Source organism: Saimiri boliviensis, chromosome 3, assembly GCF_048565385.1.
Source record: "Saimiri boliviensis isolate mSaiBol1 chromosome 3, mSaiBol1.pri, whole genome shotgun sequence".
Taxonomy (NCBI): Eukaryota; Metazoa; Chordata; class Mammalia; order Primates; family Cebidae; genus Saimiri; species Saimiri boliviensis.
In genome coordinates, this window is record NC_133451.1 from 77,780,263 (window position 1) to 78,356,978 (window position 576,716).

Below are 576,716 nucleotides of genomic sequence, written 5' to 3' on the forward strand. Positions count from 1 at the left end.
GCTGTACCATTTAGCACAGGCGTCCCCAAACTTTTTACACAGGGGGCCAGTTCACTGTCCCTCAGCCCATTGGAGGGCCGCCACATACTGTGCGCCTCTCACTGACCACCAATGAAAGAGGTGCCCCTTCCTGAAGTGCGGCGGGGGGCCAGATAAATGGCCTCAGGGGGCCGCATGCGGCCCCTGGGCCGTAGTTTGGGGACGCCTGATTTAGCATCTGCAAGAGAGCAAGCAAATCCCTCAACTTAATGCCTCGGTTTTCTTGTTTGTAAAATGGGGAAAATAATAGTGTCTACTTCAAAGAGTTCTGATGATTACAGGATCACAAGTAAAGAACCTGGCAAGGTGCCTGGCCTATAATAAGTTCATATATTAATACTAAATCATCTATCATTTAAAAGTATTTGAGGAGTAAATTTGTCTGTAGGAGATGTGACAAAGTGCTGAAGTATAGACTTGTTTTGGTGGATAGCGGACTTTTTATTTTAATGGAAGGTTCATTTGGGTAAGAATGATGTCAAGTTATACACATTTTAAAAGAGAAGAGAATGGCTCAGCAAATTTCACACCTAGGTATATATGCAAGAAAAATGAGTACAAGTCTACCAGAAGACATGTCTACCAATGCTTACAGTAGCTTTTTAAATAATATCCCCAAACTGGAAACAACGCCAATGTTCATTTACACCAGGATGAATAAGTAAACTTTGGTTTATTTACACAATGGAATACTATATATCATTGAAAAGTAAAAAATGTGTGCATCGCATGGATGAAACTCATAGATAAGATGATTAAAAGAAATCAGATGTAAATGAGCACATACTTCGTAATTTTGTTTATATAAAGTTCAAGAAGTAAAGAAATCTTTGGTGAAAGAAGTTAGGATAGTGGCTACCTCTGCAGAAAGAGGGGAACCAGTATAGACTGGCAAAGGCACTGGGGGAGTTTTCCTCAGCAATGGAAATATTTTAGAGCTTGATCTGGGATGCTGGTTTCATGGGTATATGCAAATGTAAAAATTCAAGTTCGCCCTTAAGATATGTGACCTTTACTATGTGTATATAATGCCAGAGTTGAAATTATAAAAGGGGAGGCTCAGAATCCATATATTCCTTGGAAGTTTTCTAGAAGTATATGAGCATATTATTCTTTGTAGGGCCCATTGCAGCTGCTGTGGATACTGAGGTGTCTCCTGCCTCTCCAAGCCCATGTGAGGAGCTCAGAGATTTCACAGCCAGACCCTACTTTCTAGATATGAAGACTTAGTTTCATAATCTATACTTCTTAACAATCGCATGCTCACAGGTGGACTCGTGGTTAAGACCACAAAAACTTCCCACTGGTCCTATAGTCTTCTCCATCTCTCTAAGAGACATCCCATCCTTCCAGTTTTCAGACCACAAATCTCTGTCACATCCTGCCTTCAAGCCAAAAGAAAATTCTGTTGGCTCTAACTTCAAACCAAAAAGAATTTGACGCTTTCTTATTACATCTTTAATTAACAAGCTGGTACAAGCCACCATCATCTCAGAAGCCTCCCAACTGGTTTTCTGATTCTATCTTTACTCCTACAGTCCATGCTCAGTATGGCACCAGGACGATCCTTTTACAACTTAGGTGATCATGACATCCCTTTTCTTAAAATCTTCCAATGGGATAGACACAGTGGCTCACACCTGCAATCCCAGCACTTTGGGAGGCCAAGGTGGATCACTTGAGGCTGGGAGTTTGAGACCAGGTTGGGCAACATAGTGAGACCTTTTCTCTACAAAAAATAAAACAAACCAAAACCTTCTGATGACTTCCTATCTCTGGGTGCTTATCTCATTCAGAGTGTAAGTCCTTAATCAATTCTACAAGGGCGTACTTGATCCAGCGACACACACTCCAACTCAGGCTGGCCCCGATCATCTTCTTTTCACTCATTCAGCTCTGGCTACACTGACCTCCTTGTTGATTTTAGAATATGTTTAGTAAACTCATGCCTCAGAGCCTTTGAACTTGTTCTCTCTCCCTTGATTGTTCTTTACCTGGATTATTTGACTGATTCACTGCTTCACTTCCTTGAGTCTGGAGCTCAAATTGCACCTGAGAAGTGAAGTCTCCTCTAACCACTCTAAATAAAATAGAATATCCCTGAACTCCCCTGTTTCACCCTTCCACACCATCAGAATCCCCTACCATCCCATCTAGCAGCTTTATATTTCTCCATAGAACTTATTATCTAACATTCTATGTATTCATTTGTTTATTGTCTGTCTTTCCTCTCCCCACATTTCCAAGAATATAAGCTCCAAGAGGTAAGTGATTTTGTCTGTCAGATTAACTGTCACAGATCAACACCTAGAATAGTATGTGGCACAGAACAGAAATTAATGAATAATTGTGAAATGAATAAATATCCCAGCTTCCACGTTAGGATACCTGGTTATTCAAATATGATGCATTTTAACAATATACATGAAATACTTCCTAAAATGTGAAAGAGATGAAAGTATTAAAAATTATTTATAAAAATAAATATTTAATAATAATTATATGTGAGTTGCAAACATAAATATTGAAATACCTATCTTTACATCGCTGAAAAAGTGAAACTACGGTGTTCAGAAAGTTGGGAATTCACAGGTAATCCCACATTTCTGGTTACTTTTTATAAAACACCCAATGCAGTCATCTGGTAGGAAACTATCTATTAGCTCATTGCCCAGATTCAAATGGCTTTTTTTAAAAAAACTGATCAAAGTGCTTCACAGAATGCAGAAAACATCCTGATCCTTCTGACATAAGATAGGGTATGATTGAGGCCCTTACATTTTAGTTTATTGTGATAAATTATCTTACTTTCTTATTATGACCCCTTCTTCTATAATTACAGTCTTTATGCTAATGGTTTCCAAGTAAGTATCTCCAGCTCTTAAAATACCAAGTCCGGCTTTTTGATGCCACCTGCCCCAGATGTGTCACAGGCTCCTCGAAGTATCCATGTGTGAGCATGTACTTATAGCTAGCCAGTGGGCAGAGCAGAGAAGGCAGGGTTTGGGCTGCAGGTGTAACTTCCCTACTGATTCTTGTTTGAACTTGGACAAGTGACTCTCTCGTTGTTCTCATCCTAATGATCAGTAGATTAACTTCACATGTTTGCAGATTAAGCATATCATATGTAAAATGACCAATAAAGGCACCTCATTTTTTTTCTTCCATCTTCCTTCAATCCTATTTCTCCTCTGTAGTCCCAGTCTCCAGGAAGGACACCACCAGCCACCTGGCCACCCAAGTCAAAAACGTGCCTGTGGTTCTTAATTCCTCACCCTCCCTTTCCCATGTGCAGCTCCTCAGCAATATATGTTGACTCCACTTCTTGTAGCCTCTTAAATATTCTGTTTTGTAATGAGAAGTCATTGTAGTTACATGTGGTCATAAGGATAAGGCCATGATCTGATAGGATTAGTGTCCTTGTAAGAAAAGGCACTGGAGAGCTCTCCTATTCTCTCCACCGTGTGAGGACATAGCAAGAAGACAACCATCTGTCAGCCAGGGAGAGGGCCCTCACCAGAAACCTGTCACGCAGTCATGCTGGCACTGCGATCTTGACTTCCAGCCTTCAGAACTGTGAGAAAGTAAGTTTCTATTGTTTATGCCATCAGTCTATGGTATTTGGGGGAGGCAGCCCAAGCTAATTAACACAGATTTTGGTACATAGAATGGGGTATGTTGCAAACAATACTTTAAAATGTGGAAGAGGCTTTAAAACTGGGGACCAAGTAGAGGTCAGAAGAGTTTTGAGGTGCATGCCAGAAAAGATCCTAGACAGTCATGAAGGGACTGTTGGCAGAAATACAGGTGTTCAAGGCCAATCTGAGATCTCAGATGGAAATAAGGAACATGAATTATTGGAGACTGGAGGAAAAGTGATTCTTGTCATAAAATGATAAAGATTTGTGTTCTAGTATTTTGTGAAAGGTAGAACTTGCAAGTGATGAAGCTGGATATTTAGCTATGCAGATTTCTAAGCCAGATGCTAGAGGAGTATCTTGGTTCCCCTTGCTTAGTAAAATGCAAAAAGTGAGAAATAAAATGAAGAAGAAATTGCTATGCAAAAAGGAACCAGAGCTTAAAGATTTGGAACATTTTCAGCCTGCCCATATTGCAAAATACGTGAAGGCACATTTGGAAAAGGACGCCAAGAGCGTGGCTAGACTATCATATGCTAAAAAAAAAAGGTTATATAATTATATTAACAGAAACACTGCCAGTTGAAACTGAAGGTGATGGAGACAGAACAAAATGAAGGAAGGCTGTCAAACTTAGATTCCATAGGACAGTTATAATAGAGCCATTTGACTGCAAACAGGTGCTATTCTCCAAGAAAAGGGAAGAATGATTTCAAAAATGATTCATCAGGGCTGCACCCTTGGTTTCAAAGTGTGTGGCCACAACTACTGACCACTCTTTCTCCACATCAGCAGGGTTATGTACTGTCAGACTAATGTCTGGAGAAAAATTTCTAAAACAAAGTGCTATGGACTAAATGTGTCACTTCCAAATTCACATCTTGAAACCCTAAAATTCTCAGTGTGATGGTATTTGGAGATGGGGGTGCTGTCATTTGGAGATTTGGGAGGAAATTAGTTTATTAGACTGGAGCTCTTATGATAGGATTAGTGCTCTTAGAAGGACAGACATGAGAGTGCTCTGTTTCTCATTCGCTCTGTCTCTCTCTCTTGCTCTCTGTTCACTATCCTACGAGGTTACAAAGAGAAGGCAGCTATTTGCAAACCAGGGAGAGGGCCCTCACCAGACACTAGATCTGCCAGAACATTGATTTTAGATTTCCCAGCCTCCAGACCTGTGAGAAATAAGCGTACGTTGTTTAAGCCACCCAGCTTATGGTATTTTGTTATAGCACCCTGAATGGATGAAGACACAAAAGAAAACCCAGCCTGCCTGAGATGTCTTCAGGTAAGTACTGGAGCTGGGAGAAGAGACGGTCTGATGGAACATTGATCTCCATGTGATAGCAGAGCAGGCGGGTGAGGGGAAAGGAAACAAAACTGCAAAACTGCAGTTTCCTGCATTTGGTCTTAGCTTTCTCAAATGGAAATTCTAAAATAAGCCATTCTCACAGTTGGTACTAGAATTTAAAAAAGGAAAAGTCCACACACTCATTAGACAAGTTAGTGGCACACCCTGCCTGGTCATATTTCTATCTCCACCCCCACATCATTCTCAGAGGTATTATAATAGGAATCTGAGTTAATCAACATGTAACACCTAGTACAGCCATCTGGGAGGGAAATCTTGGTATAATTATCAAAGTACTGAATGCACATATTCTTTGATCTATTTATTGCTCCATGTCTAGGTATCTACAGACTTGCACATGTTTGAACTTGGACAAATGACTCTCTTGTTGTTCTCATTCTAACGATCAGTAGATTAACCTTACATGCTCATGATAGGGATTAAGCATATTAATCATATGTTCAATGACGTTTATTGCAGTGTTATTTCAATAATTACAAAATCAGGAAATTTCTAAATGTTGTACAAATGGCTAAATAAAATATGATACATTTACATCATGCATATATATATATAATGATTTAAAAGAATAAAGAATGTACTTATAAACTAACACAAAAAGTGCTGACACAGAACATTATGTAGACATATGCAAGTGTGTATGTACTGATATAAGAAAAACATCTGCAAGAAATACTGGCAAACAGTTAACAACAGTGGTTATTTCTAGGGAGAGAAGTGTTTCCAGAAAGGATGGAAAATCAACTTCATATTGTTATGTGCTCTAGATAATACTGTATTGTTTAACTTTTTAACTCTAGTGTGTATTTATGTATTATTTATGTATATATACATATACATACATGTCTGCTACGTAGGGCCTGGCACTGTGTTCTGATATTGTAGATACTCAATAAATATTTGTTACATAGGTAGATGAATATTTATTGAATAAAAATAAACATGCATTATTACTGTAGCTAAAGTATCATTTCCAAAAGAGCAAAAATCACAAATCTTATACAAATATAATATGAACACATATCAAAGATTTTATTTAATGCATTTACAAATGAGGGAACTAGAGAGATATTAAAATTAATTCAAATGGGTTTTCAACTTAAAATGATTTATATTTCCTATCAAACAAAATTCACTTACATTGCTATGAACAAGAACCATTCGCATGATTATCAGTTTTCCACAAATCACCTTTTTTATTCCAACAGAGTTACAAAATAACCTATTTGATCAATGACAATCAAAGGTGCATCCCCAGTTGGGCATGGTGGTGCATACCTGTGGTCCAGCTACTCCATAAGCTGAGATGGGAAGATCACTTGAGTCCCAGAGGAGTTCAAAGCTGTAGTACACTATGATTGAAGCCTGTGAATACTCACTGCACCACAGTTTGAACAACAACATAGTGAAACCCTATCTTAAAAAAAGAAACAAACAAAAAACAAAACAACAACAAAAAAAGGGCATCCCCCTATGAAATAGAATAGTGCCTAGCAGGCCCACTATAAGAATAGCCAGAAATTTATTTTGCTCATTTCCAAATCAATTTTTCCCAACACTGCTATGTTAACAATCATATGTGTTCTTGGTGCTCTGGAATATTTACAAATCAATTTTCGAGTATTTGTCAGAGCCAGGTGAGATGGCTTAAGCTTGTAAGCCTGGTGCTTTGGGAGGGCAAGGCAGTAAGATCACTTGAGATCAGGAGTTTGAGAACAGCCTGAGCAACATAGCAATACCCTGTCAACAACAACAACAAAAATAAATAAGTTAGCCTGGCATGGTGGTATATGCCTGTAGTCCGAGCTATTAGGGAGGCTTGGGAAGAAGGATCCATTGATCCCAGGAGTTTGAGGTTGCACTGAGTTATGACTGGACCACTGCACTCCAGCCTGAGTGACAGAGTGAGACTATGTCTCTAAAAAAATAAAAATAAATATTTGTCAAGGATTCAATAGTTTCGAAAATTTTGTTTAATCTACAAATATACAGATTGATACCGTTCACTCATTCTCTTAACAAGATCACCAAATTCGTCTAAATTTGCTTTGCAAGTAAGGTAATGCGAAGCTTTGCCTTACGAAATCTCAAAGTGTCCTTGCATAAGATGTTTTCATTGCACCATTAATCTCTTTTTCAAACATGCTTGAAATAACTTAGCAAAACCTAATAGAAGTAAATCATTGTGGCATTTGTTCTTTAAATCAATAGTACAGAACTTACATTCACAGGGTATGTTGCTGAAGCCAGGCATGTTAACAAAAACACAAAATAAAAGAAGATCACTGCTGTATTAAATCTTTCTTAAGCATCTTAGGTTAACCAGTCCCGGTCCACCCAAAGACACTCCTATTTCCAAAATGAGGATTGTAGTATTTTCCTCCTAGGATTCTTGCGAAGACTCAATTGGTTAATATAGGTAAAATACTTAGAATAGTGTCGGGCCATCATGAAGCACTAACCAAGTGTTGTCTATTATTATTATTCATATTATTGAAAGCTACATTTCTTGAGGAGAACAATATTTGACCTGTAAACTCACTAAACTGCAAAATCCCAGAGGACTGTGAAGAAAAAAAGCATATGCTAATATTGGAATATCATAAGATATAGTAATCTAATAGGTTCTCTATTCTAGGATTTTCCTAACTGTCTGGAGACAGCATTCTTGACCACTCCCATTCATCTACTCCTCCTAGTTAACTGTATAAAAATGCATCAAATGCTAAATGATCAAATGCATAAATTATTGTTGTTAAGGGGAAATTGATTTAATCTCCATAATAATTTGGAATATTAGTATAATTTGGGGGGTGAATCAATGACATTTCTGAAAATATGACAAAAAATATCTTTTAGTAAATCAAACTATGAGAAAAGAGACAATTCCAACAAACAATAGGTATTACCAGAAATATGTAAACTTTAAAAGTCTTTTGTAATTTGCAGAAATACAATAGATTTACTAGTGAAATAATTTTAAAAACATATCACCGACTATATTTTTCAAACCAAAAATCCAAAAATGCAGCCTCATATAGTCTAGGAAAACTTTTTTTTTTTTTTTTGGCTATCATACTACATGGATGTGAAAAAGTTTTCAAAATGAAAAAAATCATCTATAGTTACATATTTAATAAATACTCTTCACTGAAAGAAAAAAGTACACATAATTGGGACTATCTGGAAAAATCTAAGATATGTGATCTTCTTAACTAACCATAATCTTTAAAGTGTTATACTTCATAGACTCAATTAAGTCATCATTTTTTTTAAATGCACCATTATTTTACATATCATGAAGAAAAATAAAATGGCCAGTAAAACTATGACCCAGTGTTTTCTTATTATATCAATTGTAAGACACACTGCAATTTTAGAGAAGTTAAGACATAAGTAGAATGTCTTAGAAGAAAAGTATAGTGTTTATATCTTGCAAAAGACATGAACTGCAGCTTTTATTTCTCTGATTAGTAAGGCTCTTTTTTCACAGAGATCTTGGGGTATTATTGCATTTTACAAGAATATGATCCCCCTATTAAACTATTATTAATAATAAAAAAAGACTTTGTGAAGAAAAAAAACTAAATAAGAAAGGATTAACAATTGCAACTGTGGCACCTAGTGACTGGTGGCACCTACCTCAGTGACAGAGCAAGCTGTCATGTCCTGTACCAGGGGTCTAGCAATGGTGGCCTCAATTGGGGTTGTAGGAATAATTTTAACTACAATCCTGGCTGTTGCTTGAAATTCTTTGTTTCTCCTGGTTTTCTATGATGGGTTCTTCAGTTTATCCAAGAGTTTTGTGAACCTTTTAACATCCTTTCAGTAAGTTCCTTGTCTGCCCAACTCAATCAGAGTCAGTGTTTTTTGCTGCATACTTTAACTGATACGGCTGGATTTCTGCAATTTGTTGAACAGGGATAATTGACATAGTTTGAAGCAAATCAGTGATCCAGCTCTTCTAAAGACAGTTACCAATATCTTCCCCTTCTCCAAATGATCTCCTCTAAAAATATATATATATGGACATATTCAACAATAACAAAATACTTGAACCATGCAGTATAAAAAGTTCACAAATACCTATTTTTAAAAGTACACTTTATAAAATCAAACAATATGTTGCCTACTTTACAAAGAAATTAAATCAACAAAATTTAATTTCCTTAGTGCTACTAGGAATTAATGAAGAACTTAGAAATGGAAGGAATTCCATAGTCATCATGATATATACAAGGTAGATGAGTAGTAATTGAGTTTAGTTAATAATAGGGAATGCCAAATCGTACTACCTCAGAAGGGTAAGGCACAAATTAATTATTTTGGTAGGCTGATAATTTCTTTGTATTCGTTTGCAAAGTTGCCCTACCCCATTTCATAATGTCTACCTTCCTTACCAAAGCAATATCAGCATATGCTTTTTTTCTTCAGTCCTCTGAGGTGTTGCAGTTTAGTAAGTTTACAGGTCAAATATTGTTCTCCTCAAGAAATGTAGCTTTCATTAATATGAATAATAATAATAGGCAATACTTGGTTAGTGCTTCATTATGGCCCGACACTATTCTAAGTATTTTACATATTTTAACCAATTGAGTCTTCGTAAGAATTCTAGGAGGAAAATACTACAATCCTCATGTTGCACAGGACACTGAAGCTAAATTGACTTATGCCACTAGGTGGCAGAGCTGGGATTTGAACTCAGGCTAGTGTCAGAATTTATGTGCTTGTAACAAACTATCCCCCATTCTTTAGAAGTTGCTTTTTTCTGCTGCTATATATTTGTACCACATCATGGACCAGGCAGAATTTGAAGTATTAAAAACTTAGCTTTCAATCCCAAATTTCCTTTCTAACCCTTTACATCTGAGCGTCAGATTTTTTTTTTCTTGTAAAACAGGAATAATAATATTTGTCATGCCTACCTTATAGATTGTTGAGTAGAACAAGTGAAATAATGTAATGTATGTGAAAGTGCTTTGTAAAGTGTTATGTAAAGAAGTATCACTTAAGCTTTGAATTGACATGTCAGTTAGGATATAGCTTCAGCTGTGTATGATGAAAACGTTGCTTAACGCAAGTTAGGTCACAGCTAGACATAGTTCAAGCTACGATTAGAACCCAAGGTTCTTGGTATATAAACCCCATACTTCCAACAACACCACAGCACTCTTTCCTCTGATACGCTTTCACTACAATACTTGATAGTACACCAACGTCTTCCCATGCAGTTCCATGAAAAATAAGAATGTAAATATAAGTTGTCCTTCAAGATTTTCCCACAAAGTGTTTCTCTGGTAGGCCTAAATCAGAAATTCCTACTTCCAACTTATAAACAAAGCTGTCAGACGGCAATAGACAAAGATAAATCAAGCAACAAAAGCTGTAACTTGGGTATCTAAGCAACTGGAAATGCTTGGCTGAGGAAGATTTTTTTCCTTCCAGGGCAAGCTGAGACATTCCAGCCATGTACCTTTGAGCCTCTGATGTGAAAAGCAGCTCAGATTCAGATTCCCACCCAAAAGGGGCATGTTTATCAGTATGGGAACATTCCGAGGGTACTCAGGGAAGAGTGGTATCAAATCGCTTCATCTCCTACTCTCACCACTTCAGGCGACGTCTCTGCATCTTATACTCTTATTACTCCCAGCAAAAGAGAAGATAAACAATAATCAAAAATAAAAACCATATAAATAATAATGTTAGCACTCTCTCTTATCTCTCTAGTAAATTCCTCATTAGGAGTCAGAAGATGGAATTTTCTTTTTTGAGACAGGGTCTCACTCTGTTATCCAGGCTAGCGTGCAGTGGAGCAAACAGGGTTAATAGCAGCCTCAACCTCCCAGGCCCAAACAATCCTCCCGTCTCAGCCTCCCAAGTAGCTAGGACTACAGGCACACACCACCATGCCCAGTTAATTTTTACATTTTTGTGTAGAGATGGGGTCTCCCTATGTTGCCCAGGCTGGTCTTGAACTTCTCTGGGCTCAAGAGATACATGCCTTGGCCTCTCAAAGTACTGGGATTACAGATGTGAGCCACCACCACACCCATCTGGAAAATCTTAAAATCAACCCAAGAAGTACTGGTTGGGTTGTACTATGGGATTAGGCCCATGCATATGCTCAGGGTTTCCATGAAGCCCTTCAGCAGATTAAATTCAAGTAAAATTAACAGGTAAAGCCTTAGAAACCATGACACACCAGATTTTGTGTCACCAAACACAAATACAATAAATTTAGAGAGCATAAGTTCCCCAAATGAAAATGAAAGATAAAAATTTTTTATTTTTAGAAAGAAAAAGAAAAAATAAGAAAAAAGACATTGGAAAAGTCTGAGAACACAGAGTTCAGTAAGCCAGTTGCAGTTAAGTGTATTGTACTATATCGCTAGGCTGATACACCCAGGCTATACAAACTTCAAGATTGGGCTATTAGAAGTTCAAGACTAGGCCGGGTGTGGTGGCTCACGCCTGTAATCCAAGCACTTTGGAGGCCAAGGCGGGAGAATCACCTGAGGTAGGCAGTTCAAGACCAGTCTGACCAACACGGTGAAACCCCGTCTATAAAAAAATTAAAATAGGGCTGGGCACGGTGGCTCAAGCCTGTAATCCCAGCACTTTGGGAGGCCGAGGCGGGTGGATCACGAGGTCAAGGGATTGAGACCATCCTGGTCAACATGGTGAAACCCTGTCTCTACTAAAAATACAAAAAATTAGCTGGGCATGGTGGTGTGTGCCTGTAATCCCAGCTACTCAGGAGGCTGAGGCAGGAGAATTGCCTGAACCCAGGAGGTGGAGGTTGTGGTGAGTCGAGATCGAACCATGGCACTCCAGTCTGGGTAACAAGAGCGAAACTCTGTCTCAAAAAAAAAATTAAAATAAAAAAATAAAAAGAAGTTCAAGACCAGCTTGGGCAATATAGGAAGACCACGTCTCCACACAAAAATTTAAAAATTAGCTGGGCATGGTGGTGTGTGTGTAGTCCTAGCTACCTGGGAGGCTGAGGCAGGAGGGTTGCTTGGGCCTGGGAGGTCCAGGTTGCTGTTACCCCTGTTTGCTGTACTGCACTCTGTGCCATCTAGGTTTACGTATACCTGTGATGTTGCACAATGGCACATTTCTAAGAATATATACCCACTGTTAAACAGCACATGACTGTATATATTTCCCTTGTTATGCTGTACCTTTGCAATCCCATCATTTCTTCATTTACTTCTTCAGCAAACATTGTTATCTATAGAAGGGTGGAGGTTTGGCACCTTGGAAAGAGCTAGAACTGAAAGATGAATAAGCTGGTTCCTGCTGTCCGGGCTTAGTCTATTCACTCAACTAGTGATGATAACTATAATTAAGAAGATTGAAAGAAATTGCTGTCTTAGCTAAACTACAGGAAGGAGCAGAGCTTAAGGAAAGTGAGGTAAGTAGTACCTCACATTCCATTTTGGCCGTCTTTGGATTAGTCCCGCTTTTCCTAGGTTGGGGAATAGTTTCTTTTGCCATGCACTATTGTCCTCTGTTGTTTCCTCCCGTCACTCCTCTCCCTCTCTTCTCCTACTGCAGCAAAGGGAGAAAGTCAAATGCATCATGAGGGGACTGGGGAAAGGGGAAAGAGGAAGTTGTTGAGGCAGCTGTGTGCTAGGTCTCCTTTTCGTGGGCTATGGGGAGAACCAAAGGCTGGATTCTGATCACAAGAGCTAAAAGGGGCCACAGAGGCCATCCTTCTTACTGTCCATTTACAGCTGAAGACACTGAGGTTTAATGACTTACCAAGGCCATGCAATTAGTGGAATTGGCAGCACTAGAACTCAGGTTTCTTGACTTCCAGGAGAGTTAGAACGGAACACTTCGAATCCTTTTTGCAGGGTAGGGTGGCAGCTAGAGATGGAAATCCTACTACTGGCTTCACTAGCTTCTTCAGCCATTATTTTGATTATCTTCCTCCTTATCAAGCAGTCCTTCATTTCTCATCCTCCAAATAATTGGACAATTTATTAATGTAGTCACCCCATAGTCCTCTGTTCATTAGGGACTTATTTTCATATCTTTTGTCATTTCTGCTATCCTCCCCATAAGGAACAAATTATTGTTTCTCAACATCCTTTTGAAAATTTGGCAACCCAAACTAACCACACAGCTTCAAAGATCTGTTTGGTGAGGTAAATTGATGTCTTTGTGTTCTGCTTTTGAATGCCTACTACTTGGCTTTTGGTTTTGCTCATTTGTTAGTAAATTTTCAACACCTTACTTACTTTTACCATGCCAGTAATGACCTTGAGGAATTTATATAGTTGATCTATTTCTATAGGGTGCTCTCCTGAACCTAGTCCTATCTGTGTGAAGGCCTGCCTTTTTTCTTTTTTTTCTCTCCTCCCCTCCTCTCCTCTCCTTTCCTTCCTTCCTTTCTTTGATTTGTTACCTTGTCAGTAATGTTCTATTTCTGTAAGGGTGCGCTCCTGAATACTGTCCTGTGTGGAGGCCTGCCTTTTGACGTTTCTTCCTCCCTCCTTCCCTCCCTCCTTTCCTTCTTTCCTTCCTTCCCTCCCTCCCGCCCTCCGTCCCTCACTCTCTCCGTCCCTCTCTCTGTCTGTCTTTCTCTCTTTTTCTCTTAGCTTGTCAGTAATGACCAGGTGAGGATACATGTCAAGAAAATTAATCACCTTCTAACAGGATTAGGACTAGAATTAATGCAGATCCTGTGCCCTTCCTGTTCAGGCTTTGGCAGCCCGAGGTCCACCACTGCTCAGAGACTAGCTGGATAGCAACTGCACCCCACAGCATCCCACACTGTCCTGGGATCCTAGGGGGTGACCTTGTGAGATTCAGTACCGAGTTTCTGGGAGACGGCGCTACGGTTGTGATTGGAACTGTTGGCCGACCCATCCCTGGACGCCCAGTGAGGCAAACGCATCTCCTGTTTTCAAGGTGATGACACCGGGCTGGAATGTCGCGGGGCCAACCAGTCCGTCCTGCCAGACAAGTTTCTGGTCCTGTGAGCTGCGACCCACCGCGTGCTTCAAGCTGATCTGGCCGGGGAGGCGTCTGAAGAAGCAGTGCTGAGCGCTGCCCACATTTAGCGGGCGTCTTCGAGCAGCTCCTCCAGCCCTCGCAGCCGCCCTGGGACGTGCGGGCACGAGCTACCCGGTCACTTCCAGCCCGCGCGGGCCCCGCCTTCGCCTCCCGCCTCCTCCCGCCCCGCCGCTCCCACCTTTTCTCAGGCCCCCACCTGCCGGCACGCAGAGGCGGGGGCGGGGCCGCGGGCCGGGCCCGTGACGTCACCGCGGGAGGCGGGGCTGTGGGAGCCGCAGTGCAGCGCAGAGGGGCGGGGCCTGCGGCGCGAGAGCCGGAGCGCGGGGCCGGGGCCGGGAGAGGTGCGCGGGGCCGGGACCCGCCGACTCCGAGTCCGGCTCTGGGAGGCGGGGCGGGAGGGGCCGGCCCGGGGGCTGGAGCTCCGCGCGGCGATAAAGCGGGTCGAGCGTCCTCCTTTTCTCCCCGCCTCTCCTCCTCCTCCCACCTGGGCCTCTGCGTGGAGACGCGCACCTGGCAACCGGAGGCCGCGTCCCCGCCTTCTCCGCTCGCGCCGGGCGCCGGGAGCCTGCCCGGGACCTCGAGACGGCCCCCGGGGCCCGCCCCTCCGCCGGAGCCGCGCTCGCTGCAGGCGGCCTCGAGCGCTCTCTCGTTGATGCCGTTTTGGAGGTGACCGGCGCGGCGGCCGCTCGGTGCTGGGGCGGCGTTATTGGCCGCTGCTCCGTGGGACTCCAGGGCGCGGCTGCGAGGTGGCGGGGCGCCCCGCCTGCAGGACCCCGCGCGCAGCTTTCGGGCGCTGGAGGAGGCCGCCACGGCGGCGCGGGAGCGGAAGATGTTGGAGCTGAGGCACCGGGGAGGCTGCCCCAGCCCGGGGGACGCGGTGGCTCCGCCACCCCGCGAGGGAGAGGCGGCCGGCGGCGACCATGAAACCGAGAGCACCAGCGACAAAGTAAGTGGAGCCGCGAGGGGGGGCCGCCGCGCCCTCCTGGGTCCTCGTTGGAAGCGGGGCACCTGAGAGCAAGGGTGGGGCCCGCGGAGCGTCAGGTGAGGCTGCAGGCTGCCCGCGCACCTTCCTCGCTGCCTGGCACGGCCTCCTGCTTCCCCAGAGGGGGTCTGGATCCCCGATCCCAGTGGCGGTGCGGTTCCCAGGGTGACCGCGGCCGCCGCCCGGGATACATGGGTCACTCTGCCAGGCTGCAGTTTAGCTTCATCCCTTTCCGGTCCCCTCTTGAGGATCTGGGGCCGACGCTTGAATCAGGATGCAGACCTGCGCTCCTAGGGGCTACAAGTTTGTAGCTGCCACCTCACTCCTCTCCTCGGTAGAGGGAACAAAGTTAGTAAGGACTGGAGACGTGCACCTTGGGCTCTAGCATTTCATTGGATCCTGACGCAAGAGGCTTGGCCTCTCGCGCTACCCCATTTGCACTTTTATTTCCTCCGTCCTTTTTCAGCATGATAGATTTTGGAGGTTTGAAAGTATCATGCACGTGACAGTAGTAACCTTCCAGCTTCTTTTGAGTACACCTCAGACAGTGCAATTCTTCTGTCTACCAGTAGATTTCATTTAACTCTACACGTTAATTCATGAAGACTTTTCACTCCCTTTTCTATAGATTACTCTTCTTTCACATTTAAGAATAAGTAGATGTAATATTACTATTTAAAGCTAGAAAAGAAATTCAGGTGTGTTTGGTAATACAGTGGTACAAGAAAGAACTTGTGAAGAAATGCAGCTTTATGACCTAATGGACTGGGTGGTTTGGGAAATTGGGCCAGAGAATAGATTGTTTTATAAAACCGTTTAGAAAATTCCATTTTATTTGGGAAACCTGAAATACGTAAACTTTTTCTAGAAGCATACCTTGGAAGCAGGCGTTGCAGTTTGAATTACAGAAGTGAGGTGGATTGCCCAAGGTCAAGTTCATGCCTTTTGAAACTAGAACTTACGTTTCCTGATTCCTTTTCTTCTGGTTTATGTGATTACTGAGAATTTCTGGCAGTTCTGATTTGCGGAGGATTCCACGTCAAAGTTGATGTTAATGAATTTCATGTAACCCAAATTACAAAGCCCTAATAGGAACATATCACATGATAGCACGAAATAAACATGATTCTTAGGACTAAAACTTTAGAATCAATTGGGTAACGCTTTTTTCCTCTTGCCCTTGATGGCAATAAGTAGAATAAAATGAATCTGTAATAGAACATATGTGTCAAAAATTACCCAAATTATAACAATTTCCAGCTACTGAAGGTTGAAGTTACAAAACTAGAAACAGTGGGCTGAGAATAGTCTTTGTGAAAACTGCCTTGGAAACTAAACCCAAAATAGAATTAATTAGGCTGGGATTTGTTTTGTTTTGTTTTTAGCACTGGTATAGTTTAGCAACAAGGAAATGCCAGCTTCTCCATGTTGACTTCCTTAACTCAATAAAGCTAACAAGCTTTTAGTAAGAGAAAAAATGTTCAGGAAGCCATGCATAAAGTATCTTTGGAGTTAAGTTTTTTTTTGTTTTTGTTTTTGTTTTTTGTTTTGTTTTTCTGTTAACGCCATAATGTATTTAAAATGGAAACTACTCTGTGGTGTGATTTGACTCATTCGAACTGCTGTCTCTAGCTGTCTGTGACTGAGTTACCTCACTGCATATTTATTTATCAATGCAGTACTGTTGGCTTTGTTTAATACATGTCCAGCTGGATTTTGTTTTCTGAAAGTAGACATTGTTATATGTAACCTGCTTTGTCACGATTTCTTAGGATAAACATATACAAACCATATCTAAAATACTACTCTCCTTTTAGAGTTTATCACAAGGAACTTTTGACTTAGCAAGCTTATAGATGTTGAACTCTATCCCTGTCCGTCCTTTCTTATCAGGGTGTGTCTTTGAATACACGTATATTTCCAGGTCAAGGGCTATTTTAAAATCAGCTTGCACATTGGAGGCTGGTTAATATTTGGTCAGTTCAGACCCTGAGGGGCTTCTTGTTCTGTTGCAGTAAAGGCAAAACTCTTGGGGAATTAGTGAGAGAAGTGAAGGAGGTATATTATATTCTACTATTATAATACACTCCCGTGCATTGCCATTTTGTAGTCTTTTGATAATAGTGTTATTAACATATCTGGACTAGTGACTTATGCTGAGCAAAGGCTCAGTGATCCAGAGAATTAACATGTGAAAAAAGTACTTCTTAACTGCAGGAGAATGTTCCCAAGTGTTAAATGTTGGAGTGGTACTTGAAAAATGACAAGGGACCCCCTCAAGGAGTCCTGGAGGAGACATGTATGAGTTAGAGTTATTAGAAGTCTGTACAAGGCTCATTGTTAGCATAGAGGCATGCTTGGCCTCTACCTGGAGACTACAGGAAAAGCTCTAATCAGTGGGCAAGGGTTGAGCTGGGAAAGAAAAGATTCCTGGGACTCGCCAGTTTTGCAAAGGTTTGGGTAGGGTGTTCTAGGCAAAGGACGTGTGGGGTTTTTTCTTGAGTCAGCATTCTAGGCACAGGGTTGGAGATACAGAGGAAGAGATAATGAAGGTCCTGAGAGCAAAAGGAGGAGGCATTGCTTAGAGCAGTGGTCCCCAACCTTTTTGGCACCAGAGATCAGTTTTGTGGAATTTTTTTTTTTTCCACAGTTTTTCCACGGTTGGGGTCAGGAGAATGGTTTCAGGATGATTTAAGTACATTACATTTATTGCACTTTATTTCTATTATTACATTGTAATGTATAATGAAATAATTATACAATTCCCCAATAATGTAGAATCAGTGGGAGCCCTGAGCTTATTATCCTGCAAGTAGAGAGTCCCATCTGGGGGTGATGGGAGACAGTGACAGATCATCAGGCATTAGTTTCTCATAAGGAGCATGCAGCCTAGATCCCTCGAATGTGCAGTTCACAACAGGGTTTATGCTCCTATGAGGATCTAATGCTGCTGTTGATCTGAGAGGAGGTGGAGTTCAGGCAGTAATGCAAGTAATGGGGAGCTGCTGTAAATGCAGAGGAAGCTTCACTCACTGGCCACTCACCTCCTGCTCTGTGGCCGGGTTCCCAGCAAGCCCACTTCCTAGCAGGTCGGTACTGGTCTATGGCCTGGGAGTTGGGACCCCTGGCTTAGAGGATATCATCAGTGGTACTTAGGAATAAGGACTGAAAAAGAAAATGGAATTTAGCAAAAGCTCTAAGTAGAAACAGGTTTAGGTTGAGGAACCCGAGAGGTAAAATGTTGGTAGTTATTGTTATAAAGTGGCAGTGCAAGGAATACAGGATGGCAGCTAGAAAGGACAGGAGGATTAACAAAGATTTTTCTTTTTAGGGGAGGGGAAATATATATTTCTGTGAAAGCCAAGCGAGTAAAGATGTTGAAGACAATGGGTAGGCCCTAGGAAAAAGAAAGCAAACATAGGGTAGAGGATTGTTGGGATATCCAAGGAAAAAAAAGAGGGATGTATGTCCCTTCCTTAAGAAAGAAGGAATGAAAGGAGGATACAGGAACATTTTGAAAAGCAGAAAGGAGAAGATCAAATGTTCAGTGCTTTCAGTTTTCTTAGTAAAGTAGGAACTCAGAACCAATAAGCTTCAATGGATCTTAGAAACAACTTTGTTTAACCCAATTCATATATATTTATATTTGTATATATTTATATATAATTTGGTACACAATAAATTTGTGTTCAGTTGAATCTTCCTGCATAGTTCTATAATAGTTACCTTTTGGTCATTTTGTATTACACTCTCCAAAAATGACAGTTCAAATGTGTTCCAGTCATATTTGATGTTATGTGACTGTATGCGTTAGGAATATCCCCATTTAATAGCTGAGAAGAAGAAAAGCAAGGGGAGTGATTTAGGCCTGGGGAATGCCAGAGGTCTAGGACGTAGAGAATTAGAGAATCAGCGAAGCCAGGATTGAAGTGGATGGCCACAGATTCGGGTCAGCAGGGAAGTGGGCTGGTGAGGATCTGATGGGTTGACTGGGAATGAGCATTGTAAGGGAAAGAGCTAAGATCTGACTTATGTAGAGACCAAGGGAAAATTTTCCTTCTGCCCTCTGAAGACTTGCGAGAAAAAAACTTACAAGAGATTAACAGGAGATTAATGGCAGATTAATAGGAGAAATGGAATACAAATTTATTAACTTGTGGGATGGGAGGCGGGAGACAGAGTGATTACCTGAACCCCAGAAGGGGGTGCAGAAACTTGTATATACCATCTTGAGGCAAAGATGGTACTATCATGTAGATGAAACCTCCTAGGGAGCTACCCTCAGAGAGAATAGCTGGTGAATGTTTCTTTCACAGCTTTAAAGGTGTCAGACTCTCAGTAACTGTTTCTTAGATCCAGATAAGAGAGGACCTCAGAGAAAGCCTGGTTGTATCAATGCATATTTTCTCTGCAGATGCAAATCTCTCTCACAAAAGACAGCTTTGCAGGGCTGTTTGTTTGCACGCTCTCTGAATAGCCATCTCAAAATAAGTCGAAGTATAATTTGGGGTGAAATATTCTGATTTCCTTTACTTGCTACACCCTGAAGTGGGAGAAAAGAGGGTGCATATTGAAGCTGCGGCCCCTCAAGGGGAGCACACGTGGAATAGTGTGCTTTCAGGTAAGGTCTGTGTGTGCTTAGGCATGGGACTGCTACTTAGAGATTTTGGTTTGTGAAGTTGAGAGGAAAACAATCCAGAGATGAGTTAACTTCTCAACTCCGTTTGAGATGTGTGCAGCTTCCTTTATAAATACATTATTATTTTCAAATAAACTTTTAATTTTGGAATGACTTTGATTTATGTAACCACCCCACAGGTTTTTGTTGCTGCCCAGATAGAACTGATTTATCAACACCGGAGAATTGCAATAAAGAAAAGAGTTTAATGCACACAGATCCAGCTAAACAGGAGGCCATAGTTTTTATTAGTACTCAAATCAGCCTCCCCCCAAATTTGGAGGCTAGACTTTTTTTTAAAGATAGTTTGGTGGGCAGGGGATTAGGGAATGGGTGCTGCTGATTGGTTGGGGAGGCAATCATAGGGGTACGGAAAGTGGTCCTTGTATGCTGAATCTACTTCTGGGTGGGGGCCACAGGAGTTGTTGGTCTGGGGAGAGTTATCCAGTCATCAGAAATGTAAGAATCAGAAAGGGGTCTATCTTCGCTTCTTTATTAGTGGCCAATCTTCGCTTCTTTATTAGTGATACTATGTATAGGAGTAATTGGAGAAGTTGTAGATCTTGTGATCTCTAGAGCAGTGGCTGGTAGTTGTTTACATGTAATCTCAGCAAAATTCAGTTCCTTCTCATAATCCTAAACTTGTGACCTTTTGTTAGTTTTATAAAGGCAGTTTCGTTTAGGAAAGGGCTATTATCATTTAACCTATAAACTAAATTTCTACCAAAGTTAGCTTGTTTCTTACTTGGGAATGACTGTGGGCAGCTTGAAGGTTAAAGGCAAGATAGTGTTGGTTAGGACAGATTTTTTTCACTGTCATGATTTTCTCACCTTTATAATTTTTGTAAAGGTGGTTGGTTTCATTTATAGAAGGATTACAAAGATTTCTGTGTACTTTTCACTGACTTTCCCCTAAGGTTTGTATCTTACATAACCATGGTACATTTGTCAAAACTTAAGAAATTAACATAGCTGTAATATCATCTAGACTGTAGATTTTATTTGGAAATTTACTGGTTATCCCACTGTCCATTTACTGCCCTGGGATACAGTCTGCAATTTTGTCTACTTTATTTTATTTATTTATTCTTTTGAGATGGAATCTCACTCTATCAACCAGGCTGGAGTGCAGTGGTGGGATCTCAGCTCACTACAGCCTCCAACTCCCAGGTTCAAGCAATTCTCCTGCCTCAGCCTCCCAGGTAGCTAGGATTACAGGCAAACACCACCATGCACAGCTAATTTTTGTATTTTTAGTATAGGTGGGGTTTCACCATTTTGGTCAGGCTGGTCTGGAACTACTGACCTTTTGATCCACCTGCCTCAGCCTCCCAAAGTGCTGGGGTTACAGACGTGAGCTACCATGCCCAGCCTTTATTTTGTTTTTATAAACAAAAAGCCATATTTTGTTATTGTAAATTACTTCTTCATTTCGGTAGACTTCACTGTAGGTTATGCTGATGTCACCTATTAAGTGTAATGAACATTTTTTATAGTTTTTCATCTGTATCTAGGCCATTAATAAATTTTTTTTTTTTTTTTTTTAGCCGGAGTTTCGCTCTTGTTACCCAGGCTGGAGTGCAATGGCGCGATCTCGGCTCACCGCAACCTCTGCCTCCTGGGCTCCGGCAATTCTCCTGCCTCAGCCTCCTGAGTAGCTGGGATTACAGGCATGTGCCACCATGCCCAGCTAATTTTTTGTGTTTTTAGTAGAGACGGGGTTTCACCGTGTTGACCAGGATGGTCTCGATCTCTCGACCTCGTGATCCACCCGCCTCGGCCTCCCAAAGTGCTGGGATTACAGGCTTGAGCCACCGCGCCCGGCCCATTAATAAAAATATTAATGTTCAGATCTACATTTCTGGACTACCATTTGGGCCAATACTCCCTAATTGTTGGTCAATTATCAGTCAGTATTGCCACCTAAAGAATGTTCCATGCTTCAGCTTTTATCATGCACAGCATATTCATTTCATTTAATAACATTTTTCAAAAATGCTAGCTGGTCCCTAATATCGGCAACCAAACCAAGTGATAAGACAGAGCTGGATTTTTAGCTTACTGCAGTGAAGGAGAACACTTACACAGAGCATTGGTAGTATTTTAGAGGGGGAAAGGCAAGGTGTAAATTAGCACTGGTAGTATTTCAGAGGGGGAAAGGCAAGGTGTAACTTATTTGAGAGTTGGAAATTTGGTTTAAGGCAGATCTTTAATGTGGGGAATTGATTAGGATTGGGTAAGGGTCACAATATAACAGTTTGGGTTTGATGGATACACCAGATAAGGATTTTGAGGCAAAAGTTTTCAAAGAGTCTGAGGACTAAACTGTTCATTCATGCTTCCTTTCAAAGAGTTGATGTGTCTTTTAGAAATTTCTGTAAATAACCTGAACTCCTAGCAAGAGTTTCTAGGAATACTAAAGTTATACTAATGAAAGAGTGAATCATAAAGGCATGGTAATGTAATAGTAAGCTATGTAGGGGTGAGGAATGGTAGTTAACTTGAGATTTCTAAAGAATATCTGAGGGTTACAATGTGAATTTTTACTTACTGTTTATGATCTTTAAACAATTCCTTTTCTGGCTGGGCGCAATGGCTCAAGCCTGTAATCCCAGCACTTTGGGAGGCCGAGGCGGGTGGATCACGAGGTCAAGAGATCGAGACCATCCTGGTCAACATGGTGAAACCCCGTCTCTACTAAAAATACAAAAAATTAGCTGGGCATGGTGGCGCATGCCTGTAATCCCAGCTACTCAGGAGGCTGAGGCAGAAGAATTGCCTGAACCCAGGAGATGGAGGTTGCGCTGAGCCGAGATCGCGCCATTGCACTCCAGCCTGGGTAACAAGAGCAAAACTCAGTCTCAAAAAAAAAAAAAAACCCAATTCATTGTCTTATTATTTTGAGAGATATTACCATAGAATGTCATCAACTACATCAAGCTTTGAATGTGTGTGTACCACATTGGGTTTTTTGAGTCTGTCATCCTAAGGAAGAAGCTGAGACACAACATAGAATTTAAAGACACTACTTGAGCCAAATTTAAAGACCTTGCTTGAGCCAAAGTGAGAACAGCTGCCTGGGACATACTTCCAAGTTGCCTGGGGGAGTTCCTTGGTTGGCCTTTGTTATAAGCAAGTTTTTAAAGGCAAAAAGGAACAAGGAATGGGCCGATACAAAGTTGTTTGACAGGAATTCTCATTGCCTTACAGAGATAATATTGATGAGTGATTGGCTATTCATTTTAAAAATGTAAGGTATGAGTTACAGTGTCTAGTGTATGACATTTTATAGCTACTTGGTATCAGCCCAGAGCCAACATAGCAAGTGGCTTGAAGAAGTAATTGTTTAGCTCAACCGACTGAGAGATATGACTGCTGTCACATTTTAAATGCCTCTCTGGGCCTAATAATTTAATGAGACTCATATTCTTCAAAATAAAATTTTCTTTTCTTTTTTAATGCAAACAGTATTTTGTTTGTCAAAATACACTGGGGGAAAAGTGAGACAACTTAATATCTTCTGGAAAATTATGAAGAAAAATTAAGATATATACACATGTTATATGAGTACTCTTTATGTGTTTATGAATGTCATTTTTGTAAAATAGACTCTCACATTTCTTCCCAGATAAGACAGATAAATACTAGGTTTGGTGTGTTTGTTTTCCTTTAACTATTCTATGTTTGGGGATGTCTTTTCCAAGAATACAGATTTTAATTCAGTAAAGAACATAGGTAATTACCTGAAGAACATAGGTAATTTAGGAAATTATAAACGTATTTCTTGAGGCTTGGCTTGGCTCTGTGCATTCAGTAAATGCTTGTTGAGTGCCTATTATAAGCAAAACACTGCTTGAATGTTATTTTTTGTGGCTTTTTTATACTCTTTGAGAAAAGAAGTGGTGTCGGGATTTGTTGCTGAACAACTAACTAGAATATACCAATCTCTTGATTTATGAACTTTCACGGCATGGAATAATGATATAAACTAATTTACTAGTGCAAAATAATTCATAATTTATAAAATATTTGCCTATACTTAATATCAATTTGAGTGTGTTAACAATTATATAGACAAGGGAGATAGCTTTAGTTTACGTGTGAGAAATTGGAATTTGACAGCCTAAATGCCCTGCTCAGGATCACGGTATTTAGAGCTAGGATTTACCTGAAAATTTCTAATTAAAAAAATGTAAAGGAGAAATCAGGTGTGTGGTCCTAAATGTATAAAATCAATTAAAACATTTTTAAAAATTTTACTTTGTTAATACCTTGTGTGATTTTGGACTAATTTTCTTTTTGAATCTATGAAATGTTCACATTGGATTAGAAATTTTTAGCTGAAAGCCTGTGATTGGGTGATTTCTGGCACCTAGATTTAAAACAGCACTTCAAGTATTTCCTTGCTTACTTATGATCAATTACAAGAAATCATTAGCTTTTATTTCATTTTATAACTGTTTACACTTTATTTGGTTGAGAAATGTTTCAGAACTTATTTAATGAGAATGACATCACATTTTGCAATGGCTCTAGAAATGTAGATGAACAAATTTCATTAATGACCAATTGTGGTATGTATGTATATGTATGTATGTATTTAGGTAGAGTTTCTGTCACCCAGGCTGGAGTGCAGTGGCATGATCTTGGCTCACTACAAGCTTCAACCCTCGGGTTCAAGCAATTCTCCCACCTCAGTCTCCTGAGTAGCTGGGATTACAGGCATGCGCCACAATGCCTGGCTAATTTTTGTATTTTTAGCAGAGACAGGGTTTTACCATGTTGGCCTGGCTGGTCTCGAACCCTTGCCCTCAAGTGATCCGCCCACATTGGCCTCCCAAAGTGCTGGGATTACGGGCATGAGCCAGCATGCCCGGCCAACCAATTGGTTTTTGATCATCCCTGAGATACCCCAAGTTTATTATTTCTCTAAGTATTTACTTATTTTCTTATCAGAAAGAGGTGAAAGATATTTTTCAGGTTATGTCATTAAATGTTTGCTTAAGATTTTCTCAGAACTATCAAGATTTTAAACTTTTGAAACATGAAATTGAAAGGCACAAGATGGGAGAAGAGAGTCTAGTTCAGAGTGAGGAGCTCACACCTATGGAAATTTATAGCTGCTTTTTGCAAACTTCATGGCTAAGAAAGCAGTGTTGCTTTTCTACTTTCTGGCTATGGTTGCAGTTCCCTTTATTTGCCAGAACCCATGTCCAGCTATTTAAAAGCTTTCTGCAAGGCTGATGTAGCCAATCTGACTTCATCACCTGGCTGGCCCAGGTGGGATCTGACACCTTGGCAGTTAAGGTTTGGCTCTCTGCTACCTTCCAGTCCAAGCAGGTCATTTCACAATGTGGGGCTATATGTGGGTAAGTGAATATTTATTAAGCCCATCTGGAACGTTACATTTATCTCAATATCTAAAAATCCCAATTTGGGAAACCAAGTTAGACTTGTCTTTCAAGATTGTGCTTTTTATTTTTTCACCCACTTATTATGCTTGTATTTGAACTGTCTCAGAGTTGAGGCTTTGAACAATTCTGTGGCACACTATTCATGTAGAGTTCAATGCAGATAGTGCTCTGGAATTCTGCATGTAGTAGTCCTATCTATAATAATGCATACTGCTTTTAATAAATATGAGATTGATACAAAAAGGTATACACAATGTAAGGATACAAGAAGATAAAGATACCAGCTAGGGACCTAGGTGACTTATCCTCTCAGAGGTATTCCTTCCTTATCTTGGTAGGTTTACAGCATATGTTTGCATCCTCTGTCAACCTTAAATAATGAGTTTCGAATATATGATTATTTGAGCCCAAAGCTTGAGGATGGCCACTTTGGAGCTTAGGGTCAAGTTGCCCTGAATGTACACTCATGAGCAGCAGTTGCAAGGTTGTTGTTTTTTTTTTTTTTTTGCCCCCGTAGATGGAGCTTGCTCTGTCATCCAGGCTAGATGGAGTGCAGTGGCACAGTCTTGGCTAACTGCAACCTCTGGCTCCCAGATTCAAGCGATTTTCCTGCCTCAGCCTCTTAAGTAGCTGGTATTACAGGTGCACTCTGCTACGCCTAGCTGATTTTTTGTATTTTTTGTATTTTTTTTTTTTTTTTGAGATGGAGTTTCACTCTTGTTACCCAGGCTGGAGTGCAATGGCGCGATCTCGGCTCACCACAACCTCCGCCTCCTGGGTTCAGGCAATTCTCCTGCCTCAGCCTCCTGAGTAGGTGGGATTACAGGCACGCACCACCATGCCCAGCTAACTTTTTTTGTATTTTTAGTAGAGACGGGGTTTCACCATGTTGGCCAGGATGGTCTCGATCTCTTGACCTCGTGATCCACCCGCCTCAGCCTCCCAAAGTGCTGGGATTACAGGCTTGAGCCACTGTGCCCGGCGATTTTTTGTATTTTTAGTAGAGATGGGGGATTCACCATGTTGGCTGGGCCAGTCTCGAACTTCTGACCTCAAGCGATCCACCCGCCTCAGCCTCCCAAAGTGCTGAGATTATAGGATTGAGCTAACAAGCCGGCCTACAAGTGAGTTTTTAAGGAAAAAAGAAAAGGCAGTTCCTAAGTTGTTTAACAAGAATTTACATAAAAATAAACTGTTGATTGACTATAGGTAATTCTTTGTATCACAGATTCTAGGAAGGTAAGGAGTGAGGCAGTGAGTCTGGAACAAAATGCCTTTAAGTAATTTCTCCCAGGCTTGCATGGTGTGACGGAAGTCCCATACTCTGGGGCCTGATAAATTTTACATACCTCACATAGTTCGGTCAGCTCTGAGCTATTTTTCTTTTCTTGCTTCAATCAATATATTTTGATGAAGTTATAATTATCATTTTTTTTTTTTGTGGATAATACTTTTGTTATACTAAGAATCTTTGCCCAACCAAAGTCCCAGAGAGTTTATGGAAGATTTATAGCTTTATGTAAATGTCTGTGATCTGTTTTGATTTAATTTTTATATATGGTATGAGGTATGGATCAAGGTTCTTTTTAAAAATTGTTCCAGTACTGTCTGTTGAATTACCTTTGCAACTTTGTTGTTAATCTGTTGACTATATGTGTGTGGGTTTATTTCTGGACTGTTCTTTTCCATCGATCATTTTGTCTTTTATGCCAATACCACATTGTCTTGATTACAGTAGCTTCATAAGAACTCTTGAAAACAGGTAACATAAGTCCTTCAACTTTATTCTTTTTTCAAACTTGTTTTTGCTCGTCCTTTGTGTTTTCATAGAAATTTTGGAAAAAATTCTCCAAAAAAGCCTGTGACATGTTGACAGAAGAAAGCGATGCTCAGCAAGGCTTCTGCAGTGAATGAAAATGGAAATATGGGAGGCCAGACATGGTGGCTCATGCCTGTAATCCCAGCACTTTGGGAGGCCCAGGCAGGCAGATTGCTTGAGCCCAGGAGTTCAAGACCAGCCTGGGAAACATGGTGATACACCATTTCTATGAAAAATGCCAAAACAATTAGCCAGGTGTGGTGGTGCATGCCTGTAGTCCCAGCTACTCAGAAGGCTGGAATGGGAGGATGGCTTGAGCCCAGGAGTCTGAAGGTTGCCGTAAGCCAAAATCACTCCACTGCACTTCAGCCTGGGTGACAGAGTAAGACCCTCTCTCAAAAGAAGAAAAAGAAAAAAGAAAAAGAAATGGAGGGAAAGACAAATGACAGATTTGGTGCCAACTGAATGTGTTGCTTAAAGGAAGCAGATGTGAAGCGTTAAGTTGATGCCCAGGTTTCTGACCTGAGTAATTGGTTAACTGGATTGATGATTCTCCAAAGTAAGAATTACAGGAGGAGGCAGCATTTTGATGTGGAAGAGAGAGAAGTCCATTTGCTTATGTTGACTTACAGATGATGCCAGTGGAAAACCACCTAGAGATGGTATGTTGGAAGCTAGATACGTAAATTTACCAGGAGTCATCTGTGGTCCACGAGATCACGTGGTGGTGGGAGAACACAGGTCCAAGATAGAAAGTTGAGGATCATTATCTTTAAGTTATGAGCTTGGGAAAAAGAAGCTATGAATTTTTAGGTTCTTGTAAACATCTTAAATACCTTCAGCCAGTGGCTTACCCCTGTAATCCCAGCACTTTGGGAGGTCGAGGCGGGCAGATCACCTGAGGTCAGGAGTTCGAGACTAGTCTGGCCAACGTGATGAAACTCCATCTACGAAAAACACGAAAATTAGCTGGGTGTTGTGGGGCACACCTGTAATCCCAGCTACACGGGAGGCTGAGGCAGGAGAGTCTCTGGAACCTGGGAGGCAGAGGCTGCAGTTAGCTCAGATCACACCACTGCCTTCAAACCTGGATGATAGAGTGAGACACCATCTCAAAGAAAGAAATAAATGAGTAAATACCTTCATTCAACGTGCACAATGCTGCATGGCTCTATTTGATCATTAAAAGTATTACAGTACTTCTTTCCTTCCCCTGTTCTCCATTCACACTCTTGTTTTCCTTTTCAAGTCTAGCATCTTTGTAACAGATTGTATACCTTAAATAGAGTTAAACAAGGGGCTCTGCTACTTATTCTCATAGATGAGTAACATTGCTCCAAAATGCCACTATTTAGAAATTATCTTGCATTTTAAAATTACTAGAATGAAATAGGAGAGTCCTAGTTCAATTTAAGTTTTTATTTTGTTTTTCTCTAAAAGGTATAAAATAGAAATCAGGAGCTTAAATGATGTAAATAAAAGCAGGACAGCCTTGTTGAGGGTGTGGAGAGGAGGGTTGCAGCACATCACCATTATTGCCAAGTGGACTTGGAAGTGGCTTGCAGGGAACTTCAGTATTTTTCAGAGCACAATTTGAATGCAAGTCTGATGCTTTTCATATTTTATAAGCAAACCAATGCCTGAGCTCCCTCGAGAGGAAGTGATTTGCCCTTTGTCTCACTGCTAGTTAGAGTTGAAGTGGAGTTAGGGCTGGTGATTCCTGATTGTAGTCACAGGCTCTTTTTGGAGAATGGTGATATTGCCCTAGAGACCTGCGCCATTAGTCACCGTCCCCACTACCTCTCACACCACCACTCTTAATACTCTGGGTTATTAAAGGTGAAAAGAAAATGGGAGGGAAAAGAAAAAAAAAACCTGATGTGTTCCCTTGTTCCAGATGTCAAAGCTCTGTGGCTTATCAGACTGACAGCAGGTGCCCTGCCATTTTCTGAGGGGATTTTCTGTCTGGTTGTTTATTAGTTACCATCTCTTGCTATTTAAGCAGCTTCAGGGGCAACAGATTCTCTGTCACAGTGGGAATTTGACATTTCTATTTCATTTGTCATTTCTGGTACATTGACACATTTAATTTTGTAATTGTATATTTAAAAAGTTAGTAAACTAAACTAAAAACTAAAGTTTATTAGTGCTTTATCAAAACTGAAAATACTCCAAAAGGCTAAAATTATGTTTGGTGAGCCTCCTAATAAGGAATTAGAAGACTTGATTGAATCATAATATTAGCTTACGGCTTATTTGAATTTACTAAGTCCTTGACAGTATACTAAATGCTTCATTTTAGGGATGAGAAAACAGTTCAAAGGGGTGGTGATGTTTGCTGACGTTTTGGCGCTAATAAGGGCTGAGGTTGGATTAAGAATCTTCAACATTCTGAATTGTTGGGCGCTTTTATTCCTAGGATTATCTCAGGCTCCATATCCTGCTCAATATCTATTTGTATTTGCCTTGAGGGAATATTCTCTTTTCTCTAGCCCAGTTCAGCACCCTCACTCCAGTTTCCTCCTCTGTAAGCCCATCTCCCAAGGTGTCTGTGTGTTTACCACTCATACCTGAAGGTTGCCAGGGTAGGATGGAGAGGATAGGGCTAGAGAAGGGAGAGGTTGTAGGAGAGGGAAGAACGTGGCAGTGGAGATTTATAGCTTAAAACTGAGCATTACATGATATTCCTGTTTTGAAAACCCTATCCCTGGAAATTCTGCAGTGACCACCTTTGTCTAAAGGCCTAGAGCTCCCTGCCATCTTCAGCATACACAGTCAGCTCCTGTACATGCACTCAGAAGTCAGTTTGTGTTTTAAATAACTTCTTTAAAAATCTCATCACCAAATGCTGTTGATCGTAGTTTGCCTATCAATAAAATAGAAATGAGGTCTATATGACCTGCTTCAATTGGGATTCTCTCTCGAGGATCTAAAGTTGAAATGTTTAAAAATATATGTAAAATGCTACACTGAGGTAAGATACTACTCTTATTGTTGATGCTTTAATTGTAATCAAATTTATAAAGGGACTCTTAACAGCTGATCAGAATCTACATGGAACTAACTCCAGGAACTCCTGGTTAAGTGGCAAAGCAATACTTATCTGATTGTAGGGGTAAATTTCTGATTTAGAAAACATGGAAGCTTCTTTTGTGGCCTTCGTTTAAAATTATCCTTTGTATTATTAACAGTAGATTTTAGCAAAGGCAATCAAACTTTCCTAACAAAGAAGTATAGTAGTGCTAAGATGTTCAAGATAAGTTAATGGTTGTTTCTTTGTTTCAGATTTTGTAACAGATTTGACACACTGAGCAATAAATGAGTGTATTGGCAAGCGTGTGCTTTTTTAAACATGATTTTGCAAAGTAATTTGTTTTTCTAATTTTAGGAAACAGATATTGATGACCGATATGGAGATTTGGATTCCAGAATAGATTCTGATATTCCAGAAATTCCACCATCCTCAGACAGAACCCCTGAGATTCTCAAGAAAGCTCTATCTGGTTTATCTTCAAGGTATGATTGGATAAAGAGTATATCTTAGTGTACAAGATAGGCTTTGAGGTTATCCCTGTCCATGTAATCAGTCTGACTTTTTGTAAGTTTTCCAGCTCTGGTATTAGGTGGTCAAAAAGGCCACCTAATACCTGAGGGATAGTTCTATCTACTTAATGTATATCCACCCTTAAAACCTTGTGAAGTACAAGAAAACCAAGACTGAGAGGTAATTATTGAAGGTTACTGAGCTAGTAGATACAGACCTGAGATCCTTGCCTTGGGCTGTCAGATTCTGAAGTCTGTGATCTATTTACCACATCAGGTTGCTTTTTCTGGTATCAGAACATCTAATAAAACTCCATAGTCTTTGCTCCCTATTTTTCAAATGCCAGACAGAAATAGAAATTTTTTTTTCTTTTTTCTTTTCTTTCTTCCTTTTTAAAATAAAATGGGGTTTTCACCATGTTGCTGAGGCTGGTCTTGAACTCCTGGGCTCAAGCAACTGCCCGCCTTGGCTCCTCAAAGTTCTGGGATTACAGGTGTGAGCCATGGCACCAGGCCAGTATTTTTTTTTTTTCTTTTAATCAAGTTTAAGATTATTGTCTAAAACTCCACAACCCATTACCATTTTATATTTGTGCAACATATAAAAATGTTTGACTATAAAATTTCAGTTAATTATGTATTACCCTTCATTGTATGCTTTAGTAATGTGAATTATAAAATTTATAAAAGCAAAATAAACCTAAGCTTTTGTCCAGATTAATGTGTGAAGTGTTACATATTGGAATGAAACAATAGTGTTTCCCCAACTTTTTGACACTATGACACAGTAAGAAATACATTATACACCAAATTCCAAGATACACATAAATATATATTTTAACTGCTGCAAAAATGTTATGAATTCTTCCCATTACTGTATGTGATACCTTCTGATTTCTTTTCTATTTGATGCTATTGTATGTTATTGAACAAAAAATGCTACACGTAGCTTACTCAATTGATTTTTTATCCTTGGGTCATAGCCTGCAGTCTGAAAACCAATAGTTTAGTCATATCTAGTAAATGTAATATGAATTTTTCTTTTTTTTACTTTGTAGGGAATAACCATTTTAGGATACGTTGGTTAAATGCAACATTTTCATATTTTTAAACTGATAGAACACATCTTTGGTCTACTATTAAAAGCATGATTATTTTAATAATTCCTGTTCCCAGTTGTTTTCATGACCTAGTTTATAGATGTAACTTTGTTTTAAAATCTCAAGTCTATCTCAGACATGAAATTTTGTATAGTTGATATTCTGTGAGAATAATGCCGGATTCATGTGTGTCATTCATAGTAAGATCTTCCTTAATCACCATTTTTTTTTTCTGATGTAAAGTAACAATAACAAATACTAGCAGCTAATATTTATTTAACATTTACTATGTGCTAGCATTGCCTCAGGCACTTTATATGTATTGACTAATATTCTCATGGCAACCTCATAACACAAGTATTTAAATGTGGAAACGTAGGCAGATATTATATATCAAGGATCATGTAGCTAGTAAGTTATGGAACCACATTCTGAACTAGTTACTGTGGCTTCAATACATGTATTCTTATCTATGATATTTATAAGTGAATTGGTTTTAGAAAATGAACAATGGATAGTATAATGGTTTCAAATTTCTTAAAAAACTTCTCTACAAAGATTGCATGAATGTTACAAAATCTGTTTTATACATTTTTATCCTGTTTTTAGCCTAATATTGAAAATAGACTGTCTTACAAAGACTTACAATTTGTAGATACATAGAACTGAAAATAGTAATTACATAAGAAATGTACATTACCTACAGGAAAAAAAAAATCCTGCAGTCCTCCTGCTAAGACATTAATATTTACAATACTTTGGTGTTTACTCTTTGAAGCTTTTTTCTTGTGGTGTGTGTGTGTGTGTGTGTGTGTGTGTATGTGTATAAAGCAAAAATATATTGTGCTGTTTTCTACCGTACCGTTTTGATTTTCATTAGATGATATTATTAGGAACAACATTTCATGCTCCTAAATATATTTCAGGAACGTTTTTAATGTCTATATGCTATACTTTGTTACATGGCTATAGTCTAGTTTATCCAACTCACCACCTATTGCTGGGCGTTTTGTTTATCACTAAATTTTCACAATTAAAAATACCTCTACATTAGACATTTTCTTTGTAGCAAACTTTGTTTTAATATCCATAAGATAAAGTCCTAAAAGGGACATTGCTTGGTCAAGTTTATGCCCTCCCCTTCCTTTTTTTTTTTTAAACAGGGTTTTGCTCTGTTGCCTAGACTGGAGTGCAGTGGCTCAGTCTTGGCTCGCGGTAACCTCTGCCTCTCAGGCTCAAGCAGTCCTCCCACCTTAACCACCCGAGTAACTGGGACTACAGGCATGAGCCACCATGCCTGGCTAATTTTTGTGTATTTTGTAGAGGCAGGATTTTGCCTTGGCTTAGGGTCCTTTATTTACCTCTGACTAGATTAGTGACCTAGCCCAGTTTCCTAATCCATCCGTTAATCCACAGTTAGTTATATCTATGCAACTACACAGAGCCTTTCAGCCATAGCATTCTTGACTCTACACTCACTTTTAGTTCTGCCCCATACTCATGCTCTCTTGAGAAGTTTATGTCTATGTAGTTTGTTAAACGTGGAAGGAAATAAAGTTGAATGAGTGCAATTTGACTACCTAATGAAGAAACTTGGAAGCTAGAAAAAAAATGTATGTTGTTCGTATTTTAGATCCTGTGTGCAGAAATGACATGATAAAAGGGGTATTTGAAAATGGTGTTTAGTTGGTAGTTTTTAAGCTACATCTGAGAGTTGTTGAAAGCAAGGAATGCTATCTTTTTTCTTTAGAGACGGTATCTCACTGTTTCACCCAGACTGGAGTGCAGTGGCACAATCATGGCTCACTGCAGCCTTGACCTCCTAGGGTCAAATGTTCCTTCCACTTCAGCTCCCTGACACCCTCTCCTCCCCCAACTAGCTGGGATCACAGGTGAACAGCACCACGCCCAGCTAATTTTTGCATTTTTTGTAGAGTTGGGTTTTTACTGTGTTACCCAGGCTGGCCTCAAACTCCTGGGGTCAAGCAATTCCATATCTTATGAAGGCGGCTAATATTTCTTGGAATGAGGGAATGAGGGCTGGGATCGTTCACACCTGAAATCCCAGTACTTTGTGCGGCAAGACAGGAGGATCACTTGAGCCCAGGAGACCAGCCTGGGCAAGATAGTGAGACTCTGTCTTTATTTTTTTAAAAAAAGAGGAGTGAGGACCCATGCTTAGAATACGGTGCATATATGTTACTAGACTTTAAGTTGAATCAAAATCTCTTGTAACATAATTTAAATGCTACCAGTTCAGTTAATAAAAATCAGAAAAGTCCTAAAGAAAAACAACAATTTCAGATGTAGAAGTTGTCATTTGTATATAGGAGCATTCAGAAATCAACATCCATGTATTTGAGTTATTCTGGATTTTTCATACAGGAGTGCCAACATTTTTTATGACATGATCACACAAGGAGTGATATTTGTATGGCACACTGGAGGTGCAGTGTGAGGCTCATGGCAGTGGTGGGGTGTGGTCAGGCATCCCTGGTCCTTACAGTGAGGGATGGGAGATATCAAATCTCAGCATGGCGGGGACCAGCTACTCTACCAGCAGGAAGGTTCTGCTCTGAGGCACAAAGAAAGTCCCAAGGATAAGAAAATACTTTTACTAAAGGCTTTGCCCCTAATCAAATAAAGCAGGCAGTACACTAAACAATAGAAGTGGCCTTCCATCTGTCTTTATCCTCAGTGGCTGACTTCTTAGGTAACTGGTACCTCACACCTTCCTTTCACTGAAATCACTGTTGTTTCAGCTCAGTATTATCTTTCATTACTTTTTCTCATTGGCAGTCCATGCTGTCTCTACCATCTTCTTCAAATCATTCCTGTATTCATCTACCATCCTAACTGAGCATCATCTCTTTTGAGGGCTTTTGTACCTGGCCTGTTCTTCCCTTCCATGTGATCCCTGGTGGGATATGTGACTTTCACATTCACCGTGACCACCTAACTCCTAACCTCACGATTTATTCCCCACTCACATCTAACATAAATTATTTTCTTTCTTGGCTAATATAACTTTAAAAGTTAATTTATCTCCCAGTGTGTGAATGAATGCTGTTTGGTTTTGTTTTTTGTTGTTTGTTGTTATTAAATAAAGTGAAGTAGTGGAATCTTAACGTATAGTTAAGGAAAATATCTAAATCTGGCAAATCAATACTGAAACCACACAGAAAACCTTAAGAACACATTAAATCCTAACTTTACATTTTCTTTGTAGGTGGAAAAACTGGTGGATACGTGGAATCCTCACTCTAACTATGATCTCATTGTTTTTCCTGATCATCTATATGGGATCCTTCATGTTGATGCTTCTTGTAAGTGTTTGGCATTTTCCTAAGCGTCTCTTGCTTTGTTTTTCAACATTTATATATGATTGAAGTAATTTTAGCATATCATAAAAAAGAAGTTAATTCAACACTCAGTCCTAGCGTATTTAATTCCTTTAAGTGTCTTTTGGTTCATGGTATGATCTGACCTAATCTTTTCTGTTTGTAAAATGACTACTCAATGTGTTCATCCAGCAGAGACCAAGATTGTGTAACAGGTACATGTCTGTGTGTCTGACATTGTGCCAAGCATATTTTATAAAAAATATAACATGAGCCTGGGGAACATAGGATGACCTCATCTCTACAAAAAAAATTTAAAAAATAAGCTGGGGGTGGTGGTTCACGCCTGTAAACTCCAGCTACTTGGGAGGCTTAGGTGGGAAGATCACTTGAGCCCAGGAGGTAGAGGCTACTGTGAGCTGTGATTGTGCCACTGCACTCCAGCCTGGGCAGCAGAGTGAGACCATCTCAAAAAAAAAAAGGCAGAAATATACACATATAACATCAACATATGACTATTAGCTGGATCCCTGATTAACTCAGTGTAATGGCAGAAACATACAAGTAACCATATGAATAAATAGTATGATAAATAAACAAGGTAAGTTCTATGACAGAACACGTCAGGAGTGTATGGTAGAAAAGCACCTACTCCAGTCTGAGGGAGAGATGAGGAGGGGCTTCCAGAAGAGACAGTACTGAAGCTGAGTCCTGAAGACTAGGCAGGGAAAGGAATTTCAAAGTGAGGACATCACAGGAGGGGTATGGAGGTAATGAGAGGATGTGATACATTGCAAGATCTGCAGGTTGCATATGTAGATGGTGTCTATGTAGGGGACTGGAGAGGCAAGGAAAAGCCATTCTGGGAGTTTTGGATTTTGGTGTACGTGGGAAGCTCACCTAGTCATGAAGCCAAACTAATATTTAAACCCTTCATTCATTCATGTAACAAATGCTTCAGAGATGCCTGCTATGTGCCAGGCATTTTGTTAGTTCTAGGGATGATGCAGTCGTACTGAGAAAAATGTACCCATCTCTGCCCTCATGGAGCATACTGTCTGCACTTTAAAGAACTGATTGTATATTTACAGTCAGTTGCCACCTGGTGACATTTTGGTCAGTGATGGACAACTATATGATAGAAGTCCCGTAAGATTATAATGGAGCCAAAAAATTCCTATTTTCTAGTGATTTTATTCTAGTTGCCAACAGTGTTCAGTAAAGTAACATGTTGTACAAATTCATAGCCTAGGACCAATAGGCTGTACCACCATATAGACTAGGTGTATAAGAGGCCATACCATCTGGGTTTGTCTAAGTATACACTGTGATGTTTGCACAACAAAATTGCCTCAGGATGCATCTCTCAGAACATATCCCTGTGGTTAAGCAACGCATGACTATATATAATCACAAACTACAATAAGCACTTGAAAAAAAAAAATGACATTCAGAGAGCAAAAAGGGAACTGGGAGACTTTCCAGAGGAACAGTGCCAAGCATGTGAGCTGCAATCTGAAGGTTGAGTGGGAGTCAGCAAGGTGAAGGACGGAGCCTGGGAGAGGACTGTCACAGGCAGAGGATATCTGTGTACAAAAGCCCAGGTACCTAAAGCATGAAACATTTGAAGCCCACAAATGTTGGAACCAAGGAGAAATGCACTTGTTCAATGCATTCGTCAAGTATTTAGGCAGTGCTGAGCATGGTTTGATGATGCACAGTGACAGCCTGCTCTCAGGGGTGCCCTGTGGCCTTCTTTGTTAATATTATCATCATTGTTACTTCTTTTGATTCCTTCTCAGTTAATCCAGGCTCTTATGTACTCACTTCCTTCATCTCTGGTTGCTCTTGCCCTCTTAGAAATGTGTTTATCTGGCCAGGTACAGTGGCTCATACCTGTAATCCCAGCACTTTGGGAGGCCAAGGTGGGCAGATCACGAGGTCAAGAGATCAAGACCATCCTGGCCAACATGGTGAAAATCTGTCTCTAAAAAAAAAAAAAAAGGTGTTTATGCATTTTGCCAGTCTCCCTCCATGTTCAATTCTATTAATAGCTCATAAGGTTATGAGCTATATGATATGGTTTTCCTTTCATAAATAAGTTTTGATGTGAAATTAGACATGACGAAAAACAAATTCCATCAGCTCTTGAAGCCACTTAAAGTGGCTAAGCACCTCAAAGCCTCTTTCACTTCTCTTTTTGTCGTCTCATTAATTTTGCACTTCCTTGGGGAAATCAAGTATAATGAAAATGAATAAGAAGTTAATTTCTTTTTCTGTTAATTTGCCAAGATCTTAAAGTGCTTTTTCTCACAAAGGAAACATGAATAATAAATAGGATAGACCAAATGTGGGGACGGAGGAAGACAAGGTTGAAAGCTAGGTGGGCAGGTGTCTGGGTTTGATTCCAGGTAGAGGCTCACAGCTCCTATTCTTCTGTTGCTGAATATGCCAAGGGCTAAAATGATCACCATTGGCCCCGGGACTTGGGCATTTAAGAAGCGAGTGTGTGTAGAGCACTTTTCAGTGCCAGGTGGTGAGTGGGCAGGCTTGAGGAAGAAAGAACCAAGTGAGAGCAAGGGGCTCAGCAAGGCTTTGTGGGTGAAGGGACCTTTAGTATGATCTTGAGCAATCTATCGGGGTGGAGGGAGCACTGTGAGCAAAGGTCCTAGTGGCTGGAAGTGTGCCACTTGGACCTTTGCTCATGGCACTCCCTCGGTGGCAGAAAAAGGTGGGGTTTTTGTGTGGTATTTTTTTAGCACAGGGCTGAAAAATAATTAGAGATCAGATTCTGGAGGGCCTTGCAATACTGTGTGAAGAAGTTTGGGTTTTGTTTGGGAAGCCGTAAGGAGCCATTGAAACTAAGGGAGATCATTTGAGGTATTACTCTCTTTTAGAAGAAAATTTTGACCTAAGGTATCAGATTTGATACCTTAGATACAGTCACCAGTATCCTAGATACACGGACTTAGGCAGGTTTGGTGGGTTCCCCTGTGATCACCTTACATTTTTCTCCAAACTGAACTGTTGAGTATAATAACTAGGACAAGAATTTGATTTGTGGATAAAAACTGTTTTCTTTTTTCTTTTTTTTTTTTTTTTTTTTTGAGACGGAGTTTCACTCTTGTTACCCAGGCTGGAGTGCAATGGTGCGATATCGGCTCACTGCAACCTCCGCCTCCTGGGTTCAAGCGATTCTCCTGCCTCAGCCTCCCGAGTGGCTGGGATTACAGGCAGGCGCCACCATGCCCAGTTAATTTTTTTGTATTTTTAGTAGAGACAGGGTTTCACCATGTTGGCCAGGATGGTCTCGATCTCTTGACATTGTGATCCACCCGCCTCGGCCTCCTGAAGGGCTGGGATTACAGGCGTGAGCCACCGCGCCCGGCCCCTGGATAAAAACTGTTTTCTAACCACTCTTTGTGACAAAATTGAAGACCGTTTTAAAAACATGCATGTATACATTTGGATTTGGATTTTTTAAGAGAACTGTAAGTGTGTCTACAGTACTTTAGGTTTTTTATATATTTTTTTTCTACTACAAAAGGAAAATATGATTTTATTGCAAGTTATTTGCTTCAATTGGTGAGTTTAATTAAGAAAATAAGAATATTAAAGATCCGGCCAGGCGCAGTGGCTCACGCTTTTAATCCCAACACTTTGGGAGGCCGAGGCAGGTGGATTATTTGAGGTCAGGAGTTCACGAACAGCCTGTCCAACATGGTGAAATCCCATCTATACTAAAAATACAAAAATTAGCCAGGTGTGGTGGCATGCATCTGTAATCTTGGCTACTCGGGAGGCTGAGTCAGGAGAATTGCTTGATCCTGGGAGGCGGAGGTTGTAGTGAGCCAGGATCATGCCACTGCACTCCAGCCTGGGTGAGAGAGTGAGACTCTGTCTCAAAAAAAAAAAAAAAAAAAAATTAAAGATCTAAGTAAAGTAGGTTTGAACTGCTATTGGTTATTTAAGTTTATTATATACACATACACACACACACACACACGCACACACATATATTATGTTTACATAATATTTATGTTAAGAGAATATGGATGGTACACACACATATAGTTGGTAGTCAGTTGATATTTATGTGTTTTAAAACCATTTCTATTCATATTCTTAACTAGATCATTTATATTTTGAGAAGTACACATTGTATCTAGCTTGGAGTTGCCATATAATGTCAGCACTCAAAAATGACTAATTCAAGAAAGTTTTATTAAAAATTTCTAGGAGGCCAGGTGCAGTGGCTCATGCCTGTAATCCCAGCACCTTGGGAGGCCGAAGTGGGTGGATTGCTTGAAATCAGGAGCTCAAGACCAGCATGGCCAACATGGTGAAACCCGTCTCTACTACAAATACAAAAAATTAGCCAGATGTGCTGGTGCATAGCTACATAGTCCTAGCTACTCTGGAGGCTGACGCAGGAGATTCACTTGAACTCAGGAGGTAGAGGTTGCAGGAGCCGAGATCGTGCCACTGCATTCCAGCCTGGGCGACTCAGTGAGAGTGAGGCTCAGTGTCAAAACAAACAAACAAAAACTTCTATGAAATTATAGCTATTTTAATATGGACACTTTTTTTTCCTTCAGCCTATTTGTAGTTTTAAATTATTGTATTCACAGCTTGGAATCACTCTAAGTGATGGATTTACTAAGGCATGTTTTGGTTTAAAGGCAGATATGAACATACAGAAGATAATGAGAGGTTTTTTTCCCCCCTTGCCTTCTAGGAAACTGCTGTTATTAAGTTTTAATCCATGCCATATAATTTAAATAGTGTATTTACTTTTGGCCAGCTGCAGTGGCTCAAGCCTGTTATCCCAGCACTTTGGGAGGCTGAGGCAGGCGGATCACGGGGTCAGGAGTTCAGGACCATCCTGGCCAACCATCCTGTCTCTACTAAGAATACAAAAATTAGCTGGGTATGGTAGCATGTGCCGGAAATCCCAGCTACATGGGAGGCTGAGGCAGGAGAATCACTTGAACTCTGGAAGCAGAGGTTGCAGTAAGCCAAGATTGTGCCATTGCACTCCAACCTGGGTGGCAGAGCGAGACTCCGTCTCAAAAAAAGTTTTACTTTTTCCCATTGTGAGAGTTGTGTAAGTGTATTCAAATTACTTTGGAAAATAGATAATTAAAAATAATCAACCCCAACACCATCGCCCTATTGTTAACTACCAAAATGCAATTAGTAGTGCTACTTGATATATTTTACTTCATAGTTTTTACTTAATTTATATTTGTAAAACCCATGGTTATAATAATAATGTGACTAACACTGTATATCCTGCTTTTTAAGCTAAATATCATATCAAAAGTTTCGTGGCCAGGTGCAGTGGCACACACCTCAGCTATTTGAGAGGCTAAGGCAGGAGGATTGCTTGAACCCTGAACTTCCAATTTGAGTCTAGCTTGGATAACATGGCACAATGTTGTCTCTGAAAAAACCAAAATTAAAAAAAAAAAAAGTTTTGTGGTCTTTATAATCATTAGCTTTACCAGATTGTCTGTTTGATGGAATGTAATCCATCATGCAGTTATTTACTTAAAGTGAATGAATAACAGAATTCATTCAATGCATTATTTAAAGTTATTCAAATCATTGTGTTATTTTTAGACATTCAGGTTATGTTTAGGTTTTTTTCTATTGTTGTTGTTTTCTTATTGTGAATAACACTATCCTGAACATATATATAAATATATGAATAAAATATGTCAAGTAGCACATTTATGCTCTAACTTTATATGTGGAGTACTTTCTTAGAAAAGGTTTGCAAAGTGAAAATAGATACTTATTTGGGCAATTCATAGATACCATAGTTCATACTCACAATGTCCAGATCTGAACTTCTAGTCCATACCTCAGCCATCCTGAGTAAATCTGTTGTCAAAGTTAAATAGCAATACAGAGACAAGTCTCTATGCAAAGCATTTTATTTGGGAATGTATGTATATTTTTAAAAAAATAGAATTGTACTTCAGAGCATACACCCAGACCAGGGTGGTCTTTGGTATATCTAGAGAACAAAGAGAAAGTTGGGAGTTTTGTTAAACAGAGAAATGCTACATACTGTTTTGAAATAAAGTCCATTGGCACTGTGAAGTTATTGGGAGTTGGCAGACTCTGATTGGTGAGTGATAGTGGCAGGTAAAACTAGTCTTAGAGTTCTTGCAGATTGTTGTTTCAGCAGCCACTAAGTAAAACTGGTTTGAGAGTATGGCCAGCTGTGTCAGCAGCTGCGCTTTGGGTAATTTGTGGAGCAGGTGCTGTGCACCCCGAAGGCATTTTCTGCTTGGCCTCTCAACTCTGATTTTAGTTGTGTATGACAAGAATGACCCAATTCACATAATTCATACTGTCTACTTTCCCAGGCCTTCCGTGGTCTTGCCTGCCTGACTGCCTTTACTCTTGTCACCTCCGCAGTCCATTCTTTCCACCTTATTCTCTTAAACACTCATGTCCAGTCGTGTCCTTTCAACTCCTCGGTGCAGTCCTTCCTGCTGTTTCCTAGGATTCCAGGACCAGGCTTCTCTATCTCTCCTCCTTTGTCTTCCAGCAACTCCACCCTCCTAGTAGTTCCCTTAACACGCCTCATGCCCTCTACAGACGTGACTCTGCAGATCTACCTCCTCTGGCTCTGCTGCTGCCCACCCCCTGCCCCTGCCGCAGATGTGTCTGCCTCTACACATATCCACTTGCCTATTTCACATGGGGTTGTAGTCATGTTTCCTCCCTGAGAGATTGTGAACAGGAGGAAACTCTCTGTGAACAGATGCCCTATATAATTTCTGTAAGCTCTTAGTAACTAGTAAAGAGTAGACAATTAAAAACTGGCTGTTGTTAAGGTTCTGGAAACATTAATTGGGCCAACAGAGTCCTACAAGTGTACATTGCTACCAGTGATCATGGTGTGGAGTATCAATTTCTGTATAATCATCCAGTCCTAGAAGACACACATATACTTTCAGGATTTTGAACTAGTATTTGAACCTTTTGTTTTCTGTTTTCATAGCAGTTCCATATTGTCTATGCAAGCTATAGTTTATGATCATATAAATATAATGTGTGCTATTAAAAATACTTTTGTTATTCCCTCTCAGTAAAATACAAAAACTAGCAGAAGACAAGAAATAACTAAGAGCAAAACTGAATGAGATAGAGACACAAAAAATCACTGAATCCAGGAGCTGGTTTTTTGAAAAGTTCAACAAAATAGATAGACTGCTAGCCAGACTAATAAAGAAGAAAAGAGAGAAGAATCAAATAGACACAACAAAAAATTGTAAAGGGGTTATCACCTCTGATCCCACAGAAATACGAACTACCATTGCGAATACTATAAACACCTCTATGCAAGTAAACTAGAAAATCTAGAAAAAAGTGATAAATTTCTGAACACATACACCCTCTCTGTGTCCATGTGTAGAGGTGTTGTGTCTATTTGATTCTTCTCTCTTTTCTTCTTTATTAGTCTGGCTAGCAGTCTATCTATTTTATTGAACTTTTCAAAAAACCAGATCCTGGATTCATGGATATTTTTTTTTTTTTGAAGGATTTTTCGTGTCTCTATCTCCTTCAATTCTGCTCTGATCTTAGTTATTTCTTGTCTTCTGCTAGCTTTTGAATTTTTTTTTTTTTTTTTTTTTTTTTTTTTTTTTTTTGAGACAGAATTTCACTTTTGTTACCCAGGCTGGAGCACAATGGCGCGATCTCCGCTCACCGCAACCTCTGCCTCCTGGGTTCAGGCAATTCTCCTGCCTCTGCCTCCTGAGTAGCTGGGATTACAGGCACACACCACCATGCCCAGCTAATGTTTTGTATTTTTAGTAGAGATGGGGTTTCACCATGTTGACCAGGATGGTCTCGATCTCTTGACCTCGTGATCCACCCACCTCGGCCTCCCAAAGTGCTGGGATTACAGGCTTGAGCCACCGCACCCGGCCTAGCTTTTGAATTTGATCTTGCTTCTCTATTTCTTTTAATTGTGATGTTACAGTGTCAATTTTAGAACTTTCCTACTTTCTCTAGAAAACTAGATTTTCCAGTTTATTTGTGTAGAGGTGTTTATAATGTTCTCTGTCAGTTGTTTGTGTTTCTGTAGAATCAGTGGTGATCTCCTCTTTATCATTTTTCATTGTGTCTATTTGATTCTTCTCTCTTTTCTTCTTTGTCTGGCTAGCAGTCTATTTTGTTGAACTTTTCAAAAAAACAGTTCCTAAATTCATTGATTTTTTTCAAGGGTTTTTCGTGTCTCAATCTCCTTCAGTTCTTCTCTGATCTTAGTTATTTCTTGTGTTCTACTAGCTTTCAAATTTGTTTGCTCTTGGTTCTCTAGTTCGTTTAATTGTGATGTTAGGGTGTTGATTTTAGATCTTTTCCTCCTTCTGATGTGGACACTTAGTGCTATAGATTTCCCTCTAAACACTGCTTTACTATCCCAGAGATTCTAGTACCTTGTGTCTTTATTCTCACTGGTTTCAAAGAACTTATTTCTTAATTTTGTTATTTACCCAGTAGTCATTCAGGAGCAGGTTGTTCAGTTTCCATATAGTTGTGTAGATTTGAGTGAGTTTCTTAATCCTGAGTTCTAATTTGGTTGCACTGCGGTCTGAGAGACTGTTATGATTTCTGTTCTTTTACATTTGCTGTGGAATATTTTACTGCCAATTATATGGTCAATTTTATAAGTACGATGTGGTGCTGAGAAGAATGTACATTCTGTTGATTTGGGGTGGAGACTTCTGTAGATATCTATTAGGTCTGCTTGGTCCAGAGCTGAGTTCAACTCCTGAATATCCTTGTTAATTTTCTGTCTTGTTGATCTGTCTAATACTGACAGTCGGGTGTTAAAGTCTCCCACTATTATTGTGTGGGAATCTAAGTCTCTTCGTAGGTCTCTAAGGACTTGCTTTATGAATCTGGGTGCTCCTGTTTTAGGTGCATATATATTTATGATAGTTAGCTCTTGTTGCATTGATGCCTTTTATGTAATGCCCTTCTTTGTCTTGTTTGATCTTTGATGGTTTAAAGTCTGTTTTATCAGAGACTAGTATTGTAACCCCTGCTTTTTTTTTTGCTTTCCATTTGCTTGGTAAATGTCCTCCATCCCTTTATTTTGAGTCTATGTATGTCTTTGCATGTGAATTGGGTCTCCTGAATACAGTACACTGATGGGTCTTGACTTCATGCAATTTGTCAGTCTGTGTCTTTTAATTGGGACATTTGATGCATTTACCTTTAAGGTTAGTATTATTATGTGTGAATTTGATTCTGCCATTATGATGATGGCTGGTTATTTTGCCTGTTAATCGATGCAGTTTCTTCACAGTGTCAATGGTTTTTATGACTTGGTATGTTTTGCAGTGGCTGGTCCTGATATTTCCTTTCCATATTTAGTCCTTCCTTCAGGATCTCTTATAAGGGAAGCCTGGTAGTGACAGAATCTGTCAGGATTTGCCTGTCTGTAAAGGATTTTATTTTTCCTTCACTTATAAAGCTTAGTTTGGCTGGATATGAAATTCTGGGTTGAAAATTATTTAAGAACTTTAAGAGAGTTGAACATTGGCCCCCCACTCTTTTCTGACTTGTGGGGCTTCTGCAGAGAGATCCGCTGTTAGTCTAATGGGCTTCCCTTTGTGGGTAACCTGACCTTTCTCTCTTGACTGTCCTTAACATTTTTTCCTTCATTTCAACATTGTTGAATCTGAGGATTATATGTCTTGGCATTGCTCTTCTCAAGGAGTGTCTTTGTGTTGTTCTTTGTATTTCCTGAAGTTGAATGTTGGCCTGTCTTACTAGGTTGGGTAAGTTCATATGCTTATGAAGTAAGTACTCATGCTGTGTTTTTCAGCTCCATCAGGTCATTTATGTCCTTCTCTAAACTGGTTATTCTAGTTAGCAATTCCTCTAACCTTTTTTCAAGGTTCCTTGCATTGGGACCTTCTTAGCTTCCTTGCATTGGGTTAGAACATGCCCATTTAGCTCAGAGGAGTTTGTTATTACCCACGTTCTGAAGCCTACTTCTGCCACTTCATCAAACTCATTGTCTATCCAGTTTTGTTCCCTTGTTGGTGAGAAGTTGTGATCCTTTGGAGGAGAAGAGGTGTTCTGGTTTTTGGCATTTTCAGCTTTTTTGTGCTGGTTTTTCCTCATCTTTTTGGACTTACATACCTTTGGGCTTTGATGTTGGTGACCTTTGGATGAGGTTTCTGTGTGGACTTTTTTTGTTTTTGATTTTGATGCTATTCCTTCCTGTTTGTTAGTTTTCTTTCTTACAGTCATGCCCCTCTGCTGCGGATCTGATGGAGTTTGCTGGAGGTCCACTCCAGACCCTGTTTGCCTTGGTATCAGCAGTGGAGGCTGCTGAACAGCAAAGATTGCTGCCTGTTCCTTTCTCTCAAAGCTTTGTCCCAGAGGGGCGCCCGCCAGATGCCCATGGAGCTTTCCTGCTGGGAGGTTTCTCCCAGTCAGGAGGCACAGGGGTCAGGGACCCACTTAAGGAGGCAATCTGTCCCTTAGCAGAGTTCAAGCACTATGCTGGGAGATCTGCTGCTCTCTTCGGAGCCAGCAGGCAGGAACGTTTAAGTGTACTGAAGTTGACCCCACAGCTACTCCTTCCCCCAGGTGCTCTGTCCCAGGGAGATGGGAGTTTTATCTATAAGCCCCTGACTACGGCTGCTACCTTTCTTTCAGAGATGCCCTGCCCAGAGAGGAGGAATCTAGAGAGGCAGTCTGGCTACAATGGCTTTGCAGAGCTGTGGTGGACTCCACCCAGTAGGAACTTTCCAGCAACTTTGTTTACACCGTGATGGGAAAACTGTCTACTCAAGCCTCAGTAATGGCGGATGCCCCTCCCCGCACCAAGCTTGAGTGTCCCAGGTTGACTTCAGACTGCTATAATGTCAGCAAGAATTTCAAGCCAGTGGATCTTAGCTTGCTGGGCTCCATGGGGGTGGCATTTGCTGAGCTAGACAACTTGGCTCCCTCACTTCAGCCCCTTTCCAGGGAGTGAACAGTTCTGTCTCACTGGCGTTGCAGACGCCACTGGGGTATGAAAAAAGACTCCTGCAGCTAGGTTGGTGTCTGCCCTAACTGCTGCCTGGTTTTGTCCTTGAAACCCAGGACCCTGTTGACATAGGCACCCAAGGGAATCTCCTAGTCTGAGGGTTTTGAAGACCATGGGAAAAGTGTAGTAACTGGGCAGGAATGGACTGTTCCTCATGGCACAGTTCCTCATGGCTTCCTTTGGCTAGAGGAAGGAGTTCCTGGACTCCTTGCACTTCTCAGGTAAGGCAACACCCCACCCTGCTTCAGCTTGCCCTCCATGGGCTGCACTCACTGTCTAACCAGTCCTAGTGAGACGAGCCAGGTACCTCAATTGGAAATGCAAAAATTTCCCACCTTCTGTGTTGATCTTGTGGGAACTGCAGAGCAGAGCTGTCCTATTCAGCTATCTTGCCAGCCCTCTCAGTATCGTATTTTAAAAGCCCTTTGGATCTGACTAACTTTAACACTTTATCTTAATATTAAACATTGTCTTTGTTCTCTACTTTTGTTATAAATGACCTGATATTATATACAAAGTTTATTTGAAAAATGACACTTAGAGTTCCTCCTGTCTTTAAAACACATTTATGACCTTTCCCTAAAAGTACTATTTATGGTAATTTGACATATGTTTCTTTATTATGTGGCTGCGAAGACACATTTACTTTTTTTTTTTTTTTTTTGAGACAGAGTTTCGCTCTTGTTACCCAGGCTAGAGTGCAATGGCGCGATCTCGGCTCACCACAACCTCCACCTCCTGGGTTCAGGCAATTCTCCTGCCTCAGCCTCCTGAGTAGCTGGGATTACAGGCATGTGCCACCATGCCCAGCTAATTTTTTGTATTTTTAGTAGAGACGGGGTTTCACCATGTTGACCAGGGTGGTCTCGATCTCTTGACCTCGTGATCCACCCACCTCGGCCTCCCAAAGTGCTGGGTTTATAGGTTTGAGCCACTGCGCCCGGCCACATTTACTTTTTAAAGTATGTGATTGGACATGTAATCACTATAATGGGGAAAAGTAGCTTTAGAGTACCCTGGATGGTAGCTTTCGGAAAGATAATTTGTGAAAATCTTAAAAAGAAATCCCAAAATGTAACCTCTGACAGAGTTTGGTAAGCTTTTTCTGTTAAATGACCAGTTAGTAATATTGTAGGCTTTAAGAAGCTGCTTATGTTTAAGTCACATAATCTTTGATTTTTAAAAACTCTTCAAAAAATATAAAAAATCCATTCTTAGCTTAAGGACAGTATAAAAAGCTCCTGAGCTATGCCGTCTAGAGGCTGAAAAAGCTAGTCTGCCATATTCACAAAGATTTAGCCTCTCAGTTCATGTAATAAGTGTTCGACATGCCATTTGCTCTTTGAGTCTTGCAATTGACAGGTCTAGGACTAGGTATGATGCTCCATCTTGAAAAATTACCTTCACCCAGGTTGCTGAATGCAGCAGTTTGAAAGACTACAAAATAGAACATTAAAAAGGGATTTATAAATCTAAACCCATTTAATAGGTGTGCAATCAGGACACTGTAAACAGAAATGCATAAACTCAGCTGACTGGCCGAAGTGTCTGCAAGTGTAGAAGCTTGCTTATACTTTGCTAAGGTAGTCCAGCTTAGATTCACCAGCGTGTAGCTGGCTATGGGAGAGCTGACATAGCTGGGAGAGAGGATGAAAAGGCCATTCCAGGGTAACTAGGTAGAAAGTGTTTTAACTATTTGCCCTGGCAATATCTTTATCATTTGCAGGTATTGTTATACATGGTTACAAATAAATATATACAAGCAAACTTTCATATATGATCATTTTCTTAGGGTATCTCAAGAAACATAATGGGCAAATTGGACAAAGAGATTCTCCAGCTTGAGAAGGAAAATCTCAAGAATGAAATAGTAACGAGGAATAAATCCTAGTCAACTGTGGTCAACTAGACTATATCCCTCAAACTTTAAACTCCAGTGCCATTACCCACCCTGGGAAGGATCTTCCAAATCTTTTTGAATAAAACATTATTTTGCCTATCTCTTTGAGGCATCACTTGATTTTAGAGACATAGAATATTGCACCTTTTACTGACATTTAGAATAATTAAAAATTGGTAGATTTTTAAAATACATATGACAGACTGCTTTATTGAATGATTAAGCAAAAATGTAAACATTGAGAAATCTATGTTATTGTTTTCTCTTGGTTTCAGGTTCTGGGCATCCAAGTGAAATGCTTCCATGAAATTATCACTATAGGTTATAGAGTCTATCATTCTTATGATCTACCATGGTTTAGAACACTAAGTTGGTAAGTAAGCTTGAAACTATTTCAGATATGAAAAGTTGATTTCTGAAGTTTGTAAAGGAAGCATCTTGATCTGTCAGTAGCCATTCAATTTACGCAACAGATTGATTCTGGAGAAAGATAAATAAAAATAATATAATTGAAATTTGAAAAGAAGATCACCTTTTTCTTTCCCATTCCAATAGGACCTTTTTCAGATCTTGTATTTTAGTCTTTTTAGAGATATCGTTTAATATATACACCATTCTTGTCCTTTAAAATAAAAAACTAAACATTGTATTGGACACATTTTTATATTCTTTACAATAATAACTTTAGCAAAATATTTACATAGGATCTTTTCCTTCATTTCCCCGCAGTTGACATGAGAACATACAAAATATTGTATATATACAAATTCATGTGAAGTTAGTAACAAAATCACCAAAGAATTTTAACATTTAAAATTTTACATCTTTTAAAACTTTTCATTATAAATCATTGCTATCAAAACCTTGACTAGGAAACGTGATAATGTTATAGTTCATATTTAACCCAAGTTGCCGTGCTTTTTAATATAGTTGATTAATATCAACCAGGGAGTCAGTGTCTTATTAAATAGATGAGGTTTAGAATAGTCAAAGGAAGTGTCTTGATTTTGGTGTTAGCTGACTTTTCCTTCTAGCAGGTTTTTTCATCAGTGGCAAAGTATATAGGAAATGTTAGATAGGTAAAGTGATTGGAGAATAATTAAATGCAAAACCATGCAGTATTAATTCTAATTATTTAAAAAAGGAGAAGATAAATCAGGATGGGCTCCAGTGACTATAGAAGGTGTCAGAAGAGGTAAAAGATAAACTGGTATTTGAAATGAAGACAAATTTTAGATGAAGAGTTTTCTGGTTGGGGAGATAGTACCCATCAGTTTCTAGATGTGAAACAGATGCACTGTATACTCCAGTTGAGGAGACATTCCTGGCCCTCCTGAGCCAAGGGCATTGATCAGCAGACAGTGGGTAAATAGTTGGATTGGTGAACCAGGTTAGGCCTTAATTTCCTTACAGAGGAAGAATCCCTGCTCATCTGGGGTCCATGGGGAGCGTTAGAAAAGGCAAAAAGATGCCAGTGTGTGCAGGGCAGTGGGAAGAGAGGTTGAATTACCTCTTCTTTCTTTCCCTTTTAATCTTTCTGAGAGCAGGTGGGGATTTGTCTTAGGACTTCTACTATTAAAAAGCATTAGAACTGTGAGTAGTTAGGAGTTAATTTTCCTTTTTTTTTTTTTTTTTTGTCTTTCTTTTTTTGAGACAGTTTTGCTCTTGTTGCCCAGGCTGGAGTGCAATGGTACAATCTCGGCTCACTGCAACCTCCGCTTCTCAGGTTCAGGAGATTCTTCTGCCTCAGCCTCCGAAGTAGCTGGGATTACAGGCTTGCGCCACCACGCCCGGCTAATTTTGTATTTTTAGTGGAGATGGGGTTTCTCCATGTTGATCAGGCTGGTCTCGAACTCCCGACCTCAGGTGATCTGCCCGCCTTTGTCTCCCAAAGTGCTGGGATTACAGGCGTGAGCCACCACAACCAGTGGAGTTAATTTTCATTATGAGCTTAATACCTCAGTATATACACACACAGATTATACATACATACAAAGTATTAAAATCCTGTATACACACACATACACACATTATACCTACACACAAAGTATTAAATTTACACACACACTCACACACACACACACACACACACCCCACCCCACCTCCCAAGGGTGAGGGATTGTGTGTGCGTAGTATTTTCTACATTGTCTAATTATCTCTGACATTAGATTTTCAGCTAAATAAAGGTATGAACTATATTTGGTAAATTTTTGCTAATCAATACATTTGAAATTAAGTTTGAAACAGGAGAATAGCATTTTGGTAAAATATTTCTTGAATTGGTCTTCTGAACTGGGTTTTGATCATTATGTGATCAGAATGTAGAAAGTAATTCTGTTGAGTTTGAGGGGAAGGAAAGCTTCAAATATAGAAAAGCTAATTGTTTTTTAAATTATAGGTACTTTCTATTGTGTGTAAACTACTTTTTCTATGGAGAGACTGTAGCTGATTATTTTGCTACATTTGTTCAAAGAGAAGAACAACTTCAGTTCCTCATTCGCTACCATAGATTCATATCATTTGCCCTCTATCTGGCAGGTAAGTTAAGGAATATTCTGTATTGAAACGTAGCTAACACATTTTCCATGTTTATTTTTATTTGTGTTATTTTAATTCATAACTTTTTTGCTGAATTTTATTCTAGCATGTCTTTTTCATTGTTTCTCAAGTATAAAGGTGTTTCTTTCATCATGTTCTTAAATAGCAATTATCGCTTATACTGGGTTTAAAAAGTGCTTATTAAGAATCACTCTATATGTTTGAACATTTTCTTTGCAAATTGTAGTAAAAAAAAACCTTTTAAGTAAATAAAAGCTATTAACCAAATACAATTTACGAAGAAACTTTCACATATATATGGCTTTATTTGTCCCGAGGAAATAGAGCTTTTTCATGTAGAATTAATCAGACTGATTAGTTTTTTAGACATGGTTTATTATATATGCAACTTTGTTTATAGTAGGCTATGCCACGTGTTTTTATAATTTTTACATTAAAAATTACATTCTTAAGATAAAGTTAGAATTTACAGATATCTTTTCCATAAAATTTTACAGATTGTAAAAAAAAAATCTCTAAGAAATTGATTTTTTTTAATGTGCTTTTTAAAAACCACATTGCTCATATGAATTCTGGACCTACCAATTACTGAATGAGTAAACAATGAGAAATTTAATTAATTTGTCTGTGCTTCAATTTCTTTGTAAAGCACTTAGAATAGTACCTGGCACTATTTAAATTATTTTTATTTCCACTTTAAAAGAAGAAAATGAAATTTATTTGTGAGTTTTCACAATAGCTGTTAATAGTTATTTTTTAAACTTCTAGGAGTTTCCCAGTAAATAAATTTTTCTCCTGGTACAGTTTTGGAAACTGAGTGATTCTTTTCCATTTCTCTTAAAAAATACACAAAGTATATGGGAAAGCATGTCCAGTCCTTTAGAAGTATGCTATTTCATTAAATAGTTATGATGTCTTCATGGTGCTCCTAAGCACCTTCAGTTCCTGGGCCTTCTAAGTCTAAAAAGCCAGAAAGTGAAATACAATCTGAAATGGTAATGGGAATTTTAAGATATTTTTGTTTTTATATCATGAGGAGGAATACATTTTTGAAGAATTTTCTGCCTTTTACATTCATGTTATTTGTTACTGTTTTTAATTTTTAATTTTATTTTATTTTTGTAGATATTGGGTCTCCCCATGTGGTCCAGGCTGGTCTTGAACTCCTAGGCTCAAGGGATCCTTCTGCCTTGGCTTCCCAAAGTGCTGGGGTTACAGGCACGAGCCACTGCACCCAGCCTTAACGTTCAGGTTTATTTTTCAGTTCAGCTTTCCAAATCTGTTCCTTCATTTTAAAAAAAACTTTTTACTGCTTTATCTATAAAAAGTACATTTATAGAAATAGGTATTGAAAAATTTCTACTCTTTTAAGGGTATTCATTTGATGGTAGTTGGTCTATTTTAAATTCTGACCAATTTGAAGGATTATGATCTTGGAGAGATTGATTGTTACCAGTTAAGAAGATCATACTAAAATTTTGGAAAGTAAAACATTTGCCTCTGATTGTGTGTTTATCAGAGGACATTTGTGCAACTTTTTTCTTGGTAGAAAATGTGAGAATTTTCTCTCGTTTACCAAACCAATAAGCTTGATTTATTTTGTTAAAGGTAAGGCGGATTCTGGAATGGATGCTTTTGTATTACAGGAGAGAAGAATGTAGTATCTTCTCAGTTTATGTTTAAAATAACAAGACTTCTGGCATTTTGAGTTTTGATAATAATAGTCAAAGTGTCTATGGTATCTTCTGTTATTGAACCCAACATTTTGTTTTATGTGATTATTCTTATAATTATTTAAAAACAATTGTGGGCTGATCTTGATGGCTCACACCTGTAATCCCAGCACTTTGGGAGGCTGAGGCAGGTGGATTGCTTGAGTTCAAGAGTTCAAGACCAGCCTGGCCAACATGGTGAAACCCCATCTCTACTGAAAATGCAAAAAAAAAAAAAAAAAAATTAGCCTGGCATGGTGGCAGGTGCTGGTAATCCCAGCTAGTTGGGAGGCTGAGGCAGGAGAATCACTTTAATTGGGGAGGCAGAGGTTTCAGTGAGCTGAAGTCATGCCATTGCACTCCAGCCTGGGTGACAGAGTCAGACTCTATCTCAAAATATAATAATAATAATAATAATAATAATAATAATTGTGGTTAATTAAAACATTATTTCTATCATATATGTACATTAGTTTTCAAACTTAATTTCAAAAGAATTATAATGTAAACAGCGACCCTGCACCCCACCGCTTTCAGATTTTTTCCTTTCCTCTCAGTAATATGTCTATTTCTTAATTTACTTTAGGCATTATCTGTTGACTTCCTGTTATAACCCACCTCACTTCTTCATACTCAGTTATTTATAGTCGTAGTTTGCATTATTAAGTAGGTACCTGTAGAACCAAATAGTATCTATGATTACATTTTCTCCTTGTACAACTTTTTGTTTTTCCCAAACTGAGTAACTACTTCACCTTCTCTTTCTTATATTCGCTAATTTCAGTGTAGAGATCCTTAATTTTTCCTTCAGGTTGTCCCATGTCTACTGGTAGTATTTTCAAATATTTACGTAAGTCAGGTAGTGTATCAATTGCCCTTTTTCCTGGAAACTTCTGTGCCAGAGACCTCTGCATTCCTGTTCCTGTGCGAACTGGCTGCATATGGCCCCACTGCTGAGCTGTCCTGATTTGAGCCCCTGTTTCTTCCATCCCAGGTCTTCCATCTCTTGTTTAACACTCTCACTTTGCTGAAACATGGCCTGCTGTAGTTTCTTATGAAATGATGTGTAGAAGGTAGACGTCTTATGATTGTGCATTTCTAAAGATGTCTTTAGTCTGTTCTCACAACTGATTGCTTTGGCTAGGGCTCACACTTACTGTCAGAGTTTCACCCACTACTCCAGGTCAGAAGCCTAGGCCCCAGTTGCCTCCCACTGGGCCTTTTCTCCTTCATTTCTCTAGAAAATACATTTAGACACCTGTAATTTCTCAGGTCTACTAACAGTTACCTATCTGCTTTCTAGCTTCCGAATTTTATAGACATGTTTCTTCTTTTCTTGTTGACATTTCTTCAGTTTTCTCTGTTCTTGTGGGGCTTCCCCTTAATTTCTTTTAATATTATTTTGCAGGGATACCAGGATGGAATACAAACTGTCATTTTAAAACAAAAAGCCTTAACTAGTTTTACTTTGCCCTTGGCATAGAACAATTTGTTATTTTCACTCACAGTCCTGCGGATTGGCGGCCTTAACTGAGCAGTTCTAACCCCAGGCCTCTCATGTGGTTGTCGTGAGACAGAGGCCAGTGCTCATGTCTTGAGTGGGCTGGACATCAAAGATGGCTACTTTGCATGACTGCAGTTTATGCCACTTGATGACTTGGGCACTGACATTTGGCCCCTCCATGTAGCTTGGAAGGGACAGGCATCCAGGATCTCAATGGCGAGCACATGCCAGGAGCCAGGGGTTTCAAGAGGCCTAGTCTTTTTGTTTGTTTCTTTAACTAGTTGTTTTTTTTTTTTTTTTAAATGAAAACATTTGGCCATGATAAAAATTTAGACTAGAAAGGAGTATTCGGTGAAATCTTCCTCCACCTGAGAGCCTTGAGAGCCTTACTCACGATATCTGGAGGCTTACTACTGTTATTCCAGAAATTGAGTATTCAAGCTTGTATGTTTATATTCCCCCTCCCTTTTTCTTACACGAGTAAGAGTATCTCTTCTGTACCATTTTTTTCTACTTCATATATTAATAGCTTATAGATGGACTTATATTGGTACATCTACATCTGTCATTATTTCCCTGTCTGCAGTTACATCTGTGTTGATGTACAGCAATAGCTGAGAGGTAGAATGTCAACATATGAGGTAATTATTGTTTTCCCCTTTGAGTTTGCTATAATTTATGCTTGAGAACAACATCTCAATTGAATGTGGACAGATAGTGTAATTTATTTTCTTTGTTGTTTTCTTTGTATACATTTTGTATATGATAGCCTCCCATCCAGCCCCTTTTTAGTAATTCTTTTTTCATGTATTACTTTTGAACTCTACTTCTATGAAATATAAGCAGTATTTCTGTGGACAACACCCGCCATGGGCACCGAGGAAGGAGAACTATCCAGACCCCAGGCACAATTAGTGGCTGAAGAATATCTTAGTTTATGGTGTTATTACTCAGCTATTTCCTTTATATAATCCTTTATATATAATCATATATTAGTTTATAGAATTTGTGACTGATGTATAACTTACTGCTTACATATATCTGGCTGATATAATCATACTTAATACTTACATTTAGCATACTTAGTTCTATATAATCTTTCTATGTAATCATGTAGGTATTGTAGTAGGAGCTGTACTGACACAGTGCTGATTTATAGAATCCTTCTATATAACGATATAGTATTTTGTAGTAGGAGGAATGCCTAGAGCAGTCATAGAACAGAAGCAGTACATGGGAAAATAGCCAGACCAGGACAAGAACCAAAGACCCAGGCAGTGGCGCCTCTGCCTGAAAGGGCATGCACTGTATGGCAGGCTTGGAACAAGAGCCTCTCCTCCTTATAAAGGAGTTGTAATACCTTGCCTCCAGTTTCTATGGAAAGTAGGCCTCAGGCCTAAGATCCTGGAAATAACCAAGAGAGAAGAACCCCTCTGGTGTGACCAGTCACGGCGGCTGTACAAGTATGTGAGCTCCCACTGCATTGGCTTATAGTATCCTTCTATTAGAAATCCTTTGAAGTCTCCAGCCCCCAGATTAAGTGTTGCACACAACACCTGTTGCACACAGCCCACCTCCTTACCTCGGTGACCTAATGGGGTTGGACTCCTTCTCTGTACACGACCCTCTACTATTGCGCAAGGCATGGCCCCCTACTATGCATGGCCCACCTCTCTGCCCAGGTAACATAATGGGGTGGCCCCCTTGCTTGTGACTCACATGATTATGTGTGCCCTATTACTAATCCTATAGATGATAACCTCACTCCTCACAACCCTACCCCCGGCTTGTACCTAATAAATACAGATGCTTCTGGACATTTGGGGCTCTCACTACTCTCTGCTCACAGGTGAGTCCAGGTGCTCTTCACCAGTTCTTCAGTGTCCTGTCTCTTTACTTCTCGGATCTTGCACCTCAGCACAGCATAAGGGACACCCCACGACCCTGTGGGGCCCCACAGCCCTACATATTTGTTTTTTGTTTTTTTGTTGTTTTTTTTTAAAACAGAAGCTCACTTCGTCACCCATGCTAGAGTGGAGTGGCATGATCTTCTCTTACTGTAACCTCTGCCTCCTGGGTTCAGGTGGTTCTCATGCCTCAGCCTCCCAAGTAGCTGGGACTATAGGCACTAATTTTTATATTTTTGACCCTGACTAATTTTTGTATTTTTAGTAGAGACAGCATTTTACTGTATTTCCCAGGCTGGTCTCGAACTCCTGAGCTCAAGTGATCCTCCTGCCTTGGTCTCCCAAAATGCTGGGGTTACAGGCATGAGCCACCATGTCTGGCCTGGTATTTCTTGATTTTTCTGATAATATACTGATTTCTGCCATAGGCATATTTTAACATTTCTTATTTTAGACTCATAGAGTCACAGAAACTTAATGAAGATCATCAAAGTCATTTTTTTTTTTTTTTAAGATGGAGTCTTGCTCTGTCACCCAGGATGGAGTGCAATGGGTTGATCTCAGCTTACTGCAACCTCCACCTCCCAGGTTCATGTGATTCTCCTGCCTCAGCCTCCCAAGTAGCTGGGACTACAGGCACACACCACGACACCCAGCTAACTTTTGTATTTTTAATAGAGATGGGGTTTTACCATGTTGGCCAGGATGGTCTTGACCTCTTGACCTTGTGATCCACCTACCTTGGCCTCCCAGTGCTGGGATTAAAGGCATGAGCCACTGTGCTCAGGTCAGGGTCATTCTTTGAGCAAACATTTGAGTGCTTTCCAAATGCTAAGTACTGTGAATGATGTTGAGGATATAAACAGAAATGAAGCTGCTTATGTGCCTTCCAGGGTCTTGAAGCTGGTGAGATATGAGTCTTCTAGTTCATTGCTGAAATGTCAACAAGTCCTGGCAGGAGCATGAAGAGGAAGGCAGGCCATGGAGGGCCTTTGACAAGAGATGATATATTTTAGGAGAAATAAAGTGCAAGCAGGCAGTTGCCAAGTATCCAATAGTAGAAAAGTGCATTCCAGGTGGAGGAACAGCTGTGCAGACATAAGAATGAAAAAGGATTGCATGTTCTGGATTCATGGCAGGCATTAAAAATAGGGAAGGTAGGCATGAGCCACATCTTGAGAAAATTTGTATGTCATGGGAAAGGTCTGGACTTTGTATCTGGGAAACCAATGGAGGATTTTAAGCTAAAAAATGATAAGATTTGTAATTAAATGAAGTAGATTGGGAGACATTATCGGGAAGACTAGATAAGAAGCTGTTGCTGAAATCTACACTGAATGCAGTGAGGGCCTAAACTCTTACAGTTTGTAGTTAATACTAAATGAGTAATAAATTATAAAATAAAAATACCACAGGCTGATTGTAGAACTCACTTGCTATTTTATGACAGTCTATGTAAAGTTGTTTATGTATCACAGATTATTGGTTTAAAATGCACTTCTTTATTGAGATAATAGCATATTCAAATGCAGTTGTAAGAAATAATACACTTTGCTCAGTTTTCACCAATGATAGTATTTTGCAAAACTATAGTACATCACACCAGGATATTGACATCATTACAGTCACACAAATGTACTTTTTGTGATTTTGTGGTAGGATCTCACTATTTTGCCCAGGCTGGTCTTGATTTCCTGGACTCAAGTTAGCATTCTACCACAGCCTCCTTGGTAGTTGGGATTACAGGTGTGTATTACCATGCTCAGCTCTATAGATAGCTCATGGAATTATATGTATACATATATATGTATGGAACTATATAGATATACTTTAAAAATGCGACCTCGGCCGGGCACAGTGGCTCCCCTGTTATCTCAGCACTTTGGGAGGCTGAGGTGCCAGGTCACATGATGTCAGGAGTTCGAGATCAGCCTAACCAACATGCAGAAACCCTGTCTCTGCTAAAAGTACAATAATTAGCTGGGTGTGGTGGTGCACACCTGTAATCCCAGCTACTCAGGAGGCTGAGGCAGGAGAATCCCTTGAACCTGGGAAGTGGAGGTTGCAGTGAGCCAAGATCACACCATTGCACTCTAACCTGGACAACAAGAGGGAAACTCTATTCTCAAAAAAAAAAAAAAAAAAAAAAAAAAAAAAGCAACCTCATAGTACGCTAGGAGCTGCTTAGTTAAATGATGTGACTTCCAGTATAAAACATGCATACAATTCTGTCTATTATCATTTTAAGGGTGGCCTAAAAATGGCTCGGTTAGACCAAAAGCACCCACGGTGTACCTCTCTTGTTTATTTAATTTCCAGACACAGTACAGGTCCAGCATTTAGAGTCCCAATATGTATTTGTTGAATAAATGATTAAAAGGCTGAGAACATGCACATCCACACACAGTGCTTCTTAGTGATACTTCCTTAACATCAGTGTTTTGTTTGCTGAGTCTTGAGGCCTTAGTGGCTACTCTTGAAGTGGTTAGCAACGTTCGTGAGCTTAGTCCAGCTAATGGAGTTAGACTTTGAAACAGGACTATGGAAATAGAAAGTGTGCTAACGTTGAGATATTTGTACCTTTCTTTCAAATTATGCTGTGGAAATCTTCGCAAGTCTTTTTAGCTAAACAGTATTCCAAGGGCCCTGTCAAAATGTTAGTTCTATTATAGTGGTTAAATGACTTCACAAAATATATGTCTTACTAGATTTAAAAAGCAGAGACAGTTCAAGCTTCTTCATTGACATTTAATTTTATTTAAATGAAATGTAGGTATCTCCAGTTCTGACCCCCTCATCGAGTTCCATGAAATTAAATGACTTGTTTAATATTATACAAAGTGTCTCACTGACTCCGACTTGGTAGTCATCTTGACATTTAGATAATTTTGTTGCAAAATGAGTGACTGATAGCAGAGAAAATCAGGGAGACAAAAATAGTAAGACAAACATTTTCTCTAGAGTCTAGATTTATATTAGAAAGAACTCATCAACTTGGTGATTTGGAATCGGGCCTCTTTAGAAACCAGAGCAGTCATGCGATTACATGGTTAGCAGTGATGGGTAAACAAACTTAAGGTCTTTGACCCTTAATATCATTATCTTACATTTCTTTATCCAACTAGAGTGATGTGCATATTATGTTTAATAAATTATTTTTTGCTTGTATATGTGCATGCATAGCCATTTTGGTTTCTTTAAAGTTCTTATGGAGATAATATGACTTGAATGTTATGCTTTCAGTTCAAGAAAATTGATGGACATATAAAACTAAGTTATAGCTAAAATTAATGCATAATTAAGATGTTTTCCCCAAACATCCTATCTTTTATATCAGAGGATACTAATGAAATATTTTAAAAAGTGTCACAAATAATTTCACAAAAGACTGTATCTCCAAACTACTTAAAGTTTCTGAATTAAAGACTACTAAACTCTATATGCATGCTAGTATTGGTTCTATACCTTAGACTAACCATTCAGATTAATAGAAAACTTCTTAAAATCTTAACTAGTATGATGATTGGTTTGTATGACAATCTCTACAATGCATATTCATTTAAAACTTTTTCAGAACAACTCAGTTGAACTTAGTCTGGTGTCTGAATAAAGGCACACAATGCAGTGTGTTTTTGAATTTATTTAATTTGATGCTAGACAGTTTTGATGGTTTCGGCAAGTGTAATGAAAAATATAACCAAGTGAAAGAATGAGAGATGAGTCAGAAGCCAATCCTAGGCCCATCCTACTGTCTGTTTTTTTGAATTAAAGAGTACATGTGTTTACTAAATTTTGACTGATCATCAATGGTAAATTTAAAAAACAGCTTTATTTTTTTTTCTTTGTTTTTGGTGTCTTCAGCAAGAGTATGAGCTCCTGAATGACAGTGCCTATCTTAATTCATTTTTTGCTTCTTGTTTCTGTCATATCATAGGTGCTTGAAAAATATTTTTTATCTATTTTTCTGAAATTCCCTCTCTCTCATCTATTGGGCTTTTCAGTATCTTGTGTTTTTTCCTTTACTTTTCCTGACCCCCTTAAAAATCTTCATCCTCTTTTTTTTTTTTTTTTTTTTTTTTAAAAAAAAAAAAAAGAGAGAGAGAGAGAGAGAGAGATGGTGACTTGCTCTGTGGCCCAGGCTGGAGTATAATAGCTTGATCATAGCTTACAGCAGCCTCAAACTCCTGGGCTCAAATGATCCTCCAGCCTCAGCCTCCCAAGTAGCTGGAACTGCAGATGTGTGCCACCCTGCCCAGCTAATTTTTACTTTATTTCTTAGAGACAGGATCCTGCTGTGTTGCTCAGGCTGGTCTTGAATTCATATCCTCCGGAGCTATCCTCCTGCCTTGGCCACCCAAGGTGTTGGGATTACAGGCACAGGACACTGCACTTGCATTCTCTTGTTCTTTTTAAATATATCTCTCTTTAGTTTATTGGGTAACTGCTCAATCACAGGAGAACTCTGATGCTGGGCAACATAATATATGTATCTTTGTATTGAGAACATCAGACACAGTATTATACAGATAAAGGATAAGTATAACTTTTATAAAAAGAACTATATATTAGGATGCTTTTCAGTGCTTTTATTTATAGTTCTACAACACATTCTGTGATTTTAATTTAGAAATAGTCATACAGCCATTCTTTGTTAATCAGGAACAAATAACTATGGATCCAAGTATACAAAAAGTTACCCTTTCCATAGATTTATTAAAACATAATATAAATATATTTTTAAGTTAGACAATTAATTATCTGACTCCTAGATACATTCTCTGACTTGGAGGAAGTCAGAGGCTATTAACTGTGTCTAGGAGTCAAGACAATTATTATCCCATAGGTGAAATTGGATCAGGTAAATGTGAGTTGCCAAGGCTGTCCTGGATAAAATGTTCATTAGGAAAATGTTAAATGAATCTACTGGTAATTTTGTTTGAAGAAATGTGAAGGTGAATGGTGTTATAATTTTATTAAAAAGAAAATCATGGCCGGGCGCGGTGGCTCAAGCCTGTAATCCCAGCACTTTGGGGAGCCGAGGCGGGTGGATCACGAGGTCAAGAGATCGAGACCATCCTGGTCAACATGGTGAAACCCCGTCTCTACTAAAAATACAAAAAATTAGCTGGGCATGGTGGTGCGTGCCTGTAATCCCAGCTACTTAGGAGGCTGAGGCAGGAGAATTGCCTGAACCCAGGAGGCGGAGGTTGTGGTGAGCCGAGATTGCGCCATCACACTCCAGCCTGGGTAACGAGCGAAACTTCGCCTCAAAAAAAAAAAAAAAAAAAAAAAAAAGAAAACCATATATTTTGGGGTAGTACTTGTGAGTAGATAATTCATAGTTAATGACATTGAGAAGTTCCGAAGGCTGTGCTGGGAGAGTCAAGGGGTCTGTTTGGACAGATTTTCTGTCTTGTGTCTCTGCTTTGCTCTTACCCATTGGCCTTTGAACCAAGTCCAGTCTGTGTTCATCCTTAATCATGGATCAGTGGCACCAAACAGCATAGAAATTACATTATGACTTGAGCTTCAAGAGAAGTCTACCTGCTATAGAAGAAAAACTCAGAAGCAGGATTTTTAAAAGGAATCTTTTATACAACTGGCCATTTTAATGCTGTTAATCTCATTTTTTAGTATCTCTCTCGTCTTTCTCTCAATAAAACGACATAATGGCTTTCAGTTGTGCCTCCACTCAGAAAATGTGTCTAAATTGCTTGTGCAGGCCAGTTAGTTGGATTACCTCATAGATAACAAATAGGAGGTGAGATAGGATTGGGGTCAGTATACATTCTCTTCATTTTGTCTTGGTCTTTTATGCTTTGAAATTTCAAATTGATCATCAAAAGTAGTGAAAGGCAGCTGCTGTTTGTTTCTTTGTTTAGTTTGTTGCTTTGTTTAGTGTTTGTTAGTTTGTTTCTTTGTTTACTCTACTGGTAGAATTGCCTTGGTAAGTATAACTTGGATATACAAAGTCTAGTATTTATTTTATATAGAATTGATTAACTGAAAATTCAATTTCTATCTTGGAGGACTCACTCTTTAAAGATACTGCAGAGGCTGGGTACAGTGACTCATACGTGTAATCTCAGTACTTTGGAAGGCCAAGGTGGGAGGATTGCTTGAGGCCAGGAGTTCAAGGCTGCAGTGAGCTGTGATTGTGTCACTGCACTCCAGGCTGGGCCACAGAGTGAGAAACAGAGAGAAAAAAAGAAAAGATGTTGCAGAATAGAATGCATACATAGCCGTTTATCTGAAATTAAACTTGGTTTATGTATTTTCAATATCCACCTCTGTAAAGTAAACCTATCTTTAGTAGTGTACTGGTATTTTGGGCAAGAGGTGCTTCATATTGCCTCCCATTATTTTAGTATATGATTATTGGATTTCACTTAATTGGTTAGAATTTAATAACTTATTGTAATTTGTAAAATATATACTTAGACACAAATACTGTTGTGTTTACATTATTAAGAGTATTACATTTTACTATAATTGTTGTGTGGTTTTGAGAAATTGCAAATTGCTCTTAACCTGAATTTTGCTGATCTCAGTTTACGGAACCACATGACTCTGAAGGGTCAATAGGATTCGAATGTTTCTTTTCTAGCCCTGTGATCCACAGTAAATTAATAAAGCCCCTTGTGCATTTTTCCTCATCTGTAAAATGGAGCTAATAATGAGTATCTATATTATGGAGATTTTGAAAGGATAAATGAGTTGTTAATAAAGGCTTATGATTATTAACGATAAAATGCTTAGATAAGAGCCTAGAAATAGTAAGCATTCAATAGACTTTAGCTGCTATAATAGTTATTAATTTTTCTATTATGTAGAGATTGAAAACATTCTATACATACTTTTGATGTATTATTATAACAAATTCTGTTTAAATTTAAGATCTATTTTCCATGCTCATATATTAGCAAGGGACTAATTAATTGAATTAATGCAGAGGCTATTTATTGAATTTGTGCCATGAAATGTATTAGGCACTTTGGAGAGTACAAGATTCTTTCCCTCAAAAAACTTACTTAATATCCTTAATATAAGATAGTAGGAGAGATGGCATTTGAGTAAATGGCTAAAATATACCTAGCTGTGATATAGGAAATTGGTTTATTTGGACTCAGGGAATCTTAACTCTGTACCACATTGTACAATGAGCACATGTTTTTTGTTGTTGAACAGGTTTCTGCATGTTTGTACTGAGTTTGGTGAAGAAACATTGTCGTCTGCAGTTTTATATGGTGTGTATTAACCATTATTCCTTAGTCATTATCTGTGATAAAAACTCTTAACTTTTTTTTTCTTTTCTTTTTTTTTTTTTTTTGTAGTGAGAAGATATAGTCGAATCTGCTAGCTGTTGTTTTGTGTAAATGTGAGGGATATTTGGATTTCAGATAACTATTAAATATAAACTAGTAAAGTTGAGAAGTTTGTGAGAATTTTAAAATTTAAACTGTTTTCAAAGTTTACCAAAAACTTTTTCTTTGAATATTTTCAAAGGCTGTAAATTTGAAGTATTTGAGTTCCTTAAATTTGTAGAAATTTGAAGAATTTTCTTAGTTTCCTGAACAGTTACTAATCTGGGAAGCATCTACCATATTGTTCTGTGAAGGTAGCTGTTTACTTGCACTTGGCAGGAGCATAAAGGAACAGAACATGTATTGTCTTGGTAGTTATGGTTGGTCATAGAATTGTGTAATTCTTTTCGGCGTAAGGTATTTTGCTCAATGTACCAAAGCCTATCTTAAGAAATGTAACACTTTACATAGGAACTTTTCTTATTTTATTAAACTGCAGCTAGTAACACTATGCAATGCAAAGTAGTATTCAGATATGTAAATTTAAGTAATAGGCTTATTTTGGACTTGGAATATATTTTCTGTTTTTTATGCTTAGCTTTTCTCCATTAAGACAATCTGCAGAACATATTGCTGGGAAATTGTTGTGTTTCTTATATTTCTAATTTCAGGGAATCTGAACATGAAGAGTAAAATTCTTAGTGAGTTTCATGTACAAGCAATCAAGACAATTAAAAATAGTAGAATATCCAATGAAAATATAAATGGTATCTATTGGGAAAAAATTTAGTTATGCATTTTTAAGCAATCAGGGTAAAAGAGAATTGTATCTTCTAAGGAGATAAAAATAGAACAAAATAAGGCAACCAATATAATATGGTTGCTTAACCAGAAACAGATTTATTAAGAATAAATCGAAAAGGCCAGTTGTCAATGGCTCATGCCCATAATCCCAACACTTTGGGAGGTGAAGGCAGGCAGATACCTTGAGCCCAGATGTTTGAGACCAGTCTGGGCAACATGACAAAACCCCATTTCTACAAAAAATACAAAAATTAGCTGGGCATGGTGGTGTGCACTTGCAGTCTCCGCTACTGGGGAGGCTGAGACAGGAGGATCACTTGAGCCTGGGAAGTCAAAGCTACAGAGAGCTGTGATCACACCACTGCACTCTAGCCTGGGTGATAGAGTGAGACCCTGTCTCAAGAGTGGGGGTCCAGGGAGAATAAATCAAAATCTTCAGAATTTTTAAAAGTAATTTTATGAATTTCAATCAAAATTATAAGACTAGTACATGGAAACCTTAGCTTCTTTTTCTTTACATTCTACCCTTATTACTTACATTGAAAGTGGCCATCTCTAAGGCTAGATAGAATTGGTGAAACACAAAAATCTTTAAAAATTTGAAATTGAATACTGTCATTGAAGAGACCGTTCACAATCACCTTTCAAGTATGAAAGTATTGCATTTAAGAGCAGTTGAACCCTGCTGGTTTGAATCATTTGAAGTTAGAAATTACTCTTTATGGGAAAAAGTTACCATAATAAACTCTGAAAGAAAAGTGATTTTCAGCATTTTTTTTATAACCGCAGAATGCAGCCAGAGTAAGATATTCCTCTTTAAATGCTAAAACATCAACGGAGATTTCTCATTATCACTTTCTCATTCAGAAATCTAATGATTCAAGATAATGATTTATTTTTTATATGTTTTAAAATTTAGTACTATATCTATTATGGGCATTCTATTTGTATATAAATTAAGGTTACTTTGTTAAATAAATGTTTTCATTATTTGAAGGTTCCAGTAGGCAACAAAAGAAACATAACTTACTAACAGTGTTTATTTTATATGACTTTTACCTTCCACATTTTGACCCAAAGTCATGGTAGAAATTTGTGTTTCAGTATTGCTGTTGCTTCTTCAGCTGCACTGATCAGTTGTGTTCACTAATTTTTGTATTGTTGGGCTATTAACAGTTCGCATGGACTCATGTCACTTTACTGATTATTGTTACTCAGTCACACCTTGTCATCCAAAGTCTGTTTGAAGGCATGATATGGTAAGGCAACGGTATTATGCTGCTTTATAGTTATGTCATAGCACTTTTATAGCTCTTTAACATTGGACAGCATCTTACAGGTTTCTACTAAAATGGACTGTTTGTTGTTCCTGTATTCCATTAAACTATCTTACTGAGTTTTGCTTACTATTTGACAACTGAAGACAAAATGCTTCATTAACAACTGGATACCATTCTTATTCAGGTTCCAAATAAAATGTAGGAAGTTCCCACAAAAGCCCCAAACAATTAATTACATTTTCAGGTGTTAATAAATCCTAATGTGACTTTTCACAAAAATAGACTTTAAAGATAATGTTTACTAAGATATTATTTACATAGAATGCAACACACACACACACACACACACACACACACACACACACACACACACACACCAGAAAACTTTGCTTGTTAGTAACTGCTATGAGGAAATGTATGTTTTTTCAGGTGAAAGTTGGGTAGGTTTTCAGCTTTGCTCTTATGTAGGCATGTGTTTCCAGATTGTAGAAATTCATCACTCTATGGCAGTGGCTTGCATATTCAGAAAGCATTTTTGTTAGGTAAAAATTATAACTTAAAAATTAGTTGGAGTGGAGAAAAAGTTAAGATTTTAAAAAGTAGCCATACTTTCCTCACGTTCATTTTAAACTCATTAATTAAAATCTTTAACCATTGGTGGGTTTTATCAAGATACATCGTATTCCTTTGACAGCTTCATGTCTTTTTACTAAGAGTGTGGGTGTGTGTCTCTGTGTGTGTGCGTCTGTGTAAGTGTATGTGTATGTGTAAGTAACCAAAATCATTTTAAGATTGTCTTTCATGTATTGTACAGACTTTTCATTGATAGGGGCAGTTACTGAAGTAAGTAGGTCTGTACATTAATAGAGTTTACTGAAATCACAAGCTAAGATAGAATTAAAATTAATAATTGAGAATATGTAATAAGAGCTCGATATAAACTTATCAGATTTTGCTATGTCTAAAGAAATGACTCATTTTCATAGTAAAAGGCTGTTTTTTTTTTAAGACCAGTTTTCAATCTGCCTTTCTTTTCTTTTTTATTATAACATGTTCCTCATAAAACTAAAATGTAAACATCGATAACTGTAGAAATCAGTAAGTTAATATTTTCCTTAGCAATATTTTCCTAGCGTGTTTATTTCCTTCCCAGTTTATTTTTAGATTTTTAACTGTTTAAATTGCGAGTGGGCAGATTTTGTTGATATTTATCATTTCTACTGTTTTGGCAAGGGTTATGTTCTGGGCTAGGCTGAAGTGTAGTCCAAAGGGTTATTTTGTTGGTTTATCATGAATCATAACCTGTGTGAATATTTGCCACTTACATGAACTTTTTCTGCTGACTTTTTGTTTGTTTTTAACAGGTTCCTTCTTCCAATATCAAGTGTTATCTGCAATGACATAACTGCTTACCTTTTCGGATTTTTTTTTGGGAGAACTCCATTAATTAAGGTAATGGAAAAATATTATAAGCAAGCCACTATATAACCTTCAAGATTAGACACTGGAGAACATTTCCAACAACCTGTGCTGTTGTGCATTTTTTATTTTTGATATGCTTTGATTTTCCTTAGTTGCACAGTGCAGGAGCAGCAAGCCATTATTTCCCAGTATATCCATCCGGATTCTTCATCAGCTCTTCTGTTGGCTGCTCAGTAAGGGCATGACTTCATCAGTTGTCCTTTCTTTGGTGAAGGCTCATTTCATTGTCATTTTATCTTTTTTCTTTTCTTTTCTTTTTTCTTTTCTTCTGTCTTTCTTTCTCTTTCTTCTTTCTTTCTTTTTTCTTTCTTCTCTTTTTTCTTTCTTTCTCTTTTTTTCTTTTTTCCTTTCCTCTTCTTTCTTTGTCTTGGGTCTCACTCTGTCACCTGGCTAGAGTGCAGTGGCGTGATCATGGCTCACTGCAGCTTCCACCTCCCAGGCTCAAGCAGTCCTCCCACCTCAGCCTCCCAAGTAGCTGGGACTTCAGGTGCATGCCACACACCTGGCTAATTTTTGTATTTTTTTGTAGAGATGGAGTCTTGCCATGTTGTTCAGGCTTGTCTCAAATTCCTGGGCTCAAGCAGTCTTCCTGTTTCAGCCTCCCAAAGTACTGGGATTAAAGGTGTGAACCACTGCCCCTGAGCTCTATGCTTTCTTTCTCTCAGCCATTGGTACAGATTTTCTTTATCCTTCTTCCCAGTGCCTATACACAAGCCTTTTCTTTGACTCTCCTCTCCCTTCAATCTGTCACCTCACCTGTCCTCTTCTTTATCAAACTTTCTAAAAGAGTGCAGATTATGTAATATTACCTTCACATCTTCATATCCATTTGTGTGACTTTTACATCCAAACTCAGATCAAGAGAAGATTTTGGAGTCCTACAATAAAATACTAATAAAATACAAGTAACAGTGAAAGGGAAATGAAAATACGTATAAGTAGACCATGTTTTTTTTTTGGCCATAGAATTGGTTCTGTCTCTGGACAATAGAGGTAAAGAAGGACATGAACTAAAAATTATATAGTTCTCATTTGGGAGAAGAAGTAAACCAATTTTTCATGGAAAGCAAATCATTTTCTAGAATTGCTTTCTTTTAAAAGAGTTTTTCTTTATTTTTATTTTTATTTTTATTTTTTGGAGACAGAGTCTTGCCCTGTCACCCAGGTTGGAGTGCAGTAGAGCAATCTGACTCACTGCAACGTCCACTTCCTGGGTTCAAGCGATTCTCTTGCCTCAGCCTCCTGAGTAACTGGGAGTACAGGCATCTGCCACCATGCCTGGCTTATTTTTTATTTAGTAGAGACAGGATCTCAGCATGTTGGCCATGCTGGTCTAGACCTCCTGATCTCAAGTGATCTGCTCGCCTCAGCCTCCCAAAATGCTGGAATTATAGACGAGCCACTGCACGCAGCCTAAAAGAGCTTTTCGTGTTGGAGTTTCAGATAAAATTCACACATTTCACATTGTTGGGCAAAGTTTTTAATATTCTCACAGACATATTATTACTTGGCTGTTTTGATTTGTTATATGAAGACAGTTTGGAGGGACTGAGACAATTATTCAGCTATAAAGCCTTCTGTTTGTTCAGAGTGGTATGAGGGTAGTTTTGCATTACTAGAGGAATTTGTGGACTGCCTGTTCTTCCAGAAACCTTTGTAAACTCTTCCCCTCTTGGGAAGGAGCTCACAGAAAGCATCTGCTGAGAGTATCAGCACTCAAAGGGCATTGGGCTGAGCTGGATAAGGATACTGGCAAGCAGGCTATGTATTTTTAAAATATTTCTAAAGCTGCTCCAGAGCACATGATTTATGTATTCAAGAGTTCTACCTTGACTGAAAAGTTTTCTGCTTGGGAAGCTGTATTAGTTTATTCTCACACTGCTATAAAGAAATGCCTGAGTTTTAATTGGCTCATGGTTCTGCTGGCTGTACAGGAAGCATAGCTGGGGAGGCCTCGGGAAACTTACTATCTTGGCAAAAGGGGAAGCAGGCACATCTTACGTGGTCAGAGCCAAAGGAAGAGGGAGAGTGGGGAGCTGCCACACACTTTTAAACAACCAGATACCATGAGAACTCATGGGACATCAGTAGAGGGTATGGTGCTTAACCATTAGAAACTGCCTCCATGACCCAGTCACCTCCCACCAGGCCCCCACCTCCAACACTGAGGATTACAAGTTGATGTGACATTTGGGTGGAGACACAGATCCAAACCATATCAGAAGCCTTCAAAAAGGCTGTTACAGCTGTGGAAGAATCTTAGAGACTGATTTTGAACACAGCCTTCTAGTGAATTTATCAGGCTGGATTAGTTGTATAATATACTTAAATAATTGAACAATTAACCCCTAAATTGATATGATATGCATTGATTTAATTTGGTAAGCTATCTTTAAAATAATCAACAGGCACCTTTGAATTTGAGTCTGCTCCTACTTTATGGCATTGATACTGAATTGCCCTAAGAGAAGGTGTGCCTATCTCTTCTCCATGGCATAATTATTATCAGATTTGTCACGAAACCATTTCTGGCATATGTTTTGCTTTGAGGCTTTATGAGTATCAGGACAAGAGGTCTGTGAAGAGCTCTTATCGGTTAGCCCATAGCCCATTTTAGTTTTCAGAGACTTCATTCTGCTATTTGGTTTCTGCCCCTCATTAATGACCAGATGACTAAATCCCCACACATCACAGTCATTACCTCCTCTGGCAACAACTTGCACCTTCTACTTCTAAATCTTTTCCTCCTGCTGCCCTGACACCACTAACATCTAGATTTTTTTCCATATTTCTCTCCATGGTTGTCTCATTGACTGGGCAGAAATAGCTGAATCCACCACAACATGTTCCTTTCTTAGAAGCACAACATGTTCCTTTCTTCTTGGAGGTGGACATGGATTGTGAAGAAAGAAGGATATGTGAATACCTGAGCTAATACAGTATCTGGGGCTCTGGAGTATTTTGCCATATCGGAAGGAAGTATGTGTATATATAGCATATTAGGAATATATGAAAATTATATGTGCTAAAATGTCCATGTTTTGTTGTACTCATTCTATTTTCGGCTGATAGACCTGTGTGTAGTTGGAATTAATGTATTTCATTCTTACTCCAAGAATTTATACCAGCTATTATCAGGGTTCATATTAGCATGAAAGTCATGGGACAGTTACTTTATTAAAGAGTTTATAGTCTTTTGAGAGACAAAACAAATAAATTTAGGCCATTTAACATGAACAAACACATATTAACGGCGTGTCAAGTATTTGAGGGCCTACTATGTGTTTAAATATTATTAGAGAGATTTTCACTAGTAAATCAAAATGAGAGAATGAAGGAAAAAGGATTTTAAACTATTCCAATAAGAGAAAAAGTAAGGAGAGATGTACAAGGTATTGAGGAAACTCATTGAATAGAGTTTGTATATATATTGTGAGCTTTGTTGAGTGCAGTAATGCTTTTCAATTTTATTTGCCTTTTTTTAGTTATCTCCTAAAAAGACTTGGGAAGGATTCATTGGTGGTTTCTTTTCCACAGTTGTGTTTGGATTCATTGTGAGTATTACTAAGATTTTTATTTTATATACACTTTGAAAAATGATTTGAATTACCCTAGGAGAAACTGTGTCTGGCCCTTCCCTATGGCATAATTGTTATCAGATTTGTCAAGAAACCAAGCTTGTTAGTCTATTTTAAACCTAGAAAAATTAAACCACAAAATGCTAATAATGCATTTATCAAAATCTACTAAAAAGTAGCAGTAGCCCTTATCCTGGCTGCAAGTAGAATCCCCTGAGAAGCTTAAACAAAATCTGTCTCTCAGCCTTATCCCAGGCCAATTAACTCCCCCAGGTAATTCTAATGAACATCAAGCTGTCTTGCTGACTTACTGACTTGCTGTTTTGCTGTTGTGTTTGGTAGTTTCTAACAGCTATTCTGCCTTAGATGGCGCATTTAACCTGTTAGTTAAATACTAACAGCTATTCTGCCTTAGGTGGGGCACAAGTACTAGGACAGGTGGTGGCTTTGAGTAATAGCAGAGGAGGCAAATTCTATTAAAAGCTCTGCGTTCTTAAACACATGGTGGCCACTTGGCTCAGTGGGTGGTTAAGGTTGTGGGCCCAATTTGCAGAAACAGTCTGTTAACTGTAAATTATTATTGTTTGCTTTTAGCTTGTTAAATAGGTATTGTTCATGTTTTACAAGTTAGTTTACAGTTATACGATTTAGATTTTTATTAAAAGGTGTCTAGGGAGAATGAGAGTATAGTACCATTGCTGGATATAAGATAAATATGCAAAAATAGTACATGAGGAAGCTTAATTTTTCCTAGTTTCTGACAGTTGTAGTTACATTCCGTATCCAAATCTAGAGTACCTAGAAACAACATGAAGCTTTGAGAAAGTGAATATACAAATAAATGGAAATATGCTATGACCCTAGATGGGAAAACCCCCAGAATTCCTCCATTTAATTTATAAATATAGTTCATTTGCAATGAAAATTTTAATAAAATGTGATAAAATTATTCTAACAAATTTGTCGTAGAATATTGATGGGATAATAATTGACAAAAGAATGCAAAAGAATCCAATCTCATCCAATGTTTTTACATTACAAAGCAAGCACAGTTAAACATTATGAAGTTAAATGTTATAAGAATTTGTTATTAAAGACTAACTTGAAAATACTACAGGAATAGCCATATCATTGGAAGAAAATTAAGAGCTACCCCATAAGTATGTAATGCATGACAAAATAATGAGGAAGGAAATTTCACATCTATATGAAATTACATATATAACATAAACTGGTGGTTTGGAAGCAAAATCAGTTTATATTCATTCCTAGTGTCTTGAATTTCTGTTGATAATTCTTGAGCAGAATAATAGGGTGAATGGCTGCAAGAAAAAGAGAATAAATTGTTGTCTAGCAATTTACATTTATAACAGCACATTTTATGTACCTTACTTCCAAGGCTGAGGACAGCTAGTTTTAAAAATTGCAGTGATATGGCCAGGGAAAGAATACTTTAATCAAAGTTTTCTGGGTTGGTTAAGAACAATGGTGTTCTTAAACTTCATATGGAACCAAAAGAGAGCCCGCATAGCCAAGTCAATTCTAAGCAAAAAGAACAAAGCAGGAGGCATCACACTACCGGACTTCAAACTATACTACAAGGCTACAGTAATCAAAACAGCATGGTACTGGTACCAAAACAGAGATATAGACCAATGGAACAGAACAGAGGCCTCACAGGAAATACAACATACCCACAATCATCTGACCTTTGACAAACCTGACAAAAACAAGCAATGGGGAAAGGCCTCCCTGTTTAATAAATGGTGTTGGGAAAACTGGCTAGCCATGTGCAGAAAGCAGAAACAGGACCCCTTCCTGACACCTTACACCAAAATTAACTCCAGATGGATTAAAGACTTAAACATCAGACCTAATACCATAAAAACCTTAGAAGAAAATCTAGGCAAAACCATTCAGGACATAGGTGTAGGCAAGGACTTCGTGACCAAAATGCCAAAAGCAATGGCAACAAAAGCCAAAATAGACAAATGGGACCTAATCAAACTCCACAGCTTCTGCACGGCAAAAGAAACAGTCAGTAGAGTGAATCGGCAACCAACAGAATGGGAAAAAAATTTTGCAGCCTACCCATCTGACAAGGGGCTGATATCCAGAATTTACAAAGAACTAAAGCAGATCTACAAGAAAAAACAAACAAGCCCATTCAAAAATGGGCGAAGGATATGAACAGATACTTTACAAAAGAAGACATACAGGAGGCCAACAAACATATGCAAAAATGCTCATCATCACTGGTCATCAGAGAAATGCAAATCAAAACCACATTGAGATACCATCTCACACCAGTTAGAATGGCGATCATTAAAAAATCGGGAAACAACAGATGCTGGAGAGGATGTGGAGAAATAGGAACACTTTTACACTGTTGGTAGGAATGTAAATTAATTCAACCATTGTGGAAGACAGTGTGGCGATTCCTCAAGGACCTAAAAATAGAAATCCCATTTGACCCAGCAATCCCATTACTGGGTATATATCCAAAGGATTATAAATCATTCTACTACAAGGACACGTGCACACGAATGTTCATTGCAGCAATGTTTACAATAGCAAAGACCTGGAACCAACCCAAATGCCCAATGATGATAGACTGGATAGGGAAAATGTGGTACACATACACCATGGAATATTACGCAGCCATCAAAAACGATGAGTTCACGTCCTTTGTAGGGACATGGATGAACCTGGAAACCATCATTCTCAGCAAACTGACACAAGAGCAGAAAATCAAACACCGTATATTCTCACTCATAGGCGGGTGTTGAACAATGAGAACATATGGACACAGGGAGGGGAGCACTGCACACTGGGATCCGTTGGGGGGAAATGGGGGAGGGGCAGGGGGGTGGGGAGGTGGGAAGAGATAGCATGGGGAGAAATGACAGATACAGGTGAGGGGACGGAGGGCAGCAAACCACAGTGCTATGTGTGTACCTATGCAACAATCTTGCATGTTCATCACATGTACCCCAAAACCTAAAATGCAATTAAAAAAAAATGGTGTTTTTCCCGCATGTTCTCACTCATAGACGGGTGTTGAACAAAGAGAACAAATGGACACAGGGAGGGGAGCATCACACACTGGAGTCTGTTGGCAGGGGCTAGGGGAAGGACAGCAGGGAGTGGGGAGGTTGGGGAGGGATAACATGGGGAGAAATACCAGATATAAGTGACAGGGGATGGAGGCAGCAAACCACATTGCCATGTGTGTACCTATGCAACAATCCTGCATGATCTGCATGTGTACCCCAGAACCTAAAGTACAATTTACAAAGAAAAAAGAACAATGTGTTTTTCACCTTACTATTTTGTACTATTTTCATTGTAATTTTGATTTACTGGTTAATTATTAACTGATGAAATTAATAAAAGCTTGTGTGCAGTATACTTCAGTTCTTTGTTCTCCTGTACCATTGTAATTGTGATCATGTAGAGATTACAATCTCAGTGATTCCAAAAGCTTTCCTTTTCTAAAGGTCTTTTAAGTTTTTTATTAGGATAATTATGACTATCTAACTTTGAAAATATGTAGCATTTTCAAAGTTAGCAGAATATTAAGGAAATTCTGGCATTCTATCTCTGGCCTTTCTGATGTATAACTTTTATATTTAGTCAATGTGCCATGAACTTTTGCTTTGTTTATTTTTTTCTTTTTGACACTAGGCTGCCTATGTGTTATCCAAATACCAGTACTTTGTCTGCCCAGTGGAATACCGAAGTGATGTAAACTCCTTTGTGACGGAATGTGAGCCCTCAGAACTTTTCCAGCTTCAAAATTATTCACTTCCACCCTTTCTAAAAGCAGTGTTGAGACAGGTAGGGTAAAAGTTCAAGATAAACATGGTTAGAGTTCTTCCATTCTGAAGATTAAGCTTCCTTTATTTTTTATTTACTTACTTACTTACTGAGACAGAGTTTCCCTCTGTTGCCCAGGCTGGAGTGCAGTGCCATGATCTCAGCTTACTGCAACTTTTGCCTACCAGGCCCATGCAATTCTTATGCCTCAGTCTCCCGAGTAACTGAGATTAGAGGCACACACCGCCACATCTGGCTAATTTTTGTATTTTTAGCAGAGACAGGTGTCGCCATGTTGGCCAGTCTGTATGTAGTGATAGGCCTGCCTTGTTCTCCCAAAGTGCCAGGATTACAGGCATGAGCTATTGTGCGTGGCCTAAAGATTAAGCTTTCTTTAAAAGTGGGATTCACGTTTGTAAAAGAAACTGATTTCTGTAGAATTTTTGACTCTTTGATATAGGAGTGGTTTTAGTGTTAGCTTAAATGGATGAGAACATGTTACAAATCAAATGAATCAAATGGTTTAGAATGGGTGTCTTATATTATGACATCAATTGACTCAATTTAAAACTTAACTAAAAATTCACAAGTTTACCGAGTCCTTGATTTTTAGAGGACATTTACTAGTGCAGAAAGTTGTTGCTTCTAAAAATCAGTTTTCCTTCCAAATGCACAGTGCCTTCATTTAAAGGTATATTGGAGGTCTTACCCTGGAGGACGTTGACATGCTCTCCTAGAACCCTCCTGATCTGTGTCGTCAGGTCTGGTGAGGGGCTGGTTAAAGTGAGTGTGTGTCTGTGTCTTTGCACACACACATTTGTATCTGAAACATTTTATTTTTAAGTAAAATTCTTAATTTTTGAGAAGCAGATTAACTAATTATTTCCCTTTGAGTGCTTAGCACATAGTTTTCAAGAACTTTTTCAATGTCCAAGACATCTGTTACCTGCTATAAAACTTTTTATACTGCCAGTCTTTGATTAGGAGCAAGGCTATTGCTTTGAGAACTGGTCAAAAAATTGGTGTCTTGGCTGGGCACAGAGGCTCATGCCTATAATCCCAGCACTTTGGGAGGTTGAGGCAGGTGGATCATCTGAGGTCAGGAATTCCAGACCAGCCTGACCAAAAGGTGAAACCCTGTATCTACTAAATACAAAAAATTATCGCCGGGCACGGTGGCTCAAGCCTGTAATCCCAGCACTTTGGGAGGCCGAGGCGGGTGGATCACGAGGTTGAGAGATCGAGACCATCCTGGTCAACACGGTGAAACCCTGTCTCTACTAAAAATACAAAAAATTAGCTGGGCATGGTGGCATGTGCCTATAATCCCAGCTACTCAGGAGGCTGAGGCAGGAGAATTGCTTGAACCCAGGAGGTGGAGGTTGCGGTGAGCCGAAATCGCGCCATTGCACTCTAGCCTGGGTAACAAGAGCAAAACTGTCTCAAAAAAAAAAAAAATTATCTAGGCCTGGTGGCATACACGTACAATCTCAGCGACTTGAGAGGTAAGACAGGAGAATCACTTGAACCTGGGAGCCGGAGGTTGCAGTGAGCTGAGATTGCGCCATTGCACTCCAGCCTGGGCAACAAGAGTGAAAGTCCATCTCAAAAAAAAAAAAAAGAAATAATTGGTGTCTCAAACATCTTTCTTCAACCACACCCATTTTGCACTGTCTATAAGTTGCAGTTTTAGATTATTTAAAAAGGAGCAAGAACTACAAATTTGCAAAATACTTTGAGTATAGAATTCTTCTCAATTTTTACGATTGTCTCCCCAGATCTTTAGTTATTGTCTCACTGATACTCATTTTGACAATCTTCTTTAAGCAACTTATTTTTGTGTTTTTCCACAGCATTCATCTTAGTTTTAGAGAAAAGTCCAACTTTTCCCTTATTTCATCATAAAAAATTAAAGCGAAATAAAATACAATATTAAATTATATAATTACAAAATCAAAGTATTACTAGTTAATTAAAAAAAAAACAAATTTGGAAAATAACTCAGCTGATTCTTGGTGAGAAGTCAGGTTCCTAGACAACCTGGGAGGTAGTCTCCCAAGGTGCAGGATTTCAGTGTGCCAGTTTCCTGTCCTTATGCTTACAGAGAGAAGGAAAGTGCTGGCCAAGTACAGAGGTTTACAATAGACTTTTCATTCATGATCCGTAAAGTTTGAAAAATTAATGTGGTGTGTGCTTTGACTTACTGTTTATATCATGGTTCTTGGATCAGGTGCATTCTCAAATACAATTTCAATGAAATTAGCCCCTCTCGTTCCCTTCTTTTTCTTCTTTAGGAAAGAGTGAGCTTGTACCCTTTCCAGATCCACAGCATTGCTCTGTCAACCTTTGCATCTTTAATTGGCCCATTCGGAGGCTTCTTTGCCAGTGGATTCAAAAGGGCCTTCAAAATCAAGGTGTGTGTTTAGATTCTTTGATATATTATTAGAGAATATAATTAGAGAATGTAACCTAGTTGGAATTTGGTTCACTCATGATCTACATTAAGCCCTTAGGCAACAACTTTTATATCCTGTTTGTTTCGGCCTCACAGAAATGCTGCCATGCTGATCTGAATGTATTCTTTCTTGTTAGGTTTGTCATACCATGTTAATACATTTTAAGTGTCATGTCAGTTTCCTTTATAGAAATGGCAGGTGTCCTTTTAGTATTGGATTAGACCCAGAATCTTGTTTTTTTTTTAAATTTTTATTTATTTATTTATTTTGAGACAGAGTTTCACTCTTGTTACCCAGGCTGGAGTGCAATGGCGCGATCTCGGCTCACCGCAACCTCCGCCTCCTGGGTTCAGGCAGTTCTCCTGCCTCAGCCTCCCGAGTAGCTGGGACTACAGGCACGTGCCACCATGCCCAGCTAATTTTTGTATTTTTAGTAGAGACGGGGTTTCACCATGTTGACCAGGATGATCTCGATCTCTTGACCTCGTGATCCACACGACTCGGCCTCCCAAAGTGCTGGGATTATAGGCATGAGCCACCGCGCCTGGCCAAATCTTGGTCTTTTAAGTGCTCACCCAAGAATCCAGCCATGAATCATCTGAAGTTTAGTGTTTTGCCACAGTCTCACTTGAAGGGACACACAGAAGAACCTCTGGCTATGTAACTGTCCGTTCCGCTAAGTCAGGTCTCGTCACACTCTTTCTGTAAAGGACAAACAGGAAGTTCATCAGGATGTGCAGACCATATATTCTATCATGGCTTCCCAACCCTGAGCCCTGCTGTGGCAGTGTGAAGCCCTCCCCACTGTGGACAATATGGCAGTGAGTGGGCGTGGCTAGATTTAATACAACTTTACTTATAAAAATAGGTCATGGCCTGGATTTGATTTGTGGGACATACCTCTCTGACCCCTGTTCCAGAGACTTAAAATTATCCCTGTGTATTAGGTTAGATCATCATAAAGTGACATGTTATCTCAGCAATTTTATCGCGGTCTCCCTCATATGGCTGAGGCACCATCTGGAGTTAGAGAGTGGCTATTGAAGGTTGGGTGATCAGGGAGGACCTCTCTGAGGAGGTGGCACTTAAGCAGAGATTTGAGAAAAGAAGTCTTGCAGAGAAAACTGAGAGTTCCAGGGCATACAGAGGAGTGGAGGAGCCTAGCCTGTTGGAAGGTGAGCAAGAACAGTGTGGCTGTGGTCCAGAGTAGGAGATGAGACTGCAGAGTTTGGTGGGGCCAGATCACACGCAGCCTATAGGGCAGGGAATAAATGAACTCAGCAAGCATTTGCCAGCGGGAAGCTACTATGTAAGGTGCAATGCAGTATACGCAAATATACAAGATGATGCTCACCGCCTACTAGGGAAGATTATACACGTCCCCAGAGAACTACAGCAACAGTGGTCCAGAAGAGTATCCTGTAGAGGCTGCAACAGCAGAGTGGCCTTGCGTTAGTGTGACTTTCTTATGCTTTGATTAGTAAGGAAGAGAAGGAAGGAAATGGGTTGGCAATAATTAACGAAAGATATTTTCAGTAATTGTTGATTGTTTTGAAAAGAAAAATGTTATATTTTAATAGTATTTTCTTTAATGGTCTCCAAGGTTTTTTGTTAAATGATGAGAATTTTTTGCATGTTGGAAATGAAGCAGCTATTGCTGTTGTATTTCAGACATTTTTAGGGTGCCTGAGTAAACTAGAAGAGCAATCATTCATGTCCATTTCCTGGGCACTCAGACATGTGAATCTACCTGTACAGGATCAGTTTGCAGAGGCTTACTACCCATTCCCTCGGTGTGGCCATTTAATGGACTAATGTGTCCCAGATGAGCTAACTGTAATTTTATTTTTTACTCTAACACTTAAAAAAAGAAGAAGAAATATTTATCATAATAGTAAAATGTTTATTTCAGAGTAAGAACTATTAGTATAAACAAGTTAGAACCAGTTGTACGTCTTTTAACAGCACTAAAACAGCTTCCCAAACAGCTTATGGTTGAGAAAGCTATAACAAAATTAGATTAGTAATAGCTAATATAATATAATTTTTATTTAGAAAAAGTTTCATTAATGAGAAAGGTAAGTGCTGGATTTAATGTTTAATGAATGTTTGAATGCTGTGGGTCAATTCAGAAATAATTCTAAAAGAAGCACATATTTGGAAGATGGAAGTTTTAATCTGCTGGATGTGTTCTAATAAGTTTTTATTTAGAAAAAAATAAAATCCATTGGTAATATATTTTCTTCAGAATGAATCCATGACACCAAAGAGACACAGGCAGGAATTTTGTAGCAGGTGATTTTTTGAAAATTTGCTAATATATTTGTTTGTTTCTAAAGGATTTTGCAAATACCATTCCTGGACATGGTGGGATAATGGACAGATTTGATTGTCAGTATTTGATGGCAACTTTTGTACATGTGTACATCGCAAGTTTTATAAGGTACTTTTCCATTTAAGACATTTTTTAGATGATTTCTTTGATTTCTCATTTCCATCACCATTAGTTTGAGTAAGTTACCTTTTTTCATCAATGGTAATCTACAATCTGAAAGCGAATGGTGGCAATTGGAATTAGAGCCTTAAGCAGGGTGGTTAAATTGTGATTGTTTTACCTACAGTTGAACAACTTTAAAAAGCTGTAGTATCTGTCATGGTCCTGGACCAAGTAGAAGACCCTTTTAATGTGGATGGTATCAGATTTGATACTTGAGGAGATTTAATTTCTCAGTGGTGGGCATGGCAATGATCATGAATACTTCATGAATACTAAGAGTTAAAAAGGAAGATAACGAAATGCATCCAGTCAACCAATTATCACTTGAGTGCCTGCCATGTTGTAGAATGTTCTAGGGACAAAAACAAACCAAATCTCTGGCTTCATATTTTCCCATTTGGAAGTTGAAGGAAGAATGAGAAAAGGACAACAAACAAGTAAAGTTTGTTAGATGGTTGTAAGTGTCACAGAGCAAAATAAAGCAGGCCAAAGGGATCACTCCGTGTGTATAGAGGCTGGCTGGAGGGTGAATATTGCCGTTTAAAGGGTTGTTTATTCTTGTTATTTAACCTTAATGTAATGTTTTGGATCTGCCTTGAAATACCAGTTTGGGTGTGAAGGCTATCCGCATCAACTGCATGTTAACTTTATTTTCTGTGTTCTCTACTGGGGGCCCAGAAGCAGAACACTTATTGGTAGTGCCTGAGCCATAGGAAACAAGAATTTTCTTCATAGTACTTGGAAGGAAATTCCTATTTAGAGATTCCTAGATACACATTTTAAATATGTACCACAGCAGTGTGAGAATTTTTATATTAACTATTTTTGAGACAGCCTTGATAGGAGTTTATGAATTTCATAAATCTTTTCAAAAGCATCAACTTCTGTCTTTGTTAAATTTCTCTACTATATGTTTTTGCCTAATTTATTTCTCCTCTCATCTTTCATTCTTTTTAATGATCAATTTGCTGTTCTTTTTTAGTTCTGGAGATACAACCTAGTTTATTGATTTTTAGCCTTCTTATTTAATCTGTCCATTAAAGACTATTAAATATCACTGTATTCCCTTCAAGTGGTGACATTTGTATTTTCCTTATTCGGTTACATATATTTTCTGACTTCCAGTATTACATCTTCATTAACACATGGGTTATTTAGACGTGTATTGATTAGTTTTCAAACAAATGGAGGTTTTCTCACTTTTCTTCCTTAATTCCACTGTGGTCAAAAAACATACTCTATGATTTCAGTATTTTACAATTTTGAGATCTGCTTTCTGGCACAGCATGTTTTCTGTTCTGGTACTGTAGTTTTTGGTTGTAGTTTTGTGTGTGTTAGGTGAGTTTTAGTTAAATCTTGTGTACTGATTTTTGTTTTTGTGATTGGTCTGCTTGTCCTATCAGTTACTAAGAGAGCTTTGTTACAGCCTCTCATTGTGATTGTAAATGTATCTATTTTTATTTGTAGTTTCATCAATTTTTGCTTTATATATTTTGAGGTTGTATTAGGTGTATACAAATTTCGGATTGTCATCTCTCTGTTGAATTGATCCTTTTGTCCTGATATAATACCTGTCTTTACTGCTTGCCTTAAAGCCTACTTTGTTGAAAATTAGAATAGCAACATCAGTTTTCTTTTGGTCAATGTTTGTGTGGTATTTCTTTGTCTCTCTTTTTAACGTCTCTTTTTCCTTATATTTAATGTGTACTTCTTTTTTCTAGCAAGCATATAGCTGATTTTTTCCCGTTTTATTTATAATACAGTTGACAGCCTTTATTCTTTTAGTGGGAGTATTTAACTCATTTGCATATTATTTATTGATCTATTTGGGCATTAGTAATTAGTGGTTAAATCCTTAGAACTTTGTTTTCAGAATATGGTAGCTTTTTAGGGCATTAACTCATACACATCCTTTTTTTTTAAAACAATGCTCTTCTCTTAGTAGGAAGATGTCATGCTGAGCCATGTTGTCCACCATTTGAAAGCAGATACTTAGACTGTTAGAAGACAGTGAGAGTATTAGGATGCACCTAGCTGGGAGCACCTGCTGACACATTTTGCATTTCGCTGAACTTGCTAAAGCAGCCTTCCTTTTCTCCGTGGGTCCCTACTCTGGGTTTATGCTGTGAAGTTGCTGACTATTTTAAAGAAATGAAATAAGATGAACAGTGTCCTGACCTGAGTGTGAAAGGCATATGGCCACAGTTTTTTGGCAGATGAGTTGAGCCACATGCATGAAGAGGACCCATGGAATGGCTTATGTGGGCTCTTTGCAATTTGTTAAGTCAGAGATTTTCAGAGCAAGTAGTTCCTCTACTCACCTTCATTGTGGTATCACTAAGTAGCAGACATTTTTTGTTGCTGGGATTTTTACTTCCTATAATTCTATTTGAACAGTCTTTATTGTAAGTCATACATTTATTTACTGACATAAATGCCTTTCTTAGAATTCTGTGCTGTCCCTATACATTACTTGTATGTTGCTTTTTCCCATTGGATTTTAAAGCAGATGTGCTTTGATTTTGTTTTTTATGTTGGAGTTTACCTAAGATTTTTTTTGAAGAAAATCCATGGCACCTACCTATATCACTTGTAGGGGCTTCAGTGCTAGACTCAGTACTTTTGTGTTCTGACTCTGAATATCCATAGCTCCCTGTAGATATTTTTCAACAAAGTACCTTTCATCATCTGAAGTTTCTTTGAAGTTAAAAATTTAAGTTATGCCGGGCGCGGTGGCTCAAGCCTGTAATCCCAGCACTTTGGGAGGCCGAGGCGGGTGGATCACGAGGTCGGGAGATCGAGACCATCCTGGTCAACATGGTGAAACCCCGTCTCTACTAAAAGTGCAAAAAATTAGCTGGGCATGGTGGCACGTGCCTGTAATCCCAGCTACTCAGGAGGCGGAGGCAGGAGAATTGCCTGAGCCCAGGAGACGGAGGGTTGCGGTGAGCCGAGATCGCGCCGTTGCACTCCAGCCTGGGTAACAAGAGTGAAACTCCGTCTCAAAAAAAAAAAAAAAAAAAAAAAATTAAGTTATATTTTCATGCCCTCTTTTTGGTTTGTCCTATGTTCACCAGGCTCCTTTTCTTACAGAATAGTTCCTGTGTCTCATTCAATCTCAGGATTTGCCATTTATCCCTACCTTTAACTTAGGTTGCCCTTTCGAGAACTTTTGTAGAGCTTAGATCTGCACCCCTTCGTTTGCCTTTGTTTGCTCCTGTGTTTTGTGTTTGTGCATGTTTGTGCATTCTTTCTACCTCTTTGCTGTATGCTTCTCAAAGCAGAATTGTTCTGGCTGTTTATCCCCTTGACAATAACTACATGTTAAGTGAGCTGTTATCAAGAACTGTTTTAATTTTGTAAAGATTGCTACTCTGCACTTAAAGGAATGGTTTGTTTTAAATTGGGATGTATATGCTTCCCTTGTCTTTATTAAAATAGCATGAACTCGTCTTCTTTGCCTTCTCATCAGGGGCCCAAATCCCAGCAAAGTGCTACAGCAGTTGTTGGTGCTTCAACCAGAACATCAGTTAAATATATATAAAACCCTGAAGATTCATCTCATTGAGAAAGGAATCCTACAACCCGCCTTGAAGGTGTAACTGGATCCAGAGAGGGAAGGACTGTCAAGAAGGAATTCTGCAGAAAAACACTGACAGGTGTTTTGTAATTATACAGAAAAATAGTTAGAAATGCAATAGATTGAAGTTTTGGAGACATGTTTCTCTCTGAAATTGCTGTGAATATTTAACAAACACTTACTTGATCTATGTTATGAAATAAGTAGCAAATTGCCAGCAAAATATCTTGTACCTTTTCTAAAGTGTATTTTCTGATGTGAACTTCCTTCCCCTTACTTGCTAGTTTTCGTAATTTAAAAGACTGGTATTTTAAAGAGTCAAACACTATAAAATGAGTAAGTTGAGGATGTTTTAAGACTGCACCTGGCAGTGTGCCTTTTTGCACAAATATTTACTTTTGCACTTGGAGCTGCTCTTAATTTTAGCAAAACGTTTTATGTAAGGCACAATAGGAAGTCAGTTCTTTCCTGCACTTCCTCTTCATGTAGTCTGGAGTACTTCCTAAAGGGCTTAGTTGGATTTAAAAAAAAAAAAAAAAAAAAGATGGTCTACTTTTCAAAGAAGTAATCATTTGCCAGGGGAAAATATTCTGCCTCTAGGTAGTTTTAAAATTCAGGGGAGGGAGCCTGAAATTTTTGCCATGATTGGTTTGTTGGAAAGAACGGGCATCAAACTACTTCTGATAAAATTGTTTGGAAAATCACAGCCTCGCAAAAACTTTTCGAGAGCAACAAAGAATTCTGCTATGAAGAACACAGTGTACAGATCCTCTGCAGATTATCTCAACAGAGGACACTAGCTCAGGAGGCCGCGTAAAACAATGACCTGTGGCCTGGGCCTTCTCTAGTAATGCGCTTCTCTTTTCCTTGTTTCCCTGTGAACTGGCTTCCATGGTTCTGTAGGGTAGAGAGTCGGGGTTGTGGCTGCAGCGGAGCAGGAGATACTCGCTCGAGTGGGAGTGACCCACCCCCATATCCCTGATGCCTCACTGCTGGCTTCTAGTGCAGCTTTTTGTAGACTCGCCTCACAAGAATGAAGATCTGCCTGGAGACCCGATCCCAGTCCAGCTTTTTGGTCATAGGTCACCTTTGTCCCATTGCTCTTTTGCATCATGTTATAAAATCTGAGGATATCAGCTGAGTATTTTTTGTTCCAAGAATGAAAATCAAGCAGGATTGATTCCTACCAAGAACAAAAAGCACACGAATGCCAAGCCTTTCCTTTGGTGGACTGGACGCTAACCAGATGAGAGTAAATTTCTTATCGGTGAATGTATGTAAGCTACTGCTGCTGTGTGCTCTCCCAGCTATATTTATTGTATTAAACAGTCAGCACTAAACCTTCAAAAATTGCCCAATGCTCCTAGTTAAATGTTCAGAGGGGAGAAATAGATATATTTTAAATAATGTTTTGCTAATGAAAAGAGTAAATATTTTTGTTTAAATCAGCAAAAACTTTCCATTATTTTATATTTCCGTCTGACTTCTATACCTAAAATAAAAGATTGCAGCTGTACCTGGGTTCCACTGATGCAGTCAGCCAGCAGCCTTGTCACATGTACACGTGATTAGACATAGATTCACCCAGTACCAAGAGTCCATTTTACAGGCGTACATTCATCATCAAGGCATGTGTTCAGCCAGTGTATTTCACACTATCCATACAAATCTAAAATTGGTATTGGAAATGTTATAGAAGGGAATGATCACTTTTAAAATTAGGCCACCTACAAGTTTAATTTTTAACATCTTGTGTTTTTATTTGTCTCATTACAGCTTCAAATGTTGGTCATAAAAAATTTAGGCTATCAAAGTTTAAATAAAATGAATATTTTGTGGTAAGAACTTACATTAAAAACTTAGTAGTTTGCATGAGTAAGAACTCTTGAGATTCGCAGATCCTCCCCCCTCCCCCGTTTTTATTTAAAATAATTGGTAAGTCATTGAGATACAGAATTATAAGAAAGCATTACTGAATATGTGTGTTATAAAATCAATATTATTAAAACCAAATATGAAGCTAGAAATATTTGGGATTACAGTAATAGCTTTTCTCAAATGTACTTTTAGAGTTGAATTTACATTATTCTACATGTTAAAGCAAATTCTTGATTTTAACAGAGCTCTCAAGATCGACCTTTTAGGCATACTTTGATAGCATGTATATTAAAATAGGATATATTTTAGCAAAAGATTGCCATAAAACCCTGACTTGGATCATTTTGATGTTCGCACTGTGAAGATGGCTTAAATTCCAGTGTAGCCATGCGGTGGTAGAAAAATGAAAAACTAGGAATCACAGGAATGCCTAATTGGTCCAAATTTGCTGTTTTTGGAGGTACTCTGTTGGTACCTCCTGCTGGACTCTCTGACCCGAGGGGTGCCCATTCTTCCTGGGTGCTTTCCCCTTGTGGTGGTGATGCACATTCACTCTCTGAGACTAAAAGACCACACACCCCTCTTTTTAAAATTATAGTATCTCTTCATTTTCACTTTGGTTTAAACGAAGGTAGTGTCACCTATTCCATAAAAAAGAAAAAGCATAAACAGTGTATATTTAGGGTATAAATATATGGGTGATAGCCTATGATATGTGTCAATCAGTTCTCTGAATCTTTTACTGAAACAGATAGGAAAATAAAACTGAAATCATATTTCGACTTTGTTGTGCCATTTTCTCATTGGAGAAGAAATATCCAACCAGTGTTTACAACATAATGACAGATCTATGTAAGTATTGTGCCATGTCCATCCCATCACCAGCACCTACAGGGTCATCTTCAGGGCTGGGAATGAAATAAGTTCTAGTGATTACCAAACATCTGTATTTGTTGAGAGGCAGTGTCCTCTTAATACAAAGAGTACTGAACTTTTATGGTATCAGCACATTTTGTAATTACACATGTATTTTTGTGAGTCTCTTGAATAATGTGTGCCCCTCCTTAGCGCTTTAAGCTCTACACAGGCCAGATGATGTCTGGTTGGATTGGCCACTGTGTACCCACTGTCTGGCATGATGCCTGCTCTCTGTAGGCTCTCCACCTTCTGAACAAATACCCAAAGCTTGGAGCTTGGTCTCAAGACCCAGCTGTACACATTCCCTCTTGCATCTTGGACATCTCCTATCCCCTTCCCTAGAGCTTTTATTTTGCAGAGTTCTAAGGTGGGCCTCATGATTCCTAGCTAATAAGGTTTTAAGGATTCATTGAAAACTCATATTGTCCAGCATTGAGTAGCTGATTAGTAATTCTTAGTTTACTTCCATCCTTCCTACCTGCTCCTCTTCCATTGCCTGTCTGCAATGGGAAACGACAGGTTATAGGACTGAGCAGAAAAGTAACCACCGCTTTGGCCATGTCTGCTTCAGGTGGTGGGTAACGGAAGTGTTCCTTGAATGATGGACAAAACATTGATCCACTGCAGCAAACCTGAAATGTCTCCTGACCCAGCACGGCTTTGTCGTCGCATGAAGCAAAATCTTAGAACTAGTAGTTTTCTGCCTAGTCACAGAGTCAGGTACAGAAGTGAATGTCATATGAAGTGGATGTTGATCAAAGTGATGACAGATATATAAACCAGGTGCGTGGGAACACAGGTGACCACCATCTGACCTCCATAAGACCTGTCTTTCCTGACCCTAGTCCGTAGCCAGATCTTTCTGCCCCCTTCTTGAAACAGAGTTTAAAATTCACTCATTGAGGAGGGTAAAGATTTGAGAATCTATGTAGCAGCTATAAATAAAAATCAGGTCTAGATAATTTAACCAAAATCAGAAGCCATTCCTACCTTAATCCAATCGTTTTTCTGTACAGAAATGGAGAACCTTCTTAAATCATCAGATAAGCATCAATAATCATTTAGTAAAACGTGATGAATGGAACACTTCCTGATGATGGCAAAGTGAGTTTCCAGAAAGAATGGAGAGAATCCAGTCTGGTTCTCTGCTGTGTGCAAAAGGAATAGGCTGGTGAAGTAAGAGCCTTGTCACTAAAGAGAGTGAAAGAATTACTGAGGTAGAGTGCATCCTAAGGATCGCATTGTCACCTAATGAAAGTGAAATGACAAAAAAAAATTTTTTTTTTTTGAGATGGAGTCTTGCTCTGTCACCAATGGTGGAGTGCAATGACGTGATCTCAGCTCACTGCAACCTCCACATCCTGGGTTTAAGTGATTCTGCTGCCTCAGCCTCCTGAGTATCTGGTATTACAGGTTCATGCCACCATGCCTGGCTAATTTTTGTATTTTTAGTAGAGACGAGGTTTCACCATGTTGTTCAGGCTGGTCTTGAACTCCTGACCTCGTGATCCGTCTGCCTCGGCCTCCCAAAGTGCTGGGATTGTAGGTGTGAGCCACAGTTCCTGGGCAAAAGTGAAATTTCAAACTGCGCTCTCTCAGCTTGTAATATGAACAGGGTATATAGGGCTTGGGGTTTCACTCTCAGACTTTCTGCTGTGCATCCAACTTGAGTTTAATGTGTCCAGATGATTTTCTTTTTTTCTTTTGTTTTCGTTTTTTTGTTGTTGTTTCCTTTTTCTTTCTCTTTCTTTTCTTTCTTTCTGAAAACAGGGTCTTGGTCTGTTGCCCCAGATGGTGTGCAGTGGCATGATCATGGCTCATTGCAGCCTCGGCCTTCCAGGATCAAGTGATCCTCCCACCTTTTAGCCTCCTGAGTAGCTGTGACTACAGGCACATGCCACCATTTTTGGCTAATTTTTGTAAAATTTTTTTGTATTTTTTTTTTTATTTTGGTGGAGATGGGGTTTCACCATATTGCCCAAGCTAGTCTCCATTTTTCTACCTCCAGTGAGCCGCCTCCTCTGCCTCCCAAAGTGCTGGGATTACAAGCATAAGCCACCACACCTGGCTTGAATGGTTTTCTGTTCATTTAAGCTTCAGATGAGGCCTGGGCAAGTAAGGAGTTTGGTGAACATTCTTGAATAACCTATTAAATGTATTTTTTCATTGGTTTTAGTAAATCTCAAAAAGTTGTGAAGAAAAGGAAGCAGAGGCTTCAGCTAGTCCAGGTAAGACAAACACATTTGAATTGTCAGATATTGTATTTATTGTTTTTTCCCCAGCAGCTTACAATTTATATAATGTAATGTTGTGCCACCACCACCAAATCCAGTTTGAGAGCACTTCCATGATCTTCTGAAAAGTTTCCTCGTGCCCATCTGCAGTTAATCCCAACTCCAACCCTCAGCTTTTGGCAACCACTGATCTGCTTCCTGTCTGTGTGAGTTTGCCTTTTGTGAATATTTCACATAAATTGAATTATACAGTATGTTTTACACATGGCATGTTTTTGCATATATTAATACTCTCCTAACTCATCAGTTGAACATTTGGGTTCTTTTCAGTTTGGGGCTCTTATGAAGAATGTTACTGTGATTGTGTATAGATCTACATGTCTTTGTATGGACAGTTCTTCATTTGTCTTGTGTAGATGGCTAGGGGAAGAATTGCTGGATTGTATGGTAAGTTTCTTTTAAAGAAATAGCTGGCCAGGCATGTTGGCTCATGCCTGTAATCCCAGCACTCTGGGAGGTCAAAGCAGGCAGATCACCTGAGGTCAGGAGTTCGAGATCAGGCTGGCCGACATGGCAAAACCCTGTCTCTACTAAAAATGCAAAAGTTATCTGGGTGTGGTGGCACACACCTGTTAACCCAGCTACTCAGGAGGCTGAGGCAGGAGAATCGCTGGAACCTGGGAGGCAGAAGTTGCAGTGAGCCAAGATTGTCCCACTGCCCTCCAGCCTCCGCAACAGAGCAAATGCTGGCTAAAAAAACAAAACAACCACCAATAAACTGTTTTCTAAGGTGGCTGTACAATCTTGCATTCTTTCTGTGATATGCAAGGGTTGTAGTTTCTCTGCATCTTCACCCAAACCTGCCATCATCTGTCTTTTAAATTATAGATATTCTAGCTGATGCATAGAGGTATTTTATTGTGATTTTCATTAGCATTTCTCTAATAGCTAGTGGTGGTGTGTCTTTTCGTGTGCTTCATTTCCCTTCTGTGTATCTTCTTTGATAAAACCTCTATTCATATCTTTTTGCCTATTTTTAATTAATTTGAGACTGGGTCTTGCCCTGTCATCCAAGCTGGAGTGCAGTGGTGTGATCTGGGCTCGCTGCAACTTCTGTCTCCCAGGTTCAAGAGATCCTCTTACTTCAGCCTCCTGAGTAGCTGGGATTACAGGCACCTGCCACCATGCCCAGCTAATTTTTGTATTTTTAGTAGAGATGGGATTTTGCCATGTTGGCCAGGCTGGTTTCAAACTCCTGGGCTCAGGTGGTCTGCCTGCTTTGACCTCCCAGAGTGCTGGGATTACAGGCATGAGCCACTACATCCAGCCTCTTTTGCCCATTTTTAAATGGCATTATTTTCCTTTTTAGTGAGTTGTAAGAAATCTTTATTTATTCTGAATAGCAGCACCTTATCGGATATATGATTTGCAAGTATTTTCTCTCAGGCTTTGGCTTTTCTGTTTATTTTCTTAGCGGTGTCTTTTGAAGTTTAACATCTTTTAATTTTGATGATGTCCAGTTAATCAACTGTGTCTCTTCAGGTTCCCGTGTCCAGCCTTAGGGGCAGCCGGATGTGTTGTCGAGACCCTCTCCAGGTCTCCTCCACGTCGTATGCAGCCTCATCTAGGAAGGCACTTGGCCCAGCCACACAATTTCCAGCTTGTGGTTCCATTAGCTCTCCCCGCTTATCCTCTGAGATTGCCACCTCCACTGACTTCTCTGGGTATGGGCATTGTCCACTGTTGCAAATTAAGCGAGTCCCATTGGACCGTCAGAGTCATCAGAGTCTGTCCTGCCCTGGCCAAAGCTCTAACCCAGCTGAGCTGGTGGGGGCATGCGTGCAGCCCTAGGAAAGGACTCCACAAACACACACACTGTGCCCCAGATTTTCAAACATAAACCCTTTCCATAATGTATACCTTTGTTCAATTTCTAGAGTACGGAAATATCAATTTTGTCCAGCTTTTAATAGATACTTTTTGGGGAAACGATTTGACACCCCGTGCTCAGACAAAGCTGGAAGTCCCACCCTGACAATTGTACTTTATAGCAGGAAGAGAAGGAACAGATCTTAATCCAAATCCAAACGTGATGATATCACTACTCCTGTGCTGAGGAGTAGTGACCGAGTGTATATACTAACATTAAAAAATAAAAGTGAGGCCAAAAGAACTTCATGGAGGTTCTAAGTGAGAGCCCTCACTGAAGGAGGGGCGGCTTGCTCCTTGGCCCATTGAGCTCTGGCTCCCAGGAAGGCAAAGGCAGGAAGAGGACTTCCTGCTGATCGCGGCCCCTGTCTTTTTCACAATACGTAGCACTTGTTGGCACCCCAAATGGATAACTCAGTTCTAAGACACAGCTTTCAAGAATTTCAAGAGGGTACTTTTTTTTTTTAGTGTTAGATATCCTGCTAAGAGTATATCACCACTCCCCCCTCCAAGAACCTCAGTCATTCACTTAATCATGGATATCATATGTCCACTAAACATGGATATAGAACCATGTTTGAATAAGACATCATTTTCATATTTGAAATAACTAAATACATCCTGTTCCCTCAAAAGAATGTGTGGATTAACTGGAGAGACATTATGGAAGGTGCTGTGATTGTGGTCACCTCAGGGAAAGCCTCTAACCGGGCAGGAGCTAGCAGAGAGTGAGGCAAGGTGATAGGAAACATCCAGGTGGGATCAGAGACCCTGGTGCATTTTGAGGCTGCTAGAAGAGGCTGTCACTGTCATTCCTTTCTTACCAGATACCCTCTTGAAAGTATATTGGAAAGTGACATGCTGCCAATCAGAGTGGCTTACATTTTAATGAGCACTTGAAGGTGGCACAGAGGGAGTATAGGTTGGTCTATGCTGTTCTTGAGAATAAAAGCTGATTGGATACATTGCTGGTGTGAATGTAAAATGGTGCAGTGGCTTTGGAAAAGTGAGAGCTGCTTGAAATGTGAAACATGGAGTTACCATATGACCTAGCAATTCCATTTCTCAGTATATACCCAAGAGAAATGTAAACATTCATCCATAGAAAAACCCGTACATGAATGTTTACAGCAGCATGATTCACAATAGTGAAAGAGTGGAAATAACCTAAACACTATGTGCTGAATGGATGAACAAGATGTAGTCTATCCGTACAATGGGCTGCTACTTGGAAATCAAGAGGCATGAAACATTGATACATGCTATGATGTAGATGAAGTTCAAACATGTTAAATGAAACAAACCATTCACAAAAGACCACATATTGCTGATTCCATTAGATGAAATGTTCATAATGGGCAAATCTATCGACAAAGTAGATTGGTGGTTGCCAGGGGCTGAGGGCAGGAGGAGGAGAATAGGAAGTAACTGTGAATGGTAAGGGGTTTCCTTTTGGGTGATGAAAATGTTCTGAAATTAGATTGTCACAATGGTGGTGTATTAGTCTGTTTTCATGCTGCTGATAAAGCTGTACCTGAGACTGGGAAGAAAAAGAGGTTTAATTGGACTTATGGTTCCACATGGCTAGGGGAGCCTCAGAATCATGGTGAGAGGTGAAAGGCACTTCTTACATGGTGGTGGCAAGAGAAAATGAGAGAAAAGCAAAAGTGGAAACTGCTGATAAACCCATCAGATCTCATGAGACTTATTCACTATCGTGAGAATACCATGGGAAAGACCAGCCCCCGTGATTCAATTATCTCCCCCTGGGTCCCTCCCAAAACAAATGAGAATTCTGGGAGATAAAAATCAAGTTGAGATTTGGGTGAGGACCCAGCCAAACCATACTATTCCACCCCGGCCCCTACAAATCACATGTCCTCACATTTCAAAACCAGTCATGCCTTCCCAACGGTCCCCAAAGTCTTAGCTCATTTCAGCATTAACCCAAAAGTTGACAGTCCAAAGTCTCATGTGAGACAAGGCAAATTTCTTCTACCTATGAGCCTGTAAAATCAAAAGCAAGCTAGTTACTTCCTAGATACAATGGAGGTACAGGCATTGGGTAAACACAGCTGATCCAAATGAAATAAATTGGCCAAAACAAAGGGGTTACAGGGCCCATGTAAGTCAGAAATCTAGCAGGTCAGTCAAGTTTTTTTGTTTGTTTTGTTTTTAAGACAGAGTTTTGCTTTTGTTGCCCAGGCTGGAGTACAATGGTGTGATCTTGGCTCACTGCAACCTCTGCCTCCCAGACCCAAGTGATTCTCCTGCCTCAACCTCCCAAGTAGCTGGGATTACAGGTGCCTGCCACCATGTCTGGCTAAATTTTTTTTTTTTGAGATACAGTCTCACTCTGTTGCCCAGGCTGTAGTGCAGTGGCACAATCTCAGCTCACTCACAATCTCATCTCAACGTCTGCCTCCCAGGTTCAGATGATTCTCCTGTCTCAGCCTCCTGTGTAGTGGAATTATGCCACTATGCCTGCTAATTTTTTGTATTTTTAGTAGAGATGAGGTTTTACCATGTTGACCAGGCTTGTCTCAAACTCCTGACCTCAGGTGACCCACCTGCCTCCACCTCCCACAGTGCTGGATTTACAGGCGTAAGCCACTGTGCCCCACAGGCAGTCAAGTTTTAAATGATCTCCAAAATCGTCTCCTTTGACTCCACATCTCACATCATGGTCATGCTGATTCAGGAGGTGTGTTCCCATAGTCTTGGGCAGCCCCACCTTTGTGGCTTTGCAGGGTACAGCCTCCCTCCCAGTTGTTTTCATGAGCTGGTGTTGAGTGTCTGTCGTTTTTCCAGGTGCTTGGTGCAAGCTGTTGGTGGATCTACCATTTTGGGGTCTGAAAGACTGTGGCCTTCTTCTCACAGCTCCACTAGGCAGTGCTCCAATGCTATATGGGGGCTCTGATCCCACATTTTCCTTCTGTCCAAGCAGGGGTTCTCCATGAGGGCCCCACCTCTGCAACCAACTTTTGCCTGGTCATCCAGGTGTTTGCATAAATCTTCTGAAATCTGGACAGAGGTTCCCAAACTCAGTTCTTGACTTCTGTGCACCTGCAGGCTCAGTACCACACGGAAGCTGCCAAGGCTTGGGGCTTCCACCCTCTGAAGTCACAACCTGAGCTGGAGCAGCTGGGACACAGGGCTTCAAGTCCCTGGGCTGCACACAGCACAGGGACCTTGGGCCTGGCTCATGAAACCACTTTTTCCTTCTAGGCCTCCAGGCCTGTGATGGGAGGGGCTGCTGTGAAGGTCTTTGACGTGCTCTGCAGAGATTTTTCCCATGGTTTTGGGGATTAAAATTACGACTTCTTGGTACTTATGCAGATTTCCACAGCCAGCTTGAATTTCACCCCAGAAAGTGAGTTTTTCTTTTCTATCACATAGGCTGTAAATTTTCCAAACTTTAATGCTCTACTTCCCTTCAAAAACTGAATGCCTTTAATAGTACCCAAGTCATGACTTGAATGCTTTACTGCTTAGAAATATCTGTCAGATACCCTAAATCATCTTTCTCAAATTCAAAGTTCCACAAATCTCTAGGACGGGGCACAATGCTGCCAGTCTCTTTGTTAAAATGTTTACAAAAGCCATCTTTTCTCCAGTTCCCAAGAAGTTCCTCATCTCTTTCTGAGACCACCTCAGCCTGGACTTTTTTGTCCATATTGCAATCAGCATTTTGGGCGAAGTCATTCAACAAGTCTTTAGGAAGTTCCAAACTGTCCCACATTTTCCTGTCTTCTTTTGAGCCCTCCAAACTGCTCCAGCCTCTGTTTGTTACTCAGTTCCAAAGTGGCTTCCACATCTTTGGGTATCTTTTCGGCAACGTCCCCCTCTGCTGGTAACAATTTACTGTACTCGTCTGTTTTCATACTGCTGATAAAGACATACCAGAGACTGAAAAGAAAAAGAGGTTTAATTGGACTTACTATTCCATATGGCTGGGGAGGCCTCAGAATCATGGTGGGAGATGGAAGGCACTTCTTATATGGCGGTGGCAAAAGAAATGAGAGAGAAGCAAAAGTGAGAATCCCCTATAAACATCTCAGATCTCGTGAGACATATTCACTCCTGAGAATAGCGTGGGAAAGACCAGCCCCCATGAATCAGTTACCACCCCCCTGGGTTCCTCCCACAATATGTGGGAATTTTGGGAGATACAATTCAAGTTGAGATTTGGGTGGGAACACAGCCAAACTATATCAGATAGCACAACTCTGCATATACCAAAACATGCTGAATTGTAGACTTGATGATTTTTATAGTATGTTAATTATGTGTTAAAGTTGTTAACGTATTTGATTGGAGAATCTGTAATGATGGGATATGGTGAGCAGGCAGGGGTGGGATGGGGGAGTATTGTAGGACTGGGTATGAGACTGGGAAGGGCTGCCAGCTAACCCCAAATGGGAACCTCAGAATGGGTCCAGTAGCCCCTCCTGGATCCGTCTGCTAGGCAGGGTTGAGAAGTGGGGGCTGCCCCGTAATATTTCAACCTCCCCAGCTAGGCTGGACTAGGAAAAGGACGGGAAGAGGCTTTCTTCTCTGGCATTGTTCAAAGACCCTGTGGCTTCTATCCTGGGCTGGTGGGTGGGTGATTCTCATAGGCAGAGGGTGCTTTGTTCATGGTGCTTTCAAGAAATGAGGAACTTTCAATGGTTAAGACCAAACCCTAGGCTGGGTGTGGTGGTGCATACCAGTAATTCCAGCACTTTGGTAGGCCAGGTGAAAGGATTGCTTAAGCCCAGGAGTTTGAGACCAGCCTCAATAGGATGAGACCTCGTTTCTTGAAAAAATAAATAAAAAATAAAAATAAATATCTATCTATCTATCTATATCTATATCTATATTAGCTGGGCATGGTGATCTGAACCTGTGGTTCCAGGTATTCAGAAGGATGGCTTAAGCCTGGGAGGTCAAGGCAGTGAGCTGTGATAGCGCCACTGCACTCCAGCCTGGCCTGGGTGACACACCCTGTCTTGAAAAAATAAAGAATAATGAAAACCAAACCCCAGTGAGCATTTCAAACATATGTGTTCAGGCATACAGTATATGAAAGCTCAAATTCAGCACAGGAAAGATGATATAAGATGTTTACAAAAACAGATTGCATTACAGTTGAGGACAAGTCAAGGGGTGCCTCTAATTCCTTCATTCAGCACATTTATTGAGCAGCCACTCTGTCAAGTTGAGAGTTGGGTTGGAACACAGTTTTAGAACTCCATGCAATAGTGAGTGAAACAGACAAAAGTCTCCACGATCATGTAGCTTACACTTTGCCTGGGAGACACAAGGAAATAGTAGTATAGCACATTGTGTAAGGTTTCAGAGAAGGGAACTATGAAGAAGTTAGAGGTAGGCAAATTGTAATTGTAAATACTGTAGGTTGGTCAGGGGAGGCCTCACTTAGAAGATGACATTTGAGGAAAGACTTGGAGAAGGTGAGGGAGGAAGAGGAGCACACCTGGAGTAGAATCCTTGCAGGCAGAGGGCATAGCCAGGGCATGGCCCTGCGGTGGAGGAGGCCCTAGCCCAGGATGGAGCAGAGGGTGTGAGGGGTAGGAAGGTGAGGAGCCCTGCAGGGCGTGGCACGGGATGGGTAGGATCTGCAGTGGCAGCACGTGCATGGTGACTGCTGTATTAAGCATGGACTGCGGGAGGCAAAGGCAGGTGGACAAAAATCCCAACACCCAATCCTCAAACTAAATGGGGAATGGTGTTAACAAGAATTCACTCACAGTATATCACAGCAAACTGGGCAGCAGTCCACATTTAAAAGAGGAAGTGGAAAATCAGTGGCAGGACCCCTATGCAAAAGGCAGGCAGGCAAGAAGGCAGGACAAAAGTTTGCAAAAGACCAAGAATGCAGTGGCGGGTCAGGGGGTGGGGGCATGGAGTAAACAAGGGGGAATAGGAGAGCACTTCCTGGGAAGGCCTGGTATCACATAACAATGAAAATTCAATAAAGGACAAAGATGAGATGATCACAATGATATGGAAATGTGGAGCGCAGAGTGAAGAAAACATTGTGGAAGAGAGCATGACTTACTGAATCAGAAACAGTAAGGAATGGAATACACTTGCTGGAAATTTAATCACAGATGCCTGCATGAAGGCAAGCCTCTCCTTTATAGGCTGGAAACTTCTTGGCCAGGGTACTTACATCATTTTTAAAAATCATCTTCAAGGCCCAGCTAAGTATTAGCACAAACACAGATTGCTACCTTAGAAGGAAAAAGAAATGTCCATTTGCAGATTTGAACTTGAACCACGGCACGCTTGATAACATTGCTTTAGGAGAACTTGTTTCTTTTTTCCTCTTCGCAGATTCAGCCAGCAGCAGACTCAAAGGATCCTCAAGTTTGTAACCAAAGACCGCTAACTTGAACTTTGCTCCATGGTGAATTTCTTGAGAATCGGTTTGCAAAGGAGTGGCTTCCTTTTATGAAGGGAAATCACGTTTTTAAGATACAGCTTTTTTTTGAAGTTTATAGTAGAACCTGAGGGCAAGATCCTAAACAAGTTGTTTTTCTTTCACTCTGTCCCCTGCACTGGAATGCAGGTTGCAACACTTCTTTGCCTTTGTTGAGCAGGAAGCTTGATAGCTGAAGGCCAAGGTTGAAGTTGTGATGCTTTATCTTCTTGATAAAGAAGGGCATAATTAGGAACAGATAATATTGAAGGAACATCCTAAACACACTCGCATGGCAGTCACCTAAAAGAAAATTGGGAACTAATTGGGAGCTGGTTTGTAAAGAGCCTCGGCCTGGGTGTCAGAGGCTTGGGAGCAGAGCTGGGAATTCTACTTAGCAAGCAGCCTGACTTTGGGAACACTAACACCTGTGGGAACCTCTTCCCTCTTGTGTTAAATGAGGGTTTGAACTTGACTTTGAAGAGCCCTTCCCAGTCTAGCATTCTGCCTCCTCTGTATCGGACTGAAGGTGAACTCGCTGTCATTGACGTTCATTTGGCATTCAGAAGGTGTTTCCTTACGTCATGCCTTTTATGTTCATATTTCCAAGTTAACACAAGAATGTACTGACAACACACTTGTCAGGCACTACCCTTCCTATATTACCACATCTAATCCTTATAACAATTCTCTGGGGGCAGGTATCTTAATACAAATTTTCCATATAAAGAAACTCAGACCTAGAGTGGTTAAGTCACTCACCCAAGATCACACAGGAAGTGGTAAATGGGAGCTTAGCCCCCAGGCTGACTTTCCTGGTAGTTTTTTATACTAGTTAGAACTGTATGTAATATTAAAAGATTAGCATTAGCAGTTTCTTTTACATTATCAACATTTTAGAGTCTTGAATAGAATAATGTGATTTTAGAAGTCCTTATTTGAACCCCCAACCTGCTTTTGAGGTGTAGAGGTGGTATCCCAGTAGCTGGGTGTAGCCGCCAAAACTCACTTCAGTGTGATAGGGCCTGGTCTTGCTCTCGACAGGTTTCAATGGGAGCCCAGTGGAAAGCACTGGGTTAGTGATTACGAGTATCATGACTGAATGAGACTGCATGTATGCTACTTTACAATTTAGGTAGCATCATTTCATGTCTTCTTCTTGGACCAGTGGATCTCAGGGGTTTCCAGGCCCCCAGGAGCCCTGAGACCCTTTCAGTAGGTCTGCAAGGTTTTCATGGTACTATTAAAACATTATTTACCATTTTCGCTGCATTGATATTTATACTGAGAAAAGCAGTGGTGGGTAGAACTGCTGGAACCTTAATACGCTGGCACCAAAACAAACTACACGTAGTAGTGATCATATTCTTCATCACTAAGCACTCACAGTAAAAACACAAGTCCTTCTTTGACTTGAGGATGACCTTGGAGGAGCAATAAAAATGGTTAAATAAAAATTATTAAACCTTGGCCCTTGAGTGACACAAAATGAAAAGTACCCGTAAAGTACCTGCATACCGAAGTACAACATGTATCTCAAAGAGAAGCACTTGTGTGACTAAATTGTGAGTGGAACTCTCTGCCTTTCTCGTGGAATACTATTTTTGTTGAACGAACAACTGACAAGCTGTGGTTCTATGGCTGATATGTTCTCAAATATTAAGAAAGTGAGCCTGTCACTTCAAAGAAAACAGCAGACAGTATTTATTGCCAATGATAACATTTTAGGTTTTAAGAAAAAATAAGAATTTTTTGGATAATTTGTGTGTCACTATGACTTATAATTTCCTGATGCTGCTGGTATTCTAATATAGATAATAATGTGATTTTCTGATATACAATGAAATATGTCAACATTTAGAAGTTCTACATACACTGTAATACTAGTAATACTGCTACATAAGTGCATCTTTTTTTTGTCTCTGGTTCTTGAATCAGAACTTAAAAATTATTTTCTAAATGATCAATGCATTATGCCATAAAATTATGGATGGGTAAAAAAATAAATTCAAAGTGCAAAACAGCCCCATGGATTTTAATGTCATTAGAATATGGAAAGTTGATTGGCATCATTTTGAAGTCCACATAGTAATCAATCTTTAAGAAACGTAAACTATTAAAAAACTTAAAACTATTAAGAAGCAATGATCTGAAAAAGCAATTATAATATTCTAGCTTGAAAAACTGAAAGCCTTTCCTTTAAGATCTAGAACAAGACAAGGATGCTCACTTTTACTGTTACTCAACATAGCACTGGAAGTCCTAGCTCAAGAAATCAGAAAAGAGAAAGAAATAAAAGGCATCTAAATCGGAACAGAAGTAGTCAAGTTATTCCTGTTTGCACTTGGAAAAACCTAGACTCCATTAAAAAAATTAGAACTGAGAAATTCAGTAAAATTGCAAGATACAAAAATTAACATACAAAAATCAGTAACATTTTCATATGCCAACAGTGAACAAGCTGAAAAAGAAATCAAGTAATCCCATTTACAATAGCTATAAATAAAGTAATATACATTGGAATAAACTTAACCAAAGGCATGAAAGATCTATACAATGAAAACTGTAAAACACTGATAAAAGAAACTGAAAAAGACATACAAAAAAAATGGAAATATATTCCATGTTCATGGATTGGAAGAATTGGTGTTATTAAAATGTCCTTACTACCCAAAGCAATCTACAGATCCAATGCAATTCCTATAAAAATACCAATGACATTCTTCACAGAAATAGAAAAATAATCGTAAAATTTTAGTGGAATCACAAAATACCCAGAATAGCCAAAGCCATTGTGAACAAAAAGAACAAAACTGGAGGAATCACATTACCTGACTTTAAATTATACTACAGTTATAGTAACCAAAACAGCCTGGGACTGGCATAAAAACAGACACAAAGACCAATGGGACAGAATAAAAAATCCGGAAATAAAACCATAAATCTACAGTAAACTCATTTTTGACAAAGGTGCCAAGAGCATACATTGGGGAAAGGACAGTCCATTCAATAAATCCTGTTGCAAAAACTAGATATCCATATGTGGAAGAATGAAACTAGACTCCCTATCCCTCACCATATACAAACATCAAATCAAAATTGATTAAAGATTTAACTCTAAGACCTAAAACTATGAAGCTGCGAGAAGAAAACATTGGGGAAACTTGAGGACTTTGGGCAAATATTTTTTGGCGAAGACCTCAACAGCACAGGTAACCAAAGCAAAAATGGACAAATAGGATCACATCAAGTTAAAAAGCTTCTGTACAGCAAAGGAAATGATCAACAAGTGAAGAGGTGACCCACAGAATAGAAGAAAATATTTGCAAACCACCCACCTGACAATGGTGGTTAATAACCAGAATACATAAGGAGCTCAAACAACTCAGTAGGAAAAAAAAATCTAATAATCTTACTAAAAATGGGCAGATGATCTGAATAGACATTTCTCAAAAGAAGACATACAAATGTCAAACAGGTATATGGAAAAAATGCTCAACGTCACTAATCATCACAGAAATGCAAACCAAAACCACAAGGAGATATCCTCTTACCCCAGTTAGAATGGCTGTTATCCAAGAGACAGGAAAGGGGAGCACTCCTACACTGTTGTTGGGAATTAGTACGACCACTATGGAGAACAGTATGGAGGTTCCTAAAAAAACTAAAACTGCCATGTAGTCCAGCAATCTTACTGCTAGGCATATTTACAAAAGAGGAAGTCAGTACATCAAAGAGATGTCTGCCCTCCCATGTTTACTGCAGTACTAGTCGCAATAGCCAAGATTTCAACTCAACCTGAGTCTATAGATACAGAAAATGTGGCACATATACACAGTAGAATACTATTCAGCCATAAACAATGAAATACTGTCATCTGTAACAACATGGATGGAATTAGAGGACATTATGTTAAGTGAAATAAGCCAGACCCTTCCCTCGCCAAAAAAAAAAAAAAAAAAAAAAGACATTTTGCATTTGCTCACTCATTCGTGGGAGCTAAAGACTAAAACAAGCGAACTCATGGAGACAGAGATAAGAATGATGGGTTATGAGAGGCTAGGAAGAGCAGCAGGGAGGAGGGTGGAAAGTGGAGATGTTTAGTGGGTACAAAAATATAGTCAGAATGAGTAAGATCTAGTATTTGATAGCACAACAGAGTGACTCTAGTCAATAATTTCCTGCATATTTGAAAATATCCAAGAGGGGAATTGGAATGCTACTAATAGAAAGGGATGATAAATGCTTGAGGTGATAATCTATTTAGTTTGATGTGACTATACATTGTATGACTGTATCAAAACATAACATGTAACTCACAATATATATACTTACTATGAGCCCATAAAAATAAAAAATATTCACCACCTTTTCAGACAATTTATGTATGAGGTTGGATTTTCTTCATGCTTCAACCAAAACAGTGTATTCCTGATGTGACTATAGTAGGGGTGTGACAGACACACTTTTCACAATATGACAGCTAGAGAATAAAGCTCAGGAAATGAGCCAAAACCATGCAGACATGTCTTTTTCCATAAATCGAGTCAAAACAAAGTATCACAACAGATGGAATGCAGAAGCAGACCTGAGAATCCACCTGTCTTTTATTAAGCCAGACATTAAAGAAATTTGCAAAAAATGAATTTGCAAAAAAACAAAACTTTTTATGGTTTGGAAAATATTATTATTTTTGGAGACACAGTCTCACTCTGTTTCCCAAGCTGGAGTGCAGTGGTGCAATCTTGGCTCACTGCAACCTCCACCTCCTGGATTCAAGTGATTCTCCTGCCTCAGCCTCCCAAGTAGCTGGGATTACAGGTGTGTACCACCATGCCTGGTTAATTTTAATGAATTTAGTAGAGACGGAGTTTTGCCACATTGGCCCGGCTGGTCTTAAACTCCTGACCTCAAGTGATCCGCCTGCCTCAGCCTCCCAAAGTGCTGGGATTATGGGTGTTAGCCACCACACCCAGCTGGAAAATATTTTTTACAGAAATATGTAATTTATATTAATACATCATGGTTTTATCATTGCTATTTTTAAATGAGATGACATATATATTTTAAATCTCAGTTTTAATTTCTAATATGACTACTGATAGATATAAACCAAATAAGCAAGAGCTATTGTGTGTGTGGGTTGGTCCTTGAAGATTTTTAAGGATCAAAGAGTTCTCAGACCAAAAAGTTTAAAGCAGCCCTATCTTAGACCCTTCCCATCCTCACAGGCAGCTGCTGATATAGGAAAACCCTATGGAGAGAGCAAGCGCTAAACAAGAGGCTTTCTAAATTCCCAAGCTCTTTAGAACTGAAGCCTTGGCGGTAATTCCTATTGAGGGATCTCCAAAACACCATGCTCTCATGGTAGCTTGGCTTGGTGCTATCTCTAGCAAAAGTAAAAGAAAAAAAAAAAAAAAGAGCTTTTTAATAGGTGGGAGCAAATGAGAATATTCGTAAAGCAAAAAGACTAACCCAGTGGTGGGCCAATTCCATCAAATGGTCAAAAGTGAGGCATTGAGGGAAAATTTTGTTGAAGATGAGAAGCAAATGGCAGACAAGGGACTCACTGAATCACTGAAGATCATTTGCATGTTTGTTCTTTCAAACTCTGAATTTCTGTATCCGAGAAGTCTGCAGTGCCCATACATGACTGCAACCCATCACTAGAACATTAATAATATGGGAATAATACAGCATTAATAATATGGGAACTGCTCTGAGCTTTCCCCTTTACCACTTTTTTATTTTTGAAGAAATTGCTATTGTTTTCTATTGTTTTAGTAATTCTTGGCATTCCTTTATCTTCTGCTACTAAACTGGAGCTGCACTGAGGTAAAATTTGTAATAAGCAAAATATCCTCAAATCTTGGGCTCTGCTCTTCAAGCTTAAAATGAATTTAGTATCTTTAGAAAGAGGAAAAGTAACATCATTGAAACAGCCTAAATAAACTTAAAAAGTGTGTTCTACACTCTTCTTTACAGAAAGGCTATTTTAAGACCAAACAAGCTGTTAACAAGAACAATGGATTGTGAGTTCTAACACTCTCAGACTGAAGGCTGAACTGGAAAAGGCCAGCTGATAACAGTGACTGCTGTACTTGAGGTGAGGGGCAGGACACTGGAATATGCCTGATGTGACTACAGTAGGAGTGCAAGAGAAACACATTATATGTATATATGTGTGTGTATATATATATATACACACACACACACACACACACTGTTGCTTACTTTTCACAATATTTTGGCTAGAGAATAAAGCTCAGGAAAAAAGAGCCAAAACCATGCAGACATGTCTTTCTCTACAGGTCCAGTCAAATTTGAGGAGACATCTCCAGAAGGGGCTTGCTTTTCCCTGCTGCCATCCACATACACTCATCAGCCCTGGGAATCCAGCACAATTAAGAATCTCAGACTGTAGCAAGCCTGATTTTTAAGGAGGGATCAAACTGAACTGAAACGGGAACCCTAACTGTCAACACTTCTGCAATCTTATGCAGGTGCTTCTGAAAGTGTTTACAACTAGAAAAGAACTACATAAAGTTTAGGAAGTTATTAGACCTATTTTTTCCTTCCCTGAATAACTGACTTAACAACTTTTCTTTTTCTTTCTTTTGGTGATAAATAATAGGTATTTATTTGAAATAAAAAAATTACTTAAGTACCTGGACTATTGCATTTAATCATGTATTGTAATTGTGTTACTCTACCTTTTTGCATCAGAGACAAATACACAATGAACATTCAGATATCACAGATTGCACACTGGATAGTAATTCTTCAGGTGTTTTACATAACCGCCAAGAAACAGATATTGGAGTCTGCAATATAGTACAAAAGTCCACAATCAATCCAGTCTTAGCCAGTATCTTCAATTTACTTCTTTTGCTGTACAAATAATTGGCCATTACTAGGGCTTACAAGTTAATAACAGGACAAAAAATATACATTGCACTGACACAAAAAGTCAGCTGTGTTAATAGTCATGCAACAAGTAACCAAACTTGCTGAAATTAAAAATACTTTCTAAAAACAGTTTTAACGGCATAAATATTTTATACACAGTTCATTTACCAAAACAAAATGTATTTAAATGATACAAAGCAAAAATAAGTTTCTACCAACTTTATACATAAGAAAGTGCAAAATAACTTATCTAGAGTGTTTTGCTATTATCCAGACAGATGGCTGCTATGGGCAGCTATTCTCTTCTTCAAAAGCATGACATTACAGTTGCACACTACACACAAATGTTAGAATACATGGATGAACAAATGAACAGGTGGATGGATGAATGAACAAGCTACGAAGATCAGGCAGGAGCTCTGTGAGGTACTCTCAGAAAAAGAATGCAGACCACACATAGGGAGATGCACATGTTGACAACAGATGCTGGTAAATGAATTTACATGGAACACAGAAAGATATCCAGAGAAATAATTAGTTCATGTATGTGAGTGTACTTGTATGTGTGAGTGATTCTGCTGATTTCTGCATTAGAAGCAAAAAGAAAAGAAACCTGATTGAACGAAACAGTTGCCCACAGCACCAGCGGCCAGAGGAAATACGACCTTGAGGGTTTTGGTTTCCACCTTCTAGTCATGGAAGTTGTGTCAGAAAGTTTAAAAGTGTTCATCCCATATAGTTTCCTATTACAAAGAGGAATAACCTTTAAGTTACTACATACACACATTCATACAGTCAAGTCTTTAAAGAACACCTCTGTCACTGGGTATGGGATAACATGGTTCATGGACAAAAGAAGACGCTTCTTTTTAAAAAGTGTAGAATAACACCGCTACAACTCATCTAGAGGGCCAGACAGGGGCAAGGCCCACAGTTACGTGATAGCACAGTTTCTGCAACCGCTGAACATCCGCATTATTTATTAGAACTGAAGATGGTGATGGGGGAGGGAGGGTGTGGGGGGAGTAAGACACAGAAAGGAAAACAGAACACAACTTTTCTTTAAGTTGAAGTATTAATGCCGATAATCCTTTTATTAACAAGTATATCTGAACTTTTAGAAATGGAAGTGTTTTAATCAATTTTGATATGTAATCATAAATAGACTGTAGGCTCAAACCCAGGTAAATAAAGATTTAAATTTAGTAAGCGTAAGGCACTAAAGCAGCCTTTGTATTTTCTCTTGGAGACCTAGTTATCGTTATCAGGAAGAACAAATTTGTTCTTAAGCTGGTTTCAGCCCATGAGGTACAAGATCACCATTGTACCAAATGCCTATTTTTGAATGCATGTGCATATATGTGCATTTTAGTGCATAAGTGTGCCTCTCACCAGGGCCTAAAGACGGAAAGTTGGAAAAGCCAAAGCCGCTGTCCTTTGCATGATGCCTCTGTGAGGGTGTGAAGGCCTTTCCTTTCACACCTGTGAGGGTGTGAAGGCCTATCTTGGGCCATTAATGATTCTACATTTTTCAAATCACAGGGCTTTTAGAATTGTTCATAATATTATCACTAAGTTTCTGAAAATGTTAAAATCTAGATTGTTTCATTTTTTAATATATATTATATATATATATGTACATAACACACATTTAAAAAAATCCCACCACCAAGCCTTTTCTCTGTAAACTAATCTCTTAGCCCCTTCCAGCTTTAATCCCCCTGGATTTGTGTGTTCTGTATCCAACTAGTAGAACAAATTAAATAACTAAATATTAAAATACTGTAATTATATTCATAGCAAAAACAAAAAAATAGACATTGATACAGTATAAATCTCACTGTTTTCAGGTAGATGACATTAAATGGTAAAGGTTAATTTTAAGCCGTTGTGACATGATTCAGTTTTACAACAAAGTTTATATGTTAATTCTGTACACTTTTTTCTTTTCGTTTTTTACCCTTTTTTTTGAAAATAAGCTATAGTAGAACAGTGTCACCAAAGACACATACTTACTATGTTCTATGCAAGATAAGCTAATTTTGGGTTACATGCAAATATATTTCCATTAGTTGAGACAGGGCTGTTTCCTGCACTACATCAGTCATCTGGCCACCTTTCTGCAATGCTAAGGTATTCTTTGACCAAACAGCAGTCCACATACAAGTTTAAAAGGGGCCCTGTTCATGTAGGAACAGCACTGAGGTGGTACGTAGCCAGGTACAAGACGCCCAAATAATCCTAGTTTATCTTACAGCTGGACTCCTATTCCCCCACACAGTTTCCTAAAGAAGGTCCACATTATTTTGGTTACTAGCCTAGTTTAAGTGGAGATACTGTGGGCAACTTGAAAGAAATGACATCAGGCACACAGGCTGAGTTGGAAAGGAAAAAAAGACCACTGATAATGTCTTTGGGAATTTAAAAAAACATATTTATAATTAATTGGTAAGTGAGGGATCTCAGACAAACCATAAGTAGTTCATTGAGTTAGTGGTTTAGTTTGAAGTTTCATGTTACAGGCAGTTAAGTCCTTATTTAGAAAAAAGGCCTTTTATATCTATTTACAATATACATAGTTACTTGCAAAGAAGTAGGATTTACAACCATTTTCTAAAAGCCTTTTTTTGTTGTTGGTTTTTCCAAATAAGGATGAGTAGCTCTATAAAAATGAGATGCAAGAAAAGACAGTTAATAAGTAGCCTGGAGACAGCTACTGCCATCACGGAGAACTGGATATCGAAAATGTTGCTCCTAGGAAACACCTCATATTCTTCTTGTGCTGTTCACCTGAATCGTGTCTGCCCCATTCCTGTACTCTACACCCGTTTTATTCAGTGATCCCTTTGAATTTTAACACTTCAAACACGTGGTATGAAGAGATGTGTAAACGGAGACTGTTTTCAATGCCTTCCAAGCTGGGACAGGAGAATCGGGATGGGGTCTACAGACCGTGGTCTCCACTCAGCTTGTTGAATCTTCAACAATTTCGAGGTCCATCTTCTGAACCTCTCTCATGCTGTAAGTTATAATAACAGTTCTGACAAACACGCACCGGGGATGAGATTTTCAAGCGTTTGATTTCAGATTGAAATCGACTGCACCTAAAGGAAAGGAAAAGTCAATGAATTACAGGTCTTTTCCATTCTTGATCACTGGCACCAGAAACATTAGTAATTCAATGGAAAGCTTGCAGTAAAATATCAAAGGCCATACTGGTTTGTGTCACGTGGCTGAATAAGGACTAAAAGGAATGCTGTATTGTTTCAGTCTATGAAGAAAAGTAGTATTAAATCAGGGAAGCTATTTCTTTGAAGAAAATTGAAAAAATGAAAACAAAAAAACAAAGTTAAGATTTTCCTACACAATAAGGCCAAGGTGTCTGAACAGCGGTGTGAGGCCATTCTACCTGTACAGACTAATTCTCATGGCCTATAAGCTTGGGAGGTATGTCAGTGTCTTTTCTTGGAGCTTGACATATTTCTCTTGGAAATTAGAAAAACTCATTAGTGGAAATTTGAAGACTCACTAGTGAGCTAATGAGTATCTAATTTCAAGAGTATTACTAATGACTCATTAGTGAGTCTTCTAATTTCCAAGAGAAATACGACAGTTTGATCACTATCAAGTTCCACTGTGGTTTTAAACATTTTGATTTATCCACTCCTCAATCATTTCTTAAACAGGTAGACTGGCTTTCCTTTTCCAGTCCCAATACCCACATTTCCTATTTATCTTGTTAGAACTATTTGAAGGAAACTATTCTTAAGAGATATTCAAATTATTTAAGACGTATTCAGAGTTCCTATTCCTGGAATAAAGCTGGGTGTGATTCAGGATGTGGTATTAAATCACTCAAGAAATTAAAAAAAAAACATTTTTTAGAGATGGGGTCTCATTACATTGTCCAGGCTGTCCTCAAACTCCTGGCCTCAAGTGATCTTCCTGCCTTAACCTCCCAAAGTACTAAGACTACAGATGGGGCCACTGTGCCTGGCCCTGAAATGGAGATTTATGTTTAGTCCATTAATCTACCAGTAAAAGTGTCCAGAGAGTAAATTAAGTAATATAAGCTTATGGACATAAAGAATTGCCACTGGGCCTTATAGAACCCTCAAAAGTATCAACAGCTCTCTGCCATAGAGACCACAGGCTGTGTGTTCTGGACAGTACTTCCTTCTGTGCCTGCTTCATTAGAACTTATCACTGTTTGGTCAGTTTCCAATAACGCTTCTGTCCAACATTTAAGAGCAATGGATAATTTCAAAGAATTATCTATATTTAAACAATATTTTGAAAAGTAAACACTACAAAGAACAGATGTATGCCAGCTTACATACAAGAATGCTATTAGAAATTACTAGATTAATAGGGTGGGTGTCAAGGCTGACACTTGTAATTCCAGCACTTTGGGAGGCTGAGGCGGGTACTGCTTGAGCTCACGGATTTGAGACTACCCTGGGCAACATAGTGAGACTTTGTCTCTATGAAAAACATAAAAATTAGTCAGGTGTGGTGGCTCTCAACTATAGTCTCAGCTACTTGGAAGGCTGAGGTTGGAGGACTGCTTGAGCCTAGGAGACCAAAGCTACAATGAGCTGTGATTGTGCCACACTGCACTCTAGCCTGGGTGACAGAGGAAGACCCTGTCTCAAGAAATATATATATATGCCTAGTGGCTCTGTGTTTTGAAAAGCCTGCTCTATAAAACCCATTATAGGCTTTTAAATTTAGTTTATTGAGTTGGAATCTCGCTCTGTCGCCCAGGCTGGAGTACAGTGGCGTGGTCTCCACTCACTGCAACCTCCGCCTCCTGGGTTCAAGTGATTCTCCTGTGTCAGCCTCCTGAGTAGCTGGGACTACAGGCACACACCAGCATGCCTGGCTAATTTTTGTATTTTTAGTAGAGATAGGGTTTTGGCATGTTGGCCAGGCTGGTCTTGAACTCCGACCTCAGGTGATCAGCCCACCTCAGCCTCCCAAAGTGCTGGCATTACAGGCATGAGCTACCATGTCTGGTTTATAAAACCACTACAGGTTTTATAGAGCAGGCCTTTCAAAGCACAGAGCCACTAGAAAGAATCCTCTGCCAGCCTCACAGAAATTCCCATAGGAAATAGCTGGCAGCAACACTCTGGCTGCCTCATCTTGAACCAGACTGCTCAGCAGAAAAGGTTTAAGAAATCAAATTATGGAACACCTGTTTTGCAGACTCTGAACTTGGCACTTTACAACACTCATATATGTGATCTCATTTAATTCTCTCAATAGCTCTAAGAGGACTGGTCTTCTTACCCACATTTACAGATGAAGAAACCGAAGCTCAGAGATGCTCGGTAACTTGCTGGCATTATGGTGACAGAAAGTAGCACAGTGAACATTTGGTCAGTGTAAACCCAAAAACCATGCCCATACCAACAAGCCAACACTGCCTAAAAACCCCAGGAACTGCCTCACAATTACACAATTTGAGAATAATATGATTTCTGTGAAAGCATCTCCAGAGCAAGGCAATATAAGCTTTAAAGTGTATTGTCCAAGGAATCCTTTCTGTTGTCTGGCAGGGAAAGTAAAGACTGTGGATGTGCATCTGGATCCTGGTGTAGGACAGAGGTAACAGTCAAATCTATAGCCCTGGGACCACTAACCTTTCATATGGGGGAGAAATAGATCTTTGGCTCATGTCATATCCAAAAATAAATTACAAATGAATTAAAGACTTAAATGTGAATAAAACTTTGAAACTTTTAAAAGAAAATAAGTAAGATCTTTGTGATCTCAGGAGAGGAAAAGAATTCTTAAGGCACAAAAAAGCAAAATTCATGGAGAGTAGTAACTGTGACTGCAACCAATTAAAAAACTTGCCTGACTATACACACAAACACACACAAGTTAAAATGCAAGCCACAGACTGGCAGAACATATATGCAAGATATATAATAAAACACAAAATAGCTTCTCAAAAAAAAAAAGCAAAGTACCTAAGAGGAAACCCAAATAGCCAACAAACATAAAAAGATGTCTCGCCCAGGCGTGGCGGCTCACGCCTGTTAATTCCAGCACTTTGGGAGGCTGAGGTTGGCGGATCATGAGGTCAGGAGTTCAAGACCAGCCTGGCCAACATAGTGAAACCCTGTCTCTCATAAAAACACAAAAAATTAGCTGTGGATGATGGTGGACACCTGTAATCCCAGCTATTCAGCGGCGCCTGTAATCCTAGCTACTTGGGAGGCTGAAGCAGGAGGAGGAGGTTGCAGTAAGCCAAGATTGCGCCGTTGCACTCTAGCCTGGACAACAGTGCGAGACTGTCTCAAAAAAAAAAAAAAAGATGTTATCTCACTAGCTAGTAGTGGAAGTTAAAACAACAAAGCACTACTTTTTAGCTATCAGATTGGCAAAAGTGGAAAAAGTTTGGCAGTAACACTTAAGAATTTGGAGAACTTCCATGTCCTGTTGGAAGTAATATTAACTAGCACTATTGTTTTGGAGAGTAATTTGTCAATACCTAATTAATATCAAGAATAAAGCTGTATTTTATCAATTTCATTCCATCTCTAGAGGAATTTCAGCTTGTGTATTAGAAGGGCATTTACAGGGATGTACACTGTAGCATTATTTATAGTATTGATAAAAATTCCAGCTTGTGTGTAAAAAACCCTGAGAGGGCATCAAAAGGGAAATAAATGCTGATTAATTCATATGATAAAATAACTGACCGTAGTTAAAATGAGTATATTAGAATAAGTTATCTATATAAGTGGATTTCAAAAACAATGTTGAGTAAGAAAGTGACAGAAGGGTAAAAACAGTATACTATATAAAGCTGAAAAGTGAAGTTGAAAACAAAACAGTATTATGTAATGTTTACAGAAGCAACACATGCTCCTGAAAGCATAAAATCATGGAGAAGGGGTGTGATATTGGTGAAGGGTACAAAGAGGATACTTAACATGTATCTATAGTATTTATAAAGACATTTCACATACAGGCCTCTAAATTAAATATAATGAATTATTAGCATATGTGCATTCTGTATCATGGATGACAAGGTATTTGTGACTTTTATCATAGAAAAATTTCCTAATTGTAGTAATAAAGAAGAACAGAGAAGGTGAAGACTGGTTCATCCTAACACGGCATACTGTAGTGGGGACTCCAGGGCAAATTAGAACCTGTGTGCAGAGAATAATTAATATCCTTAGAGCTTAATCAAAGCAAATTCAAAAAGCACGTATCTTGTCTTACTTCTGGCAGAAGAGCTGACCACAGTTCCTGCAATGGTGTCGTCTTTCTGTGAGTGAAAACCTCACCGCGCAGCCCGAGCAGCTGTCACCACCTTCATCCTTCACCCAGTGATCAGCAGCAGAACGGCCTGGCTGGTCACTCACAGACCAGCTGAAAACTCGGCCTCGACTGTCACCAACGAGGATCCTACTGTGATCCCTACAGGAGACACGACAAAGAAGGTCACTGCATGGAAGGCCTCTGTTGTCTGTGATCTCCTTGATGCTCTCTGGTTTTGGTGGATGTGTGTTTTGGGGTTGGGGCTGATGAGGGTGCTGGAGAGACCGCTTGATTCACCCAGGGAAGTAGACAAAAACCAAACTGAACCCAAATTTATACTTTCATTACAACTTTCTTTGGCTCACCCTTGCTGTATCTCTGAAGAACGAAAAAGGTAGTTTTTTCACTTAAAAAAAAAATTCAGAATTAAAATCCAGTGTATAGGCACAGTGGCTCACACCTGTAATCCCAGCACTCTGGGAGGCCAAGGTGGGTGGATCAATTGAGCTCAGGAGGTTGAGACCAGCCTGGCCAATATGGTGAAACATTGACTCTATGAAAAATACAAAAATTAGCCGGGTGTGATGGTACGTCCCTATAGTCCCAGTTATTTGAGGGGCTGAGGTGGGAGGAATGCTTGAGCCTGGGAGGTTGATGCTGCAGTGAGCTGTGGTCGTGGCCCTGCACTCTAGCCTACGTGACGGACCAAGACCCTGTCTCAAAAAAAAAAAAAAAAAAAAAGAAAGAAAAGAAAAGAAAAATATCCACACACTGACAGGTTCTTCTTCAAATTTATCTCTTTGAGCTATGTATGATAATACAGATGAAATCTGTTTTCCCCAAAGACTGGGCTGGAGTATATGGCCCTTGGCTAAGCAAATGACTCAGAAGGGATGAAGAGCTGGAAAAAGCCTGACACTTACTTGGAGACGCCCAAGGCAGTGACCTCAGCTGGGTGTGCGTTGTCCTTTCGATCAAAGGCTGTGTGCATAGTCAGCTTACTCCTGAACACCAGCTGCCGTTCCCACCGGTACCCTGGAGTGGAGAAGTGGAGGACATGACCTACTCAATTGAGGGAAGCCAGCCCTGGGGAGATGTGCTCTAAGACGGTGGACTTAAACCTAGGGTACCTCAACATGCAGTTACAACAGCTTTTCCAGCTCTCGGCAGCTGCTGCCTTGGTTGAAAGTAAAGCTATCGAGCTTAACATTAACATGGGCCAGGCTGGGGAAACCTCTCACTGAAGGAGACTGATGAGAAGGGGAAATTTTCAATGCAAGAAGATGCATCCAATTTCTCCAACTGAGGACCTTGCCTCTAACTCTATTCTGGGCAAAGTTACCTAGAAATGCACTTTTATTTATTCATTTTAAATTAGATTTCATGAGTTGTGAATAAATGCAGTTTTTGGTTTGAGGTTTTTTTTCTTTGAAAGATGCCCAGCATATTGCAAATATCATTGTAGGACAGAAACTTTAAGTCCACTTTACACTAGAAGAAACTGTAGGTCACAGAGCACAGCCACGGTGGGGCCCAGGGAGAGCTAGACCCCACTGCCTTAATTCACCAACCCTCAGACCACATACAAGGAGAAATAGATACCAGACTTCAAGTTACCAGGTTTCAATCTGCTGTAATTCCGCACCTCAATGGGATTGGGGTGGGGGTGGCTAAGGGGGCCCTGCAGATGGGCTCTGGTCTGGCCCTCTGAATAGTTCACAAATATGAAGCCGTCTTTCTCATCTAGGCTGAGCTGGTCAGACCAGCGTCTGGAGTCATCGGAGCCACTGTCAGTACACCAGGCGGCTGTTGCACGGCAGGAGGCTGCCCGGGGCCTGTGGCTGGTGCTGCTGGGCTGGCTTGGAGTGTCCTTAGGGTCCTGGCTGACGCTCTGCTCATCTGCTTCTGAATCGCTGCTGTCCTCATCTTGCGCTTCCTGCCCTGGGTGAAGCATTGAGAGAGTTGGAATACACAGAACCATCAAAGTTACACCCAGCTTTGTTCTACTAGTTTTTTTGCTTCCAGTTATAAGCCTCTATAAACATAATATTTTAAGCTAAGTGTAACAAAAAAGAAAGTGTGTGCCAGGATTTTTGGCTAGAGTACAGAAAGCAAAGAAAAAAAAAGGTAGAATTTCTGAAAGAGTTTATAAAAAATTTTGGCCAAAATCCTCGGCTTGGCATTCAGCCTCTCACAATCTGGCCAGAACCTGCCTTTGCCTCACACTGCCTGCCGTGGTGCAGCTAGACAGTGTCACTCTAGCTCTGTCCCTGCAGACCTGCTCCTCCAAGGGTGAGCTTCCTCACATGCCGCTGGTGCCACCCAGATCCATCTTCCCAATCTCTGTGTGTTCTGACATCACGTAGCTTGAATTCAAGGCACAGCTTAAACGTTCCTATTTCTAAATCATCCAATTCCATCAGGTCAAAGTATTCTCCCCCTTTTCAGGACTCCTTTAATAGTTCTGTGCCTCCTGAGTTCTTCAAATTTTCATCTTAAACTATTACTTTTGGATATTCTTTCTACAAGATGGTAGAGAGAAGGGCCATTGTATATAGAAGTCAATGACTCACAGATTGGTGAGTTATCTTATTTTCAAATTTTATTTATGTATTTATTTTTACAGACATAAATCTTGCTCTGTCCCCCAGGCTTCAGTGCAGTGGAGTGACCATAGATCACTGCAGCCTCAACCTCCTGAGTTCAGGGAATCTGCCCACCTCAGCCTTCTGAATAGCTGGGACCACAGACGCATGCCACAACATTTAGCCAGATTCACTAATCTGGCTAAAGATTAGTGAATTATTGATGACAACTTTAATTTTGAATTTTGTTCTTCTTCCTATTTTCACTGTTATTTTGCATTTCCTCATATCAACTCTCTACTCCCTTGCAATAAAGTCTACTGGAGGGAAAATGTATGAGAAACAAGTATACCTGGCCCTCCATTTCTGTGGGTTCCACATCCATGGATTCAACTAATCTCAGATGGAATATATTTGGGGAAAGAAAACTGTATCTGTTATTGAACACGTGCACATTTTTTTTCACTGTCATTAGTCCCTAAACAATACAACATCACAACTATTTACACAGCATTTATATTGTATTACTAGTAATCTGGAGATGATTTAAGGCAGGCGTCCCCAAACTACGGGCCCGCAGGCTGCATGCGGCCCCCTGAGGCCATTTATCCAGTCCCCTGCCACACTTCAGGAAGGGGCACCTCTTTCATTGGTGGTCAGTGAGAGGAGCACAGTATGTGGCAGCCCTCCAACGGTATGAGGGACAGTGAACTGGCCCCCTGTGTAAAAAGTTTGGGGATGCCTGATTTAAGGTATACAGGAGGGTATTAGTAGGTTTTATGAAAATAGTACATACACCATTTTGTATCAGGGTCTTGAGCATTCTCGGATTTTGGTATCTAAGAGAGGTCTTAGAACCAACTCCCGAGGACACAGAGGGAAACTGAGCCCACCACACAGTTATTTTTTTTTTAATAAGACAAGTATTTTGTCTGTTTCCTACTAAGTAGGGGTCTATAGGACTAACATGAATGAAGTTTTCACCCCAGCGGCTTATGATGAGTTCTGAGGTCCACAAACAAACAGCTTTGGAAGCGGCTTTAATTTCCAGTGAACCCCTAGCTTGTTTACCTTTCACCCCAGCAAATGCCCACAAGTCTCACCACTTCTACATTGTGCAGAGTCAGTCCTTCTTGTGGACTCTCTCCCTCTCTGCCACTTCTGCCAGACTGCCCACAATCAAGACATACATATATCTCTCCACCCTGATTTTGACCCCTTCTGTCTCACTCATTCATCTCATCTTCCACTGTTATTTACTTAAAAGCTGCTTAAGGGAAGGGAAAATGACCCACTTCTCACTGGACCCCTTAATTCAATATCTGACATATAACAGGTAATCCCCAAACACTTACTGAATTAAACTGAATTTTTATGTCCCCAAACACCCAGATGACCTTTTTGGTGGGGCTGTAATTAGAAATTTACATGTACTAATATATTACCAGCATTAAAAATGTCCTGCCCAAGGGATCTTTTCTCTTCTCTGGCACGGAAAGTAAAAGCTACTTTCAGCTTATATCAAGAAGTGACTTCTGCTAAATTTTCTTTATTAACTTCCTCATATCATCAAAGTCACACTGAATTCTCAGTGTACACAGCCAATCATGGAGAAACAATCTGAAGGTTAAACTTATAACTCTGTTCCTTTCCAGAACTCTGTCCCTTGTACCCACTGTTCTACATCACAGGGGTAGCTTCTCCAGTGACTGCCACACAAAGCAGATCTCACCCTGACATTATGGCATTGCTTTCAGTTATTCTGGATGGAAATCAATTATCTCTATATTTCACTGGAAAATTTTAAATTGCTTCACAAACAATAGATAATGGACTAGATAGGTAACCAGTGTTAGGCTTCAGTGTGACTTATAGGTTTCAGTATGAATTAATGCCCTAATGTGAGCAAGTCTGACTGTGGACTCTGGTCTGCCTCTGTTAATTGTTTACAAACATGAATGTACCTGTCATTCACACTGAGCCAGCCCCATGGTGGGCAGAACAAATGTGGGACTAGGGCGTAGCAGAGCTTGTCTGACTTACACAGCAGCCCGTCCTCTAGGTTTGTTCTGTGTTTTCAGAAGTGAAAGCCCAAGCCTTTGGTACTCCAGAAACTGAGTGCTACATTTAGTATGGAATGTGGAAGTTAAGCACAAGACAGCACGACACCAAATGTTGCCCAGTGAAGTAGAGAAAAGCTTGCATGTCTGCTCAAGGGAATCACATAACAGGCAGCAACCATGCTTCTCCAAGCAGTGCCCAGCCCCGGGCTCCTCCTTTTGTTGTTCAGTGTTAAGTTTATCCACAGTGACTTAAAAGAAATGTGAAAACGATTGAGTCATTTTTACCTATTTGTGCTTCTGGACAGTCTTCCTGCATTTCTAGGACTTCAGCAGGCTCAGGAGCTGGTGTTTCAGGAACTTGCAAAAATTCCATTCTCCAAAACTAAATTTAAATAAGTACAAAAATAAAAAAGTTAAGAAACAGATTATGGAGCCAATTTACATTTTACTCAATGAAGATAAACTCTCAGGGTTAACAGATAACTTCCATTATGTTATACAGTTAGATTTCTCTGTATCTTGGAAGATGTGGCAGGGGGCTGCCTATAAACAATGGCTCTTTCAAAGCAGAGGGAAAAGATTACAGTCAAATAAGTTTAAAAACATGGTTCAGGCCAGGCACAGTGGCTCATGCCTATAATCTTGCAGCACTTTGGGAGACCAAGGTGGGTGGATCACTCGAGGTCAGGAGTTTGAGACCAGCCAGGCTAACATCATGAAACTTTGTCTCTACTACAAGTACAAAAATTAGCCAAGCATAGCAGGGCATGCTTGTAATTCCAGCTACTTGGGAGCTGAGGCAGGAGAATCGCTTGAACCCAGAAGGCGAAGGTGGAGGTTTCAGTGAGCCTAAGATTTTGCCCCTACGCTCCAGGCTGGGTGACAGAGAGAGACTCACTCTGTCTCAAAAACAAAACAAAAACATGATTTAACTAAGTAAACTTTTTTGTTTCCTACAAAAACCTCTCAGAATCTTACACGTGGTAATATACATTGTTGACCTCCTAGAAGGCACAGTAAGCAGAATCCCCAGGTGCCTAGCTAGGGAGCTGTTTTATGCTCCTTCATAGATTGAGCAGTGTGAAAATGCCACTCTTGAGGAAGCGGACTCCAGGGTGTGTGTGTGTGTGTGTGTGTGTGTGTGTTTGTGTGTGTGCATAGATGTGTATCCTGTGAGGCACAGGGTGTGGTATGGGAGTGGCCTGATGGCCTCCTTGTCTATTCGCATGTGACTCTGACAAAAGAGGGTGGTAATCATCTGCTCTCTGCTTTTACAAAGAGAACAATTAAAGAAAAGCATGCACAGACTACAAAGGTGAATACTCCATTACCTCTATTTTCTGTAGAGGCCCAGCATAAAGCAACTAAGAATAGGATAAACCCCATCTAGGCTTCAGGTGCAATCATCTGGGATCCCAGTTTTCCAGCACTGTGAGTCTCTGTAGGGAAGAGACTTACTCCTGCTCACTAGTTTCCCTATGAAGCCGTTTGACAGGCTGAAAACCCAGTACTTCTGCAGTTAGCATTTTTAGCAATCCCAGTGTGACATGGGAATCATGTTTAAGTGACCTCATTGTGTCAAGCTGTCAAATGGCCAGTAGCATTACTAGAAAGAGGCCAAGACACCGGTGTTCCTCATGTCTGATAATGCAGAGGTCAAGGCTTGTCTGAACTGGAGCGAGAGTTCACTAAACATTACTGCCTGTTATGTGTTCTTAACCTGTAAATAGCAACAAGTTTCAGGTAAACTAGGACAACAAATATCTGAATGAGTTTTTCTCTCAGTTCACTTACCCGAACCACTCCATCTGAGTGTCCTGTCACTATGACGTTCTGTGTGTCCCATTCGTTCATCTCTGACACGCAGCAGCAGATGATCTGCTGGCTCCTACCTGTGAATGTGTTGACACTCACGATAGGGTTCCCATTGATGCTCCACACATGGATGTATGTGCCAGCACAGGACACAATGTCCCCCTGGGAAGAGAGAGAAAAACATCATTGTCTTCGCTCCCTTCCTATTACATTCTGGTTTCTGAAGCAAATTGAATGCCTGGCCTAGCTCTCAAAAAGCCTTTCAGTCCTAAGATTAGCAGCTAATTTCTTAGGTAACCTGAAATTCAGTGCTTGCTGACTTAAAAAAATACCTTGAACAGAGGCTTCTTTAAGAATTCACAGTTAAGTGGATGCAGTGGCCAAAGGGACCACAGATGGAGACAAAGGGCAGGTTCATGTCCCTGGCACACTGCTGAGCAAGGTCTGGTGACACAACAAAGCTCCCTGTCATCTGAGGAGATGATGAACTGCTCTTCTTCCTCCCATTGTTAACAAAATCTATTATACCTTTCATCTAGAGGCAGGAATCCACCTCTACTTTTACAAAATGAGTCCAACCACCAAAACCACAAGGTAAAAGAGGCATTTTTCAATCCAGATACAGCTGTGTTTCTCTCTTCAATAAGTCAAAAAGTACAATCTTAGCAATGCTGTAATAGCCTATTTTAAAATCCGTATTCAAAATAGGGGTGGGGAAATGTGGGGGGAGAAAGGGACACTGGTTCATGGGTCACGTGTTGGCAAACTTAGTATACCCCAAGATTCCCTGAGCTGACAACTTATGTTTTTATAAGTCCCAAAGATAGAAGAACAGCCTATTTTCTCAAATTCCACCAGGCTGGGCTCTACCCAACCTGGCAAGAACACAACCCACTAAAGCTAAAGAAAGAAGGATGCTTTCTGAAGCATCTCCTGTGTGCCAGTCACCGGGGTGGAGACACTAGATGTTCTAGTTAACCCTTAGAGCAACATTATGAGATTATCACTAGCCCTGATCACTACCCCTGCTTTAAAGGATGAAACTGAGGGGCAGAGAGCTTAAGTAACTTTTTTATCATCAGAGATCTGAAGCCAGCTTTCTATAGCCCCAAAGCTTATATATCATACTGTGCTGCCTCTCTCATTCCTAAGATAGCCTGGTTGTCATGATGCTGAGTATTAGCTTTAGATAAGACCTGGTCAAGTTCAGTACTCTCAGGAGATACATAAGAACCTACCTAAGTCTGAAGATGGTCAGCAAAAACAGTGGAGAACTAGAAGATGCAAGCAGCACCAGCGTAAGAAAGAAGGTAAGGTGGAGGAGGCTGGGGTAGGGTGAGAAGGACTGGGCCTGTTCCATCCACTGTGCTGGTCTTGTCACGGCTCCTCCTTATTCCTCCTGTCCCCCAGCTCTTCTAACAAAATGGTAAGAAATAAACCAAAACCCAAACCAAAATAATACTTAGCAAAGCACTGCTATGTCTACTTCTGCATCAGTCACTGAACCATTTCTGACTATGAATGTCAGTAGTTGAGTTTTAATTAGTGGCTTCAATCTCTGCAAGAGACAACTGCTCCATTCTGCACTGGGCAATACCTTCTTCAGTTACTCTGGGGCCTTAATTAGAGTTTATTAGAGTAAATCCTGTCATTATGAGGGCTGAGACATAAGAAGAATAATGAAAGACAAAGTGGCTTTGGCCTAAAATGTAAACTGAAGTAAAGCAGACTTGATATTGGTTGGAGAAACATAACAGAAATAGAAATCTTTTCATGAATTTTTTTTTTTTTTTGAGACAGGGTTTTGCTCTTATTGCCCAAGCTGGAGTGCAGTGGTTCAATCTTGGCCCCGACCTTAGGTGATCCTCCTGCCTCAGCCTCCCAAAGTGCTGGGATTACAGGCGTGAGCCACTGCACCTGGCCCTATGAGTTATTAAGAGATTACGAAAGCATCTTAAAAAGAAAAGACTGCTTTTGTAGTATTTGCAGCAAGTATTTCAATCCAGTAGGTGTATACTGGCTGAAATAACAACTGGCTATAATAAAATTATCAGTAGTTAAGAACAACCCCAAAATGAAGTGCCCCAAATAATGGATTAAGCATCTGACTCAGCAACACTGCTGCATTAGGGCAGTTCTGCAGCACCCACATTTTCATAAAAGGTTCAAATGTTTGCAGGACCAGCCCAAGGTATTGTTCTGAAAACCTCTTAAACCTTTCAGACACAAAAAAACAATCTGACTCTTTTACCCTTGCATGTCCCCCACTTATTCTCAACCTGATTATACCTGCTATTATTAATCAGACACTCTAAGTGATTGACAATTACAACTGAATTCCTTTCTTTCTCCTGTTATAATAAGTGACTACAAGATAGCTGACTAAAAGCATAATACTGAATAACTTTTGGTAGAAATTAAAGATGCAGCATCCTTCAAGAGTAAAGCTGTCTGTGTAGGTGACGGTGTAAACATCACTCAATGACATGGAACTGTTCTGTGTCATGAAGGATGGCCCTACGGTAGGGGTGAGGGTAAGGTGGCAATGAATATGTATAGCTAAGAAGTGATGAGGCTTGAGTGAGTTCTTGTCGACTCGCAGGATGGATTTCCATACGGGGCATTGCCTACATGCTGACATACATCATCTACATACTAATGTGATAAGCTCGTGGGGCCTCAGTCTCTGTAAACCTGCCCTCAAACTTCCCCTGTTTACAGACCATCTTAGCAATGAATCCCCTCTTGTCTACTTCCTTGGTTTGTGTAGAAAGCTCCTAGATGAGGATATTTATTTTATTTGAATTATTTCATTTATTTGTATATGAAATACTTATTTCTGAAAAGAGAAAGTATCTTTTTGATAATTTTCGGATCTGTTTTGAAAATAGCTCTATAAGAATTTTTCACTTGCTTGGGTACCCAACTGTCACCCTTTTTACTTTCCATACTCTGATTATATTTTATTAAAATTTTCAAGAAATTTCTAACATTCATTTTTTTTTTTTTTTAAACTCAGTCACACTGTATTGCCTAGGCTGGAGTACAGTGGAACAATCTCAACTCACTGCAATCTCCTCCTCCTGGGTTCAAGCAATTCTCCTGTCTCAGCCTCCCTAGTAGCTGGGATTACTGGCATCCACCAGCACACCTGGCTAATTTTTGTATTTTTAGTAGAGACAGGGTTTTACCATGTTGGCCAGGCTGGTCTTGAACTCCTGACCTCAAATGATCCACCAGCCCTGGCCTCCCAAAGTGCTGGGATTACAGGCATGAGCCACCACGTCTGGTCAATTTCTAACATTCTTTTTTTCTTTTTTGAGACACAGTCTCACTCTGTTGCCCAGGCTGCAGTGCAGTGGCGTGATCTCAAACTCCTGACCTTGTGATCCGCCCGCCTTGGTCTCCCAAAGTGCTGGGATTACAGGTGTGAGCCACAGTGCCCAGCCAATTTCTAACATTCTTAACAAATCCTACAAATTTCTTATATTTTAAAAAACATATGCTAAAAAGCTTTGTTTTAACTGAATCTTGTTCTCTCTAATGTATGCAGCAGTAAATGGATTTTAAGACAAAACTGCTCTCTGGATTACAAACTTTTTTGCTTTCCAAACCACACTAAATCAAAGAAAATGTAGTAACTTTTATAAAATGAATGTCTATCAACTTCAAAAACAATTAACCATCTCTCAGAAAAAAAAAAAAAAATTCTTTTTTTTTTTTCTTAAAGAGACGGTGTTTTGCTATGTTTCCCAGGCTGGAGTGCAATGGCTATCATACGTACAGCCCACTACTGATCAGCACGGGAATTTTCACCTGTTCCATTTCCATCCTGAGCTGGTTCACTCCTCCTTAGGCAACCTGGTCGTCTCTGGCTTTCAGGTCACCGTATTGATGCTGACCTTAGTGTAGACACCTGATGGGTATAGTGCCCTACAGCACAGAAGTCCCGGGCTGAAGCAGTCCTCTTGCCTTAGCCTCCCAAGTAGCTACAACTACAGACATGTTCCCCTGAGCCCCACCATTTTTAATTTGGTTTGGCCAAGACTACTTGTTTACCTAAACATAAATGAAGTGGGCAATTTATTACTTACTGTGGGCAATTTACTACTTACTGTTAATTCATTGATACAAAGAGCAGAAACTGGAGCTCGATGCCCTCGAAGCTGGGTTAGAAATGACAGTTTGTTCAAATCCCAAATGATACAGGTTCGATCACGGGACCCACTGACAATTATGTGATAGGCTAATGATGCCGTGGCACAGGTGACGGTATCAGTGTGGCCCAGTAAGGCCTACAAATGAGAACAAACAAACAAAATCAGACTGATCACAGGGACAGGGTTCCACAGTGACTCCAGAAGCTCCTGGATCCATCAGGAAACAGTGGCATGCATGCTGGGCAGTGAGTGACTCGAGCAGTGGTGTCTGGAGAGTGTGGAAGGCAGACCTCTTCTCTCCTCCTGCTGACTGCCCTTGTCTCAGCCCACGGCGGGAGAGAGAAGCCTGGAGCATTTTGGAGGCTCTTCTCTCTGTTTTCACATTACTTCCTTCTTGGAGTTGGGCTAGGATCTTAGATGGAAGGGGGAATGACAACTCATACCCAGCTTGAATTTCTTGATAACATTTTTATGTAGAGATGTATTGATTATGGGCACCAAAAATACAGAATTTAAAATCTACATCTATGCTTTCATGCCACAAACTTCTGTTCAGTCCATTCTAAGAAATTACAATAGAATGAATTTTTTACAAAAATGCATAAACTGTGAGAACCACATGGTTGTAGCACGTGGTCTACAACAGACAAAGGGAGAATGTGGTCCTGAGGCGTCAGCATGCTGAAGTCCTGCTGCCAATGGGAGATGTCTGAATATCTATGTCTGAGAGGAATTCCTTCTTCAAACTAGAATAAGAACGTCCCTCTTTTGCTGGAATCTGAAAAGAAACAGGACCCACGGAAACGGCAATGTGTGAAAATAAGCAAATATTAGGAAGAAAAAGATTTAGATTACTGTTAGTAGTTCCTGAGCATTTAGAATGGGCCATCTGTCCTGACAGAAAAATATGTCTGCTTAATAATGAGTTGGCTTCATCCGCTGCCTTCCACACATTGGGTTGTAAGAGGTTGCCTCCTAGTGTACATTTGGGGAAAGCCTTGGTTTAAATCAGTGTAAAGTTGGAGGAGAAATTTTTCTATCACATAGAGTAGGTATTTTGTATAGACTGAAGGTTGATCAATTTTTAAATACTTTCAAGAGAGAACTATCTGTGTATATACATAATATATATTATATATTATATATATATTATATATTTTATATATATATACATACACACACACATCTATATATATGTATGTATAATACAAAAAAAATGAGTTGGCTTAAATTTCAGTCATATTGACAACTTTACTACATGCTTAGCAAACCTAGGAGACTACTTTAAGTAGGAAGTCCTTTTTTACTGGCACACTACTTTCAAAGTGCATTTTCTGAATGGAAAATATTTGTAAGCTGAATTTGGATCAGCAAAATGTACTATTAACTTTGTATTCTGTTCAAGACTTTCTCTCTCTCTATATGGCTTGCCTTAGGACCCAGCAACTCTGTGAAGTTTCTGGCCTATATAGATGATTCAGTTTTATACTGAACAGGGGTTCAATTTTTCCCACAGGTATTTATGACACTACTGTTTGAGTCTGGCTTTCAAATAGCTTTGAAGTCAGACAGAACTTAATTTAAATTATACCTTTACTGCTAGGTGTGACTTTAGACTTGTGTCTTGACCTCTCTAACCTGTGTCTTTTTCAGGGGTAAAATGGGGCTAATAACTAACTTGTAGAATTTTGTGGACTGGACTTTTCTATTTGTAGAATACTCAACACAATCCCCTGAAATAGCAGGTGCTCAATAAATGATTAGTGGTATTGTTACATTATTTTTCAAATTTGTATCATTAAAAATACTTAGATATGTGCTCCTTATATAAAAAATACCTTACGGTAAGTTCCCTCACAAATCAAATGTTAAGAAATGGCTTTATTATAAAAGGACTCTTGCTTTAAGTAAAAATTAATAATAGAATCATGTATGTAACAGGCAATCAAAAAATACTTGTTAATTAAAATATCAAGGGCTCTACTGACTACATTCATGGGTTTGGCATGTCCTTAAGGATATGACAAGTGAGAAAAGAGAAAAACAAAGAATAACAAATTTAGTGGCAGATAAATGGAAATTACCCTGGAAGGAAACTGATACGAGTCAATAGCAAACATAATTCAGTTTGCAAAAATTCAACTTAGATTTTTGCATTTATATTACTTAAATACACTGAAATATATGTACCTAAAGATAACTTTCTTCAGATTTTAACAAAGCAACTGGCTTAGATCATTGTTAGAAACAGCCTATACTGACTTCCTTTTCTTTTTAAAAAGTATTTCTAGCAACAGAACGTAACTTTGGTTTTGTCCATTATATCTGAAGTACCTCATAATGAAGGAAGCTTTTTAGTTCCTACAGGGTGCAGGCACGGGAGATGGAATATGTCCCTCTTGGCATTTGCTACATTCTCTGTTACCTGTTTGAGGGTGAGGGTCTTGGCCTTTTCTTTGGAGGTGCCCATCTCCCACACACACACAACGGTGCTTGTTCCACCTGTGATGACCAGCTTGGGGTTGGGGCAGATTGCACAGAGAATCTGGCCCCACTCAGACAAGCATTCATAAACAGTCACGGCCTGTAAAGTAAAACGGATGTGAGACACACATGCCATTAAGTACTACAAATTTCTGAAATTCAAGGAGCAGAAGCTGAGTGAAGGTGCCGGCATCCCACTGGCAAATAGCAGCTCACGTTCTGAGCTAGCTTTAGTTCAGCAGCATATCCATTGAATCTCTACCCTAAACGACCCCACCACCTTCTAACTATTGTTGCTGCTGAAAGCCATAATCAAAAAGGACTTTTTCACAATAGGGGTCTCTGGTTTCTCCAGATTGGGAAAATGATGCTCAAACTGTGTGACCTATGGAAGGTGTGGCAAAAGGATGCATTTGCTGTAGACAGAATGTAAAAAGAGAGTGTGACTACTGCTGTTTACGGAGAAAATCAACAGAATGAAATTGTGTTACAAAGCAACATAACAGACTGTGCAGATTCTTTTTGTCTTACGTTTGGGAGGGGACTGTTGGAAGGCAAACACGGGGTACCAAAGGATCACTACAGATTGTCTCTCCAAGAGGAACTGATGGGACCTAAAACAGTTGCTGTTGCTTCTTGTGGGATGGGGCAACAGGTTTTCTGCCAGCTTGTTTGGAGCACTAAAATGAAAAGTGGGGCAGATGGTGACTCATCAAAAGGAGGCTATTCTGGTTGACAGAAATGCTGAGCACCTTACTGGCTAGGATCTCTCGGAGGAATTCTTTGAGCAAGAAGGAAACTGCTAGCCCCTATTACACAACTTTCCAAAAGAGGCTTGTTCTGCAGAAAACATGACGTCTCTGTGAGCTCTTTTATCCTGCTCTCATTCAGTGAAGCTCTCCTTTCGCCAAAGGGGAAAGCTCACCCTTCTTTGGGGTTTGGAGGAACAACTGACAAGCTCTTGGATTGGGTTCTCCCCAACCCTATTAGTCAGATAGGATATTCATACTACGAAAGAGCAAGATTAAATGGATAGGCAGGGAATAATGCAAACCTTGTCTGACTCATAGGTTCCCAGTCTGCAACTGAGGTCTGCATAGCCCCAAGCAAAAGTTTTATTCCAGGTTGGTGGGATAAGAACCTTATTCTGTTCCACAGCAAGAATACCTTTATCTGTACATACAATTTGTCCCACAGGTTCTTTGAGTTCTAGATAAAAGAAATCATGACATTAGGACAGGAACAGGAAAAAGTAGTATCATTATCTCATAGGGGATGATAAGGTAATTTCAAATATTCATACAAATCAAGTATCATGACACCTACATTGAAACAAAAATAAACTCAGAAACAGAGCTGAGCTTTTGAATCTCCTATAAGACCTGCTGGGTGGAATGTTGATCTTAACAGGTCCTCTGCAGGACTTCCCTCCAGCTTTCCTATTTCCGGGCACTCTCTTGTTTGGTTACTACCAATTAGGTCTGCTTCCATAGGGTTGTACAGAGTAATCTGGGATGCTCCCCAGAATGTCATAGGGACACAGATCATCAACAAATCTATGTCTTTAATCCCTCCCAAGTTATAGCCAGCCCTTAGACTTTCCTTAAGGAAGGTCATGTCATTCCCCAAGAGGCATGGACTCATTGTTCCACACCAGCACTCTGCTGAACACATTACTACTCCAGAAGAATCGCCAGCAGTGACTGATGCTGGCACAGGACAGAGTATGTGTAATGAGGCCAAATGGCACTGAATGGCACACAAGTTAAGCAGACTTTGTTTTAAGCCACAACTTCAAGATTTTGCAAAACTCTTATTTTTTTCATTCTCAGGGGAAAAACCTATTTGAAAAAATATTTTTAGATATCCGATTATATCATTAAATAAAAGATAGATGTTGTTTCACTGGCAGATTAAAAATATGTTCTTTTACTAATATTTTGGATAGGCAGAATATACTTCAATGAGAATGAAATTATGAAGACAAACTTTTTTCTACCTATAAAGTTGAAGGGTATTTTAGAGTTTTGACTATCTTAAAGAGGAGAGAGAAGCCTGTTTAATTCTTTCTGATATAAAGTCCAACAAGCCAAAAAAAAGAAAACAGAGAAAAAAGAAGGAAAAAGAGAAAATATAAATACTAGTAGGTATTTAGTAATTTAACACAAAATGTATGGCATTTATTAAACAAATTATGCTATTGTCAAAAAGCAAATTTGTTATTGTTAAACTGGGATTATGAAACAGTCCCATTAAATCATAAATCAAAACTTTATTTCTCATTATCTTACCTTTTACAGGTGTTAGAGAAGGCCTCAAATTGTCTAGATGATGAAAAAAGATCTTGTCACTCGTAGATCCTGGTAGGACAGAGATTCCTGCATTGTCTCCATTGAGTCGACTTCTCACTCTCTTTGGTGGATGAGGTTTTTTAAATAACTGGTATGAAAGAAGATGATACACTTTATAATGAAAGACAACACTTATAAGCCCTTTTATATGCCAGGCATTGTGTTCTTACTTCACATAAGGTTCACAAGAACCATTAGGTGCTATATTATCCCCATTTTATATCTGAGAAAAGAAATTCAAAGAGGCTGTGAAGGTGGCCAGGAACTCACCTGAATAAGCAGGGACAGAACTATGATACTAAGGTGTGGGTGTTCTGTTCTATGGTAAGCTGAATTCACAATAACTTTACAAAAGAAAGTTAATCTACAGTTGATTGACAATTATTTTCCAACGACATTCAAAAGCTGACTCTTTGTAGCCCAATATAACATTCTGTGCCATTGAAGGCAGGCAGACATTCTATCTAATTGGATTATTTTTGGTTTCAATGTGGCCTTTATGTGATTTAGAAATGCCATTTTGGTGTCCTAAAAAGGTGCTACTGATTTGCTGAAATTGTGAACATTACCAGTTTCTTTGTACTTTGCTATGTTGTAAAGGAAAAAAAGAAAAAAAAAAGTGTTACATCATCATTCAGTATTTCTATAGGATTAAAAATATTAATGGCCAGGCGCGGTGGCTCATGCCTGTAATCCCAGCACTTTGGGAGGCCAAGGCAGATGGATCACGAGGTCAGGAGTTTGAGACTAGCCTGGACAATATGGTGAAACTCTGTCTCTATTAAAAATAAAAATACAGCTGGGTGTGGTGGCGCGCGCTGGTAGTCCCAGCTACTTGGGAGGCTGAGGCAGGAGAATCGCTTGAACCCAGGAGGTAGAGGTTGCAGTGAGCCGAGACTGTGCCACTGCACTCCAGCCTGGAGTGACAGAGAAACACTCTGTCTCAAAAAAAAAAAATTTAATGTTCATTTAAGATGACTATTTTTCAATTATTATAAATCTTTGAGACAGACATAGAGTAGTTTCGTTGGAAAACTAGTATTTGAGGAGGAGATCTGAAAAGCTTTAAATGAAATGAGATTTAATATGAATATAACACCATCACACTTTGTGAATTAGACATTTTGGGTTTCCAGGAGAAAAAAACAGAAAAAATTCTTTGTTCAGAGGAATATACACATTCCAGGCTCTCAAACCTTTAAACGTCTTGTTCCTATTTTATCTACATACAGGACCATGAGATCAGGCTTCTGTAAAGATACATACTTTGAAAGCACATTCATGAATGTGCATTTCCTGAAGCACTTTTATGTGAGGACCTAAGGATAGAGCACTATGCCAGGCTGAGGGTATATTAATGATATATGGAGATGATAACCATAAAGCCTACATTTTTGAGGATGGTTTTACTTGAAAGTACTCTCTATTACTCAATGTATGTCCCAGAAATATGTTGGCATCCAAATGATACTTCCCGGACTTCTGGCCTCTTCTACTTCAAAGTAACACAAAAATCCTGCAACAGTGCAAGTATCTTTGATTTTTATGTTCACAGTATATATTTCCCCTAGGGTATGAAAGATGGCTCCAGTCCTTCTAACTCTCAGGAAAAAGATATTAACTAAATATAGGTATAGCTAATATCCTTCAACTGTAAATAGAATTTATCAGCAAACATTTTGCTTTAAAAGTAAACATGGTCAGGTGCTGTATTATGCCTGTAACCTCAGCACTTTGGTAGCTAAGGTGGGAGGACTGCTTGAGTTTAGGAGTTCACGACCATCCTGGGCATAATGAGACCCTATCTCTATAAAATAAAAGTAAACATGCTTCTTTTATTAGGGGCTCAGACTGCACTGTAAATGATACAGTTACAGCATGTCCTGCTATCAACCATGGCTTTTCTACATACAGAGATGTGCCATTGTTTCGTGTGTTCTCAAGTGTCAGTCCTGGATACCTCAAAAACTTTAACCTACAAAAAGGGGGTCCATAGAGACATCTAACGCAGGAACAGAGAAGGTAGCCAGGATCAAAGTATGAGCCACTGGTCCTTAGTAAAGGTGGGTGGTCTGACCAGCTTGTCAAAGTGTGCCTTCTCCACAGTCACTCCTGCTGCAGTTACTCCTGGTGCACGCAGCCCTCTGGCCATACCTCGGACAATGGGGATGAGAAAAGGGATGAGGTTTCTTCATGGAGGTTTGCTCATCGCTGAACATGAAACAGACCTACAGTATCTAGGTGCTGAGAGGTTTAGATCTTGGTCTTCCTCTCCAAATTCCAGAAGGTGGTGAGGGCAGCTATTGCACGTCCTCGGCATTCCTATGGCATGTGCTCTCACAGAGAAGCACTTATTATGTCTATGTCCATAATTTAACCCAATCCATTGTCATTTATTCCCTGAACTAGTACAATAGCTTTCCAAGTGGTTTTCTGCTCCCCGTTTGGCTCCCCAGCAGAGAGAGAGAGACAGAATGTGTGTGCTGTGTCTGTGTGACAGAAACAGAAAGAGAGAGAGAGAGAGAGAGAGAGAGAGAGAGAGAGGCATAGAGTAGTTTATTCTGATGGAGTCCAGAATGAACTTCTGAAGTTTAAATGTGAACATGTCATTTCTCTGCCTAAAATCAGCACTGGTTTCCCACTGGCCTCCAGACAAAACCCCCTCTGTATGTGGCCTATAAGGCCCCTCCTGTTACATCTTATGCAGGCTTAAGAAAGCTCATTCTGCATTAGTCTGTAAGGGATAATTCACTCTCTTTAAACAAAATGTTTGTTTAATTAGACTATGAAAGTGAGAAAAAAGCAACAATCTAGGAATCTATTGAAATACTATGTAATATTTATGGCTCTTTATTAAGTTAATCTAAACTTGATTATTTTGTGGTCATCTATAATCTACAGAAATGTTACAAAATTTACAAAGTGAAACACAGTACTTCAATTCTAAGAAAAGAACATCTATACCTGTTTAGGGATCTGACCAAAGTTATTAATGAACCCAATTGTGGCTGTCTCCTTGAGTGGGTCATTGATGTTGTAGATATCCACTTGACCCTCATAAAAAAGATGATGGAAGACATTTACAGCTTCTACTGCAGCAGGGCCTTGCTGTTTATAGCCGAAGATTAAGTCAATCCACTCATGGAGATGGGCACTCACGTAATCACACTCCAAAGCCTGTAATTTCAAACACAGGTTCAGTCACTGGCTGACTTTTATTACTTGCTCAGAGACTAGAAAAAACTTGGTAAGTTGTCAATAGGAACTAAAATAACTAAAAATCATAAAAACAACACAGCAGTCCCCTCTCATTTGAGGTTTCACTTTCTGAGATTTCAGTTACCTGAAGTAAATCATGGTGTGAAAATATTATTGTGTTTATGACAGAGAGAGAGATCAGTCATATTCACATAGCTCTTAGTATATCATTATCCCTGATCTATTGTTAGTTATTATTCTTTATTTCTTATTGTGCCTAATATATAAATTAATCAGGCCTATATATGTATAGGAAAATAAATAGTTTATATATATATGTAGGGTTTGGTACTATTCCTGGTTTTGGGCACCTACTGGGGTTCTTGGGATGTGTCCCCTGTAGATAAGGGGGCCTGGTTGTATTAGTAACAAATGAGTGATACTCTGTTAGAGGTCCTCTTTTTGTATTATGTTCAGTGACCAAATGAAATTCAACTTCAACTGCAAAGTGTACTTTCGTTACCTCTCGGTGGACTCTGATGAATTCTCGTGGATCCCCTTTTGCCCAGGGTGGAAGGATAACATCTCCAAGCTTGGTGCCATTTTGTTTACAGCCTGTGCAATTGGAGACATTAAAAAAAAAAAAAAAAAAAGGGATAAACGGTAACTTTACATTAATCTGAAAGAGAAATGGTGGGTTAGATTCATTACCAGAACTCTAAAAGTACCTCAGAGATCACTGACTTCTAGCATCCCCCAAAACTGCTCCTCAGAGCACTCTAGCAGAAAGAGTTACTAAGTCAGCAATGTCTTCAGGAAATGCTGAATTATACAAAGTGAGACATGCTTCTTTCTGCAGCCTTCTGAGCAGGACTCCTCAGAGGTTTAATATGCTAACATGCACTGCCCTTCTCTAAGAGGGACATCAAACAAAATGTCTAAAATTTTAATTGACCACAGGACTCCTTTTCAGCAAAACATTTTGTGGGGGTACTGTTTTGAATTTCCTGGAAACAGTCTCCTGGAGATGTCTGTAACACAAGAGGTTTCTCATATCGCTGACTCCTAGGTTCTCAAAAGAGCTCTGTAGAACTGGCATGTATTTTGCAGTAAGCATTCTTATTTAAAAAGTGAAATCTGAAATAACATAACTTTTTGCTGTTATTGCATCATTCAGCAGAAAAAAATATTTGGAAAAACTACAGGGCTACCTGTCAACAACAAAAAATATGGTGTGATAGGCACATAAATAATATTTATTCCACATAAACTTAATTTTAAGTAATAGCTAATTTCTAAAATATAAAAGAAACCATTCACTATGAAATCTATCCACAACAAAATATACAAAATTTGGCTGCATCTAAGGAAAAAGGTTGTTTTTCATTTTTTGAAATATACCAAAAATATCCCTTTAGCTTACAGAGTTTTCGTAGGTTCAAATCAGATTATCACTGTAAAAAAAATGAGTCTATAAACAACAATGTTGACTCACTAGTTTAACAGCAGTTGGTTAGATAAATACCTGTATTGGAAATTTTCGTAAAGAGTGCAATTGTTCAAATTTTAGAACACAAAGCCAATTCCAAGTGAAAGCAAGTAAAATATTTCCCTTAGAAACAATCTTGCCTTTATCATTGCTAGTTGATGGTTTATTTACAATGTGATATTGAGTGGTATAAATCAGTTTATTGTTTAAAGGATTGTCTTGACTTGGCTGGAAAAGTTACCATATGATTTAAGACAAAAATAAATTATTACAACCCTTCCTCCTAAACCATACACACTTCACACTCGGTGTTGAATCCCCATGAAATGCCCCCAGGCCTAACTTTTTGGTAATAATAAACAGGTAAAAGGCTACTTGAGATAGAAATTACTTTTCAAAATTTTGCTGTAATTCTTGAATATTTATGTTACAGAACTTTATTTTATGAGCACTATATGCAATTTTAAAATGACATATAAAGGTAACATAGTATACAGAAAAGCCTTTGTCTAATTCTGCTTTTTTTTGTTTTTTGTTTTTTGAGATAGGGTCTTGCTCTGCTGCCCAGGCTGGAGTACAGTGGTATAATCATGGCTCACTTCAGCCTTGAGCTCCTGGCCTCAAGCGATCCTCCCAGGCAGCCTCCCAAGTAGCTAGGACTACAGTTACATGCCAACATGCCTGGCTAATTATTTTATTTTGAAGAGACGAGGTTTTGCTCTGTTGCTCAAGCTAATCTTGAACTCCTGGTCTCAAGTGATTCTCCCACCTTGGCCTCCCAAAGGGCTTGAATTATAGGCAAGAGCCGTAACGTCTGGCCCTTATTTTTGCTCTTCTGAAGCTCTCCTCCATGTGTATTCAAGAATGTAAGAACAACACGACTCCAAGGTGAATATTATTTATCTCACAGCGAAGGAAAAAAGGTCCAAGTGCCTTTTCTTTCTTTTTGTCTTTTGAGACAGAGTCTTGCTCTGTTGACTAGGGTGGAGTGCAGTGGCGTGATCTTGGCTCACTGCAACCTCTGTCTCCCGGGTGATTCTTGTGCCTCAGCCTTCTGAGTAGCTGGAATTACAGGCACACACGACAATGCCTGGCTAATTTTTGTGTTTTTAGTAGAGATGAGTTTTTAACATGTTAGCCAGGCTGGTCTCGAACACTTGGTCTCAAGCAATCTGCCCACCACAGCTTCCCAAAGTGCTGGGATTGCAGGAGTGAGCCACTGTGACCAGCCCCAAGTGCGTTTTCTTTTTTATCATTTACTATCTTTTCTGTGTGAAGAGACAAACTTTTTTTTTTTTTTTCCCTATTCGGGTGAAATTCACATAAGGTCAACCATTTAAAGTGAACAATTCAGTGGCATTTAGTTCAGATACAATGTTATGCAACCATGATTTCTATTTTGTCCCAAAGCATTTTTATCACCCCAAAAGTAATCTTGTATTTGTTAATCAGTAGCTGCCCATATTACTATCACCACAGGCCCCAGAACACCAAAATCTGTGTCCTGTCTCTGTGGACTTAGCTGAGTATTTCCTATAAATGGAAATGTACAATATGTGACCTTTATTGTCTGGCTTCTTTCACTTTGCATGTTTTTGAGGTTCAGCCACACTGTAGTATTTAATGTCTCATTGACTTTCATGGATGAATAATATTTCATCGTATGTATATACTACAACTGGTTTATCCACCCATCACTTGATAGACATCTGGGCTGTTTCTACCTTTTGGTTATTACGAATAATGCTACTATGAACATGCTCATACACATACTACTTGAGTTGCATTTTCAATTCTATATACCAAGGAGTGGAACTGCTTGGTCATATGGTAATTCTGTTTAAAACTCTTTGAGGAACTGCCAAACTGCTTCCCACAGTGGCTAAACCATTTTATGCTCCCACTAGCAATGCATAAGGGTTCTAATTTTTTTTATTTTTTATTTCTTGAGACAGAGTCTTGCTCTGTTGCCCAGGCTGGAGTGCAGTGGTGGGATCTTGGTTCACTGCAACCTCCCACCGCCCAGGTTCGAGCAATTCTCCTGTCTCAGCCTCCCGAGTAGGTGGGACTACAGGCACACCCTACCACATCCAGCTAATTTTTATATTTTAGTAGGGACAGGGTTTCACCATTTTGGTCAGGCTGGTCTCGAATTCCTGACCTCAGGTGATCCACCCACCTCGGCCTCCCAAAGTGCTAGGATTACAGGCGTGAGCCACTGTGCACAGCCTGAAGGTTCTAATTTTTCTACATCTTTGCCAGCCCTTGTTATTTTTCAGTTCACCCCACCCAATTATGGCCATCCTAGTAAATATGAAGTAGTATCTCATTGTGGTTTTGATTTGCATTCCCCTAATAACTAATGACATTGAGTACCTTTTCATGAGTTTACTGGCCATTTGTGTAACTTATTTGGAAAATTGTCTATTCAAGTCTTTTGCCCATTTTCCAACTGGGTTGTTGGTCTTTTTGTTGTTGAAATATAAGAGTTGTTTATACTCTGCATACTAGATCCTTATTAGATACATTATTTGCAAATGTTATCTTCCATTCTATAGGCATCGATCATATTTAAGAATCCATGGCCAAATTCAAGATCATGAAGATTTACCCCTATGTTTTCTTATAAGAATCTTATGATACTAGGTTTTATATGCAAACAGTGTTTTGTCTTGTTTTGTTTTTGAGACAGGGTGTCACTTTATCACTCAGGCTGGAGTGTAGTGGCATGAACAAACTCACCGCAGCCTCAGCCTCCTGGGCTAAAGTGATTCTCCTAACTGAGCCTCCTGAGTAGCTGGGACTACAGGTGCACATCACCATGCTGGCTAATTTTTGTATTTTTTGTAGAGATGAGGTTTTGCCATATTGCACAGGTTGGTCTTGAACTCCTGAGCTCAAGTGATCCACCCACGTTGGCCTCCCAAAGTGCGAGGATCACAGGCATGAGCTACCATGTCCAGCCCAACCACTGTTTTTTAAAGTATGTTACTTCAAAGAGAGAAGATAATTTGTTATGAAGGTGAACGTGACAAAGCTACAACCTCCTTTTTTATTTAGTTATTTTAAAAGTAGATTGGTTGGTTGGGTTTATAAGTGGTCTGTCTGGAACACCTTTGTAACATGGATTATCGTAACTGATAAGACATTTCTGGAAGATTATAAGCTATCTCTTTGTTTCTGCACCTCTCCCATATTTGTCTCTTTGACAGTGGTTTGCCCAGGGAAGGCAGCAAGATTCTCCAAAGGTGAATTATAATGGACATAAGAAAACACTAATGTGGCCATGCATGGTGACTCACACCTGTAAACCCAGCACTTTGGGAAGTCAAGGCAGGTGGATCACTTGAGGTCAGGAGTTCGAAACCATCCTAGCCAACATGGAGAAACCCCATCTCTACTAAAAATACAAAAAGAATTAGCCAGGCATGGTGGTACATGTAATCCCAGCTACTTGGGAGGCTCAGTAGGAGAATCACTTGAACCTGTAAGGTGGGGGTTGCAGTGAGCAGAGATCATACCACTGCATTCCAGCTTGGGCAAGAGAGCAAGGCTTTGTCTTAAAAAAAAAAAAAGAAAATGCTAACACGCATTCATAGTCAAAGGCTATAGCATGTGTTTGTTGACCTTGTTGACTATCTACTCTATTCTTTTGGGAAAACCTATCACTTTCTCTAACTCTTAAGTTCTAAAGTTGTGTCTTTAGCTGCTCAAGGGTGAGCTCTAGGCATAATCGGAGGTAATGAAACTCAATTTCAGGAATTTTGCTAGGGTCGTGGAGAGTCTTGTTATCTTTCCTATTAGATCCCATTTCATAAAGGTAGAGTTGCTGATGGACAATTAAACACATAAAAATCATCTTTAGAAAACTTCAAATAGAAATACCTTTCATATGTATAGGACACAAATAATTCTCTGTATTTTCTGTTCATGAAAATTTAGAGGTAGTACAGTTATAATTTATGTGAACTCTTATAAGACAGTGGAAAATACAGGAAGTGAAAAAAATATAAAATGACAAATACCTGGCAGGAATATTCTAATACAGAAACAATGGAATTTTGATATGCTTTAAAAGAAATACTCAGAAGCATAGATCAGCAAGCTGTGTTCCAAGAAACTGTAACCAAAGTCAATTCCACTTACTCTAACTGCCAGATAATATAAAAACAGTACTGATAAAGTTTTTCTCCTTTTTGTAATTGCTGATTTGGTCCTGTTTTTCTAGAAAATAGAGCCCTTACAGGATAAAGAAAAGGGATTTACCTAAATTTATTCTGAAATTCTAATTTTAAAACACATTAGCATATAAACCGAGAATGTCTTAGGTAATACACGGGATTAAAACAATATGTGAAAAATTTGGGTGCACCGCTCTTAGCTATCAATGGGTTTCAATAGCAATACTTTTCAAATAAATTTTCACTTCATCTTTGTTTTCATCAAAACAATAAAATTCTAAATGTTGGAAGTAATCTGTGTCAGTATTTATTTATTTAAACATGGAGTCTCACTCTGTTACCCAGGCTGACTGCGGTTCACAATCTCAGCTCACTGCAACCTCCACCACCCAGTTTCAAGCAATTTTCCTGCCTCAGCCTCCCAACTAGCTGGAATTACAGGTGCCCATCACCATGCCTGGCTAATTTTTGTATTTTTAATAGAGATGGGGTTTTGCCATGCTGGCCAGGCTGGTCTAGAACTCCTGAACTCAAGTGATCTGCCTACCTCGGCCTCCCAAAGAGCTGGGATTATAGTTGTGGGCCACTGAACCCAGCATATGTCAATTTTTAAATGTCTCCCAGACTCTACATTTGAAACAGCTCTTTTGGGACATAAATATGCTTTTCTTTCACATGTAACCACACCCAATTATAGCATGTGACTGCAAGAAACTATAACAAAATTATACTTGTTCATGTGTGCTGCAGACAATCTTCAGAGAAATGATTTATTTCTGTTGGGCTTTTCCTGGCTAACATTCCTAAGACAGTACCATAGCTATACGTACCTAGATCAAAGTTGTTGGAATTGAACAGGAATTCTGGTAAGTAAAAGAACTCTGGGATAAGTTCTTTTACATCTGCCATGTTGTGTTTTGATGCTGAATACCAGGCCTCGCGCACACTGTGAAACATCCGGTCAGCCAGGTCAAAGTGGCCACCCTGTGGGCAGAATGAGAAGGCACCTCTCTATTAGAGAACCATTCTCACCTGACAGCTTCTGTCAAGTTCAAGAGCTTCGAAACTCAAACTATATTTAGTGTCATTTCAATTTCCCATTATCCTACATTAAATACACAAAATTTTTTTAATAATCATAAAAAATCTAATTTTTTTTGGGTAATCCTTACAGAGGGTTCTGTATGCATGTTTTATAATCAAATTGAAATCCAAATGTAAAGATTTTAAAAAGTCATTCAAAGAATAGATTTTAAAGAGAGGACAAGGCTGTAAGAAATACGAATTCTTCCACAGTCTGATGATAAAAGATTCTAATGTAAATCATCTACAGTTGGAAACATTCAAATTATGTTTGGCTAATTTTACAAATTAACATGATATGCAAGTTCTCACACCAATGAGAATTAAATGGGAAATCAGAAAAGGTGATCAGTTACAGACTGATAAAGCAAATTCAAATAGAAATGGTATTTTTGCCTATGCAGTCTCATAGCTACACTACCCATCTTCTTCAGTGAAACCCCTCATGCTGTGTTTTAAGTGAACATGGTGTACCTGTCTTACGATGCTCACTGTGGAAAATGCCAAAGGCCACGCCACGGCTGCTAAGGCCTGCCATACAAACTGGCCCCTGTTTCCTTTTAGACCTCTTCCCCTACAACTTTCCTTCTTTCTTACTCTATTCTGGACACTCTGGCCCTGGGCTGCTCCTCAAACACATCAGGTACAGGCCTGCCTTAGAGCCTTGAAGAAGATCTTCCCTCTGCCTGCAGCATGTATCTCCAGATGTCTGCAGAAGCAATACCCTTACCTCCTTTCGACTTTTGTTTACAGGAGACCTACTCTGACTGCTCTTACAAAACTGCATCCCACCCTGCCCAACCTCCTGTTCTCCCCACCTTCCATCCCCCTTTCCGGACCTATATTTTTCTGATAGCTTTTATCACATTCTAAAATACTTTACAATTTTCTTGTTTTTGATATTTGGCTGTCTCCTTCAACTGAAATACATAAACTGCACAGGTCAGGCTTTTGTCTTTATTAATTGATGTCCTCCCAAGTACCTGGAACAGTGCCTGGCACACAGTAGGCATTTATTAAATATTTGCTGAACAAATGAATGTACAGAAAAGCAATTGTAATAGAGAAAACAGGGAAAGAGCTGGAATATATCACGTTTTTGTAAAAAAAAAAAAAATGTTTAATTCAATCAGTTAGGGCTGCTTGGTAAGTGTATGCTACTTACGTATTTGACTAAAGGAGGCTGGCACTTGTTTGCTCTAAGAGAATTCTAGTTCACTAATCAATTTTGGTCCAACAAAATTCTACTTTAGTTAAGTAACTACTTTGTCATGAAAAATTCACAGAGCTCCTTGTAATGCAAGATAATGATATTTTAAAAAGGTGACATTTTACATGGAAGTAGGCTTGTATAAAATAGAAAACCTTAAATTTAAAGTTTTACCTGTAGCCTTAAGAATATCTGTGTGAAAGGCTCCATCCTTACAAGATAAGAAGCCACGATCATTGCAGATGAATAGTGGGTCCCATAGTGGTATGCAGGAGTTTCTCCTGTTTAGGAAAATTAAAGCAGAATTAAAACCAAAAGAAATACAAAAAATAAAATTAGTATTAACTTATATTTGAAAATGCTAGCATATGTGGTAACTGTGATACTAAATGCAGTCAGTACTGGCATTTGTAGCAGGAAAACTTCATGATGACACCACAATCCCTCTCTTCTATATTTGACAGTAATCCAAATTAAGTATAGCTCAATGGCCTATTCCCACAAATTTAGTATGTCTACCAATTTCATGTTTTGAGGCTGACTATAATAGTTAACCCTAAATGGTAGACCACCTTCCACTAAAGCAGGAAATTAACTTATAATTACTTTTTATTAGGTTCTGGTTTTGCATTTATGTATATCTCTAAATTGTTGTTTATAAATATTAAGCAATTTTATGTATTTTTACTACATGTTCTCCTTGGCAGAGAGAGAATAAAAGAGTTCACACAGGACTACAAGCTGAGGCTTTCTTTCTCCTTTGTTTTGCCTTTTTGAGGGAGAAACACAATAAACATTAAACATAATAAATAACAAGTAAATCATATGGTTTTAGAATATAGCCATTTTTTTAAACGCAAAAAGGGTCCAAAAATTGCCTCAATAAAATTAAAAGAGAGCCAATAAATGAAAGTGTGGTTCCTGGACTAAATATGATTAGAGACAGAAGCAGATTATGATGGAAAATTTCTGCCCTATGCAAAGCAGGCATACTGAGTTTTCCACTAGTACTCTGATAAGCTATATAAAATGCCTTCTAAACATGGTCATAAGTTGGCATGCAAACCTGATTCTTCTACTATAATAACCTGCATATATCTGTGGACATATAATACCTATAGATATGATATATAAACAATTTGAAGGAAAAAGTTAAGGATGTCAACTGCTACATAATGGCTTACTTTTGAAACCTGGGTACAAAGTCCAATGACAGAAAAAGTTGCTTACCATTAGGATCCTCCCAGTCTTTATACCGCTTCTTATACTGAGCTAATCGTTCATCTGTTTGTGCTCCCATTGGCTTAGCCAGGTTTCTAAACGTCTTGGGATTAGTAAGATCCACCTCCTAAAATACAAAATGTAACTCAATTCCAAGTCACTATACACTCTCTAGCCTCACTAATGTAGATATAGTGGCTGTAGTGGACAATGATGATTTATAAATGCACTAGTATCTGTGAGGTCAAACTGTCATACCCAGACTCCAAAATAATGCTATGTCCGTACTATTTATCCACACTTTACAGACCGGCTTGTGGTAGTTTGCTAACTGATTCAGTTGGAAGACAACTGCTTTGGAAATTATGTGTTTCACAGAGGAAGCCACTTAGGATCTAGGTTTAGGGGATGAGGAATAAGAGGGAAAATGCCTCCAAGTCCTGGCAAGGACCCCAGCAGGAGACTGTGGACACAATAGCTCCAATTCATCGTTAACCTCATCACTCACATAATTGAAAGATGAGACCTCCCTCCGCCCCGACCCTGTCTCCCTCCAACTTTACTTCTGAGCGTTTTCTTCTCAGAGGTGATCTGGAAGTGATATAAATTAGAACACCGTAATTCAATCACCTCTAAAAGATAACATTACACCAGATCAAGTAACTTCTCAATGAGATGGATTCTTCCAGTTTACAAGAGATTATTTTAAAAGCTGATGAGCTGACCAAATTCATATATTTAAAAGGAAACGGAAATTTACTCCCTGAGGGTTTTAAAAGTAGAAATTTGAAACATGTGCCTGTGGCATATTTGTGTCCTTTTTATAGGGCATTATGAATAACCAATTTTGCCAAACTTGTATTTTTAAAAGGATAAACTGATCTACATTTATGAAAGTCAAGTCGGTATATCTATTTTCTTTTTTTTTTTTTTTTGAGACGGAGTTTCGCTCTTGTTACCCAGGCTGGAGTGCAATGGCGCGATCTCGGCTCACCGCAACCTCCGCCTCCTGGGCTAAGGCAATTCTCCTGCCTCAGCCTCCTGAGTAGCTGGGATTACAGGCACACGCCACCATGCCCAGCTAATGTTTTGTATTTTTAGTAGAGACGGGGTTTCACCATGTTGACCAGGATGGTCTCGATCTCTTGACCTCGTGATCCACCCGCCTCGGCCTCCCAAAGTGCTGGGATTACAGGCTTGAGCCACCGCGCCCGGCATATCTATTTTCTTAAAGTTTATATGCAAAGTACCTCATTTGTATTTTCTGGTTAATTCAACAACGTTAAACTAGTACAAAGTACCAGGCATCGTTCTAAGGGATGGGAGTTGAGAGAGACATAAAATGATCTATGTGCTTAAGGACCTTGACCCTACAATTGAGTAGGGTTAAACAAATAGCAGGACTATGCTGTAAAAGAAAATTTTATGACTACAATGGTGAAAAAAAAATAGGTATTATGTTACACAGCTACCGGGTAGTATGGGAACAGAAGACAGAGAACAGAAAGACAGAAGACTCCCCATCACAGGGCTGGTACGTGAGTGTTTCCTGAAGGATGAAGTGGAGCTGATCAGTTGAGTTAGTTGGTGGAAAGAAGAAAGGCATTATGGGTACCGGGCAGGTCAGGCTGTGTGTGAAAAGCCACTAAGTTACAACAGAGGGAACCAGGGTGCTCACGATAGCAGTTCTGGGAATACATGAGGAATATGTATGCAGGAGCTACACGGAAAAGGTTGCCACAGTGAGGTTTTCCAATGCTCCCAAATTATGATGATGATGATTCACTTAATAATTTTATTATTTATTTATTTTTACTTCATTTTTTTTTTTGAGACAGCTTCTTGCTCTGTCGCCCAGGCTGGAGTGCAGTGGCATGCTCTCGGCTCACAGCAACCTCACCTCACTGACTCAAGTGATCCTCCCATTTTCAGCCTCCTGAGTAGTTGGGACTACAGATGCATGCCACCATGCTTGGCTCATTTTTTGTAGAGATGGGATTTCATCATGTTGCCCAGGCCGGTCTTGAACTTCTGGACTCAAGCAATCTACCCCCATCGGCCTCCCAAAGTTCTGGGATTATAGGTGTGAGCCACGTCACCTGGTCACTGAATGATTTTAAACAGGAGGATGACTCAATTAGATATGTGTTCCTGAAACTGGCTGCAGTGTAGAGGGCACAGCGAAGGAAGGAGAGACTATAGCATTAAGTCCAGTTAGGAGGCTGCTGCAATGGTCCAATAAAAGACGTGGAGGACCAGAAATGAGACACTAGGTACACTGATGGAGATAAAGGCAGACATGTGTTGGCCACTGAGCAGACATGGACAGTAGCAAAAGTATAATATCCAGCCTGTAAGACAGCATGGATGATGGTGCTGTTTCCTGATGTGGGGAATACACAGTGAAGGTCAGAACTGCACTGGGAGAAACAGGTAGAGAATTGAAGGTTCAGTAATGGGACCTGTCATGCTCCCATGAGATACATATTCAATTATGGGTTGACAAGGTACTCCACTTCCTTCTCAGAAAACCGCATTTCTTTTGGTCTTCCTGTCTCTTTAAAAATCTACATTTTCTTTCTAACTTTCCTTAATTAACTGAAATAAAAGATAATTTCATTTTATTAATCTTTACTCCTGATCTCCTCTTTTCCTTCTATTACATTTATTTATTGTATATTGGCATGCATATTAACCAACAAGCAAATATATAGATTCACACATCAAATACACTAACATACACCCATGCACATAGGGTGGATTTCCTTTCATTCTTTCGTTAGACCAAAATTTTCTGAGGATAGAAGGTATATCCTTCTCATTAATATGTTGATGTATAAAATTTCTGAAAGAATAAGCAGACATGATTCTAGTGAATGAGAATGTCCAATGAATTTCTGAATTTTAAAAACAAATTTTTGCTTGTTTACCTAGGGCTAAGTGTCTTTTCTTCTGCCTGTTATGTTCATTTCTGAACTAATCAGACCTATGTCAGACAGGAGGAAAAGGAAGAGAGGAATGATAACATTCATATGCATCTATCTGCTCTTGATTTTGAGTCTAAAGTCATTTACCTGTTGACTTGTTGGAAATCTCTCAAGGCTTCTTGGAATAGTATAACAAATTTCTTTTATGTGGTAGGAATATTTTGTAGAAGAGTTACTTTTTGTTTTTCTAACAAACCCTTCAAACTACACAAATGGATTCTGACATCCACCAATAGATGCAAATTAATCAGCACTTAAAGAAACTGAATAGACATAATGAATTATGTCCAGTACTCAGTAAATAGGTCAATTATCCAAACTTTTTATATGTCTGTGCTAAATGCTTTTCATCTATTTGAATTAAGTGCCTGTGCCTATTCAGAACGCTAAACTACAAAGCAAATCAAATATTTAGGCAACTGTAGTTTTTTTTCTTTTCTTTTCGGAGACAAGAGTCTTGCTTGGTCACCCAGTCTGGAGTGCAGTGGTGCAATCTTGGCTCACTGGAGCCTCCCCTTCCCCGACTAAAGCAATCTTCCCACCTCAGCCTCCAGAACAGCTGGGACAACTGGGGTCCACCAACACACCTGGCTCATTTCTGTATTTTAAGTGGAGACAGGGTTTTGCCATGCTGCCCTGGCTGGTCTCGAAATCCTGGGATCAAGTGATTCGCCTGCCTTGGCCTCCCAAGGTGCTGGGATTATAAGCATGAGCTACTGCACCCCGCTTCAATTGTAGTATTTAAAATTATTTTTGAAAACGTGTTCTACGTAGGCAAAAAAACTTAAGATATACCTCTGAGTCATAATCTGCAAGGATCCAGGGAAAGACAGGATACTGCATGAGATCATTATATGATCTGCCAGCCAAAGTGTTCAAATGCATCAAATATTGGAAGTTGCTGATTTCACCTCTCTGGGGAAAGATCAATATTCATTTTTGAGCAATCAATTATTTCCACTACGTTCAGCTTTTAAAATTTTATATGCAAAATTATATAAAGGACAGTTTCTTTTTAACAGATTTCGGAACAATGAAATACTTTGTTTTCCTAAAAAGAATGAAAATAAAACATTTCTCTGTGGTATACCTTTTATGGATAATTAAAATGCTTTTAACTGTATGACTTCTACTCTAACTACAAACTTCTGAGAAAGCTTATATATTCATTAAACTTACCTCCCATCTCTGAGTCACAGACTTCTCTCCAACCAAAGTGCTAAGCAACCCAGATCTAAAAGCGATAGATAAGACAATAAATTCCAGGCAATAAAATTTTAAATCTGAGAGATACACAGTTGAAAAATGTAAGTCACCTGGTCCAGGAATTTTTCAAACTATGAAAGATCTATTAGTGGGTCATAAAATCAGTTTAGTGGGTTGTGATCAGCACTTTGAAATATGAAGTAACGTTGAACTGAACTGAAGAAAACAGAGGAAGGACATCAGAAGGCATCACATATAATAATGGAAAGGATTTTTTTGTGTGTGAATTTTGTTTGTTGAGTGTTTATAATTCCATTTATATGTCTTGGGATGTAATATAATACATATTTTTTGCTCTAGGTCATATTCAAAAAAGTTGGAAGAACGCTGATCTAGTTAAACTTTTGTTTTCTTTTTGGCTCACTGCAGCCTCTGCCTCCTGGGTTCCAGCCACTCTCCTACTTCAGCCTCCCGACTAGCTGGGATTACAGGCACTCACCACCACGTCAGCAAATTTTTCTATTTTCAGTAGAGGCAGGGTTTCACCATGTTGGCCAGGCTTGAACTCCTGACTTCAGGTGATCTGCCTGCCTCAGCCTTAGTCCCAAAGTGCTAGGATTACAGGTGTGAGCCACAGTACCTGGCCTTTTCTTTTTAAAAAATATTTTATAATTTACTTTTGTAGATACGAGGTCTTGCTATGTTGCCCAGGGAGGTCTGAAGATCCTGGCCTCAAGCAATCCTCCTAAATCAGCCTCCCAAAATATTGGGACTATAGGCATGAGCCATACTCTAACCATAGTCTTTTTTATTTTTACTATAATTACTAAGTAAACAAATCCAAGGATACTTAATTAGAATAAATGAAATATTATATAATATTCTATACATAGCAGGTACATAGTACATTAAATAAGTTAATAAAAATATGATTACTGTATAACAGGAAAGTCATTGCTGTCCAGGTCATTCAAAATTTATACATTACTTTTTTGAGGATAAAATACTTCCTTAGAATGTTATAAAATCCTATTTAAGTTTTAACAGCTTTATAATATCAATAATTAATAACTGGTCATGGAACCAGGAGAAAGTATTTAACTATATATTTTCTTTTCTGAAAGTAAGTTAATACATTTGTAAATCTTAGGTCCTAAACACATTCAGCATGACAATACTATTTTCCACGTCTAGATAGTCTTTCCATCAGGCAAACTGAATGCACAAGATATTCTTTGGAAAAATATCCATGATCATTCTTCAACATTGTAAGAAAGGGAACACATGAAATGGAAGATTAAAGTTGGAAACGAATTTCTGTTTCTTGCCTCTGAACTCTTAAAAGTTCTTTAAGAATAGCTAACTCAGCACAGACAGTAGCAAGTTTAAGATTATTTAGGGAGGTAAAAGTAGTAGCAATTTGCTTACAAGTAGAAAAAAGGCTTATGTTTTGAAGGAAATCTTTCACTTCCTGTATTTATGTTAACAACAACACAATTATTAGGAGCAGAATATGTTTCTGGGTTTAACAAAAGCATATATTTAGCATTGTATTTGCTAAGGATTGGCATAGAAAAATAAAAACAAAACTTAAAAGAGAAATATACAATATATTTAGATGCACACAGACTGGAATAGAATTTCATTTACAAATTACAGAATCTCTAGTACTTTTAAAAGTCATTTTCTGGCATGCTCTAATAATTAATTCACAGTCCCAAAGCACTGCTTCTTTCTAGTGGATTATAAAGGGCTATCAGCTATTGAGTGATATAAATGGAGCTGGGTCTATGGATTCTTGAAATGGCTATGTCATCTACAAGGCCTTGCTAAGATGAAACACAACTGTAAAGAGCATAAAGGAAGCACTGATAGGTCAGAATACATAAAAACAGAAGTTTAAATGTAAATGTCAAAAAGCAAAGTTTAGAGGAAAACTGGGAAATTTGCAACAAATATGACAAGCAAAGGAGTAATACCTTATAGTAGAAAAATCCTATACAAGTTGATAAGATCTCAAAGGAAAATGTGCAAAAAAATTTGCAACCACTTGGGGAAAAACACTTATTAAAAATGTTAAATAATACTGTCCAGATATGAATCATCCCAATTTCACTATTAAAGTATAGTATGCAAGGAACAAACCACCTACCCCTGCTCCACACTCGTGTTTGGTCGTTGCCCAGATACAGATTCTGAACTGTCTGTTAGAGATGGCACTACAGCCAAAAACCTGAAAAATTTAAAATAGCATAAAATTGCAAATGAAGTTTCAGTCGGGATCTAATGGGAAGCCTAAGAAAGGATGATTTGTTTAGATGTTCATAGTTGCATCTACCCTCCCATAACCCACTAAATGGCAGGCAAAAAGAGTATATAGTAATTAGAATACCCTTTTGGTTATAAAAAAAAAAAATAGGATGACGATGTCCAAAGCCAAATATAAAGGCCCATAACAAAATCTATTATTTTGGACTTATCTCAATAGCCAAACACTGTTTTCTTAGCACTGAAAACAATAGCACCTTTAGAAATTAAAAAAATTAGGTAAGTAAAAGTGAATTTCAATCACTTTACTTAGCTCTTCCCATATGTGAAAGGAGTTTTGGGTTACCAATCAACATCCACAGGCGCATTATTTGAAGAACCACCCTCATTTCCCAGGTGCTCACAGGTAATATTACCGTACTGCAATGAGAAGCAATGTTGCATGGTTTAGTTATTCCTCATGGAAATAATTTGAAACATAAAATTGTCTGTAATAGAGGGATTGCCAGGATCTATACCACCCTTCAAAGAAAAAGAGAATGCCTCTCATCTCTAAGGTTAGTTCAGAATAGTCTTATTATCCACATATTCAAGAGAAATATCTTTAAGTACCAGAGATGAGTGTTGTTTTAAAAAATTTTTGATATTACTTTGGGAAACAGCATCTTGCTCTGTCACCCAGGCTAGAATGCAGTGGTGCAATCATGGCTTACTGTAACCTTGACCTCCTGGGCTTAAGCAATCTTCCCACCTCAACCTCTCATTACAGGCATGCGCCACCATGCCTGGCTAATTATTTTAAGTTTTATAGAGACAGGGTCTCACTATGTTGCCCAGGCTGGTCTTGAACTTCTACACTCAAGTGATTCTCCCTCTTTGGCCTCCCAAAGTGCTGAGAACATGAGTGTGAGCCATTGCATGACTTGGTCTGTTTTTCACTTAAAAGGTAAATTTTAAATATAGTTTATTGAAGATAAAAATAGGCTTAGATTAGATTATCTGATTTGTCTACACTACTTTTTCAAGGATGAAGGTATACAACATCCCTTCCACAGCCAGAGAAAAGCCCCATGTAAATTAAATTTTTAAGAGAATTCAGTCCTTGTATTCAATAGCAAGAAACTGCATTGGCTTCAATTTAGTAAACATAAAGAAAGCCTATTCTGAAAGTAAAGTTTTATTTTTAAAGCTACAGTTTCATTATCCTTTATATTTAGACACCGGACTTAGTGACAGAAGTAGTTTTGGATGATCTCCACTATAAGTTATGAGGAGGAAAAATGATATGTCACAATAGAATTGCATCATTTTAAAAGTTAGAAGAATTGTTTCAAGAGGTTGGCAAAAAAAAAATACAAATTATTTTCTTCAAAGATGTTGACTTGTTGATCTAAATTCTACATTTTAAAAACTAGCTAAACTTTACTTGGTATATTCTCAGGCAAGAAAAATTAAAAATTAAAAGAGAAGAAAAAACTAGCTAAACTGAGAAAAGATTTCCCCTTCCATCTCTTCCCATGATAGTATACAAAGTGTTCCTGATAAACAAGACCTTTGATAGACTTTGTTTCTAATTCCTTTCTGAAAGGCAAGGAGGTAATTCCGTCCATCTCCAGAGAAAACTTCCACAGCAATAGGCTGAAATGATCAGAGAGAAAAACATTAAGAAAAAAACAGAAGTTCACAAATAAAATCATGTATTAACTTTTCCACTAAAAATGTCTACAATGTTCAAGAAGTTAATTTGCTAACACTTTTAGAGTCATGAATTCCCTGAAGATTAAGTTACACAATAAACAGATATTTCTTACTCTGCTCAATTTAAAGTCTTTAATAACAGAATAATAATAATTATTATAAAATTATAATTTTATAAAATTATAGTAAGGATGTAATTTTTATATTATAAGAAAACTAAAATGTTGATTTGGATAGCTACAGGGAAAGATGGATAACAAATACAATCACTTAAATTCTTGGCGGTGTTTAAACAAGACAAATGCTTTATACAAAATTTTGCATCCATGTGACCTAAGTCTGTCTATAATCAAATCTAAGGATTACTCTAAAGAGTAATGAGAGGAGGCTGAGGCAGGAGAATTGCCTGAACCCAGGTGGCAGAGGTTGCGGTGAGCCAAGATCGCGCCATTGCACTCCAGCCTGGGTAACAAGGGCAAAACTCCATCTCCAAAGAAAAAAAAAAGAGTAATGAGAATCCTATAGAGGGATTTCATGGCACATATCAATTTTCAAATAATACATTTTCAGAATAAAGAAACATGATAAAACAGTACTACTGAAATGACTCACCTGCAGGAGATATCTCCTTTTATGAACTTCCTTGATATCTTCATATGCAAAAATGCTGCATGTTCTCTTGAGTTGACTAGGGCCTTGCCTGGCTCCTCTAGGGATAATCGGCTCATGCATACTACAGGCAGCCAAGAGAAAAGGCAAGTAACGAAAACACAGTAAGAGATAAATTTACTGTTTCACAAAGGGTGTGCTAATTTTAAACACATGAACAGGATGGAGGAATAATATGTATCAGAATTTTCAGTTAAAAATTACATTTAAAAGAAGAATTTGCTAGCTACCTGAGATACAAAGGAACTCCCTTTGATGAATATAATTTTTAAAATCCCCTTATTACTATCAGGACCAAGTCATCTACAAGACATGGTTAGCATAGTGCTTCAGCTCACATACTTTGATACCCAATAAAATGTCTTAATTTATTTTAAAATCAGAAAAAAAAATCAACTTTTAGGTAGAAGAAAATGTTTTAATACGTATATGATTATATTTATACCATTAGTCACAACATCTATGTTAAAATATTTTTGTATGGAAAAAGGACCCATGAAAGTCTTCACGAGACCTGACTGCTGAAAGTATTTATTTGAAATACCTTGCAGGAATGAACTACAGAAACAATGTCTTTATTCAAGGGTGCTAGGAAAACGTTAAAATAAGAGAAGCAGTCTTGATCTTCTAAGCCTTAAGCTTCTTATCTTTCTTCTAGCTTTCTCTGTCTCCTGAGTTTTCCACTACCACTACCACTTCCATTACAGGACTGGCAGAAGAAAAGGAAGATGCCTACAACTCAGTCAGTGAATCTCTGCTGATGCTTCAGTCACGCTGTTTCTAGGGTACTCAGAGTACCTGGTGATGTTCTTTCATTTTTAAGAGTATTGTGCAGTAATCTGCATTTTCTTTATGATTCTCTATCTGCTGATATATTTTTTAAAAGGACAATTTATAAATTCAGAATAAATTTTGTAATATATAGATTATAATATAAATAACTTGGTGTCTGATGCTATTAATGCACAGAAATATATTTTATTTAGCTTTCATCTTGATGAGCCAAACATTTTCATTACTACCTTAAAATAACTGAATACCATCTTTGTGAATATGTAATGGTGAATACACACAAATTGAAAGATAACATTGCCTATATCACAATTTTTTGAATAAAAAAGAAAATTATGCAAATATATTTTCTGTCTTCTAAAGATAGCCATACACTGTGTCTCTTCATTCCTTTACTTACTTTGGAGGTAAGGTTTCAATATCTCTTATTTCCCTGGTTGCTGTCATGGTAAATCCATCAATCACATAAAAATGCTCTTTACCAAAAAGAAGGAGCCCCTCACTAGTATCCAGGCCCTGGACTCGAGCACAACGGTACATGTGTTGGATCTATAAAGAAGCCCATAAACATTCATTACTATAGCTTTTTTGTAATGATCAATTTTTGTTACACTAGTATGGTATCCCTGGAGCTAAGCATATTATATCAGAGATTAAGCATGTTGAGAAGAATTAGCTTAGATTACAGTCTGATTTCAAACTGACCCGAGTAAAACTAAACAATTCACTCCTACCCATCTACTCATCCACTGGTTCCATCTCTCTCAACATTCTGGGTATACTTTATGTAGGCCAGGCACATATGTGCTAGCTTCTAAAAGTAAAGAACATTAGATAAGGCTCTGCTCTCATAAAGAGAAACAGACACAGAAAGATTGGCAGGAAAGGCAATTGAGGCATACATGTAAAGAGATTTGAATAGGATTGTGTTGTATGTGAGGCAAGGTGATACAGAGTGAAAATTGCAGGGCCTGCTAATGTAGGGTAAATTTCCAGTTCTGCCAACTTTGAAGATTGGGTTGTTTCTTAATTTCTCTGAGCCTCTGTATCTTCTTGTAAATTTCTAATTGGCTTGTTAGAATTCAGTGAGATAATGTACATAATCAGGCGTTCTCTTCCATACAGTTTATCTTCTTTTTCCATAATACCCCCTGGAAATGGAACTGTAGAATCTGTTTCTATTCATTCTCCACCTGGATTCTGCTCCCTGGAGACTACTGTGCTATTGCAAAAAACCAAGCTTGGCAGAAGTTATATTTTCCTCATAGGAGGGAGGGTTGCTAAATATCTCAATGTAAGTATTGTTTTCTCTCCAAAGGGTAGTATCTAATTCTTTGTAAAAACTCTTCATCACTTAAACATAGTTCAACATGAGTCAAGACAAAAATCAGCTATTAAATCAGAGTCCAACAAATGTCAGTTTGAATACACTTCCTGCACTATTAAAACTTAAAGCAACTAGAGCAAAAAATGTCCTCATGAGATTAAAAATTTTAAAAATGAAAGCATTATAATAGGTTTTCTGAAATATCTAAACCTAAGTTAATTTTCATTGCTACAGTTGATCAATCTTGAAGTACTTTATTTACTTTTTTTTTTTTGAGACCTCAGAGTCTCGCTCATTGCCTAGGCTAGAGCGCAGTTGTGTGATCTTGGCTCAATGAAACCTCCGCCTCCTGGGTTCAAGTGATTCTCTTACCGCAGCCTCCTGAGTAGCTGGGATTAAAGGGGCCCGCCACCATGCTGGGCTAATTTTTGCATTTTTAGTAGAGACGGGGTTTCACCATGTTGGCCAGGCTGGTCTTGAACTCCTGCCCTCAGGTGATCCACATGCCTTGCCTTCCAAAGTGCTGGCCTCCATGAGCCACTGCATCTGGCCTAATCCTAATGTACTTAATGTACTTTAAAAGTATTTCTATTGCAGTATATATGTCTATATGCAATACACATATTAATACATATATATACAAACATATACATATACACACACATAGAAAAAGTTTTGTTTCCTAAGTGTATGGCTGGATGAATTTTTCAAATGCTAAAAATTTGGTGTGACCAGCATCTAGACCAAGAAACAGAATGCTCCCCAGTCTCTAGAAGCCTCTCCTGTGCTCCTTTCATATCTGGTGTACTTTTATAGTTACATGATCTTTTCTTTATGTATTGTCATTCAATATGAATTAGGGCATACATTTGAAAAGAACTGTTTTGATTATACTCTAATTTCTAGTGACTACTTCTTAGTGGGTAAGATCTCAAAGGTTATACCAAGATCTAATATGATAGGCAAAAGAACATCCTTTAAAATGGTGATATTCATGACACATTCAAATCATTCTTTCCCTTGTTTATTCAAGGAATCATTTCTTCATTCAAAGGCTTACTGGGTATCTATTATGCAACTGGAACTCTGTAAGACAATGAGATAGGAATAAGACAGTTTGCCTATAAGGAGCTCAACATCTAGGACAAGAGAAAGACACTGGAACGAGTAATTGTGACATGACAGTACAGAGTGATACATATAAGACATCATGAAAGCATAGAGGAAGGGTATCTAACCAAGCTTGAGCTAGCAAAAGTCAAAGAAAGCTTCCTATGTTTGATTATTACAAACATCCAGATAAATGTGATTATAATACACAGGATTTAATAGGATAAAGGTTATGCAAGTAAAAGAAAGAGGAGCAGTTTGGCAAGAAAAAAACAGTATGAGTGACAGGTTTGCATGCGTGTCCCTTCCTCATCTTATGTTGAAATGTGATCCCCAATGTGGGAGATGTGGCTTTATGGGAGGTGTCTGTGTCATGGGGGTGGGACCCTCACAAATGGCTTGGTGTTGTCATGGGGGTAATGAGTGAGTCCTCACACTATCCATTCACACAAGAGCTCCCCCTCTCACCATGTGACAAGCCTGCTCCTCCTTCATCTTTTGCCATAAGTTAAAGCTTTCTAAGGCCTCACCAGAAGCTGAGCAGATGCTGGTGCCATGCTTGTACAGCTTGCAGAAGCGTTGAGTCAAATAAATCTGTTTTCTTTATAAAATAGCACAAGTATTCCTTAATAGCAATGCAACATGGACAACCATGATGAGTAAAGTGCAGAGTGAAAAAAAATAACTCCAAGGTGTACCAGGCTGCAGGGGCTCAGGCTACAAGACAGAGTCAGTGGAATGTGACTGGAGAGGTTGGCAGGTATTGGAGACTGAGTGAGAAATAGGAAGGTGGTATTTTCTGTAAGGGAAGGAGAGCAGGGGCTAAATAATCCAAGGCTGGAGGTGACAGTCCAGATTGGCTGAAGCCGCCGTAGGTGATACTGGAATTATGGAGATGTAGAAAAATACAAGGCCAGATTAATGAATGGGCTGTCTACATGGATTTGAAATAGAGAATTATGGCAACATCCGTGGTATAGAGGAAGACAGAGAATTAGGTGTCAGTTGTTAATACTGTATTTGATAAAACCTTATGCTACTTAAGGTTTCAAGGAAGTGAGAGATGAGAGAAGTAACATATTGAACCCAAAGGGCAGGCTTAAAGCTGTATTTTATTACAGAGACTAAAGCATTTACTTTCCACAACTAACCTATCAACTCATCTTGTCTTAATAATATGTTCTGAAATATTTACAATCCTTACTTTTCAGAAGCACAATACCTTTTCTCCTTCCTCTAACAGGCGCAGTAAGGTAGCATTATCTGTTTTCTCCTCCTCTTCTATGGAGCTGCCCTCGGCAATCTGGTCTTGTAGCTGTTCCTGGTTCTCCTCATCTCCTCCATCAGGTGCAGATCGGGAGCGTTTTAGAGGAGGCTTCACCAAACCTACAGTATAATAACCAAGAGGGCCATGTGGCATTGTAAGAACCATGCAGGGAAGCAGTTTAGTCTCATGTAGTTCCTTCTACAGATTTCCAATTTGGGACAATTCTGTAAGGTACAGGGAAGTAGCACATTCAGTGGTTAAGAACACAGTCCTCTGGAGTTAATGACCTTAGAAAATTATTCACCTTTCTGAACCTCAGTTTCTTTACAAAACTGGGACAAGAGCCAGGTGTGAGCAACATAGCAAGACTCTGTGTCCTAAACAACAACAACAACAACAACAACAACAACAAAAATCTCGTACAAGGACACTTCTTAGATGATTGTTGGAGGACTAAATTAGGTAATTCATGTAAAGTGCTTAGCATTATGCTTAATATAGAATACATTTTCAGCAAGTGCCAGGTGATGATGATAACAGAAAGCTATAATAGTAAGAATGATGTGGCTTAGGTAGGTGTCATTAAGGGGACACCATGAATAAATAATCAATTATTGTCATAAAAATAAAAATAGCAAATTATAAACATGATTATGGCTGGGTGCAGTGGTTCATGCCTGTAATCCCAGCACTTTGGGAGGCCGAGGCAGGCAGATCACCTGAGGTCAGGAGTTCGAGACCAGCCTAGGCAACATGGCGAAATCCCATTGCTACTAAAAATACAAAAATAAGTGTAGTGGTGCACGCCTGAAGTCCCAGCTACTCAGGAGGCTGAGGTAGGAGAATGACCTGAATCTGGGAGGCAGAGGTGGCAGTGAGCCAAGATCATGCCACTGCACTCCAGCCTGGGTGACACAGCAAGATTCTGTCTCAAAAAAAGTAAAAAATAAACATGATTATAAGATATGCCACATACTTGGAGGGCTCTTGAAGACTATTTCACAAGTGGCAGTATGGTTTTTCATACATGAATTAATTTAATCAAAATACAGGTCAGAAAGAACAGAATTCTTTATAATACCGGGACATATAATTTAATTTGCAGATTAAGAAAACATTTCACTACCTACATTTTGACAACTTTTTAATAATCACAGTAGGATAAATTAAAATCAGTTGATAGTAACCAGTGAGGACCCAAAGTAAGAGAAGTACTCAAAACACACTCTGAATCACATATTTTGATTAAATTGATATTCTTTGTGCCATCCAAAGTAACATCATACCTGCCTGTTGTAGTTGCTCTAAGCACTCTGGAAAAGTACAAGTCAGCCCGAGTCTTATCCTTTCAATATTACTTATCAGAGGTTCTGCTTTGGCTTGAGAAGAACATTGTTTTCATATATGAACAAGTATAATAAATAAGCAAGAGAGATCAAATCCTGCAGAGAACATCCACAAAGGGGGAAGCTTACAGCTGCATTATTATTATTATTATTGTTTTTAGCTGCATTATTTTTAGTTTAATGAATCAAAACCTCCATTTCTATGTCTAGCATAACACCTTGTGTATTTGTGCTTTTAGCTCAATTAGAGATTAGGAAATCAGACCAGAGAAGTTAAGAGCCAATGACTCAAACACAAGTCTTCTATCAACTCTGTGGATCTTAGCTTATATCCAGCAACGGCTTTGGACCAAATTCAATAACTCTGCTGGTGCAATGTCAACAAAATTAGAAGGCTTTAACTTCTGTTCAACTCCTAAAAGTTTCAATGCTTTTATGAAAATGTTGGATCAATTATGAAATGTTGAGTAAGTCATAGTCATCACATGAGAAAACAGGTATGTTATAAAAACAGGAGAAACTGATCACAATTTAAACAGTGTTTTTTTGTTGACACAGTCATATGCTATCAGTTTCTAAAACAATCTAAAATTAATTTTTAATTTTTTAAATCACTAAAACTGATTTTTAATTTATCATGTTTAAATTTTAAAACTAACTTTTAATTAAAATCTTAATTTATGCTCTGGGGCTTTATAGAATATGCAAAGACTTAAATTTGTGTGAATCAGAGGCTTAAAAAGATTAAAACAATGGACTGATTTACTCTGTTAAACTGATTGAATCCTCATTCTGTGCTAGTCATGTATCAAAATTTATAAGGTTAGAAAAACAATCTCTCTGAGAAAAACTCAGAAATTAGAGAAAACATACAGCAGTGAAAAAATCACTGAAACATCCATAAAAGACAGCAAAGTACTATCAGTGAACAGAGGAATTGCAGAAGACTTTAGAGAAGGATGATTTTACATATGAGCAATGGGTTTAAGACTGAATAGGATGTGTTAAGACAGGGATAATGGAGAAGCTGTAGAAAAGACGAAAGCATTTCAGGCTGAGGGCGCCATGTGTAAAAATGCAAAATCTGAAAGTCTATGGACACTGTAGTACAATTCATCAACTACTCGGCTCTTAAAAGTTTTGATTTGGGATAATCCCTCTCAACTCATAGAAAAAAAAAACATTATTCCTTACTACTGGCTAATATGCACTAATGACACGTTCAGTAGTTATTTTAATTTTATAAATATTTATTTAGTTATTAAGCCATTAACCTAAAATATCAAATGCTGAGACACATGTTCTCAAGACCTCCTGAGGCTGTGTCATGAAAAAATACATATGGATATTAAAAAAAACTATCAAGTCCCATTGAGGATTCTGCAAAATACAGTAAAAAAAACCATTAAGCCAATGGGCACGTGACATTCATTTGTAGGCAATAAACAAGAGCAACAACAAGAGCAAGTCTCTTTAGTCCTGATAAAGAAATCAATCTTTAAGATGGGTGGGATTGTAAAATATGTATGGATATTTTTAAAGTTGGTCCTACTGTTTACAGTTGCTCAAATTTTTCTATGAATTCAAATATAAGAATCTTCCAAAATCACTTTTAATCAAAATCAAAAAGGTAGGCTGACCTTTGACTTTAGCAATAGTGTCTTCCCCATGCTCTGGTTCTTGCTGAGCAGCTTCGCCTTCTGAACTCTCCACAATGGTGTCTTGGACAATGGCGGGATTGCCAGAGGCCAGTCGCATGTAGTACTCTTTACTGTCATAACTTATGGCTCTTCTGTATCGAGCAGGTTTCTAAGAAATGACAAAAGAAAATGACTCAGATAACTATCACCAAGAATTAAAACATAATATTCTTGAGGAGAGGTATGGTGTCAAGGTGTGTTACCTTTGTAAAGGGGCTTTTCATAGACTATGTATATACAGTAAATCCACACTTTTGGGTTAAGTTTCTCTATTTTAAAATACCATAGGTTTTTAAAAGACACATATAAAACAACAGTATTAGCAGTTTTCTTCTTCCTGAAATAATCTCTAGACAAAAAATGTTTACGTGTTAGTGCAGTGTGCCTTCTTTGGTGTATGAGGAAACCTCCCCTCCCATTAAAGAGAATATTCACTGTTGAGGAGCATCAAGCTGCAAGGAGCCTATTTAGTCTGTAAGCAGCCTGGAACTTTGCTTCCACCCCCAAGTGAAGTAATTACATTAGGCCTCAAGGTCTATACATTCAGAATAACTGGTGTGAGTGTATAGTTCAGATACTTGGAGTTGGAGACTCAACTGCCCTATTCTTTCCTATATCCCCTGGTTTCACTGAGAATGGCCAAAACCTTCTTCAGGTATGTCTGAGAGTCCTGACCGAAAAAGGAATCAAAAAGTTTTATGCCAGGAGACAGTCTGGTTAGCTTGCAATTGCAAGCTGCTATCTTCAATTTGCTCATTCTCATTGTCTGTTGTGTAAAGGAATACGATCCATAACTAACTCAACTAAATGAGTAGAGTAAGACCATACAGCAGTCCATTTTGAAGAAGAAATTAATTACCTAGAAACACAGGATTTGATGTTTTAGAACATGATACATGAACGTTGCTTTTTCTGATTAACCTTCATTCCCAAACATGTTCTCCAACTGACTTAAATTGTTTTCCCCCTAAAATCACAGAAGATGAGAAACTAACATCTAAAATAGCCTATAAAATTTCAGAGTGAAAAGTTTGTATGTATATAGGTTCCTCAGATCAGAATTAGACCTAGACTATGGATTAATAATTTTAAAAAGATGAAATCTGAAACATGCTTTAAAACCTTCCCCCTTCTAAATATGACTTTACTTTTCTATAAACAAGAATATGTAATTTTAAAAATTCTACTGTCCACTCTTGAAACTCAGTCAATGTGCATCATTTACAACAATGCCCTTTTCAAGCTATATATGTATATTAAAGTGATTTCCAACTCAAGTGGTAAACAAGTGTCTTTTGGATGGGACATGTAGAATGAGATATTGAGCCGAATTTTAGATAAAAAGATAACTAAGTGAAGCCACATTAAATCTTCTTTAACTTCAGGTACAGAGCAAGGAAATAAAGGGAGTTGCCAGTGAACTGAGGAATGACATATAGCAAATAGAGACTGAAAATACTACTTGACATAGGAAAGTATTAAAATGATGTAAAATAATATTACAATTTGGAGGATCAATCTGATGGGTAAACAAACAAAACACTGCACTATTTTTAAAAATGAAAGGAAGGTAGTAAACTTTGTACCATAAATATTCTTCTATATGAGGTATGACAAGTATTTTCAACTCAAAATTGCTAATATTTAAAAAGATAAAAGCATAGTTAGTGATGGGCAAGACAATGAATTAATAAATGTGGGACAGCATCTACTTAATTACTGACTTCATGTACAGATTAAAACTTGACCTACGAGAACTTTTCTCTAAATATTTTGAGGCACATTTCTGTGTTCTAAAGAACTACATTTTTTTAAACTGAATTATGTACTTTCATCTTTCTGGAATATAAGAACGATGATTAATTTTTCTATTAATTAAAATAAAATTTTATTTTAAAAAGTGATCAGACACTTTTAGTTTCCATGAGTTCTTTCTGATTGAAAAAAATAATTTTAAAAGAGGAGACATTGTTGAATTCTCAAAATACACTCTTCAGTATTTAGAAAAATTAAAAGAGTAACAAAAAAGTTGAAGATGCCAGGCTGCCCATTACTAACATGCCTCATAATTTGTTAGTTTACGTGTGAAGCAATACACGTTTTTTTAGTGAGAGCAGTGAATACTCAGCCTGTTAGTGAGCGGCATACAAACCCTAAAAAGAGATAATCAGAAAAAGCTGAGAAAGAGTAGAACATTTCTCAGCCCGAATGAAACCAACTGTTCAACTCTAATAAACTTACAGGAAGAACAAATTGAAAGCCAATCTTTTAAGTTAGTCTAGTCTACCATGCACTTAAAAAATCAGAAAACAAAAACAAAACTATAAGTAGTTTATATTCTTTTACTGTAATTTGTGTTTTACCTTTTGAGGAATATCATCAGGTGTCTCAGGCTGTTTACTTGGGATCTCAGACTGAAAACAGGGTATTAAGTATAGACATATCAGAAAAAAAAACATAAAGAGGAACACAAAAATAAAATTTTCTTGAGGATTGTATGAAATATGAAAGATGTAGTTACTGAAAGAAAATTAATATGATAGCCTAAGCAACTTAAATAATCACTTAGCATCTTGTGATTACTTTCTCACAGATCAAAAGCAGTTTGAAGTAAAACTTAAAAACACCAAATGTCTCAGTGGTATTGAACAGGACAAACTCTTACAGATCATACAGACAAAACTTCAGCACAGACTGCATTGACTTGGATGATTTACAGGCAACTCTTCACACCATTTTACAAAAACCAAGAAAACAAACTTAAAATTAGGATAATAGAACCTAATGCTAGCTAGTATCTTCCATCTTCCTTTCCCTGGGGTTATCTCCAAATCTGTGTTGTAACAGGAGCAAATGGCTAATTTAAACTATCATTTACAATACTCCATACCACAGACATCACTAAGGGCATAATTAGTGAAAAGAAAATCCTCCCTTAAAAACACAAGGACTTGCTTACTTCTTTTACTACCTTCGCCATCTCAGAAAGGCTGAAAGCAGAAGGTAGACTGCATCACCAGCCCCCAGGTTATAAGTTTTTCTAAAGAGTACTTTTAAAAGAACTAGGTAGTGGCTTTATATTTTATTTTCAGAATAAAATCCTGATTAGTAAGAAGGCAATTCTGTTGAGCTGTAGCGTATGGCTTCATGTAAGCACACAGATAGCTACAGACAATAATGCAACCAAGAACTGCTTCCAAATTTCCTTCCTGTTCATGGTTTATATATGGTGATGATTTCTGGTACCTTTCCCTATAGTAAACGTGAGGAGGCAAAATGTTTTCACACATGTGCTTCCCAAGGCAAAACAAACAATGGACCACTAGGTATACTTTCGGATACTTCACAAGGTTTTGGTGAATCTTTCTTTTTAAAAGCAAACTTGTAAAGGTGTATTTTATATTAAAAAATAATCTTTAATTTCTAATCAAAGTTCTTTATCTTGGTACGGATTTAGATGGTAAAAGTGTAATGTATATATTTGTTAAAACTCACTGACTAGACCATAATAAAAGAATTTTAATGACAAAAACATATCAGGAAATCGAATATTAAAAAAAGAAAAAAAAATCACTGAATGGTACACTTAAGATTTGTATATTTCAATCTACATAAAATTTCCTTCAGTAAAAAAAGAATTGTAAACAAATATTAAACTCACAATGTGCACATGAAAGTGAAGAAAACTGATCCTTCAACTCACCCTGAAGTTGAAAAAAATATATATATTTATATATTTTTTCAACTTCATATATATATATGACCAGGTGTGGTGGCTCACACCTGTAATTCCAGTACTTTGGGAGGCTGAGGCAGATGGATTGCTTGAGCTCAGGAGTTCAAGACCAGCCTGGGCAACATGGTGAAACCCCCGTCTCTACAAAAAAATTAAAAAGTAGCCTGGCATGATAGTGCATTCTGGTAATCCCAGCTACTTGAGAGGCTCAGGTAAGAGGACTGCTTGAGTCCAGGAGGTCAAGGCTGCAATGAGCCAAGACAATCATTGCACTCCAGCCTGGGCAACAGAGCGAGATCTTGTCTTAAACAAACAAAAAACCAAGATAGACTATTGCATAAATATGCAACAAATCAATACAACAAAACAGACCAATTACTAATGTCACAGCTAACTGTGACATTCACTATATACACTCCCAGCCAGGATGCAGGCAGCGTCTACTAAGTATACCCTATATTTTTCCTGGCAGCACATGGTACAGTGCTGATTTAATACATATTTGCTCACTGATTGATTAACTGGTTTTTATTTTACTAAAAAGCCCAGCACTCAATAGTAAATATGTTATACCAGTAATTTTAGCAATATTTTGGTTTTCTTTTATTTAAAAAAGCATTAAATTATTACTATAATTGTTTACATAGAAACTTATAATTTTCAAAGTCATAATTTGTAGAAAATAATTTTATAGTTCTTTTACTTCAAATTTTCCTATAATGCTGGCAATGAAATTTCCTAAATGAGTTGCTTAGCTTCTATGAGTCTTGTGACATATATACATTATATAAAAATATATGTTGAGGCAGCCACAAGAAACTTCCCTAGTTAGAAAAGGAACTGAAAAGTTGATTAGCTTCCTGCCCCTGAGTAACTCCAAATTAATAGGTAGACAAGGTCTTCACCCTAATGAACTTTGCAGAGAATAGTAAATGTGTTTGAGATTAGTATTCTGTAAAAATAAGGGAATTACAAAATTAAAGCCTAATATTTAAATATTTTTTTAAATGGCAAAATATGCATTATTTTCCTCCCTTAGAATTCAGAGGAAGAATCTGATTTTGAATTTGCAGTATATCCCAGACTTACATCTTATACAATCTATAATATTTCTGTTTAAAATACAGAATTATAGTATAATTCATTATAACTGTTTTAATTATGAAAATTACTCACTGAGGAATCCTCTACACTGTGTGTAGAGGATAAATCATTTTTATTTGAGAATACAGAATTTTCCACATGTACTTAATTTTTCTCAGGATATTGGTAATTATTATTACTATTTTTATTACAATAATTTTAGTTGATAAACTTTGAATGCTTTAAAGTCTGAGGATGTTCCATATTCTATACACAAACATTCAATTTAAAATCAAGAAATAAAATTCAAAACTTAGACTAAGTAAGCTATTTGCTATACAGTATGTAAGATTATCAAAGTTTAAGAAATACAACTTTAATGAGAAAAACAAAAAAAACACCTGATTTATTTCTAACAAATCAAATACTTTTAAGTAAGAAATTAACTTTTAAATAATCACTGTATTCTTCAGCTTAAGTGACATGACAAAAAACGGAAATGTTACTGAGAAACAATAATTATTTTAATCAATAAACAAAAGATCAAATCATTTGCCCTTGCGCCAGGTAAAGTCTTTTAACCATCAAGAGGCTTCAAAAGCAACTTTTAGGTTGGCACAAACCTATTATGTCACAAAAAGTACTTACTATATGAAACATGCATGCAAGGAAGACAACAAATTTATGGAAGTTTAAAGGAAAGAACTGATTGATCTCTAACTCTAGGAGCCAATATTTTTTAATATACATCAGGGCAGAGGTGGCTTTACTATGAAGTTAAGGTAGCTTAAACTTTAGTGGCCTTCAGTTCCATGAGCCACTTTCAAAACCTTGGAAACAAAGCCCTATTACTTTTATATTCGTAATTTTGTACTTTTTTTCTTATAGAGGCCTCTCCTAAACTGTGTAAACTACGTGGCCCGTAAAATTTTATTTGAGGCCATTATAGTGAAGAAGTTTTAGAGTTAGGAAAATTCTATATAATGCGAAAGAGAAAGCAATAGAAAAAAGTCTGTAACAGAGTGCTGCCAGTTTATTCACTCAACATTCATTAAGTATTAGGTACTTTGTTAGCCCTAGAGAGACAAAACCTAATATGGAATACATTTACTGTCAATGGATAATGTCACAAAATGGGCAAACATTAGAATCTTTTATTTTTCAAAGTGATTCAACTACTAAGAGACTGTTGAATTGTATTCCTACCTTACTACACTACTTAGTACTTAGTAGCTGCAGCCAAAAAGGGGGTTTCTTAACTACTCTAGGTTTCATCTGTAAAACTGGGATAACAATATTAACTGTACTTCAGAGGGCTGTTACGAGACTGAAGCAAAACACAAGCAAACTGCTCTGTAAAGAATCTAGCTCCAGAGTGTCCAATCTTTTAGCTTCCTTGGCCATATTGGAAGAACGGTCTTGGGCGACACATAAAACACACTAAGACTAACAATAGCTGATGAGCTTAAAAAAAAAAAAAAGGTTAAAAAAAGTCTCATTATGTTTTTAAAAAGTTGACGAATTCGTGTTGGGTCGCATTCAAAGCCATCCTGGGCCGTACGTGACCCATGGGCCTAGGACTGGACAAGCTTGATCTGGCTTACTGTGTTTTGTAAATATCAGCTCCTCTTTTTTGATTTGATGGTAGAATTCAGTGGGATGACAGATACTACTACTTTTTGAAAATTTGTTTTTAACATTGCCAGAATGCATATTCTAAAAGATACAAGTGGACATTTAATGGCATTCCAAATTTACAAACGATGTAAACTACTAAAAGCAAAATAAAAATTATTTCAGCAAATTTCATCATAGCAGACTGACCTTGACCTGTGCATGAACTATGCAGCATGAATTCTACATTCTGTAACTGTCTCTCCTTCCTGACTGCTTTTTCCTTTTATGTGAAAGTATCTCCAACATTTCTTAACTGCCTTGTATTTTCCAATATGTAACCCATCTGTTAAAAAAACAAGTTCCATCTGGTGTATACTTATTTATGAGAGCGTCTGTTTTGATTTCACAGGCTGGTGAATTCCTTTGCCTAGGTAAAATGCTGATGATACCACAGTCGTAGGTGTGAACTCTTAATAGGGTACTTTGCTTTTATCTGATACAGAAGTTTAAATATACTTTTGTAAACAAATGACATTATTACAAGGAAGGAAAGGAGTAAAGATAAAAAATATCATGATTATTGTAAAAATAATTCAAAAATATATGCCTCAATTAAATTCAAACAGTGAGTTGGTCATGTGTTAGGGAGAGCATATTTATATTTTAGTATTCTTGAATGGATTCAGTTTAAGCATTAACTCGATAAGAAATATTTTATCAAATTGCTAATGGCTTACATTCTCAATAGAATGTTAGGGAAAAAAGATTAAGAATTAAAAGACCATACTGTTAATTTGCTCTTATAAAAGTAAGTGCTAGTAACAGGCTGCAAAAATATGGGTAGATTACCTTTTTTACACAGTGCTCCAGGATTAGAAATTACAGTGCTTTAAGGCACTGCTGCATCAAATATGGCATTCTTGACAGAACTGAATAGCTTTGAGAAAAGGAGACTTTAGAGAGTTATCTTCCAAAATCTTAATAATTATTAGCAGGAGCTAAGACTCACCTATATTATTATTTTTAAAACTCTACTGTTAATTAACAAATTAATTAACATATTCAACACCTCAAATAGTTAAAAATTTTTGTGTCAAGAACATTTAAAATTTACTCTCTTACCAATTTTGAAATGTACTATATACAATACTATAAATCATAGTCACTATGGAATACAATAGATCTCAAAAAATGTATTCCTCACATTTATCTGAAACTGTACCCTTTGACCAACATCTCTCTATTCTCCTCACTTCTCGGCCTCTGGTAACCATCATTCTACACTTGGTTTCTGAGTCTGATTGTTTTAGGTGCCACATGCAAGTGAGATAGGTCAAGTAGTATTTGTCATTCTGCACCTGGCTTATTTCATGTAACATAATGTCCTCCAGGTTTATGCATGTTGCCACAAAGACAGGTTTTCCTTCTTTTTTTTTTTTTAAGGCTGAATACTATTCCATTATGTATACACAACACATTTTCTTCATCTATTACTCTGTTGATGGATGCTTAGGTTGATGCTAGATATGTGTTAGCATCAGGACTGAGGTTAAGCTAACAGTACAAGATAAATGGAGCCAGGGTGTTTGGCAGAGAAACAAGAGGCACTGGAACAATTCAAGCTGCCTCACCTTATACGATCAGAGCTACTTAGAAAGTTCACATGTTCATAAGGCTTATTCTGGACCAGACACTATTCTAAGTACTTAACTAATTTTAATGAACTTAATCCTCCTAACAGTCCTATGAGGTGGAACTATTATTTGCTCCAATTCAGGTATAACAAAATGAAAACCCGGAGAGGTTTAATACGCTGTAACCCAGCTACAATAGCGAAGTGGCACAGCCAGGTTTTAAATTTGGGTAGTTGGGCTTTGGTGTCTGTGATCTTAACCACTTCATTATGATGTCTCCTTGTTACACTGTTGCATCTTTTCATTCCACCACCACTCTGAAGTTATCAATTTAAAAAAGTTTGAATTTTTAAAATTAGCTATTTGAGGTAATCGACTTAACAGAGAAAAAAATGCTTACAAAAGAAAATAAAAACTTGAAAGAGCCACTGTGATCACTGAATACTGCATACTCACCGCCACATTTGTCTCTTGCTCAGTTTCTGGCATGTAAGGGTAATGGTTATAAAACATATCGTTTCGCACCATCTTTTTCCTCATCCTGCAGGGCCCTTCTGTCATCTCCAGCATCCACTTGTCGAGGTGGGAGCCGATGGGAGGGCCCCACAGCCCCCGCTCCCGCAGCAGCTCACACTCGATCTGGCACCACTCTTCTGTCACGTACTTCAGGGCATTCTGCTGACGCTGACAGGAAAGAGTCCAGGTCGGTTTTCAAGCAAAAACAGGAGTAACAGTAACAAGTCTACAAGTCACTGAAAATCAAGTTATTATTTGGAAACAAACACAATCCACACCATTTCAGTTAACATTATAAAAGTCAAATTACACTTGTTTACAGTTAAAGTAAGCAGCTTTGTTGCAGAAGGTGGACTTCTTAAGGCACCAAGTAAATGACAGACATGTATAGGTTAGAGTATGCAATATGGTGGAACAGAGTTGAAAAAAAGTTTGTTTTTCTGGCACAGAAAAGATGGTAATATTACTATGAAAATATAAGGAAATGGTTAGCTCTATGTGAGTTAATAAATACATACAGTAATTTAAGGATACACCAAACTGGAAAATAGCTACCACAACATGAATAGGGGGTATTTTAGGAAATCAGATAAAGAAACAGTGCCAACAGATTTGATTACTGGTGGGCAAGGTAAACATTTCCCAAGATTTTGCACTAACAGGGAACTTGATGTTCATATAAAAGTCAAAGAGAAAACATTTTATTCTGGCCTCTGAGATAGATCCAAACCATTTTACTTAAGTGAAAATTATGACACAGTACAATTCTTCTTATCTATCAAATGACAAATATGAAACATTTCAATAGTAGACAATGATAACTAACTTGCCCAATGATTCATGGAACATAAGTATACACAATTTAAATATAAAAATAAAGACTTCTAAAATACAACTGACAGTAAAGATCACTGAGTGAATAATTATAAAATTACCTATCACAGTAGTACTTACATGTTCTTTGGTTGGGAAACTAAGGATCTAGTGTCATATCCATAAAATACTAGCAGTTTAGTACTTATATGTCTTTGGTTGGGAAACTAAGGATCTAGTGTCATATCCATAAAATACTAGCAGTTTATCATTCAGAAACCTTTAATAGATCCAAAATAGCTACTCTGGGAATAAAATATTTAAGATAAGCTTTTGAGTAATTAAGAATTCACCAAGAGAATTTCAATGAATTTATTTTTCACTGACATAATCGCCAAGCACTTGTAGTGCAGTAAAAAATAATTTCATTTAATCTTGTAATTTTTTACAATTTTAAGAGACTTCTCAGAGACTTTGATGTATATTTTTGCAATCTCCTTGTTAAAAGTCTGAAAAAGAAGGCTCACTCTTACATTTTTATTTTTATTAGGAACAAAGACACATAACATGTCAGTAGTGAATGTTAAGAGAATTCAGCTGTGCTCATTTTCAGTTTGTTGACAAAAGATTAAAATTTTCTATCCTAAAGTCAGTAGCCAAAGTAGCTGATAGCAGGGATAATTAAAACCATCATCTGATGATGAATGCACTCCAGCCAGTACCTTAAAATGGGCAGAAAGATACCAGGACAAACAGAGACTTTCACATATAAAAAATGTAAAACAAACCATTATGATGATTACATATCCTTACCTCCTGATATTCCTTATATTGTGTATCTACTAAGTCACGAACAACAGCAATGTGAGTAAACATCCACTGTGAAATCTCCTAACAATGGGTGGAAAAAGAGTCTTAATATTTCACGGATTTCTGAAAAAAAAAGTTACTCTTGAAATGAATGCTAAACAGCTGGTTAAAATTCTGCCAAAAGCACAGAAAATAACACCCCAACATTTGGAATTACATGATGAATCTAATGGAGGCCTACGTGATGGACACAGATCTGCAAGCTCTTCAACTCCTCAAACCCCCTCACAGAAGAGCTTGCTGCCCACATTTCTAGGCTGCTGTCAACACCCTCAGGGATTGCCTTTGCTGCAGAGGGCTGACAGGGTTCTCCACATCCAACCACTACCCGATCTAGGGGTAACAAGACTCACACATTTCAGCTTAATGCAGGTCAACTCTAAGAGGATATTCTGTCCTCAAAGCTCCACTTAGTTGGGCTGAGGCTGTCACTAGACCAGCACGGCAGCCTGACTTTTCCCTATATCCAATCCTGCTCTTTTCCCTTCCACAAGTATTGATCCCAAGGACACCCCCAATATACATTATGCACACTCAACTCCATCTCAGAGTTGGCTTCATAGGAAACCTAACCTGATGCATGAGATGGCTGACAAACACTATTTCTCTCAGACCCTTTTCATAGCTGCCACTTCGATTCTGGGGGTGGTGAAGGAAGTAGGATGATGAAGAAGTTAACGCTGGAGGCAGATGAGCTTTTTAAAAACCATCAATCCCAGGCATACACAACAAGTTTGTAAAAATTTAAAAAGGTGTGTTTGGCTATTGTCTTAAAATTTATATAATTATCAGTAACAACAATATTGAAAGCTGGAAAAATTGAGAGAAAATTATCAATAGTCTGATCATATATCAATCTCTAAATCTCATCGTGTATCCAGTTATAAGATAGGTATAATGACATGGTACTCACACATAATTTTATCATCATAAAATGAGGGAAATTCCCATAGTCTGGATTACTTCTATCTCTATTTTAAAGCAAAAATACAGAAAAGTTTCATTTCTAATCAATTGCTTGTACATGTTAAGTATATTATAACAAATACTACAACTAAACCTTGGAATATAAATTTCTAATAGTACCATCTATAAAACTAAAAAAGTACCTGGGTGGAAAGACTGTGTTTATTAAGACCACTTTCTTTTCGATTCCTTCTTGATCCTGTTAACTTGGAAAGACCAAAGCCACTGCTGACACGGGATAATTTGGACTGTGTGGTGGGCACTAAAGCTTCTCCCCGACTTATGCATTTCTTTTCATGGGCTATGAAAAATTTAAATTAGATTATTTTATAATTTCTCCATGTATTTATGAGTCCTACTTTTAAAACGTTCATATCTGGTTATAAACTACAATCCTGAAGTGAACAGAAGCAGCACATACTACAGATGCAGATATTACGTTTAGATATCACAGATTAATTTATCAGTAGTCTTGTTTAAGGATGATTGCTCGCAAACTACTGTATTAGCTGAACTTATAGTTGGTTAAAACCTCACAGCTCTGTAATAGTATCCAATTTTATTTTAACTATAATGAGTTTCTGAATTAATAACAATTCATAATCACCTAATTAAAATCTTTGGTGTTGGGTATACTTCAAAACTTATAATGTTTTGGATTTTTAAAAGGCTATACAGCTTATACACTGTAGATTATATAATGACACCAGAGAATCTACAGTAATAAGCTGTACTTTTAATACATTAATATAACTGCAGCAAAATATATGAATATTCCCATACCAAGCAGGACAAAGAAAGATAAGTTAGGTTCTTCTATGAAGTCAGTTTTGACACCAAATTAATGAAAAACATTGGGTTTTCACAGCATTTTGAACGTCAAAATTATAGTTAAGGGACTGTGGATCTGTTGCCATGACAGTGACTATACTAGAGCTCTTTGCAATGTATGATATTCTGAATGCATAAATGCCTGATGTATAACATACCTCAAATATAAAAAAAATAAATCCAAGAAAAGTAAGATCTCAGTACAATCATTCTAGAATGGTTACATTATATTGATTTTCATTTCTATTGACTTTATAGTATCTTTTTGGCAATGCTGTAATTACATATTTAAAGTACACCCATATATAATAGCCACATGTAAGTCTCGTGGTCACATGATCTCTGTAGGCCTTACCCAGATGGTTCTGCCAGCACTTCAAGCCAGCTTCTTCAATGAGTGGCCTGGCTATAGCTATGTCCACGTGGCCCCTTTCATTCACAGGCAGAGTTACTTTGAAAAGCTCCTCCAAGACTTGTTTCTTACTATGTATCAGTTCAGTCCAAACTCTGTTGACAGCTTTTATGAGAAGCTGACGCCCTAGTAAACAAACAAAAAAGCAAGCAAATGATCAAAACACAGTATAAGGTTAGTTTTTATTTTTATTTTTTTTCATGCTTACAGGTAGGAATTTTGACTACAGTATTTAATTGTAAAAAACAATGCTCATATTGTAACTAGCCCAGTGAAAAGGTTATTCAGATAACTAAAACTGTGGTTGCCTATTTAGAAGATACTTAAAAAAAATCTTTATATGCACACAAAATAACACTTTTATTTATAAAATTGGAAATTATATATATGTAATTATCTAACTTTTTCTAGATAAAAACTTATCCCCCATTTAAAAGTAATTTTTAGATCTGAATGTTTAAGGTGAATTCAAAACTAAGTTAGTATTTTACACAAAGAAAGAAATATTTTGAAAAGACTTTTACTATGAAATTCATTCTTGTTTTGGACTCCTTATTTGTGTGCCTGACTACTCCTCTAGACCTGTCAGTCCTCAACAATCACCTGAGGACCTGTGATAACAAGCTACTAGTCCCTAACCCCAGAGTTTCTGATTCAGTAGATCAGAGTAGGGCAACAGAATCTGCTTTTCTACCAAGTTCCCAAAATGACATTGATGTTGCTATTCTGAGGACCTTGCTATGAGAACCATAGCAAGGTGAAAATAATCACTACATCCTTGGTGTTTAGTGTTGAAAACATTTTGGTGAAACAGCAGAGTTAATAAATTCATGTTTAAATGAAGGAATGAAATTAAAATGAGTGCTGGGCTTCCAAACAATGAAACCATATGTAAAACTATCACACAGTTATTTCTGGGGAGACAAACACTATGAAGAGTGACTTTTATTTATCACTGAGCATGTGGAAATAAATCAATCCATACAAGACTTCAATGTGCAATGCTTATAGGATCAGTAGGACAACCAGATTAAAACAAGAGAGAGGGGCCAGGCGTGGTGGCTCACAGCTATAATCCCAGCACTTTGGGAGGCCGAGGCAGGCGGATCACTTGAGGTTGGGAGTTTGAGACCAGCCTGGCCAACATGGTGAAACCCTGTCTCACTAAAAATACAAAAAATTAGCCAGGCGTTGTGATGCCTGCCTGTAGTCATAGTTACTCAAGAGGCTGAGAGGCTGAGGCATGAGAATTGCAGAACATAACCCGAAAGGTGGAGGTTGTAGTTAGCTGAGATTGTGCCATTGTACTCCAGCCTGGGTGACAGAGCAAGATTCTGTCTCCAAAAAAAAAAAAAAAAAAAAAAAAAAGGTGAGTATAAAGAAGAATAAAAATGGCAATACTGATAATCTGTCTCAAGCAATATTTGCTTACTCTAATGTGATATGCCTGACATTACCATTGGGCAGTTAGTTAATGCCAATTTAATACTTGTACTTCTACTTAAGTCAATGTAAATATTAATACCACCACCGAGTCTCACAGTATTACTAAGAAATGATGAGCTTAGCAATATTACAGGTAGCTTTACTCTTAATGGCATGAGGAGACTCTTTGTCTATGTATAGGTTGCCCTACTGGGAGAGCTGCTATCAATGCTGGCAGTTTCTGAAGCTGATTTTTTGGTTATGTCTTAAAAACTGGAGTTAAAATAACCACAACAACAATTTAAAACATCCCAGGTTGAAGCAATTACCTTCACTAATATCTTGGCTGTAACTACCATCTGGTTCAATGTCAGAGGGGATCATAATATGCCATGTAGTCATGCGAGCTTCTGCTTCCAGTCCAAATCCATCCACATTGCTGAAAAATTCCAGTCAGATTAAACTCTATGAAGGAAATGATTAGCTAAAGACTACAATAACTAAGAATTACTCTATTTCCATTACCAACAGATATTACTGAATGTCTACTCAGCAGATGCACAGAATTCTAGTTTACCAGAAAAATGCCATTTTTAAGAAGTGATCAAATAAGTCCACTTGACTAAATGTACTTAGACTAATCTATAGCATCAAGATTATTACCTTAATATTTAACATGCCTTTAATTATTGTGAACATTTTTACCTAAAAATTACAAAACGTTCATTCGACTAGGAACATTTTTCTAATATGCCTGTATCCTCTCTCCAGTCTTATATCTCACTACTCTGACTCTGCTCCTGTAGCAGTGAAATAGCTGCAGTTCCCCTCAGGTGTAACACTCTTTCTTCCCTCTGGGCATTCACACAGACTGCTCTTTCTAGTAGCAGTAGACTCCATTCTCTTGTCCTCCCTAACCAGGTCTCAAGTTGCAGCTCAGCAGGCATCTCTTTCAGGTTAGGGGCCCCTCTTATGTGCCTCCAAAGCACTGGGTTTTTCCTAACAGATCACTCAATACAGTTGACTGGTCTTGCTTAGCTGTTTCCCCTAAAGAAGGCTGCCACAGGGTCTATCTTACTCACATTTTGTCCCAGCCCCTAATTCAATGCTTGACCCCTGGCAGACACTAATGAAATTTATCTGTCAAAGCAATCAACTGAAAAATACTAATTTTACTCATTTAACATATGACATTGCATTGAGTTTTACTTTCTTCTTCTCTTAGACTTCAATGGTATGTACTTCATTTGCTTTAAAAGTAAGCTTCCTTATATAAGTGACATATGTGATAACAGAAAATTTTAAAGGTATAGAAAACTAAGTTAAAGAAAAAAAGTACCCATTATTTCTCTGCAAAAATGCAACACTCGCCCTTCATCTTTTTGCATAAAGGCTTAAATAAAATAGAATAAAGGGTAAAAGAAATATTACTATAAAAAAAAAGAATTTTTTTGGAATAATATCAAAGCCAAATTTAACATGGCAAACTGAACCTAAAGGATTTACCTTCCAACATGTAGATTTATCAAACAGTGGGCCAGACAGCTAATGAATTCTTGGTCATGGTTCCCAGGTCCCAGGATCAAGTTTCTGTTTACAGTGAGGACCCTGAGTGAATCAAGCAGAGCTACTTGCTGAGGAACGGTTTTGTGTGCCCGTGAGAACTGATACAAGATGGTCCTATTGAGGCAGTGATAGACTGCATCCAGTGACAATCCCTGTGATCTTCTCTTTGACTAAAGACATGAAAGATACGTTTTCAGTACAACAGACAAAAGTAAAACACCTGTTAATCATTCACACATGAACTTTTATTATATACCAAATGCCATGCTAAGTATGAGAGTGCTAAAAGACACAAAGCTCTTGCTATTATGGATTGCAGAACCCATGAGACACATCAATGCAATTTAATGATGATATGAGGGCTACATAAAAAAAAGAAGAGCTCCCAGGGAGGAGAGCCACTAATGCTGCTAACGGGCAGAGCAGTCCCCCTGAGAACACAAGGACGTGACATCTAGGGGAGTCTCCTCACAAATACATTGTGTTAGGATAAATGGTCTCTACTCAAAAGTACTGAAAAAAATTTGCTTAAGATGTTATTAAAGTCATTTTTTTTATTTTAACATTCTAGTTTCATCCCCTTATTGGAGAATTTTTCTCTTTGGCTTAAATACAAGTATATCCTTTTAGAAAGTCTTAGGTGACATGAGAGAGCCTATGTCTGGGTACCATATGCTAATAAAATATGTAACAATTATTTCCTACTTTCTACATTAAGTATTGAATAAGATTAATTAATTGTGACAAACCAAGCCAAACCCTTAACTAAAAGTACTGTAAACATATACAAAAAGTAACAACTTCAAGAGAATATAAACTATAAGGAACTTTGTAAAGATTTACTTGGTAAGAGAATATTCTTTTACTATCAACTCTTCATACTCTGCAAGCCTCTACACATGGATGTAGCACACATTACAAACATATCAAACTCTATTAACTTAGGGCATTTAAATCTATCTGGGTAGCAAATAATAATACCAGTTGGGAGATCAGTGAGAGATCACAGCTTGAGAACTAGGCAACTTTACAAAAGACACATTGGCACCAGACAATTGGTAATAGCGGAGGGGTTCAAAGTCTGTATTCACTTTTTTTTGAGACGGAGTCTCGCTCTGTCACCCAGGCTGGTGTGCAGTAGTGTGATCTTGGCTCACTGCAACCTCCGCCTCCCAGGTTCAAGTGATTCTCCTGCCTCTGCCTCCCAAGTAGCTGGGATTACAGGCACGCACCACCATGCCTGGCTAATTTTTGTATTTTCAGTAGAGACAGAATTGTAAACATGTTGGCCAGGCTGGTCTCCAACTCCTGACCTCAAGCGATCCACCCACCTCGGCTTCCCAAAGTGCTGATATGATATGGTGGCATGAGCCACCATGCCCAGTCTATCTCTATTCACTTTTAATAAGCTTAGCTTTATATTAAATGTTGACATTCATTATCTTATTAGTTACATTTAATTTCAACAATTTTGATAAAGTTTTCAATAGGAAAACATGTGCTCTACAACTAATAGTGACAATGAATTACCTGTGCAATTAGTTGAATTATAAAATCTATAAGAAGTTTAGATTCTTTGTTGAACATGCCTTGCCAAAGCTTGTCCACCACACGCTGTGTGAAATAAAACACATTGTTCACCAATACCTGGTAGCTTCCTCCACTGGTAATAGGCAGAGATGCGTCTTCCCCTAAATTCCAGTAGGAAAAAAATGTCTAAGAAAATTGATATCTACCAACACAAGACCAGATCCTCAAATAAACCAGGCTAAGGAAAAATAATTATATCTTCAACATGTAGAAATATGACCACTAGCTCTTATGCACTACTTGAAGAAAATGATGTTCTATGGCCATAAATCAGGATAAATATGGGAAGAAATAATTTCAGCAGGATAAAGTATTATGAAATGAAACTACCTGTGGAGTCTCCTATTGCCTAAAGACAGTCTGTGATAAACAAGGAGTTCCTCAGCATAAACGGCCAGTCACAGGTGTTCTCCATTTGAGAGAAAAAAGGTCAGTTTATTAGCTCTTAATTAATTTTGTATAAGTTAATAAAGGGTAAAATTGTGAAACAAAACTATTTTAGAGTATACCTCTAATAGCAATTAAGTAACATAGATAGAAGAGAGCGTCAAGAAAATTGTGAAAAATAAAGTATAATCAATGTTGAGGGGTGCTATTTAGCCCCTCCATCATTACCATTGGCTCTCACTCTTTCTAAAGCTATCTGAGCATTTTTGGTGTGCTTGCCATATACATATTGCTTTCAGAGTAATCCTCTTAGGTCCTCCTCCTAACAGAAATGTTTCCCCTAAGCCAGGGGTCCCCACCTCCCAGGCCATGGACCAGGCCACACAGAAGGAAGTGTGCGGTGGGTGTGCAACATTACCACCTGAGCTCCTCCTGTCAGATCAGCAGTAGCATTAGATTCTAATGGGAGTGCAAACCCGATTTTGAACTGTACATGCAAGGGATCTAGGGTTGTACAATCCTTCTGAGAATCAAATGTAATGCTTATAAATGTAATGCTTGAATCATTTCAAACCCCTAAGCCCCCCACTTGGTCTGTGGAAAAGTTGTCTTCCATGAAACTGGTCCCTTGCGCCAAAAAAGGTTGAGGACCACTGCTTTAAGCTCCTTCTCCATAGAAATTCTGGAGGCACCATTGAATCTGATTTTTATTATTCTCACCTAATGCTAAATTGCTCCATTAAGCAAAATTATTCATGTTATGTCTTTGTGTAGTATGACTGCTCTAAACTGATAGGAGTAAGTACAAAAGTGTGACTTGACTTTGAGAATGCACAGTTACATGTTAAGACAATACTAAAGATTTCCTGGCAAGTTTACTTCTGGAAAAAAATGGTAATTTAATAGCACAGAGGTTATATGATTAGTATTATCACTAGAAACTCAAAAGTAGCAGATATAGTATACTAAGCCATTATGTTTCCTTCTAATTCTACTTTGTTTTATACATAAATGTTGGATTCACTGTAAATGTATTAAGTTTTATATTTTTATTGTAATTAGATATAGACATATTAAAAAAAACACATTTCAATGTGTTTTGACTCTATGTCCTAGAAGCCATCCTAAAAAGACAACACATATATACCTATAATCCAATATTCCATTCATAGGTATATACTCAACAGATATGTATAAGTATTCTACATATATGTAGTCCATATGAATATGTGTATAGCAGCTTTTAAAATAATTATCTCATGCTGAAAACTTTCATATGTCTATCAAGAGTAAAGTAATAAATTTATATATTCACATGAAATACTATACAGAAATGAAAATAGTGGACTCCTGCTACATGCAACAAAATAGACAAATTTCACAAATATAATATTGAGTATGAGAAGCTAGACAAAAAAGGAAAGTGAAAAGCTGATGTTGAAAAGTAGTTTTACTTGGGGCTTAGAGAGGAAAGTGACTTATTTTCATAAAATAAAAACACAGAATTACCTAATAACACATCAGCTGCAAGCAAATGGTCCATCACACTATCTAAAATGTAAGTTTGAAATTCTTTTTGCTGAGTTCTTGTAGACCTTTCAGGGGAAGCCTAATAAAGAAAATTTAGAATTAAAAACAGAACCAACTAAAACAAAAATATGAGCTCAACTATATTTACATTACCTAATGTATTTAAAAGATTAAAAAATCCTACTGATAAATTTTTTAAAATGACATGAGAGATAGGATACATGCTTATAGTCTTTCACATATTTTCTGACTATGGAATTAAAAAAATTAAAGCAAAAGTGAAACATCATCTTCTTTTGAATCCATTCCTTAAAACATAGTATTCTAAACATTCTAAGTATTTAATAAATATTTGACTATTATCACACCTCACTTCCAAAAGAGATATGGCAGTTTATAATGAAATACAGATAAAATAAATAATAAATGAATTTTAAAGCCATTAAAACAAATACAAAAACCCAAGAATCTAGTAATTGAGAGGGCATGCCAATGAAGAGGGAAAATATATTTATAACAAAAAACTAAGCACACAATTTAGCTGTGGGCTTCATAGGTGTCAAGAAAAAAAAAGGTTTACAAAGCTTTTTATTGTCTATAAAAAGAAACATACAGTGGCAAGTACCTGTAGTCTTAGCTACAGGGGAGGCTGAGGTGGGAGGATTGCTTGAGTTTGAGTCCAGCCTGTGCAATATAGCAAGACCCTTCTATTAAGAAAAGAAATAAAAAAAAGAAAAAGAAACACACTAGATTGTCAGCAAAGACATGTTTTCCTAAAATTGTTCTGAGAGGAATGTTCTCTGTGGGTTTTTGTAAGAATAGTGAACAACCCTATAGCTGGCATCTTTGTTAAGTTTTGCAATGCACAAAAATGATTTTGAAAATTTTCTTAAGATAAAGTGTAGGGCACAAAGTTAAACTGTAGACTATTGACAACAATTCTACTTGTAATTAGGATAAGAAAATCCAGGTGCATAACTTTCCAGCAGATGATCTAGTGAGCAGAGAAGTGAGGGCTTTTAACTGATTAACAGCAGACTGACAGTTCTAGGAGGTTCTTCTTGTAATTAGATCAGAGACCATTTTATTTAATAGTTTGAGTCATCATAATTTGCTAAGGAATAAAGCTCTCCAGTCACAGAAGGACATAAACATTCCTGGCTGGGCACAGTGGCTCATGCCTGTAATCCCAGTACTTTGGGAGGCTAACGCAGGTGGATCACTTGAGCGCAGGAGTTCAAGATCAGCCTGAACGAAATGATGAAAACCTGTCTCTAACTCCCACAACAAAAGAAAAGCTGGCGTGGTGGTGTGTGCTCGAAGTTCCAGCTACTCAGGAGGCTTAGAAGGGAAGAAAGATCCAGCCCGGCAGGTCAAGGATGTGCCGCTGCATTCCAGACGATGCAACACACCAAGACCCTGTCTTAAAAAAAGAAAGCTATTCTTTTAGGTTCATAATCAACACAAAGTGGTTAATGAGATAAGCAGTAATTGGAAGGGTTTATCAAATCCTAACTAGAAAAATTCTGAAGTCTGCAAAATCAAGAGAAGTGCTTGGTGAATGATATTTATTTTTATTAAAATAATATTCTTTCTTATTCCAGAAGGATTTAATAAGACTGGCTTAGTCATCAACAAACATTTAATTTTCTGATTTGTCTCAATAAAACTGTTACATGAATGATGAGGACCCAGAATTTACACTTGTTACTGGTCTTAATGGCCTAGCTCTGATGTTCTTGCTGAGATGTATAGCAGTGTAACTTTTAAAGGACTTAACATTTTATGAAAGCATACGTTGTTGTCTCTGAGGTGTTCTTTCTCTTTTTAAACAATTCACTAGACTCTGTGTTGCAGCAGACACAGGGTTTATATCCATACATTATCTCATTTAATCAGCAAAATACCCTTGAAGTAGATACTAACATCCTCATTTTCAAAATAATTGAGGCTTAGAGAGTAAGCCACTCAATCAAGTCACAACTAGGACTCAAATCTCAGTTTCTGTGAAGCCAAAGCCCATGGCTTCACCAGTCATATCATATACTCTCCCCACTCTACTAAAATTTCCTTATCAAAGTTTGCACCAGAGCAAATCTGTGGGCTACAATCTTTTCATCACTCTTTTAGATAAGAACAGTTGGCCCACAAGACAACCAGAATGAAGGCAGGACAGGCACGGTGATCTGCTCTGGACTCTGGCGGTGAGATCTGTTCTCCTGGTGAAAACAGCAAAGCCAGTGTCAACATATGCATCTTCAAACCCTCTCAGTTTCGTTATCCTTTTTGAGGTCTTGGGGACACTACCTAGAATCTTTGTGTCGTCCCACACGCAGTCCAGACAGCCCATAGGTGTCTACTGCCCATAGTAGACAGCACTGTGGCTCCGGAAGGCCTCTGGAATTCTGTCCTGTTTCTGTAATGAGCTGGAAGCCTGTAATGGAGAGGATTTTGAATCTTCTGATTCTGACTGTAGTCTTCTTACTGACTGATTTTTTCTCTCTGAGTTATTCTGTGGTACTCTCTTTGTCCACTTTGCCACTGTTTTCTGTTTGTTTCCCTGCAGTCACTCAGGGTGGTTTCTGCTTTGATGTATGACAATGGTGAGCTCTTGTAGAAGATGGCTGGAATAGAGTCCAGTGAATTCCTCAGACAACAGCGAGGTGCTTATGGTGTCAGAAAAGCACGCACTCTGATATGGTTTGGCTGTGTCCCTGCCCAAATCTCACCTTGAAATGTAGCTCTCATAATCCCCCCAAGTCATAGGAGGGACCCAGTGGAAGGTAACTGAATCATGGGGGTGGTTACTCTCATGTTGTTCTTGTGATAGTGAGTTCTCATGAAATCTGATCGTTTTATAAGGGGTTTTCCCCTCACTTCACTCTGTACTTCTCCTTGCTGCCACCATATGAAGAAGGATGTGTTTGCTTTCCCTTCTGCCATGATTGTAAGTTTCCTGAGGCCTCCCCAGCCATGCTGAACAATGAGTCGATTAAATCTCTTTCCTTTATAAATTACCCAGTCTCGGGTATGTCTTCATTAGCAGTGTGAGACTGGATTAGTGAACACCCTCTCAGTTTCATTATCTTTACCTCCAGGTATACACAAATCTGTTTGATCTGTTCTCATGCAATTTCTTTGCACTGCCACAGTATTTATTTGCAGCAAATTCATTTGGCTCTCCATGAGAAGTCTGGTGGTGACAGGAGAGGGCACAAGAGCTAGAAGAGTTTCTAAACACCCTTATAGAAGCCAACGCAGGTCACTTAAGTCAATTTTTTTAGTTTAAGTGTCAGGTACTGTGTTATGAATATTAAATGGTATCTTATTTAGTTTTCACAATAATTCTCAGACAGGTTCCACCTTCATATGATTTCACAGATGTGTAAATTGTATAGATGTAAAGAAAATTGGACTTGGTCAAGGTCTCACAGCTATATCCAGCACACATGTAACTCCTCAAAATACTTTTTGCGGGGCGATATACATATATTTAACCCTTATAATAATCTCAGAAGAGAGATAGTAAATAATATCATTCTCTAGAGAATGAATTTAGCTTGGGAAGATGAAACTGCTTATATAATAAACAACAGGGCCAAAATTTAAAGCCAGGTACTTCTTCTCAAACTCATGCTCTAGCTTTCTGCCACATCATACCACCTCCCTTGTATTTGGTCTTAGTCACACTAAAGCCAGTCTATATCAATGTGAATCTCTTAATTTTATGCTAATGAATTTTACTGCTAATGAAGATAATTTTACATGTTCTTTTGTAGATACAAACAAGTAAGCAGATACTTTTATGATGAAATTCTAACACTCATAAGACTGAATGCTCTGGTTCACATATACTAGACTCAGATGGTTCAAGCCCCTTCCTTCACAAAGGTAAATGATAAATATATAAGATAATTCTCTCTCTCTCTCTCTCTCTCTCTCTCTCTCTCTCTTTCTCTCTTTTGAGACAGGATCTCACTCTGCAACCCGGGCTGGAATGCACTGGTGCAATCATGGTTTACTGTAACTTTGAACTCCTGGGCTCAAGTGATCCTTCCACCTTAGCCTCCTGAGTAGGTAGGATACAGGTACACACCATAACACTGGCTATGGTTAATTTTTTTGTAAAAACAAGATTTCACTATGTTGCCCAGATTGATCTTGAACTTCTGGCCTTAAGCAGTCCTCCCGCCGTAACCTCCAAAGAAAGTGTTGGGATTATAGGCATAAGCCACCACGCTCAATCTAATTCTCTTTTTAAATCTCTTCATGGATAAGGACTTCATAATAATAATTTTCAAAATCAACTGTTTATAATTTATTCTAGTACACCATAGGAAGACATGGAATATCAATATTTCGTTAATGTAAATTTTTTGGTATATGAATTCTGCATGTGTATACTAAACTTAAAGATCTTCAAAATATTTAAAAGCAAATTTCTATTCTTTTCAATAGATGGTATCCTAATCTTTCTGTTTGGGAATTTCCAGGGATGAAGTTAATAGTTAAATGATTCAAAAATACAGTAAGCCTCACTTAATGTAACTGATAGGCTCTTGGCAACTGCAACTTTAAGTGAAACGACGTACAGTAGGTCCTCAAATGACATGATTTCCTTCAAGGTAGTTTTATTATAAGGTTAGTGAAGAAAAAAAATTAGAGTTGTTATACATCATTCTGCTTAAAGTTGCAGCTACCAGGAACTTACCAATGACATTAAGTGAGGACTTACTGTACTGATAGAATACACCTAGGCACTGTGCTAACTGTTGTGAGAGATGAAGGAACACATGAAAGTTGGTCTCTAAACAGTTTATAATCTATCTGGGAGTTTCAATCCTGATACTCCCCGCTTCTCCCTGAACTATAGTCCTGCTCCCTAGTATAATGAAGCACAATTCCATGGCAGGGTAAATTCATGCCCACAACAAAGAGAACCTTACTTCAAGGTTAATACATGTTACTATATATCAAATCTTCCTACTAAAAAATATAGAAAAACAAAGTAAAGGGCAATTATATGATTCATATATGGTTAATTAATTAGCTATTCGGGTTCCCATAAGTTTGAAAATGCTATCACTGGATATTTCCAGTCATTCCATATCTTTCATGTGTGTATTTTCCTTTTCTGATCAGTTATGCTTTCTTGCACACATCTCTTCTGGACTTTATTCTATTATTTTCTGATAAACTATTTCATTTTTTCACAAAATGCTTCAAATTTTTACTCTATACAGTCAGATACTGGCCATCTCTTCTTACAGCTTTTTAAAGTTTCCAAAAGGGACAAGTTCTACTGGATCTGCTTTTTAATTCTACCACATGCATTAGTGAGGAAACCAATTATTCTCCTGCCATTATTAAACATTGTGATCCTGGTTAAATGCTTAGCATAACTGGTACCCAAATTACATTAGTGATTTTTTAAAAATTGACCAAATTGAAGTATTTTCACATGAATAAGATAAACCTGTGGTTTTCAGAGTGCTATTTGAAAGTTAACTGTACTAGCCACTAGAGGGAGCACAAAAAAAGTCAGGTTCAGCTGTCAAACTGCTGAGAGACAGAAGTTACTCAGAGAGAAGAGCAGTCTTCTCCACAGATCTACTCTTTCCCAACACATGTTATTTTCAGAGCCCCTAGCATGTACTGTTTGACCTTATTTATATTAATTGGTCAAAGGAACATGAATGTATATGCAACTAATTATACTGTATTAAATTTTCTCTTAGTGGTATCTTCAGACTTTTCTAGCTAAACATTTTTTAATCCTTTCTGGGATAGCTAATTTCTAGAGCCAGCAATGAAGCCACTTAAAGGCTTAGAGCCACTTTTATTTTCTGATACATCAGTTGATTGATATCAATTGTCAGGAGAATGGGGAGGCAGGAAACCTATAAGTTTGCTGCCTTGGGGAATTTAATTAGAGCCACTTTTATTTTCTGATACATCAGTTGATTGTTATCAATTGTCAGGAGAATGGGGAGGCAGGAAACCTATAAGTTTGCTGCCTTGGGGAATTTAACAAGTGCATAGTAGGCACCTATTCTGTACAATGCATCATGTCTTAAGCTGCACACGACACTGACAACAGTAACACCTGGCAATGATAGGTAGGAGAAATAGATGTAGGAAGTTATGAGGTAAGAAGACAATGCCACTGGGCACTGTTAATGTCCAGAGAAGGGGTTGGCACACTATGGCCTGTGGGCCAAATCTAGCCTGTGCTTGTTTTTGTAGACAAAGTTTTATTAGAACACTGCCATGCTCAGTCTCTTATGCACTGTCCATGGCGGCTTTCTAGCTACAACAATGTAGTTGAGCAGTTGTGGTAGAGAATGTATGGCCCACAAGCTTAAAATATTTACTATTTGGCTTTTTACAGAAGAAGTTTGCCAGCTGCTAGGGAAAGGATGATAAAGAACTAAAGTAGAGACATCCTTGAGGGAAGAGAAAGAAGAAAAAAATTGATAGGGTCTAAAGCATATATGGGATTAAGAACTTTCCATAGCTCATGACATGTTCTGCCTACATATAACTAAGAGGAATTAGAAATCTTTGGCACAGAACTTGCTTGGTTACTAATGTTCTAATTTAAAAAGTAATGCAAATGAGATACCCATTTCTTTGTCTTTACCTCCAACAAAAGATCAATTAATGGAGTTTGCTTGCTGGCAGGGGTAAGACAGAGGTTGTCTATGATTAAGACCCGCATGAAGTCAAAAACAAACTTTTTAGCCGGGTGATTGGTCAGATATGTCTTGGTGCCCACATTGCAGTACTCTGATTGGCTCCTGTTCATCCCTGTGTCTGCTGCAAATGCTTTAAACTCTTCTGCTGGAGATCCAACTTCATCATCAAGGTCAGTCACCTAGTAAAATCAAATGGAAAGATATGGTAATAACATTAGACTCTGACATTTTTACTTCTGTGTTTCCTAAAAATAAAACTGTAGCAGCAGCATTTTCCACCTATTAAGCTATTCAGCACATTATTTCGCTCTGTTTTACCTGACTCTTGCTTTCAAGGTAGTAATCTAGCACCATATGTCATGGTTGCACAACATACAGTGTTTCTGACTGACTACTAACAATATATCACCTTTATGTAGAATTATATGTCTATTGTGGTCAACTGCACTTAAAAAATATGAAATAATAAAATGAGGATAACTATATTTCCATATTTAAACTCTACCCCCATTGTGAAGTCAAATGTCACAGAATTTCACATAAAAATCTGGTATAATGGTAGCATGTAAGGGCTGATCCATTTTTTATAGGTTAAAAAAAAAATTTTTTAAAACAACATTAGTGCCAATTTTGAACCAAGTGACACAGAGAGAGAGAGAGAGAGAGAGAGAGAGAGAGAGAGACACTAGTAAACAGATTATAAGATGCTGACAGCTGAGCACGATGACTCATGCCTATAATCCCAGCACTTTGGGAGGCCGAGGCAGATGGATCACCTGAGGTCATGAGTTGGAGACCAGCTTGGTCAACATGGCCAGACCCCATCTATACTAAAAATATAAAAAAAAATTAACTGGGCATGGTGGTACATGTCTGTAATCCTAGCTATCTGGGAGGCTGAGGCAAGAGAGTTGCTTGAACTTGGGAGGCGGAGGTTGCAGTGAGACGAGATTATGCCACCACTGCATTCCAGCCTGGATGACAAGAGTGAAACTCCGTCTCAAAAAACAAAGATAAAGATCTCTTTTTTTTAAACGAAAATAAGGATTCTAAAATTATAAACAAGCCAGGGTATTAAGGCCATGTGTTATATTTGTCTTTCTCCTAAAAATCCTCACAATTTTAGAATAAGTATTGCATTGTTTTACATGGAGAAACATGAGTACAACGAAGGTCATTTATCCCAGGTCCTAAAGTACATGGCGGAAATCAGAAGAAACATCATGAAATTTTGAAGTACTATGAAGCAATAACTATCTTTTGGGTGCATTTTATCTATTTATTTTTAAACCTGTTTTATGTTTACAGTTTCTTAGCTAATCAACATCAACACATAAAAGTAAGTGATAAGTACAAGCCCCTACAATATGGTTTTGTGTAAACTACAGTGGTTCATTTGTTTTGAAAAGTCATCAGTTTTTACACAACTGAACTATCAGTTTCTGTAATGAATACTATTTAGACTCTAAAGTTATGAAACCATCCTGCAAGGCCTCTGCAAAAATGTGGTTCAGTGAATTTCTATATAAATACATTTTCAAAGCAGAAAACAAGGCGGCATATGAAAGAGAAGATATTATACATGCTAACACAATTTTTGGGCTTATTTTAAAGGATAAATAAATATCTATGCTATATATGATTATAATCTAATAGTTTTATTAAGTTAGTACAAAATAAGAAAAATAAGAAAAGCTGGGTGGAAGAATGGACCAACATATACTTTCAAACCTATAATTTATTTGTAAAAGTTAAATCCAGCTAATTCCTACTTCCTAAAATAAAAAATAAATAAATTTGGTTGGACTAGAGTTCTCTTAGCGGAAAAGGAAATTTTACAAGTACACAGCTAGCGTCACGTAAAATAAGAAATGAATCAACTACTTGAAAAGGGAAATTACTAACAAGAGACTTAATATGGTGAATGAGAAAAGGAAATTGAGTTCACTGTGATTTTAGGGGAAAGCAGAAGGAAAATGTGGGGAGCTGGGGACACCAGACAATGATGCAACAGGTGATGTAAAAAGTTATGAAACTGTAACTTGGTCAGAAGCTTAAAAGATTGTCAAAAAAAAAAATCTGCTAACCATTAGAACAGACTAATTCCAGTTCTGACATTTTCCTCCCCCTTTCCTACCATCTCTGAGTAAGGGCGAATATTGAAGGGGAAGACCGTGGCTGCTAATGCACACAGGAAGTCAGGGCTCATCCACATGGAGGCAAGGTCTGGAACGTTGTGATACAAATATCTGAAGAACTGCATCAGGGTCACAGGATATTCTCGGAGCCAAGATCCCTCTTCTTCTGATTGCCAAGGCTGTCATGGGGACACAAGAGGAAACACTGTTAAGAGTAATTGACATTGCTATAAATTATTTTAAAAGTCCATTACTCAGTATTCTTATGAAACTGGATATGCTGATGGTCTAGAACTCCTTTGTAAACCACACATATGAGCAAACACACATGTACACACACATGCAAAGAAATTTAGAAACTAGCTAAAACAAAAATAATCCCCTTAGAAACTGATGGGATCGTTGTCTAATCGTTGGATCACTCACAGTTCTGCTAACTAGAATCAGTGGTTTTGATTATTCATTATTATTACCATGAGTCTTGGTGGTACCAAAGTAGTTGTATTACCATCAATGTTGCCTCATCGTGCATTATGCCAGGGAGTTAGGAGTAAGATAAAAGCTGGGAAATTACTTCACCTTTCTGAGCCTCACTCTTAAGCATTATGTAATACAACAACAATAATGACAATAATTAAAAAAATAACATGAATACTGTACACTTAAACAATGTGTATCTTCTGATACCTGCCCAGAGAGTGGGTTTTTAAAAACTTTTCTTAGATTTTATAAATAGGCACCAAAACAAGACTCCTAAAACATTCTAAATTAATACATTTAATGGTAATGTTCTGTTCTTAGATGACACAACAATAGTTTTGACCTAAATTAGATTTGTCAGGTACATGTAAGTCAAGGAGTCAAGTTAATATTTCCTGTTACAACACAATCCTAAATTCTATAAATAAATCTGGTCATCATTCACAGTATTCCTGTCAGATCGATGGGAATATCAATTTTGTCTTTTATGCTTTCAATTCTTCATCTCTCAGTTAGACATAAAGCAGAAAAAAAGCAAAAACAAAATCAAATGAAATTTGTATTGTTAACATTTCTGACCTCTAAATGAAAGTGATTTTAAAAGTTCAAATTATACATTATTGTAATAACATACACTATAAATTATATGCTCATCATATATGTACTCATTTTAATATATTTTTATTACATTAATAAGTTAATACTTTTGAGACGTTATGTATCATGCATGTTTCTAAGTGCTTTATGTGTATATGGTATCTTATTAATTCCTCACAAAAACCCAAAGAGATACATTCTATTATTACTGGCATTTTAAACACCAGGAAACTAAGGCACATAACTGAGGATAATAGATCTTAAGTACCAGAGGAGGGATTTTAACCCAGGCAGGGCTCCAGAGTCCATGGTCTTAACAACTACACAGTCTGTTCTTACATCAGACATAACTTTGTCTAACAAATGTGTCTGAAGTTCCAGAGATCATACAGTAAATAAATAGCTGTATTAACAAAAAATTCCTTTATTTACAAAAAAGTATCACAGGCAGTAGGAACTCTCAATAGGTCTGAGTATCAGAGTGAACTTACTGAATTCAGCATGCTGCGGAGCATTCCCAATAATAAAAAAACAGCTTCTGTGCATACGTTATGGATAGAAGAGACCACAGTTCCGCTGGAGGCAGGAACTCCAAAGATAAATGTCCAAATGGAATCCAAATCAAACTGCAGAGCCAAAATTGACCAAATATTAGCTACCACTAATGTTTTTCAGTAGAGACCTTCGTAAGTTCGAATACACTAAAACTTCTTTGAAACTGGTTTGTGATTTTTTTTTAAAGTAACGATATAGACATAAAGAACTGGTACCCTTCTATCCTACATTTTAAAACTCATTTTTTAGTTATAAGATAATTGGATACTGTACAATGTATCATTCTGCATCCTGCCTTAGGTACCTATGTTAAAAATATTGTTTTCTACTTTTTCCTAAAGAAAATAAAAATAAAATACATGTTAGTCAGCCAAGAGATAAAATTATAGAACCAACACATTTAAGCAAAATCTTTTAAATAAAGTGTATTAAGCTCACTTCTTTCCCATTCTCAGAAATATTTTAATTCCATTTTAGATACTTACAGATAAGATCTGATAAAATAAAAATTAATTTGAGACTTATTCATAGCTGTTTTATATATAAACTTTATGACTATGGTGCCGTGTATATTGAAAAATTGCATAACCAACACAACTGTGCTAAGCATGAGTCTGTATCTTGATTTAATATAAGGGCACAGACTCAAGTGTTTACATTTAAAAGATTTTGTCAACTACTAGAATTGATTTAAATAGCATTTGGCATTAGGACAGAAGCACAGTTGAGTTTAAAAGCTAAATTCCTAAGTCTTTGCAGTGCCACAAACATAAACTATATATAGGTATCTTTACTAGTCTTCAATTAGAAGTAAAGGCTTACTGTTTCCCTAATGTGGATGGTATCTATTATCAAGTACATTTTTTTTTTTCCTGATCAGAATTTGCTCCGAGAATCCTGTCACACTCACTTGAGGAGTGGTATTTAATTTATTGTATATAAGCTACTCCTTTCATTTTTAATTCTGCAGAAATAAATCACATAGCAGGCCAGGCACTATGGCTCATGCCTACAATCCCAGCACTTTGGGAGGCTGAGGCAGGAGGATCACCTGAGGTCAGGAGTTCAAGACCAGCTTGGCCAACATGGTGAGATCTTGTTTTTACTAAAAATACAAAAATTAGCCTGGTGTGGTGGTGCATGCCTTAGTCCCAGCTACTCAGGAGGCTGAGGTAGGAGAATCACTTCAACCCAGAAGGCAGAATTTTCAGTTGGCTGAAATCAGGCCACTGCAATCCAGGTGACAGAGTGAGACTCTATCTCAAAAACAAAATAAAAACAAATCACATTAACAAAAGAGTTATTTAGATCACCACTAAATATCATCCAAAGTCTTTATGCATATATAATATGTAGAGTAATCATATAGGAAAAAAATGTAAACAAGGATGAAGGATTTCTTTTTGGGAAAATTTTCTGTGGTATTTTCAGATTTTTCTGTTCCAAATCAAACCTTAAATGTGGGGAAAGTGATGGAATTGACAGTTGGTTTTACAGTGATTATCCATTATCCTACGGTGATTCTTTGGAATACACAATTTCACGCACCCCTTACTAGGTAATTCCTACCTGGCAACCCTGCTTACTCCGGCAGCTGATGACAGGCACACTGACCTGCAGGTTCTCAGGCAGCTCACTAACTGGCTGCTGCAGAAACAATGCCATGAGGAGAAAATAGAGGGCAGGGACATTAGTGTGTTTAGGAAGGAATGACTGAAGGACTGGAAAACCAGGAAAATGACAAGCATCTCGGTTAATCTCCCTGACTGTCGATCTTCCACCAGCACTTCTGCCCACGTTGAATCCTAAGAGGAAAAATAACAGTGTGCAAAATTAGCAATGGATAAACATGCTCTATTAACAAAGGAAGTAATTCAGCATGTGTAATATTTCTATCCAGAACATTTATATTACTATAGGCAATTAAGTATTCGATTGATAAATTAATCTTCAGTCAAGTTTCACTTTACCATTTGTTTGATTTTAGCAAGCCTGCCTATTAGGATATTGGTTTTGAAACACAGTTGAGACAATCAGATACAAGAGTTTGAAAATACTTCTTAAGAGGATATAAGTTCTTATTAAAGAAAGATCTCAGACAAACTCTATAGTGTTGCTGGCTTGTATTTCCCTAAGAAAAAACTGAAATGCAAAATACAGACAAAATTTAGAATGCTACACAAAATATAACTTAAAAATGTCCTTGCTGTATTTTTATTTTTTTGAGACACAGCCTTGCTCTGTTGCTCAGGCTGGAGTGACCTTGGCTCACTGTAATTTCCACTTCCTGGGCTCAAAGCAATCCTTCCACCTCAGCCTCCTGAGGGACTACTGGTATGAGCTACCATGCCCAGCTAAGTTTTGTAACTTGTTATAGAATAGTTTACATATTTCATTTGTCCTGAAAATCATGATAAACTAGTGAACCTTAAATTATCTATGAATTTAGAGACAAAACTAAATGAATAAGTGAAACAATCTTTACTCAACATGATCTGTAATCTGTTGGAAAGCTGCTGGGCAGTGGGATGGCAAATCCAAGCCCGTTGTGGCTGCAGCTGTCCACTGGCTGAGCTGAACATCCAGAATTCCGTCTAGAAACCCAGCCTTTTCTTTTTAGGAGCTGGTCAGTTCTTATTAATATAGCTTATGGCAGGCGTCCCCAAACTACGGCCCACGGGCCGCATGCAGCCCCATGAGGCCATTTATCCGGCCCCCCACCGCACTTCAGGAAGGGGCACCTCTTTCATTGGTGGTGAGTGAGAGGAGCACAGTATGTGGCAGCCTTCCAATGGTCTCAGGGACAGTGAACTGGCCCCCTGTGTAAAAAGTCTGAGGACACCTGGTTTATGGCATCAATGTTTCTATCAATCTTGTTTCCTCTGTTTTATAAAGAAATTCAGGATACACCCTAAACATTTGGTTCACCCCATACCTAGGGAAGTACTCAGTACACAGTGAATGTTGGTCAAATTTTCAATGGAAACTTCTGTGAATAGTAAGCAATAGATAAAGAACTGATTTTGGTCTGAAGCAATTTGTATTTCAAATAGATATTCACATTTGTTATTTATTATTCTAAGAGATGAGGGTTCACTCTGTTGCCCAGGCTGGAGTACACTGATGTGATCATGGCCCACTTGACCTCAAACTCGTGGACTCAAAGGATCCTCCTGCCTCACCCTCCCCAGTAGCTAGGACTACAGGCACATGCAACCATGCCTGGCTAATTAAAAAAAAATTTTTTATAGAAACAGGGTCTTGCTACGTTGCTCAAGCTGGTCTCAAACTCCTAGCCTCAAGTGATCCCCCAGACTTGGCATCCTAAAGCACTAAGATTACAGGTATAAGTGACTGCACTCAGCATAGATATCCATATTTTTTTCAACTTACTTTTTTCTGAAATGCAGTCAAGTACATATTACAACTGTTATTTTACTTAATAAAGGAAAAATTTACGTCTAGGTGGCTTTTAAAATATTTTATCCTAATCAATTGCTCAGTGTCATGTGAATTAACTTCCAAAGTATGTTATTCTAGTAAAAAATTACATAGCAATTTACAAGCTCTTTCCCATATAATTTCTTAATCACAATGAATATGTCAGGTAAAAAAGTAGTAGTATCATTTTTACAACATAGAAAACATGATTTGTTCCATGTAACAATGTGGCATAAGTAGAGGCACTAGGATTTGAAAACTCATTTCTCTATTTTAGAGTCTGTAAAATTATTGTTTTCTTTGCCCTTATTAATGAAACTATGAATAAGCATTAATTTAGATACAAGTAGTTACACTACATGAAATATATTTTTAGGGCTGCCATATAAAAGAATGAGTTCATGTCCTTTGCAGGGACATGGATGAAGCCAGAAACCATCATCCTCAGCAAACTAACACAGGAACAGAAAACCAAACACCACATGTTCTCACTCATAAGTGGGAGTTGAACAATGAGAACACATGGATACACAAAGGGGAACATCACACATCAGGGCCTGTGGAGGGTGGAGGTCAAGGAGAAGGCGCACATTAGGACAAATAAATTCCTGATGAATGTGGGGCTTAAAACCTAGATGACTTGTTGATGGGTGCAGCAAACCACCATGGCACATGTATACCTATGTAACAAATCTGCATATTCTGCACATGTATCCCAGAACTTAAAGTAAAATGTTTTTAAAAAGATATTTTTATGAAGAAAAATTTGACAAAAACTAATAAATGTAAATTAAAAAGTTAAAAAAAATTAGGTTGCTATTCAGATCAAGAAGAAATAGAATCAAATGAACTGATATGCATACCTGTTTATACACACAAATATGTATGTGTCAGACATATTCAAGAAAAATTAAATTAAGTGGGGCGAAATTGAAATTAAATTTAAATTGAATACCTAGATTTCTTCTTTGAAATCAAAACAGCATATGCATATGCATGCAAGTACCAATGAATGACAAAAAGATTCTAAGGTATGAAATCAGGTAGGTCAGATACAGTGAAAGCAATTTATCTCTTTCTAATATTACTGAGGTGACATAGGACAGAGAAAGCACAGGACTAACAGAAGAGATTCTTAGACAGTATTATTACTGCCTAGCCAACTAACCTTATGTAGTTAATAGTCTTAATTTCCTAATTAGAGAAAATAATCCTTACTTTATATTCATTGGGCTTATTTTCTAGAAAATAAAACTTATATGCTATAAAATATATACCTGTTTCCAGAATCATGAAGGACAAATGAAATGACATATGTGAAAGAATTTTGCAAATAACAATGTATTATTATAAATCTCAGGTGTTATTACTACTGCTGCTGCTTGTCTTCAAAATAAGCATTGCTGTCAATTAGCATTTAAACCTAGCATATTCAAAAGAACTCACATTCAATTGTGCCTTTCACTGTTTATTCTCCAGTAGATATTAAAGCCAGTAAACTGAACTTACTAACAAACTGTTCAAAACAATTACATCTGTAGATTAACTCTTTCCCCAGAGTTCATGCAAAATAGTGATCTATTTTTAAGCACAAAACTACCTATGATGATCACTTACAATGTGTATTATAAAGCATATAATTTTCCTTAGAAATCATTTCACAGTGAAATGGAAATGACACTTTTCCTTTATCATATACAAAGTTTCTGCAGACCTTCTTCACATATGAAATAACAATACGACAGTACTATGTTGGAAGATCTGTCTTCCTAACATTTGCTTTGATGTTTGAAGTAGTAGAGGCAGTGCCTAGACATTGATACTTACCGTTTTTTCTATAATTAAATTACATACTAAATTCTAATCTCTAATTTTCCCATTGGACTAAGGTAAATAAATATACTGAATACAAGCTTCTTAAGATCAAACATCTGACAATTAGCTATGATTTACAAGGTAATGTTACATAACAAATATATTTTTAAAATTATTTAAGAACTAAATGACTTTGCCTTTAAATAAAAATGCTACCTTCAAATACATATTTTCCAAAGTAGTATTACTAATATGAATGGAAATATAGGAGTTCAAATAAATCTAGCATAGGAAATTGCAATTTTCTAACATTAGGTAAATGCTCAGTTATATGTTGAAAATAGCCATGATACCAGTGAGCTAACATCCTTGTGTGGCAATATAACACAATGTTAAAAGCACAGGCTTTGGAACTGGGTGAAATGAATTTGGTTTTCCAATCTGTAAAATAGGTATGATAATATTTGCACCTCACAGAGTTATTGTGATGAAATGTTATTACCTGGCAAGTGTTTAAGAACTGGCACATGGTAAGTACCCCAAATAAATATTTATTATTATTATTATTAATTTAGTTCTACTTATAATTTAGTAGTTATCTACTTACAGATCAGTAAGGCCTATAATACAAAAAGATCCTGAGGAATTCCCTGAGTTTTCAAACTTTAGTATCTTATCTCTGTCTTCAGTTTGATTTGCCATTTAAAAAGCCCAATTTGAAATCTTCTAAGTTTTTTTATTCTATCATTAATTAAAATTAGTATCTTTTTAATGGTGATTAAACTGGAGAGGATAAGTTTCCATAAATTTAAAAATAAAACACAACACACCAGCTCATTTTCAAGCAGTGGACTAGAAAAGTCCCATACCTAATACAGTTCCAATCTTATTAGTTAAGACAGAATCTGTCTGTTCAAGCCATCCTCCACCACTGAGTCCTTCTTTAAACTTGATGAGAATAGACTGATTACTTAGTAGGACAACAAGAATCCTCATGGCTGCTGTAACTGTGGTGGAATGTAAGTGTTCCTCCATAAACATCATGATCCAGTCAAAACCCAGTGTCTTCACCAGTTCTTCACAAGCTCTATTGAAAGACAGATGGATTTAAAAAGCAAGAAACAAAATTAACTTCAGAAATTAGACTTCAAATCAAAAAGGACAAAGAAGACTGAGTTTCATTCTTCAGACATTATAAATTTCAGGGTTAAAAAAACATATTTAAAGTCAGTGACAATCCCTTCTTTCGCCTAATATGAATTAACTAGTAGTAGCAAGTGGTAGAATCACTTTTAAACAGATTACTTACTGCAAATTAATGCTTGTCTTTTCTTTAGATGTATAAATTAGTTTTAGCAAGATATCCAGAAGTCTATTCCTCAAAAGTATAAGATTAGCAGATACAAGACCTCCAAACTCCTCTTCAGTTCCTAAAATAAAAATAAATACATTAAACCTCTCTAGCGGATAAGCTAAAATAAAATGTCCAACGTAGTTCTTTGAAATCTTACTGAAAAATTTCTTTTAGAAAACATTTTCTCCAGAACTGCTTTCCACCAACATGGACAAGAAAATGGATCAGTTAAATATTTTTCTTTAGAACTCTGAAAATTGTTCATTTACATTTGACACTTCCTAAACTAGTGATACTAAGGCTCTGAGACCATTTTTACATTAATATGCCCCTGGCCCTCCCAATAGGGTGAAAGTCAACAAATGAGGACCATGCAAATAATAATAATAACCACTGACTTTTCAACCTCTCAAATCCTTTTTAGTTTTTTATTTTATTTTATTTTATTTTATTTTATTTTATTGAAAGAGAGAGAGAGACATATCTTTTAGAAAACATTTTCTCCAGGACTGCTTTGAGAGATATAGTTAAATCTACCAAATTTAAAAACTGAAAATAGGAGCACAGATTTACTCAATAAATGTAATACATAAAGGAAAGTTAGAATTAAATAGCACAAAAGAAAGGCAAAGTTGCATAAATGCATAAAAGAGAAATTAGAAAAGAAAGGAAGAAACAGAGCTCAGAGGTTCTCAGTGCTGGAAGTACACAGAACCGGGCATCGACAACCCAGATTTCCAAACCCAGCTCTAGTCCAACAGAGCAATAAGTTAACCGAGTCACAGACCTTACAGAGGCACACCTTCTTTTAATGCACTTTGCAGATAATGTGTTTCTTACAAATTAAAGGGTTGTGGCAACCGTACATACAGCAAGTCTAATCAGGCCATTTTTTTTTTTTTCCCCCAAAAGCATGTGCTCACTTCATGACTCTGTCTTATCTGGTAACTCTTATAATGTTTCAGACTTCTTCATTATTATAATATCTGTTATGGTGCTCTTTGATGTTACTATAGCAATTGTTTACGAGTGCCACAAACTGTACTCTTATAAGACAGTGAACTTAATCAAAAAATGTGTGTTTTGACAGCTCTACCAACTGGCCATTTCCCTATCTCACTCTTCTCAGGCCTCACTATTCCCTGAGACATAATAATATTGAAATTAGACTAATTAATAATCCTAAAATGGCGCCTAGATGTTCAAGTGAAAGGAAGAGTCATGTATTTCTCACTTTAAATCAAAAATAAGAAATAATTAAGTTCAGTGAAGAAGGCATGTTGAAAGATGAAACAAGCCCAAAGCTGGCCTCTTATGCTAAAAAGTTAGCTAAGCTGTGAATACAAAGAAAAAATTCTTAAAGAAAACTGGAAGTGCTACTCCAGTGAACACACAAATTATTAAACAATAAATAAATAAAACAGCCTTATTGCTGATAGAAAGTTTTACAGGTCTAGATAGAAGACTAAGTCATCTACAACATTCCCTTAAGGTAAAACATAATCCTGAGCAAAGCCTGAACTCTCTTCAACTCTATGAAGGCTGAGAGAGGTGAGAAAGCTGCAGAAGAAAAGTTGGGGGCCAGATGCACTGGCTCATTACTGTAACAAAACATTAGGGAGACTGAGGTGGGAGAATCTCTTGAGCCCAGGAGTTTGAGACCAACCTGGGCAACACAGTGAGACCTGGTCTCTAAAAACTTAACAAAATGAACACATCTATGGTCCCGGCTACTCAGGAGGCTGACATGTGAGGATCTCTGGAGCCCAGGAGGTTGAGGGTGCAGTGAGCCACGATCCTGCCACTGCACTCCAGCATGGGTGACAAAGTCAGACCCTGTCTTGAAAACAAACCAACAAACAAACAAAAAGAAAAAACAAAGAAAGGCTGGAAGCTAGCAGAGAATGGTTCAGAAGGTTTAAGGAAAGAAGCCATCTCCATAACCAAAGTGCAAGATGAAGCAGCAAGTGCTGTTGTAGAAGCTGCAGCAAGTTATCAGAGGATCTAGTAAGATTATTAATAAACATGGCGACACTAAACAACAAATTTCTCCAACAGACTTCTGAACAGATTTTTCCAACAGCTTCCTATTGGAAGAAGATGCCATCTAAGACTTTCATGGCTAGAGGGGAGAAGTCAATGCCTGGCTTTAAAGTTCCAAAGAACAGGGCTGACTCTCTTGTTAGAGGTTAATGTAGTTTGTGACGTTAAGTGGAAGCCAATGCTCATGCATCATCTTGAAAATCCTAGGGCCCTAAGAATAAAGCTCAATGTACTTTGCCTGTGCTCTCTAAATGAAATAACAAGAGTCTGGATGACAGCAAACCTGCTTGCAGCATGGTTTACTAAATATTTTAAGCCCATTGTTCAGACCTACTGCTCAGAAAAAAAAGGTTCCTTTCAAGATACTACCAGCACATTGACAATGCACCTAGTCATCCAAGAGCTCTGATGGAGATGCACAAAAAAATTAATGTTGTTTTCTTGCCTGCTAATACAACATCCATTCTGCAGCCCATGGATCGAGGAGTAATTCTAACTTTAAAGTTTTATAATTTAAGAAATACATTTCATAAGGCTATAGCTGCCACAGACTGATTTATCTGATCTGGGCAAAGTAAATTAACAATCTTTTGGATAAAATTCACCATTTTAGATGCCATTAAGAATAATAATGATTCATGGGACGAGGTCAAAATATAAACATGAACAGGAGTCTGGAAGAAGTTGATTCCAACCCTCATGGATGACTTCGAGAGGTTCAAGACTTCAGTGAAAGAAGTAACTGCAGGTGTGGCAGAAATAGCAAGAGAACTAGAATTAGAAGTGAAGCCTGAAGATGTGACTGAATTACTGCCATTTCATGACATAACTTTAACAGATGAGAAGCTGCTTTTTATGGATGAGCAAAGAAAGTTGTTTCTTGAGATGGAATCTACTCCTGGTTAAAATTATTTGAACATTGTACAAATAATAACAAAAAATTTAGAATATTAAATAAACTTAACTGATATAGCAGTGACAGTTTTTGAAAGGATCAAGTCCAATTTTTAAAGAAGTTTTACCATAGATAAAATTTCATCAAACAATATCGCATTCTACACAGAACATTTTTGTGAAAGGAAGAGTTCACTGTTATAGCAAACTACATTCTCCTATCTTTGCTTTTATTATTACTTTTAATTGACATATAATTGAATACATTTATGGGGAACAGTATATTTCAATACATGTGTAATGACCAAATCAGAATAATTAGACCTGAAACCACTCTTGTCTTATTTTAAGAAGTTGCCACAGCCACCTCAATCTTCAGCAACCACCATCCTGGTCAATCAGCAGCCAACAATATCCGGACAACACCCACCATCCGCAAAAATTACGATTTGCTGAAGGCTCAGATGAGCATTAGGGTTTTTTAGCAATTAAAAAAAAAAAACAACTTTTAAATTGAGTTATATACATTTTTTTAAAGACATAATGCTACTGCACACATAGTAGACTACAGTATAGTGTAAATATAACTTTTACAACACTGGGAAACCAAAAAGTTTATGTGACTCACTTTATTGTGATGTTAGCTTCACTGCAGTGCTGTAGAACGAAACCTGCAATATTTCCAAAGTATTCCTAACACTTTCCTTCATTCTAGAACTAAGGCTCAGGCTAAACGTTCATGGTTATATACTTTTACTTGTTTAGGGGCAATGTACCTTTGAACTGTCCTTTAAAATGCTGACTTAGCATCTTAACCATTATGGATACTTCAAGCTACCAAGAAGAACTCAAGATCTCCACCTCTTTAAGGGACAGAGACTAGTAATTTGCAAATTGCCTTATTGAAGGAATATCATAAAACTTATTACTCTAAGAGCTACTTCCTTTTAATTTTTCTATAACAAAGTAATACTCTACACAGAAATTTAAAAATTTATTTAACCTTTATGTCTCCTTTTCTCACTGTCATGGTTTTCATTTTTTGGAACATTATATTATACTCAATAAAGTCTTCAGAGCATATCAAACAAATAATAAATGTCATATACTAATAAGACTAGCAATTTGCTTCTGACTTTATTATTTCAAATGGCCATAAAGTGATGATGGCCATAACAGTCTAATCAACTTGGCACATTAATAGAAAAATTTACTAATTTATACATCCTTACTTCAGTTCCTATATGAAAGTAAAATTTACAATACTACTATGGTTATTGAATTCAATAGACAGCTAATAAATATGGAAACCAGAGAAATTTTTTTCCCACTTTTTTTTTTTTTTTGAAAGAGAGACTTACTCTGTCACTCAGGTTGAAGTGCAATGGCACAATCACAGTTCACTACAGCCTCAATCACCTCAGGCTCAAGTGATTCTTTCACCTCTGAGTAGCTAGGTCTATAGGTGCACACCACCACATCTAGTTACTTTTTGTAGAGATGTAGCTTTGCCATGTTGCCCAGGTTGGTCTTGAATTCCTGGGCTCAAGTGATTTACTTGCTTCAGCCTCCTAAAATGTTGGGATTACAGGCATGTGCTACCACGCTCAGCTCACATTATTTTTTATACTTGAAACAAATACATTATATATTTCAGCAATCTTTAAAGTACTTTTCCTACCTAATTATAATGAGTCAGCCTATATTAATTTAGAACTTAGAAATAATCTTTGCATTTGGTTGGATAATGTAGTAGTTAAAAGCTTGGAATGCTGGTTTGGACTTCCTGGGTTCCCATATAGTCAATGGTATGATCTTGGATAAGTTTCTCTTACTTACTATCTTTCTGGGCTGCAGTTTCCTCCCTAGGATAATAATTGTAATAGTTTCCTCCTATAATAATAATTATATTACTAGTATAATTGGAATAATAGTACCTATTTCATATGGTTATTACAAAATTATATAGAGCATTTAGTAAGTATTCAGTAAGAGTTATTCATTGATCTGATCTTTATACGTCTCATCCACTGCTAATTTGCTTCACCAGAGAAATATCAGGGTCATTCTAAATGAACTGGCAGTAGGTAACTGTCAGGGTCCCGAATCTGTCACTAACATACTGTGCAATTTGCAGCAAGTCACTTAGTTTTTCAAATCTCTCCATCTTTCCTTTGAAAATTGTGATCACATCACTTTCTCTTACTCATGAAGCACAGGAGAGGTTGTGCTCGGGAAGGACAGACAACATGGAAAACCCCTTTGAGAGGAAGTGATATTACAACAAGTAGTTCTTCTCCACGCTCTAGGTGGATGGAGTTGTATGGATTTAAGTGAAACAATCTATATGATATGATTTGGGAATAATGTTATAGGGTGATAATATAAAAGGGTGATGATATAAATAGGCTGAACAAATGTAAGATTCTGTGAATTTAATTCCAGAGGTCAATCTAAACAAAGGTCCTTTCAATGTTTTCCAAGCAACTCTCCTGTCCTAGCATATACAACAGGAAAAACATATGGGAACAGAGGGGGAAAAAATATGTACTAAACGAGGAAAGGTTACCAGAAACAGTGCTTGTCATGGATCCAGGAACTTACAACACATGAAATTATTTTTATATTATACCTATATACACTTTTTCCCAGTGAATACTACAGATTTAACAGGGAAGTGAAAATAATAATGATACAGATAGATATACTGATATAATTTAATTTAGCAATATCATGTTTCTGAAGAGAAATACATACATTAAAAAATCAAATCATGTTCAAATTACATTGGAAGAGTTTACTATTTAAACCAACATTGCTATGAATAGTCTAAAAATAGGAAAGATTTTATTTTTAAAGTAAAATTCATACCCTATTAAATTTTGTAGGCAATACTGTAATTTTGCATATTGTATAGACTTGATACAAGAAAAGTACATTAGAAAAAGGACAAAAAATGTAATGTAAGGAGAAAAGTTATACATATATTATATATAATCACATATAATTCAGGTCTAATTTGGGCCACAAGAAAAAAGAGGCATAGTATTTATAGTTCACCACTATTTTCTCCAAGCTCCAGAATCAACTTACCGGTGTCAAGCTTCTCTTCATTATTTATTTCCATTACTACAAATTTCTCACAAACTGCAAAGGTTGGCAAAGTAGAAGAAATAAACTGGCCAAATCTTTAAACAAAAAAAAAAAACAAGGTAATGGATTTTCTTTTTCTTCTTCCCAAAACAAACAACAAAGTACAAAGAAACAAAATACAAAGAAATAAAAACCAAATAGTACTTATCTTAACTAGCCTTTTAAGGACCATTAGGTGATAATATGTCGTTTGCTTCCTCTTGTACCATCCCAAGTAATATTATATAAAATAATGCTTTCAAAATATGGGGAAAATACAGTTCTTCAGAAATACAAATTCTTTAATACACTAACATGCAACTGGTTTCAAAAACCAAACAACATCCACATTTGAGTGTCCTAACATTATCTGGATGGATCCATTGTACCCTAAAGGTTAAGAAACTTGGGTTTAGGTATATGATTAAAATCCTGGAGTCAGGGGAACAGGTGGAGAAAAAACATTCTGACTCTATCACTTTCTAACTATGTGACCTGGGGCTCTGTTTATTTATAAAGTAGGAAAAAAAGCAAAAAATTTTTACAGGTTTAAGTAATAATTTCAGCAAAGTGACCATTACAATGCTAGGAATTGCTTTAAATATACATTCTTAACATAATAATAATTCTCCAAAATAATTCTTAAGCGCCAGTTTTGAACTTGTCACCAGGTTTAAAAACATGTTTTGAAGGCAAATGAATAAAAAAGTGAGTGATTTACAAACTATATAGATTAGAGATTAGTCTATGAAAATAACTGAATACAGTAAATAGGTATGATTTCACACCTAAGATACTTGGTAGATCACATGAACAATTCTCTACTTGAAAAATACTCAATTGTGTAGTTTGTTTTTCTTGTATTCCTTCTATAATCCCCAAATTTTCCAAAATGGGCATTCCCATGTGAATATAAGAACATTTCTACAGACATGCCATCAATGTCTTAAAACACATTGTCTGCAAAATAATACTTACAACATATAAAAATTGTGAATATGCAACAGTAAAATACTGCAATCTGTTTGAGTAACAGAGAATAAAAAATAGAAGTGGGATACTCATCAGTTAGGAGTGTGTGTGTGCATGCTTGTGCATATACACTTAAAAATTAGCAAGGCTTAGGAAATAGGATTAGGAACCAAGAATTCCTAAACTGAACACTTTATACCCAGGCCAATTTCATTGAGCTAATTCCTACAGCTTTTCTCACCAAGATTCTATTATTCAAAAGTGGCAACAATTAGCTTTGTTCCATCAAGGCACGATACTGTCTCGCTGATGTTTTCCATGCCCCAGAAATATTTTGAATAGTGTTAACATTACAGGTGTTATTACACAGCCACAAAAACCAATTACATTCATCTCATCCATCTTAACCTCATTGGTACTTTCAGTTAATAAAAAGACAAAGACAAAGACAGAAGTTTTTCCTACCTGAGCAGATCATTGCTGTTGGGAAAACCTTGCAATAAGAAGCTCAGCACATTACTAATAGCAGCAATAGTAGGCTGGGATAAAGACATATCTCGAAGAGTCAGGAGCAGCTTTGGGATTAACTGGAATTCTCTCATTAATTTGGCATTCTTCGAAGCTTCACTATAAGAGAAAGAAGGTTTTATACACTGTACTATCACCTTTTCTATAGCTGAATAACTAACTGCATGGATATTAACTAATACCTGGACTCTGTGAGTAGTTCAATAAAGTGTTCAAATAAGGAAAGATGAAGTTCATATGGTGCATGGAGCCAGACCTATAAAAAATAAAAACAGTAGTGTATTTAAGGTTAAAAAAAAATACCCCAAATGCCAAACCAACAAACACCAATATAGTACATGGAACTTATTTCATTTACGTAATTATTATTTTGTAAAGCTCTATAAAACCATTTACATGCAGGAAAAATCATTATAAATTGGCCAAAAAAATGACCAAAATGATGGAATTATCACACTTCAAAAAGCTATTACAAATATCCTCCATATGCTAAAGAATGTAATGAAAATCATGAAATGATGAGGAGCCAAATGAAAGTGAACCAAAGTCCCAAAACAAACCTCTAGACATGACAAATAAAATATTTAAAATGAAAAATATACTGTATGACATTAATAGCAGACGAGATACTTCAGAAAAACAATTCAATAAACTTGAAGACATAACAACAGAAATTATTCAGAATGAAGCATAAGAAAAAACACTAAAAGGGAATGACCAGATTTAAGTGTATTAATAATTTGAGACAGTATCAAGCAATCTAAGATATGCATAATTGGCGTCCAGAAAAGGGAAGGGGATGCCAGGAAAAATCACTGAAGAAATAATGGCTAAAAATTTCAAATGTGATGAAAATGACAAATTCACAGATCAATAAACCCAAGCAGAAGAAACATAAAGTAGACAAAGGGGACAATGAAATGACTGACATCTTTAATGTGTGAAAAGAATAAAAACAGTCCGTTAGAATTCTATTCCAAGCAAAAAAATCCTTCAAAATAGAAGAAAAAAACAGAAGCCTTTTTCAGATGAGAAAATTTACTGTCAAAATTTCTGTAATATAGAAATGTTAAAAGAATATCTCTAGGCAGAAAAATAATCCAAGATAGAAACATAGATTATGCAAAGGAATAAATAATATATATATGGGGTCAAATAGAAAATAATTATATATAAAATGTCTTTTGAAAATAACTGATAATTTAAAGCAAAAATAATCTAAACTGCTGTAGGGATTATAAACACATAGAAGTAAATGTACACAACAATAGCATAAGGATGGAAAGGGAGAAATGAAAGTCTCTTACTGCTAAGTATTTATAAGGTATAATATTCTTCAAAGATAGAATTGTTTTAGATGCATATAATAAATTCTAAAAAATCACTAAAAAGTCTGTATGTTATTGCAATTATTTTATTTATATTTGTCAAATACTATTCTAAAAATTTGGTAAATTCGGTATTTATAGACTACTTGTGGTTTGGGGTAATTAGGGATGCTATATTAGGCCGTAAAGTGAGCAATGTACTATAAAATAAACCAAACATGTATTAAGCAACTAAATTTCTGATGTTTCTGTATTGAGTCTTAATCAGAAATCTGAAACTGAAAATAATCCTTGATTTAAATGTTTCAGTTAACAGATAAAAACAGGTCAGGCTGGTTTAGGGAGGTTCTTAGTGTTCCCATAATTCTTTCTGTCTCCCTTTATCTCTGGGCTTTCACAAGTTAAATTATCTATTTCTTTGTCTTTTTCTTCTAATGGACTAAATGCCTTCAGGTGTGGACTCTTTGCCTTTTCTTTTCATATCCTTAGTAACTAATATACTACTTGCCTCAAAAATACTCAGCAAGTGCTTTCTAAAAGAATAGGAGGCATGGGGAGAAATGCCACATATAGGTGATGGGGAGGAAGGCAGCAAATCACACTGCTATGTGTGTACCTATGCAACAATCTTGTATGTTCTTCACATGTACCCCAAAACCTAAAATGCAATTAAAAAAAAAAACGAAAAAAAAAAAAAGAATAGGAGGTTTAGGTATTAGAACTTTGAATACTAGACTGAGAAATGTGAATGTGTACTTTATTAGTGTAGAAAAGGAAAATCATTGGAAGTCCTTGAGTAAATGATATGACTATGCCTTTGAAAGAATGAGGTCCCAAGGGTATATATGTAGGCCAGGCTGAGCAAAGAAGAAAAATAAGTGATAGTTATCCTAGTATGAATAGAAGGAGAAGAACTGATTAGGGTTTGAATTAGAATATAGCCGTAGAAGCAGAAAAGGCAGACTATGAAATCAGAAAGTAGAACCTGTATGACAATATCAGACTGTTTATAGATAGGGAAGAAGGAAGCTGATGTTTTCAATTTCAAGCCTTGGTGACCAGGGGAATAATGGTGTTATTAACAGAAACAGAGAAGTTAGCTGGAAGAACTAATTTGGGGAGGGATGCTAAGTTCAGTTAAAGTGTTGCTGGGACATAAAAATGGAAATGTTGAGCAAGAATTAGAAATAAGTCTGGAATTCAGATGTCAATGTTAGAGATTTAGATTTGAAGATCAACTCCATGGAGATGAGGCAGTCAGCCTTGGTGAAGAGTTTAAAGGAAGGAAAATAACAAATAAAGGAAAATATAAAAAAGTAAAGATGGACATCTTTATATCAAATAATGAAAACATCACAGCAAGAAAATAATAGAAAAAATAGTAGAAAGACATAAGAAACAGGATATTAACACCTGAGCCAGAAAAAGAAGTACAACTTGAAAGAATATGAGAAAAACAGACTATAGCCAACACTACTGAGAGCTGGGGATACTGAAAACCAAGTACAGGCCATAGATTTTTATTTAGAGGGAAACTTCTAGTAAGATCTCTGAAAATACAGTATCGAGGCACATTGTTTGTGAAGGATTCAATAAGTCACAAAACAGAGCTTACAATAGTTGTGAGGAAGAAGAGTTAGGGCCTAGACATAAGAGTTAGCAAACATTAAGTGCTAGGCATTATTCTGGGTGATAGTAACACAAAGACAAAGAAGATAAACATGATCTCCGCAATCATAAAGCCCATAGATCCTAGAGTTTCATAAGGATATATTACGTAAGTTTAGTATATAGTGACTAACATGCGAAGTGCTATAAACAAGAAATTAAATGAAAAAAGGATATGAGTGATTAAGTGTTGTCTTGAGAGGACAGAGCGTAAGCTGTTATGGTAATAAGTAGAAATGAAAATGCCTTTGAAAGAATGAGGTTCCAAGAGTATGTAGGATAGCCTGAGCAAAGGAGATAAAGAAGTGATAGTTATCCTAGTATGATTAAGAGAAGACATGATTAAGGCTTGAATTAGGAGATAGCAGTAGAAGCAGAAAAGGTAGACTATGAAATGTCACCATAAAATGAATGATATTTTACAATGCAGCTGTAACCAAAATTACAGGTCTAGGTCCTATTTATCAAGGAAAAGTTTCTATCAGAATCGTCTGAAAACTGTTTGACTCATGCAACGCCACTGGTAGCAGCAAATTAGCTAGGTAGGTATATGCACTGCACCATTTCACTTCTAAAATGTTTGCAAAATGGAGTATCCTTGGAGAAAAGGAACCCTAGCATTATTCTACGTTTTATATTTTACTAAATTATTTTTATATTAAACATAAACATCATAAAATTATAGGACTTTAAACACATTTTAGAGATTAAAAACAGTTTATAATCATATGAAGAAATACATTCATTGATTATATATTGCCAATTATGCTTATATACATACTTCAAAATCACAAAGGAGGTCCTGGAAAGCAGTTGAATTTGGAATGATAGAGGTCTCATGTCCACTATCAACAGTTCCCACCAAAGAAAAAGTTAGATGGAGGATGTGGCTATTAAGAAGGGAACGTTTCTTCTTAAGAAGCATTGCCAACAACTACAAGAAAGTAATAACAAATGCTGGTTGATAAATCATCATATATATTCATTACACACACACACACACACACACACACACACACACACACACCACTCAAGAATCCTATGCAGATGAATTCCTGAGATTTCTAAGTTACCTTCTAAATTTTTATTATGACAATATAACATTAGGTAAAATCTGAAAGACAAAGGAATCCTAACACTCTGTAATTAAAATATTCACTTTTATATTTACCCTTTTGATTCCAATATAAATATTTAAATAGTTATCATCATGTGCATAAAACTGTATGCATAAAATTGTATGCACATGATAGTAACTACTTAAATACACACTTTTTCTCTACATAAAGTATGTTTTTTCTTTTGCAATATAGTCTTCATAATTACAATTTTTAAAAGGCTAAATGATGATAGTCTATGGAATGCTTAGAGTATAGTCATTCTCTTATTACTGGTATATTTAGATTGTTCTATTTTTTCATGATAAACAGTACTTCAATAATCATTTTGAAAGTTTTGCAAAAGAAAACACTTATCAAAATAGTGTAATTAAATCTATACAACACAGTAAACAGTTTATTCATTATCAATAAACTAATGGCTAAACTTGTAGAAGGCATTTGTACTTCATCTATGATAGAAGGTTTTAATCTTGCTTCAAACATTTGTTCCTCTTGTTACAAGTGACTTTTTGTCAATTCTGGTATAGACTGTGGATACATGAATATTTCATATTTTTCTTTTTTTGAGACAGAGTCTTGCTCTGTCACTCAGGCTGGAGTGTAGTGGGCAGTCTTGGCTTACTACAGCCTCCGCCTCCCAGGTTCAAGCGATTCTCCTGCCTCAGCTTCCGATGAGCTGGGATTCTGTGTACATGCCACCACGCCTGGCCACTTTTTGCATTTTTAGTTTTCAGGAATAGCAATGGTACACTTATTATGTAGGGGCTTTCACATCTCCTACATAACAGAGATAAAAGGGTGTGAGGTAGAGGTGAGAGACAACACAAGAGGAAAAGCCTTGGATCTACCATGGATTTGGCAATCTTTTGAGGAAGGGGGAATAAAACCCCATTTCATTTCATTCCTATTTCCACAGAGAAAAACAACATTCAAACCAGCCAACCTTTGTTCTGAAAATATATTCAATGTATTAAAGCCATATTGAAATAATGTAGCCTAACTAAAGTGTTTAGTAAGATAAGATAGGAGAAAAAGGATAAAGCAAAATAAAGAAACAATACATACTTTCATTTGACATATATTAGTTTTCATAAAACGACTGGCTTAAGTTTACTTGGACAACATAATTCTTCCAGAGTTTAAACAACATGAATGATAATGAAAAGCAGAGTATTTTCGGTGCCAGGTCAGGTGAAGGCAAAGTTTTACAGTTACAAACCTGGTAGCCCTTGATTCTTTCCATTTCTTTGCTGGCTAGTGGGTTACTCTTGACCACACAAACCAGGGCCTTGACTGCTGCATATAACCCTTCCACATCAGAGGCCATGGCCACCAGGCCCAGGATGGCTGCAGCTCCACCAATGTACTGCAAAGTAGTGGCAACAGGCTTAGGGACAAATGTTCTTACTCCTGATTAAAAGACAGTGAAAAATAATTAAGATAAATTCCCCATGTGAACAAGAGATGTATATATCATCTTGACAAGTTTTTAATTAGTATTGTTTTATTTAAAAAATATCTTCTGTCTAAAATGCAAATTCTAGGGAAAGCACTACAGGTAGAATTTGAAAAAAGGCAATAAAAACTGCTAATCTACATTCTGTCACTGAAGATTGAGAGTAGAGGAGTGGGCAGAGAAGAACTGGGCTTTACAGCAAGCACAAATGTTTCTACTGTGTAGCTTTGGGCTGTACTCAAAGGTCTTGAGAATGCATTCCTAAGTGAGAGTGCCTTACTAGCTTCTGTTGGGGAATAAACTTGGGGAGAATAAAAATCACTTTAACTCTTTGAACTGGGGAAAGGCTTGGAGAAGTCAGCATGGCAGGGATGATACCTCTCCTATAGATGAGCCAAGCAAAGCACATTACTGACCATTACCCAAAGCTTCCCTTGGTTAAGTAATCTGAGTAACAGTATATCAGTGACTTTAGTAGAGCATAAGTTTATAGAAACACAGTTCTGGAACTGTGTGCCAATTAACAAAAAAATCTCACCTACAATCCTAACATTTTAAAGAGGCATTATTTGAATGTCACTTACCTACTGATCAAGATTGAGTTTTAAAAAATAAAACTAACATGCATACTATATTTCTACGTGCTCTGTATTCACAATACTTTCATTCCTTCTTTCCTTTTTGTTTTTTGAGACAGGGTCTTGTTGTCACCTCAGCTGGAGTGCAGTGGCTCAGTTACATTCATTGAAGCCTTGAACTCCTGGGCTCAAACAATCTTCCTGTCTCGGCCTCCCAAAGTGCTGGGATTACATGGTGTGAGCCCCCATACCCAGCCCACAATACTTTCATATATTATGGTGCTGGCTCCTAAGGTAATTAGGGCCAGTATACCTAGTTTATAGATAAGAAAACTGAAGTTCATAGAGCTTAACTGTATAGCATAATGTCACACAGTGAGACAAGAGGGGCTAGAACCTAAGTCTCTGAACTCTTTATTCACTGCTCCTGCTCTTTCCATTGTACCACAGGGCTGCTATACTTTAGAAAAGGACATATCACAGTTCTCAGTAAGTAGTTTTTGAATTAAAGAACACTACATCATGTGCTTTAGAGTAAAAAAAACTTTTATCAATGCGATATTATTAAAAAAAAGATTTATGCAATTCACTGGGACAATAAATATTGCCAATGACTGATAAAGACATTGAATTCTGACCAGCACACTAACTTTTTATTAATCTAAAAAGGGACCAGTATTATATACTGGTTTACACATTACAAGGCACAATCAATGGTTCTGAATTTTGGATGGCCTGACTGGTTTATGTCTCAAGATCCTATCTAACAACAACAAAAGTTTTAAGCAGACATGTACAAGGCTCTGTAGAATGTCTACTCTCTAAACTTTTATTATCGTTTGAGTCATAGTGTTTATACTCAGAAGCTCTTTTTTCTAGCTCATTTCTAAATTAACAGAAAAACTCATGAGCTATACCAAACCATGAAACAATCAATAATAGTTCTGAATTTTGATACCTGTCACTAAATGTAGTTTGAAATTTACCTAAAAATTACATGAAATTATATAGTCAGTGCTCATCATTACTGACAACAGGAAAAAAGTGAGTGAGATTTTTTATTTTATTTTACTTCCTGGGATACATGCACAGAACGTGCAGGTTTGTTACATAGGTAAACATGTGTCATGGTGTTTGCTCCACCTATCAACCCATCACTTAGGTATTAAGCCCCATATGCTTTAGTTATTTGTCCTGATGCTCTCCCTCCCTTGGGCCACCTTCCTTGACAGGCCCTGGTGTGTGTTGTTCCCCTCCCTGTGTCCATGTGTTCTCATTGATCAGGCCCTACCTATGGGTGAGAATATGTGATGTTTGGTTTTCTGTTCTTGTGTTAGTTTGCTGAGGATGATGATTTCCAGCTTCATCCATGTCCCTGCAAAGGACATGACCTCATTTCTTTTTATGGCTGCATAGTATTCCATGGTATATATGTATAAGTTAATGGGATTTTACGAAAGGTTATTATTTTAAGTTGACTGGAATTTGAGATTATTACATTTAATCCCTAAATATTGCATGTACACTATTGGTCAGTGCTATAAAATATGAACTTAAATACTGTCCCTCAAGTGAGGAAAGTGAATGCAAACTTGAAGGCAAATAAAGAAGTCTGAAATAACAAAGTCCACTTACCCAAATATCCAATTAAAGCAGCCCCAATTGTCCGTGCAGATCCATTAAGATGTCCTGCTGAATTGTGTATCAACTTCACAGGAGTGGCATTCTCATGTGAGGAAATGCCTAACTGAAAAATAGGAAAGGAAAATAATGTAATTATATAAGAACAATTTCAATGTTTTGATTGGAAAAGAAATCAAGCACATGAATGATAACGTATCTTTCTTTCCTCCCTTATCAGAACAATGAAAAATGAACATTTATGTTCAGCCTAGTGGCTCATACCTATAATCCCAACACTTTGCAAGATAGAGGCGAGGGGATTACTTGAGCCCAGGAGTTTGAGACCAGCCTGGGCAACATGGCGAGACCTCATTTCTACTAAAATGCAAAAAATTAGTCAGGCATGGTGGTACATTACTCAGGAGGCAGAAGTGCGTGGAGATCATGCCACTGGCACTCTACACTCCAGCCTGGTTGCATTTACTTTTTGGAAATGTACAAACACCTCCAAGTATGGAAACTCATAGTAGTTAAATACAATTTACTAAGATAAAGATGGCAAGAAGGTCTTGAGACACAGCTTCAGGGGTCTTTCTGACTAAAGTTCTATGGTAGTGGGAAGGTTGTCATCACCAATTGCCTAACAGTATGTCAGATCAGTGAACATATTAGCTTTATTCCATATCCAACTAAACTCTATATAAGTTTTTCAAGAGTTTATAGATAAAACACGCCTACATAAAGGAATCTTACATTTTGTACATTCACACATATACAAGATCTATTTTCAAGGAAAATATAACTTCAATTTTGTTGTTCACTATAGACTAACGTATAGTTTATGTTCCTTAGAAGGTATATATATCTATCATATATATATATGTATACACACACACACACACACACACACACACACACACACACACACACATATACACACAATAAGAGCGGTCAATACTTACAAGTTCCTGGTCTCTTGATTTCCTTTCCCTTGGACTTTGACTTTGATAATCAGTCAAAATGGCTTATCAAATTCACTGATGAGATCACCTTGCTAAACCCCATAGTCAGTCCTCACTTCTCATCTTACTATGACCACTTAACACGTTTCCAAAGTGAATCCTTGATCTTACAACATTAGGCCCTCCTGCTTTTTCTCCCTTCTCACTGACTGCTACTTCTCAGTCTTTTCTGGTTCTTCTTGATCTCCCCAACTCCAAAACACTGGAATGTCCCAGGGTTCAGTCTTTAAACCTTTCCAGTTCCCTATCTACATCTAGGCTTTGGTGAATACATGTAGACTCATAGCTTTAAACACTACCTGTATAAATGAAATTCAGATTCACATTTCCAACGGCCATGAAATCTCTGCTGTGATATCTAATACACTTCTCAAACTTCCAAAACAGAATTCTCAGTATTTCCCCCAACCGTACTTTTTGTAGTTTTCTCAAATCAGAAAATGTGACTCCATTTTCCCAGCTGTTCAAGAAAAAACCCTGGACTCCTTAACTCTCTCACCTTCCACACCCATTTCACATTCTATCACCAAAAACTGTTAGGTCTACCTTTAAAATATTCCTTGTGGCAAGTGGTGTGGCTCACACTTGTAATCTTAGCACTTTGGGAAGCTGAGGTGGGTGGATCACCTGAGGTCAAGAGTTTGAGACCAGCCTGGCCGACATGGTGAAACTACATCTCTACTAAAAATACAAAAATTATTGATCACAACCAGTTACAGATTTCTTTCTTCCTTCTCTACTCCCACTGCTTCAGTTGACTAGCCTTAAAAAAAAAAAGTATAAAAATGAGCTGGGTGTGGTGGTGCTACTCAGGAGGCTGAGACAGGAGAATCGCTTGAACCCAGGAGGTGGAGGTTGCAGTGAGCCAAGATTGCACCACCGCACTTCAGCCTGGACAATAAGAGCGAAACTCCATCTCAAAGAAAAAAAAGGGAGCCGTGGTGGCTCAGGCCAGTTGTCCCAGCGCTTGAGGAAAGGCTATGCATTTGAGGCCAACCTGGGCAATGTAACCTCTCATTCATTAAAAAAAATAAAAATAAATATAAATAAATGTACGTATATGTGTATATATATGTATGTATATGTGTGTGTGTATATATATATATATGTATGTAGATGTGTGTGTATATATATATGTATGTATGTGTGTGTGTGTATATATATATATATATATACATACACAGACATCTTGAATCTGATCACTTCTTATCAACACCACTGCTATTGCCCAAGTTAAAATCACCATAATCTCTCATAGGAATTATTTACCGTTTTGGCCTTATAACTTGTCTCCCGACTACTACCTTTGTGGTGATAAAATGTAAGTTACAGCATTTCCCTTCTATGTCTGGAACCTCATAATGCCTCCTATCTTATTTCATCAAAGCCAGGGGCTTTACAATTGCCCCCAGAATCCTAAACAACCTAGGGCCCATCATCTCTCTGGGCTCCTCTCCTACTGCCCAGGACTTCTCTAATTTTACTCCAGCCACATTTGTCTCCAATGTGGCACTTACAGTACTTTTCTCCGGGCCTTTGCACCTGTACTCCTGGAATACAAAACACTCCCACACTCATATGTATATCCCAAGCTCCTATTCTGTGGCTTGTTACCTCATCCCTGTCAAGTCTTTGCTCAAAATTCACCTTCTCAGTAATGACTCCTTGGACCACCATATTTAAAACTTGAAGCTTCTTTTTTCCCCTTCCCTGCTTTATTTAACTGCATAGCACTCATCACCATCCAACATACTTCATGATTACGTTATTTCTTCAGGTATTATCATCTGTCTCTTCTACTAGAATGTAGAAAACATAAAAGCAGAAATTTTCTTTTTATCTGCTGCTATGTTGTGAACTAAATGTTACCTGGCATATAATAGGCCGTTCATTAAAAAGTTGAGTTGTAGCCCTAAAAACAGTAATTGTTTTCATTAGTTTTTCTAAAGTTAAATCTCTTAATTGCCAATATAAACAAAAAGTTAACATGAATTATGTACTCATAACAGAATCTGTCACTTTTCCAAATTAAGTTACATATCTGCATGTGTTTTGGCCTACATTTGAAGTCAAATTAACCAAACATAAGCAGTACATGAAAGGTATGATATTTAGCAATCACTCATAATTGGGTAGTATCCATATGAGGTTGTGAGGTATGTTCCCAGTGAGAATCAACCACAGTTCACCAAAAAATCATTCTGCTTACCTGCTTAGCAATGGCTTTGCTATCCAATTTGTTATATACTTTCCGGATTCTTGCCACTGTTAGGGAAGACACAGAGAGTGCATAGAGGCCAAATGACACCTTCTCCTCTGGTACTAAGGACACAGGGGATGGAACTACCCCTTCGGATTTTGCATCTTTACCTTCAAAAGAAGAATAATTCTTTTCAAAATCATCAGTGATTCTCATCTTAAAACAAGTTTCTTATCACATCGTTTTTAAATGAAGAGGCTTGAAAATCTTAAAGCAGAATAAGAGAGGTAAATTTTAAAAATATTTTACTTAATTCTCAGCTCTTCATTTCTTTAATTAAAAAATGGAAAAGGATATCTAGTCATAGAGTTCTACATTCTAAGTGCTACTCTTAAAGCATGTTTAACATATAGCACAATGCAAAGGAAGAGGGAAAGTTTTAACTGTCGTCAGACAAATTATAAAACATGTCCCCCTAAATTCAAAGGAAAAAGGAATGGAAATGAGTAAAGTCCCTATCAGCTGTGTCGCACTATGTCCCCTCCCTAAAAACAGCACTCAGATATGCCTGCCTGTATTATTCTAGACAACACAGCAGAGCAGTTATTAATAAAGGCATGTGTTTTAAAGCCACATAGCCTGAATTTGAATCTTGCTTTATCACTTAAAAGCTGTGTGACCTATATCTCTTTGTGCTTCAGTTTACTCTTCTGTGAAATGGGAATGATAATGACAGTATCAAATTGACAGTGTTTTAAGATGAATAAATACATGTGAAGGACTCAGAACAGCTATCTCCTTCATGTGTATCGACTTATTTAGCACACAAGTTCCCAAGAAGTGTTAGTTTTTATTAGATAACATCTAAATTAAGATAAAGTGAAAAGATAAATTACTAAATCATAGGATTATTACCACTTAAAATATACTTATCCTAACGCTTCTGAGATTCTTAGTAGAATCAGAACAAGGGAGTGGAAGCCATCATTTGCAAGGAGTACTACCAAGGAACTGCCAGCTTAAACAGTTCCTTTGAGTCTAAATTTCTTTGAGAGAAAGGATAACAAAAAAGTAGACTTGGAGTAAAGAGATGAAGAAAAATAATGTTAACTCTTCTAATCTAGAGAATATATGTGTGTGTTTTTTGAACCCATCTGTTCTTTCTTTAACAGGAGTGGCTGTACATTAAACTGCTTCATGTAATAGGAGAAATCACAGAAAAAGAAGATGGTCACAGTTAGACTCCTAGAGGGTATAGGCCTACATCTTGGAGCCAATAAGAGATACCAGATAATGAGTGATCAGGCATAAAGACAAAGAATCCAGAAAGTGCAGTATGATCAGTGTAGGAAAATATTTTAAATAGGAGTGAGTATCCTGTTGAAGAAGATTAGAGAAGGAGAAGGCTCTTTTCCTAGATAAACAATATGTTTAACTTCGTACACACACATGTATACATACGGCAGCAGTTAAGTTTCATAAAACTTCAAGAACTAAAAATAAGTTACTTACATGGCATACATACGGCCTGAAAGCTTCCAACATAATTTGGTCCAAGTTCATAAATGGTAGTAACATTCGAAGAAGGTAAAACTTCTTCTAGAAAATGTGTGGGTCCCAGGCGCCAAACCAATGAAGCAATTTGGCGTTGGGCAGGTGGAGTACCAATGTAGGCATAGACTGTGCTCACCACTGGTGGATTTGCAGAACCTGAACCCCCCGGAGTACTGTGAACATAATGAAGCTGTAAGGAAGACAAAAGCAAATGTGTGAGATGTGAACACTTTCCCCAAGAAAATAGCTACTTCAGCATATGTATTTTCATTAACCCAAGGTCACACAACTTTACAAATGCACAAAACCATTCGGGGTTGAGAAACAGGAAGGGCAAAGGATGATACTGGGATCCCTAACTGAGGACCAGATACAGCAGCTAAAACTTTTATCCAACTCTCTAACACAGATAAACTCTTTAATGCTAGCAATGACAATAACCAAATATAGGGATACTGTCACTGGCCGGTTTGCATATCAAGTTTTAATGATGCTTCTCTGAAATTTTTGTGCTGAAATAGAGAGCTTTCCACTACGTAATTAAAGTAGTCTTGAAATTAGGTATGCTACCTTCAGTGCAAGTCTGCTAACTAAAATTACTGATAAAAAGTGTTTTATAGGGATAAAATACTATAATAAATATACAATTAAGTACCGTGTAAGAGATAAGGAAATTAAGTTGCTTTTTCCTGCTGAAGCAACTTGATGAGATGAAGGAAATTTCCATTAATTGTTTTGTCACAGTAACATCTTAGCTTCAGATCCTATTCATTATTCTGTGTATCAAACAAAAGTTCTTGGTGATGTTAACAGCAAAACTGTGAAGACCAACATGTGAGCTTAGAGCTGATTTCACAGTCTGTGACTACTGACAGGGACAGTGATGATGATGATGTAAATAAATTGACAATAAAGTTCCTACTGCTCAACTCTAGCAGCTGAGGGCATTTTTAATATCACTAAAATTAACAAAGGAGAAATATACTAGAGAATCTACAAGCCCATTTCAAATGCAATCATGTATACAAAGAAATCAATGACTATTCTACAAGGTGCATTTTAGGGTTTATCATGTTGAAACATGATATTATTATCATCAAGGAAGAAAATATTATCATCAAGGAAGGAAATCCAATCAAAGAACCTGCTGGTTTCAGTGCTTTTTAAACTTTAATTCACACACAATTACAAACTTTGTCTTTGTTACTTCTTTCAAGTGATATTGCTCTAAAATGGATACCTGCTTGTAATCCTAGCACTTTGGGAGGCCAAGGCAGGCGGATCACCTGAGGTCGACTTCGAGACCAGCCCGACCAACAAAGAGAAACCCCATCTCTACTAAAAATACAAAAATTAGCCAAGCGTGGTGGCACACACCTATAGTCCCAGCTACTTGGGAGGCTAAGGCATGAGAATCGCTCAAACCCAGGAAGTGGAAGTTGCAGTGAGTTGAGATTGCGCCACTGCACTCCAGCCTGGGTGACAGAGCAAGACTCTGTTTTAAAAAAAGAAGAAAAACCAAAACCAAAAACAAAAAAAGCAAAGCAAAATAAAACAGAATAAAATCAAATAAAATGGATACTGTGTTTTAGAAGTTAAAGAATTTTCAGAGCTTGTGAACTGAGATCTATAGAAAGTAACTAGCAAGATTTATTCTCATTCAGAAAAAGGAAGTTTCACCTGTTTTTTTACTTGCTGCATCAACTCTTTTTTCTCTTCTAAATACTACAGCAATCTAGAGTAATGTTTATGTACTTATTCATTCAAGAAACAATAAACCGAATACTGTTATCATTATCAGGGACTAATCTGGGTGATCTGAAAACAAAGAAAAAAAAACAATTCTAGCTCTAAAGTAAGTCTTCTGGACTAAAATACAACAACAGCAATGAAGTAATAAAAAAGTGTGCTCACTGTTATTTAGGAATCGTTCAACTGGTTCCTCTTTTATGAAAAAGCAACTAGCCATCTTGCTTAAGCTCTTGCATATTCAGAAACTTCTTTAGTACCTATAAGCCCTCATTTCTATTCTTCTCTAATAAAATGATAAAAATTAGCCTCTTGAGTCTAATCTATTTTTCAAGTGGGCACTGAATATCAACTTAAAATTAAGATAGTAACCTTAAAAATATCCCTGTAAAACACACACATACACAGATCCTTTCCCACCCCCGCAAACGACTACCTTTAAAGCAGGCAGATTTACAAGTGCAGGCATGCTTACCTTTACGGTATTAACGAGCTGTCCATCAATATAGAGGGCTGCAGTACTGTTTTTCAACATGCCTTTGCTCATTACCAGGACCAGATGATGCCACTGTCCCTCAATGATAAGCTCTCCACATCGAAAGCGAGCACAGCATGGGAGAATCTCATAGAATGAGGACTCCTCACTAAAATCATCAACTGAAATAAAGGGGGGAAGCCATAAAAAACCTTTCCCAATATCATTCCTATTGAAACAATTATTCATATCTAGATCAGCATGTTTTGACTTTGTGTTAAAATAAAATGATGACGCAGACTGATTTGAGTAATAATAAAACTCCAGAAAAAAAAAAACGGTAATGTTGTCTGGGTGCGGTGGCCCACGCCTGTAATCTCAGTACTTTGGGAGGCAGAGGAGGGCGAATCACCTGAGGTCAGGAGCTCGAGACCAGCCTGGCCAACATGGGGAAACCCCCATCTCCACTAAAAATACAAAAATTAGCCAGGGATGGTGGTGTGCGCCTATAGTCCCAGTTACTTGAGAGTCTGAGACAGGAGAATTGCTTGAACCTGAATGGTAGAGGTTGCAGTGAGCTGAGACTGCGCCACTGTACTCCAGCCTGGGTGACAGAGCAAAACTCCATTTCAAAAAGAAATAAAATAAAAATAAAAAGATAATGCAAACTGAAGATACCCTATTCATGCAAATACCCTTACCTGCAGTAAGAAGTGAAACCTAGAATATATTTTTGCTCTCGTCTGCTCAAGAAATATAAGTATAATCAAATAAAGTTATAATGAACAAAAGTTAGCTAATGAAGCAAGAAAAAGAAAAATTAAGAGACAATAAAGTTATGATAAACAATAAAAAAGAGACTAGTTGACACCCAAAACAAAAATAAGCAGGTGGAACTACTGCAAACTGAAAAGCTTTTGAATAGCAAAGGAAACAACAGAGTGAAAAGACAATCTATGGAATGGGGGAAAAATATTTGCTAACTATGTATTTTATATGGGATCAATGTCAAAAATACATAAAGAACTACTAGAACTCAATAGTAAAGAAACTATTAATCAATTAAAAATGAGCTAAGAACTTGAATAGACATTTCTCCAAAGAAGGCACATAAATGGCAGACAGGTATATAAAAAATACTCAGTGTTGCTAATCATCAGGGAAATGCAAACTAAAAGCTCAATGACATATCACACCTCACACCTGTCAGAATGGCTATTATCAAAAAACAAAATACAAACTTTGGCAAGAATGTGGAGAAACTGAAACCTTGTACACTGTTGGTGGGAATGCAAAGTGCCGCAGCTGCTATGGAAAACAGTATGGAGGTTCCTCAAAACACTGAAAATAGAACTAACATATAATCCAGCAATACCATTTCTAGGCACTTACCTAAAATCACCGAAATCAGGACTTCAAAGAGGCAATAGTACTTCCCTGGACAGATGAGTAGGTAAAGAAAATGCAGTATATACATACAATGAAATAGTATTTCATCTTAAAGAAGGAAATTCTGCAATATCTAACAACATAGGAAGCTTAAGGACATTATGCTAAATGAAATAGCCAGTTATAGAAAGACAAATACTGCATGACTCCACTTACTTGAGGTATTTAAAATAGTCAAATTCGTTGAATGCCAAGGTCTCGAGGGAGGGGCAAATGGGGAGTTTCTAAACAAATGGCATGAAGTTTCAGTGAAGCAAGAGACAAAAAGCTTGAGATCTGCTCTACAACACTGCACCTATAGTCAACAATAATGTGTTGTAACTTTTTGACATTGATTTGGTTACGGTATGGGTTAGAAAAAGAACCAAGAAAAATGTGAAGTTTATTCTTGCTATATGCTATACTCAATGATACAAGGGAACAACTATCTATTATTAGTTAGTGGCCGTACTGTCCACAATAACAGCTAGTAAAAAGGAGATGATTTACAGTATAGAATAGGTATTTGTTGATCCATTTCCTGCTTCATCAGACAACTGTGTCCCATGTACATAAATATATTCTGACTTGCTACCATTCTACAATTACTTCTTGACTCTAATCTGGCTCCTCTTTGCTACCCTATTTGTTACCAAACCATGCTAAGAAATAATGGTTTCATATTAATTTAATTTTAATGTTAAGCTAAATAAAAATAAATTTACCTTTCATCAGTACTTAATAAGTGACAAGACAGCAGTGAAAAGCCAGATTTTAAATACTCATTTTTCTAATTAAGAAAAAAGCTAATCTGTAACCACGCAATTTAAAGCAGATCTAGTATTTCCACTGCATGTACAAACAAGTAAATATATGAAAGTAAAACTTACGATATATGAAATAGAAAATGCAAATAAAATATTAATTTCTAATTTTGGAATCTTAAAATATCTGCATATACTTAAACACCAAGACATTTTAGAATGGCAATTCAGAATATATGTCTGTTGATAAGACTATTACACAGGCAAAAATCTTATCTATGAGGTGACTTGATATAGGAACTGACTAAACTAGGCAGAAAGCGGGATCCTAAAGCCTTGATAGGTCTCATGTTATGGACCAATGGAGGTGGAACTAAAGATGAACATATGGGTGAAACAAGAAACTTGTCCCTCTTCCTTCCCTGGTTCATAGACTATAAGTCTTCTCAAGTACTGAAGAAGATATTCCTTACAAAAATTTGTGAACGTTTCATTTTCTGTCTTAGGTTTGAACTAAGACATTTCTAGCACTGAGTGGTGTGTCAGGATATCTCAGTAAGCCAACTGGCTTATGACAACTCTTAATTTCCTAGGCATCTTAATGGGTTACAGCTGTTGGGAGAACATATCCTGGCAATACTAATTTATGTTACCATCATTTCTAATCATGTATGGACTGTAGCAGCCTGGCAAATTACATTTAGTAATAAAAATGAAATAGAGTTAGAAAATATTTTCCTAGTTTATAGATTTGTCTCCAGATCCACTCCTTAACTTTTCCATTAAATTCTTGGGTGTTTTCAAATTCCCCATTATTATTCACTTTTCTCATTGTTTCCTCCTCAGGCCATTCATTTCCTCTATTCATGCATTTATATGTTTACATAATATCTGCATGCCTAATACATTCTAGGTACTATGTCAGACAACAGGGCTGCCTAGATTACAAAGATTAATAATCTTGTTTGTGGGAGGTTCTAATGGAATAAGCAGACAAAAAGAAAATTAAAAATTAAAATCTATGAAGTCTAGATAAGAGATGAAGATTATTAAACAAGTGTTATGGAAGTGAGCATAGGGAGGAAGGGAAGATTTTAGAAATATTAGGGAGGCATATTACAGTAAGACTTAGTGAAGGGGTGGTATTTTCAAGTTGACTCAACATTTCTAGCTGGGCCAACTGGTAGTGGTAGTGTCATTTACCAACACAGGAAAGCAGAAGGAGACGTAGGATTTTTGTTTTTATTTGAAATTGGGTCTCTCTAGGCTGGAGCTCTGTGGCCCCTTCATAGTTCACTGCAACCTCAAACTCATGTGCTTCAGCAAACCTGCAACCTTGGTCTCTTCTAAAGGAGATGTAGGTTTTATAAAGAAGAAATACTAGAATCTGAGATGTTTATTGGAATACTGTTCATATAGAGATGTCTAATATGCAGCTGGAAATATAAGGACATAGCTTCGGATACAGACAAATGAAAAATATTTTTGACTTCACAGTCCTTGAAGTAAAAAAGACTTAAAGCAATACTAATTCATGCTTTTTTCCCCCAAGAAGAGTTGGTCAAGTACAAAGATCAAAAGTGAAACCCTGGAGAATACTAATTTTGAGGAGAAGATAGAAGAGAAAGCGACTGAAGGAAATTGCAAAACAAAGATCAGAGAAATAGTGAGCATTCTAGAATGCAAGACTGAAGATAGTTTTAATTAAGAGAAATTAGTCAACAGGACCAAATGCTACTAAGGGGTAAATAAAGCATCACAACAATAATTTTGAAGTATTAACTACATTGATAGTTCTGTGCTAGGTACCATGAAAAATACTAAGTCAAGAAACCTTACAATCTAATTAAAAGACTAACAATTATATTAAATTAATATTTACTGAATACCAACCACATGTCAATTAATATGGTATTATTTTACTTATTTAGTTAAAAGAACAAAATTAGATGACAAAAATCACATTTATATAAAAATGGTGATATTCTTCTGCAAGAAAATTGAGTAAATGAGATTTACATTTTAAGTTATTTACATCATTTAGCATGATCTTCATGAATGCCTTGAGTTTGGAGTTCCATTGTATAGCACTGTAAAGTCATGGCATATTGGAGAAAACTAGGGAATTGGAATTATAAATTCATATGTATTACATCTTAAAGGTAAGTCATGGATAAGGTAATTGAAATGTTATTGTGTCTAGCACAGTGTGGCACATATGGCGGGCAGGTGCTCAATGAATATTAATTAGTTAAGCAGAATTCACAGCCAATGATAATCCTTACCAAAATACTCAAACAAGCAACCTGCTTTCCTAGCAAAAGCTATGATTTCTTGGCAAGCAGAGATAAGTTCTTTTAGGTACTCACTCTCTCCACTGTTTTGTAAGTCTCTTTTGAAAGTGCCTTAAAATGCACTGGTAAGCAATATTCAATATTTCATATAACTTGTTCTATGCTATAATAATTTAAGCTGAAAAGTTATCAGTTGGACTTTTAAAATAAATATAAAAATGAAGTTTTAATACTTCTAGAATTAAAAGAAAAAACAGAAAATGCAAATACTGACCGTAATTTTGGAGGAGTTCCTCTTTAGTGGAAACAATCAGAGATCGGTCTTTTGCTGACAGAATTATGGCAAGGCACACGTAATGTTGCTCAGAAGAATTTGCTCGGCGCACAACGGTAAGAAGTCTGACAGGGTGGCTATTTGGAGGAGAACTAAAATGTTCAATACAAAACCAGCTAGAGTAGCTTAAGCCAGATGGAGGAGGGAAGAATCTTTCCCCTATGATAACAAAAAAAGTTGGTGTTGATTAATATTTATATTTTTAAAGATGCCCACAAAAGCATATAAACTCTAAATTAAATATAATGTACTGGAAATATCATAAGCAGAAAGAAAACATTACTTACCAAAACCAATACCACTGACGACAGCCCCATCATTAAGACCTGTTGTGACGGCATTATTTGTAGGTGCATTATGAGGGGCCAAACTAGGCAGAAACAGACAGCTATTAAAGAAAAGACAACATACATATTAGAGATCAAGACTTTATCCCTTAACACTATGCACTTACAACAGTGAAATAACTGCCAGTATTTAACGGTAACTAGACACAAGATCATGGAATAAATCTGGAAGCCCTGACTTCTTTCAGTTATGTAATGATTTCAAGAGATACAACTGTAAAATCTCCTAAAATAACATTTTTAATTTAAATTTTTAAAAAATTAAGGTGTAATATGCACATGGTAACATACGCTAATGTATAAACCCAATCAAGACATTAGATCAATTTCATCACTGCAGGAAAATTCCCCTGTGCCCCTTTCTAGTCACTCTGTTGTTATCAGTGATCGTTTTTGACTATTCCCAATCATGTTTTAATTGTTTGATAATGACCCATGATAATATTCTTTTTTTTTTTTGAGAAGGAGTTTCACTCTTGTTACCCAGGCTGGAGTGCAATGGCGCGATCCCGGCTCACCGCAACCTCCGCCTCCTGGGTTCAGGCAATTCTCCTGCCTCAGCCTCCCGAGTAGCTGGGACTACAGGCACGCGCCACCATGCCCAGCTAATGTTTTTGTATTTTTAATAGAGACAGGGTTTCACCATGTTGGCCAGGATGGTCTCGATCTCTTGACCTCGTGATCCACCCGCCTCGGCCTCCCAAGGTGCTGGGATTACAGGCGTGAGCCACCGTGCCCGGCCCAATATTCTTAAAACACAAAGGTTTCCATCAATATAAGAACACCACAAACAACTAGTATAGACAAAAATTATGAATTAACATTCTAAGGCTGGGCGCAGTGGCTCATGCCTGTAATCTCAGCACATTGGAAAGCTGAGGTGGGTAGATCACCTGAGGTCAGGAGTTTGAGAGCAGCCTGGCCAACATGGCACAACCACATCTCTACTAAAAACACAAAAATTAGTCAGGTGTGGTGGCATATGCCTGTAATCCCAGCTACTTGGGAGGATGAGACACGAGAATCACTTGGAACCCAGGAAGCGGAGGTTACAGTGAGCTAAGATAGTGCCACTGCACTCCAGCCTGGGTGACAGCAAGACTGTCTCAAAAGAAAAGAAAAAAAAAAACAATAACAACAACAACAAAAAAAACCTCTAATAGCTAACAGATCTAGCTATTAGATCTATTAACATTTGTGTCTATTTTAAGGCTGCTAAACTTCATGAACTCTTTTAAATTGTTTATAGATTCATTACTGGCATTTCTACTACCATAATCTTTTCTGCTAATTGAAATAATTCACTCATTTGAAGTGACAGTCATTGAATATAGTATAAATTATGATGCTAGGTAATTTGAAGGACAGATGATAAAACCCAAAGAATTTTCAATCTAATTTTAATTTATATATTATCTACACTTTTATATGTATTACATCAGAAGTTGGCAGACTTTTCTGGGAAGGGCCAAGTCATAAATATTTTATTATTTGTAAACCAGGCAGTCTCCATCCTGACTACTCAACTCTGACACTCCAGCACAAGAATGACCATAGGAAATATATATATAAATGAGTGTGGCTGTGTTCCAATAAAACTTCATTTACAAAAAAAAATTAATAAATAAAGACAGTTTGCAAAAGCTTTACTGACAAAACAGATTTGGTCCGTGGGCCTAAGATTTTCGATTCCTATGTCATGTCAATTTATTTAGTATAATAAACATAAATAATTAAATGTAGCAATCTTAAGATAGCATGCCCAAAAAATTCAATCATTAAAAAATATTAAGTATGGTAAAATATATTTTAATCAAGTATATTTAAAACCAAAGATTTATTTGTAAAGGCAAGTATGAGGCATAAAATAATAAAGCTTGGCTTCCTTGCAAATTCCTTACCCAAACCCTTCAAGTGATGTGTCAAATTCAACAAAAGCTGGAGTAACTGATGACCCATGAAGTCTGATGTCATGTGGGGTTGTCATGGAGACCAGACATTTCACCCTGGTTAGGGGTACAGTACTTCCTTCCGCAGATTTTACCAGGCTCTTGCTTATCCGGTAATGGTTATCTTCATGTAAGCTAAAAACATTATCGGTACCCAGACCTTCCAGAGATGTGATCATACTACCTGTAAGTCAAAGAAATCTCTCGTGAAAATGTCATATGGGATTTTAAAATAAGTTTACAAGGCGAATTTATTTTTAAATACCACTTCAGTTTCAATATACAGTAATTTTCTTTTTAAGCACCAAGATCATTATCCAGTTTTAATGTACTTTATTTTTAAACTTAACAGCATGTGTTTCCCTAAAGCAACATGCACCATTGCAGGAATGTTGGAAACTAGAGTATAAATAAAAATAAAAATCTCAAATAACTGTCATGTACATGATACAATGTAATTTAATTATAAATCTCAGTTAATAGTTTACAAATCACATAATACATTTATTTCATAAAACTATGTTTTATTAATTATCTTTGAGGAAAAAGTAAACAATTTTAGAAGCATTAAAATGAAAGGAAATAAGTCATCTTTATTAAAAAATTACAGATAAACGGCAGAAACTTGATTCTTCCATTTTCTCCCCATTATTCATTCTTTCCTTACAATTATTAGAACTAAATACATGATCATAAAGTACTTTAATTTAAAGACTTCCATTTTTATAGAAAGGGTAACAATTTCAAGAATGAAAAGACAAATTCTAAACAAATTGTCATTATCTTTCAAGGGACACTTTACAAATGTAATGAAAAAAATATTCTCTCTCAAGATAAACTACGTAAGCATAGGTAACTGTTTTCCGCCTAAATGTGCCAGATATTCAGGCAACTATAAAAATATTTCAATATTCTCTTAGGGAGAGGAACTATTTTTGTTTCTACTCTTAGCAAAGAAAAATCACAACTCAATTCTAAGAAACTGTGTAAAGTACAAAAATAATAAAAAAATGGCAATAACAAAAAATACATCCGGAAGCTGTATATTAGTTAATATGAAAAACTGCAATCCTTTATATTCTTGAATGTAACGGTGTTGGAAGTCAGAATATCTTAAGGTTTCCAAAACACAAGTACAGTATTTGCTAGTCACTGACAATCATCTGTATGAGGAAAAAATAAGACTGAAATAATGCGTGAAGTTTGTTTAATCTGACTTCAGAACTGTCGCCTGAAAAACGAAAGAGCTGAACTATATGATCACTACTTCCTTCCAAAGTGGTCATCTAACCCTTCTTTTCTCTCAGACTATCACTCGCTACTTGGCTTCACTTATTTCCTTATCCAGCCCATATGCTAGATTAATGTATCAGTTCAACTACTTTTATCAATATTTTAAATTTCCTATCCTCCATGTGTTCCTGCAGTAGTTGTCCTGCAAATCCAGAGCCTGTCAACAATAATCTGATCAACGACTCTTCAGTACAGGCGGCAAAGGCTACTCAAGGAACACAGAGAAATTACAAATCCTCTGAGAAAGAGGTATCTCCCTTCCAAGCCAAGGGTTGTTCTACCCATAATTCCTATCTCTTCTGGATCCTTAAAATACTAATGATTCCTTCTTCTCTCCAGCTGTCCCCTTTGTCAATCAACCCAATCTTTTGTTTCCTACTTAAATAATAAGCCCTTCTCTCTTTGCTTTCACAAACTTCTTGAAATAATGTTCAGCCCCTACATGATTTTCATTCATAAAATAAATCAAAAAGGGGAATTTTCAGTCAGCTTACTTCTCATCTCTGGTTCATAACTCAGTGAACTTGGTTTGTGGACCCTATATTGTTTCAGCAGTTTTTTGTCCCAGGCACCACAATTTAAAGGACTTGCCAAACGTAAAAACTCCCTAAGAAAGAGACAAAGCAAAGTTATTCCTTGACCGAGAATATTATATAATTCATAAACCAAATATTCAGAAAAGGAATTTAATAAATTCCTTCAGACTAATTACAATACAAAAAATGCAAAATATAATAAAACAATATATAGTGTTAGTTTTACATTTAATCACCGTATATGTATCTGCTACATTTTTTTGAATTTATTTTTTAGACAGCTACTTCTTGCTTGAGAATATTATAATTCATACATCAAACATTCAAAAAAGGAATTTAATAAGTTATAACAGACTAATTACAATACAAAAAATGTAAAGTATAATAAAACATATAGTGTTAGTTTTACATTTAATCACCATATAACTATATATCTGCTACACATTTTTTTAAACTCATTTTTTAGAAGTTAATAATATTTAAGAACCCCAATTCAAGTACTTCTAAAACCAAACTCATCACCTTATACCCAAACCTAGGGTTCTTCTTATGTTCTGCACCTCACTGAAATGTGTTTTTGTTCCTTCTCCTTTAACTTTCCACATTCAGAAAATCAGAAAATCCTGTTATTTCTACTCTCTAAAAATATGGAATATGCTCTCTTCTCTCATTCTTGCTTCTACCACCCAGACCACATTATTTTACTATTCCTAAAACCAAGTCTTAATTATCTCCTGTGACAATAATGTTGACCCAACTCAATCCATTCTTCACCACAGTCAGAATCTCTCAGAACTGAAATCTACAGTGTCACTCTAATGCTTAAGACGCTGCGCTGGCTGTCCATTTCTGGTAGGTGAAAACCCAAAACAGCTAGCATTCAGTACCGTATATGAGATGATTTCTAGTGTAAACTCCAGCTTCATTGCTCTCATTTTTCCCCAATCATAAATTCCACTAAAGACATACCTAAAAATTATGACTGCTTAAGAATGCTGTACTCCTTCCCCACCCTGGATCACCATATTTGCTTTCTTGTTGGGGAAAAAAATTCTTTGCCTTACTTTTTCTACCTGATTAACTCTCTTCCATACTTTAACTTTTTTATTTAATTTTTTTTTTTTTTTGGTTGAGCCAGGCTCTTGCCCTGTCACCCAGACTGGAGTGCAGTGGTGTGATCACAGCTCAGTGATCAAACTTTTGGGCCCAAGAGATTCTTTGGCCTCAATCTCCCAAGTAACATGGACTAGAGGAATGCACCACCATGCTAGCTTAAAAAAAAAATTGTAGAAACGGGGTCTCACTATGGTACTCAGGCTTATTTCAAATTCCTGACCTGCCTTGACCTCCCAAAGTGTTGGGATTATAGGTGTGAACCACACTGCCCAGCCTCATACTTTATTTCATTAACTGTCATTTCCTCCAGGAAACCTTTTTTGAGCCACCCTTCCAAAAGTGTAGGCTGTCCCTAAATAAACTCTGTAACACTGCTATTACAGAACTTACCAATGCAAATTTCCTACTTATATGCACATATTCCTTATTAAACTGTTACTAAACTATACATTTTTTAAGAGAATGAACAATCCATATCCTGTTATTTATAACATCATGTAAAAAAAAAAAAAGTAGAATACCTTTCTAAATTTTCAATTCCCTAAAGCAGGAAAAAAATGGCTTAAAAGTTAGGTTTGCCGGTTTTTCATGTAGAATGTCATACACAATTAGTTTACAATCTACGGCTTTTAAGTAGCAAAGTACTTGTACCATCATTTGACATTTTTTTTACGAGAATACACTCACTGTGAAAACTGAACATATCCAGTGACTGATTTTCATTTCCTATTCTATTTAACTATGCAATGTAAGTTATCTAGTAAAATAGTAGCATTAGGTATGGGACAGTGTGTGTCTCTCTCTCTCTCCTCTCTTCTTTCTCTCTCTCTCTCTCCCTGTGTTCCCCTCTCCTCTCTTCTCTCTCTCTCTGTATCTCTCTCTGTCTCTCTGTCTCTCTCTCTCTCTCTCTCTGTGTGTGTGTGTGTATGTGTGTGTTTCTCTACTTTTAATGTAGCAGATTACCAAAAAGGATCAGGGGAAAATCTCAATGCTATTTTCAAAACTTTAGGACTGTGCACACATCCATAAGATGATGGATGAAGTGAGTAGGTCCATCTCACTCATCTTGGCATTATAACGGCTGTGAACTGCCTGATTCAACACCATTTAAAAAATGTTTACTGCATAAAAGTTTCTTAATCAACAATCAGTTTGGAGTCAGTTTTAAAACTTACAGATAAATTTCAACAATTTTTAAGAAAGCTCCTAAAAGTTTTATAAAAGAGGAGTACTCTAACAGTAGAAAAAAATAATAATAACTGAATACAGAGATCTGCTTATACTCCCAGAGTAACAAGATACACAAGTGTATTTTTGTAAGGAGGAACAAGATGATTTATATATTAAACCTGTCTTATTAGGTAATATAAAGAAAAACACAGAAAAAAAGTTTGAAAATAGGCACACAGCAGGCTGGCACAGTGGCTCATGGCTGTAACCCCAGCACTTTGGGAAGCTGAGGCGGGTGGATCACGATGTCAGGAGTTTGAGATCAGCCTGGCCAACATAGTGAAACCCCATCTCTACTAAAAAAAAAAAAAATACGAAAAATTAGCTGGGTGTGGTGGGGGGCACTGTAATCCAGCTACTTGGGAGGCTGAGGCAGGAGAGTCACTTGAACCCAGGAGGTAGAGGTTGCAGTGAGCTGAGATCTTGCCACTGCACTCCAGTGGTGACAGTGCGAGACACCATCTCAAAATAAAAAAAAATAAAATAAAATAAGCATGGCAAATTTCACTCCTAAAATATACAGCATTGTTTTTCTTGCATTTAAAACAGATTATACATGTGTGTACACATAAATATATAAAACAAGTTCTGTAGTAGCAGTGTTATAGTTTATATAGGGGCAGTCTACCCAGACTTTTGGAAGGGTGGCTCAAAGCAGGCTTCCTGGAGGAAATGACAGATATATATATGAATTATTCAAGAAAAATACATATATAAGTACATATTTCATTTTTCTTTTCTTTTTTTTTTTTTTTTTTTGAGACAGAGTTTCGCTCTTGTTACACAGGCTGGACTGCAGTGGTGCAATCTCGGCTCACTGCAACCTCCGCCTCCTGGGTTCAAGCAATTCTCCTGCCTCAGCCTCCCGAGTAGCTGGGACTACAGGCACGTGCCACTAGGCCCAGCTAATTTTTTGTATTTTTAGTAGAGACGGGGTTTCACCATGTTGACCAGGATGGTCTCCATCTCTTGACCTCGTGATCCACCCACCTCAGCCTCCCAAGGTGCTGGGATTACAGGCATGAGCCACCGCGCTTGGCCATATTTTTTTAATGATTCACAAACTGTTATAGCTCCATACTATGGAGTAATATTCGGTAATAAAAAGGAAAAACTATTGATACATGTAACAACTTCTATGCAGCCCAAGAGCATTATGATTAGTGAAGAGACAATCTCAAAAAAATCACATACTGTATAACTTCATTTATATAACATTCTCAAAATCAGTGGTTCCCAATCTTTTTTATCATCAGGAACAGGTTTTGTGAAAGACAATTTTTTTCACAGATGGGTTGTTGGGGTTAGTTTTGGGATAAAACTGTTCCACCTCAGATCAGCAGATTCTCATATGGAGTGCCCAACCAAGATCCTTTGCATGCACAGTTCATGATAGGGTGCACGCTCCCATGAGAATCTAATGCCACCACTGATTTGACAGGAGGTGGAGCAGAGGCGGTAATGCTGGCTCAATCGCAGCTCACCTACTGCTGTGTGGCCCAGTCCCTAACAGGACATGAACCAGTACTAGACCATGGCTCAGAGGTTGGGGACCCCCGATCATAATGACAAAACTATGAAGATGGAGAACAGATCAGTGGTTTCCATGGACTAAGGATGTTGGGATTAGGGGAGTAGGTAAGACAATAAAGATAGCACTAGAGAAATCTTTGTGACATTGTAATTGTGTGGTGATTACATGAATCTACATATGTCATACAATAACAGATAACTGTATGTGCACATGAATACATCATACCAATATCAATTCCTTGGTTTAGATACTATAATATAGTTATGCAAGGTGTAACTACTGGAGAAAATGAGCAAAGGACACAGGAAAACTCTTGATGTATAGGCACAGCTTATGGTGAATCTATTATTATTTCAAAATTAAAAAGTTAAAAAAGTATTTCTTTAAAAAGTTCTTACATATGAAAAGCTATTAAATATGAAGTAAATGCATGACTTTACTCTTAAAGGAAAGTGAGAGCTTGCTAGATTCAAATGAAAGAAATAACTGGACAGAAATATCAAATGATAATTAATAACTAGATTTGTTTCTAATTGCTGTATTTTGAGTTTTTTGTCCATTTTTGTTACATTTTGCCCATAGACAACTGAATTATTATCCATTAAAGCGGGAACTCTGGACTCATAAGGACTCTAGAAACTGACATTACTAATTGTGGACTGTTTGAATATGAAAGAGAACTTACCTCAACACCATGGGCTCCAGGGCCTGAGAGGCTAATCGTTCAAACATCCGCTGCAGAGGTGGGTGCAGTGAGTGGTCCTCATCAGCCAAAGCAGCACTGCACCTCTGCAGCAGTCGCGCATGAAGACCAGCTTCACACATGACTTGCTGGTTCCTTTCTGTGTGAACCAGAGATTGTAAAATATTTGCCACAGCAAGTTGAAGATCCAAAGCATGCTAAAATCAAGAAAGAAATCCACAAAGTTATCCTTAGTGAGACAGGTGACAATTCTTTTCACATTAAGCATCCCTTTTTCTTTTCTTTTCTTTTTTGAGATGGAGTTTTGCTCCTGTTGCCTAGGCTGGAGTGTAATGGCATGGTCTTGGCTCATTGCAACCTCTGCCTCCTGGGTTCAAGTGATTCTCCTGTCTCAGCCTTTCAAGTAACTGGGATTACAGGTGTCCACGACCACTCCCAGCTAACTTTTGTATTTTCAGTAGAAACGGGGTTTCACCATGTCAGCCAGTCTGCTCTCAAACTCCTGACCTCAGGCGACCTACCCACCTTGGTTTTCCAAGGTGCTGGTGTTACAGGCATGAGCCACCGCGTCTGGCTAAAGCAGGCGTCCCCAAACTACAGCCCACAGGCCGCATGCGGCCCCCCTGAGGCCATTTATCCGGCCCCCCGCCGCACTTCAGGAAGGGGCACCTCTTTCATTGGTGGTCAGTGAAAGGAGCACAGTATGTAGTGGCCCTCCAATGGTCTGAGGGACAGTGAACTGGCTCCCTGTGTAAAAAGTTTGGGGACGCCTGGGCTAAAGTATACCTTTTGCTTCCAAATACACTCAGATAAAATAAGTAACTGGCTTAGAGCAGTATGGCAATATCAAAACAAGTTAGGCAAACATGTCCTATTTAAGTTTGCTAGAAGCACACGCAGTTGGACTCTATTCTCTTCCAAGACTTTTGTATTACGTGATTATATGACTAAAAGTAGTTCTATTTTTATAGAAATAGTGGGGATTAGGTCTTCTTAATCATCACCCAAACTCCAGTTCATCCACACTCTTGAGTGCCACAAGTCAAAACAGACAAATAGCTTCAATGTAGTATCTTCAGTCATTCTTCCTTCTGTATTATTCATTAGCAATGTCCAGTGCTGAGTAGGATTTACAAGGAGGCAGAGTTATTCTAGCACCAGAAGTAATCATTTTGGTTGTCTTTGTAACAAATGAACTGGATTCTAAAACATATCTATCTAGCATTCATTATGCAACGTAAGACTCAAATAGAAAAATCCTATTTTTTTTCCTTCACCTACTTTAGTATGCAATATTAACTTTTTCTTCCTCAACCCCCTAGCACATATAATCACACCCACATCCTTTGATTCATTTCATTAAAGACGGAAGGAAACTAACATATCCAAGCTTACTTCTGGCTGTGTCACTGATCCAACAGAGGCTAGCAGGTCTAGCATAGCAAGCATGGCTCCAGGATGAATGATGACTGCATCAGAACTCTGGAGAGATGAAGTTGTCACATGTAGTTTCAGGTCAGCAACATTTTTAGGAGGGTAAACAGGGGGAGTTGAAACAGAATGATATGCATGCCTATAAAAAAAGAAAGAAGGGCAAATTTGCTATTGAATTCCAATCACATTCTCTTTTCATTTTCTTCTTCTTCGGTTACATTCATCCACTGATAACCAAAAAGACTTGTTACAAAACACCTTAAGGTTGGGACAGAAAAAAAGCAATATATTATCAACTCGAGTTCATGTGTGTGTGTCTGTGTGTGTGTGTCTGCAGAACATGTAACTAACAATTATTCAGAGCCTTTATATGATTTTTACCTTTACTGATTTACTACTTGGATTGTTTGATTAAAAAATAACACCTCTATTAGAAGATATAAACAAGTAAAATCACAGTGATTCAAAGCTCTAGGAAGAAGACAGTTCCAATAATATATGCTGAGAGATCACATTAAATTAATTCCCTCAAAGAGATTTCATCTTTTGAAATTACCTATATGTGTTTTAACCTTTCCTTAGTACATGGATAGGGTAACACAATCAAGAACTAACTGGGTCGACTGAGTCAGGATTGGCTCAGAGTCTAGGCTATCCAAGAATAAATATATTAGGCATTATGGGAGTTTTACTTCAGATTATTTGGAATACCTACACCTTTGGCATCTATCGTCACTACTACTGAAAATATTCACTGCAACTTTTTAAAACTTAAAGGCAATTTACAGAACAAGTTTCTATGAATTAAAAAGCCTAGCCATGTCCTGAATGTACACATTTCTTCTCATCCATGATGTCTACTTTCTATTTCATACTACTCATCTACAATTCATGAATTTTGCACATTTTGCATCTTGGCACTAAGAAACAGATGCTTGTGGCTTCAGCCTATGGGAACTCTTTGTTCCAATGAGTTGGTCTCAGCATAATTTGCCTAATGCTGAGCTCTGTCACAGAGAGCAATGCAGTTTCAGCTCTCTGGGACAAGAGCAGCTTGGGAAACAGATGCTTTACATCAGTGATTTAGTAGCAAAGAACTGGCACTGCCATGGTTTTAAAAAAATACCATTCTCTTTTTAACAGAGATTCTAGGAAAGTGTTCAGCTTTACTTATAAAAAGGCACATGGGATCTCCTAGTTTATTTAAAAGTCAGCATGTCCTCTACCCATTCATGTTTTCGCTCCCTATCATCTGCCATTTTTCATTCAGAAAGATTTAATCTCTAAACTTACTAAGAAAAATATTTCAAAATGTGTATTACCAACAGTCATCCTCCTCCTATACTGCTCCCTTCTTTTAAATATTTTGATCCATCTAGAAAAAAGATTCATAATTTATCTAGTATGTATCAGAAATAACCACTAAATTCCAAAATTTCATTAAAAATGTTTTCACTGCATACACATATATGCATAGATTCTAACTGTATATTTTAGTTTGGGCCTTACAAAATAATTTCTAAATTGACCGATTTAATGAGACTTGGATTTAAATTACTGATACACTCAGGGAGAAATCTTTACATCTTTGGACATTGAACAACCTGTAAAGAGTTTACTAAAACAGGCTGAGTATCACTAATCCAAAAATCTGAAATCGAAAGGCTCCCAAATACAAAACTTTTTAAGCACCCACATGGCACCACAAGTAGAAAATCTCACATCTGACCTCATATGACGGATCATAGTCAAAACATAGTCACAACTTTGTTTCATGTACAAAATTAGTAAAAAATATTACATAAAATTATCTTCTGGCCACTTGTATAAGATGCATATGAAACATAAATTAATTCTGTGTCCAGACTGGGTCCCATATTTAAGATATCTCATTATATATATTGTAAATATTACAAAATCCAAAGAACCTGAAATCAAAACACTTCAGGTCCCATGTATTTTGAATAAGAAATACTCAAGCTGCATATAACTATTACAGTAGTAAAATTTTTAAATCTTATATAGGAAAACAATATTCTCAAAAAAGAAATTACATTCATTGTTTTCAAACCAGAAAAATATTGCAAACATTGCTGATATCTAACACATGGTATTTATTAACTAAAATTAGGTGTATTACAATAGGTATTAAACAAAATTTATTCTGACTAAATCACCTAGGTATCACCACAAGTATCACTTTTTAAATTTTAGAGTTATGGTAAGCTCATTAAATGGTTAGTTCTCAAGTAAGAACTAACCATTTGCAAATATAGGATAAAATTACATTTCATAATTTGGTTGCTATTTAATATTTTGACCTAAATTCTCATGTATATTTAAGACTCTTCTACCTCTTTTGGGAATACATAATTAAATATTTAAATTCTCAATCTGCTTTGCTTAAATTATCATCAGGTGTGTAGAAGCACTGAGTGTAATAGATCCCACGTTTGAAAGATAACAAGTATTTGCCGCCTTTTGCTCCACTGCAATTATATTCTGTGTAATTCTAATTATTATTTTGTATTCACTTCTAACTCTGACTGAACACTGTTCAGCTATAATTCTGTTTTATTATTCTTTCTGAACAATGAAAAAGGTTATGAGTTTTACTTTTTCAGATATAAGGTTGGCTAGTTCATTTTCCACGAATTCTTGAAATAATTAGAGAAGAATTTCCTGGATACTACGTGTCAGACAAGTATCACAAGCTCAAAACATCCTTAGCATCTGAGTGTTCCACAAGCCATAAAAACAGTAAATTCTGGTTTCTCCTTTTGCCAACAAAACCAGTATGTTTTGCTACAAGAAAAAGATGTCTATAAGCTGATGTCATTTGTTGAGAGGATCTAGAAATAGGGTGACTTAAATTCTAATTTCAAGTTACTAAACTTGAATTTGTAAAGTAAAAACACTATATTCTTCACTAGCTTATGATTCTTACCACTGAGCAAAATGCATGCAGGCTGAATAGAATGGCAACCTGAAAATGTCAACAATGACCTCAGCATTAGCATGAACAGTATCGAGGCTTTCTGTCCTTGAGGTAATGTCAACTTGTAAGACTCGTGGAGAATTCACATGGATTAGGACTCAATCAACTAGATTTACTGATTTAGTGACAGTTTTTCTTTAAGTCAAAGACTTGGTATCTCTACATGTAGCTGCACTGTAAATGATGACAAAATGTTTTTGATTTAAGGCCATAAGTAACTCTTCAAGAATAGAAAGAAAATGCTGTTTTTGCTTTGTCAAATTACTATTTCAGTAAACAGAAAGTTCTGATGTATTTTTGGAGACGGAGTCTCACTCTGTCCCCCAGGCTGGAATGCAGTGGTGTGATCTCAGCTCACTGCAACCTCTGCCTCCTGGATTCATACAATTCTCCTGCCTCAGCCTCCTGAGTAGCTGGCATTACAGGCACATGACTTGGCCTCCCAAAGCGCTAGGATTACAGATGTGAGCCACTATGCCTGACCCTGATGCATTTTTTTAAGTATCATTTTAATCTGTGTATTTCTATTTTGTGGCATTTGGTTAATACTTAAAAAGGACTAAATGTTCATAACAGCAAATTTTAAGGCTTTACTCATTCATAATATAATCATCATATTTTTAAATTGTGATTTTGTAGTAATTTAAGCTATTTACTAACTGAAATTATTTCTCGTTAGAAATAATTTCAATTAGTAAATAGTTTAGTAAATTTCAATTAGTAAATAATTCAGTAATGCCTTGGGATCATGAGCACACACAAATTTTGAAACACACATATTTTTTACCTCCTTGATTTCTGCAACAGAAAAATACATTATATCAAATCAAATTTATCTAGCTTATCATTCCTTGAATTAGGAACAGCTCTTGTTTAAAAAAGAAATTGCAGTTTTTAAGCACGAATATTCTGAACAATCCTATATTCATTTAAGACTATTCTGAACCATGTCATGGTTTGCTATGCAAAGTAAGCTATAAGTGTAAATTTAAGAGAAGGAAATTATGTCTTTTCCTATACCTAATATTACTATGCAAATATGCTGAAATACAAAATCTGTAACAAATACTTTTGATGTACTAACTCCAACTATCTTCAAGTTTCAAAATCTGAACAACAGTAGTAAGATTAAAACAACAATATAGCAGAACTATATTGGGATTCATGTTTTAAAACCAGCAATGAAAGAATATTAATGTAAGAGTTAAGGACTTATTTTTGGTTATGAGGAAAACAGGAGAAGGAATGAAGTGTTTGGGGCCAACTGCAGACTGTGATCATTTTATGGCAGGTTGCAAATGTAATCTTAAATGGATCCTAATTATACTTCTGTCAATCAACTGCAGTTTTTAAAAATTTGAGAATTTTTTTAAAGGTAATTTAAATAAGATCAACTAGATCAGCTTAGAGATTTACAGAGAACTAATCAAAAGTAAGTACTGGGAGTGGGTTCTGTATTTAGTTTTCCTAAGTTTAGCTGTGAGCATTTTTCATAACAGCAACATATTTCAACTGGTTGAACCTGACGGAGAAAATATACACTTCCTTCATACACAGTGCTATGATAGTTATTTTGGAATAACAGTAAAAACCAATGAATGATCCCAAGAATGTTTAAAGTAAAAAATAAAAATAAAAAAAGTGAAAAGTATTCTATTTAAAGAGACATTAGGTCCACATTTCTAACTTATTTTTAGTAAGACATGCTTTTTCTATAACCAAAATGTGTCGTCAAAAATAAATGGATGACAAAATTATACATGTCCTTTACAGCTTCAACACATTTTACTCTCATGTATATAAGAAAAATTGATATTTTTAAAACCTACCCCCAAACCCCAAAAATATATTAAAAAAAAAAAAAAGAAGAAAGAAAAAAACTGAAATCACAAAACACAATCACCATGTTAACATAAATAAGCACAGAAAAAAAGAAACCCCACAAACAGAGATGGATTTCTCTTATATGATCAGTACCTTTTCCTGGACAAAGCTGGTGTACCCCAAGGAGAGGGGAGAGAAGACTCACTTGTCAGGCAAGGAGGGATCTGTTCTGCACGACTACAGACAACAAAACAGACAGTGTGGTTTAGAGAGGTTAGAAGAAGAGAACACCAGGTTGGCAGTTGGTTAGTTTCACAAGAAATGCCAGCAAAAGTTTAATAAGGAACATCTTCCATATTCAGCAGGAACAAGGAACACGACTACAACACATGCACTGAATGAAACAAGAAAAGCATGCTCACGGCAGATGCTTATTCCATTCATGTTAACATTTAACACATCTGTTAAACAGGGTGCTATAAGCCCTATTTTTAACAAAATGACTAAAAATGACATATTCTAACTAGGATAAGTAGAAATCAAGAAAAAAGAGATTGAATTTGAATACACAAATTTATATAGCTCATTCCTAGAACTACACTTTCCTTTTTTTTCCTATAAGTTAGCAATATATAGTATTTTATTTCAAGATAGGGAAAAACAGAACTTAATTTTTTTGTTGTTGTTGTTGCAGTTGTTTGGATTTTTAATTGTAAATACTGAGGACTAAGAAATCTTTTTAAGAAGCAGGAAACATCTCAGTTGATACTTCAAAGCAGATGCTCCACAGAAAAGGACAAAAATCTATTATAAGTTCTATTCAATGGAGTTACTTGATTTATGAGGAAAGTTCGTTTACTTTATGAAGTAAAACTATGGTAACTGTTAAAAGCAATAATGCTTGGGATATAAATTAGCGGTGTTATTTTCAAAGTGACATCTTCATTGAAAACATCTGAAGCACTGAAAATAAGTAATCTCGATGAAGTGGCTCTCCTACAATCTCCCTTAGAACCCTGGATTTCCCCATCACAGAATCTGTTACAATATAAGTAATTGTTTATTTACGTGTCTATATTTTAGCTAAAGGATAGCAAGGACCAAGACTGCCTTGTACAGAGCTGAATCCTCAATGCCTAGCACAGTGACTTGTCATGCAGCAGGTTTTCATGAAGTACTTAACGAAGGAATGAGTAAATACTGAGTCTGATGGCCTCTTGAACCTGATGGTTCAAGACACTGACATCTCTCTTTGGGAGCTATATCATTTTTTGAGGAGTACGAAATGTGGAGAATGATGGAGTACGTGTCTGGAAATAAGAATAATCATAACGACGTTCTGTTGATAACATATATCAGTAAGTCCAGATGCACCTAAGGTTTTTGAGGCTAAAAAGAAAAAACACAATAGTAAACACTATAATTAAAGGAAAGTTCATAAAAATTGTTCCAATAACTGCAATGAGAACTAATTGAACCTGAATTTACAAATAATACATAGGCTTCCATGCTAAAAAAAACAATACCAGAGTAAGAGTAATGTTCAAAATAAAGTGACACACATCAAGCAAAGAGCAGAGAAGAGTCATCTATTTTCATTTTCTTTTGGATTAACTCATAATGCCAAGTCTTAATGTTGAAGTCATGCTTAGTATACACCCTTTAATTCAGAGGACAGAGCAGAGCCATACCTGTCAAAAGAATCTGTGGCAACTTTGTACAGATAAATAAAAAGTTTACTGCAGTGCCGTAACGTGGGTGACACTGATTCCATTGAGACTACATCTTCCTCTAAAAGTCTTTGAAATGGCTGTGTATTTGAGGGGAAGACATTCATGGCGCTTATTTTTCTTAGGTCTGAGAAGCAGCCAAGAAATCTAACAGCATCTGCCAACTTCTCATACTGAATCTCTGTTTTGAAGAAATGAGAATTGGCTGGCTCGTAGCGCATAGCTGCAGTCAACGTGCAGAACACAGTGTGAAGAAGTTCAAACACTTGATTCTGGTTCACTTTCTCCCAGCCATTCTTGGGTGGACAGCTCAAAGATCTTTCCATAGCAACGAGCAAGGACGTAATGTACACAAATCCTCCAACTTTCCTAAAAACGGTTCTTGATCGATGGCTTTCTCGAAGGACCGCCAGGAGGGCCTGCAGGAAACAACAAAAAAAAGCAAATGAAAAGATACATAATTTAAAAAAAAAACAAAAAAACAAAAAAACAAAAAAACACTAGGCTTGTATATGAAAGCTGTACTGTCTGTGAATATTTGACATGTTTTTGTCATTTACCCCATAAACAGTTTTGCTAATTAAAAAATGCCACAGTAAAGGCTGAAGGTAGTTTTAGGAAACACTGGCACATACTTCTTTGATAGAATAAAGCTACATCCAAACATTGGCTGAAAATCTTTTCCAGGGTCTTTAATTAATTATGACATCAATTAATTCAGTGACTTTACAAAGTAAGTAAAATACATCTTATAATCTAGTTTTGGCCGGGCGCGGTGGCTCAAGCCTGTAATCTCAGCACTTTGGGAGGCCGAGGCGGGTGGATCACGAGGTCGAGAGATCGAGACCATCCTGGTCAACATGGTGAAACCCAGTCTCTACTAAAAATACAAAAAATTAGCTGAGCACGGTAGCGCATGCCTGTAATTCCAGCTACTCAGGAGGCTGAGGCAAGAGAATTGCCTGAACCCAGGAGGCGGAGGTTGCGGTGAGCCGAGATTGCGCCATTGCACTCCAGCCTGGGTAACAAGAGCGAAACTGCGTCTCAAAAGAAAAAAAAAATAATAATAATAATCTAGTTTTACACAATCATGAAAACTTATGACTGTGTATATACAAACTGATTAATTCCAGAAGGGATCAGAGAGAAGGTCAGGGCAGCCAAGATCTGACGTCTTTTGTCTCGTATAAAGTGACCATATTTCTCAAGCTTTAGAAAGTGTATTCACTTTAGAAGACTTATTAAACATTCTATTTTTCAAAATGAACTGAAGCCTTACGGCTAAAAGTATGCTCTTTGCCAAAACAGCTATAAGCTTTAAAAAAGAAAACCTGGTAGTAAATAAGCAAATCAAACATTTACTTTCTGAACTGTCATACTTTTAACTTATGATTTTTTTTAAGAGGAAAAAAAAAAAAAACACAGAGGCATGCTCTGTCACCCAGGCTGGAATGCTGTGGCACAATCTCAGCTCACTGCAACCTCCACCTCCTGGGTTCAAGTGATTCTCCTGCCTCAGCCTCCTGAGTAGCTAGGATTACAGACACACACCACCATGCTCGGTTACTTTTTTGTAATTTTAGTAGAGATGAAGTTTCGCCATATTGGCCAGGCTGGTCTCGAACTCCTGGCCTCAAATGATCCACCCACCTTGGCCTCCCAAAGTGCTGGGATTTTAGGCATGAGCCACTACCCCTGGCTAGCTTATGATTTAAAAAAAAACACACTATAAAATCACACCTAATATTTTATCCGGCACTTACCATGTACTAGGCATTCTAGATGCTTTTATGCACTAATTTATTTAATCCTTTCAACAATGCTATGTGCAAGAAATTATTATTTCCACTTTATAGATAAGGAATTGAGGCCCAATGTGGTAAAATAACTCTCCAAAGACTATAGAACTTACACAACAGCAAAGGTAGAATTTAAACCCAGGCAGTCTAATTACCCTATTCTTACACTTAATCATGACATTATGCCCCAAACAACAATCTGAAATCTTTTTTATGAATACAGTGGACTCCTTTGCCCTGTTTCATTTATTGTAGCACAAACAGTATCTACTATTACTTAAGATATAGTTTCTAATCTGTCCAATCATCGCATTTGAAAAAGTCATTTTATTAAAAAAAACTCACATTTCTAATAGTATCTGAACAACGAAAAGGCTACATACAGGTTGAGAACCCATTATTTAAAGTATTCAGGACAAGAAAAGTTTCAGATTTTGGAATATTTGCATATATACAATAAGTTATCTTGGGGATAGAACCCATATCTGAACACAAAATTCACATATGTCTGTTTTATATATACCTTATACATACAGCCTGAAGGTAATTTTATGCAATACTTTAAATTGTTTTGCTCATGCAACTTTACCATCACATGAGGTCAGGTGTGGAATTTTCTACTTGTCAGCACACAAAAAGATTGCAAGATTTTGAATTTCAGGGTTTTGGATAAGAGAAGCTCAACCTGTATTAATATATTAATCACCTTTTGAAATATACATAAAAAATTATGAAGATTTCATTGTTTATACCTATGCCTTAATATTTTAAAAGTCAGAAAATATACAATCTGTATGCAAATAAAACATAAAAACAATGTACTCCTTCCAACAGTCTTCAATCAGTAAATTTCCATTTTAGTATTTGGTAACAATATAGTTTCCATATCTTGTCAAATTTAATAAACTGTATTACTACTTATAATATCTCATATTAACAAAAGACTTAACACACACACACATATGTGCATACGTGCGCATGCACACACACACGTGCGCACGCACGCACACGCACACACACACACAAACACACACACTCCTTATAACATAGCCTAAAGATGGCTGGAGTAGAATGCCTGGGGTCATATTCTGACTCCAACATTAAAAAGTATTTACCCCAGTTATTTAACCTTTCTGTGTCACAGTTTCCTCTTACGTAAAATGGAAACAACAGTAACTTACCTCAAAGGAAATACAGTAAAAACCTTAGAGAAGTGCTAGACATATAAGCCAAAATATCAATTTTCAAAACATACTGGGAGAAAAATATGACAAGTATTATTTTATAGATGAGGAGGGGTGAGTTCAAAGCTGAAGTAACATGTACAAAATGCTATTACTGGTTAGAATTACGACTGAGGTTAGAAAAAGTGCTGCTTATAAATCTTTAGTCCAATAATTTATACTATGTACTTCTGGAGAGGCTAACCTCCTACATCCTCAAAACTGTTATCTGTTGGCACTCTGAGATTATCCCAGCACTATTTCAGTATTTGAAAAATTTCAAATACCATGAATAATGTAACTTCCCACTTATATCAATAAATGATGATGAGTAGCAAATCCTAAAGTTTCAATGAGGTCTGGAGGCTGCTTGGTTAATCAGATAAAATCAGCTATATACTACTTATATTTGCATAAATATAATTTATACAATTCAAATTTATGCATCGGCAGAATTTCCATGACATGTCATGGAATGTCAGGTTTGTGTATAAATGATTACAAGTTAAATTACATAGGTTTGTGGTATATGTTAGTTGAATGGAGGCACTAAGAGGCAATTCTGATGAAGCAAACATGGAAACTGAAACTGAGAACCCAAATTTTCCCTAATGGCTCTTAACGCTTCTTTAGGCCTTCAAAGCAGAATGCCAGGGCTAGCTCATACCAGCCCTCAAGAGTTCAAGTGCCATATTTTTAGAAATTTTGTAAGTCAGTTGTTAAACATACAATCACAATTAAAAATTAATAAATTTACATCTAAATAAATTTTAAAAACAAAATAATACTGAAAACCCATCAGTTTCTAATTATTTTCTGAATTTTACTATTATCTACACTTTTGCATATCTACATGAGAACATGCTATATAATGGTGTACTACTGTGGATCTCTTCTTAATCCACATTCAGTGCACATTAGTTGATTGAATAGGCCACAATGGGAATATTTATACCCTGGAAATCAATAGATGCAAAATATCATGACCGTCTCCTGCCCTCTTCCAGCCTGAGAACCAATTACTAACATTAACCAGAACACTGCCTCAATATTACGGAGTCAGCCAATTACTTCTTGCTGGCTTTACCTACCAAAATCTTAAAAATCCAATTAATAAGGTACCCAAAGAAGAGAAAATTGTGGTTAAAAAAAGTTGGCAACCTTAGCATGTTTCAAAACCACCTATATTCTCCCAATAATTTCTTCAAATATAAAATGTTCTTCAAAAATTGACATTCGCGTGGATATCCTTTTGGTCTAAAACATATATTGTGGTGAGATTAATTTTGCTTTTAAAATGCATATTCAAAATTGTCATTATACACTATCAAAACATGATGAAATACATAACATAAAGAAATGCTAATTTTTCATTATCAATGAAAAATTTAATTGAATAAAAGTAAAAGAAAATAGAAATAATAATTCCTGTAATGTCTGTAGCTGGAATGGGGTTAAGTAGCAAACTAGAATATGCCACCCCAAAATATGCCACTATGGTATAAGGATTATTTTCAGTTGAAGGCAACTGGGAAGAAGTAGATATATTTGATGAAGAAAGACCCCAGCCTGGAGACAGCAAAGGAATGCACATAACAAACTACTAACTCTTATCTACAATTTATTTGGCTTCCCACAATTTGATGTCCCTAGAGTCCTTTCCCTTTATGTCTTCATTTCTCTAAAAATTTACTGTTGTCTATTGAAGATGCTATGCAGTGATCCCCATTCTCTGGAGTTTTGCTTTCCTTCGATCTAGTTACCTGTGCTCAAACTTGGTCTGGAAATAGTGAATGAAAAATACCAGAAACAAACAATTCAAAAGTCTTAAACTCTGTATTGTTCAGAGTAACACAATGAAATCTCACACTGCCCCACACCACTGTGACTCATCCCTGTGTCCAGTGTACACATGGTACAAAGCTACCTACCCATGAGTCACTCAGCACAGTCTCGGTTATCAGAGCAACTGTGGGGGTTTCACAGTGCTTGTATTCAAGTAACCCTTATTTTACTTAATAGTGGTCCCAAAGCACAAGAGTAGTGACACTGGCACATTGTTACAATTATTCCATCTTATTATTGGTTATCGTTGTTAATCTCTTACTGTACCTAATTTATAAATTAAATATTATCACAGGTATATATATACATAGGAAAAAACATAGTATATATAGGGTTCCATACTATCTGCAGTTTCAGACCTTTCTGGGAGTCTTGGAATGTATTCCCCCAAAGATATGGGGGGACTACTGTATAAAGTGGAGTTCTAAGCCACCTCTTTGAGAATTAGTCATCTTTCCCTGGTTGCCTCCCATGCACATATGAGGTACACATGTTAATAAACTCAAGTTTGTTTTTCTCCTGTTAATCTGTCTTTTGTAACACCGGTGTGTCCTAGCTAAGAACTCGGCAGGTAGAGGAAAAACTATGTTTTTCTCATCCACATGTCAAGGAATAATAGTAGAGGAGGTAGAAGGAGAGGGAGATTGAGTCACAAGGGCCTTAGAAGCAAGATTAAACACAGTTTTTTTTTGTCTGTTATTATTTTAATGTCATTTTAGACTTGAAGAAAAACCGCACAAACAGTTCAAAGAATTCACAGATATCCTTCATAGAGATTCTTCGAAAAATACCGATTTACTTAATTTCTCTCACTTCCCTTTTCCCCTAAAAGCTTCAGTGTATTTTTCAAAAAAAAAAGGAATTCTCTTAATACTCACAGTAGAATGCTCAAAATGAGAAAATTAATGTTGAAACAATACAATTATTTTATCTACAGACCTTGTGTTTTTTCCAAATCCCAATAATATCCTCTATAGCAAAGAAAAATTCAAATTCATGTACTACATTCAGTAGTCACTTCAACCTCTTTATTTCAGAACAGTTCTTAAGTCATCTTTCATTTCATTTAATTTTTTTAATGAGTTTAGGCCAGTTAGTCAATAGAAAGTCTTCCAATTAGGATTTATCCAATGTTTTCTAATAATTAGATTCAGATTATATACTTTTGGGAGAAAAAACTATAAAAATGAGCTGAATTTTTCTGAGTGCTTCATATCAGTAGGTATATCCTGCTCATCTGTCCATCAGTGGCAAAATTAACGCTGATCATTTAGCTAACATAGGGTCCACTGTAAAGCTAGTATTTTACCACTCAAAATTAAAATGTATCTTTTGAGTATACAATTTAAAACTATGCAAAAAATCCCATCAGTTCTAAAACTTTCATCCACTATCTTTTGTAGCCAGTGATGAATTTTACCTGAATCGATTATTATTATGATAGTTTATAAATGGTGATTTTCTTTGACTTTTGACTGTAAATAAGAGCTTTTCCTCTTCTCTCATTTATTTGTTTGGTTGTATTTACTTAATTTCCTATTTTCTTTGATCACTTCTTTACTTTTTAAAGGGTAACTGAAATGTTTTAAGTTCATTTTCTTTCTCTGCCCTAGTACTAGAATCAAGCATTTCACCAAGGAGGCCTGAATTCTTATGACGGAAAACTGTATTCAGAAACCTTGCACCAATCAATAAATTAAAGAACATAAATTTTAATGGACTTCTTTCACTTTATTCATATTAATTAAATATAAGAGCAGGTTTTTAGCCACAAAAAGAGAAGGCTATGTTTCTTCTGATTAAAACAACTATTACTCACAACACTTAAGTTAAAGCGGTCAATAAATGTTAGTTACTGTCATAATATATCTGTAACTTGGAAATTTTTAAAATATGTTATTTAATATTTAATAGTCTTTACTTTTCCATTTTCCATTACATCTTACTTATATTACTAAATGCACTTATAAATGAAACTGAAACATTTGATAATATTCTGATTCTAGAATTTCTTACATATCATTTCTTATAATATCAGTGACTTCAGTAATATGAGAGAATGTGTGTGTATAAATCTGTATAAAACATATGGTACTATGGAAACTATATGGGTACTGAAATCTGGGGTCAGTTTTATGAATTAAAAGTCATGTATGTAAACAATATCCAAGTTATATGATTTCTCTAAACCTAAGCTTTCTCATTTGCAAAACAGGGTGCTACCTACTTTATAGTATTGCTAAGGCGTAAATGATAAAAGCATATGTAAAACTTCTGGTATATTGTTTGATATCTACCAGAATATCCATTACTTACATGCAGGCATGTGTATATAATGCCAAATCTAACATTTCATTTCACAGATGCATAACACTATGAGTGAATTTAATTGAACAGAAAATATATATATTTATTATTTATTAAGATCCTATACTTCTTAAGAGATAATTCCGAGATAAGTCAAGATAATTACTGCAAAGGTTTATCAGCAGTAAGTTAAATATATACTAAAAGACATAAATGACTTGAGTTTTTCCAAATCCCTAATGTGTACAAAGTTGTGAGGGTTTTTTGGTAATTTGGATTTTTTAAATTTCCCTGTCTCTAACTTAAATACAGATCATTTAAAAATAACCACAGATTTTAGTAGTAAAAGAAGAGAAACACATTTATCAAACTTACCCTTAAAATATCAGTCTTCAACTGCAATTCCGTCGGTGGGGCTGAATGCATTAGCCCCAGGAGAGTGCCCATGTCATCGTCCCCATTTGGAGAGAGCACCAGCTGCTGGATAGTCATCAGGGCATGCTGCCGGCATTGAGGGTACTTTACTATGTTATGTGCACATCTTGCACCTCCAAATTCTCGAAAAATTCCTTGAAAAAAGGAGAAAAAGTCCAACAATGGCTACTTTAAAATATCCTGAGACAGGTCAGATGAATTAATATTAAATTATTTTTTGTAGGTACAGTAACTCAAAATAGTGTAAATAAGACTGACCCAACTATTTCACCTTTTAAATTACAATACAAATTTCCACTGCGGGTTGCCAGCAAAGTAATATGCAAATTTTTTCTACATTTCCTTAATGCAAGATTAATGCTGTGATATGTTCACCATGTCCAAGCTCTCAAAATCTGCAACATTCAGAAGTCTCTTAGGTAGACCCCAGGAGACCCAATATTGTAATCAACGTATGTAAAAGGCTTTCAGAAGAACAATACCCTAAATGAGGTTTAAGTGAACACAGCTTCCAAAATAGTAGCAAGAAGGGAATGGAATAAATTATTCCACCATGGGAAAAATTACGAGGAACCAACATTTTTTGTTACATAGGTAGAGAATAAGAACAAAAAAGTGACAAATTCTATAATAGAAACCATGTGTCATTGTTACTGCTCCAAAGTCTTTACACAGATTGACTTACTTAATACTCATCCCCTACCACACAGAAGTTAAGTAATGGGGTAAAGGTCATACAGCTAGTAAGCAACAGAGCAGGATTATGCCTACATAGCCCAGCTCTGTAAGCCTGTGCTCCTACTTGCAAGTGATACTGTTCGTGCATCAAACATTAATACCAACCTCTAGTATTTAAAAAAATGAGCCCAGTGATTCAAATCAGGAATTAGTATTTCCTCTAAGTAACTCTTCCACCCCTTATGCTTTTAGAACATCTTGTTTACATCTTTATTATGGTTTATAACAAACAGTCTTACTATTATTGCTTATGTTTGGTCTCCCATGACTATTGAATTTTCTCCTGATTTGTGTTTCAATAAACATTTATTAAAAACAGTTTATTCTGCTATAGCAGCCACTGGCCTCTCTGTTTAGTGGCTTTCTATTTGCTAACTTTATAATAATTATATGACCATGAAGTCAGTCTAAGTTGTGTGCTTGAGATTCAGCACATGAAATTTGTGACATCCTTTCAATCCCTGAGGCCTGTTTAGTTATCCTCTGGTTTTCAGTTAGGACCCACTGGATAATCATAATGGCTAATATTATTTAAATACTTAAACTGTGAGCAAAGCACTGTTTTAAATGCCTAACATCACACAGCTAGTAACATCTCTCATACTAGGAAAAGAAAGACTGAAAAGAATGGTATGAAATTGTTTGGCACGTTGGGAGATGTAGTAAGTGACTTTTAGTTATACAGAGTAAGCTCTCCAATTGACTAATCTCTTTCTGTGCAACTTCTAGGTCATCTCACCCAAAGCTAATTTGCTAAGCAAATTCCTGTTAGTATATCTTTATTATGTTTCTGAGTATCTCAGTTAACTAAACCTTAGTGGAAATAAGATTATGCATTATGCGATAGACAAAATGTTACTAAAGCATCCATTAAATGCCATCACACTCATTGTTTCAGTTACCTGTTAAACTCATTCAACTCTATCTTAGCATTTGCCAAAGTTGTATTTAACTAATGACTTCTATAATTATGTATCTACATTTTTCTTCATTAGATTCTAATTCCTGGGGAGCAAGAATGATCTTACCTTGGCTTCTAGGTGTTATTCTAACACCTAGCTAGCATGGTACCTGCAATACACAATATATTTTAAATATGATGAATGCTGAGTTTCTCTGCATTCAGGCAAACAGTCACGCATTTGTGCATGGGGTTCATTCACCCATGGCTTCCCCTAACACTTAAAATATAATTCAAGCTCCTTACCATGGCCTAAAAAGCTCTCTATGATTTGGGCCCAGTCTACTAATCTGAACTCACTTTCCCCTCATTATTCCTCTCAAGTTGTATTGACCTTGTTGTCTGAGAGTTTTTTAATGTTCATTAAATTTCAAGTAATCTTTTCTAAAAAGCAAGAGTGGTATTTTATAAATACACTTAGACTATCTCATAATGACAGAAGGGCTAAAAGAGAAATTGAGACCAAAATTAAATAAAATATTTAGTAAAGTTAATTACCTGAAAGAGGTTAAGTTTTATTAGAGAATCATTTTTCAGTATTTCCTGAAGGTTATAACATTATAATACTCTAATTTGCAGTACTAAAAATGTTTTCTAAAATCAATGTGTAAAGAAATATTTCAGAAAGAATTTAAACAGCAACTTATTTGAATAAGAGTGTATCGGTCAAAAATTAGAAGAATACCTTAAGACACTATAAAAAGGAATTAAAACATCATTTTGAAATAGAAACAATGCTATATGTTTTTCATCAAGTTACTCCTGATGGTAAAAGCACTGCATTTTTAGGGACATGATTGTACCATCACTGCATCAATAGTTTTTCTTTTAAGCGACAGGAAGATTTCAGAAGCAAGAATCACCACCGAAGATGTAACCAGTGGTAACCTCCCAAAGTACTTACTTGCTTGTGGGTTTTTTAATTACCTGCATTTGTGTTTGATCCTTGAAGAAGCACTGTCAAGGTCTCCATAACCAACAAAGCCAGGTGTTTTTGGTCTTCAGTAGAACTATTATTTCTTGAGTCCCCTAAAAAAAGGTTCAAAGGTCCAAATTGCAAAAGATAAGCTTATTTTTTCTTGATTCAGTTTTACTGTAATAATTTATTTCTTCAGCATTCACTTTTACCACTAATACAACAGAGATAATATGTCTTTAAAACGATGCATATGTTAAACATTTGGCGAAAGCAGGCTAAAAATCAGTATCAACAGATTTTATTTTGGTATGCTTGCAAGTTGCAGTTATCTAATAAATATTAACAATGAAAATGCAGAAGTAAAATATATCCTTTTCACAGAGGGTTTTCGTAATAAAGGAGGTCAATAGGAGAATGCTACATTCTGATACACAAAAAAGAAAGAAAAGTTCATGAATAAAGCTACCTATTCAACCTGTATTAATTCACATTTAATACTTACTAATTGCCAGATACTACTGTACTTTTATCAGATTTATCAGAAACGTACCCCATGATAATACATTTGTGTACATAACATCATTAAATATGCTTATTTGCTCTGTACAATAAAAACACACTGAAGTAACTGTACATTTAACTCTAATAATTACAATTAATAATAAATCTAATTATTTTTGGAAGATTTTAAAACTCCCTTTTGGAAGCAGAAGGTAGTAGATACCAGTCATATAGATCATACATGTTTTTCCTTAGTTTTTGTCTTCCTTTAAGCTCTCTCCAACACACTGACGTAATTCTAGCTTCCTCCTCCCCAATTCCCCAACAGAGGTTAAATGAACCTGTTAACTTTGGGAAATACAGTTAACTAATATGTCATAATAATACACATTGTTGCCTAAGAGCTTTTTGATGTTAACTAAAATTTCAAGTAATCTTTTTTAAAGAGCAAGAGTGATATTTTATAAATATAGTTGGACTATCTGTTAATGACAGAAAAGGATATAAGAGAAATTGAGACCAAAATTAAACAAAATATTTAGTAAAGTTAGGTTTCATTAGGAAATCACTGAAATCAATAACCAAACAATGGGAACGAGAACAAAAAACCCTTTTCAAATAAAAATAAAATTACAGATAATACTTCACCTTGTTCATTTAGTGCCTGAGTTGGATCCTTCAAGAGGGCAGCATATTTATGCAAAAGGTTGACCATGACCTCCAAAAGGCCAACCTCCCTGAACACATCTTTAAATATGTAGTCATGTCTTGTAAACTTAAGAAGCGTTTTCATTGCAATAATGCTACAGTGATAAGAAGAGCTAGATTTTAAGAGGATACTGACACTAATAAGTTCTTTACAAGGAATATAATTTAAGCTAAAAACGACAAACTCCAACATCTCAAAGTACTTGTTTTGTACTTCTGGGAGTTTAGAAATCTTCTCTGCAAACTGTGACAATGTGTGCTGTGACTCTAGGATGAAATAATTGGCATTGTCAGCCATGTAAATATTTGTGATAGCATCAAGGATGATTTGGGCAAGAAAGCTGGATTTTGCTTTTAAAAATGCATTCTGAAGAACTGCAAAGGCCTGGATGTTTCTCACACTGTGACCTAAAACAGAAAAGAAAAATATAAAAGTAGGTACCATATGATATTTTAATAACGGTAGACTAATCTGCTTAAACACATCATGAATTATCATATTTATTAATTATTTACTAAGAACATAACCCTGTTTTCACAAAAGGTCTTATTTTTCTTCATCAGGTTCAAATTATTTAATAAAAATAAACAACGCTGATTAAAATTTTAATGTATTATGACTATTTCAATGCAAAAACAGTGTATGTCGAAAAGTTAGATTGTTTTAGAGAGAATAAAAGCATATTATAAACAACCATGCTTCAGAGTTTGGAAATGTGTGGTAGTATAGCATTTTATTATCTATGAGATTGACCCTGACTATAAGGACAGTTGTCTTTCAATTTAAAAAGACTTTCAGGCTAAAGATGTTACAGGACTGAGAGCAGCAAGAATGAAGCAGGAGAACAGAAGGGAAAAAATTCTCTAAATTCCAGTTTTTCTTTATAATTATACCACTATGATTTTTATAAATTTTAAGCTGAAAGTTTGTTTTCTAGCTAAAAGTACAATTTCTTCATATAGACATTTATTAAAGCAATTTATAGCCAGCTATTCAAACATATCAAATGAAAAAAAAAAACTTTATACATAGCTCTGGTGAAGTAAATTAGTGATATTAATCACAAAGAAATTAAGACAGAAAGTTATACTTGAGGTACATGAAAATAAGCAGCTTGCCTCTAAAAGTAGTCCCCAGAACAACAGCTATTAGGAGTATACAGCATTTGCAAGTGTGACCAAAAATTAACGTAGTGTCCCACAGAATAAGATGGATTTTAGAAAGAGGATAAACCAGAGAACTACAAAAATTATTAAATGCAGGAGAAATAATGCTCAGGGCTGGGGGCAGTAGCTCATGCCAGTAGTCCTGGCACTTTGGGAAGACTGCCTGAGGCCAGCAGCTCTAGACCAGCCTGGGTAACATAGCAAGACCACCTCCATTTCTACAGGAAATTTAAAAAAAAAAAATTTAGCTGAGGATGGTGGCATGTGCCTGTAGGTCTAACTACTTAGGAGGCTGAGGCAGGAGGACTGCTTGAGCCCAGGAGTTTGAGGTTGTAGTGACTTATGATCATACCACTGAACTGCAGCCTGGGTGACAGAAAGCAAAACTGTCTGTAAAACAATAAAGAAAAAAGAAATCCTTACTTGGACATTTCTTTAAAATACACAGAATTTAAAAAATCTCCAGCCAATTGATTTCCATTTTCTGGCTTCTTGTTTATAACATACACATTTATTACATGTACGGCAAATACCAAAAACTTATCTTTGTATCCTGTGTCTATCAGTCTACCTAAGTTTGTTTTCTGGTTACCTACAGAATGTAAAAAGTAAAGATGTCTGCGAAAGAATAATCAACATCTCAGCAGCTTTCAAAAAAATTATTCTCATGATTATTAATTTATACGGAAAGTCAAAAGACTTAGAATAGCCAATATGATGCTGAGAAGAAAGAACGAAACAAGTGACCTGATTTTAAGGTACATTATAAAGCTACAGCAATCAGGACAGTGTGGTATTGGCTTAAGGATAGACATATGGATAAAACAAAATTCAAAAAGTGTCTCAAATATATGCAGTCATATATGATCTTTTCAACAAAGTGTTCTGGCACATTCAGATATCTACATTAAAAAAGAAACTCTTACTTTCTATCCTATATAATAATAACTTAAAATGTATCATGGACCTTAATTTAAGGGTTAAAATATGAAACACTGGATAAAGAAAAAATTAGAAGGAAACATTAGAGATCTCTGTAAATGTGAAGTAAAGATTTCTTCAACAGGAGTAAAATAACCAAAAAATATTCTTAAAATAAAAAACTGGGTTTCATCAAAATTAAAAATTTCCATTTCTCATTAGATGCATTAAAAAAAAAAAAAAAACCAGCAAGACAAGACTAAGAGAACACACTTCCAAAATACATATTAAGAGATAAAGAGCTTATATAGAATATCTAAAGAACTCCTCTAACTTCAATAAAATCACCCTATCAAACAATAGACACAGAGATCTGAACCAAAGTAGAGAAACAAATAGTGAAAAGCATTTAAAAAATGTGAACTAGTCAATTAGATAAACGAAATGTGAAGATAAAACGTGAATTTTAAAGATAAAATGTGAATTAGTCAATTAAACAAAAATTAAAATAACAATGAGATATTATTACATACTTAGTAGAATGTCTAAAATTAAAAGGACTAAAAATACCAAGTCCTTGTATTGACAACGTGAAGTAACTGGAACTTTCATACGTTACATTACTGATATGAATGCAAAACTGGACAGCCACTTTAGAAAATACTCTGGCAGGTTCTTATAAAGTTAAACATGTATTTACCATACGATCTAGCAATTTCACTGCTCTGTATTAGCTAAAAGAAATGAAAACGTATATCCACAGAAAGATTTGTTTTATGTAACTGTCCACTGTAGCTTTATTCCTGATAGTCAAATAATGTCCATCATCTGGTGAAGAGATATACAGAGTTGTGAACTACTCAAACAATGAAATAATACCCAGCATTAAAAAGAAGCAAACTTCTGATACATGCAATAACATGGGTGATTTTCCAAAGTATTACAATAGTCCTCCCATATTCATGGTTTTATTTTCCATGGTATCAGTTACCCACGGTTAACTACAGTCTGAAAATATTACATACAATAAGATATTTTGTGTGTGTGAGAGAGAGCACTCATCCTCCTAAGAGACAGCACACCTTTACATAACTTTTATCACTGTATATTGCTATAATTGTTCATTTTATTATTGTTGTTAATCTCTTACTGTGACAAATTTATAAATTCGACTTTATCATATGTATGTATGTGGAGGAAAAACAGAGATGTACTATCTATGGTTTCAGGTATCCATTGGGGACCCTGGAACACATTCCCCCTGGTTAAGAGGGGACTACTATACTTTAAGTGATAGAATTCAGGTACAAAAAAAAAAAAAAAACTATATACTGTATGATTGCAGTGTATTAAGTCCTAGAAAGGGCAAAACTAAAGCAGATTAGTGGTTGCCAGGACAAGGGTTAAGGCAGGGAGGACTGACTTCGAGGAGAACAAGGAAACTTTCTAGAAGGATGAGAATATTCCACATAATGATAACAGTGGTGATTACTCAACCATATCCACTTGTCAAAATTCATCAAATTCAACTCAAATGAATACATTTAATGTACACAAATTACATCTCAATACTGCTAGAAATATAAAAGAACCTCTTCCACATTCTTTCTATATTGAATACAGCTATCGCCTTTGATTCTTGCAATAATACTAAAAGTAGGACATGAGAAACAGAAAATTTTGAGTTATACAGGAAACTCAGAATGATGTAGCTTGACCCATTCACTTTACAGAATATTACATCAATTTTTCTGAAGAAGAAAATGATGTTTAGAAAAGTTAGGTCATTTATGATTACATAAATTCTGACTCTTTGGGCAACATACTTTCTAGATAACCTTACTTTCATAGACATTATGTCACTGGATTCTTACAATAACCCTGTGAGGTGCTAGGTTATATAATTATTATCCCTGTTATGAATGAGACAAAACCAGACAATGATATATGCAAAAGATTAATTTTGCTACAAAATTATACTGTTGTAATTAGCTATTAAGCCAATATCAACATCACATTGATTAATCAAATGAAACAACAAGAAAGTATAAAATAAGAAGTACATTGCTGTGATATTTTTATATTAATTCATAGCAAGAGTTAACTGTAGAATGGTCAAGCTGGAATCTATAAATTAGAAGTTTTCTGAGAAGCCCTTATTTTTTTCTTTTGCTTTTAAGAGAAAGTGGGTCTTGCTCTGTCACCCAGGCTGGAGTACAGTGGTGTGATCATAGCTCACTGCAGCTTTGAACTCCTGGGCTCAAGAGATCCTCCTGTGTAAATGGAATTATAGGTGTGAATTGCTACTCCATGATTTTCTTAATAGTAAATAAAATGAAACCTTAAATCGTTTAGGGAAATGTGGATTTCTCCCTACTTATTGCAGAGACTCATTTAAAATGTTATAAACAACTTACGCACTAAGGCTACATCATATCATACTGTTTGATGACACCATTTTCATTGATTTACAGATTGTTGACTTCTATGTCATAAAATGCATAGATACATAGTATATATTTAAATAACCAGACATGTTGGTATTTTTTGGCTAAATTTTATATGGAAATATCACGATCCTATTGATTACTTAGTGACAGTTATGTGAATAAAAACTATTAGAGGCCTCCGGGCTCAGGTTACTTTGAAATGATTACTATACATTTTTTAAAAAACCAAATATATAATAAAACTACCTTGCATAATTATGTAATAAAATATTCTTAGTATCCAAATGTTTGGAAATCTAGACGATAAAAATTTATAAAAATTTATCCTCTGACCTGAATGAAATAATATAACATCTGTACTTAAATTGGCTTAGTTTTAAATAAAATACAAGCAGTTATGCTTCATGCTGTCCAGAGTCAGCCCCTGTATCCATGGGTTCTGCATCTGTGGATTCAACCAACCACAGATGAAAAATATTAAAGAAAAACAAAGGTGTGGTTGCAACGGTACTGAACATGTACAGACTTTTTTCCCTGTCATTATTTCCTAAATAACATCAGTAAAATAACTACACAGCATTTATATTATATTTGGTATTATAACTAATCTGGAGACTATTTATTTAAAGTATATGGGAAGACACGTTTAAGGTATATGCAAATTGTAGATTATATGTAAATACTATGCCATTTGATATCAGGGACTTGAGTATCTGTAAATTCTGGTATCTGTGGGGGGTCCCAGAATCAATCCCCTACAGATACTAACAGATGATTATATATAGGTACAGAAACTGGACTGAAAATTGAGCTCTCTCCATGTAAAGTAGAAATGCATGAAGTGCCAACATTCAAAAGAAGGATGTTTTGATTATTAAATTGTTTGAATGTTAGAAATACTATAATACAAATCTCTCTGTTTGATTTTATGATAATTTTACAACATTAAAGTATTTAATCTGTCAGATTAAAGATTATTACTTAAGAAACACAAGGACTTAAACCATAAAAAAACAAGCTTTAAGGTAAACAATATATAACATAAACAAGAAGTAATATATCAAAGTAAGACAAATCATTCTTTCCCTATTTCTCTCAGTATCACAGAATTAAAAAAACAAAGACTCACCTTTGCCTGCAGGCTGAGGTACTGCAAATCCAGGCAATAAAAAGGGTGCCCCTGTGGTAATACCAGCTGGTTTTAGTTCATTGACACCATATGTTGTTAGGGAAGTTATCAGATTAACCAGATCTTTCAAGGCATCTTTGGATTCTGCCTCTTTTGCTTGTTCCAATCTAGAAAAGTATGATTTAGAAAGTATTTTTTCTCTTTGGATGTGTTCTCAGATTTAACACAGAAAGTGTTTTTCAATTTTACATGCAGTAAATAAATGCATAAAGTACTCTGAGAAGTGCTGAAAGAACACTGGGGTCATTAGAGAATTATCATTTAACCATGGCTTTACTGAGAACACAAAATGGGTTGCAACAAATATCTTAAAAAAAAAAAAAAAAACTTACTGTGTACTTCCGCTTAAAAGAAGTAATCATTCTCATTAAAATAAACTTGGAGAGTCGGGCACAGTGGCTCATGCCTGTAATCCCAGCACTTTTGGAGGCTGAGGCGGGCAGATCACGAGGTCAAAAGATCGAGACCATCCTGGCCAACATGGTGAAACCCTATCTCTACTAAAAACACAAAAATTTGCCAGGTATGATAGCACACACCTGTAGTCCTAGCTACTCAGGAGGCTGAGGCAGGAGAATCACTTGAATCCGGGTGGTGGAGGCTGCGGTAAGCTGAGATCTTGCCACTGCACTCCAGCCTGGCTAAAGAGCAAGACTCCGTCTCAAAAAATAAATAAATAAATAATAAACTTGGATAATACAAAAAAGTAGGAAAGAAGAAAAAGCACGATTAGCCTCACAAACATATTTAACATTCTGATATATTTCTTAAGCTTATCTTTCAATATGAAAAGATTAGTGTTTACAGTATTTATTCTCATATTATATACAGAATTTTGTAACCTATTTTTATCCTTTACCAGTGCTGTATGTGTACTTCCACATGATAGTATAAGCTCTCAGAGCAGAGCTTTCAGTGGCCATGCAGAGCCAGCCACACATTTGGGGAGGGAGAGGGGCAACAGCTGGCAGATACAAAAGCACTAACAAATACAATTTTGTCTACATGTAGAACTATATCTTTAGGATCAGTAAACATAAATGAAATTATTGTATCAGATTACCAACATTTTTGAGGCTCTTAACATCTTGTCAGCCTATGTTCTCAAAGGATGAATCAATTAATACTCCACTAGAAATGTGAAGTGGTTATTTCATCAACTTTCACACATCCTCTTTTATAAATTTGCAAATATATCCAAAATGATATTCCTAGGGGTTATCTCATGTTAACTAGCAGGAACTAGGTTAAATTGGTGTTAGAAAAAACAAGTTCTGGCCAGGCATGGTGGCTCATGCCTATAGTCCTGGTGCTTCAGGAGGCTAAGGCAGGAGGAATGCTTGAGGCTGGGAGTTTGGCTCCAGTCTGGGCAACACAGGTTCTACCAAATAGATTTATAGATCAGATAGGTAGAGAGAGAGAGAGAGAGAGAGAGAGAGAGAGAGAGCGAGCGAGCGAGCGCTGGGTGTAGCTACTTAGAAAACTAAGGTAGAAGGACGTCTTGAGTTTGAAAGTACGTGAGCTATGATTAGCCACTGCACTCCAGCCTGGGAACACAGTGAGAGCAGGGAGGGGAGGGAAAGGAAGGGGGAAAGGCGAGGCGGGGAGCAGGGGAAAGAAGAGAGGGAAAGGGAGGAAGGAAGAGGGAGGGGAGAAAGGAAACAGTGGTGTCTTACAATAGATCAAATGATTTAAAAATAACCAATGGCCCAGGAATAGCTACTGAAAACTAATGAGTATCTTCTTCTTAATAAAATCTGTAACCAACCACTTTCAAAGTATATGCACGAACCACTTGAAATGGAAAAGGGGATTAGTAACATATTTTGAAATTACTAATTTGTTTCATATACACAATTGTAAGGTTTCATTCCATCTACATAATTATTCTTGTTATTAACTACATTAGTAAAAAGATTAGAAGTACTATAAAATAAAGATAACCAAAAATATAATTAAGAAGAGTTTATACTTTAAGAAGATGTTAATTCGTTCATCTAAATTCTTCTCCCTCAGCTACCAAAGAGTAGATTTATGCTTCATATCTAACCTCTCCCTTCACCATGTTTTTGGCCTGCATTTGGCAATTTAACTCTAAATTCACTTTTCCACTCTGTTGGCAGAAGAGGAGTAAAGAGAAGGGAGAAGGCTCATGCCCATAATCTCAGAACTTTGGAAGGCTGGAGGATCGCTTGAGGCCAAGAGTTTGAGACCAGCCTAGGCAACATAGCGAGATGGTGTCTCTACAAAAAATGTTTACAAATTAGCTGGGTATGGCGGCACATGCCTGTAGTCTTAGCTACTTGGGAGGCTGAGGTGGGAGGACCATTTGAGCTCAGGAATATGAAGTTACAGTGAGCTGAGATCACACCAGAAAAAGAAGGGAATAAAGCCAGGTATACATTAAATAAGTGTTTCATTAATTTGCTTTTTTTTATAACCCCCAAATCACTTGTTGTCTTTGATAAAAAAAGACTGAGTAGACATTTAAAACATATTATTAAATTGTGCAGTCTTACCTAAGCAAGAGATCACAAAGAAAATTATATCCTTGCCATATCCGAAAATCATCCAGAAGTGTTTGGGAAACATCACTGGAATCTTTGAGGAAACAAGAAAGCCCAGCAAACATTTCAACAATTTCTAGGGGAGACAGGTCATCTGATTGCTGCATATTCTGAACACATGTAGATAAACATTCTTTCTCTGTAAGAATAGATAATTAAATAAATATGTATTACTTCTGACAATTGCTTAAAACCTTTTAATTGTTAACTGTTGTTTAATGAAACATTAAATTTTAACATATCTGTAAAATACTATGAGATAAACATTACACATTCTAAAAGTCAATATCAGTCAGATGCACCGGGAAAGCACTGCCTGTAGGTAGTAAACAAAAGATAATACAATGTATTTACACATAATTTTTTCACATCATTACAAAATAGCCACTGCCAAATGATATTTTTGATCTTTTATACTGATACAGTAAAAGATGAAAAAAGCAAACATCTGTCTTCTTCTAAGTTTAAGAAGAAAAATCTAGCAATCAGTTAAAACTTTAAGTTAGAGAGAATATATCGCCTGGCCAACATGGTGAAACCCTGTTTCTACTAAAAAATACAAAAATTAGCCTAGCGCCTATAGCCCCAGCTACTTGGGAGGCTGAGGCAGGAGAATCGCTTGAACCCAGAGGTCACAGATTGCAGTGAGCCGAGATCACATCCCTGTACTGCACCCCGGCCTGGGTGACAGAGCGAGACCATCTCAAAATAAATAAAATAAAACAAAATAAAAATTAGAGAGAATATAGACCAATGAGATACAGAAATACTTCAGGAAATCAAATTTTTAAAATTTTATTTGTATATTACTAGTTTGAAACACAGTTATATCTTATCCCTGACTCTTGATGATTTGTGGCATTTCAAGGAAGACTTTCACTTTCTTATCTTTAGAGAAATTTATTTGTATAAAGAAACTTACCATTACATAAGAAAAGCTAAGATGTAATAGAGGAATGGGAGGAAATACGTATTTAATAACTGACTCATATATTAGGTACCAGCTTTCACATGTATCAGTTAATACGTGTGATTTAACAAATTTGTGCATTAATTATTTTTAAAGAGTTTCAGGACAATAATATCAGGTAGTTCTCAACTTAATGATGGTTTGATTCAACGTATTTCTACTTTATGATGGTGTGAAAACAACATGCATTCAGTAGAAACTATACTTCATGTACCCATGTAATCAGTTTTCCACTTTCAGAATAGTATTCAAGAAATTACATGAGATATTTAATACTTTATAATCAAGTTGATTATGTGGTTAGATAATCTTACCCAACTATAGGGTAACATAAGTGTTCTAGCTACTTTCAGGGTAGGCTAGGCTAACTTACGATGTTTGGTAGGTTAGGTGTATTAAATGTGTTTCGACTTATGCTATTTTCAAATTACCATGCATTTACTGGGACATGACCCCATCGTAAATCAAGGAGTGTCTGCATGTATAACAAATAAGTAGATTGCTTGAGATGCTAAGGCAACTGTCTCCAAACAGACATTTTAAAAGACAGTTGAATATTACATATACATTAAACTGACAGTGTCTTCTTATTGCTGATAAAGAATCCACCTAAATCCATGTATGCCACATCAGACAGAATACTACCTAGCGACTTATGCAATATCTTCAGAAAGACGGGTTACAGGAAATCAAAAAAACTTCTCTTATTTGGTAAAAGAGGAGAGAAGATTAGGCTGTGACACAGAACTCTCATTATATTATGACTAAATTTACACAACAAAGAAATTTTTTTAACTCTTAGAAATATCCATTGTTGGCCAGGCGCAATGGCTCACGCCTGGAATCCTAGCACGTTGGGAGGCCAAGGAGGGTGGATCACGAGGCCAGGAGTTCAAGACCAGCCCGGCCAAGATGGTGAAACCCCATCTCTATTAAAAATACAAAAATCAGCCGGGTGTGGTGGCGGGTGCCTATAATCTCAACTACTTGAGAGGCTGATGCAGAGAAGTGATTGAACCCGGAAGGTGGGGGTTGCAGTAAGACGAGATTGCACCGCTGCACTCCAGCCTGGGTGACAGAGTAAGACTCTGTCTCAAAAAAAAAAAAAAGTCTTTTTTCTCTTTGCAAATTTATTTTTTATTTTAAAGAACAAGTTTTAGAAAACTGCAAGATAAAAATAAATCTATCATTAAATGAAGAAAATTGGAAGAAATTTAGAACACTTAAGTATACAAAGAGATATTCACCATGAATATACTTCACTACATTGACACTAAGACCATGACGAGATATGGTCATGAGGACTTCTCCAGCACTCTTTCTCCAAGGCAGGTTATAGGGAGGGCACCAAGAGGTTATTGCACTGAATAGAAGCTGGAGATCATCTTTCTGGGCCAGCTCCTCCGCAGGGGAAACAAAACTGCACAGTTTTACTAAGATCTAAAAAACAAAACAAAACAAGAGTGTATAAGCAAAAATCAAATAATCTGATTTAAAAATGGGCAAATGAGCTGAATGGACTTCTCTCAAAAGAAGACATAGAAATGGCCAACATGTATATGAAAAAATGCTCAACATCACTAATCATCAGGGAAATGAAAATTAAAACCACAATAAGGTATCACCTCAAGCCAGTTAGAATGGCTATTCTCAAAAAAGAACAGATGCTGGTGAGGATGTAGGGAAAGGGACTCCTATATACCGGTGGTAAGAATATAATTAGTACAGCCATTATGAAAAACAGTATGGAGCATCCTCAGAAAAGTAAAAGAGAGCTACCATATGGTCTAGCAATCCCACTACAGGGTATGTATAGAAAGGAAATGATATGACTACGTCAAGGAGATAACCGCACTTCCGTATTTAATGCAGTGCTATTCCAAATAGCCAAAATACGGAATCAACCTAAGTATCCAACAGATCAATGGATAAAGAAAACACGGAATATAAACACAATCTAATACTATTCAGCCATAAAAAGGAATGAAATTTTGTCATTCAAGGCAACATGGACAAGCTTGGAGGACATTATGTTAAAAAAAATAATTTAGGCACAGAAAGATGAGTATTGAATGCTTTCATTCATATGTAGAAGCTTAAAACGTTGATCTCATAATAGTAAAGAGGACAATTTTGGTTACCAAATTCTACTCTTTGGTGGATAAGGAAAGGGGAAAGGGAAAGGGAGGGGGGCTAGCCAAAGGCTGGTTAAGGGAGACTAAAGTACAGTTAGACAGGAGTAAGTTCCAGTGTTCTATAGCACTATAGGGTGATATTATTTAAAAAAGCAATTTATTGTATATTTTTAAATAGTTAGAAGGATGAATTTTTGAATATTCCCAATGTGAAGAAATGATAAATGTTCAAGGTGACAGATATATTATGCTAGTTACCCTGATTTAATCATTACACATTGTATGCATAAAAATCATTACCCTGTGAGCTATAAATATGTGCAATTATTATTTGTCAATTAAAATAATGAAAGTTAAAAACAAAATCTAAGAGTGTATGTAAGTAAATAAATGGGAAATTATGTTACGACAGTAAACTAGTCTTACTTATTTTTAAGAAAATAATCAGCTTATTTTTAAGAAAATATTTACTATCCTATCTTCACCCTAGTATTTTTGCATACCTTGGCTTGAAATACAATAAAATAACATTGCCTTTCCAAGTCAACATTTTATTTTCCTAACTTAGTTCTTTAATTTTTAGTTTGCCACAGGTGAAATGTAATTTTCGTCTCCAAAAAGTAGAGTTTTAGGAAAAAAAGAAAATAAAAATAGATCTTTAAAAGTAAACATATTTTGAAATTGTTTCACTTTTCTATGCAAGTAATAGGAGATATTAGAATGATACAAATAATCTTCATTTCAAAGTATTTTAAAATTACATCTAAAACCTAAAGTCTGGCGTTCAAAGAAGACTCAAGACTTCTTAAATTCCGGAATGAGAACTTATTTTTTAACTGTGATTTGCAGAATACACACTACACAAGGGCACACAGCATTAAGAGCCTGCCACTTGGGGAATTCAGCAATGGTTTCTGCCTTCAATGGACTCTTCTAATACGAGGTCAAGTTAGGAAAAATTAACTTTTCTTCTCTTTGCTAAATTTTCTCTTCTAAATATTTTTTAAAATATGTAATATGAATAAAATAACTAATTAATGACATCATTTTATTTTCTTGAAAAAGAATGCTTCATGAAATTTTGGTATTTCAGCATCAGCGGGAAAATCGCAGCCAGGAGTGGTGGCTCATGCTTTTAATCCCAATACTTTGGGAGGCCCAAGATAGACAGATTGCTTGAGTCCAGGATTTTGAGACCCACCTGGGCAACATGGTAAAAGTCCATCTCTACAAAAAATTAGCTAGGCATAGTGGCATGTGCCTGTATTCCCACCTACTTAGGAGGCTGAAATAGAAGGAACACCTGAGCTCAGGAGGCTGAGGCTGCAGTGAGCTGTGATCGTGCCACTGCACTTGAGTCTGGGTGACAGAGTGAGGCCCTGTCTCAAAAAAGAAAAAAGGAAAAAAACATGCTCAATAGAAATAGGTATTTGAAATATCACATTTTATCTGAGAAAACTAGGTCTTCCTTTTCCTATTTCCTTCAAATGCAAAAATTTGCTTAGATATAAAAGCTTTCTAATCCATAGCTGCCAAGTATCAGAAAGGAAAAAAGATTTAAGAATTCATAAAAACAATAAAATATTTTTAAAAATCACTAAATATGGCACCATTCTCACCAAATGCCTGGAGAAACTGCTGGATACCAAATGCCCATTAATATGTATAATGTCACCATCTTTTACCATATGTGAATACAGATAGTTAAATGCAACAAAAAGGTATATTCTCAGAGGGGTGTATTACTGATTATACTTTTTGTTGGTTTTGACACTGCCTGATGTGATTAGAGGGACAGATGTCAGTTTTCTAATTTGGAACATAGAAAACAAACCCAAAAATAACAAAATACTTTTTACAAATCAAATCACTGTTCTCAACATGGATGCAAGGATTCCTTTAATTTATTGACTCCTAAGATAATTGGTTCATCTTCATAGGCAGAAGGATTCTTACAAATAATCTCACAATCCTTTCATTTTACAGAACAGAAAACTGTAAGGTAAATTTCTCATTCCTGGCCAGGCATGGTAGTTCACGCCTGCAACCCCAAAAATAATCCCAGCACTTTGAGAGGCTGAGGCAGGAAGAACACTTAAGCCCAGGAGTTTAAGACCAACCTGGCCAATATGGAGAAACGCTATATCTACTAAAAACAAAAAAATTAGCCAGGCATTGTAGTGCAGCTTGTAATCCCAGCTACTCGGATGGCTAAGGCATGAGAATCGCATGAACCCAAGAGGCGGAGGTTGCTGTGAACCAAGACTGTGCTACTACATTCCAGCCTGGGAGACAGAGCAAGACTCTCCCTAAAAAAAATTTCTTATTCCTCTCTACCTCTACAATAACCACTTATATTTGTAAGAACTCTGTTACAAAGGTCCAACCAAGTGTGGCAGAGCAATAATTGGCCACATCAATAACAACAACAACAAAAAACTGAACGCCTGCATGAAGCATTACCAAATGCTAAAGTCCCAGGAAACCATCTGTCACAAAATACAAACGTAAGGATTTCATCTATTTTAAAACATTTAATAAGCTTGTCTCAATTGGTTTCCTAGACACAATGATGAAAACATTAACTAGCCTGTGATGAGTAACTAAAACAAAGAAAGTGATACACTGAAAGGAGCACTGAACTAGGAGTTGGAAGAACCAGGTTTTTATCACTGTCACTCGCCTACTGTGGATCATAAACCGGAATATTAGTTTCCATAACTGTAAATGAGGAGTTTGATTTAACTTATCTTTTGAGTCCATTTTGGCCTTAATATGCAATGACTTCAGTATGCTGAAGTGACTCCCACATGACAAAGTTAGCACCTGGTTTTCAAACAGAAATAATTTGAAAAAAAAAAAAAAAAAAAAAAAAAAAACCTGCTACGCTTACTTATGTATTAATAGCATAAAATGCAGATTCCATTTATTACCTAAGGAAATAGGCAGTTCTTTAAAAGGGGTTTATTGAAATGAGGCTGCTATTCTAACTCGAAAAGATTAACCCACTGTATTTATAGGGAGTATATTCAAGCAGTTTTAATTCCTATGCGATGTCATCCTTCATTTATTCCCATTGCTTTTCTCACCCAATCTATTTCAGGAGTTAGACAGATCTTATTATTTTAATCCCACTTCTGCCATTTGCTCATGTAATCATTTTGGGGGAAAACAAAAGCTCTGAAGTTGTGGGGTTATCTTGCAAATTGAGATGTGAGATGAGAGATGTTAACCACAAGCACAACAATATCCAATAGGTCAAGTGTTCAATAAACGTTGATTTAGTATTTTACTTGATAATCTCATTCTTTTACTTTCTAAAACTATCTTTGTCTCACTCCTGTCTTTTCATAACTACCAGCTCTACAAAGCAGTCATTCTTACAGTAGAGCCCAGTAACATGAGGTGCAACCATTACTCTACACAGCTCTATCTTTTCTACTCCAATCCACTGTTCTGTTCTCTTCTACTCTCAATTGTGGTGATGGAGGCGGCAGCAGTAATCACAGTTACTTCTCCTTCAGATTTACTGTGTGCTAAGCTGAAAACAGCCTTTACATATTATTTCATTTAAGCCTCAAAAAACCTTTTACGTAGATATCATTTTCATTTTACTGGTGCAAAATCTGTATCACAGACGAACTAGCTATAGAGAACTAAATCCAAACATGTTATTGTTTTTAACTGTTGATTAGGTTAAAAAACATGTAAAATATACCATCTTAACCGTTTTAAGTATGTCGTACAGTAGTGTTAACTATATGTACACTGTGGTGCAAAACTGAAACTACATGTACACTGTTCTGCAAAACTGTTCTTCATCTTGCAAAACTGAAACTCTATTCCTACAGAAAAATAATTAACTTTTCTTCTTTCCCTTAGTTCCTAGCCACCAGTATTCCACTTTGTTCTACCTATATAACTACTTTAGATACATCATATAAGTGGAATCATGCAGAATTTGTCTTTTTGTGTCAAATGTTGTTTTTTTAAATACTATATTAGACCAATGGACAGTTATATTCTAGATGTTTGTCAGTTGCTTCTTTTGACAATTTTCTCCCAAGAAAGGATATCATACATGATGACTATATTCCAGGCTAGCTAATAAGGGCCTATCACACATTTATTAACCCACAATGCTATTAAAAGAGCAGTGTTAATGGTGGAAAAGAAGAACTTTACTGGCAGGGCAGAGAAGGAGGCAGCTATCTTTACAAGTGAAATATTTACAGGCTAGGGACTTCCTGTATATAAACAGCAACTAGATAGAATTTCCAGACATAAGAAATATTACCCAAATCTTTATATCATTTTTAAGAGTTTTCCTTGCTTAGTTCATTTTAGAGACATTGCTTATATATCAAATGTAATCTTAATAGCTGCATCTGTTCAGAGAAACAAAGTTGTTAATGCCTCACTCAAATATTCCTGCAGATTCAAAAAAAGTAACAATTATATGAGATAAAGTCGTACTAGCATAAATAAAATAAAATACGATCTAAAAAAATGGGATATGTAGAACATCTATTTAGGAAGTACACCCACTTCACTTTAAATAGGGTGGATGTCCAGGCGAACAGCACCTTCCATACCTGTACAAAGACTTTCTGGAGTAGTCCTCGACGTTCTGCTAGAGGTAGCTCATTCTGTGCACCTCCAACTGCCTCAGGCACATGTGGAAGGTCAAAAAACAGATATAAACATTTAACCAGGGTGGAAGGCACTGACATTGTTGTCATGCAGTCCACGGTTTTCTGGAAAACAAACCAATAAATAAGTCAATAGACAGACAGACACAACTATAATTGGTACAGCCAAATAATTCATAAATGTTAACCCAGAAAATTATGTATTAACGTAACTTTTTAAATGCATGTTAAGAATTTAAAAATGACTAGAAGTGAAGAAATACACAACTTTGCATTTGGACAATTTTGCTTTAACCAAATAGTGAGAATAAGTTTGTTACATAGTAAATTATCAACTAAATTTAATATTTATTTAATAAAAAGCATCATGTTTTAAGAAGCATAAGCTTTAGGATTTAGAAAACCAGGTTCTTAATAACTATGAACTTCAGCAAACTACTTAATTCTGCTGAGATCACTTTCCTTTCTTTCTTTCTTTTCTTTTCTTTTTTTTTTTTTTGAGACAGAGTCTTGCTCTGTTGCCAGGCTTGAGTGCAGTGGTGTGATCTAGGTTCACTGCAACCTCTGCCTCCTGGGTTCAAGCGATTCTCCTGCCTCAGCCTACCGAATATCTGGGATTACAGGCATACACCAGCAAGTTTGGCTAATTTTTGTATTTTTGGTAGAGACGGGGTTTTACCATGATGGCCAGTATTGTCTCAATCTCTTGACCTTGTGATCCGCCTGCCTTGGCCTTCCAAAGTGCTGGGATTATAGGCATGAGCCACTGTGCCTGGCCTCACTTTCCGTTTTAATAAAAACACAAAGAATTATACACCATGGGCCAGGCACGGTGGCTCATGCCTGTAATACCAGCACTTGGGAGGCCGAGGTGGGCAGATCACCTGAGGTCAGGAGTTCAAGATGAGCCTGGTCAACACCGTGAAACTCCATCTCTACTAAAAATACAAAAATTGGCCAGGTGTGGTGGCGGGCACAAAATCCCAGCTACCTGGGAAGCTAAGGCAGGAGGACTGCTTGAACCCGGGAGGTGGAGGCTGCAGTGAGTTGAGACTGCACCACTGCACTCCAGCCTGGGAACAAGAGCAAAACTCCATCTCAAAAAAGAAAAAAAAAAAAAAAAAAAAAGAATTATATATGCTTCTGAGGGTTAACATGAGAATTACGTAAGTTAACAAATACAAAGATAACTTAAGCACTAAACTGTATATTAATTGTTGCTTTACTATTATTTTTATCTTTATTCTCATTGTAGATTTTTGAGGCTGGAAAGACACTTAAGAGATAAAGCATCACTGACACATATTCATCTCCATATTATTTTCAAAGATATCCAGATAAGAAATTCTAGACCTTCTTACAGTAAACATTTCAACATTATTACATATGATACAATATTTATCAAAATTTTCCACTGTGCAGTTTGGAACAAAAAGTTTAACTGAATTAGAGATCAATAGACTGGCATAGTCTGTTGATTAGTTTATTTACTTTCTCATAGAACATTTATGGAGTGTCCAGGGAATGTCAAGCTGTGTGCTGTGAGCTGGGCATGCAAAGACAAAGCACCTCTGTCCTTCAAAAGATCACAGTTGACTGGAATTTGTAGAGTCCTAAGTAACTATGACTTAATCTCTTTAAGATTTCAGTCTAACCATGGTAGTACATATAGACTAACATAAAAAGGATTGACCAACACAGCCAGGAATGGTATTAAAAAATATGAAGAATTAAAATAAAAAGGGAAAGATCACCTGGAAGAGACATAGGAGGTCACGCCACACGGTACAGTATTTTTGAGGAACCACAGAGTCCAAAAATGCTGACTCCTAAAGAGCCACAATAATGACTAACCTTGAATTAGTGTTTACTATATAACAGGCATAAGACTAATAAGCACTTTACATACATCGTCTGATCTATTCCTTAAGTCAACTCATGAGGCAGACACTTCATTTCTAAAATAAGGATCATTTTTGAACTGAGGTTTGTTACTTACACACCCTGCTTGAGGTTGGAGGGCTGGTTAAGTGGCCTACAAAGTGTGTATGCTAAGACTTACAGAAACAGTCATGGTAGGGGGCGGTGGCTCACGCCTGTAATCCCAGCACTTAGGGAGGTCAAGGGTGGGCGGATCACGAGGTTAGGAGATCGAGACCATCTTGGCTAACACAGTGCAATCTCTTCTCTACTAAAAACATAAAAAATCAGCCAGGCATTGTGGCATGTGCCTGTAGTCCCAGCTACTTGGGAGGCTGAGGCAGGAGAATAGCTTAAACCAGGAGATGGAGGTTGCAGTGAGCCGAGATCGCACCACTGCACTCCAGTCTGCCTGACAGAGCAAGACTCCGTCTCAAAAAAAAAAAAAAAAAAAAAAGAACAGAAAAGAAAATAGTTTCACATTTTATTTTGTTGGCAATGATGGCCCAATGAAGTGCTCCAAACAAAAAAGTAAAAGAACTAGATTTCAGAAAATTAGCTGGTGGTAATACAGATCATAAATTAAATATAGAGACCGAGAAGGCAAGTGTAATTAGGAAACCAACCCTCCAAAGAGAGATGGGGCCAAAACTAACGCAGTAGCAGGTGATGAAGAAGAGAGAGCTTCAAGTCTACCCCTTGAAGGTGTGGCCCCCTTTTTATACACTCAACATACCATTTCTTGTCTCAAATACTCTAAACCCTTCTTTCTATTCACCTGCGACTTATTATCTCTTAACTCACTTATGTTACTATACGTTTAATGTTCAGTTTAAACACCTGCTATGTCTCAAAGTTTACTGAACTCCTCATCTTTCCTCCTACCTTCACCTTCAAAATGTTTAACTCTCGCATTTCTATTTTCAATACTACTATATATGTCCCATTATGAAATATTATGGTATTAGCTTTCTCTGTGTCATCTCTGTCATCTACACAATGAGTTGGGACCATGTTTTGGTCAACTCTGTATATTGCTGCTACCAGCAGAAAATAGCACTCAAATAAAAAAGGCAACTCCAAACATAACACTGCATTTGCTTTTCAAACGTATCTATTTCCAGATAGATTATTACTAGCATTAGCTTGCTGCTAAGCAAAGTGGTATGATGTTTCATTTTCATTTTTATTGTAGATAGACTGAACATATAACTTGGCATCTAAACTTGTAAGTTTTTAAATGATCAGGTTTTTATAGAAAATATGAATAAATGTAGAAAACTATATTAAAATTTAATATTACTTATATTAAATATCAATAGTAAATATTTAAATTATATAAAGTTTTAATAGCAAATAAAGATATGCTATTCTAAACCAAATTTTGGTGTAGGAACATACGGACATTTATAGCTACCATCAACAGTAAACAAAATTGAGATTTTGTTATTTATCCAGTGTAGTCAGATACATGAAAACTATGAATGGTCTACTCTGGGACCATTTGAAGATTCTTAGAGTAACCAACCATCTCCATTTGCCTGAGACTGTGCAGTCTCCTGAGAGGCAGGCCTTCCTTTCCTAAAACCTGGAAAATCCCAAGAACTCCAGGACAGATTGGTCACAATATTCCCTGACTTAAAAAAAAAAAAGAGGCCCGGGTACAGTGGCTCATGCCTGTAATCCCAGCGCTTTGGGAGGCCAAGGCTAGCAGATCAGCTGAAGTCAGGAGTTTGAGATCAGCTTGGCCAACATGGTGAAACCCCTTCTCTACTAAAAATACAAAAATTAGCTGGGCATGGTGCCACATGCCTGTAATCCCAGCTACTTGGGATGCTAAGGCAGGACAATCACCTTAACTTGGGAGGCACAGTGAACCAAGAGGTTCAGTTAACCAAGATTGCGCCATCGCACACCACTCCAGCCTGGGTGACAGAGCAAGACTCTGTTTCCAAAAAAACGGAAAAGTAAAAAGAAAAAACAGAGCAAAGACGTAAGAAGAAAACAGATCATTCCAAGGAGAAAATAAGAGATAATGCCTTTCGGTTACTGACAGGTTTCAGGATAGTTACTAAGACGTATGCACTGTATCTGCTGTGGCCAGTCACATGGTACAATGATGTTACAGTTACCTAGGTCCATTATTAAATGATGGGAAGTGCTTGAAAGTCCACTGTAACTTAGACAACAGACATTCCCAAGACTGGTACTGACTTTGGTAGGTAATTATACTCTGGATTTTAGAAGGCTGAATAAACCTCCTTTATCCCCAAAATATCAAAGGCCAAAAATCAGGTATCAAAATAGCTCATTAATGAGTACATGCAACATATTTCATGACAGGTACTTAGAGCTGATTTAGAGGAAATAAAAAGCAATCTGCAGAATAAATCAAATGAGAAGAAAATACATATTATCTTAAAAATGTCAGTTTCCTTATTTCCATAAAAATTTAAAACTATTTTCCATGTCATTTATTCTTTATTTGCTGAGTGACCTTAGATAAAGAGTGATTTCTTTATTTTTCCTGAGCCAGAGTTTCCCTAAAATGAGTGACAAAAGTGTTAAGCTGGGTCTGATAGACCCAGAGCTCCTGGGCTACTTGCCTCCAGCCAGTAATCGTCTATCCCTTTGCCCAGAAAGCTCTACAAGTGGTATCATTTTAAAAAGTTCAGTTTAGAGACAGGGTCTCACTCTGTCACCAAGGCTGGGGTGCAGTGGTGTGATTACGGCTCACTGTAGCCCCGACCTCTCGGGTTCAAGCAATCTTCTTGCCTCAGCCTTGGAACAGCTGGGACTTCAGGTACAGGCCACTATGCTCCGCTAATTTGTTTTTAAAAAAGAGATAGGGGTCTATGTTGCCCAGACTGGTCTCAAACTTCTGGGCTCAAGCAATTCCCAGGCTGGCCTCTCAAAGTGCTGCAATTACAGGTGTGAGCCATTGAGCCCAGTCACAAATGGTTATGTTCTATGTGTGTTACAACATATCAAGATGGAAAAGACTGCTCTAAGCCATTCCTTTCCTTATGAGTAAGATGCATAAAACATCAAGATCCTCACAGAGATGTTGTGAGAAGCATAATATCATGTTTTAAAAGAGTTAGAAGAATACAAATGATTATCATAATATCTCATTTATGATACATTTAATAACAAAATCACGAGAGAGCTATAAAAAAAGACTGAGTTATCAAACGTGAAAACTAAGAACTTACCTGACCAGAGGAAGCTAACAAATTAATTGTCGTCAGAAGCATCCAGCCTCTACTGGCTTCTTCACTCTGATTGATCTCTAGGAACTGGACGATGGCCCGACTTGCAGCCTCTATAAAACAAAAGGGAAAGCCATTAAGTGGGGGAAAAGTCATATATAAAGAGGTTCTTTTTTAAAACCTAACAAGGAAATGAAAAATTACTTAGCACATAATTATATCAGCACTATTATATATAGGAAAACTTTAAAAATAGCAGTGTTTTAATGGTATTCATAAATGTTTATATCACTAATACAGAAATATAAACACTAACCTATATATTTCAGGGAAAGTTATGACAGCAGTAATCAATAAGTCATGGAAGAGGTGAAATTTGAGCTAAACCTGCCTAGAAAACAAGTACATGTTTATACAGGAAGTAAGAGCGATTAAGGATTCAGAGAGAATCGGAGCACAGCAAGAAAACAAAAGAGTGGCTAGAGGAATGAGTCTGAGACATACAGATCAGGACAGACTTGTGTAATAACACTTGCTTAACATTATAGAAGAGCACTGTTGAGAAGTGGAGTCTAATACCAACAACAGTGATTTAAAAAATAAAGATGCCTAATTACAAAGGAGGGTAAGCTACTGGTTGTATTTAATTTTTTGGGCAAGAGGGAGCAAACAGTTTCTTGAGTAAAGGAGATGATGAAAGGATTATAACTAAGACTATTAATAGTATAGTAGTAATGCGTATGACAGACTGGAAGGCTAAGGAGACTGGTGAGAGGGAAATAAAATTAAGAGGCTGCCTAAGTAATACACACAGAAGTAACTTAAGCAGCTGATAGAAGGTAGAGAGAAATCATGAAATACGTTAAGACAGCCAATCATAGAACTGCAGACTTGGAAGAATCTTCAAAAGTAAATTTAGTTGATTTTTTTTATTATAGAGATGGGTAAACAGAGAAATCTCTAAATATGTACCTAATTTCATCAGCATGGTTTGCCAATTTTTATAGTAATATATGACAGAAGTTAAAATTGTCAGAAAGTAAGTCCAATTTGGCCAGTGCAGTGGCTCACACCTATTAATCCCAGCACTTTGGGAGGTTGAGATGGGCAGATCACTGGAGGTCAGGAGTTTGAGACCAGCCTGGCCAACATGGTAAAACCCCATTTCTACTAAAATACAAAAATTAGGTGGGCGTGGTATCATGAACAGGTAATCCCAGCTACTTGGGAGGCTGAGGCAGGAGAATAGTTTGTACCCAGGAGCCGGAGGTTGCAGTAAGCTGAGATTACGCCACTGCACTCCAGCCTGGGTGACAGAGTGAGACTCCAGGAACTAACTGAGTAAAAACTAATGTATACCTAACACATTTCATAAAGAAGTACAAAGTAGAAAATAAGATTTAGGTTACCTTAGATGTATTTTTTCTTCAATTTAACATAAAATCAAAGTGTCTTAATAGATAACTGACTACAAGACTTACATGATTCTGTGCTAAGCATATTTCATCTTTGTAAACTTCCAGTTTAGGGAACATTTTAACAGGAAAATTTTTAAAATAGCTTCTTTTTACTAAGTCTTAACTATATACCAAGCATTGTGTTAAGTACTTGTGAATTTAACTTATTTAATATTTACAAGAACACTGTGAGTTATTTTCTACTAATATATCTCTTATAATAGTATAAATTAAGAAATGCAGAGGATAAGTAATTTGCCTACAATCACATAGCTAGTCAGTGAACTCACATTTTAATACACGCTGTCCAGCCTGTAAATGATAAAAATAGTGAATAAAAAATTTTACTGGAGCTACATGTGGTGGCATGTGCTTGTAGTCCCAGTTACTTGGGAGGCTGAGCTGGGAGGATCACTTAAGCTCAGGAGTTCAAGGCCAGCCTGGGCAACATGTTATACACCATGTATAATTTTTTAAAAATTTACTGAAAAAGAAGGAAACAAACAGAAAGAAGCCCACCTATCAGTATCTCCTAAATGTTGAAATTACTGTTTGACCACGTTTACTGATTTATAGTCCCTTTAAAAAATAAACACCACAGAAGCAGACACTTTGTAAACTTTATTCACTGCTGATCTGCAGTATCCAGCACATTACTTGGCACTAAACAGGCACACAATAAATACATAAGTAAATCAACCTTACCAAAAATGATAATAACAAAAAAATTGAGCTCAAGTTCTTGTGAGCATCAAGTGGTTTGAACTTACTACAGTAAGAGGGATTCCTAAAAGTTTTAAAAAGGAAAGTTACACAAAGAAAGCAATGTTTAAGGCTGACTACATTGTGAAAATATCATTAGAGAAACAAGAAAATAAATGAAAGAATATACTGAGAAACCTACTTTCGAAACATTGGACCGGGTGCAGTGGCTCTCGCCTACTATCCCAGTACTTTCAGAGGTTGAGGCAGGAGGATCACATGAGGTAGGGAGCCTGACCCACATGGAGAAACCCCGTCTCTACTAAAAAATACAAAATTAGCCAGGAGTAGTGGTGCATGCCTGTAATCCCAGCTACCTGGGAGGCTGACACAGGAGAATCCCTTGAACCCGGGAGGCAGTGCTTGCAGTGAGCCAAAATCACATCATTGCACTCCAGCCTGGGGCAATGAGAGTGAAACTCTGTCTCAAAAAAAAAAAAAAAAAAAAAAAAAAGGAAGAAAGAAGAAGAAAGAAGAAGAAGAAGAAGAAGGAGAAGGAGAAGGAGAAGGAGAAGGAGAAGGAGAAAGAAGAAGGAGGAGGAGGAGGAGGAGGAGGAGGAGGAGGAGAAGCAGAAGTAGAAGCAGAAGAAAGAGGAGAGGGGAGGAGAGAGGAAAGGGGAGAGGGGAGGAGGAAGGAGAAGGGAGAAGAGAGAGGGGAAGAAAGAAAGGGAGGGAGGGAGGGAGGGAGGAAGGAAGGAAGGGAAAGGAAAGAAAGGAGAGAAAAAGAAAAGAGAGAGAGAAAGAAAGGAAGGAAGAAAGGAAAGAAAGAGGAAGGGAGGGAAGGAGGGAAGGAGGAAGGGAGGGGGGAGGGAAGTAGGGAAGAAGGAAGGAAGGAAGGAAGGGAGGGAGGGAGGGAAGGAGGGAGGGAGGAAGGATCATTGGTTTTAGGTCATTGGTAAAAATTGACTTACAAGTATTTCATGCAGCCTACAAAGGAGCCAACAATTTGCAATGGGCTATATAACATGAACCCGTTTGTTTGATAGTAATTAAATACCCAGGTATGGAAGATAATCACTTCCTAGTTGATTAAAACTCTCAAACAAAAGCTGACATACAATGATTTCTTTGTCTAGGCCTCTTCATGATTTATGACTTTTACTTTAAATTGTGCAGTCCTACTTTAAGAGACAAGGCAAAACCAAGTTATCTTCCTGATACAGAAGCTAGAAACCCAAGGTGAGTGGAGAGGAGGGAATAGCAGAGCGGGTAGCACATTTCAAATGAACCTGGATTCCATCCATATTACTTAACACCATTAACTTTAAAAGAAAATGGGAAAGTACGTATTTTCACTATTCAAAAAGTTGTCAGATATAGACAATGAACGTTAATGCTTGTTTTGAAAAGCAAAACTCCAAAAATCTACTCTTGGTTTGAAACAGTTCTTGTTATCAGATCAATGCTGGACCTTTATAATTCAAGTGTGGGATTTCTTATGTTTTGGTTAACAATAACATCAAGGGATTCTTCAAGATAAGAAAAGACAAACAATGGGGCAAAAGCCAATGTTATATTTGTTATTAAACATTACACTATGTTCAATGGATTGTTGGGCTAATTAAATAAGATAATGCACATAAAAACAAATTTAAAAAAAAAAAGACAGTATAATCATTAATATGTGTGCCTTTAACTTCTTTACCAACTTAATAATAACAATTACTCTTTTTAAGGAGAGGGTAGAGAAGACTTGAAGTTACATCAGCAATAATGTAAAATTATGTTATCTGGCTTTGAGCTACAGACTCCTACAGATAAAGAGATCTGGATAGGGTTGAGGTTGAATGATATGGGGAGATTTCAAACTCCATTGACAAAACAAACTGTCTTTATATAACAAATGTATTTTGCTATTTTGTAAAGAATAGTATATTGTATCACTGTAAAGAAAGAAGTATTTTATTTTCGCCTATCAATTTCAATGTGTCAGTCAGAATATTTCAAAGGCATTTCCAACTTTTTTATTGCATTGTATTATTATTTTTTATTTTTTTGAGACAAGGTCTCACTCTATTGTTCAGGCTGGAGTGCATGATTACGGCTTACTGCAGCCTCAACTTCCTCAACTCAATGAATCCTCCCACCTCAGTCCCCCATGTAGCTGGAACTAACAGTATGCACCATCAAGCTTGGCTAATTTAAATTTTTTTTTTTTTTTTTAAAGAGACAAGGTCTTGCTATCTTGCCCAGGCTGGTCTCAGCCTCCTGGATTCAAGTGATCCTCCTGCCTTGGCCTCCCTAAGAATGGGGATTACAGGTGTGAGATACCATGCCCAGCCTCACTTTTCATTTTAAAGGAGGTAAGCAGCTCATTTTAAAAGTATATAGCATTCAGTGCTATCTTAAAAAAATTATGTATACTACCAAGCAATTTTAAATAAATGCTCCATAAATCAAATGGTTTCTTAAAACTTTTGGGAAAAAATGCCCACTACTAGTCAGAAACATACTGGATCTTTTAATTTCAATAATATTTAACAAATACAAATATAAGTGATGATTTAACTTAATTTTTTAAGAGTTAATGAATGAATATATTAATATTGATCCATCTTTAGAGTTGTCAATCATTTGATTCAGGCTTTATCTTTTATACTGCATTTCAATACATATAGTTAGAATGAAAAACACCGAAATAGAGTTAGTAAAGTCCAGGATTAGATTAAACAAGTAAAGAATGCAGACAATCTTAAATGCAATTTCTGAACCTACACTGAAATAAAACAAATTCAATTAGCATTAACAACAATCAGAATGTAAAACATGTTAATAATAAGTGAAATACAACGTTTCCTTTGCAAAGCCCATGTAAAGCATATGTCATTTTCAAATTTATGCTTCACGATGATGTGAGTCACATTAATAGTAACATTATACTTATTTCATTAATGAAGACACAAAGCCCTGAACAGCCTTGCCCCCTCCAAAAAAAAGTTCCACAAGTTAGTCAGAAAAACATTATTAGAACTCACAGCTCCCATGCTTCTTTTCATTTGACAATACATAACCACATCTTGGGAATGAAATTACCTGAAGGTGTTGTGGCTTTGAAATCCTTGGGGGACAGCAGGGCACACTGTTTTTCTGTTTAAGAAAAAGGCTGGATTGTCTAAGTGGGGACTCACTAAATTTCACTAACCCCGCCACAGAGTACTGGGGTCAACAACATCTAAGCTCTCCGTTGCTGGATTGCTGCCCACTGGGGACTGCACCACTAGGTTTAACAGTGCTACCTAGCATGTAGCAAAAACATTAATAATAAACTAAGATACTATTTTTTTATGCAGGTAACAGTTTTCTGCTTTGCTGATATAAACTGACCAAGTGCCCTTAAACTTAAGCAGAATGAGACCTGGCTGAGCTAACTAGAAGAGATGGGGAAAAATCTTAAGATACACCCTCTATACAATCTAGCAATAACATTATGTTAATTTGACATTACATCAAATTAATTGAGTCACTACTTACTTCTAGCAAAAGCCACATGGAGGCAAAGGACAAAGAAAGAATTAAAGGAGAGAGACAGACTGTGAATTGACCTAAATGTGTAACTAATCATCCATATGTCCATTTTGCAACTTGATAGTCCCAAAAAGGTTTCCATTTTCAGTAATTTCAGATAGATGTAAACACAGACCTGCACATAGGATTGTTTCCTACTGAGAGATCTACAGCCCATATCTCAAGTATATCTGATAAAAAGACTGTTATCTGTGTGTGGGGATTAGGCAACACCCAAAATAACAAGTCTTCCATAGCAAATTCAGAGGGGTACTGGAAGAATAATCTTGTTCTAGTGAACAACAAACAAAGCCAATCTTCAAAGGAATTACAGAAGGCTCACTTCACCTGTTTTTTTCTAGGAAAAGTATGTGAATGTAAATTAAGACAAAATTCTTTTCAATGATAAAGTAGTCCACTCACAAAAGGAGAAAGCACAATGGCTTGGTGGCCAGAGGCTGAGGAGAGGGGGAAATGGGGAGTTGCTGTGTAATGGGTATAAAGTTCTAGTCAGGTAAGATAATAGTTCCGTTCTGTACACTTAAAAATTGGTTAAGAGGGTAGATCCCATATTAAGTGTTTTTTTAATCATAACAAAAGTAAATAAGAAAATAAAGATGAAATACGTAAGAGTTGGATGTTAGGATATCGTTAGCTCCTAAAAAATCTAGAAAATTTTTTACTAGAAAATCAATAGGTCAAAAAATCTCCATGGAAGTATTTTTGATAACAACACTTATCAAAAGAATCTTCCAATGTTCTGAACTAAAAATGAAAGAAAAAACAAAACAAAACAAAACAAAACAAACAAGGATTCCCATAGTCAGGGCAAGGCTGACTGAGGAAACACGCAGAATTGTGTTCTTCTCTCCTAAAAATCAGGAAGGCTGGCTCTTCTAACTGGACTCCAATTTTCAAAGCATTAAAAAAAAGTCAGGGAGGGTGGCGGGCAGAGAAATCCTATATCCAAAATCAGTAAAAATTTATTGAAAACCTAATTATGTGAGAAGCATTATTCTAGGTGCTAGTAATACAGGGTGAACACAACAAACAATAAAATTAAATAAGTAAATAAACAAAATACTTTCAGATGATAGCAGAGCTATGAAAGAAACACACAATGTGACTAAACAGATACTAATGGGTGAGACAGAGGACAGATGACCTATTTGAGATAGGGTACTCGGAAGGATCTTTCATGAGGAAGTAAACAAACAAACTAAATTGAATATCACAGTATTCAAAGGTTAATAAATTTTAGGAGTTTAAAACTAAAAATTATGTGAAAATATACAACATAAAAAAAATGTATCTTAAAAATCCCTAAGTAATAAGATGTCACCAATGAGGAAAAGTGGATGAAAGGCATATGATCCTATAAACTATTTTTGTAACTTCCTATGAGTCTATGATTATTTTAAACTTAAAAGTTGAAAAAAAAAAAATCTTGTGTAACTCTTACTGTAATTAACAGTGAGACATCTTCTACTCAATTTAAGACATCTTTCATTATATCAAAAAAATTGCCCTGTGGATATAAAATCATAAAGGGAGTTGGAAAACAAATCTCTAGCATAGCAAAATGTCTTTCTACAAACATGCAGATTAGGTATTTATAAAGATAGTAACAGAGGCAAGTATAAATAAGTTTTTAGGAATTTTTTCCTAATTTAGTATGTCCTTCAAGAAAGAAAATGCAATGACGGTCAGCATGTGACAGAAATTTACCTTCACTAAAAAGGCAAAAACTACCTAAATCTTATACTGTATGTCAACTTTTTCCTTCAACAGGAGTAACTAAACTCAGAAAAGATAAAAAAGAGCCAGGTGGCTCAGGTCTATAATCCCAACACTTTGGGAGGCTGAGACCGGGCAGATCACTTGAGGCCAGGAGTTTGAAGCAAGCCTGGCAAACGTGGTGAAATCCTGTCTCTACTAAAAATACAAAAATTATCCAGGTGTGGTGGTGGATGCCTGTAATCCTAGCTACATGGGAGGCTGAGGGTGGAGAATCACTTGAACCTAGGAGGTGGAGGTTGCAGTGAGCTGAGATGGAGCTGCTGCACTCCAGCATAGTCAACAGAGTGAGACTTTGTATCATTAAAAAAAAAAAAAAGAAAGATTAAAAAAAGATACAACACCATTTTGAATAGAGAAGGGAGAAGGCAGAGACAGAGATACCCTAAATTATCTTAGCACCTTTCACTGGACTTGTTTCAAGGACTGCCGATATAATTTAAAACATCTCACTTTAAAATCCATACATCAGTCTCTGGAATATACTGCTTCTGTGTAAGGGATTTAGTCCTCAATCTCAATGTTGATGGTTCTTACAAAGATTGCCTAATAGAGTTAAGATGGAAGATTGAGAATATGCATTTATCTCTGCTCTGTTTGGAAATGTCACTGATATAAGCAGAAATGTGTTCCTTCAAAATTCATATTTTGAAGCCCTAACCTCCAATGTGAATATATTTGAAGATGATGCTTATGAGAGGTAGCAGGTTATGAGGTCATGGGGGTGGGGACCTCATGACAGGATTAGTGCCCTTAACAGAAGAGATACCAGAGAGCTGACTCTCTTTTCCCCTCCCCAACCTGATCACCCAGCAAGAAAGCAGCAGTCTGCATGCCAGGACAAAAGCTCTTATCAGAACCTATCACCCTGTTCTCACACTTTCAGCCTCCAAAGTTGTAAGAAAATCAATTTCTGCAGTTTAAATCTTCCAGTCTATGGCATTTTGTGATAGCAACCTAAGCAGACTAATATATCCACTGATATGGTTTGGCTCTGTGTGTTTACCCAAATCTCATCTCAAATTGTAATCGTCATGCATCCAGGGAGAGACTTGGAGGGAGGTGACTGGATCATGGGGGTAGTTTCCCCAATGCTGTTCTCACAATGGCGAGTGAGTATTCATGAAATCTGATAGTTTTATAAGTATTTGACAGTTCCTTCACATGCTCTCTTCTCTCTCCTGCTGCCTTGTCAAGAAAGTGCTTGCTTCCCCTTTGTCTTCTGCCATGTTTATAAGTTTCCTGAGGCCTCCCCAGCCATGTGAAACTGTGAGTCAATTAAACTGCTTTTCTTTATCCCAGTCTTGGGTATTTCCTTATAGCGCTATGAAAATGGATGAATACATCCATTAAAATGCTTGTAAAAGGATTTTTAAAAGTATAAATTCTTCAGAACAAGAAGAACAGAATAAATGAAAGCAATGCAATTTTGGATACTAAAATAGCATAGACATTCATGGTTACTTACTGATTTAGCAAACCCTAGAATCTTGAAGTAATTCAGGAAAAGTGGAAAAGCAACCAAACTAACAAAGAACCCCTGAGAGGCTCAGAAATTGGTGGCACTAGGCACCTTTGGAAGCTGAAGTAAATATGGAACTATAGAGAGAAGGATTGGTGGAAAATATGTTCAAGAGCAGTTAGACCCAAGGTCCCCGCTACTATGTGGGCACCAGACCAGAGGTTGGTTTGTTCACTAAAAAGAATAAGAGAAGCAGTATGGACTGGTGGACACCAGGCACCATGTGGACACACAAAGGTAAAATAAAAGCTTATATACTAAACCTTCAGGGTCCCCAAATCTTTCCTGTACTTTGCTTCCAAAATGCATATATTTCCCAAGAAGAGACTGGACAATTCTCTGAGTACTGCTTTGTTTAGGAAAAAGATCACCAAAAAAATAGCCCAGCAAGATCACCTTATGTTGAAGCCCACAGTTGCAAGCTTCACACACAATTAAAAAGCTTTTTAATGCTCCATTCTTATGTAATGGCAGATGGTCAAGGGTGAGACATGTAAGGACATTCTTTAACATAAAAGGCAAAGACAAAAACAAATTGATAAAAAAACAACTGTTGTATTAAACGTGAAAGAAAAAGATTGTTTAAGGAGATAAAAATCTGAAAGAAAGAAACCTCAGAAAGAGAATGCATCACCAAAATAATAGAAACAAGTAAGAAAAGACACTTAGAAATAAAAAATATTTTTTAAAATGAGAAAAATATAATATCACAAATTAAAAAAAAAACCTCCATAGAAGAGATAGATGATAAAACTGAGTTCTCTTAGCAAGTAGTCAAAAAATAGAAATAGAAAATGAGAGGAAGGATAAGAAAATGAGAGGAATAGTCTAAGAGGGTCATCTGACCAGAAGGAGAAAACAGAGGGGAGGATATTATTAAACAATTCATGAAACTTTCCCCAAATTAAAGGATATGAATAACCAGACTGGAAGAGTCCAATGAGTACCCAGCACATGTATAAAAATAGGTCTACCACAAGGCATCTTATGATAAAATTTTAGAAAAGCAGGGACAAAGAGAAGATCCCAAAAACTTCTAGAAAAAAAAATAGGTCACAGAGGAAAAAAAACATCAAGAATCTAGATAGATTTCCATTTCTCGATAACAATGTAAGAACCTAAATTATAACAGAAAAAATTTAAAATTCTGAGACAAAATTATTTCCAACATAGAACCTGATACTTACTTAAGGAGGACTGTTAATAATGCAAGCGGCAAGATTTTCCAAAATGACCCTGAGTGCTCACCCTGGGCTGCATGGAAAGACAGCGCTAAGACACCCACCACTGTCCATCTCAACCCATGGTCAACTTTCCCAGGCAATTAGTAGCTTCTAATCTCTGCTAAAAGGGCCTCCTGTATTACACAGCTAGCATTCTCAAACAACTCCTATAAATATCTAACAAGTATTCAAATGGCCTAAATCATAGGTAGTTTAAATGTCTCTTCACTAACGAGATTACTCTCCAGCTTGCCTTTTAGGAATGGAGAGCCATGGAGGATGGAGAGAAGGTGAGGGAAGTATCTCTCCATTTAAATGTAAACCACAGCTGCATATTCAGCACATCTCCCCAGCACAAGTATCTGTGAGATCATGAGAGTGGTAGGACTGTGTCTTCTTTTCTCTTATTGATCCCTGGTTTTATATTAAGCTTCCTTTTCTGTAATAATCATGCTGTATGATGTAGTGGAATTTGTTCTAGGTCCTGGCAGCTGAAAGGTTTTTCAGGCTAAAGGTAGCACTTTAGTTACTGAAGAGAAAGAAACCCATTTTTCACATCAATAGTCAAAAAATGTTTAGCTTGTGGTATGTCTAAAACAAACAAAACCCTCACAATTCCCTTGTATCCTTTTTTATGAAGCTGCTGGAAAAGATGCTGTATCAAAATCAGGAATTTAAAGGATTCAGGAAACAGAATACATCCAAAAGAAATGAAAAGGCATCCCTGGACAATGTGAATAGAGATGTTAAAATGGCAGCTGTGCAGCTGGCCTAGAGAGCAACTACTACAGATGACACAGACCCCTAAGTGGCTTATGGTCTAATGGGAAGATCAAGACGCACGCCCAGTGACCACCTAGGAGGTTGAGAAGAAAAACAGTAGTTCAGAAGAGAAAAAATTTTTCTTTGCCTAAAGAAATCAAAAAACATTTCATCAAGGAAGCATGACTTAATCATGCTGACATTTAGACACATTGAAATGAGGAAAAGAGTCTCCTTCCTCAGTGAAGCATTCTAAGTAAATGATTAAAATAAGAGTATAGACATGTTTGAGGACTACAGACAGCTGGATTTGGTTGAGATACAGAAAAGAAAACAAGCAATAGAATCAGAGTATGCTTAAAAAAAAAAAAAAAAAAAAAAAAAAAAAAAGACCAGATGATAGCTTTGCCATAAATGTCACGCTGAGAAATTTGTATTTTGTTCAAAGGGAAAAAGATACTATTTTATAAGGTTAAAGTGGAAGTGGTAGTGGTCCAGGCAGAACAGCCTTGAGCAGAATTACTCAAGAGTTGAAGATGCTGAAACCAGGAGAAGAGTGTGACTCTAAGAATGGGAATGGGGATAGGTATGTGCTGAGAATAAGGTCTGTTTTCCATTTAATTTTAATGGGACTTTTACAGAACTGCCTGTTCATTGAAACAAATCAGTTTTTGCTGGCTACTATAAAAATACCTGTGGATTTGTTTGATGCTCTCCTTCGAATTTCTGTCACCATTAGTCGTGAGACTTGCGTTGTGAACTGCAGAAGATCAGAAAATTTTTCTGTCATTGTATTTGGTGGAGCATTTCCAAAAACCTGTAGATAAGGAAAGACACTGTTAATGAAGCAATGACAAATTTTTCTTTTTATTCTGTGAATTTTAAATTTTCAGATGACTAGAAAATCAAGTCCAGCAAAGTCTACCTACATAGTTACTTTGGATCTTAATATATTGAAAATACAACTCTTTCAATAAATCACATATCTAGCCACATTTCCTTATACATATTAATTTGTCAAAGAAATAATTAAAATCTAAGACCCAAAGATATTATTGATAAAAAAATTATAATCAATCTCATTAAAAACCTTAGAAAATGTAACATTTTTCTTTTCTTTTCTTTTCTTTTCTTTTTTTTTTTTTGTGAGATGGAGTCTCACTCTATTGCCCAGGCTAGAGTGCTGCAGTGGCACAATCTTGGCTCACTGCAACCTCTGCCTCCTAGGTTCAAACTATTCCCCTCCCTCAGCCTCACGGGTAGCTGGGACTACAGGTGCATGCCACCACACCTGGCTAATTTTTAGTAGAGATGGGGTTTCACCATGTTGGCCAGGCTGGTCTTGAACTCCTATCCTCAGGTGATCCACCTCCCTTGGCCTCCCAAAACGCTAAGATTACAGGCGTGAGCGACTCTGCCTAGCCAACATTTTTCTGAGGAAAGCTAATTTGAGAATTTAGAGAAAAGTTATAAAGGATCTTTGATGGAGTACAGGCACACTGGATAATGAAAAGCAGTTCTACTGCTAAATCCCTGTCTGACTTTAGAATTCACTAAACTCATCTTGTACTGAGAATTTCTACATACTAATCACAGTTATTTTCAAAATAAGGCTGTTATGAAAAAGACTAGAATAAAGAAAGTAAATGGAAGGGTCATGAAATAAACTTGTTTTTATACAATTTTTTAAATAAATGAACTTTAGAATAAATAATTCTTATTCTTAATTTTATTTATTATTGTTTTTTTTTTTTTTTTTTGAGAACACGTTCTTGCAATATTGCCCAGACAGGTCTTGAATTCCTGGGCTCAAGCTATCCTCCTGCCTCTGCCTCCCTAAGTGCTGGGATTACAGGCATGAGCCACTACACCCTGCCTACAATAAACATTTTTTAAAAATAAATGGGTATGGGTTCAGCAAAGAGAATTTTAAAAAAATGAAACCTGGACAGACGACCATAAGAAATGGTATTTTAATGGGTATATAACTAGATGTATCCTAACTATTATTTTTAAAAATATTCTTTATAGCTGAAAGGAAATTCTCTATATTCTAAGGCTATCTCTCCCTTATAACCCTCATTACACAGTATTTTATATTATTATTACCTGTTCAAATGTCACTACAATAGGACAAAACATAATTTACTCATCTTCATATGCTCCCAAGCTAGCCTTCTGCCTTTTATAGTGATATTCCCTAAACATGGTTGTTTATATGTTGACTGCCCTCACAACCAAATTCTAGAGAACATTCAGGGAGCACTGAAGGAGAACATGAGAACATAGACTAAAAGTAAGAAGGAAAACAAAACAAACAAGCAAATAAAAGACCAAGCTAGGGAGATGGACTGGAAAAGAAAACCAAATAAAAATCTAAGACCAAAAAAACCTCTACGATATATTTTCCAGGCATTGTTTACAAATTTTGGCCCAAAGATACAGAAGAGAAAACCTGATCTATCACATCATTCACAGTGTCCTTAGCATAAGAAAAATATGTATTTAAGGAAGTGCTTCTATTCCTCTTATTATACTAGTCCTCCCATCTGTGAGAAGTAAGTTCTAAGACCTTAGTGGATGCCTGAAACCACAGATAGTACCAAACCCTGTAAACACTGTATTTTTTACTATAACACGTATCTGTGGTAAAGTTTAATTAATAAATTAAGCACAGTAAAAGACTGGCAACAGTAATAATAAAGCAGAACAATTGTAACAATATACTGTTTACTCTTTGACAAATACAAGATTCCTTGTTACTGTAGATCTCAGAAACCTCAGCATACAGTGTTAAGAACTTTCACCTTTTCACTTAAAGGAAGTACTTCTCTCTGGCATACCCAAATTGCCAGTGGCTTACCTTTTGCACTTTGGGGCCATTATTAAGTAAAATAGAGTTTCTTGAAAACAAGTAGTTTGATACCAGGACAGTGGGTCTGATAACTGAGGCTGCTACTAAGTGACTGTTGGGCTGATGGCCCATACAGTGGACAAAGGAATATTTCATGTCCCAGAAGGGATGGAGCTGAATGATGTGAGATTTCAAACTTATAAATTGTTTCTGTAATTTTCCACTTAGTATTTTCAGACTACAGATGACTGAAATCACGAAAAGCAAAACCATGAATAAGGAGGGATTACTGCATAATATAAACAACTCCTTCCAAAGATCCCAATAAAAGGATATATATAATATCCTTCTAACAGAAAATGTGTTTCTTACATGTTTCTTATAACCTCCCTCAAATTAAGTTGAAAACACTAAAACAATAAATCAATTCTACAAGGGTATCCTTTTATCCAGATACTTAGTGTGTTCAACAATTTGACAAATGAGTAATTTGTAATAATATCAAAATAACAAACTGTACTTTTCAATACTTCCTCAGCAAATATGTATTTTTTTTCTGCTAAGATTTTGATAAATGTTGGAATGCTGTATGATTAGAATTAATCTGTTACTTGTTAAATAATCTATGTTACCTGTTAAACAAAACCCATATTCTTTTTCTTTCTTTCTTTTTTTTTTTTTTTTCTTTTGAGACAGGGTCTTACTCTGTCACTCAGGCTGGAGTGCAGTGGCACAATCACAGTTCACTTCTATCTTGAACTCCGGAGCTCAGGTGGTCCTCCCACCTCAGCCTCCTTAGTAGCTAGGACTACAAGTGCCTGCCCAGCTAATTTTTGTATTTTTTGTAGAGATGGGGGTTTCTCCATGTTGTTCAGGCTGGTCTTGAACTCTTGGGCTGAAGTGATCTGCTTACATTGGCCTCCCAGAGTGCTGGGAATACAAGCATGAGCCACTGCGCCTGGTCGGAAACCTCTATTCTTTAACAAAGTGGAGATTGATAAAAATTGAGACGCCTAATAAACACACATTTGAATATATACTCCACCTGTGCTCAGAGATGAGTACATAGCTTTTTGTTGCTGTTGTTGAGACAGAGTTTTGCTCTTGCTGCCCAGGCTGGAGTGCAATGGCACGATCTCTGCTCACTGCAAGTTTGGCCTCCTAGGTTCAAGCAATTCTCCTGCCTCAGTCTCCTGAGTAGATGGGATTACAGGTGCCCACCACCATGCCCAGCTAATTTTTTTGTATTTTTAGCAGAAACGGGGTTTCACCATGTTGGCCAGGCTGGTTTTGAACTCCTGGCCTCAGGCAGTCTGCCCATCTTGACCTCCCAAACTGCTGGGATTATGGCAGGCATAAGTCACTGCTCCTGGTCGAGTATATAGCTTTTTAATGGAAGTGTCTACAAATATTTCTATAACTCAGAGTGTATCAATGTGTATTTTGCTCCTAAGAAAATATACATTTTCTAAATACACATTTAGTAGGAGGTATGTTATTCCCAAGAGTTATTAGGACAACTGAACAGAATCAATAGCTTATTCCTTGAGCAGTTATAAAGATGTGATTATTCAACCAGTCTTCACTCTGGGTAAATAATACACTGTTGAAAATGCTACTAACTTTTTACAAAAATCCTGATGTTTATTGCTTTATTTCCTCAGAGAAATTTTCCCACAAGATAAATAAAACTGACTTGAATTTACCAACCCCAAATCAGCACTACGGAAAAAGACTATGTCATAATTGCTAATCTGGAATGAACAAGCATTGCTTCCTGAATAAGGTTTATTCACTCACAAATATTTATTGACTTCCTACTATATATGCCAGGCAATGTTCAAAGAGTAGTGATTATAAAGGTAAATAAATATAGTTCCTGTGCTCATGAAACACAGGACATTTTAGCACAGAAGACCAGTGGTAAATGAGTTGATTTTTAAATTAAAATTATTTAAAGATAGTGTTATGTTATGAAGAAAGTAAAACAGGGTAGCTGAAAGAGAATGCCTGGGGTGGGAAGAAGGTTGTCAGGAAAGGTCTCTGAAGAAGAAACCCCAGTGCCAAAGGATGACACTGACTAATGAGGAAAAGTTACAATTCAAAGAGACAAGGAAAGAGGGCTGCAAGCAGTGAGAACCCAGTTGTGCAAAGAACTCAAAGTGAGATTGAGTTTGGGGTGCTGAGAAATCGAAAGGAGGCTGATAAAGCTGGGGTATTTTATATAAGAGGAAAATGGTACAAGATAAGTTTGGAGGGATACAGGGACTAAAGCATGAATCTTACATTGTAGATAATACTGAATGAATAAGGTAGCAAAGAAAAGAGTGTAGATTTTGTGACTGACTTCAACAATTAAATCTAAAAATATTAGGTATATTTTCACTACTTTGAACAAGTAGTGGTATTTCTTGAAAATATACAAGCTTCCAACGCTTCCATCACTTATATAAATGTTTGCCAAAGAGGATGCAGCATGAAGCTGGGAGTAAGAAGTTGTGGATTCTACTTCTCACTCTCAGGGAGTACTGACTACTTGTCAAATTTTTCTGGTTCTAGGTCAGGTACCGTGGCTCACGACTATAATCCCAGTACTTTGGAAGGCCGAGTCAGGTAGATCACCTGAGGTCAGGAGGTGACATCAGCCTGGCCAACATGGTGAAACCCCATGTCTACTAAAAATATAAAAATTAGCTGGGTGTGTGGCACATTCCTACAGTCCCAGCCACATGGGAGGCTGAGGCCTGAGAACTGCCTGAACCCGGGAGGCGGATGCTGTAGTCAGCCAAGATCGCCTCGCTACACTCCAGCCAGGGAACAGACCAGACTGGGTCTCAAACAAACAAGGACAAAAGATTTCTGGTTCTGCAGAGCAATAAAGTTGGGCAAGAGAAGTGGTAAGATATTCAACTCAAAAGGGCTGATTCTAGAATACATATGTGAAATTCGTAACAGATTTAAAAAACAAAAACAGTAGTACTGAGGAACAAAAATGCCTTCTAGCAAATTCACTAGAAATAACAATTACTATATAATACCAACATAAAATCTGCCTAGCACTATTCAAGTACTTGGTGTCATTTAAGCCTTATAAAATCCGACAGAAGAGGTTCTGTTAGTATCCTCATTTTACGGATAAGAAAATTAAGAGTTAGAGAAGTTAACTTAAAACAGGAGAAAATACAGACAGAATTTAAACTACATCTGTTTGATTCCAAGCCAGGCTCTTAAGCACTCAGTCCTATATTTTTCTCAAACTGTGCATGAACCCTATCACTGCAACTTTGCATAGTGTACACCTTTAGAGAGAAATAGCAAAGTTTAACTTATTTTTAAAAGAGTCATTTTTAATATCCACCTAAATAGATTTCAGAAGATTTCCTGGCACCTCTTCAACCAAATATTTTTGGCACTCAGGGAAAACAAATTAATGGTGTTATCCAATGGCATTTATAAAGGCTCAATATACATATATTTCAATATATACTTGCTACTGAATGGTGCAATTCAATAAAAATGTATTAAATATGACTAATAAAAGAAATGTTGGAATGTTTACAAACTGTTTAAAAATGGAGGCTTTCGTTTCCTAAATATATATAATATCGAAAATTAAGTCAGACTATTGACCATTATCAGTCCTCAAATAATTTGCTATAAATAACAATGTTAAAAAATTAACAATGAAGATGTAATTGCATTATTTCATATGGTAAGTCAGTTAAGATTTCTTATCAGTTAATATAAATGTTTAGGGAAACATTTATCTTATGCTCTTTCTGTTTTCTAAGAAGGAACATCAGATGTGAGTTTGAAAACAGAATGCCCAACTCAGCCCCGTCCCCTCCTTTTGGGTTCTGCCTGTCTCATGAGAATATGCATTCTCATCTGTTCTGGCTGTGGCTTGCAACTGTTCAGTTCTGCCAGTGACTGGGTAAGTAAACATGACTATTTCAGGGCTGAATTCAGCAAGTCCTTTGTTGCACAGACCCAAGTCACATTCTCCAGTATCAATTCTATTGGTATTACATAATAAGTAATAAAGCTGCAACAAAATAATTCATCTGTCTGCCTTATGATTTCTCTCTCATTTGGTTCTAAGTTTGCGTGACCTCTCTTAAGCTTACAAATTAAAAAGTGATGGTAATTTGTAAGGGATTTAAAAAGGACACTATTACATTTACATGCTTCTCAAATATAAATTGGAAATAAGCACAAAAATAAGGGTGTTTCTTAAAGAAGATCTAATTGGTAAACACTACATTTTATAATATACTACAAAATATAACAAGTAGTATAGTAATTAACAGTGGCAGCTATGAATTTTTTGACAAGTAAAATGCTACTCATTTTGAATAAGTTTAAACCAAATTTTTTTGTCAACTTGTTCTTGGAACTAAAGATTAATTCTTTTTAAGAATGCTGAATAAATATTATTCAGCTATTTTCAGACTTCACTATCATCTTTCAGTTTGAGCAAATCAGCAAGAGGGAAGACAACAGCAGCCTCCTTGTAGGACAGTAATGAAGACAACAGGAGGCATTTCAAGAACCAGCATGAGACATGGCCCGGAACAAAGACTTTACGTGTTATTTCCCAACCCATGTCTCTCAAAGGCAAAAATCATGCACTGAAATAACACTATTAAGCATACTTTAAAAACTAGGCTGTAGATAGTTGTCCATGTCTAACAGTATTATAGCTTGTTCACTATTTAGCTCTAATCAAGTAAAGTCTCAAAAATCAACACTGCAATTCCTTTTTAGCAATCATGGTAAGAATTGGTTGGCTCTAGAGACATACGAAGCTATTCTACTCACCATAGGTATTTCTCACTAATAGAGAATGTTCAAGCACAAGCGGCCAAATGTTAAACAGATATAGCTATATATTTCTAAATTTAATGAAAATTGTATCTAAGGACAATTTTGGTTTATAGTTATAATTACATCCACTGAATAAGAATTATTTTTAAAATAATACATTTTTCATATTGGTCAAAATGGTACAGATACAACTCTCTATCTTTTCTTAAGAGTTACTGAACCTTTGTGATACTCAAATCACTGTGATATTCAAATTATAATATAGGTTTAAGGCATTGCATACATATGTGCTTTGAATCAATCAAATAAAAACTTTTGAGAAAATTTAATAATGAGACAATAACATAGGACATAAGATAACTAAGTCCAACATTAGATAGAGAATAATTACTAAAGTATCTCATATCTACTATTAAAACAACAAATATTCATAAGATTCTTTTAGTCTAGTAGACTGTGAAACCCTAACTGATGAAATACATGGGATATATACATACATATGTAGGCTATTATTTAGTAATTCATGTTAATAGCCAAGAACAATTCCACTAACTGCTCTAAACATTCTCATTACCTTGTAAACATTCCTAAGTCAGAGAGAAGGAAATTACCTCAAACTACTTACTAGTCAACAGCACATCATGACACTAAAGTAAAACAAAAATAAAATTAAAAAACAAAACTTCTGGGTAACAACAATTAACTTCCTACAATAAAAATTATTAACTTCCCTGAATAGTGCTTAAAACAATGGTTTGTCATAGTTCTCTCTCCCATTTTTAAAAGAGCTATTTTAAACCTTTCCCCAGTTCTTCTCACATTCCTACTCTAGCATCTCCTCCCTCCATCATTCTCATAATCAACAGCAGTAAAAGTATGTTATTCAAAAGTGTTTCATGGCAGCAGCAATTAGTGGTGAAGAGTGGTAGGGCACCTACAAGCCTATGAAACTATTTGACTTTTAAAATGATGTATTTGTGAACTTTTGATAAATATATAGAAGTTATTATTATTATTATTATTATTATCATTTGCTTTTTGAGACAGAGTTTTGCTCTTGTCACCCAGGCTGGAGTTCGATGGCACGATCTTGGCTCACCACAACCTCCGTCTCCCAGGTTCAAGCGTTTCTCCTGCCTCAGCCTTCCAAGTAGCTGGGATTAGAGTCAGCTGCCAGCACACCCAGCTAATTTTTGTATTTTTAGTAGAGATGGAATTTCACCATGTTGGCCAGGCTGGTCTCAAACTCCTGACCTCAGGTGATCCGCCTGCCTTGGCCTCCCAAAGTGCTAAGATTACAGGCATAAGCCACCACAGTATCCAGCCTAAAGTTATTTTAAAGATACCCAACAAGATTGGTACATGTAATTCACAAAATATATTAAAACATTAACTCTATTTGGATTCTCTATAGCCTATAACTATCCTCTTACACTAACTCTTAAACAACAGCAAATTTTAATGACTTTTTAAAGTGTACAAAGGGTTTGGGCAACTGTATCATTTGGTGTAATAAAACCATCACTTTAAAAGGTAACAGAAATAATACAATTGGTAATTTACAATCTATTCCTCTTCCAAAACTCAACCCCATTACAGGGACATTTTAGACAATGCTCACAGCTTGCCCTTTATCTATTAAAAATCAAAGAAGTCCCACTAACTGTAGTTTATTCTGACCAGATTTCACATCAAATCACATTGCTTTACAGCAAAGTGAAAAGATGATATGATAACACCAAGCTTCTTAAAAGCTTACTCATCCTATCATTTTTTTCCACCTATGGCATACCAGTAACTTTCAGATTCTTGTAGCGCCACCCAGTCCTGGAAGGTCTGTGTCTGGTAACCTGGACTTACCCTGTTAAACACTGGCAGCATCATATACAGTTTCTCTTCTTGTTCCTTCTGAGTCATGTGCCGGGGAGGATGGCACAACTCCGTGAAGAGCCGGCGGAGGTGCATCAGTCCCAAGGCGTTGTCTTGTGGGCTGCACTCCTCCTGCCTCGGCCGCCCCATGATCCTCTTCACCATGTTCATCTTGGCTGGTTGGTGAGACACACTTCTAATTCTGTAGAAAAATGTCAGTACGTGAACAGTTGAAACATCATCTTGACTAGGTCAAGCATGAATGTAAGAGCTTATAAGAAATTTACAAAACAAAATTATGTCTAAAATATATCATTTTACTTCTTTAAACAGAAAAGACAGAGAAGCAATATTCTGATAAATTCCCCCTGAAGGTCAAATTATGAATCATAGCACTGGAAGTTCCTATTCACTTTGTCACAATTTGTGTAAAATGTAAAACATTAATCAGACAAGTAACAAATGTTTCCAATTAATTTCATCACATCAAATTCAAAAATAAAGAGGCCGGGCACAGTGGTGCACGCCTGTAATCCCAGCACTTTTGGAGGCTGAGGTGGCTGAATGGCTTGAGCTCAGGAGTTCGAGACCAGCCCGGGCAATATGACAAAATCTCGCCTCTACTAAAAATACAAAAATTAGTTAGGTGTGGTAGTGTGTGCCTATAGTCCCAGCTACTCAGGAGGCGGAAGTGGGAGGATCACTTGAGCCTGAGAGGTTGAAGTTGCAGTGAGCCAAGATCACGCCACTGCATTCTGCCCTGGGCAACTGAGACCCTGTCTTTAAATAAATAAAAAAAAAATAGAAACATAAAGGGATCACAAAACTTACTATTGACAGATTTCGTAATGGTTAATGTAAAAATACTAAAAAAACAAATTTAACCCTAATCTTAACACATCTAACACAATAAAAAACCCTAAAACCTCACAAATTTTTCTATTTTGGTTAATTTATAATTAATTTTTCCCTAGAAAACTCAATTACACCTTGAGTACCTGAAGAATAGTGTATATTATAAATTAAAATATGAAAATTAAATATAATAATATCCTAATTTATCATGTAAGTCATAAAATGACAGTGAAAATGATCATGTAATGGTAGACTACTTTCTAAAACTATGGTTTGGTAAATCACGTTAAATCATTTAGTAGACAATGATAAGCATTTTTAAAAGAAGTGAAATAGAATAGAAAAAAATAGAAGATATATGAAAATAACTTGTTTCATGAAGCTTATTTCAGATAAGTGTGGATGAATGGGTACTGAATCATAATGCAAAATGTATCCCTTGCTGGAGCTGCAGTTAAAAAAATACACAAACTAATCATTGAGTTAAAGTATATACAGAATCCGTAACAGCAAGCTTTCAGAAAGCATCATTACCCCTTTTTAACCACTACTAACGATGCCAGCAATTAGCTAAGTCTAGACACAAAAACAGGATATCTTACAAAAGGAATCAGGAAGGCTGGGAGGACATTCTGGGTATGCAGAATTTGGATGAAAGACAATTTGCTTTTTAATCCATAGAAAAGCAGGCATCTCTTGAGATTAATTTTTAATTTTGCTACAGAATCACATAAGCCAGTAGGCCATTTAAAAAATGAAGGACTACAGCAAGGTTAGAGTTTTATTTACTAAACATTTGCCTATTGATTTTTAAGACTATAAGAACAAGAATTTCAAACACACTTGCCCTTGTGAATTTTGAGTGAATTCCATATTTGACTACAGGTATATGCTGAGGCACTGTAGCTAAGAGGAGGATATGATGTGACTCATCACAAGTGAGGAGGAGACAGACAAATTCTGCCTAGAACTCTGCCAATGGCTTGTTTGCACTGAATGACTACTGTGCAGAGAGCACTTGGCACAGTTTCAAGGGCCCAACTGCAGGAAACAGCATTAACACATAGGCACAGGGCTGGGAGAGCATTTCATCTGCGAAATAACAAAAGTTAGTCCAGTTCAAAGATGTCCAATGTATCTTATTCTTGAAAAACATATCCTCCAAATATAAATATCTCAACAAATATGTTCAAATAAACTACTATGTGCTGCAGTCCTATAAATCCCTTGAGCAAAACTTAAATTTGAAGTGAACTATAAACATTTTGTGAATTAACTAACACTTCAGATTATTTATAGCTCTGCTCCATGTCCTTACCCTGTAGCTAGAGTTCGTAATCTAGAGACTGTGGCTAGGACTTAGGGGATTCATGATCCTCCAACACTTCAAAAATGTTTTTCCTAACAGATTCTCAGCTTTCAGAGGGTTCTACATCATTTTTTAAAAGGTCAAGAATCATTCTATCTTTTTACAATGAGTTTCAAAGAACTTAACAGAACATCTCATTTGCTCCTGATTCAAACTTACAAAAATGGTGTGAAGAGAGAATTCTCGTTTTTCCCCTAGGTTTTATTGAGGTATAAATGAGAAATAAAAATTGCATACACTTTAGGTACAACAATGTTCTGATACACACACACACTGTGAAATAATCAGCACAGTCAAATTAATTAATGTATTCATCACCTGAAATAGTTATAATTCAAAAAAATCTGTGGTGAAATCATGTAATATTTACCTTTGAAGAAAATTAAGTACACAATACACAATCAGCTATCAATAATGTCACATTGCTGTACATTAGATCTCCAGCACTTTCCATCCTTTGAACAATATCTCCCCATTTCCCACTCTACCCAGCCCGTCACTCACTATTCTACTCTACTTCTGAGTCTGACTACTTTATACTCCACATGTAAGTGATATACAGTATTTGTCTTTGCATAACTGGTTTATTTCACATTTAGTATTTTCACATTAGTATAATCTTATCAAGTTTCATCTGTGTTGTTGTAAACAACAGCATTTCCTTCTTTTATAAGGCCGAATAATATTCCATTGTGTGTGCTACAAACGCACATATACATATCTCATTTTCTTTATCCATTCATCTGTCAAGGGACATTGAGATTATTTACATATCTTGGCTTTTGTGGATAGTGCTGCAACGAACATGAGAGTGCAGGCATCTCTTCAAGATACTGATTCCATTTCCTTTGGAAATATACCCAGAAGTGAGATTGCTGTATCATAAAGATAGTTCTGTTTTTAAATTTCTTGAGGAACTTCTAAACTGTTTTCCAAGGTAGCTATACCAATTGATATTCCCACCAATGGTGTACATGAGTCGCCTTTTTTCCACATTCTGGGCAACAGGTATCTTTTGTCTTTCTGATAATCACCATCCTAACAGGTATGAGGTAGTATCTTATTATTGTGGTTTTGATCTGCATTTCCCTGATGATTATTAATATTGAGCATCATTTCACATGTCTATCAGCTATTTGTATATCTTTTCTGGAGAAACATCTATTAGGGGGGCGCTCTGCTCACTTTTTAATCAGGTTATTTGAGTTTTGTTATGAGTTGCATGAGTCACTTATGTACTTAAATCATTACCTATACCAGTATCACGAGGCTCCCCCACTGGTTTCACCTAGTAGTTTCAGGTATTATATTTAAGTCTTTAGTCAATTTTGAGTTAGTTGTTGTATATGGTGTAAAAGGTCTAATTTTATTCTTCTGCATGTGGATATCCAATTTTCCCAACACTACTTATTACATAGAATATCTTTCACCATTCCACATTCTCAGCACCCTTGTTGAAGATCAGCTGACTGCAAATGCAAAGATTTATATCTGGTGTCTCTTATGTCTGTTTTTATGCCGGTATCATACTGTTAAGATTATTGTACCTCTGTAATATATTTTGATATCAGGAAATATGATAGTCCCAGGTTTTTTTCTTCTTGTTCAAGACTTCTATGGCTATTTGGGTTCTTTTGTGGTTCCATATGGATTTTAAGATTTTTTTTTTCTATTTCTGTAAAGAATGCTGTTGGAGGCTGGATGCAGTGGCTCACGCCTATAGTCCCAGCACTTTGGGAGGCCAAGGTAGGCAGATCACCTGAGGTCAGGAGTTCAAGACCAGCTTGGCCAACAGGGTGAAATCCCTTCTCTACTAAAAATACAAAAAGTTAGTCGGACATGGTGGTACACACCAGTAGTCCCAGCTAATTGGGAGGCTGGGGCAGGGGAATCATTTGAGCCTGGGAGGTAGAGGTTGCAGTGAGCCGAGACGGTGCCACTGCACTCCAGCCTGGGTGACAGAGCAAGACTCCATCGCAAAAAAAAAAAAAAAAAAAAAAAAAAGAATGCTATTGGAATTTTTTATAAGGATTATGCTTAATCTACAGATTACTTTGGGTAGTATGAACATTGTAACAACATTAACTCTACCAATTCATGAACACAAGAAATCTTTGCATGTATCAATGTCTTATTTAATGTCCATCATCAATGTTTTATTATTTTCAGTGTACAAGTCTTTCAATTCTTTAAGTTTGTTTCTTTGAATTGCATTCTTTCTGTTGCTATTGCAAATGGGATTGCTTCCTAACTTTAAAAGAGGACCCCAAGATAAGAATTCACTCAAAGTATGATAGTGAAAAAGAACTTGGATGAGAATCCAGGCCTTCCAAGCCCAGTGAAGTAGCCTTCACCAGCCTTACTTATATTGATGTATCAATTTTAAATTATAAAATCCTTGGAAACTGTGGCTCTAGTTACCATGTTTATTTATTTAGCATTAGGTAACAATCAGAATGTGAAAATAATCTTTTTTGAGTTTTCTGAAGTACATCAATTTTTTTTTTCTTTTGAAACTGCGTCTTGCTCTAACACACAGGCTAGAATGCAGTGGCGCAATCACAGTGCTCACTGCAGCCTTGAACTCCTGGGCTCAAGTGATTCTCCCACCTCAGCCTCCCTAGTAGCTGGGATGGTAGGCGTGCACCACCATACCTGTCTCATTTTTGCATTTTTTGTAGAGATGGGTTTTCTTCATGTTTCCCAGGGTGGTCTCAAACTCCTGGGCTGAAGCAATCCACCTGTCTCGGCCTCCCAAAGTGCTGGGATTACAGGCATGAGCCACTGGACCTGGCCTCAACTTTCATTTTAAAAATACACACCATCATATTATGACAAATATTATGTCACTATATATAACCAAGCTATTCCAATATGGTTATTTAATATTTTATTGGAAACAAAAGGATACATACCAAACAGCCAAAAGTGACAAAGATTCTCTCCTTGACCAAACTCTAGTTAGGCTCTTTTGAACTCTCTTCTCAACTAGGCGTGGCTTTTGGCTTTCAGTGTTTGTCTCTGCATTGTCCAATTTTAGCAAGAAACCTGCTACCTCAGTTTATCCAGAATTCCCATCCTACTAATCTGATCACCATTAGTATCTGATTGGGTAGCCGTATCTCTCACTATCCTCCAGGTGATGGATGTCTGATTACCCTGGCTTGCCTTCAACAAGTATCTTGTTAGGTCAGTTTAGCAAGAAGCCCTAATGTTTCCTCTTAGAAATTTTCTACCTAATAACTGCCTCCCACCCCAGCCCTACTACCTAGCTATAATATGCCCACTTTTCCTCATTCTTTTCCAAGTTGAGCGCAATCTCTGCCTTTCATTGCAAAACCCACTGGAATGATCCCTACACCTATCATGATGGTATTGAATAAAGTCTGACTTTTCGTTCTTTTATAAATGCCAGAGACCAGGCACAGTAGCTCACACCTGTAATTCCAACTCTTCGAGAGGCCCAGGCGGGCAGATCCTTTAAGTCCAGGAGTTTGAGACCAGTTTGGGAAATACCGCAAAACCCCGACTCTATAAAAAATATAAAAACTGGCCAGGCATGGGGCTGCATGCCTGTAGTCCCAGCTACTAGGGAGGCTGAGGTGAGATGATCGCTTGAGTCTGGGGACGTAAAGTCTGCAGTGAGCCGTGAGTGTGTCATTGTACTCCAGCCTGGGTTATGGAGTGAGATTCTATCTCAGAAACTAGTACCAGAATGAGTAATTTTTTAAACAGATAAGTGGGTTTACTGGTACACCTCAATTACGCAGATAATCTCAATGATGGGGGAAAACTCAGATTCTTCCTTTGCTTCCAATATACCAATTAACACTTAAGTGTATCAGTTTTCTGAACCATGGTGGGGCAGGGGAATAGGGTCTGGAGGCAGGGAATATAAGGCCAGCTGGTGCTGACTTCCTAAAGCTGAATCAAGGTTAAACACCAAGGTCTGGGGGCAGGAGATCTAAGGCCAATTTATGCTGACTTCCCAAAGCTGGATCAAAAGGAAAACACCTGGGTCTGGAACTTCCAAGAACTAAACCAAAAGGAAATACCACAGCTCCCCAGGCCAGAGTAGCAAAGGATCAAAGGCTATCCTACTTAGCCCTCCCCCTTCCACCATGTCTTAGATGGAAGGGAAAAGTGCCCTGGATTGGCTGTGGACCAAGGTCAGGCCATCCCTTCATCTGCATAGGACACCAATTCACCTTAGCCTTTATTTAGCCACATACCAAATCCTTCATCCAGATAAGGGGTAGCTGATAGGGACCTCAAAAGGAATACTTAAAACCCAGAAAACTTTGTAACCAGGCTCCTGAGCTGCTTTCTTGGGCCCACTCCCACCCTGTGGCGTGCTTTCGCCTTTTAATAAATCCCTGCTTTTGCTGCTTCATTCCTTCGTTACTTGTGCCTCATTGCTTGTGCATTTTGTCCAGTTCTTTGTGAAAAATGCCAAGGACCTGGACATCTCACACTTAAGGCCTGCTTTCCGGTAACGATGGCTTTGTGTACATTTAAATATTTACATTTAAAACATAATTCAGACCAAGAAGTAACATGTCTAAAATACTCTTCAGCAGCAAATGAGTAGAATAGGGACTTATCAAACCTTTCCAAATATACCCATATAATAAATCAGATAACTTCAGGTGAAAGGCTCTAAATACACTGGAATCTTGAGCTTCTTTCATCTATAAAATCCTTCCTCATCAACTTTTTGTAAAACTTAACATCATTTCTGTTACATGCCAAGCACACTAGTTACATTCAGTAAATGTTATCTTTTCTTCCTTTACCTTGATCATGAAGCATTTTTTATATGCGTGTTTTTAGTTATTCAAGCAAGCAAAGCAAAGGAAATACTATAAGCCCTTACAGTAGTGTTTTAGAGACTTGCAAAATGACACAATAAATTAAGGAGAATGTATTTCTCAGTTGGATGTAGAATAAGAAGTTTACAAAGCAATAGAGAAAGATATGCAAAATAAGGAGGACAAACCACAGAAGAATGTATTTGCTTAATTTTAATGTTGGTAGGGGTTTTCAAAATATTTATAAAGATTACTGTGAATAAGAACTAGCTAATATAAACCCTACTTGGTTTCATAAGTAAAAAAAAAATGTTAGGACTGCCAGCAGGGGGTTATTTAAATAGCAATGAGATAATTACAGCAATAAACCCAGATAGTAATTTCTTAACCTAATCTCTTATGTCAATAAGAGAAAACCACTTTAAACTTGCTTACCCAAAGTCTTTTAAACAGTTTTCTATTACTTAAATCATAGATGGATACAGATCAAGTAAATAGGCCAAATTTTTAAAATATATTTGTCAAGTAACTAGCTGTGTTAGAGTAGCTCTGCTGAAAACTTAAAATAACTTTCCTAAGTTCTTAATTATATAAGCAAAGAAAAAAACACACTAGCTACATTTCTTCTTAATCTTTCTGCAAAGTATTTTTCCTTACACTTTGAAAAGTACAGGCAAACCTCTTACACTTTTGAAGAATAAAGGCAAACTCTGAGATGCCCCAACAAACTGGGTATATAAACCAGCAATCTAATATGTACAGTGAAAAACAAACAAAAACAAGGTCTGGAGACAGTCTGGAATTAGAACTTAAAATTTCTACCTTCTGAAGCAATGAGTTTTTTGTCTTTCACAGATAGTTATTATTGTATTTTAGCCCAGACTATAAGAAATTACAACATTAGCCCAGTCTATGGACCCATCATACTATATATACACTGAGCTGCACAATTTTTCAGATTTCTTTAAACACTTTTTTGGTGTGCTTAATTTCTTTCATAACAAAAAAAAAAAAGTTCCAAAGCCGAAAGCAACTCACCTCCATTTAAGAATATTTCACTTATACATAACTTACAACAGCAACTGTTGAAATCTCCCTGCTGCCCTTCTGGAACCCTTCCTACTACATCTCCCACTGCTATCCTGGGAGCAAGAATTGCAACCACTAACAGAAGCCCTAAAGGTAGATTAATCTTAACAGTTAAAAGGCTGTTAGATTACTTGGTATGATTAATATAATTCAATTATATTGTGGAATAAATAAACTTTTGAAGGCTGACCTGAGATCCCCAGCATTCTCTGAGTTTTTATACATTATGATGTTAAAATTTTGTATAAAAGACTTGCAAAAGGATTCTTGTAACACAGTACTTCTGTAAAATGTGACTGCATCATACTGAAAAGTTGTATATTCTACATACTTTTGTAAAGGATATTTGCCATGTTTCTCAGGCTAGCCTCAAACTCCTGGCTCAAGTGATCTGCCCACCTCAGCCTCCCAAAGTGTGAAGTTTACAGGCATGATTACATTATGCCTGGCTTTTAATTATTCCTAATTGATTTAAAAGATAACTGATTGTTTAAAAATAGCAATAACGTGTTTTATGATTATAGTTTATGAATAAATAAGATAAATGAGAGCAATATCACAAGGGAGAGGAGGGAAGAGCTCAGAATACTGTTACAAGATACCTGCAGTATACCTCAGTATAAAAAATGTCATATGGAGGAAGATGAAGATAAGTAAAAGGTGAATGTTAGCACCTAGGGCAACCATTAAGTTTAATATGCTGCCAGGTGTGGTGGCTCACACCTGTAATCTTAGCACTTTGGGAGGCCGAGGTGAGCCGATCACCTAAGGTCAGGAGTTCAAGACCAGCCTGGCCAACATGGTGAAACCCCATCTCTATTAAAAATACAAAAATTAGCCAGGCATGATCGTGTGTACCTGTAATCCCTGCTACTCAGGAGGCTGAGACAAGAGAATTGCTTGAACCAGGAGGCAGAGGTTGCAGTGAGCCGAGATTACGTCACTGCATTCCAGCCCGGGCAAGAGCAAGGCTCCATCTCAAAAAAAAAAAAAAAAAAAGTTTAATATGCCAAGATTGGAGATTTAAAAAAAAACATATAGAATGCTCAGTTAAAACCTGAGAAGGCAAGAAAAGAGGGGAGGAAGGAAAAAAGAACAAATGCAACGAATAGAACAGTTACAAACGTGACAGATATTTATCCTACTAAATCTATAATCACTATAAATATGAGTGGTCTAAATGTACCAATTAAAGGATAGTGAATGGCAGAGGAGATTAAAAAATCAAATCCCATAGATAATATAGTATCTATATGAAAATAATTTTAAATGTAAATATTCAGATAGGTTAAAAGTAAACAGATGGAGAGACATATACCATGCTAACTCTAAACAAAAGAAAGCTGGATTCTATTGATTAATCCTTAAAAGAAAACAACTTTTTTTTAAAAGCAAGCTGGAGTAGCTATATTAATTTACACAATGTAGTCTTTCAAATAGGAAAAAATATCGGGGATAAAGAGAGGCATTATAGACCGACAAAGGGGTCAGTTCTCCAAGAAGACGTAACAATCCTTAATGTGATTAAGTCTAAAAAGAATGTAAAAATATGTAGGGCAAAAACTGTGAACTGAAGGGAGAAAGCGATAAATGGATTAGAGTTTAAGACAGCACTCAGACATTGATAGATCAAGCACGCAGGAAATCATTACATACGTAGTCTACCAGAACAGCACTATGATTAAACTAGATCTACAGTTGACATTTATAGGATACTTGATCCAACAATAGCAGAATACACATTCCTCTCAAGTTCATATGAAACCTTCACCAAGATAGACCATATTCTGTGCAATAAACACACCTTCACCTTCACAAATTTAAAAGAACAGAAATCATACAAAGTATTCTCCTAGGCCACAAATGGAATTAAATGAGAAATTTGTAAATTAAACAACACACTTCTAAATAACACATGGTCCAAAGAATTGTCAGGAAAAACTGTAACACATTTTGAACTAAATGAAAATACAACTTATCAACATGCATAAAATGCAGTAAAACCTGTTCTTTGAGAAAAAAAATTTCCTCAAAGCACTAAATGTATATATTACAAAAGAAGAAAAATCTAAGAATTAATAAACTACACTTCTACCTTAGGAAACTAGAAAAAGAAAAGTAGTTTAAGCTTAAAGAAAGCAGAAAAAAAATCAAAATTAGGACAGAAATCATTGACACTGAAAACAGGATAACAACAGAGAAAATCAATAAAACCAAATGCTTGCTCTTTGAAATGATCAGTAAACTGAGTCTAAATCACACTAAACAACAAATGACTGGTGGTGTACTGTTCTTTTTTTTTTTTTTTTTTTTTTTGGAGACAGGGTCTCAATTTGTAACCCATGCTGGAGAGCAGTGGCATGATCAGGGCTCAGTGTAGCCTCAACCTCCTGTGCTTGGGTAATCCTCCTGCCTCAGCCTCCCTAGACCTGGGGGCTGCAGGCGTGCACCACCCTCCCTGGTTAATTTTTGTATTTTTTGTAGAGATGGAGTTTCGCTATGTTGCCCAGGCTGTTCTAGAACTGCTGGTCTCAAGAAATCCACCCCCCAAGGCCCCACAAAGTGCTGGGATTACAGATGTGGGCCACCACCCCAGGCCTGGTGTCTTGTTCTTACTGCTCCTAAATTATCTTCTGAAAAAAACAAAGCAGGTATCATACCACTTTTCTGATTTAAAACCTCTGTTGATTCCCCATTGTCTAAGAATAAATTAAAAACAATTTTCAACATCATTTACCAGTAAGCCACCTCTTTTACTCTAAATTCTGCCACACTGAAAGTATCTCCCAGGCTGTTAGGCCCTTTGAGTCCTCTATGCATTATGTATATTGTTTTCTCTGCCAAGGATCCCCCTCCTCTGCTTTTCCAAGCAGCGTAAAACTCAGCTCTAAGGTAACCTTCTCAGAGAAGTCTTCCCCAAATCTCCAGGCAGAGTCTGTTGTTCAGCTTTTAGCCTGCCATGAAACTTCAGTTATACAGCCATGCATTGCTTAATGACAGGAATATGCTCTGCAAAGTGCAATGTGAGGCGATTTTGTCCTTATGCAAACATCAGAGTGTACATACACAATCCTAGATGGCATAGCCTATTGCTCCTAGGTACAAACCTGTGCAACATGTTGCTATACTGAATACTATAGGCAACTATAACACAATGGTAAATATTTGTACATCCAAACACAGAAAATGGCCTGTAATCCCAACAGTTTGGGAGGCTGAGGCAGGTGGATCATGAGGTCACGAGTTTGTGATCAGCCTGGCCAGCATGGTGAAACCCCGTCTGTACTAAAAATACAAAAATTAGCTGGGGATGGTGGCATGTGCCTGTAGTCCTGGCTACTCGGGAGGCTGAGGTAGGATAATCGCTTGAACCTGGAATGTGGAGGCTGCAGTGAGATGAGATTGTGCCACTGCACTCCAGCCTGGAAAACAGAGCAAGACTGTCTCAAACACACACACACACACACACACACACACACACACACACAGAGAGAGAGAGAGAGAGAGAGAGAGAGAGAGAGAGAGAGAGAAAGAGAGAGATAATACAGTAAAAACACTGCAGAAAGGTATACCATAAAAAATGGTATACCTGCATAGGGCACTTGTTACAAATGAAGCTTGCAAAACTGCAGTTGCTCTGAGTGCATCAGTGGTTATGAATGTGAAGGCCTAGGTCATCTGAATATATTGTAGACTTTATAGACACTGTACACTTAAGACTACATTAAATTTATAACAAAACATTTTTCTTCACTAATTAGCTTACTGAAACTTTTATAAACTTTCAAACTTAAATTTTTATAAAGCCTTTGGACTCTTTTATAATACCACATAGCTTAAAACACAAACCCATTGTACAGTGGCACAAAAATATTTTCTGTATATCACTATTCTGTAAGCATTCTTCTATTTTAATTTTCTTTTAATACATTTTTGTTAAAAACGACACAAACGCACACATTATCCAAGGTTTGCACAGGGCCAAGACCATCAATATCAATGTTCCTCCTCCACATCTTGTCCCAATGGCAGGTGTTCAGGGCCAATAACCCATACAGAACTGTTATCTCCTATGATAATGCCTTCTGCCTACCTCCTGAAGGACCTGCCCAAAGCTGTCTTACAGTTAATTTTCTTTTATAAGTGAGAGTACACTCTAAAATAAAGATTAAAAATATAGTATAGTATAGTAACTACATAAACCAGTAACATAGTAATTTATTATCATGTATTACATGATTTATATACATGTGTTACGTATTGTATGTAATTATATGTGCTATACTTTCATACATCTGGCAGTACAGTAGGCTTGTTTATACCAGCATCACCACGAGCAAGTACTTTGTGCTATGGCATTACAACACTTATGACATCACTAGGCGAAAGGAATTTTCCAGTTTCATTATAGTCTACCGGACCACCATCATATATGCAGTCTGTTACAGAATATTCATCATTAAGAGAGACAGTAATAGCATAATAGTTACACAGGCTTTGCAATTAACTGTATCACTTATTAACTGTTTAATCCCAAGTCAGATATGTTCTGTGTTTAAGATTCCTCATCTGGAAAAATGAATAATTTTCAGAACCTACCTTATAGTGTTATTTGTAGAAATTAGGTAACTTATTACACAGAAAGCACTTAGATTAGTATTTGGCACAAGTGCTCATTAAAAGACAGCTATTATTACTGTTACTCTACTGTAATGTATATTTACCAGCCAATGGTTATTTATTCCCATCAGAAATAATTTTCTCAAATCCTATTTAAGTTTGTATCCTTAGTTCATAGTAAGTGGTTGGTGAATAATAATTTTTTTTTTTAAAGTACATAGAGTTATACACCTGGTAAATGACAACATCAGATTTTCTGTTCAGATATTCTGAGTTCTGGGTGTGCATTTTACTATTTGTTCCCCCCCTCCAAAATTATATATTACAACATTTTAAAAAGTTCAAAATTACAATTTACGTATCCTAGTTCTCATCCTAAAGACAGCTTTTACAGGACACCTTACACATTTCCTGACAGAAATTACATTAATCATGTTCTTAATTGAAAAGTCACTCACTTGCTTAAATAAAGACAATTTCATGTGGTTAAATTATCAATATCTTGCATCAAACTATAAATTCCTTGAAAGAAGTCTGTGCTCTCCAAATCCTTTAACATATAGCTAAGTATCTGGTACATAGCAGAATTGAAGGAATATATGTATGAGTGATTCCCATAACTTTAAGGAAAAGTAGAAATTTCAAGGCTTTTCATTATCTAGCCCCCACAGGCCTGACCTTCTTCATGACCCACTATTCTAGTTTAACCACACCAATCCACTGCAGGCCTTCTTGCTCTGTCTGCACACTCCCTGAGCCCTCTCCTGGGGCTCTCCCACTCTGGCTCTTCTACATCCAGCTGATTATGAATCATCCTTTAAATCTCAGCGAACTGTTCCTCTTCTAAGAAGCTTTACAGCTTTCCTTTGTTGTTGTTTCTCTCATTCTGTTGCCCAGGCTGGAGTGCAGTTACATGATCAGGGCTCACTGAAGCCTCTACCTCCTGGCCTCAAACCATCCTCCCACCTTAGACTCCCAGCTAATTGTTTTATTTTTTGTAGAGATGGAGTCTCACTATGTTGCCCAGGCTGGTCTGAAACTCCAGGCCTCAAGTGATCCTCCCACCTTGGCTTCCCAAAGAGTTGGAACTACAGGTGTGAGCCAACATGCCTGACTGAAAGCATTCCCAAATCTCCCAGTTTAATAGATGCCTCCCTTTCTTGGTTCCCAAAGCATATTGTGCACATCTTTATCATAGCATTTATCACATCATGTAACTGTTGTTTTGATTGTCTTTTTCCAACACCAGACAATGTCAGACTATGGAAGGCAAAGGTCATACCTTATTCAACTTTTTTCCCCGAATACCTAACATGGTACCTGACAAATAAGAAACAAACAATAAAAATGATTGATAAATCAGTAAACGGTGCTGAATAAGAGTTTAGAAGATGATTTAGAGGAGGCTCAAGGATAAGTTAAGGTAATTTAAAATAGACCAAAGAGAGGCAAATTTTTTTCTTCAAATTTCTTACCTGTTTATTTTAAAACAAGAAAACTTAGAAGACAACTGTGTTTTTTATGGTTTGTTTAGAATCAATTATGTAACTAAAGAAATGACTATTTTTGTTAAGATCACTGGGTACCCCAGAATGCACTTTTAAAAACATGTTCAGTTAAAACTAGTATAAATTCAGAAAATAAGAACTATTTATGAGAGGGCAGGTGCAGAAGAAAAAAAAATTACTAACAGAGCGTTAGGTTTGGGTGGTAAACAGATGATGACAAAAAAAAAGGCAGTAAGCCAGAATCCTCCACTGGAAATTTATGAATCAACAACAGACTGAAGACAAGGAACACCTCGAAAATGAAAACAGCTCACTGGTATCATAACAAATCATGACTGAACAGGTCTGGAATATATGTTATGACCTGACAGTGATGAAACAAAATGACAAATGCAAAAGACTGTGTAGAATTACATTGGTAAACCTCCCAAATGAAAAATATATAAATAAAGTAATGACATCAACAAAAACAATAATGGTAAGACAGATGTTGGCTTCTTCACAGATTAATTATACATTGATTAATTAGAATAAGGAGTTTTGAGTTATTTTATGTTTATTTTTCATAAAATATCAAAATCTATACATCCAAATGAATTTGGCTCTTCCAATTAGTTATGTTGGAAAGCTATGTATACATAATGATGCTGACATGGTTAGAAATGCTTTAAAAAATTCCTGTCAACAAATTGCCTTAACAGCATTTTGTAAGCTACATCTAAAAATCAGTATCATTATATATCATGTGTTACCAAAAATGGAATTTCCCAGTGTACTCATATGCTTTAGTTTCAAAACTTCCTCAAAATATCTTCTGCCTGTTTCTAAATATCAAATCCATTTAAAAGATTAAAAATTCACTGCTAATAATCAAAAGGCTGCACTGCAGACTCTGTAGTTGCACCCTCAACTGCAATAGCATTGCGGAAATTTAATTCCTTAAGTGTCTACTATATATAAAGAACTAAGGGAATGCCAACTCCAGTTTTCACTCTGCCAATAATGTGGCTATATTCATTTTTCTAAAATTCCAAATAGATCAGAATATAACTTTCTTTAAAAGTGACAAAAATGGCTACAATAAGATAGAGACAAACCATTGCAAGGTATAAAACGGCTGCTCAAAATCTGGTGTGTACCTAATTCTGAAGCTGTATCTTTTGCCCTAGCCTTCCCCTTATCCCATGATCACAGCACATCACCTTTCTGCTGTTCCCTGGACACAATATGCAATTCTACACCCTTGATGCTTCTCCCACATGGTCTTTATCTGAAATGTCAGGTTTTTCTACTGAATGACAACCTATCACAGGTAATTCATGACTGTACTTAACCTTAAAGCAATGTGAACACAGCTATATAGCAGTAACTTGATCACTGATTCAAAGAAATATTTATCAACTCACTCCCAACCCACTCGAATTTTTCTCTGTTCCAGCCATGACTAGCTCTACTTTCAGCAGCTTATATTCACTATGTTCTTGTCACCACAGCAATTGAAGACATTTGAAAAGCAAAACTTTAAAAATATTTAGAAGAAAAGTTGGAAAATATTTTACAATCTCAGGTTAAGGAAGAAATTTATTTTATTTTATTTTATTTTAAAGAGATGGGATTTCACCATGCTGGCCAGGATAGTCTTGATATCTTGACCTTGTGGTCGGCCTGCCTTGGTCTCCCAAAGTGCTGGGATTACAGGTGTGAGCCACCGCACCTAGCCAAGGAAGCGATGTCTTAAAGAAAACAAAATGAAACAAAAAAAAATTACACATACACACAAAATTGACCTTATCAAAATTAACTTCTGTACATCAAAATCAACAGAAGAACAAGTAAACATAAGCTAGAAATTAGGAGAAAAATATTTGCAACATCTGCAATGAACAAAAAAGCATTAGATCCAAAATATGTAAAGAATGCCTTCAAGTCAATGAGAAAAAAGCAAACAACCAATAAAAAAATGGACAAAAAACAAACAGGCATTTCAAAGAAGAGGAAACATGAATGGCCACAAAAATATGAAAAGCTACACAACCTCATTAGTAATAAATGAAATGCAAATTAACATAACAACAAATTAACATTTGTGTTAGGCAGAATAATGGCCCCTGAAGATATCTCTACTACACCTTAATCTCTAGAACCTGTTTATTACATATGTGGCTAAAAGGACTTTGCAAATGTGATTAAGTAAAGGGCCTTGCAATGGGGAGATTATTCTGTATTATTTGAGCAAGCTTAAAATTATCACAAAGAAGGAGTCAGGAGAGAGGAGATGTGACCAGGAAGCAGAGGTTAGACTGATATGGTCATGAACCAGGAATGTGGGTGGCCACTGGAAGATGAAAAGCCAAGGCACAGATTCTCCCTTACAGCCTCCAGAAAGAATGCAACTCTATGGACACCTTGATTTTAGCCCTGCAAGACCAGTGTTGGACTTCTGACCTCCAGAATTGTAAGACAATAAGTTTGTGGTGTTTCAAGACACTCAGAACATGGTGATCTGTTACAAGAGCAATAGGAAATCAATATACTATTGTATATCAAAAACCAAATGTGGCAATATCAAATTGGTAAAGATGTGAACAAATGGGTTACAAATTTTAGTAAGAGTGTTTACGGATTGGCGTTATCTAGTTGGAATTATCTAGTAAAACTGACCATACGCAGATCATACGAATCAGCAATTTCACTTGGGTATATACCCTAGAGAAACTCACATATATGCAGAAGGAGATGTATAAAATAATGTTTATAAGCAACATTGATTGAATTGCAAAAGTCTGAAAATAATAAAACTGTCAATAAGGGAACTTTTTTTTTTTTTTTTTTGAGACAGAGTCTTGCTCTGTTACCCAGGATCTCAGATCACTGCAACCTCTACTTTCAGGGTTCAAGCAATTCTCATGTCTCAGCTTCTTGAGTGGCTACCATGCCCAGCTGATTTTTTTTCTGTTTTTGTTTTGTTTTGTTTTAAGTAGAGATGGGGTTTCGCCATGTTGGCCAAGCTAGTCTAGAATTCCTGACCTCTAGTGATCCGCCCTTCTCGGCCTCCCAGAGTACTAGGCTTACAGGTATGACCCAGCCTAGTCTGGTAAGTGTTATTGAGTTTCTTCAATTGTTTGTCACAAATATAATCAATTAATGTTTCAATTTAGCCTTGTTCAAGATTTGTATTTAGTAGCCTTGCTCAAGATTTGTAATTTTTTACCATACATATGCATCAATTGCTAAATATTACATCATATACTTTTATTTTAATCTCTCTATTTCAAACTGTAATATTCTCTTCATTCACAGCCTGTATGGAAACAGAATGATTTGTGCTTATGATAGCAAATAAAATATTTCCCTGTGAATTATTTTCTTAAATCTAAAAAATAGGGAAAAAATACTACCCTTGCTTCATGTCAAATATACCATAAAGATAAATAAATAAAGCAATACAGTTATTTCTGAAAGTACTTTGCAAGAAAGACAGCCATATCTTAGGCAAATACTCTTCCTTTCACCAAATCTTCTTCTCGACCTATCAAATAATACATTTGTTTTATTTTGAGGGCTGAATTCAAATGACTTTCTTTTCCGGGAAACAATTTAATTGGCCTCTAACTAGAATATGATCTTTAAAATAAAATAAAAGAAATTGTTAAGTCAGGTGTAGTGGCTCATGCCTGCAATCCCAACACTTTGAAAAGCCAAGGCAGGCTGATAGCTTGGACTTCGAGACCAGCCTGGGCAACATGGCAAGACCCCGTCTCTACTGAAAATACAAAAAAATAGTTAGGCAGGGTGGTGTATGTCGGAGGTCCCAGGCTGAAGTAAGAGGATCACCTGAGCCGAGCTGGGGTGCGAAGGACGCAGTGAGCTGAGACTGCACCACTCCACTCCAGCCGAGTGACAGAACGAGACCACGAGACCATGTCTCCAAAAAAAAAGTTAAGATTTATCTATTTTTGTTTTAATGTATATAAATTTGTACAGTAGTATTTATACTCAAAGATAAGGACGTGAGAAACATTATCTCACGCAATCTTCAAAACATTTCCATAGAAATGTTGGTTCAGAAATGAAAGGTGACTTTTCCTGTTACTAAGTAGTATGATTGGAACTTGAAGTCATGCCTTTTGACAGCTCTTTGCTCTCTGTACAAATGCCTGTTACGTCTGTGCCACTATCTCATATCCGCTCATCCCAAATTCATATGTAATCCTCATCACCTAGAAAAACAAACACTGAGGATCCACATCAAGGCTCTCAGTCAACAGCCAATATTCTAGTTTGGTCCCATTTGAAGCTATTTCTCAACCCACCACAGGTATAATAAAAGCATGTTAGGATTTATGGAGGGTATCTCCAATAAATGCACAGCTCCACCACTACTCCTTGAAGACAAATCTAGTGTAAAGTCAGTAACCTGTTTCTTTACATTCAACTTTTAGTGATTGGCACAGTACCTGACACACTGAAGAATAGATGGATAAATGGATGGATAGAATGAGGCAGAGAATCTTCCTGCCGACACCTAACTTAACTTTTCCACAAACTGCTCTATTCAAATGATTTTAAATATGTACATATAGTCTGCTCTTTATTCACTCTTTAGAGACATATAAATGAAAAAGATTAAGAAACTTACGAAATTCTTTAAAAAACATACTTTAAAATAAAAGGTGATACTAGTATGACTTATCAGGGACACAAAAATTACTTGTTAGTGGATTTATACCCTTTATTAATCAGAGTATTATTGTTTCCCTTATAACTTTCTTTTTTTGAAACAAAATGTCACTCTGTCACCCAGAATGGTGTGCATGGCATGATCAGAGCTCACTGAAGCCTCGACCCCCTAGGCTCAAGAGATCCTCCCACCTCAGCCTCCCAAGTAGCTGGGACTACAGGTATGCACACGTGTCTCATTTTTTAAGTTTTTGTAGAGTTTGGGGATCTCACTATGTTGCCCAGGCTGGTGTCCAATTCTGGGCAAGAGCAATCCTCCCACCTTGACCTCCCAAAGTGCTGGGATTATAGGCACGAGCCACCATGCCTGGCCTCCCTCATAATTTTTGCATTAGATAGTCTACAAATGAAATATAAAAATGTATTTATATTCTTATGGTTGGGGGATAAATTCTCATTGAAGGAGTTGAAAAGTGGAGGGGTACATAAAAGGAGAGAAAAAAACTGCATGTCTTTGTCAACTTCCACCATATCAAAATGTAAGAATGATTACTACAAACAGACATGTCCTAATTATATCATTTCACTGTTGACCACATGAAGCCTATTATAAAAAATGCCTTTGGGGAAGAATAAGAAAAGAAATGTTACTCTTATCAGTTAGCTATTTAATATATTATATAAATCTATCTGAAACTGTGACAATATTTGAACTATATTGCATCTCTAATTTCTGGGGAAATAAGTAACTGAAGTAAATAATTCTGCAAAGTGTAAATCAGTTTACCATATTTTTTCTTGGTAAGTTTCACCATCTTTTTAAAAGGAATGCAATGTAATAAAATATAAAATACTACTTTGAATAAACTGGCATAGAACCCCTCTGGCAGTGGGGAACTATGTCCTAGGCTAATTTATTTTTATAACATTCCATAATAAGGCCTAACTCTCATTATGTTGAAGAACAATCTAAAAAATTACTGCTTTTCATATCATTACTGAAAGATCAAGTATACCTAGTTGTTATTTTCATTCTACTTGACTCCTTTTACATTTTACAACTAACACCTCAAATACAGCTGGGGAAAAGAGAAGATTATACAACTGAAATCTTCTAGCTGAAATATTTGCTAGGAGGTTTAGCATTTAGAGGTTAAAATTAAGTTTCTGATCTACTTTTTGTATTTCCAACATACAGGTTTTTAAATTCAGCAGCTTAAACAGAAAATACAAACTATATGAAATAAATGGTTCCATAGAAAGACCTAACTACTCCTAAAAAGCAGATATAACATTTCATTTAATGATCAAAATAAAATATAGATGTGTGTTTGTGGTGTCTCAAAATTACATGCTGAAAATTACAATTTGAGTTGAGAAAATGTTTTAGGTAGAGAACAAAGAACACAAAGACTTGGCACTCAAAAAGCTATAGGCTACTTTTAGTTTTTGTTTCTTTGTGAAATTACACAAAACAAAGTCATTCTATGATCAAAACTGAGTCACTCCAAGACATTTAGATGGTTTGGGTTTATGCATGTATTTATGTTCCTAGTAGAACATACACAAAGTCATTCAAAAACACTGAGAGCTACACCAATGTAGTTCTCAATATTATAAAAATATTCACTTCCTTTTAATTTTTGACTGATTTAAAATTTTTCATACCCTTTAATACACACTTAGAGTATATATACACTTATACTCTCAGATTTCAAACAAGATAACAATCCATTTAATTTCAAATCCAGATGTCTCCTAAAAAGCAAAATCTAGCATTTAAATAACATGGGAAAAAAGAGACCCTGAAGAAATTACATTTAATTATAATTAAATAAATTGATCAAGAATTTATAATACATATATCTCAAGGATCATAATGGTTTCTAGTGAGAGTGATAAACATAATTTAAATGTACTTAGGAAACATAATAGGTAACAATGATCATGAGACTTGAAAATTAAGTTATATAACTTTTAGACTCTGAAAATAACCTTCTACCAAACCATGGTAATAAAACCAGTGGCAGAATGATATAAGAACAAACTGACCAAGGTAGAGGTGAGAAATCTCAGAGGCAGACTCATATATCTAATCAGAACCTAACATGATAATTGTCAAAGAGAAGAATATATAACAATCATGTAGATGGTACTGAGAAACTCACTCACTAATTTTAGAATACAATTAAACTAGACTCCTACCTAAAGCCACATACAGAGTTGGGCTCAAAATGGATTAAAGATCCAAATATGAAGGTAAACTATAAAGCTAACAGAAGAATATATATATACTTTTTTTTGTTTTTTTGAGACAGAATCTCGCTCTGTCACCCAGGCTGGAATGCAATGGCATGATCTCAGCTCACTGCAACCTCCGCTTCCTGGGTTCAAGCGATTCTCCTATCACAGTCTCCCAAGTAGCTGGGATTACAGGCATGTGCCACCAAGTCTGACTAATTTTTTTTTGTATTTTTGTAGAGATGGGATTTCACCATGTTGGCCAGACTGATCTCCAACTCCTGACCTCAAGTGATCTACTGGCCCCAGCCTCCCAAAGTGCTGGAATTACAGGAGAGAGCGATTGCACCTAGCGAATATACATATTCTTATGAATCAAGAACTCTAAAAGGATAAATTCGAAATCACTTACCAAACATAAAAATAAAATGATGAATGTAATTACTTCAAAATTAAATATTGTGGCTCAGAAAGGAACACTGTAAACCAACAAAAAAAAGAGAGAACACAATAGAAGATATTTAAAATATCTAAAACTGACAAGAATTACAATATAGAATTTACAAATAATACTCAAAAAAAAGACAAATTTAGTAATCTCAATGAAAAAAAGGCAAAAAATATGAACAAGCAACCTGAAAGGCCATCAAACACAGAGATGTTTTAATTTAGTTAGTATTCAGAGAAATGCACACTGAAACAAAATGCCACTTTGCAACTAATAGATTAGCAACAATCAACAATCAGAAAGCTGGAAAATGCTGTGTCCTGAGATATGGGGATGGAAACTACATATACAACTGATGAAAAAATGAACTGGATCTAAAGTGCAATTTTGCATCACTTGGCATGTTGCATTCCTCTCCTACATCTACATTCTGAAGAAATTCTTTCATTGGCAGGTATTTTTTGGAGGGTACTTAAGAGGTCCATCACTGAGAAAAAGAATATGCAAACCAACGTTGATACATAACTATATATATATCAGATCCATTTAAGTCGGACACACCTTAGAAACATAGTGATGGGTGAAAAAAATTTAAAAGCAAGATGAAATACATTACAATATGGAAATTAAAAATACATGGACAGAAAGCAAACATTTTACAAGAACATATTAACGAAAGACAGTATTAACTACTTTAGAATGGTACACCTGTCCTTCATTAAATTTATAGTGCTTTAAAGGAAATAATTACTTTGCAATACTTCTGAATTTAGTTCAACGAACCCTAAAAATCACTGTTTTATATAAAAACATATTTACATTAACAACTAAAGTTAAATACTTACATACCAACCAATTCATTCCTTAAGTTAGTCTCAACTGAACCACATTTATTTATTTATTTATGTTTTCTTTAATGGAATGCTTCACGAATTTGCATGTCATCCTTCTGCAGGGGTCATGCTAATCTTCTCTGTTATCATTCCAGTTTTAGAATATGTGCTGCCGATGTGAGTACCACTGAACCACATTTAAATCAGATACATGTGGGTATTTTTTTCTAAGGTGATTCTTAGCTATTTATCAAAACAGCTATTTTGTTCCTTTTAATCCTCAGCCACACACACACACACACACACACACACACACACAAACACACACACATTTCTTAAATTTCATCTGCTCAGTAAGTAACAAGAAAAATATACGTATTTGTAGGAATATTTGGACAGAGAAGGAAGGGAGGGAGGGAACTGATTTTTCAATAGATATTAGATATTAAATAAATTGGGCAACTTTTAATAGCAAAATAAATCTAAGTTTCTTCCAGTCTTCAGAAAAACCTACCTATGGTCTCCAACAACAAAAAAGTCATGCTGGGAATACCGACATGGTTCTGGTAGTATTCAGTACCCTTTATTAAAGACTTGGCTTTAATAAAAAGAGAGCAATTTCTTCTTATTATTTTGGAGTCATTACAACTCTGGCATAATCTCGCAGTCTTCCTATACATATATGATGAAAACTATGGTACAGAATGATCACTTTTATACTATAATATTCTGAATCATGAATAACATAAAATGTTAAGCAGTATGCTGAGTAGGTGCTTGGGATAAAGTGATACATATAAACAATGTGGAACATGTGGCATTTACCATGTGCCAGGAAATGACAATTCAAGATATATATGATATCTGATCTCGTGGAGTTTAGAGGCTGGGTGGTAGCAAAGATTATGAAGGATGATAAAGGCAATGCATGTTATACCAGGGAAACACAAGGAAGACTAGAGAAAAGTACATCAGAGAAACCTAATCTAGTTGCAGGGAGGTGGAGCTGTGGGGAAGAAAAGTGTTAGGAAAGAGAAGCACATTTTTAAAAGACAATTACAGAACAAAACAAATGAATTTCACTGGCCTAGCCTAAGATCCCATTCTAGCCAATCAGATTTCTGCAGCTTGGTTCTCTGTATATGTTAATTCTTGATATTCAAGCTTTTCTGCTCACTGGTTTGTAATTAGTATTTCCAAGTGGAAAACACCAGCCATTCTGCCCTTGAATTATTTTAAGTCTAAAGGGACAGCATCAGTAATTAGTAGCCCAGGCTAGAGTTAATCCCTAAGGAGCTCTCATTTCCTGCCTCTGCGTCAGTTTTTGTACAGAAAATATAGCCTTCAGATCCATAGCTAGGTGTAATGTTAGGTATTTTCACAAAAATTTATTCATTTATTTCCTACCACAAAATGGTATAATGCCTACTTTACACATTTAAAAAAAACGGAAGCTCAGAGTTTAAGCAGCTTGCCAAAAAGATCCAACAACTAGCATTAGCTAAAATTTGAATTCAAGGCATGTAACTCCAAATCCAGTACTCTTTTATTAAATGGAAGCTCTTTGTCTTTATGAAATAACTTTATTTATGAAAGCAATGACAACTTTATTTTCTAGTTGTTTCTACCAAGATAGTACTATTTGTTCTTCCTTAAAACATTTGGACAAAATGATCAAGTATTTTTGTCCCCAAGAACCTTAAAAAAGAAAAAAAGGTCACAGACCCATGCTTACTTTGTATATCTTCCACCAAGGGTGTAAATAGACTGGCAACAAGAAATATGACTCATGAGCAGTATCTTTGCAAAGAATTCTTAGTAACTCTAGATACGTCTGACACATAGGGGAAATGCCACATATACGTAATTACATTTTCTTTTGAGAATTTGCCTGCTCTTTAATGCAAATCTGCCGCAATCCTAACATGATGCCTCAATACTAAATACAGAATAATATTCAATATATTATGGAAATGATTTCTTAGCAGAATTTGTCAAAGCAAACACAAATAAAAAACTATTGTTGAGGTAGTCATGGTGGCTCATGCCTGTAATTCCAACACTTTAAAAGGCTAAAGTGAGAGGATTGTTTGAGCCCAGAGGAGTTCGAGATTATAGTTAACTATGATTGTAACTATTTGCAATTAAACACAACAATGTATTTTGTCATCTAGTGAGTTCTGAGCAATTATTTTATTAATGAGAAAATGAGATAATAACCTTGGAAAAAAACTCACTCCAATACCAAGAGTACTTAACTACTAATCTTATTCTTCTGTGAATAAAATAATATACTTTCATATTATTTTATAAAATGAACACTTTTGATTTAAAAAAGACTCAGGTTCCTTAAAATAATTTTCTTACATATCCACTAAAATGTAAATGCAAAATATTTCTGCCTTAGTCTACTGTTCTTTACTTTTTGCTGAAGCTAAACTAAACGGTGGTGTGTTAGATCCAGCTCATACCAGCTCACAAGAGCTGATGGCTAAATTTTCAGAAATTCTGGACATCTAGCTGTCAAACTACAAATAGCTTAGGACCAGCCAAGGTGAGAATATTTGCACCACAGTAATCAGCAAACACTAAACATTGGGGCTTTTTTGTTTTTTCCCGGCTAGCTGTTGTTATAAAACTTTGTCAGTGTAACCATCACTGTGCTTAGACCACATTAGTCCTTCAGAAGCTTATAAAATTATATTTTTATCTTCTTCTCTTCTTTACTTCTCCTCTTTTCCTCTCAAAACACTAATTTTTATGCCTTTTTTTCTCCCAAAGGCCTTGCCTTGAAAATACTTAGACTACTTCAGAAAGTTCAGATATTGTGGCTAATGATCTAAAGTAAAAATATTTTTTCACCAAAATATTCTCACAGAAAGTGTATCCCTGAATTCTTATCTGATTGGCCTGATTTATCATATTCTGCTACTTTAAAGGCAATGTCTCTGTTTCTTGTCAGTTTGCTAAGAGAAAATTTTTATTCCCTCCAGTGAATATTGTGCTTGAAGCTTTAAATGTGTTCCTCATAAAATATAAATGCATAATATATCAATACTAAAATGTCTACAATCTTTTGTCTAAGCATTATATTCTGTGCATATTACACACTTACAGAGACCTTTTACATTAAACTATGAATCATTTTGCAAAAAATAGAAGACAAAATTTATTAGTTCCCTTTTACTGAAGAAGAAATGAAGACAAGAGGCTGAAATTTCTGTAAAGGCAATGAGAACAAAGAAACAATGTTTAAATAGCCTCAATATGTGATTTTCAAAAATTCTGGTTTGATTCATAAAAATGCTGCATTATAGGCACAAGCAACAGACTAGCAAGAATAGGTGGCAGTAAAAAAGTTCTGGCATCAGGCAAATATGGGTTTCAAATTCTGTTCCTTCATTCACTACCTATGTGACTTCAGAAAAAGTAAATCAAACTACCCTAAGCTACATTTTCCCTAGTAGTAAATGGAGACAAGTGTGACACTGGCTTTATAATATAAGAAAAGAAAGTAAGAATACATGTGATATGCCTCCCACATGGAAGGCAATCAATGTTTAGGGTTATGACATGATTAGAATTGGTTACAGCAATACCAACCAATGACTTTCAATTAGAATTAAGAAAAAAATTAATCATTTTAATAAACAAAGAGTATGTTCCAAATTTTTGCAGCCTACATATGATAAATATAGTGGGGATTGCTGCTCAAGATCCATTGTACCTTTTTTCTGTAATGTGCCTTCATGTATTACAGAGGCTATAAAACAAAATAAGCAAAGTTTCCACAGACTCCTAAGCAAATAGGTTCTTGTTGTAATTCAGGTTCACGGTTCAGCCAATCAAACTTACTTGCCCCAACTTTTTTTTTTTTAAACAGTGTCTCACTGTGTAACTCAGGCTGGAGTACAGTGGCATGATCACATGTCACTTCATCCTCAATCTTCCAGACTCAGGCAATCCTCCTGCCTCAGCCTCCCAAGGAGCTGGTACTACAGGTGCACACAACCATGCCCAGCTAATTTTTGTATTTTTTTGTAGAGACAGAGTTTCACTCTGTTGCCCAGGCTGGTCTTGAACTCCTGAGTTCAAGAGTTCCACCTGCTTTGGCCTCCCAAAGTGCCGGCACTACAGGCGTAAGCCACTGCGCCTGGCCTTGCCCAAGCTTTGTAAAGCAGAAGTGAAGCAGAGACCGCACAGTCAAGGATATACATATATTTATTAGCTGCAGTGCTGGACAGAGATCCCAGTATCCAGTAATTATCCTGGTGGTTGTTGGGAGGCAGCGCATGTAACATCTATTTGCCTGGTCATAATACTTACAGTATGGTTGTGGAGCAAGCAGTAGTAGAGGTAGCTGTTTGCAGTGGCACTAAAATGTGTGTTCTGGAGCTTTCTCTGAGGTTAAGAACTTTCTCAGTTAAGGGTGAGATACCAAATATTTTGCCATAGGGTTTCTGTTAAAACTATTTAACACTGCCACTGTAGTGTGAAAGCAACCATAAACAACCAGCAAATGAGCATGTATTGCTGTGTTCAAATAAACACTGACATTTGAATCTCACATTTTTTTCTCTTTTAATCTGAGAAAGTGTTTTGCTGTGTTGTCCAGCATGGTCTCAAATGCCCGGCCTAAAGCAATACTTCTCCCACCTTGGCCTCCCAAGTAGCTGAGACTGCAGGTGCTCACCAATGTGTCCACCGTGAATTTATTAATTTTTAGGTGCCACAAAACATTATTTTTCTTTGGACTTTTTTCAAATATTTAAAAATGTAACAACCATTCTTAGTTTGTGAGACATTCACATGCAGGTGATAGGCCTGATTTTGCCTGCAGGCCACAATCTGCCACCCTATAACAGTCTCCTGATCTACAAAGAGAGCCACAGCTCCCTTAGAAACCAGAGTTGAGGTATGCCACCAGGAGCTGTTTTCAAAGTTTAAACATGAGCCCAAAACCTGTTTTGTCTGCACCTCCGTGATTTTGTAAGCCACTAATGCCATGTAATAAGTATTTTCCTACATAAACTTCTAGAACAAACTCTATTCTCTGCAACTAAATCCTGACTGATTCACAGTGCTACACATACATAAGCACTTTTTATTTTCAACCAAAAAAAAAAAAAAATCCTTATTATCTTTCAGGTATATACCATAAAATATTCATTTACAAATTAATTTTAATGCATTAAAAATATGACTTCACAACTAAAAAACTATATACAACAGAATGTCATTTTAAGAATATACTATTTAATTGAACTTTATTTCAAATGAGGCACAAAAACCACCTAATCAACATGAATCTTCAGATTCCGCAAAACACAATGATAAATATAAGAAAATACCTAGTTAGTAATTTGAAAGTGTTTATTATATATGAACTACAAAAATATAAAATTATATAATGGGAAAGAAAAACTATGTCCACCTCCTTTCAGTGATTAGGAAACCTGTATTCGATTACATAATGAAAAAACAGAAAACAGGAGAAGAACTCAATAGACATTTTGCTTACGGAAACTCTTTTTGTTTTTAGAGAAGCAGAAATGTATCTTTAAAGTCTATGATGGCTCTAGAGTATCTTAAGTGCCAAATGCATAATCTGTGAGCACTATATTCATTTCTCTCCAGGCATTAAAAAGTCAAATTGGGACAGACCTTCAGTTCATAACAATAACAGTAGAACTAATCTGTCCTGGAAGGTACAGCAGAGAATAACCTTGGAAACAGAAATTGTCTTAAGATAATTTAGAAATTAATTAACATCCTCCAAATTTTTTTTTGTATGCAATTCCTAATATAAGTCAGAATAACAGGTATTATCTTTAATATTTTTAGGTTGATAACTAATACTTTTCAACCTGAGTTTAAAGAGTTGCAAAGGATGGCAGTATAAGCATTGACAGTTAATACAGAATGCTTTTCAATGTATCCATGGGATCTAAAAATAGCTTCACCAGCAACATCCTCCATTACATACATATTTTTTAAAAGTTTTTCTTCAATTGTCAGAAATTTAAACTTACTTTGAATAAAAATTTAGGCATTATATAATCTCTTATAAAGTGTGCATGTTATGTGTGTGCCTTTGTGTAAGAATCTCCAAAAAATAAAGGACTCTAAAAACAGGCTTATCACACTAAAACTAAAACTAATGACCATCATTTTGTTCATACCAACTGTCCGATGTTCAAAATCTCATACATGTCATGGTAGATTTTTATAGATATTTTGTATGAATCAGGTTCAAAATAAAGACCATTTATTGCTTGGCTACTAGTGTCTCTAAAGCCTGTCATATAGATCTCCTAGTTTATACTGGGCACAGGAACTCTGTGTTGCCTATTGTTTGTTGAATAGTTTATTCAACAAATATTTATTAAGCAACCACTATGTGTCCAGCAATGTTTTAGATGCTAAGAATGTAGAGGAAGAACAGAAGCCTACTAAAATCTGTGTCCTTTTGGAGTTTAAATTATCATGGGTGAAAGAAAAACAAAGAAATCAATATATGTCTAATGTTATGAAAAAAATTCAGTAAGTTTTGAAAATAGAATGTTCCCAGGGTTGCTGTTTCAGTCCGCATGGTCAAGGAACGTTTCTGAGGAGTTCACCGCAGAACAGAAACCTGAATGAAGAAGCAATCCCTAAGAATTTCTAGGGGAATAAAATTCCAGGCTAAGGAACAAGTAAAACCAAAAGGCTTGCCAAAGTAAGATTGTGCTTCACATGGCTGAAGAACTGTAATGAAGCCAGTAGAGCTGGGGAGCAGAATTAGAGAAGGGAGAGTGTTTAGCCCTGGAATGTCTGCATTGTGATTTAGTGTTTACTTCTCTTCAGCTGCTTTGTATCAACTGAGATCAAGGAGATGGCTCTTTATATTACCACCTCTACTCTGCTGCTTCCTGCCACTCTTTTCTGCAAAAAAAGGTACATCTGTGTCTTTCCCTGCAGCTTCACCTTGCCTAAGACTTTGTAGTCCCCTTACTACTTACTATGGGAGAGCTCTGTGGCGAGTTTAAAATCTGATATTTGCACACTTCTCAATTTGCTTCAACATTCACAATGTTTGGCAGCTCTTCTCATGGTCTGAGGCTTGGGATTATGGTTTTCTCCTTATTTCACAGAAGTTAAAAGATTTCTTCCCTATTCTTTATTCTTTTTGTTATGTTCAGTTAGCATTAGGCAGAAGAATAGAATACAAATGCTTTTACTCAGTCATTTTATATGGAATCCTTTTCCTCACCTACTGTTGATAAATTTAGACTAGGTACACCTAGAGAACTTACATTTCTCAATCTCTGTATTTTTAATTTCAATTTCTAGATTTTCCTATTTGAAAATCTGAGAAATTCTAGACCACCAAGACCTATAGACTTACAACTGTTGTTTAAAAACTAATTTAACACACAATCAACTTTAAATATATATTAAAGACTCTATAAAGAATATAAACTTGGAAACTACAGTAAATTTCTACCATGATCCTTATATTCAAACCAAGGAAAAACAAAACGCAAATAAATGTCAACATTCAAATGGATATGCAATGAAGAGAGAATAAGCAAAATATCAAAACAATATATGTTAAATAAATACAGCATTACTTTCAAGAACATAAGCTCTGGTTATGTTCATAAAAGCTTACTGTTTTCTACTTTAAGTAACAGTCAAATTGTCATATACTACATAAGTGATTTGCATAAAAAGTATTCTAAATCATCTAAAAGTACTTTTTAAAAAGTCAGCTCTTGGCCAGGTGCAATTGCTTACACCTTTGAGAGGCTGAAGTGGGTGGATCACTTGAGGTTAACAGTTTGAGACAAGCCTGGCCAACATAGTGAAACCCCAACTCTACTAAAAATTAGGGTGGGCATGGTGGCTCACATCTGTAATCCTAGCACTCTGGAAGGCCAAGGCGGATGGATCACCTGAGGTCAGGAATTCAAGCCCAGCCTGGCCAACACAGTAAAACCCTATCTCTACTAAAAATACAAAAATTAGCTGGCATGCCTATAGTCCTAGCTACTCAGGAGGCTGAGGCAGGAGAACTGCTTGAACCCAGGAGGCAGAGATTGCATCACTGCACTCCAGCCTGGATGACAGAGTGAGACTGTCTGAAGAAAAAAAAAAATCAAAAACAAAAACAAAATTAGCCAGTTGTGGTGGCACAGACCTGCAATCCCAGTTACTACTCAGGAGGCTGAAGTACAAAAATTGCTTGAATCCATGAGGAAGAGGTTGCAGTGAGCCAAGATTGTACCACTGTACTCCGGCATGGGCAACAGAGTGAGACTCTGTCTCGAAAAAAAAAAAAAAAAAAAAAAGTCAGCTCTTTCAAATAGGTCAACATTTTCCTCATAATTGATTAATAAGTTACTATAAGTAACTTATTAAACTCTTTTTTCAAAGACATAAAACTCAGATTAGCCTTTACTAAACTTTAAAAACACTGAATTAGTGAGCTCACATGGTTATAAAGCAAGAGTTCAAAAATTGTGTATGTTAACATTTATTTTCTTATTCATTTAATAACACTTTTTACTTGCAAGTACTCTGCTAGAACCTAGTGATGGAAAGATAAATCATTCACATTCTCCCCTCTAGGGGCTCACGGTTAAGTAAAAAAATATAATAGAAGCAATGAGGTAAGTGTTATAATGAATAATAAATAAGTAAACCAAGTGCTATGGAGATCACACGGAAAAGGCAGTTAACTATCAATAGTGAAAGTGACATGTGAACTAAGTCTCAGAAATTGAAGAGAAGTTCGTTCAGCTAACAATGGACTACAACTTATTTCTAGCAAATAAACTGTGTACACAGACAAGAAAGCACAAGATATGCTGCTGGGTGGACCATGTAGTTCTGCATAGTTGAAACAAAGGGTGAATATGGAGAAAAGCTGGAGATGAGGCTTGCATAGAAAAACTACACAGAGGAAGAGCCTAAAAGGACTTACAGGTTAGGTTAACAATAAACTGTTAAGTAGGAGGGTAATATATGTTGAGAAAATACTTCTAAATATAGTGTGATGTGTGGGATACATGTATCTTAATGATGCTTCAGAGATAAAGGCAGTGCCAGTGGAGGTATGGATGGGGCACAGTGGTATGAGAGAATACAAGTAATACCACCCACATAGGATTAACAATTTAGGAAGTGGGTATTTTTCAGGATCAAAGGAAAGAGATCAAGAGGACTCAGAATTCCAGGTTGAGTGATGCAAAGAATGGTAGGGCCATTAATTAAGCTGAAAATAAAATGAAGGAATAAGAATTAGTGCAAAAGATAAAAAAGAGACAAATTAGAACATGGTGAAATAAAAGGGTGAAAGAGGCCGGGCACAGTGGCTCACGCCTGTAATCCCAGCATTTTGGGAGGCTGAGGCAGGCAGATCACAAGTTCAAGAGATCAAGACCATCCTGGCCAACATGGTGAAATCTCGTCTCTACTAAAAATACAAAAGTTAGCTGGGTGTTGTGGTGCGTGCCTGTAGTCCCAGCTACTCAGATGTTCGGGAGGCTGAGGCAGAAGAATCACTTGAACCCCGGGAGGCAGAGGTTGCAGTGAGCTGAGATCGTGCCACTGCACTCCAGTCTGGTGACAGAGTGAGACTCCGTCTCAAAAACAGAAATTAAAAACTAAAAAAAAAAGGGGGGGTGAAAGAAAATGTAAAGCAAAAGAAATCCAGGACCCGAGTTCAAGAGAGGAAAATTAGATGTATGCCTCTAAACAACATATCCAACACAAGAAGTAGTATACCAAATAACAAGCAGAGACTCTCAATTTCAAGGAATGTGAGGTTGTCTTCTATTTTTCCAAGTAGAAAAAAATTATAATCATATTTATAAAACTAAAAAAAAGCATTTTTAGCCATAAAGAATTTTTTTTTGAAATTTAATATATGCATGGGGTTTAAAAGACCACACTGAAAAGAATACACAGTAAAAGTAAATATCCCACTACATGGCTCCAGTTCCCCTCCCTAGAACTGTCATTACTAATTTTTTAAATAACTTTGTAAAGATATGTTAAATGGTTATAAGGATATAGGTTTACATATAATATATATCCTCCTTTAAATGGCCTATTAGAAAGAGTTCTCAACATACATTTTCTATTTCCTAAATATGACAGTACAGTAATCAAATTTATAATGGTAGCTCTATAAATCAAGTCAATATAAAAAGCCCTGTCTACACACAAGTAATTAACAGTTTTAATTATCAGTAAATTCAGTAATAGTAAAGATGAAAAACAAAACCCCACTAAATTTTCTTCCCAGACACTGACCTTTAGGGAAGTCCTTGGATTACAGGTTCTGAATGTGTGAGCACAATAGGGCCCATTCGCTTGAAGGTATTTTACTCAAGACTTGAAATCTGGGCTCCAACTAGAAAGGAGGGGAAAAAAATTACGAATTATTCAATAATTACGAATATTTTCCTCAATATAATCAGCACAGGTCCACTAACTATCTCATACATGAAGGCTTTTCAACCCTGGTTGGATACTGGAATCAAATAGGAAATTTTAAAATATGCTCTGATGCCAGAAGCCAACCGCTTCAAATCAGAATCTCTGGGGCTAGAGCCTAGGCAGAGATTTTATGGATTTCCCAACTGATTCTAATATGCATCTGGGGTTGAGAACCACTGCTACAGAAATGTAAAATCAGATGGTAGGGAAGTCACCCATAAACTTTTCAGCTTGTTACTAAATAATGTATGAGTATGGGAAATGCACTGTTTATTTTATTTTATTATTTTATTTTTATTTTTTTGAGACAGAGTTTCACTCTTGTCACCCAGGCTGGAGTGCAATGGCCCAATCTTAGCTTACTGTAACCTCTACCTCCCAGGTTCAAGCGATTCTCGTAGCTACCTCAGCCTCCTGAGTAGCTGGGATTACATGTGCACGCCACCATGCCCAGTTAATTTTTATATTTTTAGTAGAGACGGAATTTCACCATGTTGGCCAGGCTGGTCTCGAACTCCTGACCTCAGGTGATCTGCCCACTTTGGTCTCCCAAATGGGAAATGCACTTTTAAAATACTTGGGTAAAAGTGGCTCTAAATCACCAGAGTTTTCCTACTGTAGGACAAAGTGACGCAGGAGAGCCCACAACAGAGGACTCAATAGGTATTAACCTCACATTCTCTGAACAAGCTTAATAGCCCAGGACAAACCTACTCTGGATATTCCATTATGAAAGAAACAGGATCAAATACTGAAAAACGCCTTTAAATCTCCCTGAATTACAAAGAAGTTACATATTTAGAGACAACTGTCAAAATTTAACTGAAAAGCAAGATACAATAACTACTGCTTGAATGCAAAAAGCAGAAGTGAAATGAACAAATTTAATTCCTAACAATGACATTCACAAAACCTCTTTTATAGGGATTATAACCTATAGCATATGAAAGAGCTTAAGCCGGCAGAGAAGTAAAAAACCTAGTTCCTCAGTTGCATCAGACACATTTGAAGTGCTCAACAGATATTATGTGTCTAGTGACTACTGTATTAGAGAGAGCCAATGTAAAACATTTCAATTATCACAGAAAGTTATACTGGACAATGCTGGCTTGGGGATAAATAAACCCCTGAAACATCATATTAAATTTGTGAACATACATATATTCTAGGAAGATGACCTATGACTTTTCTTTGATTCTCAAAAGAGATCATGTTCAATTGTCACACCAATGATTCAAGTGCCAGTGCCCAAGCCCACAGAAAGTAGAAAAGGTATTTTTTCCCCCAAATAGTTACCACTTTTAAAAAAGCATATCATGTCAACAGTAGTACTTCCCACTAACAGGCATAGCCTTTCAACCACTGCATGAAGACCAGAGGGACTACTATTAACACAAAATGTTCTTCCCACCTCTCTGATGTTGTTATGGTCCTGGGGCTTCACTGCTTTTTCAGAAAAAAATAAAAATAAAAATAAAAATTAACAGTAAATCATAAGCAGAAAAATAGACCTCCTTTGCTTTATTCATCACCTCCAACTTCATTAAGCTATTGCTATATCCAAGATGGTTTACTTGCCCTTTAACCCCAAATCTCAGCTTTTTGTGGCAAAGGGAATCACAACAAAATGGAAGGTGAATCCCACATCCCTCAGAAAAAAAAACAAAAACAGCCTTCAGTCTGTAGGATGCTGTTCCTAAGAAGAATTCCAAGGAAACTTGGCTACTAACCTAAGATTTAACACCTAAGTTGCCATTAAAAAAACACTTACCACAAAACAGAAATATAAGTAGTAGGTGAGCTTCCCTTATGGATAAACAGTCTGGGTTTAGCTTCCACACTGAAAAGGTCTGGGTTTGGCACTGAAACAAAGTCTTCTAAAGAGACATCATGGTGTGATGAGTATAGAGTATATCCAGCTATACCCAAATTCTAGGATACAATCAACTGTTTAATTGATTTAAAAACTTAGCAACCCCATCTCTAATCCTTTGGCTCCTAATACATACATTAAAAAAAAGAAAAAAAGGCAACCTCCCTAAAATTTTCAACTATATCTTAACTAATGCAAATAAAAATTACTGGAAAAATGCTATGTATTTTATCTGTGAAGAGAAGATACATCCAAGCCAAAAGACCACACAAGAATATGAGTAAAAGCAGAAGGTAAAATAGATCCTCAATGTAAGACCAAAGCCTGTCTTTTTTTTTTTTTTTTTTTTTTTTTTTGGAGACGGAGTTCCGCTCTAGTCACCCAGGCTGGAGTGCAATGGCGCAATCTCTGCTCACCGCAACCTCCGCCTCCCGGGTTCAGGCAATTCTCCTGCCTCAGCCTCCTGAGTAGCTGGGATTACAGGCATGTGCCACCATGCCCAGCTAATTTTTGTATTTTTAGTAGAGACGAGGTTTCACCTTGTTGACCAGGATGTTCTCGATCTCTTGAACTCATGATCCACCCGCCTTGGCCTCCCAAAGTGCTGGGATTATAGGCGTGAGCCACCGCGCCCGGCCATGACCAAAGCCTGTCTTATAAATTAGGTGAGCTTGCTGCGTGAACTACAGGTCGTCTGAGTTCAATAACATCCCATGATTCAAATGTTACTAAGTATATTTAAGTCAATAAACTAAAAGTTTGGCATTTTCTTATCAAATTAAACATTTAATTATTATGTACTCATGATAAATTGCAATCCCATTCCTAAGTATTTAGCATGAAACAGCCATGTACCAAAATCTAGCCCACCCATTTTTGTAAATAAAGTTTTATTGGAACACATCCATATCCATTTACTTATGTAATGTCTACGATTGCTTTCACACTACAACAGCAGAGTACTCACAACAGAGACCTTACAGCATAAAATACTTCATCTAGCCCCCTGCAGAAAAGGGTTGCTGACCCTGGTGCTAAAGAAATGAAAACTGGGCCAAGTGTGGTGGGTCACACCTATAATCCCAACACTTTGAAAAGCTGAGGTGGGAGGATCACTTAAGGCCAGCAGTTCAAGACTAGCCTGGGCAACATAGTGAGATCCCATCTCCACACACACACACACACACACACACACACACACACACACACCAGATTAAAAATCAAAAAATTAGCCAGGTGTGGGGCATGCTTGCAGTCCTAGTTACTCAAGAGACTGAGACAGGAGGACTGCTTGAGTCTAGGAGGTAGAGGCTGCATGCAAAGTGACTGTACCACTGTGCTCTAGCCTGGGTGACAAAGCAAGACCCTGTCTCAAAAAATAAGAAAGAAACAGAAAGGAAGAAAGAAAGAAAGGAAGGAAGGAAGGAAGGAAGGAAGGAAGGAAGGAAGGAAGGAAGGAAGGAAGGAAGGAAGGAAAAGAGATAGAGAGATGAAGGGAGGGAGGAATGGAGGGAAGGGAGGAAAGGAAGGAAAGAGAAAGAGAGAAAGAAAGAAAGAAAGAGAGAGAAAGAAAAGAAAGAAAGAGAAATGAAATGAAAATTTATGTTCACATAAAACCTATACACGAAAGTTAACAGCAACTCTATTCATTATGGCCAAAGAATGGAAACAACCCAAATGTCCTTCAGCAGGTAAACAGACACACATATTATATGCACCCATATAACTCAAAAGAAGTAAAAGATTTTTTTTTGAGTCAGGATCTTGCTCAATCTCCCAGGCTAGAGTGGAATGGTACAATGCAGCCTCAAACTCTTGGATTCAAGTGATCCTCCTGCCTCAGCTTCCCAAGTAGCTGGGATTATAGGCACAATATCACAACCGCTAATTTTTAAATTTTTTTTTCCATGAAAATGGAGTCTCATTATGATACCCAGGCTGGTCTCAAACTCCTGGCCTCAAGCGATCCTCCAAACATGCTGAGATTATAGGCATGAGCCACTGCATCCAGATTGTAAATGAATGACTGATACATATAAAAACTTGGATGATTCTCAAAGTCATTATGCTGACTCAAACAAACCAGTCTCAAAAGATTACATACTGTGTAATTTCATTCTTGAAAAAAACTATATTGATGAAGACAGACTGGTGGCTGCCAGGAGTTAGAGGTGAGAGAGATTGTGACTCTCAATCTCTCTCAGAGAGCAGGACATTTTTTGGGTGATAAAACTGTCCTGTATCCTCATTGTGGTAGTGGTTATACTTATCAGCAAAGGTACCAAAATCCATAAAGCTGTATACCACAAAACGGTCAATTTTACTTTGTAATAATTTAAAAAACAAACAATTTGAAAACAGCATGATAGTTTCTGTGTTTATTTGTGCTTGATAACAGAATACATGAAGCTGGGTAGTTTACACATAATGGAAATGTGTTCCCTCATGGATCTGTAGGTTGAGAGAAATCTAAGCTCAAGGCATTGGCCAATTCAGTTGTTTGACGAGGGCTGCTCTGTGCTTCCAAAATGGTGCCTTGCTGCTGCATCCTCTAGAGGGGAGGAGCACGTGTCTTCACATGGCTGAAGGCGAAAGGGCAAGAATCCTAATGTAGAAAGCCTCCTTTACAAAGGTCTTAATTCCATTCATAAGAAAGAGGCCTTCATGGTCTAATCATGTCCTACAGGCTCTACCTCTTAATACCATCTATGGTTTGAAATTTCTCCTTTCCAAAACTCACATTGAAATTTAATGCTCCATCAGCACTTTATATAACTATATAATATTCTACTATAAGATTATGTTATAACTTATTCAATAAATCCCCTATGACTAGAAAAAAAAAAAAAAGAAATTTAATGCTCCATTGTGGCAGTATTGTGAGGTGGGGCCTTTGAGAGATGACTGGCTCATGAGGAATCTGCTCTTATGAATGGACTAATCCATTCATGGATTAAGGTTCTCATGGGGGTCAGTTGGTGGCTTTCGAAGAAGAGGAAGACAGACCTGAGTTAGTACGTTCAGCCCCCTACCATGTGATGTCCTGTACCAACTCGGGACTCGATAGAGTCCCTACCAGCAAGCAGGCCCCTACCAGATGGAGTTTCTTGATCTTAGACTCTTCAGCCTCCATATAAGCAATAAATTCCTTTTCTTTTCAAATTACCCAGTTTCAGGTATTCTGTTATTAGCAACAGAAAACAGACTAAGACATCATTGCAATGGCCATTACATTTCAACACCTGAATTTTAGAGTGGACATATCTAAATCATAGTAGCTTGTTTAAAGAAAAACAATAAGCTAAAAAAAAAAAAAGCTCTAAAAATTTAGGGCAAATAATTCAAGAGTTTGCCAGGGAAGATTAGATCCGAAAGTGTGATCTGGGTCACTATACTCCTGGATTTTATTCCTGGCTTTATAATCCATTCACTACAGAACATTAAATCAATAACCCATCTCAGTATTTCCCTGTGATTTTTCTGCACACAGTCTGACAGATTGGTATCTGAGGTTGAATATAAAGTCCTGAATGCAATATTTCTCCTGTCAAATATGACATACTACATGAAGAAATACTGCAAGTCAAGTTATCTCAGGCTAGCACCATTCTACTCTCCAGATTAACCATAAATATAAAGGTGTGGCTTATATCACAGTTGTCAGCCCTTTTCACATACTCAAGTTTTCTCACTCTGCTGCTCTCAAAGCTCTTTCTCATCTCCAAGCTGTCAGGAAAATCTGGCATTACATTCCATACACATACTGAAAGACTGTGCCACATATGTTTCGCACTGTACATGGTCTGCAATTTTCTTTAGGGAAACCAGATTTGCAGATTGCCCCCGAGAAATCTGTAAACTGTCACCCAGAATTAATCGAAAGGTAAATTTAGTAAATACAAAATAATTATCACAGAAAACAAGAGGTAGAATTTAGAGCTTTCACAGAATCAACAATAGAAACAATTTATAAATTAGTTATATGTTTTGTAAATCCAATAAAATTTTTTTTTTAACCCAATATGAAAAACTGGGAGAAGATTAACATTTCTGGACCAGACTAAAAACACTGACTAATTGCTTCCATTGTGTATAATTAACAGACCGTGTCTCAAGTTAAACTATGAAAGAGGAAGAACTCAGGAGTGACCACTAATCTTCTGTAAATCATTTTTACATGGTCATCAAAAGAGAAGAAACTTTTTAAAAGGGCAAAATAAAATTTTCACCATGACAAAAAGCACATCTCAAAGTCCCTAGCATTTTGTGGTGATTTTAAATGTTAGTAAATTCTTTTACATTCCTATCTTTAAAAGGAAAAGCCTTTATCTCCATATCCCTTGAATGAGACTCAAAAGTAAAATGTTGGAAGTGATACTATATGCCTTATAAGACTAGGTCATAAAAAGGATTCAAATTGCAGCTCTGCCATTAACACTAATTCCTCTCTTTTAGATTTATTGTCAGGACTGGAGATAGCATATGTAAAGTCTTTGACTTGGTGCCAGAATATTAGAAATCTAACAAATAGCTTCTAACCAATCATTTGTAGCCCTTAAGGTCTCCCTCAAGATGTGTATTATTAGGGTTTAAAAATGAAAAGAGTAAATTATGTTGTTGAATGAACGTCACAAAGTACTAAAATCAAACCAAATCACAAAGAATATAAGGACTTTTAGAAAAAACTACAATGACAGAGGTACTTGTTCTCAGAGCTGCCAGGTTTCTTCTTTCTTTTTTTTTAAGATGGAGTCTCGCTCTGCCACCCAGGCTGGAGCGCAGTGGCGGGATCTTGGCTCACTGCAGCCTCTGCCTCCCAGGTTCAAGTGATTCTCCTGCCTCAGCCTCCTAAGTAGCTGAGAGCACAGGCGCACACCACCACGCCCAGCTAATTTTTGTGTTTTTAGTAGAGACAGGGTTTCACCACGTTGGCCAGGATGGTCTTGATCTCTTGACCTCGTGATCCGCCTGCCTCTGCCTCCCAAACTGTTGGGATTATAGGCGTTAGCCAATGCGCCCGGCCTATTTATTTGTTTGTTTACTTGAGATGGATTTCCGCTCCTTTTGCCCAGGCTAGAGTGTAATGGTACAATCTTGGACTTCTCAGCCTCCAGAACTGTGAGAAATAAATTTATGTTATTTATTTATTTACTTATTTATTTACTTGAGATGGAGTTTCGCTCTTGTTGCCCAGGCTGAGGTGCAATGGCACAATCCTGGCTCATTGCAACTTCCACCTCCTGGGTTCGAGCAATTCTACTGCCTGGGCAAGACAGAACAAGACTCCATTCAAAAAAATAAAGGAAGAAAAAGGAAAACAGACTCAGAGAGGTAAAATTTCAAAATCACATAGCTAGCAAAAGGCTTTGTTATTCATTCAACAAATGTTAGACATGGTAGAGATGTTAACCTCTTTCTCATATATTACACTACCATTACTGCCAAAAATTTTGAAAAATAAGTAACAAAGCACATATTTTAATATAAACTAATAAAGAAAGCAAACTTCTGTGCTGCAGTTTGTGCAGGTGTTCTGTGCTGTGGTTTGTCTTACAAAGCAAGCAAAATGTGACCCACGTAAGCAAACTATAAAAGCTGGAGTTTCTAGGGCTGTTCTCTTCGTACAAAGGCTCTTATCTACTCTACAACTTTAAATACCATCTGTCTATCTCCTCCTAACTCTCTCAGCTCTCGGATTACACTTGACATCTCCATTCGTTGTCTTGTAGACATCACAAAAGTAACATGTTCAAAAATAAGGCCGGGCGTGGTGGCTCACCTGTAATTACAGCACTTTGCGAGGCCAAAGTGGGCAGATCATTTGAGGTCCGAAGTTCGAGATCAGCCTGGTCAACATGGTAAAACCTTGTCTCTACTAAAAATACACAAATCAGCTGGCCATTGTGGTAAGCGCTTGTAATCCCAGCTACTTGGGAAGCCGAGGCAGGAGAACCCAGGAGACGGAGGCTGCAGTGAGCGGAGATGGTGCCACTGCACTCTTGACTTCTGTTCTCACTGACCTCCAGTCTCATTTAAGAATACTGTCATTCACCCAACTGCTCAAGCCAAAACCTGAGCATTTTCCTTGCTTTCCTCCTCCAGCATACTCTTCATATTAAGTCCCATTGGTTCTACCTACAGATTAGATCTCATCTATCCTTTTTAACCCTAACACTTTAGATCAAGCTGCCATGATCTTTCACCTGGACTACTACAATAGTCTTATTATTTTCGTACTTTCTCTCCTTTGCAGACAAAGTGCTTTAGAGGCTGGGGGCACATAACAGAAACCGTAGAATATAACTTTAAAACCCTTCAGTGGCTTTCAGTGTAATGAATAAAAGCCATACTCCTTCCCATGGCCCTTTAAAATTCTAGATATCTGATCCCTTTCTACCTCTCAAACTTCATTCCACTCTCCCCCGGACATCTCCAGGCATGCTTTCAATTCCTCATATACCAACTGTTCACACTGCAGGGCCTTCCCTTCTTCCTGTAAATTTCTGGCAGGGATAACTCCTTCAATTCTCAGCTTCAAGGTCACCTCTTTGACAAGCCTTTTTTGGCAATGTAGAAGTACCTCTGCCTTCTCATGACCCTCTATCACCTCATCTTCATTTCTTCCATGGTCTGCACTTAACATTACCGGCAAATATCTATTTATATATTCATTATCTAGCTGTCTACCAGTAGGCAGATCATGAACTCCAAGTAGACAGAATATGTTTGTTTTCTTCGCTTACATTCAGCACCTAGTAAAATGTCTGGCATGTAAATTTTTCTTGAATGAGCAAGTTAAGAATATTAGACTAAAAGGACTTTAAATTTCCATACAATTTCAAGTGTTTTAAGCTACAAATTGAAAAGATAATTTATGATTTTCTCTCATGAAGTATATAAATACAACTCAGAAATAGATAATAGATGTGTTTCATTTCTTAAAGACCTATGACAAACCTCAAAGCAGTGAATTTGTGTCAGGTTCATTTTATAGGCAATGCAGAACCTAAAAGATGACTTTCCTATTTTATTTTCAGAATCTAGGTGAAAAAACTGCAGTAAAATTATGAATAAGCAACAACTAGCTCAAGTAAATAATTACATTTATATGAAACATGTACAATATTTTAATAAAAGCATACTCTTAAAAAAATTTAACCACATTCATCCCTTGATATCCACAAGAAATTGGCTCCAGGACCCCCATCAATATCAAAATCCTGCCATGCTCAAGTCCCTTATATAAAATAACAAAATATTTACATATAACCTATGCACATTCTCCTGTATGCTTAAATCCAGCTTGTCCAACCTGTGGCCCATGCACCATGCATGGCCCAGGACAGCTTTGAATACAACACAACACAAATTTGTAAACTTTCTTAAAACATTATGAGTTTTTTTTGTGATTTTCTCTTTAGCTCATAAGCCATCATTAGCACTGGTATATTTTATATGTGGCCCAAGACGATTCTTCTTCTCCCCATATGGCCCAGGGAAGCCAAAAGATGGGACACGCCTGCAAATCATCTCTAGATTACTTATAATATTGAACACAATGTAAATCCTATGTAATTTTTGTTATACTGTATTTTCAAACATAAAATTGTTCATTATTTTATATGTATATATTATTGCATTTTAGGTTTTGGGGTACATGTGAAGAACATGCAAGATTGTTGCATAGGTATATACACGGCAATGTGGTTTGCTCCCTTCCTCCCCATCACCTGCATCTGGCATTTCTCCCCATGTTATTCCTCCCCACCTCCCCATCCCACGCTGTCTGTCCCCTAGTTCACCCCCAATCAAAACTACATTGAGATTACCATCTCATGCCAGTTAGAATGGTGACCATTAAAGAAATCTGAAGACAACAGATGCTGGAGAAGATGTGGAGAAACAGGAAGACTTTTACACTATTGGTGGGAGTGTAAATTAGTTCAACCATTGTGGAAGACAGTGTGGCGATTCCTCAAGGACCTAGAAATAGAAATTCCATTTGACCCAGCAATCCCATTACTGGGTATATATCCAAAGGATTATAAATCATTCTATTATAAGGACACATGCACACAAATGTTCATTGCAGAGCTGTTTACAATAGCAAAGACTTGGAACCATCCCAAATGCCCATCGATGATAGACTGAACAGGGAAAATGTGGCACATATACACCATGGAATACTATGCAGTCATAGAAAACGATGAGTTCAGGTCCTTTGTAGGAACATGGATGAACCTGGAAACCATCATTCTCAGCAAACTGACACAAGAACAGAAAATCAAACACCGCATGTTCTCACTCATAGGCGGGTGTTGAACAATGAGAACACATGGACACAGGGAGGGGAGCATTACACACTGAGGTTTAATTATTTTTAACATTTTTTTCCCAGGTATTTTCTATTCATGGTTGGTTGAATCCGTGGATGTGGAGCCTGTGAATATGGAGGCCAAATGTATTTCCTTTTGGACAAAAGTATTTTGTAAAGAGAGAAAATGACCTATTTTGGTCAGGTCCAAGGGAGAATCATAAATTACTGTCCCACTGAGTGTTAGTTCTAAAATACATCTACAAATTCTATGATGCTCCTCTTTTCAAAGGTAGAGTCTAATTAATCTCCTCTTAATTATGGGTTATACTTAGTGACACATTTCTAAGGAACAGAATATGGTAGAAGTGACTATGTGTGACCAGGTCATAAAAGACATTATGACTTCCTTCTTGCTCTTTCTCTCAGATTACTTGCCCTGAAAGAAGTCAGCTTCCATGCTGTGAGGATACTCCAGCAACTCTGTGGAGGCGTAAATATGAGTAAAAACTGCAGCTTTCTGCTGACAGCTAGTAAGAAATTGAGTCTTCCATCAATAGCCATGTACATAAGCCATCTTGAAAAGTGATCCTCTAGCCTCAGTCAGGCCTTTAGATAGGCCCAGCCAACGTCCTGACTACAACTTCATGAGAGATCCTAAGCCAAGACCACCTATTTAAACCACTCCTCAACACCTCAGCCACAGAAACTATGAGATAGTAAATACTTGTTTTTTTTAAGCTACTTAATTTGAATCAGCAATAAGTAATCCACATTCGTTCAACCAATAATTATCGATCTGTGCCTACTATGGCCCAGTCACTGTCCCAAGCCCTACAGACACAGGAAAAAAAATTAGACTAACTTAGAGCGATAAGGGCATATATAAGAGCATATAGATAAGGAGTATAGTAATACAGCGTTAAGTGCTCTAAACAGATAAATAGTTCATGGGGTAGAATAAACTAAAACGACCTTTAAAAGGTTAAAATTATGCTTTCTTAGAAATTTTTGCCTTTAATTTATAACAAAATAAATTGTTACAAAATATTCCTACTTCATAATTCTAAATCCCAAACAACTTATTTAAGAACTATGGTGAAAGTATTATAATTAAGAAAATAAACAGCACAAATATACCATAGAAAAATAAAAACATAATTCAAATAATAACAAAGTAAAAGAAAATGACATTTAATGTTCTCCTAATTTTTGGGCCGTTTTGTAAAGCCAGTGAGACCCCTGTCTCTACAAAATCTTAAAATCTAAAGGAACACAAGATTAATTAGATACCTGTAACATAAAAAGAACCTAAATATTCATTCGTATCTGGCCTAGGAGTCTGTCATTGCTAGCTCCTTAGTGAAAATATTCCTTACACAATATCAGTATTTTATTTTATGAAATCCCTGAAGATTTTCAGTAAGTAGATAGCTTTTGGAACTAAATAAAAGTAGCGTTTAACATAAAATTAAAGAATAATATACTAGATTACCTGACTAATTGTTCTTTCTCATTATAACATTCTTTCTGCAAGCAAGCAAATATTTCCCTTTCTGTCTTCATGCTTTTGTCTCTAATCCTCAAATTTCCAAAGTTACAATATGAATTAAATAACCAACAATTTGCTTGCTTTAACATTTTTTTCCTAGTATAAATCCATCAGTATTTATAATAAATTTAATATTTGCCATTGTTTTTGGAGTACTGCCAACTATAAACCACTAAAAGCAAAATTTTTTTTTAAGACATACAGTCAGTCCTCTGCATCTGTGGGTTCCACACTGTAGATTCAGCCAACTGCACATCAAAAATATTCAGAAAAAAAAAAAAATTGCATCTGTACTAAACATGTACATATTTTTTCTGTCATTATTCCTAAACAATGCAGAATATCAATCATTTACATGCCACTGACATTGTATTAGGTATTATAAGTAATCTAAAAATGATTTATAGTATACGGGAGGATATGCACAGGTTATGTGCAAAAACTATGCCATTACATGTGAGGGACTTACTTGAGCATCTACAGATTTCGGTGCTCAAGGAAGGTCCTGGAATCAGTCCTCCACAGATACAAAAGATAAACGTATATTAGTAACATTTTTAAAGGCACACATTAATGGTAATAAAATAGCCAATTAAAAATAAAACATTTAATACAGTAATCAAAACAGTATGGTACTGGCATAAGGATGGGCATATGGACCAACAGAATGAAATACAGCCCAGAAAAAAAAGTCACATATATGGCCAAATGGTTTTCAACAAGGGAGCCAAGACTATTCAATGGAGGAGAGGGCAGTCTCATCAACAAAAACAGTACTGGGAAAACTAGATATCTACCCATAAAAACTAACTTAAAATGGGTCAAAGACCTATATTTAAGAGCTGAAACTATAAAATTCTTACCAGAAAAATGGGCAACTCTTCATTTTTTTTTTTTTTTTTATTTGAAACAGTCTCACTCTGTCACCCTAGATCAGGCTAGAGTGCACTGGCATGATCTTGGCTCACTGCAACCTCTGGCTCCCAGGGTCAAGTGATTCTCCTGCCTCAGCCTCCCAAGTAGCTGAGATTACAGGTATGTGCCACCATGCCTGGCTAATTTTTTTTGTGTGTGTGTGTGTGTATTTTTTTTTTTAGTAGAGATGAGGTTTCACCACATCAGCCAGGCTGGTTTTGAACTCCTGACCTCAGGTGATCCACACGCCTCAGCCTCCCAAAGTGCTGGGATTGCAGGCAATAGTCACCATGCCTGGCCCGATGGTTTCTTAAATATTACACCAAAACCACAGGAAACAAAATTTAAAAAAACAGATAAATTGGACTTAATAAAAAATTAAAAACTTTAGTACACCAACGGCTACTATCAACAGAGTAAAACTCCCAGAATGAAACAAAATATTTGTGAAATCATACATCTGATAAGGGTTATCCAGAACATATAAAGAACAGTGTTCCTCCTATAACTCAACAACAAAGAGATAAACAACTCAATTTAAAAATGGGCAACGGAGATGGATCACTTGAAGCCAGGAGTTTGATACCACCCTAGAAAACACAGTGAGACCCCTGTCTCTACAAAAAATTAAAATATTAGCCAGCCATATGGCACACACCTGTAGTCCTGGCTACTCAGGAGGCGGAGGCAGCAGGATTCCTTGAGCCCAGAAACTGGGGGTTAAAGTGAGCTATAACTGCACCACTACACTCTAGACTAGGTGACAGAGTGAGACCCTGTCTCCTTAAAAAGGAAAAAGGGCAAAAGGGCTTGAGCACATATTTCACTGAAGAAGATATATACAGTTGACTCTTAACCAACACAGGTTTGAACTATTTGGATCCAGTTATATGTTTTTTCAATAAATGTATTAGAAATTTTTTGAAGATTAGCGACAATCTGAAAAATCTTACAGACAAACCTCATAGTCTAGAATTATTGAAAAAACTAAGAAAAAAATTAAGGTCATGAATGCATAAAATACATGTAGATACTAGTCTATTTTTATCATTTTCTACCATAAAATATATACAAATCTATTATAAAAAGTTAAAACTTATCAAAACTTACGCATGCATAGACCGTACATGGTGCCATTCATAATCAAGACAAATATAAACAGTGAAGATGCAGTATTAAATTATAACTGCATAAAATTAACTGTAGTACATGCTGTACTACCAAAATAATTTCATAGCCATCTCCTGTAGCTATAGTGGTAAGCTCAAACGTTGTGAGTGTTCATTAAAACACTGTGTGATGCTAATTATCTCTGCCAGAGCAGTTCATCTCTCCAGTAGTTGTATATGGCAACAAAATGTGTCTTGAGGTTCACGCATATATTTTTCATCATCTTTAGCTCAATATCATAAACCTTGACTAACACCATGGAACTCATACAAAGTGCTATTAGTGATGCTGGTTGTGTTCCTAAGCAGCAGAGAAAAGTCACGACATTACAAGGAAAAGCTGAATGTTTGATATGTACCTTAGACTGAGGTCTACATGTACAGTTGCCGACTATTTAAAGAAACACAAATCTAATATAAAGGACCACTGTAAAAACAAAAAGGGAAACTGGTGACGCCATCACTGCAGCTCTGCCAGAAGGCACAAAACCTTGCACTTTTTGCAAAATACTTTTTTATCTCATGATGAAAATGTAGCTTTATTGTGGGAACAAGGTTCTCATAAGAAAGGCATATCCATAGACTCTTAATATAATCTGAGAAAAGGCTAAGTCATTATATGACAATTTAAAGCAAAAATAACATCAAAGATCTAAAGCTACAGAATTTGATGCTAGCAAAGGATGGCTTGATAATTTTAGAAAGAGTTATGGCTTAAAAATGTCAAGAGAAAAGGAGACACAGCTTCTGCCAACCAAGAGGCAACAGACAAGTTCCCAGACATTAAAAAAAAAAAAAAAAAAAAAAAAAAAAATCATTGAGGATAAAGTACATCTGCCCAGGTTTTTACTGTAGATGAAAGTACCCTGCTATAAGAAAAAAGGGAAAAAAAGCTTACCAAGGACATTTATTACTATAGAAGAGAAGCAAACACCAGGATTTAAAGGTAGAAAGGAATAGACTAACTCTACTGTTTTGAGCAAATGCATTTGGATTTAAAATCAGAAAGGTCCTCATCGACAAAGCTGCTAAACCCTGAGTCTTGAAGGGAAAAGGTAAACACCAAATGCCAGTATTTTGGCTGTACCACAAAAAGGGCTGGAAATGAGAGTGCTTTCTGGATTGGTTCCACTGATACTTTGTTGCTGAAGTTTTGCAGTACCTCACCAGTAAGAGATTGCTTTTTAAAATTCTTTTGATATTGGATAATGCCCTTGGCCACCCAGAATCTCATGAGTTCAACACCTAGGCACTGAAGGGTTTACTTGAACCCAAACACAACATCTCTAACTCAGCCTCTAAATACAGGCACTATAAGACCTTTGAGGCTCACTGCACATAAAACTCTATGAAAAGGATTGTCAACCTGTAGAAGAGAACCCTAATAGAGACAACATCATGAAAGTCTAGAAAAATGACACCACTGAAGATGCCATTGTTGTTACAGAAGAAACCATAAAAGCCATCAAGCCCCAAACAATAAATTCCTGTTGGAGAAAAATGTTCCTAGATGTTGTGCATGATTTCATAAGATGTGTGATAAGCCAATCAGGAAATCATGAGACTGCAGATACGGCAAAAAAAAAAAAAAAAAAAAAAAAAAAAAAAAAAAAAAAGGCAGGGGGTGAAGAATTCTAAAATATGCATCTTGGAGAAACTCAAGAGCTAGTACACACCATATGCCAGTACACACCACATCAGAGGAATTAACAGAAGACAACTTGATGAAGATGAGTGCTTCGGAACTAGTGCCAGACAATGAGGAATAAGATGTAGAATAAGCAGAGCCAGAAAAAAAAAATCAACATTAGACAATCTGGAAGAAGAGTTCTGATTACTCAAGACTTCTTTTATGACATGGACTCTTCTATGACACAGGCACTGAAACTAAAACAAATGGTAGAAGAAGGATTGGTAAAAGAAATTTTTTTAGAGAAATAAAGCAAAAAAAAGTCAGACAAATTATAACGTTTTTCCGTAATGTGACACCAAAGGCACCTGCCTCTCCTGCCTTCCTGGCCTTTCATTCTACCTATTCCTTCCCTTTACAGTTCCTCCAACTCTTCTGCTTCTGCCACGTCTAAGACTGTCAAGACCAACCCTTTTTCTTCCCCGTCAGCCTACTCAACATGAAGATGATGATGATGAAGACATTTATGATGATCCACTTTCACTTAATGAATGGTAAACATATTTTCTCTTCCTGATGATTTTCTTAGTAACATTTTTTTTCTAGCTTACTTTAAGAATACATACATTATATGTACCATACAAAATATATGTTCATCTACTGTTCATGTTGGCAGTAAGCCTTAAACAGTAGGTTATCAGGGCCGGGCACAGTGGCTCACACCTGTAATCCCAGCACTTTGGGAGGCCGAGGAGGGCTGATCACGAGGTCAGAAGTTCGAGACCAGCCTGGCCAACATACTGAACCCTCATCTCTACTAAAAATACAAACAATTAGCCAGGTGTTCTGGCAGGTGCCTATAATCTCAGCTACTTGGGGAGGCTGAGGCAGGAGAATCACGTGAACCCAGGAGGCAGAGATTGCAATGAGCCGAGATTGCACCATTGCACTCTAGCCCAGGTGACAGTGCAAGACTCCTACCTGCTGGACACTCACACAGGGATGATCTATCTCAGCCCCACTGTTGCCCTCCTGCGCTCCAACTGCCTCAGTAACGGGGTTTTGTATTGAGAGACTTAGCAAGATGGCTGAATAGGAATAGCCCCAGTCTGCAGCTCCCAGCAAGATCAACATGGAAGGCATGTGATTTCTGCATTTCCAACTGAGGTACCTGGTTCATATCACTGAGACTGGTTAGGCAGTGGATACAGCCCACTCACCCAGGAAGCACAAGGAGTCAGGAAAATCTCTTTCCTAGCCAAAGGAAGCCACAAGGGACTGTGGCATGAAAAATGGTGCACCCCAACCCAGATACTATGCTTTCCCCACAGTCTTCGCAACCCACAGACCAGGAGATTCTCTTGGGTGCCTATGCCACCAGGGCCCTGGGTTTCAAGCATAAAACTGGGTGGTTGTTTGGGCAGAGACTGAACTAGCTGCAGGATTTTGTTGTTGTTGTTGTTGTTGTTGTTGTTGTTTTATACCCCAGTGGCACCTGAAACACCAGCGAGACAGAAACGTTCACTCCCCTGGAAAGGGGACTGAAGCCAGGGAGCCAAGTGATCTAGCTCAGAGGATCCCACTCCCACGGAGCCCAGCAAGCTAAGATCCACTGGCTTGAAATTCTTGTTGCCAGCACAGCAGTCTGAAGTCAACCTGGGACTCTCAAGCTTGGGGAAAGGGGGTGCCCACCATTACTGAGGCCTGAGCAGGTGGATTTCCCCAACAGTGTAAACAAAGCCACATCGAAGTCCCAAGTGGGCAGACCCCTCCACAGCTCAGCAAAACCTCTATACCAGACTGCCTCTCTAGATTCCTCCTCTCTGGAAGGGCATCTCTGAAAAATGGCAGCAGCACCACTCAGGGGCTTACAGATAAAATTCCCATCTCCCTGGGATAGAGCACCTGGCGGAAGAGGCGACTGTGGTGCACCTTCAGCAGACTTAAACGTCCCTGTCTGCTGGCCCTGTGCAGCGGACATCCCAGCACAGCATTCAAGCCCTGCTAAGGGTCAGACTGCCTCCTCAAGTAGATACCTGAACCCCCTGTCTCCTGAGTGGGAGACACCTCCCAGCAGGAACCAACTGATACCTCATGAAGGAGAGCTCGGGCTAGCATCTGGTGGGTGCCCCTCTGGGAAGAAGCTTCCAGAGAATGGAACAGGCAGCAATCTTTGCTGTTTTGCAGCCTCTACCGGTGATATCTAGGCAAACAAGGTCTGGAGTGGACCTCCAGCAAACTTGCAGCAGTGGGGCCTAACTGTTAGAAGGAAAACTAACAAACAGAAATGACTAGCATCAACATCAACAAAAAGGACGTCCACACAGAAACCCCATTCAAAGATCACAACATCAAAGGTCAAATGAAGATAAATCCACGAAGATGAGGAGAAACCAGTGCAAAAATGCTGAAAATTTCAAAAACCAGAGCATCTCTTCTCTTCTAAAGCATCACAAGTCTTCGCCAACAAGGGAACAATACTGGATGGAGAATCAGTTTGACGAACTGACAGGAGTAGCCGTCAAAGGTGGGCAATAACAAACTCCTCTGAGATAAGGGAGCATGTTCTAACCTAATGCAAGGAAGCTAAGAGCCTTGAAAAAAGGTTAGTGGAATTGCTTACTAGAATAACCAGTTTAGAGACGAACATAAATGAACTAATGAAGCTGAAAAACATAGCAAGAGAACTTCATGAAGCATGCACAAGTATCAATAGCCAAACTGATCAAGCAGAAGGCTATCAGAGATTAAAGTTCAACTTAATGAAATAAAGTGTAAAGAGAAGATTAAAGAAAAAAGAACGAAAAGGAATGAACAAAACCTCCAAGAAATATGGGACTATGTGAAAATACCAAACCTATGTTTGATTGGTGTACCTAAAAGTGAAGGGGAGAATGGAATCATGATGGAAAACACTCTTCAGAATATTTTCCAGGAAAACTTCCGCAACCCAGCAAGAAAGGTTAACATTCAAATTCAGGAAATACAGAGAACACAACAAAGATACCCCTAGAGAAGAGCAACCCCAAGACACATAATCATCATATTCAACAAGGTTGTAATGAAGAAAAAAATATTAAGGACAGCCAGAGACAAAGGACAGCCTTCCTTTTCAGGTTACCCACAAAAGGAAGCCCATCTAACTAACAGCAGATCTCTCTGCAGAAACCCTAGAAGCCAGAAGAGAGTAGGAGCCAATATTCAACAATCTTAAAGAAAAGAATTTTCAACCCAGAATTTCATATCCAGCCAAACTAAGCTTGATAAGCCAAGGAGAAATAAAATACTTTACAGACAAGCAAATGCCGAGAGATTCTGTCACCACCAGGCCTGCCTTACAAGAGCTCCTGAAAAAAGCACTGAACATAGACAGGAACAACCGGTACCAGCTACTGCAAAAACATGCCAAACTGTAAAGACCATCGACACTATGAAGAAATGGCCTCAGTTAATGAACCAAATAACCAGCTAGCAATAGAATGACAGGATCAAACTCATACATAACGATATTAAATTTAAATGTAAAGGGGCTAAATGCCCAAATTAAAAGACACAGACTAGCAAACTGGATCAAGAATCAAGACCCATCTCATGTGCAAAGACATATATAGGCTCAAAATAAAGGGATGCAGGAATATTTACCAAGCAAATGGAAAGTTAAAAAAAAAAAAATGGTTGCAATCCAAGTCTCTGATAAAACAGAATTTAAACCAACAAAGATAAAAATAAAATAAAATAAAATAAAAAACCCCACAAAGAAGGGCATTAAATAATGGTAAAAGGATCAATGCAACAAGAAGAGCTAACTATCCTAAACATATATGCACCCAATACAGGAGCACCCAGATTCATAAAGCAAGTTCTTAGAGACCTATAAAGAGCCTTAGACTCCCAAACAATAATAGTGGGAGACATTAACACCCCACTGTCAATATTAGATCAATGAGAGAGAAAATTATCAAGGATATTCAGGACCTGAACTCTGCTCTGGACCAAGCAGAACTAATACACATCTACAGAACTCTCCATCCCAAATCCACAGAATATACATTCCTCTCAGCAGGAGACAAGAAATAACTAAGATCAGAGCAGAACTGAAGGAGATAGAGACACAAAAAATCCTTAAAAAGAAAAAAAAAAAATCAATAAATCCAGGAGCTGGTTTTTTGAAAAGATCAACAAAACAGACCACTAGCCAGATTAATAAAGAACAAAGGAGAGAAGAATCAAATAGACACAGTAAAAAATGATAAAAGACCACTGATCCCACATAAATACAAACTACCATCAGAGAATACTATAAAAATCTGTATGTAAATAAACTAGAAAATCTAGAAGAAATGGATAAATGCCTTGACACATAAACCCTTCCAAGTCAAAACCAGGAAGAAGTCAAATCCCTGAACAGACCAATAAGAAGTTCTGAAATTAAGGCAGTAATTAACAGCCTTCCAAACAAAAGTCCAGGACCAGATGGATTCACAGCCAAATTCCACCAGAGGTACAAGGAGAAGCTAGTATCATTCCTTCTGAAATTATTCCAAGCAAGAGAAAAAGAGAGATGCCCCTAACTCATTTTATGAGGCCAGCATCATCCTAATACCAACACCTGGCAGAGACAAAACAAGAAAAGAAAATTTCAGGCCAATATCCCCGAATATCGATGCAAAAATCCTCAATAAAATACTGGCAAACCAAATCCAGCAGCATATCAATAAGCTTATAACCACTACAGTCAAGTTGGCTTCATCCCTGGGATGCATGGCTGAATCAACATATACAAATCAATAAATGTAATCCATCACATAAACATAACCAATGACAAAAAGCACATGATTATCTCAATAGACGTGGGAAAGGCCTTCAACAAAATTCAACACCCATTCATGCTATAAACTCTCAATAAACTAAATATTAATGGAATGTATCTCAAAATAGTAAGAACTATTTATGACAAACCCAGAGCCAACATCATACTGAATGAGCAAAAACTGGAAGCATTCCCTTTGAAAACAGGCACAAGACAAGGATGCCATCTCTCACCACTCCTATTCAACACAGTATTGGAAGTTCTGGCAAGGGCAGTCAGGCAAGAGAAAGAAAGGGTATTCAAATGGAAAGAAAGGAAGTCAAATTGTCTCTGTTTGAAGATGACATGATCGTTTATTTAAAAACCGCAATGTGTCAGCTCAAAATCTTAAGCTGATAAGCATCTTGAGCAAGTCTCAGCATAAAAAATCAATGTGCAAAAATCACAAGCATTTCTATACATCAATAATAGAGAGCCAAATCATGAGTGAACTCCCATACACAACTGCTATTTAAAGAGAATAAAATACCTAGGAATACGACTTACAAGGGATATAAAGGACCTCTTCAAGGATAAGTACAAACTACTGCTCAAGAAAATAAGAGAGGACACAAAGAAATGGAAAAATATTCCAACCTCATGGATATTAAGAATATATCATGAGAAAGGCCATATTACCGAAAGTAATTTGTAGATTCAATGCTATCCCCATCAAGATACCACTGACTTTCTTCACAGAATTAGAAAAACTACTTTGAAATTCACATGGAACCAAAAAAGAGCCTGTATAGCTAAGACAATCCTAAGCAAAAAGAACAAAGCTGGAGGCATTATGTTACCTGACATCAAACTGTACTACAAGGCTACAGTAACCAAAACAGCATTGTACTGGTACCAAAAAAGATACATAGACCAGTGAACAGAACAGAGGTCTCAGAAACAATGCCACACATCTACAACCATTTGATTTCTGACAAACGTGACAAAGACAAACAACGGGGAAAGGATTCCCTGTTTAATAAATGGTGATAAGGAAAACTGGCTAGCCATACACAGAAAAGTGAAACTAAACCCCTTCCTTACATCTTATCAAAAATTAACTTAACATGGATTAAAGACTTAAGCATAAGACCTAAAACCATAAAAACCCTAGAAGAAAACCTAGGCAATACCATTCAGGGCATAGGCATGGGCAAAGACTTCATGACTAAAACACCAGAAGCAGTGGCAACAAACATAATAATTGATAAATGGCATCTAATTAAAGAGCTTCTGCAGAACAAAAGAAACTATCAAAGTGAACAGACAACCTAAAGAATGGGAGAAAATTTTTGCAATCTATCCATCTGAGAAAGGGCTAATATCCAGAATTTACAAAGAACTTAAACAAATTTACAAGAAGAAAACAAACAACCCCATAAAAAAATGGGCAAAGGATATGAGCAGACACTTCTCAAAAGAAGACATTTACATGGCCAACAAATGTGGAAAAAAAGCTCATATTCACTGGTCATTAAAGAAATGTAAATCAAAATCAGAAGGAGATACTATCTCATGCCAGGTAGAATGGCAATCACTAAAAAGTCAGGAAACAGCAGATGCTGGAGAGGATGTGGAGAAACAAGAATGCTTTTACATTGTTGGTGGCAGGGTAAATTAGTTCGACCATTGTGGAAGACAGTGCGGTGCTTCCCAAGGCATCTAGAACCAGAAATAACATTTGACCCAACAATCCCGTAACTGGGTATCTACCCAAAGGATTATAAATCATTCTACTATAAAGACACATGCAAATTGTTTATTGCAGCACTGTTCACAACAGTAAAGACCTGGAACCAACCCAAATGCCCATCAAGGATAGACTGAATAAAGAAAATGTGGTACATATACACCATGGAATACTATGCAGCCATTAAAAAGGATGAGTTCATGTCCTTTGCAGGGACATGGATGAACCTGGAAACCATCATTCTCATCAAACTAACACAAGAACAGAAAACCAAACACCACATGTTCTCACTCTTAAGTGGGATTTGAACAATGAAAACACATGGACACTGGGAGGGGAACATCACATACCAGGGCCTGTCAGGGATTGGGGGCTAGTGGAGGGATAGCATTAGGAAAAATACGAAATGTAGATGGACAGGTTGATGAGTGCAGCAAACCACCATGGCACGTGTACACCTATGTAACAAACCTGCACATTCTGCACATGTACCCCAGAACTTCAAATATAATAATTTTTTTTTAAAAGTAGGTTATTAGTAGTTACATTTTGGGAGAGTCAAAAGTTATATATAAATTTTCAACTGCAGGGGCGTTGGCATCCCTAAGCCCTGAGTTGCTCAAGGGTCAACTTTATCTTGTCAGTAAGCATGTGTTAAAATGCTCAATATAATTTAGTTATTGGGAAAATGGACATAAAAACCACAATGAGACAGCACTTAACACCTATTAGATGACTACTTTCCCAAAATGTGGAAAATAACAAGTGCTAGTGAGAATGTAGAGAAATTGGAACCCTCATGTATTGCTAGAAAAATGCAAAATGCTGTAACCATTGTGGAAAACAAATTTAGTAGTTCCTCAAAAAGTTAAACAAAGAGTTACCATACAACCCAGCAATTTTCAAATGAATGGAAAACAGTGACTCAAACAGAATGTTTTATGGCAATGTTCTTAACAGCAATTTTCACAGTAGCGAAAGGTGTTAACTCAGGTGTGTGTAAACAGATGAATGAACATATAGAAAGCGGTATACACACACAGCAGAGTATTATTCTGCCATAAAAGAAATGAAATTCTGATACATGCAACAACATACATCAACCTTGAAAAGATTATACTAAGGGAAAAAAGCCAGACTCAAAATGACGAATATTGTATGATCATACTTAATATAAGATATCTAGAACAGATAAATTCATAGAGACAGAAAACAGAATAGAGGTGACTATGAGCCAGCAGAGAGGAGAGTGGGAATTACTACCTAAGGGGTACAGAGCTTCTGTCTGGGATGATGAAAAAGTTCAGAAAATAGATAGTGGTGATGGTTATACAACATCCTGAACATAATATAATGCCACTGAAGTTCACTTAAATACTGTTAAAATGGTCATTTTTAGGTAGCATATATTCCACAATTTTAAAAAATAAAGAATTTAAAATTGAGTATTATTCCTGAAACAGAATTAAATTTGATCTAAAGCCTATCACCACAAAATTTTCAGGCAAACATAAACATAGTACTAGTTTCAAAGTATATATTCAGCATTAAAATAAAGCATCCAATTCCTTGGCCACGCTAAAGAAGAAGCTTATAAATGAACCCCAAAGGATTTGTTTTTATAGTAAGAACTTGGTATTCAAGCCAAGTTAAACTCACAAAGACTCCACAGAAATAAAAGCCAAGTTCACTGCAGACTTGAGATCTTTAGCTGTCTATTTTTACTGTTTCTATTTCCACATCTAGAATTCTCTTTAAACCAGTTTAAACATGGGACTCTCAAGAGAAAAATATGTGCACTCAAATTTTTAATAATCAAAACTGTAGAACTTCAGAGTAGTAGAAGCTTCAAATGTACAGACCTCAATTAACAGGAACTGGGGAAAAAAAGGTTTTAAAATTATACACACATACTTCTTGCTCATCCCGCACAATATGTTGCATGTTTTTGGCAAGTGATACAAAACCAATTACTTACCATGTTATTCTCTAATCAGGAATGCTATGATTTTCCACAAACTAATAAAGAACCTGTTTCACAGTAAACTCAGTACTGAAATTACATTTTATGTTCCTAATCCACAGAAGTAGAGCCTCGTCATATATTTAGGGGTAAGTATTAATCATAAAAAGATCATGTTTTATCATTCTGGATAGGTACAAGAAAACTATCTTTTTTGTGGACAAGTTGCAATTTCAGAAAAGGGATGAGCCACACTGTAAACTAAAAACAGAACACAAAGATAATAGGTCAGGAAATGCAAAACACAAGCAAAGGGTCACTTCATCAGTTCATCTAGTAAGTTCACAAGAGATGGACAGAGAAAAAATAATGAATACAGTTCTATGCAGTAATATCCTCCCATGATTATACCAGTCCTATCTATCCTCTTCTTGCCAGAAAGCACCGTGTCATGCCATGATCACTACCACTGCTATTCTCAGTAAAAAAAAGAAACCAAATGTGGACTTTACTTATGCAAATGATTCACAATCATTAGATAAAGAATTCACTGATTTTCCTTCCTGCCTTTGCTTAAGTGTTTTCTGAAGAGTACTGCAATTCTTGCATATAATTACCAGCAGCAAGTGACTGATCAGTTTGTACTTAGGCGGGAGGGAAAACCTATTCTGACACTCTAATGTAGTACTTCAACTGGGTGTCAATGTACCAAGAATGTTGTTCCAAATAGAATATAAGCCCTTAAAATTAAATGAAGAAATCCCAGAACTCTACTGATATCTCGTCATTCTGCCAAATTAATCCTGGACTCTTGATAAACTGAAAATGAATATACCAAGTTAATAAAACACTTTCTATGGAAGTTATCAAAGTAACATAATTTCAGTTCAAAATAACTGTAGTACAGACAAAATTTCATTAAGCAAATGAGAATTTTTCAGTATTTTCTGTGTTACATTTAGACTCTGGCTAGCAAACATCTATCAGCTGTCTTCTTACACTCATAATATAAAAGATGTTTGCTGGCTCTACTCTAATAATATTAAACCATGAAAAAGAGATGAATATATATTTTATATATTGCACAAAACCACATACACAAAATAAAGTATATATCTATGAACAGATATATATTTTATATATCACACACAAAAAAAGAGATGAATCAGTATCTCATATGTGTGTGTGTGTGTGTGTGAGAGAGAGAGAGAGAGAGAGAGAGAGAGAAAGAGAGAGAGAGAGAGAAGAGACAAAACTTTTAAAGCATCAATTGGCTAAGCTTTCTGAATTATTTTACTGCTTCATGGTAACATTACTAATTTCTGACCTATTATCTTTTTAATTTTTTTCTATAAACTTCAGTTTCGTGGAAATGGTGAAGTTATAGAAGCCAATAAAAGAGGTCAGGTCTGGTGCGAAGACCATGGAAAAGTAGCCAAGAGAGCCTGGGAGGCCAGTTGGCCAAGGCCTACTAGGTTAGTTCAAATCTTCCTCTTTACAAAAATAATTCACAATAACTGAAAACATATAATCTAAATCATTTGGTAAGGAAGTTTTAAAAGAAATGATAATTACTAAAGCTAGGTGATAGATACATGAGTTAATTTTATGGATATTTGAAATTTTCTATCAAAAAAGTTAAAAGTAAAATAAATTAACTTACATATTCTATACATAAAACAGCAAATTTTATCCCATTCAGGCTTTACAATGTAAGATTGTAGGACAAGGATAAATAAGAGTATCTGGTGTAGATAACCATCTCATTCCTTTTCTATTAAACACAGCAAATTCATTTCAAACTCCTTATGTTTTATAACTATGACTCAAAATGCCAGGGCAATAATAAAAATCAATTGTAAATTTGACTATCTATCTATATCTATATATATATAAAACTTAGAATGGGAAAAACCACTAAAAGCAAAGTCAAAAGACAAATGATACAACTGGGAGAAAATACCTGCAGTATACATTACAGATAAAGAGCTAACATTTCCAACATTCAAAGAACTTAATAATAATGAAAAAATAGCAAAATTCTGAGAGAAAAATGAAAAAAGATATGGACAGACATCTCCTCCTATATAAATGCTCTGACAGACCTGAAAACATGTTAAACTTCACTCATTATAAGAAAATACACATTCTTACTATTCCAAAATACCATTTCTTTGCCCTTCAGATTGGCAAAAATTCAAAAGCTTGACAATAGACTCTCTTGGTAAGGCTGTGGGAAAACAGGCACTCTCATACATAGCTGATGGGAATGCAAAATAGTACAAACCCTATGGAAGGGAATTTGCTAACATCTAGCAAAACTACATAGGCATTTACCACTCCTACATTTATCCTGAAGAGACACCTCCAACAGTATGAAAAGATACAAGGGTATTAATTGTAGTGCTGTATAACAGTAAAATGCTAGACACTACCTGGATATACAAACAAAGAAAACAAGACGAATAAACTGGTGTACATACACACAAAAGAATGATGATGACTTCTATGAAGTGATATGGAATAATTTCCAGGTTATGTTTTACAGTGTAAACAGCTAAGTTCTAAAGTCTTTACACAGACAATATGCTATCTTTTGTGTTTGTAAAAAGCAGAAACAAGAAAATATATGTATCTACTAATCACTACAAAAAGACACATTGGAAAGATAAACCAAAAACAGCAAGGTTGGTTATATACCAGAGTAGCATGTTGTTCTTGTTTTCAGTGATATATATGAAACAATTCTGAAACTATTTTAGATGGTACTCATTTAGACCAAATGAGTAAAATGTTGGCATTGTTGGGAGCCCATGTTCTCACCATAGAAAAAGGGAGAATTAGAGGTATCAATGTGAATTCTTATTTTGAAAAAAATATACTCATATTCACATATGTATCCATGTTACATGGGCATATATATGCAAATATTTGTGTATATACACGTGTACATTTTCTAGTTTGTTCTTGATAGGTACCAGAAGCAAAGATATCCAGAAATAACATACATGCCAAAGCATCCAGATCTTGGTTTCTAATATTATTACCCAATAAGAAGGACCAGGGCTCCTAGGAGAAATGACTGATTCCAGTGCTGGGCAATAAAGGCATGAGGCTTATTATAAAGAATAAAAATAATGACTTGCTTAAAAAATGATGTGGACATGTAAAAAGATACAGGAGTCAGCATGAAGAAGGTGCCACCAGTGAGAACTAGGACAATTTGAGCTCCAAAATATTTAAGGACAGGAATGAAATGTCAAGCATTAAGGGAAAAATAGGAAACCACAAATTCAAATCAACAATAAATACAACAATACACATAGATAAATAGAAGGGCTCCTATTATAGTAGAAAGCTGAATAATGACTGGTAAATGCAGAGAGAGTAAATCATCATTTTGTACTATAACAATAAAGGCTGATTCAAGCAAGTATCATCAACAGATTCTACATATAGGGGATGGAATGTTATGAGGAGTTGTATACTTTAACTGTCTTAAAGTGTCTCCCTCCTAGTAGACTGTTTATTAGTTGCAGGGAACATGTAGTAACATGCTTTGGGTATGTCCCCACCCAAATCTCATTTAGAATTATATTCCCATAATCCCCATGTATCATGGGAGGGACCCAGTGAAAAGTAACTGAATCATGGGGTGGTTACCTCCATGCTGTTCTCACGATAGTGAGTGAGTTCTTAAGTGATCTGATGGTTTTATAAGGGACTTTTCCCCTTTTGCTTGGCACTTCTCTCTCCTGCCTCCATGTGAAGAAAGGTGTGTTTGCTTCCCCTTTCACCATGATTGTAAGTTTCCTGAGGCCTCCCCAACCAGGTGGAACTGTGAGTCAATTCAACCTCTTTACTTTATAAATCCCAGTCTCAGATATCTTTTCATAGCCACATGAGAACAAACTAATATACATAGTAACTATATAGTGGAAAAATCAGACAATGAAAGAGTCAAATTTTCCATCACAAATGAGGGGCAGAACAGTGGGTACCTATAGATCCTTACATAATATTTCATCCAGGAATGTATAACCTGAAATGTTATCAAGAGGAAACATCAAACAAATAAAAAATCAGGAACAAACAAAAAATAACTTCCAAAAAGGGAGAGGAAAGATGACTATGTACTTTTAAAATGCCCATACAATAAAAGATAAAGGTTGAAGAATTATTCTAGATTAAAGGATACAAAAAAGACATTAAATATAAATGCAACATATGGTCACTGACTAACTCAAACACTGGCGGGGAAGAAAACTGCTATAGAAGACATTTATTTGGTCCAATAACAAAATTTTCAAAATGGCAGATAAAAGTAATGTAAGAATGTTAAGTCTACTTAAGTTTTTAGACTGTTAATGTAAGAGATGATCCTTATACTTAGAAATCTACACAAAGACATTTAGGACTAAAGGGCTATAATATGTTCAATGTAACTCTCAAACGGCTCAATGAAAAGAATAAATATGTGCATGCATGTATATTTACAAATATATACACACAAACATTCGTGCACAAAGAGAGAAAAAGTGAGTAATAAAGCATTGGGACAAAAAGCTAACAATTGATTAATCTGAATAAAGGGTACATAGATGTTCTTTATATTATTTTTGCAACTTTTCTGCAAGTTTGAAATTATTTCCAAAAAAATCATTATATTCAGGAACTAACACATTATTTTTCTTCCTAAAATCTGTTCCTTCTTTTATAATTCCTACACAGCTGAACAGGATGAGTGCCAACTGGTCATCCCACTAGAAACTTGAAAGTTAATCTAGATTACTCAATAGTTTCAATTCATTTTCTTCCTTTTCTATAAGTCCCATGCCCCAAAGGAGAATTTCCTAAGAGAATATTATTAATATGACCTTTTCTTCTCCAATCATACCAAACTGGTGTAGGACCTAATCACTTAGCATTTCTCATCTAATTTACTGCTACAATCTGCTAATGACCACCATTCCTCCAGTTTTGGCCCTAAATCATTCTATACACTACTACAGAGTGCCTTCCCCACATGAAATTTGACTATGACACTTATTTCTTAATTTGTACTAAATATAGGTAAGAAAGAATTTAATGTGTTAACTTGAAAAACCCCAACACTAATAAAATATATTATTTTGGATCTTGAGAAGCAAATAAGCAAAAATTACGGCCCAGAGATCCTCCTGCCTCAGTCTCCTAAAGCACTGGGATTACAAGCGGGAGCCACCATACCCAGCCAAGGAATCCCATATGCAATGGAGTTGTTTAATTTACTCGCTATACATTGCTTAAAGCATTAAATGATAGCTAAAAAAGGAAATGTCTGGCCTATCTTCTATTCAGCTGGGACGTATGCTGTCAGATCTCTGAACTTATAAAAGTAGTTTCTCTTTTTCTTTAGGTTTACAAATAATCAAAGAGGGGAAAATCATCATAGTCTTTTGGGGTAAATGAGTTAAGAATATGTATGCCACCCCAAAATGTCATGCTGGCATACCATTTTAAATGCACTTGAAAGAACAGCAGGTACAAGAAGATCATTCTGACCATGCTGTTTCTTGAAAGTAGGAGATGAAATTCCCATGTGAAAGATGTCCTTCCTACATTGGAAAGAAAACAGCATTCTTATCATCAAGATTAAAAAGTTGAGTCCAAAGGAAATCTGTACAAACAACTCTGTTACACAAATTCTTATCATCCCAACTACTTCTCTGCCCACTTGACTATCCTAGCCCAACACCCTCTGCCTTTATCACATTTTTGCAGGTTACTGCTCTTTGTCCAATTCAGTATATAAGTGTTTGTCTCTCACTACTTCTTTGGGTCTTCATTTATTTATGAGGCTCCTATGCCACAGAAAGCTTTTATTAAATAAATGTGTATGCTTTTCTCCTGTTAATGGCAATTTAATTATTAGGCCCAGCTATTACCCTAAAAGAATGGAGGTGAAATTTTGCCTCTACTACAGGGGAAAAGATTCTTAATAAAGTTCTTATCAAACTGTAATGCTAATAAACATTCTCAGCAGCTGGTTCCACACACCATGTCCCAAGCATGAAAATAAAACTTCCAGACTAGGTATGGTGGCTCACACCTATAATCCCAGCACTTTGGGAGACTGAGGCAGGTGGATCACTTGGGGTCAGGAGTTCAAAACCAGCCTGGCCAACATGGTGAAACCCTGTCTCTACTAAAAATATAAAAATTAGCCAAGTGTGGTAGTGTGTACCCATAGTCCCAGCTACTCTGGAGGCTGAGATGAGAGGACTGATAGAGCCCAGAAGGTCAAGGCTCCAATAAGCCATGATACCCAGTTGGATATTATTTCCCTAATGCCAAACTGCAAAAACTGTGATCAGTTTTTTGTTGTTGTTGTTAATGTAGAAATTTGTATAAATAAATTCCTACAAGCTATATCAATGCGGAAAGCACTTAGGCTATAACTATACACATTCACATAGGCACAATGATTTTAGGCCACAGCCCGGAGAAATTAAAGGAATCTCTTTCCTATATAAAAATTATAACTAATTGCAACGTTTTAATACTTAACAATTAGATCTAGTTTCTTAAAAATTAGATTTCTGAAAAGTTATTTTTAGCATTAACAGTATTTTTTAGAATACTATCATTACAGAGATTTCTACAATGTAAAATGAATAGAAATATGGACATGGCTTTATATCCATATTCTATTTCCTAGGCATTGGCTAAGTTTTCTGTTTAGGACTTTATTCTTTCCAAAGGCATTTCACATCTAGTTGACCATTTAACTTGATTCTCACAATAACGCTGTGAAAAGAAAGCTAACATATGCCAAGTACCTAACATATGCCAGGCTCCACATTCAGCATTTTACATGAACTATCTCTTTAATCTTAACAACAATCACATGAAGTAGATACTATCAATTCCATTTTTACAAGACAGAACATTGAGAATAAGAGAAGTTAAGCAGCCCAAGGTCACATGCTAGAAACCAGAAGAACCAGGCTTTAGAAACGGGTCTGTCTGCTTTACACCCAATCCTCTGCTCTTTCCCCTACACAATGTGGTTTCATCATCACAAAAGAGGAAACAGTCAGAGAAAAGGTATACTATTATTTTTTACATATGGTAATTAATACAGTGGTCATGTAAACAATGTCCTTATTTCTAGGAGATGCATACTAAAGTATAAAGTTTTTATGAGTGAAATATTATAAGGTCTGAAATTACTTTTAAATGGTTCAACAACGTCACACCCCCCTCTCTGAAATGTACATGCTCCACAAGAATGTATGGTAACTACTGAATTAAAGTTGAAGGTGTTTGGATGTTCACTATATTGTTCATTAAACATTTCTGTATCTTTAAATTTTTCAAAATACAAAACTGGGTTTATAAAGGTAAGGGGGAGATTAAACCACTGGGCAGTCTACACTTGTTTTCAGATTTCTAGTATTCTTCTTTGAGATGTAGTCTCACTCTATTGCCCAGGCTGGAGTGTGGCTCAATCTCGGCTCACTACAACCTCTGCCTCCCGGGTTCAAGTAATTCTCCTTCCTCAGCCTCCTGAGTAGCTGGGATGACAGGTGTCCACCACCATATCCTGCTTATTTTTGTATATTTTTGGCAGAGACAGGGTTTTGTCATGTTGGCCAGGCTGGTCTCGAACTCCTGACCTCAAGTAATCCACCTGCCTCAATCTCCTAAAGTGCTGGGATTACAGGTGTGAGCCACCGCACTCAGCCTAGATATCTAACAGTCTTGATAGAGCAGAAATAACAACTTCCTCTTAGTCTACAAAGTGCTAACTGCTAAATCTTAGAATGGCTACCACTCTAATCAGGTTCTGAGAATACACAAAAGAATACACAGAATTACAAATCCACTCTTTTTTTTTCTTCCATAAACAAATGTATGTCACCAATACTTTAAGTATAAAACCATATAATTTTCCCATGATACCAAAGATGATAATGTGTGGGTGTACTGCACAAATCTTTTCTTAAACCATGTTGTTTCATAGTTTCCATTAGAATGTCTTATCAAGGTCAACAGACAGTAAAGGAGCAAACTGTATTTTTACAAATATCTGTTATTTGCATATACCTTATATGATTACACGGATGTTATTTCCTATTAATTATGTAGTAAGTACTTTTATTTCATACTAAAAAGGTCCAACCACCCTGAGACTCAGGCCTTAGGCAAAGCATGCAAACAATGAGGAGTAAAATGAAACTAAAGAAAGAAAGATGGTTATGGTCACCACGCATTTTTTGCTGAAATACGCTTCAGAGAAAACAGGATTTTTATAAACCTATGTTTCTTCAAAATACAGTTCTAACATAAGATATGACTAAAAAAATCACTCATATAGGTTCACACACCATTTTCCACTATTCAATTAGACTTAAAATGTATTCCCATTTCAGACTCATAAACTAAGGGCTATGAAAACAAGTCTTCCACAAAATCCCAACATCCATGCGGGCAAGAAAAAGCAAAGAGCTAACTCAAATTAAAAACTTATATCAAAACATATCAAAACTTAAAGTCCTCAACATTTTTTCTTTGGGTATTACTAAAATGTATTTAAATACTAAAGATATTTATTTTCTTCTTGTGCATATCCCCTTCTTAGAAAACCTGGCCTCTCCCTACTTATTGAAAAGGAACTTTATTTTGAACACCTAACTAGGCTCTTCCAATGACAGCAGACTGAACAGTGTTAGACATCCTTCATGTTGTGAGATAAATGGGTTCTCTTCCGTAGCAAGTTAGAATTTAGATTATGAGATATTAATCTAATGGGAACTATAGGCTAGCTGAACTTAACACTCACAACTGACCACTGTACACTGATAAGAAAGTAAAGACCATTTAGCAAAACAATACAAAAAACAAAGAATACAGGCAACTGCAGAAAAAGAAGATGCACCTAAAAATATTCAGTTCCTTGGAAGCTTGGCTGTACTTCCTGTACTGATTTCTACAGTATCTGTCACCAGGAAAACTGTCTTCAAAACAACCTTCGGGTTGGGGCAGAAAGGCAATTATGAACATCTATGTAGATACAGATGTAAACTTACAAAGAAACAAATGAGTTAAATGAGCATACTAAATACCAAAAATATGACTAGGACATAGCAAAGTCTGGGATTCAATTACTAATCAATATATTCTTCCCAAAATAGGATGCTAACCTTATACAGAGTCACCTGAGAAGACAGAACAAATCATTTCTGATCCAAACTTTTTTTTATTAGTGTGCATTTTCTTATTTTTATCAGCAATAGAAAAAAATGTTTGAAACCTATGTTCAATATGAATGAATAATCACAGACTATCAACTTCAAATATAATTTCAAACATAATATAAAAGCCTCATGTCCTTTTAGGGTAGAAAAAGAAATTAGTGAGGTCTTTCCTTGTGTTTTAGAGAGGCATGATAGGAGAGCAGTCCAATACATGGGCTCTGGAGCCAGACTTCTAGGTATGAATTCAGGCCCTGCCATTCCTAATCCTGTGCCCTTGGGTCAGTTACTTCTCCTGTTCAACAGCATAAAATTAGTATAATAATAATAGAATCTACCTCATAGGATTATAAGAAAAATAAATGATGTAATATGTGTTTTTAAAAATCCTAGGAAACAGTCAATGTTACCTGCTATTAACATTGTTGTTTTTAATAATCATTAGCTATTATTCTGGTAACAGCGATAGATTTCAAACATATCCATAACATTATAAAACTGAATTCCTTCAACAAGGCCACTCTTTAATAGGTAAAGGAAATAAAAAACATAAAAATGTATGATCCAAAACATAGGAACAATAAAGATAAACCCGTATTTTAAAAAAAACCTAATCTCCTACACTATTTAATTCTATAGTAGGGCCTCCAGAATAACAATCCATGAGGTGTTTTTTCATGAGGGACAGTCTACTTTTTGATAATATTCTGTAAAGGCTTCAATTAACTCCTGACCAGAAAAGGAAGCCTTATTCCTAAATGCTCACTAGTCGCTCAGAAATAGCAAAGCATTAGGATTATCAAATGATGTTGGAAGAAGGCAAAGGTTTTTTAAAAAAATAAACCAAATCTCATCTCAAAAAGTTTTAATTTTAAAAGATGACTGGTTCACAGATGACTACAAAAATGCATTCCTATGAGACTTTTTGAAACTTGTTTTAGACTAGGTAATTATAAAGGTTAGAAACAGCTAGAGATATTGTTAAGGGGAAAAACAATTCTTGCAATCATAAACATAGGATACATGATTTGCTTCCTACAAAACATATAGTATGATCAAATAAGAGAACCAAGCTGAAAGGTCAAAAATTAAGCAGAAGAGAAGAAATGATGGTAGGAGGAAGGAAGGGAAAAAGATCACTATAAATAATTTCTGCTGTTTGGAGGAGGAAAGAATCAAAATTTCCTAATTTTTCTAAGAAAACACAAAGCAGTTAAGTTTTAAAAGGCAAGCAAAGATTTAAAAGAACCTGTACTCCCTTCCCTATGTTTTGAAATCTGGTAATTCTTTAACTCACATTTCAATCCAGAATATAGACATATTCACAAAAAAATCCTTCATTCAATCAAAAAATACTGAATCTTTACTTTCAAAATATGATCCTCAGCTAGGCTTTTTGAGGTTCTTCCCTGAGTACACACAAAGAAGATAATAAGCAGCTTCAGACTCCATTATTTCATATTTAAAATAAATTGTCTGCCTTCCTTCTATATCACTTATAATACTTTCAAATTCCATATTTCACTTAACTTAGGCATAGATTCTTTTTCTAAAAGGAGAAGGACTTTAGGTTTCTTAGGATGCTACCAAGGGCCCTCATTCATCTCTCAACCAGATTAATCCATGTAAAGATGCCTTTTAGTAGAGATCCTCATAAAATTAAGGTACCCACAAGGGACACTCACATGACCACAGGGAATGACTTGACCTTTATAAGACAATGAATGGCATCCCTTCTCCCCACTTCTTACCCCTATGTAAAAACAAAAAATGAGAAACAGAAGAGGGGGTCTAGTGGTTAACAAAGTTTAAGAAGAAAATGAAAACCTGACATCCTAGTGCTTGCAATTTTTAAGAACTTCTTGACTACAAAATATCACCTCTGACCTAAGCAAAAAGAACACACTTATTTCCTCTATTTCCTTTTTCTCTCCTTTTTTTGTAAGTCAATAATTTAAGTGATGCCTTTAAACTTATATTCTTTTATGCAAACTCTATTCTATTTTTCAAAAATAAACATCACTTCTTGGCTTTTCACTAAGATAAAGTACAAAAATAACGTCAGCTTGCTAATAAAATATGTAACCAATCAACTAAATACCAAGGGATATATATATATATATATATATATATATATATATACACACATATATATATATATAAAACCATTTGCTGTTGACATGGTTTTTATATTTCAATCTCAAAAATTCTGAAGTAAAAATGAATAAGGTTGATGCTTATTAACAACAAATATTAGCCAACATAAATTTAGCTTCTATTACTATGTGCCAGGCACAGTATTAAGTACTTTATAAGCATTATCACATTTAATCCTTTGATACTTCTAAGTATTACTAATAAATCCATTTTACAGATGAGGAAATAATAAGAAGTTAGAAAATCTGTCTTGGGATAAAGAGCTATAAGCAATAATATGATTTAAACTGGAAAATATGATTAAGTTTGAGATCTTAACCAAAACACATATTACACAGCAGTTTTTTCACTTTCATAACTGCTTTTAATATATCTTATATATTTTTAATCACATTGTTGATAAAGATCAATGTATAATTTGTCCCCAAAACAAGTGCTAAGTAAGGGATACTAACGGCTGAAAGTAAATTCACTATGATGTGGGCATAGAAATATCAGGCTGTGCTTTTCATTTAATAAATGAAAAGTCTACAGAAAAGGAAAAAAACGTTTCACAACAGCAGATAAAGTGGTGATTAAAAAGATTAGTGTTTCTAAGCCTTAAATTTTAAGCGTCACTTCTTAAAAAGAAGTGAAAATCAAAGAAAAGAAATAAAGAAAATTAAATTAAAATTCAAAATCCTGAAACTCTAGTAATACAATTTTATTTTGTTATTTACTTTTTTCAGATTATAAAAATTCTTTATACTTTGCAATTTAAACACCACATTAAGTATCTTTGCTCATTTACATTTTCCTGAATTCCCTTCAAGCTTTTTAAACTCGCAACACATATTTTCTTTCTAATACATTTGACACAGACTTTCATTTCTGGGTGATGTTTTTCTAAACCATAAAATTTGCAACATTATTTTCCTCAAAGAGTAAAAAGCCTAAAATCTAGTCATAAATCTATCCAGTTCCAGAAGTTTTCCTAATAAAAAGAAGGTATATCACAAAACAAAACTCTCAGCTCAGTATCCTGGTAACAGCATCCTAAGAGCTAAACTTTATACCTTCCCCTCTGTCATAATCAATTCAACAGAGTTTTTTCTAAGAAAAAAAATTAATATTTGTTCAAAAATAAGAATGTCTTCCCTAGTCCACTATAAGTATCAAAAGAACTCAAATTTATGTATGATTTCTGCTAACCCTGCTAACAAGTCAAAAAAGTTGAGTTCTTAGACTAAATTTACTAAAGAAATGTTCCATACGTTACATGTGCACGCACACGTGCACACACACACACACACACACACACACACCTTATAGATTAACTCCTACAGATAATGCCATCTAGGCGAAAATTTCACTTCCAGAAACACAACTATACCACTTTCCATAACAAGAATTACAAAAAGAACCCATAAAATTAGTATTCAAGTATGATGGTGGTGGATTTGGGGTGTCAACATGACTGGATTACGGGATACCCAGTGATATGGTTTGGCTCTGTGTTCTCACCCAAATTTCACCTTGAATTGTAATCCCCATAATCCCCACATGTCAAGGGTGGGGCCAGGAGGTAACTGGATCATGGGGGAGATTTCCCCATGCTGTTCTTGTGATAATGAGTGAGTCTCATGGGATCTGATGGTTTTATAAGTGTCTGGCATTTCCCCTCCTGGCATTCATCCTCTCTCCTGCTGCCCTGTGAAGATATGCCTTCCACCATTACTGTAAGTCTCCTGAGACCTCCCCAGCCTTGCAGATCAGTGAGTCAATTAAACCTCTTTATAAATTACCCAGTCTCAGGTATTTTCTCATAGCAATGTGAGAATGGACTAACACATCCAGATAGCTGATAAAGCAGCATTTATTCTCAATGTTTCAGCAGGCACTGAGCTCATCCCCTTTCTGCTGAAAGACAAAACCAGGTGGTATGGAATTTGATTTGAATGATTGGGGTGTCCCAGGTGTGTCTGCGAAGGTGTTTCGAAGGAGATTAGCATTTGAGTCTGTGGACTGAGTGGGGAAGATCTATCCTCAATGTGAGTGGGCACCATCAAATCAGCTGGGGACCCAAACGTAACAAAAAGGCAGAGGAAAGGTGAATCTGCTCTCTTTTCTAGAGCCAGGATGCCCTTCTTCTGTGCTTGAACATCAGAGAGCTACTGGTTCTCTAGCCTTTGGATTCTGGGACTAGCACCAAGCTCTCTCCCTTCTCCATGTCTGATTCTGCCTTGGACTGAGAGTTACATTGGCTTCCTTGGTTCTGAGGCCTTTGGACTTGGACTGAGTCATGATACCAGGTTCCCTGGTTCTCCAGCTTCTAGACAGCCTATAGTGAGACTTCTCAGTCTCCGTAATCGACTAAGCCAATTCCCCTAAAAAATTCTTTCTCATATATAACACTATCTAAATACATATCCAATCAATAGCCTGTCTCTGGATAACCCTGACAAAACACCACATATTTGTACATCAGTGTAAATGATACGAGCTGCTAGCTGGATGATATGGTATTTAAGATTATACTACTATGTTCTGGAAAAGCAACTGTAATTGAGTAACTATCCTTAGCTAGTTTGGTGTATTAAATAACCTCACAAATGGCAGATAATTCCTAATATTTGATAACACCTTAGTTGTTGAAAATGACCACAAAAAATAGTTGATAAAATTAAGGTAATCTTCATAATCTCAGAACTTTGACTCTTAAAATATTCTAGGGAAATGAGATTAGACCTCTGCATATTTTATGAGAAACATATTAATAACTTAGCAAAGTGAAAAGCCATGTGTCACCTGAAGAAGTTTACACAGGACCAAAACATAACTGATTCTGATAAAAGGAAACAGACTAAACTCTCCTTTGCTTTAAAAAAAAAAAAAAAAAAAAAAGAGGAAACAGATAAAAGTTACAAGTTACTTTTTTTTTTTTAATTAAAGGCAAGCTGCTTTGTTTATAAACCTAATAACGCACAAGAGCGATATATCTCTGAGGTTTAAGATAAGCTTTCTGATTAATATTAAATATTTTCTTAATTTTTCCACTTAATGTATTTTCTTCTTTCTTCAATCCTACATACTAGCAGTCAGTCTCAAAAGTGGCTCCCAATGACCCTACCCTCCGGTATTTACACCCTTGTGTAATCCTCTCTCCTTGAATGTTAGCTGGACCTAGCGCATCACTCCTAATAAGCAGAATATGGAAAAAGTGAAGGCATGCCATTTTCAAGACTATATTACAAAAATACTGGGCCTTTCATCTTGCTCACCCTCTCTTGTTAGGCTTGCACTAATGGAAGCTGATGCCATGTTGTGAACTGCCCTACAAATAAGGCTCATGTGTCAAGGAACTGAAGTTGGCTTCTCAAAAACAGCCACACAAGAAACTGGGTCCCTTGGTTCAACAACCAGTGAAGAACTAAGTGCTGCCTATAATCACATGATTGAACTGGAAGCAGATCCTCCCCCAGGACCTTCAGATGACACCACAGGCCTAGCAGACATGTTGAGTGCAGCTTTGTGAGAGACCTTGAGCCAGAGGACTCAGTTAAGCTGCACCCAGATTCTTGATCAACAAAAACCGATAATGTTTGCAGTTTTAACCTGGAAGTTTTTGGGTAATTTGCTACGTAGGGCAATGGTTGAACTGTTCCCCCAAAAATTCATATGTTGAAATCCTTACCACCAGTGCCTCAAAATGTGACCTTATTTGAAGCTAGAGTCTTTACAGAGGTAATCAAGTTAAAATGAGGCCATCACGTGGGCCTCAGAAATCTGGACACAAGAGACATTCATAGAAGGAAGACCATGCAAAAAGACACAGGGAGAAGACGGCTACCTATAAGCCAAGAAAACAGGACTGGAACAAATCCTTCCCCTCACTAGCCTCAAAAGGAACCAACCCTGCAACGCTGACTCCAGACTTCTAGCATACAGACTGAGAGACCATAAATTCCTGTCGTTTAAGCCACATAGTTTTTGGTACTTTGTTATAGCAGCCCTAACAAAGTAATAGATGTGGCAGTAGATAACATACATATACTTAATTCAAAGTAACTTCTACCAGTAATACCAAAATTAGCCTTCATTAAAGACTCAAGCAGATGCCCAAAGGTCTATATTAAGAAGAAAGATATTAGTTCATATAAGAAAATCTTAGGACCACAGATTTTTTAGTGAGCTGGGACCTCTGCAGTCATATAATCCAAACTACTGATTTCAAAAATTGATGATGATGATAATAATAACGATGTGCCAGGAACTGTTTGAACACATATATTAATTCTTCATAACAACATCATGAGCTACCACTATCATCCACTCCTTTTTTAAGATGCAGAAATGGAGTAAGGTCACAAAGTTAGTATGTGGCAATGGCAGGAGCTGAATAAATTAAGGTGCACAGAGAAAAAGTAATTTTTACCCAAAATCATAGTTGGCAGCTGAGCTGGGTACCTAATGATATGTCTCCTATATTCAAATCTTTTTTTCTCAAAAAGTCAAATAAAAAAGCTTTCATTTCTCAAAATATCTTACTGTACTGTACCATTTTATTCATAATAGTCAAATAAATGTCCATCAACTGGTGAATGGATACACAAACTATGGACTATCCAAACACTGAAATACTGTTCAGCATTAAAAGGATCAGACGCTTTATCCATTTTCATGCTAGGTAACATAGCTGAATACAGTAACATGGATAAATCTTTAAAGTATTACAATATTCCCCCTTTATCTATGGTTTCACCCTCCACGGTTCCTGTTACCGACACTTCAAAAATATTATATACAACACGATATTTTGATAGAAACCACATTCATATAACTTTCATTTCAGTATTTATTATAATTGTTCTATTTTATTAATAGTTATTATTAATCTCTCATTATGCCTAATGTATAAATTATACTTTGTTACAGGTAATTATGTATAAGAAAAAACATAGTATATATAGGGCTCCCTACTATCTGTGATCTCAGGCTTCCACTGGGGTTCTTGGAACATATCCCTTTTTGATAAGGGGGGACTACTGCACACATGGAAGGAGTACTACTACACCCTATTATTAGTTATCCACATTTTAGAGATCTGTTTCAGAGAACAGGCTTTAAAACAAAGAAAGCCAACATAAAGCTTTTAAGTTACCATGCCCTAAGACACAATTTGTCTAAAGGTATCTTACTGAGGAATCAGAGTCTGTTCTGGGAAATCAGTACTGAGTACTCAGGAGTTAGCCTTTCTTTGGGGGTCTGGATTATAAGGTATTATGCTTGGGAGGCAATGGCAAGCAGACTTCCCCACACGAAGAACAGAAATATGATGAGAGTCAGTTCCCAAAGAGAGAGAGAAGAATGAGATGGACATGCAGAGAGGAGAAACTCTGCTGAGACTCTGCAGGAAATCTGATTGTGTTTGGTCCTGGGTTCTTCCTGTGCAGTCCAGCTGCATTTCTGTTCTTGGATCCTGTGGCATCTCCTGGGACAATCCCAAAAGTCTTCCCTTTTTTGGTTAAAATAATTTGGTTACTTGCAATCAACAGAGAACCAACATGATCAAAACGGTGCCCTCTCTAAAGCTGAAGAACATTATTGAAAAACTAATAACTCATGTAAAAAATAAACTTCTTAATAACAAAGTCAAGTAAAACGTTAAAACTAAGGGTAGCCACAGTACTCTCAAGAGCCTCACAAGATAGTTTATAGCTTAAACTAATCACTCAAAGTAACTATAATACAATTGATTGAAGAGTTCCACAGCATGTGCTTTACAAACAACTAGATTTTTCCAGGAAAAAACAAGAGGAAATGATGCTTTAAAAATATGACTTTTATCATCTGTAGGTACCTATAAGCAAAGTAATATTGATTTAAAGCCAAAATTGAAACTGAAGATAACTTATTCTTTTTTTTTTTTTTTTTTTAGGCGGAGTTTCGCTCTTATTAGCCAGGCTGGAGTGCAATGGCGCGATCTCGGCTCACCACAACCTCTGCCTCCTGGGTTCAGGCAATTCTCCTGCCTCAGCCTCCTGAGTAGCTGGGATTACAGGCACGCGCCACCATGCCCAGCTAATTTTTTGTATTTTTAGTAGAGATGGGGTTTCACCATGTTGACCAGGATGGTCTCGATCTCTTGACCTCGTGATCCACCCGCCTCGGCCTCCCAAAGTGCTGGGATTACAGGCTTGAGCCACCGCGCCCGGCCTAACTTATTCTAACGTAGCCCTGTTTGAGCGCAGAAAACTAAGAGCCAACAAGGAAAGAAGGCTTGCCAAGCTTACCAGCCAGCAATGGTAAAGGAGGATTGAAACTCAACTCCTCAATCACAAGTCAGTGGTCTTGCTGCTGCACAATAATGCAGCAAAAACAATCACAATTCTGTTCCTCGCTCCTTTTTCAACAAATAATACAATCCTAAAACTGACCTGATTCTTTGTTCTGTGCTGGCATGAACCAGCATAGAAATGATAAGAATGGCAGGCACTTTCTTCCTGAAGCAGACGTGAAGTATTATACCTGTGATGAAGAAAAGAAAAAACTCAGTTTATGTTCAGAATATAAACTGACTCAGCATCATGAGTCATTCATTTTTTACTGATTCTCTCTTTACCTCCTTACTTGTCTTGCTTGTTTGATAATGGAACATACAGCACTTTATTTAAGATAGGTTAAATTTGCTATTAAAAATCCACGAAAAATATAGTTATTTAAAGTTGGTCTCTACAGACCATCTGATTCAGCTTCTTTATTTTACTGATGAGGAAACTTTGACCTGGAGAAGTTATGCAAAGAATAAATGACAACACAGCTATTTAGCGTTACAGCCAGATTCAGAACTCAACCCTTACCACTTATAGTCCACTAACCATTTGTGTATCAGAGACCACACTGCCTCTTTTCTTTTTTTTCTACATTTCTTTTATTATTATTATTATTATTATTATTAAAGTTGTGGAGTACATGTGCAGAACATGCAGGTTTGTTACATAGCTATACACGTGCCATGGTGGTTTGCTGTACCCATCAACCTGTCATCTACATGAGGTATTTCTTCTAATGCTATCCCTCCCCTATCCCTCCACTAGACCCCCACCCCGCAACAGGCCCTGATGTGTGATATTTCCCTCCCTGTGTCCATGTGTTCTCATTGTTCAACAGTCACTTATGAGTGAGAACATGCACACACTGCCTCTTTTCTTGGAAAAAAAATTCATGCTATTTCTCTAGGTGTATTTGTCATGCATCTCAAGATAATTGTGGTATAGAGCTGAGTTGATTTGTTCTAAATTAAAATTTTAAAAATTGTTGCCTCATTCAAAGGTCATACTCTAGTCTCAAGTTATTCAGGGTGTCCTATATAGGATATTTAAATGTTTCCTTTCATTTACCAGTCAATATTTCAATATGAAAACATTAGCATATGAATCATGAGATAAAGTTTCCAGGCCTCTAGTAATTCTGCTCTCAACAAGTTCTATGGTCTAGTCAAACACATTTTTTATCCTAAAGTTCTTTAATTCAAAAATGAGGAGACAGGACTAATTCCTATGAGCCTTCTAACTCTAAAATGTCATACCAAAGAATAGCATCATCTTTAATGACATTCTGCTTTTCAGATGAGCTATGTGCTTTTGTCATATAACCCTATTTGTTAAACTCTTTAATCATATTATTACAGTTCAAACAAAATCAGTAATATTGCCTTCAGTAGACAGATAATTATTCAAAAACCTAACTAATGATAACCTAGTTTTGCTGTCTACCTCATTATCTGGCTGGTTCTTATATTACAGGAACCCTGCTAGAAGCAGAAGAAAAATCATTATTTTAAATTTTTTAATTTTTAATGTTTAGCTGTACATAGTCAATACATAGACTTATAGGGTACATGAGATGTTCTGATACAGGCATACAATATGTAATAATCACATCAGGACAAACGGGGTGTGCATCATCTCAAGCATCTATTACTTCTTTGTGTTATGAACATTCCAATTATACTTATTTTTTAATGTACAACGAATTATTGTTAACTATAGTCATCCTGTTCTGCTATCAAATACTAGATCTTATATATTCTTTCTAACTATATTTTTGTATCCATTACCATCCCGAGTGCTACCCCACCTACTACCCTTCCCAGCTTCTGGTAACCATCATTCTATTCTCTATGAGTTTAACCCTTTTAATTTTTAGCTCCCGCAAAAAAGTGAGGACATGCAAAAGTTTGTCTTTCTTCACCTGGCTTATTTCACTTAACATAATGTCCTCCAGTTTCATCTATGTTGTTGCAAGTGACAGGATCTCATTTTTTTATGGCTGAATAGTATTCCAATGTGTATGTATCACATTTTCTTTATCCATTTGTCTGTTGGACACTTCATTTGCATCTATATATTGCCTATTTTTGTTTGTTTTTTGAGACGGACTTTTGCTTCTGTTGCCCAGGCTGAAGTATAATGATGCAATCTCAGCTCACTGCAACCTCCACCTCCCGGGTTCAGGCAGTTCTCCTACCTCAGCCTCCCAAATAGCTGAGATTACAGGCATGTAGCACCATACCTGGCTAATTTTGTATTTTTAGTAGAGATGGGGTTTCCCCATGTTGGTCAGACTGCACTCGAATTCCTGACCTCAGGTGACCTGCCCATCTCGGCCTCCCAAAGTTCTGGGATTACAGGCGTGAGCCACCATGTCTGGCCACTGTTAACAGTGCTGCCATAAACATGGGAGGGCAGATATCTCTTTGATACACTGATTTGTTTTCTTTTGGGTATAAACCTAGTAGTGGGATTGCTGGATCATATATGGCAGTTCTATTTTTGGGTTTTTAGGAACTTTACTGTTCTCTATAATGTCTACACTAATTTACATTCCCATCAACAGTGTACAAGAGTTCCCTTTTCTCCAGATCCTTGTCAGCATTTGTTATTGCCTGTCTTTTGCATAAAAGCCATTTTAACAGGATGAGATGATATCTCACTGTGGTTTTGATTTGTATTTCTTTAATGATCAATGATGCTGAGCACATGTTTGTTTGCCATATGTATATCTTCTTTTGAGAAATGTCTATTCTGATCTTTTGCCCATTTTTTAAAATCAGATTAAGGGAAACTACTCTTTAAAAGCCTACTTCTTGGTAGTTTCTAAGAAATATCCTAAATTATTTCTTCAAGTCATTAATCTAGTTATTCATCCAATAAGTTTTTACTGAGTCACTTGCCAGATGGCAGACACATACAGGCTTAATGAGACAGAAAGCTTTAAAACAAGATAATCCTAGTGAAATACAGAGTGCTGTTAGGAATTCAGGTGGCAGTAGAGGTTAGGCAGAAGTAATGACATGTCTCCTAAATTATGACTTCAAATTATAGCTTCTTTACCTTTTAATATATTAATTACTATATACAACAATTACTTGGAACATTTTAAATTCAAAGCAAAATAATAGAATGAACATCCAGATACCTGTCACCCAATTCAAGAACCTTAGGGTAAGTTATTGGTATTGTTCTACTGACTTGCTCCTCCTCCATTCCATGCCCTGCCTCTCTTATCCCCTCCACCCCCTATAACTGCAATTGTGTATTTTGTGTTTATCATTTGTTTGCTTTTTAAACAGTATATCACATAGGTACATCTTCCTGAACAATATGGTGTTTCATTTTGCTTGGTTCTGAATTCTACAAAAATGGTATCAAACTCCAACACTCATCCATGTTGTTGCATATTGTTGTAGTTCATTTTCAATGCAGAATAATACTGCATTGTGCAAACATACCACAATTTAATTAACCGTTCTCTTGTCAATAGCTTATTTTCCCCTCCAAGTTTTGTTTTGCTATTATGAACATTCATGTTATGAAAGTTCTGACACGTGTCTCATGTTCCACATGTGTCTGAGTTTCTCTTAAGTATATGCCTAAGAACTGGGGAATAATCTGTTTAATTTTTCATGATGATGCCAATTTTTACTTCCCCTAAAAAGTGTTTGGCAATTTATAACTTCACTACCAACAGGTAGTAGCAGAACTACCACATCTACAGCCTCTTCATCATGTAGTAATGCCAATTTCTTAATTTTGGGGTATAGCATGGTATCTAATTGTGATCTTAATTTGCATTTCCTTGTTAATTAGTGATGCTGAACATTTCTTCATGTTTCGTGGCTACCTCATATTTCCTTTTGTATGAAATGCCTATTCACATATTTTACACATTTTCCTCCTGAGTTCTTTGCTATTTTTTCATTGTTTCATGTGTACTTTGTATGTATTTGGATGCTCACTACTTGGTTTTACCAGCCTTTACCAAATATAGGCAACTGTCGAGAAAAGGGAGCTGAAGCAAAAATAGCAGGTAGCCAGAAAACTGGAAACAGCAAGTTAGAGTACCAATGACTCTCTAAACCCATTTTTAAATATAAATGTAATCTACAGATATCTTAAAGTATCAGAAATTAAAATATTCTAAATATCAATCTAGATTTACAATCACTTATTTTAATATAAACTCAGCCAAGAGCAAATGCTACAAAATGATTTCAGTACATTCTAACTACAGTATGCAATATAATACAATTTTCAGGAATCAAGTTTTATACAGGTCACAATTTAGACCACAATTTAAAGTTCCCATTTTGATCCTGACATTTTACATATTTTTACTCATGCTCTGCTTGCTTCCAATTTAGAATAAATGAGTTATATTGTCAGAGGGTTAAATTTAAATGTATATGCACATACATATAAAAACTACATTTCAAAATTAAACTATGTAAATTGAAATGCCACAGAAACCTGAATTCCAGACTTAGCTAGATGATTAACTGTATCTCTCTGGCCTATCTATGTCTTTTGAGTTGGTTTTCTTACATTAATACATAAAATGGAAATTGTGCTGGGTTAATTCCAAGACCCTTTGAATCAATCATACTCTTTGGGCGGGGAACAGTGGCTCACACCTGTAATCCCAATACTTTGGGAGGCCGAGGCAGGACTATCATTTGAGAACAACAGTCTGATACCACCCTGGGCAACATCTCTATAAAAAATTTAAAAATTAGCTGGGCATGATGGCACACACCTGTAGTCCAAGGTACTTAGAAGCCTGAGGCAGGAGGATCACTTGAGTCCAGGAGACTGAGGCCACAATGAGCTACGAATGTGCCACTGCCCTTCAACCTGGGTGGCAAAGTGAGGCCCTGTCTCTTTAAAAAAAAAAATATTTGGCTTGAAGATCAATGAGAAAACTTCTTTTCCAAATATCCCAGAAAGGTTTTGTGGAGTTTCTTCCCAAACTTTATACAAAATAGCCAGTTAAACTAAATAATAACAAAAACTAAATTTTCTGAAGAAAAAAAAAATTAACAAGCAATTTTATATAGCTCTCCTAAGGCCTCCCAGGACTCTTGCCAGATCATCTGATGAAATGCATCATACAGGAAAAAAAAATTCAAAAGTCACAGAAAAAATCACTCTACAATACCCGACCTTGATTCCTACACAATTAGAACTTCCAGAATCTCTCATGATATTTACCTCCCTATCTGAATCTGTACCCCTTTACCAAATTTCAGGATTCACAACAAAATCTTAACTCCTTCCCTTTGCTACTAGATGTTACATGCCTAGAACATCAATGTTATTGCTCTAGGAAATCCCACTTCTCTCCTACGTCATCAATTTCTTCCCTCCAAGAAAGCAAAATCATTGGCAAATACATTTCCAATCATTAGAAAACAAACAACAAAACCTCTTGACTCCTTGCACACCTCTAGGTGATGGCCAATTTCTTTGATTCTTTTGTCAGCAGAACATTACAAATATGTACTCTCTGTCTGCAAGTACACTTCCATTCAAATTTAACATACTCCAATTAGACTTTCACCACAAACCACACCGCTGAAACTTGAAGGTCATCAATCACCTGCATATTGTTAACTCCAAAGGTCTGTTAGTTCTCATCTTTATTGACTTACCTGCAGCATTTAGAATGACACGTCGCATCTGGATACACATTCTTTTCTTGGCTTCCAGAGCCAATTCTACTGGTTTCATCCTATCTCACTGACCTCTCCTTGTCAGCCTTCTTTGCTAGTTCCTCCTCTTCTCCTTGACATCTAAAGTTCAAGTTCTTACCCTCCTTCTCTAACCCATCAGCAAGTACTATTGACTTTATCTACAGAAATACTGAGAATCTGACCACTTCTTACCACCTGCATAGTTACTATTTTGGTCAATGTCTGTACTGTCTCTCATTTGGATTTTTGCCATAGGTTAGTAATTGGCCTCCCAACTTCTACCCTTGTCCTACTTTCAAGTCCCTTCTCATCAAAGTAGCCAGAGTGATCCAGACAACCTAATATAAATCATAAATCATATAACACTGGGCTCCCAAAATCTCCAAATGGGTACCCATCTCACTCAGAGTAAGCCAATTTTTTTAATGACATAAAAGAACCTATAAAATTTGGCCCCCATTACCTCTGACTTCATTTCCTACTGACTTCCTTGCCATTCCTTTTATAGGCCTGGCACATCCCTGCCTTGGGGCCTTTATACTTGCTATTCTCTGCCTATGTGCTTTTCTAAGAGATGATTACAGTAGACTCTCCCTTATCTGTGTGGGGGTCGGATAGGTTCAAGACCCCCAGTACATGCCTGAAACCTCAGATAGTACTGAATCCTATATGCACTACATTTCTCCCCACACATATATAACTATGATAAAATTTAATTTACAAGTTAGGCATAGTACTCAAATGCTTTGGGGCCATTATTAAGTAAAATAAGAGTTGCTTGGATATAAGCACTGTGATACTCTAACAGGTCTATTTCCCTTCTATTCCTGTGTGTCTACGTCCTTCCATGAAAATGTAAAATCTGTGAGGGCAAACGTTTTATTTTGTTTGATGCTACAGCTCCAACACCTAGAAAAAGATCCAGCACATAGCAGGCATTCAATGAACATTTTTTAAAATAAATAAATAGTTACTCTCTTAGGGCTAAAAATGGGAATCTTTCCTAGTTTATAAAACTAAATAATCAGGGACAAGTAGATTTTTGATATAAAATAATCATTCTAAAATTTCTTCAAAATATAATTGATAACAATGATAACTCCCAAATACTTTAGTAGACATTATAGTTGATACTTCCATAAAGTTAATAAACTAACAAATAGTTCCCCCTATAATTAGGTTGTAGACTCTGGCCATCCACAGAATGACTCATTTCTTTCCCACTAACTGGTGTCATATTTAACAATGGTTGGCTTGCAGAATCATAACACCAACACACAGGAAAATATTACAAAAATGTTCATTCCAAACTGGTTCCAGACAAAGAACCAAGCTCTTTTTATAAAGAGGAAAGTCTAAAAGTAAAGGGCAGATATTTTTAAATGTTGTCAATATTTTCTTTGAAAATAATTTCAAGCTTACCAAAAAGTTAGTAAGAATACAAAAATCACTCATACTCAGATTCAGCCATTATTAATGTCACTTCTTTACTTTTTCATTTGCACTCCCTAAGCTCTCTCACACTTTCTTGCATTCTCACACACACACACACAGACACACACCTTTTTTTCTCGAGGAAATCCAAATAAACTATATATCTATCTACATATAGATAGATAGATAAATATAGATATAGATATATACATCAAGCCCTTTGCTCCTTTGCTTCAATGTGCATTTCTTTAGAGATACTCTCTCTCATAAGGAAAGCACAGTGATCAACTTATATAATTATAACATTGTTATAATATTTTTTTATACTCTATGGTCTATATTCCAAAATTCTAATTTTTCAGTTGATCCAATAATATCCAGCATGGTATATTTTCCCCCATTCAGTGAAAGATCCAGTCTAGGGTCAGGTTCTGTAGTTAGTGGTTCTCTCTCCTAAGCCACCTTTAATTTGGAACACTTCCATAGTCTTTCTTTGTCGCTTATGACACTGACTTTTTTAAGGACCACAGTTCCCTCCCCACTTTTTAAAGCAGAACATTCCTTCTTTTGGACTTGTCAAATGTTTCCTCATGATTAAATTCAGGTTACGCAGTCTTGGCCAGAATACTACAGAGGAGATGATGTGTCCCCTCAGGGTGTCCTATCTGGAGTCACATGGTGACCATCTGCCCCATATCGTTGTTGGATGCTACCAATGTGTAATCAGTATTTTATCCCTTGCAATTAGTACACAGTCTGTGGGGTGACGCTTTAAAACACTGAAAATATCCTGCTTCTCATCAGTATTTCTCCCTAATTTTGTTATGACTCTTGCCCTACCTAATATATTCTATGCTGACTACAAAATGATTTTCCAACTCTACAGCTCAGAGTCGTACTTCAGGAAACAGCCTTCCTTTCTCCTCTCTTCATTCACTTATTTTTATCATCATTATGGATTTATTCCTATTTCTGATGGTTCATAATTTATTATACTTATTTGATTATTAAATTATCACAGAGTTGGCTAGGAGGAATGCCAACAGGCTTCTTGTGACATGTTCTTATTTAAAAAAAGAAATTCTATTTTATAGCATTAAAAAATAATCCAGGCTCACCTGGTATGTATCACTCCAACAACCTCAAAACATTTACTCAATTCCCAATACACCTAAAAAGTCCCAGAAGTGCTTTGTCCATATCACTATGAAAAAGTAAACCTAATAACGAATTCAAGAGTTGCCTGCAACCCTTCTCTTTCAACTCGACCCAAACTGAAGGTATAGTCAATACTATATTATTAATAATAAATTACTTAGATTCACTCTTTGTTCCCTCAATGGGGGTATAGTACTAATTTAAAATACATTCAGGTTCATTTGTTTCAGTGGATTTGGATTTTCCCATTTCCATCCTTATTTTGAATACTGAAAAACACACTATGAAAACCCAAAACTATATTTTTTTTTAAAAAAAGGTATACTTTGAAGTATCATTCCCTCCCATAAACCTCTGGTCCCATTATCTCTCACCACCTCTTCCTTTTGTAAAGTCAAGCATGTATTTGTATGTGTTATTTTCCCTTTTTTCTTACACAAAAGGTAGCATATTATATATTCTTGTTCTTAGTAACCAGCTCAATCCAGACTGAAGGAAGCTCTTTCCAAAGCCTTTTATAAGACACAATATCCTGATATCAAAACCAGACAAAGAGATTAAGAGAAAAGACTAAAAATTGCCTATTTTTTGTGAACATAAATGCAAAAACTTTTAACAAAATATAAGGAAACCAAATCTGGTAACATATAAAAGGGATATTACATCATGATCAAGTGAATTTATCCTGGAAATGCCAGGCTGGTTCGATATTCAAAAAATATAGTTTATCATTATCAATAAAATGAAGATGAAAAAACCACATAATCTCGATACTTTTTAAAGCATTTGACAAAATTCAACATCTATTAATGATAAAAGCTCTACTAAACTAGGAATAGAATGAAACTTACTCAACCTGATAAACGGCCTCTTTAAAACAGATATAGCTAACGTCATATTTAATGAAGAAAGACTGAATGTTTTCTGTTTTTAACATATACTGGAAGCTAATGCAATGAGGTATAAAAAATAAATAAAAGGCATACAATGCAATGGAGAAAGTAAAACTGCCTTGATTCCAGGCAGCATGATTGTCTATATAGAAAACCCCAAAGAATCTACCAAAAAAAATTCCCTAAGTTAATAAGGGAACTTATCAAGACTGTAGTATATAAAGTTGAATACACAAAAATGAACTGTGTTTCTACATATCAACAATGAAACAGCTAAAGTTATACATTTAGTTGTTTATACATTTAGTTATACATTTATGTTATAACTAAGGTTATAACATAAAGTTATACATTACATATGTTATATATAATATATACATATAAACAACTAAAAGTTATATATATCTGTGTATATATATAGTACCATTTATAATAGCACCCAAAACACACGAAATGCTGAGGGGGAATTCTAACAAACTATGTGCAAGAAATCAGCTCTTTCCATATTTACCTACAGATTCAATGCAATCCCAATCAAAATTAGAGCAGACTTTAAGGAAATCAGCAAGATGACTCTAAAATTTACATGAAAAAGAAATCAAGAATAGTCAAATCAATTTGGAAACAAAACAAAATTCAAGGACTCATATCAACTGATTGCAAGACTTACTATAAAGCTATGGTAATCAAGATAGTGTGGCAATGATAAAAGCCACTAGGGAAAAGCACCTAGATCAAGGGAAAAGAACAGAAGTTCCAGAAAGAAACAGATGCACACAAACGTGGTCAACTGATTTTTGACAAAGATGTCAAGCAATTTAATGGAGGGAAAAAAAAAAAATTCATTAACAGTGCTAGAGTAACTGGATATCCACAAGCCAAAAAAAGAAAACAGACACACACACACAAACACACACACACACACACAAATTCAATCAACTCACACATAACACCACATACAAAATTTTAACTCAAACTAAACCACAGACATAAATGTACAACCAAAAACTAAAACTTCCAGAGAAAAACTTACGGCAAAATCACTGAGTGAAGCAAAAAATTCTCTTAACAGGATATAAAAAGTAAAAACCATAAAAGAAAAAAATGGGCAAAGTGGACGTCACCAAAATTAACTTCTACTCATCAAAACACACTGTTATAAAAATGAAATAAGGCCAGCGTGGTGGCTCACGCATGTAATCCAAGCACTTTGGAGGCCAAGGTGGGCGGATCACCTGAGGTCGGGAGTTCAAGACCAGCCTGACCAACACGGTGAAACCCTGTCTTAAAAAAAAAAAATGAAATAATGCCAAAAACCAGAGAAAGTATTTGTAAAACACATACCAGATGGGCACCCAAAATATATAATGAGTTCTTTAAACAATAAAAGAAAAGCAAACTGATTTTAAAAAGAACAAAAGAGGTCAACACTTACTTTAAAAACAAGGATACAGAGAGCAAACAAGCAATGAAAGCTCAATACCGTTATTTATGAAAAGCAAATTAAAACATTTTGAATGCTGCTATGAACATTAGCCTTCTTGTGGACATGTGCTTTCATTTATTTTACACATATTCCTAGGAATTGAATTTATAGTTCCTAATGAATATGTTTGAATTTGTAAGACACTAATCAATTGTTTGCTAAAATGGCTATTACCATTTCACCAGGAATGAGAGGAAACTTCCAGTTGCTGCATATCCTTACCAAATGTAACATCATCAGATTTTATTTTTAGCCATTCTAGTTAGTGTGTAGTGGTATCATTCTACGGTTTCATTTTGTATTTCTCTGATGGCTAGTGATATTGAACATCTATGTATCTGTATCTATGCAGTATGTATTTGTCATTCACATATCCTTGATAAAATATCTGTTCAAATTATTTGTTCATTTTTTGACAGGGTTCTTTGTCTTCTTATTAATGAATGATGAGAGTTCTTTATATATTCTGGTTCATATCCTTTGCCAGGTATGTATATGTTTTGCAAGTATATTTACCAGTCTGTGGCTAACCATTTTATTTTTTTTTAATGGTGAAGTATGTTCATTTTGAGAAATTTAATTGAGCTTCACACTTATCATTTGTTTACTTTTATTTATGTATATATCGTAAACTGGAACACGGGTTTGAACTGTGTCGTCTACTTATATGTGGAGTTTCTTCTGCCTCTGCCACATGAGACAAGACCAACCATTCCTCTCTTCCTCCTCCTCTTCAGCCTACTCAATGTCAAGAAAATGATGAAGATCTTTATGATGACCCACTTCCACTTAATGAATAGTAAATATATTTTCTATTCCTTATTATTTTCTTAATGACATTTTCTTTTAACTTTCTTGTAAGAATACAGTATATAATACATATAATCCACAAGATGTGTATAAATTGACTGTTTATGTTATCAGTAACACTATCATTAATTAGGTTTGGGGGAAACAAAAAAGTTATATGCAGATATTCAACTACACAGGGGGTTACTCCCCCTAGCCCCAACATTGTTCAAAGATCAACTGTACTTGACTAAGTTTATTTTTAAAAAAAAATAACAAAACCGCTCTTTAAAGGTGACAAAATGTCATCAACTAGTAAAAAGCCTAAGGGTGATATCCATACTAACAACTGGAAAATAAGTCTTTACACTACCAGTTATATGCCATTCATTGTGTTAGGTCCCTACCAGATACCTAACACAGATACCTTTATGTATTCCTACCAGATACATAAAGCCTAAGATTAGTTAGGGAGAGTAACTGTTGAAGGCTCCCCTCTTGCAATTTGACCTCTGAATTATAAACATTCCAGATTAGGATATATTGTACTTTTTGTTAATCAAAGAGCAAATTTTAAATGGATATTGATGGGGAAAGCAAAGAAATTCAACCTAAGTGTAATTATAAGAAAAACTAACTCGTATAATGATTTTCAGTAAGTACCTGATTGTCAAATGCATATGCTAAAACAAATAATAAGACGCTACATATCTTTCACTGACTGAACAAATAGCTTTATATAAGTATTATTTTATTAGTCTTTAATTATTCCAAAATTATCATTCCTAACTTTAGGAAGCAAAAATCAGCAAGGCATGGTGGCTTATGCCTGTAATCCCAGCACTTTGGTGGGCTGAAAGGGGTGGATCACTTGGGCTCAGGAGTTCAAGATCAGCCTCTATAAACCCAGTTTCTAAAAAAAAAAAAAAAAAAAAAAAAAAAAAAAAAGTACAAAAAATTAGCTGGGCATGGTGGTACACACCAGTACCAGTTACTTGGGAGGTTGAGGTGGGAGGATCACTTGAGCCTGGGAGGAGACTGCAGTGAGCTGAGATCTTGCCACTCCAGCTAGAGCGACAAGAGTCAGACCCCATATCAAAAAATAAATAGGCTGGGTGTGGTGGCTCATGCCTGTAATTCCAGCACTTTGGGAAGCCAGGGTGGGCGGATCACCTGAGATCGAGTTTGAGACCAGCCTGGCCAACATGGTGAAACTCCATCTCTACTAAAAATACAAAAAATTAGCCAGGCGTAGTGGCTAAGACAGGAGAATCACTTGAACCCAGGAGGCGGAGGTTGCAGTGAGCCGAGATCATGCCATTGCACTCCAGCCTGGGCCACAGAGTGAGACACTGTCTCAAAAAAATAAAAATAAAATAAAATAAATAAGCAAATATATATATAGTCACTGGATGTGGCTAAAAGTCTTGCTTAAGTTTTGAGAACTTATAGAATATATTATTACTTCTGTAGTCGACACTTCATAGAGTAGCTGGTAAGCTTATAATCCTTCCCTTTACTGTGCCATAAAAAGATCAAAAGATAAAAAATAGGGAGATTCTCAGAAAAGCTACTTGAATGAACTTCTCACAACAGGGTCATAGCCTAAAAAAATTCCTGTCCCATGTATATGTTCACCAGAATTCTGCTAACAAATCAAAATATAAAGACTCTTAGTAATTGGGTGGATAAGATGCCCCACTTCATAGACCAAGTCATACTCCTCTGGCCAGCCTGGCCGTTGCTCAATAGGTTCATGAAAACCACCAGGTGGAAGGAGAAGCAGTTATGCAAGGGCTCATTTGCACAAACGTATCAAGACGGACATCACTGTCACTACTGTTAAGAATCCATTTATTTGCCTGAGTCCCTCATAGACACTACCTCTTAGCAGGCAAATTATATCAAGCCCTTTGCATTACAGAAATGGTGATGGCTGGTTTTCACTGTAAGAAACACCAATTCTGAATTTGTCTCTGCCAGGACCACCATTCAAGATTAAGTGAATGCTTCATATAAATCACACTCACATGGCCTCTGATCCAGGAACTCACTTTAAATGGTGATAGGCGGATGCCCAAGGACCTCACTAGTCTTATCCAGACACAGCGTCTTCACAGAAGAAGGTAATGGCATTTTGAAGCTTGACATGCAAGCTGTTGTGCCACCTAAAACCTTCTGAAATTGGGGTGCTATCCTACAGTATATAAAATAAGCTCTGAACCACCTACTAATATATGATGTCTCCCATCCTCCCAACTCCGGAACACATGGATGTGGGAACCGTGTGGTGATGGTGGAGGTGGTATATTTCATCTGCTTTCAAAGTTCTGCTTCTTAAGAACTCTGGAGTCTATTGATCTAGAAGTTTTATTTAGTACCCAAGAATGAAATACTTATACCAAGAAACAAAATAACTGTTTCACTTAATTGAAAGCAGAGTTTTATTTCCTCATTACAATAGAAAAACAAGTAAAATGAAGGCTACAGAATTGACTGAGGTGACTGCTCCTGACCATCAAAGAGAAGACAGGTTGCTACTACACATGTGGGGCTAGGAAGACCATGAGAAAAGAACTCGAGGGAATCTCATGGAGTATTCTCTGGCAGTGCTGTGCACAGTGTTAATGTTGAGTGAAAGACTCTCACAATTATATACAGCTGGAACTACCAAACCTCAGATCCTTTCAGGAATGAAGGACTGAGTTAGCTTGCTAGGAACCGAATAAGCCAGGATACTAGCAGAAGGGAACAGAAATATGTAATCTGAAGTGAAACAGGTTAGGGCTTTGTCCTCAGATGCAAAACTAAGAACTGTAGCCACCATTTATTTTCTTTTCATTTTTTATTGCATTTTAATATTTTCTTAATAGTTACTGGTAGGTAATATGTACCCCTGTCCTTCCCTCTAAATACATTTTCTCTTTATTTCCTCCTCGTTTCCCTCAAGCATGCAGATGGCAAGTTGGCAGGACTTAAATTTAGGTTGTAAAATACCAAGAAAGAATCACAATGGAACCAGAAGGCAGCATGATATCACCCAGACTCAGTAGCCCTGTGGCACTGCCTCTGGATATGGTACCTCAACTTGCTTTTGGATTTTCTCCCACTGGAAAAACTGCATCAATAGATGGGATAGCAGGGTTAACTTTACTAGTGGGGAGGGAAGCAAAGGGAAAGAGGAGACAGGAAAAGCACTGGTTAAGCTACCAAAGAGTGAGATGTTCTAGACACCTCCTAGGAGAGCTGCCCAGCTTTTGACTTCCCCTTCTTTGGGAACAGCTCCCAGCACCAAGAGGTATATTTCTGGTGTGCTACACATCATAATTCTGCATAGCCTGGCTCTGGTACAGACATACACCTGATCTGAACAAGACTAATTTAATCCTTTCTTGATGGAATATATACATTGAAGATGCAAAGCAGAGAGACACTAAATCTTTAGAGCAAAGTTACCTTAATAGCAGGAGTCTAGGAACAAGGCATAAAAATTTCTGCTGGGGCCGGGTGCAGTGGCTCACGCCTGTAATCCCAACACTGGAAGGCCAAGGCAGGCAGATCACGAGGTCAGGAGATCAAGATCATCCCAGTTAACATGGTGAAACCCCATCTCTACTAAAAATAGAAAAAATTAGCCGGGTGTGGTGGCACGGTCCTGTAGTCCCAGCTACTCGGGAGGCTGAAGCAGGAGAAATCACTTGAACCCGGGAGGCTGGATTCAAGTGAGGAGGGTGCAGTGAGCTGAGATCGTGTCACTGCACTCCAGCCTGGGCAACAGAACAAGACTCCATCTCAATTTAAAAAAAAAAAAATTCCTCCTAGGCTGGGCACAGTGGCTCATGCCTGTAATCCCAGCACATTGGGAGGTCAAGGCAGGCAGACTGCTTTAGTCTTTGAGTACAGGAGTTCGAGACCAGTCTGAGCAATATATAAAAAACCCCACATCTACCAAAAAAAAAAAAAAAAAAAAAGCACCAAAACCCAAAAATTAGCCAGGCACGGTGGCATGTGCCTGTAGTCCCAGCTATTCAGGGGCCTAAGGTGGGAGGACCACTTGAGCCTAGAAGATACAGGCTATAGTGAGCCATGATCATGACACTGTACTCCAGCATAAGTGACAGAGCAAGACCTTGTCTCAAAGGTAAATAAGTAAATAAGTAAATAAATAAATAAATAAAATTCCTACTAATGAGATCCTCAGAGCAACTCTGATTTCTTCCGTTCAAGGCCCACTTGTTCAATCCATCATTCCATTCCCAGTATGGGTCCGATAAATACCTTTTCGCCTCCTTGAGTTAGTAAAGTGTCAACTGACTGCAACCAAAAAATGCTAATATAACGTCTAGGAAATAAACGAAAGGTGCAAAGGTTCTCATTTTTAGGTCAATTTATCATAATCATGCATTTTCCTTGCTTCCTCTTACCCAACTCAGAAACTAAATTCCTAAAGGGTAATTTTGCCTTCTAAAGTGTGACATGAGAACCTTCATATCCTCCTATTTCACAAGAAAGCATATTTACTTCAGTGCTTAAGTTTGTTCATTTTAGCAGCAGTTCCCTATTAAGACATTACTATGAGGCATCAGCAGTTCTTTACATTTCACATACCAACACCAATAAAGCAAACTAAATGATTACTGATCAACAACAGACTTAATAGTATATATAAAAGAAGATACTTAGTAGTATCTTCTTTTCTATACAGCATGTACTCCACGAGCCTTGCTTCTCCTGCCACTTAAATTCTAATCACCAATATGGACTTGTGATAGTAGATGTTTTCACAGTTTCGACCCAATCACTAATTCTGGATCAAGTTATCACTATCATTACCCAGCCTTCATATTACAAATTAGATAGTTAGGATTTCTAGCTTGTTATGATGCCTACCTGGTTCTACTCCTTCCCCTTCTGCTGCCCTTGCCCTGTTTATAGCTCAGTTATTGTAACTAAACTTCTGCTTTGACACTTTTTGAGGTCTCTAGTCTGATCCCTTCCTGGCTTTTCTCTTCCTACGACTGGGAAATCTAAATTACCAGTTCCAATCCCAAGGACTGACAGCTAGAGCCCAATATCCACAGACAAAATTCTCTGGTGGCCACTCGTACATATATAAACATGTATGTTCGCATTCATTTGGTCATTTAAACACACACATCCTCCTATTTCAGATTCCATGTGCTTCTTCCCCTTGAATTCCCATTAATAGGTTGACCGAATTATTCTCTGGCTCTTCTACCCCTGGCCTACCAAAGAGAACTTTTCCTCAGCGCCTGTAGTTCAGGTTAGATTGGCTCTAACATGCAGCACTATACCTTAAATATGGACTGATTCTAGTCTGTCCTGTGTAATGGTTACCTCTACCCTACTCTACAGCTTGGACATGTGCTCTCGTATCACAAATACAACAAAACGCTATCAACTTTTGAGGTATGAAAAAGTAAGCAAACTTACAGAATTTTAAAATATAGCAAATACACAAAAGAAAAAAAGTTATTTTCTAAATGGCATAAACTGGAAACTCGACAATATAGTACAATTAAAACAATAATATAGGAAAGAATCCTACACATTCAAATACCCAAATTTATTTTTCAATCACCAGATTATAATTTTTACAATGGGGAAAAATGGCAATGACTACATTACATTTTGTAAATATCTTCTATTATAGCATATTGAAATGGCCATCTGATTCCCAAGAGTTCCAGGAGCAATTTCTTAATGCAAAACTTGAGGTACATCACAGCAAGAAAAGGGTATATATATCTAGTCACATAAATCAGTGCCTCTTCTGATTAATGATGAATTCTTCTCTATGAAACTTACTCAATTTCTAAAATCTCTTTAGTGCCAGAAAATGGGACTCCCATCACTTTCTCCAAAATCTAGTTCTGTTACTAATACTACACCTTCATTAAAGTTGTTTCCTCTGCTGGCTTTCTCTACAACCTGATTCCTAACTAAAGATCAAGCCACAAATGGGATCACAACCAGAAAAACTTATCAAGTAGCCCAAGATTCAAGGACAAAAGTATATATATTTACCTCAGCCACCTTATAATCCAAGAGAACTGCAGTAAGAGCAAGTGTAGTAGATAATAAAGAATTTCAAATACTGTGGCTAAGATGGGAAGCCAATGACATATCAAAATAGAAGCTGTCACATATGTTATTGTAGTGCTATTCACAATAGCAAAGACTTGGAACCAATCCAAACATCCATCAGTGATAGACTGGATAAAGAAAATGTGGCATATATACACCATGGAATACTATGCAGCCATATAAAAGAATGACTTCATGTCCTTTGCAGGAACATGAATGAAGCTGGAAAACACTCTCAGCAAACTAACAGAAACAGAAAATCAAACACCACATGTTCTCACTCATAAGTGGGAGTTGAACAATGAGAACACATAGACACAGGGAGAGGAACATCACACACTGGGACCTGTCGGGGGTGGGAGACAAGAGAGAGCATTAGGACAAATACCTAATGCATGGGGGGCTTAAAACCTAGACAAGTTGACAGGTGCAGCAAACCACCATGGCACATGTATACCTACATAACAAATCTGTACATTCTGCACATGTATTCTAGAACTTAAATTAAGAAAAAAAAAGATGCTGTTATTATTCAATAATCTGTTAATAGGCTAAACTAGTATATGAACTCTCTGAAAGAAGTCATAGCATCTCATCATCTTAATAGTTTCAAAACACAAAGTAGACACTGAATAAATATGCTGAATGAAAAAGCAAATCAAGAGTTCAGAGGGTTAGTAAAGAAGTGTCAAAGGTACTCAGTTTATACTGCAATACAATCACTGTAGAATGTCAACTACTATGGAGGGCCTTACTTTAAGAAGATAAAATGTAATGGAAATGCTAAGAAACTCACTTTTTTCCAAAACAACTCCTGGTTCATCAACAAACACAATGCAAAATGCATCTCACATCAGGGATTAATTTCAGGTACTCTTACCCTTTTGCCTGGCAATTATTTACCTGTATACTAATTTTATACTCCTATGACCCTTTCCCACACTATGCTTAATATTTATCTTTTAAAAATCCATTTTATTACTTGTTATTTCAATAGGACTTCTCCATATTTCAGGCATCTGAGAATGAGTTACTGGTCAATAAGTTTTTCTTCATTACTTTTTTAATTTATTTTTGTTTTTATCATATTTTCTCCATCAACACGAACATACAAAAATCTTCAAAACTGCTGTTCATAGACATGGCTCTCCTTTATAACTGAAGTCACAGTGAGCTGAACTTTCATGAAGAAAACAGATTATCTGATGGGAAAACAATAACTGAATTTATTTTTAAACTATAACTCCAATAAGCCAGAGCAGTCTTTACTAATTTAATTGCCTTACCATCTTTAAAAACTTTAAAGATACAATTTTTATTGATGTCTTAAATGATAACAGATAATGTAATATAAAACAAATAACTCAAAGCCTGTGCACAATACTTACTTCTGCTACTTAGAAGTATGATACATATCTATATCTCAACAACATGACAAACATGCTATGTAAAATCACTTCTAAACTTTAACAAAACTCAAAAAAGCACACAGATGTGATTAATATCTGCAAGCCAGGCTTCACGTTAAATAACAACACCAAAGCAACAATTAGATATTGCAATGCAACCAATCTTCTTCCATCAAAATAGTGCTTGTCAAATAAGATCTTCATTGGATTGGAATGATGCTTTGCCAGATGACATCGGGATAGGCAAAGCCACTATGAAACCCTGCTAAAGTGGGTCAATAAGCAAAGTAGGAAGAAGAAAGGCTGGAATATAAGGAAACTTTTAAAAATCTTTGAACGTTAGCAAGCCACAGTCAAAAAGTGGTTCATTTTTGATGAAAGTTTTAGTTCGGGTGAGAAAACTGAAAGTGCATGGAAATCCAGAGGGATAAAAAAGCTTCCAAAGAAAGATGTAATACTCTTTTCCAAGCTATGAATAGAGATCACTAGTACTATCACCTCAGAAAAACAATGCAGTACAACTTTTCCCTCCCTGCCCCAACCACACAAATACCTATCAGTGGTAGTAGTGGCCTTAATGCATTTTCAGTAGTTGCCATGTCTTGATAGGCTTCCCCACATCCTCCTGAAAGTAAAAAGACCTATGCCAACCCATGTGGTGATTATGCAACCTAAGACAAGCTGGGAATCACTGAACTTATTTACTCTGGTGACTCAGATATAAATCTAGGTCTCTGTGGAAAAAGAGGTGGAGAACATAAAAGAATGTATGACACTATTTTTCATTAATATTTATTGCATAACTCAAGGAAACTAAAAAGATTTTCTGTTCTCTATAGACTTGACAAAGAAATTAGCTTTCAGAAATGCTTCAGGTTTGACCAGGTACAATGTACCATCTGCTATACTGAATGACCTGAGGCAAAAACAACACCCCTTTATATAAAACTCTTATTTTTTCTCTTTTTTTTTTTTGCTTTCCTCTCATCATGTTGCCATTCGCCAACAGCTTCCTTTCCCTTTTTCTTTCAGCTTATTCTTTAAGCCTGCCACTGACCACTCAGCAATGCTGAGCTCCACAACATCAATAAATTTTTTTAAATGCTATTCCATTCAGAAATAATTTAAACATTATAACTTCAAAAAATAAAACAGCAAAAAATAAATCAATATTCATCTTCGCCAAGATAATAAGCAGATACCTAATAATCTTTTGCTAACTGCTCAGTTTTCTTTATTTGTTACATATTAAGAAAGCTCCCAATGGCTGGGCGTGGTGGCTCGCCTCTGTAATTCTGGCACTTTGGGAGGCTGAGGCAGGTGGGTTACTTGAGCACAGGAGTTCAAGACCAGCCTGGCCAACATGGCAAAACTCCATCTCTGCAAAAAACGCAAAAATTAGCCAGGCATGGTGGAGTGCCTGTAGTCTTAACTACTCAGGAGGCTGAGGCAGGGAAATCACTTGAACCCAGGGAGGCAGAGGTTGCACTGAGTTGAGATTGTGCCATTGCACTCCAGCCTGGGCGATGGGGCAAAACTCTGTCTCAAAAAAAAAAAAGAGAGAGAGAAAGAGAGAAAGCTACCAGTAAGCAAATATAGTAGTGACTAAATAAAGAACAGTAAAGAGGAATTAAGAAGAATGCCATGTAATTAAATTTTGTAGATGACTATATCCAGGGCTGTGACTGAATTACTCTGTGGAAATAATCAGCCATTTGCCTAGTTACCTGTTGTTTTTCTTATAGGAAATGGCGGGAAAAAACATGCCCTAGGCCTGCTGCCTACAGAAATAAGGCGCAGATCTGAATTTGTATACACAAACATCTTTACCCACTGAGGTGAACAAAAATAACATTCTTGTATTTGTCAATGTTTTCCAAAATAAGGTCACTAGGCTTTTAGTAAAAAATATAAATCAACTATTATATAATAGTTATAAAATATTACTGGTGTGTGTGCGTAATCTCAGCTGGTCCACCCCAGACCCCCTCAGCACCAACCCTAGTCCCCCATGCAGCCCGTTATCCATTCTGACAAGATGAAAGAAACAATCATGAACCAGAAAAAACTCGCCAAACTGCAGGCACAAGTACGCATTGGTGGGAAAAGAACTGATTTCGCAGAAAGAAGGTGGTTCATAGAACAACCACAGCAGATGATAAAAACTTCAGTTCTCCTTAAAGAAGTTAGGGGTAAACAATATCTCTGGTATTGAAGAGGTGAATATGTTTACAAACCAAGGAACAGTGATCCACTTTAACAACCCTAAAGTTCAGGCATCTCTGGCAGTGAACACTTTCACCATTACAGGCCATGCTGAGACAAAGCAGCTGACAGAAATGCTACCCAGCATCTTAAACCAGCTGGGTGCAGACAGTCTGACTAGTTTAAGGAGACTGGCTGAAGCTCTGCCCAAACAATCTGTGGATGGAAAAGCACCACCTGCTACTGGAGAGGAGGATGATGAAGTTCCAGATCTTGTGGAGAATTTTGATGAGGCTTCCAAGAATGAGGCAAACTGAATTGAGTCAACTTCTGAAGACAAAACTTGAAGTTGTTACAGGGAGCTGCTATTTTATATGATGACTGCTTTTTAAGAAATTTTTATTTATGGATCTGATAAAATCTAGATCTCTAGTATTTTTAAGCCCAAGCCCCTTGGACACTGCAGCTCTTTTCAGTTTTTGCTTATACACAATTCATTCTTTGCAGCTAATTAAGCTGAAGCAGCCTGGGAATCCAGTTTGAAACTAAGGTTAATAAAGTTCTTTGCCTAGCTAAAAAAAAAAAAAAAAAAAAAGATATTGCTAATTGGGAAAGACAGGTGAAGAGTACATGCAGCTCTATACTATTTGTGCAATTTCCCAAGTTTACAATTACTTCAAAATTTAAAATAAAAAAAATTTGTTAGGTAATGCATCTTTAATAAGTGTTGGAGAAATTAAAATAGGTAAATTAAATTTTTTTTCTAAACTCAAACATTTAACATGTACTAAGTAACGAATATTTTGAGAAAATACTTGCGGAAATTCTATTTCAAGTGTTGAATCCTAGGCACAACAATTAATCATCTCCTGAGTTATTCAACTTATAAAGTGAAATTTATGTGTGTGGATGTTTTACTTAGAGCAAGGCAATAAAACTACAAGTTCATGTGCAGATAAACAAACCAGTTGTCCCTTGAAAAAAAGCACATAACACAAAATAATTTTGTCATAATTTTTAATAGACCAAATAACAGCTATCAAATTCCCATTTTCCTTAGGCTAATATTAAATAAGTTGGCCTCCTTTAAGTCCACACTGGCTGGAGAACAGAGGGAAACATGCTAGGAAGTAATATCATACAGGAAGAGGAAGTCTGGCCGGGTATCAATCGGCTAGGCAGCTGATTCATCATGTGTTGACAACATACCTATTACAACATGTCAAAAATCATCCTGTCAGATGACCTCCACTTGTATCACAGGTATCCAGGGCTTAAAAAACTGAAGAAAGCTGAAAGAATCCATATCAGAACTCAATGATCACTATAATTTCAAAGACCCAGAGTGGAAAGGAGGGCCAACACATGAAGAACCAGAGGCCAGACAGGCTAGGGATCCTACCCAAAGACACAGCTCTCTATTGGCAGGGGAAGAACAAAAATAGTCTTTTAATTTCTCAGCCTCTAAAGTGCCATCATCAATAGGCACTAATCTTTCATAGGTAGTAGTAATGAATACTTTAAAGGGATTAGGCTATTCACAAAAGAACCTAACAACTGTAATTATTTTTTAAAATCCTCACTCATTTAGTAGTCCTCTAAACTCCCAAATTCAATACTTTAAATCCACTGTGGCTTCACATGTACCTAGTTGATATAAAGTTTCCAATCTAAGCTTGCAACCTCATAAAAATGCATTATTATAGTACCACCTATGTCAGTTCTTTTTACTAAGTAGGGCTTTAGTTTTTCTAAGGCTTAAAGGTATCTTGCTATTGGATCAACATAATGATAAAAAGGTTGTCTCCATACACCTACATGTCTTGAGCTTGCTCCAGTACTGCAGCACTTGACAACCATGGTGTTCTTTTGTGAAATATCACAAAACAATGATACATTATTAAGCTAAATCATATATTATACCCAAACGTACTAATACATGAATAGCAGCAGGTGATAAAACTTTTTAAAAAATAACAAACAAACACACAAAAAACCTCTATGCATGAAAACTTAAACCTAAAAAAATCATTAATAATTTTCCTGGACTTGAGAAAACTAACATGCTTATTTAACAGTGAGATCACCCTATTAGAGATATAAAACCAAGGCCCTCTCAGGTGTAAGCATTAAAACAGCAACAAAACCCCAAACTGAAAACAAAATCTCAGCACTTTAGTGAAATTACAGTTTAGTTGCTCAAAATATATATAGTACCCACATTAAGTGGGCTAAGAGATACAAAGTATTTCATATACCAAAAAAAAAAAACAAAAACAAAAAACTACAAGGCATATCATTATTAGACTATTTACAATAGACTATAATACTATGGAATATCAATAATCTAATATTTTATTTATATTAAATACAACCTATTGGACACAATAATTTTTGATTAAACAAAAGTGAGGGGTAAGTGACTCACATCACTAACAGACATTGCTTTAATGTTTGTCTCAGGTCTTACCTTCTGCAGATACAGTACTTAAGATATCTCAATGTTTTTCCCCTGAAGGCTCAAAGATGTGAAGGTAATGGGGTCAGACAGGACATGGAAGCCTGAGATAAGAACTGGGGAATTAGGAGTTAATAGTCACAGTTCCAGAGGTCCCTGAAAGGTCTGTGGTAAGGCCTGATACTTCTAGACTCAAAACTCCGAAAGCCCTGCACCAGTGCAGTCAGGTAAATAAATCAACTAGTATTCCTTGTTCAATCAAATAAAACACATAAAAAAATATCGTTAACTTATTTCTGGTGCTGGGCTTTTCACATTCTGAAGGACTCATGTTTCAGTTGTTTATAGAACTGATATTCTAGATCTATTAGTGTTATTAAACATTTGGAGGCCAAGTAATAAATTAACCTGAAAAAAAATTCTAACCATAGAAAGAAAAACAGAAGTGTGAATGAGCCAAAACATTCTGCAATGAACCTTATTTATTTAACTTGGAGATAAATTATTTCCACATTTCTTTGCTACTGTATTTTATTATTACATTTATTCATAGTGAAAGAATGCATCCCTAAGTATTTGGCATTTCTTGCGCATAAGATTATTGGAAAGATAAGGCTATCAGGAAACATTAAGGGATTTTAAGTTCACTTAACCCATGGGTTTCAGGGAAGCAGTGGAAAAAGCAGAGGCTGGCACAGGAATGTACACTCAATTATTCACAGAGTATTTACTGAACACCTACTGCGTAGAGCTCGTTGCCCCAGCACTAAATGCACAATGGTCAGCAAAACAGATTCCACATCCACATGAGCTAGCAGTTGCTATGCAATGTGGTTGGCATCTCCTATCCAGTTTCCAATGATTAATCCTATTTTTAAGCAATTCTATAATTCAACAGACATTAATTCAATGAAATATAAATTCAGAAGTTTTTTTTTAACTTCCAGTTCCTACCATCTAAGACCTCAGCCTGTGGAGAAGAGAAAAACAAATAAACCATCTACTAAGTTTTATAATAGGAGTACAACCAAGAATGCTAAGGGAATGACCATAAGCGCTATTCTAGGTAGAAGGAAAGGCTCAGGAGCAGGAGAGTGTGGCATACTTCAAAAGCTTCAAGTAGGAGACAGGAATGCACCTCTGTCATGCAGAGGATGCAATCTAGGCTCAAACACACTGAGCTCAGAAGTCAAAGTCCTAACACTGGCCAAGCCAGACTAAGGACACCTCCACCACCCTGACCTCATTGTTCACCTCCTTCCAGCCAACCCCTTATTGCTCTGTGAATGCGTCAAGCCCCCTCCTGCTTCAGAGCCTCAGCACTTGCTCTCCTCTCAGTCCTACAATTCTCACTCCCTGGATTACCTCAAATCTCTTCAAATGTGCCTTTACAGAGAGGACTTCTGATCCAGACCGCTATAAATCACAATCCCACCCATACTTTAGCACCCCAGTGGTTGTATGATGTCACTGACAGTTATACTATCATAATATAATATAGTATATACTACACCATATTCTATAATAACTGACAGTTATTGACAGTACAACTGACAATAATAATACTTGTTATCTATCCCCCTTTCCTCTAAAGTTTAAGCTCCTTGATATAGCTCTATCACCTAGCACTGTGCCTAACAGACAGCAGACACAGACGCTCAAGTCTTTTTTCAAAAAAATGAACAAATGAATGGCTGTCATAGATGAGACTGGAGAAGCTGGAGCCAGGTCACAGAGAATTTTATATAGACTACAATCCCATGTTTTAGTGGCTCTTTGGTAATGACTTAAGAGCTATTAAAGGATTTTACGCAGGAAAAAAAAAAGGTCTACTGGAAAGACCACAATTTCTTATTTTAAAAAATTAAAACAAAGAAAAAACAATTTATTTTGGAAAGAATGTGAGGGTAATCTATGAGAAGACATGAGACTGAAGATAAGGAGAATATTTTAAAAACCACTCTAATACTTCAGCAGGAAAATACGGTCCCCAAAATTGTCTTCTGGAAGATGGGGGTTGAAAAGGACATATTTCTAGAAGATGAAAACAACTGGACCTGATGCTTAATGAAATGTGAAACGTGAAGAAGACTGAGGAGTGGATGATGACTGCCAATCATGATCTAGTGATAGAACAGGTGCTAACAGCATTTACTCAAGCTGAGAAGATGGGAGAAGAAAATACATTTTGGGAAAAAGATTAGAAGTTACATTTGGGCCATGATGAGGTTGACACGCCTGTGTAATATCTCAGCAGATATGTCAAAACTAGCAGTTGCACATATCCCAGCATAAAATCAGTGGTTCAGATGTCATTAATGCTTGTCACACAAACAAAACTTGATCAACTTCATGGCAGCAATAAAAATCAAATACACTTAATTAGAAACATAAATTACAGTATTAGATGAGAATTAGCCTAAATGTTACAAAGTAATGCTGTAATCTTGTCTATATTACTCCTTTTTTTTTTTTTTTTTTTTTTTTCCTTTTTTGAGACGGAGTTTCGCTCTTGTTACCCAGGCTGGAGTGCAATGGCGCGATCTCGGCTCACCACAACCTCCGCCTCCTGGGTTCAGGCAATTCTCCTGCCTCAGCCTCCTGAGTAGCTGGGATTACAGGCACGCGCCACCATGCCCAGCTAATTTTTTGTATTTTTAGTAGAGATGGGGTTTCACCATGTTGACCAGGATGGTCTCGATCTCTTGACCTTGTGATCCACCCACCTCGGCCTCCCAAAGTGCTGGGATTACAGGCTTGAGCCACCGCGCCCGGCTATATTACTCCTTTTTACAAGATCTGGGCATGAGTTCAAAGATAATATGATCAAATTATTTCAGTCTATGAATGTTAGAAATAAGCAAACTACCAAAAAAACCTCAATAATATAGTAAATGTTTGCTGTTTTGGTTTTTACCCTAGTTTTACTTCCCATTAGCCTTCCTTAATTACAACTCAGATTAGGCAAGGGAAGAAATGTAGGCTTTAGAAGCCTGTTATTTGAAAACTATATTCCTGATATATTTACTATTCACATTTTCTCTCATCACTGGATAACTGCACTTTCTATTAATGCTACACAACCACTTCCCCTAACTATTCAACCTCCAGATTTCTCAATGAAGACAATGCTTCCCCCCGGAAGTCCTCCCAAACTTCGAAGTCTGAGTTCCTTGCCCACCCCACCTCCACACCATATGTACCTACCTACAGCATCCACACCTCACATATGTGATACCCTGTTCAACAGTCTCTTCCACTCAACCGTAAGCTTTATCATGATAAGGCCCTTCAATTCTTATATGCACAAGATATTTGTGTATGCGTATTAAAGAATAAATGTATAAATCAATGACTAAACAAATTATCCATTTTTTGTGAGAAATGTTGAGATGTTTAAAAAAACATCTTTCATTATTACAGGGTACTCAAACTGGGAATATAGCTATTCTTATTTACAATCTAATACAACTATGTATTTTACAAGGTTATTCTTGATTTCTTCAGTGGTTCATGCCTGTAATCCCAGCACTTTGGGAGGCCAAGGCAGGTGGATCATGAGGTCAGGAGATTGAGACCATCCTGGCCAACATGGTGAAACCCCGTCTCTATCAAAAAAAAAAAAAAAAAAAAAATTTGTTACAGCAACAGAAAATGGACTCGGAAAAAAAAAAAAAAAAAAGAGATAGGGGTCCCACTATGTTGCCCAGGCTGGTCTCAAACTCCTAAACTAAAGCAGTCTACCAGCCTCGGTTTCCCAAAGTGCTGGGATTACCGACATGAGCCAGTGTACCTCACAGGTTACTCTTCTAAGGATTTTATTTCATATCATCTTTTGAATCAATTGTATCTTATTCCAATAGGGCAACCCAGTATTTTACTATTGAAAATTACGTCTACGGCCATACCACCCTGAACGCGCCCAATCTCGTCTGATCTCAGAAACTAAACAGAGTCGGGCCTGGTTAGTACTTAGATGGGAAAATCACGTTGATATGAGTTATGCGTAATTTAATCCTTTGTCCACACTAAAACTACATGAAATTTCAAAGATAAGATTTTGATACTGTGGTTTGAGAAAGAGTAATAACTAACTTGACAGTCCTCAAGATTTTAAAATAAAAAACAATTCAATAAGTTTATAGAAATTAGTGAAATAGGCCGGGCGCGGTGGCTCAAGCCTGTAATCCCAGCACTTTGGGAGGCCGAGGCGGGTGGATCACGAGGTCAAGAGATCGAGACCATCCTGGTCAACATGGTGAAACCCCATCTCTACTAAAAATACTGAAAATTAGCTGGGCATGGTGGCGTGTGCCTGTCATCCCAGCTACTCGGGAGGCTGAGGCAGGAGAATTGCCTGAACCCAGGAGGCGGAGGTTGCGGTGAGACGAGATCGCGCCATTGCACTCCAGCCTGGGCAACAAGAGCGAAACTCCGTCTCAAAAAAAAAAAAAAAAAAGAAGAATTTCCCTAATGATGATTCTTTTACAAAAAGTAATTTTACCAACATGGAAGGTAAGTGCACAGTAAGAACTCAAGAAATAGCCTTTAAAGGTTGCAGTCTTCATAACTGATGCCCAAGCTAAAGAAAATTATTTTTTAGAAACATCTATTATAAACTTTCTATATTGAGTCTAAACACTACTGAAAATAAGAGTCAAAAGATTTAAAGGAGACCACTACACATATAATAAGTGGCCAAAGTTTTACTAACTGACAATACCAAGTGCTAACAAACATGTAAAGCAATTGGAACTTTCAGACATTGCTACAGGAACGTAAAATGATATCACCATTTAGGAAAACAATTCAGCAGTTTGATAAAGTTTACTGATATTAATAAATATACACTTATAGGACCAAAAAAATCCTACTCCTAGGTATTAACTCAAGAAAACTGAAAATTTTTGTCCCTCATATAGACCTGTACGCAAATGTTACAGCAGCTTTATTCATATTTGACCAAAACTAGAAACAACTCAAACGTTCATCAGTTTATGGATGGATGAACAAATTGTGTTGATATAAAGTAATGCTACGGAACAAAAAAAGGAACTGTGCTGGAGCTGGCTGGTACCAGCTCATGGGAGCCCATTGCTAAATTTTCAGGAATTCTGTGAGCTGGTAGCTTAATATAAGCCATGGTGAGAGTGTTTACACTGCAATGATTAGGAAATGCTACAAATCGGGGATTCTTTTTTTTTTTTTCTGAAGAGCATGTTGTTAAAACATTTCCCGGCACATCACTGAACAAACTACTGATAGATGTACCAACTTAATAAATACCAAGCATTATGCTAAGTGAAAGGAAACACAAAAGGCTACATAATGTATAATTCCATTTACATATGCTAAAAGAGATAAAACTTTAAGAGCAACAATTAATGGTTTTCAGGGAATGGGATGTGTAGAGGGAGCTCATGATTAGAAGCATGAGTGAACTTTTTAGAGTAATGGAAACATCTTTTTCTATGTCTTGATTGTGGTGGAGACTATTCCATTATAGAGATCTGTTAAAACACTTACTATATTTAAATTATCCTTCGATAAACAAAAAAATTAAAGAGCCATTTCTTAATTATTTCATGGATAATAAATATATTACACACACAAAGGGAGAGTAAGATTTATCAGTGTAAATATCAGGAAGGCAGATTTTGACTGGACATAAATAGAAATAAAATTAAAAATGTAAAAAAAAAAAAAAAAAAAAAAAGAAAGAAAAAAAAAGGCCATCTCAGTGGCTCACACCTGTAATCCCAGTATTTTGTGGGACTGAGGCAGGTAGATCACTTGAGCTCAGAAGTTTGAGCTGAGCTTGGCCAACAGCGTAAAATCCTGACTCCACTAAAAATACAAAAATTAGCCAGGCGTGGTGGCAAATGTCTATAGTCCCAGCTCCTGGTGTGGCTGAGGCATTTGAATCCGGAAGGCAGAGGTTACAGTGAGCACAGATCACACCACTGAACTCCGGCTGCGGCAACACAGCAAGGACCCGATCTCAAAAGAAAAAAAAAGAAAATCAAGGAGAAAAAAAAGAAGTGGGGAAAATTGCAATCATAGGAATCACCTCTAAAAATCACAGGTGGACAATCTTGCCAAGGATGCTGTAGAAATGACCCTACGTCGGGTGTGATTTCAGACTAGTGTCATCAACAGAAGTTAGTATCATTAAGATCTCTTCATAGTGGGAGTTTAGGGCTCCAAAATCTCATGATATTGTATGCTATGATAATCTCAGACACACTTTGCAATTCTAACTAAAACATCAATTACTTATTTTAACATCAATTGAATGGTATCACTGATGAAAGTCTAGCGTAACCTGGTTATGAATGCTGGCTCTGACTTCAGACAATCTGGGTTCACATGTTGGCCCTCCAGTCTTTGTATGACTTTAAAACAACTTGTTCTATTTCCCATCTGTAAAATGGGATTAATATTTTCATTTGGTTTGAATAAGAATGTATTAGAAACAATGTTTATGTGCTAAACTCTTAATCACAAACATTTCTTGGGCATAATCAGAAATGAAGAACATAATTCATCAAATGTAATCTTAAGAATTTTACCTTTCCAAATATGGAATATTAATAATTTAATTTTACATCTAGAAGTTCATAATCTTTTACAGAGCCAGATCCTTTTGAGAATGTGATCACCACACAGACTCTTTACCTAGAAAAAATGCAAATATATGCTATATTGTGCTTATGATTTCTGGGGAGACAAGGACCCTCAGAAGCATGTGCATGAGATCAAGAAAGAAGCAAGTCATGGTGGCTCACACCTGTAACCCCAGCACTTAGGGGAGTCTAAGGCAGGAGAATCGCCTGAGGCCAGGAGTTCGAGATCAGCCTGGGCAACACAGGGAGACCCTCATCTCTACAAAAATTAGACAGGCATGGTAGCATGCACATGTAGTCCTAACTACTTGGGAGGCTGTGGAGGATCACTTGGGTGCAGAAGTTGAAGGCTGCAGTGAACCGTGATCATGCGACTACATCCCAGCCTGGGCAACAGGGCAAGACTCTGTCTCAAAAAGAAAAAAAGAGAGAAAGAGAGAGAGAGAGAGATAAAGAGAGAGAGAGAGAAAAATTAAGAACACCTGATGTAAACTTTTAAAATTGCAAAGTTGAGCAGTGGAATTTAAGAATCTCTTCAAAGTAGAGAATCCAACTAATACTGAAATATTATATTGTCATTTATTTTTTTAAAAACAGATTTTGCAAGAGTAGAACATCGTGTTTTCTAATTTATACCTCCTTTTTGTAGGTGATATAAATTTTAAGTTAGAAGTATTTTTTTTTTTCTTTAAAAAAATTTCTTTTGGTAGAGTCAGGGGTCTCTATGTTGCCCAGGCTGGTCTCTAAATTTTGGCCTCAAGTGATCCTCCAGCTTTGGCCTCCCAAAGTGCTTGGATGACAGGCATGACCCACTGTGCGCCACCAAAAGCATGCACATAATGCAGATGAGCCCATTTTAATTTATGGAAAGAAACAGGTAGTAAAAACCTATCTTTCTAGCAGCTTGAGACAGAATGGTTCAAAGTGTTAACATACCCTACTAATGCTCAAATATCGTAGGAAGAGTTCTCAATTCTAATGTAATATATATTTTTAAACATAAAAACACATCAATCTAATTCCTATATTTAAGGGTCTCATGATAAAAGTTTTATTTTTCTTTTTAAAGTGGGATTTATTTTATTAGACCTATGCACTAATACAACATCTGGTTTTCTGTAAATTAGCGTGTCCTTGGTTCTGTTTTACGTTATGTCGCCTAATAGTGAAAACTAATTGTTCTCAACCTGCTACCAAATACCAACCTGGAAATATGCCACTATTTCAAAAATCCCAAAGAATAGGGTTTTGTTTTTCCTTTTTAAATGTTTGGTTTTCAAACTACATAGTAAACCAGTTGGCAACCATTACTGAACAAAAATAGTTTTTCGTATACATGAGCACCATTTTCCCACAGAAAACAACCAATTTTAAGGTACTGGAAGTCCATGCAAGGGTTCACATACACAGTAAACACCCTTTCAATCTGGTTTTATCACATTATTTCTGTGAAAGGAAGACCTGATATTGCAGATCTCAGAATTATACGGTAAAAATCAATGAAACGCTGCACCTGAGGCTCCAACACTAGCCAGAAGGCCTTTGGTCAGAAAGGTCACATCTGCTTTATAAATCCCGCCGTAACTGTGAATGTTTGCGATGCCACCACATCCCCAGCACAAGAGAACTGGAGCATCTCCGATTCCTTCTCTAATCTAAGGGCTTCCGGCATAGGGCGTAGTGGGAGAGGCCCGCAGCCCTGGAGACAGCGCCGGAGGGATGGAGGCCGCGCTCGGCTGCGCCCAGGTGCGGGGGGCTCCGGGAGCCGAGACCCCGCGGGATGCAACGGGCTTGGGGGACAGTGCCAGATCCCCTACCCGCGGGCGCCAGGGCCGTCAGGTTACGCGCCCACTGCTTCCTAGAGGTAACGTCCAGCCTTCTCCTCCCCCAGCTCCCGAAATATCCCGGTTCCGCTCCCCTCCGCCGGCCGCCTGTGACCCCGACCCCGACCCCGACCCGACCGCGACGGCGCCCTCCCCAGGCCGCAGCGGAGGACTCGGGCCAGGCAGCCAACCCTGGCGGCGGCGGCTCCCGGCCAAGGCGGACCCTAGGGAGGACAGCAGCTGGGCCGCGGCCTGTCCCTAGGGGGAGCGGGCGCAGGGCCGCCAGTGGGCAGCGCCTCCGCCCCGCACGAACAAAGCGGCCAGGCGCGCCGGGCCGAGGCAGCGCCGCCTCTCCGGGGGCACGGGGGGCGGGGAGGATGGCGGGGGCACTCACCTGAGGGCCGGCGGAGGGCGCGGGCGGGCCGGGCCCGGGATCCGGGACCGCGGCGGGCCGGGGCTCCGCGCCGGGGACGCGCGGCTTACGGAAAAGGGGCGACCAGCGCGGCGTCCACGGTGGGGCCCGGGAGCCCCGCGGCGCGGGCCGGGGGCCGGGGCCCGGGTTCGATTCTGCGGCCGCGAGGTGCGGGAGCCGGTCCGCCGGGCCAGGCAGCGGTGCTAGGCGGCCGGGGCAGCGACGCCGCCGCCTTTCCCTTCTCCTGCGCCCGGCCTTGCCCCGCAGCGTCCTCGTCCTCGCTGGGTCCCCGCCGCCGCCGCCGCCTCAGCCTCGGCGCTCTTCGGGCTGCTTCTCTCCATCAAGGCCGGGCCGACCCGCAGGGACCATCCCGGGAAGTGAGGGGTTGTTGCCGTTTCCCGCAGCTGTCGGTGGCCATCTTTAATCCTCCTCCTCCTCCTCCTCCTGCTTTCTCCACCTCCCGCCGGCTGCCTGACTGACTGACTCTGGATCCTCCTCTTTCCCCTCCCGCCCCTCCTACCGAGCCGGCCGCAGAAATTGCAGCGGCTCTGCCTCTCCCCCTCCTGCCTTTCCTTCCTCTTTCCTTACTTCCTTCCCTTCCGCCGGCTTCCCGCTTTGCCCTCGCTCTCAGCGGCCGCCTGCGCCCTCGTCTTCAGGCAGCGCCTCTGGATGCTCCCGGCTGGACTTGAACCCCTCAGTCCCTCTCCCACCGCCTTCCAGACGCGCCCCGCTCCCCGCTCCCCGCTCCCCGCTCCCACCCCCACCCCTGCCCCTCTCCGCGCTGCTCACCCTCCTCAGTCCCCGTTTCTCAGAGGACTCTGCTGAGAAGGGACAGCGGGTTTCTTCCGCTCTCCTTAACCCTGCACCCTTTGGCTGGATGCTGTCAAAGGCGATGGAGAAACGCAGAGCTGCCTTCGTTTTACTCTAGCTGGAGTATGAAAGAACTGCCCACGCCAGCTATTTTACTACGCAGCCTCGAGGCTCCTGCACGGTCACCTGTGTGGCTCTGGGCCATGATGGGACCGAAGTTGAGGAGCTGGGTCTCCAGAGGTGCTTTCTGCCAGTGACCTTCAATCGGTTGCCTAAGATTTTAGGTTTTCCCTTTCCTTCCTGGGAGGGGCATTATTTGTACCGTTGCAGTCTCAACAAATGGTATTTAGACCAAATAACTATCCTTTAGTAAACCTAGAACTGCTAAGTGATCAGCAGTTTGCTCGTTTGTTCCTACTCAACCCCGTAGACGATTTGGGTCACGCTTCAGTTCTGGCAGTGAAGACAGACTGAGTCAGCAGTTAGGAGTGGACTCCCTTAAACAACAGGGTTAGAGTGGGGAAGTGGTCATAACATCGCCCTAAGGACAAACTTGTTTTTCCTAGCACTGCAGTCTACGGAAGTTTCAGGATTTCCTCTAATAAAGCAAGTTGGATTTGCTATTTTCTTCTTTTTGTCGATTTTGCTTTAAGTGGGATAAACCCTTTGTGCAGAGGCCAGGTGGAAATGGACCTATTTGTAATGATTTACTAGCCAATTGGATTGTAATTATTCCAAGGTAACAAACTTGTAGGTAACACTGCCAACAAATGCAGATGACGTATGTGAGCACTGTGGGGGAGGGTCACAGTTTTTGCTTGCGGAGCACCAGCTATTTAATTTTTTTTTTTTTTTTTTTTTTTTTTTTTTTTTTTTTTTTTTTTTTTTTTAAGACGGAGTTTTGGTCTTGTTACCCAGGCTGGAGTGCAATGGCGCGATCTCGGCTCACCGCAACCTCCGCCTCCTGGGTTCAGGCAATTCTGCCTCAGCCTCCCGAGTAGCTGGGACTACAGGCGTGCGCCACCATGCCCAGCTAATTTTTGTATTTTCAGTAGAGACGGGGTTTCACCATGTTGACCAGGATGGTCTCAATCTCCTGACCTCGTGATCCACCCGCCTCGGCCTCCCAAAGTGCTGAGCTTACAATTTTTAAAAAAGCACTTTGCCCTTTCAAAATAAGACTAGTGTGTTCAAAGGTTAGTCCCTTCAACAGACCAAATGTGGGCAGAAATGTTTTTAAATGTAGTTTTAGATTTTACTTCAAAATGAGTAATGTTTTAAAAGTTCAAATACAAGATTTTGTCATTATAAAAATTTAAGAGTTTCAAATCTCTTCGAAAAGGATATGCCAAAACAAACCTAAAAATATATTTTAGTAAAAATACTAGTATCCTTTGTTGAGGGTGGGAAGCTGAATTCTAACATTTTTCTTTAATCTTCACAGAGTAACCTTAATTAACCCGATTAGGTTCAAGATTTCGATTGCCATCTTTCAATGCCAGTAATTTTTCCATTTGAAATCAACAAACTTATGTCAACATCTACAACTCTTTTAAACCCAAATAAAGTATTTGAGACAGCATCGTACAATACATTTTGAAATAAATTATTAAAAACAGCACCTATATGGGGGGGGGGGGTTGTGCACGTGCATGTACTTTGTCGTTCTTTCCTTTTGGCCTTTTGGTGTTTATTCTTTATTTAGAATTTGTGTTCTTCCAGTATATTTCTAGAAAAAATACTACAAAATTCTTGACTCTGAAATATTCACTTATAAAACTATATAATAATTGGAGAATAAAGAACGTTAGATAACATGACTATACACTGAGAAAATAGGCTGACTTCTTTTAAACATTAAGACCACCTTACATTTTTAAAGGAAGATTTTCAATTTGAGGCTTCAGGACTCCTGTCATTGTGATTTTATTTACACTAAGGGAAGAAGAGTTGCATTTTAAAATGTCTTAATCCTATAATTATAAATATTTTCCTTTTAAATAATTGCAATAAAGTTCACAACTCTATCGGTATGCAAATGCAGCAGTTTTCTTAGTAATGTCTTACAAATTGAAAATCTCACAAAGGTTTTTCAGTGATAGACGTAAAAATAAATATACTAAGGTTTTTTTTTCTTTTTTACTGAAGCCACATAAATATAAGTACAGTAATAATGGAAAAATCAGACCCTTCACATTTACTTTTTTACAGCCCTGTCATCGTTACACCCTTACCTTTAGTCTTTGTTGCCGGCTAAGTGTAGTTTCACTGTCATCTTAGGAATCAAGTATGGAAAAAATATGGTCAAATCAGGTTTTCCTGCAACATGATTATTGTTTCATATGTATTCACTCTCAGATAAAGTCAAGGTCCTCTGTAAAACAAAGAATTGTGTTAAAGTGGGATAAACCCTTTGTGCAGAGGCCAGATGGAAAGAGATCTAGGCATGTGCAGCAAACTCCTCTGGGAATAGAGGAGCAAGCATGAAGGGCTATTTCTAAACAGTTCTGCCCTGGGAGGCTGGTCTCCAACTTACAATTTATGAATAAGGTGATTGTGGAGAATAATAACCATGAGGCTATCTGTGACAGTAAGCAAACAGAAGCCATATTTGCTTTTAGCATGATTGAAAATTCTATGAACATTAATGAGCGAAGCATAATTTTAAATGAAGGAAACTGGAGATAAAAGGTTCATGAAAAATATCTAAAAGTAAGAGTATTTGCTATTTAAACAATTATTTCCTTTATGTTTGCTTTTAAAACTACACAAGAAATAATTTAAACTTGGTCAGGGAGAATTATCCCAGAGATGAGCATATGTAAATTATAGAATTTTAAGATGTTTATTCCAGAACATAGAGTGCTAAATGATGCTGGGACGCAAAAATCAAAGGGAATGGAAGTGTTAATTGACATATTTAAAAATTACTGAATTACTATATTACATATATTAACTATATATTTCCATTTTTCCAGGCTACTAGACACAACAATAGAATTGCCATATTGTTTTTCCTGGTTTGAAAGGACCAGATGGAAAAGAAACTGGGCAAGCCAATGAAAGTCTTTGGGGATTATGGGAATTGAATGTCTATAGAAACCATATTCCCAGGCAAGAACATAGTCTTAGGTAAATGTTCTCATAATCTCCATTCTTTAGAAAAGATAATATTTCTGTTCTGCATCTTCCTCTTTAGGTAGACTGTCTAAAATATCAAGTGAATAATGACAAGCCGTAGTTATCTGAACTGATTGAAATTTAATATCATTCTTCCCTCCTCAATTTAGAGAACTACTTACAATTAACTGATGAGCTGTCCCTGAGACAGTGCCATTTATAGTCATTACTGCACTATAATTGGGGAGAAATGGTTTAGAAAGTTCCAATTAGAGACTTTTTTTGTTGTTTTGTTATAAATACATTCAAAAGAGGTACTGGACAGTTTGTTTTGTTTTGGGAAGGGGCATATGTGTAGCTCGATGTATTGTTTCTCTTTACACTTAAGTAAGTAATATGTAATAAAGCTGCTTTAAACATTAAAGAGCAATAGGCTCACAGGAGAAAACAGAATAGTATCCTGTTTTGCCCTTGTTCATCATAATTATCAGTATTATAATAGAGACAGAGGGGTTTTTGAAGACTTTTATTATTAATAAATTTTATTTTTACTTAAAGTTGAAGGTCTTCTTCATTTTCAATCTTTATGTTTCTCTATGGAGCATTCAGACTTTTAAAACCAGTATCTTTAAAATGTTTTTACATCATAAATATACCTGATTCTTGAACAACACAGGTTTAAACTATGCAAGTCCACTTCTATGTTAATTTCTGCTACCTCAGCCACCTCTGAGACATCAAAACCAACTCTTTTTCTTCTTCCCCCTTCTCAGCTTATTCAACCTGAAGATGATGAGGATGAAAACCCTTATGATGATCCTCCTTCACTTAATGAGTAATAAATACACTTTCTCTTCTTTATGATTTTTTCAATAGCATTTTATTTTCTTTGGCTTACTTTATTGTAAGGATAACTATCTGATACATATACAAAATATATGTGAATTTACTTTATGTTATCAGTAAAGTTTCTGGTCAACAGTAGACTATTAGTAGTTAGGTTTTTGGTAATTCAAATATTACTCACAGATTTTCAACTGCTCAGAGGCCACGGGGCGTCAGCCCTTCTAACTCTGGCGTTGTTCAAGGGTCAACTGTATAGTAGTATACAAATCAAACATACTTCGCTCATTAAAAATTCTGGTGAAAAATTATTCAAATGGCTCACTATAGATCATCTTGTCAAAGCTTTGTAGCAATTTAAATGAAATCCAGTTCTCCTGACTCAGTCTCAAGTCCCATAACTTCAAGGTTCATCTTAGAGGAGAGAAACTCAACCAAAAAAACTTTTAACTGTGCCATGTTCATTTAAACATCGTTTAAACTTGATTTCCCGAATTAATGTTCAGCGTTGACCTTTCTTAGAAATAAAGCCAAGGAATAAAGTAGAATAAACAGGGTTTTTCTGTTTTCAAAAAAGAACAATTGTTTGCAATTAAGGTAAAAAGCAAATTTAAGGAGTTTAAGAAAGCTCAAGTTGACTAAAAAATGTGTGATTTTTTGAAACCTAAAACAACCCCTATCCTAGAACACTTATTTATGGTTCAAAAAGTATAAAGTTAACTCAAAAATACTGTGTTATTTCATGGATTAAGTTAAAATTGAGTGTTACAAGACTCAGGAAACAAACCTGTTAGCTAAATAAAGTAAAACACTGCCATCTGCTGACTAGAATCAAAAAATGTGTTGGTCTTTTACACGTCTGTAACTAGCGAGAGGCCTCTGCTAATTTATTCCGTAAGTCTTTAAAGCCTTCTAAAAAGCACTATTCTGGGTGATACAAAATTGCCTAGTCTCCTAGATGGACACTTAGGACTATATCCTACGCTACTATATTAGTTGGGGTTCTCCAGAGAGACCAAATCAATAGAATATATAGATACAGGAGACAGGATGGTTCATTCAATTATGAAGGCTGAGAAGTCCTACTACAGGCCGTCTGCAAGCTAGAGACCCCCGGGTGTCAGTAGGGTGGCTCATTCCAAGTATGCTGGCCTGAGAACTCAGAGGGGCTCTGGCATCCAAAGACTGGAGAGCCTGGTGATCCAAAGTGTAAGTCCTGGATCCAAAGGCTAGAAAGCCTGGCATTCTGATGATCAAGGACAGAAGAGTATATCCCAGCTTCAGGAGAGATAGACCAATTCACCTTTCCTCTGTTTTTTTTCTATCTGGGCCTCCAGCTGATTGGATGGTGCCCACCCACCCTGAGGGTGAGTCTTCCTCTCTTAGTCCACTCAGACTCACACTCTAATCTCCTTTAGAAATACCCTCATAGAACATCCCAAATTAATGCTTTATCACTTCCCTACATATTCATTAATCCAGTGAAGTCAATACCTAAAATTAATCATCACAACTAGCATGTGGTGGTGGTGGTTATCATTATTCAAACAGTTAAATCTGACCACAATCAGTAATGCAGCAATTATAGGGCTTAGATGTCAATGAGGAAATAAAATTATTAACTGAAAATTTTGAATCTAGAAAAATTTTACATAAAAACTTATTTAAGCCTGGGTGTGGTGGCTCACACCTGTAATCTCAGCATTTTTGAAGGCCGAAGCAAGCAGATCACTTGAGTCGGGAGTTTGAGACGAGGCTGGTCAACATGGTGAAAACCCGTCTCTACTAAAAATACAAAAATTAGCTGGGTGTGGTGGCAGGCAACTATAATTCCAGCTACTCTAGCTACTTGGGAGGCTGAAGCAGGAGAATCACTTGAACCGAGGAGGCGGAGGTTGCAGTGAGCCAAGCCAAGATTGCACCACTGTACTCCAGCCTGGGCCACAGAGTGAGACTCTGTAAAAAGTTAATTAATTAATTAAATTGTATAACTACAGTAAAAATAATTTGAAAAAAAAAGTTTAAAGTTTGAGTCATGATCTAATTACTTCACTTTGCAAATATTTGAGTGCTTGTTATGCTAGAAACTAGATTGCCTGCAAGAGATACAATAAAAATCTGTCCACCTTTATGGAACCCACAGTCTAGAGAAAGAGATAGCTATCTACCAGGAATTACAGTGTCTTAAGAACTACAACAAGAAGATACAGGAGTACCTCATTCTGCTCTAGTGGGACACACAAATTATTATCAACACATATAAATTAAAGTCTAATAAGCATTTGCTACTGTCCTCAGTTACTATAAACAATCTTTGGACTTATTCAAGAACTGTATTTTGAGCTTTCTGTCTGAGTGGAGTTTTTGCTGTATTGCTTTACTCAGAAACCTTAAAAGGTTTATCACGTTTCCATTTCTCTCATTCCCTGAATCAAATCCATTACAAAGTATTGTCAATTTTAATTCCTAAATAACTCTCAAATATGAATACCTCTTCCCATTTTCTCTGGCATTCCCTCATCTCATGTTTTCAACTGAGATAACCTTTTATCTGGTCTACCCACATTCATATGAATCTCTTCCAACCACTGTTTCCACTTACAAATTTTCAGTGGCTCATGGGACTTGACATAGTAAGCCAAACATCCGCCTCCATAAAGATGGACAGTAGGTTTTTAATATTTCTCTTACAGGCAATCTAGTTTCTGGCATAGCAACCATTCGAATATTTGCAGAGTGAAATAATTAGGTCATGACTCAAAATTTAAATTTTTGTATTTTCCATAGTGTCAACATGAGCCATTATTTAATGCACTTTCTCTACTGCTGTTACTCTAGCCTGTTCAGTCCCTTCTCCTTGACATGTTCCCTTTGCCACAGAGCCTTTGCGTAATCGAGTTCCTGTCTCTATTCTTCACCTACTTTACCAATCTCTTCACTGAACTATCTAAATCACAAATCCCACCATTAAATTTTCCATAGAACCACTCGATCTTCCTTCATAGCACTAATCACAGATGCAATTTTGTAGTTTTTTTATGTTATTATGTGGCTTATGTCTGTGAATTCAATGAAGACAATGACTGTGTTTTGGCTCTTTATTGTTCCAGTTTTGGTACCACCATTTTACATTATAAAATTCTTCCAAATCAGAGTAGAGGAGTTTTGAATCAAGCAATCAATACCTAGTACAACTTAACGAAGTACACACATTTAAGGAATGAATAAAATATTTTGGATTATTGATGATTCCAAGCACATTTAATATATAAGTTTTACCTGTTTATTTCTTTTCTTTTTTTTTTTTTTTTGAGACGGAGTTTCACTCTTGTTACCCAGGCTGGAGTGCAATGGCACGATCTCGGCTCACCGCAACCTCTGCCTCCTGGGTTCAGGCAATTCTCCTGCCTCAACCTCCTGAGTAGCTGGGATTACAGGCACGAGCCACCATGCCCAGCTAATTTTTTTGTATTTTTAGTAGAGACGGGGTTTCACCATGTTGACCAGGATGGTCTTGATCTCTCGACCTCGTGATCCACCCGCCTCGGCCTCCCAAAGTGCTAGGATTACAGGCTTGAGCCACCGCGCCCGGCCTACCTGTTTATTTCATATGTGTTATGACAAGACTAGAAAACATATTTGTTTTCTTTAACATTGCCTGCGGGGCCCTGCTATTCTAATCAGAATGTGTGCTAATTTGAAGACACTCTATCCTCAAGACATGTCATAACTGGGGAGGAACTGTGAATGAAGTCGAACATCGACCTAGTCTTTTTAAGATCTTCTCTATCACTGCAATATTTCGTGTTTCCTCTTTTGCTCTTCCTTAACTCTTGACGTTTCTGCCACCATACTATACCCTTAAAAATCAGGTTCCTTTTTTGCTGTTGTGCTTTTGAAACTTCCAGATGATGGGATAGGGTAGAGGGACACAATAACGAACAAAATAACCAAACATACAACCTACAGTTACTTTATTTAAAAATTTTTCTCAGTAGCTTAGATTTCCAAATAGAAGCAGTCACAAATAAATAGAGTTATCTTTACTTGCTTTTTCAAGTAATTAAATCATTCTGAATTCATAGTGTGACTCTATAAAATCAATTATATTATGTATAGAGTATTATTTATTTTCCTTATTTATTTATTTTTTTAAGTAAAGACAGTTTTGCCCTGTTGTCTAGGCTAGTCTCTAACTTTTGGGCTCAAGTGATCCTCTTGTATGGACCTCCCAAAGTGCTGAGATTACATGCATGGGCCACCACTCCCAGCCTAATTTAAAAAATAAAATAAATCCAAGTGGAATTTAATGACATAATATGATGGTTAATTTTATGTGTCAACTAACCTGGGCCATGAAGTACCCAGGTATTTGTTTAAACATTGTTCTGGGTATGTCTGTGAGGTTGTAGACCACCTAAAGCATATTGCCCTCCCCAGTGTGAGTGGACCTCATCCAATCTGTCCAAGGCCCAAATGGAGCAAAAAAGTGGAGGAAGGCAGAATTTACTCTCAGCCTGACTGTCTTTGACTTGGAACATCAGTCTTCTCCTGCTTTCATACTTGGACTCAGACTGAAAGTGTATCATCAACTCTTCTAGGTCTCCTGCTTGCCGGCTGCAGATCTTGGGAATTCTAAGCCTCCATAATCACATAAGCCAATTTGTTATAATAAGTCAATATCTATCTATCCATCTATCTATCTGTCTATCTATCTATCATCTATCTAATGTTCTATTTCTCTGGAGAACCCAGAATAAGTCACACACATACCATGACATGAAATACTGACTATAATTGCATGGATTTCACACAATTTAAAGATAGGTATGTTGATTAATTTTGGTTTTAAATTCCAAGTGATGTCAGGCACGGTGGCTCACACCTGTAATTGCAGCGCTTTGGGAGGCCAAGGTGGGTGGACCACGAGGTCAGGAGTTCAAAAGCAGCCTGACCAACATGGTGAAGCCCTGTCTTTACTAAAATACAAAAATTAGCCAGGCATGGTGGAATATGAATGTAATCCCAGCTACCCAGGAGTCTGAGGCAGGAGGATCATTTGACTGGGAAGTGGAGGTTGCAGTGAGCTGAGGTTGCGCCATTGCACTCCAGCCTGGGTGACAGAGCGAGACGGCATGTCAAAAAAAAAGATTCCAAGTGATTTTATCTTGTATATCCCTCTGTCTATGTACAAAATAAGAATCAATATATAAGTACACACAGACACACACATGCACACACGCAAAAACACAATCCTTGGTCCTTTAAATATTTCCAAGTCTCTTCATTGTTCAGATGGGGGGGAAATCTCCCAATCTCCATTTTTTTTCTCTGAAGTTTTTTAAAGAGTGCTCCATTTATACTTCATTTCTTCACTTAAATCTCTAATATTCATTCTTCAGTTACCTGTTACTGGCTTCCAACTCTACTACTCTGTTTAAACTGCTCTTACCAAAGTCATCAATGTTCTCCTAATTCAACATAAAGTAATATCTTCCATCTTATACTAGAAGGTCTCTGTCATTTTGTCAATTATGATTATTCCTTTCCCTGATATTCTCTAGTCCCTTGGTTTATGTGACAGCACTTCTTCGTAGTTTCTCTAAAATTCTCTACCTGCCCCTTACATAAAGTGCTCTAAGGTGACACCTTTATTCTACCACTCTTTCAGTAATTCTAATGAATTCAGTTTATTTATTTATATATTTATTTTGACAGAGTTTCACTCTTGTTGTTCAGGCTGGAGTGCAATGGAACAATCTCAGCGCACTGCAACCTTCACCTCCCAGGTTCAAGTGATTCTCCTGCCTCAGCCTCCTGAGTAGTTGGATTACAGGCATGTGCCACCACGCCTGGCTAATTTTTGTATTTTTAGTAGAGACAGGGTTTCTCCATGTTGGTCAGGCTGGTCTCAAACTCCTGACCTCAGATATTCCACCTGCCTTGGCCTCCCGAAGTGCTGGGATAACAGGTGTGAGCACTGCACCTGGCCATGTATTCAGTTCTTTACACTGATTTCATAAATTAGTATCTCCAACCCAGACCTTTCCCCACACTTTCAGCCTCATACACAGTTGCTTACTAGATACTTTATACTCAACTCTCCAAAACTACAATTATCATCTTCCCCTAAACTGATTCTTATTCCTATTTCCTCTATCTCAAATGTAATAGTCTTAATTTAACCTTCTTTCCTATGAATGGGAATACCAGCATAAAGAGCAATGTCTGGGCTGGCACAGTGGCTCACACCTGTAATCCCAGCACTTTGGGAGGCCAAGGTAAGCAAATCACAAGGTCAAGAGATCGAGACCATCCTGGCCAACATGGAGAAGCATCATCTCTACCAAAAATACAAAAATTAGCTGGGCATGGTGGCATGCACCTGTATTCCCAGCTGCTTGGGGGGCTGAGGCAGGAGAATCACTTGAACCTGTGAGGCGGAGGTTGCAGTGAGCTGAGATCTTGCCACTGCACTAAAGCCTGGCGACAGAGCAAGTTATTGTTTACAAATATTTGCTGCCCATTCATAAGAGATAGTTCTACCTCCCTGCCTGTTGACATGGCTTGACTATGTGACTTGCTAAACACAAGTGTAAATAATAACTGCATTACTTCCCAGCAGACACTTAAGAGCCAGGACATCATCTGCTATGCTTTTTTTGCCCTATGCCAGAACAATCAGCAATATTCTAGATGCTTAGTTAGCTTGGGAGCTGCCATGAAGGTGATGTGGTACAGAGCTGCAGCCAACCTGCAAGGAAATAGTAGCATGACTGAAAATAAAGCTTTAAAGTAGTAATGAATGAAATTTGGGGATCGTTTGTTAACACATCCAAAAGCCTATACTGACTGATCTGAGGCTGAAAAAATTTAACCACAGAATTGTATATTTATCTATATATAGTCAATGATAGGTAAATGTCAACAGAAAGACATTCTCAAATATGCAAAGGCTATGAGACAACCTTTATGTAATTTTTAAAATACCTTAAATATTTCTCCAAAAAATGAAATATGAAGCAAAATTAAGAGAGAATGAAAATTGAGGGCTTGAAATGATGGACTGCAAGCACTGAAGCTTGGTAAAAAAGAGAGCTGAAAAATGGTTGTAAATTTGCTTATAAACTAAATACAACCATCATATAAAAATCTAAGAAGAAATATATATATATATATATAAAATATTAATGTAATTACACTTTGGATCTAGATTCCATATTATATTAGCAAAGACTGAAAAGTTGGAAAAGAAAAAGAGTTTACTGAATTTGGCCAGGCGTGGTGGCTCGCTCCTGTAATCCCAGCATTTTTGGAGACTGAGGCGGGTAGATTGCTTGAGCCTAGGAGTTTGAGACCAGCTGGGGCAACATGGTGAAACCCCGTATCTATAAAAAATACAAAAATTAGCTTGGCATGGTGGTGCATGCCTGTAGTCCCAGTTACTTGGGATACTGAGGTGAAATTTATTAAATTCATTATATTAAATAGAATTCAAAATGTAACATTTTACTTTCAATTCTGAATATTATAGAAGTAGAGGTTAAATAATTATGTTAAAATTCTTAAAGACAGTATAAGAGAGGCTTTTAAAGATGACAAGAGAAAAATACTTTTAAAAATTTGATCCTCCCCCTTGAAACCTACCAATAACAAAACAAAACAATTTTTAATATAGGAAAAGCAACCAACTTTATCTTCAGTGAAACAAGGAAATGTTACAACCCTAAGTTATAAAAAATGAAACAGCAATAAAATAAAATGAGGAAAGAGGCTGATTGCCAAGAAACAAAGCATGCCTTCTCTAATCTTGAGCGGAACCAAGATTTCTCTCAAAGGAAGAGAAAAAAATCCTGAAAGACTGTGATTAGAGTTGCAAACTCTGAACCTGGGGGAGCCTCAGAAGTGGAATGTCTAGTTTAAAGGAGAGGTGGAACTAAAGAAGAAACCAGGGTGGCAGGTCAGCTTTACAGCCTTCAGCCTATCCTCTGAGCCAAGGAGACTGCTAGAAGTAAAGCAGAGTAAGGAAAGAAAGAGAAGAACCAGTAATCTCATGTCTCCTCTATTCACTCCTAAGCAGATTTTTTTGTCAATAACTCATCGGCAAGCATCAAGTTTCTGGGAAAACACTAGTGATAAGGAAGGCAAGGAGAATAACTAGTTAGCTGTTACAGCTTCTATGTTAGAGACAGGTAAGGGAAAAGGATGAGTGAATCTGTAATTCCTATTACTATGAAAAGAAAAGAATCAAGACAGAATGTAAAAATATATTTTAAAAGAAAAAAAGAACACAAACAGCAAAAGAAGAGTATACAATGTGAGGTAAATTACCTAATAAATATTCTAAGAGTTAAAGTAAATACTTCTTTGTAATCTCTGTAGTGGGCTGAATAGCGTGTCCTTTTCTAATTATGTTTACCGAGAATCTTAGAATGTAATCTTTATTAGTAAATAATTTTTTGAAGATGCAATTAGGAAGGTCATCCTACTGTATTAAGGTGGGCCCTAAATCCAGTGACTGGCATCCTATAAGAAAAGGAGAGGACATATGGAGACATAAATAGGAAAAAAGGCCATGTCACAGTGGAGGCAAAGATTGGGGTGAAGGCAGCTACAAACCACAGAACACCAAGGATTTCTAAGAGCTGCCAGAAACTTAGGAAAAGGCAAGCAAGTTTTTTCTCTACAGCTTTCATGGGGAGCATGGCCATGTCAACACCTTAATTTCAGAATTCTACCCTTGAGAATTGTTAAGTCAATTAATTTCTGTTGTTTTAAGTTAGCCACTTCGTTATAGCAGCCCTAGGAAACTAACACAGCCTTCAGGAAATTACATACAACATCACTGTTGTGGGCAGACTCTAAGATCACCCCACATAACCCTTGCCTCCTGGTGCTCAGACCCTTGCATGAACTTCTCTCCTTGACTGTAAGACCTATGATTTGTTTTTCACCAATGGAATACAGCAAACAGGAGAGGATGATGATTTTGCACATGTGATTACATCACATAAGATTGTGGCCTATCTTGTTAGGAGACCCTGATTTTCTTTAAAGAAGCAAGCTACCATATTGCCAGGTTTCAGAGGAAAAGAGCCACAGGGCAAGGAGCTGAGTGTGGCCTCTGACCAATAACCAGCAAGAAATTGAGCCTTCAGTGTAGCAGTTTGCCAGGAACTGAATTCTGCCAGCAACAATGTTGAGTTTGCAAGCAGATCCTTCAGTTGAGCCTCAGATGAGACCACAACCCCAACTAACACCTTGATTGCAGCCTTGTGAGACCCTCAAAGCAGAGGACCCAGCTCAGTGATGCTTGAATGCCTGACCCACAGAAATTGTGAGATAACAAATGTGTGTGGTCCTAAGCCACTAAGTTAGTAATAATGTTGTTACAGAGTGATCAAGAACTAATACAATGTGCTTTCTAGGAGAAAAGCTCTAGGAAGAAAATGAAGAGTTCAATAAAAATTTTAAGGCATCAGAAGAGGAAAATATGGAGATAAAAGGGCTCAGAAAATTAATGGAAGAGCTAAAAAATGGTGGGAGAATAAATAGAAGAAAAACATGATTGAATATACAATCTAAAGAAATCACACAATACAAAATTTAAAAATGACAGTAATTTAAAGAAATCAAATTTAATGTGGGTAAAAGATATACCTGTCTTTCATATAGGCATAATGAAATGAAATAGACTTGAGGAAGAGATAGAAATTGAGAAAGAAAATAAATCAAACAAAATTAAATAAATAGCAAAAAAAAGAAATTACAAAATATGTTATGGAATTGAAGACCAGATTTGCAGATTTAAAAAAGCAAACTCTGTCTAAGAGAAAAAGTGAATCAGAGTCATGTTCACCAAAACATGTCCTGGTGCAATTTGGAATTTAAGGAATAAAGACAGAATTTTATGAAAATTTTATGCAGAAAAGCAAGTAGCACTTTATTTAAAAAGAATCAGATTTTCTTTGGAGTTTTCCATAGTAATTGTTTAAAGCTAGAGAACTGGAAGAATGTCATAATTCTTGGGGGAAAGGGTGGTCAAAATACCAACAATAACAGGAGTTTGGAAGAAGAAGTTGATTCTACCCTCATGGGTGACTTTGAGGGATTTAAGATTTCAGTCAACGAAGTAACTTCAGATGTGGTGAAATTAGCAAGAGAGCTAGAATTAAAAGTGAAAACTGAAGATGTGAGTGAATTGCAGCAACCTAATGATAAAACTTTTTTTTTTTTTTTTTTTTTTTTTTAAGACATGGTCTTGCTTTGTGACCCAGGCCGAAATGCTGTGGCACAAACACGGCTCACTGTTGACTCGACCTCCCCAGCTCAAGCAATCCTCCCACCTCAGCCCCTCAAGTAGCTGGGATTATAGGCACATGTCACCATGCCCATCAAGTCTTTGTATTTTTTTTCCAGAGACAGGGTTTTGTCATGTGGTCCAGGCTGCTCTCAAACTCCTGAGTTCAAGTGGTCCATCTACTTTGGCTTCCCAAAGTGCTGGGGTTACGGGTGTGAACCACTGCTCCTGGCCTCATGATAAAACTTTAAGAGATAAGATATTGCTTCCTATGGATGAGGAAAGAAATTGGAATCTTGATGTGGAATGTACTTCTGGTGAAGATGCTGCGAATGTTGTGCAAATGACAACAGAAGGTTAAGGATAGTCCATAAACTTAGCTGAGAAAGCAGGAGCAGGAGTTGAGAGGATTGACTTCAGTTTTGAAAAAAGTTCTGTGGATAAGTTGCTATTAAATAACCTCACGCGCTGCAGATAAATCTTTTGTGAAAGAAAAAGTCAATAGATGCAGTAAACTTCATTTTTTTGTTTTAAGAAATTGCCTCGGCCACCCCAGCCTTCAGCAACCACTACCCTGACCAGTCAGCAGCCATCAACATCAAGGCTAGACCCTCCATTAGCAAAAAGATTACAACTCATTGAAGGCTCAGGTGATTATTAGAGTTTTTCATTTAATTTTTTATTAGCAATAAAATCTTTCTAAATTTAAGGAATGTACATTTTTAAAGACATAATGCTATTTCACACTTAGTAGTCTACAGTAATGTAAACACAACTTTTAAATGTACTGAAAAACCAAAAAAACAAAGGAGTCTCATTTTATTGTGATATTTGCTTTATTGTGGTGGTCTTGAACAAAACTCATAACATCCTTGAGAGATTATGCTTATATGAATAGAATTAAAAGCATAATATATATACTTAATGTATTATAAAAAAGAAAGAAGATAAAACAAATATATCTGCATGCAAATTTTATCTATTAACATATGCTGTTTGCAAAGAAATATATATAAAACAAAATGATGTAATAAGTCTATAGATTATGTAAAAGTCTTAGGCAAATGCAAGCAAAAAGAAAGGGTAATAAGTATAAGAAATAAATACATTTGATGGAAGAAAAGGCCCGTCACATGAAACAAATTTTACAAAAAATAAAAGGGACAATTCATAATAAAAATTTAAATGAACAAACTTTGGTGTGTATTATATTAAGCAAAATCTGTTTGAATAAAAGAAGAAATTAGTGGAAATACAAGTGAGAGAATTTATTTTGAGTAGGCAAAAAAGAACTGAAAACATACAAAATATAAATAAAATTGATTTGCACACTACAAAGAATAAATGAAATTTTCAGTGCCAAGAGCATCTATAAATTTATAAAATTTGCTTATGTTATGTAAAACATGACAATTTCCAAAAGATAGAAAGTCATATTCTCTGACCACAATGCAAAAATTGTAGACAAACAAAAGGTAACAAAAAATAAAAAAGAGAGAGGGGCTATCCAATCCTTTAGAAATAATAGTTTGCCAAATAATTTTTGTCTAAAAGAGGAAATAAAGCCTGTAACTTTATACTATTTAGATATTAGCAATAACAGTACCACATATCCAAATATGGATTGATGCCAAAGCTGTTCTCAGAGAAAAATGCAGTGTTTATTGCTTTCACTCTTAACAAGAAAATGAATAAAGGAAGGGAGGGAGGGAGGGAGGGTGGAGAAAGGAAGGAAAGAAAGGACCCTAAATCTTATATCTAAGAACCAAGAGGAATAACAATAGAACACTCTACAGGGAAATAAATGAATAAAGATAAACCAGATATTAATGAGTTTGAAAATAGAGAATTATTTTAGCAATTAGCTTCAGGAAATATAATCTAACCAGTTTAAATAAAAATAGATTTAATACAGTAAATTCAGTGCTTACAGCATTGTAGGAAGGGCTGGAAAATCAGGCTTTTGGCTATACCTTCAGGGCTTACTCCCAAAATCATTGCTGAACTGTACTGCCAGTTTCTATAGTGACATAATCAAGAAGATGCAGATTTAGGAGGCTACCACTGGAATAACTGAGTTCAGGAACATAATATAAGAGATTTTTACCCAAGAAGCAGAGATAGATCAAAAGAAACTATTGCTAGCATTGCCTCTTCCTCCTTGCTACCCACGACTTGGCTTTGCTCTTGCAGAAAAACTCAGTATTTCTGTGACTAGAACAGGCAATAAGAACAGCTGGATTCGAATTTGTGACCAGAACCCTACCTCAAAGGGATCTGGGGAATGTAGTTTTGGGGTTTTCAGGCTCTACAGCAGGAATGTCCAATATTTTGGCCTCCCTGGGCCACATTGGAAGAATTATCTTGGGCCACAGGATGGTTTTGCATGTGGCCCAACACAAATTTGCAAACTTTCTTAAAACATTATGAAATTATTTTTTTAGCTCATCAGTTATCATTAGCGTTAGTGGGTTTTGTGTCTAAGAAGAAGACAATTCTTCTTAGGAATTAGGAGTTCTACCACTGAGACAGATGAGATGAAAAATGTTACAGGATAGTACCAGTGGTAACCTGATGGTTTTAAATTTGTAAATCATGATAATATGGATATTTCTAATTTCTAAGAAAATGTAAAAGTTCAAATTGATTTTAAAAATTGGAAACCTAAGCATATCAATAGTCATGGGAGAAAATGAAAAAAACTTATTAAAAATAAAAATGGCCCCCAGACCAAAAAAGACCCAAACAGCTTTATAAAAAATCTTCAAGGAACAGATAATTTCTGTATCATTATGCCATTTATAAAATTTCCAAACCAGTCACTGGCAAGATGGTGAAATAGGAACAGCTCTGGTCTACAGTTCCTAGTGAGATCAATGCAGAAGGTGGGTGATTTCTGCATTTCCAGCTGAGGTACCTGGCTTATCTCATTGGGACTGGTTAGACAGTGGGTGCAGCCCACTAAGGGCAAGCCAAAGCAGGGTGGGGCATTGCCTCACCTGGGAAGCACAAAGGATAGGGGAACTCTGTCCCCTAGCCAGGGGCAGCCAAGAGGGACTATGCCATGAGGAATGGTGCACTCCAGGCCAGATACTATGCTTTTTCCACAATCTTTGCAACACACAGATCAGGAGATTCCCTCCAGTGCCTATGACATCAGGGCCAGTTTCAAGCACAAATCTGGGTGGCCATTTGGGCAGACACTGAGCTAGCTGCAGAAGTTTTCTTTTATACCCCAACAGGGCCTGGAATGCCAATGAGACACAACCCTTCACTCCTCTGGAAAGGGGGCTGAAGCCAGGGAGCCAAGTGGTCTAGCTCAGTGGATCTCACCTCCATGAAGCCCAGCAAGCTAAGATCCACTGGCTTGAAATCCGCTCTGCCAGCACAGCAGTCTGAAGTCCACTTGGGGATGCTCAAATTTGGTGGGGGGAGGGGAGTCTGCCATTACTGAGGGTTGAGTAGGTGGTTTTCCCCTCACAGTGTAAACAAAGCCACTGGGATGTTCAAACTGGGTAGACTCCACCCCAGCTCTGCAAAGTGACTGTAGCCAGACTGCCTCTCTAGATTCCTCTGCTCTGGGCAGGGCATCTCTGAGAGAAAGGCAGCAGCCCCAGTTAGAGGCTTATAGATAAAACTCTCATCTCCCTGGGACAGAGCACCTGGGGGAAGGGGCAACAGTGGGTGCAGCTTCAGCAGACTTAAACGTCCCTATGTGCTGGCTCTGAAGAGAGCAGCAGATCTCTCAGCAGAGCACTCAAGCTCTGCTAAGGGACAGACTGCCTCCTCAAGTGAGTCCCTGACCCCCCATGCCTCCTGACTAAGAGACACTTCCCAGCAAGGGTTGACAGACAACTCGTATAGGACAGCTCCGACTGTCATCTGATGGGTGCCCTTGTGGGACAAAGCTTCCAGAGGAAGAAACAGGCAGCAATCTGCTGTTCTACAGCCTCTGCTAGTGATACCCAGGCAAACAGGGTCTGGAGTGGACCTCCAGCAAACTCCAGCAGGCCTCCAGCAGAGGGGCCTGACTTTTAGAAGGAAAACTAATAAACAGAAATGAATAGCATCAACATCAACAAAAAGAACATCCACACAGAAACCCCATCCGAAGGTCACCAGCATCAAAGACCAAAGGTAGATAAACCTATGAAGATGAGGAAAAACAAGCACAAAGAAGCTGAAAATTCCAAAAACCAGAACTCCTTTTCTCCTCCAAAAAATCACAACTCCTCACCAGCAAGGGAACAAAACTGGAGAATGACTTTGATGAATTGACAGAAGTAGGTTTCAGAAGGTGGGTAATAACAAACTCCTCTGAGCTAAAGGAGCATGTTCTAACCCAATGAAAGAAAGCTAAGAATCTTGAAAAAAGGTCAGAGCAATTGCTAACTAGAATAATCAGTTTAGAGAAGAACATAAATAATCTGATGAGGCTGAGAAACACAGCACAAGAACTTCGTGAAGAATAAAGAAGTGTCAATAGCCGAATTGATCAAGTGGAAGAAAGGGTACCAGAGATTAAGATCAACTTAATAAAATAAAGTGTAAAGACAAGATTAGAGAAAAATGAATGAAAAGGAGTGAACAAAACCTCCAAGAAATATAAGACTATGTGAAAAGACCAAACCTACATTTAATTGGTATACCTGAAAGTGATTTGGAGAATGGAACCAAGTTGGAAAACACTCTTCAGGATATTATCCAGGAGAACTTCCCCAACACAGCAAGACAGGTTAACAATCAAATTCAGGAAATGCAGAGAACACCACAAAGATACTCCTCAAGAGGAGAAATCCCAAGACACATACTCATCAGATTCACCAAGGTTGAAATAAAGGAGAGAATGTTAAGGGCAGCCATAGAGAAAGGTAGAGTTACCCACAAAGGGAAGCCCATCAGACTAACAGTGTATCTCTCAGCAGAAACCCTAGAAGCCAGAAAAGAGTGGTGGTCAATATTCAACGTTCTTAAAAAAAATAATTTTCAACCCAGAATTACATATCCAGCCAAACTAAGCTTCATAAGTGAAGGAGAAATGAAATCCTTTACAGACAAGCAATTGTTGAGAAATTTTGTCACCACTAGGCCTGCCTTACAAAAGCTTCTGGAGGAAGCACTAAACACGGAAAGGAAAAACCAGTACCAGCCACAGCAAAACACATACCAAATTGTAAAGATCATCGACACTATGAAGCAACAGCATCAACTAATGGGCAAAATAACCAGCTAGTATCATAATGACAGGATCAAATTAACACATAACAATATTAACCTTAAATGTAAACGTGCTACATGCCCCAATTAAGAAACACAGACTGGCCAATTGGATAAAGAGTCAAGACTTTTATCGCTGTGCTGTATTCAGGAGACCTATCTCATGTGCAAAGACACACATAGGCTCAAAGTAAAGTGATGGAGGAGCATTTACCAAGCAAATGGAAAGCAAGGAAAAGCAGGGGTTGCAATTCTACTCTCTGACCAAACAGAATTTAAGCCAACAAAGATCAAAAAAGACAAAGACGGGCATTACATTATGGTAAAGGGATCGATGCAACAAGAAAAGCTAACTATCCTAAATATATATGCACCCAATACAGGAGCACTCAGATTCATAAAGGAAGTACTTAGAGACTTACAAAGAGACTTAGACTCCCACAAAATAATAATGGGAGACTTTAACACCCCACTGTCAACATTAGACAGACCAATGAAATAGAAAGTGATATTCAGTACTTGAACTCAGCTCTGGACCAAGCAGACCTAATAGACATCTGCAGAACTCTCCACCCCAAAATCAACCAAATATACATTCTTCTCAGCACTATATTGCATTTAGTCTAGAATTGACCACATAATTTGAAGTAAAACACTCCTCAGCAAATGCAAAATAATGGAAATCATAACAAACACTCTCTCAGACTACAGTGAAATCAAATGAGAACTCAGGATTAAGAAACTCACTCAAAACTGCACATCTACGTGGAAACTGAACAAGCTACTCCTGAATGACAACTGGCAAATAACAAAATTCTGGCAGAAATAAATAAATTCTTTGAAACCAATTAGAACAAAGACAAAAGGTACTAGAATCTCTGGGACACAACTAAAGCAGTGTTTAGAGGGAAATGTACAGCACTAAATGCCCACAGGACAAACTGGGAAAGATCTAAAATCAACACTCTGATATCACAATGAAAAGAACTAGAGAAAGACTGGTGGCTGATCTTATAGGCATCAGCGGTGGCTGATGCCTATAATTCCATAACTTTGGGAGGCTGAGGTGGTTGTTCACCTGACGTCAGGAGTTCAAGTCCGGCCTGACCAACATGGAGAAACTCTGTCTCTAAAAAAAAAAAAAAAAAAAGAACTAGAGAAGCAAGAGCAAGCAAATTCAAAAGCCAGCAGAAGACAAGAAGTAACTAAGATCAGAGCAGAACTGAAGGAGATAGAGACACACACAAAAAAAAAACCCTTCAAAAAAACTCAATGAATTCAGGAGGCAGTTGTTTGAAAATGATCAACAAAATAGATAGATGCTAGCCAGATTAATAAAGAAGAAAAAGAGAAGAATCAAATAGACACAATACAAAATTATAAAGGGGTTATCACCTCTGATCCCACAGAAATACAAACTATCATCAGAGAATACTATAAACACCTCTACCCAAATAAACTAGAAAATCTGGAAAAAAAAATTGATAAATTCCTGGACACATACACCCTTCTAAGACTAAACTAGGAAAAAGTCAAATTCCTGAATACATCAATAACAAGTTCTGAAATTGAGGCAGTAATTAATAGCCTATAAATCCAAAAAAGCCCAGGACCAGCTGGATTAATAGCCAAATTCTACCAGAGATACAAAGCAGAGCTGGTACCATTCCTTCTGAAACTATTACAAACAACAGAAAAAGAGGGACTCCTCCCTGACTCATTTTATGAGGCCAGCATCATCCTGATATCAAGACCTGGCAGAGACCCAACAAAAAAAGAATATTTTAGGCCAATATCCCCGATGTGAATGTCCTCAATAAAATACTGGCAAACCAAATCCAGCAGCACATCGAAAAGATTATGTACCACGATCAAATTGGCTTCATCCCTGGGATGCAAGGCTGGTTTAACATGCGCAAATTAATAAATGCAAATGATATGTAATCCATCACATAAACAGAACCAATGACAAAAACCACATGATTATCCTAATAGAGGCAGAAAAGACCTTTGATAAAATTCAACACCCCTTCATGCTAAAAACGCTTAATAAACTAGGTCTTGATGGAACTTATTCTCTCAGAATAATAGAGCTATTTATGACAAACCCACAGTCAATATCATGAATATCATGCTGAATGAGGAAAAGCTGGAAGCATTTCCTTTGAAAACTGGTACGAGACAAGGATGCCCTCTCTCACCACTCCTGTCAATATAGTATTGGAAGTTCTGGCCAGGGCAATCAGGCGGGAGAAAGAAATTAAGGGTATTCAATTAGGAAGCGAGGGAGTCAAATTGTCTCTGTTTGAAGATGACATGATTGTATATTTAGAAAACCCCATTATCTCAGCCCAAAATCTCCTTAAGCTGATAAACAACTTCGGCAAAGTTTCAGGATACAAAATCAATATGCAAAAATTACAAGCATTTCTATACAGCAATAATAGACAAACAGAGAGCCAAATCATGAATGAACTCCCATTCACAATTGCTACAAAGAGAATAAAATACCTGGGAATACAACTTACAAGAGGTGTGACAGACCTCTTCAAGAAGAACTACAAACCACTACTCAAGAAAATAACAGAAGACACAAACAAATGAAAAAACATTCCATGCTCATGGATAGGAAGAATCAATATCGTGAATATGACCATATTGCTCAAAGTAATTTATAGATTCAGTGCTAACCCCATCAAGCTACCATTGACTTTCTTCACAGAATTAGAAAAAAACTACTTTAAATTTCATATGGAACCAAAAAAGAACCTGTATAGGGAAGACAACCCTAAGCAAAAAGAACAAAGCTGGAGGCATCATGCTGCCTGATTTCAAACTATACTACAAGGTTACAGTAACCAAAACAGCCTGGTACTGGTACAAAAACAGATATATAGACCAATGGAACAGAACAGAGGCCTCAGAAATAATGCCACATATCTACAGCTATCTGATCTTTGACAAACCTGACAAAAACAATCAATGGGGAAAGGATCCCCTATTTAATAAATGATGTTGGGAAAACTGGCTATCCATATGCATAAAGCTGAAACTGGATCTCTTCCTTACACCTTGTACAAAAATTAACTCAAGATGGATTAAAGACTTAAACATAAGACCTAAAACTATAAAAACCCCAGAAGAAAACCTAGGCAATACCATTCAGGACATAGGCATGGGCAAAGACGTCATGACCAAAACTCCAAAAGCAATGGCAACAAAAGCCAAAATTGACAAATGGGATCTAATTAAACTAAAGAACTTCTGCACAGTAAAAGAAATTCTCATCAGTGTGAACAGGCAACGTACACAATGGGAGAAAATATTTGCAATCTGTCTATCTGACAAAGGGCTAATATCCAGAATCTACAAGGAACTTAAACAAATTTATAAGAAAAAATTTCATCAAGAAGTGGGCATAGGATATGAACAGATACTTCTCAAAAGAAGACATTTATGTGGCCAAGAAACATGAAAAAAAGCTCATCATCACTGGTCATTAGAGAAATGCAAATCAAAACACAATGAGGTATCATCTCATTCCAGTTAGAATGGTGATCATTAAAAAGTCAGGAAACAATAGATGCTGGAGAGAATGTGGAGAAATGGAAACGCTTTTACACTATTGGTGGGAGTGTAAATTAGTTCAACCATTGTGGCAGACAGTGTGGCGATTCCTCAAAGATCTAGAACCAGACATACCATTTGACCCAGCAATCCTATTACTGGCTACTCCATCATGCCTGCTTAAGATGGAAGGTGGCCCTGTGTGAGTCTGGATCACTCCAGCCCTCCTAGACATTGGACAGAGGTTTTCTTTACTCAGTGTTTCCATATTGTATAGGGTTGAGGAATTCTTTTGGATTCAGCATCTTCCAGGACCAACCAGACCTGAAACAGCACAGATCTCTCTTAGTCTGAGATCCCCAGTATTTCCTGGGGGATCATCATCATCCTCTCCTTTAGGAGCTGAAGTGCCTATGTGGGCGTTCACATGGAAACGGTGAGGTACTTAACTCTCAGAGATACTCCCAGTGTCCACTGTGCCTGCCTCCTCTCCATTTCTATAATGGGTGATACAGATAGAACAAGGAAATAGGGACAAGGAGAGGCCCTCTCCTGATAGGAGACTCTTTAGAAGCTTGGAGTCAGGAATATGGTGGTAGGGAGACTTGTGCTTATTTATATGCCCTGTTACAGTATTTCTTGTCTTAGATATAGACTGGGATCTTTGAACTCCCAAACTGAGAACTTGATACTTCTATTTCTCTGCTTCCGCTGTGATGTGAAATTGAAGCAAGAAAAGAGTTTACTGTAGTTGGCTAATAACAGTTGACAACACTATTTAAATAACTTCTAGAAAATAGAAATGAAACATTGCAAAGTTCCATTTTCTGTCAGTCTACCATAACCTGAAACCAAAACCATTAATATAGACAACATACAAAAAAATCTAAATAAAATACAAACTTATCTGTTTTAACAGTTCATTTAAATAAATGATAGACCACCACTAGTTTATGTTCCAGGAATTCAATATGTATTACTTACATTCTTGTGCAATTTTTCTGTACTCAATAAGTAAGCAATGAGCAAGCCACTATTTGGGAAGGTGTAGTACAGGCGTCCCCAAACTTTTTACACAGGGAGCCAGTTCACTGTCCCTCAGACTGTTGGGGGGCCGCCACATACTGTGCTCCTCTCACTGACCACCAATGAAAGAGGTGCCCCTTCCTGAAGTCTGGCGGGGGGCCGGATAAATGGCTCAGGGGGCCGCATGCGGCCCGCGGGCAGGCCGTAGTTTGGGGATGCCTGGTGTAGTACGTAAAAATAATTATATACACCTTAGGGAGCTTAATATCTGGTTAGAGAGACAAACAGAAGTTGGACAACATAGAAAGGTAAATAATTCATGATCCACAGAAATACTTAAAGGTGGTGAACTGTTTTTTCAAATGAATTACAAAAATATGCACTAGATGTTCATAGAAAATCCAATCACTTGATTCCAGAGTGGTAGGAAAGAGTGTACAAAGAGAGGTAGTATGTACTTAATTTTAACAGATGAGTTAAATGTGTTTGTTCTGAGAATATTTCAGGCAGGTAATCCAACAGGTAAAACTGTGAAGGAAGAACAGCTGAATATATACATGTTCAGTCAACACTGAGCAAATTTTCTGTAATAGAAAAGTGAAATGTTATGGTTTAGAGACAGTGTGAGTTAAACTTACACTCCTGTGGAAATGTTAATTTAAAGGATGTGTTATGTATCTTTTTACATATTCAGCTGGTAAAACAATTTGGAGTATCTTGACCCACCTGAGGAGCACACTTGTTTTGTGTGACTAGTGAGATCTATTGGTTGCAAGTTCAGGGTACACTTCCTTCACACAGCTACTACCCGAGTGCTTTTAAAGGTTCCATTTACATTCTCTTGACTTCCTCTTTCCTAAGACTTGTCTGCAAAAACAGCTCCTCTGCCATCCATTTTACTTTAATTTTCTGTACCCAGTTCCTGCATTCATGTTTTATTATTCTCATCAAGATATACTCAATCAATCTAAATAGAGATAAAATTGTTGCCAAAATTATGAAGGGGTAAATTCATGTATATTGAAGCTTTCACAAATGAAATCGAACCTGGGAAGAAATACCATGCTACACTGAAAGTGTTTTTTCCCCTCACATACACATGAATAATTCGTCTAATTGAGCTGTGGATTCCTTGGGGACAAAGACTAAATATTTATAGTTCTTTGTGTACACTGTATGGTAGGTGGGAGCGCCCCACAACAGCTCTAGAGACAGAATTACTTAGCTGGTTCAGATGGGAAGACATAGCAACCTTATTTCTCTACCTGGGCATACTGACAGAAAAGTCCCTACCTATTTACAGAATTTGAGCCACTCTCCTCACCTCCCACCTCTTTCACCTCCTACGGGTTGTGGTGTATTCTTCCTGCTACTTCTGATGCTTCATAAAGTGTCTAATCCTACTGTATTACTCTCTCACTTACACAGATCTCACCATCCAGTTCCCGAATCCAAACAAGGCTTTTTCAAGATCGACTCCACTTTGCCACAGCTTCCTTTGTTCCTTCTAGGAGGGCATTGCGAAAACATCTACTCCTACTCTGCATCTACTTCACCTCTTTTATCTTTTCTCAGTTTCCAATGTTCTCCTTTGTCATTATTCCAAACATATTTCATTTACTCTCTAAATATTGATTGGTTGATTAGTTCTGCATAATACAAAAGGGTTACTGACTCTACTTGAAAAGTAATGAGAATTAAGATTTCCCACAGAATAAGGAGAGAGCAGATAAACTCTTGTGTGGCAAATTGAGAAAATAAACACTTTATCTTATTAACTTGTTTCCACACGGATGAAAATGAAACAAAATAATACATCACCACCATCAACTAAATTACAAATACTGCTTAGGTTTATGACATCCATTATTATATCTGCAATCATATATTTATTATTGTTTTTGAAATTACTGTCTTGGTCAAAAGAGCATGAAAAATGCTCATTGGATCAATAATGTATCCTGTTAACCTAACCCTAACTCCTGACAGTGTTTGCAAATATGTGAAAGATTGGTTAATGTAAGGCCCCATCAGGGAATAAAGGGTCGATGGAGCACAGACAGCAGCAGTCATGGTGCAGCCAAATTACTCTGTAGACCAGTGGCTGTTCCATAAACAGACGGGAGATGGGCTCTACAAATGTTCGAATCATGAAGATCTGGAATCTACACTCATTCATTTGATTTCTCTTAGCTGTGGCAGATCAACTTTACTTACCCTTTCTGAATTATATTTCTCATCCTTACTACATTATATTTCTCATCCTTACATCCATGGCTTTGCAGTGGGCAAAGTGGGCTTCCCCACTGGAAAATTTGAGGCATTACTTGCTAATTAAAAAAATAATAATAAAATTGGATCAAGTAGCTAATTTTATGTGGGTATTGTTCCTTTTGTTTAAGCCTCCATTATAAATAGATTCTTACATTTGTTGTTTTGTGTTTTTTATCTCACCAGATTACCGAGTCAGGATCATGGCTTATTCATCTCTATTTATATAGAACCATGAAAATTGGTAATGCTTACTACACGTTTAATTAGTGAATAGATGAGTGGCTATGGATGGAAGAGCTGGGAAAAAAGAGGAAAAAAAAAGACATTTTCATGGGCTTATAATGTGACAAAACAGGCAGTAAAGAGCAAAGCATATTTAGAATGAAGACATTTCTCCAGCTTGGTTGAAAGTAATAATATATGTGTTAGGAAAGGTTAAATGTGGTCAAATTTGAATGCCAGATTGAATGCCAGATTTAGGAATTGGGTATTTATTCTATAGATAGCAGAAAGTTTGAACATTTTGTAACAGGAGGAAGAATGTTTTACAAAGATTTGTCTTTCTGCAGAATGCAAGAAGGACTGCATTAGGGAGGGATTGGAGGTTGGAAAGTAAGGAATGAGGTTAACATAAAAAGGAAAGTAAAGCCTGAACTGGAGTGATAGCACCATAATAGTAAAATAAAGGGATGGAAGAAATATTTTTAAGGAAGAATCATTAGACTTTTTGTTATTTTGGGGTTTGGACAGTAAGGAAGAGCCATGTGAAAGATGACTTTCTGATTCAGAGTCAGGATGACAAGAACATTGTTAGTTTTATTGCATATATCAGAGGAACCTGGTGCCAGGTGAGTGGGTGTGTAGGGAGGGTTTGGAAGTAGATTATAAAGCTGTAATTTTAAGGAAATTTGGGAGTATATGAGTATAAATATCCTTCACACAGTTTAAGATGAGATGGCTCATGCCCATAATCCCAGCGCTTTAGGAGGCTGAGGTGGGCAGATCACTTGAGATCAGGAGTTTGAGACCAGCCTGGTCAACATGGTAAAATCCCATCTTGACAAAAAAAAAAAAAAAAAAAAAAATTAGCCAAACATGATGGCACACACCTGTGGTCCCATCTACTCAGGAGACTGAGGAAGGAGACTCACTTGTACCTGGGAGGCGGAGATTGCAGTGAGCAGAGATCATGCATTCCAACTCTGGTGACAGAGTGAGCGTCTCTCAAAAACAAACAAACAAAAAAACCAAGAAAATGATGAAAGACTAAAATTTTAAGAAGAAAGTTGGATCAGAAATAAATATTTGATAGTAATCCATATGGAAGTGATAACTAATTTTTAGAGTGTGGAAAAATTCTCTAAGAGAGATACTGCAAGAAGAGCAATAAAAATAAAAATTAAACTTTGGAATTATCTGTTAAATTTGGTCATTGTGGTCCAAATGTGTGTGCATTGTCCAATGTACATGAACAAAAAGATGATCAAATCGGTGTTTATAATTATTTTCTACATTACCTAAACAAGTTAATTTAGTTGTGACCCCATTAAATCAATGTCTTAAATTGACTTAAACTGAAGTGATGGGACCAAGGATAATTAAAGGCATCTCATCCATCTTGAATCATTTCCAAAGTGTGAGGCATTTTGAAACCTTAACATAGAGAGTATTCTTATTTATTGCTTCATTCTGCTCCTATACATATTTTATGTGAATATATCAGAGTAACCTTCTTTGAGAAGACTTATTATTTGCCAGGTTTTGGCATTCCATGATATTATAATGTCAGGACATCTTAATGTCAATTTTTTTAAGTCTTAGAAACAATAAAACTTCTATAGAAGTAACATTAAGCAGATCATCTCACTTAATTCTTTTACTCATCTTACATCTGAATACCCTACAGGTTTATAACTCCCACTGAAATGTTTATTACGTACTATTAACTAACAGTTATATAATGTTTTACAATGTGCTTTTACATAATGTTCAATTTGATGTTCATAGTAAATCTGTCAGCATGGCATTATTATTATTATAATTACCATCTTAAAGATGAATAAAATGAAGCTCAGAGAGGTTAAGTAACTTTTCTAAGTGTTTTTTTTTCTTTTTATTCCAAAAGTTTATGGGACTCCCAAGTAGTCTCCATACAGAGTATAATGTAGAATCCAGGAGTGCACAGAAAATTCACTCTAGAAGTGAATTAAAAAATAAGATAAAGGTTAAATTTGCCAATATTTAATGTACAGACTGACTCTCAAAGGTCAAACAGTCTCTACGGCAGGTAGTCATGCTCCCTGTCCTATTTGGTACAGGAGAGGACTGGAAGATATGTCTGGGAGCTCCAAAATGCAAGCAGCTTCACAGAGGTACCCTCTCTTGTTTACTCACTCTCGGTGTGTTGTGTATGAGCAGTTTGTATGAGCCTAGATACAAGGATTTATAGATTATAGGACCATTTATTAATGGCTGTTTCATTTTTTTAGTAATTATTTTTGATTGTTAATGAAAGAGAGCATTCCACATATGTTGAATGTTGAATTTATATTTCTTTATGAATTCTGTTCATATTCTGTGTATCATTCATCTATCTAGTACAAAAACCATACCAGAGAAGCCTATTTTAGATTGTAAGATTTCTAAATTATCTTTTAAACCAAATATGCAAAGATATTCCTGCTTATTTATGAATATCATAAATAAGGTCTGATGAATTGTCAGTGTGATGCTTTATATTCTTATACATATGATCCATCATCTTCCTTCCTTTCCTCCTTCTTTCCTTCCTTCCTTCCTTCCTTCCTTCCTTCCTTCCTCCCTCCCTCCCCTCCCTTTCCCTTTCCCTTCCCCTTCTTTCTTTCTTTCTTTCTTTCTTTCTTTCTTTCTTTCTTTCTTTCTTTCTTTCTTTCTTTCTTTCTTTTTCTTTTTCTTCTTGAGATGAAGTCTCACTCTCGTGCTCAGGCTGGAGTGCAATGGCATAATCTCAGTTCACTGCAACCTCCGCCTCCCAGGTGCAAGAGATTCTCCTGCCTCAGCCTCCTGGTAGCTGGGATTACAGGTGTCTGCCACCATGATTGATTAATTGTTTTGTATTTATAGTAGAGACAGGGTTTCACCATATTGGCCAGGCTGGTCTTGAACTCCTGACCTCTGGTGATCCATCCACCTCACCTCCCAAAGTGCGGAGATTATAGGTGTGAACCACTGCATCTGGCCTCATATGATTCATTTTTGACTAAACTACTCCTCACAAAATATAAAAATTACATACATAGATTCCTGTACAGAAAATGCTGATTGAAACTAAGACTAGGCTGGATGTGGTGGCTCAAACCTGTAATCCCAGCACTTTGGGAGGCTGAGGTGGGCGCATCACATGATGCCAAGTTTGAGCAACATGGCAAAACCCTGTTTCTACTAAAAATACAAAAATTAGCTGGGTGTGGTGGTGTATGTATGTAATCTCAGCTACTTGCAGGGCTGAGGCATGAGAATCACTTGAATCTGGGAGGTGGAGGTTACAGTGAGCTGAGATTGCTCCACTGCACTTCAAACTGGGTGACAAAGTAAGACTCTGTCTCACACACACTCACACAAAGAGAAACTAACAATGTTTAAGCAAAAGGATGAGAAAATAGCAGACCTGCACATCTATTACTCAAAATCTTACTTTTCTGAAGAGAGCTGGGGTCTTGGTATGTTGTCCAGGCTGGATTTGAACTTTGGGCTTATGCAATCTTCTGATCCCAGGCTCTTGGGTAACTGGGACTGCAGGCATGCACCACAGCACCTGGCCAAAATGTAAGATTTTCATCAGCAGTATTACAAGATGAAATAATGATCTGAACAGCAGTTGGCTAAAAACAAATTTTTAACTATCAAGAAGACTATTTAAAAATATACTTATATCCACTATCATTATTCATAAATATCATGTGAGCTGTATATATCCCTTTGAGATATTACCTAAGGATTAGCAAGCTATTTTAACACTAAATATCTAAAACATGAAGATGAACTCTATAATTATTTCAGCAATATGTGAAGTCATACTCAATCCAGTACTTTAGAAAATTTTACTAAAAATTAATGAAAATGTTGAGTCCTTCCTTTAACATTTCTTATTTAATTGCAAGAGGCAAAAAGCAGTTTGCCCTGTCACAGTAGGCTAAAGTAATATACTCAATATAATTGCAAACCAACAGGCATTCCTTTTACAGCAAGAAGTGTTAGAAGGTGCAAAATGTAACTTAGAACAAATTTCACATTATAGGAGGCCATGCTATTCCTAAAAATACCAGTATTTTTCTTAAGTCTAAGTTTGAGGTATTTGCTGGATTTCATTTTAATAATGAAGTCCATCAAGCACTACTTTTTATGCAAGCCACTAAAAATACGAGCCAGAAAAGATATCTCCCATTAAAACAACTGCTTTAATGAAAACAATGTTTTGCATATAACCAAGCTGCATTGCCTGGAATCTTAAAAAGTACTCCTAGGTCATAGATGGATTTCAGAACTGGTACAATGCAAATTGAGTTACTCCATCATACAAGAGCACATAAAGCAAAATTGAAGTCCCACATGAACAAAGTGTTGATGGGTGTCATTAACATGATTAATTTCATAAAATTAAAAAATTTCAATCTATAATAAAATCTCTAAACATTGCAATCCATGGGGCATGATTGTGAAAATCTTTTGTATTAATGCTACAGTGAAGCTGATTGGTTATCTTGTATCAAAGGCATTAAAAGAGTTGAGTTTATAGATGAGTATGTATTTTTCTTAAATAACAAAAGAGATAAGTATTGCTTTTCTGATATACTGCAACAGTAATAAGAGGTGGGGCCTGCAGGAGGTAATTAAGTAACGAAAGCAGAGCTCTCATGAATGGGATTATGAACTCATAAAAGAAGTGTGAGGAAGCTTTATATTTCTTTTTTGTCCTTTTACGTTCTACCATTATAGGACACAGCAAGAGGCAACACAAGCAGAGGGCAACTCTCACTGGAAACCAAATCTTCTGGTACCTTGATCTTGGACTTTACAGCCCCCAGAATCATTAGAAAATAAATTTCTTTCTTATTTTATTTTATTTTTTGCAATTTAGGTTTTGGGGTACATATGAAGAACATACAGAATTGTTGCATAGGTACATACATGGCAATGTGGTTTGCTGCCTTCCTCCCCATCACCTATATTGGGCATTTCTCCCCATGTTATTCCTCCCCAACTCCCCACTCCCTGCCCCTCCCCTAGTTCCCCCCAACAGACTTCAGTGTGTAATGCTTCCCTCCCTGTGTCCATGTGTTCTCACTGTTCAACACGCGCCTATGAGTGAGAACATGCAGTGTTTGATTTTCTGTTCTTGTGTCAGTTTGCTGAGAATCATGGTTTCCAGGTTCATCCATGTTCTACAAAGGACATGATCTCATTGTTTTTTTTATGGCTGCATAGTATTCCATGGTGTATATATGCTGCATTTTCCCTGTCCAGTCTATCATTGATGGGCATTTGGGTTCGTTCCAAGTCTTTGCTATTGTAAACAGTGCTGCAATGAACATTTGTGTGCATGTGTCCTTATAACAGAACAATTTATAATCCTTTGGATATACACCCAGTAATGGGATTGCTGGGTCAAGTGGAATTTCTCAGTCTCATGTGCTTTGCTGTAGCAGCAGGAACAAACTAAGACTATTTGAAATATGTTACACAGGGCTAGGCATGGTGGCTAATGCTTGTAATCCCAGCACTTTGGGAGGCTGAGGTGGGTAAATCACCTGAGGTCAGGAGTTCCACACCAGCCTGGCCAACTTGGTGAAATCCTGACTACTAAAAACACAAAATTAGCTGGCCATGGTGGCACATGCCTGTAATCCCAGCTACTTTGGATGCTGAGGTAGGAGAATCACTTGAACTTGGGAGGGAGAGGTTGCAGTGAGCCAAGATCCACTACTGCACTCCAGCCTGGGTGACAGAGCAAAACTCTGTTTCAAAAAAAAAGGAAAATATATTACACAGGATCAATGGGATAATGTCTTATATTTTTTCTCTTTAATTGCCATTTTAAAATAAAAATTCAGTGCCCTCATTATAATTACCTTCAGTGGTTCCTGGTGAGCTCTTATTCATTTTTATGTTTTGGCTCCCTTTCTCTCGTTTTCAATATCATATAACTCATGCATTTTTATAAAATCAATTTTAGTCAGTTGAAGTCATTATTGTTTTTATGCCCAAAGTATTCCATCTTTGGCCAAATTAGCTCTTATATCTTTTTAACATAATCCCATAACATTTTTTTTCCCTTTTTCTTTCTTTCTTCTTCTTCTTCTTTTTTTTTTTTACAGTTAAGTTTTTCTGTGTTGACCAGGTTGGTCTCAAACTTGACCTCCTGAAGTGCTGGGACTGCAGGTCTGAGCCACCATGCCCAGCCTCCCATTGCAGTTTGATAGCACCTTTGTCTTTTTTATAACAAGATAGTCAAGGCTTATTTTATCTATTTCCTGACCCAAACCCCAATCTGGCCATTTTTCTAAGGAGCCCTAGTTTCTTTTATTGGTCAATAATACTTAGAAATCACAATCTGGTGCTAAGTTTAATGATTGCTTTTCAATTTTTTCACTAAATAGAATTAGGAAATACACTTAAACTTTTTAACTGATTTTAGAAAGTTTTAAACATACACAAAAAGAAAGAATAGCTTAAGAAATCCTCGTGTGACATCATCCAATTTTAACATAAATCAGTGTTTTGTTTATCTTGTTTTATCTAGTTCTTACACTTCTTTTTGAAAGCTCTTAAAATCTATGGCAGAAAAATGGGCAGGGAATAGGAACTACAACTTCATAAATGAGGAACCAGAAAGGAAAAAAAAAAAAAAACCTTGAAGAGATAATCGAATTTCACCATAATTCATCTTCAGATTAAAAAGCGTAAAGATTAAAAAAATGATTTCCCCATTGTTGACTAGCCTGCAGAAAAATGGGGACAGGCATCATAGCTCATGCCTGTAATCCCAGTACTCTGGGAGTCCAAGGTGGGAGAATCACCCAGGAATTCAAGACCAGCCTGGCAACATACAAAGAAAAAGAAATTAAAAAATAAAAATAGAACTTTCGTACAATGCTAAAGGGAATACAAATTGGTATAAGCTTTCTGGATAGCAATTTAAAAAATTCCATAAGAAATCATTAAAAATATTTTTCTCTCTGATGTAACAAATAGACTCTACAATACAGTTACTTATATAATACAGAAGTTTATGTCTTTCTCTTTGCTCCATCCGTCTGTGTCCAGGTTAGCAGGGAGGCATTATAGTCATGTGTGAAGTCAAAACTGAGTCACCACCACATCCAAGTTCCAGCTGGCAAGAAACGGAAAAATAACATGGAGGAGTTATGACCAATGCTGTATGGACCAGGCCTAGAAATGGCATGCATCTCTTCCACTAGTACCCTATTGTAAAAATGTAGTCAAATGGGCACACTATCTGCATGGAAGACTGGGAAATGTTGATCAGTTGGGCAGCCATATGTTTAGGCAGTAGAAAACAGAATTTGGTGGATACCTAGTAGTCTCTGCCATACCCTTGACCAGTTATTTTCCTTCTAAAGAATTTAGTCCTAAAAATTATAGACATTTCCAAAGATTAACCTGTAAGCATCACAGCTTTGTGGATAATTGCAAAAATTAAAATCAACATGAATGTCCAAAATAGTGAATTATTTAAATAGATTATTATGCATATCATGAAGAAATACTCTGCATCTCTTAAAAATAAATGTAATGTGCTAGGTACAATGGTACAGCTTCTTGGGAGGCCAAGGCAGGAGGATCACTTGCACTCAGGAATTCAAGTCTAGCTAGACAACATAGTGAGACTTGGTCTCTAAAAAAGAAAAATAAATTAAAACTGATGTAATGAATATGTAATAACAAAAGAGGCCTAAGACTACAGTAGAAATGTTTGGGACACTTATCCAGCTTAATTATTTTACATTTAAATTACTGTTCCTACTTAAATGGTGAGCTCGGTAGCAATTTTTGTATTAGGTGATATTGCTGCAGTAATCATAGCTGTTTGAATCAGGAATAATCCCAATCACATTTTATCTTAACAGTTATTTATACTGGGCATGGGGGTAGCAAGTTGATGCACAGTCTGAATTGAATACTTACCTTCGTGTACCAGTATGTAAATCCCACTTTTATTCTAAAATTCTTTGACTATTTTGTTTCTTGCAACCCAATGATCCCAACTAAGAAAATTATACACTTTTACTTGAAAATTAAAACTAATAGTTTATAAAAAGTGTATATGCAGTATGATCCCACTTAAAAAAAAAAAAAGACAAATTCATGGAATAAAGGTTGTATGGTAATAATGGATGTCTGAGTGGTAGGATTATAGTTAATTTTTATTTTCTTCATTCTGTTTATAACTATTTTCTGAACTTTCTAGCATGAATGTGTTTTATTTTTACTTTATTAAAATAAATAGCATTTACTTTGACAGAAAATTCTAAAAATCAACATTTGGTAACTTCATTATTTATTGGCACATTAGTCTGTGCCTGTTTCTGGAAGTCATTCCCATGAGAAGGGCAGGTAGAACTTATGAGGGTAGAACAGTTGAAAATTTTGGGTTTCATATTTTATGGCTTTACTGAAAACCATAATATATTGAATATTTGTAAATTTTAGTCTAACTTTCTTTTATAATCCTCAGTGTGAAGCTAAGGTATAAGACTGGCAAGGAAGCATGATACAGATTGAATCAATCAGATGTCAAGGCACCATTTGTGCCTGGATCTGACCAATAGACCAAGAGAAAAATCTCAAAGAACGAGACTTTTAATGACAATGCCACAAACTTGAATACCTTATACACAAAACACAAACATTGTTATGTATAGTATGAAACAAAGATAATGATTTGAACCTCCCTGCTGAAGTGGCATGTGATGTTTTTGGCATAAATAAAAGAAACAGCAGAGAAAAAACAAAACAATTAAAATGAAAAAATTTCTTAGAGAAAAATGACTTTAAAAATAGCTATAACACCTTGCAATTTCTGTAATAGTTCTGCCTCGGATGCAATGTAAAACATGTATTAGACTTTCAATCTCCACAATAAATTTTAATGAGCACTACAAATTTAGGATATGTAAAAAATCAGTAACTTATGAATTTATCAACTTAACTCACTTTTTACTTAAGTTAAGCTGAGTTGAAATTCTACTAAGTTTTTCCATATTCTTGATAAAGGCTAAATTTGAAATAATTTATTTAGATGACTGTTTATTGGCAATTTGGTAGTAGTTACATTTTGTGTAACATTTGATATAATAATTAGCCAAATTAATTAGCTCAATATTATCTTCTGTGGTTTATTGATCCAAAAGTACATATTTGTTATGTAAACTTAAACTATGTAAACTCGTATTAGCTTTTTGCTTCCTTGAATTAATAAAGCCCATTAATGCAAATCTAAGTCTTCATAGACTTTTCCAATCCTTAGTTAAATATGAAAAACTTGAGTATTGTAGTTATTTGCTAGGTATGAAAAGTGTGACTCAGAGTAGAGAATAAGATGTCAGCAAATAGACAATAAAATATCAGTTAAAATGCCTCCAATTTTAACTGTGTCAAGTTAAGGGTGTTGTAAATACTATAGTTTTATGTAGCTTGCAACTTCTACTGAAATGAGTTTAATCATGTCTTTTACATAGCTGAAGTTTGTGTCATGATTTAAGCTAATTTTCTCATATCAAAATCTTACCTGGGGGTAGGGAGAGATAGGCCTACATCCCACCTCTGATACTATCATTTTAGGAACAGACAGGCATAAATCTGCTTATGTGGTAGAACATATGATATTAGAGTGTATTTTGTTGAATGCTACAGAATATTAATATACTTATTCTAAAATATCACCTAAAAATATGTCACCTGAAAATCTGATTGTACTAAATATGAAAAATAAAGCAGCACATACTTTCTCTACTATTTTTCTGTTCATTCTTTGTCACCAGGCCTAACCAGTCCCTGACACCCAATACACTACCAATAAGCTGCCTTCATCTTTTCTTGGGTTTTTGCATTCACTGTTGGTGTTACCTAGCGTTGCCTATGATAATCATTAGTCATCATTAAGGCATTAAATATTATCTGTTTCTTATCTTGGAACACTCGATTTGGAGTTGTGCAAGTGAGAAGCCCCAAATTTATAAGTCAATATCCTCATTTCAAGGCCACCAGCTTTGTGACTTTAAATTGGAGCTCCTGTTTGACACCACGGTGTATCTCTATCTCTGACCATCACTTTTTAATACACATGACTTTCCTCTCCCAGTTTCCAGACAAGGCTCTTTGAATATATGTCAAACTCAATTACTCCATAGAAAAACTGCCTTTCTCTTCAAGGTGCTCCCTTGAGGTTCCTAAGCAAATTTTGTACCTTCTATTTTAAGAGAGGCTTTCCCAAAGTGTGCCATTTATCAGTTTGTGGCCTACCAGTCTCTACCTACCATTCTCTGCTCTGCTTTGTGAACTGAAGAGGGACCCTAAAAATATTTCTTTATTGCCAGGTGGTCCAACATTAGACATTGTCAAGAAAAAGTGCTGGAGGGCCACTTCGAGTCCACTGCAAGAGGAAGTGGCTACTCCTGATGGCCAGGTTTGCTGTTCCCTTCAGCAAGGCTGCTGGTGGCTGTGCATGTCAGAGTTCCCGTGGTTCTCACCTCAGTGGCCCTTGACAACCAGCAACGGGCCCACCAAGCCCTCCAAGAAGTTTGGTCACCAGGTGAGCCAGTTCCTGTGAACCCCTCCAGCATATACATTCTGGTAAGTTTCTATGCTTTTGGTAGTCTGTGTGTTGCTATAGCAAGCACACCCTCTCCAACAAGGCATGAATCTACATTGGTTGAAGGTGGAAGGGTTGGTTTCTTCTACAATCTTGATTTCTTCATTCTTCACTTTTCCTCAGTCCCAGAAGTAGCTGCCTTTTGCATTTATTGTCTCTGTATTCATTAGAGATCTCTTTTATCTCTTTTATTATGATTAATATAATATTTCTTTTTAAAAATTATTTTTTAAATTGCATTTTAGGTTTTGGGGTACATGTGAAGAACATGCAAGATTGTTGCATAGGTACACACGTGGCAGTGTGATTTGATGCCTTCCTCCCCTTCACCTATATCTGGCATTTCTTCCCATGCTATTTCTCCCCAAATCCCCCTCCAGCTGTCCCTCCCCTATAATACTTCTTTATATTAAATTTTTCCCTTTCACATAACTAATGTGGATCAAAGGCATCCTGAATTTGGTATAAGTCTATCTTGCTGCTTTCAGATACTGTAGAAAGAGGCAAAACTTTATGTAATTTTAGTAGATTTGCAGTTGCAAAATATTTGAGATAAATTTATGGCAGGAAAGTTTGAGGTGAGAAAATTATGTAATCGACTTACATTCTTATGTAAATTGGGAGAAGACCACCATTATCCCACTTTAGCAGCATAATATCTTTGTCAGCTCTCATGACTATCCTGTCCTGTAAGAGAAAGCTTAGAGAATCACTAAAACTAATGAACAAAATGTTGCTTGATAGAATGATTGTTGAGTTTATAAAATAAATTTGATTAGAGAATAATGTTTTGTCTTCAGACTTTCAGTTATGGGTGACCCAACTTCTCTAAAATCATCTTCCCATAGTATTTCTGTTTGTCAATTTAATTTTCATCATTTCTACAATTCAAGTTAAAAAATCAGCATCATCTCTAATTTATTCCAGCATTATTAAATATCTACTATTTGCATGGCACTGGCTGGGGAATGGAAGAGAATACGTCATTTTTGTTCTCAAGGAGCAGAAACATATAAATACAGAAAAATTGTTCACTGTAAATAACTAATACTTTTAGAAGTCATGTAAGTGACCAATGTTCAGAAATAATGTGTCAGCAATATTTATTATAGTTCATTAGTTTGTAAATTTAATGTAAATGTTGAGAACATTATTCTTGTCATAAAGTAAAGCCATATTCTTTCACTTTAATCTCTGGGAAAAACATCACAAATTGTTTATTATTGTTTTAAGACAAAGTGTGTGACAGCCAAATAAAAAGTTGAGTGCATTAATTTCTTTAATTAAATCTAAGCCATAATTCAAATGAACTTTTGAAAACCACTGACTTTAGTCTGACTAGTTATTAGTAGTTAATTAGGCATCTACGACAACCATACTTTAATTCTCAAAAAGCGATTCTCTTATATCCCATGATAGAAATATGAAGATTACTCCACAATACCCTCTGTGGAAGGAAAACTTTATAAACCTGCTAATGCCAAAAGGCAAGGTGATAATCCCCTAACAGAAAAACAAGAAGTCATGCTGTTCTGTTCTTGAACGCCACCTTTGCCGTTACCATAGTACTGTGATCTAGGGTGAGGCAGTTTGTTTTGTTTTAAATAATAGAATATTAGGATAAATATCTTAAAGCAGTATAAACTTGGAAGGCTAGCATCTCTAATTGCATTTGCTTCTACATTCTACATAAACCAAAGCCTTCCTTTAAGACCCATTCTTATCTTCATTCACGATTAGCTCTTCCCCTCCTTTAAGACCCATTCTTATCTTCATTCACAATTAGCTCTCCTCTCACAGTGTTCTGGCCTCAGTCCCCTTGTCCAGTACACTCCTTTCTTGTGTCCTGACCTGGCAGGTCGCCAGCTTTTTTTCCAAGTAACAGAGAATCCCGAGTGCTGGCCCCAGAGCCTTTCATGTCTCTTATCAGTTCTCCTGTTGCAGACTCCAGATGGTAAGGCCTTTACTTTTGCCTGAGAGTCTCCTGGTCTGAAGAGGGGTAAGAGAGGGCCTTGTCCTCCTGAGCTACAGTCGAGTTGGTGGGTGCTTTCACTTTGCTTCAGGCTGTGCACCAACAATAGCTCAAGTTTTCTTCCTGAGTGTGCCTAAACACAGAAATACTTTACCTTTTTAAAAAAATGTTATTTACATGTCTTGAATATTTTATTTATTTATTTATTTTGGAGATGGAGTCTTGCTCTGTTGCCCAGGCTGGAGTGCAGTGGTGCAATGTTGGCTCACTGCAACTTCTACCTTCTGGGTTCAAGTGATTCTCTTGCCTCAGCTTCTTGAGTAGCTGAGACTACTGGCACATGCCACCACTCTGGCTAATTTTTTGTGTTTTAGTAGAAGACAGGATTTCCCCGTGTTGCCCAGGCTGGTCTCTAACACCTGAGCTCAGGCAATCTGCCCACTTTGGCCTCCCAAAGTGCTAAGATTACAGGCGTGAGCCACCGTGCCTGGCCTACTTTATCTATCTTATCTTTCTTCTGAAAATCAATCTATTCTCAGCATGAAGAATTTAGATTTTTCCTATTAAAATGACTCCAGTACTAAGCTTTAGGGGACAGTAATGTTTGCGATTATCTTTGTGCTAAGGGATAAGCCCCTGGAAGGCCCAGGTGTTGCATTATTTATGTATGTATTTAATAATGCTAGACTTGAGTCAGAAACAAAACCAATGTTTTAAGCCCAGTTGATTGTCAGAAGAATACAATTTTTCTTCTGATAGTGAAAGATGAATTTTAGTTCATCTTGCCCCAAAAATATTGACTTCTTGCAACACATACAATGTATTTCCGAAGACAGAAAACTGAGAATCAAAGCTCTTTCTTGTGAAATCCAATTTGCCATCATGTCCAGTTAATCCTACTGCATAGCTATCTCTTGACTCTATGTTTTTTTCCCAAATCCTTTCTTACACTGTAGGGCCTGCAGAATAAGTTCAAGCTTTGTAGCATTGTGTAAAAAGCACTTTATTTTCTGCCCCTTGCCTACATTATGGCCTCATTTGTGGCTGCCCCTCATTTTTGGTCATGAAAATGCAGCACTCAGGTTTCCTGCTGTAGAGATTATAATTGACTGAGGCCCCAGATACTGTTTGCTGGATCCACTTTTGTGTTCATGTAGATGCCATGATTCCCACAGGCTTTTCTCAGCCAAAGTCTGAATACAACAGGGATTCTAGTGCAGGCCCATTGTTAAGAGACAGGGTTCCTTTAACAGGTGATTCTGGCTGGAGGACTCCCCTAAACTCATCCTGGCTAAGATTTCCTTTTCTTTCTTTCTTTCTCTCTTTTTTTTCCCCCCTAAAATTAGAGAGAGAGACTTGCTCTGTTACCCGGGCTGGAGCAGAGTAGTATAATCCTGGCTCACTGTAACCTTGAACTCCTGGGCTCAAGTGATCCTCTTGCTTCAGCCTCCTAAGGAGCTGGAAATACAGCCATGCACCATCACACCCAGCTAAATTTTATTTTTATTTTTTGTAGAGACAGCATATCACTATTTTGCCCAGGCTGGTCTTGAACTCTTGGCCTCAAGCAATATTCCTACCTTGGCCTCCCAAAATGTTGGGATTACAGGCATGAGTCATGGCATCTGGCTTGCCTAAGATTTTCTTAGAGCTATGCCACATCTGAGACTCATCCTACACATTTCTCCTCCACTCTCTCTCACAGGGGTCAGACAAGCATTATGGTCTGAAGGTTCCCCCTGCCTTCTCTAGTTCATTTCTCTTTATCCATCTTAGGAATTTCTCACCAGTACACTTCTTACACATCGAATCCCATTTTGGCATTTTCTTCTTAGAGGATTCAAACTAACAAAACTAGTGCCAGAAGTAGTTTGAAGAAACAAGTGATAAGACTGGGTTTGGGAACCTTCAGGCAGAGCAGGTCATCTTGAGGTTTATATGTGGATAGTCTGTAGCGCTAGATGGCAGTCTATTTGCTAAAGGTTTCAGTGACGGTAGTAATTTTGGAAGGGAAAACAACCCGGTGGAGGGGAACATCACTGCACATGCAATGATTTAGGCATTTGAAAGATATGGGGGAAATGGTACTACAAGAACAGCAGAGATAACTAGTTCCCATCAAATTTGTAATGCTTTGAAGAGGAATAGTGAGAAATTGAGGACGGTTAACAATTTCTTTTGTAGTTTACAAAGAGGCCCTTATCTTCTGCAATGATGGAGCAGACAGCTCAGCAGAGCTCAGTCTGATATAGGCATACCTCAGACTTATTGCAAGTTAGGTTCCAGACTGCAGCAATAAAGTGGGGTCATAGGTTTTTCGGTTTCCCAGTGCATATGAAAGCTATGTTTATGCTATTCTGTAGTCTATTAAGTGTGACATTGCATTATGTCTTCACAAGTTTATACCTTAACTTATAAACACTTTATTGATGAAAAATGTTAACAATCATCTGAGCCATCAGTGAGTCATAATCTTGTTGCAGGTAGGGGGAACAGTAGTGCGTGCTAATACCTTTGTGCTAAGGGAATAAGCCCCTAGAAAAGCCAGATGATGTTGAGCCTTCTCAGCATCTTGCCTTGATGTTGATAGCTGCTGATGGATCAGTGTGGTGGTTGCTGAAGGTTGGGGTGACAGTTTCTTAAAATAAGACAACAATAAGTTTTCCATCATAGATTGACTCTTTCTTTCACAAAAGATTTCTGTGTAGCATGTGATGCTACCTGATAGCACATTATCAACAGTAGAATTTTCAAAATTGGAGTCAATCCTCTCAAATCTTGCTACTACCTCATCAGCGAAGTTTATGGAATATTCTAAATCATTTGTGGTCTTTTCAGCAATGTTCCTAGCATCTTCAAGGAGCAGATTTCATCTCAAGAAACTGCTTTTTTTTTTTTCTCACCCGTAAGAAGCAACTTACCATATATTCAAGTTTTATCATAAAATTGCAGCGATTCAACTTGAGCCCAGGAGTTCAGACCAGTCTGGGCAATATGGTGAGACTTCATCTCTACAAAAACAAACGAATAAACAAAATATCAAAAAATGTGGTAGGAGTATTGCTTGAGCCCAGGAGGTTGAGGCTGCAGTGAGCTGTGTTTGTGCCACTTCACTCCTACCTGGGTGACAAAATGAAGACCTTGCCTAGAAAAAAGAAAGAAAGAAATGGCAGCAATTCAGTCACACCTTCAGGCTCCACTTCTAATTATAGTTCTTTAGCTACTTCCAATGCATTTGCAGTTACTTTCAGGACTAAAATCTTAAACCCCTCAAAGTCATTCGTGAGGGTAGCAATCAACTTCTTCCAGACACTGATAATGTAGATTTTCCTCCCATGAATCACAAATGTCTTAGTGGAATCTAAAATGGTGATGATGATGATGATGATTATTATTTTATTTTTTGAAAGAGAGTCTCATTCTGTCGTCCAGGCTAGAGTGCAGTGGTGTGATCTCAGCTCACTGCAACCTCCAACTCCTGAGTTCATGCAATCTTTCTGCCTCATTCTCCAGACTAGCTGGGATTATAGGTATGCACCACAATGCCCAGCTAATTAAAAAAAAATATTTTTTGAGATGGTGTCTCACACTGTTGCCCAGGCTGGAGTGCAGTGGTATGATCTTGGCTCACTACAACCTCCACCTTCTGGGTTCAAGTGATTCTCCTGCCTCAGCCTCCTGAGTAGCTGGGATTACAGGTACATGCCACCACGTCTGGCTAAGTTTTGTATTTTTAATTTCACCATGTTGGCCAGGCTGGTCTTGAACTTCTGACCTCAAGTGATCCACCTGCCTGGGCCTTCCAAAGTGCTGGAATTACAGGCATGAACCACTGCACCCGGCTTAAAATGGTAAATTTTATTGAGAAGATTTTCAATTTACTTTGCTCAGATCCATCAGAGGATCACTATTTATGGCAGCTATGGCTTTATAAATAGTATTTCTTATATAATAAGACTTGAAAGTCAAAATGATTCCTTGATTTATGACTGCAGAATGAATATTGTGTTAGCAAGCTTGAAAACAGCATTAATCTCCTTGTAAATCTCCGTCAAGGCTCTTGGGTGGCTAGGTGCATTGTCAATGAACAGTAACATTTTCAAAGGATTTTTTTTTCCTGAGCAGTAGGTATCAGCAGAAGACTTAAAATATTCAGTAAATCATGCTGTAAACAGATGTGCTGTCATTCAGGTTTTGATGTTCCACTGATAGAGTAGAGCACAGACAGAGTAGATTTAGCATAGTTCTTAAGGGCCCCAGGATTTTCAGAATAATAAATAGGCATTGGCTTCCACTTAAAGACACCAGCTGCATTAGCCCCTGACAAGAGAGTCAGCCTGTCCTTGGAAGCTTTGAAGTCAGGCGTGGACTTCTCCTCTCTAGCTATGAAAGTTCTAGAAGTCATCTTCTTCCAATAGCTGGCTGTCTTGTGTACACTGTTGTTTAATGTAGCCCCCTTTATTAATAATTTCTGCTAGATCTTCTGGATAACTTGCTGTAGCTTCTACATGGGCACTTGCTGCTTAACGTTGCATTTTATATTATGGAGGTGGCTTGTTTCCTTCAACCTCACAAAACAACCTCTGCTAGCTTCCAATTTTCCTGCTGTAGCTTCCTCACCTCTCTCAGCCTTCATACATTGAAGAGAGTTAGGGACTTAATCTGCATTAGGCTTTGGCTTAAAGGAATATTGTGGCTGATTTGTTCTATCCAGACCACTAAAATTATTTGCATTATCACCAATAAGGCTATTTCTCTTTCCTATCATCCATGTGCTCACTGGGGTGGCACTTTTGGTTTCCTTTAAGAACTTTTCCTTTTCATTCTCAATGTGGCTAACTGGTACAAGGGGGCTAGGTTTTGTTCTGTTTTGGCTTTTGACAGGCCTTCCTCCTTGGGCTTAATCATTTCTAGCTTTTGATTTAAAATAAGAGATGTGACTGGACACGATGGCTCATACCTGTAATCCTAGCACTTTGGGAGGCCAATGCAGGAAGATTTCTTGAGGACAGCAGTTTGAGATCAGCCTGGGAAACATAGTGAGACCCTCAAATCTACAAAAATTGAAAAACTTAGCTAAGACATGATGGTGTCCCCCTATATTTCTAGCTGCTCAGGAGGCTGAAGCAGGAAGCTTGCTTGAGCTAAGAGTAAGCTATGATAGCACTACTGCACATCAGCCTAGGCAACAGAGAGAGACCTTGTCCTTAAAAAATAAAGTGTGAGACTCTGCCTTTCATTTAACCACTTAGTGGTCATCATAGGGTTATAAATTGGACTAATTTTAATACTATTATATTTCAGGGAATAGGGAGGTCCCAGGAGAGGGAGAAAGACAGGGAAAAGGCAGGTTGGTGGAGCAGTCAAAACACACGTAACATTTATTGATGAAGTTCACCATCCTATATGGGCACAGCTTGTGGCACCTCAAAACAATTATAATAGTGAGATTAAAGATCCCTGATCACCACTGATCACATATCACTACAAGATATGTAGTAATAATGAGAAAGACTGAAATATGAGAATCACCCAAATGTGACACATAGACACGAAGCAGCACACGCTGTTGAAAAATGGCACATGATACACTTGCTTGATGCAGGCTTGCCACAAAACTTCAATTTATAAAAAATACAATATCCAGAAAGCCCAATAAAGTGAAGTGCAAGGAAATGAGGTATGTCTGTACTTTGAGTCACTTAGCTCCAGAAACATTTAAATGCTCTGTCCAGGTAGAAATGTTATATAAAGTTCAGGGCCTTGATTGGGAAAACTGGGACCCCAAAAAATGGGACATACATTTAAAAGGATGTCCTCAGTCATGTTGGTTTTGTAGACTTTCCTGAATCCTCAAATCTCTCATAAGTGCTCTGCCACCCATATTAAGAACTCACTTTTCTTCTCTGCTGGAAAACCTGGCAGAGTTACCTCACCCACAAGGAACAGATGCTTCTCAGGAGCTGCCCCCACTTCCTCTCCAGGTTGCCAGGCTGGCAGTTGAGTGTTAGGTTCCAGAATTACCTGCTTAGATACATTTTGGCTTGAAAAGGGAAGAAATAAATTATGAACCAAAGAAGCTGCAAAACTTAACAGCCTTTGTTAGCAGAAACCAGGGGAGTCACCCTGGCATTGGATTTTTTAGGTATTAACAAGGAGATCAAAATATAAAACTGTATAAGGGAAGAATTAATTAATTAAGTAAAATCAATTATTAATTTTAGAGCACTGCCTTAAGACATGGAATTTAATACATTGGCAAGATTATCAGAAGATGGGGAAAGTTTTTTTCTATGCCGACTTTTAGAAGCCTGAGAAAGCAACAGTGAAGTCTAAACAAAGTGGAAATGCCCAGGTTGCACTGTCAGATGGTAGAGGAAGAGATAAAAAGGCCCAGGGATGTGGGCGTGCTGGAGTGGACACATGGTGTGAGGCTAAAAAACATACAGAGGTTTATGCTCCATGAGGCAGCCCAGAGGACATAACATCCATCAAGGCGATCAGGAATGCACTGGTGAGAGAGGATCTGGCATTATCGTAAGGTCAGTGGTGGCTTACCTCAGCAGGCCAGGGCTGACAGCAGAGTGGTGGTCACAGAACTGGACCCATATATCCATAAAGACAGAACCCCTTCTTGTCAACCCCACCCTCTCCTACTGGTGTTTCTTCACAGTGACAGATTTTTATTCTTTATATGTATTTGCCTTTTCTTCCTGCAGAGCTTCACTAATGCCACTTTCAAGTGCTTGTAGAATGCTTTATCCACAGGATGGAAACTCATTAATGTAATGTTGAATCAGGAGCTCTATTTAACAGTGAAGAAGGTGCTGAAGTGGTTCATGACCATAGGACCCACTGGTCATATGATATACCATGCCATTTAGAAGTACTCAGCCTCATAGAGTGCTGGCATGATACACAGATGAATTGTCAGCTCAGAGGAAACACTCTGGAAGGATGGGGTGTCATCTTCTAGGTAGCAGTATACATGGAGTCAGAGACTTCTTTATTGTGCTGTGTCTCCAGTAGGAAGAATACATGGATCCAGAAACCAAAGGTGATTTTGGGATCCCCATCCTCATCACTGGGTTTTGCAGCATTGGAGGTTTGGTCTCCAAAAGAGATACCCTCTGCCCAAGTGGCATAACAAGGGTCTTAATGAGCTACAATATATGGCTACTTCCAGGACACTTTGGATTCTTGTGTCCCAAGACCAGCAGTCAAGTAAAAGAGTCATTATCATGACAGAAGTAATTGATCTTGATCAGCAGGTGGAGGTAGGGCTGCTTTTACACAATTGATTCCAGGAGGAAGATATGAGGAGCTCAGGTGCAGATCTGGTACCTGTGAAGGAGGGTGAAGTAAGTAGAGTATCCAACTGCAGATCTGTGAAAGACTTAGCCATTCCCACAGGGAGTCCACAAGTCAAAATCATCTGCTAAGGAAGTCTTGCATCTCATAAGGATGAGCCTGCATTTGTATCTCCAGCAAGCTCAGTCATTAGTGATCTTCTTGGACAACTTCAGGTGTCCTGTTGCTCCATTGTAACTGTGAATGGACATTCTTTTTGAACAAGCCTGAAAAGAATGATTGCCAGTGGTTTACACCTCTCAGAAATGAGGGTTTGGATAAATCGCCACAACCTGCTCAGGTGACAGCGGAGGGAGAGAGAAATTAAAAATGGATAATAGAGAAAGGAGAGAATGAGGAATAGATTATTTATTCTACAAATATTTACTTATTGAAGGCCTACAGTGTGCCAGACACTTGGGACACACTAATAAACAGAAAAGGGAAAAAAAAGGACAAAAATTCTTCCTCTGTGGAACTTAAGTTGTAATTGGGAAAGACAATAAATAGCAAGCAATGTGTAGTTAAAAAAGTATGTAAGATAATGATATAATATGTGCAGTGGAATACAATTATGCAAAGTAAGACATCTGGGATGTGTAGGGGGTAGCTAGTGAATAGCAGTTTTAAATAATTGTAATGGCTGGTGGTTCACACCTATAATCCCAGCACTTTGTGGGGCTGAGGCGAGTGGATTGCTGAAGTTCAGGAGTTCGAAATCAGCCTGGGCAACAAGGTAAAACTCCCTCTCTACTAAAAATACAAAAATTAACCATGTGTGGTGGCATGTTCCTGCAGTCCCAGCTACTTGGGAGGCTGGGGTGGAAGGATCACTTGAACCTGGGAGATGAAGGTTGCAGTGAGCTGAGATTTCACCACTGTACCTCAGCCTGGGTGACAGTGACCTGACCTCAAGAAAACAAAAACAAAAACAAAACAAAATAATTATAATGTCAGCCTGTTAGAACCCTCCAAATTGCCCCACAAAATTTAACATTGGACCCAAGGGCCCATGTGGTCTGGTTCCTATAATCTCAGTTACCTCATTTTGCAGTAGTCTCCTCCTCCCCCCGACCCTCTATCTGGCCACACCAACCTCCTTGGTGTTTCTAGAACATTCCAGGCATGCTTTCACTTCTGCCTGGAGTACACTTATCTCATATACCCACATAGCTGGATCCCTTGTCATCTTAATTATTCTTAAATGTCACCTTGTCAGTGAGGCCATTTCAACCCACCTTATTTAAAATTGCTTTTCATCTCCTATAGACTTCCTCCCATCTCTCTTATTTGATATCTTCTCTCCAATTGCATGTATAAGTATATGTAATATACTGTGTAATATATTTATTTGTTTATTGTCTGTCTCTCTCCCATGGAATGTAAACTTTACAAAGGTATTGCGCTACCATGTCTGGAACTTATGAAATACTCAGTACATATTTGTTGAAAGGATAATACATGAGAGTTTAAGTCTGGATCAAAGTGGAGAACCTGGAAGACAGTAGCAGATGAAACCAGTCCTTGTGTGACTTGAGACCTATAGGATGAAATTGTCTTCGATATTCTCCTTAAGTTCATATATATTTGATCACTTTATGTTGTCTGAAGAAATTCTCGTTACTAGGCAATAAGTATAAATAGCAGAGGCCATTTTAACGGTTATGTTTTCTCCTTACTTTGGTGTGTGGTATCTCAGGGACCAATATATTGTGATTTGCTAAGAGATCTCATAATATATATTTAAAAATCTAGAAAGTTTTTTTGACTTCTTAATCATAGAAAAGAGATTGCACCAATTACTGTTGTCTCTCCCAAGTTGAGATTGCTAGCATTGGAGTTATGTTTATACCTGCACATGATTTTATAATTTTTCATTAACTATGAAATTTTGGTTTTGAAATTTATCATAGTAGAAAGACAAAAATACACATACTATAGACACTCCATTGAAGTTGCAATTTTCTTTCCAAAGGTAGCATTATTAATAACATTGAAATTATATTTCTTTTTTACGTTTATGCCTGCACATGTTGTTTTTATCATTTTTATACTGGCCATGAAATTTTGATTTTGAAATTTATCACAGAAGAAAAATGGAAGTTCACACATTATAATAGCTTAGTTGTAATAGGCTGAGCATTGGTATAAGCCATGACATCCAAATGTTGGGAGCAGATGCTCTATGCTAATTTTTATTCCTCTTATCTCCTGTGGAGAAGATTAGGTTGTTATGCAGAAAATGTGGGTCACCCTTTTAGGCATGAAATAGAATGGATTGCTCTATTATAAATATGATGAATGCTTATACAAGAAATGGCTGGCGTAATTTGATGTTATACCTGTAAAGTTCCCCTTTAGAGCATATTAAAATTCCATCATTCCTGTTAGATAGTATTTTAAATATGTAAAATTTTAGTATTTTAGACATGTAACTTAGGTTTAGACAGTATTTTAGATATGTTGCTTATGTTTTGTGCATTTCCTTTACTTACATCCTAGCAGGTCTATCCCATAAATTAGGAATTTTAAATATGCCATTTAGAAAACACATTTGATCCTTATAATTTCTGCTATATTAGCTGGCTTCCTAAGGATTTTGTTTCCTAAGTTGCCGCTCCCTGGATCTTCTAAATGAATACTATTATTACAAGTCTTTAAATTCTTTTGGCATGGGCATTAATATCAAAGACACTATTTTGGTTTTCCATGCTTTTTATAATAAGACATGAGTGATGCTTGGTGCATTTGCTATATTGCGTTTTGAAAAATGGTTCTCTCTTTTCATTGGTTTACTTGACTATATGCCTGTTTGCAGTTTTCATCACTATTCCATCTGGGTAGGCCAATTAAGAAAGCAAATTTGCATTTTAGCCCTTAAAACTAACAAATCTGGCCACTATTTATAAATAATGCAGTGTTATTTATAATATGTTTAAGTTGAACCTACACATCAGTATTGATAAAGGTCAGTCCTATAAAGCTATTAGAGTTTTTTTTCTCTCTCTCTCTTTATACTGCAACTTAGCACACTGGAAGATGAGAACCATTTATCAGTACTGATGTATTGAGTTGTTAGAGGTTTATATATCTGGCAGAAAGAGCTTTCTATTGGAAAGATTGGTATTTGTGAAAGATGGCATTCATCATCTGTATGTTCAACAAATATTTATTAAGAACTTCTGATATGCTTGGTAATGCTCTAGTAACTGATAATTCAAGAAATAAAGTCTTGGCTACTATGGAGCTAATAGGCAAAGACATAAAAAAACATATAAGCATATAATAATTCTGGTAGCAGTAAGTGTTATAAAAATACTGGTACAAGCATACAGTGACTGGGACTACTTTTGATGGAGTACCAGAGAAAGCTTCTTGAGCAAATTACATTAAGGTTGGGGTTTAAAAATAAAGAAAATAAGGGGTGCAAATATCCAAGAAAATAGTGGTGTGGCTGGATTAAAGGAGTGAATAGCACAAAATCAGGTTGGAGATTCAGGCAAGGGCCAAATCATGGGGACCTTGGGAGCTGTTGCAAGGAATCAGTCTTTTATTTTCATTGTAATTGAAGTCATTGGAGAGTTTTAAGCAAGGAGATAGACCTAATGTAATGAATTCTACAAACATCACTCTGGTTTCGATGGGGAAAATGGAGAGGAAGTATTGTGGATACTCTGGAAATTAAGTTTTCTGTGTCACCAAAGAAAAACAGGCAGGCATATGGATGAGAATGACAGTGCATTAGTCTTGCTGCTAATAAAGACATATCTGAAACTGAGTAATTTATAAAGGAAAGAGATTTTATGGACTCACAGTTCCACATGGTTGGGGAGGCCTCACAATCAAGGCGGGAGGTGAAGGAGGAGCAAAATCACATCTTACATGGCAGCAGGCAATGGAGCCTGTGCAGGGAAACTGCCTATTTATAAAACCATCAGATCTAGGCTGGGTGCAGTGGCTTATGCCTATAAACCCAGCACCTTAGGAGGCTGAAGCAGGTGGATCAAGACTTGCCTGGTCAACATGGTGAAACCCTGGCTCTATAAAAATACAAAGATTAGCTGGGCATGGTGGTGCATGCCTATAATCTCAGCTACTCGGGAGACTGAAGCAGGAGAATCACTTGAACTTGGAAAGCAGAGGTTGTAGTGAGCTGAGATCCTGCCACTGCACTCCAGCCTGAGAGAGCAAGACTGTCTCAAAAAAATTAATAATAATAATAATCAGATCTCTTGAGACCTATTCACTATTGCAAGAACAGCACAGGAAAAACCTGCCCCTGTGATTCAATTACCTCCCACCAGGCACCTCCCTCAACATGTGGGGTTATGGGAGCTACAATTCAAGGTGAGATTTGGGTGGGGACAGAGCCAAACTATATGAGATGGTTATCATACCTCTTTGTATACTTGAAAATCTGAAAATGTTGATTCAGCTGGCGCTTGAGGCTGCTGGAGCATATTAAGTTTATGCTAACACACACACACACACACACACACACGCACACACACACACACACACAATATTTGATGAGTCTGAAGTTCTTTATAATGTGACTCTGTTTGATGCCTTCAGTCACTTTTCTATTCTCCTATTGGCCCTGTCTTTGAGGTTTCTTATTCCTTATAAATCATCTATATCAAGGGCTGGGTGTGGTGGCTCATGACTATAATCCCAGCACTTTGAGAGGTCAAGGCAGGTGGATCACAAGGTCAAGAGATTGAGACCATCCTGGCCAACATGGTGACAAACCGTCTCTACTGAAATACAAAAATTAGTGGGGTGTGGTGGCGTGTGCCTGTAGTCCCAGCTATTCGGGAGGCTGAGGCAGGAGAATTGCTTGAACCTAGGAGGCAGAGTTTGCAGTCAGCTAAAATCATGCCACTGCACTCCAGCCTGGTGCCTGGCAACAGAACAAGACTCTGTCTCAAAAAAAAAAAAAAAATCGTCTATATCGGAAAACATTTTCCTTTTTAAGATTTCCTCTTTTTGAAGATATTCTGTCTAAAATCTGTTGTGCAGATTAAATCCCCTAAATGAGAATAGGTAAAGGTGAAAATAAGAAATAAAATGTAATGCATAAAGTCAAATAACCAAGTTAAAGTAAAACCAAAGCTTCACAGTAAAGTGATAAAACAGATTTTATTCAGGAACTATTGCAATAGGAGAAAAGAGACCTAAGTATAGAACTAGAATAAATTCTGAATACCGCAAGGACAAGTGAGGATTTATAGTCGAGGAGCAGGGTGGGGTCAGTGAATGGAAAATTACTAACAGGAAATATTGGGGTAAGAGGGATTCTGGTTAAACTGACTTGACAATATTCTTGCCGAAGGCAGGTTAAGGTAACCAGTTATCCCCTGGGGGATTGTCTGGGACAAAAATTTTGATTTTATTGAGTGATTAGAAATGGAGGCTGGGGGATTCTTTCTGAACCAACTTAACAGGATTCTTGCTGAAATTGAATGATCCAGACCCATCAATGTTGTCCACTGAAGCCCAAAGTCAAAACCTACTTGAAAAGGTTTAGAAAACCTGATTAATGTTTGATCAACAAAAATACCTTTGCTAATCAGGAAGGAACATACACATATGTATTGCTACACTTTTTGTTAACATGATTGGGCCAGACTAATCGTTTACAGATGCAGCATCCAGGGAAAAATCATGCTACAATTTTTATTCAGAGGCAACTCATTAAGTGGATTTTTAAGGGCAGTTTTCAGGGGAAAAGAGTGAAATAAAATGCTATAGGAAAGCCACATGTATTTTTTTTTTTTGGAAGAATGAATAAAAAAGGGAAGCAATTAAACCTGTTATATCTTCAATATATTGATAACCTGAGATTCAATGGATAGCTATATAGGTATTTTCAGCACCACTGAGTCCTCCATTTATTCTAGGAAAATGAATTATGTTGACTGCTCCATTCACAAACTTTGCAAGAACTCTACTCATGCACTTCATTGCCATACTCACAGAAAATATAAAAAAGATGAGCAAAAAGCCATATTTTATGTCTATGACCCTGCCCCCTTGGCTACACATACTAAATTATAAGCACTTGGTTGAATTGTAGCCAATGCACAGATTATTCATTACCTATGACATGCATGGCTTTGCATGAAATGATCTGAGCTAATCATGTTCTTACTCTCATTGACATGAAATGAGGAAACAGAGAAGCAGGCAATTAATAGTAGATTTGAAGCTGAAGGTTACATGCAGAGAATACCTTGACATGGATTGGGAGCCATATATGAGGAATTAAGTTAGGCCTGTGAAAGATCAGCACTATCTGAGTTATAGTCAGAAGCTATCAGGTGGAGAAAACTTCTATAATACAGAGAGAAAATAATAAGCTAAATGGTGTGGTAGGTTAAAGATAGCTACAAATTATTTGACATTTTGTCTTTCCCAAAAGTGTGGTACTATTTCTTCTTCCTGTTTGTTAATCTGAGAGAGGGTTTTTTTTTTTTTAATTTTTTGATTGCTTGACCAATAGAATACAGTGGAAGTGACCCTGTGCCATTTTGGAATGGCAAGTGTTTGTTTGCTTAATTTCTGTCTCTGAATACTTGTGCTAGAAATGAAGCCAATCTGCTATGCTTCTCTATGAGAAGATGCATAGAGAGGTGGAGAACTAAGGCCTCTCATCAACAACCTGGGGTGAACTCACAGTCAACAGTAACACCAATTTTCCAGGCATGTGAGTCAGCCCTCTGGAAAGCAGATTCTGCAGATGCAGTTGAGCTTCCCTAACTGACAACACATGAAACAGGACTAAGCCATTCTCATCCAGCCCTGCCCAAATGGTGGGTTCATCAGGAAAATTGGTGACTGCTGTTTATTTTTACTTCTTCTTCCATATATATATATATATATATATATATATATATATAAACTGTACTTTAGATTCTGGGATACATGTGCAGTTCATGCAGAATTGTTGCATAGGTACATACGTGGCAATGTGTTTTGCTGCCTCCATCCCCCTGTCACCTATATCTGGCATTTCTCCCCATATTATCTCTCCCCAACCTCCCTATCCCCCATTGTCCCTCCCCTGTTCCCCCCCAACAGACCCCAGTTTGTGATGCTTCCCTCCCTGTGTCCATGTGTTCTCGTTGTTCAACACCTGCCTATGAGTGAGAACATGTGGTGTTTGATTTTCTGTTCTTGCGTCAGTTTGCTGAGAATGATGGTTCCAGATTCATCGACGTCCCTACAAAGGACACAAACTCATCTTTTTTTCTTATTATTTTTTAATTGTGGTGAAATACACATAAAATTTACTATCTGAACCAGTTTAAAGTATACCATTCAGTGGCATGAAGTACATTCACATTGTTGTGTGATCATTACTATTCATCTCAAGAACTCTTTGGTTTACAAAACTGAAATTCTATACCCATTAAGCAACTCACCATTCCCCTCTTCCCCATAACTCCTGGCATCTGCCATTTTAATTTCTATCTATATGAATTTGATTATTTTAGTTACCTCATTATGTGGAATCATACAGTATTTGTCTTTTTATGACTGGCTTATTTCACTTAGCACAATGTCCTCAAGATTCATCCATGTGGTAGCATGTGTCAGAATTTCCTTCTTTTTTTCAGACTTCATTGTATGTATATACCATTCTTTTGTGTTTTGTTTTGTTTTTGAGACAGGGTCTCACTCTATCACCATTTATTGGTGAATAAATAAAGTCAAATGCAATCACAGCTCACTGCAGCCTTGACCTCCTTGGTTGAAGTGATCTTCCTACACAAGCCTTCTCAGTAGCTGGGACCACAGGTGCATGCCACCATGCTCACCTAATTTTTTTGTAGAGACTGGGTCCTACTTCATTGCCCAGGCTGGTTATGGACTCCTGGCCTCAAGCAATCTTCTCATCTTGGCCTTTTAAAGCTCCTATTATATCCAGCTTCTTATCAATAATGAAGTCTGTTATCTTCCATTTGTCTATATTCCTACCTTGATAGTGTCTCAGAAAGGGAAAATGAGGAACATCAAAATAATTAGAAGACAGGGAAGAACACAAGCATAAACACAGATAATTGTCATAACCAAACATTCATTCTCTAAATATTTAAGTTGTATATGTGAAGGATCATGAACGATGTTAATATGTGAAGGAATTTTATGTGGGGAAATGTGTTTCTGTATTATATAGACTGTAGGAAAGTAGAGCAACAGCTCTGTTTTTTGAGACAGAGTCTTGCTCTGTTGCCCAGGCTGGAGTGCAGTGGTGTGATCTTGGCTCACTGCATCCTCTGCCTCAGAGCTTCAAGTGATTCTGGTGCCTCAGCCTCCCATGTAGTTAGGAGTACAGGTGAACGCCACCATGCCTGGCTAATTTTTGTATTTTTGGCAGGGATGGGTGTTTCACCATGTTGACCAGGCTGGTCTCAAACTCCTGACCTCAAATGATTCACCTGCCTTGGTCTCCCAAAGTGCTGGGATTACAGGTGTGAGCCACTATGCCCAGCCCTAGAGCAACAGTTCTTAACCCAGCTGCATGATATTAACATCAATGGGGGAGCTTTTAAAATACCTGTGCTCAGGTCACACCTTATACCCTCAAGTCAGAATATCTGGAAATGTGATACTCTCAAAGATATTTTTTAAAAGTTCTTTAGATAATTCTAATGAGCATGTGGAGTAGAGAACCAACTAGATGGGAGAATAGGGTCTATATTTGTGCATTTTACACAAGACCAATCACACTTTGAGTGCTTATCAAACATTAAGGATGCTTCTGTTGAACTAGGTCTTTTAGTAACAGATGAGGCCTCAATTAGGTAGCTAGCCACTCTATTCTACAGTGCTTTCTGTTTTGACGTTCACACAGATAAGATGAATGGTATCCATGACAACAGCAGATGTGATTCATCCATTCCTTAGCTTTCAGTTCCTTTGGGACATTCAGTTCCCTAGGATGACATTTGGGTCAGCTCGTATAGTCACTCAGCCATCTGGCATTACTGGTAATTTGAACATTTCTTCATCTAACACCTTTTTAACATTACAATCCTGAGGCTATGTCTTAGGCATGATATTCGTTCTCATACACTTTTAAAATATTTCACGACATTTGCACGGTTATTAATTCAAACATGTAGTGAATGTTTATCAAATGGCTAATAACTAAAGGTTAATCCTTGTCCTCAAGACTCTTTCATTCTAAGTGCTCATATTAATACTCAATTTTATGCCATCAAATTTATTGTATAATTTAGGTTCTCATGCTTATATAGATTACACTCTTAGGGTTCTCCAGGGGAACAGAACCAAAGAGATTTATTACAGGAGATTGGCTCATGTCGTGATGGAAGCTGGGAAATCCAAATCTGCAGTGTGTGGGCTGGCAGGCTCAAGTTCCAGGAGAGTTGATATTTCAGTTTAGGGCTGAAGGCTGGCAGGCCAGAGACCCTGGAGTTTGCTGGAAAATTCTTTTTTTTTTTTTTTTTCAATAGAGTCTCTGTCTGCCAGGCTGGAGTGCAATGGTGTGATCTTGGCTCACTGCAACCTCTGCCTCCTGGGTTCAAGCAATTGTCCTGCCTCAGTGCCTCAGCCCCCCAAGTAGCTGGGATTGCAAATGTACACCACCACATGTGGCTAATTTTTGTATTTTTAGTAGAGATGGGTTTTCGCCATGTTGGCCAGTCTAGTCTCAAACTCCTGACCTCAAGTGATCCACCCGGCTTGGCCTCCCTAAGTGCTGGGATTACAAGTTTGAACCACCGTGCCTGGTCTCTGCTGGAAAATTCTCTCATGCTTAGGGAGGCTGGTCTTTTGTTCTATTCTGGCCTTCAACTGACTGGATGAGAGTCACCTGGATTATGGAGGGCGATCTGCTTACTCAAAGGTCACCAATTTAAATGTGAATCTCATCTATAAATGCCCTCCAAGTTGACACATAAAATTAACTGATGACAGTGATGATGATAATAGGTGCTGACAGAGCAGGAGTATTGCCATCTTAGACAAGCACTGTCATTTTAAAATTCACCATGATCGAAAACTGCCAAAATTCAAAGGGCATCAGCCCAATGGCTAAGGTCAGCATGACCATAAACCACAAATAACATTTCCAACCAGAAACATTTCAAACTCCTCCCCAACCACAGACATGCCAGCCCCAAGATAACCTCCCCTCTACCAGTCACCCTAAAACCAATATAAACTCTGAGCCTGTAAGAGAGAAGGCTACTGATTGAAATTGGTCAGAAGCCCCTCTCAGATTTATTTTAGAGAAATAAACCTTTACTGTTGAGTCATATTTCATGTTTCTTTCCTTTTTCTTTAACTCTTATAGGTACACTATATTTTTATTTTTGTTTTTCAATATGGGGTCTCGCAGTATTGACCAGGCTGGTCTCAAACTCCTGGACTCAAGTGATCCTCCCATTTTGACCTCCCAAAGTGCTAGAATTACAGGCATGAGCCGCTGTGCTCAGCCAATAGGTACACTATATTGAGTACTTACCGTGTGCCAGAGACCTTGCTACTCAGTTTGACTCTATGAGGAAACTACTGCTACTATATTTCTTGTATAGATGAGAAAAATGAGACAAAAAGATAGCTTGTCCAAGTCACAAAGCTAATAGGTTAACCCTACAATTTAAACCCAGATCTACCTGGCTCATAGCCCTTGCCCTTAATCACCCCAAGTCTCCACAAAGATTCTTTTGTGAGTTTTCTCTCTGCTGTTCTCTGAGGTATACTGCTAGGGAGGAATGACACCCTGTTGCACCTTAGAGAGAAGAATTCTTATTTGTGGTGTTTCATTGAATATTAACTTGAAATGCTGTGGGTGATCACATTTTAATGGGTTAAATTCAGAGCAAAGATCTGTCTTCATCTAATGGAAAAATTTCATTAGAGTTAAATGTGCCTCTGCTTCTTACTATTTAAAATGGAGACCAAGATCCTTGTCACTAATGGTTTGTAAAGTGCTTTGAGATCCCCACATGAAAAAACTCCAAGTAGAGATGTTGTTATGCTGATTTAAATAATTGAGTCAATTAACTTCAATTTCTTTTTAAATAATATAAAATACAAATATAACTTCTTGGTTCTTTGAACTTAATTGCATAGGTCATATTATGAGTATAAAGGTGATGTTGTCAGGAGAGTAGGCTGAAAAGCAGTTAGAATGGAAGTAATTAATCTTACCCTCCAAAACAACTGAGAATATCAGCCCCATATTTTTCTTCAATACTGTATGTACTCTTTTGTCTGTCATGTCCCTTGTTCATGCAGCATTTATTTTAATTAATTATTTAGTTAACCAACAGTAACTCATTCAAAAACTTTTGTTGAGCACTTCTATTGTGCCAGGTGGATAACTAACATCTGTTTAGAACTTTCCAAAGCAACTTTACATACACCTCATTTATCTTTTCTCCTGTTCTGAGATGGAGAGTATTAACTCTTTTGTCCATATACACTTATTATTGTTTTTGTTCATTTTTCCACTCCTTTTCAAATGTTACTTTTGTTTTTACATAATTATTTCTATATAAACTGAAGATCCAGGCTCCTTCAGAGGCAACTGCTGATTTCCAAAGTGTATAGTTTTTTTGTTTGTTTGTTTTTTGTTTTTTTTTGGAGATGGTGTCTTGCTCTGTTACCAAGTCTGGAGTGCAGTGGCATGACCTCAGCTTACTGCAATCTCCACCTCTCAGGTTCAAGTGATTCTTCTGCCTTAGTCACCCAAGTAGCTGGGATTATAGGCATGCACCACCACAGCCAGCTAATTTTTGTATTTTTCTTAGTAGAGATGGGGTTTCACCATGTTGGCCGAGCTGATCTCAAAATCCTGACCTCAGGTAATCTGCCTGCCTCAATCTCCCAGAGTGCTGGAATTATAGGAATGAGCCATCGCTCTTGGCCCCAAAGTATATAGTTTTCACTAGAATCTTATTGCTTGGTTTTCCCATTTCAGTTAGCAGGAAAATCAATATTATATTGGTTCTTACCTTGCCTTCAGAAAGTATCAATTATTAGAGAACATTATTTGTGAGAAAATGTTATGTGATGGAAAGAAAAACTTAATTAAGCTTTACTTAGTGTTACTGGTGGATGGTGTCCAGGTTTTTTGGGATTTTGAATAGAGAATTGGACAAAATGCACAAACAAAACAAGAAAAGAATGAAGCCACAAAAACAGAGATTTATTCAAAATGAGTGGGAGTGGCCTGAGCAAGTGGCTCAAGGGCCTGGTTAAATAATTTTCTAGAGTTTAAATATCCTCTACAGTTTTTGTATTGGTTACTTGGTGTACACCCTATGTAAATGAAGAGGCTGAAGTGAAGTTACAAAGTGTGCACACCCTGTACAAATGAAGAGGATGTTTCCTGTCATAGCTTAGACAGTTTGTCTTGGAAAGTTGGGGGTTTTATGTTTGATTTAGTTCTATGAAGACCTTAGGTTCCCTGACCCCAGACCCTACTCTCTTGGCTTATTAGTATTTAAGTGAAGTGTTTGACATGGTGCACTATTACGTAAGAGAGAATAATATTATAAGGCATCTGAGAGAATATTTGAAAAAGAAATTCAACTGTTTCAGTCTGTTCAGCCTGCTATAACAACAACCATGAACTAGGTAGTTTGTAAACAGCAGAAACGTATTTCCCATAGTTCTGGAGTCTGGGAAGTCCAAGATCAAGGTGACTGCTGATTTCCTTTGTGGTGGGGAATTAATTTCTGGTTTATAGATTGTACCTTCCAGCTGTGTTTTCACAAGGTGGGAAGGTCAAATGAGCTTCCTCAGGCCTCTTAGTCCATTTGTGTTGCTACAACAAAATATGAAAGACTAGATAATTTATGAAGAACAGAAATTTATTTTTCTCACAGTTCTGGAGACTGGGAAGTCCAAGTCTGGTGTCTGATGAGGGCCTTCTTGCTGTGTCAGCACATAGTAGAAGGCAAAATGGCAAAAGGAATGAACTCCTTCTGACAAACCCTTTTACAAAGGCATTAACCCGTTCTTGAGGATGGGACCTTCATGACCCAAACACCTCCGAAAAGGCCCTGCCTCCCAACACTGTTACATTGAGGATTATGTCTCAACAGGAATTTTTGGAGGTGACAAAAACGTTTAAAGGATAGCAAGTACTAATCTCATCCCATTTATGTCCTAATCACCTCCCAAAAGCCCCCTCTCATCTTAGGAGCTAGACTTTCAATATATGAATTTTGGGGGTAAACTAACATTCATACTATAGCGCCAGCCAATGCTTGCTTAAACTACACCCTATATATCACAAAAATAACAGTGCAAGGCTGCTTTCTGAATTGGGTCCTCCTCTTCTCTTTAAAGAGAAATATTGTGTTCACCCTTTTCTACTAATCATACTATGCATTGCTTTGGAAGAGGCTACCAGTTAACTGTTGAAACTCATTTCCACAATGCTGGATTACAGATTGTAGAGTAATAAGTCATGAGATCATGATGACTATAGATATAGAAAGGCTTCATTTTGTTCTTTAACAAGCTGGCTTATTTTTATTAATGCTTAACATCAACATTCCTGGAGCCTGAGCCTTTCTGCCTGTTTAAGGACTGTATAGAGATAGTTATCTTTTCATATTTTCCTGGTAAATTTGTGATCATAAACATTAAAATTAATTCATACGTACAAAAATTCTGCAAATCCTCAATTTTAATTTCTATTAAATATTTTAAAGTTAATGGGAAAGCTTTTTCTTGGCATTTGGGAAGAACAATTTCTGTATCTCCCACTTGCCTACCTACCCTTCTTTATTCTACAACAATGAAGGGGAGGTACTGAACGGGATTTATCAAGACATTATGCAAGTTACATTTCTAGGCATGGAGCCCTAGTGGAAGGGGTATAAATAAAGTAATATGTTCCCTTCCTCCCTATCCTTAGCTTTCTCTAGAGCATTGACAAAATAGAATTTGAACTTGGCTTTGAAGTTTAAATAAACAGAGTGGATCATCTAATTCAAGTCTTCTTAGGCTCATCTAATGTAAAAAGTTTTCATTTGGTGTCAATCCAAAAAACTGGGACTTAACATTGAGGTTTGTACAAAGACCTGGACATTAATAAAGCACAATTTTATTTTGGTTTATCATCTTGTACATATATCTCCCTTGCAAATTATGTGGAGATATGAATTAAGGAATTGATATATCCTAGCAAAGACTTTCATAATGCCATTTTAACTTCCCTTTCATCATATTTGTTCAATTAATACTTCTTCCTGGCCTTTTAATAAACTGTCATACTAGGCACACTAAAGTAGTCTCAAATTAAACCCATTCTCCCAAATCACAGTCTTGAATTTTACTACTTTAATTCAATGGAGGGTCACACTTGCCTTCTTCAGACAAAAAAAAAGGATGGGGAAGTACATGGGGTTAGCCAAAACTTTACCCTTATTTTAAATTTTTTTAATTTTTATTTTTTGAGATGAAATTTCGCTTATGTTGCCCAGGGTGGAGTGTAATGTCATGATCTTGGCTCACCGCAACCTCTGCCTCCTGGGTTCAAGCAATTCTCCTGCCTCAGCCTCCTGAGTAGCTGAGATTACAGGCATGCACCACCATGCCCAGCTAATTTTTTGTATTTTTAGTAGGGATGAGGTTTCTCCATGTTGGTCAGGCTGGTCTCAAACTCCCAACTTCAGGTGATCTGCCTGCCTTGGCCTCCCAAAGTGCTGAGATTATAAGTGTGAGCCACCTTGCCTGGTCAACATTTACCCTAAGAGTGATGAACCAGTAGCCTTGAATCTGATCTGAGAGATAGATAAGAATGGAGGCAAAATGGTAGAGAAGGTTTTCCATGGGAGGACAGCTTTTCTTAATATGGATGTAGTCTGAATAACAGTGACTAGTGCCTTCAATATACATAAACACTCAAATGGATTATAACACATATACTTGATTCCTTCCTCCTTCCTACTGCACACCTGGCAAAAAGTACAATGAGAAATATCTGGAAATAAAATAGTCAATTAACATGACAGATATACTCAATGAAGAGCCTAGAATCTTAAGATATGAGTTTCTAGTCTATCCTCTTATTTTAGAGAGAAGAAAACAAGTAGGTCTCTTGCTCAACATTGACATTACTGTTCCCTTCCTTCCCTTGACACCACTCATTTGTAGGAAGCAATCTCACTGAAAGGAAGATATCAAGTTAACTTATTTAAATTGAAATACACTTAAGAAGATACAAAAATAGAGAAACATTTGATAACATGTATTGAGCACCATCTATGTGCTATTCATTGTTAAACTCATTTAACTTTCATAACTCTGTGGCTAGCCACATTTAACAGATTAGGAAACTGGAGATTTGAGATGTAAATATTTCAGAGGTCCTGTAGCTAGTAAGTGGTAGCCCCAGAATTCTCTCTCAGTACTGTCAGACTCCAGATCCAGTCATCCCATTCTCTACGCTATTCTGCCTCTACGATATCCATATATGCTGCATTAGCATGTCCAATTTTTCTAGTTTAAAAAGATTTAATTCTGTTACAAAACTATTGTTATATTGAACACATGCCTCCCCTATTTATATTCTAATTATATGCTATTCATTAGAAGTTATTGTTATGGACTTATTTGTATGAAAAATATTTTGAAAAATCTTTACAATTTTTTTTCCTATTGAAAAGAAATAGCTACAGTTTCCTTGCTTAAATGTCTATGCTTACATCACTATTCTGTGATTGTTCTGTTTATCTTCTGAGATACATAGAAGTTCTTAGATACTAATTTTTCATTAAATTGAACCAGAAAGAGAGACAGGTGAATATAAGATCTAAAGCTTACCGTCTCAATTTGTGAAATAGTTTAATACTGGTGGAATAGAGAGGTGGTCATGAGTGTGTAGAGAAATGAAGATATGGTTGAAAGGTTGATTGGGGTCCGTTTGTAATATGATCCACATACAAGCCTTGTTGGAAAAGTACTATTTTCAGCTGTTGCATACCCTATACTTTGAAGCTTGTCTGTAAAAGGCATAGTACCCAGCACATAGAGCATATTATTAAACTTCTAAGGGAAAAAAATTCCAGCAAGACAACAAAGTTTTAATAGAACAGCATTAAGAGTCACAGTGAAATTAATATGTTAATATTCTTATTTTTAGTAGCACAACTGGTCTTAGGAAGAAAATATAAAAGGATATTGGAAGACTGGGCATGGTGGCTCACGCCTGTAATTCCAGCACTTTGGGAGGCCAGGGTGGGTGAATCACCTAAGGTTAGGAGTTTAAGACCAGCCTGACCAACAGGGTGCAACCCCATCTTAGAAAAAAAAATTGGAGAATGATTAACTTTAAATTACATGTTAATATAAGGAAGAATAAGGTTTCTGGAAAAATATTTAGTGCAATGCCTAGTATACAGGAAGTGATTCAATAAATGAATACATGAATAAAAAATGTGCAGTGTGTGTGTGTGTGCTCACATTGATCATACAGGCAAATGGCAAATAGATAAAACAAAAATGAATGAACATTTAATGCATTCAAATATATTTACATTAAAGTCAAAGTTTAACTTTAGAAAAACCTGATGAGAAATCAAACTTAACAAAGCCTATTCTTTATCTTTATCCATTACTGTTAAGCCTTTTGACTGTTTCCTTGTGGCATCAAGTTCCCCAGTACAATACTGTAATAATTTAGGGAAGAAAATCTGAAAGGATGTTGAAAAATAATGAGCATTTAACTGGATGCGAATCCAAGTATTCACAAGGGCTCAGGGGTAACATATGGAAAAGATTTAATGAAGAAGAGACAAGTAATGAAAATCTAAACAACAGACAGATAATACTTTTTAGACTTCAGATTCTAAAATCTGAAACACTGCTGAAGGTTTCTGGAACAGAGTAACTTGTAGGACACCTGAACACTTCTGCTTTATTTATTTGGTTTTGGGAAATTATAAAAGCAACCGTGGGGTTATATAATGTGAGTATGACTTTGTAAAGCAGTAACTTTAAACCATACCCTCCTTCTCATTCCTGTATGTTTGCATGATCTTAATCTGTATGAACTTAATCCTCCGTGGGTGTCTCAAGCCAGCCCACTTTAGAGATTGAGCCCAAAGTCATATCCCACATGGGTAGACTTTTCTGTAGAATCATTATAAGTACGGTAGAGAGTTTGCTATTGTTAGAAAAAATCAAACAAAAAGCTGTATTTAAATTTTGCTAAGTCACTAATTTAATTCAGTTATGAAACTACATCATTCTTTGGGGTAAAATAATAAATTCTCCATCATCAGCTTTTGATCTTTTGTGACTGTTTCAGTGCCACATTTTAAAATATCTGCTGGACTTTTCTATTTAGGTGCTCTGTTAAAACCTTTCCCTTTTCCACCAACCAGCTTTGCTCTCTTCCAGTCAACTGTCCTGAACACTTCTGTGCGTCTCTTTCCTTTCTAACCATCGTAGTAAAATATTTTGAAACATTTTTTTCTCCTCTCTCTCCATTCACAATCTGTTACCTTGTCTTGTTATTTTTCCTTTGAAAAATTAAAAATCACATGCTTATAATTTAAAGATAAATACTTAAATATCTCTATTCTTACTGTTCTAGTCTGAATTGTCCTCATAATTAATTGCTTATCCAAAATATTCTTCTGGAAAATGAAGGTTATTCACCAGGGTATTGTAAGTTTTAAAAAATAATGTAGGTACTCATGTAGCATAAAGTAGATGCTTAGTAAATAATTCACCAAATTTCCCTGTATAAAAACACTTTCCTTTATGAGAATTTTCATTGTTTTATTGCCTTTAGGATAAAATCCAGAAACTTAGACTGATAGTCAGGTTTATGAGAGTCTGGCCCTATCTACCTATAACGAATTGTTTATACTAATCTCTAATTATTATTTGATCATACAAATATCTTTATGCCACTAACAGGCCATATTCATTCCAATGTCTTTGCTGGCACTCATGCTGTTCATTTTTGGGGAATATCGCTTCTGCTGTTTAATCACATCCTCCAAGTTTCAGCTTCAATCTTGCCATCACGATGGAACTTCCTTCAATTGTTCTAGGTGCAGAGATACAGCAATGAACAAGGTAGACAACATCTCTGCTCCCACAATGCTTACAATCTAGCAAGAGGACAGATAATAACCAGATAAAGAATTGACTATAACATGTATGAACTTTGAGGACATTATTCTAAGTGAAATAAGTCAGTCAGAAAAACACAAATACTGTATAATTCCACTTAAAAGGGGAGTTGTTCAATTGGTATAGAATTTCAGTTTCACAAGATGAAAGAGTTCTAGAGATCTGTTGCACAGCAATGTGTGTGTAGTTAATATGTACTTAACTTAAAAAAGTTAAGGTGATAAATTTTACGTTGTGTGTATTTTACCATAATAAAAATTGAGTTAATCCTAGCTGATTATCAGTACTATTAAGAAAATAAAGAAGGATATAATAGGACAAAGCACCACTGAGAGGAAATGCTATATTGGAAAGTATCTTGGAAGGGATGACTTTTGAGATGAAACCTGAGTGATGAAATAGATTAGTCATGAGCATCAGAAGAAATAGCAAGTGTAAAAGTCATGAGACGAAAACAAATTTGGTCTATTCAAGGAAGATGAGGGAGTCAGCATTCAGAGGGCATGCGGTAGACTTGCTGAGGAAGGCAGACACTAGATTGTCCAGGGACTGTGGGCTAGGGAAAGGAGACGGAATTTTATTTCAGCTCAATTCATTGGAGGATTATAAGCAGTGGATGATGTGTTTTACTGTTTTAAGAAAGTGAGCTAGCTGTCATATGCAAACAGACTTATGGAGGCAAATATGGAAGCTGAGACACCAATTAGAAAGCACACTGGAATACAGAGTATGCTAATTTGGACTAGAAATGAGAAGGACTGATCTTGGATATACCTGGAGGTAATGACAATGGATTTGTAGCTGTATTGAATGTGGGAGACATATAAAGAAAAATCAAGGACAACTTCTACATTATTGGCCTGGACAACAAAGTGAAAACTCAAATAAGAATAGGGATAAGGGAGTCAATAGTTAAGGGTTCAGTTTTGGCCATGTTGAGGTTTTTGTTCTTATTTTTAAAATCTGTATTAAAATATAATCATATAAAATAAAACATATACTTAAAGTGTATAATGTAATATGTTTTTAGTATAGTCACAGTGTCATGCAACTGTCACCACAATCTATGTTTAGAACATTTCAGTCACTTCAAAAGAAACTTGTACCTATTCCCCTGCTCCTAGCCACTAACAAACCTGCTTTCTGTCTCTATGGATTTCTCCAATATTGGCATTTTATATAAAAAAATACTGTGATATATGGAATTTTATGAGAGGGTTATTTCATTTAACTTAATGTTTGCGTTGTTCATAAATGCTGTGGCATGTATCAATCAGTTGCTTCTACTTTTTGGCTATTATAAATACTTGTGTTGCTTCCACTTTTGGCTGTTATAAATGAAGCTGCTATGAATGTTTGTGTGCAAGTTTTCATGTGAACATATGTTTTCTTTACTCTTCAGTATATAACCAAAAGCAGTATTGCTGGATTGTATGGTAACTCTACGTTTAATATTTTGAGGAGCTGCCAAACTTTCCAAAGTGGCTTCACCATTTAAATTCCAACCATCAAAGAATGAAAGTTTCAATTCTTACATATCCTTGCCAACTTTTGTTATTGTCTATATTATTATGGTCATCTTAGTGAGTGTGAAATGGCATATCATTGTGGTTTTCCCTAATGATGAATGATGTTGGGCATCTTTTTATGTGCTTATAGTTCATTTGTATAAATTCCTTGGAAAAATGTCTATTCTTTGCCCATTTTTAAACTTTTTTTTTTTTTTTTTTTTTTGAGACAGTCTTACACTGTTGCCCAGGCTGGAGTGCAGTGGCATGATCTCGGCTCACTGCAACCTCTGCCTCCCAGGTTCAAGTGATTCTCCTGTCTCAGCCTCCTGAGTAGCTGGGACTACTGGTGCTTGCCACCATGCTCAGCTCTTTTCTTGTATTTTTAGCAGGGATGGGGTTTCACTATGCTGGTCAGGCTGGTCTTGAATGCCTGACTCCATGATCTACCTGCCTCAGACTCCTAAAGTGCTGGGATTACAGGTGTGAGCCACTGTACCTGGCCCTAAACTTTTTAATTATTAAATTATATGACTTCTTTATATAAGACTTTTGTCAAGTATTGTTAGGGTCTGACTCGCAGACTCTGACCCAGCAACAGATGAACAAATTCACTCAAACACAAATCTCCAGTGAAAGAGTGGACTGGGGGTCTGTGGCCACTTACACTCCTGAGAGAGACAGCAGCCACATCCCCAACTAGTTGGCACTCTAGGCATTTATTCAGTATAGATTTAATAACAGAGACTCTGAGTTAACAAACTTATGGATAATGATTAAAAAGGCCAGATTTCAAGGCCTAAAGCAAGCATCATTTGCAGGTGATAAATCTGGTCACCCTCCCACTGAGAGAGCCATCCAGCCAGTGAAAGATTAATAAGGTTAGTTATAGCATGACATGAGTAAATAAATAATTCAGATAAACTCTCCCACATTTCCTAGTTATTTGCTTTTCTTTATCAACTAAAGGTAAAGGAGATTTGTCTGCTTTCAGCCAAAACTTCTACTGAAACTATGCAAACCTCTCAGCCTTCCAAGAAGGTCTGTGACTATATTCTATATTATTACAACCTCTCCTTTCATCCTGAGTGAACCTCCACATCTCCCACCTTTCTAGTTTTCTGCATCAGGCCCTATTGACTGGAGGGTACTGATATGCTCAGCCATGGGTCTGTCAGGCAAGGCAGTCATTGCTTTTACTCCGGTTTACATCCTAGAATTATAAATAACAGAAGACAATCATGAGTATAATTAGCAACATTATTTTCTAGTCAAAAAGTGATCTGTAGGGTTACTTGGCATCTCAATTCACTCTGTACCATTAATGACGATTCTCATTGGGGGTATGTTAATTCCTTTTAGCTAAACAGTTACATGGTTAAAGGCTGGAAAGGGGGTGTCTGCCTAGGTGACAGGGTGAAAGAAAGGCAGATTTAGAAGATGGGTTCAATAGAGTATGGACGATACAGGTAGCAGGCAAAGTGAAAGAGTGAAAAAGGATTATTCTGGAGTGAATGATGTCTGTGTCCAGAGCAGGGTTCGTTCGGCCTCCTATGTTGTCTTTTTCAGCATTCCCAGGTGATGTCTGGGGGCTGTTTTGTCTGCAGAAGCCACATTGTCTGGGGCTGCAGATCCTGTAGAGTCTTTCCTAGGCTGGCTCGAGTTTTTTCTTCTTTCCATTCTTTGATGAGGATATATTCTCCAGGCTGGTGCTGGTGTTCTGGAAATTCTAAGGGTGATACCTGTGCTAAAAGACCTTTTTTAATCTTTGTTAAAGAGCAGGTTAGTGCTTTAAGAAAAACCTGTTGTGCTTTATTGTAATGTCTAGTTTACAGAAAAACTGAATTATACTTCTTTAACTTTAGCCAGTATGTTTACACACAGAATCAATGTTTTAAAACTTGCTTAGACCTTCAAAACAAAAATTATACATTTCTTGCATAAATTCCTTCTTATCACATTTTCACAACTTTCACAGACCACCTTCGACATGACTTAACTTTCGGACTGTGTTTTATACATTTTCTTACTAAAGGTACATTCTTATATCTATAACTTTCTGAACATTTCTTTCTCTTCTTACTTTATTTCTCTCCTTTGTCTTACTTTTAGTGTCTCTCTCTGATCTCTGTCTCTTCTCATCTCTCTCTTACTCATTCTTTTCCTCTATTTGTCTCTCCAATCTTTCTGTTTCTGTCTTGAGAGGTTTTAGCAAAGTGCTTTTCTACAGTTGATTGAAATTTGTCATCTAAATTTAAAAAAACTAAGATAAATAAGGCTTGTGCCAATAGTGTTGGGTTCTTACTCATACTCTTCCTTTGTTTTCTGAGAATATTTTTAAGGGTGGAGTGAGCATATTCTACTATGGCCTGTCTTTGGGGTTATATGGAATACTTGTGGAATGCTCAATGTTTCATGTGTGACAAAATTGTTAAAATTGTGAGCTGGCATAAGCTGGATTGTTATCAGTTTTAATTTTTGTGGGCTGCTCCATAAATGCAAAAGTGGAAAGAAGATGTTTAATGATATATCAAGTGGACTCTTCAGGAAGGGCATGTGCACTAATTAGATGAGTGTTTGTATCAAAGGATACATGTACATATCTTACTTTTCCAAATTGAGGAATGCGTGTAACAACTGTTTGCCACAACTGATTAGGTTCTAGTCCTCTCTGGTTAACTCCTGTTGAAGGAAAGGATGTGTCCATGAGTTGGCAATCTGGGCATTGCAGTATAATTTGTTTACTAGCTTTTGTCCAAGTTAAAATTGTTTAGCTAAGTTTCTCCAATTTTGGTGGAAAAATTGATGTGACTAGGTGGCTTGGTCAAGCAGGGATGTCATCACTTGTAGGTCTGCTTGTTCATTGGCATAAGCCAATGGGCCAGGTAGTGAGCTGTGGGCTCAAATGTGTGTGATAAAAATAGGATGTGTGCATTGATCCAGCAATTGCTGAAGTCAAAGAATGAGCACATACAGGGTAGGCTCCAGAGTGGATTTAATTAAGGCTGTTTCAAGGTTCTGCAATAAATAAACAGAGTAAGCAGAGTTGCTAACAATATTGGTGGGCTGATTGAAAAAAGTTTCCAAAGCCAGGATTAGTGCTCCAATTTCAGCTCTCTGAGTACTGGTAAATCCAGATTGAGTGAGTGAATTATGTGATCACCACTGGACTGCCACTTTTCCATGTTTACCTGAACCATCAGTAAACAGTGTTAAAACATTAGGTATGGGGGAGTGAACTATTTTTATAGGTGAGATCACAGGAGTATGAGATAAGAACAGAAGGAGCTTGTCAGCAGGAAGGACATGCTCTATTTGTCCTGTGTAATCAGAGAGTGCTATTTACAAGTCCGTTGATAAGGGCAATACTGATTCAAATTGCTTTTTACTTAAAGGAATCCTGATGATATCAGGATCATAACATAGCAACTGACTGCATCATTTGCAGCTTGAATAGATTACTTTACTAATTAATTGAATATAGGGAGACAGTTTTAGCCCAGTATATGTGCAAACCCATTCTATGAAGCATAGTCTTGGGACCATTTGTCCTATTAACCCCGTAGGGGAGTGTTTGGTGGGAAAGACGAGCAGCTAAATGGAGTGGATCTATGTAATCAAGCTGCCTCAGAGCTAGCTAGCTTGATTTCTTCAGTCTCTCTTTTAGCTAAAGGGGTTAAATATTTGGGAGAATCCAGGGGTACATTGATTTTTAAGATAGAAAACTGGTTTTGCAACTTAACTAATTCATGGGCTCTCTGTAATCTCTCTCCCTTTAGAGGCTACTGTTTTACTAAATAGGATTTGGAGAGAGCCACTTAGGGGTACGGCTGGAATAACAACAGTGGCCATTATCAGAAATGGTATTACAAATTCTTAAATTTTACTTAAATTTTAGCAGAGAATTATAATCTATGACATTGCTTGTAAACAAGGAACATAACAAAATTTCCCTGTGGGTCACCTGTGGAGCCAGAGGGCAGAGGAGTAGGTCCTAGGGCAGTGGCCAAGTTGCACTCGCCTAAGCGCTGCCTTTTGTCTGAGCCACTTTTTGTTTGTGCTGCTCCTTCCTCCCACTATAGGGCAGCTGCTGCTGGCCTGGAAAGTTCCTATTGGCCAAGGGCACAATGAGCTTCACTGCCCCAGAGCATTTTCTTACACCCACCACCTGCTGGGCCACGTGGTTTTTGCCTCTAATGCCTTTTTAAAAGAGCCTTTTATAAGCATACACCTGATTGCCTTGTCGATCTTGCATTACCAGGCAAGCTAAGAGCTCCCCTTCTAATATTGCTTTCTGAAGAGAGGGTCCTGTAGCTGCAGCATGTCTCTTGTCTTTTTTCCTGCTTATTAGAGGAGTGGGCTCAGGCAAAACCTCTGTTTCCTCTTTGTTATTTTGGCTTGGTGATGATGTTACTGGGACCCATTGTTTTGTGCATGATGCTGTTTAAGTGTTCTTCCCATTTGTTCCCGGAGCTTTACATCTAGTGTACTTTCTGTTGGAAACTATGGGCCCTTAATTGAGCCTGTGAAACTGAGGCTCTAAGCAGCTGTTTCAATACTTTTATCTGTTGAGCTGTTAACTGTTGTCCCATGATGAAACCCTAGCCTGAACAATCCCCTCAAACTTGGAAATCCCAAGTGGGTACCAGTGACTTACTGATTGCTCACAGACTGCACAGTCCTTTTCACCTTCATTTTCAGGGGTTCTGTCATGATCCTCAATCCATTACAGCTCTTCTCACATGGGGCACTAGCTGTCGGGGTCTGACCCACAGACCCTGACCCAGCAACGGATGAACAATTTCACTCAAACACAAATCTTCAGTGAAAGAATGGGCTTGGCGGGGTGGGGGGTGTCTGTGGCCACCCACAGACACTCTGGAGAGAGATGGCAACCATGGGCCTGATCAGTTGGCACTCTAGGTATTTATTCAGTATAGATTTAGTAACAGAGGCTCTGAGTCAGAGCCCACAAATGGTTCCGCCTAAGGCAAACACCATTTGCAGGTGATAAGTCTGGTTGCCCTCCCCCTGAGAGAGCCATCCATCCAGTGAAAGATTAAAGGTTAGTTTTAGGACCACATGAGTAAACAAGTTATTCACATAAACTCCCCCACATTCCCTAGTTATTTGCTTTTCTTTATCAATTAAAGGTAAAGGGAATTAGGCTGCTTTCAGGTGAAACTTCAGTTGAAACTGTGCAAACCTCTTGGCCTTCCAAGAAGGTTTGTGACTATATTCTGCAATTTTACAATCTCTCCTACCACCCTGAGTGACCCCACACAAGGTATATGATTTGTAAATATTTTCTTCTGTTCTTTGGATTACATTTGCATTTTTTGGTGTTACTGTTTGCACTACAAAATCTTTTGATTTTAATGTAGTCCAATTTGTCCATATTTTGGCCACTTTTTCTTTTTTTCTTTTTTTTTTTTTTTACTAATTATAATTCTTTTTTTTTTTTTTTACTTTTTTTTATTGCATTTTAGGTTTTGGGGTACATGTGATGAACATGCAAGATTGTTGCATAGGTACACACTTGGCAGTGTGGTTTGCTGCCTTCTGTCCCCTCACCTGTATCTGTCATTTCTCCCCATGCTATCTCCTCCCACCTCCCCACCCCCGCCCCTCCCCCATTTCCCCCCAACGGACCCCAGTGTGTAGTGCTCCCCTCCCTGTGTCCATGTGTTCTCATTGTTCAACACCCACCTATGAGTGAGAATATACGGTGTTTGATTTTCTGCTCTTGTGTCAGTTTGCTGAGAATGATGGTTTCCAGGTTTATCCATGTCCCTACAAAGGACGTGAACTCATCGTTTTTGATGGCTGCGTAATATTCCATGGTGTATATGTACCACATTTTCCCTATCCAGTCTATCATCGTTGGGCATTTGGGTTGGTTCCAGGTCTTTGCTATTGTAAACAGTGCTGCAATGAACATTCGTGTGCACGTGTCCTTGTAGTAGAATGATTTATAATCCTTTGGATATATACCCAGTAATGGGATTGCTGGGTCAAATGGGATTTCTATTTTTAGGTCCTTGAGGAATCGCCACACTGTCTTCCACAATGGTTGAATTAATTTACATTCCCACCAACAGTGTAAAAGTGTTCCTATTTCTCCACATCCTCTCCAGCATCTGTTGTTTCCACTTTTTCTTTTAATATCATATCTAGGAAATTGGCAGGTGAAATTTTAGCTACCTATTAAACATCCAAAACTAGGAAGTAGTTGTACATGAATCTAGATTTCAGAGGAGAAATTAAACTGCATGGAGGTGAGTCCTGAAGGATATAACTTACAATCATTACACATAGCTCTGGGATTTGTTGTGTGCCCCGGAGTACTGGGGTAACACAAATAGAAACCTTAAGTAGCTGAATAAACATGAAAACTGGCCAGTTTCAGGAAGGGCAGACAACTCCTTAGAAGAGCTTCTGAGGTGGTGCCCTTTCTGTGGCCACTATAACAAAATAGACCTTTCAGAAATAAACTGAAGTGGAATTTTTTCTACATGTTCCTAACTTTTTAGGAAGCTTCTAACATCAGGATGATCCTTGAGGATTCTAACATGTGTATACTGAGCTGGGTATGGTGGCTCACTCCTGTAATCCCAGTACTTTGGGAGGCTGAGGTGGGAGGATTGCCTGAGCGAAGGAGTTTGAGATCAGCCTGGCCAACAAGGTGAAACCTACTGAAAATACAATAATTAACCAGCTGTGGTGGTAGGCACCTGCAATTCCAGCTACTCAGGAGGCTGAGGGAGGAGAATTGCTTGAACCCAGGAGGCAAAGATTTCGGTGAGCTGAGATCATGCCATTGCGCTCCAGCCTAGCTGAAAGAGTGAGACTCCATCTCAAGGAAAGAAAAAGTGTGTATACTGGCCATTGTGGCAAAAAGAAAACATTCCAGCATGTTTAAACTAACAAAGAGTTTAGTAGAGAAAATCGGTAGCTCAGAGAATCCTTATCAGAGTTGAAGAAATAGGCGTCAGGCTAAATTAATGGGTACCATATCCGGCACCAGCCACGCACTAGCATGATGAGCAAACTGTTGCTGCTGACTCCAGAAGCATTCTGTAGGACTCTCCTACTGTGGAAACTGCCATCATCATTGCTGCCACAACCCAGACTTCAGATGTCAGTAACTCAGTATCTGTAAAACCGCTATAGATGCCATGTGCTCAATTAACTTTATTGTACTTTCTACTGCTACCCCTTAAATCAAGATACTGAGCTATCACCTGCACCAGGAAAATAGATACCCAACACTTAGCCTGTTTCCTTGTATTATGAAGTGAAATCTCATGTGAGTGCGTCTGATTGGTGGAACCAATTTGCTTGCATCCTAGATGCCAAGAATGGTGAGAAAATGAGTTTTCTGAATTTTCTCCATTGAATGGAGAAACTCATACAATGTAGAGGACATTCAAAACATTATGGAAGGCTGTGTGTGAGAGGTTTCCACTCATGTGTAAGGTGCCATGGACATTCACCATTTATAACACTTCACTATTACTTGTGGAAGAATTTTCTTCAGAGTTCATCTAGCTGATACATGTTACTATCAAAGCCCATCCATTTTGATGAGATTATTTCTTCACCTAAATGTAACATAGGGTGAAGTATATTTGTAAATTCACAAGTTTTTCACTCATCTTTCACACCTGTATTTCTTTTTTTCTTTTTTTTTTTAATTGCATTTTAGGTTTTGGGGTACATGTGAAGAACATGCAAGATTGTTGCATAGGTACACACATGGCAGTGTGGTTTGCTGCCTTCCGTCCCCTCACCTGTATCTGTCATTTCTCCCCATGCTATCTCTTCCTACCTCCCCACCCCCGTCCCTCCCCCATTTCCCGCCAACGGACCCCAGTGTGTAGTGCTCCCCTCCCTGTGTCCATGTGTTCTCCTTGTTCAACATCACACCTGCATTTCTTTAAGAACAGGCCTTGGAGCTGGCTGGTAAGTTATACATATGGAATGTTACATACATTTTAATAATGAGTAACTGGGTGATCTTACATAGTTAAACATTAATAATTTCTATTTTTTGAGAAATTTTACAATATTACTCTCTTAATGAGAACTACATGCATTATTTTTATCTGTGGGATCTCTGGCAAAGAAAAGTTACTCTAAAGATACAGTACTCATCATTTGTTACTATAAATCTTTAAAATAGTAATTTAATGGTGCTTTGCTTTGTTTAGCCATTGATTTTTAAACAGCTTTATTGAAGTAGAATGTATATAAAATAAAATAAGTGCTTTTCACATTTAATACGTTTTGACAAATATATTAACCCAAATAAAGACTAACCACAATCAAAATACAGAATATTTCCATAACTCCCAAAACTTCCTTCATATGGCTTTATGTCATCTTCACCTTCCCAGCTGTACAAAGTCACTCATATTTTCTGTCATTGTAGTTATGATTTTTCCTAATTATTGAGGCATAATTCATATACAATATTACACATTCATTTAAAGTGTTCTGTTTGCTATAGCCATGGATTTTTTCCAAAGTGTAATAACTCTCCCTATAATGTTTTGCTTTTGAATTCTCAGCTCTAGTTATTGAACTTTAGAAAACTTGCCATCATTTGATTATATGAGAAAGCATTAAATAGTTTCTCTTTGTTTTATGTACACACAGACGCATACAGAGTCACTCTATACTCTGTACACAGGCTATGTGATATAACAATATTCTTGATTGATAAACTATTCCTGAAAAATTCCTGATACAAAGACCAGAGGAAGTACATATAAAACTAAGCTCCTGATTTAGAACCTTACTAATATTAGCTATGGCCACATATCCATGAATCATAAAGTCCCTGAAACATGGATATTAATAATTTTCCTAGCAGATAATTTTCATACAATTATTTTGGAGGAAGGTAAGAGTATAAATCTTAAGTAAACAATTAAATAAATAAATATACACAGTTACTGATTTAATGTCCACTGTGTGAAGGAGAGGGTGGATACAGTACATGTTATCCAGGCACTTCCACTCATGGTACAATTCTGAAAAAGTTTATTTGAAGCTATTAGCAAATTTTATGAGTTATTGATTTCTAAATGCTTTCCTAGTTTGGCAAGAAAGCAGGTTTTAGAAGGCACTTCCATTTAATCATTTTTATTAGGTAGAATGGATAACGGTTTAACTGTAGTCCAGCTCCCTGGATATGAAATAAATAGAAAAATTTTCCATAGTGTTTTACCCCAATTTGCATATGGATTACAGTAATAAATGCTGGGGAGTAAATTATTATAGTTTAGAACTTTGAAGCTTCTGAGACAATTTTTAGGAAGGAGTTCCTGAACCATTTAAAATTTGCAAAATAAACAAGAATAGCAACGATACAATCAGTCAATACATGCTGCACAATAAATCTCTCAGTGCTTCTTAACAAGCATGTATTGTGAGCTTATTATGTCTGAAGCATCACTTGGAGCCATGGTGATACACAGATGAAGGAGGCCTTCTACTCTCAAATTCCTTCTCTGAGCAGGCAGGAGAGAGAGAGAGAGAGAGCATTAAATTAACAATTGTAACATTGGGTGCTAGGCTTAAGGAGACAAACATGTCTATAGTGCAATGGCAGCAAGAATAAAAAGTGCTAGATTTGGGCTGAGAGAATCAGAAAAACCTTTCTAAAACTGGCAAAAATTTTTCTAAGTCAAAACACACTCGCAAAAATTAGCAGGTAGAGGAAATAGGGTCTGTTTGGTTACATTCCTAAGAAATCTTCCATTATTAAAAGTCACTTTAATGGAAAAATATAGGTAAGATGCTTGACAGCTTGACGACTTCTGTAGTAAGTTTTTGTTTCTCTTGTAGAGATTTCAATAAAAAAGATATTTCTATTATTCTGAGGATATTTTTAAATATTTTAAGCAAAACATCCAAATGGACAAAATTAAAACATTTTCTCATTTACTCTTACACACACACACAGCACCAGTTTCTTGTTGATGGGTCCTGACCTTAAAATTGAGTTTGCTGCATTTATCATGACTGTGGAAGGTAAACAAAAGAACCCAAGGACAGAAGTCCAAAGAAATGTTGGCAGAGCATCCAGCCATGCACTCAGAGCAGCCATGTGTTTCTGTGCTTTGTCTGTATGAGCTTTTACCCCACCTTGGCTGTCCAGCTATTAATTCTCAATTGAGATGGACTTGTAATCAATACTAGTTTACACAGTATAAAAGAGGTTTCATAATTAATTGATTGCTTTATATCTGATTTCTATTATAAAATCTTGTGCTGTTGGAGAAATGCTTCAAGTTTGGTGTGATTGGAGCATTAAGCATTTGGGGTCATGTTGAACTTTTTGTGTGCCATGCTAAGGAATTTGAATTTTATTCTGAAAGGACTAAAGGGTGATGCTTTTAGATGAATTTCAGAGAGGATTGAGAGATGGCATAAGATTTGAACTTAGAAAAAGTCCACTGGCAGCAGTTTGAAATATAGATTGCTGTGTTGGGAAGTGGTGAGAAAGATCACTCAGGAGGCTATTAGGATAATGAGGGACTGAAATAAGGCACTAGGATAGCAAAGGAGAGAATGATTTTGAGTGGCAAACTGGATGTAGGAGGAGAGTGTGTGTGTGTGTGTGTGTATGTGTATCTGTGGGGGGTGGTGTCTAAATTAATTCCCATCTTTTTACCTGGGTCAGCAGGTAAAACAAGAAAGATAGGAGGAGGAGAAGCAGAAACAGGTGTTTTTGGAGGGGAGGAGGGGGGAGAGGATGTATTTTGAAGTTAAAGTATATATGGGATATATCTAAGAGCAAATATTCAATAGGTAGGCCTGAAAATGAGAGAATTACATTACAGATACAGGATTTTAGAAAACAAAATCTGACTTAAAATTTTTATTTAAATAAAACATCCACATAGTTAAAAGTATCAACTTGTTCATAATGGCTTATACAGAAAAATCATTTTGGATAAAGAAAATGTGGTACACAATAAACATATGAAAAAATGCTCATCATCATTGGTCATTAGAGAAATGCAAATCAAAACTACATTGAGATACCATCTCATGCCAGTTAGAATGGCGATCATTAAAAAATGTGGAGACAACAGATGCTGGAGAGGATGTGGAGAAATAGGAACACTTTTACACTGTTGGTGGGAATGTAAATTAGTTCAACCATTGTGGAAGACAGTGTGGCGATTCCTCAATGGCCTAAAAATAGGAATCCCATTTGACCCAGCAATCCCATTACTGGGTATATATCCAAAGGATTATAAATCATTCTACTACAAGGACACGTGCACACGAATGTTCATTGCAGCACTGTTTACAATAGCAAAGACCTGGAACCAACCCAAATGCCCATCGATGATAGACTGGACAGGGAAAATATGGTACATATACACCATAGAACATTACTCAGCCATCAAAAATGATGAGTTTGTGTCCTTTGTAGGGACATGGATGAACCTGGAAACCATCATTCTCAGCAAACTGACTCTTCACATGTACCTCCAAACCTAAAATGCAATAAAAAAAAGAAAAGTAATAAAGATCAGAGTAGAAATAAATGAAATTGAAACATTAAAAAATACAAAAAAAAGAAAAAAAGAAAATCAAACACCGCATGTTCTCACTCATAGATGGGTGTTGAACAATGAGAACACATGGACACGGGGAGGGGAGCACTACACACTGGGGTCTGTTGGGGGGAAATGCGGGAGGGACGGGGGTGTGGGGAGGTGGGGAGAGATAGCATGGGGAGAAATGTTAGATATAGGTGAGGGGGAGGAAGGCAGCAAACCACACTGCCATGTGTGTACCTATGCAACAATCTTGAATGTTCTTCACATGTACTCCAAAACCTAAAATGCAATAAAAAAAATTAAAAAAAAAAAGAAAGAAAATGTGGCACATACACACATGGAATACTATGCAGCTGTAAAAAAGAATGAAATCATGTCCTTTGTAGCAACATGGATGCAGATACAGGCTGTTATCCTAAGCAAATTAATGCAGAAACAGAAAACCAAATACTGCACGGTCTTACTTACAAGTAGGAGCTAAACTTTGGGTACCCAAGGACTAAAAGATGAGAACAATAAACACTGGGGACTCCAAAAGGAGGGGCAAAAGTTAGTAAACTACCTTTACGGTACTATGTTTACTGCTTAGGTGACAGAATCATTAGAAGCCCAAACCTCAGCATCATGCAATATACCCATGTAACAAAACCTATTCATATACCCCTGAATCTAAAGTCTTAAAAATTAAATTTAAAAAAGAAAAATCATGGTTACTGTGTGGTCATTGCCAATTTATTGTCTCTCAACTCCAAATAGTCTTGTATCATTTAATGATGAGAACAGATTTTGAGTAATGCATTGTTAGGTGATTTCATCGTTGTGGAAATGTCAAAGAGTATATTTACATAAACCAAGATGGTATTGTCTGCTACACAGCTAGCCTATATGGTATAGCCTATTGCTCCTAGCCTACAAACCTGTACAGCATGTTACTGTACTGAATAATGCAGGCAATTATAATGCAATAGCAAGTATTTGTGTACCCAAACATAGCTAAATATAGAAAAGCTACAGTAAAAATGTGGTATAAAAGACAAACAATACTATATCTATAGAGGGCACTTACTATGAATGGAGCTTGCAGGACTGGAAGTTGCTCTGGGTGAGTTAATAAGTGAGTGGTGAGTGAAGAGCCTAGGACATTATTGTATACTACAATAGACTTAAGAAACACTGTACCCTTATGCTGCACCAAATTTATAAAACATATTTTTCTTTCTTTAATAATAAATTAAGCTTAGCTTACTGTAACATTTTTACTTTATGTTTTAATTATTTTAACTGTTTGACTCTTTTGTAATAATATTTAGCTAAAAACACAAACATTTTACAGTTGTACAAAATATTTGTTTTCTTTGTATCCTTATTATGTAAGCTTTTTTCTCTTTTTAAATTTTTAAAAATCTTAGAAACTTTTTTATTAAAAACTAAGACAAATATATACACATTAGTCTAGGCATACACATAGTTAGGACCATCAGCATCTCTGTCTTCCACCTCTACATCTTGGAAGGTCCTACTGGAAGGTCTTAACTGGTAGTAACACATATGGAGCTGCCATATCTTATGATAACAATGCTTTCTTTCAGATCTTTCACAAAGATATTCCTGAGGCTTTTTTTTTTTTTTTTATGGAGTCTTATTCTGTCACCAGGCTGGAGTGTAGTGGTGTGATCTCAGCTCATTGCAACCTTTGCCTCCTGGGTTCAAGTGATTCTTCTGCCTTAGCCCCCCAAGTAGCTGAGGACTACAGTCATGCACCACCATGCCCAGCTAATTTTTGTATTTTTAGTAGAGATGGGATTTCACCATTTTGGCCAGGATGGTCTCAGTCTCTTGACTTTGTGATCTGCCCTCCTCAGCCTCCCAGAGTGCTGGGATTACAGGCGTGAGCCACTGTGCCCAGCCCAGGCTGTTTTACCATTAACTTTTTGCCTTAATAACTAGAAGTACACTCTAAAATACATGTATTTATGTATTTATTACAATAACCACATAAACTTGTAACATAGTCATTTATTATTATTATCAAGTATGCACTGTACATAATTATATGTGCTATACTTTTATACAACTGGTAGGCAGTAAGTTTGTTTACACCAGCATCACCACAAACATGTGACAAGTGCATTGTGCTATGGAAGTTATCACTATGTGATACAAATTTTTTAGTTCCATTATAATTTTATGGGACCGTTATCTATGTGATCTGTCATTAACCCAAATCATCATGTAGTGCATAACTGTATTACATTCTTTGTTTTGAGGTGGAATCTTGCTCTGTAGCCCAGGCTGGAATGCAGTAGTGTGATTTCAATTCACTGCAACATTTGCCTCCTGGATTCAAGAGATTCTCCAGCTGGTACCATTCCTTTGAAACTATTTCAAGCAATAGAAAAAGGTGGACTCCCTCCAACTCATTTTATGAGGCCAGCATCATCCTGACACTAAAACCTGGCAGAGACACAACCAAAAAATAATATTTCAGGCCAATATCTATAATGAACATTGATGTAAAAATTCTCAAAAAATTACTGGCAAACTGAATCCAGCAGCACATCAAAAGCTTATCCACCACAGTTAAGTCAGCTTCATCCCTGGGATCCAAGGCTGGTTCAACATACACAATTTAATAAATGCCTTCAATAAAGGCCTTCAATAAAATTAAACACCCCTTCATGCTAAAAACTCTCAATATACTAGGCACTGATGGAACTTTTGTCAAAATAATCAAAGCTATTTATGACAAACCCACAGCCAATATCATACAGAATGGTCAAAAGCTGGAAGCATTCCTTTTGAAAACTGGCACAAGACAAGGATCCCCTCTCTCACCATTCCTATTCAACATAATATTGGAAGTTCCGGCCAGAAAAATCAGGCAAGAGAAATAAATAAAAGGTATTTAAATAGGAAGAGAGGAAGTAAAATTGTCTCTGTTTGCAGATGACATGATTGTATATGTTAGAAACAAATAGTTCCTCTTCAAAGGTTTTAGCTCCTGCTACTTTGTTCTATTCTGAATATAATCTTACCCATCTATTGCCCTTCCCCTAACTCTGCTGCACCCAAACATGCCCAAGCATGTCCTGTCACCTGTGCAGATGGCTTCAAATCCATATGCTTCTAAACAGAGCCTCCAGGCAGACAGAAATTATAAAGGGTCCGAACCCCATTTAGAGGGCTCAAGCCTCCAAGTAGAGGACCCAGATCCTCAGCTACTGGGCCTTTTAAAGTGTACGGGGGAGCAAAGGTAAAGAATCCTAGAACTGGGAGAGAGGAAGGACAGGATAGGTGCTTTAAATGTGGAAGAGCAGGCCACTTTAAAAGAGCATTCAATGCCCTGAGTGGGGAAAAGGAGAAAGAAATTGTTCTGCTCATGGAATTTGAGGAGGAATAGGGAGGTCAGGGTCTCTGCCTTTTCTATTTTGAGCCCCACCAAGAGCCCTTGATAAATTTAGCGGTGAGACCCAAACATGAGCTTACCACCTTTTTAAGAGACTTAGGAGCTGCTTGCTCCTCTGTTTGTTGTCTGCCTTCTAGTATAAACTGCTCATTAGAGAAACTTCTTGTCTCAGGGTAAAAGAAGAAGAATTTAAAGCCAAAATTTTAGAAGAAACAGAAGTTAAATACAAAAGTTGATCAGCTAGTATTAAATTTCTGCTAATCCCTGAAAAAGGTGCAAACTTGTTAGGAAGAGACCTGGTGTTAGAACTAGGCATAGGCCTGCATGACTGCCCAGAAGGATTTTTCACTACGTTGAACCTGCTTACCATCATTGAAGAAAGTTACATTCATCCCAGTGTGTGGTTAAAAGAAGGGAACTGAGGGAAACTACGAATCCCTCCAATCCATATAAAGTTGAAAACCCCTGGAGAAATAGTAAGGAGAAGGCAAGATCTAATTCCCCTAGAGGGCAAGATAGGCTTGAAATCTGTAATTGAAAGTCTTATTTGGGATAAGTTACTTGAACCCTGTATGTCTCCATATAATACTCCTATATTACCTGTAAATAAATCAGATGGATTATATTGCCTAGTACGAGACCTCCAGGCCATAAACCAAATAGTCCAAATTACCCACCCTGTTGTCCCCAATCTGTATACCATTCTTAGCAAGATTCCATATGACCATCAGTGGTTTACTGTAATAGATTTGAAGGGTGCCTTTCAGGCATGTCCCTTGGCTAAAGACAGCCAAGACATTTGCATTTGAATGGGAAGATCCTCATTCTGGGAGGAAGCAGCAATACGGCTGGACAGTCCTACCCCAAGGATTTACAGACTCCCCTAACCTCTTTGGCCAATTCTTGAACAAGTCTTGGAGAAGATATCTGTTCCAAAGTCTATATGCATACTCCAATATGTAGATGACATACTTGTGTCTGGAAAGCCATTGAACAAGTATCTGATTTCTTCATCAGTCTTCTCAATCACCTGCAAGGGGAGGGATTACAGTGTTAAAGGAGAAGCTCCTATTTGTAGAGCCTGAAGTCAGGTATTTAGGGCACTTGATAAGTGCAGACAAGTGAAGAATAGTACCTGAGCAAGTACAAAACAAGAGCTTAGAAAGTTTTTAGGGCTAGTTGGATATTGCCACTTGTGGATTGATTCATGTGCTCAAAAGTCAATTCCCTATACTCAAAGCTTACTCAAGAAAAACCCGATGCCTCCTGTGTGCCCCAGAGGAAGTCAATTATTATTATTATTATTATTTTTTAAACAAGCATTTATTGTTTTTTTTTGAGGGGGAGTTGACTCAGGGTGAAGTTTTTTATTATTATTATTATTTTAAAGAATTGAAACACTTACTTACAACTGCCCCTGTTTTAGCTCTTCCTTCTCTCAAACAACCATTTCACCTCTTTGTCAATGTAAATAAGGGAGTAGCTTTAGGGGTCCCTTTTTATAAAAAATTCTAGACCCAGTAACCTGTGGTTGACCTGAATGTATTCTATCTACAGCAGTCACTGCTTTGTTGACTGAGGAAAGCAGAAAACTAATATTTGGGGAAACATTAATTGTTAGCACATCTCATCAAGTTAGAACAATATTGAACCAAAAAGCCGGAAGGTGACTCACAGACTCAAGGATTCTAAAATATGAATCCATTTTATTAGAAAGAGATGACTTCAGTTTAAACACTGACAGTTCCCTCAATTCTGCTGACTTCTTATCAGGAAACGCAAATCCGATACCTTGACATCACTGTCTAGATCTTATTGTCTATCATAGTAAAGTTAGACCTGATTTAAGAGAAACCCCTTTTAATACAGGAAGTCATCTCTTTATAGATGGCTCCTCTGGGGTGATTGAGGGGAAAAAGCCACAATGGATACTCCATCATAGATGGGGAAGTTCTTGCTGAAATATAATCTGAAAGATTGCCAAATAATTGTTCTGCTCAAACTTATGAATTGTTCGCATTAAAGCAAGTTCTAAAATATTTACAAAAACAAGAAGTTACCATCTACACCAACTCCAAGTATGTCTTTGGAGTAGTGCACACCTTTGGAAAAATTCGGACTGAACGAGGCCTAATTAACAGCAAAGGTCAGGACCCTGTTCTTATAGAATTAATTACTCAAGTTTTAGACAGCTTACAATCGCCAGAGAAATAGCTGATGTGTATGTTCCAGGGCACCAGAAAAGTTCTATCTTTAAAAGCCAAGGGAATAATCTTGCTGATCAGATTGCAAAGCAAGCTGCCGTCTCTCAGAATCACCTGTCTTCTACTTGACCCCCTGAATCTCTCCCCCAAGCCACAATCCCTATCTTCTCTCCTGCTAAAAAGGAAAAACTAGAAAAACTAGGGACTAAGGAAAACTCAGAAGGAAAGTGGGTGTTACCAGAACAGAGGGAAATGCTTTCCAAACCTCTCATGAGAGAAATCCTGTCCCAACTACATCAAGGAATTCACTGCAATGTGTTTTGCAGTTCTCAGAGTCTATGGGTGTATTGGAATTTATACCTTAGTAAAACAAGTTGTAGACAGTTGCCTAATATGTAAGAAAGCTAATAAGCAAGTCCTAAGAAAACAATCTTTTGGGGGCAGAAGCTTAGGATTAAGACCATTTCAAAGCATTCAAGTTGACTATACTGAAATGATCCCATTAGGTCACCTTAATATACCTATTAGTAATAGTGGATCACCTCATTCATTGGGTTGAAGCTATTCCCCTTCCCAGTGCAACAGCTAATAATGTGGTTAAAGTATTACTAGAAAACATAATACCTCAATTTGGCCTAGGAGAAAACATTGACTCTGACAATGAGACTGATTTTACTGCAGATATCATTAAAGAGCTTACTCAGGCTTTAGTAATCAGATGGGGGTACCATACTCTTTGGCAACCAGCCTCCTCAGGAAGAATAGAAAGAATGAATCAGATTTTAAAGAATCATCTGACTAAGCTAATTTTAGAAACTAGGTTACTCTAGACTAAGTGTCTCCCCATTGCTTTGCTTAGGAGCTGAACTGCCTCTCAAAAAGATGTTGGCTTATCACCTTAGGAAATGCTCAATGGGTTATCATATTTAAGTCCCAGGTGATATTCCCATATTTGAGACTAAAGATCAATTCCTTAGGAACTATATGCTTGCTCTATCTTCTTTTTTTCTAAAAAATTATTTATTAGACTTTAAATTCTGGTGTACATGTGCAGCTCATGCAAGTTTGTTACATAGGTATACACGTGCCATGGTGGTGGTTTGCTGCATCCATTGCCACATCATCTACATTAGGTATTTCTCTTAATGCTTTCCCTCCAATCCCCCTACCCCCTGCTATTCCTCCCCTAGCCCCCCATCCCCCAGTGCCTGGTGTGTGATGTTCTCCTCCCTTTGTCCATGTCAGGCGTCCCCAAACTATGGCCCACGGACCGCATGCGGCCCCCTGAGGCCATTTATCTGGCCCTCCGCTGCACTTCAGAAAGGGGCACCTCTTTCATTGGTGGTCAGTGAGAGGAGCACAGTATGTGGTGGCCCTCCAACGGTTTGAGGGACAGTGAACTGGCCCCCTGTGTAAAAAGTTTGGAGACACCTGATCCACATGTTCTCATTGTTCAATATCCGCTTATGAGTAAGAACATGTGGTATTTGGTTTTCTGTTCTTGTGTCAGTTTGCTGAGAATAATGGTTTCCAGTTTCATCCATGTACCTGCAAAGAACATGAACTCATTCTTTTCAATGGTTGCATAGTATTCCACAGTGTATATGTACCACATTTTCTTCATCCATTCTATCATTGATGAGCATTTGTGTTGGTTCCAAGTCTTTGCTATTGTGAGCAGTGCCACAGTAAACATACATGTGTATGTGTCTTTATAATAGAATGATTTATAATCCTTTGGGTATATACCAAGTAATGAGATTGCTGAGTCAAATGGTATTTCTATTTCTATGTCTTTGAGGAATCACCACACTGACTTCCATAACGGTTGAATTAATTTACACTCCTACTACAGTGTAAAAGTGTTCCTATTTCTCCACATCCTCTCCAGAATCTGTTGTCTCTTGATTTTTTAATTGCCATTCTAACTGGCATGAAGTGGTATCTCATTGTGGTTTTGATTTGCATTTCTCTAATGACCAGTGATGATGAGCTTTTTTTCATGTTTGTTGGTTGCATAAATGCCTTCTTTTGAAAAGTGTCTGTTCATATTTTTTGCCCACTTTTTGATGGGGTGGTTTGTTTTTTTTTCTTGTAAATTTGTTTAAGTTCTCAATAGATTCTGGATATTAGCCCTTTGCCAGATGGGTAGGCTGCAAAAAATTTTTCCCATTCTGTTGGTTGCCAGTTCACTCCACTGATAGTTTCTTTTGCTGTGCAGAAGCTTTTAAGTTTAATTAGATCCCGTTTGTCTATTTTGGCTTTTGTTGCCATTGCTTTTGGTGTTTTATCATGAAGTCCTTACCCATGCCTATGTCCTGAATGGTATTGCCTAGGTTTTCTTCCAGAGTTTTTATGGTGTTAGGCCTCATATTTAAATCTTTAATCCATCTGGAGTTAATTTTTGTATAAGGTGTAAGGAAGGGATCCAGTTTCACCTTTTTGCCTACAGCTAGCCAGTTTTCCCAACACCATTTATTAAATAGGGAAAGTAACTTTACCATTGCTTGTTTTTGTCCAGTTTGTCAAAGATCAGGTGGTTGTAGTTGTGTGGGATTCTTTCTGAGGCCTCTGTTCTGTTCCATTGGTCTATATCTCTGTTTTGATAATAGTACCATGATGTTTTGATTACAGTAGCCTCATAATATAGTTTGAAATTAGGTAGTGTGATGCCTCCAGCTTTGTTTTTTTGGCTTAGGATTATCTTGGCTAAGCAAGCTCTTTTTTGGTTCTATATGAAGGTTAAGGTGTTTTTTCTAATTCTGTGAAGAAAGTCATTGGTAGCTTGATGGGGATAGCATTGAATCTATAAATTACTGTGGGCAATATGGCCATTTTCATGATATTGATTTTTTCTAATGATGAGCATGGAATGTCTTTCCATTTGTTGTGTCCTCTCTTATTTCCTTGAGGAGTGGTTTGCAGTTCTCCTTGAAGAGTTCCTTCACATCCCTTGTTAGTGATATTCCTAGGTATTTTCTTTTTGTAGCAATTGTGAATGGGAGTTCACTTATGATTTGGCTCTCTGTTTGTCTATTGTTGGTGTATAGGAATGCTTGCTATATTTGCACATTGATTTTGTATCCCGAGACTTTGCCGAAGTTGCTTATCATCTTGAGCAGATTTTGGACTGAGACAATGGGGTTTTCTAAATATACAATTATGTCATCTGCAAACAGGGACAATTTGACATCCTTTCTTCCTATTCAAATACTCTTTGTTTCTGTCTCTTGCCTGATTGCCCTGGCCAGAACTTCCAATACTATCTTGAATAGGAGTGGTGAGAGAGGGCATCCTTGTCTTGCACCAGTTTTCAAAGGGAATGCTTCCAGTTTTGAACATTCAGTATGATATTGGCTGTGAGTTTGTCATACATAACTGTTATTATTTTGAGATATAATCCATTGATACCTAGTTTCTTGAGAGTTTTTAGCATAAAGTCCTGCTGAATTTTGTTGAAGGTCTTCTCTGCATCTATTGAGATAATCATGTGGTATTTGCCTTTGGTTCTGTTTATGTGATGAATGACATTTATAGATTTGTGGATGTTGTACCAGCTTTACATCCCCAGGATGAAGCTGACTTGATCATAATAGATAAGCTTTTTGATGTGCTATGGGATTCAGTTTGCCAGTATTTTATTGAAGATTCTTCCATCAATGTTCATCATAGATATTACCCTAAAATTTTCCTTTTTAGTTGCATCTCTGCCAGATTTTGGTATCAGGATTATGTTGGTCTCATAAAATAAGTTAGGGAGGATTCCCTTTTTTTGTATTGTTTGGAATAGTTTCAGAAGGAATGGTATCAGCTTTTCTTTGTACCTCTGGTAGAATTTGGCTGTGAACTCATCTGGTCCTGGACTTTTTTTGGTTGTTAGGCTATTAATTGCTGCCTCAACTTCAGACTTTGTTATTGGTCTATTCAGGAATTCCACTTCTTCCTGATTTAGTCTTGGGAGGGTGTAAGTGTCTAGGAATTTGTCCATTTCTTCTAGATTTACTGGTTTATTTGCATAGAGGCGTTTGTAGTAATCTCTGATGGTAGTTTGCATTTCTGTGGAATCTGTGGTGATATCCCCTTTATCATTTTTTATTGCATCTATTTGAATCTTCTCTCTTTTCTATTAGTCCAGCTAGCAGTCCATCTATTTTGATGATCTTTCAAAAAAGCAGTTCCTGGATTTATTGATTTTGTGTGTGTGTGTGTGTGTGTGTGTGTGTGTGTGTGTGTGTGTGTCCCTGTCTCCTTCAATTCTGCTTTGATCTTAGTAATTTCTTGCCTTCTTCTAGCTTTTGAATTTGTTTGATCTTGCTCCTCTAGTTCTTTTAATTATAACATTAAGGTGTCAACTTTATATATTTCCTCACTTCTCTGGTGGGCATTTAGTGCTATAAATTTCCCTCCAGACACTGCTTTAAATGTGTCCCAGAGATTCTGGTACATTGTGTCTTCATTCTCATTGGTTTCAAAGAACATCTTTATTTCTGCCTTCATTTCATTATTTATCCAGTAGTCATTCAGGAGCAGGTTGTTTAGTTTCCATGTAGTTGTGCTGTTTTGAGTGAGTGTCTTAATCTTTAGTTCTAACTTGATTGCACTGTGGTCTGAGAGACTGTTTGTTATAATTTCTGTTATTTTGCATATGCTGAGGAGTGTTTTACTTGTAATGATGTGGTAAATTTTAGAATAAGTGCGATGTGGTGCTGAGGTGAATGTATAGTCTGTGGATTTGGGGTGGAGAATTCTGTAGATGTCTATTAGGTCCACTTGGTCCAGATCTGAGTTCAGGTCCTGAATATCCTTGTTAATTTTCTGTCTCGATTATCTGTCTAGTATTAACAGTGTGGTGTTAAATTCTCCCACTATTATTGGGAGACTTTATAGAGTGGGAAAAGGCAGGATTCACACTACCATAAATTTAGATGCACAATCACAATGGATTGAGGAATACCCAAATATCTACCAAATATCTGGTCCAAATGTTTATCCTTGCTAGTCTGCTATGACATTAATTTTCTCTTATAATTCTCTCAAAATTAACCTTAATTGAGTCCTGACTTTGGTAAGACAAAATTGAGGATGGGGAAGGAAGGAAAGGCACAGCTTGGTGTGGTATTCAGCTACTTCTGAAATCCCAAGTCCATCAATTAGGGGTCAATATGGATGACAAAACTTAAAGTTAAAAATAAATAAACAACTACAAAAAAATAAAAACCTTTCTGACAGAAGCTAACAGGAAACTGTAGTGCATTAGAATAAGACCATTTGGCCTATAGTCTTCTATTCTCATTGTCAAGAAGCTCTAGAAATCCATCTTGCTGTGCTTGCCAACAGTTTCAGCTTCTCAGCATTTGCCTCATGTCTACTGGGACAACTTCATTATTCCATTTGTGCCTATTGATGTCAATCATCAAAGGAGTTCCAAGATAGCCATGTCACCTCTCCTCTCCCGCACTTTAATTCCCATTGAGCACAATATACCCTCATTTGTTCTCTTTCTTCACCCTTCTCAAATTCCTAAAATTCTTCCACTAATCATTCTAGAATTCCAGTTTCCTCAGAAGTAAAATCTCCTGTGCCCTCAACCTAGTTTCCAAATATCTCATTTACCTGCTTGTTCTAAAAGAAACCTGACTCTCTTCTGAAGTTTCTGCCTTCCTGACAGCTGTCACAAGTATGGCTGTTTTATCTTCCATAGCTTTCTCACTTGAGTTTGAGGCAGGAGGTCTCCTCCTTGCACCTTATTGCTGCTTCCAGACTATTCTCCCTCCCTATCACCTCCCAATGTTGAATCTCATGTCATCAGATTTTATCCTTCGTTACCCATTATTGTTGCCATCCTCTACAGAGTCTCCAGTCTTTTTCTCTTATTTTTTTCTGCAGTTTAATTCTTGGATCACAGTTGTTCTTTCTAATACATTTGTGATTCTTGCTCACATTGATATGCACACAAGGAATGCTTTCAACATCCTGACTTTTAGTTGGTTGAACTTTTCTTCAGTGAACTTGTCTCTAGCCTGGTGCAGCCCCTCACTCACATGTTCTCACATCTGAGACCCTGTGATTACTAATAAATCCAAACCCTCCGTAATCACAACTTGGCATATCCCATTCTAACCCGCACCTCCTTCCAGCACACATCTAGCCATCCTTTGATACACCCCCTACTACTAGAGGATCCACCACCTTTTAACTATCCTTCTCCTTTAGACAATGTCATTACTCTTTTTACTCAGCTTAATTTAATGGCCGATAATAACAATCTATTCACATTTACTCTTAAGTTCTTTTCTCCACTTCTTTCTTCACTGTACTGCTGCAAAAAACTACAGCTGGGTGAAATCTTTCCTTCTCAGAGCCTACAACTATTCAGCTAAAGCTTGCTGGAGGAAAACTTGTAATTACACTGACTGGTCTCATTTTATGTTCATGATAAAAACCTTAAGTGGGCCCTTAATGCTGCCAGGCAATTATACTGGCCCAATCAGTCTCCTATTCTCCTAGACAACACTTCACATTTTTTCCTTTCCCTCACACTCATAACAACTTCTCCTCTGTCATCCCTTTCAACTTCTTCACCATGAAAATTAAAGCAATTTAAAAAAGAAGCTCCCTGGAATTCCCACCACCACATCTACTGGCATCCCACTTTACAGGAAGTATAACTGTTTGGATACCGGTAGAGACGGTGATATAGTGATATATGGTGGTATAGTAGAGCATTGCCACAGATTAGCTATCCATGCTCTCCCTTTAGGTAGAGCATTCTCTTGTCCACTTAATTCCTTTCTCTCTTGCTATACAGACATTGATTTAGCAATTATTCTGCCTATTAGATCATTCCCTTCAAAATGCAAGCATGTTGTTTTTCCTTCCATCTAAAATAAAATATTCCCCTGGCCTCATTCGCTCACCAGTTACCAAACCTTTTCTTTAATCTCCTTGGCTGGAAAACTCCTCAGAAGAGTTCTCTATGTTGACTGTCTTCAATTTCTCTTCTCTCATTTTCTCCTATACACACTGCTATCAGGATATCTCTGCAAGCACTCCAAAGATGTGATTCCTGTCACAATAAATAATAATTCTCATATTACTAAATCCAGTGACCAATTTCTAGTACTTATCTTGTGTTTATTTCTCCGCACATTTGACACAGTTGATCACACTGGTTTCCTTGATTAAACTTCTACTAGCTTTGCATCACACCACACTCTTTCGGTTTTCCCTATATGTCACTGGTGGCACCTTTTCAGTGCCCTCTCCTCTTCTATCCAAACTGATCATTTTGGGGTGACCCAGGACTGAGCACTTTTTATTGTTTGATGCTCTTATTTTTTCTATTTATACTCACTTATTATAAAATGGGTATTAATATATTCCCCTTTACAGATGATGAAAATAGGCAGAGATTAAATATCTTGTCTAAGTTTATGTAGCCAGTAAGTAGTAAAGCTGAAACTTGAACCCAGATAATTTGATGCCACAATCTTTACTCTTAACTACTATTCTCTCCTCTCAAATTTACTATTGCATTATATTGATTTGCATTATAATTAATGCATTATGTTGTATCACATTAATATACAACCCATGTATTTAACATCTTTATTTTATTGATAAGGAATCTCAGAGAAGTTATTTGTAAGTGGTTACAGGGTATTTGGCATATCCATCACCTAAAACATTTGTTATTTCTTTGTGGTAAAATGATCAAAATCCTCTCTTCTGTCTGTTTTGAAATATACAATATGATATTATCTATAGTCACCCTCCTGTGCAATAGGACACGAAGACTTATTCCTCCTATTTAACTTTGTACCAGTTCACCAATCTTCCCCAGCCTCCCCTCCTCTCTTTCCCAGCCTCTGGTAACCACTCTTCTACTCAGAGCTCATATTCTGAACCCCTAGAGTAGATGGCTGGCTATGGATCCCTGAAGTTCCCTCCCTTCACCCTCCCTCCTTCCTTGTTTCCCTTCTGCCTTCCTTTCTGCCCTCTTGCCCTATTTCCTCCCTTTCTCTTTTATTCAACACATATTTATTGGATATCTGCTTTGAATCATGTACCGTTCTGTGTGCTGAAGATACCTACAATGATGAGCAAAACAGACCAAGTCCCTGCCCTCATGGAGTCTACATTTTAGTACATTTTCAAACAAGTAAACAAATAATAATTTAAAAAACCAAATAAACAAAAAAACAAGACTTGATAGATGCTATAAAGATAAATTAAGTTAAGGTAATAGCCGAGAGCCAGGGGGCTTTGCATACAGGGTGATATTCATAGAGGCTTTGAATACCACCCTACATTCAAAGCCTCTATGCCAAGGTGCAATTTGCGTATCAACCTGAATGAAGGCACATAACAAGCCTGTGACTATTAGAGTGAGCATCCTATTTGAGGTTAAGCTAACTGCAAAGACCTGAGGCATACGTGTATTTGGGACATATGAGGAGCTCAACCTTGCTGCTAGGGTGGCTGGAGCAGGGAGAAGGCTGTGGAAGTGTGATTGCAGAGGCAGCTAGTGGCCAGATCCCATAAGTCTTTATGAGTCACACAATAGGCTTTGGAGTTCATTCCTATGTTTATGAGAAGCCAGTGCAGGCTTTTAAGCAAACCAGTGAAATGATCTCATTCACATTTTTGAAAGGCCCCTGGCAGCTTCCTGGAAAAAAAAAACATGAAAGGGGAGGAGAGGCAAGCATGGAAACAGGGAGACGTAGGCTCAGCAGTTTTCCATGCGCCTGTTTATCATCGTACCCAAAGCTCACATTTGAGAGTCCAAAGCGATTATGGATCAAGATAGAAGAAAATGGAGCTAATGCAAGTGGTCAGCTCCCGGAGAAACAGGGGAACATTGAGTCAGAAACCACAGAAACATTTAGGAGAGGATTTCAGCAGGGTTAAGTTTAATGGCTGCTACCACTTTTTGCCTCTACTAAACATAAATATTTACCTACTTTTGTAGGTAGAAATTTCTCTTCAAATTATGGAAAATGGAGAGGGCCCAGCACTGTGGAGCAGAACAAGGACAAGAGTGTATAAAAATTTAGTGAGAGACTCTGAAATGTACCAGGAAAGTTAGAAAGGGGGTAATGATGGCAAAAAGGGTTAGCACACTGAGGTCTTGTGAGGAGAACAGTTTGGTTATCTGAATCTGATTTTCTGCCCACTATGCTTAGCCTTGGTACTGTCAGATGCTGAATACAGGTGGGGTAGATGGTATAAGACAGCAGCCTCAGTTTCATGTTTGTTACTGATTCTTCTTCAGCACAGCAAGAATAAATGATGGAAATCAGTGTTCTCATCCCTGATTCCCCTCTATCAAGCTTCCCTTTGTTTGTTTTCTATGAAGACACAAAGAGCTCCGATGTGTTTGTGATAATGAAAAGATCCAGTGGCACCTTTTGATATCCAAAGTTGTGAGAGTGATATTTCGATGCATATTTCATCTTGACACTCTTCCGCCCTGTGGCTGCACTTCATAGGAAGGGACTGCAGCTCCAGTAGTGATTAACCAGTGACTGACTTCACCCAGTAATTGGAAATACAGTACAAGTCCGAGAATGATAATACAGCCTCAAAGCTCTTTGTTTGTGAAAAGTGACTTATCACGATTCAAAAAATCGAGTTGTTTTCATGTAAACGTCTGAGGTAGGTTATTGTCGCTGCTATTCTAATGAGACTGTGGAGCTTAGCTAATCTCTACAAGGTCATATCAGAAGTTATGAGCTTAGAATGAAAATTCAGAGTCCCTGTTTCACCAGATTATTGCCCTTCAACTCACTTGATTATGGTGACAAATGGGATAACCAGGGATAATGTATTAAGAAGTAAGAGTGGCATAGAAGTCTGTTATGGTAAAAAGCTGAAAGGGATCATACAAAAAACATAGTCTGTGCCATGCTTTTAAGCCACTAAGGACAATTAAAGTGAAACATTTACTTGTTTTTGTTGCTATTTGTGCTGTATCTATTACCTGAATACTCTTTGCTTTTAGGTTTATCAAGTGAATCCATGTTGGCGCCTGTCAATGGTAGAAACCAGCAAAGTATGGCTTGATGTTCCCCTGAGCAGCATGATGTTTCTGTATTTCAAACTCAGAAGGCAAACGATGAATGGATAGTTAGCCAGGTAAAATGGGATCAAAATGCAGTACAGGTTTTTAACAATCTCATTCTGCCTTTCCTTATTTAGAGTCTTATAAGACATATTGCTCTATTAAGAGAGAAGGACATGGAGGGTGAGAACAAGAGAGAGCAGTCTATTATCTTACTCGATTTCCTGATGCAGTGGTTAACAAAAGGAGGTCTTTATACATTAGGTATATTAATCATAGATGAAGCTTAAGGTGGTGTCAGAAGAAAGGCTTGGGCTTTGTGAAACAGAGAAGGAAATTATTTTACCTGGATCTGCTGCAGAAGATTTTAAAGGAGGATCCTCATTGTTCCCTTCCAATTACCCTTCTCTCCAGGAGGGATGTAAGCGAACAAAGGCAAGCAGAGTGGTGATAGCCTTATTACAACATAGACTGAAGAGACAGCTTCTGAAGGCAGACAGTAACACAGCTTGTGGAGAGACATCGGCGGGACTAACCATAGTGGAGAACAGCCCTTTTAATGCCACTGTTGGGAAAATTGGGAAATATTTCTCACCTCTGTATGTCAAGAGTAAGAGCAATTATAAGAGTGATTGCATAGGAAATGTGAAGAAAGGCTGAGGAATCCTGTGTCAAGTCAAGATGGTGTAAGGGAAATTTTCTAGCTGGTTTCCCTCCAATTCAGGAGAAAATAATCTATGAGACTATTTAAGTAGAGCAGTTCACTTTTGCTGAACTTTTTTTCCCTGCACATCTGGACAATTGGTCACAGTATTTTTGGGGAGGGAGAGAAAACTAACTGGGCTAGGACTCCTGCTTTGTTTCCCATGATACCTTGTATCACCCACATGATTGTGCTTATAATATTGTAATAATCTGTGTTCTCATCTATATCCTCCACAGGCACAGGCTCTATGAGGCAGGGATCTTGTCTGGCTTGTTGCTGTAGTATCTCCAACACCTGGTGCAGTGGGCTTGATACTTAATACACTAAATGGGGTTGGTTGTCCAAAGGAATGAATGGTGGATCAAGAAAAGGGAGTGTATAGATAGGAGAAAAAGCTAATCTCTGGTTCCTAAATCTAATCTTATTTGCACTTTTTGAAGGGGCTTATAGTACATAATTAAGCATGTGTGCTCTGGGCCCAGACTGCCTTGGTTCCAAATCCAGTTCTGCCATCTCCAGGCTGTGTCATGGCAGAAGTTCCTTAACTTTATCTGTGAGTAGGGACAATAATGCCCACTTATATTGGGGATTGAGTTTGGCTGCATGTACAGAAAACCCAAATAAGAGTAGTTCAAGTACAATAAAGGTGAAACTTTTACTCCCTAATGATACATCAGTTGGAAGAGAGGTAGCCCAGGTCTATGCAGGCATGACCCAGGTTCTCTTCACCCCTTCTTTCAGCCATTCCCAGAGTCTTTCTTTTCCTGTGGTCACCTGGTGGCTGCTGGGGCTCCAGCTATCACAGTCGCTCTGCAGGCAGGAAGAAAAAGAAGAGCAAAAGCAAACTCCACATGCTATTAGACTTTGCTTCCTTTCAAGGAGATTTCTCAGTTATCTCAACCAAAGACTCCCATTGATACCTCATTGGCCAGAACTGTATCACATGAATCCCCCAACTGACTAAGAGTCTGGGAAATGTATTTTCTTTCTTTTAGCTGGGCATGTTGCTAACCCCACAATAAAAGAAGATTATATTGGTAAGGAAGAAGTGAAGAATGAAAATTGGATAGGCAACTAACAATACCGGAGAAGCAAATGTGGCTCTACTCACATTTAAATTAGACCTGTGATTTTCACTGAGAATGTATATAAGTATATAGAAATGGTGGCCATGTAGACTTGAACACTGGGTTTAAGCATGTACCTTTTGGGGAGTGTCACAGCCCATGGGTAAGGATTAATGCTGACATGGTATTTATTGTGGAGCTGGATGTTTACATACATTCATTTAACCCTTAACCACAACTCTGAAGAATAGGCATAGCTGTACTTTCACTTTGTGGATGAAGAAATTTGTTCAGTAGGGTGCCTGAGTGCTACAACCATTAATTGGTAGAGGTAGGTAAGATCTGAATTCAGACAGTTTGCCTTCAGAGTTGAAACTCTGAATCCAATGTGAATGAGAGAACAACTTCCAATAGAAGTGGATTAAGAAAAATAACTGCTAAAGATTTGCCAGTTCCTTAAATGGAATATGTTAACCATAGAATCTTACAAATTCATTTAAACTTGTTGTGTCTCTGTGATACCATGTTCAAAATAAGAAGAATAAATAGCAGATGGTGATATTTGTTAGAATATAAACCCAGTAAGGGAAAGAACTGCCATTTTTTTCTGGCTGCAAGGAGTGCCTAATTTAGTGTTTCAAATATTATGAGAGTACTTGGCAAATCACATTTGTTAGTGAAGCCTACAGTTTGACATTCCCAGCTATCAAGCCTCACCATATAAATACGCTGTAATTTAAGAGCTTCCTATACAGATGGAACTAAAATTCTCATCTTTAGTCAAAATGAGACTATGCTATTTATAAAAGAATTTAAAGCCAAATGATCACCAATGAAGCAGCTTGTATTCATCCAAGAAGAAGCAATGTAATCAGACTGCATGCATACATGCATACATACATAGACATATGTATATAGGTTATATGTATATATTACAAGGATTCATGCTTACAGAAGAAAAAAAACCTGATCATTCTTGGAGCTTCTGTTGGGAGATGTGAACATTATCCAGGCATCGTTCAAGGAAGACACAGATGGTAGATACTGACTGATTATGAAGAAGTGCATGTTATCTCCATAAGGTCAGGCAAAACAAAGCTTTGAGCCATTTTAGTGTTAAGATGAAGGCAATTCAAATGCAAATATGAGAGGGGAGGAGGAGGGAGCAATCACTGCAGCTGGACTAGCTAGTGACCAAATAACAATCAGTTCTTATTTGTTAATCCTGATTGCAAAGGCAGGTGAGGATGGAGGCACTTAGCTTGTTTTAGCGTTCTCTTGCCAACCTGCAATGGATTAGAGGCGTGGTGGGTGGTATCTATAACTGCTTCTGATTGGCTGCCTTCCCGTCCCATGGACGGAGAAGAAAGGAGAATCAGCAGGTGGGTTTATAGTTCCATAGGCTGGATACTGGATATTTCTGCTATAATTAACCCCAGGGGGGTTGCTTATTCTTTCTCCCCTTCTTTGTGTTTTGTTAGTTTATGCCAAAAACGTTGACCTTTCACACTGCCCTCGAAGCCTTTCTGCCAGGGTTCGTGGCTACAGCTTTCAACCACACACACTCAGGAATCAGTAAGTATTTCCATGCCTAGCTTGTGTCTTTTCCTGTGAGCCTCGTTGCTGTGGTAGTTGCTCTTTTTTTGTTTGGACAAACTGTCCTAAAAGTGGCCATGTGGGATGCATGAAGGCTACCTATCCTGCTTGAACCCTCTGTGGAACGTGTTGGCTGGTCCATCACCTGCAATTGTTTTAAGAGTAGTCAGGAGATTATTTGCTGCTCTTGGGGTGGGGACAACCCCATAAGAAATAACTCCATAAAGAATATCACCTCTTGTAACATATTACTAATGTTATTGTTGAAATTATTAGAGTAAAAATCCTAGCTGCACAAAATCAGGGAAGAATAGGAACTCAGCTGCCTTTGATTTTGGTAAAGGAGAAAAGTTTTTCATCTTGTTATCGTGTCATTTATTGCTTTGTAGTTTTTGGAAATGTGTGCAATTTCTATGTAGATGTATATTTCCCTAAGGCTAGCAGAGATGAGTGAGTAAAACGTGGACAGTAATGCCTATTTATTTCTTTTAATAAAAGTTTTACTTGGTATATTTCATTAAAACTTTGAGGTATTCTCTGATGTTTAAAATTTTAAAAACATCTACTTTCAAAACTCTTTATAAAAATTTATTTTCATCACATTAGGATTTTTGAGTAAGATGTAGAAATAGGATACAAATATTAAATAAGGTAGTCAAATATGATTTTCTGATTTTTTAAAAGCAAACAGCTATTTATATGTTTTGGGGCATTCCGGTGCTTATTATGTTTTCCCTTTAGAAACACCCATATCTTATGAATTTGGATGGTACTAATTAGCAATTTGTCATAGTTTCGGCTATGTAAAATTTTCCTAGCCAGCCCTTTAATCAATGATAGAGTGAATAGTTTGGAAAAAACAAGATTGTAGAAAGAATCTTGTTTTTAAACCCTACTTTTAACTATTTACTCATTCTCTACCCAGAAATATCTTGGAAGCATGTTTACATTCAAACAACCCAATGGTTACAAGGTTTTCTACTTTACCTACAGAAAATCTATCTTATTCCAAGAACTGTGCTAGGAACACAGTTATATTGGAATGAACCAGACAGCTCTGCCTTCAGAGAGCTCCACGTCTAGTGACACAATAGGATATAAATAAATCACAATAAAAGTAGTTAATATTCTTATACATGCATGAACAACATGTTGTGTAGGTCACTCTCTGTAGGTGTCAAAACAGACTGAAGGATTTACTCAGGAGTTGACATTTAAGTTGGATTTTGGGGAAGAGTAAGGGGTTTAAGGTAATGCAGTAGGCATTGGGCAGAAGGAATAAGGAAGTCAGAACCCCAGAGTTGTGACATGGCTTGTGTGTGTCTGGACCTGGTGTGCCTGGAGGGTCTGGTGGTGTCTTTGTAGGAGGTAACCTGGGCTGTGTGTGGATGTGACAAGGGTGTTAGTGCTGGTGCGAGGGCAAGGGGAGTTGGGACTCTAGATCTTGGGTCCGTGTTCTCTCACCTCTGCCATCAGGACACTGTGGGGATTAGCTTGAGAATCACTAGAGCAATAGGGAGAACCCTAAACTTCATTATTTCTCAACCTTTCTGAGCTACATTTTATATAAAATGATGCAACAATCCTACCTTGCAAGACTAATGGCAAAATTAATTTAGGAAAAACATAAAATTATCTATCAACCTACCGGGTACTTAGCAGCTCAGGTACTTTTCTTTCTATCTGAAAATGCTATTTACAGAAATCCTCCAGGAATATTTTTATAAGTGAACAAACCCTCTAGTTGAATATTTGTTTTTGTTTCGTAACTATGAATTATAACCTTTCTTAGCTATATAATTGTATAAATCTTCCAAAAGTTTTGGCGGGGCTCTCTCTTGTGGACCGTGGGTTGCAGGAGGCATGAGGTAAGCACAGGATCCAAATTGGAGCACTGAGGGTGTGAAGTCCCTGACCCTCCAAGCTGGCTGCATGTTCCAGGTGGGGACGCGCCCCACCCTGTCTTGGTTTGCCCTTCCCCGGGTGGCCCTCGCCCTGCTTCAGCTCCTTCCCTGGGCTATTTTCAGAGTCCTACCAGTCCCACCAAAATGAACCAGGCACCTCGCTTGGAATGTGAAGCCCTCTAGCCCCCTGCGTCTCTGTCGGCAATGTTTTAGAAGCATGCCTGGTTCATTGGAAACTCGACGTAAATGCTTCCTGCTGATCTCTGCCCAGAAGGTCTTGCTGAGGAATCCTAGAACTAGAATTTTCAGGTTTATTTAATTAAATCCCAGAAGTTTCAGTGTGTTGGCCAAGATTCATTGGTCAGTCCTATATTAGTACACCTTATAACAGCTATTTTTAAAATTTTAGAGAACAATGTTAATCATTTATCGTCATACTTAAAAGCTAATTTCTGATTTGTAATCCTTTAACCTAATAATAGTTACTGAAAGTTCACAGTACTAAGATGATGCTTTCCTTGATGCTGCACATTTACATAGGCTTTTTATCAGTTACTCTACTTCACTTGGTTTCATGAGCAGCTGTTTCCCCTCCCTCCCTCCCTTCCTCTCCTCCCTTCCCCCGTCTTGCCTTCCCTCTTTCCCTCCTTCCTTCTTTCCCTCCTTCCTTCCTGCCCCCACCCCTTTCAGACAGTCTCTCTCTGTTACCCAGGCTGGAGTGTGGAGGCATGATCATAGCTCACTGCAGCCTCAATCTCCTGGGCTCAGGTAATCCTCTGCCTCAGCCTCTTGAGTAGCTGGGACTACAGGCATGTGCCATTACATCCAGCTAATTGTTTTATTTTTATTGTAGAGATGGGGTCACTTTGTTGTCCAGGCTGGTCTCTAATTCCTGGGCTCAAGTGATTCTCCCACCTCAGCATCCTAAAGTGCTAGGATTACAGGCATGAGCCACTGTGCCTGGCTTTGATATTTTCTTTTTACTTGTGATTTTAGTGATGATTACTTTGTCTTTGATGCTATGCATAGTTCTGCTAGTCCCATGCTTGTGATATTTTAAGTTAGGTCATAATAATTATTGGCTTAAGCAGTGTGTTTTAGGATGTAAACAAATAGTTATGTCTAGTGATCAGCTTGTAAATGTTGTAGTCATCCAGGTTTACAATTGACAGCAATGTGAACAGCTCATGTGAATAGTTCTCTTTTATGTTCTTATGTGATATGCAGTCTTTTAGTCATGATGTGCAAAAGACATTTTTTTCTTTTTCTTGTCTTGTCTTTTCTTTTTTTGAGAAGGAGTCTTGCTTTGTTTGCTTTGTTGCCCAGGCTTGAGTGCAGTGATGTCATCTCAGTTCACTGCAACTTCTGCCTCCCAGGTTCAAGCAATTCTCCTGTCTCAGCCTCCCGAGTAGCTGGAACTACAGGCATGCACCACCACACCCGGCTAATTTTTGTATTTTTAGTAGAGACAGGGATTTTTCATGTCTGCTAGGCTGCTGTCAAACTCCTGACCTCAGGTGATCCACCTGCCATGGCCTCCCAAAGTACTGGGATTATAGGAGTGAACCACCGCACCTGGCCCAGAAGACATATTTCTAGCATGACATGACAGCACTACTTTTCAAATTTGCTTGAAACTTTTATAATGACAAACAGTAAAATAGTCTCATAAATTTATGTACTCCTTTAATTTCATTGTTTTAACTGAGAGGTTTTAATATTGTCTTCACAGGAAAACAAAATGTTTTCTGATGAAATATAACATTAGTGTCAACAGTCATCATTGTTTTTATAAAAGGAGTTTAGTGACAGACCTGAGGCACCTAATAAATTAGGCATTATTTTGTTGTGAAATAAAAGAGAAAATATGAGAAAATACCTCAATAATTTATATGAATATAGTTGTTTTATGATTTACCTCTGAGATCTCTTGTAATTTAACCTTTGTGATAGCTAAAAAATGTTAGAGTAAAACAAGGTCTTATGAGAATATTTACCTAAGGCAACACATTATTTTAGAATGATCAATGTTCCTGTAAACATTGTTATGGTAAAATAAGAAAAATCTTCTTGCTATGCTGATGATCTTAAAATGTTATTTACAAATGATTATTAATCATTGTGGTGCTTATTAAATCATGGCTTTAGCCTATGCTTTAACACTTACATTCCAGAACAACAACAAAAAAGTTATTTAAGGAATTCTATTCTGTCTCCACATGAAGGTGGTAGAATTTCCTAAGAAGAAAATGCAAATTTATTTCTTGGGTTCTTGCTAAAGAATGAATGAGCAACTATTTCCTGAGTATTTATTAGGCTTCCAATCTTTTAGGCATGTAGTAACGAGCAACAGAGAAAGTTGCTGCTTTCATAAACTTATGTTCTGTAGCCTAGAATGATCTATTGTGTAACACTTGCCAAGATCCCAGTTGACAGAATTGTTTGAACTCTAGTGATAATCAGCTGTTTTCCCAAGGGAAACTAACTGTATTGGTCCTTTTTCATGCTACTGATAAAGACATACCTGAGACTGGGCAATTTATAAAAGAAAGAGGTTTAATGGACTTACGGTTCCATGTGGCTGGAGAGGCCTCACAATCAAGATGGCAGGCAAGGAGGAACAAGTCACGTCTTACTTGGATGGCAGCAGGCAAAGAGAGAGCTATTGCAGAGAAACTCTCATTATTATAGGCACTACAAGATGAGATTTGGGTGGGGACACAGAGCCAAACCATATCACTAACCAATGGTTGATTTCAGATTCCTGTATTTTATTAAGAAGAAAATTGCATTTGGAATTAGATCATGGCCATATAGTTGAGATGGGAAGCTTCCATAAGTCTACATGGAATGAGGGATACTCATCAGAGCTCTAGATAGTCTGTCCTCATCAGTAGTTCTTAAACTTCAGAATATATGCAATAAACTTTTGGAACTTGTCAAATAAATATTCCATCCCCCTCACCACCCCACCTTGGAGAAATGCAGTTTATTTAGCTTTAGAGCATTGCTTAGGAATTTGCATTTTTAATAAGCAACAAGTGGTTCTTGTTGTAATTAATATAATTTCCTCAAGATTTATATGTTATTAACTTTTTTGTATATTTTAAAGACAGGTATATGAATATATCTAAATGGATATATATTTGTGTGTATATATATCATATATATGTATGTATATATATCCCATATATATTCTCTATATATGTATAAGTATATATCCTACATTTATACACAAAGACATATATGCATAGATTGAGGGGTATAGGTCTATATATCTATAGCTATAGCTATCTATCTATAGATTTAGAGGGTACATGTGCAGGTTGTTACATAGATGTATGACATAATGGTGAGATTAGGGCTTCTAGAATATATCTAAATAGTGAACATTGTACCCAATAGGTAATTTTTAAACTCTCACCCCTCTTCCACCCTCCCCACTTGTAGAGTCCTCAGTGTCTATTTTTTTTTTCATCTTTATGCCAGGGTGTACCCATTGTTTACCTCCCATTTATAAGTGGGAATACCTGGTATTAGATTTTTCTGTTCTTGAGTTATTTTACTTAGGAGAATGGCCTCCAGCTCTATCCATGTTACTGCAAAGGACATGATTTTATTGTTTCTATAACTGTATGTTATTCTATATAGTGTATACATACCACATTTTCTTCATCCAATCAACCATTGTTGGACATTTAGGTTGATTCCATAACTTTGTGGTTGTAGATAGTACTGCAATAAACATATAAGTAAAGGTGTCTTTTGCATATAACTATTTTTTTTTTTTTTGGGTAAATGCTCAGCAGTGAGATTACTGGGTCAAATAGTAGTTCTATTTTTAGTTCTTTGAGAAATCTGCTTATGTTTTTCATAAAGGTTGTGATAATTGACATTGCCACCAACCATGTATAAGCATTTCCTTTTCTCCACATCCATGCTAACATCTACTGTTTTTTGACTTTTTAATAATAGCCATTCTGATTGGTATAAGATGATATATCATTCTGGCTTAATTTGCATAATTTGCATGATGATTAGTGACATTGAGCATTTTTTTCGTATTTGGCCACTTGCATGTCTTCTTTTGAGAAGTGTTTGTTCATGTCTTTTGCCCACTTTTTAATAAGTTTGTTTGCCTTTGTTTAATTGTTGAGTTTCTTGTAGACTTTGGATATTAGTCCTTTGTCAGAGGCATGATTTGCAAATATTTTCTCTCATGCTGTAGTTTGTTTACTCTATTGACTATTTCTTATTCTGTGCAGAAACTTTTTAGTTTAATTAAGTTCCATTTGTCTATTTTAGTTTTTGTGGCATTTGCTTTTGGGGTCTTCATCATAAATTCTTTGTCTAGGCCAATGTCTAGAAGTTTGTCTAGACTTTCTTCAATGACTTCTATACTTTCAGGTCTTATATTTAAGTTTTAAATACCTCTTTAGTTTATTTTTATATATGGTGAGAGATAAGGGTAGAGTTTCATTCTTCTGCCTATGACTAAACAATTTTCCCAGCACCATTTGTTGAATAGAGTGTCCTTTCCTCATTGTCTATTATCAATTTTGGTAAAGTTCAGCTGGTTGTAGTATGTGGCTTTATTTATGGGTTCTCTATTCTGTTCCATTGATATATGTGTCTATTTTTGTACCAGTCTCATGCTGTTTTAGTTACTCTAGTCTGGTAGTATAATTTGAAGTGAGGTAATATAATATGTCCAGCTTTGTTCTTTTTGCTTAGGATTGCTTTGGCAATTTGGGCTCTTTTTTCGTTACATATAAACTTAGATTTTTAAAAAATTCTGTGAAGAATAACATTGATAATTTGATAAGAATTATGTTGAATCTGTAATTTGCTCTGGGTACTATGATCATCTTATCAACATTAATTCTTCCAATCCATGAAAATGGGATATTTTTCCATTTGTTTATGTCATTTATGATTTCTTTTATCAGTGTCTTTTTGTGAGATCTTTCACCTCCTTGTTTAAATGTAATCCTAGGTATTTTACTTTTTTTGGGGTGGCTATTATAAATGGAAGTGAGTTCTTGATTTGGTTCTCAGTTTGAATGTTTTTGGTGTATAGAAATTCTACTAATTTTTGGATGTTGATTTTGTGTCCTGAAACTTTCCTGAAGTTGTATACTAAGCCTGGAAATTTTTTGTAGGAGTCTTTACAGTTTCCTCTGTATGAAAGTATGTCATCATTAAACAAAGATAATTTGATTTCCTCTTTTCCTATTTGGATGGCTTTTTTTTAATTAAAAATGCAAATGAAAGTAAATGTAAAACATTTTAAAAATTACTTTTTGTATACATTTTCAAAATCTCTTCAAAATACTTTAAATATTAATTATTATTAGCTAAAATTCAAAAGAAAACTACAAATAATAATTAATGGATCTCAGCATTTTAAATCAAAATTATTTAAGTAAAGCTAATTTTTTAATTGAATTTTTTAGAATTTTAATTCTATCTCATTTAATCATTTCTTTAAGAACATTAAACTACTACTAATGCCAGCTTTCAATGGCCAATTAGTTGAAAATATTATGAATCTGTATCATAATTGTCATACAGATTATGTCTTTTATTTCTTCATTTTGCCTGATTGCTCTGACTGGGACTTCCAGTTCTATGTTGAATTGGAACCAGATTTTTTGCTTTGTTCCAATTCTTAAGAGTAAGGCTTTCATTTTTTCCCCATTTGGTATGATGTTGGCTGTGGGTTTGCTCTTACTATTTTGAGTATGTTCTTTCAATGCCTAGTTTGTTAAAGGTTTTTTTCTTATTATCATGAAACATGGCTTGATTTTATTGAATATTTTTTCTGCATCAATTGAGATAATATTGTTTTTAATTCTGTTTATATGGGGAAAACATTTATTGATCTGTGATTGTTGAACCATCATTGCATACCTGAAATAAAACTCGGTTGATCAAGGTGAATTATCTCTTTGATGTACTGCTGGATTTGGATTGCTACTATTTTGCTGAGGATTTTTGCTCTATGTTTATGAGGGATATTGGCCTGTAGTTTTCTTTTTTTGCTTTGCTTTACCTGATTTTGGTATCAGGGTGATACCAGTTTCATAGGATGAGTTAGCAAGAAATATTAGCTCTTCTTTGTATATCTGATAAAATTTGGCTATGAATCTGTCTTGTCTGGGCTTTTTTTTTGTGGGAAAATTTTGTTTATTTATTTAATTTTATTGCTTGTTACTGGTCTGTTCAGGGTTTCTGTTTTTCCCTGGTTAAATCTTTGGAGGTTATGTTTCCAGAAATTTATCAATTTCCTCTAGATTTTCTAGTTTGTGTACATAGAGATGTTTATAGTAATCTCTGGTGATCTTTTGTTTTTCTGTGATATCAGTAGTGATGTCACCTTTGTAATTTCTGATTGTGCTTATTTGAATCTCCTCTTTTTCTCGTTCAAATTAGCTAGTGGTATATCAATTTTGTTTATCTTTTCAAAGAACCAACTTATTGTTTCATTGATCCTTTTATCATTTTTTGGATCTTTATATCATTCTAAATGGAATATTTTTATTTAATTGAGAAAAATCTATCCTTAAGAATTGATATTGACATTAAGAAATGGGCCAAACTTAAAGTCACATGAGATAATTATGCTCTATGTGTTTATTAATCTTTTAATTTGATATGGAGTTATGTTCATTTGTTTTTCTTTTTTGATTCCTTTTTCCCTTTTTCATTTAATTTTTAAATGTATGAGAACATTTACATGGTTCCAAAATAAAACTTTAAAAAAGAAAGAAAAAAAAAAAAAAAAAGAAATGGGCCAAACTCAATTCCATGAAAGACACTTCTTACACATGAGACAGAAATCATCGATAAAGTGTTGCTATCACCTCTAGCCCCTGCCTATTTCATAGTAATCATACAAAAGTGGTTATGGACATGTGTATATATGTTATCAAAAAAATTAGATTACATTTAGACAAATGTAAGATTTTTATCTCCAGATTTGTCTCAGTATATATCCTCTCCCCTCCCTGATTCTCCTTTTACACTTCCATACACTAAATCCTGCACGTTCACTGCATTCTTCAGGAGACTTTTGAGATGAAGATTACAAACTATTCTTATGGTGATTGGTGATTTTTCTTTTTTTTTTTTTTTCTTATGGTGATTTTTCTAATGCTAGTTTCTAGGAAATGAAAATCAGCCTGAAGCATGTTTACCTCCCATAATTGCTCATTTAAAGAGACTAAGTAAATCAAAATATTTTTTAATATCTAAAAATACATTTCCACTGTACAATATGATAGCCTTAATGTGAACCTCAAGGTATCATAAAATTCAAGGCCTCTTGATAGTAATGTATTTACTGAATATAAGCTGCAATCCTGTTGCCTAGAGAGAGACAAAACATTTTACTCACTGTACTTACAATGGCTGCAGCATCCTTTTATTTCTTCTATGATAAGCCCTCAGAGAAAGTCAAAGCTGTCAGAATATGCCCACATGCAGCGTAGTCTTCCTTTAGACATTGGTTGGTTGGTAAAGAGCTCTCTAGTTAAGAGCACACAACACAGAGCCAGTACTTCTTGCACTAGGACAACAGAAATTATCTTCAAGAGGAATGACCATCACATATGTCATCAAGATGCATACGTTCTTTGTCAAGCTTATAGTCTTAAGAAATATTTGTCTCAATTAGCGTAGTCCTAAGGACTATATTAAAGGAGTATAAATCATAATTATGGCTGAAATTCATGGCCCATTTTTCTTTCCATTTGACATTCCATGGAAGATATTTATTGCTGATTAGATAGCAAATTATTTCTGGAAGACTGTTGGGGTTGGCTTCTATCAGCATGACTAGTTAGAACAACCACAACTTTTCAATCAAAAACTATTTTTAAGCTTATGTATCTCCCATTGTGTTGTGTACAAAGATTTGTAACACACGATCTCAGCCCTTAGGGATCTGGAGAGACAAGGCACCAGTCCATATAAGTGGGACTAATTTGTTTAAAAAAATGTGCAAGTACAAGCAATATATTCAACAAAGGCAGTGTATAAAGTGTTAGAGAAATTATTTAGACAATAAATGTTGAATATATAGGATGGACAAATCACTGTGGATAGGAGCAATCACAGAGGGCATTGTTGAAAAAGGTGAACCTCAGCTGGTTGTGATTTTATACCAGTAAGGGCATTTTATATGAGCAAATAATGTGTGCAATATTAGAGATAGAGAAACATAGAAATTTAGGGAATAGCTCTGACTGGCATATAGAGCAGTATTTGGTGACTGTAGAGCAGCGGCCCTCAACCTTTGCATTTATTGTGGAGTTTATTTCTATTATTATTACATTGGAATATATAAGAAAATAATCATACAACTCATCATATTTTTAGAATCAGTGAAAGCCCTGAGCTTGTTTTCCTGCAACTAGATTGTCCATCTGCTAGTGATAGGAGACAGTGAGACATCATTAGGCATTAGATTATCATAATGACAGCAAAACCTAGATTCTTTGCATGCACAGTTCACTCCTCTGAGAATCTAATGCCACTGCTGCTTTGATAGGAGGTGGAGCTCAGGCGGTAATGAGATTGATGGGGAGTGGCTGTATACACAGATGAAGCTTTGCTTGCTTGCTCACCACTCTCCTCCTGCTGGGTGGCCCAGATCTTAACAGGCCACTGACCAATACTGGTCCATGGCCAGGAGCTTGGGGACCCCTGGTATAGATTTATTCTGAAAGACCGTGTTGGAAGGATATATTGGTGCCAGGCTATGATATATCCTTTAAAAGATGGCTAAGAAGCTTGGGTTCTGTGCAGTAGGTGGTGGAGAACAATCATCCAGGAGAAAAGAAACAGTTTAGAAATAATCTACAGGAAAGACTAGACCAGTGGTCCTCAGATCCTTTGGTGTCCTCAAGATTTGTTTTTGGAGTCCCTAAGGTGAAAACTATTTTTGTAATAATACTAAGATGTAGGCGGGCAGATCACGAGGTCAAGAGATCGAGACCATCCTGGTCAACATGGTGAAACCCCATCTCTACTAAAAATACAAAAAAATAGCCAGGCATGGTGGCATGTGCCTTTGGTCTCAGCTACTTGGGAGGCTGAGGCAGAAGAATCGCTTGAACCCAGGAGGCAGAGGTTGCAGTGAGCTGAGATTGTGCCACTGCACTCCAGCCTGGCGATAGAGCAAGATTCTGTCTCAAAAAAAAAAAAAAAAGAAAAAAAGAAAAAAAATACTAAGATGTTATTTACCTTTTATGCTATATTGGAATTTGTGCTGAAGATAGAACATTGTGGTAGGTAAAACTGCTAACATTTTTGTATGAAGCAAGACACTGGCGCAAAGCAGTGGAAGCAGTCCTGAGATTCTTCATCACCATACACTTGCAGTAAAAAAGTGCCCTTTCCCTTACAAATGTTCTTGATGAAGTGGTAAATATGATTTATTTTATTAAATCTCAACCCTTGAATACACATTTTTTCAATGTTAATTATGACAGTGTGAGCATAAAGTTCTCTGCTGCTTACTAAAATATGGTTTTCTTAAGAAAATGCACTTATTTTGAGATGAGTTGACCCAAGCTCCTTCCTTTTAAAAATGAAATGCCATTTTTGCTTGAGAGACAGGAAACCTGTGGTCATTCAGATTAGATATTTGGGAGAATTGGTCTCAGAAGTAAAACGGATCTGTCGTTTTAAGAAAAAAACTGGCAGTATTGTGGCTAATGTTTAAAATTTGACCTTTTAGATGAAAATTAGATATTTGAAAAAGTTTTACCTGTCACTGTGAAGTTAAGGCTTCCCAATAGTTAGAGACATTTCTAAAGAGTTTACTAGTGATAGTAACAAATGTGACTCTTTTTTTAGAATGTAATTTGTCAACATTTGAAAGGTCTGTATAACTCATTGAAATAATACTTTCTAAAAATGCATAATGTTTACAAAATAATGCATGTATAAAAAATATCCATTCAAAGTTCAAGACAAACCAATGAAATTTAAAGTATCCAACTTAAAAAATTCATTGATACAGTTTCAGATTCTACATTGCAACTAACCTTTAGGAAACTACTACTCGTTGAATTTTGCTGATAGTATTTAGAAAAAGTACAGTAAGTGGTTAGTTAATATCATTGATAATTTCTTGGAAACTGTGACTTTAAGCAAAACATGTATAATAAATACAATTTTACCACAGGCTAATTAATAAAAACAATAGTTAAGTCCCTGCAGCACATTTCTGGTCATAAAAACAGCATTGAATTTCTAAATAAAGACCCCAAACACTTCTAGTGTTAAACAGTGAAATAAATGTGAGCTATACATACATTTGAGAAAGATGAATAAAAAGTAAGACAATTATTTACCCATTTTTGGTGAATCATTGAGGGACAGTGGTTGCAGTCATGGTGGGTTAAATCAAGGGATAAATGTTTGCAAAGTGAAAATGGTCAGAAGCACCTTCTCCTACCATAAAGTTCAAAACCAAACCATGATCAGTATGGTTGGGTCACTAAGCCTTTTGTGCCACATATTTTATTATTGCATGTCTGTAGGGTTATTATCTACTTTATTAATTTTAATTTTACAGTAATTTATATTGATTCATTCTTCCAACCTGCTTATTCCAGTTCATGGTGTAGGATGGGCCAGAGCCCATCTCAGCAGCTCAGAGAGCAAGGTGGGACACAATCCTGGATAGGACACCTCTTTATCACATGGCATGTACCCCACCTCCACCACACACGCAGACTCATATGTACTGGAACCATGTAGATATGCCAGTTCACCTAATGTGCACATCTTTGGGATGTGGTAGGAAACTGCAGTACTCAAAGACGATCTATGCAGACAAGCGGAGAGTATGCAGACTGCACACAGACAATAGTCTTGTTCAGGAATTGATTTCTTTTCCTCATCAACATTTTAACAAAATGTGCCAGCTGCGGTGGCTCACGCCTATAATCCCAGCACTTGGAAGGCTGAGGTGGGTGGATTCCTTGAGGTCAGGAATGTCAGATCAGCCTGGCCAACATGGTAAAATCCTGTCTCTACTAAAATTATAAGAATTAGCCCCGTGTGGTAGCCATGTGTGTAATGCTAGCTACTTGGAGACTGAGACATGAGAGTCACTTGAACCTGAGGTAGAGCTTACAGTGAGCAGAGATGGTACCCTGCATTCCAGCCTGGATGACAGAGCATGACTCTCTTTCTCACAAAACAAAACAAAACAAAAAAGCAAGAACAAAAAAGTGAAATGGGTGATTTGCAGCAGAACTCTCAGGGCTTTAGACCTTTTGATGCTTATGTGTCTTCACACAGTAATAAAGGTGCAAAACAGAAGATACATCTCTCTTCTGCCTTTTACATCTCATGCAAGCACCTCTTACTAGTAGATTGTAACCTAGAACCATACTGTCAAGGGATTCTCAGAAATACTGTTCTCTGTTTGAGCCCCTATTTCACAGGAGAGCAGGGAATGGTGCTGAGCTGCCAACAGATCATCAGAGGCATAGGAAGTATGGGGGCTAAAAAAATTAAACATAGTTAAAAATGAATTTGGTATTTCTTAGAGTCTTTAATATGTTCATGGGTGTTGTAGGACTACAAAGGAGACAAGCTTATGCTTTCTAAACTTATTTAAGACAGAGGTTTTTCCTCCAGATCACTTATTTTCCACGGAGCACTTGTGAAGAGAAGAGTTTATAGTTCTCTTTGAGCATTCTGGGCTCAATAAGTCATTACAATGCATAGTGGCATTGATGGACTAAAGTCAGTAAGGGTTGAATGCCACAGAATACGTGCTTTAATTCTTGTGATGCTATCAGACTTCTGGGAATGCAAGACATTTCAACTCTCTGAACCACTGGGAAACTGCAAGAGTTTGCAAATCTCCCATTACCTGGAGTTTTTTTTTTTTTTTTTGCCCCAGTCCGCACTGTTCTTCATCTTTTGGTATGCCATGGGCAAATTTTAGAACAAAATAAAAAGATAATAGAGACTTGAATGAGAGTCAACTGGTATAATCTTCAAGAAATGTGTTTTTACAATTGTAATATCATACTGTAGTTGATTTGTGAACACTCAGAGATGAATTGTCTAATGAGTGGGTTACAATATTAATTACTTATCAGTATCTCTCTCCTTCTTTCATTAATTGATTTACTAAATAAGACTACATTTATATTTGTGAATATGTATGCTAGTGTGTTTATATGCAGATAGATAGATAATGCCTACCACCAGTATACCAGGCGTGGTGCTAGATGTGGAAATGTAACAATGGTAAAGAGAATCACCCTTGCCCTCAGGAACTGTGTATTCAAGTCTAGTGGCTCTCCCCTTCTTCTGCCTGTTTTGTCAATTAAACAGTTAGTAGATGAACCAGAGAAAACTCAAGATATGGCTATAAAGTAAGCATTTCTTCTAACTTTTTAAAAATAGTTTTGTTGAAAAGATTAGTTATTTTCATCAAAGCGAGGTAGAAGTCCATAGGAGAAATGATAAAAAATTATTGAATAAAATAAAAAGGTTTTGCCTAATTACTATGTCATTTATCTATGCGCTTTTCATTTCCTCTTGTAGCTGAACTGAACTTCATTTTCTAATGAGTCAAACATGTACATTTTCATTTCTTTATTACGTTAAAATTACTGTCGTGGATCAGTGCATCTGTGATTGTATGGTAAGTTCTGTTGGTGTTTGCATCAGCAAATTTAACACCTCAGGTCCAGGAATTATAGTCCTTCTGTACAATATACCCAAAGTACTAAATGTGTACATATCTAAAAATTTTATATATCAATCAATGGGATTGTTACAGACTTAACTGTGTCCCCCTAAAATTTATGTGTTGAGAAGACTTTCAGTGAATGTGCCTGTGTTTGAAATAAGACAGTAATAAAGGCTAAATGAGGTCGTAAGTATGGGTCTCTGATTTGATAGAATTAATGTCCTTATAAGAGGTGACACAAGAAAGCTCATTCTCTCTCTCTGCCATGTGAAAACACAGCATGAAGGGAATCATTTGCAATCCAGGTAGAGGGAACCCTCACCAGGAACTGAATTGACTGACACCTTGATCTTGGACTCCTTAGCCTCCAGAACCATGAAAAATGGATGTTTGTTGTTTAAGCCATTTGGGTACATGATAGTTTGTGATGGTAGCTTGAGCTGACCAGTACATAGGCAAATGGATAAAAAAACCAATTTACCTGTCAAGGTTGACAGCAAGGAAATATGTAATCTTGCTTTATTCTAAGAACCAAGTTTATATGGGATTATTTCTAAGGGCAATGAATTTGTGTAAGTTTTCATGTCAGTGATAATGATATATAAAAATATCTGACAATACTGTGATAATTAAGTAGTTAGAGGTATGAAAGAGAACTTTTAAAACAATATAGAGAAAGTGCAAAGAACTGTTTAATGGCATAATTACCATAAATGGATTATAAATCAGCTTTTGTCATATAATTTGTTTGAAATTTTATGGCTGTTGCCATCAAAAAGTTTCCAATTTTTTTTTTTTTTTGGTCAGTGGTGACATCATTAAAATAAGTTTCCATTTTTTTTTTCCCTTTGGTCAGTGGTAATATGATTAAAATAACATATAAAGTCAGCTTCTAGTTTTCTTTGGATACTTACTAATTGGAAACCAAAGACTTACAGGTATTCAAATTTCTCTTGCTCTGTCTCCCTCTCCCCCTCTCTCTTCTTTGTTTAATCCATTGTTACTTTCAAGCACATTTTTTTCCTTATAGGGTTCATTTTCAGATGATGAAATGAACTCAATCCTTGAACCTCTTCTCTTTTCTATTTATATTTTCTCATCTGGTTCCATGGTTTAAATGTCATCTATATGAAAACGCCTTATATATTCCACAACTGCTTCTCTCCTGGGCTCACATTTATACACCAAACCTCTGTCTCTGCCTTAATTTCTGTGGCTACAAATTGGCATTCGTGTTCTGTACTTTCATTTTAGGATATTAATTCCACCTTTATTTTACTTTATATTTTATGCACATTAAAAATAGACTTTATCTTTTAGATAAGTTTTAGGTTCACAGCAAAATTGGGCAGAAGTTACAGAGACTTTTCCATGTACCCCCAACCTTTACATGTATGCAGAGCAGTTTAATCTTTTTGACTCATAAGCCATTATCATTTCATTTTTCTGTTTGTAATCCTCCATATCATAGGGAAAAGGTCACATCTGTCATCAATAAAGGCTCTTTCTGACCTGGCTACCTTTTCAATCTCCTTTCCTATTATTGTTTTTTACTTACAAGCTGATCAGACACAAAACTTTCTAGTGGATATGTTAATTTGCTTCACTCTAGTAATCTTTTACTGTCTATATGTATCCCATAATATGTTGTAGATCTTAAATACACAGAAATTTATTTTAAAAAATCTAGCTACTTCTAGATTTTGTTTAAACCCATTCCTATTTCTGGACTGTTGCATTTGCTATTCATTCTGCCCAAAGTGCTCATTTTTCAGATTTTCACATGGCCCTTTACCTTATTTATTCAAACATCTGCACATTTTTTATCCAGGAGAAAATTTCCCTGACAATGTTTTCTAAAACAGCAGCCCCAGTCACTTTTTATCCTTTTGCCCAGATTTAGTTTTCATCATAGAACTAGCTCTAGAACTCTTACTGCCTGACATTCTATTATATATTATTTGCTTATGTGTTTATTATTTGTCTCTTGCACTATAAAGTAAGCCCTATGAGAGGAGGGATATTTATAGTTTCTTTTCTACTGAATCTCCAGTTGACTAAAACTGCTTGACACATAGTATGCTCTTTATAACAATTTGTTGAATGAATGAATGAATATGAATGAATGTTGTGCTAATTATTATTTGAATGTTGACTCTTTCTTTTTCTTGAGATAAGATCTTGTTCTGTCACTCAGGCTAGAATGCAGTGACATGATCATGGTTCACTGCAGCCTCAACTTCCCAGGCTTAAACAATCCTCCTACCTCAGCTTCCCAAGTAACTGGGACTACCTCAGCTTCCCAAGTAGCTGGGACTACAGGTGTGCACTAAAACGTTGGGCTGATTTTTTTATTTTTTAAAGAGACTGGGTCAGTTTCACTTTGTTGTCCAGGTTGTCTTCCTATGTATCTATGCTCAACTGCTTTATGTATCCACAATCTAGTCTCCCTTTTTATTTTTATAACAAGAAATTAGATTTTGCTAAACAAAACCCATTGATTTTGTTTCATTAGAATATTTCTTTGGGATTTAATGACATTTGCAATTGTAGCATTCTTTTAGTAATCTCTGGTGACTCCCGCTTTCATTCCCCATGATCAGTGCTTCAAACCTTTACATATTCATGGACTCCTTAATCCATTCAACATGCTTCTAAGCAGAATATTTTCTCAGTCACTGAAAATATAGGCTCTATTAGGTATGAATTCCCTAATGTTCTGTTTTTTTTTATTTTAAGCTTCAAATTGTATTTAATTCTACTCCTCCTTATGCCAAATTTTGCCTCTGCTTCCTCTTAAGTGACTGCCCTGACCCTCTTCCCCTTATGCTCATTACTGCCCAATATCTTGAAGAAGTCAACCCTTGCTATTTCTACATCTTCATTTGCCACTCGATATGATTTGACTGTGTTCCCACCCAAATCTCATCTTCACTTGTGGCTCCCGTAATTCCATCATGTTGTGGGAGGGACCCAGTGGGAGATAATTGAATCATGGGGGTGGTTTCCCCCATACTGTTCTCATGGTAGTGATAAGTCTCATGAGATCTGATGGCTTTATAAGGGGAAACTCCTTTCACTTGGCTCACTCTTCTCTTGCCTGCTGCCATGTGAGACATGTCTTTCACCTTCTGCCATGATTGTGAGGCCTCCCTAGCCACACGAAACTGTGAGTCCATTAAACCTCTTTCTCTTGTAAATTGCTCAGTCTTGGGTATGTCTTTATCAGCACCATGAAAATGGACTAATATGCCACTATTCTTGATACTGTTTGTATATCCACAACTCTTTTCTTAGCACTCACCTATTATCTAATTATCAAGTCCAATAATTCTTCTTCATCTCCATAACATGTGAACTTACTTTGAATTTGATTTTGTTGATCCATCTTACATCTTACACCACCACCTCATTTTGTTTGACTCTCTTTAGCTTCCTGTTTCTCTTCATAAATATTTGGTAAGTTTACGTAATTTATTTAATTAGTTCCTGGTCTTTACATACAACCAAAAATATGGATGCTACCCAAGGTCCTATGCTCTGGTACTATCGATCAAAACCCAATTCAGGACAACCTAAGCAATAGCAGAATATAGTGTGTGTCTCATTCATGGACTCCAGTTTTTTCACCAGACTCTACTCTGTATCCTCCATTCTGTGAGTCCCACATAATGACAAAGTTGACCACTGATTGCTCTCAGCATATATTATCTTTACAACTAACAAGCTTGGGAGAAGAGAGTTATAAGACTATCTTTTTTTTGATAGCTTTACAGATAGCAGATATTTCCAGTAAATTTATAGATGTCTATAGTTCCTTATTGGCCTAGCTTAGGTTCTGGGATATTCCCTGAATCAGTCACTACAATCAAGGGATAAGAGGACTTGGAATTACTAGTCTTGGATCACATACTCCTGCAGTTGGGATTTAGGACATGTCTCTCTCTGAAGCACATGACCTGAGAATAGGAGAGGATTGGGTCCCCAAAGGGATACTGAGCTTTCGCTTCCTATTATTTTATACGTGTTATTGGGTTATGTCCACTGCCATAGCTTCGACTATTATTGATTAGTTGGTACTTTGCAAATCTCATAATATGAATGAGCCTAAATAAACTGGAAAATCACTGGAAAATTAAATGGGGCTACAGGCACTGCTCTAAAGGCAGTGGCTGATACTAATGAAAAAAACAAAAGCATAACGTCCAAAGAGAATGTCACACTCATACATGGTTTGCAAAGTACAACTACCAGATACCAAAGTATCATGACTAGAATCTGGCAAATGATAGTAATTCAATAGCTGAGTAGGCAGATATTGCCAATATTGCCTGAATTCAGATAGACTTCCAGGACTTCTTTCCAGTCTCAGAAGGAAGCTCACCTAAGGTAGGTTAAAAGCAAGATCTGACCCTGCAGCTGAAGGAGGGCTAAGTGGGAACCAGAAGGGGAATCAGGGCCCTAGTCAACAGGCTGGTTTTCAGTATAAGACCCTAGTGCTGGGGATAGACCCGGGAAACAAACAGATATACTGGGAAGAACGTAGAATGTGGCAGACAGGAGTCAAATACAGATGTGACCAGTAAAGAGAGAAGACAGGAATTGAAAAAGTAGTTGCTTGCGGTCTACACTTAGGATTTAAAAAAAATATAACAAGTAGGACAGCTCATTGTAAATATAACTTTGCTATAATCCAAAGTATTGTGAATACTCAAAGATAGGCTTTTGTGAACTTCTTTTCCTACTAATTGCATTAATCTTTCCTTCTTTGTAAATTATAAATTACAAATGAAACATTTAGGTTGAATTAGCTAATTTCTAAATTACGTTCTCAATTATACATGCCTATAATTCTATGAATATTCAAGAATATAATTAAGAACAAGTGAGGGAAAAGATTTTTTTCTGCTTTTTTTTCTCCAATTAAGTCAATACCTAGTGTAGTACTTGACACAAAACAAATATTTCTTAAATTTGAAAGAATGTTGTGCATAGGAAAATTAAAAACGGGCCATTGCATTCGCTCTCCTTCTCTGAATTAAAGAATAAGATTTAATAACATTTTTGTAATATATGACATGAAAAAGGGATAGTAAGTTTATCTGGAAACCTTTGGAGTTCATAACTATTGTAAGAAAACTGTGATAGTAATAAGTCAAAGACATGACCATTGCTAATTGTCAGACATATTTGCTTTCAATTTACTTGGCTAGCCCTTGATCTTACCTTAAAGGAAGAAAGGAGATGGACAGAATCCTAAGACAAAATGTTTATGTTTTAATATTAATTTTTATTTGCTTTAATTATTTACAAAGACCATCATACAGGATCATTCTGCGAAAGACTTTTTACCACATGATGTATAATGTGAGGAATTTCCCTAGAATTATTGATTTAGATAAGAAAGCAGGAATTTCAAGTTGTCTTTTTTAGTCGAAATCATAGTTGTTGTTATTGTCAAGTTGTAAGAGCAAATTGTGCCACTAGGTGGCAAGAGTTGCAAGTTGAAAGACAGTAGTGTTACCAGATCTGAGGTATACTAGCTGATGTATACCTAAATACCAGCTTGTTTTTGTGTGCAAGTATATTAATCTTGGAAACCCTTACTAGGAGAAAATGAATTTCATTTGAGTCTTTACTTATCAAATACATATAATACAATAGAAAACAGGCATAAGCTCTTAGAATAAAGAAAAGAACAAGAGTTTCTCTTAATTGCAGTGATTTGATATTGAGCTAAAACATTAGGGAACATAAGTAAAGTTAGCTTCAGGCAAAACTGCAAAGTGCTGGTTTCATTTCCTTCTCTGGTATCCCCTAGGAATCAAAAGAAGTGGTTTCAACTTTCCTCATTCTCTTTTAGAAAGTTCCCTCTCTCAGCTGCTGCTGTTCCTGCTGTCCCAGCTGTTCCACTGTGGAGCATTTTTAAATTTTTTAAACTCATTTTTACTTGTACCTTATCAAAACATGCCTATTCTATGTCTCATTCTTTTAAAGCCAAAACTTTGAGTTCTTACTGTATACAGGCTAATCAAAACCCAAGCCCGTTTCCATGTGTTAATAAGGACTTAAGATTTAATGGAGAACTAGCTCAACTTTGTTTCATTGTGTTCCTCCTCCCTTAGTGGATACAGTGCATTTCCATACAGGTTCTGTTAGTCATGATTTGAGTAGGAAACAGAAGGCATACTTGACAAATGGGGTAACTGGAGATAATTTAGTAAAGTAACTAGTTAGTGAAGTCACTAAATGAAGAGCTCAAGGACATCAACAAGTAACAGAGAACAACCATAGGACTATCCACAGTGAGAAATTATGACCACTCCTTGCCATGGATTTGAGGCCTTCCATAATCAGCTGTGAATATAGAGAGAAGAATGTAGCTACCGCAAACTGAAGCCCCCATGGGGAACGTGTGAGGTGGATAGTGAGGTGTAAATGTTCTGACTTTTCTTTCCTTTCACTGTGTCTGGTTTCCTGATGTTGCTCTCTATTGGAAGATCTCAATCAGAAAGCCAGAGGACAAGGGAATCTTGGGATGTGGTAGACAGAGATCAACTCTTCAGGTCTAGAACAGGAAGAAGAATATTAGAGACTGAATCTGGACGAGCAAATGAGAAAATTCATCCCAAGGGACCTCTGAAAATAGTACTTAAGTAGGGCCTTTAAGTAGGGAGTTTCAACTAACCAGGCTTGTTGGCAAGTGGGCCTTAATTTATCACTCAAATCATATTAGCTGGCCAGATCAATATTCTACAAATGTATTTTCTCTTGTCTTCAAATATACTTGGTAAATATTCATATAGTAAATATCTACTAATTTATGATTGTCTTTGCATATCAACAAAGCTAGATAGTTTATTAGGATAGCTGATCCTAAAGAAGATCCTGCAACTCCTTTCTCTCTTCTTCATTATTGGTTTTTAATGTAGCAAAACCCACAATACTCTATCCCTCCATCAGTCTGGGGAAAAAAAAAGCCTTGGGAATGCAAAAGTAAATATAAACTGTATTATTTACCATGCAGAGTTAACAATTCCAGTTTTCATACAACATGCCTAAATCTTTTGCTAAAGAAACCTTCAAGTCAGAATTCATTATATATACAGAATTATAGATCCAGGCATTTTCTACTATGCTAACTTAAGCTTGCCTGGTGGCAGAGCTATAGCTTGAACAATAGCTAGCCTGATAGGCTATTTTTCTTCCTCCATGCAAAATAGTTCTGCCACTTTTGTACTGAGAAAAAGAACACAGGCCATGAGAGGGACTGAGAAGCCAGAGTAACATATCCTGGAATCTCTCAGGTTTAGTTTGGAAATTTCCACAAATTCCATGCATTCAATAGTTTGCATAGACAATTCTGCTCTACTGGCACTTAAATAAAAATAATTAAAACACAAAATAAATTTTCTTTTTCCTTGGACTAGATTGTTCTGTTAGGAAAGATTTTTATGTCCTGAATCTGAGAGCAAAGGTTTAGAAATGCTTCACCACACTGCAAACTGCTTACTAGTTTACTGAGGAGACATTTTATAAATCATTTGGACTTTGGTCACCCTCTGACTTAGACCCTCAATTCTTTTGGTACTTAACATCAGGTTGCTAAGTATCTAGAGTAAACTAGGCCATCCTTGGTGCTCTTATTTCTTGCTTTAGACATCCTGCAGGCAAATTTATGTAAGCTCACTGCCCAGGATCCAAGTATACACAGATGACAGTTGAAACATCCTCCTCAGATTTAACACAACTGCTTTGCAACTACTTTGCTAATCTTCTTTTCAGATAAGGCCACCATAATCTCCCTGTGAGTAATCATCTATGCCACCTTCTTCCTCTCTTTCCAGTAAGTCACTTATTTCCCTTTGCTCCATCAGTTCTGCTGAAAGTCTCTTTTTTGCATCCACCCTGCCACTGCCCTAGATCAGTTCCTTTTCTCCTGGCCATGTGCACTGGTCATACTGAATTACTTGCTCTCCTCCAAACCAGCTGTAGACTCTCATGCCTTTGAATGTGTTGGCCTCTCCATCTGTTCATTTTATGTTGTCATTAATTAGCTCAAGTATCAGTTCCTCTGAGATATGAAGCCATGCCTAACTCTCCTAGCTAAACTTAGTGCTTCATTCTCTTAGTTCCTATAGTACCTTGTACATATTTCCAATATATTATAGCAATTATTTTTGCACTATACTTGCTTATTTCTGTTTCCGCAGAATCTTGAAACTCTTAGAGGGTTAGGTCTTTGTTATAATACCTGAGTATCTCTAATAATCATAATCAGCATTGAATAAGTATGAATTACTAAATAAATGATTCTATATGGATGAGACCATCCCTGGCCATAAAAGTAAAACACGAAATTTCCACTCACCTCTATTAGTGAGACCTAGTCAAATGGCCCCACCTAACTAGGGGAAAGCTTGGAAATATCGTCTAACTGCCGTTCTTAGTTTGGTGAATAACTGGCTTCTGTGACATAGAAAAAATATTGTTAGGAGGATACACACTTGGAAATGTTACAAGTTCTTTTTAAATAAAAGATTTTTTTCATTCATAGTAAATTATGATAATTCTCCTGATATTAATATAGATATTCCAGATTTCCTTTGAGTGATTTATATCTGGGATATGTTTTTTATTATTAAAAATTTTACATCTTAAAAGTAAACATGAGTTGTCGGCAAACCCACTTCTAAAATATTTGAAGAGATTTATTCTGAGCCAAATATGAGTGACATAGCTCTCATGACATAGCTCTCAGGAGACCCTAAGAACATGTGCCTGAAGTGGTTGGGCACAGCTTGGTTTTACACATTTTGGGAAACATGAGATGACATCAATTGAATACATTCAAGGGGTATATTGGTTTGGTTCAGAAAGGTAGGACAACTTAAAGCAGGGTGGGGGTTATGGTGTGGGGTGGGGGGCTTCCAAGTTATGGGTAGATTTAAAAATTTTCTGGTTGACAATTGGTTGAAAACTAAGGATCAATAGAAAGGAAATGTCTGGGTTAAGACAAAGGATTGTGGACACCAAAGTTCTTATGTGCAGAGGAAGCCCTAAAGTGACTGGATTCAGAGAGAATAGACTGTAAGTGTTTCTTTTTTTCTTTTCTTTTTTTTTTTTTTGAGACAGAGTTTCGCTCTTGTTACCCAGGCTGGAGTGCAATGGCGCGATCTCGGCTCACTGCAACCTCCGCCTCCTGGATTCAGGCAATTCTCCTGCCTCAGCCTCCTGAGTAGCTGGGATTACAGGCACGCATCGCCATGCCCAGCTAATTTTTTGTATTTTTCATAGAGACGGGGTTTCACCATGTTGACCAGGATGGTCTCGATCTCTTGACCTCGTGATCCACCCGCCTCGGCCTCCCAAAGAAGTATTTCTTATTGGACTTAAAAAGGGTGCCAGACTCTTAACTATCTCCCATATCTAGAAAAATCCGTGGTAAAAAGGGAAGAAGGGATTCAATACAGAATGTAGATTTTTCCCCATATGAGATGACTGCAGGGCAATTTCCAGATATGGCAAGGGAATACATCTGGGGTTAAAATATTTTTATTTCCTACCTTATTTGTCATGTAATATAATGCCAGAGTCAGGTTAGAAAGTGAGCCATGTTATTTAGGGTTAAATAAACCCCTCTGATGAGACTTTATGGTTTGTAGAGCATGACTCTCCAGGCCTTTAGATAAGACTTTAGAGAAGAGAAGAAAAAGGTCAGAGTTTAGTCCTTGGTGTCTTGTAAAAAGCATATAGCTGAACACTTAAAAAATGTAATATGATAATCTTTCTTTCTTGGTAAATGTAAACATTTCAATTTTAATTTTATGCTTAAGGTAATTTATAACATATCTGACTTTATTTTATAGTTTTTATTTGTCCTTTATATACGATTCTTTTTTCTTTTGCTACCTTCTTTTGGATAGATCAAGATTTATAAAGTTCCATTTTAGCGTACAGGCATTATCACTTTCCTAACTGTTATGAGTTTGGCCCTGTACCCACCCAAATCTCATCTCAAATTGTTGTGTCTATGATCCCCACATGTTATGGGAGTGACCCAGTGGGAGGTAATTGAATCATGGGGATGGTCACCTCCACACTGCTCTCATGATAGTGAATGAGTTTTCACAAGACTTGATGGTTTTATAAGGGGCTTTTCCTCACCTTTGCTCTGCACTTCTCTGCTGCCATCATGTGAAGAGGGACGTGTTTGCTTCCCCTTCTGCAGTGATTCTATATTTCCTGAGGCCTCCCCAGCCATGCTGAACTGTGAGTCAATTAAACCTCTTTCCTTTAGAAATTACCCAGTCTCTGGTATGTTTCTATTAGCATCATGAGAATGAACTAATACAGTAAATTGGCACTGGTAGAGTAGGGTGCTACTATAAGGATACCTGAAAATGTGGAAGTGACTTTGGAACTGAGTAAGAAGCAGAAGTTGGAATAGCTGGGAGGGCTCAGAAGAAGACAGGAAAATGTGGGAACATTTGTAACTTCCTAGAGACTTGCTGAATAGCTTTGACCAAAATGCTGATAGTGATATAAACAGCAAAGTCCAGACCAAGGTGGTCTCAGATGGAGATGAGGAACTTGTTGGCAACTGGAGCAAAGCTGACTCTTGTTATGCTTTAGCAAAGAAACTGGAGGCATTTTGCCCCTGCCCTAGAGATCTGTGGAACTTTGAACTTGGAAGAGATGATATAGGGTATCTGGCAGAAGACATTTTGAAATGGCAAAGCATTCAGGAGAAAGCACAGCATAAAAGTTTGGAAAATTTGCAGCCTGATGTGGTAGAAAAGAAAAACCCATTTTCTGAGGAGAGGCTCAAGCCCACTGCAGAAATTTGCTTAAGTAATGAGAAGCCAAATGTTAATTACCAAGACAATGGGGAATATGTCTCCAGGCCATTTCAGAGAACTTCATGGCAGGCCCTCCCATCACAAGCCCAGAGGCCTGGGGGAAAAATGGCTTTGCTAGGCATATTCACAGGCTCTCTGCTGTGTGCAGCCTTGGGACTTGGTGCCCTGCATCCCAGCCCCTCCAGCTGTGGTTAAAAGGGGCCATTGTATAGCTCAGACCATTGCTTCAGAGGGTGTAAGCCCCAATCCTTAGCAGCAGTGGTATTGGGCCTGTGGGTGTGCAGAGTCCAGAACTGAGGTTTGGGAACCTTGGCCTAGATTTCAGAGGATATATAGAAAGGCCTGGATGTCCAGGCAGAAGTATGCCACAGGGGAAGAGGCCTCATGAAGAACCTCTGTCAGGGCAGTATGGAAGGGAAATGTGGTGTTGGAGTCCCTATATAGAGTCCCCACTGGGCCACTGCCTAGTAGAGCTGAGAGAATGGTAGATTAAGGAGTCTAGAGGACGGTGGCAGTCTTGCACCATGCACCTGGAAAAGCTGCAGACACTCAATGTCAGCCATGAAAGGAGCCAGGAGGGGGACTGTGCCCTGCAAAGCCACAAGGCAGAGATGTTTAAGATCATGGGAGCCCACCTCTTGCATGAGCATGACCTAGATATGAGACATGGAGTCAAAAGAAATTATTTTGGAGCCTTAAGATGTAATAACTACCCAATTCAATTTTAGACTTGCATGAGGCATGTAGCCATTTGTTTTGGCCAATTTTTCTCATTGGAACAGCTATATTTACCTAATGCCTGTACTAACATTGTATCTAGGAAGTAACTAACTTGCTTTCGATTTTGCAGGGTCATAGGCAGACTTCCCTCAGGTGAGACTTTGGAGTTGGACTTTTGAGTTAATGCTGAAATTATTTAAGACTTTGTGGTACTGTTGGGAAAGTATAATTGTGTTTCGAAATGTGAGGACATGAGATTTGGGAGGAGTGACAGGTGGAATGATATGGTTTGGCCTTTTCCCCACCCAAATCTCATTTTGAATTGTAGTTCTCATAATCCCCACATATCATGAGAGGGACCTGGTGTGAGGCAATTGAATCATGGGGGTGGTTACCCCCATGCTGTTCTCATGATAGTGAGTGAGTTCTCATGAGATTTGATGGTTTTATAAAGGAGTCTTCCTCCACTTCACTCTGTACTTCCCCTTGCTGCCACTATGTGAAGAAGGACATGTTTGCTTCCCCTTTCACCATGATTGTAAGTTTCTTGAGGTCTCCCCAGCCATGCTGAACTATGAGTCAATTAACCTCTTTCTTTTATAAATTACCCAGTCTCAGGTATGTCTTTATTAGTAGTGTTAGAACAAAATAATACACTAGTTAATGTCAAGCTGCTTTCCAAAATGACTTTAGCAATTTATACTCCTATGTGCAATGCATGCGAATTTTCTTTGCTTGATGTTCTCACCAACACTTGCTGTTGTTTGGCTTCTGTTGTTTTTGACAATCTGGTAGTTATGCAATGGTATTTCAATATTTTAAATTTGCATTTATTTGAGTACAAGTGAGGTTGATCATCTTTTCATATATATAGTGGTCAATTAGATTCTTCTTTTCACATGGAGGAGAGAGAAATAAGTGAAATAAGCCAGGCACAGAAAGGAAAATACTGCATGATGTCCCTTATATGTGGAATCTAAAAATGTTGAACTCATAAAAGTTGAGAGCAGAGTAGCAGTTACCAGGGGCTGGAAAATGGGGGGACTGGGAAGGTGTTGGTGAAAGGATGCAAAGTTTCAGTTATTCAGGATGGATGCAATCTAGAGAGATCTAAGTTACAACATAGTTACTGGCATTCATAATAATGTACGGTATACTTGAAAATTGCTTAGGGAGTAGATCTTAAATGTTCTCACTGCAAAAATGATAAATATGTGTGGTGATGGATATGTTAATTGGCTTGATTTAATCATTTCACAGTGTACCCATATATTAAAACATCACTTTGTACCCCATATATATATGTACAATAAAAATGTTTTAAAAAAGCGTTTATATCTTTAGCTGGTTGTTTTCTAGTCGGTAGTTTATTGTTTTCACATAAATTAGTAGCATTCTTTATGTTTTCTCTGTACTAATCCTTTGTCAATTGTGTGTTGCAAATGTCTTTTTCCACTTTGGGGCTCATTTACCTCCTCTTTCGATAGTGTCTTTTAATGAGAGTTCTTAATTTTAACGTGGTTAAATTTATTATTGTTTTCCTTTAAGGTTAGTAATTTTTGTCTATGTTTTGGCAAATCTTGTTTATGATCTTTCAGTTCTCTGAAATCTTGAACATATTTTCCTGTGTAATATTCTAAGAGCTTTATAGTTTGCTTTTTCCATAGGGCTTTAATTTACTTGGTAGTGATTTTAATCTGCGGCAAGAGGCAGACTTTTTTTTTTTTTTTAAAGACAAAGATATTCAATTACTCCAGACCATTTAATTATAATTTGTAACAAAACTTCTATGATCTATCACATTTCCCCCAATTTGTAATAATACCTCTGTTATATCACATATTCATATATGTGTGTGTTAGTTTTTGGATACCTTTTTCTGTGCCATTGGTGTAGTTTTCTATCTCTGCAGCATGACTAAACAGTCGTATATACACTAGCTTTATAGTAAGTGTTGCTATTTTGTGACAAATTTTTTTTCTAAGCCATGCAATGTAGCCTTAAGTTTTAAGGTTTCATATTCCAGGAATTGACATATGCCCTAGGGAGTCATTTGAGTACTAATATACATTATATCCCTGAATCTTTTGTCATTTTATGGCCTCTGAAGATTTTCCTAACATTCTACATTCTTAGCTACATATTTTAAATAATCTTTATTATAAGTTATCTCACATGGTGTTTTGTTTGGAAGAATTTTTCAGCATGTCTTCTTCTCCATATTGTCAGAGCCAAAGACTCCTCCATTTAGCAAGGAGATACAACATTCCTCAAAGAAAATTTCCAGAATTTAAGCAGGAATAGTACTTTAAAATATTTAAGTGAGTGTGAATAGGAAGATACAGAAGAGAAATTTAGTTTTATGACTTATCCCCACCACCATGCAGTCAATTAGTCTCAGGATCTACTGATTAAATATTACATTTAGCCTGCAAAATTTTCTTTTATTTCTTTCTTTTTTTTTTGAGACAGGGTCTTGCTTTGTCATCTGGGCTGGAGTGCAGTGGTGTGAACATGGCTCACAGCAACCACAAACTCCTGGGTTCAAGCAATTTTTCCATCTCTGCCTTCCAAGTAGCAGGGACCACTGGTGTGCACCACTGTAGCAAGCTAATTTCTACATGTTTTGTAAACAAAGGGTCTCACCATGTTGCCCAGTCTGGTCTCAAACTCCTGGGCTTAAGTTATCCTCCTGTCTTGGCCTCCCAAAGTACTGGGATTACAGGCATGAGCCATTGCACCATGCCTATCATGAAATATTTTCATAGAGATATTTAGTAGCCTATTATGGCATTCTGTTTTCTATAACAAATACTAAACTCTTTTTGGTTAACCAACTGATGGTAGTGTCTTAGAAGGCAACTTTTAAAAAAGACTTATGTAATTCTTATCATGTGAATATTTTAAATAATATGTATACATTATCTGTTTAATACTCATAAAACTTGATGAAGTAGGTGGTAGTATAACAGATAGATTAACTGACATATGGAATAATTAATTGGGTTACCCAAGGTCAACAGCTGGTAAATGGAGTGGGGATTAGAATCCATCCAGTTTGACTCCAGAGTTAGCACTCTTAACCACTATGCTACTCGTAGGAATTTCAGCTTAGGTTTCTGTGGAGTTTGCACAGGTGAGAGAAGTCTTAATGGGTGAAACATGATAGTCAACCCAGAGGAGAAAAATAAGAAGTCATATAACATGATTTCGTTACCTATATTTGGCATATTTATTAGAATTTGCCAGTGAGATGTCAAATGTAAGCATAATTTGAAAGTGACTATAGTACTGTCTCAGTTCATCTGGGTTGCTATAACAAAATGCCATAAACTGGGCAGCTTGTAAACAACAAAAATCATTTTTTCACACTTTTGGAGGCTGGGAATTCCAAGATCAAGGAGCCACAGATTTCCTTGTTCACAGATGACATCTTTTGTGTCCTCATATGGTGGAAAGGTGGGAACTAGCTCCCTTTGGCCTGTTTTATAAGGACACTAATCCTATTCATGAAGGCTCATGACCTAATCACCTCCCAAAGGGCCTCTAACATCACCTTGAGGGTCAAGACTTTAACATAAGAATTTTGAGAGACACAGAACATTCAGACTATAGCAAGCACACACACAGTATTTTATTCATTTAACGTTTTTGAGTGACTGTTACGTGGCAGATACTTTGCTACATGCTGAGGTTATGAATGTGAACAAGACATGCCCTCCCTCCCTCCAATTTTCAAGAAAGTTCACCAAAATGGTTGAAGTCATTTCCATTAAAGAGAAATATATCTCTGTAGGAACTTCCTTAGATAATCATGATTGGCAGTGGGAAAAGAAAGAAGAAAAGGTAAATCCATGTAAAAGAAAAAACAGGGAGATGGGTTATTTCCTTTGACCTTTTGCTGGCTTGTTCCTGTTTTACCTGTGCGAGTGGCCCTTTGCTATATTTCTAGGACAGTGTCCAGAGATATCATTTTCTTCTGCTTTGAACACTGCAGCTAAGATGTGGGTGTGATAAAATAATTTTGAGCTTGTTAGTTTCAGGGTAATTGGTGAGGAAGGAAAAAGAAGATGACATACCTGAGAGTTCACTAACTGTCATTTCTTCTTGGCACGTGAACAAGGAAAGCAAAATTGGCAGTGTTCTAGACAATAAGGCAAAGGATTGTCTGCTGTGTCTATGTGGCTGCCATGACTTTTCATTTCAGTTGTATAAGCAACTTGTCTGTGACCTTGATTTGTACCTGAGTGTTTTAATACCTGATTCTTAGAATTCTAAAATACAAACTAAATGAAGCTTGTCAAAACCCAAAATTGATATCAAAACCCAAAGTTGATAATCAAGTATAAATTATCTGAATTTTTCAGTTATTTCTTAGTTGCAAGTTTTGGATTTCTTATACTTTATGTAAACACTTTCAAGACACGTAAATGCTTCCAGAAAAATCCGCACAATATGCTCTTCATATAGAGCTCATTCTACTAGTTGATAATCAATAATGTCATTTATTGGGTTTCTCTTCTAATAGGAGGGATAATTTCACATTATTTGTATTCATTCCCTTTTATCTTTACCTGACACTTTTTTCTTTGTGAAAATACCATGTAGAGGACAACCAAGTAGTATTTTGGTGAGAAAAAATTTATATAAATTGACCGAATTAAGAAAACATAATCTTTTGGGAGCATTTTTTAAACTATATTTTTAAAACTAAACAAAGTATATTTGTCATTGCATTTGCTATATGTCATATTATAGACCATGTAGAATTTTTTCATTAATGGAGAAAAGGATCAGGTAAAAGTCTGGAAAAATTGTAAGAAAATAACAAGTCTCAAGGAAATACTAGCAAAAAAATTTATAGGTGAAATGAAACAGTAAAAGCAGTAGCATTTAATAATCAGGAAAGCTAATGGATCTCTGCTACATATCATTATAGAAGCATTTCAAAGGGCCAGGAAGCCACTTCACTTGGAACTCTGCATAATCCTGAACCTTATATGACAGGAATGATAACAAAGCATCAATAAAGACAGCCATGATGATAAAAGATCTTTGGGTCACAGCTCCTTGTGGAGACTGAAAAAATAAGGTCAGTACTTATTCCTGAAAGGAAATGAAAGGTGAACATGACTAATGCAGATAAAGTTTGGAGTATAAAAAAGGTATATGAAAGGAAACTATTCAAGGATATAATAGTTCAGAAGCAAGAGGGCATGAAATAGGACAAAAACAAGGACTGGCGTTTAAAAGAACGCTATTAAAAGAGTTCAATTCAGGTGTGAAAATGATGACCAAAAGTAGCCATGGAAATTTCCATTTAGGAAGAAGGAATTTATTACATACTTAGGTAAAATTATGGAACAAATTAGTAGGTATTCAAACTATGACCTGAATGTACTTTTAATGAGGAACTTCTATATTCTACCTTGGAGTATGTCTTACAGATAATTTGCTCAGATGTAAAAGATTACATCTACTGGGCAGCTGATGGCATGTTATATGCTGCTTTTAATTTATTGCTGACAGTCAATTGATTGTATATATAGAATTATATTTTGAAGTTTTTATTCACAAGGACATTTATAAGCTAACATAGATATCTGTCAGTAGAGAAGACTATTTTGCCAACTATATAATGAGTAAAAAGACATACCTAGGGTCCACGTACGTAGATCTGGGAAGTGACTATAGTCAATTATTCCAATTCAGTACCTTCTTTGTTAAGTGAAAATAAATTATATGCATATAAGACTTGTATTTCCCTGAGCTACGCTAGCTTTATAGGCAAAAATGTACTTACATTAATTAAAGTAGATTATATATATATATATATATATATATTTTTTTTTTTTTCTTGTTATATTATTTCCACCTGCACTATTTTTTACTACCTGCTATTTTGTGATTTCTATTCCTACTCACATCTCTTGTATACATTTCTCAGCATCTCCAGGGTGTTTCCCATGATCTCACAATATATTCCTTTAAATTATTACTTATATCCAACGGTATTTTGCTAGTTGCATCTGGTAACCACAGCCCCCTATTAGGCACAAACACTAAACTAATACCGCCCTTGGATGTTCTAAGGCAGTATCACACTATCTGAGGCTTCAGCACACTGTAGGATTCTCAGTCATACTCAACTTTCCCCAGAAAAGGTAAGGAGAGTGTCTTTTTCTCTCTCCTACTTTGGGTTTTCTTTTGTTATGTGGATACCACAATGGTGCTGTCTTGACTTTAGAGGTTTTTAGTGAAAAGATCATATGTAAAAGTATATATATGCACACACACACACACTCACTCAACTCACTGTTAGGACTGAGATATGAGTCCATAGGTCAAGACAGATGGGTTATGAGAAATAATGTGCTTTCTCCATGCTGCTGCTGATGATTTTGTTGTTGAGTCAAATCGTTTAATTTCCTTGCATATATTCCTTCCAAAGGGGCTTGCTTCTCAGTCCTGAATGCAAATAGATTTCCCTATTACCCTCTTCTATTTCTTTCCCCTAAGTCTGTCAAAAATCTGTCAGAAAATTTAGACATGTCTTAAGCCCAGAGACAAACCATTCAGGTAAAACTTGGGAGATCTGGCTGAATGAGGAATCTTAAAGTAAAAATATAGAAGAGAGGAAGTGGAGGGGAAGGAGAAGAAAAAGGGGAAAGAAAACATAGGAAAATGAAAGTTCAAAACAGACAGTGAACCAGTCTCCCTCTTTCTCTCCCTTAATCCACACCTGGTCTTTCATTAATGCTCTGATTCTTTGATGTTTATTAGTTTAATATTCAAAATTTTTCTTCTATTGGTATCAGAGTCTGATACTTCTTGTCAAATGACGTCAATTAAATCCCACCAAAATATTTAACATTTTACGCTTTAGAGAGCAAATGCAATTTCATGGTTCAAATGAAATTCAGTTTTAAGCACAGTGACTACTTTAGAGGCATCCAGCTTGATTCTCTTTTAATTTCTCAGAGAATTCCAGATGTGCACCTCCTTGGTTGTTGAAAAGAAGAAAATTCTCTTTATAGCTATCTCCAATTCTCTTTGCATCCTGCTTCATGCCATTGTTGGTAGCTGGCTGCACCATTATAATATAATTTTCCATAGCATTTTTTTTCTCTCCTGGAACATAAGTTGCTGTTTCAACCTAGTTAAGCAGATGACTTTCATAGATGTTTCAGTGACATCAACAAAGCTTGTGAGCCACCAAATACTGGTAGGACCTGACTGTGTAACGTGGGTTCCTTTGATCTCTGGAAGGAAAGCTGAACAACCTCACAGGGTGAGGTGAGGCAAGTCCTAGCTGCTGGGACATCAGGCAGCTTCCAAGGCTAGAATAGCTTTCTGTCCTCTAAGAGTAGAAACATCTCATTTTCATGTGCTGATGACTTTACCTGAAGGGTCAATATCGACTTTAACTGTAGTAAAATTAAGAAAGCTATGGCAAATTTCTCTTATCATTTTTAAAACCTGCTGGATAAAAGCAATCTACAGGTTGAATGCAATCCCTGTCAAAACTCCAATAGCACTTTTTACAGAAATAAAAGAAATTTCTAAAATTTATATGGAACTGCAAAAGATGCCAAATAGCCAAAGCAACCTTAAGCATGAGGAATGAAGCTGAAGGCATCATATTACTTGATTTCAAAATATACTAAAAACTATACTAATCAAAACAATATGGTACTACCATAAAAGCAGACATATAGAACAAAGGAACAAAATAGGGGGCTCAGAAATAAATCTGTGTGTTTACATTTATTTAACCTTTGACGAAGGTGCCAAGAACACACAAGGGGGAAAGAATAGTCTCTTTAGTAAACAATGTTGGGAAAATAGAAAAATAAAATTGGACATTTATTTTACACTGTATACAAAAATAAACTCAAAATGGATTAAAATCTGCTGGAGAATTTAAGGTAGTATATTTTTAAAAATTGAGGAAATCATAGATTCACATTCAGTTGCAATAAATGATACAGAGTAATCTCTTGTACACTTTGCTCCATTTCCCCAATAGTTAAAAACTCTAGTGTATTAACAACCAGGATATTGACATTAAATCAATCCACCAGTCTCACTCAGATTTCCCCAGTTTTACATGTATTTGTGTGTGTGTGTGTGTGTGTGTGTGTGTGTGTGTGTGTGTGTGTTTTATGCAGTTTTATCTTCTTGTAGGTTTATGTATCCACCAGCGCAGTCAATATACTGAACAGTTCCAACACCACAAAGCTCTCTCCTCTTGCTTTTTTTGTAATCATACCTATCTCCCCACTTCTCCAACACAATCTTTAAGTAATCACTAATTTGTTTCTCATTTCCACGCTTTTGTCATTTCAATAATGTTATATACATGGAATCATAAACGGTGTAAACTTTTCTTGATAAACTTTATTTTTTGAGTGTTTTTGGTTTACAGCAATATTAAGTAGAAAGTATAGAGAGCTCCCATATAACCTCTGTTGCCCAACTCCCATGCACTTCCTCCTCTGCTATCAACATCCTGAACCACAGTACTACCTTCGTCACAGTCTATGAATGTAGAAGCCTATATTGGCACATCATTATTAACCAAAGTCCATAGTTTACATTAGGTTCACTCTTGGTGTTGTATGTATATCCTATGGAGCTTGGCAAATGTCTAATGAAATGTACCCACATTTTATGGTAGCATACAAAATAGTTTCACTGTCCTAAATATCTGTATTCCAACTATCCCTTTCTTGCCCTAACAACCCCTGCAACTACTAACCTTTTTATTGTTTCCATAGTTTTCCCTTTTCCAGAATGTTATATAGTTGAAATCATACAGAATGCAGCCTTCTGGAATTGGCTTTTTTCACATAGTATAAATCTCTGGAGAATCATCTAGGTTGTTACGTGTATTAATAATTTATTTCTTTATATTGCTGAGTAATATACCATAATGTGAACATACCACAGTTTGTGTAATTGTTCACTTGGTAAAGGACATCAGGACTAATGCCAGTTTTGGCTTTTGTGAATAAAACTGTTAAGAACATTCATGAACAGGATTTTGTGTAAATGTAAATTTTCACTTCTCTAGCATAAATGCCCCAAAGTATAATTGTTGGTGTATTAGTTTATTTTTACACTGCTAATAAAGACATACCTGAGACTCCATAATTTATAAAGGAAAAGAGGTTTAAAGGACTCACAGTTCCACATGGCTGGGGAGGCCTCAGAATTATGGCAGAAGGCAAAAGACATGTCTTACATGACAGCAGACATGAGAGAATGAGAGCCAAGCAAAAGGGGAAACTCCTTATAAAACCATCAGATCTTGTGAGACTTATTCATTACTACAAGAACAGCATGGGGAAACCACCACTGTGATTCAATTATCTCCCACAACATGTGGGAATTATCAGAGCTACTGTCAAGATGAGATTTGGGTGGGGATACAGTCAAACCATATCAGTTGGGTTGTATTGCAATTGAGTGTTTAGCTTCAGCCAAACCATATCAGTTGGGTCATATTGCAACTGAGTGTTTAGTTTTATAAGAAACTGCTAAATTATTTTCCATAGTGGTTGTATCGTGTTACAGCCCCACCAACAATGTATGTGTGATCCAGCTTTTCCACAGCCTTGGTAGCCTTTGGTGTTTTCACTGTTTAATCTTAGCCATTCTGATAGGTGTGTACTGAAATCTCACGGTGGCTTTCCCTAGTTGATAATGATGTTGAACGTCTTTTCATGTGCTTAATTACCATCTGTGTGTGCTCTTTAGTGAATTGTCTCTTAATATCCTTTGTCCATTTTCTTTTTTTTTTTAATTTATTTTAATTTTTTTAAAATTGTATTTTAGGTTTTGGGGTATATGTGATGAACATGCAAGATTGTTGCATAGGTACACACATAGCAGTGTGGTTTGCTGCCTTCCATCCCCTCACCTGTATCTGTCATTTCTCCCCATGCTATCTCTTTCCACCTCCCCACCCCCCGCCCCTCCCCCATTTCCCCCCAACGGACCCCAGTGTGTAGTGCTCCCCTCCCTGTGTCCATATGTTCTCATTGTTCAACACCCGCCTATGAATGAGAATATACGGTGTTTGATTTTCTGCTTTTGTGTCAGTTTGCTGAGAATGATGGTTTCCAGGTTTATCCATGTCCCTACAAAGGACGTGAACTCATCGTTTTTGATGGCTGCGTAGTATTCCATGGTGTATATGTACCACATTTTCCCTATCCAGTCTATCATCGTTGGGCATTTGGGTTGGTTCCAGGTCTTTGCTATTGTAAACAGTGCTGCAATGAACATTCGTGTGCACGTGTCCTTGTAGTAGAATGATTTATAATCCTTTGGATATATACCCAGTAATGGGATTGCTGGGTCAAATGGGATTTCTATTTTTAGGTCCTTGAGGAATCACCACACTGTCTTCCACAATGGTTGAATTAATTTACACTCCCACCAACAGTGTAAAAGTGTTCCTATTTCTCCACATCCTCTCCAGCATCTGTTGTTTCCCGATTTTTTAATGATCGCCATTCTAACTGGTGTGAGATGGTATCCCAATGTGGTTTTGATTTGCATTTCTCTGATGACCAGTGATGATGAGCATTTTTTCATATGTTTGTTGGCCTCCTGTATGTCTTCTTTTGTAAAGTATCTGTTCATATCCTTCGCCCATTTTTGAATGGGCTTGTTTGTTTTTTTCTTGTAGATCTGCTTTAGTTCTTTGTAAATTCTGGATATCAGCCCCTTGTCAGAAGGGTAGGCTGCAAAGATTTTTTCCCATCCTTTGTCCATTTTCTAATTGGGTAGTTTGTTTTCTTTTACTGTTGAGTTTTGCACATTCTTTATATATTCTATATAATAGTCTGTTGTTAGATAAGCTAATCTGCAAATATTTTCTCCTAGTTTGTGTCTTTTCTTTACATTCTCTTCCAATGAGATTTCACAGAATTTTTTTTTTTAAATTTTGATGAGGTCGAATTTATAAGATTTTCCTTTTAGGAATTAGACTTTTGGCATCATTTCTGATAACTCTGTCTAGCTCTAGATCCCAAAGCATTACTCCTGTGTATTTTTTTTTCTAGAAACATTATAGTTTCAGATTTTATATTAAAGGGTATGGTCCATTTTGAGTTCATTTCTGTATTAGGTGTAAAATTTAGATTGTTTCTTGATTTATTTTGCTATGGATGTTCAATTGTTGCAGCACTATTTGTTGAAAAGTCTATCCTTTTGTGAAAATGTTTTTGTATCTTTGTCATCTAAGCATATTTGTGTCATCTATTTTGTTTCATTGATCTGTGTCTCTCTTACTAAGGTAGTCTGTTTTTGCCATTAATTTGTTGAGTGCACGTACTGTAAATGAATTCACTGTCATTTATTTTAAGATCAATAGTTCATAGTCATTCCAGAGTTTTCTTATTTTTAAAAACTAACTGAATAAAAAGCATAGATAGTGACAATAGTTAAGATTTATTAAGAGCTTATAATTTACCTAGTACTATTCTAAGTACTTTCTTTGGTACAACTACCTTAAGATATCAGCACCATCCTTATTTTATAGATGAAGAAACTGGAGCAAAGAGGGTTTAAAGGTTACTTAGCACTGTGACTCTAGAGATAAAACTTATTCACAATGCCAGACATGTTCTAGAAGGGATATATTTATGCCTCTTAGGAGCATGGATAATATTGCTATGAAAGATACTACTATGAGAGTTTACCTACATTTTGCTGGCAAGCTGACCCAGTATAAGAATAAAGATATAAATTAAAGAGCAAAACATGACTACCTAAAAACTACACAACATTTTCTGAAATACGTCTTTGACTGACATGCAAAAAACTTTTTCTGGATGTGAGGGCAATCTGGCTGCAACATCTTTCAACCCATTGCTTGCAGTGTTTATTTGGGTGATCTGGCTGGCTAGGCAGATGTCCCCTTCCTCCCTCACCACTCCATGTGTGTCCCTACCAAAGCTGTACACAGTCAAAGAGGATGACCATCCCCAATAAAGAAGGACTGGTCTTCAGTCAAGGTTATACGGGTAGCTGTGCCCCACTTCTAGAACCTCCAAACAAGCTTTCAAGGTCCATTTGTAGGAGAATGTAAGGTAGTCAAGCTTCCAAGACTCCAGACACATCCTAATGAGGTGCTGCATGTGGCTGTTTGCCTTCCTTACTTTTTCTTGCTACTTTTTAACATTTACGTAGACTATATGCACCTGATTTTTATATTAATATGAAAAAATGGAAGAAAAAGGCAATTATTTTTAACCGTAGATGGTGTATATTGACCATTATTTCTCCATGGTTTTACTTAAATCACACCTTATATACATAGAAAATGTTGCCTTAATTCTTTTATAAATGAGCTTAGATTTTTTTTAATGGTGAAAAGAAAAATGACTTTAATAACACCCTTTAACTTGGGTGTTTTGGCATGCATAATGATGTTTATAAAGCTCTCTAAATATATTCATTCTAAAGCCCTTGTTGAAATCATCAAACTTGTTTTTAAAAACTGATTGTTTGAATAATTGTCTTTATTACAGAAGTTCTTTTTCTTACTGTTATTCTAGTATTTTCCTTCACTTTCATGGTAGTGTTAACATTCACAATATAATTCACCATTATGAATAGAGAGGGCAATGGATAAAACAAGTATTTTGTTTCTGGGTGAATCCAAGGAAAATTTTAAGTCCCTTCTTCAATTATGCATGGTACTGCATTATGAATATGGTGAATTATATGGTGAATGTTAACATCACTATGAAAGGGAAGGAAAATAATAGACTAACAAAAAGCAGAAGTAACCAGTCTCTTCTGGTTTCTGAAACTGTAAGAGAATAAATTTATGTTGCTTTGAGTTGTAAAGTTTGCGGTTACAACAATCACAGGGAATGAATTATAATAGTCTTACCATAATAAGCCAGTAAGGAAATTTGAAAATACAGTTCAAGAAAAAATTCTTATTTGACAAGGCAAAGTTTTAAGGAGAAAGGAAAGCTGAAGTGCAAAGTGAGGATGGAGTAGAAAAGCAAGGAAAGAGCAGCAGAGGAGGAGGGATAAGCTAGGCGAGGCTGTGAAGGCTGGTCTCTGTTGAAGACTGTTGAGAATAATGAACAAGAAATGGTTTAAGCTTACTTCTGCTTTGGTTGCATAACAAACAACTATGTAAATTACGTCCACCAGAAAAGTTTACCAGTGAATGTGCGCAGTTACCTGATGCCTCTTTTGTTCCTCAATGAGCTGCCATCTAGGTTCTGTGATCAAATATTGCCTTTTAAGTAATTAGTCTGAAGGTGGGGACCTGGGCTATCAGTGGTCCACATACAACCAGTGAAGTTCTTCCTACCTGTTCCACAGTTGCATATGTCTATGTTCTATTTTTTGTTGTGTTTCAGGTCTATAGCAGACCTGGACATAACCTACCATATGAGCTTTCCAAGTGCTAAAAGATAGTATTTCATACAAATTCCATTTCACATTCTCATTTTTTTTTTTTTTTTTTTTTTTTTTTGTAATTGAGTTTATATTGTAGTGGTAGCATTTTCTCCTTTATTTCTCCAGGAAGAAGTGGAGGTTCTACTCAAATTTGAAGTTGTCTGGCGTATATATTTTGCAAGGACTCTTCTTTTCTCTCAGGTGAAAAGATGTAGGGGCAGTTCTTGTTAGATATAAAACCCTCTGTTACTAGGATGAGAGGGAAAGGAAGGGAGAGTGACGGATAAAACGAGAGTGTTTTGTTTCTGGATGAATCCCAGGAAAATTTTAAGCACCTTCTCCTGTGATGCATGTTACCAAAACAACATGGAACTGCCATGGTGGGAGATCAGACCTAGCTGAGGAAGGTGCCCTAGCGTCAAGGCTGAAGACCATTTAAGTGTGACGCTGAGAAAGCAGCCTGACATTATCAGGCTTCCTAAGGGAATAAGGTAATCTGTGGTACCCTCTGGTTAGGTCAAGGAGGGCAGAGTGTCAGGCCTAAAGATGCCAGAGATGCCAGAGATACTAGTATATAGTCATGTTTAGCAGATATCAGTATAGGAGACATCGGGAATCATGTAAAATGAGGGTTGTTTCCAAGGAGGTGATAAAGATCTAAAGAACAGGGACAGGAGTACATCAGATGTGTCTTATATTGGTAACATGATGATAAGTAAGCTCCTCAAGAATGTAGATTATGCAGAAAAGGGAGAATCTAAATAAGCAGATCCTGAGATTATACCTCCCAAAGACTAATCTTAAGTAGCCTGAGTTAATCTTACAGAAACAATTGGGGCCTCAAAACTGGATAAGGGTAGTTCTAAAAATAAAGCAATTTACATTAAAATTTTTTTGGAACAAAAAATTTTGACCCTCACCGTCCCTTAACCTGCATTCTTAAATACTTCTTAATTATCTCAAAGAATGGTCATCATTGACTTCATACTCATCTAGCTTAGTGACATCTCTGTAGTCTTTATTCTATGTGGTTTCTGTGCTGGTTTTAGAACCATCTGCACTCAGATTCCTCCTCACCCATATCCTGCTCTTGGTTGTACTATTGAGGTCTGTGTTTCCCGGTCTTCCATAAGGCTGGCTTATAACTGAGACAATGGGAGGCCTAGTGAAAATTGTCAGCTAACTTTAATATCTAAATCATACCTAGGTCTGCTTTGATTTTTTTAAAATTCTTTTGACTTGTAAAACACATTTTACTACCTTTTCAAATGTCCATAAATTGTGATTATTGCTATATTACAATGGATGGTTCACTCATCTTCTCCAACTTCAAGCATATGTAAGTTTCCTAATGATTACAGCACCTGGCTCATAGAAAATAGACATTAAAAGTTTATTAGCCAAATGAATAGTTTTAGGTACAGGGTGAGGTAACAGAGAGAACCTCCTCCTGAGGGACTGATCAGAATCAATATTTGCCACAATTCTGATATCCTACAAAGAATCACTTTCAATAAGTGTTATTCATGGAAAATGTGTCTTATCCTCAGGAATACTCATGTAGAGAAAAGGTGAGAAGCTTTCCTTTATAGAGAAGAGAGCTTTCCATACAGGCCTGCCTCTTGGCTGATTGGAAAGGACTAAAAATGAACATATATCCAAAAATGTACAAATACAGGGAAAATGCTTTTCAAACTTTTCCCCCTAATTACTCATTAGGGTAGAGGAAGGTAAATATGTACATCTGGACCTGAGTTGAACGTAATGATGATATGGACCAATAAACCAATCTGCCGTAGGCTGAGGGTCTATCTTGAACATTAATTTAGATGTCAGTTCTTAAGTAATATTCAAGATAGACTCTCAACCTATGGAAGATTGGCTTCTTGGTCCACATGGACACATGGCAGGGAACAATAACATGTTGGTGCATTTCAGAGAGTAGAGGCTAGGAGGAGGGAGAGGATCAGGACAAACAACTAATGAGTACTAGGCTTCATACCTGGGTGATGAAATAATCTGTACAAAATAACCTCAGGACACAGGTTTACCTATGTAACAAACCTGCAGTGGTACTCCTGAACTTAAAAGTTAAAAAAATGTCAATTCTACTCCTACCTGTGTGTTTGAATATGAAAGTCTTCTCTTACTTTCAATTGAGTTGACATTCTCAATGTGCAACATGACTTCTACTCTAAAACATTGTCTGTCCACTGGCTCAGGCTTCTTCAGCAGGAGCTCCATATTTTCCATACTTCTACCTTGAGAAGTACAGCACAAAGGAACAGAGAGATCACTTGCTGGTCGCATACCTCATTCCAAGAGAACATTTTAATAGAGGAGGAGAGCTGGAGCCTGTAGGTGCTTGCAGTGGGGGACAGGAGAGGAGTTTGAGATGTGGATGGGAGAGGCCACTGAAAACTTATAGTGGGTTTTCCTTTGGATTTTTACTTTGGTTAGTTCTGGTATTTAAGAATTTTGGGCAGCAATGATTTTGATTAATATTAACCACATCTTTTCTTTTCGGTCATTTAAAATAGCTCCATCTTCCTGCTACAAAATGGCCAGTAAGAGAAAATGTGATCTTGGTGGATAACCTGTGTGTCCTGCCCTAAACTAAAACTACAAATCTAACTTGGGCCTTACCACATGCTTAAATATTGTTACTGTGGTCACAGAAGATAAAGTGTCTCAGATCTATTTATTTTCATTAAGTACACCCTACTAAAGCACACCTCACCTTTGCTCTTCTCAGGTATGTACTATCCCACTTAGGAGATAAGTGCTGAGCTGGGGGAAATAGACGTTTTGAATACTCTGTAAATCTCATGTGCAAACTATATCACAGTTGCATTATTTGCTAAAGTTCATTTTGAGACACTCTGGGATGTGATTAACTTTTTTTTTTTTTTTTTTTTTTTTGAGACAGAGTTTCGCTCCTGTTACCCAGGCTGGAGTGCAATGGCGTGATCTCGGCTCACCGCAACCTCCGCCTCCTGGGTTCAGGCAATTCTCCTGCCTCAGCCTCCTGAGTCGCTGGGATTACAGGCACACGCCACCATGCCCAGCTAATTTTTTGTATTTTTAGTAGAGACCAGGTTTCACCATGTTGACCAGGATGGTCTCGATCTCTTGACCTTGTGATCCACCCGCCTCGGCCTCCCAAAGTGCTGGGATTACAGGCTTGAGCCACTGTGCCTGGGATGTGATTAACTTTAAGGGCAATACATGATGTTGTCTACTGAATTAGAAGCCCTGAGGGATAAATATACATTTGCCTGTTTTCTTACTACTGAGGGGATGTTTAATATAAAATGGAAGCATAATACTTACAGTAGAACATTATAGTATCTAATTTTACAGGAGGCATAAACTATGCTAGGAGGTATGCTATAGGATAAATGAGCCCATTGCCACACAGATCAGGATAATAAAAGTATGTAAAAATTCTGTCTATTTGCTCTCTTCTATGCATCACAAGAATGCCTCATGCCTCTTGGAGAAAAGAGTCCATTATCCACCTGTGTACTATTATCTGTCTGATCTATCATCTCTCTCTCTATCTATCTATCATCTCTCTATCTATCTTCCGGATCTCCTTAGACATAATTTACCACCTCCTTATTTAAACTTATATTCCATAACATGTATAACAAACATATGACAATTGATCTTGTAATACACTACTTTAAATGTGATATTTAGATTCTGTATTGCATAGGTAATATATTTTCTTCCTAACTGGATTATAAACCTTCAGGGAGCAGTGACTATGATTTTCTTTATATATTGCATGCACTAAGATCCTAATGTAGATATCAATGAATATTTTATTGAGTTGTTTCAGTTATATAGGCACATTTAAAACAACAATAATAGAAAATGGAATTTCAAAAATATTTAACATTTCCTCCAGGAGCCAGTTAGATTATTTTCCTCTTCATGGGTAACTACTCATGTCAATTGATTTCATGAACATTATTGAAAATTTTATTTTTAGGGCACTGTTATGTGCGGTGGTAGGGAACGTGAATATGTCCTGAATTTAATGAAGAAAGAGAGATACATAAACATCTAACTGTAGTCTTACTTCTCAATGTGTGTTCTGTGGACCAGCAGCCTTGGCATCACTGGGATCTGGTTAGAGAAATGTATCATCTCAGCCACCAGTGAGACCTACTGAATCAGATCTGCGTTTTAGCAAGGTCTCAGGAGGTTTGAATGCTCATGAAAATCTGAGAAGCACTGGACTACAGAACACCCTCCAAAATCACTGCTCTTTCCCTGCTTCATATATGTTGTTCATCAGATAGTTCCACAGGAGGACAAAAGAATGGCGCAAGGAACTAATGTCTGTTGACCACCTACCTTCAAATACAGACAGACCTAGTGTTATCCTTCCTCCCTCTTCTCCCACTTCCAGATTCTCTGTTATTATCCAGCTCATGGTGACAGGTGTTAATGACTCATAAATTTCTATATCACCATAATTGCTGTTTAGTCATATGGTATAGCATGATGACTTTCAGGGGAAATATCACTTATATGCCTATTGTTGGCTGTATTCCCACCTAATGCCACACTCCTGAATAGAATCATGCATTACAACTTGGAGTAGCAAGCAGGAGTGATTGGGATGAAGGGCTAGAGTGGCATCTCTGTCTATTTGTAATGCTGGGTGTATTTCACACACTAGTGAATGACCTTACTGACTGTTAATGCATGCCAGAAAGCATTAATTTGATCCCGTTTATTGAGCACTGATAAATCCTGTCAGAAATAGAGCTAGAAGATGAGATTAGACATTCCCTTAACTAGTTTTTAGAAAAGGACAGTACCTTTAGTTCTGCAAAATGAGTTGACATGTGGCATTAAATTCATTGCTGTTATCTGTCACAAGCTTTTCTGGGAATAATAATGAAGGCTAAACTGTATTAGAAATCTGGCTCAATCTTAATATTGCAAATCTGTTGGTAGACCAGAAATAATGTAATTATTTTATCAGAATGACTTTGGTTTGTGGAATTATAATTGATGAAAGAGACAGCTTATACCACCAAAATTTTTTCTTTGGGTTTGAAAATTTAACAAAATCCAATAGTGAAATATAAAAATTAATTGTAGTTCACAATGTAAAAGAGACTAAAGAATAAATGAGGAAACACCCCATTAAGCATGGTGGATAGCATATGTGCATTCACTGCCACCTTCACTAAAAGCTTCCTAAAATGACAATACAGATTTTTTTTAAGTCATAAGACCCAAGAACAGAAAAACCAGGACAGGGGCAAAAAACGCATAATTTGGAAGGAGAAAAGCAGATTGTTCTGGTTATGTATTGCTATGTAATTAACTATCCCAAAAGTTACTGGATTAAAACAATGATTTTATTATACCTTATAATTTTTGTGGTCAAAAATTTGGGCAAGGCTCAGCTGGGTTATTCTCCCATTCCATATGCATTGACTGTTGTCACTCAGTGGTATTTGTCTGACAGCTGAACTGGTCTGGAGTCTTCATGATGGCTTTACTCACTCACCTTGGCAGGAGCTGCTAGAAGTCTGTGCTCAGCAGGATCTCCTTCCCTCTCCATATAGTCTCAGTCAGGGCTTCACCTGTAGGGTGGTTGGACTACATACCTGGCAACCCGGGGCTCCTAGAATGAGGGTTCAGTCTGTTAAGGCCTGGGTCTAACAAGTGGCACAGCTCCATATGTGTCCTATTTTGTTAGTCATGTTATAGTCTCAGTATTACAAATAGGGTCAAAAATTTAGGGCCATCCTTAATCTATCGCCCAGATGAATAGTAACATACTTAGGAGACCAGAGGAATCTGAAACCCCAGTCAGGAATGAGAGACATACCGAGATCAGCTGAGTCTGCCACAGAACTCTAGAAAGGCTTAGGAATTTCATGTTCTTCTGGAAAGAGAGAGAGGGATCCGGGTAGGGCTTAAAACATAAGGGTTAGTTGAAAGTCTGTATAAAAGTAGTCAGATCCTCTGCTATCCACCCAAAATTTGCCGACGCTCTTGTCCATGCAGATAGGAAATTAGAGGCTTAATTTTTGGAGATGTTGAACCACATAACTGAAAGCAGAGAACTACACAGAAAATAAATATATTAAATAAAATTCTATATTGTTCCATGAAATGCCCTTTCCATCATTCACTACATTACCTCTGATGATACTGGCAGAGTCTCAGGTAAGAACTGAAGGGTTTTTCATTGGTGAAATTTACCAATTCAAGAGAAAACATCTACAGATTTTGAGAGCTGTGGGGCCCCGGGAAGTGCCACCATCAAATCCATCTTCGATGCAGCAGTCAGCATGTCCCACCTAAACACAGAGCATCTATCTACTCAGGCTTTTAGTGTCTCACTCCTCAAGTGAGCAGATAATCAAGGATCAACAGATATTTGAGGAAGCATTTTGACATGCCAAACCAAACAAGTAGAAACTAATCCTTTTTCCATTTGTCCTGAAAATACTTGTTGGCAGTGCTTGAGATAGCAGCATTTACCCCAAGATAACTTTGCCGTGAAAGATTTTGCTTTTATTGTTATTTTTGCATCGCTTTAGTATAGCAACTTTGGAAATAAAAGATTTCATTTTGTTTATAGCATTCTCTTTTTTAGTGGTGGTATTTCCATTTACAAAATATAGTAATCTTCAATTACTGAAAATGTCCAATCGTAAAAAATGTAACATTCCTACATTTGATGTTAACATTATTCTTGAATAGTTGTTGGCCTATTTATTTAATGAATCTGATTTTTCTGAAATAGGTGATCTTCATGATTAGAAATAACTCCAAGAAGAATAGTTTTTATATTTTATTTTCACATGAAAATTAGTCACATTTGCTTCAGGCTCAAAGAGTATGTTTATGTCAAATTAAATGACTATTGGCAGTGAGCTCACTTTTTTTTTCCCTAAATTAGTAAAAGGTTAAGAATGCTGGGAAAATAAAAAATGTAAAGAATGAGATAAAATTAGAAAATTACAGGAGGTGGGGTGGAGCAAGACAGGTGGATAGATGCCTCCATCAGTCAACCCCTTCTGCAGGAACACCAAATTTAACAAGTATCTACACACAAAATCACCTTCTTAGGAACCGAAAATCAGGCAAGCACTCACAGTACCTCTCTTTAACTTATATCACTGGATGAAGCACTGAAGAGGGTATGAGAGACAGTCTTGAATTGCCAGCACCACACCTCTGCCATCCCCCCTACAATGGCCTTGTGGCATGGAAAGAGAATCTGTGCACTTGAGAGAGGAAGAGCATAGTGATTACGGGACCTTGCACTGAACTCAGTGCTTGCCCCTCACAGTGGAAAGCAAAACCCGGCCGAACTCAGCTGACACCCATACAGAGAGCATTTAGAACAACCCTAGCCAGAGAGGAATCACCCATTGCAAGGGTCAGAATTTGACTTTTGGCAAGTCTCATCACCAATGGGCTAAAGTGCTCTGAGATTCTAAAAAAGCTTGAGTGGCAGTCTAGGCTACAAGGACTGCAAGTTCTAAGTCCTAGTGCTGGGCTCAGAACCAGCAGACTTGGGGGGAATGCAACCTAGTGAGATACCACTCAGAGTGGCTAAGGGAGTGCTTATGCCACCCTTCTCCCAACCCCAGGTAGCACAGCTCACGGCAAGGAAAGTGATTCTTTTCTTCTGCTTGAGGACAGGCGAGTGAAAAGGAAAGAGGACTTTGTCTTGCAACTTGGATACCAGCTCGGCCACAGTAGGATACAGCACTGGGCAGAGTTGTGAGATCCCTATTTCAGGTCCTAACTCCAGTATGACATTTCTAGATGCAGCCTGGGCTCGAAGTGAACCTGCTGCCTTGAAGGAAAAGACCAAGTCCTGGCAGAATTCATCATTTGCTAACTAAAGAGCCCCTGGACACTGAATTATGAGCTGTGATACCCAGATATTATTTCATGGGTCTTGAGTGAGACTCTGAGACATGCTGGCTTTAGGTGTGATCCAGCACATTCCCAGTGGTGCTGGATACAGTGAGAGACTCCTTCTGCTAGAGAAAAGCAGAGAGAAAAATAAAGGGATTTTCATTCTGCAGCTTAGGTACCAACTTGGCTGCAGTGGATTAGAGCACCAAATAGGCTCTTGGGGTCTTCATGTCCAGACAAGGATCTTGAATGGCATTTTGCCTGCCCTGGGTCAGAGGGGAGACCACTACCCTAAAGGGTGAGGCCCAGACCTGGCAGCATTCACCATAAGCTGATGGAAGAAGGCTTGGGTTTTAAGTACACATTGGCAGTAGCCTGGCAGTACTCTCTGTGAGCCTGTAGTGGTGGTGGCTATGGTGGGCATGGTGAGAGGCTCCTCTGCCTGTGCAAAGGGAAGTGAAAAGTGAGAAGGACTTTGTCTCATGGTTTGAATGCCAACTCAGGTGTAGTAGAATATGGCACCTGGTAGATTTCTAAGGTGTTTTACTCCAGTCCCTGGCTCCTGGATGGCATCTCTGGACCTGCCTAGGGACCAGGGGGAACTCACTGTGCCAAAGGGTTGGAGACCAACCTGGCTGGCTTTGTCATCTGCTGTTGAGGCGTCCCAGGTTCTTGAGCTAAAATAGGCAGTAGCCAGGTAGTGGTTATAGTAGGCCTTGGGTGAGGCTCAGTGCTGTGTTGGCTTCAGGTCTGATCCAGCACAGTCCCAGTGATGGTGGCCACAGGAATGCTTGTGTCACCTCTCTCCCACTCCCAGGCAGCTCAGCACAGAGGAGGAGACTCCATTTGTGTGAGAGAAAATAAGGGAAGAGAACAACAGTCCCTGCTTGGCAACCCAGAGAATTCTGGATTTTATCCAAGACTGCCAAGGCAGTACCTCCATGAGGTACTATGCAAGAATGAGGTTCTCTGCAAGAATCATAGCATTACTAGTCTTGGGGTGCCTCCTAATGCAAATATGTCTTACATCACAACACCCAAGTCCTTTTGAATACCTGGAAAGCCTTCCCAAGAAGGACAGGTACAAACAAGCCCAGAGTGTGAAGACTGCAATAAATGCCTAACTCTTCAATGACCAGACACCAGCCAACATCTAACAGTATCAGGACGATTTAGAAACACTTGACCTTGCCAAATAAACTAAATAAGGTACAAAGAACCAATCTTAGAGAGACAGAGATATGTGACCTTTCAGAGAAATCAAAATAGTTGCTTTGAAAAAACTCAAATTCAAGATGACATAGAGAAGGAATTCAGAATCCTATCAGATAAATTTAACAAAGAAATTGAATCATTCAAAAGAATCAAGCAGAAATTCTGGAGCTGAAAATGTAACTGGCATACTGAACATCATCTCTTAGCAAAATTGATCAAGCAGAAGAAAGAAAATTATAATTAATATACTCAGATAAGAAAACATATAAATAAAACAACAAAAGGTGTTCTAATAAAGGAAAATTGAGTAAACAAACTAGACTTCTTAGAAATAAAATCTATGGAATCAGAAATTAAAAAGTCAATATAAAATTTAAAAGATATATTTGAGAAATTGTATGAGTAAAACAACCAAAGAGATGAACAATAGTACAGAAGTTATAGGAAAGATAGTAACTTCAGGAGGTTTCCCATCTAAATAATATGGTACACACAGAGAGAACAGAGAAAACAGAAAGGGAATAAGCAATTGGAGGGAAAAATCATGAAAACATCCCAGCCCTGAAAGATATGGATTACCAGATTGATAGGGACCACAAAACAAAGAATAAGAAAAGAATGTATGTTATGGAATATAATCATGAAATCTTAGAACACTAATGACCAAGAGAAACTCCCTAAAACTTTCAAGAAGGAAGAAAACTTAATAGGATTAAAAATTGTCCACATCCACTTATGAAGACTGGCTGCTAGAAGATAATAAAATGGCATGTTGAAAATTCCAATTGAAATGATTTTCAATCTGAAATTTTAAGCTCAGCTGAGCTATCAGTCAAGTGGGTAGAAAAAGGCACAACCTTTTAGCTAGTTGAAATGTGATAAAATGTATTCAGTATCTACGTCCCCCACAAATTGTGAGTGATCATTTCTCTTTATTATGCATTCTATTTTCATTAGATTCTATGGTGTTCAAGGGATGCAACTTTAATTTTTAGTTGTCCTATATACTGTCTGCATAAAGTAGACATTAATGAATAGTTTTTGAATAAATGAACTCTGCTCTACTTTAAATCATGATTATTTGAAGTACTGCATATAATAGTGTTGCTTTGACATATGAAAGTAACTTATTTCTTTATTTGCCATTTCTTGATACTATATTATTTACTCGCAGATATTTCTTTCTCCATGATCTGGGTCCATTTAGAGATAAAGAATTTTCATCTTGTTATTCTCTCGTTTGATCCAACAGTCTAAAGGATTTAGATACTTGAATATTTAGGAAGAAGAGTAGAAGATGTTGCTAACGTTTATTATAACAAAATATTTTCAGAGCCATTTATGATGATGTTGACCTCATAAAACCAACTGCCAATAAATTAAAGACATGATTTGAATTTTCCCCTGTTGTAATTACTCTCCAGACCACTAATCAGATGCTTAATTACTTCCAGCATTATTGTTGGTAATAAAATGTTTACTGCCACCAGTCAATAGGAGCTATAATGAATAAGGGAACAAGCTGATCGACTGACTCTGTGGAGGAGGGTGGCACTGTATCTTATGAAGAATGGCTCAAGGAGAACTCAGGGATCTGTGTGACAAGCTGGAAATAAGGAAAGACTTTGATTTGAAATTGTCAAGAACAGCAGAAATCAAGTGAAAGTCAGCTTGGGATGAGATGCAGAAATATTTGGTACTTGAAAAAGAATGCAGACATCAGAATGATAGGAAGCAAAACTGACCTCAGGAACTAAGCAGAAATAGTCAGAATCAAAGGAAATAGGAAGTCACTAACTTACCAATGCACACCTATTTGTTTTTATTCTACACACATGTAACAGTAACTGTGTGTTTTAAGAAGACTGACTTGGGAAGTGTTGAGATATTTGACTTTCCATTGAGATAACATAGACGATGTAGAAAGAATATCATGCCACCAGCAAGAGTTCCAAAACTAACTCCAAGAGTTCCAAAGCTAATTCCAAAGCGAATTCCAACTTTGTGTAAAACTGTGTGTCTATCCATGGGCTAATTATTAAAAAAAGGTTCTGGTGTGCTGGGACCTGTCTAAGTGCAAAGATGGGAAAATAAGCAGCCATAAAGAATAAGTGCCTTTGTGGTTAGAGATGCCAGTGATGCCTTCCCTATGCATACTCTTAGGGATTCTGGCTTCCTTTAATCCATGGGAGGGGTAGCTCTGTATATCACATGCCTTCATCCTTCATGCCATGGCTGATTGATTAGATCATGGATGGATGTCTGACCATGCTGTGTCTGGAATTTAGAGTTGAGATACTGATAGCTTGATTTAGATAAACAGTGGTAGGCACCAAACCCATGAGTTCATGTAAACTTAGAAGTTGTTGTCTTTTTGGCCATACACAGTCATGGAGAGAAATGGAATGGAGGAAAAAAAGACTAAGCTAATGCTTATGTGACTGCTGTGTGATGGGGAGTGTGATAGTGACTGGCTTTTCAAGTCCAGTTCTTATTTACAGGAGGCCTGACTTTGCTTAGATACTTTGAGACTATAAACTTAAAATATCCTTCACCTACCACAGCTTTAATGGGATTCAGTCCTTACAATACTCAATTCACATTTATTAGTATATTTAGTTTTCTAACCCAGCAATAAAATTGATTCACCTGCCAACCAGTTAAGATAATATATCATCATAGTATGCCTTTCATCTTTTATAATCACAGTTTTATAGTTACTTAGATTTTATCTCTCTTGTTTAGAAGATTGTGAACTCTGATTTTTTTAAACAAGAACTTCATCCCAATTTGTTTCACATAGTAGGTGGCCAGTTGCTTGCTGAAATTGGGTATTGATTGAGCTGCGGTAAATTTGGCTCATGTTTGGCTTAATGCCCCGAGAAAACAATATTTCTAGTACCATTGACATATGTTTTCAAAAATTTCCCTTTAAAGTTCTTACATGAAAAATTAGGTATGGATATTATAATGTGTACATCCTTTGACTCAACCTATTACCTGTATTAAAGATGTTGAGGTCTTTGCAACTCATGGAAGAATTGGCTCGAGGGTCAGCAGCCTGCCTCTTAACTCGAGGAGTGAGGAGATGAGCCTGGTAGCACCTGGCAGGAAGGCTTTGGTCATTCTGATTCTGAAATAACCATTCTTATTGTAAATGATGTAGAGGGCAAATGGTGAGGTTCTCCAGCTTTAAGAAAATTTGAGTAAGCATGTATCACTATAAACTTAATTATTTGGCAATTGTTGAGTTAAATCATCTTTAGAAAATAAACTGTCTTTAGAGCTAATTTTCCCTTTTCCAAATTAAAAAAAAATTGCCTAGATAGTAACACAAGTATAATATTCAATTCATTAAGCTGCTTGTTTATTGACTTTCCCAAGAGACTTCTGTCTTTAGTTTTCTGTAATATGTTATAACGTATTACATTACCATATCGGGACTTTATAATTTCTTGTTTTCCACATGCATTGCCCTGATAATTGGAAAAAGTAAGGAAATTTAACTATCGAAATGAGTGACTTTTACATTTGGAAAACTAATTTGTTCAACATAAATATAAAAGGTCTCATTATGTCACTTAAAACACATGAAATTAATAGTCAATTTGTTATAGGAAATTATTTCCTTAATCAAAATATCCCTACCCTGTCTTTCTCTTTACTTAGTTTCTGTTCTTTATGTCACTGATTCTTTTTTGCCAGCCCCTCACAAATTTAGCAAGTTTTTTTTTTTTGAGACGGAGTTTCACTCTTGTTACCCAGGCTGGAGTGCAATGGCGTGATCTCGGCTCACCGCAACCTCCGCCTCCTGGGTTCAGGCAATTCTCCTGCCTCAGCCTCCTGAGTAGCTGGGATTATAGGCACGCGCCACCATGCCCAGCTAATTTTTTGTATTTTTAGTAGAGACGGGGTTTCCCCATGTTGACCAGGTTGGTCTCGATCTCTCGACCTTGTGATCCACCTGCCTCGGCCTCCCAAAGTGCTGGGATTACAGGCTTGAGCCACCGCGCCCGGCGCAAGTTTTTAATATTTATTTTTGCATCTTGATAATGTAAAGATTTTAGATATGAGCAGTAATCAATATGCAAGAAATTAACAGCAAATGGGTCATAATAGATATAGCACATGGTTTAGCCATCTTCCAGCCCAGGTTCATCCCAGACTTAGCAGTGGAGAAGAGCGGCTTTTTGCTTTAGGAAGTTTTGTTCTTTCCTCCTTCTCTGCTTCCTTAAAGTGCAAATTACATTCATTTGTATATTTAGAAAGCAATAGTGCCCATGAGTATTTTATTTCTTCTATTTCAGCCTCCCAGGGCTGACCTTATTGCCTTGTTGAGTTTTCAGCATAGCCTTTAGTCCTTTTGATGAGAAAAAAAGCATTTATACACAGAGGAGAGCCAGTATAGCTGAAGTCATTGCTCAGCCTCTTCAGTCCCTTCCTTTCTTCTTTCGTTCCTTCCTCTTATTCTGTTGCTATGCTAAATTACTCGTTGCCTGACTTTCTTAGCCACAAGAATTTCTTTCTTCTCTCTAACTTACCATGCCTTCCTGACTCTTGTATATAGTTATATCCAGACATGGTGTTACTATTAATAATGGCACCATTTCCAGCCATTGTCTTCTCTGACTTTATCTCTTAGCTAGTTAACTTTTAACTCTAGTACTCTCACTTTAGTCATTCTTCTTAAATGCTTATCTACTGACCCCACCACATTTTTCCTATTTACAACTTCTCGTTCTCCTTTTTATCCAAGTTAGATTCCATGTTTTGGCACAATAATCATACCCTTGATAACATCCTTAACTCTCTTGGCCTCCCCTCCTGCTCTATTGTATGCAGCTGACCAAACTGTAGTTGTGCCCATTTAAGGCCAATGGTCTGTGTACCTTGGCCCTTGATATGGTTTGCCTGTGTCCTCACCTGAATCTCATCTTGAATGATAACTCCCGCAATTTACACATGTCATGGGAGAAACCCAGTGAGAGGTAATTAAATTATGGGGGCGGGTCTTTCCCACTCTGTTCTTGTGATAGTGAATAAGTCTCATGAGATCTGATGGTTTTAAAAATGGGAGTTTTCCTGCACAAGCTCTCTTGGTCTCTCTCTCGCCACCACCATGTGAGGAATGCCTTTCACCTTTCACCAGGATTGTGAAGCCTTTCTAGCTGTGTGGAATTATGAGTCCATTAAACATCTTTCCTTTATGTAAATTGCCCCAGCTCAGATATGTCTTTATCAGCAGCATGAAAACAGACTAATACAGTAAATTGGTACCAGTAGAGTGGGATCTTGCTGAAAGGACACCCAAAAATGTGGAAGAAACTTGGGAACTGGGTAACAAGCAGAGGTTGGAACAGTTTGGAGGGCTCAGAAGAAGAGAGAAAAATGTGGGAAAGTTCAGAATTTCCTAGAGACTTGTTGAATGGCTTTGACAAAAATGCTGGTAGTTGAATGAACAATAAGGTCCAAGCTGAGGTGGTTTCAGAGAGAGATGAGGAACTTCTTGGGAACTGGAGCAAAGTGACTCTTGTTATGTTTTAGCAAAAAGATTGGCAGCATTTTGCCCCTGTCCTAGAGATTTGTGGACTTTGAACTTAAGATAGATGATTTAGGGTGTCTGGCAGAAGAAATTTCTAATCAACAAAGCAATTAAGAGGTGATTTTGGGTGCTGTTAAAAGCATTCAGTTTTAAAAGGGAAATGGAGCATAAAAGTTTGGAAAATTTGCAAACTGATAGAAAAGAAAATCCCATTTCCTGAGGAGAAATTCAGCCAGCTGTAGAAATTTGCATAAGTAACAAGCTGAATGTTAATCCTGAAGACATTGGGGAAAATGTCTCCAGGGCATGTCAGAGGTCTTCAGGGCAGCCCCTTCCATTACAGGCCTGAGATTTAGAAGGAAAAAATTGTTTTGTGTGTTGGACAGAGGGACCCCATGCTATGTGCAGCCTAGGGACTTGGTGCCCTGTGTCTCAGATGTTTCAGCTGGGACTAAAAATGCCAAGGTATAGGTCAGGCTGTTGCTTCAGATTGTGGAAGTCCCAAGTCTTTGCAGCTTCCATGTGGTGTTGAGCCTGTGGATTCACAGAAGTCAAGAATTGAGGTTCAGGGGCCTCCACCTAGATTTCAGAGTTCATTTGGAAACACCTGGATGTCCAGGCAGAAGTTTGCTGCAGGTGCGAGGCTCTCACAGAGAACCTCTGCTAGGGCAGTCTAGAAGGAAAATGTGAGGTGGGAGTCCCCACACAGAGTTCCTACTGGGACACCACCTAAAGGAGCTGTGAGAAGGCGGCCACCATCCTCCAGACCCAAGAATGGAAGATCCACGTACAGCTTGCATCGTGCACCTGAGAAAGCCACAGACATTTAACCCCAGCCCTTGAAGGCAGCCAGGAGGGAGGGGATCCCCTGCAAAGCCTCAGGGGCAGAGGCACCTAACACCATGCAAACTCACCTCTTGAATTAGTATGACCTGTATGTGAGGCATGGAGTCAAAGAAGATCATTTTGAAGCTTTAAGATTTGACTGCCTGGCTGGATTTCAGACTTGCATGGGGCCTGTAGTCCCTTCATTTTGGCCACTTTCCCCCATTGGGAATGGCTGTATTCACCCAATGCCTTTACCCCCATTATATCTAGGACATAACTAACTTGCTTTTGATTTTACAGGCTCATAGGCAGATGGGACTTTGTCTCAGATGAGAGTTTGGAATGTGGGCTTTTTGAGTTAATGCTGAAATGAGTTAAGACTTTTGGAGACTGTTGGAAAGGCATGACTGGTTTTAAAATATGAGGACATGAGATTTGGGAGGGGCCAGGACTGGAATGACATGGTTTGACTTTGTCCCCACCAAAATTTCGTCTTGAATTCTAACTCCTTTAATTTCCACAGTTTGTTGGAGAAACCTACTGGGAGGTAATTGAATTATGAGGGCGGATCTTTCTTGTGTTGTTCTCATGATAGTGAATAAGTCTTCTGAGATCTAATGGTTTTAAAAACGAGGGCCTCTCTGCACAAGCTCTCTCATTCTCTCTTTTGCCACCTCCATGTAAGAAGTGCCTTTTGCCTTCTGCCATGATTCTGAGGCCTTTCTAGCTGTGTGGCATTGTGAGTCCATTAAACATCTTTCTTTGGTAAATTGCCCAGTCTCAGGTATGTCTTTATCAGCAGCATGAAAGTAGACTAATACAACCCTATACTAGAGTAGCTGGACATTGCTGGTTGACAGTGAGACTAGTATGCTGACTGGCCTTGCTTCAGATTTATAAATGCTGATCTCAAAATCACTGAGCACTGTCAGAAATTCCTATTTCAGTTTTCTAGTGAATTCACTATCATCTTCTCTAGATGTCTATTTCACATCTCTTCTCCAATCTCAAACACTGCTTTTCCTGTTTTACTCTCAATTGATGACCCGGTCTTCTATTTCAGAGAGAAAATGGATGTAATCAACAAAAAACATGCCACTTTCCTACCACCTACCTGTAACTTCAGTCACATATTCTTTTCTTCTGTATTTCTCTTGACTTAGTACTTTCTCAAATTGTTCTTAATAATGGGATCAGTATTGACTTTCAGACTAATTTCAGGAAAAGGAAGGTTTGTGAGAGACCATGTATCTTGGTATGAGGGCCTCTGCTGTGTTGTAAGAGCACTGGCTTGGGAATACAGTAGCCCAGGTTTTAATGCATATTCTACAGCTAACTTGCTTGCTAGTCTTTGGCAGCCTAAACTATGTCTAGAAGACTTGGGTTCCAGTTTATTACTAGGAGTGTAGTCTCAAGTTATGAAGAATTTATTAAGTTCAATAAACTGTCAGCTAGGGATAATAATTATACAAACTACATAGGTTATTCTTTTGAATCCTAGGAGATAAAATATAAAAACATAACTTAGATTGTAATGTGACTTACCAATGTTAGTTATCTTTATTATTGTTTCCTCACATATCAATTGAAGACTACATATTTGAGTAATTGTTCAGCTCTGCACTGTCTCATTCTGTGCTACCAGCAGCGTGGTTTTTTGAGCACTTGAAAACTGGCTTGTCCAAATTGATATCATACCAGATTTTAAGACTTAGTATGAAAAAAAAATAAATTACCTCATTCTTTTTTTATAACAATAACATGTTTAAGTGATAATACTTAGATAAATTAAAATATTAAAATGAGTTTCACCTGTTTGATTAAAATTACATATATGTAAGGAACCACTCAGCTGAAGGTATGGATTTAGATAGGTGTGTTTGTACCAAGTGGCCCTGCCACCTATAGCTAATATAAGCTGAGACTTTCAGGGTCTGTAGAATTCTTCATTTACTCAGGGCTCCTATTTCTGTAAGGTCACATTCTGAGTAAGACTGTCTACTTGTTTCAGGTAATTTATTGAAACATGCAGGGCACTAAAAAGCTAGCTGTCTGAAACTGTTCTGCTGTTTTTCTTAATTAGTTTTGATGGATTAGGTTCCCAATCCTCTCTCAAAAGTTACTTGGTCTTGGGGTAGGGTATCACCTATAAGTTATTAGTTTGTTTTTCTAAAATTTTTAAATACTTTCTTACTTCTAGAAAAGCTTTAATGAAATAAATCCTTTCGTAAATGTTCTACTTACCTTTAGAAACAAGATTCTTCAATTAGTACTTTTCAATTTCCTTCTTAACAAAAAAGCAAAGCTGAAGGTTCTTGCTCTTGGAAACATACAGCGAGGTCTCAGGATAATGTATTTGTCCATTCTCACATTGTTTGAAAGAACTATATAATTTATTTTATTTATTTATACTTAATTTATAAAGAAAAGAGATTTAATGGCTCATGGTTCTGCAGGCTGTAGAGGAAGCATGATGCTGGCATCTGCTCAGTTTCTTGGGAGGCCTTAGGAAACTAACAATCATGGTGGAAGGTGAAGGGGAGCAGGCATGTCACATGGTTGTAGTAGAAGGAAGACAGAGTGGGAAGGAAGAGGTGCCACACATTTTTAAACAACCAGATCTTTTGAGAACTCACTATCGTCGGAAGAGCACCAAGCAGATAGTGCTAAACTATTCATTAGAAATTCAACACCATGATCCAATTATCTCCCACCAGGCTTCACCTTCAACACTGGGGATTACAATTTGACATGAGATTTTGGTGGGGACACAAATTCAAATAATATTCTGCCCATAGCCCCTCCCAAATCTCATATCCTTCTACATTTCAAAATGCAACTGTACCTTCCTAATAATCCCCAAAGTCTTAACTCATTCCAGCATTAATGCAGAAGTCTAAAGTCCAAATTCTCATCTGAGACAAGGCAAGTTCCTTCCACCTATTAATCTGCAAAATAAAAACAAGTTAGTTACTCCCAAGATAAAGTGGGGGTATAGGCATTGGGTGAATGCTGCCACTCCAAAAGGGAGAAATCAGACAAAATAAAGGTGCGACAGGCTCCATGCAAGTCCAAAAGTAAGCATGACTGTCATTAAATCTTAAGGTTCCAAAATAATTTCCTTTGACTCCATTTTCCAAATCTAGGGTATATTGGTGTGAGGAGTGGGCTCCCAAGTCCTTGGGCAGCTCCACCCTGTGGCTTTGCAGGATTCAGCCCTGCAGCTGCTCTCATGTGCTGGCACTGAATGCCTGTGGCTTTTCCAGGTGCAAGGTGCAGGTTGTTAGTGGATCTACCATTCTGTCATCTGGAGGATGGTGGCCCTCTTCTCATAGCTCCACTAGGCAGTTCCCCACTGGAGACTCTGTGTGGTGGCTCCATACCCTTGTTTTCCCTCTGCACTGCTCTAGTAGAGGTTCTTTTTTTCTGGACACCCAGGCTTTTCCATATATACTCTGAAATCTAGGTAGAGGCTCCCAAGCCTCAACTCTTGCACTGTGCACCTGCAGGCTTAACATCATGTGGAAACCACAAAAGCTTATGGTTTGTACCCTCTGAAGCAACTGCCTAAGCTATACCTAAGCTCCTTTGAGCCACTGCTGGAGCTGGAGTGGCTAGAATGTGGGAAGCAATGTCCTGAGGTTGTGCAGGGCCTGGCCCACATAATCACCCAGTCTTCCTAAGCCTCTGGATCTGTGATTGAGAGGGACTCTCATTAAAGTCTCTAAAATGCCTTCAATGCCTTTTTCCCATTGTCTTGGCTATTAGTACTTAGCTCCTTTTTACTTATGCAAATTTCTGCAGCCTGCTTGAATTTCTGGAAATGGACTTTCCTTTTCTATCACATGGCTGGGCTGCAAACTTTCCAATCTTTTACACTCTGCTTCCCCTTTAAATATAAATTTCAACTTCAGGGTTTTTTTTTTTTTTTCTCACACATATAAGCATAGGGTGTTAGAAGAAGCGAGACCACATCTTGAATGCTTTGTTGGCCAGAAAGTTCTTCTTTCTAAGATATCCAAACCATCACTCATAAGTTTGAAGTTCCACAGATCCCTAAGGCAGGCATACATGCAGCTAAGTTCTTTGCTAAGGCATAATAAAAGTGACCTTTGCTCTGGTTCCCAATAAATTTTATTATTTCTATGTGAGATCTTCTCAGCCTGAATTTCATTGTCCATATCACTATCAACATTTTGATCACAACCATTTAACCAGTCTTTAAGATGTTCCCAAGTTTCCCTAATATTCTTATCTTCTTCTGAACCCTCCAAACTCTTCTAACCTCTGCCTGTTACCCAGTTCCTATGTCACTCCCATATTTTCAGGTATTTTTATTGGAATACCCAATTCCTGATACCAATTTTCCATAGTAGTCCATTCTTAGATTACTATAAAAAAATACCCGATATGGGGAAATTTAGATTTAAAAAAAAAAAAAGAGGTCTAACTGGCTCATGGTTGCACAGGTTGTGCAGGAAGCATGATACTAGCATCTGCTTGGCTTTTTTGGGAGGCATCAGGAAACTTACAATCATGGCAGAAGTTGAAGAGGAAGCAGGTATATTACATGGCCAGAGCATGAGCAAGAGAGAGAGTAGAGACAGGTAGGTGCTATACACTTTTAAACAGTCAACTCTTGCTAGAACTCATTCACTATCATGAGAAGAGCACCAGGAGGATGGTGCTAAATCATTCATGAGAAACCTACCTCCATGATCCAATTACCTCCCACCAGGACCTGCCTCCAGCATGGGGGATTACAATTTGATGTGAGATTTGAGCAAGGACACAGATCCAAGCCATATCAGATGGTGACTGTCATGTTACTTTGATGTGAATGTGTCCCCAAAACTCATGTATTGGGTACTTAATTTCCAAAGCAAGTCTTGGGAGGTGAGGCCTTTTGTTTAGGTTTAAAGGGCTCCAGTTTCACGGACGGGTTAATACTATAAGAGCTTGACAAAGGGTGTTTGGTCCTTTTTGCCCTTCTACCTTCTGCCATGTGACAACATAGCATTTCTCCTCTCCTGAGGATGCAGCATGGTGCCATCTCGAGAAAAGAGAACAGCCCTCACTAGACAACCAACCTGCTGGCACCTTGATCTTAGACTTCCCAGCTGACAGAACTATGAAAAATAATTTGTATTATTTATAAATTACCCAGTCTGTGGTATTTTGTTATAGCAGCACAAGTGGATGAAGACACTACTATTTAGTATATATTATAATTGAATACAAATCTACCATGATAACCGAGGCACAGTTTAAATTTCAGAGCCCTTCAATGAGTTCCATAAAATTACAGAGATGGCAACATTCTGTTTGATTGAGGCCTGCCCACCATTTAAAGAGTTTTTCTTTAAATTCTTTACATATTTTGTAAGAATAGAGAGTACAGTAATTTTAATGTATATGATATACTTGAAAAACAAAAAAGATGAGGAATATAAAATACTTCTTATTTATAATTGTGAAAAAGGACACAACCAATAACAGCATCATCTCATATTTTATAATTGTCTTTGCAGTTTTTTTTTCCATTTTCGTGGTTCTTTTCTCAGGCTGACTCTAATTTCATCTTACCTTTCCCAGAGAATGCACTGAATAATTGATTCTGGTGACCTCTCCTTCCTTTCTTCTCAAATACTAGGAAAATTTCATTATTCTTTCAGAATGACTACTGTCCTAGGTCTAACTAATTCTGGCTACTTTTTTTCCTGATAACTGAAATCTCAAAAGTATTCTGCCTAAATCAGAGGATGTCCTTAATAATATTATCAGGGTTGGGAAGAAAGAAAAAACCCTAATTACCCTATGTGCTTGTGTAAATTTTGCAATGTAGATGACATGAAAGATTTTCTTCTAAGATTTGAGTTCATTTTTCCTACATGACTAATAATAAAGACTTTTTGAAGAAGTTGAGCGTGGGTTAGCCACTGTGTTTTTTGGACAGTATTGAGAGTAGCATCTGCCCTACCTGGTCCATATAAACAGAATACATTTCCCTCAACCTTGCGCCAATGATTTAATAACATCAATGCATTTTTAAAATTCAATATGAAATGGTTTTATTTATTTTTATTTTATTTTTCTGTAAGTTATTGGAGTACAGGTGGTATTTGGTTATGTAAGTTCTTTAGTGGTGATTTGTGAGATTTTAGTGCACCCATCAGCTGAGCAGTATACACTGTACCATATTTTAGTGCATGTATACCTCTAGTTATCTTTATATGTATCTCTCATATATCAGAAACAAACTGCTGTTTTTTAAAGGCAGTGCCATATAGTGGAGAAGGTACACATGTTCAAGTCACTTATTGTTAGTAGGGTTTTTAGGTTTTTAACAATTACCTTCCATTTTGGTTTTCTCATATTCGAGATGGAAAACATAATATTTTCTTCACATATTTGTTAAATGAAATGGTAAATGTAAAGAACGTAGTGTAGTTCTTGGGACAGAAATGTTTTTCACTAAACTATGTTATAACTGGTTTGGTGTTGCCATTTGTTCTTATCATCACATCATTCTACTAGTATCATCATCATCCCTCCCACCTAGGAAAGTACTGTTCATTTTTACTATTCTTCCCCAATGAAAAACCTAACACAGTATGAAGTTCCCACTTGAGTTATCTCTCAGCATTTTATTTATTCCAGGGAACTTTCCATGTAGAAGCTAGTAGATGTTCATTCAACACACACCCACACCCACACCCACTGAACATGTCCTCATGAAAAGCTCTTATGCTACGAACAATGTTTAGATTCTGTCCTGAATATTGGCTCCAATCCTAGAAAAAATATAAGTGAGAGCATGCAGTACTTAGCTTTCTGTTTCTGTGTTAATTTGCTTAGAATAATGGCCTCCAATTCATTCATGTTGTTGCAAAGGACATGATTTCATATTTTTCATATCAATTTTAAACATAGTAAAAATTGAAGCAACCCAAATGTCGAACCAAAGGTAAATATTGAAAAATTATGGTGTTTCACATAATGAAATGTTACCAAGCAATAAAACAACCAAATTTCTGATATATACAATAGCTGACACATACAATAGCTGATAAATAAATCAATACATACAATTAATGAATCTCAAATACATCATGTTGACTGAGTGAAGCCAGGTACTAAAAACATACCTAATGAATCTATTTATATTAAGTCACATAACAAGTAAAGGTAGGATGTGGGAGAGAAATAAGAACAATGATTGTGTCTAAAAGAAGGGGCATTAACAGAATTAAAGGCTTTCTGGAGTGATGAAAATGTCCTCTATTTTTGTTTGGGTAGTAATTGTATGAGCACATACATTTTTCAAACTAATCAAGCTGTACACTTAAAATCTGTGCATTTTACTCTATGTAAATTATATTGCTATTTAAAAGTACTAAAATAAAAAATGATTTTTTGACCTTTGTTTTAAAAATTATGCTTTAAGTTCTAGGATACATGTGCAGAATGTGCAGGTTTGTTTCATAGGTATACATATGCCATGATGGTTTGCTGCACCCATCAACCTGTCATCTATATTAAATATTTCTCCGAATGCTATCGCTCCCCTCTCCCCTCATCCCCGGACAGGCCCTGGTGTGTGATATTCTCCTCCTTGTGTCCATGTGTTCTCATTGCTCGACTTCCACTTAGGAGTGAGAACGCGCAGTGTTCAGTTTTCTGTTCCTGTGTTAGTTTGCTGAGAATGATGGTTTCCAGCTTCATCCATGAACCTGCAAAGGACATGAACTCATTTTTTTAATGACTGCATAGTATTCCATGGTGTATATATGCCACATTTTCTTTACCCAGTCTATCATTGATGGGCATTTGGGTTGGTTCCAAGTCTTTGCTATTGTGAACAGTGCTGCAATACACATATGTGTGCATGTGTCTTTATAGTAGAATGATTTATAATCCTTCTGGCATATACCCAGTAATGAGATTGCTGGGTCAAATGGTATTTCTGGTTCTAGATCCTTGAGGAATTGCCACACTGTCTTTCACAATGGTTGAACTAATTTACACTCACATCAAGAGCGTAAAAGCCTTCCTATTTCTCAATATCCTTTCCAGCATCTGTTGTTTCCTGACTTTTTAATGGCCATCATTCTAACTGACATGAGATGATATCTCATTGTGGTTTTGATTTGCATTTATCTAATGACTAGTGATAATAAGCTTTTGTTAAATATGTTTTTTGGCCACGTAAATGTCTTTTTCTGAGAAATGTCTGTTCACATTCTTTTCCCACTTTTTGATGGGGTTGTTTTTTTCTTGTACATTTGTTTAAGTTCTTTGTAGATTTTTGATATTAGCCATTTGTTAGAGGATAGATTGCAGAATTTTTCTCCCATTCTATAGGTTGCCTGTTTACTCTGATGATAGTTTCTCTTGCTGTGCAGAAGCCCTTTAGTTTACTTATATCTCACTTGTCAATTTTGGCTTTTGTTGCCATTGCTTCTGGTGTTTTAGTCATGAAGTCTGTGAGTGGGTTTCTTAATCCTGAGTTCTAATTTGATTGTACTGTGGTCTGAGAGACTGTTCTGATTTCCATTCTTTTGTATTTACTGAGGAGTGTTTTGCTTCAAATTATGTTGTCAATTTTAGAATAAGTGCGATGTGGTGCTGAGAAGAATGTATATTCTGTTGACTTGGGGCAGAGAGTTCTGCAGATGTCTTTTAGGTCTACTTGGTCCAGAGCTGAGTTCAAGTTCTAAATATCCTTGTTAATTTTCTGTCTTGTTGATCTGTCTAAATTTCACAGTGGGTTGTTAAAGTCTCCCACTATTATTGTGTGGGAGTCTAAGTCTCTTTGTAAGTCTCTAAGAACTTGCTTTATTAATCTGGGTGCTCCTGTATTGGGTGCATATGTATTTAGGTTAGTTAGCTCTTCTTGTTGCATTGATTCCTTTATCATTGTGTAATTCCCTTCTTTGTCTCTTTTGATCTTTGTTGTTTTAAAGTCTGTTTTGACAGAGACTAGGATTGCAACCCTGGCTTTTTTTTTTTTTTTTTTTTTTTTTTTTTTGCTTTCCATTTGCTTAGTAAATATTCCTCCATCCCTTTATTTTGAGTCTATGTATGTCTTTGCACGTGAGATGGGTCTCCTGAATACAGCACAGCGATGGGTCTTGACTCTATCTGATTTGGCAGTCTTTGTGTTTTAATTGGGGCATTTAGTCTGTTTACATTTAAGGTTAACGTTGTTATATGTGAATTTAATGCTGTCATTATGATGCTGGCTGTTATTTAGCCTGTTAGTTGATACAGTTTCTTCTTAGTGTTTGATGGTCTCTACAATTGCATATGTTTTTGCAGTGGCTGGTACTGGTTTTTTCTTTCCATATTTCAAGGGCTCCTGTAAAGCAGGCCGGGTGGTAACCAAATCTCTCAGCATTTGCTTGTCTGTAAAGGATTTTATTTCTGCTTTGCTTATGAAGCTTAGTTTGGCCGGATAGGCAATTCTGGGTTGAAAGTTCTTTTCTTTAAGAACGTTGGATAGTTGCCCCACTCTCTTCTGGCTTGTAGGGTGTTTGCAGAGAGATCCACTGTTAAAGTGATAGGCTTCTTTTGTGGGTAACATGACCTTTCTTTCTGGCTACCCTGAACATTTTTTCCTTCATTTCAACCTTGGTGAATCTGACAATTATGTGTCTTCTGGTTGCTATTCTCGAGGAGTATCTTTGTGGTGTTTTCTGTATCTCCTGAATTTGAATGTTGGCCTGTCTGGCTATGTTGGGGAAGTTCTCCTGGATTATATCCTGAAGAGTGTTTTCCAACTTGGTTCCAGTCTCACCATCACTTTTTAGGTACAGCAGCCAAACATAGGTTTGGTCTTTTCACCTAGTCCCATATTTCCTGGAGGCTTTCTTCATTTCTTTTCATTCTTTTTATTTCTAATCTTGTCTTCATGCTTTATTTCATTAAGCTGATCTTTAATCTCTCATATCCTTTCTTCTGCTTGATCGATTCGGCTATTGATACTTGTGTATCATTCACGAAGTTTTCATGCTGCATTTTTCAGCTCTATCAGGTCATTTATGTTCTTCTGTAAACTGGTTATTCTAGTTAGCAATTCCACTAACCTTTTATTTCAACGTTCTTAGCTTCCTTGCATTGGGTTAGAACATGCTGCTTTAGCTTGGAGGAGTTTCTTATTATCTACCTTCTGAAGCATGTTTTTGTCAATTTGTCAAACTTATTCTCCATCCAGTTTTGTTCTCTTGCTGGCAAGGAGTTGTGATTCTTTGGAGGAGAAGAGGCATCCTGGTTTTTGGAATGTACAGCCTCTTTGCACTGTTTTTCTCCTCATCTTTATGAATTTATCTATCTTTGGTCTTTGATGTTGGTGACCTTTGAAGGTTTTGTCTGGACGTCCTTTTTGTCAATGTTAATGCTCTTCCTTTCTGTTTGTTAGTTTTCCTTCTAACAGACCCCTATGCTGCAAGTCTGCTGGAGTTTGTTGATGGTCCACTCCAGACCCTGTTTTTTGGGTATTACCAGTGAAGGCTGCAGAACAGCAAAGATTGCTGCCTGTTCCTTCCTCTGGAAGCTTCATCCCAGAGAGGCACCTGCCAAATATTAGCCAGAGCTCTCCTATATGAGGCGTCTGTCAACCCTCGCTGGAAAGTGTCTCCCAGTCAGGAGGCATGGGGTTCAGGGACCCACTTGAGGAGGCAGTCCCTCCTTTAGCAGAGCTCAAGTGCCGTGCTTGTAGATCCACAGCTTTCTTTTTTATTTATTTTTTATTTTTTATTGCATTTTAGGTTTTGGGGTACATGTGATGAACATGCAAGATTGTCGCATAGGTACACACATGGCAGTGTGCTTTGCTGCCTTCCGTCCCCTCACCTGTATCTGTCATTTCTCCCCATGCTATCTCTTCACACCTCCCCACCCCCCCGCCCCTCCCCCATTCCCCCCCAACGGACCCCAGTGTGTAGTGCTCCCCTCCCTGTGTCCATGTGTTCTCATTGTTCAACACCCGCCTATGAGCGAGAATATACGGTGTTTGATTTTCTGCTCTTGTGTCGAGAAATAGGAACACTTTTACACTGTTGGTAGGAATGTAAATTAATTCAACCATTGTGGAAGACAGTGTGGCGATTCCTCAAGGACCTAAAAATAGAAATCCCATTTGACCCAGCAATCCCATTACTGGGTATATATCCAAAGGATTATAAATCATTCCACTACAAGGACACGTGCACACGAATGTTCATTGCAGCACTGTTTACAATAGCAAAGACCTGGAACCAACCCAAATGCCCAACGATGATAGACTGGATAGGGAAAATGTGGTACATATACACCATGGAATATTATGCAGCCATCAAAAACGATGAGTTCATGTCCTTTGTAGGGACATGGATGAACCTGGAAACCATCATTCTCAGATCCACAGCTTTCTTCAGAGCCAGCAAGCAGGAACATTTAAGTCTGCTGAAGCTGTGCCCACAGCTGCCCTTTCCACCAGGTGCTCTGTCCCAGGGAGATGGGAGTTTTATCTATAAGCCCCTGACTAGGGCTGCTGCCTTTCTTTCAGAAACGCCCTGACCAGAGAAGAGGAATCTAGAGAGGCAGTCTGATTACAGCAGCTTTGTCAAGCTGTGGTGGGCTCCGCCCAGTTTGAACTTCCTGGTGGCCTAGTTTATACTGCTCACTCAAGCCTTAGTAATGGTGGAAGCCCCTCCCCCACTAAGCTTAGCGTCGCAGGTCAGCCTCAGACTGCTGTGAGCTAGCAGTGAGAATTGCAAGCCAGTGGATCTTAACTTACTGGGCTTTGTGAATGTGGGATCCTCTGAGCTAAACCACTTGGAACCCTGACTTCAGCTCCCTTTCCAGTGGAGTGAATGCTTCTGTCTTGCTGGCATTCCAGGCGCCACTGGAGTACAGAGGAAGAAAACAAAACAAAAAACTCCTGTAGCTAGCTCAGGGTCTGCCCAAATGGCCAAGTTTTGTGGTTGAAACTCAGAGCCCTGGTGGTCTAGGCACCTGAGGGTATTTACTGGTCTGTGAGATGTGAAGATCATAGGAAAAGCATAGTATCTAGGCTGGAATGCACCATCCCTCACCATTTCCTTTCGCTAGGGGAGGGAGTTCCCTGACCCCTTACACTTCCCAGGTGAGATCAGACCTCACCCTACTTTGGCTCACCCTCCATTGGCTGTACCCATTGTCTAAGCAGTCCCAATGAGATGAGCTGGATGCTTCAGTTGGAAATGCAGAAATCACCCACCTTTTGCATTGATCTCACTACAAGCTGCAGACCAGAGCTTTTCCTATTTGGTCATCTTGCCAGCCACATAATTTTATTTATTTATTTTTTTTTGTGGTTGCATAATATTCCAGGGTGTTTATGTACCACATTCTTCATCCAATCTACCATTGATGGGCACCTAGGTTGATTCCATGTCGTTGCTATTGTGAATAGTGCTGTGATGAACATATGAGTGCCTGTGTCTGTTTGGTAGAATGATTTATTTTCTCTTGTGCATATACCTAGTAAGGGACTTGCTGAGTTGAATGACAGTTCTGTTTTAAGTTTTTTGAGAAATCTCCAAACTGATTTCCAAAGTGGCTGAACTAATTTAAGCTTCCATGGACAGTGTAAAAACATCCCTGTTTTTCTGCAGCCTCACTAGCATCTTTTGTTCTTAGACTTTTTAGTAATAGTCATTCTAATTGTCATGAGATGGTATTTTATTGTGGTTTTGATACATATTTCTTTTGATGAGTAGTGATATCGAACATTTTCTTTATATGTTTGTTGGCTGCTTATATGTCTTTTTTTTGAGAAATGTCTATTTTTCTTTACTTTTTAATGGGTTTCTTCTTCTTTTTGATTTATTTAAGTAATTTATAGATTCTGGATAGTCAACCTTTGTCAAATGCATAATTTTTGAGTATTGTATCCCATTTTGTAGGTTGTCTGTTTACTCTCTTGGTAGTTTCTTTGGCTGTGGAGACCTCTTCGGTTAATTAGGTCCCACTTGTGAATTTTTGATTTTGTTACAATTTGCTTTGAAGCGCTCAGTTATAAGCTTTCCTGAGGCTGATATCCAGAATGATGTTTCCCAGTTTTTTTTTTTCTCTCTAGGATTCTTATAGTTTGAGATATTACATTTAAATCTTTAATCAAGTTTGAGTTAATTTTTGTATATGGGAAAAAGGTAGGGGTCCACTTTTATTTTTCTGCATCTGGCTACCCAGCTATCCCAACATCATTTATTGAGTAGACAGTCTTTTTCCCATTGATTACTTTTGTTGACTTTGTCCAAGATCAGATGGATATAGATGTGAAGCTTTATTTCTGTGTTCTCTATTCCATTCACTGGTCTATGTGTCTGTTTTTGTATCAGTACCATGCTGTTTTGGTTACTGTAGCCTTGTAGTAAAATTTCAAGTTGGGTAATGTGATGCCACAGTTTTTTTCTTTTTGCTAAAGATTGCTTTTGCTGTATGGGATCTTGTTTGGCTTCATGTAAATTTTAGAATAGTTTTTTTTTTTTTTTTTTTTTTTTAATTCTGTGAAAAATGATGTTGGTAGTTTGATAGAAACAACATTAAATCTGTGGACTCCTTTGGGCCATATGGCCATTATAATGATATTGATTCTTCCAATCCATGAGCATCGAATATTTTTCCATTTGTGACATCTATCACTTCATTCAGCAGTGTTTTGTAGTACTCCTTGAAAGAGATCTTTTACCTCCTTGGTTAAATGCATTCTATGTATTTATTTATTTATTTATTTATTTTTGATTGCTACTGCAAATAGAACTGAGTTCTTGATTTGGTTCTCAGCTCAAATATTTTTGGTGTATAGAAATACTACTGAATTTCGTATATTGATTTTTGTATCCTGAAACTTTAGTGAAGTCATTTATCAAGTCTAGGAGTTTTTTGGAGAAGTCTTTAGGGTTATCTAGGTATAAGACGTCATTAGTTAACAGAGATAATTTTATTTCTTCTTTCCCTATTTGGATGCCTTTTGTTTGTTTTTCTTTTTCCTGATTGCTCTGGCTAGAAATTCCAATACTACACTGAAAAGGAGTGGTGAGAGTGAACATCATGTCCTGTTCCAGTTCTCAAGAAGAATGCTTCTAGCTTTTGCCATTCAGTATGATGTTGGCTGTGATTTTGTTGTAGATTGCTTTTATTACTTTGAAATATGTTCCTTCAATTTCTAATTTGTTGAGGGTTTTTATAATAAAGTGATGTTAGATTTTATTGAAAGCTTTTTCTGCATTTATTGAGATGATCATATTGTTTTGTTTTAAATTCTGTTTCCATGGTGAATCACATTTATTGATTTGCATATGTTGAACCAATCTTGCATTCCAAGAATAAAGCCTCCTTCATTGTGATGAATTAACTTTTTTGAAGTGCTGCTGAATTTGGTTTGCTAGTATTTTGTTGGGGATTTTTGCATCCATGTTTATTAGGAATATTGGGCTATAGTTTTGTTTTCTTATCGTGTCATTGCCAGGTTTTGGTATCAGGGTGATGCTGGTATGAGTTAAGGAAGAGTCCATCCTCCTTTATTTATTTATTTTTATTTTTATTTTTTTTAGGATAGGCGTCAGTAGGATTGGCACAAGCTCTTCCTTGTACATCTGGTAGAATTAATTTGTGAATTTATCAGGTCTAGGGCTTTGTTGTTGTTGTTTGGTAGTTTCTTCTTCTTTTTTTTTTAAATTACTGATTCAATTTTAGAATTCAATATTGTCCTGTTTGGGGTTTCAATTTCTTTCTCAGTCATTCTTGGGAGGTTGTGTTTTCAGGAATTTATCTGTCTACTCCGGGTTTTCTAGTTTTTATGTATAGAGGTATGCATACTATCTCAGGATCTCTTGTATTTCTATGAGATTAGTTGTATGTCACTTTTGTCATTTCTGTTTATGCTTAATTTGGATCTTCTCTCTTTCTTCTTTGTTAATCTAGCTATCGGTCTATTGATTTCCTTTATTCTTTCAAAGAACCCACTTTTGGTTCTGTTAATTCTTTGAATGGAATTTTGCATCTTTATTCAGTTTTTCTCCAATTTTAGTTATTTCCTTTCTTGTTCTTGTTTTTCTAGTTTTTCTAGGTGTGATGTTAGATCATTAATTTGAGATCTTTCCATGAGGTAGGCTTTGGGATATAAACTTTCTTCTTTCTTCCTGTGAGTTTGTATTATACTAAAATAAAAAATATAAACTTTCCTCTTAATACTGCTTTTACTCCATACTTTTGGTATGTTATATCTCTGTTTTAATTTATTTCAAAGGATTTTTAAATTTCTGTCTTAATTTCGTTGCTTACCTAAAAGTCATTCAGGAACAAGTTGTAATTGTATGGAATTCAGAACTCTTCTTGGTATTGATTTCTATTTTTATTATACTGTGGTCCAAGAATATGGTTGGTATGAATTATATTTTTTTGAATTTACTGAGAGTTGCTTTTTGGCTAAGCATGTGGTTGATCTTATAGTATGTTACATGTGCAAATGTGAAGAATGTATATTCTGTGGTTGATGGGTGGAGTGTTCTTTAGATGCCTGTTAGGTTTAGTTGGTCAAGAGTCAAATTTAAGTCCAGAATTTATTTTATCATTTTCTTCCTTGAAGATTTGTCTAACACTGTAAGTGTGATATTGATGTCCCCCACTATTATCGTAGCTGTTTATGTTTTTTCATAAATCTGTAAGCACTTTTTAAATGAATCTGGTAGCTCCAATATTGGGTACATATGTATTTAGGAAAGATAAATCTTGAATAATTGAAACTTTATCCTTATGTAATGCCTTTAAATAAAGATATTAAAGAACACAATAAATATGGCTGGAAAGAAGACGGGAAACCAAAGATCATAAAGAAAAATGCAGATATAATTTACCATAAAAAAATAAAAATAATATGGCCAAAGGCATCACAAATAAAGCCAAATGACAAATAATGGGCCAAAGAGCAATAATAGAAATCATAAATTAAGAGTTATATTCCTAAGAGAAATTGATTACTTTAAATTGTAGCAGGGTTAAGTGCTCTTCTGCACTATACAGTTAGTATATGCAAGTCCTTGGAATGTTTTTGAGTCTTTGTTTAATTATCTCAACTTGGTGGGTCTTGATCTGCACACATGTAAAGTAGACTAACTTGCTATCTAGAAAAAATACCAGTCAGGCTGTTACATTTTTCACAAAAAAATAAATAATTTGCCTCCATACTTCTGACATCTACAGAATATGTTTTGAATCTCAACTAACATCACAGACTATACTATAAAAACATAGTTAGGGAAAACAATTGTGTGCTGACTACAATGTTGTCTTGCATAAAGTTCTCCTGAGACATTTCAAATTTGGGAAAGAATTGTTTCCATGTATTTGATGCTCATCAGGGAATAGTATTTCTAGGCCACCATATCTCATCTTAATAGTCATCCTAATATCTTTCTGTATTTTGCTCTGTCTTCATTGAGAAGGTTTATTATAGAATCTTGTATTTGAGTAACATATTCACACCATTTACAAAACCGTAATTCATTGCATGGCAATATTTTACAATGTTAGTTAGATTTTCTATTATAGTCAGGAGATTAATTATTTCCTGTAGACATTTATTCCAGCAATAGGATGTTTTTGCTGATTTGTTTTTCTTTTTTTTTAAATTATTCTTCCCAGAAAATTTAAAATCAAATATAGAATTTTAATCTAGCAACTAGTTTCTTTCAGAAACCTTATAACAGCCAATGTCACAATTTTTTTTTTGTTGGTTCATGATATGGTTTGAACCTATGTCCCCACCAAATCTCATGTCAAATTATAATCCCCAGTGTTGGAAGTGGGGCCTGGTGGGAGGTGATTGGATCATGGAGAAAAGTTCTCATGAGTGGGTTGGCACCATGCCCTCCGTGCTGTCCTTTTGATAGTGAGTGTGTGAGTTATAATGAGATCTCATTGTTTTTAAGTGTATAGCACTCCCCATCTTCTTCCAGCTCTGGCCATGTGCTCACTCCCCTTTTGCCTTCCACCATGATTGTAAGTTTCCTGAGGTCTCCCTAGAAGTCAAGCTCATGCTGCCATATTTATGCCATATACATAAAGCTCATGCTTTCTGTATAGCCTGCAGAATTGTGAACCAATTAAACCTTTTTTCTTTATAAATGTCCTGGTCTTTGCTATTTCTTTATAGCAGTGTGAGACCAAACTCATACATGGTTTCAGCTTGTGTTTTGTATGGCTGTAACAGAATACCACAGATTGGGTAATTTATAAAGAAAAAAACATTTATTTACCACAGTTCCAGAGGCTGGTAACTCTAAGATCAAGGGGCTGCATGTGACAAGGGCTTTCTTGCTGCATCATCCCATGGCATAATGGCAAAACAGCATGTATGAGTATACTTGCAAACATGTGTGCATGTTCATGCAAGACAGAGAAAGGCAGGATGGAGAAAAAGGAAGGGGAGGGAGGGAGAAAGAACAACAGAGGGAAGAGGGCCAAACTCATTTTTCAGTAAGACCCACTCCTGAGATCACTAACCCATTCTTGAAGTAAGCAGCATTAACCCATTTATGAGGGAAGAGCCCTCATGACCTAATTACCTTTTAAAGGCCTCACCTCTCAACACTATTGCATTGGTGATTGAGTTTCCAATGTGTGAGCTTTGGGAGACACATTAAAATCATAACAAGTCATTCTGTGTTGAATCTTTTTAGATGAGAATATTTTTACAAAGTTTTAAATTTATAAAGTCATGCAAATCATTTTGGAAGCAGAATATACAAATCCAATCGCTTACATGCAATGAAACTGAAATACTAATTAGCTGAACTGAAATACTAATCATAAATACTAATTGGTCCAATCTCATGCTGATTTATAGTTAAACAAGGGATGAAGTCACAGTCTATTCTCTTGACTATCAGTACAGAATTTATCCCACATTACTTTCTTTGTTGCCAAATTTTTGTGAGATATTAATTCTTCAGAATCAGTCAAATTGTAGATTCTAAGGTTTGACTACAAATCTCAAGCTCCAGATGGGTCTTTGGAATTAACTCAGTTTTAAAGGCAATTCCTCATAGTGGCTTAATGCCTTTGGACATGAATATGTTAGAATAAAGTAGAAAAACATTTAAATATCTAATTACATTTTACTACTTAGTAATAATCTGGCTCCATGTAAGTGTGACTTGAAAAACCTAAACATGATATATGCTTATAAGTTACACAGTATTTCTTCAAAGATAACTCATCAACCCTTAGAAAAGTCAAGAAGAACTAATCATCCAATTTCAAAAATTACCGACACACAACCAGTTTTGTTCCAACAAAATTCCTTATACTTTCCTCCCATTACAGATACTGAAGCAAATCTCAGATGGCATATTATTTCATCTGTTAAAATTCAGCTAGTCCTTTTTGTGAAAAATAAGGACTATTTTTAGCATCTATTATACCTCTCACATTATCATATCACCAACTATCCATTTAGTACCTAAATTTCTCTGATAACCTGTTAAATATCTCTTTACAGTTATAATTTTTAGAAAATAATTAATTAACATATTAAACCTATTTACAGGGTACAAGTGCAAATTCCTTACATGCATATATTGTGTAGTGTTGAAGTCTGGGCTTTTAGTGTACCCATCACCTCAGTAGTGGACATTGTATCCAACAGGTAATTTTTCAACCCTAACCCCCTTCCTACCCTGCTAACTTTTGCAATTTCCAGTGTCTATTATTCTACTTTGTATGCCCATTGTTTAGCTCCCATTTATAAGTGAGAACATGTGGTATTTGACTTTCTGTTTCTGCATTAATTCACAGAGAATAATGGCCTCTAGTTGCATCAGTTGATATTATTTTGAATCAGGTCCCAAACAAGATCCACATTTCTTGGTATGCTTTTATTTTATTTTATTTTTTTGTATGCTTCAAGAGCACATTATGACTTCTTACTAACAGTTCTTCCTTCTTATTTTTTCCTTTACCATTTACTTGCTGAAGGAAACAGGTCACTTGTTTTTAGAATTTCCCACATCCTGATTTTAATTGCTTACATTCCAGGAGGAGGTGTCATTTAACATGTTTCTGTCATCCCCTGGATTTTCTGTGAAAGAGTAGTTAGAACTAGAGGCTTGATCAGATTCTCATTTGCCTTTTGGCAAGAACATTTCATTAGTGGTGCTCTGTATTTCTTATTGAATCACATCAGAAGGCTTACAGTGTCTGGTTATCTTTTTTTGTGATGTTAAGATTGATCAGTGGGTTCAGATGATGTCAGCTGATCCATCCATCACAACTTCCCCATCAGTCCTTCAGATGATAGTTTTCACAGCCACTAATGATTATCTAGATGGATTATTTCATTAGGGTTGCAAAAGGGTTTTCATTTAATTCTATCATTCCATTTGTACTTCTTAGTTAGAATTTATTCATAAAGAAGAACCATCTTTTGTTGACTATTTAGATAATCTGGGAAGCAGTTTGTACAGCCAAGGTAAGGTAACTTTTTGATTTTTTTCACTTTATTTACCTATTAATCATTTTGAGGCAATTATTAAACTTTCACTCTAATATGTCACAAGAAGGCATGCACAAACCTATGGGAAAATCAGAGTTCTATGCAAAACTAAGGGACCTAATTTTGCCATTGCATGGTATATATCAGTCAGTTTGTACATGTGACATTTCTGACACATGCAGTGCTCTGTGGTCTAAAGGAACATCTTTAATGATACATCTTATTTCTATAAAAAATTTAATTTTCTAACTCCTATAATTTCTGACATTATCAGGACCTGTATCTGCTGCCTTTAGTCATACATACATTCTTAGTTCTATAAATATATTTATAATCCCACTCACTGCTCATTCTTTTTACTGTAAGCTTCCATTACTCATTATAGAAAAATTCATTGAATATCTGGCTCCAATTTATATAGATTCACTATTGTGTGGCCTTTATCTTGCTTTCCAACTTAACCAATTTAGTAAAAGTGCTTTTATTAAGTCAATCACTTATTTCTGGCAGGAAAAAAACTATATATTTACCCACTATTTTTTCACTTTGATTCTGCTTATAGGTTATGAAAACTTAGGCAACTTATCTTACTCTTCTAGCCTCTGTTCCTTCATTACTAAAACTGGGATCAATAAACCCTTCTCCAGGTACATTCTGAAGTAACAAAGATAAGTTATGTGAAATCATTGGTCATAGAGCCATTCTTACATTCATGTATCCTGTTCAGTGCTCATTAAGCTCTTTTTGGTGGTAGCTTCTATGCTAAGTCCCAATAATATGCAAACTGAAACAGACGTGGGCTTTGCTTTTAGGATGCTTCAGTCTGATGGTAAGTATCCATTAAAAATATAATTGCACCTAATTCCTAGGTGTTCCACAAATAATTGTTGCATTTGACAATTCAGCAATTTGACTCTTCTATTGTTGATTAAGTTCTTATTTCTAGCCACTTATTAGAAATTAATGTTTAGTTCTGAATCACTAATGTTTTCACTAAATACGTGTCATGGTTTTCTTTACTGGGTTTCAAAGAACATTTGACACTGAATTTCACTGTAGAACTTCCTAAGTATATATGTAAAAAATGCTGGGAAGCAGAGAATGTTAATTTTGTTCATTTACTCATCCATTTGTCAAATGTTCAATGTAACTAGAATAAGCAAGATGACTTCAGAGAAGATAGATATGCTCAGACCAACATGTTCTCACTCATAGGTGGGTGTTGAACAATGAGAACACATGGACACAGGGAGGGGAGCATCACACACTGGGGTCTGTTGGGGTGAAATAGGGTAGGGACAGTGGAGGGTGGTGAGTTGGGGAGAGATAGCATGGGGAGAAATGCCAGATATAGGTGATGGGGAAGAAGGCAGCAAATCACACTGCCACGAGTGTATCTATGCAACAATCTTGCATGTTCTTCACATGTACCCCAAAACCTAAAATGCAATAAAAAAATAAAAAATAAATTTTAAAAAAAGAAAATAAAAAAGTATAAAAAATAGATTTGTCTATTTTGGACATTTCCTATAAATTGAATCGTACATTATGTGGTTTTCTGTGACTGGTTTATTTCACCTAGCACAGTGTTCTCAAGGATCATCCATGTTGTAGCATGTATTAGTACTTCATTCCTTGTTATTGCCAAATAATATTTCATTGTGTGGATGTGCCACGTATTTGTTGATAGGCCTTTAAGTTGTTTTCCCCTTTTGGCTACTGTGAATAATATTTCTATGAACATGTATGTATAAATTTTTGTCTGAACACACATACAAATACACACAAAAGATAACACAGATGACTTCTTCAGAATTAGACAATGCCTCTTCTGTGTTTGACTTGCTGTTATTGCTTGCAAATTGCATCAAATATTTGAGATGAAAGATTTGGATCAATATGTCTGATTTAATAACGCCACTAACAACCTGAGACAGACTGACCATACATAAAAAAAATATATAATTTTAAAACATAGGTCTAGATCTGTGAGATAAGGAAATGACTAGAGAATGTCATCTGCCAGAACTGAATTAATATGTGCTTGTCTATGGCTTTGTAAGCAAAGTTGTATACTTTTTCTCATTTTTCCCACCCTCAGCCTTATTTTTTAATTGCCAAACACATTGTTGGCTGCTTGTTTTGTGTATTTAATACTATATTCTCTATGTTGACATGGAGCTAGTCTACATCCTATAGTTTAAAATAGCTAAATGTGTGTGTGTTAAGACAGCCATTAAGATGATTCAGATCTGTCTTTTGTTCAGATGTGTAAGTTGGATTTGTTTTATATCTTTTAATTCTTAGCTTTATTACTCTTTTGCTGGTGATTGAAGGAGAACATATAATCTTGTTGATATTTTGGCTCTCTTACTCTTTTTAATAATTTGGTCACAATTTATTTTCTCTTAATAGTTTCTAACTTTCTCATAATATTTCTCTTAACTTTATAGTTTCCAAGAGTGAAGGTATGGTTGAACATATTTTTTTTCTAAATTATTTTTCCACTCTTCTGTAAGAGGATTATACTTCCTGACTCCATTGATATCAGATTTGGTCAAACGACTTGCTAGCTTTGAATTCCACTAGTTGTGAAATTCAATGAAATGTGAGTGGAAGTAACATGGACTACTTTCTGATAGAAGCTTTAAGAACCATCATGTGGTTCTCTCATTATTCTCCTTCCTCTTCCATGTGATCAAAATAAGGGCTGCTGATTCAGTTTGGGCACCAGGATGAAGGAGACCTTCAGTATGTATTAGTGTGAATTAAAGCTGACACAGGCATTAATAAGAAATAATAAAAATAGAAAGCTCATATTTGTGGGTCATTTGTTATTGCAACAAATGAAAATAAATAAAAATATCTCAGATTTGCGGGTTATTTGTTATAGCAATGTATTAGTTGACTAATACAAAGGAATATGCTAGTTTCATTACTCTTAAGCAGTAGTGGGGCTGTGTGTGGTGGCTCACACCTGCAATCCCAGCACATTGACAAGCCAAAGCAGGAGGATTGCTTGAGGCCAGTTCAAGGTCAGCCTGGGCAGCACAGTGAGATCCCATCTCTAAAAAATATTTTAAAACTTAGCCAGGCAATATGCCTGTAGTCCCACCTACTTGAGAGGCTGAGGTGGGAAGACTGTGAGAGCCCAGGACATCAGGGCTTCAGTGAGCCATGATCATGCCACTGCATTCCAGCCTGGTTGACAAAGTAAGACTCTGTCTAAAAAAAAAAAAAAAAAAGTAGTGGGATGGACTGTTAGTGTAAGAAAGTAGAAAGAGCATGTATCTTGGAGTGAGATAGATCTGGGTTTGATCAAGGTTTGAATTCCACTAGGTGTGAATACTTGGGCTAGTTATTAAGCTATTTAAACCTTGATTTTTAAATCTGTGAAATGGGGGATAAGCATATAATAAACTTACTAGGTTTGCTGTGAATGTTACTTGAGATCATTGCATTAATGCAATTCTTATTTCTGTAACCAACAGTCAAATGCAAAACTATATAATTACTCAATTTATGGAAGTTTATTTCTTACCTAAACTAAAAACAGATGCTCTTAATGGTCAGGTACATTTCTTCCAAACAGTGACTCAGAGACCCAAGCCTCTTCTTTCCATCTTGTGGCTCTGCTGTCTGCAGTATGTGGCTTCCAAGGTTGCCTGTGGGCTATTTCCATTCTAGTTATTCAGAAGGGCAAAAGAACATGAAAGATACCAAAAGGGAGGTTTATCATGGGGTAGGCATGGAACTGGTACATATTACTTTTTCTCATAGTACTGGATTCTGGTTAGAATTCAGTTACATGGTTATATTCAAGTCAATGCAGGCTAGAACTGTAGTCTAGCTATGTTCCTAAGAAGAGGAAATGTTTGGTGAACAGTTAGCAATCTCTGCCATAGTGATATATGTAAAGGGCATAGACTACTAACTAGAACCTAGTGGATACTTAATAAATATTCTTTTCTGTTTGTGTCTCTAAGTTCCTTTGAACCTTATGTAAATATCAAGAAGTGTTTGCTGGGCTCAGACAAACGATATATAAAATGGAATATATATATTTTGAAGCCACAAAAATTATTTGTTTTAGCTCACGGGTCTTCACTGATATTCACATAGCACTTGCTTAGGGCAAAGGTCTTGGCTCATTGACAATCAAAACCAGAGTTGCTAGAGGCATTCAACAAATGTTTGCTTAATGCCTACCTGAATAAATATACCTCTCTCTATTTTAATAAAATACCATGACTGAGCCAGGAGGAACTAAACTGGCTTCCTAGAGACTACTGCCTTGCTGTATCAGAATTGGTATTTAACTTTTACTTATTATGGAAATGGTTGTATTTATAACCCAAACTTAAATTAAAATTTTAACCAAATGTAAGCTAAAATTTTCCAATTAATTTTATTGTTATTGAGTAATTTTACTGGATTTACACTTTGATGAGTCTGGATATATGCGAAAACTATTGATAATTTCTGCTTGTTGAAATCAGGATTGTAAGAGTTCTTGCAAATTTATAAAGATAGGTTTGAATCTTAGTTTTTTCTCATCTCTTAGGCAACTCACACTGCGCATATGGGCCTTGACTATTTGATCAATAAAACAAGATGAGGATAAAGACTAGGTTATACACTCACAGTGAATTTTAAATGGGACAAAGTATGTAAAACAATGAATGTATTTTCTGGCATATAGTAAATACTAGTAAATGGTAATTTTTCTATTAATATTAAGAGCAACAACACAAGTAATATCATCATAATACTAATAATGGAAAAATAACAAACTATTACCAGGGAAGGGCATATTTTTCTCAGGGACACACTGTAGATGCGCGATAGGTTGGTTATCCATCTTTGCCTTTACAAGTCACCATTCCCTAGAAAAACACAGAATAAAGTTGGAATATGCTTCCTGTAATGCCAAGGGCAAGGTTTTGTTCTCACCTGAGTGTTCTGACACTGCATAATTTGATAGTAAACAAATTATTTCACAGGTTTGGTGTGTACACCTTAATAATTTTTGAAAAGCCACTAGAGGGTGCTACTTTGCTAGAAAAATACAAGTGCTTCACTACAGTAGCATTTTCAGTCTGCAGCTGCAACGTCTGATGTTAGGGGCTAGAACTGAGATCTCTGCTGTGAGTATCTGGATACAATTTATTCATTTTTTGTTTATGTAGGAAGTAAATAGCAATAGTTTAAGTAAGCTACAAAAGTTGATTCAAATAAAATCCTAATCTTTTATTTCAGTAAATGTTCATTCTGTTAGGAAACAATTGTCAATATTTCTTACTAAACAAAATTGTGATTGTATATGACTTTCTTATGAGATGTAAGCTGGCTTTAATATGTGTGCTTTTTTGCTAAATTTCTGTTGTTTTAAGTTTAGTATAAGGATTTTATTCTGTCTTTGGTAGTTTTTAATTATAAGGGTTAGTGAAAACGAAGATAATTTTGTATGATTTTGTCCTCTGAAAAATGTTTCAGCGATTCAAAGGTCACAAATATATTCAGGTGACTGAGGTGCAGATAAACTAAGCATGTGACCTTCCTTTTTGTTACTCTGAGTGTAAAGTGAATGTTATGTCAGTGAGAGGTTGTATTGTGTGAACCTTAATTATGAATAACAGCCTTTAGTCTATAGCTCATATTCAATGGCAAGTACCTCTTTGTGGAGGCAATTATCTAAGGATGAAACATAGTCAGCATGAGTCTAGTCAAAATGTTTCTGCAAATTAACCATTGTCTTTTCAGCTGACCATGAGGTAATGAGATGGAAGAATACTGTCAGTAGTTAGGTGAGCAGAAGAAATATACGGGAGACATAAAGAATTCTAGTTGTGTAATAGATGTGAATTATACAAAAACTGGACATTCTCACTTTTGATACCTGAGAGAAGAGTTAGCTTCCTGAGAGATTTTTGTCCTACTACAAATTACTTCACAAATATAAGACTTGGGGGAAAGGGTTTCTGATTTGTCTTGCTTTAGTGAAAGGAACATTAAAAAGTTTCAGACAACATTTTCTGAAAGAGTCTAGCCCTTCAAGTCTTTTAAGTTCCCCATAGCCAAGGTAACTAATCAACAGTCTGGGTTGTACTTGATGATTAAAAAAGAATTTTGTCATTGGACTTGTGCATGGTGTGTGTGTGTGTGTGTGTGTGTGTGTGTGTACTTCACACACTTATATATGCCTAATTACAACTTTAAGAAGTCATGCCAGTCAGAGAGTATCTTTTTATTCTGTGTTATCCTACTTTAATTTTCAGGGCAATTCAGTGTTTATAACTTGTTTGTATGATTATCTTTAGGAGCAGTTTTGTAAGTTAGGTAGTTATTGGTGGTGGGAGAAGGGGAAGGGTCAGTATATTATTAGTTTTCATTGTTGGTATGTTTTTCAATTCCGTACTTCAAATATTGAACAAATAATTTGAGAGTGACAATATTTAAGTGGCTCTAAAATACACAAAAAATTTCCATTTATCTTTTTTTGTTAATGTAGATCTTTTTTTTTTTTTTTTACTTAACTCCACTTTGGGATATACATAAAGTCATACGGGGTTATATCCTTGTCCATGTTGGGGAGTACCTTTCCTGACATGGGACAGTTGGCTAAATAGTCCATACAATTGACTACAAGGGGAATTGTCAAGTCTGGACTGAATTTTTACTGAGAAAATACCTATATTTTAATTTGCCACCTGTATGAAAGCATAGATTGCAGAAAATAATATTGAATTAGAAGGAAGGTGGGGGGCAGTTAGCATTCTGCTTCTGATCTGTTTCTAAGTTATTGGCTAGTGGCTTTATCTTGAGTAAACTATAGATATGGTTTATCTAAGCTTTAGTTTTTTGTTTGTTTTTATTTTATAGAAAAGAATAGTGTCTCTATCAGAGGATTGTTGAGTGACATACATAAAAATGCCCTAAACTATAAAGACCAACAGAACCGTTGCCATGGTCTGTGTCAATGTGGTCATCAAAATGGACTTTATAAGATTAATTAAATACTGTTGGGAAAATACCCTGCATCAGCACTCTGACTTCTAATTCTACACATTGCTACCTTGCAAATGACCATATTGTATGTTTCAGCCTGAAAAGAGATGCTGAATGTGTGATGATGGGGGAGAAAGGAAGAAGTAGCTCATCTTCCAATGTTGTATATGGATTGTCACTGCAACACCCTCCAGCTGTGCTTTTGCTTTTGATTTCTTCATACCTTTTACATGACTCAATTCCTGCTTTAAGGCACATTATATTCTTGGCTTCTTAAGCTCAGATGCTCAAATAATTCCATGGGATCCACTTTATAGGCTTAAAACCACAGTGGATGTGAAATTTGAAATACTAAACTTGGAACTCTTCTTTTTTACTCATATGTTCTCATTTGATAATTTGAGGGAAACAATGTTTTTTAGTAGCTCCATTTGGTATACTTCTATGGCTGTCATAGATCAAATCTTGGATCGAGGTTTTCTTTTATTACCTCACTGGACTGAATATTGTTAAGAAGTCCTCTTATTTTGCCTTGTACATCCTTAAACAAGCCTAATAAATGACAGCCTTGATTTCCCTGTGTAAGCTGAACACACACATACACTCACTCACTCACACACTCTCTCATACTCCAACGTTATCTGTATATAAGGCAAGATAGATGGAGATTAGAGAGATCAAAATATCACCTTTATTCCTTATGATTGATTTGGACCTTATGGATATGGCAATAATGGACATCACAATAACAAACTGCAGGCTCAGCTAGAGTAAACTTGGAATCTCCTGGGTGAGAGTCTGCCCCCATTACAGCTAAAGGCTAGGTAGAACATGTACACCCTCTCAGGGTGGCTGGCTTCCTCAGAAATGTAGAGTAAAAGGGGCTGAGCCGTGTTTACTTAGTTCCTCTTCCAAACTCATCAGTTGGGTAACTGACTACATGTTTCTAGGGTGAGAAACCTTGAGAAAATCCCATTAGAGAAAAGATAAAGAACTGTCCCTACCCCCAACTCCCAAGATATTCTCCAGTTGCTTGTTTTCTTATATTATGGAGCCTAATCATCAAGTCTGTGAAAAGCAGATTGTTGCTATTGTCTTAAAGAGAAAATCTACAGTCTATCAACACCTTCGCTCCATTCTCACGAGGCTACTGTCCTACCAGTGATTTCTGACTTTTGGTGGCTCTGCCTGGGACCACTGGTGATAGAGACATTTCCTCTTGGAAATATCCAAAAAGGTCAGTCTATACTAGAGCTGAGAATTCTCTCTCCTTTCTCTTCTCAACCCAAATGATATCCAGATACATTGTCTAAGCTTATTAGAAATTTTGCAATGATATTAAATGACTACATGAAGACATTCCAATAATAGCATGCCAAAGCCAGATGTTCTAAACTGTTGTATAAATCTCTGCCCATTATTACATTCTTCAACAGAAATAAAAGAACAAATATAAACTTTCTCTCTCTCTCTTTTTTTTTTTTCAGACCGAGTTTCGCTGTTATTACCCAGGCTGGAGTGCAATGGTGCGATCTTGGCTCACTGCAACCTCTGCCTCGAGGGTTCAAGCGATTCTCCTGTCTCAGCCTCCCAAGTAGATGGGTTTGCAAACACCCACCACCAAGCCCAGCTAATTTTTTGTATTTTTTAAAAACAGAAATGGGGTTTTACCATGTTAGCCAGCCTGGTCTTAAACTCATAACCTCAGGTGATCCGCCCACCTCTTAAATGTTAGTTCAAATGAATTAAAAACCAGACACAAATTCATTTCACTTTTGTTATTTTAAACATATGAATGAAAAAACATCGCTTCCAATTTCTTATTCTGATCAGTATCAGCAGAGAATTCTTGGTGGCTGGGGAGGATGAGTTTCTTTCAGCAGCTGCAGCTTGGATTATTTCTCATGGAATGGGTGTAGTTCTTTCACAGCTTCATAAGTTTCATGAACTCAATGCCAAATTTCTGATGTGCCTCATTATTTTAAAGGGGGTTTACAAGATTATTATGACACTGGCCTTACTCACATCAGATTGAGAAAAACAGCTAATCCCTAGCCTCTGGAACATCACTAAATACTGAGTTTCAATGGGAAACTCAATATTTAGTGATGCCAACGATTGTAAAAGAGATTTAATGAGATCTGGGAATAGGATGGACAGTCTTGATTTTGGTTTAAAGAGGATGCCATTTTATCTATGCCAGTTTTTTAGAATCAATGACTGGAGAACTTGCATTCAATTGGGAGAATTAGCCATAAAGACGTTACCTCTGGCACTAGAGAATTACTAGATCTTGAAGAAAAATCCACCTATGCACATGGTCTCTTCTGCTACCACAGAGTATTTGAGACATGCTGGATAAGCTTAGGAATTTGCAAGAGTTTCTACAGGTGTATTTGGCCATGTGTTTCAGGCATCCTGATAGTGGTGTAGTGTGGATTCTGTCTGGTAACATGTTATCCACTTTCTCCTCTGCCATGGTGGTGGATCTACTGGTCTTGCTATAAAATTGGTTAGCCCTTAGAACTCTTCCTCCTACTCATACCCAGTCTAGCTGGAGAGACACCCTCAGTACATTTTTGAATTCAAAGCATTTTTGATATTTTTTGAAACTTGAAGCCTTAAGGGGGTTTAGTGAGGGTGGGTATCTCCCTGTGTTCGTCAAGACAGTTGGTCTGGCACACAAAAAATATGTACAGCTAGGACCTCACACACATGCTCTGCAGCACTCATAGAACTTAGATGCCTGTGCACTTTGAAGACAATGCCTACATACATGGTTTCAAAATGTAGTAAAATCAACAAAAACAACCTCACCTCTTGTCACACATAGTATAGTTCAAGGTCATCATGTAGCAGCCAGATTCCACAAGTGTTTGTGGTCCATGTGGTTTTATTTAAAGCCTGGAAAGCCTTGCTTGTAGAGAAACAGCTTCTCCTTGTATAAAAATAGCCACACACCTGTGGACAAGCCACCATAAGCTGCAGCTCCCTGATAAATTC

At 37.3% G+C, this 576,716-nt stretch overlaps 2 protein-coding genes, 1 non-coding gene and 1 pseudogene across 12 annotated transcripts; 2 read left to right on the forward strand and 2 right to left on the reverse strand.

Moving 5' to 3' along the window:
- Positions 1-14,370: 14,370 nt before the first annotated feature.
- On the forward strand, positions 14,371-85,063 carry CDS1 (CDP-diacylglycerol synthase 1). Of its 2 annotated transcripts, none has more exons than XM_039468491.2 (13): positions 14,371-15,022; positions 30,358-30,485; positions 34,842-34,938; positions 48,203-48,300; positions 50,326-50,465; positions 62,798-62,856; positions 64,894-64,976; positions 66,362-66,449; positions 69,965-70,033; positions 73,745-73,897; positions 76,171-76,290; positions 78,672-78,775; positions 82,302-85,063. In XM_039468491.2, exons 1-13 carry the CDS (start codon positions 14,906-14,908, stop codon positions 82,429-82,431), a joined length of 1,386 nt encoding a protein of 461 aa, XP_039324425.1. In that variant the 5' UTR covers positions 14,371-14,905; the 3' UTR covers positions 82,432-85,063. The 2 variants fall into 2 exon arrangements, with proteins under 2 accessions (XP_039324425.1, XP_010333059.2); XM_010334757.3 differs by lacking the exon at positions 14,371-15,022 and adding an exon at positions 25,928-27,631.
- A 17,583-nt stretch (positions 85,064-102,646) lies between these two features.
- On the reverse strand, positions 102,647-395,562 carry WDFY3 (WD repeat and FYVE domain containing 3). Of its 9 annotated transcripts, XM_074396389.1 has the most exons (68): positions 362,012-362,664; positions 320,059-320,158; positions 308,888-308,954; positions 287,294-287,504; positions 278,446-278,569; positions 266,729-266,838; positions 261,537-261,698; positions 256,054-256,246; positions 253,789-253,975; positions 251,210-251,376; positions 245,483-245,950; positions 244,342-244,443; positions 241,656-241,849; positions 234,068-234,525; positions 232,530-232,613; positions 227,516-227,693; positions 226,103-226,317; positions 221,496-221,608; positions 219,661-219,892; positions 217,700-217,800; positions 217,353-217,571; positions 212,593-212,774; positions 210,327-210,558; positions 208,824-208,984; positions 205,605-205,716; positions 203,155-203,345; positions 201,596-201,748; positions 198,001-198,074; positions 197,756-197,917; positions 196,280-196,374; positions 190,205-190,325; positions 189,765-189,982; positions 185,209-185,444; positions 183,576-183,710; positions 182,007-182,186; positions 179,815-180,048; positions 173,151-173,250; positions 171,195-171,355; positions 169,605-169,834; positions 168,428-168,537; positions 166,617-166,799; positions 165,574-165,731; positions 164,408-164,485; positions 162,722-162,949; positions 156,559-156,609; positions 154,136-154,304; positions 151,105-151,268; positions 147,846-147,994; positions 146,597-146,717; positions 145,839-145,924; positions 144,171-144,251; positions 141,992-142,046; positions 141,608-141,727; positions 137,835-137,952; positions 136,779-136,885; positions 135,142-135,295; positions 129,165-129,256; positions 128,408-128,620; positions 125,384-125,531; positions 124,147-124,301; positions 123,034-123,192; positions 120,564-120,743; positions 116,428-116,610; positions 114,919-115,015; positions 111,603-111,926; positions 110,909-111,020; positions 109,947-110,144; positions 102,647-105,805 (listed from the first exon to the last, which is right to left on the reverse strand). In XM_074396389.1, the coding sequence occupies exons 4-68, from the start codon at positions 287,471-287,473 to the stop codon at positions 105,682-105,684; spliced, it is 10,581 nt and encodes a 3,526-aa protein (XP_074252490.1). In that variant the 5' UTR covers positions 287,474-287,504; positions 308,888-308,954; positions 320,059-320,158; positions 362,012-362,664; the 3' UTR covers positions 102,647-105,681. The 9 variants fall into 9 exon arrangements, with proteins under 9 accessions (XP_074252490.1, XP_074252489.1, XP_074252485.1 ...); XM_074396388.1 differs by lacking the exons at positions 308,888-308,954; positions 362,012-362,664 and adding an exon at positions 395,199-395,562; XM_074396384.1 differs by lacking the exons at positions 308,888-308,954; positions 320,059-320,158 and adding an exon at positions 395,199-395,562 and having other exon boundaries at positions 362,012-362,102.
- Positions 309,834-309,941, reverse strand: LOC120363749 (U6 spliceosomal RNA). The gene has a single exon (XR_005579200.1). It is a non-coding gene; the product is annotated as a U6 spliceosomal RNA (small nuclear RNA).
- On the forward strand, positions 382,924-383,421 carry LOC101046897 (transcription factor BTF3 pseudogene; annotated as a pseudogene).
- Positions 395,563-576,716: the final 181,154 nt, after the last annotated feature.

Bases quoted from the DNA above. Each gene is read 5' to 3' on its own strand.
- CDS1 (XM_039468491.2), top strand. From the start codon at position 14,906: ATGTTGGAGCTGAGGCACCGGGGAGGCTGCCCCAGCCCGGGGGACGCG. The intron at 34,939-48,202 runs GTAAGTGTTTGG...TCTTGGTTTCAG, and splicing joins CCTTCATGTTGATGCTTCTT to GTTCTGGGCATCCAAGTGAA. The intron at 48,301-50,325 runs GTAAGTAAGCTT...TTTAAATTATAG, and splicing joins TGGTTTAGAACACTAAGTTG to GTACTTTCTATTGTGTGTAA.
- WDFY3 (XM_074396384.1), bottom strand. From the start codon at position 362,046: ATGCTGGTTCATGCCAGCACAGAACAAAGAATCAG. The intron at 212,775-217,352 runs GTCAGTATTTGC...CCTTTATTTCAG, and splicing joins GGAACTCCTCCAAAATTACG to TTGATGATTTTAGTGAGGAG. The intron at 162,950-164,407 runs GTAAGGATATGT...CTTTCCTGTCAG, and splicing joins AATATAAGGAATATCAGGAG to CGTCAGCAGAATGCCCTGAA.